Source organism: Hippopotamus amphibius, chromosome 4 (assembly GCF_030028045.1).
Source record: "Hippopotamus amphibius kiboko isolate mHipAmp2 chromosome 4, mHipAmp2.hap2, whole genome shotgun sequence".
Classification (NCBI taxonomy): domain Eukaryota; kingdom Metazoa; phylum Chordata; class Mammalia; order Artiodactyla; family Hippopotamidae; genus Hippopotamus; species Hippopotamus amphibius.
In genome coordinates, this window is record NC_080189.1 from 121,066,244 (window position 1) to 121,642,959 (window position 576,716).

General features: G+C 37.8%; 1 protein-coding gene and 1 pseudogene across 1 annotated transcript; one reads left to right on the forward strand and one right to left on the reverse strand.

Moving 5' to 3' along the window:
• Nucleotides 1–2,722: 2,722 nt before the first annotated feature.
• PLXDC2 (plexin domain containing 2) lies at nt 2,723–403,540 on the forward strand. Its single transcript, XM_057731187.1, has 14 exons — nt 2,723–3,728; nt 163,933–164,144; nt 202,392–202,538; nt 219,537–219,606; nt 269,032–269,154; nt 280,281–280,399; nt 294,169–294,268; nt 304,675–304,770; nt 304,970–305,051; nt 331,405–331,465; nt 338,156–338,306; nt 339,732–339,770; nt 366,290–366,450; nt 400,013–403,540. Exons 1-14 carry the CDS (start codon nt 3,617–3,619, stop codon nt 400,127–400,129), a joined length of 1,590 nt encoding a protein of 529 aa, XP_057587170.1. The 5' UTR covers nt 2,723–3,616; the 3' UTR covers nt 400,130–403,540.
• On the reverse strand, nt 119,666–121,546 carry LOC130851113 (peptidyl-prolyl cis-trans isomerase FKBP3-like; annotated as a pseudogene).
• Nucleotides 403,541–576,716: the final 173,176 nt, after the last annotated feature.

Genomic DNA, 576,716 nt, shown 5'->3' on the forward strand with positions numbered 1-576,716 from the left:
GGAACTCAAATGCTACTTCTTTGTGATTCTTGATTCATTTGTTCCTTGAGAGGTTAGCTAAAATTGTCAGTACATAAAAAACAAACCCCCCCAACAATTCAGTAACTATAGTAAATAGAAACAAACCTCACTCATTATAACTCTTCTCTTTAGTCAGATGGAAGATGAATTTTCTTCCACAGAGACATCTTAATTTCGCTCCATGAAATAGATTATTCTGTGGTGAAATATATACGGCAAACTTAGATCATTTAGGCCACAAATTATACTACTTTTAATTAGCCAGGATTTTAGATGCATAATGAACTTTCCATTTCACTTTGAACATGCCATCCTATATACATTTAGTTGTTACTTGCTATAATGTAAAGGAAAAATATTTTTTTAAAATAATTATTGTTTGACATTTAAGGCAATGTACCAAAGCCTTACTTTATTATGACGTTGTTCTTTCTTACTTAGCTCTGAGCACTAAATCATCACACATGACTGAGTTTTGCTTGCCTGCATCTTCTCTGATACTAAAGTATTTTCTATGTGGACAGCTCTTCAGAATAAAATTGGGAGATGAGTAAAGTGAAGCAGCACCAGTGAGACAGACAAAACATAAAAGCCTTTCCAGACTCACTCTGAATTACCACTTGGCTCCCTTTCAATTTCTGGCATCACATTTCCACTTAAGGTATATAGCTTCAATCAGGAGGGCGAAGCATTGCTGACAACAAACAAGAAAAATAAACACCGCTAATCTTCACACATAATAATAAAGGAAAAAAGAAAGAAAATGATACCAGGGAGAGGCAGGGATTTGTTTCTTCTCAGAGAAACAGGAAACACCCATTTTTCTACTGTGAAAGAGAAGGGAAATACTGCAGACTAAAGGAGCGATGCTTTCTTGAAATGGCTCCTTCTGGGTCCCCATGATTTTGCATATAAATGGGAAATGGAACTGTACTGAACATTTTAGGAAGCTTTCTGCAAGGATTCATGATGTAAGTGGGGTCACTAGGGATACAGAAAAATGATGTTAATTAAATAAATGACAGTCAGATTTTGATAGGAAGATTTCATTTTTCCAACTTAATGTTAAATAGATAAGTATCTCAGGTATTCAACTTTGGATGTACTGTTACATAGAACTTAAAAACTCTTGGTTGAGCAGAAGTAAAAGAACCAGGGTTTCTAAGTAAGGTGAGGAGGGAGAAATCAACTGGTTGGGAGACAGCTCAGGAGACAGCAAATAGCATAAAAAAGTGTGTATGCATAATGTGTTTATATTTTCCAAGATAAATAGCAAATTGAGTATCGGATTGAGGAAAACATGTTACACTTCCTGTTTCTCTCCTGCTCACCAGCTAAGGAACCATGAGAGAGGCATTCTTTCAGCATGGAATTGAGGGAGTAGTTGGATTATCTGGATCCACTTCCCGCGGGTACTGAGACAAAATTAAGGTGGTTATTGATGGCACCCATAAATTTTTCAGATCATGGAAAAGACTGGACAAGAATAGACTAACAGGACCTTTTGCACTTAGAACACTGAAGCAAATTCTCCATTTGATATAGGACACCCTTTCTCCTCTTCCTTCCCTCTCTTCTTTTTAATTTAAGAAGCATAAAGTCATGTACTTTGTGCCAGGCACCGTTCTCAATTCTTTAATTATTCAGTGTTAACTCATTTAATCCAATACAACAACCTTATAAGGGCATAACTACATTTCTCCCCATTTGATGGATGGGGAAGTGAGGCACTAAGAAGAATGTTGCTCAAAGCCATATAGCTATTTAGTGGGGGAGGTGGAATTCCAGCCCAGTCTAGTTCTAGAAGCTGTACTGTTTAACCAGTATGCTGCGTTCCTTCCTTTGTTTGTGTTTACCCCTTTAAAATAAGGTTAATTAAGGAAAATAAGGTGTAAACTTATTGAGAGGGCTGGAAAGGGTTAACGCCGAAGCACTTCCGCGAGCTGAAAAAACAAAACAAAACCAGCCAGCGAAAGCCTGTTAAAGCCCCCGTAGGAAATTCAGTGGGCCTCCTATTTCTTTAAACTCTCGCTTTCGCTCCCGCTGACACTTTACAAAGCAGCAGCGGCGGGTCCAAGCTGCCGCGCGCCACCTTCCTTTATCCGCCCGGCGGGTCGGGGGTCCGAAGGGGCTTCGCAGGGTCAGTAACCGATTGGGCTCGGGTTTGCTTTCTTCACATCCCAGCCTCCGCCGCACACGCCCTCCCGGGAATGGCTAACTAATTAACTCTTTAGCGCCCAGGAAGACCCCACCGGCGGCGGGCGCCCGCCCGCAGGGTCGGCTGCTGGGCCGCGGTTCCCCGAAGTCGGGCGCAAAGGCGGCCCAGGGCCAGGTGGGTGCGGGCGCCGCTGGCCCGGCTGCCGGGGGTGCGAGCCGGGTGCAGGGATGGCGCCCGGGTGGCGCAGAGGTGCTGTGCGGCGCTTCTCTCCTCGCTCGCCTTCCTCGCCTCCTCTCCCGGCGCTCCCGGCCGCCGGCTGCCGGGGGCACGCCGGGTTGGAGTTGCCCTCTCACTCCCCCTTGCTTTGCTCCCCCGGTTTAATCTCTCGGCGACTCCTTTGCCAGCCCCGAGGAAAGTGCAGCCATTGGACAGGTCGGTGCTAGCTGCCGGTTTCGGGGAGGAAGGTGGGAGACGCCTGGAGGAGCGAGGGGGAGGGAAAAGGGAGGAGGGGGGAGGGTGCAGCGGCAGATCTGGCAAATTGCGAGCTGCCTTCCCTCCCCAAAGTGTGGAGCCAGGAGCGCGGGGGAGCGCGGCTGCGGCGGCGGCGCCTCCTCCGCCACCAAACTCCGGGGCTCGGCGGGGCTTGGGGCCACCTCCTCTTTAGCCAGGAGGAACCCTCTCCCAATAGGTTTCAGTCTGACTTTTTCCTCCCCATTTCTTTCTTCCTCTCTCTTTTTCCCCCATTACATTTTTCCTGCCTTCGGACTTCAGGCTGCTGCAGCCCCAGCCTTCCCAGGGCTCAGCTCTTTTGGGGCTACTCATCCCTCCGGCCGCGAGCAAGGACGCGCCCCCTGCGTCGGGGCGAAGAAAAGAAGAAAAACTTGTCGGAGGGGTTTCGCCAGCCCACAGTAACCCCCTCCCCGCAAACCCAAACCTTCCGCGGGGCCCATCCCAGGACTGGGGAAAGTTCCTTCTGAGCCGACAGCCCTCTTGGATTTGGAGCAGGCACCCGCGCTGGCTGTGGAATTAGATCTGTTTTGAACCCAGTGGAGCGCATCGCAGGGGCTCGGAAGTCACCGTCTGCGGGCACCGGGGTGGCGCTGCCTGTGCGGAACGGAGAGTTTGCCAGCCCCAGCTGCAAGTGGCCTTTCGCCTTCGCAGTTTGTTGTTCAGTGTCTGGGGTGAGGGCTGCGAGTGTCGTGGCAAGTTGTGAAGAGACCTGGAGGTCCGGAGAGGACTGCGCTTCCCTCGCACTCCCTTCTTCCTCTTCCCGGCTGCCGGGTGTGAACTCCCAGCGAAATTTACAAAGGCCTCTGCGTCCCGCCGAGACCGGTCCGCAGCGTTCGGCCCCGCTGTCCCCATTTCCAACGGGAGCCCCGGAGCACAGGGTGCCGGGGAAGTACTGGCGGGGAGGGGGAGGGAGGTCGCGGCGGCGGCATGGCGAGGTTCCCGAGGGCAGACCTGGCTGCTGCAGGAGTTGTGTTACTTTGCCACTTTTTAATGGACCGGTTTCAGTTCGCTGAAGGGAAGCCTGGAAACCAAGTCAATGGTAAGATGCACTTTCGCTTCTTGCTTTTGTGCCCAGCTGAAGATCTCTCTGGCATCCCGTTCTCAACCCACCCTCACCCCATCTATGCCCTTGGCAAAGTTATTGCAATTGCATTTCGAGTAAACTTGGGCTTCTCTAATGGGCAGAAGAAGATTGGCTGGATGTGTAGGGTGGTAGGGACTGGGGATTTTCTTAAAGTTTTACCGCTTGCTTCACCTGAGCGGCAGGCAGGGGGTGGTACTGACCCCCCTGACGCGCCCAGAGAGGGCTCTGGTGTTAGAGCAAACCTTCCGCGGATACCTCGCACAGGAGCTGGCATTCTGAGCTGTGTTCTCCCGGGCTCCTCCTCCTTCCCTGCTCATGGCATTAACTGTGGGAGTGCGTGATGGGGGCACTGGGGAGGGGACGTAGTGGCAGCCGGGGATTGCAGAGCTCCCCTCTGCTGGAGAAAATTCCCTATAGCCGCACCTTCCTCCCCAAGGCGATCCCTACCTCGGCTCTCTCTTTATGTCTGGGGCTGAGCAGGCGCTGAAAGTGGGGCGGGGTGGGTGCGGCGGGACGCAGAGGAGGGAAGGAGGTGGCAGAGGTGGGGCGGGCGCGCCTCTGGAGACCTACCACTGGCCCCATTGTCCTCCGCCGGCCGGCTTCGCAGACAGGCCTGAACGTGCAGGGGTTCCTCCGAGTGGCCTGACTTTGCCCCCGCGCGGGGCCCCGGCCTCTGCATATTCCCAGCGGCGGCTGCTCCTGCCAGGTGCGCGTCCAGCCCGGAGCCGCGCCCCCCGGGGCGAGCATGGAGCCGGCGACGCCGCCCTGGGCCCGGGGCCCGCTGGCTCCTCCAGGCGAGGCACTGCTGAGGGTCCAGCTCCCTTCCGGGACCCTGCCCACTGCGAACCGAGTGCCTGCTCCCCATTTCTGCCCCTCGGGAAGAAATGGGTAGACTTCGAGAGGAGGTGAATAAGCAAAAACACTTGCAGGGAAAAGAAAAAGGAAATAAAAACTTACTGATTCCGATGATCAAGGTTTTGTTTTGTTTTATTCTGTCTTAATTCTGAGGAGGGGACATGGTAAGTGTTTTCTCAGTATGCTGGTGTCCGCCAATGTCAAACCTGCAAGTCGCAGATGGAAGGCTAAGGTAGAGCACCTGGGGATTCCAGGTGAGATGAATCTTGAAGGAAGTCCTTGAATGAAATGTTACCAAGCTGAGACTGCTGAAACACTGTGTCTGCTCCTGGCGTAAATTCTTATAGAAAAAGTACAGATTCTGACTCTGCTCCAGTTTATGATTGGAGGGGTGCGTGTGTTGGGCGGTGGGGGGGCGACAAGATGACAACACTTTTAAAGCGGTGAATAAAACGCAAGTTTCCTGGATGTTGATTTGTCTTTGTTACATATAACTGTTCTGCATAGATGGACATAGGCTGTTTTTGACGAAGTATTATTTATATCAATAAATCATACCTTCTGTTTATTTCTCTGATGCATTTCATTGGGGAAAAAATAAGACTTTTACTTGTCTGGGAAGCAGCACATTTATTTTAAAAAAGTACAACAATAGTTTTCATGGGCATATTCATGAAATAAATAAATGCTTGAAGAAAGCAATTTACTTCATCCCAAAGGAGGTTAGAGAGGAGTGTGTGCCAAAATGAATCCCAAGTTGTTTATTTGAAAACTTCTTTGGCACTGGAAGTAAATAACACATTTACAGTAAAAAGTAAAAGGTCAGCAAATGTTTATTTTTTCCTGAACTTTTTTCTTTAATATGTTACTGAGAAGAATAATATATACAAGTTTACTATTCTAAGTTCTCAAATTGAGGATAAAAGTTATTCCAGTCTAAAATTAGACAGATAGTTAAAAGCCTTTGCTTTGGGGAATATAAAGTACATAAATTGTTCAACATAAAGCTGCAGGTATTATAAACCAGTATTTCTGGTGGAAAACTACTCTAGAAGCCCATATATTTATAGGATTGAGTAAAAAAAGGAATAGTTTTAAATTTCTCAACAATTTTTTTAAAGATTTGTTACAGAATGAAGTAGCTTATTTCCTGGATATCAGTCTGCATTAGTTTTATGAAATAATCTTGGAATTAAATGATTAGCCTACTGTAATACATGAAATACAGCAATGAAATGGAAGAAAAAATAGTTTCCTTTGTAAAATAGTCTAGCTAAAAGGTCAATACAGGAAATTTTTTAAAAGCCTAACAGTCTTGGAATTTGGCATGTAGCTATCAGGATTTTTATTACAGACATTTTGGCATGGGGGGAAATCTGATTTCATAAACAGGGACATTTTTATTATGCATTACTTTAGAAATGCTGCAGTTGACTTTGTTGCCACCAGAGGGCAGAGAAACCGCTAATTTCCTTCCCATTCTTTCCCAAACCTCAGATTAATGATCCTCAATATTTTGTTTTTCCTGTGTGCAGTAGTTTTTGATATTTCAACTTAACATTTGTAAATGAGTGGCAATTTAAAATAATGAGAGTTTCTTATATTTCCCATGTTCATTGAAATTAAATATTTAACATCTCTATAATACTTCCTACATGTAGACTTACACTTTGAATACATTCTTGTGGTGTAAGAAGTACAGGGGAAAAACCCAAATACTCTCTTTTGGTAGTTATTTTTGGTAGTTATTAACACATTATTGTAGGATTCCAAAAGAATGTACTTTAAAAATTTCTCTCTTGTGATTAAAAGTTCATTATTATATAGTGAATTCTCTTTTAGGATTGAATGTATTCTATGTATGTCTGAAAAGTATTTTCCCATACTAAATGGTATACCTCAATCAATATTTAGAGAAAAGTAAGCTTACAATAATGTTAAATTGTATAAATTCCAAATCATTTTCATATTGTTATATATTCATCTTTATATCCTGAAATGATTGAAAAACAGTTTAGTAAAAATGTCAAAGGAGAAAGATGCATTAATATCTTGTAGAATTCTAAAATTTAAATCAGGAAAAAAGGCCTAAAAATATGTAGTTATATTTTGGCCTGATTATTGCTCTTAAACGCGATTTAATGCAACAAGGAAGTTCATTACCACTACCGAGAGAGCAATAATAGTTTAGGACCCCAAGGAATTTTCACTTTTTAAACTTTCTAATATTGCTGTGTTCTAGAGACAAGCAGTTTATTTTTAGCAGATCATTTACCTTTAGTTGTCTCTCTAGTTGGATATTTTCCTATTTTCTGCTTTCACCAGAGTTAAAACGCTTAGTGTGAAATATTACTAATTTGAGGATTTGCTATGAGAGTGTCTCTGCTGAGACATGCTGTTGCTAGTGTCAGTTGTCTAGCTGTGCGCAGACATACCTGGCGCAAAAGAGTATGGCAGAGGGTTAATCCAAGCCAATATTCTCTATAAAATGGACATGGGTTAGATTATTAGAAAACCTCAGTTTTTTTTTTTTAATTAAACTGCATATGACTTGACTGCATGTAAAAAGTTTTAAAATATGAAATGTGAGAGTCTTTTTCCTTTAGAGGATAGATAGAAGTTGAAGCCTGAGGTTGGGTAAGTTTAGAATGACATAACTGTGATCTAGAATATTTAATTCAGAAATAAGGTTTGAAGCTCATGGATGTTTGCAGAGCAATTTGGAATTATTACAATTAGGGCAATTTGTGCATTTCTTAAGTCTGATCTTTAGAAACAGGAGTAAAACTTAGAAGAGAAAATACTTATTTGCTCCCCACAAATTTCTTCTCTGCAAGAATCAGATACTTTCATGCAGAGATGTAGGTACTACGGATTCTTCCCAGTAGTTTTGGTCTCAGTGTTCTGCTTCCTAAAGCTATCTCCTGTTGTAGAAACAGTGTGTTAATGAAGATGAATGAATTGATCTGCTGTGATCATGAGATCTAAAGTCTTGAGTGGGTTCCTCACTACGTTAAATACAGTCTCTTCACCACGGCCCTTACCGTGAGGCCTCAGACTGCTTTCCCACCTGGCCCTCCCCGCATGTTTTTAACACTCTAGTCGAATGAGGTTCCTCGATGTTCTCAGAGTATGTACCCCGTGCTACCACCTCCGCGCCATTCCTCCTGCTGTTCCTTCCCTAACCCACCTCGACCCATCCACCTACTTTTTCTTACAGGCTCATCTCCAGTGACACTGTTCACAGAAGGATAATGTGTCTTAGAACCCTCAGAGAACTCTAGGCCTTTTTTAAGGCACTTGTTTAACTCTGCTTGATACTGTAGGAGTTTGTTTTTTTCCTTCTCATTTCTGCCTCTCTTTTTCACATTCTTTTAGACCATATCAGGCTCTGTTGTCATTCACTTCTGAATCCCCTGTGGCATCTACCACACAGGCATGCAATAAATAGGCATCAAACTGACTGAACAGACTGGAATTATAGTTCAAGCTGGACTGTTGACTTGAATGTCACCTTGGGAGACTTATACTTCTTGCTCTATTTATGACTTTTTCCATAAGTAGGATGGAAATGAATATACAGTGGGCTTCAGAGAACAATAGTTTAAAATGAGAGAATAGGATCCAGAGGTCTGGCATAATGCTCCTGGTGGATATTTACCTTAAACCGTCTGTTAATAGGTAGAACTTTCAAAAAGTTCATTCCACCATTCTGCTATACTTCTGGTTTCTGACTGTATATTGACTCATGTTCTTAATTTAATACTTTAAAGTACAGTGTGTGCATATAGTGTGTGTGTGTGTATGTATATATAATGTGTATATAGTGGTGGTGCTCTTTTCAGTGGAGATGAACACTATTAAGTTTAGTTCTTTGTGAAATTACTTTTGAACTGAATTGTGCTTAGACCTCATGACATTAATCTACACTGAAGGTGGCTTTAAAAACATTGTCTCCTAAAATTTGCTATGGTGGCTGTTATTGGGGGAGGTGGTTGGGGGTATGGTGCAGTGCATTGCACAGTATCTGCTCCGCAAGTAACAGCCAGAGACAGAGAAAGATCTTGTGTGTCTTAATAACAGATATAGTTGGTCTTCTTCTGAACTGGTTTGTTTGTATCTTCTGGACATTATGAATAGTGACCAGAAACATTACTTTTAAAAAATGTGGTTTTTATGCTCAGAGCACAATTTGTGGCCCACATCCAACAAGTATATAAACCTTCTGGCTTGCATTTTTTGTACTGGCTTACCTGGGTCTTCATCTTATCTTTCCTACTCTCGTTTAGCTTCGTCCAGCTTTTCTCACTGAAAATCTTGTATTTGTTGTAGAGACGGGAAATAATTAAATAAGAAGCAATCACTGTAATACATAAGGTTGTATATTAGAAAGTTCATTTTCTGCTTTCTTTTAATCTGACTAATTCCAGTCCTTTGCCTTTATTCTGAGCATATATTTCGCAAAGCTTTAATTATCTCTTTACAGTATTCCACTCTGAGAAGTCTTTCTTCTTCGCTGAGGTTCACACAGGATGTCTCCCCTCACTATCCCCCAGACAATGATTCTGTTCAACTGAGGAAGCTGCTGCAGAATGACAGACTAAGTAGTGATGCTTTTACTAAGACAGTTTCTCCCATGATTTGTTGTGTCTTATATTGCCTGGCTAAATGAACAGAATAGTATCTGAGGAAAGAATAGAATGTAAAGTATTCTACATTGCACTGTAACCAGACTTTGAACCCACTGCATGTTTTTTTCTTTGATTTTATTTTGTCCTCTTTAATTAAAAAGGTGGTAAGATACGGATTGATGGTTCAGATTTGTGTATTTAAGTAGAATTAGAGGTGTTGTCAGGAGCTTGTTTGGAATTAGGATAGCCTGTTAAAGATTGTAGATCTGAACATGGGGTCAGAAACTGTGTGACCTTCCTTGAAATACAGACTTGCAATCCCTTCCTCCAGCAGCCATCCAAACATATCTAAGCACTAGCAACTCTCCTTTCCCTTCCAAATTAAAATCAGCTGTCCTCACTGTTTCTGCTTCAGGCGTTATAGTAGAGTGGCCTGCAGTTTTATCAAGAGAGGGTCATGAAGGCAGAGATGCAGAATGACTTCCATTTCACTTTTCTGGAATCTTATGACTTAGTTCTTCCCTCTTCCCCGACCTATTATTTTTCACTCATTAATTAGAAATTTTCCCTAGAATACGTATTGCTCAAGGTCTCATCCTCTAGGTAAGGTGCTTAGCTGTTCGAGGCTGTGAGACTGTAGAGAGACTAATGAGAATTTGCCCTGTGGATAAACTGCATAAGAAATCAGAATATTTAAAAGTCAATTTTCTCCATATTCCTTGGAGTCTGCAGTGATAGGAGAAGCTGATAAATACATAAAGCTGATAAATTCTCTCTAAGCTTGCTGCTTGGTAAGAACACCCTGGTTTATTTAGATTAGGATAATGTGTTCTTTGGTCCAGTTGGAATATGGAGCATGCAGTATACAATGATGTTTTTCAGGCAGTAGTAATATCCTTCCATGTTTATATGTATCAGTTTGTAGCAGTAGCTCTCAGCTTTTTCTCTCTGAAACCATAATTTGGACATCCAATAAAATACTTATTTCTCTAAGCCCTAAAAGGGAAGTCAGATAGGCAGAATTTATAATTTTATGATGTGAAATTCATAAATAATAATGATTTTCAAGATGTACAGTAGTCCTGTAGGTGCATTTAGGGTATAGCTCATGCTGAGTCTACATACATATAATACATACGTATTTGCATAATTCCTCCAAGATGCAACTTAGACAGCAACTACCACTGACCCAGTGAACCTGATTGTTCAGCTGGTATATTTTTGTTGATTTATTTGATTAAAAGAGCCCTTGACCTTACTGCAGGCATAGTAGTATCTGACTTCTTTTGGTTGCCCCTTCCCCTTTTCCTTTTGCTATCCATTTCCTTCAATACATTGAAAAGGATCTATGAAGAAATTACGTCAGTGTAATCTGCATTGCAAAATATTCATGAAAAAGTGTACATGAAGTGATTTTTGCTATACTAACTCATATTTTCAGTGCACATGGGTTCCTGATATTTAAATGAGTCCTGTCCTGAATGTTTGATTAAAAAAAAAGACTCAATTATTTTGCTAGTCCATAGTTTTATGTTTAAAATTAGCTACAGTGCACTACATATGCATACTTCTTTCAAGAATTATGTCATCCAATATTAGCTATTTTATTTATTTGCTCTAATTGAAGTATAGTTGATTGATATTAGCTATTTTAATTGTGACTTTTTAGTATTTATATATTTCCTGGGAATATACACCTATAATTACTTTTTTTTTTCATAACTTAGTACTTTTAGTAGACAGTCAACTTGTTTTTAATTTTGTGTCACTAATTCCTGATTATATATTTTGAATCTATTTTAATTTCAATTATTTACAATGTTGTATATTCCAAGAAACAAGAACTGAACTAAAAAGGCATATTGCTATGTGTTTGCACTTTTGTTCTTTTGGTTCTTGTTTGTTTTGAGTGGGAATAGAGAGGGTCATTTGAGGTTTTGTCACACAACAAAAATTTAAAGACTATTTTAACACTTATTTGAAAACTCTAGATGCCCTCTAAAAATAAAGTTGACTTGTAAGGTTTAAAGAAATGCCATTTCACATTTTAGTTTGAAAGTGTTCTTGCTGTATTACAAAAATGTTGCTCAATGTTTTATTTTCATGTGCTGATACAACATCATGGGATATTGTATATCTTGCATAATATATATTTTTATCTGTTTTGATTTATAATTTGAATTTTAAAATTTTACATAGTTTTCTAAATGCCTAATTCTTTTATTCAAATTAAATGGATTTTATAAAACTTTTAGTTGGACGTGAAGTATGTGTAATATTTTTAAATATGGCGACTTGCAAAATATTTACAAATAATGTTGTGAAACAATTTGATTGAGGCTAAATTGTCACTTGCTGTTTTGTACACATGTATTACATGTAATCTTAATTTTCACAGTTGATTTATCCCACAATTGATTTATACAGGCTTCCAGTTATTTTTCCACGATCAGTTTATCCAGTCTTCCGTTAACCAAAAAAATTAGTACTTTTTTTGTTTGATGGAATAGTGGCATGTTATTTTTACCCCAGTTTTATAGAAATATAATTGACATGTAGCACAGTGTAAGTTTAAGGTGTACAGCATGATGATTTGACTTCCGTGCATCGTGAAATGATTATCACAGTAAGTTTAGTGAACATCTGTCATTTCATATAGATACAAAATAAAAGGCAAAGGAAAAGAGTTTTTCCTTGTGATGAGAACTCAAGATTTACTCTCTTAAGAACTTTCATATATAGCGCACAGTAATGCTGATTATATTTGTCATGTGGTATATTACATTCCTAGTACTTATTTATCTCATAACTGGAATTTGTGCCTTTTAACCACCTTTGTCACCATACAAAGGTGTTACATTGTTATTGACTATATTCCCCAAGCTGTACATTTCATGCCTGTGACTCATTCATTTTGTTAACTGGAAGTTTGTACCTCTTTAATTTCCCTCAGCTGTCAGTGCTGTTTTGAACACTGGTACTGTGTATATCCTTGCATAGTCTTTTCATGTTCATATGTAGGACTTCTATTTGGAGTAAAATTGATGGGTTATTGGGGTTGTCAGTGTTTGCTTTAAAAGATAAAACCTGGGATAAGCCCTGGTAGATCTTCCAAGATAAAGTACTTCAAAGATAAAGGCACGTGGGACCCTGATAATTATCCCTATGCAGACATCACAGTCTTAATTACTTTAGCTTTTAACAAGTCTTTATATCTGGTGGGACAAAGCTGTCCTTCTTCTTGCTCTTTAGACGTGTCTTGGCTATTCTAGAAGGCTCTTTGCTTTCCCATACCAATTTTAGAATGAACTTTTCAGGTTTCGCTAAAAACTGTCGATCTTTTGATTGAAATCACATTATGTCTCAGGGTCATTTGGTAAAGATTTCAATTTCTAAACAACTTGGAGATGATGTAATTTCTTTTCTACAACAGCTAAAGCTAGAACAAGTACCACTGCACTTTGTAACAAATTGTTAATAGTGTTTTTTTTGGCAAGTGACCTTTTTTGAGTTGAAACCACGTCCTTAGGTTGAGTGCTAGTGCTGTTTTCCTGATCACATCGTGATACTAACCATACATCTGATTGTTTCTTAGGAAATAGTAGGGGGAAACCATAGGTTAATTAAAATGAGCAACGCAACTAAGGAAAAGAATGTTAATTCCTAACTTCTTAGAAACTACCACAAATGAGAGGTGGTTGCCAGGCAGATAATACATGGAAATGACGTTTTTACAGTGTCATTTTAGTAACCTGTCTCTGGACCAGCATAGCAGTTCCAGGCAAGACTTTAAATTTGCTGCTTCGTAAGAATCAGTTCTGATGAGAATGGTAAAGTCCTCTAGTTTTAGGATTCTCCTTAATGTTTGCTCTGTAGCTAATTAATATCAGTTCCATGGCAGATTTACATTGAACAAGATTACACTTTCCAAGTTGCTACCATTTAAAGATAATAAATTTATGATTTTATTTAGACTGTATGCATTTATAAATTAAAGGTTTATAATTTGCTTGATTTGAATTCCTAACTTCACCTCCATCTCAGCACAGCTTATGACTGGCCATTGCTCTGAACTCAGGCATCCTGATCTGGATATTTTTTAATCAGGAGTAAATGGACAAGCCAGGCAGGCTGTTTCATTTCTTTGTTATTTAGCCTTCATTATCTTTTTAACATCTGTTGTTCATTTCAGATATTTTTAAAAACAAGCATGATTCAACGTCATTTGCAGATGATAGTCTCATTGTCTGGACATTGCGAAACAGCTTTACGCAGGAAGCCAGATTTGTGCAATCTCAGTTTTGTCAAGCTGTTTTTAGAAAAGCAGTTTGTAAAATAGGCACAACCAGTAAGAAGCTGATTTTTCTAAAACCAAGCACTGATGTTTGACTTGAGACTGCCTTTCCGTATCCCCAGTTCCCTTATCCTGGCTCTGGCACGCACCATCCTTCTAGCCTAGTTCATTTCAATAGCTTCCCACCTTCCCTCCAACATGGACCTGCTGGAATCCATTCTTCATTCCAGGACCTGAAAGATCTTTCTGAAAGGCAAACTTGTGTCACTCCTCTGCTGAAAATGCCTTCCTGTCTTCCTAAGGCTCTCATCCTAGAGGGCAATGCCCTCAATAACCTGGTGCTGGTTTATTTCTCCAGGTCGAAATTCATCACTTCCTTCCTCCACTTCCTCCCTGGTCCTCTCCCAAGGTTCCCACACTCTCTTTCCCCTTGAAACTGCACATGCCATTTCCTTTTCTTGGAGCACCCTTTCCACCTCTTCTTGACTATTTGTCCTTCAGGTCTCAGCTTCATCTTGATTTTCAGCATTATTGAATCATTTCTCAGTGTTTCTCCGCCAGCTTCTAGTCTGAGACAAGTGCCTTGCCAAAGTGCACTCTACACATCCTCATCGTGTCACTTGTTGTCAGTGGTGTAACAGGCTGTGCTTGCACTTGACTGGGAGCTACCCAAGGTGAGAGGCCGTATGTGACTGATCACCACTGCATCACTAGCTCCAAAGTATAGGAAGCCCTCTTGAAAAATTTGTAGAATGGAAGAATCTTGTTAGTGTTCCACTTTGTATGATGGTAATAGATTTGTTCAGATTTATCACTCAGGCAAAGAGTTTTGTTTGTACCCTATTTCTACATATTTCTTTGGGCAGAATTTCTCAATCATAATTTAACATGATACCTTGGATTTAAATACTCATGATTAAAATGCATAGACAAACCAGAGACTGAGTGACTTCAGAGTAAGGGAATTTGTCATGTGCCTTTGTGAAGAACTGAGAATTCATTTACGAATGATGGTTTAAGAATGATCAAGTCACTTAATAAGCTAGGAAGAACAGAGAAAGGGATACTTTCATGATTTATAATCCAGCAACTTGAATTGTCTGATAAAATATTAAAATATGTCCATTTGTTTCTTTGGAGAGAATTCCATAGTTAAAAAGGATATATGGATAAACAATGAATGAAATAGAAATTAGAGACTGAACCATTAAATTTGCATGAACAGCTTTCTGGGTATTTCAAAGCTAAAGATGTAAACTGGGAAATGTTCCCTGAGGTTAGATACTTACAAGGGTTCCAGATACAAATCATTGGGCAGGCCTTTAAATATTTTTTCAACAAAAGAGTCTAAAAGATCTCTTAACACTGCATACATCATAGCTTTTGGTTAGGCCATTAATCTGTACCCAGAATGTGAGTTAGCTCATTGATGTGAGTTAAGTGTTCCCAAGGTCTTGAATATGATCCACTTGCTGAAGTTTTGGTCAGCATCCTTCATGTACTCAACAGCTTGTATTTGTTATTCTCCAAGCACATTTTTCTCACCTTCTTTCTTTTTATCGCTTTTCTAGAAACAGTATCCAAAGTTTTTTCTATGTTCCACAGTAATTTTATAGAGTGAACATCTGATAGTTTTATCTGTTCAGTATCTCTTACCTCCTTCTTCTGGTAACAGTACCTTCTCATTATTTGGGAAAGATCAGTCTTTTAGAAACAGCACCTCTCCATCATTTAGTAATGTCATCATCTCAGTTGTTCACCTGGGCCTTTCATCATAATGTCATGCTTCCCCAGACAGTTCAGCATGTGTCCCAAAGGTGGATACTCATAATAACCTTTCATCTTGGACCTCAGGCCAATTTAGTTCTTGCCTAAATGTTACATACACATTCTAGAAGACAGAAGGTCTTTTTAAAACAAAAAAAAATCTGAGGGTTGCTGTGTTGGGAAGGTGTAAATCTAAAGCTATCTGTAGATAGTCTTAGACTTTCTGATAGCATGCATCAGAAAATTTCAGTTTTTAGATGAGATGTATGACTTTCCACTGATAGAGTCTTGGTAAATACATCAAAGTTTTCAGTTATACAGTTATTTGGATAATTATTTGAGGATTATTTCTCTCATTAGATTGTAAACTCTTGTGAGGGTAGGAACCAAGTTTGCTTTACTTTTTTTGTTTTCTTAGCACTTTTCATAGTGTTTGGAATATAGAAGGTACTCAATAAATATTTGTTAAATTAAATTTTTGAATAAGTTCATTTGGGAAGTGTCCTCTCAGTGACTGTTAAAATAATTCAGTGCTCAGACACCAGGTGAGATTTATCAGATAAGTCAAAAGTTGTGACTGTAATCAATTTCTCCCTGCTGGTTTCCTAAGTAATTTTTTGTCCCTTTCTAATTTTACAAATTAAACTCTTTTACCTGGGTCTTATTTTTCTAATCTTTCTTCATGTTTAATTTGGTGTCTTCCTTTTATTTTCCCTACAGTTCTTATTATTTTATTTTTCTTATGGACCTAGATACACATTCCAGGCAGTAGGAAGGAGAAAACCTTAACTCTTCAGTGAATGACACATCATAGCTTTTGTTAGGCCATTAATCTGTACCCAGGATTAAGGGGCAAAAAAACATTAAGCAGAAAATAGTTGACCTATAGCCAGTGCTTATTCATTTTATTTACTTAATGCTCTTTAATTGTGATTTTCCAGACCATTAAAAATTTAAAAAGAAAAAAATAGTAAGATTACATTTCAACATAGCCTCCAGCACATAGTAGCTTCTCAATTTAAACTTGCTTGACTTATTTATTGAATAAAGGCCCACAGAGGATTGTTTTACCTCTGATTTTAAAATGCATTGACTCACTTCTTTGTCTATTCACTTATTCAATAAGTAATTGATTTTTTAAAAAATGAATGGAGGAATAAATCAATGCCTTTATTAGAAATGAAATAGGCTCTTGTATGTTAGTTGGAAATCTAGCCATTCTATCTCACATTCCTTATATGTAAGTTGGAGACTGCCATATGTTACACATTTATGTGTGATGCGTACTTAAAATATATGACATTTTCATGATATGACTGAAATCCATTTATAAAGTTCTGTTCGCCTAATTTTCACATTAGTTCAACTGTTCCTCCAATGGGATAATTTTAGTTGGAAGATGTTTTTGTTCAATTTAATTTCATAATTCACTGTTTTAGGTAATTAAAAATTGTTTCTATTCTTAAGGAATGTGATCTACAGGGAAACAGGCACGGACATAGCATGAATCTAGTAGAACCACGGCAAGGGTCTGGCCAGGGTGGGGTTAGGGGAAGGCTCTCTGGGGGGAGATGGCATTTGATTACCTTATGGTTGTTAAAGAAAGCTTCTGATGCCAGACAGCCTTGGCTCGGGTCCAAACCTTGGCTCACAATTTACCAGTTGAGCAACGTTTTGCAAAAATACTAACTCCTAGAGCCTCCATTTCTTCATCTGTAATATGGGAACAAAATTACTTACCTGCAGTGAAAAATTGCTGTTCTCTTCAGGTTTGGTGGAGTTGTCACAGAAATATAAGGAAGTGTGGAAGCAGTAAGTTGAGGGAAGACTGTAAACAAGTGGAGAGGAGGAACACAGAACCAGCGAAGAAGTTCCCTCAGCAGACTGAGGAGGCTTTCAGTAATAAGTTAAGATATCAGTTACTAAGGTATCCATGTTTCAAACTGCCCGAAATAAAACCGTATCATCTTTGGTGTAGTAATAATCACATGCAGTGGCACTGTTGCTGGTGTAGGAAGAATTAAGGCCAGTTAGCGCTTTTGACGGCCACGTGAACATCAAATGGCATGCAGAGGCCCCTCGACAGGCTTCGACTTGCATGACTGCGTCCTGGACTACAAAGCACTACTCTTTTTCAGAATCCTCCCCCTCACTCAGCCATAGCCTAGGGCAGGCTTTGGATTTGAAGAACAGTGTTCCAATAAAATGTACTTTAAAGGAACACTCAAAGAATTTATTTTTTACCAGCTTGTGTTGTGTAAAATGAGATGACGCCCCCAGAAACAGTTTTCTTCTTGGCCTGGGCTGAGGACATGAAATAAAATTCTGCTGTGTCATCTACTTTGAAGCAAAAAAATAATTCTTTGACCTTATTAACATACTTGCTTCTAGGGATAAACTGCTGTTTAAGATTACACAACTCCCTTGGGTGACCAGTTAACTTTTTTGGATTGTGATGTTCTATTTATAAAGAGATCCAAAATGCTACATGTGTCTTAGTGGATTCATCTGAAAAGGTAAGCAATATATGTGTAAGAGCCTGATAGCTATCTTAAGATTTCATCAGTGAATGGAAGAGAAGAAATGTCAAAATAAGAAATGAATAAAAGCCTTTAAATATCCAGAGTTCCCCGAGCAGTTCCTATGTAGCATTTTTCCACAGAACTACAAGGAGGCCTTTGCTGTTTTTGTCAGGCCACCCCTACATACATGGGCAGAAGAGGTGGACATACTGATGGTGCTATTTGAGAGCCATGGAACTAACTCCTTGTTCCTGCACTACTGTTGCCTAAACGAATGTGTCAGTGGCCATTAACTTTGGAGAGTCATGTTTTGGGTTGAGGTAATGTGTCTTGGAAAATGTCAGTATTAAAAGGAGGAACAATGGTCGCTTTTCTGTTTGAAACCTTGTATAACAGGTTGGTTAAGAGATAGAGTGTCCAGGTTCAAACAGACTGGACAGGCAGGCCCCTGGTTAGACCAACAACAGCAGGAAGTCACTAAGAGCATGTGTGGGAATGTACATGCCTGTGTGAGGGGTGGGTGTGTGTGTGTGTGTGTGTGAAGTGTAGGAGTTACAGAGGCAGAGGAACAGGAATGCCAAAGGGCGCTGAGAGAATTGCTAAAGAGAGAGATGGGTGGGCTCTGAGAACCAAACCAATATATAACATCTGTGTGTGTGTGTGTGTGCGCGCGCGTGCATGCGTGTGTGTAGGGTATAGTGCCTAGAATACCATTTTAATACATGTCTGCTGTTACATTGTTTGCTAATATAATCAAAAGTGAATACAATTCTTCAAGATATCCAAATTATCCAACTAGATTAGCCTATAAACTGAAAGAAACTGGCTTAATTATATTAGGAAAAGGAAGTTTTTCCATCACTGTCAGATAACCCCATGAGTGTGTCTTATAGTATGAATTACACTGAAATTAATATGCCATTAAGTTGGTGTTGATGAAGTTTATTTCCCAGGGTAATTATTTATTCACTCAACAAACATTTGTTAGATGTATTCTGTGTGTGAAACATTGTGCTGTAAAGAGATAAAAAATATAATCCTTGCCAGGTAGAGGTTACAGTGCAGTATTAAAAATAGGAAGGTAAAGAAATAATTCTAAGAAAATGTGTGGTGAGAGGAAGGGGGTGTCCGAGGGGGAGAGGGCACTTGCACTATGGATTAGAAAAGGACCATAGGATTTAGATTAAAGGGTCAGGGAAGGTTTCCTGGAAGAGCTTTTTCAGTCTTGCTTTGAAGTGAGTGAGATTTAGGAGGGTGGAAAGATGGAAATACATTCCAAAGAGAGAGAATAGCTTGGAGGCAGGAAACAGCATGCTCTTTGGGAACTGCCACTGCCTGTGGGGGGAGAAAGGTCTCCTCTACCATAGGAGGATGTTGAACTCTTTCCTGCAGGTGACAGCTGGCCAATGATGGATTGTTAGCTGAGTAATAAACTCAGATGGGCCTCTTAGAAAGGTTGTATTGGTATGGAGAGCAGATAGGAAGGGGCAGACCTGGAGACAGACCAGATTTAGCAACTACTGGATTAATAAGGATAAAAGGTGGTAAAGGCTTCCAATAACGTGAGAAGGTCTAAGACAATTCCTAAATTCCCCAGATGCATTAGGGAGTGGAAAGATGAGTTCAGCTTTAGACTTGTGGAGTATTGAGATGCTTATGGGGCATCCCAGAGAAGATAACCAGCTCTACCAGGGGGTGGTCTTGGATGAGATTGAGATGTTGAATCATCAATGTATAAGTGATGGTGGAAACCAGCCAAGAGGCACGGAAAGATGGAGAAAGAGCAGAGGGTCAAGGTCAGAGCCCTAGAGAAGTGGTTTGGGAAGGGTGTGCAGAGGAAGTCGCCCAGGAGGAAGAATTAGGAGGAGGTATCTGGAGAGGGAGGCCAATCTGCTGGAGGAAAAGCAGGTCATTAGAATTGGCAAGGAGGGGCATCTGGGAATTTAGTGAAACTAAGAATTTAGCTTGGGTGGACAAATGGGGGCCCACTTTTGCCAGATTTCATAAGATAAGTGATGAAGGTAAGAGGAGAAAGTAGTGACATGGATGAAAGTATAATCTTTAAAAAAAAGCGTATCTGGGAAAGAATTGATGGAGAGGAAGCAGCCAGAGGGGAACCTAGTGGCAAGAGAGGGCTTTGCCAGAATGGGAGATTCGGACCTGCTTACAGCTATGGGGAAGCAGCCAGTAGAGAGCTAGGCATATTCAGAATATAAGTGTGCTATAAATACAGTATGTTTTCTGTGTTACAAGTATTTATTCTGTTTTACAATTGTTGTCTCTGAGAAGATGATCACAACTCTCCCAAAATGTAGCTTGACTCACAGAATCCTTTATGATTATATTACATGTAAGAAAATTGCTGTGACATCTAATAAAAATTTAATTGTCTCTAATGATACCACATTTATGTAACCTAAATTCATCAAATCCATGAAACATCTGAAATAAAGTTTGTTGGAAAGAGAATTTCATCTTAAGAAGTACCAGCAGGAAAAATGAATGTTTCATTTATTTTATCAGTTTAGCCTGGGCTACAAAATATTTGTAACATGATAAAAAAATAAACTGTGTTAGAGAAAAGGGCATTTAAAATTTGTTTAGTTTTCATGCATCTTTTATTTTAAGCCAACATCACACCCTGAAGGAAAAGGGAGTAATGACTTCATTGTTCTTTTACCAGTAGGGAGACCGGGAATTAAAATAATAAACTCAGGGAAGAGAATTGTTTTTCTTTGCTGTAGTTCATTTTTATGGCTGTTTTCAAGATGAATTTTTATAGTGATTAAAACAGTGCCTGGCACATAGTAGGTACTCAGTGAATAATTCTGAATATTTATTCATATTTATATTTAAGCAATCAAGGAAATAAGATCAAAATATTTTTTCATAAAAACTTTGGAACCCTCTTCTCACTAAGAAACGATAAACTCTCATAAAAGAGGTATTTATTTTTCCCAATATTGCCTTCAAGGTGAGTTAGAGTTTCAGCAGCAGCAGCAGTTGTTTTGTGAAATGGGTAGAAGACTGTGATCATATGTAACATGCTACCCAGCAAGACATTCCTGACCAGCTTGAAATTAAAAAAATATATACATCAATTATCAGCCTTATGCAAGTTTGAAATTAAAAATAGGAACAAAGGTTAAAACCAATGAAAGGAACCTTCTTAGCTGTAGGTTATCTTTCAGGAAAGATGATACATTTGTTTCTTAGTACTTGGAACATTGCTTCATGCCTTAGGTCTGTGGTGTGGGCAGAGGAGAGGTACAGGGGAAATGAAGGAGTGGGAAGATGAAAAATGACATGGCTTAGGTCGGGTTCTGATAATTTAATGGTATTTGTGGATATACCATAAGGTAGTTACTGTACACAAACTTAAGAGAGCATTGTGCTTTCTTAAGTTATCTCTGTCCTATTTTAACTTTGTAATGCATTGCAAAGGCCAAAGCAGCAAAATGCAAAATTAATGAATTTTTGTCCCATAAGATGTGCAGAAATGCTAATGTGATTATAAAAGTGCATCCATCTACAGTGGTCCTTCAGCTTGTGACTGAACTTGTTAGGTCATTTATCATTGTTTGTGTATGTAAGTGGCTTCTCATATGCTTTCCTGTAAATCAGAAACACAGGTCTTTCCTTTTTGTTTTTTGTGAATTTTTAAAAATTTCTTGTTCACTTAAGACTCTTAATATTTAACCTGACAAGATATTAGTAAAAAGTCACTAGCATAAAACCATTTAGTCTTTCTATTGCTTATATTTTGGTAAAACAAGAAGAAAAAAATAGTTATAATTCAGTGAATTTGTCACTTTTTCTTAGTAAAACTTGCAGGCTGTAAATACGTGCATGTCTAGAATAGATGATGTAATGCTTTGTTAATGTATAAAATAATTAAAACAGCACAAATTTTTGATATTTTATGTATTTTTTGTTAACTTTGACTGTAGTGTTTTCTAACATGTAATAATAAGTATAGCATTTGAAATTTGTAATCAGGTATATTGCAGTCCCAATAAAAAAGACAAATCAGCTTGTTAGCCTCCTTAACTTACTGGAGGTTTTGAAACAATTTTGAGAAGTGTAAGTTCAGATGACGTTAAGTCAGTTATTTAATCCTGTAGAGCAAAGACTGAAATATTAGACTGGTATAAAACAACTCAACTCGTAGCTTCCATCCCTACCAGAAGGCCCTCTGTGAGGTCTTCTCACATTCCTTTGCCTTTTTTCTGAGTTCCTGCATGTATTGTGTGCACCTGTTAATCTGCTGATCAGTTGTACAACTGACTTCACTTAATAATTGCCGCCTTTGGAAGTCTTCTCTCTCCCACGGTTGCTCACCATTTTACAAGGCGGGACACAGGCATTGAGCCGAGTCAATACTTGTGACCTGCTTCACTTTTTCTTAACCCTGGAGGTTAAGGGACTCTATAGTCTTTCATTTTCAACAATAGCAGTTTGGGGGAAAGTGAACTGCAGAGCTGACTTTCGGTTTGCCCACTGCTGTCTCCTTCTCTGTTCTGCCTGTGGACACACGCATAGTGGGCAGACGGGCCCCTCCCACCACATGCTGGGTCTGAGTCGCAAGTGGAACCCATCAGTGGTGCGGATTGGTAGCCAAGACGAGGGAGTCAGACCTGGATTTGAACTCAGCCCCAGTTGAGCACCTGCTTCATTGTGCTGCTTCTTAGTTTCTTTCAATAATGCACCAAGGGTTATTGAAAGATTTAAGTGAATAATGTATGCAGACCACTAGCTTTTTTTTGAAGTCCACTAGCTTTTGCTATAACCCACAACTACAGTAATAACAATAATAGCAACTAATTTAATAAAGTTAGGACTCTTTTATCAGCAAATGAAAGAAATCTAACTTGAGCCAGCTTAATCGAAGCAGGGAATTTGGGGAGAAGCCTCACAGAGCCCACGAAGAACAATGTGGCTGGGCCTGAGGGACAGGAGTTCCAGTCAGAGGCTGTCTCTCCACCTGTCATTCCTGGACCTCTCTGCCTTTCTAGTCAGGCCTTCCTCTGCTTGGCTGGTCCACGTGGCAGGACACTCAGTGAGTGTCCTCTTCAGGCCTCAGCTACTCTGGACCACTCCGGAAGGGCTTAGCCTGATACATTCCCAGTCTGGAGTTTAAAAGTTCTGTCAAAGGACTTCCTTGTCCACCTCAGGACCGCCGCACTGTGGCCAGGAGGCCAGGTTCCGTTAAACTTTACCTTTGTATAATGTGAATGAAATCACGGTGTCCCTTGCTTAAAGCCTTCCAATGACTTTACATTAAAATAATGGTACAATCCAGTCTCTTTCCCATGGCCTGCAAGGCCCGGTGTGAGCAGCTCCCCCACCTACCTGTTTGATCTCATCACAAACCACAGCACAAACCACAGTGTTTATTTTTCACTTCCTCCCATGCAGGATATGCTTCCCATGCAGGTCCTCCTGTTTCCTCCTTGTTACTGCAGGTCTCAGTTCACGTGTCATCTTTTCATAGTGGCCTTGTAGACCACCCAGTAGATAGTGGCCACTCTCTGAAATTACCTTTTTTTTCCATTAAAACATTTGTTTCTTTATCTTTTCCACATAGTATTCTCTCTGTTGCCGTTAGATGGCAGGGACTGGGTCCACTCTTCATTGCTAGATCCCAGGGCTAAGGGCTTGACACACTGCAGGTTCTTAACCACTTTTTGTTTCAGGAACAATCTCTCTTCCTGCAATGATGATGGAGCATGGGATTAAGGGCAGCTCCATTTCCAGAAGGAGAGAAGGGATGGTTTGGGTAGGCAAACCAAAGGGTTACTACACACTTACGCACACTTTAACCCTACAAAGAATTTTACCGTATATAATACCTCATTTAATCTTCACACCCAAGTCAGTATTTGCCCCCAAGTTTTAAAATTGTGGTTAAGTACACATGACATAAAATTTACCATCTTAACCATTTTTAAGTGTACAGTGCAGTAGTATTAAGTACATTTGATAATGTGACCACCACCATCCATCTCCATAATTCCTTTCATCTTGTTAAACTGCAACTCTGCACCCCTTAAACAATAACTCCCCATTTTCCACCCCCAGACTCTGGCAACCGCCATTCTACTTTCCATCTCTATGATTTTAACTATCCTTAAGTGCTTCATGTAAATGGAATCATACAGCATTTGCCTTTGTCTTTTGTGACTGGCTTATTTCACTTAGCATGGTGTCCTCAAGGCTCATTCGTGCTATAGCCTGTGGCAGAATTCCCTTCCTTTTTAAGGCTGAATAATATTCTATCATATATACAATTCACATTTTGCATATCCAACCGTCCATTGATGGATATTTGGGCCACTGCCATGAACACTGATCTTCCCAGTAGGGGAATAGAAGGTCCCGGAGATGAAGAGTCTTGCCTAAAATGACACAGATAGTGAGAATGGGTAATGAACCTATGATTCCAAAGTTCAAAACCGGTCTTCTTTCTGCCACGCCACAGTCAGCTATCAGTGAACTCTCTCTCTAACCTGCACTGATTATAAATTTCTGTTCTTGATCATAGTCAAGGAATTATAATTTTCTTGATCTCATATATCCTTAGGTGAACTTTATCTAGTTTTTACTGTGTTACTGTTATAAAACCAATAGCTTATACCATTTACTTTACAACCTTTTACTCAGGAGCATAGATATTTTTTGTTCCAAGTGAGCCTTTTCCAATAAAGAGGTTTACTTATGACATCAGTTAAGGTTATTATTTACTAAGGATATCTTTGGGTTATTTAAAAATTTGGTAAAAATGTATTTATCTTTTATGTGCATTTTTTACACTGTAAATTTAATAGTTTCCTTCAGTGATTCTTCATATCCAGAATGGAGAGCAAAAAGCAGATGACTCTAGAAAATGCAGAATCCTTCAGTTACTCTAGGAGGTTTTTTTTTTAACCTTTAACTACATAATTTGGCTTTATATATGTTGCATTTAACACTGGTGACACTTTTATCATTGTTCTATTTTGGAGTTCAAGTGTAAAGATGTATACAATCACAGCTTGTTCAAATAGCTCCATTTGATTTATATTTAATTGGAATTTATATACATGGTCATTTTATAATTGGGATCCTAGGATAAGTTAAAATGATATAATTGCTGACTTTTACAATCTGTTGGTTGATTAGAAAAGTGGTGACAAATGCAAACTGGATTGTGGAGATCACTAGTGAATTCAGATGACTCTTGATGTCGTAAATCTAAGCTAAAGCTCCTCATAACCAGTGCTTGTTGATCTGCTACCTTCAGCTTAGAAACAAAAGTCTAGACTCAGCTCTCAGGGACCTGAAAGATCTGCATTTAACTCCCAATTCCATGAATTACTAATTCTGTGATTTTGGTAACATTGCTTCACCCTCAATTCCTGGGTTTTCTCATCTGTAAAACTGCAGTGATAGTGCTCACCTCAAGATGTCTGTGAGGATTAAAATATAAAATATGGAACACCCTTAGAACCCGGCCTGGGGCATAGGAAGGTCTCATGAATCGTAGCTATAATAGATATTCACATAAATTGGTGTGCTCTTCCAAGTGTAGACTTTAGACACATATCCATTTACTTTTGTGTCACAAGTTAAGGTTAAATATGTATTCGTATTTTATGATAACAAAGTTTGAACCAGTATGCTTCCCTGTGCTTAAAAATAGCCATGTAGATCTTCAAAAAGTCTAAAATTTCATAGAGCTTGAATAGGTCAGACAGTAGAGTTTTTTCAGAAGGATCCCTGATAGAGAGAAATAACTGAAAACAAACCCAGGAAGTTGATATGCCTTACAGAGGTTCCAACAGTAGTTGTAGAGGCAGGATCAGACCTAGTATGTTCTTTCTGTCACACAGTTATTAAGCTAAACTTAACACTATAACTTAGCAAGTTCACAATTCCAAGACAGAGTTCCCTGAATAGTTACCTTTGATAATAAAGATGTAAATAGAAACACAATTTATTAACAAATCGTACTTTGTTATGCCTCAAGCAACAATATATACATTTTATTCCTTGCTCTTTCATAAAGGACTTCTCATTTATATGGCATCATAAAATTGTTGAAAATAAATTGAGAGGAAAGAAAGAGCTGCCCTATTCTCATAACTACACTATATTTCATATATATATATTTAATATCATATGGTTGAAGAGAATTTGGTGAGGAGCGCATATAATTGATACACAATTTCATTTTTATTTTGGTGAAGCATTGAGCATTACTGATTAGATATATACCATCCAAGTCATTGCTTTTATCAAAGAACTGATTATGACAGGGAAACACATGTCAGAAAGCAATTACACTAATAACAACATGATTACTGCCACCAATTTAATTCTAGAAGCCTGCCTGGAATCCTTATGAAGCAAATAATTTTCTTCAGCTGTATAGAATAGACACTGATCTCTTTCCCTTTCCCCTCACAATTTAAAAGAAAACATGCATTTAAACATTTTTGATTCAATGTACCAAGTAACAACATTGACTATCAAATCCTTCTCTAAATATCAGATCTTTCTCAAAGTAATTTATTTTCCAAAGCATACGTTCACAAATGGAGGGTTTTGTTTGTTTGCTTGTTTTTGTTTTTTAAAGCTTTGTATTTATTTGACCATGCTCACAGTTTGAATTGTGTGCATCATAACAGAATATGTCATGCTCATTCTTTATTTTCCAGGTTACATGTTTCTACCTTGTTTCTCAGTGTTGTCTTTTTGTTTTTTACCTTTTCTCACTAAATTACAGTGTTTTATTACTTTGTGCTTTTTCTTCTTCTGAGTTACAAAAGCAATCCCTATTATAGATATTTTAGAAAAACAAAACAGTATACAGAGGAAGAATCTTGCCCATCACTCTGTGGTCTGAAATGACCAATATTAGAATTTGGTGTGTTTCTCTCTTTTTTTTTTACTCCTTATGTGTTTATCATCTTTATTCCATCTATTCTGGCTCCACCACTTACTAACTGCAGACTCAGGTAGACCTCTGTGCCTTACTTTTCTCATTTATAAATGGGAATAATAACAACCCCTACCTCATAGGATGAATTTGAGGATTAAATGAATTAATTCATGTGAAGTGATTAGCAGAGGACTTGGCGCATAACTCTCAACAAATACTAGTGATTTGTATTCCACATTGCTTATTTATATCTTATTTGCCTGCACTGTTATAGTAGTGTATACATTATAAAAGAGAAACAAAATAGAAACAAAAAGGAACAAGACACCCTAACGGATGGTCTGCCATGGCCCCACATTGGAGACCACTTGGGATAGGACGTTGAAGATTTGCAGGGAGGATAAATGACAATATTTACAGGTATCTTCAGATGACTGTATTCACTTTGAAATTTCAGATTTGGGGGAGGACTCCAAAGTTATTTTGAAAACTTGGTACTCTCTAAGTGTAATTTATGTCTTCTTATGAAAGATGTGATTTAAGGGCATCTTATTATGCTTTAGTTTGACGCCTCTAAAATAACCACAGGCATAGAATAGTAGGTTTAAACACTGGGATAATTTTTCAGAGTTCAGCTAAATTGACCCATATCCCATCCCTGCTCCTTCATGAAAGTTTCCTGACAATTACAGCCCCCAATATCCATGCTCTCTCTTGATTTCTTTCCTGTTCTACTTACTTGAACCTTGACCATTTAGTTGCCTTATTTTTCCACCTGTGTACGTCAGCTTAATGAACAACTTTAATAAATAACATGCAAGCTGGCTTCAATTCAAATGGACTGAAATCTAGAGCTTAGAGATGACCTGCAAAGCCCAAGTTGTTAGAAGCTCTTCTCTAGGTTAGGCAAGGTGAATTTGAAGGTAGCTTAATATGTTACAAATCTACAAGAAGGCCATAGATTGAAACATTCCAATAGGCTTTTAATGGACATCGTCCTCAAAGTTGTGCATTCTTAGTAATATATACCATTTCTTCTTAGTAATATATACCATTTCTTCTTAGTAATATATACCATTTCTTCTTAGTAATATATACCCTTTCTTAGTATATATATATACACCCTTTCTTCTTTGCTACATAAAGTCTTTTAACACTCTGATATCATATTTATATTACCTGATGCAATGTAAATAAGTCTGATAGAAGTAATTTTTAAAAAGCAGTGCAGAGCTGCAGTTTAAGTGTATTGAGTGGTTATTAGAGAATTTCCCCAAGTAGCTTAACTTAAAAAATTTTTTATTCTGTATCATATATGGTCCTTCTTCGTAATGCTTTTTATTTATGCCACTTCTTTTCTGTAAAACTTATTGGCCTCCTAATGTCTATGCAGTTATGTATAATTTCTGCCATGGTTTGAGGGTTTTGATTTCCCACCAATGTTGTTTTAAATCATATTAGCACAATTAACTTATTTATGAATATTGTTTGAAAATGAAATGTTCATAATGTAAATATGGGGGGATTGCTGCATTTTAGAGGATGTAAATTGCATTAGAATAATGATTTTTTTATGTTTCACAAATTAAAACTAATGTTTTAAATTAATAATTATTCAATACTTTATCCTCATGTTCTATATTGCAAAATTTCTTCTGTTTCAAAGAGTCAACTACTGTTATGTCCAGAATGTCTCCATAAGAACTCCATCCATGGGTACTACTGAGGACTTCTTATTAAGATATTTTCTAGGAGAGAAGGATAAAGTTAGAAAACAAAGAAGTGGGAAATATGAGGGAAAAGTAATTAAAAAACAGTTAAGGGAGAAAGACAACAGATTTGTATACCTAGAAGATGAAGGTCTCAACATCAATTGCCTCAGTTTCTCTCTTCTCAAGTCTTTTACATGATTGTGAAGAGCAAAAGCATGGTTTAGGAATAAATCTGATTCTTAGTGGTGAAACAGGATTAACATCATAGCTTATTTTGTAAATTTATTCTCGAACCAGTGTTTTCTACACCTATGGATAGAAACTTCCAGTCAAAATTACTAACAAAATTGCTAACAAGTTGCCTTAGAAGATGAGAGAGAAAGGGGAATTAACTTGTATTTTCATGGGTGCTAGCTGAAGTCCATGCATGAGTGGCTTTGATTAACTCAGTCAAATGACCAACTACTATCAATACTCACAAACAGAGGCGAATCTTGCTTCCCAAGGGTTATATAAATGTGGAATTGTCTATGCTGTTTTTAAGTCATATGCAAAGTCATTTATTATCTCCAAAATTCAAAGTTCTGGACATTGGAATTAGGAATATAAGCCCACATTTGTTTTCTTTCAATATTTTCAGAACCTTATTGTGCCAGGAAATGTCTTGCTTTGGTTTATTCTGATTACTCATCTCTTATGTGTGATAGGTACTTACTGGGACATAATGCAGGTTCTTTCTTAGCAAGATGACGGGTTCTAGACATGCTTCCCTTGGTGAGCCTTCCACTGTCATCCTGGGGGACAAGTTGCTTAACCCTTTTGCTTTTCACGCTCCTTGTCTGTACACAAAGGCCCTTGCACCAGTTCTGACTCTCACCAGGTGTGCCATGGCACAAAGCTCTCACAGGTGTCTAACAAATCGTAAGAAATATGTAGGATTTATTTTTTGCTACACCTTTGGAGAGGCAATTATGGTGACTTCTTGTTAAATGAAATGTTAAGCTGAGCTGTATAGAGTAGGGGCAATTTATTGTAAGCAGGCAGTGAAGTGTAATTTTAAGCCCTTGCCAAGAGGAGAACAGGTGTTTGTTGGAACCTGTGGGAACTCTTCTCCTGCATGTCAGTCATAGAGCCCAGCCCTGCAGTAAACAGTTCTCCTCAGTAAGTAACACGAGGCTGGGAGGGACCAAACCAATAGAACTCCATCTACGAGGGCCATTTATTTAATTCCTTCAAGTCAATTCTGTTACTTCCAAAAGATTCTGACCACGCCAAAAATTTACCAAGCTGCACTAGATTTTATGAGTCAGACCTGTCACTTCTTGCCAGGTAACTCCTGTGTAGTCATGGCAACCACCCTAACAAGTAAATATAAACCTGGTGCTTGTGCCAAAGGTGAGTAATTTAGATCTGGGTAGTGGCAGGAAAGCTATTTTTAGAGGAGGAGGAGGAGAAAAAGAGAGGAAAAAAGCATTAATTGTCTTTCTTCTTTATTTTCTTGTGACTCAGTATTTTTGCCTTAGAAGATGAGAGAGGAAAGGGGGAAATGCGGGCTTAGTGAAGTGATTGAATCTAGCGCAAGGGCAAAAAAGAGAGTTGTCTTACTGAATCAGCTTCTCCTTGAGTCTTTTACCTTATAGAGACAGTTAGTGATATGAAACACTATTCATCTTTTCTTCATATGTAATAGTTCTCTTTATAGGAATAAACCTTACTGGGAACAATTTTTGTCCCCAAAAATATAACTGAGGTTTTTGGTTGGGTCTGTAATAAGCCCTGAATGGCAGGCTTCCTTTATCTCCCCAAACTTTTTCAGAGGGTCTAAAATCAGTCTTCAGGGAATCAATGTCAAGACACACAATATGGGGAAGAGGGAAGAGGAGAGAAAAGTCTCTGAGCAACACCCCCTCAGGCACATCATTGACTTGGCATCAGGTGGCCATTTGAGAAGTGTGACACGCCTCCCCACAAAGAAGCATTTATTGGTCATCTTGTTCCATTCTAGTTTAAGTCCTCACTGAAAATAATAAAATGTCTTACAGCTTCTTACACCAAATATTCGAATCTGCATGCTTTCTCTTTGGCCCGAAGGTAGAGTTCAGATTATTTCAAATAGCAGATATTCATATGTGGCCAAAAAATATTCTGAGTAACTGTTATAAATATTTGGAGCACACATCCCAGAAATCCAGACATACTGCCTTGGTCTTCGTGCAGACCTGTGGAACACATTTGGAGAATCACCCATACAAGTCATTTTCTCGGGTGAAAAATGCCTGCCTGGTATCCATGTCTTAACCCAGCGGTTCTCAAAGTTAGGGGCATCAGCATCACCTGGGAACTTACCAGAGGTGCAGAGTCTCAGCTCTCTACCCAGGGCTACTGGATCAGAAACCCTGGGGTGGGGCCCAGCAAGCTGTGACTTAACAGACCCTCAAGGGGATTCTGATACACACTGAAGTATGAGAATCACTGCCTAAACTGATCTTTCCTTTAGGAACCCCACTTTCATTTCCTAATAGTCCCAAACTCAATTTATTTCAGCCCAGCGCTAACCATAACTAACATACATTGTGCTGTAAATTGTATCATAGACTGTGCCAAGTTCTTTACATGTATTGTCATGTTCTCAGAACAACCCTGTAATATAGAGTCTATAGCTTCATTTTAAGGATGAAGTAATGGATGCTTATGGAGAGAAACTTTCCCAAGGTTACACAATTAGTGAGTAGCAGGTGTTGATTAACTCCTCAATCTGTGCACCTAACCAACAGAACTACATCTCATATATTTATTGAATGCAAAGTAGTTGAACACTTGGGTGAGAATAAAATTGTCGCAGACCCAGTGGGATGCCATTTTATGTTGGAAATTGATCTGTCTTCGCTGACGTCCTTTGTGCGTACTGTTTCACCTAGAAAATATTGCTTTCCTTCTCCCTTAATCCAGTTCTGTGGCTGCTGTTAAAATGAGACTCAAGATGCACCTAACTCCTGGAAGCGATCCCAGATTTTCTCTGTGGAAGGGATCATTCCTTTAGGCATTCGTTCTCAGTTTTTGTTGTCTTCTGTGCCTGCAGGTGGGTGGGTTTGCACTGCTTGCAGGCCTCCTACATGAAATCCACTCTAACGAATTGCAAATTCTTCCAAGAGAGGAACTGCATCTTTTATTGGTGACGTCTCTCTGTTTTCCAGCAGGGTTCTGTACCTGGTAGGCTTCCAGCAAGACTTGCTGAAAACAAGGATGTTTATAAAATCTCTTCCTCGTCCTTGAATACAGTTTTAGGTTGGGTTAAGGAGGAGCCCACCTGAAACCTTGGAGGGAAATAGCTAAAATGAATTAAGAAGGGCTTAGTAAAATTACCGAAAGTAGAGACAACTGTTGTTTTAAACTTGAATTTCCAAACATCTTCAGTGCAGATTAAGAGGAATTTCAGATATTTCCATAAAGTACCCACTAATATTGCTGTAGTCCTTCCTTTCACTGTTGCACCCACAGGCTGTTCTTTTTGGCTGCACTTGAATTTACAGAAATTATTCTGTTTGCCTCAAAGGGTTTTGAATGAGAGGATGGCAGATTTTTTTTAATGAACTCACTCTCCATCCCATGAAAAGAAGCTTTCAGAAAAGACAATTTCACTTCATTGTTATAGTCTTAAGTAATGGTACAAAAGTTTTAAACTTTAAGTGGTAATTAAGATTTTTATCATATGAAGAAGGAATTCTTACTAATGCCCTATTAATATCTCGTCGCATATACTTAGGCAGTTTCTCATTCTTTTATGATCCTTAGATATCTGTGAATTTTTGTTTAAATATAGTGATTTGTGGAATTTATGTTTTTCAGCCCATGTACACATGTATAGTATTTTAATTAAAAAAAAAGTTTTTTGTTACAAAAGAAAATAGATAAAGGAAATAATAAAAACAATAAAATAATCCAAATGCATTTTTCTCATGTGGTAAACTTATTGATATGTATTATAAATTAGCTTTCGTGTATACAAACAAGTTTCTCTCTCTCTCGTACACACACACACGAGTCATAAAGGGTTTTAATGAAAACCTAATTCCACAGAATGAAGTCTGATGTAGAATATTACATGTTATATGTGTTATCTTGTTCTGATGGGTGGGACAGGTTGCTGTGAAGTTTAAGAATCTGAAATGGAATATGCTCCTAACAGTAGGATAAAGTACAGGAGAAAATCGTTTTCCAGATTTCTTTCTTAAGGGGAGGACTGCTTTGCCTGTGGAATGGGTGTTGGGGACAGCCCAGGCCTAGCAGTCTTCGGGGGTATCAAACATAACTCTCTAAGTTACACTCACTTTCTCCCTAGATTATGTTAATTTGATACACCTAAGGTAGTGTCAGTAATTGCCGCCCCACTTCAGCAACTTTCATCAACTATTTTTTTGCAGCTTCTAAACAAGCAAGGAGGAGGAGTACTATGCCTCGTGCTACCCTCACTGCCTAGCTTCGTGGACAATAACTGCTTTCCTCGTCAGTTTTCTCGCTCTGTGTGGTTAAATTAGAAATATCCCTTATCTTACGTAGGAGAAAACTGCACCTGCCTAGCTGACAGATTTCTCAGACGCACATATGCTCTTTGAATAAGGAAAAATTGAATGTGTATTTTTCCCCCACAAGTAATTTTGAGTACATAACAATAATTGTTTCCTTTAGTAAAAGTCTCCCTACTTTAAAATTTTCAGTGAGAATTCAGCTGAATTGTTTACAGATGCTGTGTCCTAAAACTTTTGAACTTCTGCTCTTTTATGGGGTATTATAATTAAGTGGCAAAGTACAAAGCAAATTTGCTTAAAAGATGAATGTCTCATTTATGTTTAATCATGAAAGACCTGTCTAATCAGTTCCTACAAGACCACTACTTACACACCCCATCCTGAGAGATTCAAAAGCAAATAATCTGTATTTGAAATACTATCTGTTAAATTCTTTATAAGGGCCACCAAAATATGCATTTTAAATAAAATATCCTATATACCACACTTTAGGAAAGACATGAATTTTAATGAATTTTCGAGTAGCTGATAAGCAAATTATGGCTTACTCAGAATTCTCAACTGCATGACAAGCCTAAACCCTAGAGCTAAATGAAAAGTGACTGCTGCCCTGAAGCTCACAGTGCTTGCTTGCTCTTGGATCTAGAGGAGGGATACTTGTTCTGGGATAGCAGACCCTCTATATCATTCAATTTCATTTAACAAACATTTGATGAGTGCTTATAATATACAAAGCATTCAGGTATGTAATCCCAGAAGAGTCAAAGAATAACTCTTGCTTTTGCAAGTTTTTAAAAATAAAGGATTTCACAATAAATGACAGATGTATAAACAAAGATGGACGCATAAACAAAATATTTTTATGACACTGATAAGGGTTATAAATAATGGTATTTTTACAGTGCTGTGTTTTGGGACATGAGTGGAGAGCAGTTATCCTTGCCAGGAACAGTCGCGTTCCAAACAGGGATGCTTTTCCGTTGCTTCCTTGTCATCATCCATTAAGAATCATGCGACATCGCCGCCCAGGGCCTTTCCCGTAATAACAGCCCAGCACAGATGCTGCTCAGCTGACTTGAATTGAAGTGTTTCTAATTCTTGGAATTTTTTTTTTTTTTTTTTTTAGGAGTGGTCAAACTTGCAGTTTGTACTTACTGACAAAGAGGTCCCATTTCCTGCCACCCAACCCTCCTAACATATCTTGGTGCCCCAGTTGTCCCTGTCCTCAGTTATCACTCATGACTATGCGAAGCAGTCTTTGGTGGAGCCTGTAACCAAGAGAAAAAGCATGTTTTCATTCAGCTTTTTTCTCTTATTCCTGGAGAAGTCAAGTTACTCAGACATGGGTGAAATAGCAAATGGTGACTACGGGAGCAATACACTAGGGGTGATTTTTGTGACAAAATAACGATATTTAAGTTTAGGTGCAAGAGGAAGGAGTGAATGAGGCCATAAAAAGTTAATCTGGAGCCTCATCACTCACAGTATGGTCTGTGCACTGAGAGCATCAGGCTCACCTGAGAGAGTTTTAGAAATCTGAAATCTCCCCAGCATCTGCATTGTAAAAAGATTCCCACGTGGTTCTTTCTTACATTAAACTTTAAGAAGATCTAGTCTACAGCCAGTGAAAAAGAGGATAAATTATTGAAAAGTAAGAAATACAAGTGGATTCTAGGAACAAAAGTTTTTCAGCCATGGTGATACTGTTGCATTTCATAGTCCCTCTAAAGCTTGTGGACTCTAGAAATTATAATATGCAAGTGATGAAAAATCCACACCTCAAAACACATAATCAGTAAAATGGGCACTATTTGCACCCTCCAGATAATGAAAATTTGTGTGTTTTTATGAGGGAGTTTATTATTTTGTTTAGTCTGCAGAATGATGCATATCACAAGGCCCTTCTGAGATGGGTAAATTACCCTGAGTCAATTATTAAGCAAAATAATCCAATTATTAAGAATATTTTTTGATCTCATATTGTCGTGATCGTTTCTAACTCAATCATTTTCTTAGTCTGGCACAATAAAGCAAACAACGTAATCATCACCAGGCTGACAGTGAAAACACTTTTTATTAATTTTACAGATGTGAACTAATCAGAGTAATTTGAATCTTGGACACAATTCAAGAAAGCCATTTATTTAACTACTCTGTGATGTGTGTGTGTTTTCAAGTGCTCCATAAAGGCTATAGATATAGAAAAGACAGAAAATAAAAGCTACAGTTTAAAGTCTAAAGGATTGGAGAAGATATCCAGTGCAGAGCGCTTTGTTATCTGAATTTGAAGAACTTTTGTTCTTAGGTTATTTGTCATGTTCATTGGAAGCAATACTGGTTATACCTATATCGTTTAATTAATAAGAGTTGCAGAGAATGTGGGCATTGTGTAATTAGATTTTACTACTTTGCTGTAACAACTTTACCTGCTCCTTCTGTTTCTCCTTCTATTCCTTTCCCTTTTCCCTTTTTCTTTTTAGTTTTTGCGGGGTATGTGGAACGCTGAGCTTGAGGCAATGTTTTGCTACTGCTTTTTTGAGGGATGTGCAATCCCTGGAAAGCAAGAGTGGGGGCAAAGGAAAGTGAGGAGTGAAAGCAGACAGGCCAATGAAAAGCGTTATTGAAATGACCACAGTTTCACAGGAAAACATAGCTGGATGCTTGGTCCCACAAGTTGTGCCTGAAAGGTTGTCTGAAACGATAACATCTTGGAGCAGATTTTTATCTGGATCAGTTTGTTTCTTGGCTTCGCCCATCTTTTGTTTCTCTTTGATCAAAACTTACCCTAAAGGGTTTTGACTCCTCTGCACTTCGCCCCTCCTGGAAGCCTCTGCAGAAGCTGGCATCTTCTTGGGTGTAGTTGGGTCAGACCTATACACTGGAGAGGTTGTTCCTCCAGCCATGGTGAGTGCAGTGGGATCCACAAGGAAGCCTGGCCCTAGACTCCTGGGAGGCCAAGTCCATCTGGGACACCAGAAGATAAGGCCACTCCAGCAGCAGCTGGTGCTTCACACCAGCAGACTGGCAAGAATCCCCGGGGAAGCTCTGGCCTGAATCAAGGCAAGCAGCTGAGGCTTGGGAGGCAAGTGGGCTGAGCAGATCTGGAGCATCACGTAAACTGTGCACTGACCGAAATGATAGCATCTTAAAAGAAATACCCATTTGTCTTTCCACAACAATCAAACTAGCCTAACATACAGTGGCCAAAAGGCTTAGATATGTTGTTTTTAATATAAATGAGTGGCTGTCAACCCAGGGTGATTTTGCTTCTCAGGGGACCTGTGGCAACATCCAGAGGCATTCTGGATTGTCACCACTTGAGGGGGTGCTACTGGCATCTAGGGGTGGAGGCCAGGGATGCTGCTAAACATCCTGGAATACACAGGACCCCTCCCCACCCCACCCCCCAAAATAAGGATCCACCCAAAATGTCTTGGTTGAGAAATGTTGATGTAGGCAAAGGACCTAGTTTCTTATTATAGAGTTAATTTAGTATTTTGTTAAGCAATTGAAGTAAAAATCTTAGTTCCTGTCCATTGGGACACTGGCTGGGAATTCTAGCTTAGTCAGGCCTTCTAAAAGCTCCAGTGTCCTTGAGTTCAGTCCATGCCCAGGGCAAAAGGGGCCCCAGGAGCGCCAGGGGGAGCTTCTGGAGAGTGCCAAGGACATATTTCACCTGCTTAAAAATGTATGCTTAGCCCTCTGCACAGTGAAGAGAGGTTAAACTTTGATCTTTACTTCCTTCTCCTCTGTTGTGCATTTTTATGACCACTGCTTAAGACCAAGAATTCGGACTAGATTCTTTCAGTCTCTCTAGTTCTGATAGTTTATGGTATAAGCATACATCTGTCAGCCTAACCACCACTTATAATAGCTTTCCACTGGGGAAAAAAATGTAAATATTATGTTACAAACATATGTATAATTCAAATACTACCCATGAGACATAAATTGAGGCCTTAGGGGCATTATTAGTTAGAATCAGTCTAGCATTCATTTAAAATATTTTTGGTATCACAATTTGAAGAAATCTCCCACAGTTTTTGGAATCACTTTTGTTATTACTATAAATAGATTAAACTATAATGGAACTAAAATGTAAACTCCATAAGGGTAGGGGTCTCAGTTTTATTTATGAATGTATCTAATAAGCTTTAAATTGTGCCTGGTTCATATAGTAAATATTTGTTGAATATAACTTTCCATCTGCCATCTGTAGTAGTAGAAATGATGTTTCTGAGAGGAATATACAAATACACAAGTAATTAAAACTCAAATACCATTTTTACCCTTTTTGTCTGAGTTAACGAGTATAACAGACTCATCAGGCCCATGAAAAGTCTGGTGTCATTTCAAATTATTATCAACTATTGGCCTTTGAAGTTCTTGAAACAAACATTCTTTACTAATTGTCCTTGGATATTGGTATTTATGGAGTCAAACAGACCTCGATCTGAGTCCTGGTTCTGCCTCATACAGCTGTGTAACTTTAAGAAATTTACTTAAATTTTCTAAGTCATAGTTTCCTCTTTTGTAAAACCCACAGTATTAAATGAGTTAATCGAATGGACTTGGTCTAGTGCCTATAATAAACCAAGTACTCAAAAATGTCACTACTATTAGTCTTTCATGCTTTTAAAAATTGAACATATCAGATTTTATTATTTGAAGGTATTTTGTCAATTTACTCTATTTGCTACTAGTAGCACAGTCTTTTTTTTTGTGAACTATATATTTTTGACAAGTGTTACACACGCTTTGGTTGATTTTTTTTCTTTAGCAGAAATACATCTTTTTTCACTCTTTTAACCATAATCTTTCTTTGGGGTCTTTAGACTTTAGGATGAGAAAATTATACTAAAACTAATATGGCTTTTATTAAAGATACCTAATAGTTGAAGCTTTACACACACACACACACACACGCACGCGCTCACACCATGTGTCAACATCTCCTCGTAGTGAAGCGAGGTTTGACAAATATCACTGTCTGCCAATGTGATAATCTTTCATGAAACTTGGAACCAGAGGTGGGCATTGAAAACTTCATCCAAAACATTCACATGGAGCTCAAGAACCCCTGGTCAGTCACTGGAAGCTCAGTGAGAACTAGAGCTTTGCGTGGTTTTAATGCTTATTTCAGCTCTTTACGTCCTCGTCTCTCCTGGCATTTCTGCTCTGGCATTTCACTCCCTTTGTCTGATTTCCTCCCACCCAACACGAACTGTTTCCAGGAACACATGAAAAAGGGAAATAAAAACACTGTGTACTGAAGTTATGACAGTTTTGAGAATTTTTCATTTATTTTCCCTTACTTATTTCACTATTATTCTTAAATATGTTGCTTAATTGCTTCCTTCAAGATACAGCACATCATGGTGATGAAGATAAAGAAAACAAGAATTGCTGAAACTGAAAATCATTGAAAATCATCAGGGAAAATAGACATGTACAAAATAACTAGGAGAATGCAAATTGAATTTCTACTGTAGTTAATGTTTTTTAAAACAATTTATTAAGCATTTACTATATGCTGCACATTACGGCATGCATTTTACATGGATTATTTCATTAAACTCTCACTACAAGCTGAAAATTACCTAATTTACAATTGAGGGAAGTAAAGAATTCAAATATTTACTTATGCAAAGTCCTACAGCTAGCAAGTTACAGAGCCAGGCAGACCCTTACCAGAATAGGGAGTCATTTTATTTATTTCAGTTTTTCACAGTGTAATTAAAATTATACAGTTCTTGTGTTTCAGTGACAGGAGAAAACAAAGATTGGCTAGAACTAAATCTCTCTGTCTCAACTTTAGAATCATAACTTACCCCCTTTTTAAAGCCTGTATTAATATTACAAGTGCAGACTGCACACAATCAATTTAAGCAATCAGATAATTCATGCTCCTGATTAGAACTTAAGATAGGAATTAGTCACTCATTTTTGTGTCATTTTTTTTGGCTAAGAATCATTCACTTAAATGTTCTCAGCACTTTAGAAGATATCTGGAAATTGTACAGAGGGGCAGTTCTCCTTTCCTTTAGTGTTTAATGGGGAACAATCTTGTCTAGTAGCAATTGTCTGAAAGGTTCCTTTCAGACCATTATTTTTCTAACTTGGAAAGCTTTTATCCATGGCTGGAGACATGTTGTATCACAGTTCAGGCTTCACACAGGAAATCTACAAAGACATCAGAGATGTTGTACTTTAAATATATGCCTCTTCTCCATTCCCTTCAAGGGTTGGGAAAGCTTAAGTTCTAAAGAATTATGTAGGCCAAACAGTACCCACAGGAATAGATGTACGAAAGTAGTGTTTACCCAATTTGTAATGAATCAATGAACCATGGCCAGTGGGTCATTATTAGAAAAGTTTTAATTGCCTATTTTTCCCTCCAGAATTCAGAGTTTGGTATTTTAAATATATTTATTAGGGAGGTGTTAGCTGTTGAAGGGCATTTCCTCACTGGACTTGCTGGTTCTTTGACTTACTTAAACATGGCCTTGAAATTTTAAAACATTACTTCCCCTCCTTCTGTTTGTCTTTATTACTATTGCTTTGAGAGCAAGATGCAGACACATGGTCAGCCAGCCAGGTGGCCTCTTGGAGGAATCAATGCAGAAGTGGAGAAGGATGGGAGATAGGAATAACAAGAACAGTTTCGAGCTGCTGATTGCTGAGGGCAAGTTTTCAAGCAGCAAGCTCCCTAGTGGTGGCTTTGGTCCCCCAAGCTGTCTTCTTTGCCACTCGCTCCTCTTGTGGTACATCATCTGCCAGCAACTTGTACCATGTGGTTCATCTGCTGTCTCCCGCTGAACTATAGGCTCCTGAGGGTAGACCATGTACTTCCTTACCACCCCCTCCCCGTCCAACGTGGCATGTGGGATCTTAGTTCCCTGACCTGGGATTGAACTTGTGCCCCCTACAGTGGAAACTCAGAGTCTTAAGCACTGGATCACCAGGGAGGTCCTGCTTTTTCAAAGTGAAATCCACAATACTTGATGCAGTGTGAAGCACGAAATAAATTCTCAATAAATACTTGTTGAATAAGTAAAAGAACGATTTCTGGAAACCACTCTTATTTTAACTTTAGGACTGCAGTTATATTCCATCAAATCAGTCATTCATTTGAATTAGCAACCATAGCCTTGTAAAAATATAAATATTTTTTATAAGATCAGGGGCTCTCCAGTTAATGGAAATGACTTGAATGAGTTAATTCTTTTCTAAAATTAATTTATTTATTGGCTGCATTGGTCTTCGTTGTTGCTTTCTCTAGTTGTGGTGAGCAGGGGCTACTCTTCATTGCGTTGCGTGGGTTTCTTATTGTGGTGGCTTCTCGTTGTGGAGAACGGGCGTTAGGAGCACAGGTTTCAGTAGTTGTGACACATGGGCTCAGTAGTTGTGGCTCGCTGGCTTTAGAGCGCAGGCTCAGTAGTTGTGGTGCATGGGCCTAGTTGCTCCGTGGCATGTGGAATCTTTCCAGACCAGGGATCAAACCCGTTTCCCCTGCATTGGTAGGCAGATTCGTAACCACTGTGCCACTAGGAAAGCCTGAATGAATTAATTCTTAACATCCAATTGGAATTAGCTTCACTGAAGAAATGTGAGTTTAAATTGAGGGTGTAGGGTACAGGGGAGAGTTTGGAAAGAAGGAAAGTGCGTAGTTTGGGGGATAGAGTATACTTTGGGTTGTAGAATGGTCCACGGTGGGATGGGGGGAACAAAAAGGCATCACAATGGCAATAGAAGCCACTAGGAGGGAAGAGAGGTGGATAAATAGAAGTCAGAAGGGTGAAGGAGAAATGGCCAGGATACCTAGGAGTTAGCATAAAATGCTTCAAATCTTTCTCTCCCTTTCCTTGCTAAAAATGTTTCTTATTCCGAAGGCTCATATTGCAGGCCATAACATTAGTGTTATATTGCAGACATATTATGGGTGAAACAAGTTGCAGCGGGTTGATCCAAGGGCCTATCACCATTCATTAAAGTCTTCCTATGGGGAAGATGCAGAGGATAACATTTTAGAATTTTGAGAAATCTTAGAAATCTTCCAACTCAGTAGTTTTTTTAACTTAGATTCAGAAACCGTTTTTTAAAAAGGAAATCTTACCCTAAGGTGAGATGTGTCACACAGATGCAAGTTGGGGCGATCACCCTACCTCCTCAGCACTTCTTCCTTTTCTCCCTGCCCCCCGAGGTGGTCTGGCCTCTGCAGAGAGGTTGGACTTTGCAGTGCAGTTTGCAGTCAGTGACCTAAACACTTACGCTTGTTTACTGGTGAAGGAAATCCAGTGACATTTAGAAACTTGGCAGAACGAGTTAAGAGCAGGCCAAGTCTGGTCACCAGTGCCGTGCGCTCGCCGTGCCACCAAGAGTCCCTGGCAGTGAGAGCGTCTGGCACAGTGTCTAACACTGTGTCTGACACAGAAAAGACGCCTAATAAATAGATGTTGTGCAATGAGTGAAAAAAGTCAATGAATGAGCTCTGAACTCGAGATTAAATGGGTATCCAAGTATATGGAGTTCTGGCTCTTTTTGAAAATTGTTTGAGAATTGCCTCTACTTGGGAAATAAACCAACAGAGAACTGATCAAAAGTGATGCTTCATCATTTTCCCAAGATACCTTTCTCTCTAGTCAAGATATCGCTCTCCATTGTGAGACGCCCTCCTTCCCTGAGGGTAGGGAGCATGCCTGTTTCAATACCTACTAGGCCCAGTGACTGTGTGGGCCAAACCAGATGCTCAACACGTATTTGCTGAATACACTGTTTACTAGATCTCTCCATCTGTATGACTTAACTGACTAATGAATGTGCTCGAAACAAAATCCATTTCATTCATTGTTTCTGGTATTGGTTAAAGGCATCATTATGTACACAGTCTTCAGTGCCTGAAAAATCTGAGAGTCAGTTTTATCTAATCTCCTTTGCTTACCTCCTGCGACCACACACTTGTCAAAGTCTGATAATTTACCTTCTCAGTATTTCTTGTTTCTCCAATTCTTTCTCGTCCCTAAGTTACCCCCGAAGTGTAGTACCTTTGTATTTCTTTTCTGGGCCACGTGTTTTTTGCAGTAGCCCCTTTACCAGCTTTGCTTCTTTTCATCAGTGTCTTCTTGCTTCCTTCCTCTTCTTGCCTGATTGGTCTTTTCAAAAGTGAGATCTCACTTTGCCGCTTATTTGCTTAAAAATGTTAATGTCTCCCTAGTCACTAAGAGATTGTCTGAACCCCTTAATTAGCACAGCATTCCGGTAACCTTTTAAGCCTTATTTCATGCCACTATGTTCTCAGCTTCCCCTAAATTACTTGCATTTGCTTAATGCACTATGGTCTCTCACATGCATTTCCTGTTCATTTAGTGCCCTTCTGCCTCTCTTTTTTAGCTTTGCAATTTCTTACTCATCTTTTAAGCCTCAGTTCAAATTTCCAGTTTTTGACCTTTCCTACCGCTCTCCTGACCCCCAGCTCCACCTCAGTTACAGTTGGAGCACATCTTTTATAACTTCTGAATTCTAAGATAATTGGCTTCACGCTAGTGTCTCCATTGGGCTATGCACTTGATGGCAGAGAAGCTTACCTGGAAGCTGCATCAATAGTCTGGTCTTTCAGACAGAGAAGGTTTTATTTGTGAATTACTCATATTGATTAGTAAGTGATGTTCACGTAAAACTCCTAGGGAAATGCTAGAGTCTTCAACCCTAAATGTAGGAGATACAGATCTTCCTTGACTTACAATGGTGTTATGTCCCTATAAACCCATCATAAGTTGAAAATATCAAGTCGAAAGTGCATTTAATACACCTAACCCACTGGCCATCATAGCTTAGCCTACCTTAAACATGCTCGGAACACTTACCTACAGTTGGGCAAAATCATCTAAAACGAGCCCTGTTTTATAATGGTGTTGAATATCCCATCTAATTTATTGAATGCTGTACTGAAAGTGAAAAAACAGAATGGTTGTTTGGATCCAGAATGGTGGTAAGTGTATCAGTTGTCCACCCTTCTGATCATGTGACTGACTGGGAGCTGCAGCTCACGACTTCTGCCCAGCATAATGAGAGGGTATCGTGTAGTATCTAGCTCTGGAAAAGATCAAAATTCAAAATTAGAAGTACAATTTATACTGAATGCATATTGCTTTTGCACCATCATAAAGTCAAAAAATCCTAAACTGAAACATTATAAGTTAGGGACTGAGTGTATTAAGTGATGACATTTAAAGATAGGTCTAAATATGGGAAATGATATTAAAGATGTTCCAAATGTGTATTTCTTTGTAGAACTTATAGTGGCAAGATATTAATAATGACTGTAAAAATTAATGCATAGCATTGTGTGACTTAAGGAAATTTAAACAAAAGTGTTACTATTCAACTAGTTTTGATTAAATAGCTTTAAATATTTGTCTTCTCTACAAAGCTTGGGCTACTCTTTTGCTTAGTACTTACGTGGTATTTATCTAGTATTTTAAAATAGTAATTATATATACATATATAATGTGTATAAATAGACTAGGTTTAGATATTTATATATAATTATACAGTATAGTAATATATAGTATTTATATAGTGTCCAACACAGATATAGTGCTTTTGTGTAAAATATGAGATTACATAAGTAACCCCACTCAATGCAGAAGCAAAGATTTTATGCAGCCAGTATTAGTTGAGTAATATAATTTATCAAATGTTTACTGTTTTCCAGGCAATGGAAATTCAGTAGTTAACTAAAGAGTTGAAATAAAGATAGAATCATGGGAAGGGAGAACAAAGGGTTCTTTTCTCTTTATTTGCCTCTTCTTCAAGTTTAAGAATCTGAATCGGCTCATTAGTCACGAATGGGAAAGTTTACTCGCTTTATGTATTTCTATTAAAGGCATTTATAATACCTACACAACACCTAGGCTGCAGCAACTAATTTTTCTTTTCTTTTCAACACTGAACTTTCCAATCAGCAAAAATAGAAACAAACCGTGTAAGATCTATTTACACCCTGCCAAGAGTTAGTCAAGCTTCTTGGACTTATTGTAGGTTTGCATCCATTTTCTTTTAATTGCCATTAGTCCCTGGGGCCCTGATCTCTTATTCCTTCAGAATTTAGAAGTGAGAGATGTGAGCTGTCTGGCACCCCAACTCTTTATCTGCTTTGAGGAACAGCAGAAGTAGGTTGTGAAGAGCTTCCTATAATCCACAGGAGTGGCTCCTGTTTTACATGAACTCTTCTCTAGGTTTCTTTTTAAGGAACATGAACAAAGTAACAAACAGAAACCTTTTTTTCTTTTTTCCCACTTGTGTTTTTAGTTGATAAGAGGAGGTGATTTTGATCTTTAAGATCTAGAAATGAACACACCTCTCACATTTTGGTTTTCATGTCATTTTTCAATTTGTAATGACATGTGAGATGCTAAGGATGTGAATTTGTGCTATAATATTTCGGGCCCTTTTTTTGCCTGCAGTTTTGTTTAGATGAATCTTGGATCTTGGGTAGATATTCTTGCAGAGGTTGTGTTGACAAAGACATCTGTGCAGATCCCAGTTCAAAACAATTTTTTAGTTTTTGGGAATTGTTCTGAAATAGCTGGCAGCTGACATTATGTTATAGAAGTGTTTGCAGGACTGGTACACTGCATGTAGTATTTTACATTTGCCACTTACGAACTGACAGCTGGGCTGCTTAGAAATTATGTTTAATGTTGTGAGGAGCAGCTTATCAGGCAGGACACCCAAGGATATAGATGAGCATCACAGCCCCACCCACACAGCCCTGGGTTTGTCCTGCAGCAATTCCTTGTTTGTATACTATTTTGTACAGATAACTCCAAGTATGGAATGATTGTTTTCATGTTTTTCATTTCAAAGAATGAATACGCTAATGATTCAGTACCTAAAGGGGACAAGAAATATATCCCTTGGTTTAATTCAATAGCCTTTTTTTTAACATATTGTTGTTATGTTTCTCTGCAGAGGATTGCTGTTTCAATATTTTTAGGAGAGTAGAGTCCAAGGATTTCTATAAGTTTTATATTAAAAACAAGTAAGCATATTTTATTTGGGTTTGAGATAATATATTAGCTAAGAGAGAAAGCAAAAACTGTTTTGTTGTGGAAGCTATAAACCAAACATACTTTTCAAAATGTTATTTAAATATCAGAGGAAAAGAATATTGGGCGTGCTAGATATGTGATTTAAATATGATAATTCATGAAATATATGTTGGAGCTCTGACCAATTCAAACTAATTATTCACACACAAATGATACAACACATTATTTTCTTGAGAGGGCCCAAAATGGATGAATTGTAACAATGCCATTTGTGATAAATCTGGGAAGATTTTTAAATTTGAATATGAGAGAGTATGCTTTCATGCTGATTAATCATAGTTTTGTTTTTAGGGCTAAAATAGGCACCTATCTGACACACAGTCTTAGTGAAATCTGAAAATAGCGCTTACAAAGCCTCCTTAGTATCTTGCTTTTGATTGGATTTTGTCTACTGATTTAAATGTATCTTCTTTAAGAGCATTTGAAGTAAATATCCCCACATATATTTTAGTTGCTATAATTTACTGTAAAGTTTTATTATTTATGGATATTTTATACATTTGATTTGATATATTACTTTTAATTTATTAATAATTATAAATTCTGTCATATGGCTTTATGTTTAACATCCTTTTGACTAGTAACGTGGCTTGTGCTCAGAATTAGGTGTCCTCATGTGCTTTGCCTTATTCTTTAGCAGGAATTTATACTACAACTAAATTTGGTAGGCCAGACCAATAGCATTTTCCTCAAAAGGTAAAGTTGTATTTTTGCTTTAACATTCTTATAATAGATATGCCAAATGCCATTTTTTTCTTAAGCCTCATATTCTTTTGAAAACTATCTAAAGTATAAATAATTTTAAAATCAAAAAGTAGAATAATTTTAAGGCGTGCTTTTTATCAAAATAATGTGCCTTTCTGCTAATGGCTAAACATTATAGTGAAAGTGCTAATGAGATGTTGATATTTAGAAAAATGGGAAAAATGGACCTTAGATGAGAATTAACTAATTAACTTATACTTGCAGTGATTATTCACTGGCAACTATTACATGCATTGTGCTAGTGGCAATGAAGATACAGTGAGGAATAGGATACAAATCCTTCAAAGAGAGTACAGGAAAGTAGATTCGATAAATACGTAAACATATGCTTAGGAGGAGACACCTAGTGTAGGTTTGAAGGGTGAGTCAAGAGGGAGTTCCTGGAGAAGGTGACACCACTCCTGAGTTCATAAAGTGAGAGTTGGGGAAGCCAGGAAGAGAGGTATTCCTGGCAGTGGGAATCAGTTTAATCAATGCCCTGTGGAGACAGAGGATGACACTTGGGAAAAAGACCACAGTTTAGTTGTGGCTGGAGGAGATTATAGAAGAGGGAATAGAGAGGTGGCACTCATTTCTCCTTAGGTGTTTTACCAGCGAAGGAGTAGTTTTGAGATCGTCTGTCAATGCTGTATTCCACACAGATGAAATGTTGATACAAAAAGGGGGAGGGAAGTCGATCTAGTTTTGAGAGTCACGGTTCCTCTGAAAGTTGGAACAGCTCTGGAAACCTCAGGGGCTCTTTATCTGTGGTCAAAGTTAAATCTGTACAATGGAAGGATTCCTCTCCTGGGTACTCTGTAGCATAGGGAACTTGTTTACACTCTGGGTTAAATTCTTTTGCTTTCTTCTGCGCATAATAATTCAGAAGGCTGATGGGAAAATAGCTCTTTTTTATTCTTATGAAAATGTATTTTCCCAGAGGTAGAATTGAGCTGTGCTTCACTTTGCAAATTTAGAAAAAAGCTTTTATATGCTGTGAAGGTCCTGCCTTCTCATTATTGGAATGAATGGACCAAAAGATATCCTCTTTGGTTTTGTGTTTTTGAGGCTTTCTTACATCATTATCATTTACTTTGCTACTTCCCTACCATTTATCATCCCAAAATACAATACGGAGGGGAAAAAACCTCTAAAACACCTCCAAGTACCTGAATATCCCCATGGAAGTTCTGGTTGAAGATTGTTACTTTGTGTTTCAGCCTTGGTCATCTCAGGAAGCTCTATAAAGATTTGAAACTTTAAAAAAATGGAATATTTGGAAAGAACAACCCCTTATGACATTAGTAAGCATAAGGCGGGTTTTCACAGTTGCTAACACAGCTTTTTAAGCCATCTCTCAGGAAAAGCACAGCTTTAACTTGCAGCTGCCAGACACACGATGAACACCTACACATTGATGCCCTTACACCCCCCTCCCTCCATTTCCTGGCAGGCATACAGTGTCTATTACTGCCCTGCTGGTTATTGTTATTTCAGCCATCCCAAAGATGCTTGCACACTCCTGTCAGCTCCACAGATCACACCTTCATCCTTGTTTATACTTTATTGCCAGTGAAAAAAAGGACTATTGGAATGGGCTTATTGTAAAAATCATCTTGCTGAGCTTTGTAGTTTCTTGGCTCTTAGGTGATTAAAATAAGAGGAAATGAGGTGAAATTTCCTGGATAAACTGGGTAGAAAGATAATCATTTGCAGTCTCTGGATATTCTAAAATGTGGGAATAATGAGCAAGGTGGAGGTAATTTCATCTAAGAAAATCCAAGGAAAAAGAATATAGTTAGTATCTAGAAATCTATCTTTGCAAACCCTAAAGGAGTGGCATATGAAATTTGGTTGATTGCTGCCAATATTAGGAAACAGAATTCTCATGAAATCTATAAACATCAACATTAAAAACTAATAGAAGGTCTCAGCTAGGTTTAAACTTATCATCTGTAAGTATGCTACATTTAGAAGTTAAAAATGTTTAGGGTTTTAGAATCTGTTCAAGTATGGTGGTATTTTATACATAGATTTGAAAATCTTATTCAAATTGTCTTCATGTGCATAAAAATAAAGGAGATGCACAGTACTGAGAATTTCTTCAAAATTTTTTCCAAACTATTGACACATTCTCAAAAATAAAAGCCAATGTTTTACACACACTGTGCGGAATCTGAATTTAATGTAGTCTATCCATTTTCTGACCATAAAATTTGCTTCAAAAGCAAGTTCAAAGCTACGCTATTAAAAGGAAATAAGCAACCATCAGTTTTTATTCTTATTTAGTTGAACAGTTGCCCAGTTAATAGACAAAAACCTGTTGATTTTTGAAAAAGCATCCCTTTTACTTACTGAGACACCTTTTTTAACCTAAAAATGATTTTTGTGGTATCTTTATTTTATCAGCCTACATTTTTTTACCTTGGCACTGTTATTCTTCAAATATTATTTCAGAACATAGCGATTATTTAGGAACCACCAGGATGAAGCATATTTGTGGTTAATTCAGAAGTTTTAATGATAAAACAGATGACTGATAAGAAAAAAAATCAAATTGTACACTTTAAAAAAATTTATTTTATTGAAGTATTCTTGATTTCCAATGTTGTGTTAAATTCCAGATTTTAGTGAGAAGGCTTTTAGCTTTTCATCGTTGTGTGTTACATTGTCTGTGGGTTTGTCATAAATAGCTTTTATTATGTTGAGATAAGTTCCCGCTATACCCATTTTCATAAGTTTTTATCATGAATGGATGTTGAATTGTATCAATTGCTTTTTCTGCATCTATTAGAGATGATCATGTGGGTTTTTTCTTTTCTTTTGCTGATGTGATGCATCACATTGATTGATTTGCGTGTTGAACCATCCTTATGACCCTGGGATGAATCCAGCTTGATCATGGTGTATGCTTCTTTTTATGTACACTTTAAATATATGCAGTTTATTGAATGTCAATTATATCTCAATAAAACTCTTTTTAAAAGAAAAAAAACAAAAGTTTTAATGAGAAACAAATCTTAGGTTAAAACAGGATATTTTTGTTTCTTCTGATTTTTTTCCTGTCAACACTTGATTATACCCTTTGATAATTTTTATTTATATAAATGCTAGCACCTTCTACCCTATCCTATAGATTATTACAAATAGATTAGAATAATTTCATACAGGCATTTTGAGTCAGAGAACTCAGGGCTAAAGATTTGGCTTTGCCCCTTTCTACCTTTAGTCATTGTGGACAAGTTAATTTAATTTCTCTAAACCTTCTTTCTCTAAACATTCTTCTCATTTGTATAAAATGTTAATTATTATATCACAGAATTCTTGAAAGGATTAAATGAGAGTAAACAATATAGTTAGTTATTATTACATTACTTTTTAATGTTTCATATTAAGTTTAAATGTTTAATTAATATTTTATATAGTAAGTGATTATTTGTATTTAATTATAATGTTTAATTTTTACTTTAATGTAATAGTAATGCATTATATTTCTGAACATCCTGATTATGCTAGAAACATGACTATATTATTGTTCAGAAAACAAGTGAAAATATATTTTAAAATTCAGGGTGGAGGAATATGCAAAAATGCAGTGGTCATCAAAATATTTAGTAAGCCGTAGTGAGTATGCCATTAGGTGCTGTTTTATAAAAGCACTCCTAGCAGTTTTGGGCATCTCTTGAAACATCAAGAGATCAAGTGTAAATGAAATGCACACGATTTTAAAGTAAAGATGATTTCTGGTGAGACATTACCACCAGAGGAATGAAGAGAGAAAGACCAGGAGGCACATTAAGGGAGAGTAAGGATTGCTTCACAAGTTTTTGCACAAATGTGGCAAAGGAAACAAACTCAGGGTCTTATTCCAAACGCCTACTAGAAAATTATTTAGATTAATGAGATGCTATGGAATATGACTTAAATTAAGAAAAGATAGAATGGAGAAGAAATGCACTTCATAAGGAAAAGGTTGAAACTACTAGAGCGTTTCAGTAAAATTGAAAGTGGAAAACATGGCGTCTGTTATTTATCTCCAACTATAGTTGAAGGTGATAAATTAACTGAAGTATTGTATGTAAGATGCTTAGGTCATTTCCTGGCGTTAGGAAGTACTCAGTGAAGATTAACCACATCACTGCTACTCCTACTCCTATTTCAGCTTCTACTTCTGTTTTGACTATGATGTTAGGTTGCCAAACTGGTTTGCTGTTGGGCTCAGATGAGGAGGGAACATATGCCCTATATAATTTATTGGCTGCTTACTGTGCACTAGATTCTGCCTTAAATGCTTTTGTTGCATTATCTCATGCAGTATACACAGTAGCCCTCTGAGGTCAGGTCTGTTATTGTCTCCTTTGTATAGATGAACAAACTGAGACTTGGTCAGAGTTGCCTAAGATGAGAGCTGGGATTTGCACCCAGGCAGCATGGCTACTAACCACCATTAGGAACAGACTTCATGCTTTCGCCCAGTGAGGGATTTCAAATGCAAGAGAAGACAGATCTGTTTTATTCACTCCTGTATCTGTAGGGCTTAGATGCATGCGTGGTACATATCAGGCATCTAATAAATATTTGTTGAAAGAATGCAAAGTACCTTTCCAGGGGTCATTAGGCTGAAATGCTCATTTAGAATAATGGGTGAGTTATTTTTCTTTAGATGGAACTGGTGGTTTTCTTCAGAAAATCGGAAATTTCTGGGACCATAAGGCATAAAATAGTCTGGAAAGTGAACAAAGGCATCTGTGAAGGCAACTCAGATGAAGCAGAGGAAAAATTGCAGAATATGGCCAAGGCAATTAACTTCACCCTTGAGGTGAAGTTCAATCATATAATGCTGAGCTCCCAGATGTCAAGAAAATACTGAGAGCAGTTTTGGGGAGGTCACAAAATATCACTAACTGAACAGTGGTGAGAGCCCTATTTGAGGATGTAATAGGCCAGAAGAACATCTAAACCTGGCAGGAATGAAAATCAGGACAGGGAATCTGTGGCTTCATAAAGGGAATCAGCCCAGTAGAGATGGTGTCAATCTTTAGTTGTTTTGTCATAAGAACACCCTGTACTTATTTCTGTGTTTTTGTAGTTTTGCCCTTAAATCCCTAGTAAAGTTCTCTGAAAAATTTCCACATTGGCTTAGCTCAACTAAGTAGAGAAGCGTCTCAGCCACACCTAGACAAATGTGCTTTGCAGAGTTGGAATGCTCCAGGGGTGGGGTGGGGGGGGGGGTGGGAGAGGGGTGGCGGCAGCTGTCGAGTTGGGAAACAGGGTGGAGTGAGGGGCTGCCAGGCAGAGACTTAGGAACAAGGTGGGGGTAGTTGACGTTGGGTAAATGTCCATGAGCTCCCTCCAGGGTGTTCTCCAGCCATGAGGCTCTGTGGTCATGGGACATAGATTTTCTCTGGGCTAAATCAACCCAAATACAGGAAACTTCATTTTGTTGCACCCTGAGAAATGCTTTTAAAGTTCCTCTGGGTCTACATGAAGGTCACCAATATGTGGGAAGGAGCCTGGGACTGTTTTGTTAACTCCCCTTTTCCACATGTCTAATCTTTATGCTGATTCAAATGATTGCACAAACTCCTCACAGAACATTTTGGCTGTTTACATGACACCAAAGAATTGTTTTGACAGAAAACCTCCTAATATAGCAAAAGGGTTGTTACTGGTTCAAAATAAGGGTGTTCAAGCAGTGTTTTTATCATGTGTGCCAAAGTGCACCGTATTTCAGTGCTAATGTTTGCCTGTGGAGTTCCCAGAGTTCTTTGCTGCAGTGATTAGGATGGAGTGAGCCCAGAGAAGTGTTGGGAACAGTAGAGCTTTGCCCTGTGGAAAGTTTCTGATTCCCTGCTTATTGTATTACACGCCTAGCAGAGTTGTACGCTTGTTTGTTTTCTCTTGTAGAAGATCTTGTAAAAGATCTTTCTAAACTTAGAGGTAATGCAGGTCTAACACTGCTTCCCACTAGTGGAGCATCATGTCTTTAATCCAATGTTTTTCAATACTTGCAGTGATTCTGGAATTGATCAAAAAAGTTTATTTTAAAAACCTCATAAACAATGTATAAAATTTGCTCTTTCATTAAACATCGTGAGGAATTCTGGTTCATTTCTTTGGTATTACAAAGATCTAGCTCTACTGCAAAATGCGATTAGATGGGTATGTGGGGTCTGTGTGGTATTTTGTACTGCCTTAGATGGTCTGGGAAAAGGTTTGAGAGTCAATTCCTGGAACCAGTTTGTAATTCTTATGAGGATATATGATACAAGATCTGTGAGGGTTTTTCTTTTTTAGATCATGGAACCAGGTATCCATATTCTTCAAATTTCAGACCTGCCTGTGGGTAGCCAAGGATAAGGCAGTGAAGGAGAGAGCAAGCGGTAGGACAAATGTATACAACTTTTCTTACTGAAGATAAGCTTAACCCAGTAAACAGCTGGTTTGCAGAGTTGGACACACTTATGACTGCAGGTGGTTATCTCTGCTTACTGCAGCCGGTGAAATCAGTAAAGAGAGTGGTCCTACCAATAGGTCTGAAGAATGAGTGGCATTTTCCAGAACAGTGGTAGAAAAATGGCATGGAGTGGAAAGCTTGGGGAAGTATTGAAGAAAGTCTTTTCTTCTGTTCAGAAACAATTTATATTAGGCAAACAGAACAAATTTCTTTGAAACCACTGGCTCTCCCCTTACTGGTTAGTGTCAAGGGAAACAACTCACTTTTTCAGAAATTTAAGGAATCTTACTGAGTTCAACAGGACACATTATCAGAACTCTCTTTCCTGCCTTACTTGTTTCCATAATCTCAGTTATTGACTCTTGAGCCTGTTTGATATAAAAGACTTTTAACATGTAGAAGTGGCAGACAGTAGACTCCCTGCCCTCAGAGAGGTGAACATATAAGAGAGGGATAAATATGTCACACAGCAAACACTCAAAACACAGGGTGCAGCATGCTAAGTGCTAGAGGACAGGTGCTCATTGCTAAGGGGCTCGGGGAGCCAGGTGCAGAAAGGGGGTGTGCTGTTTGGGAGCTGGCAAAGGAGCTAGGCAAAGGCTCCTTGAAAGAAATACCACTTGAATTGGGCATGGAGGGATGGATGTGAGGTTGTTAGCAGGCAGAGCTGGAAGCAGAGCATGTTTCAGGTAAAGGAATTGCAAGGCTAGAGAAGTAGCTTGTCTAGGGGAACTGGGGAAGACTGGCTCCAGGGTGACTGAGGTTAGGGGATTTGTCAGAGGCAAGGGCGGGCATGTTCATTGGCACTGTTTTTGGAGTTTCTTGAGCCAGGCTAAAGAATTTAAACTCAGTACGATCTAGGAGAGTAATTGTCAGAAGTGCTGCCGGAGGGACTCTCTCCATGGGGCAGGTGGTTAGTCTAAATGACTTCTCCATCACCTTCTAACAGTATCACCCTTTGAGCCAATCATATTATTCTAATGAAACATTTCAGACTGAAGGTCTAAAAACTACATCATAGAGCCAAAGTGGTTCCCAGGTGCTTCATATTATATGCTCAGCCACGTGCTTCTGTGGGATTTAACAGGGAATGTGGTATAAAAGGCAGAATTGTATGCCATGTTTGTTTTTCAGTTAACTTTAGAAGATATAGCAGTGGTGGAAAATAAATAGGAAAGAAATGCTGAGTGTAGTCAGTGGCTCTTGTTCAGTTTCACTCTTTAATTGTGCCATGAAAAATAAAGAACCTAAAGTTGTACTTAATATCATGGAAGTAAAAGAATAATGGTGTGTGTGTGTTTTAAGAAAGAATAATCTGAGAGACTAAAAAGGGATAATGTTAGTTTTTAGAAATATTTAATTAGTAAATTTAAAAAACAAGTTAAGTTTAAGCCGGCTAACAACATTGGTAATTAATAGTCATAGGGGCAGTAAAACATCCCAAATTTGTCAAGGAAATGAAGAATAAGTGCAATATAAATAAAGATACTCTGTGTGTGTGTGTGTGTGTGTGTGTGTGTGTGTGTGTGTGTGAGAGAGAGAGAGAGAGAGAGGGAGAGGGAGAGGGAGAGGGAGAGGGAGAGGGAGAGCAAGTGTGCACAAGCTAATCTCTGTTCAGTCTCTTCCCAGAATGCTCAGCTGAGTGCAAATGGGATTTACAGTTCTTGCTGTGAATTTGTGTCTTACAGTGGAGATGGAAATACAAGTTAATGTAAGTAGTTCAACTTTGCTAAGAAATCAACAGCAAAATTTCTGTTTCCTTTAACTGTATAATTTCCCTCAAGCTAAAATTCGAGTTTGTCTGAGAATCAGAGAGGTGAGAGATTTTGTCATCTGCCTCCCATTCAATGTCATATAAAATACGGGGCATTTTAGTTGAGGGAAAAGCTCAGCATGTTGATTTTCTTGATATATGCAGAAGCACTCAATGCAAATTTACTCCTGAGATTTTTGGTAACCTTTTGCCTTTTGACAACGATAACAAAATCTTAGCATTTGCTTGGAGCTTTTTCTTCCGAAGAACTCCGCCAAGTTAGATGATGATCAATGGTGGGGATTGTGAGTCCAAATGCTAGTCCATAACTGATCCTTCCCCACTTCTTATTTTCGAGTCTTATTTGCACTATGATTCTGGGAGACTGGAAAAGAAACCAGAAGGGAAAAAAGCATAGGTTAGGAGGGAGGCATTTAGGATTACGGAGTAAGAGATCATTTCCATTTGTGGCAAAATGAGTTTTGCTAACTTTAGAAGATTATTTTGAAACCAATAAGAAAAACTTGTGCATCAGGATTTGAAAATCTTTGAAGAAACTAGATATCTTCCCCAGCTTGACTGTGGTGAAATGTATACAAAACTGTGATATCTGTTTTCTCAACCAACATTGTGCTGTGGGTCTAGTTTCCTCTATAAAAGGAAAAGATTTTTAAAAACAATTCTTTAAGAGAAAACAAAGCATCAGTAAATCTGAGTAAGTATGATAGAATCACCCCTGAGTGTGTCTAGTTATAGCAACCACATATATCAGGGGTTTTATTTCCACTTAATTGCACAGTGTTTCTCAGATTCTTGATCATGACATTATCTCTTAGCAGATGGAAGCATTTCTGCCTCTAAAAACTGTTCACTGTTGTCAGGTTAAATATTACTATCTCTTGGCTAGGTTACATTTGTGAAATTTGGATTTTTCATCAGTGATATTACCTTACAAGTGCTTAAAAAATCTCATACAAAATATATTTCATCTTTTGATAATTAAATTCGTATTAGCCATTGGTTGCCAAATTGAGAGAAACCTAGAAAACAGGTGATTTTATTTAAAATGTAAATTCAGTCAAGGATGTGAAGATGACCTCAAAAGTTGTTTGAGTCTCATTGAGTATAAAAAGGTCGAATTCTGTGGAGATAAAATGACATTAGTAATATTCTGATTAAAACTCTTTGATTTGTAAATGACTAAAATAAGAAAGAGAGAGATTCAATGACTTCTCCAGTGCTTGCAGACAGTAGTATCAGAACTGGGACAACATCAAGCTTTCCTGAGTTACCATTATTTCTATTATATTATATTCAAATCCATCTCTATAGTTTGCTTTTTGCCCACGAAATTCATTCTCTGTTTATTCCAGAGTGAAACAGTGTTTAGTTGGGCATATGGCTACCTAACTAGTGATATTTTTCTCACCCACCTACACATCCAGATATGACCACATGACTAGGTTTTTGCCAATCATAGAAATGACGTTTGAGTGCCTGCATCATTGCCTAGAATGTTGCTTCCTCTCCATGGGGGCTGGATTGGAGATCTGGTGACCCAGCTTCAACTGGGAATTAAAGGACAAGGCCATAGTGGAGCAATAAAATGGAAGGGAGCTGGGTGACTAGATGACTTCATGGAGCAAAACCACTCACTCACCCGTAACTGCTGCCTACCTCTATTACAGTGGTTAAATATATTCTATAAAGCATTGGTATGCTTTCCTTCCTCTTCCTTGGTCTTCAGCATAGGTTAGCATCAGTGGAAGAACGTATGCTGCTTAACATAATGCCAGCAAATCCCTTGGGGTGGGAGGAGCTTAAAGCAGCCTTGTAACATTGCTGTAGCAGGTACTACCTAAATCAACCTTGCCTTTTGGGGAAGATGCATTGGAGAATATGGGTAGCAAAAATATTTAGACTGGGGTCGAGCTAGAAAGAATTTGGCAAAGGGTTAAAAGTAAGTTAGAATTACTGCTTAATAAGTTATAAATGTTGTACTTCTTATGAAATATTGACTATATGTCAATATAAATATTTGGAAAATATCACCTGAGCATCACATACTTTACATCAGACTCCTGAAATTTTATTATTCATGGTCCCATCTCATATCAAAACAGAAGACTGGAATTCTGTTATTTCCCCACTTTAAAAATGTTTTTGAATTTTTATTTACATCTTAAAGAATTTTTTAAAATATACATTTAAATATAAAACTTTATAAATGCTGTTTCCCAACTCTTAGATTTTAAAAAAGGTTTATATTTTTTGAAAAGGGCATAAGCATTTAAAAAAATCTCTGCAAATTGCACATTGCATCAATAAATGCCGGCTTGAGTTGAGTTTAAGTAGAACACTTTTCCTGGGAATGACAGAATTCCCAAAGAAAATCCTCGGATAACTGTAGTGCTTAATTCTAGGCAAACTCCTTTAACGTGCTCATTGACATTTGGATAATTTAATCCGTCAGTGAGCTGTCCTTACCCCCAATAGTTAATTGAAGCTAAAATGGTTGAAAGTCTTTCTGATTTATTAATTGCACTGCATACTTTTCACAGCTCAATTTGTTTTTATTGCCAAAGCAAATTATTTTGTCTTTTTTCTACTAATGTTTTTCAATTTCAAATCACCCTGTCATCTTCCACACATTAGAGAGGACTATAAAATGAACGCTGGCTTTTTCTGGGTGTCATGCTATTTTGAAATGGCTCTCAATAGACATTTTGGTTTTCTCTCAGAATTGACAGCAAACTTGAGTCACAACATGGAGAAGCTAGAACAGAGGGCTTCTTCTCAACACATATAGAGGATGTTTCCTTTTTATCATATCGTCTAAACCTAATATTCCTTAGTTTTTATTGATGCCCCTGCCGTAGGCATGCTGACTGGTCTTTAAAGTCAGGGAGCTATTCTTATCTCTGCCAATATTATTAGCCAGTGAATCATTGCAAAATCTGGGGATCCAAATTTCTTAGGCACCTGTAATGAAAAAAAGTAAGATCCATTCATTTAGGAGATTAAAGCAATAAGAAGACAGCTAATTCAAATTAAAACTTTGCAGAACACCATTAAGAGTAAAATGCAAAGTATAGGCACAATTACACTTGAAGTTTTTAGGCTCTCGTTAGCATTGATGACCTGTAAAATACTGTGTGAGTATCATAGTGCTGGGCTTATAGAACACATTCGGCTGAGGTTTGCTGATTAATAGGCAATTTCTTATTTATCTAGAATACTTAGATGCCATTTTTTATGAATTCAGGCAACCCATGAGTTTTGTATCTCTATGTGTGAATATATATATCAGATTATTCTATTTATTTATTAAATTTTAAATGCCCATTATATGCTGGGACACTTTGCCAGGTATTTGCATTCTAACAAATATAGATGTTTAGTGATTTGTATACAAACATGTTACTGTTTGAAACTTTCTTTTTCCATTCAGCTCTTTTAGTATTGCCTAGGGTAAATCTATTAGGTACTGGGGAAAAAAAAAAGCAAACAAACAAAAACATGGCTGCAGCGAAAGTAGTTTAGACACAATGTTATTTACAAGCACCAAAGGACACTCCCTTGATTGTGAGCAAAGCATGGTCTTTTGCCTTAAAAAGAATATAACCAAGTCATGGGTTTATTGAATTACTTATGCCTTATCTACCTTCCAAAAGATATTTAGGGCAGAGAGGTCATGTGGGTCTGTGGATGCAGGTGAGGGAGAGGATAAAGAATAGAAGGATGAAGGATAGAACAAATAGAATTGGACACAGAAGAAGTAAGCAAACACTTTAGAAGCTGAAGTGTACTCTAGAAATACAAAGGTTGAAACCAGCACATCCTGTCAGAGAAATGACAGCATCTTCATGGTTGAGAAACCAAGTGAAGGATCATGCTGCAAGGATATCTGTCTCCCAGGCAGAGATGGCACGTGGAATCAGTAGAAGTGTAGAAAAAAGTGCTGATGCTATTAAGTGCAGTAAGCATGCAGTGCCTGTTTTGTGGGAAGGCAGACCATTATCAAAGGCGTAATTCTGGGAAATTGTGATGTGTGTTTGACAAATAAGAATTAGTTCAGAATTGTGGACCGTAGTGTAGACTTAGGGGTGGGATGAGGGACTCGGAGGAGATGAACCATTCCATGGCCATTTGTAGAAGGTCTTGCATTTCCAGCTGAGGAAGTTATACTTCAGTAGACAGTGAGAATCCATTGGAAACATGAGGTGAAAATGCATTTAGAAGGATTAATTTAGCTATGTTCTCTAAGATGGGTTGATGTATGAGGGAAGTGAAAGTGGGACACCAATTTGGAACTTACTGTGGTTAATGTAGGTGACAAGCAGATAATGCAAGATTGTGGCTGACCTACCTCTGATTTTCATTGCCAGTAAGTTGATTTAATAAAATTGACCATAATGAATGTTTAGAAACCCTTTATCTAGGGGCTTTTTCTTTCTGACTGTTGTGCAATTGAAAGATAAAAATCTTCCTATGGGGAGCTTTGAAACAAATTTTCAGTTGCTTTGAATCATGTAGACTGAAATTATTCTGAAATAGCAGAATCATTCTGCTTAAGAAAACACAACATGAGATAACACTTTAGATCTGCTTAAGAAACCAAACAAGATAACACTTTAGACTGTACTTAAGGATAAAATGTGTAGGTATGGTTTCAAAACATTAAAAGCACAATGTGATAATTAGTACTTTAAAACTTGGGTGACCACTTTTTGAAGTGTTAACAAGTTATTTTTTGGTATTCTGTGGTATCTATTGCACGGCCAACTTGAATAATGATTTTTTTTTTAATTTTCTTCTATTAGAAATCAGTGAGAAAAGTATTCTTGATTATATTTATTCTTAAAAACACATTATTAATATTAGTAGTATCACACATAGTGTGTTAGGCAGAAGGGGGTATTTTGGAATTCTCCATGAAATAAAGCATCCAAAGCTTTTCATGAATTGTCTATCTTCTTTCAACTTCTACCTTGACTCTCATTCTGTCTAGACCTATGCCCTGTCAGCTCATACTATAGTTGTACTTTAATGCTTCTCCCTTATTACAAGCTGTTGTTACCCCTGAAATGTTCTTTTTTCTCCCCCTCAATTTCTACTTTTTTAAAAACCATTTCACATACTATAGAAGTCAGCAAAATAATTTTTAAAATAACCTCATATATTTATAGTTCTTAGGCGTTTTCAAAACATTTCCCTATCATTATCTTATTTTAATTTTTATAATAATCTTACAAAATTCTGAGTATTATGTTTACACAAGAGTAATTTAAAATGAAATTGTGTTCAAATGAGCTTAAGTTTTTGAATGAGTTGGGTTTTTTTTTTCCAGTATCTTAGCTACCTCCCATTTCTCCTGCCTCTGAACTTTAGGTATAAGATGTAAATTTCTTTTAAGAATGGAGTCTCACACTTTCTCCCCCAATGTCTCCTTTACATTGTGAGCCTTTTAACTCCTACAGCTGAGACTAATTGCAAAACTAATTTGATTGAATTAGTAATTGTGAGGCAACTTCACAATTTTGTGAAATAGCTACTGTACTGATTGATATCAACTGTACGGTGGCAGATAGAGTTTCTAACAGAGTTTTTCTACTTTTCCACAACTTGCTTTGTTTTGTTTTTAGATCTTTTTTTTCCTAATGTGGACCATTTTTGTTTTAAGTCTTATTGAATTTGTTACAACATTGCTTCTGTTTTATGGTGTTTGTTTGTTTGGCTGTGAGGATGTGGGATCTTAGCTCCCTGACCAGGGATCAAACCCACACCCCCTGCATTGAAAGGCAAAGTCTTAACCACTGGACCACCAGGGAACTCCCTCCACAACTTGTCTTAACATCCCATATGCGAAGTCTCACAAAGCTCTCAGGTGCTTGAAAAGGCAGATGTGACAACAAAATCCTTAAAGATCCATTACATTATTGATAAATGAAAAAGGTTACAGAACTTCAGTAGTTGATTAAAGGGCTAAATGAAATTATATGTTTCTCAATTATTGAAACTGCCAATAAGTGTAGATAACTTCACTAGTGTCATATTGTAGAAGGCTTTGTAATTAGCAATTTTAAGTTGTCATTACATTTCATGTATTTGATATACCTTATTATTATACAGATCCCATATTTAAATATTTACATTCTACAAGTTATCAATGTTGTCTTTCTGATTGGACTGAAAGAATCCCTAGCTTAATTTAATGTTCCAATTACTTCTTCATACAATTATCTTATGCTGGTAGACATCTATTTTGGCAAAGTTTTGACTGCTGGTTCCAGCTCAAGTTCATGTATTAAAATTCAACGTTTTATTAAACTGATATTGAGTAATTTCTAAGTGCCCACTTAAGTGACTAGTGGACTTTGCTTTTCACGGATTCCTCACTGTGGAACTCTGGCTGGTACTGAAGCAATTTGAATGTTTATAATAAAAGTTGGGATAACACAAATTCAGAGTTGCTTGCTTTTCATCACAAGAGGTTAAAAATTTCATTTACATTTATTTTTGCTACAACTTCACACATTAAACATCAATTCATTATTTTCTTCAGTAGGGATGTGTACCTGAATACAGCAGTAAAGACGAAGGGATCAGAGAATTTGCATCCTTTAATTAAAGAGAACAAGAAGCCCAGAAGGTCAATATCAGGAGGTCAACAACATGTTTAGGCTATTGATGGAAAGATGGAGGAAGAGGTTAGTCAGGCTTTGCAGAAATCAGATAGTCAACCAGCAGATCCAGGACTAAAACCCAGTTCTGTCTGACTCCAAAGTCGGGCTGCGTTTTTCCAACGCTGCTGTTTCACTTCCGTAAATGGATGTTGTGAAGCCGTGTGGTAGAGCTACGTTGGTGAATCAGATGTAATAGTGTGAAATGCTTATAAAACCAAATGTTAAATTCTGCACTTGGATTCAAAGAAACAACTGTGATCGAATGGATGAGATGTGGATAAACAGTAGCATACGTCAAAAACATTTGCTTAATGTAAGTTCAATATTAGTCAACACTCTGACAAGGCCAGCTGAGACCCCTTGACCAGCATTAAATTAAGCACAAAATTAAGAACAAATAAAATGAGAGACCCATTTTATATTGGCTGCCTGTGCTTGAGTCCTGGTTTCTTTGTTCATCTTATACTTTAAGGAAACTAAAATTTATTAAGAAAAAAAAAGTAGTAGAAAGTTAAAATGCTTGGCTTATAAGGAATGATGAAAAGAATGGAAAGTATTTAGCAGTCATGTGAAAGCCTGGCCAGTCATAATAGATATCATCAAAACTTGACCTTCTTTTCAATTATAGATTTATTTTGTTCACATTTAAAATCCACAGCATGAAACTCAAAACTGAAAATTATCATATTCTGCCCATTTTACTTCTGTGTAACTTACTGTATGTCCTATGTGGTGTATAATGGTTTACCTCAAAGGGCTGCTCATTTACTATGAAGAGGAGGAAAAGAATGCTGAGAACTCACATCCTCTTATTTTTTTCTGGAATATTGCAATAGTTTAAGAAGTACTCCCTAGGACCTATATTTTGACCTCTCTTTTCCCGCAGTTTCTTTCTTTCTTTTTAAAAAAAAATTATTTCAGACTTGAAAACAATCACAGGGATCAAAAGAGGAAAGTGAAAATTAAAATTCAGTTCAATCACCTGGCCTCAAATTCTTCGTGTGCCTCTGTCATCTAGCTTCTCCCACCTCGAACATGTCAGTGCTGCAGAAGCTCATCTTTGTTTAGATCAGTGATGCTCAGATGTTTGATTCTATCTCAGGATCACTTGAAACTTTTAAAAATTTCTACTAATTTGTTTATTTTGAGTTATATCTCTCTATATTTACTATAGTAGAAATTAAAAGTGAATTAAAATATTTACCTAATTCGTTTTAAAATCACAAACCCACTCCATGTTTATGTAAGTGCCATTTTTATGAAAAAATGCTATAGTCCTGAAAACAAAACACTTAGGAGAGTCGCAATATATTTTCCATTTTTGTAAATTTCTCCAATTCAGCTTGAGACGATGGCTAGATTCGTCTATCTGCTTCAGCATTCAGTCTCGTATACTATTACATGTCATATATCCCCTAGAAAACTCCCCTGTAGATGCATGATAGACTGAGAATGAAAAAGACAAATACATTTGACCCTTGAACAACACAGATTTGAATGGCACAGGTCCACTTATATGTGGATTTTAAAAAATAAATATATTGGAAAAAAATTTGGAGACTTTTGACAATTTGAAAAAACACATATTAATCATGCAACCTGGAAATACTGAAAAAAATTAAGAAAAATTATGTCATAAATGCATAAAATATATGTAGATATAAAATAGAAAATATGTGTTAATCGACTCTTTGTGTTACCAGTAAGGCTTCCTAGTTAAGTTTTTGAAGAGTCAAAAGTTATATGAGAATTCTCAGCAGAGCAGGGGTCAGCACCCCTAACTTTCGTGTTGTTCAAGGGTCAACTATAATCATACCGAATGTCTCAGTATTATTATGAAGATAGTTTTGACCTCCTGGCCCCCTGAAAAGGTCTCAGGAACACCTGTGGGTCCCCAGAACACACTACCTTGAAGAGAGCTAGATATTATATGTATATTTTTTGAGCTTTTAATTTTGTCTGTTTGGTGTTTACAGATACTGTGTTCTTTATAGTGTGGGTTGTTGGCATTCAGTGATGCTCTTCTCATCAGAGAAGCTAATGATTGAAACATTTATCTGAGCAAGAGTTTGGCTCAAGAGTGAGGAGGCTAAATAAAAGTGTGTGTGTGTGTGTGTGTGTGTTTACACATATACACTTTATGTGTAAAATATGAACGTGTTCCTTGTTAATCAGTAGGGAGTAAAGTAATACAGACCACTCAAAACAATAGCACTGGTATCAAAGACAGTATTTGCCCCTGTCTTGGATGTAAAAGTGTTAAGACTTATTCAGGTTATTTGACACAAAAGTGAAAATAAAACAGATTATTGCTGGACATAAGATGGACAGCTTTTTAAAATTACATAGACAGCATCAGCAGGATGTAAGTCATTGAAAGATGACTTTAGTGCCGAGCCAGCCAAAAAAGGGAAGAAAACAAGATTTTGAATTACTTCTGCACCGCACACGTTCTGTCATGTGTAATTGTTTAACTGCACTTTGAGGTGCAGTCCTGGGGAAAAGAATACGTATCACTCTGCTTCTGCCAGTGCAAGATGCTTTGGTGTCCACCTGTGGGAAAGTATTAATGGATTTGGTGTAATTAAAGCATTCACTATTGGAAGAGCTTTCCTTTCATATTTTCATTTTACTTAGGATTTAAAAAATAAACTAGCAGACTGAGTTGTCAGCTTTGCCAAGAGAATGATAAGCAAGTATTGTTTAGTAAATATTTACCTGACTGGAGGTGATATGAATTTTACTCCCTGAGAATTCTGGGAGTATTAAAATTATGGGGAAATCATTCACCTGTATCTAGGATTTGACATAGATTGCAGATTTTATCTTTCAGGCCAAGTCCTTTTTTTTTTTGGTTATTGATCTCCAGCAAACTGTTGGGCAGTCTTCAAAATAATGATTTAAAACATGAACAGAAGTGGATTACCTACAGCAGAGTGCAGTGGACTGGGGTGAATTAGACCTATTATTAGATTGGTATCTAAGGTCACCTGAGGAGACTAGGAGAAGAGCAGACTGGGTGACAGTATTATAACTAGAGCATGGCAGTAGGTCACAGGCAAACAGTTCCCTTCAGGGAAGTTCAGTGCAGATGAGGGACACATCACATCAAGCAGATGGAACAGAGACACAGACTATATTGGAACAGACCATTCTGCACAGATGCAGACAACCAAGCGACACGCATCTGAGAAGTGTGTCAGACGACGGGGGTTTGGGGTTGATCTGGCTATACCTGGGGTAGATGGGGAGAGGTAGTAAAATCAATGAAGAGTTCAATTACTAAAAATGCCATTAAAGAGGGACACCTGCTGCAAATCAGGCAAGATCCTGTATCACCTGAGTGTGCAGAACGAGAGTGGTGGTTTTGATGGTGCCAGCCGGCATTCTTTGGAGGCTGTCGCCAAAGGAATTTCAGCTCTTATGAATGTTAATTAAATATTTTGGAGTAATTTGATATAAATCTTTCTTTTTTGAGTTTAGCCCATGGTTTGATCTTACATTCTGCAAAAGTTAGTTGAAAAAATACCATCTACCTCTGGGAAACATATTTATGATAATATAATAGAGCCTGAATTTTTACTCATTCCTTTTTTTGGAAGATGGTTCAGTGATAGTGTTCATTTTTCTTCTCTGTTAGGACATTTATAAAATGCTTAAGAACAATTTAAAATTTTTTGGAAGTGGTACACCCCCCCCCTTTTTTTTTTTGGTGTGCTCTTTGGTGACAAGCTCTGTTGATCCTTTTCATTGCCAGTTACTTTTATTTCTCTTAATGCCCATGACACTCCTGTTATTAATAGTGCACTTGGGGTCATGCATTAACTCATTCAAGCCACTTGGGCTCCTCTAAATATACTGGTGTTCGATTCATTAAATGGCACATTAATTGTTTTCAAACCACTAGGGCCTCATTTAATAACTTGCTGGAACCTGCAATTAAATGGTGTCCCAGTGCCCTCAAAATGTATCCTCATTTAATGACTCAGGCACTCTTGAAAAGGGAATTTATTAAGTGACCACAGTTGTGCCAGAGTTGTGAAGTAAACTGAGTTACTTTCCTGGGATGCTTTCTTATCCGTTCTCTACCTGTGGCCCTCCCAGTGTCTTGCTCAGGTACCGACCGCAAATATATATTAATGTCCCCAAAAGCTTGTCATTTTGCAATTTCAAGACCTACCACATTTCTCAGCCTTAATTTTAGACATCTACAGGCCGGAAAACCATAGACCAAGATAGGTCTTATACCTTGTGCTCTGAGATAGGCTCCGTCATAGTGTCAGCAAGTACCCCATATAATTGAAAGTGCTGTGTATAGGCACTGGGCTAACTCTTCATCTCAATTTTTTCATCAAATTCTCCAAAACTATGGGTTGTAAGTTTTTGTATTCACCTAGATTTTACAGACGAAGCAATTGAAGCTTAGAATAGTCCCAGAAAAGCAAGTGGTAGCGCTAGAATCCTAATAGAGCCAACAGCCATTCCACCTCCACATCTCAGGGGCCTCTGTCATTCATTCATGGGTGCATTCATTCATTCATTCATTCACTCCTCCCACAATTACTCATGATCACTCTGTGACAAAGTTGACAGCTTACTGAGAGTGAAGGGCGGGGAGTCTATTATTCCAAATTTTGGGGTAGCTTTGAACTTCATCTAATTCCTTTAAACTTTGTAGTCACGATGGAGAACTGTTTTTTAAATCAAGGATGGATGAGTCCCACTTTTAAAACTCAACTATGCATAAGCATAGAGCATATGTTTACTTAATGCAGTTTAATGTTCTCGTACCTGTGAAACATGGTTAGATATATACGCATGTATATGCGACTACTACGAGTGTACCTCTCACTTATGCTGATAATCTCCAACATATGCATGCCCTGTGTGTAGAAGTCTAAAAACCATGTAGCCTCTGGCAATATTCCGCTCGGGGCTGTTCGGTTCCCCCAACCCTCCTTGCTGCTTTACTTCAGGATTCCTTTCTTCCTGACTTTCCCACTATTTATTTGACAGCTGTAGGTTCAACCATTGCTTTCTCACTGTTCTGCCACTCCTTCTCCTGCCTGTGCCACTCTCTACACCTTCAGTGATTCCTCTCTCAAATATCTGTCTCCAAGCCACCAGAGAAGATAAGTGCACAGCCAAAGCCCTGAGAAGATAACACAGTATGCCCTACTCTCCTTTTTAAAAAATATTAGTTAGTATTTCTCTTCCCTTTGTGGTAATACAAAAATCTAATATTATAGTCACTTGTGTGTCACTCTCTCTGGGTAAAAGTTTGTTGTTTCAGTTTTTCTAGTCCTGACTTAAAGTATACTCACACCTGGTTTTTACCTCCTTCTTCCTGCACTTCCCATCCCCTTTCTCTTTTCTCCCATCTCCCTTCCACAATCTCCTGTAATTACCGCTCACATCTGTTAAATTGCCTCATAGGCTTTTGAACGGCATTGCCACAGAGTGTGAGGTGGGAAATTGTATTTTCTGAGCTCTGCTCCCTACTCCCCAAGTGCCTACTGCAGGCTTTGTCAAATGAAAGCCACAGGGTCCCCACCTCTTTCTGCTTAAAAGCTCCCTGCATCTTCCCTACATAGAAATTAGGCCTAATTTTAGATCCGCTCCCTTTGGGAGGTTGGTCACCTCTGGGGTGATTTTAAAGCTAGGTGTGATTAAGGAAATCTCTCTTTTGCTTCTAGACTAATTCCATTTAGCTGTTATAACTTTTTTTTGAAGTAAAACTCAAGTCCAGTAACCCAAAGAACTGGTTTTACCTTCCAAGTGTGAACAGAGTAAATACCAAATGATGTTACATGGGAAATTGCTTCTTTGATTTAAAAAAAATTGGATTTTCATTTTTGTAGGATAAGTTAAGAGATCCTTACTGAAACAAAACGTAGCATAGCTTTAGTCTCTTGTTAGATTGTTCTCTTTTAACCAGTTTGCTTGTTTATGGGATAAAAGATGTCATACAAAGAGACACTTCCTTGTTTGGAGGAAAATAAGGAATTTTAGAAATGTAGAATATTAATACTTAAAAGTGCAAAGAAATTTCCGGCGACATTTTTTTCTGTGAGTCATATGCACCTGGTACTTAGTAGATACTTGATAAATATTTATTAAACAATAATAATAGCTAATACTTAAATATTTCTTTTATGTGCCAGCCACTGTGGAAGGAGTCTTAGTTAATCCTCATAACCGCTTAGAGAGATATGTTCTATTATTGTTCCTGAGTTACAGATGTAGCTCTGAGGTATACTGAGATTAACTGATTTAAACTTGTTCAAGGTCTCTCAACCAGTAAGGAGTTGAGTTGGGTTTCAAACCCAGGCAGTCGGATTCCCAAGGCTTGCTCCTACTCCCACTGCGTGCACTGCCATCCAGGGTAGATAAAGACAAGGCTTGCACATGACATTGTATACCAAAGGTGCTTGTTGAAGTAATTCTACTCATGAAAATCTCAGATGTAAATTTACAACTGTGACTGTAATCAAAATTGCTGGATGCTATGTACGTAGTGAGTCATATACAGGAATATTGATTGCTAAGGTATCGCAAGTCAGGCTATTCCTGTTACTTCATCTTTGGTCCTAATAAGCTCAATCCTTTGGTCCGAATTTTACTGCAAGGGAAAGATAGCTTCTGTAAATAAAGATTGACTTCTTATACTTTGAAATTCCTTCCACCCTATCCCCCAGACTGCCTCCACATTTGATGGTCACTTCATGCAGCAGTAAGTTTTGGTGTTCTCTGGTGTGCCAGTGCAGCAATGTCTCAGTATGGATTTGTTTATCTCCAGAAGAAAAAAAACAAACAAACCTTGGTGTACAGAACAAACTAAGGCCTACGCCAGACAGCAGAGGAGACTTCCTTCCTGACTGTTGCCTTAGGTGCAGTGCCCTTCGTCACTGTAGTGATTCACCCTTGTCGTCACGAGAGTAGGTTCCTCCAAGGCAGGTCCATTCTGTAGCTATTTCGAGATCTAGGTTTATTTTAACTTACATCGTCAGGGGTTGGCTCCAACTTTCATCAATGAGGGATAATACTCCTGTTTCAATGGCGCTGACCTCCACAGTCGTGGTTTGCTTACCAGTTTATACCGGCGGCTCCTCGGTGTGGGGAACTGACTTGATGCAGGACCTGCAATGGTTATGGCTATGACAAGCACCCGCTTTGCTAGCAGTTTGGTGTTTGTGATGAAAATTGCGTATGTATCCATATAAAAGCTTATTGTTATTCTGAATATTAAGTCCTACTGCATATTTCCAAGGCTGAATAAACAACGGAAGTGTCTAACATTTGTCGTGTTTGTTGTAGGAAGCCTTGAATAACACTTGGAGGAAAAAAAAGTACCATATCCTATTACTTCATCAGTTGAGATAGTTGAGATTTTATAATATAAAGTGCTCTGTGGGCTACTTAACTTTTACGTAATGACTGCTTATACATGCATTTTTATAATGCTCAGCCTCAAAGTCCTAAATGCCTTTTGGCACAGAACTTCCATTAGGTTTAAAACAAGCCTTAGAATCTTCAGATGGATTTTATGGCCTTTCTTGAATAAAGGAATATTTCCCTCCATTTACTTATATTATATGACTTTCTAAAGGCATTTAGGACTTTGAGTGGGCTTTGAAGATGAAACCTGAGTATTCATGAATAGGATTCAGTAAATGATTTGAATGGCTGGGGAGTCAACCATGCTAACAGTGAACCCACTCCAGTGCCCAGAGGTTGGACCTGATGGGGTTCCATTCCTGAAAGTGGGATAAAGTCAAAGAAAACTTGCAAGCACAACTGGTAGAAAATTAACAGCAACAACAGAAGTTAACTTAAACAGCAACAAGAGAAACTGACTTTAATTTAGGGATTAGTACACATAACTTGAAAACCTATATCCCTTCTTTTCTTTGCCTCTGTGGTCCTGACTCTTGCCTGGAACAACAAAAGATGAGGAAGTTTCCTTATCAGTCTAGGCTGAGGCCTGTTCCACAGTCAGATCACCACAATTATCAAACCCCAAGTATTTGCTCTTTGCCATTTGACCTAGAACAGTTCCTTGCACATAGCAGGTATTCATTAAGTATGTTAAATTAAAGCATGAATGGTTGAATAAATAAGTATATACTTAGCACCTGTAGTATAGCCACTAGGCTAGGTTCTGTATGTAAAATTCTTGCCCTCAGGAGTTTTACCCTGTTTTCTTAGCATCTTACCTGGTGCTACAGAAAGAAAACTCAAAAGGTAACCCATCAACCACATGCAGAATTCACTTCACTTTGCAAGGAGGACTCGGAACTTGGATTTTTCTCTTGCTGTCTCCTACAGTCTTTCCCTCTCGCATTTGCTTTTCCTTTTTATCACAGAGAATCATCCCGTTTCCTCCGAGACCTCTCATACCAGTTGTTTCTCTGCAGTTTGCTCTTAAAATTGTTTGCCGTATTTTTTGCATTATACCTGTGGAAGATTTGCACATTTCATCGATACATTAAATACTTAAGGGATAAGAATAAGTAAGCATGATGTCCAATTTCCTTTCCATCCAGAGAATTTACATAGATCAAACAACCTGCTTGCCCTCCATCTGCTGCTTGAGCTGGTGATGTTCTGGTAGTTAAACATTCTGGCCTTTACAGTACCAACTGCTGCCTAATTAAAACATCATTTCTACAAAATTATTGCAGGAAATTTGATTGCACCTATTAATGTGAGAATAAATACTCATGAACCATATCAAGTAGCTTCAAAAAGAACTTTGTAAGGCTAGGTCACCACAATCAAAGTATAGAAAGGAGCAATACTGTGCTAGTTGGTGTAGCTAGATAAATATATTTGGTCTGAAAGTATCAGTAAACTCTTATTGGGGAAGGAAGTCAAATTTTAAAAAATCTGCCAAAATTAAATGTCATGTAGTTGCCGAAGGTAGGAAGATGGTAGGATCCTGGGTTAGTTGTGTAAGAACACAATGTGTGGTAAGTATTTTAGATTTCTTTAAAACTTGCATTCATGATATAAAATAGCTTAGTAAAATTACAGTATTTTTATTAAAATCTTTGGCTCACCTATTCTGATTTTATTTTAATTTCAAATCTTTATATTTCCTGGACGGAGAACTTCTGATTATTCAACTTTTTGTCATATTCTATTAGATGGTTAGAGCATGATTTTATTCAAAGTCTTCTAGATATGTCATGATGGGAAAAAAAAGTTATAGACATAAAATTAGGAAATATGTCACACTTCCTGGGGATTTCAATTTGGCACAATAAAATTGTTTTTCTCTGTCCCACTGATTGTTTCCAAAGACACATAGCAAATGTGATTTTATTTGCCTACTTGATTTAAATAAATATATCATTTAATGAAGGGCTTCAAAAGCAACGAGGTTGAAATACAAATAGATGCAAATGAGAGTTAGAGAAAATATGGGGAACAAAAGGTCAAGTTAGGACTAAGAGGTGTATAGTGGGAAGTGGTACTTTGGAATGATAATATATAAACCACATATTTTTCAATAATCATTTAGTTGAAATTTTGGTTCTGACCTTCTTGATGACTAAAGCCAAAAGGGAAACAAGCAGTTAACGTGATTCACAATTGTCCCCTAGGAAAATGCATGCCATTTCTTTAAAAGAAATAAGAACTTTTCTTAGATAAGAAAAAAAAGGTTATGTGCCATGTTTTCAGGTAAAATCCACTACAACATCCTTGTAGTTTTGGAAATAATGGGCACCTCAGGGCTCTCTATGTAAGAATATTTCAGTGTAAGCCAAGCACATATGCCATTAGAAAAAAGATTTTAAAAATTAAGTAAGTAAGAATCTTAGATTTGAGGTAACATCTTTGAAATCTATAGACCAACTCTTGGGAAATTAGACTCTCTCAAATCTCCATTCCAGCTGGTATCATGTGGAACAGGAACATCCTACTGTCAGGAATATTGGCTAGTCTTTTATTTTTCTCCTTCTTTAGCTTTACTGGGATATAATTGACATATAGCATGTCAGTGTTAGAGTTGTACAATGTGTTGATCTGACGTACTTATATATTGCAAAATGATACCACCATAGTGTTAGTGAACGCCTCCATCAAATCACATAATTACCATTTATGTTTTGTGGTGAGAAGATTTAAGATCTACTCTCTTTGTAACTTTCAGTTGTATAACACAAATTTATTAACTATAGTCACCATGTTGTATGTTAGATCTGTAGATCTTATTTGTCTTGTAATTGGAAGTTTATATCCCTTGACCAGCATCTCTTCATTTCCCCCACCTTAGCTCCTGGTAATCATCATTCCACTTTGTTTCTGAGTTTGGCTCTTTTTTTATTCCACAGGCAAATAATATACAATGTTTGTCTTTCTCTGTCTGACTTATTTCATTTAGTGTGTTTTCCTCAAGGTCCATTCATGTTGTTACCAGTAGTAGGATTTCCTTTGTTCTCATGGCTGAATAGTGTTATTCCATTGTGTGTGTGTGTGTGTGTGTGTGTGTGTGTGTGTGTGTGTATCAATCACATCTTCTTTATCCATTCATCTGTTGATGGACATTTGGGCTGTTTCCATGTCTTGCCTGTTATGAATACTGCTGCAATAAACATGGAGTATAGCTATCTCTTCAATATTCTGTTCTCATTTCCTCCATGTATATACCCAGAAGTGGAATTATTGGATCATATAGTAGTTCTATTTTTAATTTTTTAAGAAACCTCCATACCATATTCCACAGTGGCTGTACCAATATACATACATTCCTACCAAAAATGCACAAGTTTCCCTTTTCTCTACATCTCTGCCAACACTTGTTTTCTCTTGTCTTTTTGACAATAGCCATTTTCACAGATATGGAGCAAAATAAACAGGGAAAGGGATTAAAGTGTAAATGTGTGTGTGTGTGTGTGTGTGTTAAATGTAGATTTTATTATTACTCAGATACAGTGAGACCAACAGATTAGGAGACAAATTACCATTGAAAACACAGTTTGTTGTATTATTAAACAAAGGGCAGAGGGAAGTCCTGAGCAAGAGCCTTTATTATGGTTTCCAGGGGAAAGAATGGCAAGGCAGAGTAATAGGTTTAGAACTGGCTAGCTTGAATGATTTCCACAGGTGATAGGTATAGAGGTTATCCCTGGTTATCTGGTATGTGGCCCTGGGGTGATTAAGGAAAGTGGCTAGGGGCCCTACCTGTGAGTGTCCTTCCTCTATGGAAGTGGTTGGGAGTGTGAGCTCTGGGTTTAACCACTCTCTGGTTTACATATGAAAGGTATACTTGCAGGCAGTGGTTTCCCACCTCTAGCAATGGCTAACCCTGAGGAAGGCATTCCCTCCAGTGTCAGCAAGGCTCCAGATGTCAAAGCATCAAAAATACAGAAAATAAAAGGCATGCTTAACACAGGGTGTATGTGAGTGTTGCTGCTCTTTTAAATAAGGTAGTCAAAGAAGGCTTCACACACAGAAGGACATTTGGACCAAAACTAATAGGAAACTAGAGAATGAGCCGTGGAGATGTCTGGGCTCTACGGAGACAGAACAGCATATGCAAATGCCTTGAGGCAGGGGCATGCATGGTGTTTTAAGGGAGCAATACAGAGACCTGTGTGTCTGGAGCAGAATCCGTGAATGGAAAAGTCAGAGATGAGGTCAGAGATCTAGGGTAAAGGGGAAATCACATAGGCCTGGTGGACCCTGTAGGGACTTTGGCATTTGCTCTGGGTAGAATGGGAGCACTGGAGTGTTTGGAGCAGAGGAGTGACATGATCTGGCTGACACTTTAGTAGGATCATTCTGGCTGCTGTGCTGGGAATAAACTACAGTGGGGATAAGGTGGCAGCAGGGGCCTGAGTTAAGAGGCTGTTGCAACAATCCAGGCATGAAATATGGTGGCTTGGGCCCAATGGGTACCTTTGAAGTTTGTGAAAATTGATCAGATTCTGGGTCTGTTTTGAAGACAGAGCCAATATGATTTCCTGAAGATTAGATGAAAGGTGAGAAGTCAGAGCCAGATAAAAACAGGCTACTATTAGCCTATTTGCACCTTTGTGTAAGAAAGGATGCTCCCTCTTGGACATTACAGCCCTGGAGATCATAGTTAGATGGAGCTGGATTTCGGTCCCTCTCTTGAGTTTCTTAGCCAGGTATATTTGGCAGTGCACAAACTGCACAGTCATGTGTGGTAGCCTGTCTATCACCTATTAGAGGATTCACAGATTTTCCTTTCCTTTCCCCTGCCCCTCCCGTTAAAGAAGCATGCGTTCAACTCATGAATAATCAAAGTTGGTCAACTTCAAAGAGATGGCAACATAACCACTAGAAAAAGTTTACTGTAGCATGTGAACCTTTTTTCCCATGGAAATGTGTTTATTAAAATTTCCTTTGATTTTCAAGAACTAGAATTTTATTTTCACGGGAGCTAGGAGCCTGAAGTTCCTGATGCTAATGGTAGTGGTAATTCCACATAATCATTTCCTTTAAGGATCTAGCTATTTCTAGTTCCAATGAGTACTTAAAAAAAATAGTTGAAGTTTCATTTCTGTGTCCTATTACCCAGAAGCCATCTTTGACCATTCTGTTGTCTTCTTCGAGACCTTTCCATCCTTGTTTATGGTAAGGACCATCTCCCCATCGCCACAGTACACTGGAGAATCAACAGGTAGCACTGGAATGTGAAGAAAGATGGTCTTCTGGGAATAAAATGTTGAAAAGGCAACCTGAAAATGGATGATGTAGGTGATCTGCAAAAGAAAAGAAAAGAAAAGAAAACAACAAAATAACCATAGCTAGGGAATAACATAAATAAAATTAGTGAGGTCATGGAATGTTACAACAAATGCTAGACCATAGATAGCACACCTAACTCTGTTAGCTTTCTTGAAGCATGGCTTAGACAGAGACACTGACATTTTTAATGCAGAATGGTTCAGTGGAAAATGGGTGATCAGCTTACTCAGTGGTCTTCAAAGTATTTTCTTGTATATTCCTTAGAAGAATTTGGAAACTTACTTGTATTTTCTGTCACTAAAGTTGAGACCTAAAATATTTCATGATGTTTTATTTTTTAATTTTAAAAATTATTTATTTATCTATAAGATATTTTCATGATAAGTTTTAATTGCTACCATTGCTAAAGAAGTAATTTCTGGCTGTAAAAATATGACATAACTGTTTAAAATGAATCCAGTGTGAGAAAAAATACTCCATAGCAATCTGTAATTCACTATTATTCGTTTTTTAAAAAGTGAGATCTTAAAAGTCAGAATTTTATACTGTTCTTTTTACCCTTAAAACCATATTTTGATTGTAATTCTCCCACAAGTTTTCCCAACCTAGTGTGTTTTATTTTTGAAAACCTTTTACTGATCAATTTATTTTAATTTTTGTAATAACAATATGTATATAAATTGCAATACAACATTTTAAAAAGTTTTCTGTGACCACAATCCTCAATATATTGAGTTATTTCTCTGTATTGAATTCTCATTGTAATTTTAGAGTTGCCAGATTGATCAGAACGTCATAAGTATTTATATATTATGATAGTCGTTAAACATAAAAATCAAAAATATTATTGCAAATGTATCTCTAAAAGAGATGGATGGGGTTGGGTGTTGGTGGGTGGGTGTACTTGTAATCTGAAAGAAGGTTACAAATTCAAATCCATGGAACCTGCAGGCAAATAGGCAATAAATGCACAGTTTACTGATTCTTTCATGCCTTTGTCCCCGGGGTTCTCTGCTGTCAAAGATGTTGCCATCCCACCATGGTGACTACCAAGACTGCAGCACCATGCTGTGCCACTCAGGCTCTGTGAGTGTGTGTGGCTTATTAACACAGACACAAACACTGATTCCATGTTCTTCACAAAATATTTTCTTTAAAAGGTGGCATTAGAATTCTAGGGTTGGGGGGAGGGTTAAATTAGGAGTATGGGATTAACAGATACACACTACCATATATGAAATTGATAAGCAACAAAGGGAGCTATTTCAATATCTTGTAATAACCTATAATGGAAAAGAATAAAATAATAATAATAAAGATATATACATATATATGTATAACCGAGTCACTTTGCTGGATGCCTGAAACTAACACAATATTATAAATCAAATATACTTCAATTAAAAAAAAGGAGTTCCAGGGTCCTAACTACAAATGGCACCCTAAAATGACATCCTAGTGAGTCCTGTAGAAGTACATAGAATATAAACCACATTTTATAGCATTTAGAGCATCTGAGTTTTAGGAGCTCAGAACAGCACCTGGCTTATAGTCAGTCTGATAGAAGGATCTGTCCTCACCATCATCATTTTTGTAATGACTTATACCTGTCTATTCCCTCTAGCCGTTAGAGACCAAGCTTCCCAAAGTAGGGAACATGATTTATTCTTCTTGATATCTCTAGTACATTGACTACTGCTTGACCTCATAAGTGTTTATTAATAAATGAGTAACTGAATACATAAATGAATGAAAGAATGAATGAATAATCAAATAATTGAGAGCGAGTAAATCAGAGCAAGTAAATTTGTTGGTCATATTCTGTTCTGCCCTGGCCATCTGATCATTCCTCTAATCGCTTGCCAAGCTGCTGTCAACTTTGATTTGTGACTTTGGTAAAATATATGCCGGCTTCTACAAGCTTTATTAATCTCTTTCTTCTTGCTAACTTGAGTTTGGATTTTATAATGCTGAGGTGGTAAGACTCCGGGATTCACCCTATTTTTTTCTATGAAGCAGAAGTAAAGACTAGTTTAGGCTAGATAAAAATGAATCTAAACAAAGGAATGAGATTGGCTTCATGATCTTGTGTGTGTGTGTGTGTGTGTGTGTAAAATTCTGTCAAAGAGTTACCAACATTCCTGAGATTTTGATTCAGGAATTGTCAGCCTTGCTGAGGCTAGTACTTTATTCATATGTCCAGCCCAGAGCTTCAGTTCTTATCCACAGAACCTGGCTTATCGCGCAGTAACTCACACAGTGCAAATACTTGAGAGGTTGACATACAAAATACGAGGATGAGTCAAAAATTATCTGCACTCTGGCTGTAGAATTTGTCTTAGAAAAGACAAATACATCATTTTTCAATATAATCTCCTTGCTTTTCAATACAATTTGTCCATCTGTCAACAGGCTTTCGTATTCCCTCATTAGAAGATGTTGTAGGCTGAGCTGCGAGCCATGAATGCAGCGCTGTCTTCACTTCTTCATCAGAAGTGAATCTTTGTCCTCATAGGGCTGCTTTCAGGGGACCAAACAGGTGAAAGTCCAGTGGAACAAGATCAGGACTATAGGGAGGATGCTTTAACACCTCAAAATAAAGATTTTGCAGAGTGTCGACAGTGTGGGCAGAAGTGTGCAGAAGTGCATTATCATGCAAGATCACAATGCCCTTGGATAGCAGTCTTCTGTGTTTAATCTGAAGTTGAGGCTTCAGCACAAACTTTTCGAAACCTAAGTATGTCATGGATTATTTCATAGGCAGAGCCATGGCTGATTTGCAAATGATTTGCCAGATAATCCACTGTTACCTGTCACTCGTCTGTTCGACAGAATCATTTCATGTGTACGCTCAGTGTTGTCATCAGCCGTGGATGTGGACAGGCCTCTGCCTTCTTCTTTTTTTTTTTAATATTTAAAAAAAATTTTATTGGAGTATAGTTGATTTTTTTTTAGCTCTTTATTGGAATATAATTGCTTTACACTCTTGTACCAGTTTTTGAGGTACACCGAAGTGAATCAGCTGTATTTATACACATATCTCCATATCCCCTCCCTCCCGCAACTCCCTCCTACCCCCCCACCCCGTCTCACCCCTCTAAGGCATCACCGGTCATTGAGTTGATCTCCCTTTGTTATACTGCAACTTAGATTCCATATATATGAGTTAGCATATGGTATTTGTTTTTCTCTTTCTGGCCTACTTCGCTTTGTATGAGAGTCTCTAGGTCTATCCACCTCATTACATATAGCTCAGTTTCATTCCTTTTTATAGCTGAGTAATATTCCACTGTATATATATGCCACATCTTCTTTATCCATTCATCTGTTGATGGGCAATTAGGTTGCTTCCATGTCCTGGCTATTGTAAATAGTGCTGCAAATGGCTCCTTCTTGATGGCTAACATTTGTGTGACCTTCTTTGAATTTCTCTATCCATTCATACAGTCTTCTTCACGACAAAACACTTTCTCCATAGCCACAAAGTCTTCGATAAATAACAGCACCAACGAATCACTGCATGCTGCTCTTCTTTCGTGCAGATCACAAGTGGGGCATCCATTTTTGCTTGCACTGCAGTTACAAATGAACTGATGTAACATGTTCACACCTGCAGTGACTGGGGAGACAGTAGCCTTGTACGGAAGGTGCTGATTAGACAGTGCAGCCAACAGAAGTTTTAATATAACTGGAGTGCAGATAATTTTTGACTCACCCTCGTAGAATGCCAATAGTTACATTACACACACCGTAGGAAACAGTCGTAAAGATCGCTTCGTTAGTGTACTCTTTCCTTAAAGGGAACTTTATATGGTGGTAAAATTATAATCAAAAAGTTGCTTAATGATCAAAACTAAGGCAAATTTGCTGATCTTAATAATAACAATACTCAACAAAGAAGGGTAAGACTGTCTTCCCCGTTGCAGCGCAGCAGCAGAGCTTTCAGGGTCCCTCTCTTGAACACCCCCTTCCCTGGAAATGTGGGAAAAACTATGGTCAATATCCTGAGGTAGTCAAAAATTTTTGTGAGGAATAAATGAGATAATATATGTAAGATATATCACCAGGTAATTAGTAGTTACTCTGTACCAGCGTTCTTCAACCCCGCTTATGTGTAGCCCTGACGGAACACAAATCCTTGCCGTCTTGATCCTAAACTTCACTACTTATTATTCCTTATAACTGATCCCTTTTCCCCATCAGAATCTTACTATGACGCGTTTCGTAGGAATGTTAAAGCTTCCTAAGCACCAAGCAAAGGACCTTTTCCAAATAGTGTAAGAAGAGCTTCTATAATCAGGACCTGTGTAACCAGTGAGCTTTTTGATCATTCTGAGTAGAAGTAAAAATTGAAATTGTGTCCACTGAATGGAATAAAGATTTAAAGATAACCTTTCTGCATCTTTCACTTCTATGCATTTTAAGATATGAATTTTCAACACCATTCTTATGTAACTTCAAACACTTGCCTCTTTTTAACTCTAAACATCATTTTAATTTACTCTGGCATAATTTAAAATAGGACCTTTATTAGCTGTCTCATTCAAATTCTCTGAGGTTATTGTTTTGCCTACAAAATTTCCCAAATATCTTATCCTATATTTGAGTCAGTTTCCTTTTGATAGTGAGAACTATAATGTCAGGCTCAGTAAAATCTTTGTTAAATACCCAAAGCATCAGCAAGTGTTAGACTTATGGATTCACAGACAGTTAGAGGATAAGGGATCTTTGAAGGCATCTCATTTCACCTTATAGTTAGAAGATCAGAGACGGAGAGACATTAAATGACATCCCCATTGAAGGCAGGACAGTCTGTGTGGCTAAGCCAGGTAGAATCCTGTTCTCTTGCCTCTAGTTCAGAGCTTTTCCTACCATGCCAAGAAACATATGATCTTTTTCTATTTTCAGTTCATTAAAGAACAAAAGTGTTTTATCCGTGAGGTATATTACAGTATATTTGGGATTACAGATCAGTATTTAAAGCAATTTCATGCAAATACAGGTAGTGCATAGATAGACACATATTTCAGAGTGTATTTCTATGTAAGCAAATTATTTCTCCAGCTTTGAAATTTCTATCTGCTGCATCTCAAAATATTTCCCTGAAGCTGTTTCCATTTTTTAATAGTCTCCACTCTATCTTAGTTTATTACTCATGTCATTTTCCTCTGACTTAGTTTATTTTTCTCAAACTGATTCCACATGTTACTTTCAATCACAGCATCTCAAGACTTTGGATGAATGGCCCTGAAGCATTTCCCTTGCTTGGCATTCTGCAAGGATTTCAGCCTGAGTATACAGAGGCAGTACAGCTGAGCTGCAGAATGCTTTGTCTTCGTTTTGCCTGCCCTTCTGTAAACCAGTTGAGATTTAAAAACAAGCAAACAAAGGCTTATTTTATTCTTTGTTCATAAATGTAGACTTCTACAAACTCTTCTTGAAGTCAGGTTACTCAAATGGGGAGAAATCATTCTGATTTTTTGCTTTTGAACTTTCTAGTAAGTTGTCTAACCTTGTCACAGCTGAAATTTTGCTATACCATGAGAGAATGGGACTTTGGGAGGTGAATATCAAAACTATCAAACATCTCTGATGTTGGGAATTCCGGGGTTCGATTCCTGGTCAGGGAACTGAGATCCCCACAAGCTGCACAGTATGGCCAAAAATTAAAAGAAAAGAATCATCTCTGATGTATGTAAGTAAAGAGCTAATTACCGCATAAATCACTGTATGAAACAGTTGACTTTAATTTCATAACTTTTTTTTTCAGAGTCAAATTCAGTGGCCATGGCCAATAGGAGCGACGATATTAGTAACATCTTGATAAAACAGATATTGGTAACACCTATTTTCCTTGCTCCTCTTAATGGTCTATATTCTATTTATTTTTAAAACAAAAATATTTACCATTTAGCACAATTTTTAAACTGCCACAAATTCTTTCAGAAGTTAGTGATATATAAAATCTAAGAACATGAAAATAGAGACATGACAGCAGTTAAATATGAGAAAATAAATTTATGAACTAGTTAGTTGTGTGTCTGGCTAGACAATGAGTTTTCCATCTGATAAACATCCAATGCTCTAATTATATTTTAAAAATTACTAGCTCTTCTAACTGTAGGTAGTTGAGAAAACCAGGAACTGGAGCTATTTTAACTTGAAACTGTCTCCTAGGGCAGTTTATCTAAAATGCAGCTTTAAAGACTGTTTTCTTCAGCTTTGACCTGAGAGAGCTTGACCTTTAATAAGCTCTGATGTCCAAGATCTCCCAAGTTTTCAGAGTATCTGAATGTTTTTGAATGCAGCAATACACGACGAATTGAATTCTCATAAACAGCCTGTGAACAGCAGCTTTTTTCTATTAATAAATTATAACTTCAAACAATATTAGGTTATTTGAAATTTTATGTTTCAATTTATTTATTTTCAGTTATTCATTTGGTAAGTCATTTGGTAGCAAAGTCACTTCCTAAAATTAAGTTAAAGCTTAATCAGTATAAATTTGTAAATCCCTTTGCTTCACTGTTCTTTTAATCAGTTATGATGGATGAAAATAGTAGTACCTACTGTTTGGGGTGCTGTGCTGTCACCTGTCAATAGCAAGGGGTAGTATACCTTTTGGGGGAGGGGATACATTTGTTTTTTTTTTTCTTTTTCATCTTCTCTTTAATCTTTTCTAGTGTCTTTTGGGATGTTAAATTTTGGCCAAGACCATTAAGTCTGAAAATAGAAAAGTTAATTTCTACTGAAGCTTATTTTAATTCTACCCGGATCACATGAGTTAGAGTAGTTAAAACACATACGTTTACTCATACACACACATTGACGAGGATGAGGCTTAAAAGGAAAAAAGCCTCCATTCCTCATCAAGTAGGGAGCTGTAAAGTACAGACAGAAACATAAAAGAAGAAAGAAAGAAAGGGAGAAAGAGAGAGAGAAAGAAGGGAGGGAGGGAGGAACGAAGGAAACATTAAAGGGAATTACTTGAAAAATATTTTTTTGTTCTTTCTTTTTGCAGTTCTTGTTTTGCAGAGTATTAAATAATAATTGCATGGTTTAATTTATTTCTCTTATTCCTTCCCTTCCTATTTTAAGTCTGAAAAGCAGAGGCAGGTGAAGATATGTCAGCATCTGGATTCCACTGCGTCACCACATCTAACTGCTATATTCTGTGGCCACAGACCTTCCATTGATTCACCCGTCATTACATAATGGTTTCTAAAGTTAATTGGAATCTATATTTCCAAGATCTTTATTAATTTACCAGCACATTTTTCCCCCTTATGGCTTACAGCAAAACACTGTGCTCTGCAAATAAAGCTCATAACTGTTCATGAGAAAGAAATATGTCAAAAGTTGAAAAGTCAAGGTTACTTTGAGGATTTCTTGTGTCCATTTTCAGCTTTCAGGCCAAAGCATTTATAGGGTAGTGGAGGGGAAAACAAATAAAAACAGGAGCTTGGTACTTCTAATGTAATGACCTCGTTTATACCTTTGAACAACCCAGGGCACAGATATTATTATTCCCATATTGTTTGAGATAGGAACACTGAATCTTAGAGAAACTTACAGAAAACTGAAGTCCAAGGTCACCAGTATGAAGTGTAATATCAAGGTGTATTCCATATCCCTATGCTTGAAACCATACACTCTTCCCTTCTTGGGGCATTGACACTTTTATCATTGTATAATGTTCCTTTCCATCTCCAGTAACTTTCTTTGGTCTGATGTCTAGTTTATATGATATTTATACCTTTCTTTTGGTTGATATTTTCGTGGTGCATCTTTGCTTTCATCCTACCTATGTCATTATATTAGAAATGAGTTTCTTACAGACACCAGATAGTTGGGGCATTTTTAAAATCCACTCTGCCAGTCTCTGTCCTTTAATTGACTTATTTAGAACACTCATACTTAATTAAATTATTGATAGTGTGTTAGGTGTTTAACTTGTCTTCTTTTATTTATTTATTTATTTATTTATTTATTTATTTTATTATTTTTTGGGGGGTACACCAGGTTCAATCATCTGTTTTTATACACATATCCCCGTATTCCCTCCCTTCCTTGACTCCCCCCCCTGGAGTCCCCCCCACCCTCCCCACCCCAGTCCTCTAAGGCATCTTCCATCCTTGAGTTGGACTCCCTTTGTTATACAACAACTTCCCACTGACTGTCTATTTTACAGTTGGTAGTATATATATGTCTGTGCTACTCTCTCGCTTCGTCTCAGCTTCCCCTTTATGTATATTGAGAACCACATTGGAAAATATTATAATTTTGCCTTTGAACATCTAAGAGAATTTTAAAAACTCAAGAGAAGATGAGTAGTATATTTTATTTACCCATATACTTACCTGTTCTGTTGATCTCTCTTTGCTCTGACATTCCAAACTTTTCTTCTGTTGTCATTCCATCTCTATTGGAAGAACTTTCTTCTGTTCTTTTAAGACAGGTCAGTATCAGTCTTTGCATAGCAAGGTCCCTAGAAAGTCTGCCTTCTTGCCTCTACCTTTTAGAATTTTCTGCTACTGCTGTTATTCACTTTAACCAGAGTTTTAGGAGTGATAAGGGGGAGATGTGCTTACTCCATACTTCCAGAACTGAAGTTGCCCCTGTACCCATTTAAGTACAGCATGCTAACATCAGAAAATGTGCATAGGAACAGAGGGCTCACTTTCCCCTTTTCTCTGTCTCAGAGTCTAGGGTCTAACAACCAGCTGGTCCTTAAGTGTGTACTTCTTTCACACCATGCATAGTACAGAGTGCAACTTATAAATGCTCTGTGGGTGAGAATGTAGTGAGTTATATGAAAGTAGTTGAAGTGCTGATGGGAAATTATGTAGAAGAATCTTTTCCCTTTGTTTTCTTCTCAAAATACTTATGGATGGATGAGAAATTGAAGTTGGGAAAACCCCCAGGTAAATCTTACAACAGTAATAGCTGACAGTTATTTACAGGCACTATGCTAAGCTTTTTATTATTTTAAGCCTTGTAGGGCTCTATGAAGTGACTGTTTTTCTTATTTCCATTTAACAGACTTGGAAATTGAGGCTCAGAGACAAGTCTCACAGAGCTATATAGTGGTAGCACTGCCAGGAACTCAACTTCTCCTCAAATATCAATGTGTTAGAAATAAATACGTGAAGTACCTGGCATACATTTGATGTTCAAAAATAGAAGTTATAGTCATAATTAAGATTTTTTGTAGTTTAAAGGATCATTTGATCTGAGTATATTCCTGATTCTCCAGCAGTAAAACTCAAGAGCAGAACACAGGAAAATTTTCTAGCAACAGTGGTTAAATAAAGCCATTGAAAAACGGTGATATTTAGCAATATTACATGTATTACCAAAAGAGCCTGAAGACCTTTCTTCTTTATAAAAGGCTCACTTGCAGGAGTGGCTATTGACTGATTTTCATCATTTAAGTTAGAAGGTTGGTATTTAAAATGCCTCCAGTCTTCTTACAAAACTGTAGAGTCTGTTCTGTCAGGGCTTAACTTAATCCTGACTCCTGCCTTGCGTCACTCAGAGTAGCACAGGGCTTTGGTTCCAGCCGTGACATTCGAGCAGGAGATCTTTCACAGAACCTGAGCAATGCTCTGAACGTGGCCACAGAAGCAGCATGGAACTGGGGTTCACACACTGCTGTAACAGAACGAAGGATCTTTTATGTCCTTGGTGGGCTGCAGGCTAAGCTCTGCCAGGCCTTCTCATAAACTAAAGTGTGTTTACGTGATGCTTTAGATTCACCCTGAAGCTGATCATCAGAAATATTACAGAAACTTAAATCATGCTTCATACTCATCAGATTCTGTGACTCTCCTTTGACTTTTTGACGTAAATCCTCCCAGATGGTTTTGCAGTTCTTTAAAATGTGTAACTCAGTTAAACCCCAGTCCTTTTAGCAATGAGAAGCAAATGCAGTTCCTAGTGGTTAAGTGCACGTGTTCAATCTGAATTTCAATAACTGTCCTTTTAAGTTGTTGCTGTTTGTGTTTTCTCACATCAGTAAGAAAGGGATTCAGACAATGTGGGTATCTTCTTAGAGACCTTTAATTCTCCAAAGTCCCTGATCTGTGTCAACAGCTGGGTAAACTTCTTAATGGGTATTTAAAACCTACTCATCTGAATGCATTACAATAAAATAAATTAAATGCCTGTATTCTGCTTCAACTTCCTCTGAATAGCTCATAAACTGGAGAACTAGGTAACAAAGAAAACACACATAGTTTTCCCCTCGGATTAAAGCAGTGAACCTGATTTGCAAAGTTCACAGCACATACCCTCCTGGTGAATGATGCAAAGTTGGGTACACCATATTTCTCCTTGGGCTTGGATGAACTAGCGAAATATTTCCCCTCTTTCTTTGCAGGTGCCCAGTCACTGGAGTCAGTCCTTTTGGATTACAATCTATGAATTGATTTCTTATACTCCATTTCAGCCATTGGTTAATTTGTATCTCGTAGCTATATAAATACTATCTTCTTCCCAGAAATGTTAAGCAGGTCAAACCCTGAGTTTAGATTGCTACACTAGGCAGTGCCACTTTCATCTGGTCCTTCATTTTACAAGAGAGATTAGGCTGTGAGAGATCAAGAAAGCTTTGGTTTAAGACATACAGCTGGTTCCTGGCAGAGCCAGAAAGTCCCACCCTGGTCTCTTAGAATAGAATGTAATTAACCTGGGTTGCAGTGGTTGAAAAAAAGCTTTTCAGGGGAGGTAGAGCTTCCAATAAGCCTAGGTAATGAGAAGCACATGAGTAAGTAGAGTTCAGCATCCCCACAGTTTCTGTAGTAAGAAAATATGTAAAAGGAAGTCCATGAAAATGATGAGAAACAGAGGTGGGCCTGGAAGACCATAAGCATGCTAATATTTTCTAACATCAAGTGTGTTAAACCCAGTTGAGCAAATTGATGCAGCTACTTTTTAATCTAATACAATTTTGAACTAATACATGCTTCAAAACAGCAAAAAACAGGGGCTTGCCTTGGCCAGAGCAGGGATTGGGAGGGCTGAAGTTGTAGGAAAGAGCATATTAAAGAGAAGTAATAAATTAACGCAGGCATTGCTTTTCTCTACTCTAGTATCAACACTCCTGGAGGATAAGTACAGAGTAAATTGATCATCATATGCTCTTCTTACCTCAAACAGCAAATACAGCTTAAAGGGCATATGTAAGGATGACTTCCTTTTCAGTGGCAGGTAACAGACTGCTAGGTATTTCTAAATCATTAAGAAGTTACTGCATCATGTGTGGGCTACAAATGGGAGTTTCAGGACATAGAGAGCACCATTAACTCAAGTATAAATATGCATTACTGTATCTGAGAGTCCTTGGAGTGTTTCTCACAGGAAACAGTCTGGACAGTTACTGAACACAAGTGATGTATTAGTACACACTGTGTGAAGTGCGGCGTCAATCATGTAAACTTGAAGAAAACTTCGTGCATTTGTAAGTATGGGGTATTTACTGTACCCCACTGTGGCTATAAATTATGGAGAAATGTCAATAGAAGAGGGTCTCACTCTATGCAAGTGGCTTCTGATTATTCCTAATAGTGTGTTGTTTGAAAATGGCTTTTCAATCAATATAATATGTAGGATTCTTAGCCAAACAAAGTGAAAACAAAAATTCATACTATAGACCCTTCAGCTTTCATTGCTGTTACGTGTGCATTTACACCGTGGTGCTCATTTTCCTTTGCAAGAAAATCTTATTTTAAAAAGGACAGTCTTTTGTAGGTAGGTACTTGTTAGAAGGAGTGCACCTTGCTGGATTCTGAACTGCCATCTCATTGGGAACCTGCTGTAAAAACATGTGCAACTTGGAAGCTTTGGAAACGGCTAATAACAGTGACTATAATTAATAGTTAATTGTTTTAAGGAAAGCAATTAACAAGTTGAGCTGATACTTAATCTACCCAATTAGAAAACAAGAAGCAAAAAGCATTCAGAAAAAGGAAGCAGTGTCTATTGTATCCACAGTTGTTTCTTGTGGAGATGGTTGGTTTTACACATTTTCTTTTGAAATATACGTGTAGCTGATAGTGGCGATTTTGACCCCTAAGACCTAGTTTATTTTACCTTTCTTTTCTTTACTTAAACCTGCACTTTTGTTATTGTGTTTTTAAACTCTATCTGGTACTCCATTCCAGACACCATATTTTAATATTGACATCTAACAAACTGCACAGGGGCAACTAGGGTTGTGAGGTCCCTGATTGTAAAAAGCAGCAATGTTTAGCCTGCAGAAGAACGATTAGGCAAAGACATCCTAAACTACCTTCTAGTATTTGAAAGGCTGTGTTTTAAAGCCAGAGATACATTGTATTGCATAGTTCCAGAAAGTTGATTTAGGACCAGGGGATTAAACGAAAATCAATTGCCACTTTTATCCACCCCAAACATACACCCAAATAATTTTATAACAATAACATTCCCACATAGCAATACATGACTGGAGCTGATGGTTGCTACCACTTTACCACTTTTAGAGGCTGTCTGAATCCACTTGTGCTGCTATAACAAATACACCGTAAATTATTGGCTTAAACAGCAAACATTTATTTCTCACAGTTCTGGAGGTTGGGCAGTCCAAGTTTAAGGTGCCAGCAGATTCAGTGTCTGGTGAGACCCTGTTCACTCATTCACAGAGGACTGTTTTCTTGTGTCCCCATGTTACAGAAAGAGAGCTAACTAGCTCTCTGACCTTTTCTTATAGGGGCACTAATCCCATTCATGAAGGCTTCCCTCTCATGACTTAATTACCTTCCAAAGGCTCCATTTCCAAACACCATCACATTGGGATGAGGATTTCAACATATGAATTTTGGGGGACACAAACATTCAGTCCACAACAAATAGAACAAATATCCTGTTCTCCACACCTTGCTGATCCCCAACACTGAGGCCCAACAGCCAGAGTTTTTCCTCATTTTGCCTGTATCTTGGTTTCATTACACATGGCAGTCTACACTTGCTAATGGTACTGGCTAAGTCCCTAGACATTTTGAGTTTTGTCTCCTGACCTTCAAGGTCTTTTCTGGTACCCATCATAGTGATACTTAATGGTTCAAATGACTGGCTATATTCCATTCATTTTTATTCTGTTTAAGTGAGTATTTTACTCAACTTCAATTTGTATGATTAAAAAAAACCCAGAACTTTTCAGTTTCATAATTTAAAAAGCATAATTTGTGATGTAGCCATTTACAAGATCATCTTAATTATTATGATCTAAAATTGATGAAACAGTTTCACACTATATCCATAAGAGAGAGCCAGTCAAGCACAGAGTGCTACTCTTCTGTAGATGTTTCAGAGGGGCAGTTTCATATCTGTTGACCATTCTCCTCATAACTATACACTTAGACCCTTCCTCCCTCTGGATGGCCATGACATTGACCCAGGGATTTGGAGGGGCTTCCAAGAAAACTTGGTTCTGAGATAGTTAATTGACGTAAGCCATGTATCATAATATGTAACTGAACAAAAACAAAGCGTAGCATATCAATTTTAGCTTCATTTTTTTCCTCACTGAAGGCTCAATTATGCTTGTTATTTTCCTCTCTTCTTTAAGGCTCTGGCCCTAGCTGAATGGGGTCACGGGGCTAGACAGGGCTGCTGTATAACCATTGTGAGGTCTGTGCTCTGCACAGAGGCATTGGCCAAGGGAGGTGAGGGGCTGAACCCCAGTTTGCATTCTGCACACCAAGCCCAGTGCCCTGGGGCCAGTTGGACAACTGTGCCTAAGTGCCCAATGCAGGGACACTCGATTCTAATGTACATGAAGGCACTCTCCAGGCCAGCAGTGACGCTGGAGCTAGGCATGGCCTCTGCTTACTCACTGTGAATTGAGGGACAGTTTGCCACTGTGGTTAAAAGCTTGTCATAACTTATCCTTTATGGGGCTGTTCCTTGAGGGTAGCATTACTTGTGTGTGTTGGAGTGGAGGGTAACTAGACACAAACCATTGCTCTTTACTTGATGTTTTTTAAAAACCCTGTCCTGGAGATCAGTAGGAAAGAACTGTTGCTGGTGGGAAGTCTTTCTTTTACTCGTTATTATTCAAGTTGACTTGAGTACTTACTTTGTTTTTTGTTTTTGAAGCTCTTTATTGGAATATAATTGCTTTACACTGTTGTGCCAGTTTTTGCTGTACAACAAAGTGAATCAGCTGTATTTATACATATATCCCCATATCCCCTCCCTCCCGTGACTCCCTCCCACCCTCTCTATGCCAGCCCTCTAAGTCATCACCCATCATCAAGTTGATTTGAGTACTTACATTAGATTGGTCCTTCTGCTTTCCTTTATGGCTTAGTTGGTTGGGATGAGCCTTACTCAGGAAGGGGGGAATAAACCATTGACATTTCAGAGAGCATATCCAAGATAGTGATTTGAATGGCAAAATATAGCTCAGTGATTCTAAAACTACAGCATGCTTTTTAAAGCTCATAAAATTCAGAAATTCCCACTTTGGACTGCCTTCAAGGCAATGAAAGCTCAGACACTGACTCATCGAACTGTTTCCTTATTAACAGATGTGGTACCAAACATTTTTGAGGGTTGAAAAAATGACGAGCTGTTCAAACCCTGTGAGCCTCTTAACTACAAAGCTCTCTTAACCTCTTAATTTTGAGACTTTTGGGATGTCAAAGGAAATCTGATCACTATGTATACATACTAGTTTTTGTTGTTGTTTATTCTTAACTCATCCAAATGCTGTTTGGCCCAGGATACTTATTATATTTGAGAAATCTTTTGAGTCATTTTATAAACTGTTCAGTGCTCTATTTCTTTAAGCCAGGAAGTTGCAACTGCCAGCATTAAGCAGAAAGTATGTTATTGAGTTTTAGCTTTATTTAGAAAGAATCAGGTTTCATGTATTTGTGAATTTATTTCACTGACCATCCACCCCAAACATCACATAACAGTTGAAATTTCTCTTAGTATTAGGTATACTGTCAGAAGTCTTGCCTAATTAGAACAATCCAAATCATTTTAACAAAGTATAAATACATTTATATTCAACACAATAGAAGAGTTTATGGAAGAGTTCCACAAGAGTAAAAATCAATCCAAGGATTTATATAATCTTTCTTTCTGTTGTATCATGTTCTCCTGAGGGCTTGGTATTGTTGTACATACTTACTAAACTGAATACTCTTTATTCGGTGTAGACAGAAAAAAATATTTTACCCAAATATTATACTGAGGCAAGTAAAGATAACTTTAAAAAAATTCAAGACAGTCAGTAGACGTTGTGGGGGGGGGGGGGCAGGGGGAGGAGAACTGAACCAGCCTTATCTTTGCTTCCACTTGAAAAGGTTGATTGACTTTCTTTCTAGCAAAAACTGAGATGTGAATGCTGCTTCTCTATTTTTGTATAAAATAAAGGTGATAATCTTCAACTGTTTTCCCCCATTGTTAGTTATTAATACATAATTTATCCATTTCCCTCAAATTTCATATACAGGCTAGCGATTATGTTGACATTCCTGTTAAGTGGAGGCCCCTGATTGTTTACCAGGGTTATGATGTCCTTATTGGCCTGTAATGTCCTTATTCATTAATAGGTGAAAACATTGAAACAGAAGTAGAAAATGATTTCTCCAAGTAGCAAAAGAATTAATATGGTTCTGAATAAAACATTTTGAAAAAAGGCTTTTAACTCCTAGACCTGTGTTTAATCCTCAGGGGTCTGTGTAAATCACTTGGAGGAGCTCTGAAAAGATGATCGAACACTTGTGTCCACGTTCCTTTTTTTCTACTGAGGAGTAGATTTTGGTAAAGACCTTGAACTTCTTGATGGTTCAGTTCCTGCATGTAGAGCATAGATATTGGTGCCTGCGAGTTCTCTTGCAATTCAGGTGAAGAGTTAACGCTAGTAAAACCTGCTATACTTCCCAGATGGCAGACGTAGTCTCCGAGGGCCCATTTTATTACCATCCATAGAGATAGCATAATGGCTTGTTCCATACGACAATGAAGGTGTATTTCTTATCTACCTCGACATGCTTTGGGGGAGGTTGACAGAAAATGGATTCAAAATCAGGGCGAAGTTAAAGGTCTGCAAACTGCAACTGCAGAGAATATAAATTTGTGGGCCTGCTCCAGACAGCACAGTTAACTCACTTAACTTCCCACCGTGACACCAGTGAGCTGTATTTAACGTCAAAGCACTGGAGAAGGTCACCCAGGTCCCATAGGAAAGTCTGTCAAACCGACTGCAGCTCAGCTGGAATCCTGAGGAAGGAGAAGGCATGGAGAGCAAAGGAGCCTCTGCTCACTGGTGACACATTGCAGCACTCAGCCAATTCTGTTTTGAATGGGCCTCATGTGTGGACCATCTGAGAGGTATAATAACAGACTTGCAAAACAGTAAGGAAGTTGCTAGGAGTGATTATTCATTTCAGTGTATTCAGTGGCCAGAAGGGCATGTAGAAGCATCAGTCTGTTTTGTTGTTGCCTTTTTTTTTAAAGATTTATTATTTATTTATTTATTTTATTTTTGCATGCGTTGGGTCTTTGTTGCCTGCGCGGGCTTTCTCTAGTTGCAGCGAGCGGGGGCTACTCTTCGATGTGGTGCATAGGCTTCTCATTGCAGTGGCTTCTCTTGTTGTGGAGCATGGGCTCTAGCCGCGTGGGCTTCAGTAGTTGCAGTGCATAGGCTCAGTAGTTGTGGCTCATGGGCTCTAGAGCACAGGCTCAGTAGTTGTGGTGCACGGGCTTAGTTGCTCCGTGGCATGTGGGATCTTCCCGTCCCAGGGATCGAACCCGTGTCCCCTGCATTGGTAGGTGGATTCTTAACCACTGCTCCACCAGGGAAGCCCTGTTGCTCTTGTTTTTAAGCAAATGACATCTGCATCAGCCTCCTTGAAAATAAGGACAATGTCTGGGTATTTAATCATGGAGTTTTGTGCAAAATTATATTCTACTTAACTAACCTGCTCTTTGCACAAAGTCTTCCCCTCTTGGAGTGAGAGATTGCGGCAGGGCAATAGTTGAAGTCACAGACCAATGAGTTGACTTTTCTGTTCAGGATCTGCCCATTCCAAAACAGGCTTTCATCAGCCTCTGTAGGACGGTACTTAGGTGAGGAATAACATTCATTCAGTTGGAGTTGCCTGCTGTTTTCCACACAGTGAAATGAGAAAGCATGCAGCCTGCGGAGTTTTTCAGTGGCTGTTCCATGCTAGAGTTTGTCAGCTAAATAGTACGCTCATTATACCTATCCAGTGAAATTAGGGAGTTCCCACGTGTGGACGTTCAGTGCCTCCACGTGGGTGCATTAAGCAGAGCGAGAGAACCACAGTATCAGGGAGGTAGAGTTGGTATTTTCCTTTTTTTTTTCAATATAGGACAAATAGGAGTAAATATAGACATTTTGGAGCATAAAAGAGGTGGCACAAAATACGGTTATATCTGGCAGGTTTGTACCAGAAGTGAATTTAGAGAAGCAAAATTGCCAGTTACTCACACAACAGTCTCCATAGCTTATGAATCTGTGACTTTATACCAATCCCATGGAAGAAAATAAAGGCCAGAAAAATAATGATTTCTACTGATGCTTAGCCAAGGATCTAAGTGAGGTTATATCCCCGTGTGAATGGACAGTGTCCCCATGCTAGCTTAGTTTAATGGGCATTACAGTTCTGCACTGAGTAGCTGGCCTCAAATGAAAAGAATTAATGGATATAATTGCCTTTTTAACTGTATATTTACTTTGAAAATAATAAACTGCCTACATGCAGGTTTTTAATTGTCTGTTGCATTATACTGTCTGAAAATCACCTAAAGGAGTAGGGAAGGGATTGTCTGCTTAAGAGAAGCATCCAAGGGCAGAAATCTACAGGACTACTGCGCTGAGCCCACCGTGGCAGAGAAATGAACTAGGCAACTACAGGGAAAGGATGATGGAATCACTTTCTCAAGGATCTAAGGTGGGGGGGAATGGACAAAGGTGGAACGTATTTCCATGTTTTCCTGTGGATGTTGTCATATTTTGGAGGAGACATTAGTAATGAGAGTAGAGTCTTGAAAGTCTTGCTTATAGTATGTCCTTCCCCACTCCCAACACTGCCTTTGAGAAATGTGGCCTTGTGGAAGACCATCACGTGAAATGAGAAAGCATGTAGCATGGGGAGTTGCACAGAGTTACTGAAGGGAGACATGTCATGTGGCATTTCAGTGAGACAGGATGATTATCTGAATATCTATCAACACTAGTGGCAGCCCTTGACATTTTGGTCAGTACACCATCTACTAAGATAGACTTGAGAAGTTGGTAGCTCCTGATCTAGAGCGTTCCACAATTTGAATAATGATTCTTGTCCCAACTCTTTCCATCTCTTTCCTCACCCTCATTTCTACTGCTTGAGTCCCAGGTACCTTTCCCCTCTCTGCCCTTATTCGACTGCTGTCCAGCTTACCATAAAACTGATGTTCCTGACAAAATTTACTCTTTCATTCATTCATCCAATTTATTTTGTGTTTAACACATTCCAGGTGCTCTGCTAGAATTCTGAGAATAAAAAAGGTTAAAGAAAAGGTAAACCCCACCTCGAGAAGCTAGCACACAAGGCATTAAAGTGCAGTGAGACATGATAGGTTGTGAACCACATATCTTGGACATGTGATGGGCAGGTGGGAATGACACCACCTAGGAGAGCTGGGAAGGGCTTCCCAGAGGAAGCTGATATTTGACTTGGCTTTCAAAGCATGAGATGACATTTTTCTGATGAAGGCAGAATAAAGGGCAATACAGGTAGAGACACAAATTTACAATAGCAGGGAATCGTGAAAAGGTGTAGATCTTCCTAGAATAATAATAAGTTCAATGGCACTAAATCTCAAGTTTATGATAGGTGGTGAAGGACGAAGTCTGGGGAGGAAGTAGGGACAAGCTTATAATGGGCATTTTCTACTATTTGATAAGATTTTAGCTTCAGGTACCCAGAAATGAACGAGTACTTGAATGTAGGTAAGGCTTTTATAGACATAGCTTTTTTATGCAAACAATCCATGTTTATTACAAAATTCAGAAAAACAGGGAAGTAAGCAGAAGAAAACAGAGAGCACTCACATCTTGTTGACAGTGTGGGGACACCTGGGAGTCCATCTGACGGTGAAATGTGTCAGAGCTGCGGGTCACCCTTGGGTGGGCCTTAGTTCATCTGGACTTGCTGTGACAGGGAGACTGGAGAACAGGGTGGGCTTGGTGAGTTTTATTGTAGAGAGGCCCCTTGTCCTCTCTTCCATCCTAGAGTGAGCCAGAGGGAGATAAAGGCTTTAATATCCTTTAATATGGACCCATTCTCAAGATGGTGTCAGTTTTCTACCAGAAGACTCGAGTGGGGCTTGAGCCTTTGATGTGTGCCCAGCTCTCAGATTTCTATCTTGGAGAGTCAGCCTAAGCCTCAAGTGGTTCGAGAAATGCCTTCTGTGCATGGAATTATATGGTTCTCTTTCAGCAACCTGAAAGCTTAAGTAGACTGTCAAAGGAATCTCTGTTTCTTTGTGGAAGTTTGTTCTCACCTTTTAACAACTGACTGATACATTTTTTAACAGTAATCTTTTAAAAATCATGTTCTAAAATTTCCGGAAATCTATTTTCTCCGACTTTGAAGCTATTTGTACACAAATATAGACTTGAGATCAGCTCTTCTCTCAGGCAGAATGAGTATAAGCAATGGCTAGCACAAAGTTATGGGTCAGGAAGGAAAAAAAAAAGACAAATCTGCTTTTTCATGCAGGCACTGTGAAATATAGCCACTGATACCAGAAACATGTCTTAAGAAAAGGGAGGAGAGAATAGTTTCTTCTGCAACTTTGTGTTAGTGTTCTCCAGACGCATTTCATTCTCTGGGATATTCATATTTAGTTGCTGAAAATCACCTTATAGCTAGGGCTGTTCTAGCAATTGTTATTCTGAAATCACTATAGCACAGAGTTTTCTTGGGTGGTTGGGTCTGCTGAGAGATTCCAGATGGAAAATTTCTCCAGTGTCCGGGGGAAGGGGTCCTTCAGATATCAGTTCGTCCTCTTGAAAGAGCATGTTCTCACTTCTTCCTCTTTTTTTTTTTCCCACCTCCTAGGATTTCATTTTCCAGCACATTTTTTCTTTGTGGGTTTTGTTGTTGTTGTTGTTTTGGTACATTTTAAGTTCCCCAAATTCCCTAATACCATTTAAATATGAGGTATTATACTCTTTCTAGGCCCAAATTCTAAAGTTCCACTTTGGGAGATTATTTCATTAAGAAGCTGACTGTAATCTGTTTTTAAAATGGGGATGATATATCTCAGTTGGAAATGGAACTTCAGGAGAAAACATTTACTGATTTAAAGAAGGAAAGAACCTTTCTTTAAAAAAAAAAAAAAAAAACAGCTGGGATGTTGTTTTTTTCCACTTGAGCTCTCTGGAAACCGCTAATAAGGTCTTTAGCTCTGTGATCTTAGCATAATTCATGATTGTCAAGAGGAATATTTGCCAACTTCGAGGATATGTTAACTCTTATCAATGAAATGCAATGAGGCTGGTATTTATACTCAGATTTTTAAAATTTCAAGCACACTGGACTTGTTCCTTTACATAGTAAGACTGAAACAACAAAAAAATAGCCATTCCATGATAAGCACTGCTTTTGTAAAATGTGTCAGCTATGTTTGGGAAGATTGCTAAACAAGCAAAAACAGAGAGATTTTACAAAGAAAAAGAACAAGTGGTCCAGGTGTTGAAAGATGGGAGAGGGTTACCTCATCAAGTGTCAGGACGTCAGGGGAAGAAAAGCTTGTCTAGTTGTTCAGATGACCTTGTTTGTGTTGACTCGGCATGTAAATACAGTGCAGGGAAAGGGGTATCAGTGATCCCATTCCCCCTGTGAGTAGAACCTGGGCTCTTCAGAAGCCGTGAGGATGTGCCAGTTGCCACGTTCCTCTCCTCTCCAGCATCCACCGCTGCCTTCTTCCCTTCCGCTCTGAATGTTGTGAGTGGCCCCTGATTTGCCTAGGGCACCATGCTGTGAGCCAAGCTGGTTTTAATGACTGTCCTTAACCTTCAGCCAAACAGCTGTTCTACAGGTGCACGTTGTTGGGCAATTCACAGTTAATATATTATTTAAAAGGTGCACATAAATCATTTAAAAATATATTCTAAATATTCATTCTGGTGGGTTTTCTCGTTAAAGGAACCCTACAGCAAATCTTTCTTAAAAGGAGAAGGATCTCTTCATGATGTCAGTAACTAACAGCACTCCCTAGGTTGGCCTTGTATATATGCGATGGATTGACAATGGGGAACAGCTGTATTTTAGGCCGTTACCCTCTGCAGAGGTTCAAACTGAGCTTCACCAGCTCCTTCATCAATATTGTTGCCACAGGCCTCACAGGAGGGTCAGACGTTTTGGTAGGAGGAGAAGGCAGACTGTCTATAATACCCCTGACTCTCTTTTCCTGCCATTGAAGGTCCTTTCAGGCTTTCCTGCAAGTTCTCTATTTCTGTGAATGAACCTTGATGAAAACCCACACACTCGTATAAATAAAATTACTGGATCTTCAAGGATGACAAATTTGGAAAATATACCTAATGTGTTTAGTTTCAAAACAGGAAATACCTTCTAATTTGGGAAGTGTTGCTACGTGTGTGTATTTAAATTAAATAATGAAATCTAATAAAAACTTCCTGCCTGAAGGAGTTGCACGTCTGTAAAGATTTTTGACACTGTGCATCGCACGCTGTTCAAATAACCTACCCGTCCCAGTGGGTCTCTGGCCAGCATCCCTTCCTGCTTCATTGTGTCATGCAACGTAGTTTCTGCAATTTTAATTACAAATTTGACAAAGTAACAGATACCAGCTGAATTGCTGATATTACTCTCACTCCAGATTTACTTATTTTCTCATTTTTTTGCAAAGGTCTAATTTTTTCACTTATTTTCTCTCCTCTTGTCTTTCTTCCCAATCCCTCTATTTTCTTTTCTCTTAATACAATACACATCTCTCCCGATCTTGATCTTGTCTTACCTTCTAGCCTTCCTTTCTATGCCAAGATCATGCAATCAGCCAGCTGGAGTTATCAGAGAGGCTCTTCTGACAAGGTTCCAAATCTCTGACAACAGGTATTAAAATAAACATGCACTTTCAAAGACTTTTCAGCTTCTTTCATTTATTTTTATTTGTTTGGCACACTATATGGCATTTTCTGATTTCCTTTTATTTTCAATTTTCTGCTTTAGGATTATGTTTTCTTCTGCACAGTGAGGCACCAACCACATGTGCAGTCAATTGAAGGAGCACAAAAGATAGCTTTCCACATGAAATGACTTTTAAGTAAATTATAATCTTTTAATAGATTACCCTCATATCTCACATTGGAGGTGTTAGTTGCAAAGCCCAAAGTCAGAATGTTAGAGGAATAAAAAACACCTTCCTTCTGAGCATATTTGAGTACCATCCTTTCCAAACCAAATATTCTCCTGAACTCATTGGGCTCCACTCAGGTAATCCATCACATTTGAGATATGCAGAATCAAGCCCATGACTTTGGGTCAAGTCGAAAGTGATCTGGAGAGGTTGTAGCACATTCAGTTACCTTTCACCTCTGTCCTTTTATCTAGGACAACCTTACTGCCACATCAATAACTCCCCTTTGCAGGAGAGCCCTTAGATAATATTTTTACAGCAAATTAAAGGAAGAAAATCAGCGTAAACCAAACAAGGGTGGTACTGAGCATGCACCATAGGTAGCTAGGACTGGATCACACTTCTGGCTAGGTCACTTGATATCTGTGGGATCTTAGCTAACTGATTTAACCCACGTCAAGGTCAAGTTCTTCTTCAGCCAAAGGGAATTGGTACCTTCTGCATATGGTTGCTGTACATTTGGTTGATAGTAGGTAACTCATGCTGTGAGCTTTCGTATTATGATAATGGTATTGGGTCACCTTAATGGAAAGCAGAGATGAGATATACCTTAGCCAGACTCATGACATGACTCTGCTTCTGCCCCCCGCTCAAGTTCAGTTACAGCTTGATAAGATGTGTTGCTGGCAAAAGAAGGATTATCAGCACAATTTCTTCTTCTCTTTCCACATTGGGTATGGTTGGTACAAAAGAAAAATGCAGTGTACTGATTTAGCAGTGTTTTCTAACCGAAGCAGTGTGTGACTGGTTAGCTTTCTACACTGTTTCTTCAGGGGCTCTCGAGGTGATATAAGAGCCACATAACCATCTATAATTTGGGGATCTTCATCCAGACCTAAATGATATTCTACTCCTTTGGTGATTCACTCACTAAAGTGAAGCAGGCCTTTCAATGGTTCCTTTTTTTTAAAGAAAGTTATCCAAAGAAACCATCTCTTATATGTCTGACAAGGTATATTGACTCTTGAAGCCAACAGTATTTTTAACATCAGTGCTGGCCTCACTAATGCCCCAGGGCTGATCCCTTTCCAGAAAGAGGACATTGGCTCCCACCGAAGATTTAGTAGAAAAATTTTAAAAATTTATGATTATGCTAAACAAATCACTGTGAGGGCTTTTAGCCTCTTCTCATCTTCAACACATACTCCTTTGTGGTCTGGGCTGGCCTCAGAGTTCATGGGTGGTAGATGCTGACATTGGGAACGTAAGGCCCTTTGACAATCCGGATGGCCTCCGCAAAGGCTTCTCCAGCACCCTGTGCTCCTATACATCACCATCAGGTAACAGGCCAGCCAGCTACTGCAGCCAGAGAGCACTCTGCCCTGACAGTTGGCAGGTGGTGTGGGCCCGGAGCTAGAGAAACATTCTCTCCAGCCCTGAAAGTTGCCAGGCTGGCACCTGGCAGCTGGAAGAGCCCCAGGCAGTGTGAGCTATGGCTCCTCTCATTTCATCTCAGAGGGAAACGCAGGCCCTCAGGGTCGGTCAGAGGAGAGGCATGTATTGGGGAATCGCCCGTGGGAGCCCGGGCTTGGCGGTGGCTGCTCTTCGGGCCCCAGGGCGCACACCTGGGCTGCTGGCGCAGATGATCGGCAGCCGCCGGGCACCCCTTTGCCTCAGCCCAGTCACCTAACAGAATGTTAAAATCCATACGATTGACCTGCCTCCCACTTCTCTGAGTCCTGTTCACGATGATCACAGCAGGGAAGAGTCCCTCCCCAGGGATGTGCCCTGAGCCCAGAAACAGCCTTTCAATGTAAATACCATGCAAAGGGATTCATATTCGGAAAGCACATTTTAGAACAGTGGAGACAGAACCACGAAAACTCTGCCAGGGCAGTAGAGATGGGAAAAGACTAGTATAAACCATCGGAAGGAAAGTTTTGGCAAGAACAACACCCAATAGATAGATGCCGTTACTGCTCTTACGGATACATATAGACGTCATCAGGATTTGTTGTAAATTGAACAGATATGTCTTAGTTCTATTCTAATATAAAAAAAGAAAACGTTTAAATCAGTTATGAACAGAATTTTAAAATTTGCTCTCAGAACATCTTGCTCTTTTTTAAAAAACATTTTTATGTATTGAAGTATAATTTGCATATAGAAAAATGCACATATTCTAACCGGAAGCATGATATCTTCTTACTGTAACCAGCACCCTGATGAAAAAATAGAACGTTCCTCATACCCCCAGAAGTCCTGTGTGCTCTTTTCTGATCACCCTCCCCCATCTCACCTCTCTTAAGATCTCCTCTACTCTGACTTCTCATAGCATAAATTGGTTTTGCCTGTTTTACACTCACATCGGGGGCTGGCAAATAGTTTCTGTAACGGGCCAGATAATAAATATTTTAGGCTCTGGGGGTCATCAAGTCTCCACTGCAACTATGCAGCTCTGCCACTGCAGTGTGAAAGTAGCCACAGGCAATACATAAACATTTGGGTGTGGCTGTGTTCCAATAAAGCTTTATTTACAAAAACAGATGTTGACTGGATTTGGCCCGTGGCTGCAGTTTGCTAGCCTCTGCTTTATATAAAGCCTGCCAATATGTGAGGTCAATTCAGTAGCTCACTGGGGCCGGCTCACACGGGCTCCTGAGGACCAGTTATGCACATCTCTTCCAACTCAGCAATCAGTGACTTCAGTGGAATATTTACACCATGGAAATTGGCAAATGCTACAAACCATGCCTTCCCTCACTCCCCATTTGCTTTGGATTGTGACAGAATTGGGTCTCAGTGGCAATTCACTTGATGTCTCCTAGCCTCTGTTTCTTCATCTGTAATGGGAACGTGGAAACATCCAGAGATAATGTGTATAATGTGCTTAGCAGGGTGGCTGTTACCTTTTCCATTCCAATATAACGATCATATTCTAGAATATTTCCAGATATCAGCAGATACTGAGAGTTCATTTTAGCACTTTTTAATCTTCTAATTTTGGATCTTTGATGTTTCTATTGACGTTGGAAATGCCTCCAGCATTTGCTCCCCACTCTCCAGTTACATTGCACGTGACTCAGCTTCTTATACCTAGAATTGACCAAATGTCCTCTGGTCCTCTGCACCTTCAGTCCATCCTCCACAACCGCCAATGGGTTTCTCTTTTCCAAAGTGTGACATATGTCTCTTTGTGGGGCAAGTAATGGTTCCCAATGCCCACAAATTAAGCATCATCCCTTTTACCATGTCAGGCATTGTCCCAATCCCACCTCTTCATTATCCTCTCCAGACATTCTGCCTGCTCCATCCTGTACTCAGAATACACCAGGGCCTCTGGTCATCTCACCATAACTCTGCTGGGAAACCAATGGATTGCTGGAATTAGAAGTCAGGAAAACAGGGAAATCCAAGAAGGTAGTAAAGCGGGTTTACTGACACATCCCCTAGGAGCACCTGCCATCCGTGTGCAGGCTCATCTAGATAGAATTTCTCTCCGGATGAGGAAGGGCTCCTGGTCAAATTGACATCTGAGAAAGAGGCAGTGACTAGCCCTTGGTAACTGTTCCACCTCCAGAACACCTTTGGGAGAGTGCTTAACCCACTTATGTGGTGTGGTGTTGGCTTTGTGGGACACCAGTTGTAATTATGGCTTTCAGCACAGTGTAAGCAGTAGCTAACGCGTTTCCTTCAGCCTTGAATGCCTTTTACATTTGACTTCTCAGTGGTTATAAAAGCTCAGAATCTCTGTTTGTGTGGTGGCGTTGCTAGCCTTCCTGATTTGCATCACTGCCATACATTATGTTTAGCAAACGTTGCTTATCTTACGTTGCCATATGCCATTAGCATGGTGGGGAAGCTCAAGGCTCCACCTCAGGCAACAGCATGAAACTGTTCCCAGGGCAGGGGTCTCATCTCTCATAAGCAAGAGTTTCTGTCACCGGGTACTGCAGGAAGATGAAGTTGGAAAGATAGTGAGATCAAGTTGTGGATGACCTTGAAATAGAACTTCAGAGATAGGCCTGTGCTGGGTAGGCAACCAGAAAGAAGTAACTGAAGGTTGATTATCAGGAGAGTATTGTAACAGAGTTGGGTCATGGGAAGATTAAATTGGCAGTTGTTTGCAGAATAAATTGGAGTAGGTAGAAACAAAATCCAGACATCCTGTGAGGTCTATTGCAATAGTTCGGTATTGGGAAGTAATGATGTTTCTAACTAGGGCAGTGGCAGCAAGATTTTATTTATATATATATATATACACATACATACATGAAATATATATAGAGAGAGAGAGAAAGAGAGAGAGAGAGATAAGAGATTTATCATACGAATTGGCTTCCGAGGCTGCAGAGGCCCAGAAGTCCTATGACCCGCCCTTTGTGAGCTGGGAAACCAGGAAAGCCAGTGGTATAATTTAGTCTGAGTCTGAATGGTTAAGAACCAGGAGCTCCAGTGTCCGAAGGCAGAAGATGGAAAGAGAGAGGGAGAGGGAATTCACCTTTCCTTCATCTTTTGTTCTATTTGGACCCTCCACAGGTTGGATGGTGCCCACCCACATTGGTGAGGGCAGATCTTCTTTACTCAGTCTAGTGATTCAAATGCTTAATCTTTTCCAGAATCACTCTGACAGACACATCCCAAAATAATGTCGTACCAGCGATCTGGGCATCCCTTAGCCCAATCACCATGACACGTAATTAATATCACAAGTGGGAAACAATGGGAGAATGGATATGAAAAATATAACTGAGATAGACTTTTCTGAACTTCAGAGTCAGATGCGTGTAAGTGGCGAAGAAGAAATACTCCTGGAATCAAAGAATGGAGTCAAAAAAGATTCCAAGGTTTCCTGCTCTAGCGGCTGAGAAGGTTGAAATGAACTAAAGAGAAATACATGATAAAAAGGTGTGAATTTGTTAAATAATACAAATTAACCAATTAACACATTTGAGTGTCCCCTCTGGGATATCTGTGTTGGGAACTTTATAAATTAATGAGTTGAAACAGCCATTTCTCAGCTAAGATACAGTAGAACTTTAACAGTATAAAGCAACATTGGCAGTAACCTGAGGTACACATTAGGATTGAAGGGACAAATTATGTCCAGAAGGGAAGGATCATCTAGAGAAAATATTGTTTTAAAATAAGGAAACTCAGGGAGTTATGTCTGCCAATAAAGGTCAACCCCAGGTCAGAGCTTCTTGATGATAATTATATTTTATCAAATTAGCGTATAGGGCATGGTTTTTCCAAGATGACAAGAAAATGTATTTCAGCTGCCGGATTTATCTAGTGACACTGTTCCATTTCCTACTTGTGTGTGAGATTTTATAATTGTGAAAGCTCACAGAAAAGTTAGGTTTAAAGGGGCTAAGCTTTTCTCCTTTCCATTTTTTTTTTCTTTAGAGGAATCTTACATGATGATGTGTGGGAAGGAGAAAACAGTACAGTAGCTGAAAAAGAGATGTAATATTTATAGATTCTACTAAAACATTCTGTTGGGCAATACGTGGCAAATGTGGCATAAATGGCAGAAAATGTGGCTGTTTTTGAGCTATGAGAAGGGAATTTTATTTTTCCAAGTATAACTTCTAAAATCTGAACGATGCTTATTTGGACTTGGGGGTATCAAATCAGGGAGGGAATTATATTGATGTGGTTGATGTTTTATGTAATATGTATATTTATACATATATATTCAAGGTGGTCACTTTAATAAATTCAGATTTTAATAATTTTCAAATACTGAAAAGAATTTAGGTGATTTATCATTAAACAAATTCATATTCTGGAAATGGAAGGTAGGAAAATAACATGGTTTAATGTCATTCTAATACTACATTCTAGGAGGATTTACTTCATTTAAAAATAAAGTGAGGAATCTGAACATTATAAGATGATTTGTACTAAGATGCCTAAAATTTGGAAATATATATTTTAGTAAAAAACAAGTGTGCTAGGTGGTCATGGGTTTTAAATGCACACTAATATTCAAAATGATATATAGAATTAAGAAATCATTTGTATGACTTATCCCTTTAAAATGAATCTGAATTTTGAGCTCAATTAATTGGATAGTTACAGAATACATTTTTTGGTTTTTTTTTTCTTATTTGAATTTTCCAAGACAGGTAATTCCCTCGTTGAATACTTCCTTGGGAGGGTACAAATACATTTCTTTACTATAAAAGTTTAATAATGTGAAAAAAAACACCTCGATGATTTTTGGATGCTCAACCATTTCTAAAATAGCTTTCTGGAAATAATTACATTTTTGTAGCTTTTTAATTTTCTCCAGCCAGTAGAGTTGAATTTACTTTAAGGCCTTACTAGTATTTAAACATGTGTGGAAGAAGGAAAGAGCACCTGTGTTGGTTGGAGTTCCTCCTTCATCCCGTTTCTCTCCCCAATAACTGCCTTTTTTTAAGAGTAGAGAAATTAAATTTGTCCTCAGGATGACTTGGCTTTTTTTGATTCTCTGATTAACTTCACTGTGTTTAACTGTGTTTCATCATCTGCAGAGATAGGATAATAATATCTTTAATCAAGATTTTTGAAGTACCTTGAGTTCTTTATTTGAAATATGGAAAAAAATCATTATTGCCTCCTTGAATAATAAATAAAAAATACATCCCTACCACCTTAAAGCTTAATAAAAGAATTTGAGACATTTTTGTACTTTTGAGATTTAACAAGAATTTATGAGGCAGTATAATTAAATGCTTTATAGAAAGAATTCTCTCAAAGAGTAGTTGTTAATAACTTTTCAAATTCTCAAATTGTAAATGTCGAATATTTGTGATCTGAGATCTGTCTGGGACATGGGGTGGTTTAACACAAAAAATTATCTGTGGATTCAGTATCTGGTATCACACTATCAGATGGAGTGCTAAAATCATTTACTTCTAGACCTAAAGAATTTCAGAGCAAGAAATTCAGCGCTCTAATTTTATGGGTAAATAAACTAATAAAAGCAGAAATCAAATAGGATTTGATCAAACTGACAAAGCTATGCAGCGTTAGAACAGGGCTCTTGATCTCTAATAGAATTCCTCATGCTCCTGTTTTATTTTATTTCAAGAGTAAATGCTCCTAATCTATAATAAGTGTCTCCTGAAGAGATACTTCCAAGAGAATATATTTCAAAGTAATTGGATTTGTAAAGGAGCACTGCAAGTGTCTGCTCTGTATTCTCACTTTGTAGAGATAACGTGTCCCTACCAGGTGTTACCTGTGTGCTGTGATGGTCAACACGTGTCTGCCCCTGAATTGTAGCAGTGGGCACCATTCGTCCAGTTTGTGGGGTCTGGGCCTGCCCTAGCTACTGCACAGACCACGTGTAGGCCCCTGAACGGAGGTGGCCCAGTCAGAGCCACTTCCCCTGGAGTTGGGAACTGTGACAGAAAGTTAATATCTTATTATTGGTCTGTCCCAGTGAATACTGGTGCCAGCTGGTGGCATGGTGTAGCTCTGGGAGCAGAGGAAGCTGCTCTGTGGACAGCAAGAAAATTATAGGTAGAGAATTTTGCTGCAGTCTGACTGGCTTCCCAGTTTGGGGTTCTAGTCCTTCCAGAGAACCAGCTGTACTGGGTTACATCATAGCACACTACTGAATCTTTATCAGAAATCCCTTTTTTCATTTTTAAAAAATCTTCTCTAAAGCCAGGTCAGATGGAAGTCTTACTTGAAACGAAATGATGCCTAACCCACGCTTATCCCTTTACATATCTTTATGGGAGAAAGAAGAGTGTCTTTTGTGACTATGAAAATTGCAGAGAGCTTTGTATTTCACTCACGGAAATGGACATGGGCAGCCAGGGTTCATCTTCCTGAGATTCTCTTCTGTTTTCCTTTATCCCTCCACGCCCTCCACTCCATACCTTTGGATTCCACTCACATTTACTGAGCTCCCATTATGTGCTATGTACTGTGTTCCACCCAGGTCTTCTTATTTCATGTCAACCAAATTTATATTTTCATCTTTCATGAGATGAGGTACACTTATTCTTCTCTCAGGCCTTTTTTTTTGGATTGTGTTTGTTTCTAGCCTTTGAAGTTTAGAAAATTAAGAACTTTGGTTTTAGAGTAGAGTTTCCACAGTGATTGAAGAGTTAGGCACAAAAAAGCAAAGGCCCTGGTGTTATTTATCTTGAACTAAGGGGAAGATTTAATAACTAACCACAGTTGCTATTTGGTATAGATGGTAGTAATTTTGCAACCATTCTCTATCTTTTCCAAAGACCAGAGAAAGAATAAATGGACTTAAAGTGAAATATTGGAAAAGCTATTGAAAAGAAATGCTGTTGAGAAGAAAAGATTGTCCAGATGGTAAAAGCTGTTTAATATCATGTGGTGTGCTGAGGAGCATTACACACCACCTTCTGCTGTGTCTTAAAGAGCAAGATTTTTCGCCTGTCTGATATTTTGTGGTTGCTTTCCCTAATAATTCTGAGTACTGTCTTACGGAGGTTGCATTAAAAGATTTCATAAATTTCCCTTTATGTTAGGCAAATTTTGTAAGTTTTTAATATACTATTTTACATGACTCAAAACATTAAACCTAACTGGGTTCTCCAAAAATACTGTAAAGAAAAGTCTAATCTTTTCTTTTTCAGATCCAGTTCAAAATATATTATATAGTTTCATTTTCGAGTTCAATAAATAGTAATTTAAATATTTACAGGGGGAAAGTCAAGGCAACCAGTGTTTATTTGTAATAACAAGGAGATGCTTATTATGAATAATAACATCCCCAGTTTGCTCAAAATCAGTATTTTAGCCATTAATTATAATCACTCCACCTTAAAAAAAAAAGCCTCTTTTTTTCATGCTATTACTTACGGATGCTATAATGGTTTTGAATTTGGCTTCCTTTCCATCTCTATGTATTTGATAGTATAATGGCTAAAGATCAGAGTATAGCTTGAGAACTTCCAGAAAAAGGAGGAAGCAGCAGCCAGAAAATACAGTCCCTCCACAGTTATAATATTTAGCCACCGAATAATCCAGATTTAACCCTGATTGGCTGCTTGCTTATTTACTGGGACGTTTTTTCTTGCATACAGGTGTTTTGTAGCAATAGGATATTTTTTGATGTAAGCATATATCCTTTACACTAATTGCTGCTGAATTTAAGCATTTTTCTATTGTTCTGTACAGTCTCTTTAGGTCTTAGAAAATATTCTCAGCAGTGCTAAGGAGTTCTCTGTCTTTGCCACCTTTTTTTCAGAAACAAGACAGTCAGCAGAAACCTCACTTCTGCTCTCTGCCAGGGTGAAAGTATTTTAATGGAACAGCCATTATACAGGATCTATTTCATAGAGTAATTGAGCACATAAGCATTGCCATATGCTATTGGCAGAGCTTTGCTGGTCAAGAGCTATTAAAGCAAAAAATTGCTGTACTTTGTAAAATATTAGGCCAAACAAAGCTCCCTGTGCCACTGGGCTTTCTTTCTATTCTTTCCTGAATATCTTCCCCTCTGCCTTGTACAGTACTAGCCATCTGAAGAAATTCTTAAAATAGGAAGAGTATTATCTTGTCCTTTTAGACCTATTAAATCCAATCGACCCATCCAAAGAAAATGAGTTATTTCAGGGACTTGTTTACTTGGAAGAGCAGGTAGTAATAAAGGTGATTTGTGTTTCTTTGTGGAGGAGGTAGACTTTTGCTGTGCATTGTTCATTGGAAAGATCATTTGCCACATTTGACAGAATGCAGCCTTTGTGCCATTAAAATGGCTGGCTGTTAACTCTTGCCACTTTCTTCTAAAAAGCTGTGGGCTGTTTTCAACTTTCTGGTAGTTGTTATGCAGAAGTAGCTACATGGTAAATCTGAGAATGATTTGAAGGATTTGAGATGATAATTGTAAGATAAAGATCTATAACATTCTCATAAACCTGGAATCAGTCTGATATGCTTCCTAGGAGGTGTAGCATTTCTTTCTTTCTTTTTTTTTTGCAGTTAAAATTGCTTTAGAGGGATTTTCTTATAGCCTGGTCATAATAAATATCCTCTAGAGAAATATAGAAATGATAGTATAGTTCCATTGAGAAGCCATCACATCGCATTGGCTCGTGTGTTTTAAAGAGCTGGAAATCAGGTCCAGAATAAGAATCTGTTTTTTCCTCCAACTTCTGACATGAAAACCTTTAGAATATATAGTAATTTGCATGGATATGCCAGATACTATATATTTGAAATATGTATTTCTTTACTTCTTAACTTCTGTGTTTGGTAATTTTTCAAGGAAAAAAGTGTTCAGATTGTTGCATGTCATAGTGAACTTTATATTCATATTGCTATTCAGATACAGGAATACTTGTGGTCTTGTTTGTACTTTTAGGGCTTCCTCTGCCAACCTACTAACTGTACTGAGAGGCTCATTATTGAGGAGACTGTCTTTCTGTCAGTGTCCATGTGGCCAACAAGAGAATTTGATGAAACTGTTGAAAAAATCTTGCTGTGTTTGTAGCAGAGCAAAGTCATGCGACTGTGCTGGTGATTGGGCATTATCCCCATCCTGTAAACCTTCCATTTGTCTGGAAGTGATGCCATGTTGGCAGCACTCACTGGCCATCAGCCTTGCCAAGGCCATGCCAACCTGGATTTAGTTCTCTTGGCCTTGGTCTCTTATTCTTTCCTATGCAGCCCTGATGGAACTGGAAGATAGCTTTTAGCCTTGTGGTACCAGTGAAATCCTTGGCTGTGAGCATTTAGTGTGTGACTTGAATTGTCTCAAGTTTCATCTGACCTGCAAAGGACTCCACAGTCTTTCCGTGTCGTCTTGTCTTTGCTTCCTAAGCACACTTAGATGCTTTGAGTAAATTCAGTTGCCTCGATATCGGAGAATTAACTGAGTCTTGCAGAATGAGAAAAGTCCATATCTAAACCCAACAAACTACTTTCAGTTGATGTGACAGAGCCTACAATTCACTCCAATCAGATATGAAAGATTTACATTATGCTATATACCCTATTGAGCTAAAAAAAGGTTTCCAGAGGTCTGGAAACGTATTTTCCTACCAGCTTCCAAAATCCTTTGCTACAATTTCGGACAAGACCACATAAGAGAACAATCATTCAAACTGGACCTAATCCTACTGCTCAAATGTACTCCACCCATTGACTAAGGATGAGACAGGCTCAGGCAGAATGCTTTCAATGTTGAAAAGATTGTCAACATCATCATGAATCGGTCGTGGTATATTAGAGAATTTTCTCAAGGCAGCTCAGCTGAATGCCCTGCCTCTAATCATCTTGTCATTTAATTCATTCTATACACCACCGCCTGAGTGAGTTAACTTCTAAAATGTAGCTCTTATTAATAATGCGGGAGGAGGGGTGGAGGAGCATCTCACAGCTTACCAAAATCCCTACACTCATTAGTATTCAGTGAGCTCCATGACCTTCCTTTTCAGCTTCAGCTTCCACTCTATCCCTTTGCTCCAACCAAATTTAATACCCTTTTTGAGGTAGGCAGGGTAATACCTCTCCCGAGATGCCCACATCCTATCCCCAGAACCTGTGACTATCTTATGGCACATGGCTGAGGAGAAGTAAGTAGGTTTGCTCATCAGCCACCTTGAGATGGGAAGATTATCCTGGATTAATAGGATGTGACCAGTGTAATCTTAAGGGTCCTTATAAGTGAGGGAGGCAGGAGACTGAGCATTAAGAGAGATTTGAAGATGCCAGTTAGACTGCTGTCTTTGAAGATGAGGAAGGGAGTCATGAGGCAAGGAATGAAAGTGATGGGACCTCCAGATGCTGGAGAGGGCAGAGAAACAGATTATCCCCAAGAGCCTCCAGAAGGAGCGCAGCCCTGGGGAAATCTCGATTTTTAGCCCAGTGGGACCATTTTGAATTTCTAACCTCCACAACTGTATGATAATAAATTTGTGTTCTTTAAGCTCCTAAGTTTATGCTAATTTGTTGCAATAGCAAAAAGAAACTAATACAGGGTTGTATAGTGCAGTAGTTACGAAAACAGACTCTGAACCCAGACTACCAGACTTGAGTCCTGACCTTAACACAAGCTTTGTGTCCCTGGGCAAGTTTCTTGAAGTTTTCTGCAACTTGGCTTTCTTCCCCTACTCACTGAAGCTTCAGATGACTAGATATCTGCTTTCTCCAAAATCATCTTGTGCTTTACTGCTACCATACTCTGCTAATGTTATGCCCATAATTCTTCTTGGAAAAAAATGGACCTATCCTATTGAATCCTGCACTACTGTTCTCTCCTCCCTAAAAATTTTCTGTGATCCCATCAGGGTAATTTATGTCTCTCTTTTTTTTCTTGGTGCAACTCTAGTGTTGGTGCTTTTTATCAAGTTACAAGTTTTGCTGTAGTCAAGTGTTTACTTATTATTTATTATGAAGTATTTACTTTATTATCACTATTAATACTAAAAATGCCTTAAAAACATGGACAGGTTTTGTTCACATTTGAACCTCCCACCCATAAGGATCTAGAAAGGTACACTACTTATTAAATATGTCCCTAAATCTTTGTGGAATCAGTGAAGTTAACTGTTGGCATGAGTCTTATAAAATTAAGGGTCCAATAAGATATTTTATGTTGGAGGCTATGCTACCCATTTTAATAACTAAATGAGATCATATCCCCAGTAGGGGCTTTAAAATGTTAAAGGATGAAATGGTTAAATAAGCTTCTTCAAGGACTTGCTGTGAAATGAATTTTTAAGTTCACAACGGACAATTTGTAATACCTTTTGTCGTAAAATTAGCACCCAGAGGTTTCCTTTGCAGGGTTCAAATACTCAGCATATTATTATCTGGGCCTAGAGTGAGGGTAAAAATTGATAGAGATGTGTTCTCTTTCCTGTTCCTCCGGGCCTCAGTCTCAAATTCTGATGAAGGGAAAATGGAGAAAATAAACAAGGGTCTTAAAGGAAGCAAGTAGAGAATGACATTGCAGGATGATATTCTCTGTCTCAGGAGTAAAAGAGAGAATGCAATGCCCTCAGTTAAGAAGGATTTTGTTATTCTATTCTACTCAAACACTGTGACCAGTGATTCCTAGATCACTTCTCCATTTATGGCTGGAAGTTTTTTCTATAAATTATGCTTGATAGTTTCAATGGAAAACTGTAGTTGGGATCAGAAAATTCTGCCATTGTGTGGTAGTTAAATTAATGCTCTGAGTTCTGGAGAGAGTTTAATGTGGATTCCAGCTTTGTCACTTGGGACTTTTGTGGCTTTGAGCCATGTTTTGCCTGTCTAAGCTTCTCTTTTCTTATGTAAAGCTGTTAATAACAAAAGAATCTACCTTAAAAATGATAGTTATTACGATTTCAGAAATTCCGCTTTGTATATCTTTTATATTTTTAAAGAATAAAGTGTTGTATTATTTAATAAATAAATTATAACACACATACATTATATATTCATGTTGCAAAGCTATTTAATGTACAAAATATACGCTTCTCTATTCATTAGTGAAAAGTCTGAATTCGTGCAGGAGCGTTCTACATGTCAAAATGCTAATTCTTTGTGTTTAAAGGCTACTTGAAAATTTGACCTTTAATAGTCAAGTGGGAAAAAATTCTGATATTTAGAAATGAAGGAATTAACAGCTATTCTGATATGATCATTTTTCCAGTGCTTGTCAGAGCATAGATATCTGAATATCTTCTGGGAGTGCATGAGGTTAGATGCAGGGAAAGACTAAAACAATTAATAGGAACAGTAGGGAGTAAATCAGAGATGCACCTTTAACCTCAGTTGAAATGTGGTAAATGAGATTGACATTTCAGAGTACTATTTGAGGGCTAAAATAATAGGAGTGCAGCTTATATTAAGGCGTACAAAGAATATTCATTTCTCAATATATACTGCTTTTTGTGTTGACTATCTAATAGAAAATTACAATTTAATTTGATAATGGAGACTTTTCTGTCAGTGGGTCTACATACACATTGGACTACTAAATAGAAAATAATAGATACATTTTACTTTCTGCAGTTATATAACACTTGTTAAATGAAAAGGTAGTTAGCATATGTGTTTATGTATATATATGTATATGTGTCCTGTTGGTCATAACCTAATAATATTTTTTAAAAAACTGAGTCATATTGATCATTTTTAACCACATTCAATAGGCAAACCCATTATTATAATTTGGGGACCAAAGTGAGTTATTAAAGGCAAAACTCTCTTTAAGGTGGCATGACTGCCCTCCCTTCTTTCCTTCTCTCTTTCCTTTCTATGAAATATTTGTTGAATGCCTCCTATATGTTAGGCAGTGGAGAAGAACAGTGATCAAAGCACGCAAAAATTCTCGCCTCGTGCAGTTTACCTTGTAAGATAATAAGTTAGACAAATAAAAGACAGATAATAAACAAGACAGATAAGATAGTATGTTAGGGAGTGATATGTTGAGCTGGGCAACAAGTAAAGTAGGAAAGAGAAATTTGTACTTGGGGTAGAGGGTGGAAATTTTAGATAAAATGGCTAGGGGAAGTGACTTGAAGACCAGAGAAAAAAGCTCAGATGATGTAGGGAAATTCATTCCAGAGAGAGGCAATGGCAAATAAAAAGCTCCAGGGAGTGAAGTGGGCCCAGCCTGCTCAAGGAGCTACAAGAAGCGGAAGCAAGAAGCCAGGAACCGTGGCTGGAGCAGGTGAAGGAGGGAGACAGCAGCAGTGATACCGGCGGGGAGACTGGCATTGGATCTCATGGGGTCCTCAGTAAGCGCTTTTATAGTGAGGCTTTTACTTGGTGTGCTTGGAGCCTTTGGAGGATTTTGAGCATATGAGTGACAGAAATGACTGTTTTATTTTTGTTTGTTTTATAGATCCTTCTGGTGGTATATTGAGAATGGATTAATGAGAGACAAAAGTTAAAGCTGAGAGACCACTTGGGAGGCTTACAGCCATAATTTTGAGTTTAAGCTTAAAGAGAAGAAAAAAACACTGAGTTGAACTGGAAAATCGTTAGACGGCAAAGGCCAGATTTCTGAAGCCTTTTGTCTGGATATTTGTGATATCTTGAACTTAACCTCTTATGCCTGGATAACTACAATCCTATGCCTCCCTGTAAACAATCTTGATCTGAACTTGTGGAACTCATGTCTGCGTATTTGGTCTTTACTTATTCAGATACCCCAAAACTGGAATGTTGGCTGTAACACCATTCTGACATTTTCGTTATGAATCTTGAAAATGGAATGGAATCTCTCCTAAAGCTAATGAATAAGTACTTTTGAAAATAATTGGAAATGCCACACAAACCTAAGACCTCGCTGCCATGGCATACACACAGTACACGATATTCTCTACTGGAATACCACATACTAGTGGTTTGTAAAAAATTTTACTATATCCAGACCATAAACTGGTTGCTTCAATACTGAATATGTATGGATATATCTTGAATATACACTGAGTAGGTGAACTTGAACCTTGGTTTGGTAGTTTTTAGCTAAACAGTCTTGACCTGTGTCAGCATCTTGGCTTGTAGACTAATTCATGTTCATAGTCACATGGATTCATTAAAAACAAAACTCATAACTTTGTAACTAGTTCCTTTGAAAAATCCCTTTGGGAGCAAAGTATTAGTGCTCGGCTTATATCAAATGCTCCATAAATATTTGTTGAGAGAGTGATTCTTTAACAAGAATTTCAGTGTTTATAGCAAAATAAGGGTCTTTACCTGCATATTACTGCCCTTTTAAAACAAGCTCTGTCATGATTTCCCAGAAGCTTTTGCAACTTACAATGATAACTTCTTTTAGTTTGGATTTAAGATGTTAGTCTACTGAATTTGGGGATGCATGATACTTTACCCTGCAGACAAATGCTTCAGAGGTCACAATTTAATATTTACTTAATATTTGTTTTATGCAAGTTTAAGAAATGAACAAATTTGGCTAATTTTAGTCGGTATGAGAGATGAGTGGTAATTTATGTTCCTTCTACTCTCCACTATTGTTAAACTGAAATTAAAAAGAAATAAAAACAAATTCTTATTGATTTATCTAATTCAGATAACTTGGCAGTCTTTGGCTGTATGAAACTGATAGGATTTGAAATGCAGGAAGTTCCATTTAGCAGTCAAGACCCACAAACAATTCTAGACTTAATCAGAGCATCGCCTCCATGTTTGATTCAGAGAATACACAGGGAAATGTTGAAGTTACAACATTCTGTCATAGTTTCTTGGGTTGAAAAGACCTGCTTGGGTGTGTACCTATTAGAAAAGCAGCAATCGTGGAAATATATTGGGCTGTCAGTAAATTCTGTAGAGACATTGGCTAGTTGTCACTTTCATCAAGTTTTCCAGAACAAGATTGAGACATAGGGGCATATTTTAAACAGGTTAACTTGTTCTTATCTGGCATAATGGTAGTGGGCCAGAGGGCATGTTTTTTTGTTTGGTTGTTTTTTTTGTTTGTTTTTAATCTTATCTCTTTTTACTTGATTTTACATATGTAACTCAGAATTCTGTACTTTCTGTACATTTTTTAGAATCGAGAATTCCAGATATTGTAGTCATCATTTTTAGACCTTATTTATACTAGTAGTTAATTTTGCACTGTGAATTTCCTGTAGTATTTGGGAAAAGAGTAGGTGATTTTAATAGGAATTATACATAAGAAACTGATATGTCAAATTTAACCGATGCAGCAGATTTATTGAGCATCTGCTATATGTCAGGCACATAATACTAGGTATTTAATATCCAGCAGTGGAATAGACAATCAAGGTTTCTGCTTTATGAGGCTTGTGTTCTAGTGGGAGATAGATGTAAACAAGTAGAGAAGTAAACCAGATGTTATTAAATTGTTAAAATTCTCTGAAGGAAATCAATGAGTTAAGTGTCAGAGCTGTCATCGGGGAGTCGCCATTCAATAGGGTGGTCAGGGAAAGTTCCTCTAGCGAAGAACATTTGAGCCCAAACCTGACAATGTGAAAGATTGAGCTAGACCAAGGAAAAGAGGATCCCAGAGCAGAAGCAACTGCACAGACAGGTCTAAGACAGAAAGAGGCTTCTGTACCCGGAAGAGAAATGTCACTGGAGCTTATAGAAGGAGAATGAGACTGGTCTTAGTTGATATCAGAGCCAGTGTTCAGCTTATTCAAGAGCTTCGAGACCAATGGGATGCCACTGAAAAATGTTAAGGAAAAATGTCAGGATAATAACAGGATCAGGTTTACAGTTTTAAATATCCAGACCGCTGTGTAAAAAGTGAATTTTAGGGAGATAGCAGTGAGAACAAGAGTGATCATTGAGCTTGTTGTGGAAGCTCAGGCCCAGATGGTGGTGATCTGGGCAGGGGCTGTGGAGTGGGGAGGGAGAGGAGTAGAGGCATTTGAGATTCTCTCTGGAGGTAGAACCAATAGAACTTGCTGCAACATTCGATGCTTGTGCTTGTGAGTGGATGTGTGCGTGTGTGAGAGTGCATGCACCTTGGATAGTTAAGGTGAGGGGTATGTAGGGAAATGGAGGATGAAGCAGCAGGAGAAATGAAGGATAACTTCTATTTTTTGGTTTCAATAAAACAGAAGAACAGGTCTATCAAAAATACCAATCTTGTTTACAAATTCAGAAAAAAATTCAAACTTAGAGCAGGCCTAAAAGTGTTATCATTAAAAGGGATTCTTCTGGACTTGGTTTAAAGTGGAAAGATTTGAAGGGGGAATATACTTCAAATTTCAATTTCAGAGCCATCAATCTTGTATCTTTCTTGAACACTAAAATTATTTTTCTTAAAGGGACTTATAATCATGCTCTAAATGATCTCTAGGAATGATTTAAAATTCTGTTATTATAAATTATCTTTGATATAGAATGAGAAGAAAGTGGCCTATTTCTTTTTTTTTTAAATGACAGTGACTATTCTCTCATCAATGAAATGATGTTCTTCCAAGCCCTGGTGATTGTCTTTTAATTTCAAAGAGTCCAGAAAAGAAAGTGACAGTGGATTACTTTGCAAAGTGTGAGAGAGGTGATGGAAGCGTGCATTTAAATCATGTTAAAAGCTTGACTTGAGTTGTTAGAAGTTTAGTAATTTATAGCAAGTGATATACATCCAGCTGAATCTGATGGAAAATCGACAGGCTAGGTAGGCATTGGAACAGGCAGAGACTGTGAGAATAATAATGTAAAAAAAAGTACAGTTGACTTAGTTAAGCAAAATATATGGGCTTATCTTTTAAAGCAGTTTCTTTGAAGGTGGTTAATAAAAAGTAGACCAAGCCTTGCATAGTGACTGATTTTCTCTGTCAGCCCATTTCACACTATTTCCTGAGCACAAAATTTGGTAGATATTTATCCTTTATTATTTTTACTAATATTTTGAATGAAAATTTCCTCTAAGCCAGTCTTCAGCAATAGGCAGCTAAAGTAATTGTACATGCCATGTGAAGGAAAAACCCAGGAGTAAGCATCTAGCATCCTATAGCCATTCAGGTGTTTCACGTGATGTGCATTTTGTAGAATGAAATATTTTATTATCTACATCTGACATTTGATTTTTGCTGATTCGTGTGTATTCTCTCTGGTCTATGTAGGACTTCATTAGAGAGAACAAAAATATAGAAAATATAGTATAAGCTTTAATTCAATTTTCACAATATAACTTCACTTACTTGAATTTATTTTATACATAATTTAAGTAAATTAATTTAGAATGACTAGAAAACTGTTACCTGGGGATCCTCAGGTAATTTACTTATTGATTTATTGATTTCTTTAACTTAATATGCTATTTAGTACAGATTGCTCTCATAGTGAACAAACAGACATAAAGTTATAAACTCTGTTGAAAAATGGATATAAGTTTGAAAAACGTGTTTCCATCATAACTTAAGCAGTCAGAAAATTATCAGGATGCTTTCTGGTCTGCTTAAGGACTAGGTCATTTAGGGAACGCCTTAAGAGGCTCTCCTGCTCTCCATCTCTGTGCTATACACTTCCTTCAGGACACTTCTAAAGCGGATGTGTGATTTGTTATTGCTCAAAAATCTCTAACAAGCCCAGATGGGGCTGTAAGGAGACCTTCTCTGTACTAATCTTCTGTAATTTATTCTGTCCTTTCTTGGTTTCCTATCAAACTGAACTACAGTTGACCCTTGAACAGCACAGGTTTGAACTGCACAGGTCCACTTCTACATGGATTTTTTTCAGTAGTAAATATTGATACTATGTGATCAGTGGTTGGTTGAATCCATGGATGCAGACCTGCAATATGGAGAAAGCATGTGCAGGGAGGACCGGCTATAAATTACAGGAGGATTTCCCACTGTGCAGAGGGTGGGTGCCCCTAATCCCACAAGGGTCAACTGTACTTCCCCACCCGCCAAAAAAACATTCCTAGCCCATGCCCAGGAAAGTCATAGATCTTACCCATCTTACAGTACACACCTTGCTTCTCCCTCCACTGGGATTCAGGATTAGGGAGAGGAAAAAAAGTGGAATTTTAAGCTTTACAGACTATGGTCTGAGGGCTGCTTTGAGATGGAGTAAAGCGGTAACGATTTTAGTCTTAGGTTCATCATCTGTAAATGGTAATACAACACAAAACAATTGTTTGGGGGAACTGAATGAGATAACATACGTAAAACACATGCACAATGCTTAGTATACATGGGGTGTATACCTGGTAGACTGTTAGGCCTGGGTGCTGCTTAATGAAAATCAGTTCCCTTGCTCTTTTTAAAAATTGTTTCCATCTGTTTTCTCTTGCTATACTGGAAATAATGTCTCCTCCTTTGACCTGTCATAGCATTCATTTAAATCTTTTCATATTCTTACAATTTTCTATTAGAATAATCATTGGGCATGTCATCTCTGCTGGCTGTAAATTCCTTGGAACTATAAATGTCCTATTTATTTCTGTAACCTCCACAGCACCAAAAAAAAAAAAAAAATTAAAAATACCTTTTACATGAAAATGAGTATTTACTGACTGGAAAGGTAAGTGAATGAATGACAACCACTGCCCTTAGGGGAGCTCTAAGTACTTGAAGAAATGTTTCTAAAAATAATGCAAACTATCGCATTAATAATTTTTATATTGATTATGTGTTAAAAGGATAACATTTTGGATATACTGCAACTAATAAGATATATTATTAAAAATAATTTACCCCATTTCTTTACCTTTAAATGTATCTTTTAGAAAATATATAGTTGCATATATGGCTCCCATTTTTAAGATTTTATTTCTGTATCTATGTCTGTTTTGAAATCTTTGTCAGCCTTGCTCAATGAAGACATCTGCTGTCAGACAAATCATTGACTTGAGAATTTACTAATTGCTGATTGATAATAGTTAGCTAGCCTGTCACCTAGATTTATAAGTAAATGGGCAGATGAACAAATGTATGGATGGAAGGACAAAAAATAGATGGAATAAAAGATCAGTGACAGCACAGGTTGTGTTTGTCTCACACATGTATATCCCCCCTTGTCTAGCACATTCTCTGTCAACTGAGTCCTTTATATGCATGTCCTACATACTAGAATTACCTTGAATTTTTGATTGATTTAGTCCTAGTGTATAGATATAATTAATTCTGTAGTGTCTGTCTGAGATACAGGACTTCATGCAATGGGGAAACAATAGATTCTGATAAAGGGAACTGGAAAATTTACTGGGGTGCATTGCCCCAGATGCAGAAAGATGACTTTCTGGCTATTCTTAATAACATTCACTGCTCCCATTTGCACATAAAATTGATAGTTTGCTAAACTTTTTCAGGTAATTAAGTGAAATTAGCCAATCAGCAGTTCCTAGGTCCCTTCTCTCTTAAAGGACTTGATATAGCCTCCATAAATTCTCAGAAACAAAACCAATCAAAACAGAAATGTATTCTGCATGGCTCCTGCGCCCTTCATTATATTCCACTAAGCTTTTCTAATGCGAATATATTCTTTAATTTTAAGTATCCTTCAGCAGTTTTCTTCTTGACTTTTGTGTCTTCTCTCACCAGTAGTGAACTCTTTTCTGTTGTGGAAATGCCCCCTGTCTAATAAGGCCAAGTCACATTGCTGTGAAAGGGTAAAAGATTACATTCTCCCTTCTCTCCATTACACATGTTTGGAAGATAAATGGAGTGTATAGGTCTCCCGGGTCGTCTTTCAAACCCAGAATTTTATTCTGAGAATACTTTGATAACAGAACTCACAGTAAACACTTGGGGAAAGTGTACATTTGAAAAGTACTTAAAATCCAGGGACTATATAATCATGAATATGGAGAAAAGAATTATAATAGGATATCTAACAAAAGCAGCTCTTAAAGCATGTGTGTGCTACAAGTGGCAACACTTAAGGGTAATGGCAAGGTTCTGTCTCACGTAGCACATTTTGAGGATATCTAGAGTGACATATGATTTCATTAGAACTCATATTTTTTCATAAAGTTACACAATTATCTCTTTTTTAGTGCAGATAGTGAAAACTTAAGAAATATTAGCAATTAAGAGGTGCCACTGGGAACCTCTCTTTAATTAAAGAGTAATTTTAGATACCTACTCTTTGGAAGACTTGTATAATTTGTAAAATGTCAGCATAAATGTCTCTTATTTCTTATAAGGCAACTCAATTTATGAAAATGAACAATTTGGAAAATTTTACAATTGTGACAAAGATATATATGCTTATTTGAAAACTGGGGCTTAAGGAGTTTGCAAGCAAACACACGAATTTAGTCCTAATTCTAGTCTTCAAACTAGGACGGTGTGGAAATTAATTTTAGAGCAGACAAGAGTATTCTACTGATGTGTGTCACAATTTAAAAGGTATATTGATCTCTACAGTTTTTTTGTTGACTGTAGACATGGTGAAATCTCACCATAAGAACGTGAAATATAGAAAGTTTAACATACAAATAAAAAGTCTTCTGTATTTGATACACAGAGGTAGCCACTTTTAATATTTTCATACACAAATTTCCAGCAGATTTTCACTTTTATATACATTTAGATTATATGTATATAATTTTATAAAAATTGTATCAATTGCATAAGTATTTGATTCAATAATATGCTGGAAATATCTTCTTTCCAAGTTAACACATGGAATTTTCACTTTCACAGCAACATAGTGTTACATGAAAGTATTGCATCATAATATATGTAACCAGACCCCTAATAATGATGGACATGTAGATGGTTTCCCAATTTTTTATTTAAATGATACTGAGTTGAAGTTACTTGTGCACTCATCTTTGTGCACTGATCTGATTGGCTCTATCGTAAAATTTTTACATATGACCTTGGTGGAACAGGCTATATAGATATTAATACTTGTTGCCAAACTGTCTTCAGAAAAGTTGTACTAATTTATATTCTGTTTTCATATTCTCTCATGATACAAATCTAAGTTTTGCAATGGAATTTATTGGGGCAATAAAGTTTATTTTTTAGAGTTTAAGTTATATGTAATATTGGTACCTATTGAGTTATATGTAATATTGGTACCTCTTTTGTACATTAGATGATACCAGAAAGGCTAGAAAATATGCATACTCTTTTCTGATTGTGATTTCTTGGTGATCAAATACTTAGACTGTTCCTTTGAGCTTGTCTGACTTAGTTCAGCATATTCTTGTGAGCTCAGCTCTTAACTAGAAGCCTAACTTGTTTTTCATTAGATCTAACATCTTCTTGGATTAACACATGTTCTTAAACGAATATTATTGTTTCTATGTACATTGCTGCTATTTCACATAGAGCAGACCAGATGAAGTTAATCATCTATTTCTTTATCATCTCAGAGTGTAATCAAGCTTGATTTTATAGCAATAGGGTTCCTGTTGTACAATTACTATCTAAGACAGACACAAATGACTAATTTCATGGCTTTGCTTATACTTATGCTATCGTGGAGAGTGAATGTTTGACCCTTCTCTGAAGCAAGATAAAGTTCTTGATCACTCTCTATGTGCTTGATTCCATAATTGATAAAACCTACAGACCTAAAATAAATCATTATAATTTGTTAGCTATACCATCCTATGACAGCTAAACACATAAGCCAGAACTGGAAAACTGACATCTTCTTTGGCTGTTCAGTAAAGTGTCTGGTAAAGCCAAGTATCTCTGTAACCAGTTCTGTCTTTCTAAAATTAATTGGAATTGTCTATGAAATATAATTGGCCAGGACATTTGGGATTTAGTACATCTTCTCCAAGGCTGTGATAGAGCCCAATACTTGAAGTCCATTCCACAGCCATGTTTGTTGTTGTTGTTGTTGTTGTTGTTTGGAATTAATTTGGGGAGAGGAAGGTTTGTTGTTGTTTTTTTTTTTATGAGGTACAAGGAGAGAATAGATCATCTCAAAAAACTGTGTTTAATCCTAGACTAAATAAGCATCATGTAAGCTTTTTTTGTTATTGTTGTTTTTCAAATTAAGCTTCCAAACTGGCCTAGACCTTGTTCCCAGGGGAGTAATTGGAGCAGTTTGCCAGATTGTCAAGGCATGTCATCTTGTAGTCAACAGAGGAAATTTTGAGTCCTGAGCAGCTGCTGTGCAGACCATTGAACCCATTTCTTCCCCCACCCCCCATTGGATAAATTTGAGCCTTCTAGTTTACGACGTGAGGTAAAAGGCAAATCAGTTCTCTTTAAATGATATTTTACACAGCTACAGTAAAATATTTTAAACTTCAAGGGTTTATAATGGATTACATTTCTTAAAAGTTGGGGATCAAGTAAACAAATTCTAACAACTTTTTGAATTTTCCAGTTGACTCTTCCCTTATAATAGTAACTAGCTCTAATTAGATACGTAAGTTTCTTCAAGGCCATGTTTTATTGTGGCCGATGTCTTTACTATTTCAGTCAATATCCGCTAATTCCACTTCAAAAATAAGTTTTGCGTTTGGTGGAATTTGGCCTCAGGTTGTCTTTTCTTTCCATAAGCCCATTCTGGTTCACTCTTCAGTCGAGCCTTTTCTCCTTTACTCACAGTCAAGAGAGCTTCATCCCATACTCTGATAACTTTGCCTATCCCAACCTTAAAACTTAAAGGCTTGGCATTTTTCTTCTTCTTCGAACTTGTTTGAATATTAGTATCAAAAACAATCCTGTCCTGTAGTGTTCCTGTATACCAGCAGTGAGCATCTCTCTTTTTGGGAAAGTTGGTTTTATCTCCTTTTTTAAGAACAGATTTTGTATATTTTGGTGGACCCTCATCCAGAGTCTCTTCAGACTTGGTTTCTTTGGGTTTATCTTCGTTAAGCTTCACATTTTTCAACTGCTCAGACACTTTGCTGATACTTTCAGCACCCTTGAAACTCTTACTTTCAAAAATATGGTTATAGGCTGTAGCCAAACGGTCCTTGTCAGCTGTCTCAGCCACATGTTTAAGAAACTTGATGATGTCCTTCCTGGGGAGCTGCTTGCTGCCTGCTGCCCTGTGGTCCAGACCTGCTGTGGAACAGACGGTGCCGTCTTGCCCTGCTGCCTCCACTTTCATGAACCCATCTCTGTGGCCTGTTGCAGACAGGCTTCTGACTGAAGTGGAAATAGAAAGCAAAGTAGTTAGTTTTCTTTCTGATATCTGAACAGAGGGAAGAAATGAACCTAAATTTGGACCTTAGCTGTAATCCCATTGAATGGTTATTTTCCAAATGAAGAAATTAGACCTAAGATGTCACGCAGTTTGAGGGTTACCATCTCTTCCATAAAAATCATTCAGATCTCCATTCAGTGAACCCCTTTTATCTTGTAAAATGATTGAATGTTTTTTGAAAAAGGGTAATAAAGAGACCTGGAATGATAATCTGGGTGTTTCTGAGAAACATGTTTCTAATAATATAAAAAAGAAAAAGAAAAAAATAAAATGAAAATAATTGAATGGAAGTCTTATCCAACTTTACCTTTTGGTAAAAAGCTGCTAAAGAACAATTCACCACTGAGAGGAAAACAACTGGCATTAGAGAGCTATCTTTATAGCCATGAGTTTATATGGTTCCTTTCTTAGCAAGGACCTTGTCCAGGTTTTCATTAAATATATGGTCACTAAGCGTTGAGGGTTCATATCTTAATTTATGAAACTTGAAAAGTTTGTATCCTTGGTACTTAAATTTAGAAATATTCATATCTGAATATCCTACACTGTAGAGTGAATTGCAAAGGTCTTTATTTAAATCAGTCATTCTAAACCTGGGACCTATGTACCTCTTTTAACATCCTTTCCTTAGGGATGTCAGATTTCTTTAGAATGTAAAATATCCAGTAAAATCGAATAGAACCTTAGGGACCTGCATATCTGAAGATTTAGGAAGTTTGTTCCAACAGCTTCAGCCCCAATTCTGTGACCTATAGAAACACAGAGCTATTGCCAGGATTTCTGAAAATTTCTAGGACAGTTCTCTAGTCTTTAGAGTTCTAGTTCTTGTGTATTTTCTCTGTGCTGTGCTGTGTGGCATAGATGTGAAAATCAGCACCATCTTTGAGTCCCCACAGAGACCACTTACCCAAAACGTAATAACTTTCCTACTGTTTGTTATGGAAGGGGAATTTGGAGGAGGAATTAATACAGCGGCAACAAAAACTGGCAAAATGGAGCAGCGTTTATCTCTGTTTTTGCCGTGTATTTTGGGCACTGCAACTTCATAGTTTTTGTGAGGGTGGGGCCTTATGTTCTTGCTAGCTCCTCTTTCCTTTTCCTCCCTATTCTCTCCTCTGGTCTCTTCTGCTTTTCTCTTCTCCATGAAGGTAGAACACGTCTCTCTTGATGGTCTGAAACTGAATGATATCCAACTCCTATCAACTTGCACTTACACCATCAAAGAAAGCTTGTTGAGAAATTTTTGCAAGCAAAGACAATTTCTTTTCACCCTTCAATCAAGGAATTGTGGTGCCAGAGAACACCTTTAATTTTTTTTCCCCACCACATTATAATAAGAAATTTATAATAAAGTATGACAGCCCTTCAAGGTCGGTTTGCAGAGACCATAACAGCATGTTATGCCCCCACTCCCATTTTGCATAATTAGTTAGAGTACAAATCATTAGTGTGCATAGTTCACTGACCCTGGAGACTAAAGAACATAATATCTGTGAAGGTTTAAGTGTACCAGTTATTTTAGTGCCTTAGAAAGCAGAGCAGCAGTGAGTTACTTGCCTTGAGCCATGATATCTTAGATTGTACATCTGTATTACCAGGCAGTTCTGGAAGCTGCTGGTTATGACTGTACAGTATGGCATTATGTTTGAATTCACTTAGCTGTTATCAGCAGAATGTTCCCTGTTTATTTTTACAACAATATTCTGCAGGGTTTATGGGTGGTACCTCTACATTTTCTTGCACACTGATGAAGAACCTCAAGTAGAATGATTACTGTGCTGGAGTCATGGATGTGAATGTAACTCAACAGCAGCCAATGTATATGTGCAGACTCATTATTTTCAAGATCTAAATACAAGTCATTGATTTTCACTGAAAGCCTCAACAAAGATCATAGTAATGTAACCAAACAGGATTGTGATGCATTGCTGTTCAGTGTTAGGCCACAAATGGACTGTTGCAGAGCTCTAACCACATTCGAATATGTGTAACTTGAAACCCCCTTGTTCTTAGCATTCTGTTAAGTTTCTGACGCATGAGCAACATTAAAGAAACCTTGTGAGAGAAGAAATAGTAGCAAAATCTCGTATACTAGAAGTGACAGAAATTTCAGACCAGAAGCACAAAAGAAAGCTCAGCAGGAATCCTTGTCTCATGATCTGATCAGTGATCCTGTCATGAGATCCACCATGTTAACCTCCAACAAATTACAGAAGGTATCAAAGCCAACTCTGTTAATGTGCAGAGATGTTTGGGTGCCTTGCTAAGCAGAAAGCTGTCATGGAGGAATGTTCGCTCAGGGAAGCATTTCAGTGACTTGTGAAAGGAGTCGATTTGATGGGTCTCATCAGGGTCTGCCTTGATTTCTGAATTGAAGCTGGATTTCTTTGCACCGATCCCTTTGCCATGCTAGAAAGCCCCTCAAAATGATGATACTTTGTCTTTTGTATCACGCCCTTACTGAGAAGCAGTTTCGTACTTAAAGGATCTATTTGCTATTGTAGCGATGCTGTTATGGCTGTATACTTGAACAGAGAGCTTACTCTAATTGTCACCCCTCCTGTGCCTTTTTTCAAAGCAACTGATATTGAACACATTGTCTTTTTTAGAGTGGAAATGAGGTGCCTTATGGTGTTAGATACTTATTCGTATGTTTAAATATGGAAAGAAATAAATCAGGGTTTTTTTCCTGTCATAACATTGACATTTAGTAAACATTTTTGTATTGGAAAGACTTGTTTCAAGAAATAAAGGGATGAGCATTACAAGTCAAATTGTATTGGATTTAGAGCACTTGGGTGTTTTAATGTCTGAGCATTTTTCCCTGGAGATCTGACAGTGAAGAGGAACACATTCTGGAACATTTGTTTGAAACAGGATTCTATCTACAATAGTAATATGATAAAATGTGATCAAAATGAATTTTGGGGCAGGACCCCAAACTGAATTTCACTAAAGGCAACAAAGGCTGAGGGCTTTTGTTGTATTCAGTTAGTGTCGCTTCTTTAACTGATAAAGAGAGCAAAGGAAGGCTGTTCTTTCGGGAAGTATTTACTGACCCTGACCATGGGCAGACACTGTGGAAGATAATTATGATACAGGAGTAACCAGGATACACATAATCTGTGCCCTCACATGTACTGTCTGTCACTCTATCCTTGTGTGAATTAGAATTTACCCTGATTTATCTTTTACTTCTAAACCAGTGGTTCTCAAACTTTTTTGAGATCAGAATTACCTGCAGGGCTTTTCAAACCACAGAGCATTAGACTTCACCATATTATCTTTTCTTTTTTAAAAATTTATTTTTTCAGCTTTATTGAGGTATAATTGGCAAATAAAATTATAAGGTATTTAAAGTGCACATCGGGGTACTTGATAAACACGTACATTGTGAAAGGATTCCCTCCATCGAGTTAATTAACACATCCATCAACCCTCATTTTTACCTGTTGGGTTTTTTGTTTTTGTTTTTGTTTTTGTTTTGGTAAGAACATTTAATTTCTACTCTCTTAACAAATTTCAATTATATAATAGTGTTGTCGGTTAAAGCTTGATTCAGTAGGTCTAGGGTGAGGCCCAAGAATTTGCATATCTAACTGGTGTCCAGGTGATACTGCTAGCCTGGGATCACACTCCAGGAACCACTGCTCTAAGTAAAGGTCAGACAGTGCTTAAATGTGAGTGATGACAGGTGTGAATATGAATCAATCGTTCCCCTAAGTAAATAAAGGCTATAGCAGAAGAGTCATGGTTCCAATCAACTTCGGAAAGTGTGTTATGCTTTTGTGCGCCTAATGTCGCTGTGAAATAAAAATAAAACACTTCAAAAATTTTAATTCTGTTTTTTTATAATGTATCTTCCTTTTAAAGAACTCACAAAATTGGGCAGTTTTTGATAACACATTCAAAAATGTTTTTGGTGAACAAAAGGAACACAAGCTATAGATTAGGAACTACAGATTTAAGAAGCACATAGCATCTAATGTATCATTGATCCTGATGAGCTGCTCCTAAGCATTTGATTATATGAAATTCATATTTTAGGGGATCCATTTTGACTTTTTCTTGTCATTTGCACCCAAGTGTCTGCGGCCATCTTTACCTGTGAACTGTTTTTCATTCCTCTCTCCTGATTATATAGTGGATTATGGCTCAGAGCCTTCCCCTCGCTTCCTCTGGGAGACTCCTTTGTCCTGGTTCTTCTGTACTCTGTCTTAGTAACTCACTTTACACAGCAGGCTTACAGTGTTTCAGAAATAAACTTTAGAGGACAGGGATTCCATAGCATACTCTTTTCCCCAGAAATGAGAAGTGACATTCTCCATTGCACACTGCAAGGGTATGATCACTTTTCATTACTGTTGTTTTCGCCTGACATTTGATGTACTCCACTCAAGGATACAGATTTCAGGGGACATGATGGGAAATATCTGAAGAGCCCTTTTGATTATCACTGATTAGAGCCAAGCTTCTTTCTTTAGGTTTTAGGTCATGTCTATAGCCAGAAAACGAGTTTGATCTCTGGTTCTTTGGGAAGGAAGCAGTAATTTTTCACCTTCTGCAAACATATATAAATAGATTCCTGTAAATGCAAAAATTAATTCATTATTGAGAATATGGCAACTAGGAAAACTTCATTGCCGAAATAATTCATTAGGTATAAGCAGCAGTGTGCCAGTAAGTGTTTAACAACAGGCTCTTTGAGGAAGGAAAATAGCAATTTTCTTTTGTAGCATTTGCCAATTTTGTTGGTGTAGATACACCCACCATGACCAATTTTAAGCTACCAACCAGACATCACTGAAAATGGAGTTGGCAAGAGATGTGCACAGTTGACTCCTTAGAAGCTGGCTTCACATCGTGAGAAGCTTACAGCTTTATTGTTTGTTTGTTTGTTTGTTTGTTTTCAGGTGAGTGAGCATAGCAGTAGGAAGGAAGGGGACCCTCAGGTTTTCAACATCAGTCCGTTATGTGAGCAAAAAGAAGATTCAGGGTTGGACTTTTTCCAACCTACTAGCTTCCTACTTCCACCTAATGTATTAAAAGGCATTCCATCTTTCATCACTGTAGAAATAACTCAGAAACTCAAAAGGAGCAATATACTAAAAGCTGCTTCAACTGCTTTTAGTTGAAATCATCACTAAAGGGAAAGTAAACACACAGTATCTTTGTAGTAACGCCTCTGAGCTTTGGGCTGTGTGCTGGGCACGTCCCCGGCCACAGTGCTTCACACCGTTATCCACCTGCTTGTCCCTCTGTCCCACTGGACCCTGAGATCCTTGAGGGCGGGCACCATTTCTTTTTTTTCGTTATCGCCAAACCTTAGCATAGTGTTTGGTTAACGACAGCACTTGTAGCATCGTGCTTGGTCAACAGCAGGAGCTTGTATGGGTTCTGTGCCTCCCTAGAGGGCAACTCTGAAGGGCCATTTTAGTCCAGGGCTCCTCCTGGGATCAGCCCAGGCCTCTGTTGTAACTGCATTACACTTGAATTTTTCCTTCTGCTTCATCCTGCTTCCCTTAACAAGCTGAGAACATGCTACAACAGACCTCTTGCATGCGAATCTCCAATTCAAAGACAAAATTTAATATATGGGATTTTGAATATTGTATAATGAAATGTTTGAAAATTTGGCCACTTTTCTACAGCAGCGCCCTTCAGAGCAACATTAAATAATTTGCATTTATTCAAAAACAACGAGCATCATTTTGCTTGAGGGTGCTATTATCTAGATGATCCATTAGATTCTTTAACTTCTTAAAAATTTCTCTGCCATGCTACATTAAAATGACCTGACTTGGCTGTGTGTGATTAGTGCAGCAGAGTTCTGAGACAGCCTGTAAGCTCTTTTGAAAAGGCGTTCTACCACAATCAGAAAGTCTCAAACAATTCTGAAAAATTGGCATGGACTATTGGCCAACTTTTTTTTTGGTACTTTCATTGAAAATGTAAATATGTGCCTTTGGTCTCATGTCGTCAGGCATATGGAATTGACCTTTTTATCACCTTAATTCCTTGGAATCACCTGGGAATCCTTAGGACAACCAATTCCCACATGTATTGTGGATCACGTGGCTAAGAGAACATGACATCTGCCTCTGGAATAATAAAGCTATGTCTGTGGCACCAGCAAATCCCCAGGCTTAGGTGAAGCAGAGGCAGCGAGGAAGCCTATGCCTACGTGTGCTTGGACTCCACGGATCCTCAAGAGCACAGATTTCTATGCAAAACATGTTTTTTTCTCCTCTTTTTTGTTACACGATTAAATGACAGTTTCTAAATGTATGAGTCTCAGATATGAGGATGATTGATTAACTTCAGATTCTGCAGCATGCCCCAGAACAGCTATTATTAACCCTGGGCTTGCGTGCCCTAGTTTTAGAATGAAGTTCCTACTTAATTATATCGCAGTAGTCCTCAAATGGATGTACAATGTCCTTCTTACTAATAGGATTCCATTCTCAATTCTAGAAAATGCTTCTTTTAGCTCTCAGTTAAATGGGACAAGTAAACCTTCAACAACGTTCCTGAATTAGGAAAAAGTAGGATGGGCTATTATAATCACATCTGTGATCACCATGATTACAAGCCAGAGAAATATATAATTGTAGAACCGCAGGTACTAAAAAACGACACCAATGTTGAACCAGAGCTATATGGCTGTCTCTCTCTCTGTATGTATATTGATAGGTCTATATAGGTGTATGATATCGATGTTGAAATAGGTAATATTATAATTCAGGTTAGCTTTTTAAATGGTGCCACTGTAAATCTAGAAGTGAGATGTCAGTAATTATTCAGCATACGCGTTTTTATCTTTTTGGGTGGACAAACAGAAGAAAATGTTAGACTTACTCTGTGAGATGTTTATGTGTTACATTTACACTCAAATAAGAGAAATATGAGCTTATTTTATTACATTCTCATGTCTCATGAGTATAGCATACAGTTTTGCATTCTATTACCAGTCAACTGTCCCTTCCTTCCCCTTCCCTTGGTCTTTTTTTTAATTAATTAATTTAGTTATATATATATTTATTTATTGGCTGCATTGGATCTTCGTTTCTATGTGCAAGCTTTCTCTAGTTGCGGCGAGCAGGGTCTGCTCTTCGTTGCAGTTCGCGGGCTTTTCATTGCGGTGGCTTCTCTTGTTGCGGATCACGGGCTCTAGGTGCGCGGGCTTCAGTAGTTGTGGCACATGGGCTAAACAGTTGTGGCACACGGGCTTAGTTGCTCCACAGCACGTAGGCTCTTCCTGGAGCAGGGATCGAATCCGTGTCCCCTGCATTGGCAGACAGATTCTTAAACACTGCGACACCTAGGAAGTCCCCTTTGTCTTTTTTAATATGACTGAACAAAAAGCAAGACTTCAGCACTCAAGTCCAGCCACGCTGGGCCTGAGACTTTCCCAACTGTACTGAAGCCCATAATTAGTGAGGCCTACCAGAGAAGAGAACAATCAGTATTCACGTTTTTTCCGATGTAGGCTGGCCTGGACTGTGGAAGCAGGGTCAGTGTTGAGGGGGATGGCTTGGAGGACCCAGCAATGTGACTGTGGCAGCTGGTGCTGGGGTCGCTGTACCCATAGCCACATTCTGGAGCTCTGAATGGCCTGTCCAGACATAAATCCAGCCTGTCTTCGTCAGCACTAACAGGTGGCAACCTCAGGGCGAGACTTGTTTCATGGCACAAATTTTATATGCACTTGGTACACCCAACCTTGCGTAAAATGAGACCATCATGATACTACATTCCTTACCTCTAAAAAGCAAAAACCTTATTAGTACAATGTACAGAGCATCACATTTTCATATTAACTGCTTGTTCCTAAGTTTTGTTGACATAAAATCACAAATGGGCTTGTCGAGCAAAAACTAGTCAGCAACATAGAGAACCAATACTGTGAGTTGTTCAAGAAGCCCATATTGGGCTAGATTTTCAACAGATATGTCCCAGAAGATGGAAAGATGACAATAGTACCAAAGACAAGTGAAAAGAAAGGATTTTAACTGAATTATGTCTGGATGAACTCAGAAAATGTGGAGTTTGAAAAGACAAAGTAAATGAACAAAATGGGCTCAAAATACTGTGTTATTTCATTATATGGGCTTAGACCTGGGAAACCACTTAATTTATTTACTGCTTCATTCCTTACTGTTAGGAAATACTATACTGAAACTAGAAAAGGTAGAATAAGCATATTACGATGAAACACCTATAATAAAAACAATAATAATTTAAAAAAACATGTTAAGAAGGAATAAAATATGGTAAAGTCATACTTAACTGCTTAAAATTAGTTCAAGATTCCAGGTACAAGTGAGCGACACTTCAGTGCACTGAAAATAATTGCAGAAGACACCTTGCTGATTTGTGCCTGGAATCTTGAACTAATTTTGAGTAACTAGTTAGGTGGTACAGTTTTGATAGCACAGCTTAAAGAGAAGGAAGACCTTGCTTGCTTTTTGGTTTTAAAGCAGAAAAAACCTGAAACAATGGTCAAAAAAAGTGAATGTACTAGTAGGCTGTATTGTGATTGTACTAGTAGGCTATATTGACATATTAGTTTCCAGAAAACTCAGACCGTAGCCCAGTTAAGACTGTTATTTGGTATTGTGTACATTTTCAGAGAAAGGTTTTACACTGGCATTGACGGAATGGATTTGATTTATAACAATAACATTATGAAGACAAGGGCACAAGTATTATATGAATTAGCTAAAAGAACTTGGAATATTTAGCCTAGAAAAGACTTGAGAACTTATTTACAAAACAGAAACAGACTCACAGACATACAAAACCAACTTAGGGTTACCAAAGGGGATTGTGGGATGGGGGGAGAAAAATTAAGAGTTTGGAATTGAACTATACACACTACTATGTATAAAATAGATGAACAACGAGGACCTACTGTATAGCACAGGGAACTGTACTCAACACCTGTAATAACCTATAATGAGAAAGAATCTGAAAAAGAATCAATCTATCTCTCTATCTGAATCACTTTGCTGTATACCTGAAACTAACACAACATTGTAAATTAACTACACTTCAATAAAAATAGTTTAAAAGAAAAGAAAGACAGCAATTTAAAATATTTGAAAGGCTGTCATATGTAGATGGTGATTTAGGCTTCATTTACATCATTCCAGTGGGCAGAAGAACAATCAGCAAGTTGAAGTTACAAGTAAACAGGTCTCCACTCAATGTAAGGAAGGGACTTGTAAGATTGCCAGCTCTTTAAAGTAGAAATGGACTCTTTAGGGAGATAGTAAGCGTGTTCAAAGGGAAGGTGAAATTAATCTTTCAGGTTTATGGTGGAAGGAATTTCCTGCGTTACGTGAGAGATTAAGTATGATGACCTCACATCTCCTCTGCTTCTAAAATTCTATATTTGGTTTGGGGAAGAATAATACTCAGAATTTGTTCAACAATTATGTCAGGCTGTAACCTTTCAACAATGCAGTTCATTTGGGGCATTTTATTTTCAGATGTTATCAATTGCGGCAGAATATAGGGCAAAGCTAAAATAAAATGTCCTTCGGTAATGTAGATGGGATCCTGTAAAAACTATTGATTAAGCATCACTATCATTGCAACAGATGGCACAACCCAGTGATAGGCCAGTAAGTTTTGTCAGGGCGATGCTGCCAATCCAAAGATTGAAAACAGGTGGCAAAAGTTCCCTGGGGCACTTGGCATCTGTAAGTAATCAGTTACTGTATAAAGCCCTGGTCAGACACAAATTAGCTTAATTGCTGATGACATTTTTAATAGCCAAAGGACCTCACAGCTTTATTTAATTAGAATTGTAATGTACTATATGTATGTAGCTGATCACCTTTGACAAGTGTTTGGTCCTCTTCTACTTTGTTAGCCTAAGTTGCAACATACCATTTTATTTCTGTAACGCAAGAGGATCGTAAACACGTGATGGAAGGCAAGACGCACATATCTGTCTACTCTGCTCCAGTGTTTCTCTGTTGCATTTTCTCTGGTTCTTCCATTCATCCATAACCAACCCTTAAGGAGAAATCAAATACATCTGTACTCGGTTTCTGTTCAGTGGAAATTAAATCCCACAAAAACCAACCCAAGGTTTGAACTAAAAATGCTCATTTTGAAAGTATGTTTAGCCTTTCTAACATATGCCACTGCCCTCTTGCCCCTCCCCCATGGGTATGGCAGTGATTAAAGTTTATTCACAGGGGAATTGACAGAAGCGAGACAGGTGAAGACTTGAATTGCTAAACATTGTCCAAAGTCAGTGCTTTCCAAGTTTTGGGTCTTGTACTTCAGAGCTTCTTTGGAAAATGTGGTGGAGAGTGAGAATTTTGTGGAAAGGCCAAGCTGTTCAGTTTGGAGAAAAATGAATAGTTTGGAGTCCCCTAAGCACGTCATGGGAACATTTCTGTAGATGCGTTTATGCCATTGGCCAGTATTTCCGTTAATGTGGTAAGATCTTTTTTCTTCTCATCATACTCTGGGTAACTGAGAAAAGCATTTGCTTTGTTGAAGCAGTAAGTTACTGTACTTATAACAATTGAGACTGACCCTAAAACAGGATACAAATATACATTAGGGAAAACAATGTAATGATTTAAAATACTCTTTTTTTTGAAAATATAAATACCATTCGAAGTCAAAGGACAATATACTGCATATGATTCAGACAGAAGTCTATTTCCCTACAGGTTTTCTGTTTTCTCCATAGTAATAGGGAGAACTATAAAGCAGACGTCTCCTTTACAAAGGGGCTAAATTTTTAGTCTAAGTGAAGAAGTAGTCAATAGGCTTGGTGAAATTTAAATCTTATTCCTATAGTCCTGCATTCGCCTGTGTCCCCCAGCCTCTCCCCGACCACAGGAGAAATTTTATTTTCACAGGTTGCATTGTTTCTTAGCACGCCTTGATCTGTCATCTAAAATGAAGAAAACATTTTGCATTATTGGCTTTCGTCAGACCCTTGCTTAATATTTTATTTTTTCAGGTTTATTCAGGTAATGAATGACTGATTTATTGCTTGGGAACAACTTTTTGTTCATGACAATCCTCATACCTTTTATGCATCAACTATCTAACCAATCAGAAGCCTGGTTGCTGTTAAAATTTCGGAACAAAAAGCTGCTTGGCAGACTACAGTGACATTTCCAAGACAGTTCATGTGAGAGAGAGAGAATCAAGCAGTACACAGTGAATGCCTTTGTGTTGGGTATAACTGTAATGTGAACTTAAGCCTTCTGTTTACAATGAAAGCTCTGTTGGATTACCTCACATAATCCTTCAGATTTCAAAGCAGTTGCTGACTGTGAAGCACATGTGGTAACTTCCTCTACATCCTATGAAGACATTACCTTGGCTTATTCTTTTTATTTAGAAGACAGTTATTGCAGTGATCCAACGGTTGCATTGTGCAAACGTAAGGCATATTTTAGACTCTCTTGACTATGAGATACTCAAATGCTCTGGTATGGCTTTGTAGCCCTCAGGGAAACCACCATGGTTTAGGAAGGAATTTCTGGAGAATAAGATGCAACATGCAGGCACCTCCAAGAACTAGGGTGATAAAAAGTGATAGAGAGGACAAGCCTGGTATGTCCCTGAAAAGTCCCTGAGTTGTCCTGAAAAAGTCCCAAGGAATCTAGACTAAACATGTTCTGTCATGGGAGTCTCTCCCTGAGCTTCATTCCAGCATCACAGAAGAATTTGTCAGAAGTTGGCTTGGACCTAAAAAGTGTAAAATCCCTTGGATGTGTTGGGATTAAATTATGCAGCTGTTCCCAGTGTCTTCAAGTTCTGCACTGCTCCTTTCTCTCTGCCTTAGTAAGATTTTTGAGTTTATATATGATTTTAAAATATATATGGTTAATTTATAGCATAGCCAATTTGTGGTTACTTTGTAGATTTTGAGGTTGCTAAATTTTGCAGTTTTATTGTTTCTTTTTGCATTCTGCTGCTTACCTTTTAATTATTTCTATTTTTCAAGAAGCTGTTAGAGAGTGAAAGAAGTGAATAAATCAATATTTTAATATGCTAATCATTACATGATCAGTGAATTGTTTTAAGAGGTGAAAGTAATTGGCTAAAACCAGACCAAAAACCTGTGTATTTGGGTCCATCACACAGTCTAAGTTCCCTGTTATCATAAATATGTGGAAAAATACTATAGGCTAGTTAACATTTCAATGTTGACAGTCAAGATTGCTATGCCCTAAATCAGAGGTAAGGAGTAAATTAAGGTCTGAGAAGAGAGAGCTGTATTCTGAGGTAAGAGAGGCAAGTTGCATAGTCTAGTGAGTTGGCAGCCTGCAAAGGGGTTGTGTGCAAGGGTAAGGATTGCTGTGATCAAAATTCTAAGGTGAAGGTAAATGAACAGTGCCTGGGCAGAAGAAACACATTTGGGCTTTTCTACACGTAATGGGTTATTAGGTAACTGTGTGTTGTCTTAGACTTCTGCTTGGCATGTGTTTTCCTCATTTTTTCACCTCTCAGCAAACATGTATTAAACCCTTTTAATGCAGCAATGTCCGATGCTGGGATCACAGAGAGAAAAGATGGGATTACCTGTGATGTAAGTCAGCATATGTTAATTGCCATGATGAGGTGGAGGAAGGTCTTGTGCATGTGAAATCAAGCAGGGCACCATGCTCTAAGACTTGAAGAGCAGTGCAGATGAGGGGAGGCATTCTAAGAACAGGGCGTGGCATGAGCTAGGCATAAAGGTAGGAATGTCCAAGGATTATTTGGGAGTGGAGGAGCAGTTTATTTTAGCTAGAAGGTTTGCAAGTTGGGTGGGATATCACTTGGAATGGGCTTTTTAGTATCAGGTTAACAGGTCCAGCCTTTATCCTCTGGCCAGTTAAGAGCCAGTAGAAGTTTTTGAACTGGTCGTCCGACTCTATCAAGATGTATCTAGTGACAGTGAGCAAGGGAGACTGGAATGAAAAGGGAATGGATACGGGGCATGGGTAAGCTATTAGGACACAGAAGAAATAGAACAAGCCTGAGCTATAGCATTAAAGTTGAAATTAAAAGGCATTTAATTGATCAGTTGGAGGAATCTGAGCTAATTAATGTCCTCTAGGTACTTTTTTTGCACTGGTGAGACAAATACATTTAAAATAGTGCTACTCCCTATGTACATGGAACCGATAGTCAGAATTAAGAAAAATATTGAAAATGTTAGAGAAATTAGTATTTTTGCTAAAGGAAAAACTCATAAGACTTCATTAACTCTCCTATGATGGGGGCAACTCTGTCAATTCATAAGTAAAAATTTAGATCAAACTTAGAATCCTAAGTTTTGAATTTTAGCTATTTAATTCTTAATAAGCTATAACTTCAGTCAGTTTCTACATTTTTGTGTGTAAAAATTTTGCCATTTGCAATTGATGCAGACATTTCAGTTGTCTAACATCCTCCAGGATTTGAGAATATACATGACCCTTTCTAATGGGAACTCAGGCTATTATTACTGTATTGCCAGTGCAACCTTAATGTTGTCATTATCAGAAAGGGATTCAGCAGGCAAAAAGGAATAGTTCTTAAGGATATTTTGGCCTCTCAATTTTTAATTAGAAATTTCTCATTTCTACTTAGCAAGTAGGCATAGCTGACAAAGTTGCTTTGGTGGATCCTATGGACTCAAAAGCATAGGATTCAGGTTTACCTTTAGAGAAACACCCCTTTTGCTGGTACAGAATAAAGTTACAATGATGGAATTTTCCCTCTGATGATGAATTACCAGTCTGAGAGGAAGTGGTTAGGAAATGGTGGCCCATCAGCCAGAAAGTCCCAAGAACAACCATTAATAAGCACTCTTTGGTTGAACACCTATCATTATGGGGATTGAGCTCCCTGGGAGAGCGCCATTCTGCCTCCGTCCGACACACAGAATAGTCAATAAGAGAATGAATGAAAGAGTATAAAAAGCTTCCAAAAACAGACTAAAGAAGTCTTCATTTTGGATAAAAAGTAAATAACTGAAATTAGAACATTTCATTTTTTCAAGGGAGTTTTATAAGTGAAACTAAAGAGTTATTATAGTTACTGTGATTAACTTGTAAGATGCACAACTTTTCAAATATTAAGATATTTAATATTTTTAAAATATTTTAACTTTTGAGACCCTAACTAGGAGGAAAGCAAGATTGACAGAGTACATTAATAGTGTGCCTTTGGAAGTTATTTTTGAAAAGTCAGAGAATGGCTCAAATGTCTATCTAGATTATGGTAGTTTCCTTTAAGAGAATTTCTTATGTCACATTTCCATCAGGAAGTAGGTAAGTGGCCAGTTTCTCATGGATTTCCACAATCTTCAACAAAATTTACTTATTACTGAATCTTCATTGCACCACGAGATGTAAATTGTTAGCTCCCCAACCAGCCTGTGGTTTTTGTGGCTCTGGTAGGGCTGTCAGCCAGTCTGTGGGCCGAAACGCTGGCGACCAAGCAGCATTAACATGGAAACATGAAGTTGCTTAAAGGCCATACTTCAAATGCTGATAGTGGCCAGACCCTTCTTGGCGCTGAGAAAGAAAGGAAAAATAAATCTTTTAGTGCTTACTGTGTCAGTAAATGAAGTCAAGAGTTAGACTGGATGTGGGCAGAAAAACTTTCACAAGGAATGTAGGAAAGAAACAGATGAATATACAACTAGGAGACAATTTTCAAATCTTATGGTCTTCTAGTTAGCAGTAAATGTCATATAAATGTCTCTTAGCAACTTGTAAACTCCATGGGGACAGAGACTGGGTCTAATTTTGCTCCCGATTTTACCCTGGAGAACTAGTTGGCACTCAATAGATTTTTGTGAAATGAATGAGTGAACAATTATCTAAAATTTTATGACTGATTATGTTTAATAACATAATTATGCTAGTTTAAATAATGAAAAAATGAAATGCTCTGTGGTTCTCATTCTCAAAGGCAACTTATTGGGGGACCAGGAAAAAGGTCTTAATTCTGAGTCTCTCAGGTTCTTCATGATTAAAATGAGTATGTTAGATTAATTCATTGTTATTCTTTCCATTTTCATAGCAAGTTGTGTGGACACGTAGTTTAAAGAGTTGAATAACCATCATCAGCCACATTCACAGCCCTGTCATTTCCCACTTTACAGAGGCAGCTGTTTTCACTTCTTTTCAGTTGTTCCTTTGGATGTTTATTGACACATATCTAAAAAATATGCTTATAGTACTGGCTTTGGCTTTTCAATTTTACTATCTCCTAAGACACAATGCAAGATGAGATTTTAGCTCTTTATATTAACCCCAGCCCCTTGTCACACACCATCCTTCCAACTTGCCAATATTAGTGATCTTAGGACTTTGAAGGCACTTTATGGAACTGAGATATGTCAAGTATTAGGAGTCCCTTCATCTCTCTTTTGAGTTGGATCTCTAATTTCATAAGTTCTTTGTTTTATTCGTCCTCAATTTTACATCTGATTTTGGTACACCATACCCCGCAATAGTTTCCTGAAAAAGAATGTTTGAGAGAGAGATTTTTTGAGACTTTGCCTATCTTTAGTGTTCTACTCTCATGAAAAATTGACTGCACGTAGAATTTTCAAGTTGGAATTCATTTTCCTTCAATTTTGAAGGTACGGTTTTGTTTTTGTTTCTATTTTTGTTTTTTACCTTCTAGTTTCCTGTGATGTTGTTGAGAAGTCTTAAGTCATTTTCTGTGATCTGTTTTCTCTTTCTCTCTCAACATATTTTGGTTGTCATATCCAGTGTTCAAAAATGTCGTGATGATGTGCCAGGTGTGTGTGTTCACTTCCATTGCAGGAAACCCAGTGGTTTCTACCAGTCTGGCAGCTCATCACTTCTGGGAAATTTCCTTGGCTAACTAATGTTCTCCTCTCCATTTTATGTTTTCTTTTTTTTTTTTTTTTCTTTCTGAAGTTCCTGTTATTGAGATTTGGGTTAGGGTTAGAGTGAAGCCTCCTAGAATAATATTCACTCTTTTTTCTATTTTGCTTCTTCTTATTTTTCCACCTATTTTTTAAAAAATTTTGCTCAATTTTTCCCCTCAAAATTCTCTTCTAAGCTTCCTTTTATTCCTAATATTAAAGTTTTAATTTCTGAGTTCTTTTTCCCTGTTTTTTTTTTTTTTCAGAAATAAAATCATGTTCTTATTTCATGAATGAAATATAGTTTCTGATATTTCTGAGGATGGTTAACATAGTGTTTATCTCATTGTAGAATATCTCTTCCCTTCAAATTGTCTTTATCTGTTTGGTCTCACTCTTTTATATTAGAGATACTCCTCAGATGTCTGGAAGTCCTAGGCTATTTTCTCATTATTATAGAATGGGGTGCTATAAAACTAACTGGCATTCACTCTAGATTGATTTGGCTGGGCCTTTTTGTTGAGAAATCTCAATATCAGTCTCTATCAGTCTGGTATGTTGGTCAGATTCTAGGACTTGCTACTAAAAGTATGGGCTGTGACCATGAGCACCCACGTCACCTATGAGCTTGTTAGATATAGAACCTCTGGCCGCCACTCCGAAGCTTCTGATCAGAATCTACTCTTTATCAGGATCCTGTGAAGAACAATTTTCTTCATTTACTTGGAGTTCCTCAACCCAGACATCAGCATCCTAGGAGGCCAGTGAGGGATGGGGCAAAGGGCACGTGTTTACACATTTATATGATAACTTTTAAAGTAGTCTCCTGATTACAGGGCTGTGTCCCTACTTTCATCATTGCCTGATGCCTTAATCTGTTTGGGCTGCCAGAACAAATACCATAGGCTGGGTGCTTAAATAACAAACATTTATTTCTCACAGTTTAGGAGGCTGGGAAGTCCAAGATCAAGCTGCCAACAGATTCAGCATCTGGTGAAGTCGTCCATCCTGGTTTGCAGATGGCCGCCTTCTTGCTGTATTCTCTCATGGGAGAAAGTGTATAAGGGCAATAATCTCATTTATAAAGGCCCCACACTCATGACCCAATCTAGCCCTAATTATTATACATTCCAAAGGCTCCACCTCCAAATAACATCACTGCAGAAATTAGGGCTTTAATATATGAGCCCTGGGGGAACATAAACATTCAGTCCATAGCACCTGGTGTCACTTGTATTTTACCCTTTCTAGATAATAAGCCTCTAGGTTTTTGCTGAGGTGAGCAGATCATCTGATGGGCTAGCGTCTTCTTAATCCCCCCCAGTTTTCTGCCCCACATCTGTCCCTACTTCCTAGATCCAAATTCTGAGCAAATCAGCCTTCTATTTTTCTGACAGCTAAAATTTTGTAGTTCTTTCCTTCCCATTTTATTTGTTTTATGGGTTTTGGTTTTTGAAGATTCCTACATTCTGATTTCAGTGGATTTTAAAGTAGAGCAGAAGCAAATAGGTACAAGATATCGTAGATGTAGTTCACCACCCTTAACCAGAGGTAGACTACTTAATTTTTAAATTCCTCTCACTCTCAAATTTCATGTCTCAATTTCTCTATTATCGTTATATAATAAATATCTTATTATTTATGTATACATTTACTTGCTTCTTTATAATTTGTCTTTACCCAGTGTTTAAAAAATCTGAGCTCTATCATTTATAGTTACTTTATATGAGCAACAAACAGTGCTGTGTTAAAAATGATTTATATGTGTAGAAATTTTATACATATACCTTTTTTGGAAGAAAACCTTCATGTTCATCAAAGGAAATTTTATTGCTCAAGTTTTAATTGTTCTGTATGACAGTCTCTAGGTCCATCCACCTCACTACAAATAACTCAATTTCATTCCTTTTTATGGCTGAGTAATATTCCATTGTGTATATGTGCCACATCTTCTTTATCCATTCATCTGTTGATGAGCATTTAGGTTACTTCCATGTCTTGGCTATTGTAAATAGTGCTGCAATGAACATTTGTCTTTTTGAATTATGGTTTTCTCTGGGTATATGCCCAATAATGGGATTGCTGGGTCATATAGTAGTTCCATTTTTAGTTTTATAAGGAACCTCCATACTGTTTTCCATAGTGGCTGTACCAATTTCCATTCCCACCAACAGTTCAGGAGGATACCCTTTTCTCTGCACCCTCTTCAGCATTTATTGTTTCTAGATTTTTTGATGATGGCCATTCTGACCGGTGTTAGGTGATACCTTATTGTGGCTTTGACTTGCATTTCTGTAGTAATTACTGACGTTGAACATCTTTTCATGTGTTTGTTAGCCATCTGCATGTCTTCTTTGGAGAAATGTCATTTTAGGTCTTCTGCCCATTTGTGGATTGGGTTATTTGCTTTTTTGGTATTAAGCTGCATGAGCTGCTTATATATTTTGAAGATTAATCCTTTGTCAGTTGCTTTGTTGGCAAATATTTTCTCCTAAAGATTGTCTTCTTGTCTTGTTTATGGTTTCTTTTGCTGTGCAAAAGCTTTTAAGCTTCATTAGGTCCTATTTGTTTATTCTTGATTTTATTTCCATTATTCTAGGAGGTAGGCCAAAAAGGATCTTACTTTGATGTATGTCATAGAGTGTTCTGCCTATGTTTTCCTCTAAGAGTTTTATAGTGTCTGGCCTTACATGTAGGTCTTTAATCCATTTTGAGTTTATTTTTGTGTATGGTGTTAGGAAGTGTTCTAATTTCATTCTTTTACATGTAGCTGTCCAATTTTCCCAGCACCACTTATTGAAGAGGCTGTCTTTTTTCCATTGTATATGCGTGCCTCCTTTGTCAAAGATAAGTTGCCCATACGTGCTTGGGTTTACCTCTGGGCTCTCTATTCTATTCCATTGATCTATATTTCTGTTTTTGTGCCAGTACCATACTGTCTTGATTACTGTAGCCTTGTAGTATAGTTTAAAGCCAGGGAGACTGATTCCACCAACTCCATCTTTCCTTCTCAGGATTGCTTTGGCTGTTCGGGATCTTTTGTGTTTCCTTACAAATCATAAAACTTCTTGTTCTAGTTCTGTGAAAAATGCCATTGGTAATTTGATAGGGATTGCATTGAATCTGTAAATTGCTTTGGAAAGTACAGTCATTTTCACAATGTTGATTCTTCCAATCCAAGAACATGGTATGTCCCTCCATCTGTTTGTGTCATCTTTGATTTCTTTAGGGTTTTCTATGTATAATATCATGTCATCTGCAAAGAGTGACAATTTTACTTCTTCTTTTCCAATTTGGATCCCTTTTATTTCATTTTCTTCTCTGATAGCTCTGGCTAAAACTTCCAAAACTATGTTGAATAATAATGGTGAGAGTGGGCACCCTTGTCTTGTTCCTGTTCTTAGAGGGAATGCTTTCAGCTTTTTACCATTTAGAATGATGTTGGCTGTTGGTTTGTCATCTGTCAAACAGAGCGAAGTAAGCCAGAAAGAGAAAAACAAATACTGTATGTTAACTCATATATATTGAATCTAAAATAATGGTACTGATGAACCCAGTGACAGGGCAAGAATAAAGATACAGATGTAGAGAATGGACTTGAGGACACGGGGTGGGGGAGGTGAAGGGGAAGCTGGGATGAAGTGAGAGAGTAGCGTTGGCATATACACTACCAAATGTAAAATAGATAGCTAGTGGGAAATTGCTGCATAACACAGGGAGATCAACTCGATGATGGGTGATGCTTTAGAGGGCTAGGACAGGGAGGGTGGAGGGAGTTGTGGGAGGGAGGAGATATTGGGATATGTGTATAAATACAGCTGATTCACTTTGTTGTACAGCAAAAACTGGCACAGCAGTGTAAAGCAATTGTATTCCAATAAAGAGCTTAAAAAAAAAAGTTTTACTTGCCACCTAGTTCTGAGGCAAAAGTAAATTAGCACCATCAGAATTCAGAGTTAAGTCTAGGAGTGGAGAGTTTCAGAACCACAACAACATCATGTGTGTTTTATTTCTAGTTTCACTCCTTGGTAATTACTTGGCATTTGAACAAGATTATAAATAAAGTGCTATCAATCCATCATAATTCCACATAAGACCAAGCACTCTAAAAATTTTAATTATCACTGGACTTGCTATTTAGTGAGTAATATTGTAGATTGGAGGCTTAGAAGGCAAATGCATTATCACAATGGCAGTTCATTGACCACTCTGCAAAGTACTGGTTACAAGATAAGTTTTCACTATTATTGTTTCTTATAGCTATGGAAATGACTAAACAAGAACTTGGTGATATTGACTATCGTTACTTATTAATGTTCCTCATATATGTAAGTGTAAGTATGAATGTGTGTATACAGGTGGAATAGGAACCACATGAAATGCTTCTTGACAAAAGTTCTCCAAGTTGCCAAACCTCCAGGTTGCAGATTCTTGGTACACTTTAACATAGTAATAACTGTGTGTCATTCAGCCTTAAAATACTTTTAACTTGATTTAACCAAAACTTCCTGAACCTTCTTTGCTGCAGAACATTGGTTTGTTTGTGTTTTTTTTAAATTTGTTTTCTTTTGATTTGGGAGTTTTTTTGGTTTTGTTTTGTTTTGTTTTATTTTTGATAAGATTTTAATAAATGCTCCCATTGGAACAGGAAGGTGGGTGGTAAAACCAGTTTCATGATACCTCTGTACAAGGCCAATTTTGTGTCTTCTGAGCCTCGTTCAGTATTTGCAACCTACTCAATAAATAGTTTCAAAATAATCTGAGCCAACTTGGATAAACTACCTTTTTATCAATACTTTTTAATCAAGTTCTTCAATTATCCCTTGAGATGCCGTGTGAGGTTTAATTTCCTCCATACTTTAGATTCTCTGAAGGTACCACTGCTCTAGTTTGCCTTACAATCAGGGGCCAGTTAAGTTCCTGCACACGTAACAATGTGAGCTGCCTCTAAACTACCTCCTAAAATAAACTTTGCCTCTGCCATATTCACTGTGGAGAAATGGCTAAGCCTAGGCAATCCAGATTGATCCAAGAGCTTGGTAGTTGCTTCAATTTCCAATCGAATCTTTATCATTAAAAATCTCTTTAAAAAAATGGTTCCTTTTGTTAGTAAATTCATATATGGTGGGTGTATTTGAAGTAATATCAGAGTATCTTATGTGTTATTAAAATTCTCTTTGATGATTTTGTAGTGCCTCAGGCTTCTTATTTCAATTATATTTTGCTAAACTGTGAAAATACAAGATGTAGAAGAGATGAGAATGAATGTCAATTTGATGACATGTCTTTGCATTTTTTAATAATGAAAGGATTCTGTTTTCTTTTATATCTATTTTTTGCTTAAATGAGTGGATCTTTGTAATGGATGTATGTAGTTGAAGATTGTAGTGTATCAACATATTTTACCAAGTTGTATTCGGAAAGAAGCCTTATACTCTTGTATGTCCTTCATAATAACTACTTAAATACCAAACACACAGTAAAGGATCAGTTACATTTGTTGGCAAGTCTAGTATCTTACTCTGCTCCGGCTGCTTTAACAAAATACTATACACTGAGCGGTTTAAACAACAGAATTTTTTTTTTCACAGTTCTTGAGGCTAGAAATCCAAGTTGCTGGAAAATTCAGTTTCTAGTGAGAGCTCTTTCCTCTGATGTGTCTTCTTGTAATGACACTAATCCTGTTAGATCAGGGCTCACTCTTATGACCTCATTTAACCTTAATTACCTCCTTAGAGGCCCAATCAGCAAATACAGCCACACTCAGGGTTAGGGCTTCAACATGTGAATTTTGGAGGGACACAAACATTCAGTTCATAACATCTGGTTTTATAAAATTTATTGTATTTATCATTTTGAGTTGGTCTTGATTAATTTATTAAGGCTTACATTCTTTCAAAGAAAACACTAAATCAGTTTTATTTTCTTAATTTTTAAAAATTGACTTAACATTGCTTTATAACATTATATGTTTCATGTGTAGAACATTATATTTCCATTTCTGTATACACCACCAAAAATTTAGTTTCCATTCATCACCATACAATTGACCTGCTTTACCCATTTCAATTTCCCCCCTTATTTTCTTGATTTTAATAGGAAGGATGGGCACAGAATGATTTTGGCAGCAATGAACATTATATGAAGTATAAGAAAGAAAACCACACTAATGTTGATTCTCAGCTGTGTTTGGCTCAATTATTGAGATGTATGATTGGCCTTTAATCAAATCAATAATACTATATGTTTGGAAGGTTTTAAATTTAATTTTAAGCTTTTTTAGTTTATTTAAGAAGCAATGCATTTTGAACAATTTAGTGTTTGCTTTTTCTATTTCCCTTTCTATTTCACAGTAATTGGCTTAGGTTTTTACAGATGAAGAAACTGGGCACAGAGGGAGGAGGAGATGCATGAGTCCTGATACATTAGTCTGAGGAACATGCTTTTTTCTTTTGGAAGTTTATGTAATTTGAGGTGCAGTTGAGACCTGAGTCTCATTCAGTTGGAGATGATTTAATAGGTGAAATTATTCTAAATCTGATGTAGTGGAGAGTTCTAGCAGAAGGAGTGATCTAGGACTCTCTTCTTTTAATAAGCTTACTACTCAGAACCTGCAGGCATCTTTGCACAAGCTAATGGGTTGATGTGGGTGTGGAAGAATAACTGAAAAGCAAATTGGTGGGTGTCAGTTTTATCTCTCATGGTGGCTAATTCAGCATTGGTCTTTTTACCTGTTTACAGCTAACTCATTGTACATAGTATCTTTCCACCTAAACACAAAAACTTGAAGTTACATAACCAATACAGTAATGGATTGTTTCAAATTGCGTGACATTGATCCTAAGGAGCCACTACAGAATGAGAGCAAAGTAGTTCTTCAGGCCTTTCTGGAGATAAAATCCAAGCCTTGATTGTTTGTAAAGCCCCCCTGTAATAATTAACCATCCATAAATTAATGACCCTCCTTCTCTTTGAGCTGGGTCAGTTAGATGGGATAATACATGGGAAAACCCCTGCAGTCCTTTGACAAAGAGTAAAACAGAACTTACGAGCGGTGTTATCATCAGTCCAAAATAGTCTTCTCGACTGACTTCTGCCTCTGCAGATGATGGTTCATCTGCAAATAACAGATACAAATAACAAGGACTTTCTCCCCAACAGAGTATATGCATACATTTTTCTAAAGCTAGATTTTTGTAAAATGTTCTTAAAATCAGGGAGGCACCAAAGATAGTATATTAGAATCTTTTTCCTTGAGGAAGAAATAACAACACTTCACATGACTAGTTTTAATCTTGGAGTTCCTGGTTGGTCATTTGTGACTGATTTGCTATGGATTCAGTCAGAATCATCCCACCACTCTGTTAGCCCTGTACAAGTCTAATATTTCAGTATCCTGGTTCAGTCATTACCTTCACAATCGTTTTTCTTCTTGAATATCATAGACTCGTGGGCGTATTTCAGCTCTGAGACAGCCAGCTCTTTGCAACACAATCCAGTAATACAAGCAAAAATAATACCTGTCTGATTATGTTTCTTTGATTCCATGTTAGGAGAGCAAAGTTAATCTGTATGTTTTTATACAGGGTTGGTAACATGGTTACATCATTTAAAAATGGAAAACATGGTCACTGGCTGAATTTTTATGGGCAAGAGCAAGGGATTTTTTAAAATCAAGTATTTTTAGAGTATTTTTAGGTTCACAGCAAAATTGAGCAGGAGGCACAAAGATTTCCCATTTATTCTGTGTCCTCATACATGCACAACCTACACCACTATCAACAGCCCTCACCTGAGTGGCATAATTTTTACACTCTGTGAACCTATATTGACATATCATTATCATCCAAAGGACGTAGTTTACATTTAGATTCACTCTTAATGTTTTATATTCTATGGCTTTGGACAAATGTATAAAGACATGTGTGTCACGTTATAATAGCAAGCAAAGTAGTTTCTGTGTCCTGAAAATCCCCTGTGCTCTACCTATTTAGCTCTCCTTATCCCTAACCCCCAGAAACCACTCATCTTTTTACTTTCTCCATAGTTTTGCCTTTTCCAGGATGCCAAATAGTTGAAATCACAGTATTCAGCTTTTTCATATTGGCATCTTTTACTTTATAATATTCACTTAAGTTTTCTCTATGTCTTTTCAGGGCTTGATAGCTCATTTCTTTTTAGTAATGAAAAATATTCCATTGTCTGGATGTACCACCATTAATTTATCCATTCGCATACTGAAGGACATCTTGGTTTTTTGGGTTTTGTTGTTTTGTTTTGTTTTTTTAATTTTTTTTATTGGGGTATAGTTGTTTTACAATGTTGTGTTAGTTTTTACTGTTCAGCAAAGTGGAGTTCCCTGTGCTATACAGCATGATTTTTGTTTTTTGAGATGCCTATTCAGCATCCAGTTGGCAGGTTTTGCATTAAAAGAAAAACAATAAAAAATCAATTTCTTTGTTAGTGCTGCTGGATGCAAAACAGAGGATTGTAAGGAAATAAATAATGTAACCTTCATTCTACATGGCCGTCATTTGTATTGCTGAGGGGACACTGAATCATTACAGAATATTATTATGATCTACTGAACAGAGAACAGCAGATCTGCAAAGTCAATTTATCTCTGTGAGCAGTCAATCTGCTAAAATTTAAATATTATCATAAAAGTTCATATCAGCACATGCTTCTTTATTCCATTTGTATGTGCTTTAGTATATTTTTTAAATCTAAAATTATTCATGTCACATTTAGTGGATATAAATCCTCTTCTAAGCAGCATACCTCTTCAGGTAACCGCAACTTAATGAATAATGAGAAAATTCTAAATCTTGACTCTTCACTGAGTGAATCACTTGATACAACTATCAGTAGTAGATTTAATAGCAATCAGTGAGTATTGCTTAATTCCATCCTTTTTTCTAAATGAATCTAGCCAAACCAGGAAAGAAGACATCCCATTTATCTTGTGAAAAACAAAAGAGAGAGGAAAGAAACAGTTTTCTTCAATTCCATGATAGTGCCTTTCATAATTCAAGGGCTATTGTGAAAAATAAAGTAGATAATAGTTTAGAAAGCACTTTTCAAAGTGGTGTAGGCAGATAAGGAGTTAAAATACGGTTCTAAATGTTGGAAGAAGTCTTTTCCACGTCAGAATAAAATCAGAACCAACATCCGCAGACTATTTTCTGTTTTCCTTCATATTCCTTCAAATTGCATAATTTTGGACGGTGTCTCAAAAGTGTAAACATATGACCTTTAATTTCAGAGACACAGAGGAGATATAATTCTTCAGTGTTTTACTATGGCAGTGGTTTTCCAAGTATAGTTATTTGATCTACCTGCCTCAGTATCCCCTGTGGCCTTTGGAAATGGAGTGGGCTTTAGGAATCTTTAGGAACACTCTGTGATTCTGATGCAAAGTTTGAGAAAGTAGTTTGAGTGGGCTTTTGCTGTTAGTTTTAGGGAAAATGTAGTAATTTATTAAAATTTAACATGTAGGCCTTTTAATTTTATAACAGCTACCCTTAATTTCCCCTTTCATATTTACTCTTGTAGAAGGAAATTGTACTTCTGCCTTTTTTTTTTTTTTTTTGAAGTTATGTTGTTTACTCATTCTTGCCACACAAATTTATTGAGCAACTTCTAGAACTGTAAAGGTTTATCATCTGTCCAGGAAAACAACTTGATTACTATTTGCATTCCTAAGTTATTTGAGCAATAAATACATTAAAAATGATCTTTGGTTAGACTTTCGGTAGAAATGTGGACTTTGGACACAGTCTCTGCTTGTGAACAATAAGCCACCCTAAATTTTGAGGTGTTCCCTACCCCCATCTCCTCACGTTGCCTTTGCTTTTATTTTAAGCCGAAATTGGTTTCCTCTCTGCCTATTTGAATATTAAATGAAGACAGGGGCAGAACAAATCATGGTCTTTTGCTTCTTCATGCCACACCTTGATACATGGAATTTAAATGTATATTCTACTATGATGGAGATTATTGTAGTGGATTATGGTGGAGACTAGTTTTTTCCTATTCCCACTTAAAGATGTTGCTGATGATGTTACATGTAGAAAATTCACAGTCAGATATTTCATGTGTCTTCTTAAATACGTGAAATGGAGAATTAATGATCCTAGACATTTAAATTGTTAGTCACCTGTCAGCTTAATTACTTATTTTTCTTCCTACGGTCCTCTCTTTATGCTAACAACTCACGGGAATTGGTCTACTCCTTATTGACCATGTTAGTCTTTCTGTATGATAGTTGAGCATGTTCAAAATAGAAGCATTTTCTTTCTTACTACCAGTAGAACCTAAAGTGATGAAAACATCTCATACTCCTACAAACCATTCTGAAAAGAATAGTGGAGGTGATCTTTTGAAAACACGTGTCAGATCAGACCCTTTCCTAGTTAAACCCTTCCACTGACTTCCCAAACTGTCTCAGAGTAAAACCTAACTTTCTCATGCTCTGTGAGGGACCTGGGTGATCTGGTTCCTCCTAATTTCCCCATTTACTCTTAAGCCCCCTGCCCAGGCTCCTTCAACTCCAGACACACTGTTCCTCCATCAGGTTCTCCAGTAGAATGCCCCTTCCTGCCTGTGCCACGGCTCTGGCTGCTTCTTCTACACACTGCTGGGAATCCTTTGAAAAGTTTGAAGTTGACAAGTTAACATGATCTGATTCGTGAATTAATGAATGAGTCTACAATGAGTTGAGAAGAAAGCATTTCTTTTCTGTAACAGGAACCGCGATAGGCATTTTGCAGAGTGTTTTGAAATGTTTCAAATGTCTGATACTGGTAAACGTATTATGGACTGGCATGAGGTCTTTCTAATTGCACCCACAATGAGTTTAAATACGGTAGAGTTAGGATTAGCATTCTCAGAGCAGACCTGAATCTAAGCTTAGAAACAGAAATTTACATATAAATAGAAAATTAAATCAGTTTTCTAACCAGGTATTTTTGAAAATCCAATAACAGGTTAACAAATTTAAGGTTTATACAAACGCACAGAATATTTTTGACTTAATTTTAATTAAACTTCATGAAGTATTTGACGGATAAGGAAGAAAGGAAGAAAGCATTCTCTTGGCATTCTAAATAGCATTGAAGGATATTGATGGCTTTTAAAAAATGATCCCAGACTGCCTGTCTGTTACCCAGCCAAGTAATTCATAACAAAAGGCAGGTTAAAACACTTCACTCTAGAGCAGTGTGTTGTGAGATGTAAGACATCACATAAAGTTAAAACGAGAACAAGCTGACGTGTTTTCTTCTCTTTATTCACGTGCCATTCTTTATAAGCAATACACTTGAAAGTTTGCCTCAGAGCGTTTTGCATTTTCCTCTGGGAAAATGTGAAAGAAAATTATCTGTGTAGAATAAAAACGTTAATTTGTGTAAATTTATTCTACAAGAGATGCAGGAGGCTTATTTTTGAGCAGGACTGGAGTTCAAGTCATGATTTCTGCATATGAACACTAGAAGCGCTCGTGGCCAGTCATCACCGATTTTTGAAGTGTGAATTGGTTAGGGGTGAAAATATACATATATATTTAATTTATTGATATCCCTCTTTTCCAATGTTCTTTTTCCAAGTACTGCCATTCTTGAGTTAAAGTAATTAAACTGTAAATGGAGTAAAACCATTACCCAGGTTTCAATATGGTGTAAAAGGACAACCAAGGCTTATTCCATTTGTCTGAAGAGCATAGAAAGATGGACTCAGATCCAGACACAGGGCAAACCACAGCAGGTCCCACCTTCATAGAATAACTGCATGTCCCACCAGCTGCTTAATTCCAGAGAAGTTCTCTCCCCTCTAACCAACTCCCGAAATTATTTTTACACATCTTTGCCACCATTCTTCTAAATACCTATAATTAAAACCTCTTTGCTTTCCTTTTTCCTTTTCCTAGATTGTCAAAAGGCTTGTCTGGCTCTTCAGTGTAATGTGTAACCCACCTCCCCTACAACGTTTTTTTAAATATCCACTTAAAACTTTAATTTATACCCCTTAATACCTTAATTTCTTTCTTTTGGTGTGCAGGTGTCATGAACAAATATTTGGGTTTAAAATGATTCAAATTTAAATATTAGTGTACACTTGCCAGCCTTCTTTACTCTAGGTTGACTTTCTAGGTTTTGATGCTGTTTGTCTTTTATTTTTATTTATTTTAATTTTTTGTTAACAAAATAGAAGAGTTCAGCATTATAATTGCCATTTTATATTCTATTACTTTCCTCCCACTCTATCTTGTTTAAAATTTAGACTCTTCACCAAATAATTACACTTTTTCTCCTTGTGACCTTTTTTAATAATGAATAAGTTTAGTGATTTTGTCCTTGATTTGGAACCAGATTCACCATTTATATACCTGCTCTTGGGGTTTTCTGTTGTATGAGACTACTCTTCATATTTTCAGATTTTGAAGATCCAGTGTTTTTGAAAGGCTTTGAAAATCTAACTGATACCTGGGAAATACAGAATTGGAAAATACCTGATATGCATAGCTTCTAGGAAAGATGAGGACATTCCAATAATTTATAAGAATTTGGACCCTCCCTGGACTATAACCAATGACTTCCTACTGTTTTTTCATTAATTCTGTTCATTCATTCATCAAATATTAAATAAATGCTTATTATGTACCAGATTCTATTCTGTGAAGTTAAAGGCATATAAAATATAGTCTTTTGAAGTACAAATATAATAATGTATAAATAATAGAAATACAGAAAAAAGGAGCAAATCTAAGCAATGGGCCTATTTGGGGGGGGGGCATTTTTCATGTGGCAAAATATATATAACATAAAACTTACCATTTTAACAACTTTTAATTATGCAATTCAGTCGTATTAAGTACATTCACCATGTTTTGCAGCCATCTCCACTATCTATCACCAGAACATTTTCCCCATCCCAAACTATATTCATTAAACAATAATTCCTCATTATTCTCTCTTTCCAGTATCTGGTAACCTGTATTCTACTTTCTGTCTCTAATATTTTGACTACTCTAGATACTTCAAATAAGTGGAATTATACAGTATTTGTCCCTTTGTGTCTGGCTTATTTCAGTTAGCATACTCTTCAAGGTTCATCCATATTGTATTATACATCAGATTTCCATTCCTTTTTATGGCTGAATAATATTCCATCTTTCTCTCTCTCGCTCTCTAACACACACACACACACACACACACACACACACACTCACACATATTATATAAACCCATTTTGTTTATCCACTTATCTGGTGATGGACACTTGGATTGTTTCTGCCTGTTGAGTAATACGGGTAATACTGCTATGAACATTGGTATATATGTTTGAGTAGGGGGTTGCTTTTTTATTCAGAAATAAATTGGAGTTTAAGAAAAAATGCAAGAATAATACAGATAACTCTTGATATCTTTTAATCACATTCAAAGTTTTAACATTGTGTCTAGTTTGCTTTATCATTTGTGCTATCATCCATATATTTTTTCTCAACTATTTGTAAATTATAGAAATCATATCTAAACTTTCTCCTCAAAATCAAATAATCCTCATACTACTATTACCTATGATACATAAGAATTGACTGAAGGTAATATTTAAGAGTTATGTCTGAATATCTACTTCATAGTGGATTTTAGGACTAGAATACCCATACCACAGAGATATGAAAAAGGAAATATGTAGTATATGACATCATCTCCAAATTGTATAATTTGGCAAGGATAAAATATGTTTATATTCTTATTGTTCAGTGCTAAAGTCAAATGTTGCATTGTTTTCAGTGTTGTTATTTTCTGAGCCAAGATTTTAGTCCCTAAAATGTTTGTATTGACAGATTTTCAAATTAGTTTTAGCTTATTAATGTCATATTTACATGTCGGGTGATATATCAATAAAAATAGTTTTACTGTAGTTTACTCTGAGTATGAATGAGTAAACAACAACAAAAAATAATGCCTAGGAGATGCTTAACAGAATTTAGATAAAAAAAAAAAGCAAATGTTTTGTAAAGTGTGTTTTTAAACTTACTTTGCAAAAGGTGGTAAACTATTATTTTATTCCTTAGGTTAATTTAGGTGATGATATGGATCAAAGGAAATACTTGACTTGCACTTCAATAAGGACTTTGCCTGTTAAACAGTAGTCTTGAATTACTCGCCGGGTTAGGGACATCCATCCCGCACCCTGCCCCCACTTCCAGTCGATCCCCATGTAACTTTACAGAAGCCCCTTGGTAACTGCAGTTCTGTATCTTCAGATTCAAACAACCACACTGGATCCTATAGTACTGTTGTAAGAATTTAGCGTGTTTAGGTGGACCCGTGCAGTTCAAACCTGTGTTGTTCAAAAGTCAACTGTTCTTCTTTTTGTATGTAAGACAGTTTCTCCAGAAGATCCAACAGGCTGTTATGATGTAAGTGTCCCAGTCAGACAGAGGTAGCTGTTCTTTCACAGTAGCAGGAGAGATAATCAAGAAATATTTGAACAGGAGTCTTCTGAAGGGGCAGAAGCATTCTTCCCACTTTTATTGAATATGTCCCCCAATAGTAGTATATGCTGCAAATAAAAATGTAGGGAACCATGTTTGTTGAGTTTTATCTGCAGACATAATCCTTGCATCTTTCCTTACGTTATAACTGTGCAAAGGCAACTAAACAACATAATAATACTCTCATATATTAGGGAAATATGTATTGGTTCAATAAATTGTTTGTGACAGATTTATATAATGAATGATTTTCTGAAAATTGTTTATAGATAGATTTTTTACTAAGCTGAACAATCCTTTAAGTTTAAAAAGTGAGCTACCTATCCCACAAAAGGGATTTGAATAGGATAATCAAAAAAAGAAACAAGAAATGGGACTGGCATAAAAAATGTTGACTCACTAGCAATCAAAAATGTAAATTAAACTAGTGAGATTCTGTTTTTCATTGAACAAATAGGTAAAAAAAAAATTTTTAAAGACACCATTAAGTGATTGATGAAAATTTGGGATACCCATCTTCACATCCTGCTGATTATTTTGTAGACTGCTGCAGTTTGAGTGCAATAGAGTGCAGATTCCTCTTTCATAAATTGTTCTTGAAAAAGAATTGAGGCTGCTCACAAAAAATTAGCCTGTAGAAATCACTTAAAAGCTCAACAACTGATGATTAATTAGATGGTTTATGGTATATACTATTTGTTTATCAAATGCAGTATATAGTCAACTACGTGGAAAGATGTTTATTGTGTCGTGCTGAAATAAACAAATTATACACATATAGGAACACACACATACATACACACATCTGCTTTTTTTGTATGCAGACATGCAGACATTCAAAGAAGTATCTAGAAAAGATAGTCACTAAGGTGATAACTCTGCCCCCCTGCACCTGGGACAGAATAATGGTTATTTAAATTTTTCTCCTGTTTTCTTTTTAATGATTTAATTTTCAAAGTTTTCGTATTAGAAGAAAGAAACACAGTTGACCTTTGAACATGAGCTTGAATTGCGTGAGTCCACTTACATGTGGATTGTTTTCAATAGTAAATACTACCTCTACCATACTACTCTATCTGAGGTTGGACCGAGGATAAGGAGGGCTCCAAGTCATACTCGGATTTTCAACCACCACATTTTTCAAGGCTCAGCTGTACTTAAATTAAAAATTGTTAAAGCCCTTCAGGTTATCCACTCTTTTATATTAATAGTGACTTTTTAAAATAAAATGGAAAGATGTTTAGTATGAGGAAATGTATAAAGTCCATCATTTATAGGCTTTTTGAACTGAAACATCTTAAATCCAGGTTCCTCAGATATTGCTTATTTGTAAAATAATGGAAATAATTCCTGTCTTAGTATTGTCCTGAGCATTAGTGAATATGTAAAATGTAAGTTTTGGCAATAACCTGGCAAGCCGTAGTTTCCCAATAATGAAAGGCTTGGGTTTTTAATTATTTTATGAAATTCAGATATTTTTCCTGGCCATGTAGGCACACTCATAGAAGAGAGTTTTTGATAAATGTATATTGTAATAAGTACTTAAAGCAGAGATTTTCCAGTTTATCTGGAATTTGTATGAGTCAAAAAAATTTATAAAAATGGTAATTCAAGGGTAAAGGAAGAATGAAGCAACTGGATTCTAAAAGTTTCAGAGTTCTACTAATCTATACATGGTTGAAAGATTACCTTGGATTTCCATCTCACTTTGGTGGCTTAATCCTTACTTGGTAGTTTGTATATTTCAGGAATATATCACAGAAATTGAAGTCTAAGTATAGTACAGTTTTCACTGTCTTAATTTCTTTTTTAATGTAATTTTGTTGATTGTGATTTATTTACAATGTTAGTTAAATTGTGTAATCAGCATAAATGTATGCAATCAGGCAGTTTAATTAGGGAATGTTATTTAAGAAAGTAACTACAGAATTCAGATACTCATAACATTTTAGAAATTCTTGGGAACTTTATTTTAAAACTGCTGTTTGAATGGTAGTTGATATTCAAATTTACATATTTCTTTTTTCAAAAAAAAAGTGAAAAAATATTGTAAATTCAGTGGAATAGGATATAGTATTAAAACTATGATACAGTTTGTTAAAACACCAAAATTTCTTGACTAAATTTACACTGATACTCCAGTTATATTTCTCATTTTCCCAATTTTTGACTTGAAGTTTCCCATTCTTATGAAAGAGACTACTTGGGACATGATTTGTTTCTTTTTTTAAAACTCACAATCTAAGTTTACGTAGAGAAATATTTTTCCTGTGTCAAGATATTTCACTCCTAATACTATCTTGAGTTAGTCTTAAGGGTAACTGGGCAAGTAGATGAATCATGCAAGCTGTCAATGCGTAAATACTCAAGAAGTTCTTAATGAAGTGAACATATCTTTGTAAATAAAGTATTTCTGATTTAAATATAAATAACAAACTGTCAGTTTTGTTTAAAGAATTATATGCTTTGTGCTGTAACTAATATATTATTTATGAATCCTTGCTTCATAATGCCTTTGATATTCAGAAGCATAAATCTTTCCTGTGACTGTTTTTATAGAAATTTTTGTAAAATTATTGGGAGATATCAAAGCTGAGTAGTTTTACCCATTGCTTTGTGGTTCTAAGATTGTGGGACGATGTATTGCATTAAATGTATGAATCAAATGTGAGAAGTAGAATAACTTGGGGGAATATCACTTTGTCTTGCTCTATTAATCTCTCTGAACATTTTAAAAGACTTTGAAGTTAGAATGTTGTAACACTTGATGAAACTAACATAGAAAAAGGTGATAAAAATATATAAAATTGCACAGAAGTTGGTAGGGCTCCTTCTAATTTTCTCAAGAAATAACCCAACATATCTAAGTATACAAGGCTAAAAGAAATGAGATTGTATTAAGCAAGAGCGGCCATGATGGAAAATGCCAGGTCACCACCCCAAGTATAATGACATATAGGAAACGGGTGGACTACAGCCTGGGCAGTTTTAATGAACATTTATTATTTTAACAAAAAGGAGCACAACGATGAGTAAAGATATGACACCTCCCCTGGATAAGTTCATGGTAGTTTGTGAAGGAATGGCATTTAATCAATAATTACACTATAATGAGAAGAACACAGCAATGGGTTTGATTAAAGTTCTATGAGATCTCATTAAAATAACTCTGCTTAGGAAAATTATCTGTTGGTGATGATGAAATTATCTTCACCAAGTCAGACTATTTCAATTTGACTTTCAAAAACTAGAGACTTATGGCTTTTTTCCTTCGCTATGTAAGTAACACATTGTAGAAAATGTGTAAAATAAAGTTATGTCAAAAGAACAAACCGAATAAAACTGGTTGCTGGGACTTCCTAGGTGGCACAGTGGTTAAGAATCCACCTGCCAATGCAGGGGCCACAGGTTCGATCCCTGCTCCAGGAAGATCCTACATGCCACGGAGCAACTAAGCCTGTGTGCCATTAAAAAAAAAAAACAACAACTGGTTGCTTGCAATGTGCATAACACAGAGAAAACCTTAGTAATACTATAATGTATTTCTTTCTCTTTTTAAAATTCTGTGTATATGTATGTGTTTTTCCTTTTACCCAATTCAAATAATACTATATACAGTTTTTTATGCTTACTCATAAATCTTTTTGCACATCTAAGAATATTTCCACAGTATCAAATCCTAGAAGACTTTTTTACTACAGATTGAAAATATGCACATATGAAATTTTGATTAAAATTGGAATCTCCCTACCAGTATTAGAGAGTACGATACTAACTTCAAAGCATTACTCTGTCAAATACTAACAAGTACAATTTTACAATAAATCTTTGTGAATGTAGTATATGAAACAATTGTAATTTATTGTATTTCTCTTACTTCTTAAAATGTTAAATATTTTAATATATTTATTAGTATTTATATTTTCTTTGCTATGAATTATCTACTTATGGCATTTGCTTTTTTTTAAAATTTGAAGACTAACCTTTTAAAAAATTTATATGGCAAGATATATTTGCATATATTAAGATAAACTATATACAATGCCATTGTATAGATCAAAAAATTGATACATAGTATTAATCTTGATATGTGCTGTTGATGTTTTTTCTGCTGGCCCTTTTAAGTGTATATAAAACTGAAATAGGATTGTTTTATTTTCTGCTTAACATTCTTTAATGGCTTTTCTTTGTGTTTGTGTGGTGCTCAAAGTTGAGCATCTTAAGCCTATATTTTGTTAACCCTGTATTATCAACCCTGGCAATAGCAGGAAGCCCCAAAATACAGAGTTTGTGGTTGTATTTTCCACTTTCAGCCAGGAATGATATTCAACATTTAACAGCTAATATTATCTGTTTGGTCGTATTGGAAACAGATCAGGGCATAGGGCTGAGCCCAGATCTAGAGACCTTGTCAAAACAGGTGTTTATATTCCTTAGTTGTTAGATTATGTGAAGGCCATTGCTCATTTTTCTGAGGGTGGGGAGGGGGAGTGGGGGTGGAGTTAATCTGATATTTTTTTCAGATTGAACTTCATAATCAAATTTCAGAAAAATACTTCTGGTTTTAATTCTAACAATGTGATGAGTCTTCCACTAACTAAAGTCATCTTGTAATAAAGAAATAGGCCCAGAGTAATTGACTGAATTGCCTGAGACTACGCAGCTATAACCTTAGGACCATAACGTAACAAATTAGACAGTAGAGACAATATTATAATGAGGAAATTACAGGTGTTACTGGCTGCTCGTCCAAGTCCACACAGATCTCTGGAGGGCATTTAACCTATACAAATTTGGGGCTATTTTGATAATTGTATGATTTATATGATTTAAATCAGATAAAAGTCACAGAACATAATCTAATAGAAATACATGTATTGTCTGTCATCTGTGGTCATTGGCTAAGTCTGCCTGGGCTCGACGTTGGGCCATTATGGATCTGACCCCACAAACTGAATATAGTCTGATGACAATATGCAGTGAGATTGAGTCTCTCAGACATCTGGCAGCCAAAATTTAATAGAAGGCCTTCAGTGATTTGGACCCTAGGCATTTGGACATCATCTTTGACATGGGGCATCATTATAACAATTGATTCCATCTGGCCTGTTCTGGCTCAGAAGACTAAATTTTCCTTAGAGGCTGTTGGCCATGAATGGTCCTTGTTTACAGAATTTTCCATCTCTGTTGGCTGGCAGAGTCACACTTTTCATGCCTTGGATTTAGCTGCAAAGCCCTTATTTTAAAATTAGCCATCCTGAATACAGGAAACAAGGGTAGCTGAGGATGGCTAATGATAAAGAGAAATGTTATTTTACCAAATAGTTTTATTTTTTTATTGTGCTATGGAGATTCTAAAGTCTCATAATACATGAATTTCCACAAATTAAATAGTGAATCTGAAAACCAATAGAGAATATTTAATATATGATCCCAAATAGCCTAAAATATGTTAACAAGATATTTAGCTAGCAAGTATATGATAGACTTTTGTAAGCCGGGAGGGACTGTAGAAGCTATTATTTTACACACAGCAGGAGGTCACATACCTAAAAATTCCATGCGCTTTGTGAGTTCATGATGCTATCTTTTCTGCAGAAAATCATTAGGACCTTATTAAGACTCTTGGATTTAAGTAAATGCTATTTTCACTGTAGATTATTTGTAGTCTATGGCTAATGTGGAAATGAATTTATTCTCCAAATCTGACAGATTTATCTGAAAAGTCAGTGGATGGCCTGAGTTCTCTGACAGTCATCCTTTTTATTATAAAAAACAGGAGGTTATCATTCACGGTAAAACAAGTACTGAAATCTACTTGAAGGAATTTAGCTTTTCTTTTAAATTTCTAGTAGGCAGTTAGTAGAAAATGCTTAATTAACAAGATAATTTATTTTAAAGTACTTCCTAACTTTGCAAGCTATAACTTAAAAATATAATCAATATTAATGTGCTATTATTTTCTGCTATGTTTTTACATTGAGATTGTTTCATTTCCTCCCATTGGCAGAGTCAACTTGGTGGGATATTGTATTCTTTATTTGCTTTCACATGCTGGATTGTTTACATACTTTTGCCATTTTAAATAGTGCATTTTGTCTAATTTATTTATTTTTTCTTTTAGATTGTTTCTTTGTGTCATATCATTGTGTCATATCGTATCTTTGTGACAGATTGCTAATTTGACCCCTGAAAGATTAATCAGAGGTAGATTAGGTGATAGTTAAGACCTAACATATGGACTGAGCTCTGGTTACTTTCCTAGTATGTCACTTACCCTCTCGTATACATCAATTTCCTCATGTTTGAAATGGGGTAATAATAGTATATGCCAAATACATTAATGTATGCAAATGTTTAGAACAGTGCCTGACATTCAGCTAATCCTAAATGAAGGTTAGTTGTTATTACTAATATCATTATTATTAACCCATTATTATAAAAAATGGATAGAACACTTCTGCTTTATAACTGTTAACACAGTTTTATTTTTTCTCTTTATTTTTAATATTTTAGTAAATATGCAGCAATACCTTAAAATTGTCTTAAATATTAACATTTGCTCATAAGGCTAATCATGTTTTCCATTGGATAATTAACCATTTTATGTATAAAATTAAAATGTCTGCTTATCATTTTATTTAATAGTAAGATTAGAAAACTAGTAAATTTTTAATGTGTAAATTGGTTCTGTGCATATTTTGGACTTAGTGTTTGGTTACATTTTCTCACTCCCTTTCATTTCCTGTGGATTTTTTCTTGAACTGTCTAAAGTTCTTCACCAGAAAAATGCTGTACAGTGACCAAGAACCCTGCAATGACTCAGAAGTCAGAGAAGGGGAAGGGCGGAGAGTCAGGGGTATGCAGGGCACTTACATCTTGGCCTTAGGCCTTTATGGTTTTCCTGCTCTGTACCTCAGAGACTGAACTCTTAAGCTTCAAACTTCTAGAGTAGCCATCTACTTGTTTCCCACTTTTCACTTAAAATGTCCTTGTTTCAACTACTTCATAGCTTTTCTTTTCTTTTCTTGGCTTTAAATTTATTTCTTTATTTCTTTATTGGATTTATTTATTTGTTGGCTGTGTTGTGTCTTCATTGCTGCACACAGGCTTTCTTTAGTTGCAGTGAGTGGGGGCTACTTTTCATTGTGGTCCATGGGCTCCTCATTATGGTGGCTTCTCTTGTTGTGGAGCACAGACTCCAGGCACATGGGCTTCAGTAGCTGTGATACATGGGCTCAACAGTTGTGGCTCACGAGCTCTAAAGTGCAGGCTCAATAGCTGTGGCACATGGGCTTAGTTGCTCTACGGCATGTGGTATCTTCCCGGGGCAGGGCTCAAACCTGTGTCCCCTGTATTGGCAGGCAGATTCTTAACCACTGCGCCACCCAGGAAGTCCCCCTTCATAGCTTTTCAATCTCACTGGCCATGCCCACATTCTTCAAAGATATGTGTTCTGTTTCTCACTGAGTTCATGAACCGGAAAGAGCTGCAACCACGAGTGCTGCTGAACATCACCCAGCTGGCCAGTGAGCTCTCGTTGAGTCGAACTCACATCCGACTGAGCAAGAAACACGATTAAAATCTTAAGAAGTTGGACAACAGATCACATACATAATCCTTTAAGACACTGTCTCAGATGAGCAGCAATCTGGCCAGTCATTTGTTACTCATTCATTCATTTGCCTTTCGAAAAACTTGGGATATTTATTATATGTTAATAATAAATGTTTATACCGATGAGACAAAAAATATAAATAAGCTAGAAGTCCTGTTCTGAAACATCTCTGTGTCAGGAGTCTCTAAGGCCACCCTCAGATTTGGTCATGTGCTAGGAAAGAATCATAAGACTCAGCAGTGATTTGTTACAGCAAAAGGATACAAAGCAAAATCCACAAAGGGAAAAAGCATTTGGGGCAGTGTCTGGGGAAAGCAGGGCAGATTTCCAACAGCCCTCTCCAGTGGGAGCACAGAGGGAGCATTTACTTCCTCCAGCAACAAGTTGAGACAACACATGTGAAATATTCTCAACCAGGGAAGTTCATTAGAAACTCAGTGCCCAAGGATTTTATTGGGAATTCTTCATGTAACCACCTTCTGCCTACCGTGTACCAAAATTCCAGACTCCCAGAAGGAAGGCAGGTGGTCAGCATAAACAATATTGTTTGCCCAGGCAGTCTAGCCACAGGGAGCCACTCCTATCTGTTAGGGAGTGGTGGGAACCCTCCCCAGATCTCAGTTCCCAGGCGCCAGGGAATGATTGGCCAGGGCAGTGGTCCTCAACCAGGGGGACACAAAGATTCACGTGGGAAGCTTAACAAGAAAATGATGTCCAGGTCCCACTCAAACCCTTTAATGTCTCTCAACAAAACATTCCGTATGCTTTCTCTTCTGTAGCTATCTTACTCCATAATACTGTTAGTCAAAACCTCCAAGTCCCCTACATTGCCAGTTCATTATTGGACAGAACCAAGCATACAACCATTTCTATGGAATTTCCTCTTTACTTCTGTAATAAATTGAGATGTAAAACCATATGGCAGTCTACCTTAGCCGAATAATTTTATCAATTTTCAGGTGAACGTAGCCAGTAAATCTGTTTGCAGTGAAAAATCTTAATGTTTTTGCAGAGGATCCACAAGGGTGATTTGGTTCATTTGTGAAGTGCAGACCAAAGAGCACGTCAAAAGGTGCAGTCATGATGGATCCTCATTACATAAGATGCACGTCAATTTATGTAGTTACTCAACTTGGTCGTTCAGCATATATTGCATATATGGTTTGTATGCAAGACTCAAGAAATGCAGTTAAAGATGCACTCAACTATTAGCTAAATGTAAGGTATTTAAATAAAATCATTCAGATAAGACACAAATATAAACACATCCAACCCAGAACAGCTTTCTTCCCTTTGGTTTTTATTTTAAATGATTTTATTTTATAGTAGATGATAGCCCAAAAGAGATTCTCAAGGTTTGCAAAGAATAATTTGAAGATGTACATGAGTTTCCTGTTTTACTCTCAGATTAACTAGACCTTTGTTGGGTTTCATAATGATGATCTATTTGAAATGTAATGAAATACCTTCTTCAATAATACTTTATCTGCTATTTTTTTCAAATAAAATATCTCAAGAATGTGTTAAGGTCAATTTATATAGTAAACATACAAAAATGTGTCTTTTTGCTTTCTCTCTTTATATCCTAACGGGATTCCTTAGATATATTTAATGTTTCCATGAACTATGTGATTAACAACCATAGCAAAATATGTTGGCAAAAATTATCTTTGAAGGTTTTCCATCAGTGCTTTAATTAACATACAGTGGACAGAAAACAAACAGTCTGTTCACCCAGACTATTCAAAGATCCCTCCTGTTGCTTTTGTTTTCACTACAGCTGGGAAGGGAAAAATTATATTATATATATCCCTCATCTTGCTTCTGAATGATTTGTTTTGGTAGTGATTTAAAGAATAATTTGAAATATTTTTATGAGTTTGAAAGCCCATGAAATGCATAGGAATAATTTACAATGTAGATAACCAGGCTGTAGTTTTGCCAGTTTTTGTCAGTCTTTATTTCTGGAAAACATCCATTTTTGACTTGTTTTATCTTCTCTAAAAATCATTCTGAAATGGGATCAAAATCTAAGCCAATTTCATACTTTAGTCTTGATGAACCATGTACTACTGAATTATGAGCAAATAGGAATATTTCCTCTATGCATGACTGGGTAGTCTTGCTTATTCATAACCTCACCAGAGAAAAAGAATTAGGTATAAAATAGCAACCCAAAGAAAATTCACAGAGGCTAGGTCCTAAAGCTCACAGATTTTTGCATTGGAAAACCCTCAGGTCCTTCTTTAGATTTTGTTTACTCTTCACAGTCAGAGCCAGCAAGTGACTGAGTGATCAGTTTACAAAGTTTAATGTAGTAAATTCTAGAAGGAGCAAGCATGTCCATCATTGAGGCAAGCTAATCAATGGCTGTGATAGCTGTTAATACAACATTAAAGTAAGCAAGAAAAAAAAGCATAAAACACTGCTAAAAGCTCCAAAACCCACAGCTGTCTGGGGACTTACCCTTGTAAAATGCTAGAGGAAGCATTTATGCTTGTTTTATACAGGAGGCCTACCTGTCTATTAAATTCACTTTCCCCAATAATCTAGCTAAAGGATGAGTTGAAATGTTCATCACAAAAACAAGAGTTTGATGCATTAATCAGACTTCCCAGATTTCAACTTAAGTGGTGTTAAAAGATAAACTGAGGCGTATTAAACATTTTAAGACTTCACCTGAGCAAAAATCAATTTCAATGGGGTGCAAACCAGAAGCGGTTAGGAACACTCCAAGAACCCCAACTAGGGGAGAGACTTTTATGGAGAAAAGGCAGAAGAAAACAAGGAAATTATTTGATTCACTGTAGCTTAAGTGCTTGCTTGATTCAGAAAAGCCTAGTTGGAGGTTTGTGACTGGCTGTCCTTAGGTTTTCATTTTCAACCTTGAGGCAGCTAAGGGCTCAGGTTTGGGTTTGTTTACATAGGCTGCTAAAGCATCAGAGCCGCCTCAGTCTGATGGCCTCCTTTTTTAATTAATTTAACAGTTGGGAACATGGACTTTATGCTTCCTAAGTTTTGAAGCTCCTTCTTAGGGTAAGAAGGCAGGGAGAAAGTGAGAAAGGGGAATTGAAGCTGAGAACTAGACTTCCTATGCAGACAGCTCCTCCAGTGTTCGTGACTTCGTCTGCTCTGTGCCAGGACCACAGGGGCTAGTGTTATGTTACTGGACTAACAGACACCATGAAAAGTACTATATTTTGTCCAATATAAAAGGATAATGGTAAAATTAATATCAGGCAATTAATATCCAACGATAACATCTATGTTAAAGAAACAAACAGTTGCATTGAAATTTTGTTTTGAAGATTTTAATATAGACTATTTCTTTGAAGATTTCGGTATTTTTTTTCTGATTTACATTATAAAGAACTGAGAAACCGCTGGCTGGAGTTTTTCCCTTTCTGTGATTTGAAAACAAAACAAAACATCTTTGTGTCTAGGACTGTTTAATCCATTGACTACCTGATATTTGCTGTCTTTCTTATCTGCATTGACATTCTAATAAGGATCTTATAGACTTTTAGTTGTTCCTACAGGATTGTTTATGTTCTGATAGCCACCACCCCTAGTGCAAGGTGAGTGCACAGCTCTAAAGTTTAATCTGAGTGTTGTGCTACAAGGCCTTGTCTGGTTGTTATAAAACTTTATTATGTACTTTTGTGGTAAGCTGCCTCATATATTTTTGGTAATGAGGCAGGATATCTAAATAAAGCAAATAAAATTGCTTTATGTCGCTTTGCCTAGAATCATAAGTCTTAGAGCCTGACACATACTCAGGAAAAACTGTCTGTTTTTGCAGTTAAGATATTTTCATTCCCATTTGAAATACAGGGTACCTAAAGCACAGAGAGTTTTGTAAATTATGCAATATCCCCTATTCAGCAAACCTAACAGAAGGAATTCCACCCCAGGTCTCCTGAATCCTTGTGCAGTATTTCTTCTGTTACTTAATTCTGCCTGGTCCTATCATTTTTGCTCCAAAGAGACTGAGCTGTCTACAATTTATTCATTCAGTCAGTCAGTCAACAAATATTTATTGAGCACTATTCAATGGCCAGTGGGGACAATACCTTAAAAAAAGAAAGATTTTCTGTAAAATACTTGTTAGACATACATATTGAGCATTTACTGTGTGGAAGGTGGGAGGGGACTGCGATCAACCCTCTATGTACCTGAGTTTTCCCCTAGTCTTATACTAGTCTGTGAATTGAGCACAGTGCTACATTATCTGGCCCTTGGGTTCCTTTCTGTGGAATTTTTGGCCATTTCTATCTCCATGATTTTTTTAAGCTCTAATATTCTACAAGCCCATGGAAAGTTCTAGATTGCCAACACTATGGTAGTGTTTCATTCTAGACTGTATCCACTGAGGCATTAAGCAGTGGCAGATCTTTTAAATTCACAGTGAAATCAAAGAATATCCCCTCCAGAAGAATGATTAGCACCTTTCTGAGTTCAAAGGGAGATATTTTAGACCATTTGCATGTGACCAGTAGTGGTAGGGTAACTGATTTAGTGGTATTACAAGCTTCATTAAATACATTTTGGTTTCTTGGAGTGTCTTGTATTGATGGGAGCATCACAGCTGTAATTAAATCACCGCTCTCTTAGCCCTTTCTGAACCCATATCCTGCCAGTTATAAAGCCTGTCAGTTCACATCTTTGGGTAACAGTTGCCTAGAGGAGAACTGTTCTTGGTCAGACACTGAATTCCCCATCCTTGTGGAACACCTTCCCCTGCTGACCTACTGAAATGAAAGACTAGGAGTAATGATTAAATCTAATTTTCCCTCCTGTAGTAGCAGGACGAGCTGGGTCAGCAAGGCCAGTCCCTGCAGATGGCTTTAAAATACCTTTGTGATTTGATCTCCTTGCCTTCCCATCCATTTCTCTAAGTGCCTATCACTGTCTCCTTTACCACCCTGACAAGATTCCAAGGTTGAGAACAGCCCGGATGAATAGGAGCGTTTGTGATGCCTCCCGAGGGCGTTGCTTATTAAATGAGTTCGGCAATGGACCAAGTCCGACTTGTGAGCTACAAGGCAGGTTAGCACATTTACACGAAGATCATTTCATGTGTTATTTAACCCATTCAGATACCCTGTTGTCTCTCTGCTGCCCAGCATAACTCATGTGAAGTAATATAAACTCACAAGTTAATAATGTCTGATTTGTATTTTCAAATGCACCGGGAATCACTTGGTTTCATTCCTTTGTTTGGATTGTAGCTAGTTTTCTCAGCACAACTAGAGAATCTTTATGAAGTGTGTGTGTGGAGGGTGGGGAAGGGAGGGAGTAAAAATGCATTGCTTTAGGGCTGCACATCTGTTTTAGGGACTCTGCTGGATCTGCACAGTAACCATTGTTATGACTTATGGTGTGTCCTAAAATTGCATTCTACTCAGAGATATTCATACCAACTCAAAAATATTACAATTAAACTGTTATGAGTTAGTTTCCTCTGACCAGCAGAATATTTTTCTTCTCTATTAGAAAGCATGCAAATGATGCATAACAGATGGTGACTCATTATTTTATTTCTTCAAACAGATTGGCACTATCAGGTTGCTCAGGCCTTCCCACAAACAGAAGAGGAGGTGGAGGTGGACTCACATGCGTTCAGCCACCGGTGGAAAAGGGACTTGGATTCTCTCAAGGCGGTAGACTCAAACCGAGCCAGCCTGGGCCAAGACTCCCCAGAGCCCAGAGGCTTCACGGACCTGCTCCTGGACGACGGGCAGGACAACACCACCCAGATTGAGGTAGATCAATAATCTGGGTCATTGAAATGGATTAATAAATATATTTCTTATAAGTAAGGCACCCAACTTCCATATATATTATATATATATATGATATATATATATGGTGTCTCTTCAGCTCAATCTGGAACTTTTGGACTTTTTTGTAGGGAATCAATTTAATTCATTAATAAATAATTTTTTGTTAATATTCAGGAATTCAATAATAATTATAATTATATTAAATATTAATAGCTAAGCCATTTAATCCTCCACAAATTCACTTACTCAAGAAACAGACAAACATGGGCTTGATGACAGTGGGGGATGCAAAGATAAAAACAATACAGCTTCTGCCTGCGAGGAGATCATTGTGTAAGAGGGTCAGACAGTCTAAACGCCATAACCAGATCATCCCTATGCCATGAGATATGCACAAAAGTATATACAGACCAATGTGGCGTGGAGGAGGGGGTGATCACCTGCTTGGGACTGGGGGATGAGCTGTTATCAAAGAGTCCTAGGAGTGGGCATTTAGACTTGGGCTCAGCAGGTTGAGAGGAGCTCACCAGGTTGATAATCTGTCGATGGTAAAAGAGTAGATTCCTGGCAGAACGAATTACATCTGGAAAGGCTAGTCTTGGGACGGCATGGCGTAATGAGGAGTCTCGCCTGGTGACCAACTGTCCCAGTTTACCTGGGACCGAGAGGTTTCCTGGGATGTAGAACTTTCAGTGCTTAAAATGGGGCAGTTCTGGGCAAACTGATGGTTGGTGACTCTATTACTATACATAATTCTTTGTGATAATTGGAGCCACAAATGGGAAGGAGAAGGGTGGTTGGAGATGGGTTTGGTGAGTATGGAAGGCTGCTGAAGGCACGTTCTAGGCAAATTTGGGGGTTGCCCAGAGGCCTCAAGGGTGGTATTGCATTGCTTAAGCTTCCATAGTCCTTAGCATCGCAAATCGTAAAATATGATCTTGTTAGTACACTAGATATAACAGGTACAAACAAGTGACTCATGCAAATAAGCAAAAACCTTTCAAATGAGAAAAGAAGCTATTTATTCAGTTTATTACAGCAAGGGAGTGAGCCTCCATCACTTGCCTTTGGCAGAGACTCAAAAGCAGGCAGGGGAGTGGGAAAGTTTTTCAGTTAAAAAAAGAGAAGCCTCCAGGTGTGCTCTGACTGGAGGTTGTTGGCATGGAGAAGCTGGAGGTGGGCTCGTCAGAAGCCGAGCATCTCATGTGATTGGTCTGGGGAACATGTCTAGCTTTCTGTGGTTGGTCCGGAGTTGTGCACAGGGACAAGAAATAGAGAGGCCATCCATTATTAGTCCAGTCCTGCCCCTTCTGGGCCGATTGCTGCCAGGATTGTGTTTTGGCTCCCTGGACTGGTTGCTTTAGAGGTTGAGGTCAGAGTTCCGTTGTTTTCCATGGTCTGAACATTGCCCGTTTGTATATTCTCTCAGTCTGAAGTTTTAGGCCCTGCTATTTCCCAGGTAATAGGCTTGTATTTTAAAGGACCAGGCAGCATTCTTTTTACTGCCCTGAACTACTCATTATTTAGGAAAATAATTCAACTTCATGAAACAGATACAACATAGTTCTGCAGGTAGTATCAAGGCGTCATTCTGTTCCCTCATGGGGAGAGGACTCTTCAGATCTGAAGCACAGGCCACTGGGATTCTGTATATGTGAGAAGCCCAGCGATTTTCAAAACCCCTCTCCATCTCCTTAGCTAGTATGTGACTCCAGTGGTCCCTGGCTGCCCCACCCAGTCAGGCAGGTTCTTAACAGGCAACAGAGGATGTGCCAGAAGCAGAAGTCATCTAATATCTGTAAGAGGCTATTCTGACTCCTGCAGAGTGCCTTGCTATTTTGGCAACAATGTCATTATAGCAACTCAGAGTAGGCAACACAATTCTCCTCGGAGTTGCTCTTTAGCCAGGGTGTGGCATAAAGAAAGGAGAGCTGAACAGAAGCAGAGATGTTTACTCTCTGCCCAGAACTACTGAGATTAAAGTAACCTATTACTTTAGATTACTAAAGAGAGTAACCTATTGAGATTAAAAGGAGAGAACACAGGCTCCTAGAACTCTGTGATCTCCATACAGGATGCTGAATTTTTCTAATCATTTGTAAAAATAGAAAACCTTTTGCTCAGGGATATATTAACATTCCTCAAAATATAATCCTAGTTGTTAAAATAACCATGATTTTGTTATTCAGCCAGTTTTTCTCTTTTTCTACCTTAATAGAGAGAGACCACAAATGTCAGAGATTTTGAATCAGTAAAAAGGAGGAAGGACGATGTAGGGAGCTATTCACTGAGCACTTGCGTGGTGCTGAGACCTGCCAGGTGATATGTGGACATCATCTTGTCTAGTCCTCACATCAGCTTGGTGAGATTTGCATCCCCAAGTTCGCTGGCTAATCTCAGTGATTTACATGAGGGTACTTTCAGATTTAGGTTTAGTATTTTTCCTAAGGTCTCTCACTAATGAGTAAAGGGCTGGTATTCAAACCCTGGGCAGGGCTGCCCAGCTCTCAACATTTAGCCTTACTACTTGACTTTGCTTCCTCTAATATAAGGAAAAATAAATGGCTATTTGGTTATGTAATGATTTTGGATAGTTGCAGCATCTGAATATTGATAGAGTAACTTTGGGGTTTCAGTATTGCTGGAAGGGGACATGTCTTGAAGCTAGATTTCATAACAAGAGGACTGCTTTTATTTTGAGTTTATTTTTATGGGGTTCCAGGGATTGATGGGGATTATTGGGAATCTAAAGTCCCATAAGTCACCCCTTGCTACCACCACTGGTTCTGGAAGAAAAAGCCTACATCTGAAACTTCTCTGCAAAGTTTATTTATCCTGGCCCTTGAAATAGTATTTTTGAACACTGTTGCATCTCTTTTGGGGAAAATACTTTTGTCTGATTGAGTTAGATGGGAATAAGAAAGAAAGGAACCAAATGGTTATAGAGTAATTGCTCTGTGTTGGGCATTGTGACAAGATCTTTCTTATCTTTTAGGAATAAGCACTTTGATTTATGTTGCTTAATACAAGAGATGAGCATGAACGACTGTGTATGCTTTTTGCCTTTTAGAAGCTTCCAGAGTCGATGTCAGGAATCAGAATTATTTTGCCCGAGAGCCCTGACTGTAGCAGTGGCTGTTAAAATAATTTGTATCCCTGTGAGACTTAAACCACCCAGAATGGCATTCCTGAGTATGTTTTCCCTGACTTCTGCCATTGTCTAGACTGTATATCCCACTTTCACTGAACAAAGACAAAAACAAAAGACAATAGCATATTTACTATTTTGGCACAAATTCATTATGAAATAAACAAAGGCTGTTATTCTCTTAACTTGGTGACAGCATTTTTTTCTGGCTCTGCACAAGAAAAGATAATGGAGGGACTGTAAAGCTTAGTATCCCAGTTAAATAATCTTCCAATTGAAGTTTCGTTGTTGCTCTCATTGTTTTCTTTTTTTCATATTCTTTTCATGAAGATATAGGTGTTTTGAAACCGTTTGTATTTCCTGATAAGTGGAGACTCAGCAGTTAGTTGAGTTCGTTTACATAACACCTTTCTTCTCATACCTCCTCTGTTCATTTGGACGTATAGCCACTTGGGCAAGTCAGAGGAGTACTTCCTTCTGATTAGTAGATATTAAAAGCAATCACTAGCATGCTTTTTTTAAAAAAAAATTACAAACTGCTTTATTTTGCATGAAACCGCCATCTGCACCAGTTACAGTATATGTAAGAAGTAATTATCTTCTCCAGGCTCCCAGTAACTATCTTCTCTAACCAGTTTTATTTTATTTTATTTTTTTTAACTTTTTATTTCTTTATTTTTTACAATAAACTGCATGTATTTAGAGTGCACAATTTGGTATCCCAATCTCCTAATTCATTCCCCCCGCCAGCCCTCCCTGCTTTCCCCACTTGGTGTCCATATGTTTGTTCTCTACATCTTTGTCTCTGTTTCTGCCTTGCAAACCGGTTGATTTGTACAATTTTTCTATAGTCCACATATATGTGTTAATATACAATATTTGTTTTTCTCTTTCTGACTCACTTCACTCTGTATGACAGTCTCTAGGTCCATCCATGTATCTAAAAATGTCCCAGTTTCATTGCTTTTTATAGCTGAGTAATATTCCATTGTATGTATGTACCACATCTTCTTTATCCATTCATCTTTTGATGGACATTTAGGTTGCTTCCATGTCCTGGCTATTGTAAATAGTGCTGCAATGAACATTGGAGTGCATGTGTCTTTTGAATTATGGTGTTCTCTGGGTATATGCCCAGTAGTGGGATTGCTGGGTCATATTATAGTTCTATTTTTAGTTTTGCAAGGAACCTCCATACTGTTCTCCATAGTGGCTGTATCAATTGACATTCCCACCAGCAATGCAAGAGCGTTCCTTTTTCTCCACACCCTCTCCAGCATTTACTGTTTGTCGATTTTCTGATGATGCCCCTTCTAACCGGTGTGAGGTGATACCTCATTGTCGTTTTGATTTGCGTTTCTCTACTAATTAGTGATGTTGAGCAGCTTTTTATGTGCCTTTTGGCCATCCGGATGTCTTCTTTGGAGAAATGCCTATTTAGGTCTTCTGCCATTTTTTGATTGGGTTGTTTGTTTTTTTGATATTGAGCTGGATAAACTATTTATATATTTTGGAGATTAATCCTTTGTCTGTTGATTCGTTTGCAAATATTTTCTCCCATTCTGAGGGTTGTCTTTTTGTCTTGCTTATAGTTTCCTTTAGCATGCTTTTTGTAATTACTTTGGGAATATAAGGGCTTCGGGACTTTCAGGTAAAATCAATTGCATTCATGATTCGGCCATGCTTGATCAGCCTTGGGTGAATTCCATGATCCCAGGGTCACATGCATGGATGGGCAGCAGGTGGATCTGCACCTTGCTGCTGGCTGCCCTTCCGTTTCCTGAGGTGGAGCCCTTGCAGCATCAAGGGCGCCTTATGGGATGGAGAGGGCCTGAGAAGTGTTTGGTGAGAATTACCGGTCTTTGTAAAGCTCAGGTTCCTCAGCTTATTCCTGTGTAATGCTGTTGGTAACTTGCAGTCCTTTGCTTTACAGAGATCAGTCACAAATTCCTTTCTAACACACAGAATCAAATATGTGGTTCTTACCACTTTTTCACATGTGGTATTTAGAACTTCATATTCCTTGGGACAATGAAAATGTTTCTGGAAAGGATTGTCAAGTGATTTTTTTTTTTTTTGGCTTTGATTCAAAAGTACCTGGATGACTTGAAGAAGAGAAGATTGAAAATAGGGTGTATGGATCATGTAAGTGTAGCTGCACGATCCAAACCGACTCAGACATTGTGAGCTAGACCAGAGCCTCTCCAGCGATGCAGCTGTGGCTAAACTACAGCCCACACTTTGCATTGCGAGGAGTTAGAGCACAAAGCAGATATAGCTACTAGTTTTGAGGATATAAATTTCTGGAAAATCTTAGATTAAATTGCGGTGCCTACCAACACCATATCTCGTGGATTTCTCACTCTTGTACCAAATAAAAATTGCAGGCATATCCAGCAATTGTATCACCTATGTTCACATTAAAGTTCATATCTGGGGAAAACAGTGGAGAATGGTTAGCAAATATGTGCGACAGATGTAGCTAAAAACTAGAGATCAACTGTTTTTCCCCTAAATGCATATGTAAAAACTCTTTTTTTTTGATCATCTGCTGCACACATTGCTAGTTATATCTGTATCGTGTTGTCACAAATTCTATAACGTATTTCTTTAAAAAGCTATCAGTTGCCAATTGCTGCACACAGGTCATTGTATGTGTTCTAATATTTTACTGCAGTTCATAACCAGATACTGTATTTGATAGGAAAGAAGTCACTGGCAAATCCTTTATCTAAAAGAGAGTGTGGTTACTTTGATGATATTTTACAAAGCAAAGGCAAATTTTATCATATCCCATGTGGGCATAATCTCCATGGTCTGTTTGCAGTACAGAGAATACATCAGAATATTCTTAGATAATGAAATCCTACTGCTCGTATGTCTCAAGCCTAGGTATGCTTTCTCGCTTTCACAGATTTGACAATAACGGTATTGAATAGAAAGGTAGGGTAGTAATAAAACACATCATTCCCATTTCACAGAAATAATGAAAATTTGCAAAATACTGCTGTGCTGATTCTTTCTTCAGGCTAATGTTCTGCTCAGGGAACACATGGAAGACAGTACTTACAGATGAGAAGAATGTGATAATGCAGATTTGTGATGTTTTTCAGAAGAAAGAAAAGTGCCACCTGATACTGCACAGTTCTCTTACTATATTTATTATGAATGTCTAAAGCTGGTGTAGATTTTTTTTAAGGAAGCATTTCCATCTTAGAGGAATCTTAAACTTGCAGAGGCATCCATCTGTGGTTGCAGAATCAGAAAGCTGTGCAAAGGGAATACTAAGATTAATCCTGAAGAAGCATACTTATTTGACTCGAGTGAATTAAAAAATTTCCTAAATGCATGTAGGTGTCAGATTGGCTTCCACAAAAGGTGAGAAAGAAAGCATTGTGAGAGCATGTGATTAAAAAGGAGCAGAAATACTACATAAGTTAATCAGTACCCAGAGGAAGACCCTTATCCTGTAGAGAGCCAAGGACAAGGTGTTATCTCAACCAAATCATGGAGAGAGCTGAAAGGTAGCCAGGTATCAAGGTATTTCTCGACAGAGAGTTTTGCACAGATAAGCAGCTGACAAGATTTTAAACTCCCTTTTATACTGTGTGTCTTATTCAGTTCAGGCTACTATAACAAAAATACCGTAGACTGAGTGGCTTAAACAAGAAACGTTTATTTCTCACTGTCCTGCAGGCTAGGAGCTGGCAGATTTGGTATCTGATGAGATTTGGAATTCTGGTTCATAGGGGGCTGTCCTCCTCCTGAGTCATCTCATGGCTAAAGGGGCTAGAAAGCCCTCTGAGAATCTGTTTTCTAAGGGCACTAATCCCATTGATGAAGGCTCCACCCTCATAACCTAATTGCTTCCTAAAGGCCCCACCTCCTAACACCAGCTCATTGGGGGTTAGGTATCAACATATGAATTTTGGAGAGACGCAAATGTTCAGTTCAACACACTATGCTAAGGTGTTCCAGATTTATCAGGAAGGTACTTGGAAGCTACTAAAGATTTTAAAAAGGGAAAGACAAGATTGTATTGGCACTCCAAAAATATTGCTATAGGGGGCTGAGTGGGAAGTGGATCCGAAAACCCCAATCTAAGGAGTGGAAAAATGAATTAAATCTAGAGAAGAATTGTTGTGAGGTAAAATGAGATAGTAGTTAGAGGAGAATGCTACTGATGGGCACGGGAATTTCAGGAATATTTAGATTTCTAATCAGTGATTTACATTAACCACCATGATTGAAGTTTTACCCAAACTTCTGCTGCTTGCTGAATTCTGAGGGTCAGTTGCAGATCCTGGTGTCATTTCCTTCCCTGGCAGGGTGGCCACAGCCTTGCCAGCACCCTCCTCATATGGGTTGGGAATTGGCCTCATTTCTTCAACTCTGTATTGCCGAAGGTTGTATGTGAACTGACCACAAAATCTGTTTCAACTTCTTTTGTTTTGGAACTTGGCAAAAACACATAGTTTCAAACTTATGATTTAATCCCATTCATTTTCTTTTAGAATATTGATGATGACTTGTAGTTTTCAAAGAGGAAAATCCACTGAAAAGAGTAAGTCAGGCAGAACTTATCTGCAGCCATTGCTCACCCTCTAAAAAGATAATGAGGGTAGAAAGGGGGCATCATATATCTTGCTCGATTATAGATGATCCTTAGCTTGACGTGTCAGCTCTTTATTGAAACAAAAATGGAGAAAGATCCATAACTGCCCTTCACAGATTTTCGTAAAGAATAACTGAATTATCTCTGTGATGCTTCACTGTTAGTCAATTGAGTTTACTTACAGTAAGAACATGGAAATAGCCTTCAGAATGATACATACAGGTTGTAAAATTATTGTGTGTTAGTCATGTAATTTATTTTTAGACTAAGAATTATATATTTTAGAATAATATTTTTTGGGGGAGGAGTTTCTTCCTTCCTTCCTTCCTTCCTTCCTTCCTTCCTTCCTTCCTTCCTTCCTTCCTTCCTTCCTTCCTTCCTTCCTTCCTTCTTTCTTTCTTTCTTTCTTTCTTTCTTTCTTTCTTTCTTCTCTATCTCTCTCTCTCTCTCCCTTTCTCTTTCTTTCCTTCTTTCTTTCGTTCTTTCGTTCTTTCTTTCTTCTTTCTTTCTTTCGTTCTTTCCTGCCTTCCTTCCTTCCTTCCTCTCTTTCTTTCTTTCTTCACTAGGTCTTCGTTGCTGCGTGCGGGCTTGCTCTAGGTGCAGCCGGCAGGGGCTACTCTTCCTTGCCGTGGCTTCTCTTGTTGGAGAGAACGGGCTCCGGACGCTCAAGCTTTAGTAGTTTGGCACACGAGCTCAGTAGTTGTGGTTTGAGGGCCCTAGAGTGCAGGCTCAGTAGTTGTGGTACACGGGCTTAGTTGCTCCGTGGCATGTGGGATCTTCCTGGCCCAGGGATCGAACCCGTGTCCCCTGCATTGGCAGGCAGATTCTTAATCACTGCACCCCCAGAGAAGTCCCTAGAATAATATACTTTCATTCTCCATATACAAAGAAAAATATCATACTTAACCTCCCCTCCCCAGAACCCTGAGATTAATTATAAGAATCTTGCACTGAGTTTTTCCAACCTTAATTTCCTAGCCATTCATGAGGATTGCATCATAGCCTCTTGCCTTTCTTCACATTAATTAGGGCAGTGATAGGGAACTTCTAATGTAGGGAATACCAGGTAACTGTTCACCAGTTGACTTTCTCTTCTGTCATCTTGCAGTCTTATTTTTCTTCTTTCCCCAGTCTAACTTCCAATAGGACATTTAAAATACACTTTCATGAAAATTATTATTTTCAGTATCAAAATTACAGTACCACTCAGTGTCATAGGTCTAGATCTTTACTTAATTGATTTTTGAAAATCATCCTGAAGAACCAGGCTAATTGTTTGCTAGTCCAGAATGTGTCCAGTCTTTATACATTGAGGAAAGGGCTCAGGGTGAACTAGCAAGTGGCTGGTAAGGAGGGGCTGGAACTCGGGAGCAAAAATTCCAGCAGGTGCTTGAGTCCTCTGTGCTTCTGGCAGCTGAAGGAGCAGTGTCCCCCAGTGGACAGTGGTCCAGACAGGGCTGTGTCCCGTTTGCTTTTCATCTTTATTGGACGAGTCTGAGAGGAGCATCACACAGGGGAGATACGCATCCGAGGATCAAGCACCAGGCAGCCCAGGCTGACCCGCCGGCGGTTTAGGCAGTGCCAGCACTTGGGTTGGGGGTGCCAGGTTCCCCGAAATGTTGAGTTCAGGCTCAGCCCTTCTCCTTGCCGGGTGCATAGCTCATCTTCTCAGCTGTCTAGTTTCTGGGCAACAGAGAGACAGCTTTGGGGGTCATTCACTGGACAGTCCCATTCTGTATTAATGGGTCATGCCTTAAGGACTAGTCTTTTATGTGATATTTTCAGAATCAGAAACAGAATAATAAAGTGAGTGTAGCTCAAAGACTAAATAAGTCTGGGTTGGTACAGGCATGCCAATAGCATGATTTTTATTACTACACCTGGAGGAGTATTGGGGCCACTACTTATTCCTGTGAAGGTTTGTAGCGTAATGAATCTGCCAGCCCATGTGATATGAACTTACTTAATTTTAGAAATACTAACACCGAGTACACTAAATCACACCAAGTCTTTGCCATTTATTTTATCTAACAAATTAATGTGCACTCTACAACTTAGTACCAATGCTTTGGAAAAATAAAGACCAGGCCTCTGATAAACAATGAGGATCTGTAATTTTATGTGGCACCCAGAAGTTTCTGTGGACCTTTGTCGAAGATGTCGCGTGTGTCTTTGCCAAATACTGTGACTTAGATGGACACATTATTAGGTCTACACATAAGTGGGCCATTACATATATAGGAGGTGTTTAAAAATTCCTGATGATTTAAACTTATAGTATGAAAAAGTATATTTTTATTCTTAAGCAATGATGTATAATATATTTTGCTAAGTGTTCAGGGGACTTTTACCTCACCTTATAGATTTCTGAAGCAGTTTTAAGGTAGATAAAGTCTCTGTATAACAAAGCATGCATATGCATATTTATATTCTTTGCTTTTGATTTGTCATAAAGAAATTTGCTAATGTGCCACTCTGTACTCTATTAAGGAAGGCATCACATATCCAAAGGTCCTTTTAAGAAAGGCTGGTTAACATTCGGAATGAACACAGACTGTCTTAATTTTCTTTTTGTGTATCCCTGAAAGAAAACCTTTCTGTTTATGCCCTAGCAATGCATACATGTCTGAATCTGTCTAGAAACAAGAGAAGAATTGAACTTTGCAGCCCTTGGGAACAGTTGTTTTGAGCTATTTTCTGTATGGTATTTCAAGCCTGAGCTATTAAATTGAAATAATAGTTTGGAATCCATGGCACTAAATTGAATGAATGAATTAAATACTGCTGAAATTGTTTCTCTTTTACAAGTAATTTCCAGCTCTTTTTGTAAACTTTATGTATTTGCATGATCTCTAGCTTGAAAAGAAAAGCTATGGAAAATACTAATATTCACCTTTTAGACAATATATCTATCAATCATCTATCTATATTATTTTGCATTCACAATGCTGATCCCACTTGTGGCTAAAGGAATTTGATAGAAAAACTTGCAAAGCAAATGTCTTACTGTTTAAACATTTCACTTAGTCACAGCACCTTTTATTAAAGAAGTCTTTTAGATACTTCCAAAACTAAAAATATTTCATCTTGTGATAGGATTTTCCACTTAAATATAATAACTGCCTAACCTTTTAAGGTTTCGTGAGTTCTATTCTGAAAATTTTTATAATTTTCAGAGATGAATGTCAGAATTTGTGATTGTTAGATTTTTCTCTCTAAGAACATTTTAGGTTATAATCTTTTCTCATTTTCTTAGGTTATAGTGCTTCGCACAGTGTTCATATTTGAATGCAAATCTGTACTTGTTCTGTCATATAAAACTAATTAGAGCAAAAGATGATTTAAAATTTCACTTTCTGAAAATGTTTACAGGAAATACTAACACACCTTTCCAAGGAACTCAAAACAGTTAATTTTTTTGTTGTAAATTGTGTGATAGCATGGTCTGTTATCTTAAAAATCAAGTATAAACAATCGTTTTTCTTAAATACCAATGAAAGACTTGTCATCTTTCTCTGTCCTTTGAGTAGGCAGTAATCTCTTTATTATTTTTACAAGTGAATGGGATTAATCTTTACCAGAATAGATGGGTGTCATATTCGAATGGGAAGGGTGCAATTCAAAGAGTAAAAGACAACTTTATGAATAAATAGAGAAATGTGCCAGGCCAGGACAATAAGTATTCATTAGAAATTTTGCTCACATTACTAATTGGACCTGGTGATAATAAAATTATAAGTTAAACAAAAATTTTAGACAAATCTTTTTATTTTCACTGTTCCTCAGAAACTCTGGGGAAAGTAATATTTTCCACAATAAACCTAAGGAAATAAAATAATCAGTACATTCAGAAGCCCCTCTTCTTTGCTCCTGCCAATAGCCCACGCAGCGTGACTCTATTTAGGCAGAAGACTTTAGAAAGAAAGCAGCTGCGGTTCAGTTACTTATTGGTCCACAAAGAACTTAAATAGAAATCAAAATCACTTTTGTCATGACGGTTAAAATGTTATTTTGCCTCATCGAATAGGTTTGCTATGGTCTGAGCATATTTCAAATGTATTTGACATGCTTTATTCAGGCAGTTTAGTTGCTGAACAATCATAACTGCCACTTCAAGGATTTTTTTTTTTAATTTCGTTTTGTAAAAATGTATTTCTTACTTTGTTATTAAAAAGAGAATGGTGACATTTTCTGCATTTAAATTATTTGCATAAAAGGACAAAAGAAAAAAAAAACCTCTACATTTTTATCCCCTTAAGAAAAATGTTTAAACATCTTCAAAGGGAACTTTTTTTTTCAGTTGGTGATCACTTGTGAATGCAAATTAGAGTAAGTGCTAAATGACTGTGAGACTGTTCTTCCGGATTTTCTATTGACTTTTTAACTGTTGGTAATAAAGAATCTGTTAAGAGAAAATGATTTCCAACTTTGAAAGGTTCCCCGAAACAAAGCAAGGAGCAGGTTGACAGCACAGAAGCAGAATCTGGGACAAACATTAATTTTCTCACTTTGTCCCTTTTTATTCTAGCAGTGCTTTACACCAGTGATCTTCCATCTGCCCGGTAGTCTCCGTACCAATGTATCATTGTCTTCCTTTGGGCTCCAGTTGCAAAATTAAACACCGAAGAACTTGGCGTTGTAGGTAGTGGTTTTAAAAATCCTTATATGTAGGCAAGGTTGCTATAAGCTATAGATTTTTTTTTCAAAAATTGTAAGTAGAAATTTTAATGATTTGTAAATGTATGTTTGTGAGTGTTATCTACATATGTTTTTTGTACATGTACATTATTCCTAATTATTATAAATAAAAATTACCTCTGTGGGGGAAAATAAATGGTGGCTGGATAGCCTCCTCTACCTTACACTTAGACTCTTCTTTCTCTGAGTAAAAACCAGTATTTTTTTTTCATGGAGACCATAAAAATTAAACAGCTACCTGGAGGACTGGCCGAGACTCCCTTTTGCTTCATGAATGCCTTAAGTTTTAAACATGTTCTTTAGATTATTGTTCCGGAAGGTAAGGATAAGACACAGTGTAGGAAATCAAAGCATAATGGACTTCCTGAAACAATGAGGATCAAGGGAATTCCCTGGTGTCCCAGTGGTTAGGACTCCTTGCTTCCACTGCAAGGGGCACAGGTTCCATCCCTGGTCAGGGAACTAAGATCCTGCAAGCCACACGGCTCTGCCAAGAAACAAAAACAAACAAACAAACACAAAAACAGAGGATCAGAAATTATGAAAACTGAAAAGGAGATGCGACCGTGGACTCCAGACTATGGAGCAGCTCAGAGGAGGTTCTCCAGCTCTCTTCTCCTTCACTGTACCCCTTCCAGCACATGCACGCAAACCCCTTGTTCACCGGGGTCTATTTCAATCTCTGTGGCCTCTCTTCTCCCTTAAGGGCAAATTTGCCCTTCCTTTCAACCAAGTATTTCTCTTGACCAGAAGCCCCCATTACCACTAACAGCTTGTGTCGTCTGAAATTGTCATCCTGTGTCTTCATTCCTACAAGCATGTGAGAAACATACGGTAGATTTTCTTCTAGAATAACTGAAAAGGCTCCCCTATTTAAAGTAGGGTTTGGCAAGTTGAAACTCCATGGATATCGCTCCAAACCACATAACCAAGAAATGACCAGACAATTTCGAAAGACCCAACCTAGAGAAATCTAACTCAGATTACAACCTCCGTGAGGGATGCTGGATCTTTCATTAATGTTCATAAAGCATTCATGGGTTTGAAGTAAATTTTATTGGATGCAGGGAGGGTAGTTATTTAACTGAGGATTAGACATAAAACCCAGAAAGGATAGAGAGACTTGACTTCCGTTTTGACCAAGAAAACCTAGATTCACTTGTGGCTTGGACTGTAGGTAAAATAGAATGGGACAAGGACTAGGACTAGATTACCAGCAAAAGCATGACGTTGGCCGTTTCCACATCCAAATGAGTAGTGACATGGGGTATATGATTATAGCTTACCCCCTGGGATTCTTTGTACGGCAATACAGTTTTCCTCACACTCAAATGATCTAGCTACCATTTTCTTCTGCAAAAAGAAGAGATGAAGAATGAGGTGGTTTCCAAGGAAGTGTTTGTCCCATGGTCATGGTGCAGAAACCCTTTTCCCTCGGGTGCAGGAACAGTGATACCTCCTCAGTGCCTGTCTGGAACCCGGGCTTGTTTCCACTGGAGTCCCCCATCTACCTGTGCTAACTGACCCTCAAGCTCCTGCACGAATTTGCTTCCCCACCCCCTCTAAACTATATTTTTGAAGAGGTATGTTTGAAGCCATCCACATACAAAATAGTAGAAAGAGGCGGCAGCGGCGCTGGTAGTACCGGTGTCACTCCTCGTAGCGTTTCGGAGCAGAGCAGTGAAGTCACCACACTTTGCAAAGGCAAGGGTGCACCTGCAGGAAAAGTATCCCCTTGGCTTTAGCAAGCTGCTGCTGTTAACTTCAGTCACTTTCCTTCTGCTGGGACTGTTTTTATCCACTTTGCTGCCTTTCGTTCTGCTTCCCCTCTCAGGCGACCATAAATGCCGCAAACGCACCCATGCCTGGAGACAGAGAGAGGCAAAGAGACAAAGACAGAGCACAGAGAAGCACCTTACTGATTTCTGTCCCTGCCAGTGATGATAGAAAACCTGAAACCACTGCTGTGAATCTTCAGCCACCTGCCTTGGGTGCTAATTGGGCTTTCTCAGGTGACAGCAGGCATTATCGTGCTTGTAGATGGGCAGGGGCCATTGGGCATCTAGGTAGAAAAGCGGGGTGGGGGTGGGGTGGGTACGGCTCATCAAAACACTAGACCCTTCCAGGGTTGTGCACCCACTTGCTCCTTGGTGAATCATCCACGGCCCCAGGCCCCCTTTAATAGAGTAAACCGTGCGTTCACCTCCTGGAGGGAATCAGGAGAGACCTCTTTCCAAGTTCCCCTGTGATGTGATCAATCTGGCATATCTCTCCCCATTTTCATGATGGATTATATATTGCCTACTTCTCACAGGAAGTAATCGAATTCCATTTTTAAAAATGTCTGTGTTAACCACTGTTTTGGATTGATTACTCCTTTCCCTTTACATAGATGTCCTCCAAAGCGAATTCCATCTAGCACATTAGGTTTCCCCTTTCTAAATTACCAGTGCACTCCAAATTTGTTGTCCTGACATTTCACTACGATTGCCTTGATTGGGTTCTGAGTGATCTGACACTCTTCAGTCCTGTATTTAAAAACAGTCATTGGATTTATATTCAGTTGGCAAATTTGAGCCCTTGGGGTCATGGTGGCAGTAGTCCAAAAAAGTTAAAAAAAAAAAAAAAAATCATCACATGTGGCATGATTTACTGCAAGGGAATTTCTTGCTGAATGTAGGAGAATGATGGCGCACGGGGACTGTGGCAGCTGCTACCCGGCTGCAGCAGAGTGGGGCCATGTGGGAATGTGGGCAAGGATGCCAGATCTTCTAGTTTCTCAAGAGAAATCCAAACACTTAAAAGTTGTTTATTCGTCCTTTTTTTTTTCTTAATCACATGTGGACCGGCACAGTGACGGCAAAATAAACATGTCCATAAGCCCATCTGTCCAATGGGCCACCAGATGCTATTGCTACTATATACCAAACAAATAACTAATTACGTTCTTAATTGATATAAACTTACTAGGTTATATCCCAGAGGGCCATCTTATTTCCAGGCTCCGAGAGGCACCTCACTGTTGCCTTCATGTTTACCCCAGAGGCGGCACGTACTATGGTTGAGCTGAATTCAATTGAATATAATCTGATTCTTGGAGATGCATTCCATATCTCTTCTGTCCTGCTTTTCTTCTATACTTATTTTATGTAAGCACAGTCCTGGTAGACTACTTCCTGTTGCGTCCCTTGTAAACACGATATTATAAACAAGAAGTGAAAGATGGTTTTAAAGGTCTCACCTTCACTGGTCTTTTGAAGAATGTTTCTAAGAGTATTTTTTGTTCTTCATTACAGTGTACAAAATTGGAGTCATGGGGAAATATACTGCTCAGTTATGATCAATTCAATATTCCAAGTTTTCAAAAGTATTTAGACTTAATGAGAAAGACTTTTATATATTTGATTAATTACATTGAAATATTGTAATTTAAACAATATTTCTTCAAGTAATCATCTTCTTTTGTTTTTCTTGGAAAAATTTTAGACTTAAAAACTGAAACATTTTAGACTTACCAGTGAGACAAATTTAGAAAGTCAAAGTGATTTGAAACATTGGCAAAAGGTTCAACTTTTAATAAGACAGAAGTGTGCTCTGGTCTATGGCTATAGCTTGCTAAAAAATTAAATAAACAACAAAGAGATTAGACTGTGTGACTGTATGATCACCATGTATTCAATAGTATTGCTTGTGTATAAAATAGCCACAGTATTTCTAATTTGTAGATAGTTCTGGAGGAAAAAAGAGAATGAAACTCAATCAAATAACTGGGGGGAAAACTTTTAGTGTGAGACTGCACTTCTTTTCAATTTTATAGCAGTTTCAACAGACATAATGGTACTTTACACCAAATACTTACTTTAGAGGTATGATGAAGTAGCTGGATTCAGCTTAGATTATTGGCAGAGCCAGGATAAGGACCACATCCCCTGTTTCTTGCTCCTGCTGCCAGCCAGCCCTTCCCCATGCAGCACCAGCTGCAGCTCTTTCTCTTGATCCCTGGCACCTGAAACCTGGTGCTATGGACTGACTTGTATCCCCTCCCGCAAGTCATATGTTGAAGCCCTAATCCCCAGTCTGACTGTATCTGAAGATAGGGCTTTTAGGAGCTAATTAAGGTTACTGAGTTTATAAAGGTGGGGTCCTAATCTGATAAAATTGGTGATATTACAAGAAGAGCAAGAGGGGTGGAGCTCTTTCTCCACGTGTACCCACTGAGGAAAAGCAAGGCAGTAGGACAACACAGTGAGAAGGCAGCCATTTGCAAGTCAGGAAGCAGGTTCTAACCAGTGTCCCTCAGACTGGCACCCTAGTCTCAGACTTCCAGCCTCCAGAACTGCGAGAAACACATTTCTGTTGTTTAAGCCACTCAGTCTATGCTATTTCATCATGGTAGCCTGAGTGGACTAAGATACCTGGGAGGTGTGGAGACAGTTTTCTAAAAGGAGTCCTCATGAAGTTTCCAACACTTGAACACCTAACCTTCCAATCCGAACTTAGCTACTCTTTTCTTAATGAGAATCCTACTCTTCCTCAATCATGTGACTGGCTGCATGAATCCCCACAATAGAAGTCTCATATTGTATCTTCTTTCTACCCATTTCCTCCTGGCACATTGCCCAGTGAACCTGTGATAGTTTATCTCTTCAAGAAAAGTAGCCACTTCGATTACCAGAGTGTTTGCTTTTTCTGTCTTTATTCATATGGACTCCCTGTTTGTGATGCTGGAGAAATTCCTTAACCTCTCTTTTATATTCATGTTCATGGTGTATTATTTGTAAACAGTACTTCCTTAATCGTCTGAAAGCTTTGGCTATAGTGTTTTGGAAACTGAATTGTATATATAGCTAAATTCTTCAGATTTTGTGCATGTGGTCAGAATCACTCACAATTGCATATATCCTTCAATAATCATTAATATCTGGTGAGAAAATCAAACATCAATTAATGATAGTTATCTTCTTATACCCCAAACAGCCTTATTTAGAATGAGACATCGTATAAGGTAAATAGTGTTCTAGGAGCTCTGACCCAAATGAATGAGTATAAGCCAGAGATAGAATGTAGAAGGGACAGATGGTGAAGAAGACAAAAAGTAATCTAGGTTTTTTTTTGAAAATTCAGGTTGATCTCAGGTTATTTCTTACCAGAATAGCAAATTGTTTATTTAGTTACCAATTACTTCAGGAAGTAGTTGTAAAAATAGCTAAACTGAATACAGTTAAAGATAGTCAAAATAATCTGAGATAGTATAAAATGCATTTCTTATCCAAATACATGAAACTTATCCATAACATCCCCAACAGCCTTTGCTCAGTCTTCGAATGGGAATTTATCCTTTCCTAAGGGAGAATTTTTTTTTTTTGACATCTTAATTTATTAAACTGTTTACTCATCCTTGCCTGAATATTTCATCCCCAGGACACTCATGGATGAATTGTCCTTCTGACCTTTGGGCAAAATAAGTCCAGTTCCTCTTTGTCATCCAGTGGACTCTTCCCCATTCATTTTTCACATGACTTGACCTACAAGACCTCAACCATTTAGATCTTTCTCCACTAGCCACATTTTATTTCATTTGTTATTAAAATGCTGACCTCAGAATTGTACTCAGCAGGAATTTGTCATAAAACTATTATGTAGCAGACTAGCAACTGTCCCTCAGCTTACTATTGGGAAAATAGTATAAATTTATTTAGACTTTATACATTTATTTGTAAACTGACATTTAGGAACTCAGAATACATTTTTTTACAAGATGAAACAATGAAGTTCTTGGTTTCATTCACTCATTTATTCACTTATTCAATGAATATTTAATCAATGCTAGTTGTTCATACTTTTTTTGTAAATAAAGCAGATATGAACCATGCCTTCTAAGTGGGTGTGGGTAGACATAAAGTAAATAAATATACCTAGAATCATATGAAGAAACAAAGCAGGTGCAGAGATAAGAGTTATTAGCTGGGTGTGCCAGGGGCTTCTAAGATAAGATAGTTGGGTAAGACATCACCAATGAGGTGACATTTATGTTGAGACATAAATGGTGGAGCTACGGGGATAGAACATTGCATGTAGGGAAGTAGCGTTTTGAGAAGGCAGTGAGCAGGGAGGAGGTGGACTGGAGGAAGGCCAAAGTGCCAAGGTGGGCGAGCAGAGACTGGCCTAGGAGGAACCTGGAGCCTGAGGCTCAAGTCCAAGCCTAGAGATCTTTGAAAGCCCTGTAAGGGAGTTTGCATTTCTTTGGGGCCTAATGCACTTCCGGGCATTATTTGTACTAGGAACAGCTTGATCTCCAGAGCACTCTCAGAGACTGCTTCCTGGAAAAAGGACTAGAAGATCAGAAACATGTAGATAAACTCTGCCACCCCAACATCCCTGCTCTGAGGAGGTCGCTGGGGCTCTCTGTGCCTGCACAATAGCCCTTCAGCCACCCATAAGCACCAGACTGACCCTAGGAGTTCTTTAGAGTCCTGTAACAAGAAGAAGAAATGTAAAGCACGTGCAAATCCTCATTTGCTAGGTTCATTATTGCCGCTTTGGGGGGGGGGGGGGGGCGGTGAGTTTGACCTTGAAGATGGAAACCTTGCAACTTTTCCTAGAGTCCTTGTGCGTAACTTATACTTTGTCAGAGTATGAGAAATTCTCTAGGTTTTAGCTCAGCAGTTCTTATGACCAATATTTTCGGTTCTTTAAAGATATTCTAATCTACCTCCGAAGAGGAAGGGGAAAAGCCCTGTGGCAGTAGCCTCTGGAACTTGGATATTATAAAACAAAAAGGGGAAAAAAACACTCAGTGTTTTCATTTGCAGAACGATGGCATTTAAAAATATGTGTTATCTGCTAACCCTATCTTTTCAGAAAAAGAAAGCATTAACAAGAAATAGAACATTATATTAGAGTAAATGATAGGTGAATAACAAAATGTATCTTTTAAAAAAACTCATCAAGTTATCCTTGTTTTTTTCACATTTTGTTCTTTGAGAACCACTGTATTATGAATTCTTTTCTGTGGATCTAACATATTTGTCTCTATCATAAATGTTATGCAAACACTTATGATAAGAATGTTATTTTCAGGTAGCCACTTTCCAAAACTCCTTTATTTAAAAGATAAACCAGCAAATGATTTTATTGCTTAATAAAATATTCTGGGGGAAATGATCACTTTCTGTTTTCAAGGCAGTCTGTTTTGGTTTTTCTTCCTTGGCTTTAAAAATTATGCCTTGTTACTCCTCTACATGTTTTGCAAGCCATTGTTAGCATTTTTTGCAACAAAAACCTCTAGGCCATTCTGAGTTATATAAAGTTTCCACTACATCAGGGACCAAATATGTACTGGATCTGGGGAACTATGCCCTACACAGTGGACTAATTACTTTTAAATCAAGTCAGCATAGCCTAATGCAAAGACCTGGAGTGAACTTTGGATTTTACACTAGTTGTAACAGAACACTGATGTGTTGTTTGTTCACACCTGTCCTCACTTGTCTGATTCATTGGAATATTTATTACATTCTTTGTTCTCTGACTGAACATAGTTTTTTCCCCCAATCTCTTTCCCCATTGTCTCCTTAGTCTCTGAAATAATCATGTTCCTTCCAGAGTAAAACCCACAGATAACTTTGACATAAACTCTCTTCATTTTTTTTAACCCAGATTGTTTTTAATGTTTTAACCATTAAGTGGTATTCTGAATTTTATCTACAAATTAACTGAATTCAGAATATTAACTGGTGATTATTTCTAAGCAGATTTTATGCACAATGTAGATTAGTGAAGAGAACTACTTAGATATCTAAGCCCAGGCAGAGCAAATCCATGAGCAAATAGAAATTCTCTACTTAGACAAGTATCTGATATATGTAGAATTCTAACATCAGAACATTCAACTAAGAGCTCCCGTCCTGGTTTCTTTTGAACTTTTCATTTGAGATATAAAAGTAAATAAAATGGCTCTAGGGTTTGTTATTAATACAATCACTTAATGCCTGTGTCTCCCACTAGACTGTACGCAACATAATTGCAGGAACTGTGTCTCTTTTGTTTACTATATACTCCTTAAAACAAAAGTCTCCTGAATAAGTGTTTTCAGTGTCCTAATATCAAAGGGAAACATATTTAATCTAAAAAGGCAGCTGGTTGATATTTGAACCATAAACACCTGGAAACAGAAGAAGGCTGCTTCTCCTCTGCGAGTGTCCACCCAAGGCTATCAAATGCCAAAGGCAAGAGAGAACTAGTCAATTCAGTCATGTGACTCATCTTGTCAAGGAAAGAAAAAAATGAGGGAAGTGGTATCATTTCAGGAAAATGGTTGAATTTGTTTTTTATGTGGATCAAGTATAATGATTAAAAATGCATCAACTTCCATAGCTAAATCTAACCTCTTTCTACTGAGTGCTACTTACAATTAGCATTGTGTTTGGTATAGTCACATTCAGTTTACCACTACTTAATTCTCTGCACTGCATGTTTATGCAAAGCTGGATGATTATGCTTGCAGACTGACTGATGATCTTTAAAATTGTGTTGATATCTCAAAACGATGCAGCACATTCCTTGCATTTTTGAAGTTGCTTTATCTTGATACATGTTTCAGAGCTAGTATACTGGGAGAGGGAGGCAGGAGGAGAGGGGGAACACATAAAATTGTGTGCCAAATGAATGTATCCAAAACCATGATTTGAGAATTCCAAATTTATGCTATTTGGGACATGTACAGATGCAACCTATGAAACATTCAGAAACTCCAGATCTGAGAAATCAGAAATTCTCCAGATCTCATATCCATTAAGGAATAGAAATCCAGACTCAGCCTTCTTTTTTGAGATCGATTTCAACACTGGAACCGTAAGGATCGTCATTTCGAAAACAGATGAAAGGCTATTATTCCTACAGTTCTCTGGAATGTAAATCTTACTGTGTGTGCTTTGGAAAGTATTAAGCTCAAAATTTTTTCTTTTATAAATTTATTTATTTATATATTTATTTATTGGCTGTATTGGGTCTTTGTTGCTACACACAGGCTTTCTCTAGTTGCGGAGAGCAGGGGCTACTCTTTGTTGTGGTATGTGGGCTCCTCATTGCCGTGGCTTCTCTTATTGCGGAGAGTGGGCTTAGGCATGTGGGCTTCAGTAGTTGCAGCACGTGGGCTCAATAGTTGTGACTCACGGGCTCTAAAGCACAGGCTCAATAGTTGTGGCACATGGGCTTTGTTGCTCCATGGTATGTGGGATCTTCCTGCGGCAGGGATCAAACCCGTGTCCCCTGCATTGGTGAGTGGATTCTTAACCACTGCACCACCAGGGAAGCCCAAACTCAACATTTTAAGAAGTGAAAGTCTTAAATTTTGCTAAACTCTTTAAGGATAAGTTGAATTTTTTATATATTACTAAAGTCTTGGCTTGGTATGATCATTAGATATGGAACGTATTCAGTTGCAAATCGGAAATTTCAGCTAATAGGTGATGTTTGCTCTTGTTCAGTGTCTCCCAGATATGTCTGCACGTTGGGATCACGCTGCACCCAGCCCGGATTCTGATTCACCTGGGCTGGAGTATGATCTGTGCTGTGGAATTTATAAGAGATCTCCAGTTGATTCTTTTTTTTTTTTTTTTAAGAACTTTTATTGAGATACAGTTAACAGACAATAAACAGCATATATTTAGAGTGTACAATTTGGTATCCCAATCACCCAATTCATTCCCCCCTAACCCTCCCCGCTTTCCCCACTTGGTGTCCATATGTTTGTTCTCTACATCTGTGTCTATTTCTGCCTTGCATTTCCTCTTTCATAGTTGTTGGCATTTGCCTTATGTATTGAGGTGTTCCTATATTGGGTGCATATATATTTATAATTGTTATCTCCTCTTCTTGGATGGATCCCTTGATCTTTATGTAATGTCCTTTCTTGTCTCTTGTAACATTTTTTATTTTAAAGTCTGTTTTATCTGAGTATTTATCTGGAGTATTGCTACTCCAGCTTTCTTTTGATTTCCATTTGCATGGAATATCTTTTTCCATCCCCTCACTTTCCATCTGTATGTGTCCCTAGGTCTGAAGTGGGTCTCTTGTAAACAGCATATATCTGGGTCTTGTTTTTGTATCCATTCAGCCAGTCTGTGTCTTTTGGTTGGTGCATTTAGTCCATTTACATTCAAGGTAATTGTCAATATGTATGTTCCTATTACCATTTTCTTAATTGTTTTGTTTTTGCTTCTGTAGGTCCTTTTCTTCTCTTATGTTTCCCGCTTAGAGAAGTTCCTTTAGCATTTGTTGCAGGGCTGGTTTGGTGGTGCTGAATTCTCTTAGCTGTTGCTTGTCTGTAAAGCTTTTGATTTCTCCCTCGAATCTGAATGAGATCCTTGCTGGGTAGAGTATTCTTAGTTGTAGGTTCTTCCCTGTCATCACTTTAAATATATCATGCCACTCCCTTCTGGCTTGCAGAGTTTCTGCTGAGACATCAGCTGTTAACCTTATGGGAGTTTCCTTGTATATTTGTCATTTTTCCCTTGTTGCTTTTAATAACTTTCCTCTGTCTTTAATTTTTGTCAGTTTGACTACTATATGTCTTGGCGTGTTTCTCCTTGGGTTTATCCTGCCTGGGACTCTCTGTGCTTCCTGCACTTGGGTAGCCATTTCCTTTCCCATGTTAGGGAAGTTTTCAACTATAATCTCTTCCAATATTTTCTCAGGTCCTTTCTCTCTCTCTTCTCCTTCTGGGACCCCTATAATGCGAATGTTGGTGCGTTTAACATTGTCCCAGAGGTCTCTTAGGCTGCCTTCAGTTCTTTTCATTCTTTTTTCTTTATTCTTTTCTGCATCAGTGATTATCACCATTCTGTCTTCCAGGTCACTTATTCGCCCTTCTGCCTCAGTTAATCTGTTATTGGTTCCTTCTAGTATATTTTTCTTTTCTTTTTTTTATAATACACATATTTTTATTTTGCCATCCATCAATTTTGCTAATTTATACAAGATCCCCATGGATACCAAAATCTTCTGATGCTCAAGTCCCTTACAGTCAGCCCTCCATATCTGCGATTTCTGCATCTGCAGATACAGAGGGACCACTATATCAGGTAGTGTATTTTTCATTTCAGTTATTGTGTTGCATATCTCTGTTTGTTTGCTCTTTAATTCTTCCAGGTCTTTGGTAAACTTTTCGATCTTTGCATCCAGTCTTTTTTCAAAGTCCTGGATCATCTTCACCATCATTATTCTGAATTCTTTTTCTGGAAGGGTGCCTATCTCCTCTTCATTTAGTTGTTTTTCTGGTGTTTTATCCTGTCCCTTCATCTGGTACAAAGTCTTTTGCCTTTTCATTTTCTCTATCTTTCTGTGGCTGTGGTTTTCAGTTCCACAAGAAGAAATACTTCTGATACTGCTTGATACTGCTGTCTGCCCTCTTATGGAGGAAGCTATCTATCTCCAGTTGATTCTAATGTGCAAACAAGTTTGGGAAGCACCGCTGCAGTTCAAGGGCAGTCATTAGCTCATGGCATTGTCCCCCCTTGAGCACTTATTCAAGTACTCAGTGAGAGAAAGATAGAAATACAGGTGTTACCTGAATATAGGAAGGCTTCTCAATTAACATCTGGTTGCTCCTAAGGCCTTGTTCTGTGACCATTGGTATGCACTGCATCTGGAAACCAGTGATATTTATTTTCCTGTGTTTGTTTCTTAGCACTTATATTGACATGTAGGTATGCCAGGTTCTGCTTTAAGATGGTAGCTGGCATCATTACTCTCAACTGTCCAGGCTGCCCCAGTTCTTCTGACTAAATGCTGCAGGGTCATTTTGGAGTGCACTTCTGTCTCTTAGATACTGGCAAGTCTTTTGGATACTTCACTCTTTCTCACAACAGGCTCTTCCCCTTTGTTCTCCCTTAGTAACCTGGTGGAGCTGTTAGGATTTTGTACTTAATTTTTTTTATTCTTTTTTAAAAAAATTAGTTAGTTAATTTTTATTCTTTTACTCTTTAATCTTATAACAGCTTCCAAACCAATGTATGATTCTAATCTCTCCCTTCTCTAATCCATCCTATTTTCTAGATTGTTGCATCTAAGTCTACATTTAATCCATTACTTCTAAGGCTGTCATTTTACAGACTTTCTAGACTGATGTTCAAAGGTTTGAGCAGTCAAAATTCTACACATCTAACACTGCTTACTTCACATTATTCCCCTGTATGTGTCTGTGTTCTAGTTAGTTTCTGTACTCTTATTAGTTTTTTTCCTGCTCATTCCGCTGGGTTCAGACCAGTCCCTCTGAGGAGAATCGCCCTCTCAACTCATTTTTCAAGGCCCAGATAAATCTCATGACTCCTATGGACACTGTATTTATCACAAAAACTGAGTGAGATTCTCTCCTTCTGAGGAGGCTTATAGAACTGACTCTGCCATCAGTAGGGCCCTTAGCTTATGATGGTTTGTAGTAGAGAGATTTGAGTACCTGCATTATGTCACTCTGTTGCAGGTTTCTGGAGAGCACGGACTATATCATAAACGTCTTTTGCCCTTCACAGCAGCAACCAGCTCAAGGCCTCCCACATACATAATCAGTGCACCATAAATACTTGTTAGCTTGCATGAGTGACAACTAGAAGAAACGGTTGTAAATAAATAGGCCGTTTTATAGCATCTTCCTACATTACACTATGTTCTCTTGAATATTTGACCTCCATGCATTTTTCTTGCAGTCTTTCCAGCTAGTTCTTAGGAAAGTAAGAAGCTCGTAACACTGATTTTCCCCTGTGTGAATTTGTAAGACAGAAGCACAAAAAGGAAAGCATGCTTCTCAGACTGCACTGAAATAAAATCTCCCCTAGCTATCTTGTAATTTTATTGCAGGATATAAATACCAGCTTTATAGATCTGAGAGGGAATCTTTCTGCCGAGTCAGCAAAACCATATTATGAAAATATTTGTTTGAATCTAGAATTGGTAATTTTAAAACAACTTCAACAGAGTGTGCTTTTCTTTTGGCTTCTTTATTTTTAATGCCTTATGAAACTGTTGCAGCCTCTCTCCCTTTGCTCTGCCATTGTTTGACATGTACATCAGTGACCTAAAGTTAAATGAGCTGGCAACAAGATTTTCCTTCTTCTAAAATGTGACCCTGGAAGAATTTATCATTTGAAATGGGCTTTTAAAATTCTTATGTAGAAAGCAGTAGGAAGATTTATGTTGTTAAAAGTACCTCTGTACTAAATGAAAGCAACTACAGATTTTTTTTTTTTTAATTGAAACTACCCACAGGTATTGTCAAAATGATCTCTCAATGAAGTGGAAATGGTACAGTATCTCCTGGGGGTCAAAGTAACTGTTTATTTATACTTAGCAAAACAGCTCAACCACTCAGGCACAGAAAATTTACATGGCATAATGGGTTTAAAATTGCCCCAAATTCCTACGGTTTATCCCATAAAGAGGTAGGATCTCTCTCTCACCTCTTGAATCCAGGACATGTTTTGTAACTTGTTCTGATCAAATGTTGGGATGGAAGTCATGCTGAGCACCTTCTAAGCAATGCCTCCAGACACTTGCAGCTTCCATTCTTACTTGCTTGGATTCTGTCAGCTTGGGAATAAGCCCAATCTGGTCTCCTTGGAAATGAGACAGCACAATGAGATAGAGACCCTAAACTTGTGGCCAAGTCCACGTGGAACCAGCCAGTCCCCAGCCAACATGAGAACTGGCCACAAACCATCAGTGAGCCCAGCTGACACCAAGTAGGACAGAAGCAATGCTCAGCTGCACCCAGTCCACCTCAACAGACTCCTGAACAAATGAATGGCTGTTTCAAGCCACCAAGTTTGGGGGTTGTTTGTTACCCAGCAATAACTACTGATAGCTGTGACTTGGGGGGGTTTTGTAATCGAGCATGGAAATTTCAAGAATTATAAACTGAATAGTAAATAAAACATTTATAAATAAATTGGATTGGTTTGTATATGATTTTTTACTTCTTCCTTGCTATTAAGAAGAATCCACCATTATAACATCTTTGCTAGGAGGTAATAAAGCGGAAGTAACTAGACTTGAAAAATATAAAGACAGTCTAAAACCTACAAATATATATATTTACTGTGTACTATTTATCATGTACCAATGTTTACCATCTAGAATATAGCAGTGAATCCAATAAAGAAAGGTAGAGATATTTTAGACATGGGGAGGGGGAGGGGGAAGATAATTTTTTTTTGAAGTCCAATGATGAAAGTTACAAAGGAAAGTAAAGCAGACTAAGAAATAAAGCATGACAGAATAGGGGAGGCTCATTCCAGGTGCATAAAAGAGCAGGTGCACAGTGTGGTGTCGAGGCACATTGCGTGATGGTGGGGTACCAGGAGAGCTAGTAGGGTTGGTGCTGTTTGTGGTAGGGAGGATGAAGAGGAAGGGATGGCTGTGTCAAGCCTTTGTAAGAACTTTGGGTTTTATTCTTAAGTGTGAAGGGAAATCTTGTTAGAGCAAGTCAGTAATATGATCAGATTTCTATTTTAAAAGGATTACTCTACTTTGTAGAGCATAAACTAAAGGGAACCAAGACAGAAGCAGGGAGACCCGTGAGAGAGCTATTATGGAAGACCTGATCACTAGCCTCATGAAAGCAGTTTGACCAAAGGTAATATTTTTTGAGGTCCTGAAAGAATTTAATATCTAAAAGGTATTATGGAAGTGGAAAGAACATAGACTTTGGAGTGATACAGAACTTTTTCTTACATCTCTGGGATTTATGTGATGCCAGGCAACCTAGTTGATATTTCTGAGCTGTAGTTTCCATACAGTTAATTGAGTTGTAAGGATTACATGCATAATGTATATTATGTGCCAAGCTGAGAATTTGCAATTATGAGAATTAGCTACACTTATTAACCAGTCCTCATAAATATGTGATTAACCATTTACTTAGTTTTAAAGTAAAAGATCCAAAACAAAGACCTACCACCAAAAGTCCAGTGATAGATGGCAAAGATAGAGCAAACGAATTCAATATGGAGAGAATGTAGAACTCTAATTCAGTATTAGATACTTGAAGCTTGCTTAAAGTACCTTTTCATAAGGGGCAGCTGAAACACAGAAAGTGACTATTTTTCCGCAATTTTGTCATTCAAAGTATGAAAGTATACCTTTATTTCTAGTTTACCAAATAACGTAGCTCTGTTCATGTTTCACTTGGTTTAACAGTTTTGTAAAGTATGTTTATCACAGGTCAAATATACACAGGTCAAATATACATATGTTTGTATTTTTTCTCAAGAAATCAATTTGCTTTAAAACTGTATTTTCTCCTAATTTCTGTTTTTTTTCCACATATTAATTTTCCCTCAAAACCAGTAGTATAAACTTAGGAAATGAGAAAAACTAAAATAGTATGAGACATGTTATCATTTATTTTTTAAAAATTTATTGTGAAAGATGTGAAAATTTTGATGGTGAGGGTTTAAAAAATATATAAATAAATGGAGAATTATCTGTAATTTATTTCACCATTTCTAAGTTTGAAAATAATTACCCAAAATAACATGTCCTCTTTTTCTGTCCTAATGTTAGATTTTTAAATGTAATTCCAAAATTCCAATGACGTAAATATAATTTCATTTAGAGGTAAATGTCAATATCTGTAGCTAGACAACTAATAGAATTGGATGCTAGATTTGCTATAACAGCCAACAGTATTCTCACAAAACTTGGTTAGGTTAAATATCTTGATGATTCTCTCTACTAGCATAATGTGACATATACTATTAATGGTGAAAGTAGTTTCCTTGATTGCTGTGCTTTCTGTGCTTGTTCTTTTAGAGATATATTTTGATAATAAAAGTGGTATGCTTAGAGGCAAGGCAATTATGTAAAATTCTGTAAAAGGAGGTTTTCAGAATGGCACTATTTGTGAAAATTGTTCTCCAAAATTAGTGGCTGTAGAACATTGCTCACTCTGTTAATTATGGACTGCAAGGTGATCTCTGATGTGTGAGGAGAATTCATACCTCAATAAGGGTTAGTAGCATAAAAATGTAGAATGTCTGAAGTTTGTTGTTGTTGTTGTTGTTGTTGTTGTTGTTGTTGTTACTTGAGATATTCACGTCAACAAAAGTAGTATCTAACAGCCTTTAATAATTTCCAACATATTTTCACATGTTTATCTCAAGTGGACTTAACTCTGAAGTTGTGACATTATTATTATTCTAAATTATAGAATGTAATTAGATTCTGATTCTAAGTATGACAAGTGATATCAAATCTCCTTTGCAAAATTCCACTCACAACTGATCTATTGCATATTAATCACTGCCTTACTCTAGGGGGTTAAGATTTTAAAGACATGAGAAATTAATACAATTTTTTAAAGACAAGGAAAATTTCATTCTTTTACATTAAAGGAGTAATAATATGGAAAAAATCTGAATAATTATAAATATATTAATACCTGTCACTTGAAATACTAGACTGAATAATTTGGGAAGAGTAATTGTTACCTTAGAAATGAGAAGACTGACCAGTTCATAGGAGGAAATTACCCAACTTTTCCACAATGTTGGTTATGTGAACATTGACAACTGAGTTATAAGTTTTAGAAGTTGCTCCAGAGTAAAATTTCCCATAATCCTTGTAAAATTATAAATATCTCAACTTTTTTTCCTAAGAAATAGGCCAAGATAGAGAACTGTATGGATTTTCAAAAAGCCCTCCTATATTAGAAAGCTTGAATGGCAATTTTGATTAGCACTAGAGAATGACAATGAATTTTTAAAGGCAATAAATCTAGGGCTTTCTTACAAATCCAAATTTAATAAAGGAACTGTCTGTGCTATGGACTGAATTCTGTCTTCCTGAAATCCGTATGTTGAAGCTCTAACCCCCATATGGTTATATTTGGAGAAAGGGCCTTTAGGAGGTAACTAAGATTTCATTAGGTAGTAAGGGTGGGGCCCTATGGGATTGGTCTCCTTATAAGAGGAGGAGAGACACTAAAGAACTTTCTCTTGGCCCTTTGAGGACATAGCAAGAAGGCAGCCATCTACAAGCCAGGAAAAGAGATTTTCACAAAAACCAAATCAGCCAGAACCTTGATCTTAGGCTTCCCAGGCTCCAAAACTGTGAGAAATAAATTTTTGTTTTTTAAGCCACTCAGTCTATAGTCTTTTGTTACGGGAGCCTGAGCAGACTAAGACAGTATGTTTATAGTGTCCGAGTTCCAGCCCCATCATGAATGCTACATCTAGGATAGAAATATCCATATTTTTAGATTATGATGGTCTTTTTTGATTATCAGAACATCTTGAGGTCCCTCACACCATAGTTGTTTCTTTCTAGTTGATTGGAAAAATACACCAAGAATTATAGAGAAATTCAGTAACACTTTAAGATGAGCACACGTTTTCTGCATCACAATATATTGGGCATTTGAAAAATAATGCACACAAATACAGGACCTGTGATTGTTTCAGTTTGCACAGATAACGCGTAGTGTTCCCAGTGATTCCTACACTCCTTACAACAAGTCTGTTAATTTGCCTCCAATCTGGGGGCCAGTCTACAACTTACCAACAAGGATGATTAAGTACCTATTGAAATGGTACTATACTGTACAGTTACTATAACTAGCTACCTGTGTTTGTTCTTCAAACTGCACACTTGTATTTGTTTTGGTGGGTATCACTTAAGTAATGCAGAGTTTTCTGATTCACCCTTAGCAGTTTCTTCCCATTTGCCTTGTGGCGTTAGAATCTCAGAACCTTTGAGTTCTGAAAGGAATTTTCAGAGATACCTAATTCAATTCCTTATATAAAGTCCAGAATTTACAGTGACTATTTAGGCAGAAGCTGTACTTCAACCCAGATCTCCTTTGAGCTATGTCATTGTAATGCTAATTTTGTGCTTTTTAATAGAAATCTCATACATATTTTTAAACTTTTTCATGCATACATTTTTTCCCTAGGTTTTTGGAGCCTTCAGAGATCCGTGTAAATTGGCAGTGCACCTCTTTAGCAGCCACTGCATGATTGGGTATCACTTGCTTGTATTTATAAAAGATAAATTAAGATGTTAATTCACTCAGAACTGCCCCAGATTCTCTCTCTAGCCTGTTCTTTTTCTCCACTCTAAGACTGGGAATACTCTCCAAGTCTTATTCTTGCAAAAGTTGAAAGTTTCTACCAGGAGCAAATAAAACTATACTACATCCAGGGAGTAAATACTATTTGTTTCATTTAATAAATAAATCAGCAAAAACACATACCAACACATTCCAAAATGCCTGGAGATCTAGGCAATCACTTAATTGAATTATAGAGGTTTGATTTTGTTATTATTTTGGAAGATCATAAATAAGTGTGTTATGCTTCCTTGGCCTTAGAGTTTACCTCTCTCTGCAAAGCATGAGAGACAGTCTCATCTAAGAGAAATTGTTACTGGGAAAATGAAAACTATTTTACAATGGATATATTGCTGGAATCCCATATTTTATATGTGACATAGTAATGTGACTTCAGGATAAATTCACACACACACACCCCTCAACTAATTTTACATTCTTGAATGTCACTTAACTAAACTCTTGTGAAGAACTGGTAAAATAAATCATGCCTACCAAAGAGTCATGGACAAGCTATTGCTAAGAGGATAGACCATGCTGCAGATAGATCAAGTAGGTAAAAATCCTTAAAGAAGTGGCAAAGGCACCTGCAAGAAGCTGAAAATATGGAAAAGGTATGCATAATGAGAATTGGTGCAATCATCTGATTGATTTTAATTCTTCTGACACGATAAAGTAAATTAAATTGTATCCCATGTAATTGTTCTGAGTATCTGAAGAGAGTATTGCTGTAGTACTTGCTGATGTATATTGAAGGCTATTTGAAGATAATATGTGATTGCTCTTATCGGTGCTGAAATTGTGTGTGGCTAATTTAATAATCCTTTATATTCGGTACATATGCTTTTTAAATGTGCTTAAATACGTTGGTCAAATTTCATTCTTTGGCAACCCAGTGAAAGAAAGCTAAATACTCTCACTGGCTTTTTATTAACAGACATTAGATATTATGACCTATCTTCCTGCACCGCGTTCCCTGTAGGTCACATTCTTCTAATGTAGTTGGGAAAAGTGGGGTTTCAGGTGGGATTTTTATCCACCTCTCTTTCCATGTAGTCTACTCCTGTTTCATGATGCTTTCAATTCTCCCAGATCAGCTGGGAACCACTCCGCATTCAGCTGGGCAGCTCCTGCAGGTCCCGGACCCCTGTCGTCCCCATGTGATTTTACCTCTGGCAAAAGAGGGATTATAAGCGCAGGGGAGCTCACATTTTCAGTCCACTGAAATGAACTGAACGCGTAATTGACTTCAGTAAAGTGACAGAATTTGTTAGTGACCAAGCCTGTGAGAACTGGAGAGCAGATCACCTGCCTGCAAGTTTAATGGTTTAGTCCACACCCCGTTTCCCTTCCCCGCAGTCCTTCCTGCCTTCCATCCTCTATCCACAACTTTGTCGGAATGTAGCTATGTCTCAGCCTACTGCCTCTTTGTGAAATCCTTAATAACATTCCTAAAAAAACACCAGCAGATTATACTAGGATAATAACTAAAAGGAAAACAGCAGCGACTCCTTAAAATTCTCTCGTAGAATTATCGCCATTGCCAAGATGTAGCAGGGCTATTGAGGAATTCAGCATTTTCTCCCATACTTTCTATCACAGTGTTTCTCACTAAAATATATTGTATCTTATACACATGAAACAAATGATTTCTGCGTAATGAATGAACAAAGAAGAGAGATGATTTAGCGATGCTTCTATAAAATGCTTAAAATAATTTTATAAAGATTCAAACTCTAAGCAATCCCTCACTCAAAATTTAGTAGAAGTGAGTATTTTCATGTTTCTATTAACACTGATTTCATTTACCTTAAATAGTGGAAAAAAATGCACTCTACATCAATTAAGTTGTTGAAACCAGTATTCTAAAGAAAAGGTTTAATGGAAATTTATATACCAACTATTTCACAGAGCAATTTTAAGTTATTGACCTTGAAGCTCTACACTGAGTATGAGTATCTAATTTATAGTGTGATAAAGGAGTCTTCTTTAAGCACTTTTCAAAGTACTTATATAGATATTCTGTATTATCTGTATGTAACATCGTGGCCTTGTGTCTCTTGATATATATTTTGGTGGTTTGATTCCAAAGAATCAGCAACTAATACTTTTAAGCATCTTCACAGATTTGTTAATGCATTATTTGTAGAAAAAGAAAAGAAAGTGGTTACATATTAATGTTTATTTTAAAAATTCAAATAATACAGATTAAGGGAAAAAAATACTCTCCAAATCCCATCATCTGGAAATAACCAATATAACAGCTTCTCTATTCCTGTGACCATGTTTGATTCACCCCTGAGTTGATTTGGTTGTATAATTAGGTCTTCCATTCTTAAGAAAGTCTCATGTATGGTACATTCCCCCTGTATTTGTGGGTATTAGAAATATGTTTGTTGCCTTTATAATTAAATTACAAATCAGGCAAAAATTCCTTGAATCACAACTTTCTTCTCTTAGATTGTACAGCCATTTTTTCCACTGGGTATTATGAAGAAGTAACAGACTATCCAAGGTTTTTTTTGTTCTTTATAGATGACTTGATTTGTTTTGCTAGATGCCTATAAGACTTCTCATTCTTTTTTTAATCTATGAGAAATTTCACCAGAAAATTTCTTAATATTCAAATTTTTACTGCAAATTTACTTGGGGCATGGTGTGTAGATTCAAGTCTTTATCTCAGAAAAAAAATTGTTCTAGTACACTTAAAAAAAAACCTGTTTGAGCCAACTATGTATATATGTATATATATGTATATATATATATACACACACGTATATATCTTTTTTAAAATACTTTGATTATCTGTCTTAAATATATACTTCATCCTTCTTTTCCATTTCATCTTATGAACATCTCAACACTTTCTTCTGTGTCCTGACTAGCAATTAGTCATATTTATTCTGCCCTTGTTACTACTAATGATTTCATCTCTGTAATTTTTTTCCTGAGTATTGCCAGCTCACTTTTTTCCTCCTCTGTTATTTGATCATGTCCTTTTGATTTCTTATATCAACATGATTTTTTTAGATCACTATTTTTTAACTCTTTGTTTTTGAGGAGTTTTATATACATAAATAATATTTTAAAATAGCTTTACCTTTAAATGTAGTATATGGCCCTTGTGAAATCATTTATATAAGAATGTAACATATTTGGTATATGTTAACACCTGGCAAGAGCCTTTCAAATTATACTATTTTTAAATTTACTATGAAACTACCTTTGAAAGGTAACCGATTGAGCAAATGCTAAATAGCTTTACCTAAGAACTTTGACTGTTTTATGTATCCATGTATTTCAAATGACTAGCACAGTGATGTTCATACAATATATTCTTGATTTTTTAAAACAATTCTTAATGAAATGAATTTCGATTTTGAATGCTGTTACTACATAAAGCAGTGTGAGGCATCCATAAAAATTATCCAACATAAAATCAACTTAACATCCACGATAGAAGAAAAGACAACATTGGGGTTAGGAATTGTGTAAACTGATTGTTGCAGAATGGTTAGGCCACGGTTACGAAGACTTTTTCTCCTTATTTTTGGTGTATGTCCTCTGTTTACAGCTGCACATTTCCAGGTATATTTGAAAAGCATGAATTTATAGGATTTATAGCTACCTACTGTGCAATCTACTTTCAGTAACAGTTGGTTTCCTAAATGAATTGGCAAGTAGGCATATCACAGTGGTGTTTTCTTTTATTTTCTATGATGTTAGAAATAGTTTGCTTTTGAGCAGAATAGGAAAATCTTTGTGCCTGAAGTGGCTTTTGGCAAAGCTTTAAGTACCATTAACTCCTATAAAGGACAGGATGTGGTTTGAATAATTTAGTAGTGCTAAGATGTCATATTTTTGAGACATCTATTTTATGGCTTTCCTGAATAACTGAGCCAAACACCTCTCCCAGGAATTTAACAACTTCTGTCTCTAAATCCCTAGGTAAACAATAAATTGTCTTCCTCTTTGAATAGAAGTTGCCATGACAACTTGGCAAGCTTGGGCTACAGAAGTCAAATACCAAGTAGTTGAAAAGCTTTAGCTTTCAGTCTTTCGAAAGATGTGATGTTGTTTTGAGAAGTTCTGATTTGAGTGAAAATGAAGGTGTATGTTCACATAGCCATATGAGTAACTGTAATTACTGATTACTGACAAAAATATGTACATTTTTGCAGCCCATCCATTGTTTAGCACAATGATATTCATTATTTATGTTAACTTCAAGACTATGTCTTGATTAATTACAGAGATTTAGGGGTTAAGGGAAATACCAAAGTCATTTTAGATATGTTGATTGCAACAATTATACTGAACTCTATACTGAAAGTTTGTAATATTAAAGAAAATATCTATTTGGCAATTATATAAGAATTTGACAGCATAATGAAATCTGTTACATAATTCATCTAAAGATTACACCTCTGACCTCAGTGTTGCTGAACTCTTTATAAAAATACTGGCAATAGGGAGAAAAAAAATTAAAATTTTAATTTAGACTCATTGAATATTTTCTTCAAAGTCATCCTTTTATACCATTCATTGAAAAACTGAATGAATCATTATCATTTGTTATTCAGACTTGATGATTTCTGGCAGGTTAGATACAAGTTTCTTTTCCTTCTGTGTGATTTGCTAGAATATCAGATATGAATGGGAAGTGTTTGTTATCCAGATCTATAAATCTATAGATAAGGTTGTCATTTAACATTGCTTAAGTCTCTTTTCATGCAAGTTTAAGGAAACTTGTTTGTCAGTTAGTGTTCTTTTGGCTGATAATAACTCAACTCAAGGTGTCTTAACAATAGAAGAGATTGAATGGTTCATCTAAGTGGTTGAACAAGCCCAGGAATTGGCACACTTAGATATACTTGGTCAGGGATCTGGCTTTTTCTTTGCCTTGCTTATGGTTCTGTCCTTATCTATGTTTGCTTTTTCCTCGGGCAGGGTTCCCTCTAGGTAGCACAATGGTGGCAGTAGTTCCAAGTCTCACACCTACACATTTCAGCAATCAGAATCAGGGAAATTATCTCTTCTCTACCTAATCTCCTGGATGTCTCACTAATTGGTTCTTCTTAGCTTATGTGCTCATCATGCCCACCAACCATTGCTGCCAGTGGAGTACACATGCAGAATGGCTTATGTCCAATGTCAAGGAGGGTGCTCACCACAGAAAGCTCCCAACAGTGAAGCACCAGACAACGGGAAAGAGTTGAAGGCACAACCACAATGCTTGTTACTCTCCTGGAACCTAAGCAACCAGTGTCATCATGTTCTGGAAGCAAGGGCTGGAAAACCATTAGGATAGAAGCTCTCTTGAGTTCCATAGAATCTTATTCCTACTTCTTTCTTTGCAAATCTCCTTTTTTCTTCTTTCTCTGCAGAACTTCTTTCTTATCTTTCATTGTGGGTATGCTCGCAATTTGTATGTGATATCTAGAGTTTAATTGGAGATTTTCCTAGAATTTTTATTTTTTTAAAAATTTACTGTTAACATTTAATCGCTTTTCTCAAGATGTACATTTGGGGTCATATTTTTTTCTTTTAGTCATGAAGCAAAATCTATTTAGAATATTAGTTAGAATATCCCTTTCCTCTATGTAGCCATATGTATAATGACTTGTGAATAGGTACATGGGATTCTTATTTTGACTGGATTTCAAGAATAATTATATTTTTTTAATTAGCACTTAAATAATAAGTGCATTAGACAAAATTCCATCAGACACTTTATTATTCAAATCATAGCCCTCTATTCACTAAACGTTAATCTTACATATACCTGAATGTTTTAAGATATATTAAAATATATAAATGTTTTAAAATATATTGTTTAGTGACTTCTCAAATGGATAAGCACAATTACATTTCATGATAAAACAAACAACAAAAGAACTAATTGAGATTCGAATTAGTCAAGAATCATAGGATTTTTCTGGGTGTTCCTCAGCAAAATTGTCTTTTAAAACGTTTAAATCTCTTCATTGAGTGAGAAACATGAAAAATAAAGGTTATGTGACAGGTACCATGTTGATATCAATAATGAGAATTTAAATAAAAGTAGAATTTAACATTCCAAATTATAGGGAAAACATGTATTATCTCAATTTCTAGGACCATTAAATGAAAGCAGGGCCTAATATAACCCTAGTTTAAAAGGAGAAGTTTGAATTTGTTGTCACTCAATAGTAATTACAGCTCAGGTTTTCAGAGAATACTAGTTCCAGAAGTGACATTTTTTGTTTGGGCAGCAGCAGTTAGGCCCTAACATTACTGTTTTAGAAAAGACTATTTACACAGAGTGTTCATTTGTCTTTAAGTTTTGTTTATATAACAGTTTATTTTAAAGAGGTTTATTATTTTTAAAATCTAATTCACTTTCCTTAGAGGTTATTTAACTCATATGGCTATTTTGAAGAATACTAATACTTCTAATTTCAGTAGAATCATTTTTGTTTGTTCTTTTATGAATTTTAGGAATACCTTTGTTCTTTGCTTCTTTTTTTCTTTTGAGGGCTGACTTTTTTTCTTCTTTTTAATGAAACTGTGTATAACTGTAAATTATATGTTTGATATATATAATGATTTTAATGCTTCTCTTAAAAAGGGGGTCAGAAGGAAGAATTTTGATTCTAGGACAATAAAGGTATTACAAAAATGTAACTGATGTGAAAAAACATCCATTACATGTTGCACTCTAAATTCACCTGAAAAAGAAAAAAAAATGCTACAAGTAGATTCATCTTAGAGGTGTTATTTTAAATAGCAATCAGTATCAACACAAAGCTTATAATAAGAAGCACATGTGATTACCTCTGTCTTTGCTTGCCGCAATTCTGGCACACTCTCATGTTTAGGGTAAAAAAAAATATTTAAACAACTCTAAGGAAAGAACAAAATAGACTGATAAAATAGAGAAATTTCAAGAAGGCATAATCCTAAGTAAAATTTATTTTTTTTCCTTCTAAACTAGAAATTAGAATGCTTTTGGCAAATTTAGCTAGTTCTGAGTAGTCACTGAAAAAAATAAATGCTTCTCCTTTTTTCCTACCTTTATTGAGATATAAATGATATGTAACATTGTGCAAGTTTAAGGAGTACAGCATGTTGATTTTTTTTTAAGCTCTTTATTGGAGTATAATTGCTTTACATTGTTGTGCCAGTTTCTGCTGTACAACAAAGTGAATCAGCTGTATTTATACATATATGCCCATATCCCCTTCCTGCCGCCAGCATGTTGATTTGATACACTTATATACTGACAAAGCTAACCACCATAGCATCAGCTAACATCTCCATCACGTCACCTTGTTACCATTTCTTTTTTGTGATGAGAACATTTACGATCTACAATCTTAGCAACTTCCAAGTATAGAGTACAGTATTGTTAGATATAGTCACCATGCTGTACATTAGATCCCCAGAACTTAATCATCTTATAACTGCAAGTTTGTAGCTTTGACCAACATCTCCGCATTTTACCCCCTTCCAGCCCCTGGTCACCACCATTCTAATCTGTTTCTGTGAGTTTGGCTTTTTTAGATTCCACATATAAGTGATATCACACGGTATTTATCTTTCTCTATCTGATTTAGCACAGTACACTTAAGGTCCATCCATACCTGTGTTCTTGATGTGCATTATTCTCTATTATTACAGGAGGACACAGATCATAATTACTATATATCTCGGATATACGGTCCATCTGATTCTGCCAGCCGGGATTTGTGGGTGAACATAGACCAAATGGAAAAGGACAAAGTGAAGATTCATGGAATACTGTCCAATACTCATCGACAAGCTGCAGTAAGTACTTTGACATTTGACTCTTTTTTTCTGCTGTGAAAACATTTTTGCTTCAATTGACATATTAACATTGTTTGTTGTGATCATTTTTCAAGTATATTTAGTTCAGTGGCAGTTTAGATTAATAACTGCATGTAAGATGCTATAGAAAATGATGAATTATTTTGAGAAGCCACCATTACTTTAACCATTAATTAATTATTAATGGTTAATTAATGATCATTAATTAACCATTAATTTCTCCAGTAAGTATGATGAGTTGCATGTTCAATTCAAAGTTGAGATTTATCTTGGATGATTTTCAGTTTTCCTGTAATCCATGCATTTAGAAAATATTTTAAAAAATTACATTAATTTGCTATCTTCCATTTTACATGAGTTTATTACTCTTGGTCTGAAAAAGATTTAACCAAGAACATTCATGATTCGGATAAACACATGTAGACCACATTATAGTTTTAAGTGAAGAAGTTTAACATAAAATAAAATAATTAAATCTAGAAGGCTCCAAACATATTTCAAGCCTGAGCCTAAATCATTTTCCAGGGGTGGTTCCTTAAACAAATGATTTAACTATTCTGAGGCGCAGGTTCTGCATCTATATAGTGGAGTTGACGGGGGTTATTAAAACAGGCCTCACTTAGCTTACACAGTCACTGATATCCTGTTCTGTGTGTCAGGTTGAATGCTTACATGTATTAGTTTTTTCGATCGTCACAACAATTCTATGATTTAAATATTATAACCATCTAGGTATTGCAGATAAAAGAACTTAATCTTGGAAAAATCAGCCTGCTGAAGGGTCTCCGTCTAGTAAGCGGTGTGAGTCAGGTGTTGACTTAGGCAGTCAATCACCCATTCAAAATGCATGTTTAGAAGTTATTACACTTGATTTTCAGAATGTTCTTTGATAATCATCTTATAAGATGATGCCTGATTTAACATTTTAGAAGTTATTTAGTTTCATTGCCATGGATTATAGAGATGAGTTTACTATCAATGAATCCATGTCTTGTTCAGTTTAGCAGGACATAAGAAACAAAATAACTTGAACCTTTCAAGTGCAACTGCCATTATTGATACAAAGATAGAACTAATGGAGTAGTGGCTGATCTGATTTAAAAAGGCATTGATTTGATAAATGTAAAATATCAAAATTTTGGCCAACAGCCTTCATTGTATATATGTAGATGTTCCTATATCAGGAGATCAACTTCTAACAGTTAAAATGGAAATTAATTAGAATTCACCATGATAATTCATTGCGGCTGAGAAGCAAACGAAGTAGCCCCCTCCGCTTGCTGAAGTCCATCATCCCTTTTCCTTTCCACACTCAAGCAGTCTCGAGAAGATGACAGATTCAGCAATGATTCACTGTCTGGCTTAGAACAGATCTTCAAAAGAAGAGAAAACGAGAAAGATTAGATCAGGACCACGTTTTTCAGGAATGTATTGCCTTTGGCAATCTTCCCACTATATTGCAGTCCCTAATAGTGTGAAATATGCTTTGTAAGAGTTTGAACGTTGGCGTATCCACATGGGGATTCCATAAAGTGACTCAGTCCTGGGGTCAGCCACTGTGGGTGATATCTGTAAGCAGAGAAAGAAGTTCATCAGTTAAAATGTTCGCTGATTTCTTCTTACACGTTCTCCTGTGCTCCCCAAAGGGGAGGCAGTTCACATGTCCTGTCTTTCCTCACAGAAGATTTTTTCTCTTCGGAATAGGGTTTGCTTGGTTGCCTTGTAACAGTTCTCTGATAGTCTTAAGAAAAATTATGATGATATAAAAATCCATTTTTTTATCATTGTGATTTTGAGAGTGACATTGTGTGTTGCTTTCAACACCAAAGTTTGGCTTAAACACAAATGGAAAGACTTGAGCTAGAGCTTGAGCTTGTAACTCATCTGGTCCTCCATGCACTGATTTTTAAATATACATCATTGATAGAAACCTTTATTTTAGCTACTCTGCCATTGGTTTTCCATGAGAATCTAAGCCATTGTCAAGCATTTCTTAGTGTTAGAAATTGGTCCTCTATCCACTTTCTCTATCACCATCAACAGAGCACACACACACACACACAAACACTCACAGGTATACAACTTCCATATACAATAGAATTGATATTATTTACTTATTTTGGGGAAATTTGCCACTTGGACTCCTTCATTTAAGGACTTTTATATCTTAGAACATATAAATTTACTAGAATGTTTTATAGAAATATTTTATTTTATTCATTTTATTTTATAGTAATATTTATTACTAGAATATTTTATAAAAATTTTCTACATTCTTTCTTTCATAAGTATGATTGTTAATTATTAGCTTGAAGATTTCCAAATTGTAGAGAGTGATCCATTTCTTAATATTCCTTCAATTGGCCTCCCAGTCTTTCCAATCCCGCCTTGTTCTCTTGGCTCCATTTCTATTATGCCCCCCTTGGAGTAGAGCCAGGTTTTAGAGGTGATGACAGAATTATAGTGTTAAGGTAGTGTTATGGCCAGGGCTCAGTGATGCCAACTTATACCCTCTTTCTCCTGACCTTCTCCACAGGCACAACACAGGCACCCAGCCACGGCTACTCTCCTCCCTGTGTTATTAATGAGAGGCTTAACCACAAGGGATAATGGCTGATGGGAAACAATGATCCACTTCATTGATTAGGTTCCCAATATCGTAATCATCAAAATCCTTGATGCAAAGCTCTCTGGTATTTTGGCTGGAAACAGGATTTAAGTTTAAGCCCTAAGGGAAGAGGGGAGTTTCTTAAATCTTACCACCAAATGATGTAATTTGCATACCCAAGGGCATCCTTTCTATCAACAAATTAGACAAAAAAGATAATAGAAAAATCTAGCCTAGGGGAACACTCAGAGGGCAGTAGGTTAACTAACCCACCCTAGGCAGATAGGAAATGAAATGAGAGAGCTGAAGATTGGATTTCCTGAAGATATACAGCTTCCCTCCCTCTTCCTAGCTTCCTCAGAATGGGTCAGAGGAAGATCCAGGAGTGTCTGACCTGGTAACATAATTTTTTAAAGAAATATCTTCCCCTTCACCACCATCATTTATAAATGTGGTCCAAATGGTACTTTGGCATCTTAGATTAGTTTTCTAGAAAAGGAGGAATGTGGAAATAGAGTAAGAGTTTTCCCTTTTCTCCTGTCCACGATAATAATAATATACTGTCAGGGCAGAGTAAAACTTAGAAGTAATTTAATTCACATTTTTCACATGCCAAAACACACTAATTTCTCTTTGCATTTATAACAAATTAAAATGATTAGTGTTTATATTTTATATATATATGTATATGGTAATTTGATTCCTTCAAATCTCCCTGTTGTCCTTTTCTGTTTAAATCTCTCCATTGTTCTTTTTGGTTTAAATAACATTTCTTAAATCATATTTGCAATAAAAACAGATATTAAAACCTAGTTTTACAGTTGGACACATTAAAGGAAAGTGTGTGTCTTCATAGATAAAGTGTAAAATTTATATAAGTTCCTATCATATGACAAGCAATGAGCCAGGCACCTTACACTCAAATACTGGTGCTTGTTTTGTTTTTTTGTTCCTTACTTAAAGTCCAGAGTAATCAGATTGCAGATCTAGAAGTTTCTGACTACAAACCTAAGAACCAGTCCAGACTTTTTTTTCCCTTCTATGAGGATCTTCAAATGCCACAGTTTTGAGATTTTCTTATGTACTATTGGATCCATATAATTTAATTTATTGCTGGACACACAGTTTGATTTAACAACCAGATAAATTAGAATTATTTTGTCTTTTGAGACCACAGTTTATGAAATTCTGGTTCTCAACTTCTGGAGAAGTACCACTGTCCCAGTGGAAGGAATCTGAGGTTATAGAATTTATGAGACCTTGGCTCCAAAACTCATTTTCTCAGATTCTGGCCTCTCTGGGCCTCAATTTTATAACCTGGAACAAAGGGGAAAATGCCTGCCTTGACTACCCTCCAGTGCTACTTCAAGAATGAAAATGAAATAGATATGAAGGGATGTTGAAAACATCAAATAACAATGAGGAAGTAAGGCATTGTTGTTTGAGAGTCCTAATTCTTTACAACAAAAAATATTAACCCTTAAATAAGTTTATTCCTAAGGAATCTCTGTCTCGTTCTATGGATAGATATATATCTATATATTTATATCTATATAATATCTCTATATAATTTTTTGCCAAGAAATTGTCAGTGTGCTTTTTGCCAGACATAAACATACTCTGGCTTAAAAAAAATTTTTTTTTAAACTATCTTTCTATATGTTACTAAGAAGATCAATTCTTTGTATAAGAAACACTAGCAGAATGAAGTGCTCTCCTGTGTCTCTGTCGTAGAGCAGGTAAAATTTTTGATGAAACTGGTATAGTTTTTGATGGTGGACTGTTCTGAAATTTAAAAATTGGACTGTTCTCTGTGGGGATCCTCAGACTACTCAAATGCATACAGAAACCTTCATTAAACAAAAATTAGGTTTTCTGGAGGTATTTTCTTTTTTCCCAAGGAAAATAACATCATTTCGACTAGCATTTCCATTGGTCTTACATTTGCATAATGTTGATGTTGGGAGAGCTGTATTTTGATGCCTATGGTGACTTTAGTCAACTGTTTTTTCATATTGCACAATTTCATTTTTTCTGTGCATCAGAAAATCTGTTGATAAGTGCTTATTTTTCTAAATGATTAACTCAAAAGGCAATTTAATTTGCTATCTCTATTAGGCTATTATCTAGACCACGCATTTTTGCCGGCGTCCTGTTCACAGTGTCTAACAGTAAGCTGCTTTTATTTATTTTTATTTTTGACTGGTTGAATTAACTTGCTGCATTCTGTCTTGTGAATTGTTTCATTTCAAGTAAGACAGACACAGTTCATCAACCTGGCCTTACTTGTCTTCATTCACGGGATTTTCCTCTAATAATAGACGGGGATGAGCTGTGTCTGCATGTGTCTCTCTAGCTTAATTTTGTGTAATTCATTTTACTATTTCATACGGAAGTCATTTATAAATTTTGAGAATATCTGTCCTGAAGAAAATATTATTTGAGGGCCTTCCGTGGAAAAGAAAGGCCTTCTTTTGTTCCATTCCACAAAATGAGATCAGAGTAACTGAGCTGCTCTGCATGCCACACAAGTGAGCTGGTCCACTTGCCTCAAAGCCAGTGGACGTGGAAGGATCTAATTGCTCTTCCACCAATGGCATTAGTGACATGGATAAAACATTCCCATCTAATATTTTAGACATGGAAGGGACTTTGGAAATACTGGAAGATAGTGGCCTTGTGAAGTACAGTGTTCAATTTTTACACATATCACAAACCTTACTTTTCCAAAGTAAGAACATAGCTTCTTTTTAAAAATTATACTTGAGTTCATCATATTTCAGTTCAATTTAATCTCATTTCTCCAATGTTATGTCTTTAGTAGAGGAGAGGCATCATTCTTTTATAGAGTCATAGGAAGTAACCATATATTCTCTGTTACCAATGGTGGCTGTAAAATAATTCTAGATAGATAAATATCTACTCAGCTTTTTAAAGTCACAAGTGAGGTGAATACTTGAGGTTTCTGTGAAACCCTCTTGGAAGGTTTCACATTAATCTTTTAAAATTGTAAGGGCTGCTAAAAAGGGACCCCTGCAGTCAGGCAGCCACATCTCAGGTGGAATAAATAAGTCCATTTACTCCTGTCTTTCATCCTAGATTCTGTTCTCGGGCCTATTAATCATCCTTTCCGAGATCTCTCTAGGACCCCATGAAGATTTAACAAGGGTTAATTTTAGATAACATGAGTGTGAAACACATTCTCATCCTGAGGTTTTTAAATGATAAAGCTTTCATAGGACTCTTTTGCAAGGAAAACGTATCGTAGCACGGAAAAGTTAGCAAAATATAGATGGACTATAATGTTCCTTAAGAGTAAATACAACAGAAAGCAAGTAGGCAAAATTCTTGTGAAAAATCTTAAATTGTAGAAGATAAAAGACAAGACATTTTGGAACTGAGATTTCCTGAACAAGTTAGTATTTTAGTATCTTTTAAAAATACCTTTTACACCTATTTTCAATATCTTTATTTTTGTCTGTTTCTTCTTACTAAATTATAGCTTAAGACTTAGGTGGTGGATGATTACTCTAGGCAAAATAGTCAAGATCTCACGTGGTTTGTTTATAAACTGGCTTCCCATCAGAACTTCTGCTGTGCCTGGAATTCCAGCCCCAGAAAGTAGGCGTCTCATCCTTTCTTCACTGAAAGTGCTCTGTTCTAATGCCAGTGGGACCAGAAGTAGAACACTTTTAGCCACTTTTAATTAACGATAAATATCCAGGAACTGCTTGTTATGCAGCCACTATCTGAGAAGAAATGCGAAGTAAGTTTCACTCCTGATAAATAGGCTGAGTTTAGGCACCTGAGTCCTGATCCCTGCAGAGCAAACTGTAGGTGTAGGGAGGGTAAAGGAGCAGTTCTTGGAAGCTGTGTTGAGAAGCATCTATCTAATTAGCTTTTAAAAAGTCCAAAAGTTGACAACTCTGGTAAAATGTTAAAAACTGGCAAACCTGCATAAATGATGTAGGGGGCTCTTTCAATTATTCTTGTAAACTTGAAATTATTTCCAAAGAAAAAGTTAAAAAAAAATTACAAGAGATGTTAGCAGAGGAAGTTGAAGAATTAAAATGGGACTTGGCCTAAACTTTCATTTCAACCTGTAGTCAAGTTTTGAATGATTTCATCACCTTTCTGATGAGCTTTGCCTGCACCAAATTCCAAATCTTAACACATTGTTACCAAGCAAGAGCTCCCAGCCTGATGTGCATAGAAGCCAATACTATGACACTGTTTTTGAGAAAGGAAAGAGCTTTATTGCGATGTTGACCGGCAGGGAGACAGGCAGGGCTCAATTCTGTCTCTCAGATCCAAGGTTGGGGAGAAATTTAAGGGGTTAGGTGAATTTCAAACTTGGAAGCTGATTGGCTAGTCTCAAATTACTTGTGCTGCTGGGAGCCGGATTTTCCTTATTGAAGGACTTCTCACTTCATAAAGGGCACCAGTGGCAACATTTCTATTCTTTGAGGTCAGTAGACTGAAGATTCTTGGTTGTAGGGTCAGCCTGGAGGCGTGGGTTCCTGTCTTACACATGCGCACTGCTGTCTCTGTAAAATAACTGCAGGTTTGATTAATCAACAACCTGATTTAAGGGAGCAAAACCAATTTAAGCTGGTCAAAGTTTTACATGCTGTTTCAATGTCAGTTGAGGGCAGCTTGATATAGTGTTTAAACATGTGGACTTAGGCTGCTTGGATGTGAAACCCCACTTTTGCCAACTACAAGCTGGGTGACCGTGAAGTCTGTTATTTACTCTCTGTTAATCACTTTCCTCAGCTGTAAAGTGGGAATGACAATAGTGTCTAGTTTCCAAGGTTGTCCCTAGAATGGAATGATTTAACATTCATACAGTGCTTAAAACCATGGCTGCTGCAGCTCTATAGATGTCTGTTAAGATTGATACTAATCATCGAACATTTTAACTTTAAAACAGTAATTTTCCAGTGACAGGAAAGAAGGGAGGACAGATTATAATCAACTGAGGCGAGGGAGGGCATTTTCAAACTGTCAAGGATCATAGCAATACTTTTCCTGCCCTGCCCTGTCTGAGGGTCGCTGGTCAAGGAAGTAACCACAGTGTCATTGCCCTTAGGTGTGCTGGGTTGCAAAGAGGTTTTGTAAATCATTGCTTTAGAGATGCCTGGCTAGGAGGTACCTCTATCCTTTATTTCCTTAAATGGAAAATTTCAGTTCAAATGAGTGCTAACAAAGTGAGATGATGTTATCTGGAATCAAGTCTATTTATCCTTTTAACCCATTTCACGCTTGTCAAAGCTTCCTTATAGCACTGTTTTAGAGTTTCAAAGACCATTTATATGACATAAAGCCTTGACATCCAAGTGGGGTTCCTAGGGCAGTCTCAGTAGCACTGAGAGCTTGCTAGAAATGCAGAATTTTAGCTCCCTTCTACCCCAGACCTACTGAATGAGAATCTATTTTTAACAAGAACCCTAAGTGATTGCCTTGCACACTCAGGTTTGAGGAGCCTCGTAGAATCACTGCCTTGTTCCTAGAGCAGCGTGGAAAATCCAGAAGTGACATCTGGTTCTCCCCTTCCCCTACCTACCCTCTCAGGGCTTCTCTAGAAAATCCTGTTGTGTTGTGCTGTCTGTGCCCTTGAGCAGACCTGTGCTCTGCACTCCGCCTGAATGGTCAATAGTCACATAACTAATTTGAATAATTCTCAAAATATGCAAGTATAGGCAAGCTACTGTAAGCCGAGTGTGGCTGGAAACCGTGCAATGTGAGAGGTCAAAAGATATGATGATAGTTCACTTAATCTCAAATTCATGTGAGCAAGCATCAGGTAACTGCAAAATGTTTGCATTTTGTTTTATTACTTACCTGTAGTCCCATGCAGATTATCATCCAATATGCAAGGTCAATTAAGTTCTCAGTTCTGTTATGGAAAAAGTGCTGAAGCAGTTAGAATTTCTAACTCAGAAAATCAATGCAATTGATGGGCTTTATTTCTAAAAGGAGCCACTCCCTTGCCTGTATATTTGCATATTGATTAGCTCCTTTCCATGAACATTTTGATCTTTTAATTAGGTTTCCAGTGTTTTCAGTCACTGGATTAACGACCCATGTCCTGTTCACTCCTCCAGGAGTGTGAGAGTTTGTTTAAAATTCCATTTTGCAAAAATCCTACATGGTGAAAGCGTTTGCAATCATCCTACCCACTGCAGCTATTTTATTTCTGGAATATACTCAGCTGATTTATGGCCTAGAAGCAGGATCTTACTTGAGGGTGTACCAAAAGAAGCTTGCACTGCAGGGACATGGGAATGCCTCTCCATAGTGTATTTTCTCTCTTTAGTGGTTGCTTGTTGTGGAAACTTGCTCACTGAAATTTTTCTATCTGTAGCTACATACATATACATGTATATACTCATAGTTCTGTCATTCTATCTTTTGGTTTGTGTTACTTTTATAAGTGAATATGTTTGTTAAATAGGTGAATAAACCAGTGAAAAGCCATTACCATTGACAATTATTTTAAAAAAAGAAAATAAATGTTCTGTAAGTTTAGAAAATAGACCCTTGGATCTATTCTTGGAGGATAAGAAATGGAAGCATCTGATCCTCAAATGTGCAAAAAAGAGTCTTTCCGTCTGTGCCCATCACCTGCTGAGAAGGGACGCACCGTGTTGCCCTCAGACCTCAGTGGTGTGCCGCTCACTCCAGCTCCACCCAGCATGGCACTGATCCCTGTGATTTGGGGCGCTTCTTCTGAGAAGATTGCTCTGCACCTTCCTCAGATTTTCTTTTTTGTGGGTAGCTTTTGCCTCAGGCCTCTGGGAGATTTCTAGCTATTTTCATTGTTATTAAATTGTAAAGAAAATTATGTCTACTGAGAACAGAAACATGAGTCACTGACAATGTTAAGAGTACCAGGTAGAAAACACAGTTATAGGTCTGATAATAGGTAAGAAAAGGATCACCTAGTGTAAAAAAAGGGAGATAGAATGATATCGTGGCCAAGACTGAAGTTTTGGAATCAAGCATATTGGGTTAAAATTCTGGCTCTACTACTTCTAGTGGTTTGAACTTACTAGTTGCCCTTTCTTGTAAACTTTGTTTGGGAATAATTTCCGGCATATATATATATATAACTAAACTTCGAAAAATTATTGAAAGAGTTCCCGTATAGCTTTCACCAAGCTTCCCAAAATGCTAACATCTTACATACTCACGGTAGAATTATCAATACCAAGAAATTAATGTTGGTGTGATACTCTAATCTATAGGTCTTATTCACATTTTGCGAATTGTCCCCAAAACATTCTTATTCCTATCCAGAATCCAATCTAGGACCCACATTGCATTTATTTATCAAATCTCCTAGTCTCATCTCCTCCAGTCTATGACAGGTTCTCCGTCTTTCTTTATCTTTCATGAACTTGACATTTTGAAGAGCCTTTGCCAGTTTGTACAATGATCCAAATTTGGGGTTTGTTGCTTCTTCGTGATTAAACACAGGTCTCTATTGTTGGCAAGAATACCAGGGGAGGCGCTTTCCTGAAGGTCCAGTGGTTAAGACGCAGGCTTTCACTGCTGTGGACCCGGGTTCAGTGCCTGGTCGGGCAACTAAGATTCCACAAGGCTCACGGTATAGGAGAAAGAAAAAAAAAAGGAATACCCAGAGAATGGTATTTTGTCCTTCTTCGTGCATACATCAGGAGGTACATAATGTCAATATGTCTTCTTACTGCTGATGTTAACTTTGATCACTGGCTTAAGGTGATGCCTGCCAGATTTTGTTCCTTCACTGTAAACTTACTATTTTTCTTTTTGTAATTATCTAGTATCTTTTGGAGAGATACCTTGTGCATACAAACATCTTCTTTCTTGTCATACTTTCACCTAATTTTAGCATTCATACTTACTAAATGCAGGCAAAATACTTAGTATAATGCTTGATATATTAAATGCTAGTTCCATTCTCCTAACACCAGTAAATACAGTAATTATGATTATTTCAATATAACGAAAATGAGGACATTATAACATTGCTGAGGAACATAATGTCTAATTGTGATATGATTCTATTAGAAAAGCAATTTCCCTGCATTGATATTAGAAACGTACATCAAATCATTTCCATCTTCTTGTTAGGAATCAGGGAGCTATTTTTCTTCAGGAGACTAGTTTTAAGGAACTTTTGCTATGCTAGACACTTCAGACAATACGATATTAACTATCATTGACTCCATTGATTCAGTGCTTATGAAGGTTATTTGGTCATTTGATCCTTAAAATAACCCTTTAAAGAAATGTGTTGACTACAGATGAACGTACTGCGCCTTGAAGAGGTTAAATGATTTATGAAATCACACAGCTACTAAGTACCAAAGCTGGGATGTAATTTCAAGTCTGTCTGACTCCAAAACCATGCTAGATCATTCAAAAATTAGAAAAGAACCATTGAAAATTTAAAAATAAAGTTCCATCTAGTTCCACTAAAGGAAGATTTTAAAATTTGTGTCTGTGGTTAACAAAGAGCTGCAATAATCTATTCTAAGCATTTTTGGGTGAATGAATTTTATGCAGACCTTATTCAGGGTCAAGAAAATCAAATTGTTTTGTGCATTCTGGAAGACTATATCACATACCAATTAAGAAATTAAATTTATTCATAGTTATACATAAAAAGTTATCTAATAGGAAGGATTATTCAATCATTTTTTATTTATTAGAGATATAAATATTACTGGAAATAAGATCATTTATTCAGGTATTTCGATGAAAGCCAGTAGTATCACTAGAAAGATACATGTGAATAAAACAAAATGTATTTTTCTTAACATTTGCATCTCCTCTCAAAGTTAATATTTGGCATAAATAAACTGAAAATATGACTCCAGTTTACTTTGTCTAATTTTTGAACTTCTTTTTGGAAAAAATAACACATCTGACTTTGTCAATCATCATCATAACCGTGGTCATCCCACCTATTTGACAGTTTCAGGATACAAATATGTGCCCCACAAATGTGAAATGATTTGAATGATTAAAAATAGAATGTTAAAATATATGTATAGAAATTAATGATTAGGGACTTCCCTGGTGGCACAATGGTTAAGAATCCGCCTGCCAATGCAGGGGACATAGGTTTGAGCCCTGGTCTGGGAAGATCCCACGTGCCGCAGAGCAGCTAAGCCCGTGCACCACAACTACTGAAGCCCATGCACCACAATGAAGAGTAGCCCCCACTCACTGCAATTGAGAAAGCCCACGTGCAGCAACAGACCCAACACAGCCAATAAATAAATAAAATAAATAAATAAATTTTTTAAAAGAAATTAATGATTAATCCATCAATTTATTCTTAAATAAATGGATACTGCCTATATTCTCTGGACGCTTTGCTGTCATGAACTCACGAGATCAGCAATTACAAAAAGATTAGTTGCTACTAATTTTTTCCCCACAAGCAGCTTTCATCAAGATTATACCTTATAAAGATGAAATAAAGGCTGGGAGAACCAGAAAAGTGTAGAAGCTGTCTTAAAACAAAAGGCAGTTTTTATTAATGATGTTTTAAATGGGTTTTAGGGTTATACATGTGCCCACTCCAGATTCTTTAACTGTTATTAGGAGGTTTCTGTCTTCAAGGTCTCCTAGGCATTGACTAATTAATTTATCTTTGTAATACCGCTGAGAAATAAACAAACAAAACTAGAATAGTATTTATGTAAGATTATAATTCTTGTGTTATTAGAAAGGAATTAGCAGAGATCATAATAATAGTCAGAAACCAGATGGCAATAGGCATAAGGAAAATATGTAAAAGAGGCAGTAAGAGGTGTGGACATACTTAGAAATCTATGAATATGGCCCTAATTTCCTCTATAGTCTGTTCCCAGCAGTGATTCCATGGGGCATGTTGTGGGGGGTGGAGCATGATGTGGTTTTAAAAGTCACAGTCGTACATGGCTGTACCTGCCATAAATTTGCAACAGACTACCTAGAATCTATTTATATACTTCTACAAACCTTACAAAGCATGCTTCATAAATTTCTTCTCCCCCATATGTTACTTCCTATGCTTGTCTCAAAATTATGATACCCCTCCTTTCAAATAGTTAGCTTTCTGCAGAGCGTAAGGAGTTAGCAAACTGAATTGATCTTATATATGGCATACACGCTTTTTACAATTTCACTTCTGAGTTTTTATTTTATATTTTGCCCAGACTGTTAATTAAGCTATTGTGTCTTCACATGACAATTTTCCTAAACTCTTCTTCATTTTATGTTAGATATTTCTTGTGGGATGAGATCCGGGATAGGAAAATGTTCACCATTTGTGTCATGTACATCAATTGTCAACTAAATTTCAGTATTATGTTTCTTCTTGTTTACAGTGGCTTTTTGTGACAATGTCCAGGGTTCTATTACCCTTTCTGATTGCAGAAGAGTCCTTTATTGCATATATGATTTTGTTTTTTATTAATTTTTTAACTATGTAGTTAAAGAATATGTAATTTATTAGTGACACAGCAAGCCTTCTCACACCGAACCAAAATAGTTCTTCTTCCTGTGTCATTGTCTCAGTTGGTAGATTATGGGCACCAGTCAACCAGCTAAAAACCTGTCCTTTATTCTAGACTGCTCTTCTCCACTCCCAACTTTTATGTCCAGTTAATCATGATCCTTCCAATTTTACTTCCTATATATATTTTCACCCATCCTTCCATTCCCATGCCTTCAGGCCTCATCAGCTAGCTTCTGGTAATTACTTTTAAAGATTTTCTGTGCCATCTCCTCTGGGTTAGGTGTCCCCCCTAGGTCCTTACTCTGCCCCTGCCTGGCCTATTTGTTTATCCTTCCGTGTTGCTCTCCTGCACCACCTTCTGCACTCCTCGAAGGAAGAAACTGGGTGGGACTTACTGTTTGATGCCCAGCCCTGGATTTAGTGCCTGGTATACATAAGGTGTTGAGTAAATTATTTTTGACTGCATGAATAAATGAATGAACAAATAAAACTTTCCTTTAGGTCCCCCCAATGCCTGTTTTATATGCCATACTGAGACAGAATAATGATCCAATTACCCAGGGGTAATTATATTGAATATATAATAATTTAGCTTCAAAGTGCTTCATGAAATTCTAATGCTTAATCATTTTTGTTAATGTTTTAGTAGTGTGTGTGTGTGTGTGTGTGTGTTTTAAGGAAGGATGATAATTTTCAAAAATTTGCCCTGAAGTGTGACACTTCTTATCACTTTATTTTTAATGTCTCAGTAGTTAAGAGCATTGCCTTTGTCGTCTTTCAAATCTGGGTTCAATTTTGGTCTCCCACTTGGGCCATTCTTAACCACTCTGATGCTGAGTTACTTTCACCTTGAAGCAGTTAGAATCTGAACACCATGCAATTGTTTCATGTGTACATGTGTAGAGAGAGAATGCTAGGTGAGATACAGTGGGAAGTATAACTTGAGCTAAGAAGTCACGATAGGACTCTGAGGCTGTGACACTTAGTGGTCCCTCTTGATGCTTTGCCCCATATCCCTTCTGCTCCCTGAGTTCACCTGAAACTGTGGGAGGCAATTTCTAATATACTAGCAACTTCCCAAATCAGGTGCTGTGTCTCTCTTTCTGCCTGAGGGTAAGCAAGGGTAATCCTGGGGAAATGGGGAGTCAGCTGCCCACCTTTGATCACAAGAGATGGGAGTTGATGAGTAAGTATCCTGGCCTCCTAACCTCCAATGAGATGATTCTGAGGCATATTTTCCCTACTTTTTCTCAGAGGGTCTCCAAGGGGAGACCTGGCTATAGTGGTAACATATCCAATAACTGTTACTGGCTTTTCTCTTTCCCTTGTCTCACTTATTCTGGAATTGAGATGCCAAAGAGCTGTAAATTTTACCAATATGCTCGTAAGCATGGAAGTAAATTAGAATGACGGAGAACAATATACTACAGCAAGTGCCTGTATGAAGTTATGTCTGATGTCTTCTCTGAGATATATGATTTTGCCACTGAACCTTTTATTTTAGGGTTATTAGTAACCACTCATTTCAGTTAGTGCAGTGAAAATAGGTTTTGTTGTTCCCATTAGTCAGCATAAAATAAAAATGAAGTTAAACCCTTTCTGAAGATGCAGCTTTCATTAAAAAGGGGGAAAAAGAACCTAATTGAAAGTCACTGTAAATTTTGAATGATTAATATCATGCCAAAAAAGTCATTAGAAATCTCTGATGGATATAAAAAAGCAATCATTTGCACAATTGGAAATAGCTAAATTTAATCTAGCTATACTTCTCTATCTTTTTAATTTGTATATTGGGAGAGATATGATATAGAAATTGTTGAATTTTAACATAATAGCCTTTTACTGTATATGGTTTGTACACGCTATTGGGCTCTAGATTAGCCAATTAATTTCCCTATGGATCCTTTTATTTCAAGTTGATCATCTTTGTTATAGCTCACTGTTTTCCTTGTTTCTTGCCTAATAATAATATATCTGGTTCATATCATTTCAAACATACAAATGTCGACTTAAAAAAAAATGCACAGCATGAGAGTTGCAAGTTGAGTTTATTTGGGGCAAAATTAGGACTTTTTTTTTTTCCAAGAGAGGCAAAAAGCAATACTTTATAAAGTGGGGTAAGAACAAAAGGTTAACAAGATGATGTTGGTTACCTGAAGTAAAATTTGCTGTCTTCTTAAAGACTTTTATAGTGCATCCATTTGATATCTTGTAGTGACCAATGGTATTTAGCTTGGTTATTCCATCTTCAAGAATCACAGAGGAGCTGTCAATATCCAGAAGTTCTTTGTGTCATGTGCCCACTTAAAGCCTAATTGAGACAGAATCCCAGATAGCTCTGAGAAACTATTCCATAGAGGCAGGGGGAAGATTAGTATGTATGTATTCTTGGTAAAGGAGGAGTACATGCAATCAAACACATATTTTTTAGGGGGTTTCTGCTTGTCACAAGGAGCAGACATCACCATGTAGGGATTTAGCGCTTTTCTAGATATGAGAAGATGCAAGGGTTGGGCTCATAAAATCAGCTCCTGAAAACATCTGACTATCTGAAGACCTGTTCCGCCCATCCTCCAAAGGACAGAGTGCGTAATTCCTGGTCTCCACCCTGAATTCCCTTCAGGGGATGTGGAAGGTCAGTAGCTACAGCAGCACAAAGTGATTTAATTCTTGTACAGGCAGATGGCAAGTTCCAATGTATAGTTGACACAAAAAAATCTAGGGTTTTTTTTTGTTTGTTTTGCTTTGTTGTGTCTTGTTTTTGTTCTCTTACTATATACATAAAATAATAAGATATAAGTATATATACCCAAAGCTTCAGATTCTTTTTTAGAAAAAAGAGGGGCAAAATTTATGAACTTTCTTCCTAAGTCTCTTCAGTTTTTCTCTCTACAAAGTAAAAGCAGCTTTCTAGTAACTAGCATTTTTTATTCTTTGACTCTGTGCTTTTAAATGTGTACATAAAACAGTTGACCCTTGAACAACACTAGGGGTTAGGGCTGCCAGTCCCCACCCAGTTGAAAATCCACACACTGGTATCTCTGCCTCAAAAACAAAGAAATTGACAAATTACTCACCCAAGGGCTGGGTAACATCAGGACTCAAACCCTAGTTCTTTTAATTTCATGTATTGTGATCTCTAATCAAACTTTTCTCAACACTTCAATAATTTAAAGATCTGTAAAATGAAAACAAAAACACGGTATTTATTTGGGAAAAATGCCTCATATGTGGAACCAACCAACGTAGTTCAAACCCGTGTTGTTCACGGGTCATCTGAACCTGGAGTGTTTATCACATCTAAAAAATAAAAATATCTGCAGGTCTAGATATGTAGGTGCAAAATATCTTGTTCCATAAAACTGCCTTTTGTTCTGGGATGTACAGAAGTTAAGTTGAATATACAATTGTGTAAAATAAAATATTTTTTATTTTTTATTCAGTGAAACTTGACAGATAACATGCTTTACTATTTTGGAGAAGATTAATCAAACTAAAGAGAATAAATTGTCCTAAGATAAATTGCTCATCATGACGGCTGACCTACTTTGTGGGGACAACTGAAAGGCAGTGGTGATGTTAGAGAGAATACCCTGATTCAGAGCTGAAGCTTCTAGGTTCCCTTCATAAGTGAACAACAGATCAACAGGTCATAACAGCCCAACGAATACAGTTTTCACATACTTTAAACATTTCGTTACAGGGGAAAAAATCTTTCCATTCAGGATTCAGTTTCTAAAAGTCAGCTACAATAACAGTGGTGCAAAGTAGAAACATCAATTTTTTTTTTTTTTTAGGTGGAAGGCTCTTCATTTTACATTTACTATTATGCACATTATTGATTTACTTTTCTGGTTGTTGTTCCTTGCAGAGAGTGAATCTGTCCTTCGATTTTCCATTTTATGGCCATTTCCTACGTGAAATCACTGTGGCAACTGGGGGTAAGTGGTTTTCTACCCATTCATTCTAAATAATCTACAGTTTCACTATAGTTATTATTTTTTATCTACTCGGTATTTCAAAAGGGACACTTATTGGGAAAACCATTGTCTTCTCTCACAAAGTCATGGGTATAAGTAAAACCCAAGAAAGAGTATAGCTATTGGGAAAACTTTTCTGCCGAAAAAAACGTGATTATAATTTTCAGCTTAGATTCATCGCTGCTTTCTTTCCAAGTTTTAATTCATTTTTCATAGTATGGAAGACTGCATGAAAGGAACAAGCTAGAAAGAAAAGGTGCTTAAGGAAGCCATGGAAGTATTTTCATTTTCTTTTAATTTATATAGTTGATTGATAGATAAAAATATTTATATATATATATGCACATTCACATTCAAAATCAGATTGTATTAGCTTTAGTTATTTGGTTGCTTTTTCTCCCCTTTAATGCCACCTAAATTGACTGACAACTCATTTGAGAGTTTTAAAAATAAACACTGAAATTCAGTTTGAATTCTCTTCATTTTATTTTCCTCCACAAATTTTGGATGTTAGTTTAGAGGTTAGCAATAGCCTAGAAAGGCAATCATCATTTTTATAGTATATCCTAGGAGTCAGAAAAATTTAATCCTTGAGTGCTACTAGCAGAAATCAGCAAAATGCAAGAGAATATCGCTGCTTGCCTAACACGGAGTGGTAGACGAAAGTAGAAGAATGAGAGAAAAACATAAAAATGAAAGAATAAGTGAAGAAGTAAGTTAAAAGAAATCCATAGATATGATGAAAAGTTTGTGGATGGCCCATGCCTAAAGCACCACAGACCAGAGTCCCTTTCCTACACTGGGTTTTATTATTGGTCTTCTGGGTGGTATGGAAACCATGTTGGTCACTCTCACCATATTTCAGTATAAGACTTAGAAGATATGTAGGATTCAGAAGAAGATTTGTAATCAAAAATATCAATAAGCAAATAGAAATTCTGAGTACCATCTCTGAGCACTAGTAAATAAAGCTACCTCTGCCTTAGGATTGTGTAGCCTAGTGGACTATTAGAGAAGGTAAAGTAGAATGTGGGAATTCCTTAGAAAATATAAATGATGAAATATGGGTTTTCAGAGATGACAGAGTTCAAACATCTGTGAGAATCCTTTAAGACTTTATAGAGAAATTATTATTTAAGATATCTCCTGAAGGAAGTTATAATTTCTTTGTGTAAGGAAGGAAGAATAGGTCGCAAGGAAAAATATCTTGAATAAATACTATACAAAAGAGGAAACTGGTGGAATATGTTTGAGATAGAAAATAACTGAGTTTGAATGAAACTGGGTGTAGGTTTACAAAAAATATTAAGTTGTGAAAAGTAGGTTGGGACAATTTTATAACTGCCTCAAGAATCAATTTGAGTCAATAGTCCTTAATTAGATAAGTAATAAATTTAAGAAGCTAAATCGAGACATTTTTGTGATGCCTTAAAGTGTAAAAAGACTGAAGTTAGTACACATAATAGGAAGAATATTGCAGTAGTTTGTATGACAAATATTGAAGGCTTTGGTGATTCTGAGGCTTCAAACCAAGAGGGAGAAATGATGCTATTAGCAAAATTTACAACTCTAAGTAGGGAAAACCAATGGCTTCAGTTCAGAAACTACTATATTTTGTGTAAAAAAAGGACTATATATAAGTAGAATTTACACAAGGACTATGTCTTTATGAGCTCACCGTGTATATCTGTGCTCGGATAATGCCAGGAATTTAATAGACGTTTTAATTAATACGTTGAAGGACTGAATAAAAAGAAGAAAGGCAAATTAAATGATTGCCTCTATAAGCTGTGAATTACCTCATTTCCACTCACATCTTTAAAGTATGATATGAGCATGGTTATCTTGTAATATGAATGTTAGGCATGTTTTCTGACACTTAGTTTACCAGTGTTCCACTGAATTTTTAAAAGTGAATTATTAATCACATTTGCTCAAAGTCTGTACACACAGTGGTGAAAATATGGGTAGCTTTGCATTTTCAGTTTCTCAAATCGTTTTATCTTTAAAAGTCATGTCATTGATTCAGCCAATATGATGTAAGATTTCTCTTAGCTGAGTTGGTAGGAAAAAACCCAAACAGATGGCTATATCATGTTTACTGCTAAAAAGTACCATTTTTCTTTGAAAAGATCCTCAAAATAAGTGAAAAATCTGGTGTCTTGAATGATCTCTGTCTTTGAAGAAAACACTAATGTAAAGAAATCTTTTTTATTTTTTGCTTAAGAAATGCTAGTATGGCACTTGCATATGTAAATCTATACTCTGTTTAGAGAGGGACAACTGAGATAATTTAGACAGTGACCTGGGTTTCTCCAAAATGGAACCAGAATCTCCTGTAAAAGTTTTCAGCTAAATAAATAGTTTGTCTGCACTTCCATTGTTTATTTATTCAATCAATGTTTGGTGAGCCCCTACTATGTGAAGACACAGTATGTGATACTTTGGCTTGTACAGAGAAGAATAGACTGTGGTTCCTCTGGGAGCTTAGAATCTAAGAAGAGGAAGGAGTATATGACTAAGCAATAAGACAAGGTTGACTGTGAGTGTTGGAGGAGCAGAAAGTTGCTGCAAGAGGAGATCATTCTTGTTGGGCGAATCAAGAACAGATTTGTGAAAGAGCTAACATTTCACATTGGATTTAAAGGCAGGTGGAATTTTAGTAGGCAAAGAAGCAGGTTGAAAAGAGGTGAAGAGGGAAGGGACATTCTAGACAAGAGGCTGCTGAGCTAAGTGACAGTGCTGAGCCCATGTTTGGCATATTTGGAGGGCTATCAAGTAAATCTGTTTATCTTGAGTGGAGACTCAGAGTAAGAGTCTAGTGAAGGGGAGATGGGAAGAGTGATGTAAAATACTTTGAACTTTAGACACTTGGATGATATCCAGCAAGCATAGGGTTTCTTTGAGTAAAGAACAGATCTGACCTAATCTGGCACTGGAGGGTAAAGGCAAAGAAAGAAGCAGATTTTTCAGTACTTCTGCATGGATTATAGTGCTGAAGACAGTGAAGGGCACATCAGTTGAGTTATCTAATCGTTGTGTTTGCAAAGGTTTTCAGCCAAAAGGATTCATTAGAACATAGGTGAGTAAAGCTAAGAACAGCTTGGAAGAGGACTTCTGAATCATAGATTTTCAACAGATCTTTTCTGATTAACTAGGTGTTATAAGCAGACCTGACAAATGTTCATCATCTTACAGATCTTGAAAATGTTATTAACCGTGAAAGGCTTGAAAGAAAAATAGAAACCACAAGTCAGATTAAATAAGTTGACTGAAGGCCATTGCTAATAAACCAGGAACTGGGATTTTTAAGTGGGAACACATTGGTTTCTATGAACAGAGATATTCTATTGACAGTTCTCTTTGACTGTGTCTACAAATTCCTCTTGATCCTGTTTCTATGTTGGGTTTAGGATAAAGAAAGTGAAATGTTGAAGTGTGTATTTTAAATCACAGTTCCCTTCATTCCTACCTCACTGCTTCCACATTTCCCATGCCTCCTTAAAATCTCTCTCTCCACAGAGACACTAATTTTGACTAAAATGAACTTAGACAATGTCTTGTGTTATTGCTAGGATCAATACCATTTCAAAACAGAGAGTAGTTTAAAAATACAGATATATGCATAATTTACTGCGACCCATCGTGTATGTGTATATATAATATATATATACATTTCATTGTGAGTAAAACTAAGCTTCTAGTTAAAATATAAATAAAAATCAAATATCTGGTCATTTAATTTTAAACTACAAAAATGAATCTTTGCTTATTAAGCATTTTAATTTTCAAAAGCTTCAATCACCCATACAAATAATGCACACAATAAATTGGAAATATCATCTTATTTTCTGGTTCACTGGCAGCAGAATCTGAAAGAATTTATCTTTCTATTTAAAAAATATGTCAGAATACAAATATTCCAGGCATTAAAAAACTAGTCCTCCACGCATTTTGTACAAATACTTCAATTAAAGATACCACTAGGTAGTATTGTTTGCCTGTCTCACTGCCTTTTATGTTCTTCCCATATGAATACTTTAATTGGTTCTTTTTTTAATTTGGGGCTGCTAAGGTGATCTTTTAAAAAGCTTCAAAAAGTAGATTTATGTTTGAGGATTTGATTTTTTAAATTCTTTCAACCATCACTAGTAATAATATTTTTTTCATAAGTCCATCATGGGCACTAAATATAACTAGGTTGAAAGGAAAATGGGAGATGGGAGGGAGTGGTAAATGATGGCTATTATAATAGGAGAGAGAGAAGTTGACATTATCCAGATAATTCTGGCCCCTAAATTTTAAGTGTGTAGACAGATGCTGATTCAAAATTAAAATAGTGTATGGAATTGCAAGCAAGTTGCACATGGGATTAGGAATCAAAGATGACATGAATTAAAAGGATGATGATGAACATGTATTACTTAACCTTGGTTATGTGAAAGATTTGCCCTCCTTTCCTTTCTACATGAATTTCTAATTGGAGATTTAATAAGAAAGCTGTTTAGATTTTTTTGTCAGGGTATGAAAACAGTTTTATTGAGAAGCCTACTTCATACACGTGTCTTTTCTTTTTCCAGTTTAATTGATATAATTGACATACAGCACTGTATAAGATGTCCATTTTAGTTCTGTTTTATTTTGTTTGCCACATGATAACTAATAAAATATAAAATGTTCACTAAGTAATTGTTTAATATCTGAAAAATTAACACATGGCACTAAAAAATGTCAAACAAGCAAAAGTAAAATATATACAGTCAGCCTTCCATATCCATGGGTTCCATACCCTGAGATTCAACCAACTGCAGATCAAAAATATTAAAAAAAAAAAAAATTTTTTTTTGGAAAGTTCCAAGAAGCAAAACTTGAGTTTGCTGTGAGCTGGCAACTATTTACATATCATTTACATTGTATTTACAACTATTTACATATCATTTACATTGTATTAGGCATTATACAACCTAGAGTTAATTTAAAGTATGTGGGAGGATGTGCCTAGGTAATATGCAAATACTACACCATTTTACGTGAGGGACTTGAGCATCCAGGGATTTTGGTAGGGGGTGGAGGGTGTATCCTGGAGACTGAGGAACAACTGTATTTCCTTTCTTCCTGTGCCTCCTAGTCCACTAGTACTCCTCTCAAGGGAAAAAAAAAGTTACTCTTTGAGCTATTAAATTCAGATTTACAGTAGTTTCCTATATCTTGTCAATTATCACTTGCTTTTTCCCCCTTGAAGTCTGCAATAAGAGAGTTTAAAAAAATAGTGCATGTTATTTTGATTGGGTTTCCAGGAAACATATTACCAAATCTTCTAGTTTCTTCTTTATTCTTGCTTTCAGATAGCAACATTTTAATTGTAGTCCCAAATAATATTTCATGCTTTGTAGAGGTGCTTGATTAATAACAGTTATAAAAGGCTTTCAACAGCAGAAGAGAATTAGTTATTACTCATGATGATTGATTTATAAATACCAACCCCATCATCTTTCAAGTATGTAACCTCATGTAATAGAACTTGATTGTATCCATAAACTTCCTGAATCTAATGAAAAAGTAAATGAAATTATTTTGTATTATTATTATTATCATTATATTCTTATGCGTATCTGGAGATCTGATACATGAAGGGAAGTACTGAAGGGATAGATGCTGGACAAAAGTAAATCCATTCCAATTTGGTTCACTAATTTAAAGTAACAAACTCAAGTCTCAGAGATTCCTGGACAGAAAGATAAGTTGTGTGATGTCTGCTTTGCTGTATCTGAGTGATTCTCTGGATATACCTCCTGAAAGTTCGTCTCAGCTGTCCTCCTTGATCCCCCAAACTGTCTAGGGTCCAGCGGTAGATCCAGCAAATTCACCAACATTACTGCATTTCTTTTCCCTGTGGCTTTATGAATTGCACAGTCACACGTCCCTTTGTTTCTCCTGTGTATCCACATGTCATATTTCATCAGCACTGGCTCCTTGGGGTTGGGGGTGAAGTGTAGTTGGAAACTAGAGCAGCAGGAGACCCAGAGAGGGGCCACCCAGGAGATAGACTTGAGTCAATATGAAAAATACCAGAGGCAGAAATGTGGGTAGAGAGGAGGACAATTATAGAAAAACAAAAAAGAGGGGATCTTTGGTACATGGTAGCTGAGTCCTGATTGGTGACAGGAATGGGGGAATGTTAATCAGTCAAAATGAGAGTCTGGGTAAAAAGCAGATTCTCCAGGCTCAGCCCCTTCCGTTGCCGTAACAGCCACGGAGGAGTCTGCTGATCCCTTAGTGCTGGACACTCACTTAGGAACATTTGCCTCTGGAAAGCACCATTTAGCCTTTTGTGGGTCCGGGCTTTGGGGCTTTGTTTGAAACACTGGCAAATATTTTACTTTCCTTCATAATTCAGATAAATAATAATATTACACAGATGCTCAAATACATCACCCAATTGAAAACAAAAGGCGTCTAGGTGACTCTAATTAATAAAGTGACAAAGAACAGCAACTGCTCTAACATTGTCCAGTCCTAGGAAGGGGAGAAAAGTACTCAGTGAGGCAGGATTGACTTTGACCTCTGGATATTTCAGGTATGAATTCAAAAGCGTTCTATTCATACTGAAACCAGCAATTGAAATTCATTTTCTTGAAGAAGCAGTCTGGTATCTAGGTTAAGATAAATAGACTGTTGAATAAGAGTGTGGGTCTTCATAAGTCACACCAGTCCTAGCTGTTGTGATCTTGGGCAAATTACTTAATCTCTCCTGCCTCAGTTTCCCAATCTGTAAAATAGCATAATGAAAGTTCCTAGTTCATCAGGATTTTTGTCAAGAGTTTACAAAGCAATTATATGTTATTGATACCTATTTCATAGAAAATGCTACAAAAATAGCATATATTATTATCACTATTTTTACATGTATTTTTTTCCCTTTTATTCCTTTTCAAAATACATTCTCTGTAAAGCTGTGCTTGCTTGTTAGTCTGTCTGTTGTTTCCTTTGATGGCATTGTCCATAGCTCAGGGGGTGATTAGGAGCATTAGTCTGCATTATTGCCTTTTAACATAGGGCTCTTCCATTCATGACTGGGAGGTATAAGAGTTGTAGATGACTTGGGATGTCCTCTTCATCAGCATGGATATATCTGTCATCTCTTAGTGCACTGCAGAATCTCCTCTCAAGGCCTCCCAGTGCTGTGACTCTTGAAAGTCTTACAATATTTAGCAATTTTGTAACACATGGCAGAAGAATCTTGAAATGTTTCTCTAATTATGAGATTATGGGTCATAACTGGGTAGCAGACATTATTATAATCAGCAGGCCACACATACCTTTATGCTTCTTATTCTACCCTTTGTAGAACAAGACCTGTAAGGACAAGTCATCAAAGCAAAAGTTAGTTAAGGGTACAATGATGGGGATGGGGATGGACGTTCCCCTGGTGGCATCTAGGTTGCCTTTCATAGACTTGAGATTCAATTAATTGCTAATAATTCAACTTGAAAACGTATTGAAGACCCAACTGCAAATGTAAAATTAAATATTTGTTTAGTTAAATTTATATGTGATATTTTGCCTTTGAATTAGGAGACAGATTTCTTTATGTCACCTGTTATTTTAATGCTAACCTTTATTGTCAGGATCTTTCCCTATTTTTTTTTAACACATCACAGAAAACGAGTAGGTATAATACAGAAACAACTCAGAATTGTGTTCTGACTTCAACTGATACAGCTCTGGAGCTGAGACATATTATTCAAAAGTAATAGGTCTAAATAAATATTTTGTTGGCTGTTTCTGATAGGATTATGGTAAATTTAGATTACCTTGTTGATCTGACTAGCCTGAAGGCTACAGAGAGATTTTCATTTAATCTGCTGGAATTGTTGTTCAAATGAGAGGCTTCTGCTGAAGGCAAAGAAAATGGGGGGGGGGGGGGAGCCTTTTTAATTGTTTTATTATCAATTTCCACAGCTCCTTTAAAAAACAAGCATCTTTTAGTTAATAGCTTGTAGAGAAAATCAATAGTACTTTTAGATTACTCCAGGAAAATAGAAAAAATAAAAGAATTTGGAACAATTAGATTTGGGGAAGAAAAAAAACTGTATAAGTGATAAAAAATGAAAAATTTTAATTTTTTAAAAATTGTGGTAAACATACATAGCAAAAAGATTTATCATACTATTTATGAAGTTTAGTCATTGAGCTCAGCTCTGAATATTTTTTTCTCCTGATTATTCTTTTTAAGTGGTAATCTCTTTAGATAACTTATCAGTTTCCTCCAAAATGCCTTCAAAACACAGCTTTTCCCCAAAACTTTATACCAGTGCATTCTTGTAAGCAGAGTTTACTGTTCTTAGTAGGTGGCAGAGAGAAAAAACTATTCCATTACAGAAACATTTGTGAAGGTCACAGCCCAAAGACATAGGCTCACTAAAGGCTGAGAAACTTCTAAAATTGAAACACAAAGAGAAAAAAGAATGGGAAAAAAAAATAGAACACCCAAGAACTGTGAGTTAATAGTAAAAGATATGACATACACATAATTAGAATATCAGCAGAGAGAAAAGTACAGAGCGGAAGAAATATTTGAAATGATAACAGCCAAGAACTTTCCAAAATTAATGACAGACACCAAACAAGGAAGCTCAGAGAACACCAAACAGGAAAAAAATGACAGCAGAAACCACAACTGGACATATCAGTTTCAAACTGCAAAAAAAAAAAAAACAAAGGCAAAGAGAAATTCTTGAAAGAAGTCAGAGAAAACCACACCTTACTACAAAATACCCAACCAGTGCTCCTTAAAATTGTCAAGGTCATCAAACACAAGAAAAGTCTGAGAAACTATCACAGCCAAGAGGAGTCTAGGGAGACATGATAACTACATATGATGTGAAGTCCTGGATGGAATCCTGAGATATAAAAAGGGTATTATGTAAAAATTATGGAAATGTGAATAAGGTTACTTAATAATTCAGGTAATAATTATATATCAATATCATTTCATTAATTTTGACCAAGATATGGTCATATTAATGACATTAAGTGAAGTGTTAACAGTATGAGAAACCAAGTGTGGGATATATGGAAAGACTCTGCACTGTCTTTGCAACTTTTCTCTAAATCTAAACCTAGTTATAGTAAAAAATTTATTAAAAAAAAAAAGGAAACACAAGTGGCTGCTAGATATATGGAACAATGTGTAATCATACTCCTAATAAGAGAAATGCAAATTAAAACAACAATGAGATATTATTTCCACTTGTGATTTGTAAAGATTTTTAAAAACAAGTTTTATAAAGCAATAATTTTTTTAAGGTATGAAGAAAAATGTGGTCTCTTAATTATAATCTATTAAAATATAAAATGTATAACTGTCATTTCTACTTATAAAAATGTACTCAGTAGGTGCATTCACATGGTTGTGAACTAATGTATAAGGCTATCCATTGCTAAAGATTGAAAACAACTTGAATATCTGTCAGTAAGGCTGTTCAAGTTGTGGACAGATGAAATAAATTATTATGCATTCGCAGAATGGAATACTATGTACTCTTTAAACAGAATGAATAGCTCTAAGCATCTAGTGAAAAAAGCAAGGTGCAGAACAATGTTACATACATATATGTGTGTATGTGTATGATCATGGACAGATATATTTAAACACATAAAATATCTCTGAAATAATTTGAAAGAAACATACATATGCTTTCTAGTGCATAGAGAAATCACTGGAAAGATATACAACAAACTGTTAACAATGGTTACCCTTAAAGAGGAGAGCTGGCAAATTACTGGAGATCAGGAATAAGGAGACATAAATTTCACAGTCATCTGTGCGTCTCAAATTATTACTTTGTTCATGTATTATCCTTTCAAACACTATTAGTATTTAACATTCTTATTGGTAAGAATTGATAGGGAATAAATCCCTGAAGTGCATATGTTTGTTTTCATTTTGTATAATCTTATAATAGATACTGATTTCAAAAGATGAAAATTTAAGAGTATAAGGTATAAAGCTTGTTTCATAATTATTTTTATTTCCAAATTTCTTACTTTTTAGAGTTTCAGGTAGTAAAATCTGTTCATGAAATTGCTATTTTTATTGAGTGTTCATTTAAATTGTTTATTGAAGGGCTTATCAAAATATCTAACGTTCCTGAGGATAAACCTGAATTAACATCAAACTGCTGAATGTGGCATTGAAAGAAAATCAGAAAGAAGATTTGGGTGAATCTTGGTTTAAATGTATGGGTCATATTAAGAAGGATAGATATCCCCATCTAATTAATCAGCACATATTTTTATTTTATTAGCAACTATTTATTTAACAGTATAGTGATTAGAAACCAAAAACAAATCCCCGAATGTTTTCTAAGGAAAAATAGGAAAATGCAAGTGGCTGTGTCTGTTGTCATAAACCTTGCAGATTTGACAGTAAGAAGGGTCAGGGCTTCGAGCGTGGACCCATGAGGACGGGGAAGTAAATTAGGAATGAGTGAGGCCAGACAGCTGGAGGTCCTCTTGCTGCGGTGCTGGACATTGTTTAATTAGGATACTGTTATGAACTGAATATCTGTGTCCCTCCCCAAGTTCATGTGTTGAAGCTCTAACCCCCTGTGTGAGTGTATGTGGAGATGAGGCCTCTAAGGAAATAATTAAGGTTAAATGAGGTCGTAAGGGAGGGGCCCTGATTCCGTAGGATTGGTGTTCTTATAAGAAGAGGTTCCAGCAAGCTCACTCTCACCCTGTGTGCACTCAGAGGAAAGGCCATGTGAGGACTTAGCAAGAAGGTGACCACGTCCGCAAGCCAGGAAAAGAGTCCTCACAGAAACCAAACCTTGCCGGAACCTTGATCTTGGACTTTCCAGCCTCAAGAACTGTGAGAAAATAAATTTCTGTTGCTTAAACCACCCACCTGTGGTATTCTGTTATGGGAGCCTGAGTCTGCTAATACAGATGTCCAAAGAGCTTAATGAATCTGGGCTTTAAACTAGGCAGGAGTCAAACTCCAGAAGTACGGATTTTCTGGACCAAAGTGATACTTAAGTCATTGGCAATGTCCTGATTCTGAGTAACCTGTTCTTTGGCCAAGCTATAAGGAGCAGAGCCAGCCTCTGAGAAGCAGAAGCCTGCTGGGTTTCAGGGCTGGCCACGGTGGTGGAATGAGAAGGGCAGAGATACTTTCCTGAAGCCAAATCAGAGAATCATTCGGAATAACCAAGACACCCTGTGGAAGGTGGATAGATGGCCCCTCCTCAGTGAAGGCGTAAGGTCCAGGGACTGGTGCAGGCCAGAAGGGAAGAATTCCAGACCACAGGATTCTTCCAGAAGAACAGGTATATAGGACAACAGACAGCTGTGGGCTACCCTCAGTGGACAGAAGGGAAGAATGGCCTGATGGGGCAGCCCACAAATACCTCAGTGGAGTATTTCGTCAAGAATGTGTAGAATGAAGGATTTCAGGACCAGCCACTAAAGGTGCTCATGAAGGCAGTGGTGGAGGTAAGCAATTACATCAGCTCTCTGTCTCTAAAAAATATCTCTGTTGAGAAATCTGTGTCTTTTTAACCTTGTCCACATGGCTTTTTTATTTCAGTGTATTCCTTGTGTAGTAAATAATCTGTTCCACATACATATAGAATATATAAATCACTTGCTTTTTCTTTCTTTTTTCCTTTTGTTTCTTTTTGACTGCACCACGTGGCATGCAGGATCTTAGTTCCCCGACCAGGGATGGAACCCGTGCCCCCTGCATTGGAAGTGCAGGATCTGAACCACTGGACTGCCAGGGAGTTCCCTACTTGTCTTTTCAATACATATATAGATGGTGCACCCCTCAGGTCAAGGCCACAAGCATGCATTTCTTTTTCCTCCAGAGGTGATGGGTTGTTTGTGCAGTGGTTGATCCTAAGGCATTTCTCCTGCGGTTTGGCACCATTAGTACTAGGCTCTCACCTACAGGAAGTGGGAGAGGTGGGAGTGGAGCTGCTATTCAATTCAGTTTAAAAAATCTTATTTTCATAGACTAAACTGCAACTTTGTTTTTCAACACTTCATGCTTAGCAGGTGGCTTCCATGGAACCGATAACATGTTAGAATGAATAACAGGTTCTGCCTCAGAATTGCCTGGAGTGCTTCTTAAAAATGTGGATATCTGGGTGCCACACCAGACCTGAGAACAGCAGCTGCTGTAGAATTTCTACATTCGAGGGGCAAGGAGTCAGGGAGGGGAAGGGAGGGGGGAACCTAGAAAAATTGTCTTTAAGCTGAGTTTGCATAGCATGCACACTCTTTTTTGCATAGTTTCTATTTCATTTTAATAGAAAAATTTTCTGTTTCATATTCAAAGTGCATGCAAGATTTTGTGTTTTTACTTAATTATTACTGTCTTATTTGGGAAGGTATGGGAAAGTGATGTGGATAATGGGGAGAAAAGACTCCATTACAGACCACCTCTAGACACTACCACCCTCTTCTCGGTTGGACTTCCTGGCAGCAGGACCCAGGAACCCGCTTTCCAACAACTCCCCAGGTGATCCTCACGTTTACTATGCTCGCTAATGGGGCAAAACACATTTTAAGAAACAGGGCACTTTTATATGACATCTGGTCAGTGCAGATGCTGTAGTAAAAATGAACTTATAAAAATCTTTCAACTTACACCATCAAGAAAGCAATTAGACTTTTCAGGCATAAATTCAACCACAGCTGCCTATAAACTAAAAGGAAAAAAAGTCACCACTCATCCCTAGATAGCGGATCTAATTACTTTCTTGTAATAGTTTGCTTGACAGGTCAAGATTTAGACTACAGAGCACAGGATTGTTCTTACAAGGCTCAGTGTCACCTCTGCTTTGTGTCTGTCTTCCAGAGCTTTTCACTCGGGACATGTACTTGTTATTTTCACTTTTTGTTGTCTGGCAGTATTTAAAGACAGTTTGTGCCTGATGTCTTTCATTAACTTTTCCCTAAAAATTGTGTTCTAAGCAGTAATACGGTTTATCCAGTCCTGCCCCATTCTTTGGTATGCTGTTTTCCTTTAGGTTATAAGGGCATTCTGTATATTTATATCAGCATTTCCACAACACAAAGCATAGTTGACAGTCTCCTCTTAGCTTGGTCCAAATGCAACATGTCGGGTGGCCTCTTCAAGTTAACATTATAGTCCTGTGCCATGTGGGTGAGAAATCAAAAGGGGGGGAGAGAAGAGAAGAACTTTATTCTTTCCCTTCAGTGATTCAGTGAGACAGTATCTGTCCCAACCACCTCATTCAAATAACCCATTCTCAAAGTGAACAACATTTGTTGTGGTAGCTCCTTGAAACATCAAGCCTGCAGGTACAACAGAGCACTTAACTTCAGAGAAGTGATGTAAGCACCAACCTGAACAAATGCTGTGCCCCTTCTGCTCAGCTTACATTAAAAGCAATGCCTTTTCTAAGATTACAGTCTTTTATGCAAAGCCTTTTGTATCCTAAATGGAAGGAAAAAGGATGTATAAAAAGTTTCTTTAAAATTCTCAAGGATAAAGAATACATTCATGATTAAGAAGGAGTTTTCATGTGTCCCCAGATTTGGGAAGGCAGAATTCAAAACAAAACTGTCCCCAAAATGCCATTCCACAGTCTTGATTTTGTGACATATCAATCTATCCTGGGTTGTTTTTTGAAATGCACACTGATCAGCCTTTCCTGTGAGAGTTAGACTTGCCTCCTCTTGGCTCATGCAGACCAGTGTGGACCCCAGCATCATAGCCAGGAACCACATGTCAGGTTTGCTGATTCTACCCCCAACACCTAGTCTTTGGCTTGAAGAGGAGGTCTTCATGGGTGCTGGTCAGCTTGAAGATATTGGGAATCTACCCGTAACTCAGAGAAGTATTTAAGACAGTTTATTAACATTGAACACTGAGGATGAAAATGTTTGGCTTGCTGAACAATATTTGTTTAATTTGCCAAGTTGTCCTTTTTCATATAGTGAAGCACAGTCCATCACCTCCATTCCATTTGCCTTACACACAGAGTAGCTTCAAGCCAATAAATATCGATGTTGTCCAGTGAGATATTTGTTTGTTGAGCTATCTATGTAAAATCCTGAGCAATCTTAAAACCACTGGGACCTTCTAACCTTAAGTGATTTTTCTTCCTCCAATAGATGTAGTTTAAGTATTTAGACCTTGACATTTTGGCAGTCGGATACACTATCCCTGATGAAGAGCCACTTGGTAGCAATGAAAAAGTAATTTTCTTACCCTAATGAATTTGATAATTTAAAATTATAGGCAGTTTGTTTTAAAAGAAAAAATAAGCATATATCTGGAAGCAGCATTTCTATTAGTGGACTATAGTTTCCACATCCTGTGTTCATTTCATTAGAATCTTTTTATTAATGATTTCTCTACTACTTCTGACATATCCTTAAACCTTCCGAATGTTTTAATCAAGGGTATGTTGGTCCTGGCATTTGGTCACAACACCCTTCCTATGCTTTAATGCAAATGCTAACGAATGCGTGTCAGCCTATACAGAATGAAAGGAATGGAGTATATAAATCCCCATAGTACAGGCTCATTATTCCTTTTTCTTTTTTTATAAAATCAAAATTATCTAAACAGCAATGGGTCAAAGAGTGAAAATTTGAATACTTTATAGCACTAGGGACCTAGGTGGCCTGGAGGTGTTTCAAATCTACTTTAACTCTGTTTCTAACAAGTGGTCCCTAAGTGTAGATTAAGGATTTCTTCTAATGCTGCACTTTCTTTGCCAATGCTTACTTTACATAGCTGCAATGACAGAGCTAAATGTTTCCAATATGTATTAAATTAATTTTTAGTGAAAAACCCTAAGGCAAATGAGAATTTATAGCCTTGCATTTAAGAAGAAAGAATTATGAGTGAATGAGATATTTTTCTGTGTTGGAAAGAAGTATTGAGGGTCAACATTTTAGTGAACGTATTGTTAGTTTTAGAGTCGGCTATTTACAAGTAACAATGCTGGGCACTATTGATGAAACAAACCGGAAGGCTTGGTGCCCAAGAGAGGTAGAGATACAATGTACATGTATAGGTATACTGTTATATACCTTCAATAGACTGTTCATATTTACCACCAGTAGATAGCAGGGCGGGTTGGTTAAAGGTGCAAGCTATAGAGTAATATGGCCTTGGTTCAAACCTTACCGCTGCAATAAATATTTTTTGTCTTCTTTTCCTTAGTTTTTTAAATCTGTAAATTGGGTATTTCAATAGCCCTTACCATACAAATTGCTGTGAGAATTAATGATTACATGTAAAGTGCATAGAACAGTCCTTGGCAATGCTAAACACTGAATAAAGATTAGAAACATTTTATATTCCCTAAGGCATATATCTGTTCCATGACTTAGGGATATTACTACAGCATATAGTTTTCCCCACCTTATCTAGTGTATTGTATTTGACCTTATCTAGTGAAGAGAGCTGCTGAGCTGCTGGGGCACAAGCTGGGCTTACAGCTAGTTGGGAGACTCCTTCCAGTATGTTCTCCCCACAGTGGGTAATTCAATCAGTGCTTCTGCAAAACCATAAATAATGCATGTCACAGTCACTGAGAACCACTCACAAACAGTCAAAATGGGAAATGCTAAATTCAACGATCTGCTGTTAAATTTGCACACACACACACACACGTGCACACACACATGCACCTTCATATGCATGTCATACAGTATAGAGTTGTTACTAAAGGCTTTGAGAGCCCAGGTAAAAACAAAGTAGTTTCAGCTTCATGTGTAATGAATGAATTTATGGAGGAAGTAGCATTTGACTTGAATCTTGAAGCAAGAGTAGGATTTTGGTAGGCTGAGAAGCTGGGGAAGGGAATTGCAGGCAGAGAAAGTAGAAGATGTACAGAAGAACCGTTTACAGCACACATGGAGAGTGGTGAGTGGTCCAGTGACTTCCACCTGAGACATGGAGATATTTACTAAGAGATAAGGTCAAGGAATGGGTTAGAGACATTATGTAAAAGTCCTTTATATTAGAAGGTTGAACTTAATTTAATAAATAACCAGTAAGGTGGGATTGTTGAAGGTTCTGTGGAGGAGATTACTATGGTTGTTTCTTTGTTTCCATTGTGAAAGATGGATAGAAAGCAGAATCCTGGTCATTGTTTCCATTATGTGATTAAAAAACTATGGTCCCAAGTTGGGCCAAGATAGAAGACTAGAAAGGAGATTGAGAGAGGTGATAGTTCATTGACAGAACTCTTACACATGGTAGTTAATTGAGAGTGAATGAGAGCCCACAAGAGAATAACAATGAACTGATACAAAAAACACAGGATATATATCACCCTGAGGCACTTAGTGATAGTCCCACCTGTGTTGTCACATGGGCTCCATCTTATTTGGGTAAATAGGAAAATGGACATTGGCGTCTATATCCATTGTGTGTGTGTGTGTGTGTGTGTGTGTGTGTGTGTGTGTATGTGTGTGTGTGTGTGTTTTCAAGACCTTTTTGCAGTAGGGTAACAAAGAGGGAAAATCTCACAGTTCCCCTGACCTGCACACTCTGGTAAACCCTGTGTAGTGGCATTGCCTTGGGCACAGCTGAGTATCCAGGAAGTTGGCTCACCACAAATGAGGCTGAGCCTCACCACTGGGTGAGCCAGCTGACCTAAGTGCTGGGTGCACGGTGCCCACAGATGTGGATCATATCCCAATCGTATGCCTTTTTTTTTTGGAAGATGGCAGGAGAATTAAACAGTAAACAGGGAAAAATGCCCATATGTATTCTGGGATACCAGGCTATTTTTTTAAAGTTCAAGCATGATTTCCACTTGTTTCCAAAAACAAGTAACAGGGACTATTTTCCACAGAAAATAAAGGAAAAGGCAAAACTGATATCATTCTTAGGTTTAATAACAAAATCTGAAATGACAGCAGAGGGACAGGAAACTATAAAATCTAAGCAGGAAGTAGCCCTGGTGAGGAGCAGAATGAATTAGATGGAAGGGAGATATGGAGGGAGACGGGCTGTGTAGTTCTGCTTCCATGCCCTGGAGACAATAACATGCTTGTATTTAACTTTGCTTCACTATCTATATACATTCTGCTCACTGATTCAGCCTCCCTTATTTTGTGCTATATAAATGTATTTAAGCTACAGTTACTGCCTTAAATAGAGTTATTTAAATTTAAAAATTTCAGAGAAAGTTCAGAAATTCTGAAGTTGTAGATGTGTTTCCATTGCACATAATATATGTGAGTATTCCATAAACACTGCTTACAGTTGCACATTCAAAACAAAATGACTTTGGTGTAAACTGTCATTACTTACCTATTTTATGGAAAGCCCTCAAAAATAATTCCCCTATATCCTAAAAGGCAAAAGTTATCGCATGCTAATAGTAGCTAAAAAAGCATACTTTTAAACAATATTAGCGGTATCATGAGTATGATATCCGTTTGCATAATTTCTAACATTAAAGATTTTTTTCCCTAGAATATCCACTCAAATGTCTGATGAATAAAACTTCAGGCACAGTATCCTGAGGTAACAGGTAATAAATCATTTTGCTACCTGGATTGCACACAGGGTGAAGATAGCCTTGTGGACTTGATGATAGCCAGCTCTCCCATGATTTAAAACATCACTGTGCAGATATATCCAGCCCAGAACTTTCTGGGGATTCTGATGCATAGATATCACCAGCATTTGGGGCAGCTACGTGTTAAGGCCCCATCTCAGAGGCAATACTGAATTCAACGTCCCAGTCCCCAGTCCCAGCGCCAGGGTACCCTTCCCGTCGTGTATGAAACCCCACCTGCTGCCATGTCCAGACCTGAGGTCTTGCTGTCATTCTTGACTTTGCTCTTCTCACCAACTCTTGTCGTGTTACCAAGTCTTGAACAATCGTACTGTTTTCATCTTTCTCTAATGCAACAACTTTTCTACATACTTTCTGTCTTTGTGTCTTCCCCGTTACCCTGCCCCCTGGATAACTTTTGTACCCTCCTGTGTTATTGTTATTCTTCTCATCGTGGCCCTCCGAACTTTTCTCCCTACGACAAAATTCTCTTTTGAAGGTGGAGCATGTCCTTTCTGCTTTGGCAGAAATTCCATGAAATGTGGGCTGTACATGTTTTCAACTTTTTAACTTATCCAAATAGCCCTTCTGCACTTTCAGGCGTATCTAAATACTTCCGGGTTCCAGTGACCTAATCCTCTTGTCCAGGCCTTTTCACACACTCCTCCTTCCCAGATTCCTTACCTGCATTATCCCTGCCAGGCTTTCGGGTCTCAGTTGATGCACCTCTTCACAGAAGCCATGCCAGGCCCCTAAAACTGATTTAGGTGTTCCCCTACTTACGCAAATTTGTAGGTAGATGTGGTGGGGAAGAGTCAGGAAAAACGTGTTCATTGATGGATATAAAATCATTACAAACATTGGACAAACAGCATGCTCTCTTCTAAAGGCAGGATCTGAATATTTGTTTCATACATAAATAAAAGCAAAATTAATTCCCTTCTTAGATTTATCTAGATAAGATTTTTAGAAGAGCAATTTTGCAGATTTTCCACTTGGCTGGTTTTCAGGCTATGTCGTCATTTCTGTCCGGTAATCTGCAGATTGCTTTCTTGTTGTGCTTTGGGAATATAGTTCTGATGGGCCCACTGAGAGAGATCAGTGCTGTGAATTGATCCCGGAGCATTTGTCTCCTGTGAATAAGTAATTTAGAGTTGAGAGCATACTTCACACAGCCTAAGTTAAGAGACATCTTATTTCACCAAGAAATAGGTCATTTGAATCAGGAGACACTGAGAGTGTGTTTAAGGTAATTACGTGGTCTTCACAGCTAGTGCTGACTTTGATGAAAGAGAGATCATAGTCTGAAAATAGCCCGTGTCTTGTTGAGTTCTGGAGGGAAAAAAAGGAAAAATGCAATAACTGGCTTTGAAGTGAATACCAATATTCTGTCATCCCTCACTTATTTTCCATGGCAGATTAAAGATATTATTACTATTTTAACCTTGTTTCTGTAGGAAAATTAAGAGCAGTGCTCTTTCCCCATTTCCTTCATTTCTTCCTTAAAAACTTGTCCCAGTGATAGCTTTTGGACTTAGCATGACTCTGCTTTTACTCATAAATTTCTTTGTCCAAACTTAAGGTTATAATTGAATGGAAGAAAAATGCAAATCTAAAACTAGCTGGGTATCAGTTATTTAGCCTTTGTAGCCAAATCGAGTTTTGAAAATGCCCAGGCAATTTCTATAGAAATCAATGGAATTGATTATACATGCCTGTAGATCATAGAAAGATTTGTTTAAATTTAGGGGCAGCACCCTGAAAATATATTATATTCTTGAAATGTAAATATGGGAAGAATTAAATCTTTGTTTTACAAAGAATTTTTAAAATAATATTCTTCTAAAAGTAATAAATACATAACTTTGAAAGTGGTATATTACTTCGTCTTCTCTCTCTCCCTCTCTCTCTCTCTATATATATATAGTCTATGTGGCAGACATAAAATGTCAGTTTTTTATCTGTATTAGTTTCCTTTGACTGCTGTAACAAATTTCCACAAACTGGATGGCTTAAAACAACAGAAATGTATTCTCTCGCAGTTCTAGAGGCCAGAAGTCAGAAACTAGTATCATTAGGCTGAAATCAGTGTTGGCAGGGTCTACTCCCTCTGTAGGCTCTAGAGGGGCATGTGTTACTTGCCTCTTCCAGTCTGAATATCTTCAAGGCCACTGTCTTCTGGTCTCTCTCTGCTCTATCCTCCCATCATTTCTCCTGTGTGTGTATGTGTACATGCACGTGTGTGTATGTGTACATGCATGTGTGTGTGTCTAATCCGCTGGTGCCTCCTTTTTTAAAGGACACATGATCACATTAATGCCTACCCAGATAATCCAGGATGATCCTTAACACCCAAGGATCTGCAAAGACCTTTTTTTTTTTTTGCCAAATTAGATAACATTCCAATATTCCAGGGATTAGAAATTGGATATCTTGGGCGGGAGGGGGAGCATTTTTTAGCCTAAGACACTGTTAAATACACATTCCCACTTTCTTCCCTGCTAATAGAAGCCTGATTTTATTCAAGATTCAATATTCCTCTAAGATATTGTCATTGACTTATGATGAATGTAAACCACTTGCAACAGTCTGTCTCTACATGCTGTGTAATTCAGTTCTGGCAAGTGAGATGTTAAAAAAAAAAAATCAGTCTGGGTGTTAGTTTTCAGAAAGGGGCTTCAGTAAAAACCCTAAATGGAACAGGCATGACTACACTATTTCTGGTCCCATTTTCCACCTTGAAATCAGGAATGATTCCCTGTTACTAAGGTAACAATTTGTGATCATGAGGCAAAGAGCCTTTAAGGGGAAAAAAAGTGGCAAAGCTAAAGATGGGAGGATTGAAAGGAGGTCATTATTAAGCAGCTGAAACAGTGCCAGCAACTTTCCATTCTAGACTTCTTGATATGTAAAAATGTAAAATGAAATAAAATAAAACAAAATAAACCAATATTTGCTTAAGCCAGTTAGTCAGATTTTCAGTTACTGCAACCAAAAGCATTCCTAACTGATACATTCTAAAATATTTAGAAAATACTGAAGAGCACAAAAAAAGGAAAAGAACACTATTAATATCAGCGCCTAGGAATTATCACTGTTAACATCTTGCAGTATATTCTTCCAGCCATGCAAAAGGGGTCTTGTAGAGCATACTGTCTTAGAAACTGTTCTTTTTGGTCTACTTATGTTATGACCATTTTCTTATGTCATTAAATACTAATTTACAAAACTAATATCTGCATGCCGGTCCATCATTTTGATAAAGCATAATTAAATAATCTTTACTTAAATATTTGAAAGTTAAGAACTGAATATTTTAAGTACTTTCCTTTCCAATCTGTTTCCCAAAGACCCTCAAAAGAATGTTTCAAGCTTCATTTTTCATTGTTGTTGTTGTTAAGTGTTTCTTTGTTTAGCAATAAAATGTAAAATGAATGTGAACAGCAAAAAAGAAAAAAGATTGCTACCTTGTTTGAGTGAGGGCCTCTGAGCCATAACAAATTTTTGTTTTCACAGTATCCTATCTGCCCCTTGAGAAATCTAACAGAAATTTCTGAGAGGATAAAATCTAGTTAGGGTTGACTGAGGGAGTGATTATGTTGCTAAGGAGATTGTCTTAATTATGTTTGATAGAAATCTTATAATTTGTTTTACTATTTTCTTTTAGTAATACATTCTCAAAATAGCTTTCATATAAAATAGGCTTTATGTAAAAGGTAACACAGCATAATTGTGATATAATGAGCCTTAAAATACAATCAATATGTAATACTGATGCAAAAGAAAAACAAAACATTTCTCATATTCAGAAAATGAATTCATTGAAAACATGAGTCTAACAACTTACTCTCTGTCACAGAATTTGTAGGAGGAAACTGAGCCAGTAGCTTCTAGAAAGCAAACAATCTTTGTCTCTTTCTTGTCACTTGAAATAAGTACACGATAAGGGCACAGTAAGTAAGGGAATCTCCTTCTAGCAAATACTTCCGACTCTGAAAGACCGTAAGAAGTGGTGAGGGAAAGTGTTGAAGGGTTTCTGGTTAAAGCAATGATTCATGGAGAGAAAACCTAATACTGTTCTTTCTCACTGAGACCAAGTTACCAGATGCTTAGTGTGCATGTAAGAGTTTGTGATGATGTTTTCATAAACTTGTAATTCCCCTTGTGGTTTCATTTGTAATTCCATATAGATATGGGTGGAAGTGTGATAGTGAAAAGAAATAGTAGGTTTCCATAGCAACAAAACAGAAAATCCATAACATGGAGGTTATATGATATAAACAATTTCTTCCTGCGAGGTGAAGGGTGGAAGTACAATGACCATGGTGGAGTTATCACCCAAGTGCAGACACGTTGTGTAGTTCAGAGGCATTCAATGTAATTGAGAGTCAACTGTAACTCAGTCGCTCAGGTCATGTCATTCCCATTGCTCTGCTCTCCTCCCCCTTAGTATGTAATTTACGGTAAAATTTCCTCAGCCCACAGAGTGAGTGATAACCACTTAACAACACAAGTGACAGAAAGGAAGGAGAGCGCAGTCTTTTGCTCAGTTAAATAATTTTGCCAGTTATTTGATGCATTTTACAGTTTGATTTGTGGTTTAGTCAGTTGATCTCAAAAATATTCATCACTAAAACAGTTTTTGCCGGAAACTCATTTTTTTTTATTGGAATATAATTGCTTTACACTCTTGTACCAGTTTTTGAGGTACACCAAAGTCAATCAGCTGTATGGGCACTCATTTAAATTGAGATACAAATTGCACATTTTGTATTAGCAGTCCAAATCATACCCACACGAGTTGAAAGAAAGTCTAAACAATAAATTGTGAGTTGTGTTGGTAGTTACATGGTAATCACCATATCACCTTATGTTGTCCTCACTGGCTAGTTTAGTAATTCAGTTTGAACTTGTTGTCGTTAAGATGTCAAGGCTTTCCTTGGCCAGTGGCTGTAATTCATCTATTTCAAAAATTTTTCTCTGCAGAGTGATGAAAATAAGTCACAAAGAAAAGATGTGATTACAGATAGAGTAATTAATAGCATCTGGTTTGGGGACGCAGTGACGTCTGGAAATGGTGTGCGGAGATAATATAATATGTTTAACAATCTCTTCTCAAAGGGTGGGTTAATGTTGATCTACTCATCCACACTCTTCCAGAGCATAGTGAACGGGATGGCTCTTGGTTCAGTTCAGTGAAGGTTTGTGTGAATTGTAAGTCAAGAAAGGGAAATTGAATTATGAGCCTAAGCAAAACACACTCTTGCCAACCATCATCAATCATGTTATTCTCTAGATTCAGACTCCTGAGGCATCTATGCAGTCCTTTCTTTTCTGGCCTCTTGATGTTTCCCACTTCCTTCTCTTTAGTTTTCATGCACTTCATATCTTGCAAATCATGAAAATTTTTGTTTCACTCAATTTTCTTCTTTAGTTACTGTGCTTTTCTCCTACTAAAAAGGTCTTTGATTGATGCCTTCATTGAAAAGTTCTTAATGCTCTTATTCTGCTTTCTAGGCTTATTACAAAATTGACCTGCTATTTTTTTTTAAGCTCTTTGCTGGAATATAATTGCTTTACACTCTTGTACCAGCTTTTGAGGTACACCAAAGTGAATCAGCTGTATTTATACATATATCCCCATATCCCCTCCCTCCCGCGACGCCCTCCCACCCTACCTGTCCTGGGCCTCTAAGGCATCACTCATCACCGAGTTGATCTTCCTTTGTTATACAGCAACTTCCCACTAGCTATCTATTTTACAGTTGGTAGTGTGTATATGTCAATGCTACTCTCTCACTTCATCCCAGCTTCCCCTTCGCCCCACCCCCAACCCTGTGTCCTCAAGTCCATTCTCTACATCTGCATCATTATTCTTGCCCTGTCACTGGGTTCATCAGTACCATTTTTTTAGATTCCATATATATGAGTTAGTAAACGGTATTTGTTTTTCTCTTTCTGGCTTACTTCACTCTGTATGACAGTCTCTACTTCTATCCACCTCATTACATATAGTTCAATTTCATTCCTTTTTATGGCTGAGTAGTAGTCCATTGTATATATGTGCCACATCTTCTTTATCCACTCATCTGCTGATGGGCATTTAGGTTGCTTCCATGTCCTGGCTATTGTAAATAGTGCTGCAGTGAACATTAGGGTACATGTTTCTTTTTGGATTATGTTTTTCTGTGGGTATATGCCCAGAAGTGGGATTACTGGGTCATATGGTAGTTCCATTTTTAGTTTTATAAGGAACCTCCAAACTGTTTTCCATAGTGGCTGTACCAACTTACATTCCCACCAACAGTGCAGGAGAGTTCCCTTTTCTCCACACCCTCTCCAACATTTATCGTTTCTAGATTCTTTGATGATGGCTATTCTGACCGGTGTGAGGTGATACCTCATTGTGGCTTTGACTTGCATTTCTCTAATGATTAGTGATGTTGATCATCTTTTCATGTGTATGTTGGCCATCTGCATGTTTTTGTTGGAGAAATGTCTATTTAGGTCTTCTGCCCATTTGTGGATTGGGTTATTTGCTTTTTTGGTATTAAGCTGCATGAGCTGCTTATATATTTTGGAGATTAATCCTTTGTCCAGCACCTTCACAAATCTAAGGGCAGATGACATACCTTCATTCTCCTTGACCTTTTTGTGGCATTAGGCCCTACTGGTCATCAGTTCCTGATAAAATATTGTCTCCCCTTAGATTCTACTAAGTAACAATATCTTGGTAGGTCTTTTTTAAATTGAAGTATAGTTGATATACAATGTTGTATTACTTTTAGGTGTACAACAAAGTGATTCCGTGATATGTGTGTGTCTGTGTGTGTGTGTATTCTTTTTCTTTTTTAACCAATCTTTCTAAAAGATGCTTGTCTGTCTCATTTTAGTGACTGCTGCTTCTACCATTTTGTGTCTATAGCATGCCCTAAGATGTGACTCAGTTTCTTATCTCTTATTTGCTATTTCAAAAGCTTTTCATCTTCCATACACCCAAATCTGCAATCTACATTCTATATTGTTATTACATACAAATGTTATCTTACATCTATTTGTTATTTTGATTTGGATAACTTAGTGTCTCCTAAAACAGTACATTTGGATAAGTATCGTCACATCTGTGAGAGTAATTGAGCACTCTTCCCTAACTTTCCTATTTCTCTTTGTAACATGGCCCTTATCCCAAGATATAGTCGTTACTTATTCCTACTCTCCTTTAACCATAAATCCAATCGCTCTTTTATGTTTATTAAATAGTTCTGCATCTGTCCTGTTCCATTGCCGTCAATGGAAGTTTTTTGGATGTATTTTGAAGGTGTTACTGATAATACTTGCTGATGAATTGGGTAAGAGGTATGAAAAAAAGAGAAAGTCTAGGGTGCCATTAAGGATTTTAGGATTTTAGCTTGCACAACTGAACGAATGGCAGTGTTATTGTTGTGGTGCAGAACATGGGAAGAGCAGGATTGGGGGGGGTGGGGGGAGTCCATTTTCAGCCTGCTAAGTTTGAGATTCCTAGAAAACACTCAAATGGAAACATCAAAAAAAGTTTTAAGAAAAGTGGGGGGTGGAGATTTAAATTTACGAGTAATCAGTTTCTGAAGCCATAGGACAGGTTGAGAGTATCTAGGGGTTGAGTGTAGGGAGACAGAGAAGGGGCCTAGACTCAGCCCTGGAACACACCAGTGTTTACAAAGTTAGAAGGAGGGAGAATGCTTTGAAAAGACTGAGAAACAGCAACCAGCAAAGTAGGAAGAAAGCCAAGAGTGTAGTGTCATTGAAGACATTTGAAAATAGTTTTCAAGAAGAGGATAATCAACTATGTGGGATGCTCCTGAAAGTCTGAGTAAGATGAGGGCTGAAAAGTCACTCTCAGGGCCAGGTGCCTACAGGTGCCTCTGGCCCACCATGCATGTAGCGGCCCACAGAATGTTTTCATTTTCGTTTCTTTGAAAATCAGAAAGAAAAAACGAATATAATAACAATAAATACAATGGTAATGAATCCAGCCTGTATTTTATTTGTCTTTATAACAATGCACATAAATAATAATTTTTAATACTTTTTATGGAAGAAAGGGTCCTCAAAAGTCTTAATGTGGCCCTGCTGAGCATTGGATGGGCAGTGTGAGATCCCTGCTCACCTTGATAAGAACAGCTTGGAAGGAAGCTTGGGAACAGAAACCTGATAGGTATGGGTTCAGGGGAGAGTTGGAGAGGACATGGAATGTGGTGACAGGAGACTGCATTTTTAATAAATCTTTAAAAGAATTCTGTACAGAGGTGCTGAAAAATAGGATCCTAGCTGGAAAAGAAGTGGAGCCAAAGGAAGTTTTTGTTTTGTTTTGTGTAAAGTGAAACCAAAGGAGGTGTGTGTGTGTGTGTGTGTGTGTGTGTGTGTGTGTGTGTGTTTGGGAAAACTAGGAAGACGTATCTTTGAGGGGATACAATTGGAGGAACAGAGTTCTTTAGAGTAGAAGGGTGTGGGAAGTGTACCCAGTGGGAGGAGCCAGCCTTAGATGGGAGGCAGGTCTTCCCGTGGCTTCTGCTTCCACAGTGAAATAAAAAATAAAATCATCAGCTGAAAGCAAGAAGGTCTGAGAGTGCGTGGGAGATTTGAGAAGAGGACAAACTATGCAATAGTCACTTTTATATTGACAGGATGGATTGTCTAGGGAAATGTAAGAAGATTGCTGAGGGAGAGAGAATGTAAGAAAATTGAAAATGTTAACCACAGTTATCTCTGGGTAGTAGAATCAAATTTGATTTTTATTTTACTTTTTATGATTTTTGTTTTCAAAGTTTTCACATGGAAGTACTATTAAAAACAATTTTTCAAAACCCCAACAGCCTTTGTATTCTTTATTTCTTGCCTTGGTTCTTATTTTCTATAGGAATTTTTACTGGACCAAATCCAGCTCCTTGTTAAAATTACACTGAGACGTAATCTCCAGTGTGTGATGGTATTCTTTTACATATAGTGTTATGTTATTTTAGACTGCTTTCTATATGAATATATTGTTTTCCTAATGAAATTACCAAATCTTTACTGCCAGCAAGTAGATCGCATACCTAGTTGAATGCACCAGTGTACACGAGTCTCTTAGATCTCCCGGTCGTCTTTGGTGACGTGGGTTTTCTCTCACCTCCTGTGGCAGAGATTGCTCTCTCCTTGTGGGCCGTGTAACCCCCAACCTGTCCTGAACCAGACACATCCCTTCCTCCCACCACCCTTCCAAATGCATCTCAGTTTTTGTTGAGGCCGTGAACTCTCTACCTGCAGAACAGACCTTAAGGAGGGTGAGCAAGGAGGATATGAGAGAGAACTCTGCCCCCTCACCTTCTCACCTGCATTCCTCACCTCCTCCCCCACATCACTCCCTAACGTGTTCTAGTGTCCCTGGGGAGTAGGAAAGACAGAGGGCTTATTCTCTTGTGTCGGCATCCCTGCCTATGGCCACAGTGCTCAAATTTGCTCAGTGATGTCCTTCAGGATGGTCCTTGGAAACGAACGGTTCCTCTCTGCCTCCTCGCCAAGCTCCTTGCTGGCCATGTGGAAGTGGACTGTGTGTGGAGCAAGGAGGGGGCAGTGGTAGGATGGAGGTGCAGAGGCAACTTGGGGGTTTTACTTGGAGTTATTCTTTCCTTCACGTTGTCTGTGGCCCAGCAACGCTGACCTCATTTCAGTCTTCAAAGCAACCATACTGCTTACCATCTCAAGGCCGTTCATACCTGTTTCCTCTGTCTGGAACTCTCCATCACCAACCCATGCCTAATTCCCAAGCACCCTTCAACTCTTAGCCTTTCAGGGCACTCACCTAACTGTCCGCTATATACTGTGCTGAATACTGTATAGTAAATTCCATATACCATGCGCTGTGTGCTACTTGCTCTATGCTATTTACTATATTCTATTTACCACATACTGTATACTATAAACTGTATACTGCACACTGTGTATTTTCTTCACTGCTCCTTAGTATTTATTAATGTTGCTGGTTATTTGTTTAAATATTTTTCCCCAATAAAAAGATTTACCAGGCTAGAAATCATGTCTTTGCTGTTTCCTATTATATACCTAGTGCCTCCATAAATGCTTTTCAAAGGTTGAATAATGAATTATGATCTTCAAGAAGAGATAAAATTTGAGATTTCTGAAGGGAAGGTGTATGGATTGATGGAGAATTGAAGAAGGGAATAGCTTGGGCAAACATATAAAGGCAGAAGTAAGCTTCTAACAGGTGACAAGTAAACGTCTGGTTTTTTTCATTTTAATGAATTATAAGGTTAAATCCACCTTTCTGAGACATTGTCCTCAGAATAGTGATTTGTAACAGCCTTACTTCACTGTCACAGTCAAGGTTCTCAGACTGTTCTGGGAGAGTTATTATGCAAAGGTGACTTTCAGAAGTCTTCCTGATGAACAGATGCCAATGCAGAAAAAGATTTATTCAGTTTAGGGTGTTTTGAATGTTAGAGTTTATTCAGTTTATGGTATTTTGGCTTTTGTTGTTTGGATTCATATCCTCAAAATCAAAATTATTTCGAGATGTGTACCTCTTAGAAGCAAGGATATACATATGCATATTTATGTAAAAGAAAATTTCACAAAGCAATATGAACAAAAGAAGGAAAATTCAACAAATTAATCTAGAAGGTTACTCCCAAGGAAGTTATCTTTAATAATTCTTTTAGATTAATCTTTGTGCTAGATTTTATGAATGATTCTAGGTACAAGTTAAATACCTTGCACTTCTCTCTACCAGACTTCCTGGATTCCTATTCTCTGCCCATATATCTTACTCAGACTTTGAAATAACTCTTCAGTACATCTTTAGAAATTCCCTAAAGAAAAACTTCATCTTCCGTTTGCTTCATCTATTTGCTCAAGGAATTTAATTCAGAATCTAGTATCATAATCAAGGGGAGGGCATAATTCAGGGAATAGGCAGATCTCTTTAGGACAAAAGCTAATTGTTAAACAAGATGCTCTGGTCTATCTTTCTCTAAGTGGACAGATTATGTCTTGTTACCAGTAACCACTGAATGGAAAATTAGTCACTACAGCAGGTCAGCAGGTCAGCATTGGCAGTAACTCTTCCTGCATCCTCCTCTCTGCCTTTTCACTCTACTGTGGTGTCTCAAGTTGTCTGTAGGGCTTAGCAACAGTCAGCAATTTAAAAAACATTGTATCCGTGCTCAATGTGTAGAGATTACCACATACCAAAATTCCCTCTTGGAAAGGTACATTAGATGGAAAACTCTAAGGCAGTCGTCTAAAATTTTCAGGAAATATTGTCCTAAGCCGAACTTAATAAAGCATTAGGGGAAAAAAAATCAAGGCACAGAGAAGAGAATAGCGGTCTTAAGTTTCTCTCCTCCTCTCTCCAATGCCCTGTGCACAGTAGATATTGAATAAATATTATGTGAAGGAAAGGAGGAAGGTGTTAGTGGCAATTAAGAAGATATTCTGTGCATGGTAAGTCAGGTAAAATCATACAGAAGCAAAAAAGAACTGATGCCAGTTCATCAGTATTTGAAAAGGATGGATAGATGCTATTAGCAATATTTAAATTGAAGGAAATCTCATCATCACCTCTTTCATTAGAGGTTATGTCATTTGCTGTCTTTCCAAATTCTTCTACATCCCCGATCTCCTAATTTTTTTGCCTTTTGAACTTTCCAAGTATGTGACTTGCCTTAATTTTTAAAATTTTATTTTATATTGTTATTTTAAAATCACCTTATTGAGGTACTATGGACAGACAAAAGCCTGTAAATATTTAATGTATACAACTTGATGAGTTTGGAGATAAATATTCACCTGTGAAACCATCACCACAATCAAATCTATAGAATAAATCCATCACCTCCCAAAGTTTCTTCCCACCGGATTGATTGACCAATTGATTTTTATATTGATTTTTCTTTTGTGGTAAGAGATTACCCTCCTAACAAAATTTGAAGTATACAGTACAGTATTTTTAACTATAATGCACTGTTGTACAGTAGATCTCCAGAATACATTTTGGTTTTTTAGAATTATATATTTTTAATGGATAGCAAGTTTGTGATAGATGCAAAGTTTACATCACATGTGGCTTTTTAAAAAAAGAAATAAAAATGATTTTAAAAAATGTTGTAATGAAATTATGAGAAAGTTATATGGATTGAAGAATTCCTTTGTTTATGTATAAAAGGATGAAAAAAATCAGATAAGAACTGAGATCAACAAATGTCTTGATCATTTTTCTGAAGGAGAAAAAGAAAAACTTGAACCTTTTCTAATCGTGGGACAGTACATTGCCTAGTTTTAAAAAATGGGAAGGAATCTCATTCCTTATGATTTGAAATGCTGACCCATAACTCAGGGAGGTTTTATATTTACATTTCTTTGATTTTGTGAAATAGAATATTGCATTTTCCCAAATTTCTGCTTATACCAGTTAACCTTAAATTATATTTTCATCCCCTGTTTCCAGGGTGTATTTAGCAATAGCTATTGAGTATGGGGCATTGTCTCAGTGACACAATGTGTCATCATTTTTTATAATGCATTATTTTTATAAGGCACAATGTTGCTGCCTCCAATGGGTATTACTGTCATGTAGTGGTTTTAAATGTTTCCATACATATTGACAACTTGAGCATATTAGATATTCTTACTCCTTGAGTGGAAAAGCAGTTTCTCTCTCAACTTGATATATTAAATTGTGTTTCCAATGATGCACTGAAAACATTAAAAACTCATTATACCAGAATCTTTCTTCTTCTAGGACATTCTGACCTAGTGTTTTTAAGCTCAGCTCTAAAGAATTAGACCAGTTTGATTATTTTGTTTGAGAAAACATCTTCTTGTCTAAAGGTTTCTCTTTAATGATGATTGTAATCAGTAATTTTCTGTTTTAAAATGGTCTTTCTCATGTCTTGTTTCAGATGGAAGAGAATTATAAGATCATCTCAGTGGAGAATAGATGTATTTTAAGAATACCACCATAATTAGGAAATGATCCTTAGAGTAATAAATCTTTAGAATTGAAAAGACATTTAACTAGTCAATGTAAACCCAAAGCATGGAGAGTAAACTCTCTGAGGGTAAGACCCTCTCTATTTTTTCAGTGCTATATTCAGCCACCTCCCCCCCCCCCCCACACACACACCAAACAACATCTGGCCTGAGTGAGCCCTCAGGTTGATAAATACGGAAATAAATGAAATATGTAAAGCACAGTTTTATTTTCCAAACATTCAAAGAGATGTAGTAAATGCTTAGTCTGATCTTTTCTTTCTTCAAAGGGAAATTAATATGACTAACAAAAGAAACAAGAAACACACAAAAAAATATGTATAAGCACCAAAAATATTTTCCATGTCATGGGAAAGTTGAAAGATGACAGGAAAGTTCAAAGGAATGCAAGACATCTGCCTGGTAGGGATGGGAATGGCTCAAGAAGAAGATAAAGGTGGTGAAGAAGATGCGATTTTTGACAGGGGTAGTTCGTTGGGGAGAAGGGCTTTTCAGCAAGGGGAAATAGAGATGCGAGCGTGCAGAAAGGACCAGGAAAAACAATGAACAGTAAAGGCCTGACCTTTCCTGTACTGGGGAGAAAACTGGATAGATAAATTTGTGCTGGCTCAAGAAGGGCATTAAATGACAGACCATGCCACTTAGAGCTGTTTTATTTTCACCTTTCGCCATAAACGTGTTCTCTTTCCTGTGACCTTTATCATAAGTAGTAACGAGGAATGCCCTGATCGGAAATTTTCTCTCTGTTTATTTCACTGGTGGCATTTATATTGTAGACACTGCCTCTTTCAAAATCCACCGCTTTGGATTTCTGTGATGCTCTTTCCCAGCTCATTCTCTCTTTTTCTGGCTTCCTCTGGCTCTTTCCACGCTCACTGTTCTCCATCATGAAGGGTGGCTTCAGCATCCCTGTCTCTTGGTCTGCCTTTGCATACTGAGCACCGTGATATGCAGCCTCTTGTTAGGCCTCCACTCTGCTCCTCCAGCTGGCCAAGCCCTGAGAACTTCATCATCTCCCCTCCTAAACCTTGCTCCCTATTTCCTCAGTCTTTCCATTTTTCTTCTACATTTTAAAATTAACTTTGTTTTTTCCTTTTTGATCATCCCTCATAGAGTCTGTTTGGCCCACCCCTTCCTTTCCATTCTCACTGCCAACAGTTAGGTCACCTCACACCTAGATTATTCTAATCACTTCTGGCTCCTCACTGGGCTCCTTGTTTACCATTACTCCCTCAACAGGGAGTAGAATTCTACCAAACTAAACTAAAATATATTTTTCTTACTCTCCCTTCTGCTTTGTTTCACAATAGAAATCAGCCAGTGTTTATGGAGAACCCATTATGTGCTACACAGAGCACGAGGCAGAGGGGGTTACAATAATAAATGCATCCCCTGATCTACAGGGACATTCAGTTTAGTGTGGGTGACAGACATAAACCTAAGTTACTCACAATGAAGTAAGTAATAAAATGCCTTAAAATTCCTTCTATCATTTTCTGTTACTTTGACATAACCTTGTTTACTTTAACCTTGATGGTAAATTCTTCACGCCATTTTAAAACAAATTTGTTACTCTATTACTTTAAAAAACTGAATTGTTTTTTAATCTACACCAGCAACTATGTTTATGACATTGTATAATTTGAAAGAGAAGTAAGTCTTTTAATCCAGAGTTAGATTTTTGAAAACAATTGTCTTGAGATTAAGAGAAAATGTATTTCACTTGGACTGTAGATGTTCTCCAAGCAAAATATACATATTTATAAACTAACATTTGGTTTTGTTTAGTTCGAAAGCTAAGCCAAAAAAGTCAAAGTGGTATGTTTATTTTGTCAATAAACATTATAAAAGATTACGCTGTACTCATTACAGGGAAGACATATTTACTTAATTTTTGAATTGGTTAAGACTGACCAAATATTGGTGCTTTCAACTTAAAGCAGATTGTTAAATTCATAAGATGTTTTATGTAAGCCCCATGGGAACCACAAATATAATACATGTAGAAGATACACGAGAGAGAGAAGGAGAGAGAAAGGAAGGAAACAAAGCATATGATTACTAAATTACCTATACATATATATATATATATATATATATATATATATCCGGCTATCTGCCATCACTTTTATTTTATTTTGTAATATTTATTATTAATTTATTTGGCTGCGCCAGGTCTTAGTTGCAGCACGTGGGATCTAGTTCCCTGACCAGGATTGGAACCTGGGCTGCCTACATTGGGAGTGTGGAGTCTTAGCCACTGGACCACCAGGGAAGTCCATTGCCATTACTTTAGATTTAAGGACGCATACAGATTCAGAGTGAGGGGATGGAAAAACATATTCTGTACAAATGGTAACCAAAAGAGAACAGAGGTAGCTGTACTTATATAAGATAAAATAGACTTTAAGTCCAAAACAGTCACTAAAGACAAAATGCATTATATTATGATAAAAGAGTTAATTCATCAGGAAGCTGTAACAGTTATAAAGATATGTGCACCCAATATCAGAGCACCTAAATATATAAAGCAAACATTGGCAAAATGAAGGGAGATGTAGATAGGAATACAATAATAGTGGGAGACTTCATTACTCTACTTTCAGTAATGGAAACAACATCCAGACAGAAATCAATAGGAAATAGCAGACTTAAATTAAAAGACTGAAATTATATCAAGCATATTTTCCAACCACAATGGTATGAAATTAGAAATTAATAGCAGAAAGAAAACTGGAAAATTCACAAATATGTGGAAATTAAAGAACACACCCTTGAACAACCAGTGGGTCAAACAAGAAACCAAAAGGAAATCAGATGATAAATTGAGGCAAATCAAAACAAACCCACAACATACCAAAATTTGTGGGATATAGCAGAAGTAGTAAGAGGAAAGTTTACAACTATAAACACTTACATTAAAAAAGAAGAAAGTTCTCAGGTAACGTATCTTTACATCTCAAAAAACTAGAAAAAGAACAAACTAAGCTCAAAGTTAGTAGAAGGAAGGAAATAATAAATATTAGAGAAGAAATAAATGAAAAAGAGACCAGAAAAACAATAGAAAAATCAACAAAAGTAAGAAAAGATTAGCAAAAATGATAAACCATTAGACTAAGAAAAAAGAGAAATGACTCATAAATAAAATCAGAAATGAAAGAGGAGACATTACAAGTTATCACAAAAATATAAAGGATCATAAGAGATTACTATGAACAATTATCCACCAATAAATTGGATACCCTAGAAGAAATGGATAAACTCCTAGAAACATGAAACCTACCAAGACTGAATCCTTAAGAAGTAGAAAATCTGAGCACATCTATAATTTGTAAGAAAATTAAATCACTAATCGAAAAACTTCCAACAAGAAAAGCCCATGACCGTATATCTTAATGGGTGAATTCTACCAACATTTAAGAGTTAACACCAATCCCTCTCAATCTCTTCCAAAAAACAGAAGAAGAGGGAATACTTCCAAACTTATTTTATGAGGCCAGCATTACTGTGATACCAAAGCCAAGAAAACTACAGACCAATAACCCTGATAAACATAAATGCAGCAATTCTCAACAAAATACAAGCAAACCAAATTCAACAACACATTGAAAGGATCATTCAACCATGAGCAAGTGGGATTTATCCCTCTGGTGGGATTGAAGGATGGTTCAACATGTGAAAAATCAATGAATATGATATATTGTATTTCCTAGCAAGAGGAATTAGGCAAGAAAAAGATATAAAAAGCATCCAAATTGGAAAGGACAAAGTAAAATTATCTCTGTTTGAGGATGACATGATTTTATATTTTGAAAACCTTAAGGACCTCACATACCAAAAAGTCCTGTTAAAATTAATAAACAAGTTGAGAAATGTTGCAGAATATTGATCGTCGTTATGCAAAAGTTAATTTTGTTTCTGTACACTAACAACAAACTATTTGAGAAGAAAATCAGTGAAAAATCCCATTTACAACCGCATCAAAAGAGAAAAAAATACATAGGAATGGATTTAATCAAAGAGATGAAAGCCTTGCACACTGAAAACTACAAAACAGTGGTGAAAGAAATTGAAGAAGATAGAAATAAATGGGAAGACATCATGTGTTCATGAATTGGAAGACAATATTTTTGAAATGTCCATACGCCCTAAAGCAATCTACAAATTCAATGTGGTCTCTACCAAAATGCTAATTGCATTCTTTACAGAAATAGAAAAAAATCTTAAAATTCATATGAAATCACAAAAGATTCTGAGTAGTCAAAATAATCTTGATAAAAAACAAAAAGATGGAGGTATCACCCTTCTTGATTTCAAAATATATTACAATACAGTAATTAAAACAGTATGGTACTGGCATAAAGATAGACTATATACCAATGGAATGGAACAGAAAGCCCCAATATAAATCCATGACTGTATGGTCAATTGATCTTCAAAAAGGGTGCCAAGAATACACAACGGGGAAAGACTGACTCTTCAACAAATGGTGCTGGGAAAAGTGAATGTCCACATGCCCAAGAATGAAATCGAACCTTTATCTTACATCATATACAAAAATCAATTCAAAATGAATTAAAGACTTTAACATAAGACCTGAAACTGTAAAACTCCTAGAAGAACACATATGGAGAAAGCTTTTTGACATCAAGCTGGGCAATGATTTCTTGGATTTGACACTGAAAACAAAGGCACAAAGCAAAATAAACAAATGGGACTACATCAAACTAAAAAGCTCTGCACAGCAAAGAAAACCATCATTTAAAATGAAAAGGCAACCTATGGAATGGGAGAAAATATTTGCAAATGATATATCTGATAAGGAGTTAATATCCAAAATGTGTAAGGAATTCCACAACTCAATAGCAAAATAACGAATAACCCAATTTAAAAACTGAGGAAAGGGCTTTGATAGATATTTCTCCAAAGAAGACAAACAAATGACCAACATTTGTTTTCATCTGGTGAAAGGATGCTCACCAGAACTAATCATCAGAAAAATACAAATCAAAATCAATGAAATATCACTTCACAACTGTTAGGATGGTTGTTGTATAAGAAAAAATAAAGATAACAAGTGTTGGCAAGAATGTGGTGAAGTTAGAACACTTGTACACAGTTGGTGAGACTGTAAAATGGTGCAGCTGCTATGGAAAACAGTATGGAGGTTCAAAAAATTAAAAACAGAACTAACATACAAGTGAGATCCAGCAATCTCACTTCTGGGTATTTATCCAAAAGAATTGAAAGTAGAATCTTGAAGAGATATTTGCACTACCATGTTCATTGCAGCATTATTCACAAAGCCAAGATGTAGACACAACCTAAATGTCCATCATCAGTTGAGTGGATAAAGAACATATATACGTATGATAGAATATTGGTCAGCCTTACAAAAAGAGGGAAATTTTGCCTTATGCAACCACATGGGTGAACTTTGAGGACTTTATGCCAGGTGAGATAAGTTAGTCACAGAAGGACAAATACTGCAGGATTCCACACTTGCAGCATGTGTCTAAAATAGTCAGACTCTTAGAAGTAGTGAGTAGAATGGTGGTTGCCAGAGGCCATAGGGAGGAGGAAATGAGAAGTTGTTGTTCAATGGGTGTAAAGGTTCAGTTATGCGAGACGGATGAGTTCTAGAGACCCGCTGCACAGCGCTGTGCTTATAGTTAACAATGCTGCATTGTGCACATCAGCAATTAAAAGGGTAGATCTCATGTGATGTGTTCTTACCACAATTTTTTAAAAAGTGAATGAATAACCAGATATTTCGTGTAAACTTTGCATGAGATCTCAGAGTGTCAATCTCAGGGTTACCCTTTCTCATAACAAAGTTAATTTTCCCGGAGAGCGAATATTCTGAGAAACATTTGCTATCCAGCAAGTTCACAGGTCCTAATGTACACCTTCGAATGCTTTCTAACACTTTTGGGAACATTTTAATTATCAATTGAATTTTATTTGATAGTCTCTCCCTGAGTCTTTCAGTTACTGAACGACAGAGATAGAAACGTAAGTTGTTCACTTGTGAAAATAAAAAAAAGTTCTAATTCCCTTTTAGCATTCACTCTCCCCCATCCTGACTTTAGATTTGAAGTAGCTCCCTGTCCTCATTGAATAGCCTTTATTACTTTTTCCCAACTGCATGGTTTTTTCTCCATTACTCTCGGATCCAGTGGGGATCTTTTAATGACCATTTTACTTCTTAGGTTGGGAACCCTCAGAACAAGACTTCTGTTTGAACATATTTATAACATTTATACAGTTATGTTTTATAGATTTTTAAGTACACTGATTTTATTGCTTTGCACTTATTTAGCATTATGTCAATATTTTATGCTGCCTTAGTTTATTCCAAAGAGAGGTCTGCATGAAAGTTGGAAAGAAAATCTTTATCGTGAAACATATTTGCCATATCTCTTTATACAATACTTGTGAAATACTAATGTTGCAGACAGATGCGTTGTCAGCAGGAAAGTGAATGCAATTGTCTACTTAAGGTTTTCTTTAGACCACAGAGGATAAGTCAAAATGCAATAAGTGACCTTTGAGGTGATTTTTTCAGTTCCCCGAAGAGTAGTTTATCTATGCATGTCATGCATCCTCACCTTATCTGGGGCAGAGATACAAATCCAGTTTCATGGTTAAATTAGCAGGTAATCCCTCCCGTTTGTAGGCCTTGAAATGGGGCTTATCCGTCCAAGGAATCTGATTATGCCGGGTCCCCAAGCTTTCTGTTCTGCTGCACAAGGGTTTAATTCCAAGACAATTGACTCAACAGGGAAACTTCAGTGATGGAAGACCACTGTATGACCCCTTTGGCTGTGATACCTAAGGATGCAGATGAGTGACAGAAATTGGATTAAATTGCTTGCACACTTTTATTCTGAAACCACCCTCTTAGCCTAGATTTAGCTTTCTCTCCACCAGTTTCCTCCTCTCAGCAAGTGGCGCTATAATCTTCCAGGTGACTCCTCCCTCCGCTCTCTCACATCACATCCAGTAACCCATCTGGGCATTGATTCTGCTTCTGCAGAACTCTCTGATGTGTCTGCTTCTCTACCTCCCTTCTAGTTTAAACCCCTTCCTTCTTTCCATGGGTTATTGAAATAAACAGGGAACTGTTCACCCTATTTCAAGTGTGATTTCCTCCTTACTCATTGTCTATACTCTGCCTGAATGAACTTTAAAATTTTTTTGAAATACTTCAGCTGTACAAAAAGTATGAATAATACAGAAGATGTGTGTACTCAGTGCAGATTGAAGAGGGTAAAATAGACACAGTGGAATTTTGCTATGTACCCTTCTCCATGTCCTCTTCACTCTTTCTCTGGAAATAAACACTCTCGTGAAAGTGGCGTTTATCAGAATGATATCCCGGTAAAGCAGACCTGGTCATGTTAAGTCTCTGCTTCAGCTCTTCAGTGTGTTCCTGTAGCCTTTAAAAAAATGTCCCCAAACCTTTATGGCTGGCATGGCCTCCCAGAGCCTGACCCCTGGCTGTTTGCTCTCCAGCCTCATCACACACACACTGTTCTCTGCACAGTCCAGAGAACATCCTCTCCATGCTGTAACCTCAGTGCCTTGTGTAATCCCGCAAATATACCAAGCACTCAACCATTGCTTGCAAACTGGATGCGGACATGAATGACTGTCAGACATTGTGTTGAGACACAGACATGCACGAGTCATGGTCCCTGTCCTCTAGAGTCTGTAACAGGCAATAAGGAGGGGAGAGACCAGGCGATGGATATGAAGATAAACAATCGTAACTCAGTGTGATAAGATCTATAATAGAAGTCGGGTGAGCATAGGGCTGGAACACCGAAGGGTGTAATCAGATCTTCTGGGGTTGGAGAGGATAAAAGAAGGCTTCACACAAGAGGAGACGTTTAAATTGAAGCTTAAAAAATGAATAAGATTTTTCAGGGCACAGAAGGAGGAAAGCGTATTTCAGGCAGAAAAAGCAGCATGTGAAAATGATCAAACCCGTGGCACCTGCAGAGAGCTGTGAGTAGCCAAAGCCCAGGGTGCATGTGGAGGAGAGGTGGGAGATAAAGTCGAAGAGGCAGGCAGTGACCAAAGCAGGGCTTTATACATGGCAGTCTGTGGCATTTGGAGATTGAATAATTCTCATTCTTGAAAACCAATTTATTACTTATATGCAAGAGACTCTGGCAAGCCAAGCAGCACGTGTACAAAGATGAGAACATTGACCCAATATCCTTAAAAGCTTAGCTAACAGGAAGATAAAACAAATCCATCATGCAGTTTTTTTTTTACCCCTTTCTCCTCAAATATAAGATTCTCTGAAATGGCTGTATGTCATGAAATTGGGGTCTCATGTACTCTTTATAAAGTCACAGGTTAGCAGCCATAAACCAGAGGGGCCAGCATGTCATTCCAACACCTGCAGCAGTCTTTGTTGTAGTATCAAGTCTTTAAAAACCTCCAGCATTGCAGAGCCTACAGAGGATGGCAACGGCGGGCGGTGGTGACTGAGGGGCGGTGGTGACTCCTGTTCAAACAGTTTCAGCCTCCACCTTTTGCAGGATGGTATGGGTTTAGTTGGGGACCTGTGCTGACCCTCAACCCAAGGTCACCAGTGAGTAGACGCTCACTGGAGTGATTTCAGCCCCTAGTTGGTAACAACAGGAGAGAACTTTTTTTTTTTTTTTTAGCTTAAGGAGGGTCATCTTTCTCAAATAACATGTAAATACTCCTAAGAGGGGAAAGCATTGTAAAGATTATATGCCATTCACACTGTAGTAGATAATAATTCATCAAATTCTTCCGAGAGAAGGTTTAAATAAGAAGGAGAGAGCTGATGGTCATTATGTATCTGAGCAGGGTTTCTGACCATGACAATGCTGAAGTCTGAACAATGAACTCTAATAAATTTTGCCTATTTCTCCCCAAGCCTCCTGTATCCCAAATTTGTAGAAAGGTTAAAACATCATTCATTTTTATTTTAATAAATTTAAAGGGAGTATTACTTTAGCACTGGTGTCTGATTGAATATAGGCTCGCCCTGGTTTTGCTGAGCTTTGGGCACATATACAAGGTGCCCTATTATGGCTGGGTTATGTCATCGAGGCCAGATTCACCTGCAGCCACGTTGACTCTCCATTCACACACCAACCAGGACCTGCTGATGGATGTCCAGGGAAAGAATTCTTCTCAGCATGGAGAAACTTTTCATTCTCTGCCTTAGCAGACATAAAAGTGAAATAAAAGAAAATCCATCCCTTCAGTTCTGATCAGTCTGAAATCAGTTACACAACAGCACATTTGAGATACAGGCTTTTGCTGCTCTTCCACAAAAGCTACATGTTAGAGAACCAAGTTATCAGTTACAGAACAGCTTCCATGCCTTCCCGCGGTCCCCTTTGAGAAGTGCCTCTTTCGGCCTACGAAGATGATAGCTTTGCTCCCCCAGCCCTTTTTGGCAGATATAAATGTAAAGGTGTTGAAAAAAAATATATAAGAATCTCTTTCATTTACCCTGGGAGGCAATAAAATGTTGCCACTGCACATGGAAGGTCTTTTTCTACTGGTCCTACCAGTTAACCTAAGAGCACTGATAGCGTTATTCATTCACTCTGGGTGGTCCCAGAGTTGTGGTTCTGTTGCCTGTCTTTTGTTTGCTACATACCCATTTCTGCCTGTTTCCAGTTAAGTATTATTCTGGTCACAAGTCCAGTAAAATGAGAAGTAAATGAACCACTTTTGCACATAACATTTCCTACTGCTTTCCTTTGGTTGGATAATCAGAGGTTAAGGTATAATTAAGTTAAAATGTTGAGAAGGAAGTGGAAAAATAAGGTCTCTAATAAAGTAGCAGAAAAGTAACACTTTCAGATATCTAGGGACTGATGGCTTAGATTCTATTTCGGTCTGAGGTATGTATGAAGTAAGAAGAAATAAAATACACGGCCACATATAAAAACAAATAGAAATTGGTTGAACATCACAAAATATCCATAATTGAATGTGTGTGAATGCTTGAATATGTACTTAAGAATTTTAGACTCTAAGCAGTCTTTGCAATGACTCCCAAGGTCATTATCGGCATTTTGATCAAAATAAATATATTCAGTCAAATATGTTCACAGTAGGATTATAGGAAGTAGAATCTCTAACATTTGAATTAGGATCTAGTTTGTGAGATAAATGGTAATTATAACCAGATTCTACTCTTTTCTGCCTCGATGACTGTATAGTAACTCTCTCTGGTGGAAGAATGTATATTCTGATAAACTCTCCCCAGAATCAACACTAGGCAGAGATGAATAAACAAATTTGATTTTTTTTTTTTGGTTGTTTATATTTTCATTTTGTGTGAGGCAAAGAGTTGGGAGAGAATTACTAGAATTATTATGGATGTGAAAAGGTCTTAGGGCTTCTTTTAATCTCTCACTGCCCTTAGTAATTACAGTGTTTCCTAAAATAGAGTTGATAAATTTTATGTAAGAATACATTATATTTGTGAAAATAAATGCATTTTTTAAAAGCTCAGCCTAGTTGGTGTTAACCAAGATATTGCTGCACTTGTGCAGTGGAATCAGCAAAATGGGTAAGGTCATGTTTAAAATTTTTTCAGAAGAAGTAAACTGATTGGACTTTATTGTGCTTCAGATTTTAAGACACTCAATATCTGTTTTGTATTTACTGACAAAAACTATGTACTCAAAGATGCGTGTGCTCGCTCACTCGCTCTCTCTCTGTGTATATATGTATATATGATATATGTGTGCATATACATATGTGTGTATATATGGGTGTGTACACACAGTACACACACATATGTATATAAAAACAAAGCCAAATATAAGTTCCTTTCTTTTCTCAAATAGAGTTTTTCTTTCAGCATCTACTGTTTTGAGTGTTCAAATTGCAGGGCACATTGAAAGTACAAAGCACAAAGTGTGTAATGTGAATATACAATTGGGTCAATGCTCTTTTGTTATGGCTATTTTGTCCCTCTCACTGAGCACGCATCACCTTAAGGGACCAAACTACTAAAACATCTGAGAAAATAGAGTTAGGATCACAATTCTGGGATTATAAAAAGGGCACAGGTCTCAAGGAGGTTGGAAATGTCACGGAAGTCTGAACCTGACCACAGGACTGCAGCGATCAAGAGCACAAGAGGAGAGGAATCAACGAGCTGCAGAGGGAGCCTCCACAAAGCTATGATTTTTAAAAGGATGTCAGAGCACTGCAGATGCTCGATATATATGTGCTGAATGGTGAAATTGCAGCTACATTTTTAGAGTCCTTTTTCACCAATTAATGCACACAGCAATGCTGTTCAAAAGGCAGTTAATTTTAGCCTAATTTTGCAGAAAAAATTGCAACTCAGTGAGAGTAAGTGATAACATGAGATCGGATCGTGCAGCTTGTAAAACATGAAAATCGGAGCCTTTCCATTGCTTTGCCTTTTCACGGAGAGAAAAGTGTGTGTATATATATATATATATATATACGTACATACACACACACACACACACACACACACACACATACTGTTCTTACAGACTGTTTACATATGACCTATATATCCATCTGAAACAGTATATATGACACTAGATTGGATATATGGATAGATGGATATATGACACTAGATTGGCTATATAAGCTAAGGAGATAAAACCCAAACCATCCGAGACAACAATTGGGGTATTTTAGTTAAGCTGGAGAAAAAAGGAAGGGACAAGCCTTGTTTTGGTACTGGTGGTGCAAGGCAGTTGGCCATCTTTGAAAAGCAATGCTCTCCTACTCCCGTGTAGCTCCTTTCCTGTCTAGATGGATGGTATTTCTCTAGCAATGAAAAGGGAAGGACAGTGAAGAGATTGTCAGTACATTCAAGACACCTCATGACTCTACTTGGATGGATTCTAGTAAAACTTGGGGATGAGATTTCTCTCTCAGATTTCTCTCTCCCCTCAGATGTGTAAAATGATGGAAAACAAAAACATTTCTGGAGGAATGAAGGTGGAAAATTGTAGCTATCATTTAAAAAATATACAATAAAATTTGTTTTGGAAACTAGAGGCTAGATAAACTGAAATTCTAGGCAAGAATCTAAATGAGGTTTTCTCCTGCTGTGTTTTTATTTTAAATGTACCTGATTTGTAAAGTAGGACATGCAGTACTATAGAGTATTGAATAAGTACAGTAGGGTCTGATGATATGGAGGCTACCTGAAGGTGGCCTCTCATTACATTAGCCATCTTCCTTCTAGGGCTGTTTCTAGACATTTGAAAAATGGATTTCAATGAGAGTTTTTAAACCCTTAGAAAAGGAAGGGACAGTTTTCATTGTTCTTCACGGTAGGTGGGGGACCCTGGAGATGGAATGAAAGCCAGAGCAAGACATGAGCTCCTCTCTCTAGAGCAGGACAGAGCCTGGATGGAAGCCCGGCTGATAACCTAGAGATACTCTAGGTGGTTTCCTGAAGGGTTTATTTCGGTCCCGGTAAATGGGCAGAAATTCCAGGGGAGCTGATATTTATAGGTCAGGAAATAAAAGTGGTTGTCTTCTAGAAAGACTGCCCGTGAGAAGCAGGGTTCAATGTACTAGGTGGGATTCGAGATAAAGGCTTTGCAAACACAGGACAGCATACCCCAAACCAAGCAGACCTCAGCTGGGGACTAACTCCCAGCTATAATTGGCTGCTATATGTGAGTCCAGCATTTGACAACAGGATCCCTGAATCCTCACTCTAGGAGTACAAGGAGTTGAAAGCAGCCCTCCCCTGCTCCCTCTTGCAGGAGTAAGGCTTTCGAAATAGTACCTGGATCCATCTGCACAGAGGGGGTGAACTTGATTTTCAAGTAAAAAGGAGCAGTCCAGTGCCTCCTTGAAAGGCGTGTAGTCCATGCACTACCCAGCTCCTGGGGGTGCCACTCACTGTCTGCAGTGCGGAAGGACCCCTCTCTGGAAATCCCAGAGATTCTGATCAGAAGCCTTTGGAAGGGAGGGCAGAGGGGAATTGTTGACCGTGACAACTAAACATTTACATGAGTTAAGAACAAGTTACATTGGTTTATTTGAGAGATAAGATGGAGACGGAAAGAACTAGACAACAATTTTAATAGTTCAAAATGAAAATGAAAGAAGTTACGGATTTTTGTGTCTCTTCCTTTCCTCACCTGCACAGTTTTGGTGCCAGTTCTTTGCTTCTGGGGTGGGAGAGAGGCACTTTATTATCATCAACATAAAGTTTTATATTGGTAATTTCGTGAACATAATTTGCAGCCAATAACCAAGTTGTCACTGGTTGCTTTTTTCCCCAGAGGATGACTTTGTTGTAATTTGCAGTCTGCAATGTGGCCTTAAGCCAGTAGGATAAAGGAGTCTATGAGATGTGCTGTATTTTGACATATATAAGTTTTCATTATATAAAATATGATTGACATATTTTACCTTGACAGCTGGTTGGAATTGTAAAGGAAAGGTATTTGGTGATTGACAATAGTATAGGTTGCTTCTTAGGAGCCCATGGTTAGTAAGTTCACATGAGCTTCACAAATGCTTCTGTTTTTCTCTTTAAGTTGCATGTACTAACCAACGTCCTCACAGGGAACTGCGTGGTCTACGAGAACAATTTTGTCCAGAGGAAGCCTGTCACTTGAAACCTGTCATTGTACAGTTGCAGCTAGCAGGCATTTAGTTACCAGATAACTTACCACAACTTTTAATTTTCAGATTAGCAGTTGCTGCCATGTGTGGTTTTGTTTAAAAGGCTGACTGAATTACAAACAAGTATTTGCCTGAAAAGGGTTCGTTTATAGCATGGGATAATGTATTATGATTCATAAAATGGCATTTGTACAAAATGTAGGGTGAATTATGCTCAGACTTGTTTTGTTTGCTTCAAGCAAGTTGTCTACCACAAACACAGAGCCATTGATCAAACAATAACCACAACACCCAGTGAAACAACTCAATTCTTCATGAATAGAGATGGAGCAAGTCATATATAAGGCGAAGGAGGATCAGTATGAGGGATCTGTTTTCCAAATCTTCACGGATAAAAGACCATAAATTTCAGACCTATTTGATTAATGTGTAGGGGTCACAGTACACTGTCATAAAGGTGGCAACAGTGGCATACACCATTGTCACGTGCACTCTAAAGGCGGCATTTAACTGTAAATGTTCCATGCCCTACAGGCATACCCATCAGTTGCAACCTTTCCTCTAGGGTCAAAATATCAACTGAAAGATGATGAAGTAGAATATTTTATGTAGCCCTTTACACATTAAAGTTTCACAGAATGTTTCATAGACAATTACAGCCTTTTCATGCTTCCTTCATTACTGTGACACTTTCAATTAAATGAAACAACCATTTGCAACCAACAGGAGGTTAATATCTTTACAAGGTGCTTACTCCATCAAAATGTAAGGTAACATAGCTACATAAATGTAGAGCTTTTGACATTAAGGCTTTTTTATTACCTGTTGTCGTGCAGTTTGGTTCAATGATACCCCTTAACGCAAACTGGAATAATGCAAAGAAACACGTATCATATCATTTGAGTCTGAAGCACAGTTTTGAAGTTATATAGACATCCTAGTGCATGTCTAATCAACTATTAGGCATTAGGCAGAAAAGGCTTCAAGGGGTAAAAATTAGAGAGAATTTAATTGATTGGGTTTTTTCTGCATTTTTTTTGTTTGTTTTAAACATTATCTTTGAGTGTTTTTTTATGTATTAACTCATTCAGCCATCATAACAACCCAATGCTATGGATATTACTCCTCCATTTAACAGACTAGGGAACTGAAGCACAGAGAGGTCAAGGAACTTATGCCACACAGCTAGGAAACAATTTGATTTCACCATTAAATAAATTCTCTAATCATATGTCCTTTACCTACCAATTTGAGAGTCATTCGGTGGATTGCAATAGAGGAATCTACTTTAAAATCTATTTATACAATTTGCAGTTAAAAGGCTGAAGCAGTACAATAAAAATAGCAGGATTTAAGGTGACTGACACCCTGCTCTAAGGTAGAGGTATTGGAACTTTCACAGAGAGAAGAGGTCTTTTCTTCCGCAAACTCCTTGTTTAAGTATGAAATCCAGTGAGGGAGAGTATATAGTTCTGGACACATAATGAATTCTAAAGTATGTTGTGCATAGGTCATAAAATTTGGAATCAGAAGACCAATTCTAGCCATGTGGCTTTAAGCAAGTTACTTAGCCTTATTACGTGCTTCACCTAATAAATGGAAATAATAATAATAATTCCTTTCAAAGTTATTATAAGGATACAGTGAAGAGAATATATGAAAATAATGTAATTGGTAAAGGCCTTTATAGATATTGGTTAATTTCACAATCATCACAATAATATTTGTGGTTATTAAATATATAATTGTGGTTAATAAATATATAATTATTGGGTAAGTGTTATTCATGCCAGGACTTACAATGATAGAATCCTCAAATGCCTTGATGAGGTTTACAGATTTAAAACTAGATTATTCGAGTAACTAGAGACCATCTACAGAAGGAGATCCTTCTAAAGAAGGATCTCTACAGCCCAAGGAGATCCTTCAGTTGCAAGAACAAAACAGAACTTGACTTTAGATTTATTAGTGAAGGCAAGAGAAGTGCAGTGTGTATCTATTACTTGAAATTCAAAAAGCATAATGCATTTGCTTCTCTCATTTGGCTCTCTTAAGTGGAAGTATCTTTCTGGGTTCCAAATTACCTGGGTAATAACCACCTTTCTACAAATCTTATGACTAGGTAGATGAGAGCTATTTAAACTAGAAGCATGTAGTGAGTTAAAGAGACATTTTGTGATTAGCTCTTCAAATGGCTGCAACCAAATTTGAAAAAAAAAAAACAAAACAGTAAATATGTTGCCTAAATTACCTTAAATTGTGAAAGACCAGCAAAATGAAATATTTTTTCTGTACAACTGCACAAGCACAAGACAACTAAGGAAAAGAGACAAATGTCTAAGTTGGGTATTGGTAGCTATGAGTGCCTTTGAAGATCTGGAAAAGATTTATGCCGTTAAAGGACTCTTTACTCTGCATAGCTGGTTCTTATTCAACACCTGATTACACTTCCCTCCCTGCTCTCAGCAGGCCTGTAGGGTTTCTCTCCACTCAGTTATTAATCACTGCTGAAATGATATTTTTAAAACCTAGGAATGTAAGGAGAACTCAGTAGAGCCCATCACTACAGTCAAGCATTTTACTTCATAGTCACTGAGAACTAACCTAAGATAATGAAGGAACTGGGTTTCACGCAGCTAAGGGAAACAAGACGTATTCTCTGAATTAGCAAAATTAAACTCTTTGTGGAGTGGTGGAGTTTTTGAATCCTTGGATTGTTTTTCATCTTAGTCTTGGTGGTGATGGTAGTAATAGTGGTAGCAGAGTAATAGTAGTGGCAGACGTGCTAGTAATTCTCGTAACTTTCTTGTTCATAGTAGTTATAGCAGCCATAATACTCAGGGCTAGTACTTATAATGTATATTAATGTTATAATAATAGAAGAATCAAGAATTGTAATTATAGCTGGTACACATTAGCAGATTCTTCCATCATTTTACTTAGTTCTTTGGGAATACTTCGCGATTTCACCTTTAAAATTTGGGAAGTTGTAGTTCTGGAAAACTTTTTCCTGATGAGAGGAAGCAGCAGATAACGATTCCCATGATCTGAAAACTGAGTTATATATAATAGAATGGAAAATAATGTTTTGCCAAATCTGTAAAAAAAATATAATCTTACTTATTTTAAAAACTAACAGTAAGAATTAAGTATCTGAAATCATTAATGCTCTGCATTTTTCAACTCTGTTTTTCTAGGAATTGCTGCCACGATTTCTTACAGAGTCGTTTTGGTGAATGAATTTTGTGTTGATTTAAAATTATCTTACTGCCTTGAATTACTGCCCTCTTTATTCTTTAAATCAATCAGTTTCCCTTATTGATATATGTAGAATTTAAAGTAGGGGAATAACTATCCAGAGCTACTCTCCCTGAAAGAACATTTTCAGATTATTATTCAATTTTTTCCTAAAAAGATCATATTTATAGAATTTTTGTGTCCATTTTAATGGCGAGATTAATGGTGAATATAAAGGCATGCTGGTGAGGAGAGGGGGAAAAAAATAAATCATAGACCCTGAAAAATAGTCATTCTTCATCTTTATAATTTTAACGATGTGACTGATGTTGGACTTTGAACATTGAGAGCGTGAGTCTGAAAATCTACAGGGAAATCAAATAAAAGCAATGACTGTTTCACCTTATCATAATATCTTTTAGTACACTTGAGCTATGTGAAATTGCAAATGTACAAAGTTCTGCTCAAGACAGGGAATTTATTTTGGAAGATATTTTCTGGCAAAGGAGAAACAAAGTAATTGATCATTAAAACATGCTAGACATTTTACCAGTTTAAGTATATTTTCTAAATGTGAATAGTAGCTATGATTCAATTATGCCTTTGATGAAAAAGAAAAAGGAAGTCAAAGGAATGAAGACATTGCTGGAAAGACAGAAACTGATTCCAAAGTAAATGGTTACAGATTTAATTCTCCAATAATTTATCTAGAAATTACAATAGAGAATTTGAAACAATAAAGGCCATGATATGCCAATGAAAGCTTTATTCAGACCATGAAGTGAGAGAAAAGTTTTACACTTTAGAAGTTTAAATTCTGCATAATTTTGTGTTTTTTTAATCCTGCTTTTTAAATTAATTCTTATGAAAATAGAAAAATGACCTATAGTAACCCCAGATATGTAGTTAACTTATGATTGCCTAAACATTACAATTGCATTGTCACAAATAACTTGCTTTGGATTTTATTTTGTAATAATGTGTGTGTGTGTTTATGTGCATTTTTATATGTTCTTAATTGTTCACTTCCTAGATTAATATGAAAAATTAATTAGCATTCCCTGAGCTGCCTCTCCTTTTAGGCAGCTGAAGAGGCAAGAAGCTAGTATCCCATTAACAATTTGTCATGGATAATCCAAAGTAAATAAACCCAGTGTGAGTAATTGAAGGTGGATGGGGTTGTAACTCCAGCGCTACTGAAAGTTAATTCAAGACGAAGTTCTCCGTAGTAAATTCCCTCTGGTTATCTAACAGCTAGAATAGGTTGGCATTGATAACTCTCTAAACAGAGAGACATTTGTGTATTATCAATGCTTTACAGTCTTATCTGCAAACATATAGACTTTACCTCCTTGATAGGGTGCTACTTGAGCAATCTGAGAAATGTGAAGTTTTTCCATGAGTGTTTAGCCTCCTTTCAACTTTGAAAAGATGGTTCAAAACATTTTCTGCATTTCGGTATTAAAGATATGTATGCATGGTTTCTAAAATGTCTTAAACTGAGATTAAGAAAATGCAATTCAACATCATGAAAATACATTCATTTGTAAACTGGACTTGCTTGTTTGACTGGTGTTAAAATAACAAATTTAATGTTTGAATTACTGTACTAGCCTTTTCAGCCTAATAACCTCTTCCAGATAATAGTCACTTTCCTGCAATTAAAGTTGTACATGCTATAGATTTCTGATTTACCACTCTGCAAGGTGCTACCAAATCATATGAGAATTTGTCACTTAATCCAGATTCAACTGTTGCTGATCAGACATTGACATTATGTTTCTTTTTTTTTTTTTAGCTACAGTGATATTTTATCTTCAAAACATGACAGAAGTTGAGTTGGGGTATTTTAATCAAAATTTTCCGGGGTTTTTCTTAACATATTTATTATTTTTTCTAATTACAGGTTTCATTTACACTGGAGAAGTTGTACATCGAATGCTGACAGCCACACAGTACATAGCACCTTTAATGGCAAATTTTGATCCCAGTGTATCCAGAAATTCGACAGTCAGATATTTTGATAATGGTAAATATTGGTTAGCCTATTTTTTTTACTGAATGTGTGCTTATAAACATTGATCATCAGATTCATATTAATATTTTTATAACCTTGGATTTTTGGGGGTAGAGTGGAATTTTAAACTGCTTGATACAAACGCTCTAAGATGACAGATGTCATACTTTAGCTGTTAATACTGTTAATATGTGGAGTAAAGTATGTGGTTAAATGTCACTCATTTGTTCATTCATTCATTTGTTCATTCAACAAATGTTTGTTAACGTGTACTGGGCACTATAATACCTGAGTTGCTGTAAATGACGCAAATACGTTTATTTGATGCTATTTGCAATAAGTCTTCCTATTTAAAAAAAAATAAGGATAATTTGTTAGTTTTGATCTTCAGGTAGAGGCAAGTGTCATAATATACTGATATTAAATCTCCAAAACTTATGAACTATATGAACTATAAGATGAACACACCCTTTAAAAAATACAGGTTTGTGGGTAATTAAAATTCACTTAAGAAAAAAGTTTTCCTGACTTTGAAATATGAAATAGAGCTGTTAAGTTTTATCAAGTATACTGACAGCAATCTGTCCCTACTATTTCTTTGGGGGACATATAAAACAGTCAGAAAAGACCTAGGATATGTCACTAAATGCCATTCAAATCTCAGTAAGAAATGTAAGGTTGTAAAGACATAAATGAATTTTCATGTCTACATCTTATTAAAGGCTGTAACTTTGGTAGAAAAAGAAATTATAGGAAAAGAAGAGTTTGTTTTGGAAGCTTAATTAAAGATAGAAATTTCTGGACTCTTTATAATACTTTATTTGCCAAAATGACAATTTCATCTTTTAAAATAATGAAAGCATGTGGCCTGAATAGAGTTATTTCTTCTCATGTCTTTCCTTAATGAGCAAGGAAGAAAATTACTATGGGGTAGCATAGACTTACTTGTGACCATTGCTTTGGGAAAATGACATCATTGTGCTGAAAGAGATCTGACCTGTGTGATAAAGCCACTTTTTAAGTCAAAATAGCAAAAGAGGAAGAAAACTAAACATACTTAGATGCACACTTTGAGGGATGCATTTCAAACAATTTGAATAACACCAAAGTGTGATCCAATATGAAGTAATACTAAATGTTAGCCATAGTAATTATATCCTTCTATTATTTTAAGAACTGTTATACTCTGTCCTCCCACTTAAAATAATTGAGATACGAAGGCCCAAAGATGTACAAGTAGATTGTAAGTATACTTTAGAGAGATCTACAGTGAGCAACTTATCTGAAGCTTATCCTGTGACCTACTAAACAGAATCACCTTAGGAATCTGCCCTGAGTAAGAAAGTTGAGTACTTTTCAAGCTTTGTCACTTACTAGGTGATGTTGGGAACATTTACTCTTGGGCACAAGCTTCTGATGACCAAGTTTTTACATTGTCACCATCAAAATCATAAAGCATATTAAGTCTCTTTTCGCATATGCTCTCTCACACACCCCTGTGCCTAGGTAGCTCAATATTTAAATGATTTTTCACAATTAGTGTTTGTCACTTCAGCTGGATTCTAAGTTCTTTAAAAACAAGGACTGTGACTATTTATATAAGAAATTATTTTCTCTTCAATACCTGACACAAGAATTCAATACACAGTAGATCCTCCATAATTAGTTATTCAATGAGTGAATAAATGAAAAAATTATGTAAGATGATTTTTTTAATTCTGAGAATTGTGCAAGTATGAACACTCAAGAACTATTTTATTTTACTTCATTGAAATATCTTCTGTGTAATAAGCATTGGTAATATTGAGTTCTTACAATATAAAGTTAAAAGTTAGTAATTGCTTGTGTTTTATTAAAGGATTAAAGCACTTTTCAGTATTGTAAGGATCTTCACAGAGTCCTTTTATACTATAGCAACTTACTGAAATATTTCCAACTTTGGTTAGGATCATTGAAGGAATGCTTAAGGATGGGAAACTCAACATTTTAGGAAAACAAAACTTCTCTAGAGGAGACAGCAGCAGTTTAGAACATTTCTTCTAAGATAATATTTCTGTAAGTATTAAAGCACTAGATTTTAAAAATCAGATGATGCGTCCAAATATTATAGCCAGCCTAGATAATTACCGAAGTCTAAGGGAGTCGCAGACTATTAATGCACAAAACTAGAAAATTGTAAAACTAAACCTTTTATTAGAAAAATAATTTGTTGGTTCATAAATAGCAAATTAGAAAGCGTAATTCTTACAGTAATCAGAAGCGGAATCAAGCATAGCATCAGAAATTTTGTAGTTAATAGTGAACCTAAATGGCTGTAGATCAACCTACTTGCCTGTTTTTATTTTGGAGATTAAAAAAAACTGGCCTCCATTACTGGTCAGACAGTTTGATCACCCGAGGAATACTAAGTTCCAAGTACTCAGTACCATTAAGCACATAGGATGGTGCAGCAACTCATGTGGTCTGTTACATAAGCTTAAATAACAGCTTCAGCTTGGCCAGGAGGAGTTGCCATTAGAGTTTGTGCCCATCATCAGAGAAACAGCGTAGGATTGTCAGTCATAAGCCAAGAGGTGCACCACACTAATGCAGCTCTTTGGTAAATTCTGTTCTTCAGCCCAAAGTTTGCTTTTGGCAGTGTATTCTCCTACATCATAGCTGACCAGAGTGTTTTTTTGGTCCACTTACCTAATTGCTTCCTATTTTAGATGCTACCTAGAAAGCAATATGTGAGTAAGGGGCTGCTTAGAGAAATATAAGATTGTATCTCTAGAAGCCACTCTCACTAACCTGCAGACCATAAAGTTTTAGATTTCAACAACTTTTAATAAAAGGTGAAACTTGAAATACTGATTATTTGATATAACAAGATAGGGATATATAGGTAATTTTAAAATTTAATAATAACATTTACACTCAACTAATCTTACTAGTAGAACCATTTAAATTAACAAATGTTGGGGGAGCTTTGCTACAACATAATATAAAACATATTTGCACACTTAGTGTTATGTTAAAAAGCCTGCTACTAACAATATACCTAGAATATCATCATCAGAATTTGCATTAAAAACATGTAATTATTCAATGTAGGTAGACCTCTCTTTTGCACAAAAAATTTGAGGAAACTATGTTTTGGGGTTGAATGCAGATATCCCTAGAAGGGAAGAATTATTCCTTCCATGTTGTAGAAGAAACAGGTTCAAGCAGGTTAATTGTGTCCAAAGTCACACACAAAGTATTAGAGGGAGGACAAAGTCTAGGTCAACTGCCCTCCAATTCAGTGTCTTCTCTGCACCGTCAAAGTGTCTAATAGGAATTAGTGAGTAAGAAGGAGACCGGAGCTTGAGAGTTGTGGACACGTGTGGAGCTTAAGAGTTGTGGACAAGTGTGAAGGAAAAGAAGTGGTTGTGAAGAGGCATTTCATGAACAGAAAACCCTTTTACTTCTATGATTATGGGAAGTTTCCTGGCTTTTATTTCCTCTGGCCTTTTCCAGTTTTTAAAAAATGGTAGTATAGATACAAGGATGCTGGTGGAAGGAAGAGACCTGGGTTTTCACTTACAACAGGGGTATGTCTTGGGTGCTGCTTATGACTAAGGTAAATGTAAAAAAGAAAAAAATTTGCTTCTAAAGTTTTACTTCAAAGAAGTAAATAGATTTCTATATTTAAAGTGTACAGTGTGATAGTTTGATATATGTATACATTGCAAAAGAATTTCCAACATCAAGTTAATTAACATATTCATCACCTTATATATGGTACATTTTTTTTTCAGGTAGGAACACAAGTTTTATTCTCACTAAATTTCAATTATATTATACAGTGTTAGAAACTGTAGTCACTGTGTTATACATTAGATCCTCAGGCCTTATACATTGAGTAAATGAAAAGTTGGTATCCTTTTGTCAGCATCTCTCTGTTTCCCCCAGACCCTAGTCCCTGGCAACCGACATTCTAAAATCTGTGTCTATGAGATCGACTGTCTTTTGTTTTGTTTTGTTTTTAGATTTCACATGTATGTGACACCATGCAGTTTTCCTCTTTCTCTATTTGGCTTATTTCACTTAGCTTAATGCCCTCCAGGTTCATCCATGTTGTCACAAAGGCAAAATTGCATTCTTTTTTGAGGTCGAATAATATTCCATTGTGTATATATACCACATCTTCTTTATCCATTCATCCATAGATGAACACAAGTTGTTTTCATACTTTGGCTGTTTTAAATAGTGCTGCAGGGAGCAAGAGAGTATAGATATCTAAGATAGTAATTTTGTTTCCTTTGGTATACACCCACTAGTGGGATTGCTGGATCACATGGTAGTTCTATTTTTTATTTCTTGGGGAAACTGCATACTGTTTTGCACAGTGGCTGTGCCAGTTACATTTCCACCAACAGACTATAAGTGTTCTCTTTTCTCCATATCCTTGCCAGCATTTCTTATCTCTTGTCTTTTTGATAATAGACATCTTAATAGGTGTGAGGTGATGTCTCACTGTGCTTTTGATTTGTGTCTCCCTGATGATTAGCAATGTTGAGCACCTTTTCATGAACCTCTTGGCCATTTATATGTCTTCTTTGGAAAAATGGCTATTCAGGTCCTTTGCCCATCATTAAATTCGGTTATTTGTTTTGTTGCTATTGAGTTGTATGAGTTCCCTGTTTATTTTGGATATAGTCCTTTATTAGATACATGGTTTGCAAATATTTTCTCCTGTTCCATAGGCTGCCTTTTCACTTTGTTGGTTTCCTTCACTGTGCAGAAGATTTTTTAGTTTGATGTAGTCCCATTTATTTATTTTTGCTTTTGTTACATTTGCTTTTGATGTTAAATCCAAAATACCATTACTAAGACCTATGTCAAGGAGCTTACCCTCCATGTTTTCTTCTAGGAGTTTCACATTTCAGGTATAACACTTAAGTCTATAATTTATTTTGAGTTGATTTTTGTGTGTGGTGTGAGATAGGGATTCAGTTATCCTTTTGCATGTGGCTATCCAGTTCTTCCAGCACAGTTATCCAGTTTGTTGAGAAACAATTCTTTCCCCATTGTATATTCTTGGCTCCTTTATTGAAAACGAATTGAGCATATAAGTATGGATTTATTTCTGGGCTCTGTACTCTGTTCCATTGATTTATGTGTCTTTTTTTATGCCAAAACAATACTGTTTTGATTACTATAGCTTGTAATATACTGTGAAATCAGAAAGTGTGATGCCTCCAGCTTTGTTCTTCTTTCTAAAGATTGCTTGGCTATTTGGAGTCTTTTGTGGTGCCATACAAATTTTAGGATTCTTTTTCATTTCTGTAAAAAATATTGGAATTTTGATAGGGATTTCATTGAATCTGTAGATTGTTTTGGGTAGCATGGAAATTTTAACAATATTAATTCTTCCAACCCTGGCACATGAAATACCTTTCCATTTATTTGTGCCTTCTTGAGTTTCTTTCATTGTTGTCTTATAGTTTTTAGTATTTTTAGGTATTTTTGGATGCAGTTCTGAATGGGATTGTTTCTTAATTTCCCTTTCTGATATTCTGTTATTAGCACATAGATACACAACACATTTCTGTATATTGATTTTGCATCCTGCAACTTTACCGAATTCCTTTATTAGTTCTAACTAATAGTTTTTGGTGGAGTCTTTAGGGTTTTCTGTGTATAATACAGGCATCTGTATATAGTGACAGTTTTACTTCTTCCTTTCCAGTTTGGATGCCCTTTATTTCTTTTCCTTGCCTAAATGCTCTGGCTAGGATTTCCAGTATTATGTTGAATAAAAATGATGAGAGTGGGTATCTTTGTCTTTTTCTTAGAGGAAAAGCTATCTGCTTAGTATCTTGTTAGCTTTAAGTATGATGTTAGCTATGGGCTTATCATATGTGGACTTTGTTATATTGAGATACATTCTATCTGCACCTAATTTGTTAAAAGTCTTTATCATGAGAGAATATTGAATTTTGTCAGATGCTTTTTCTGCGTCTTTTCAGATCATTATATGATTTTTATCCTTCATTTTGTTAATGTGGCATATCACATTGATTTGTGTATGTTGAACCATTCTTGCATCTCAGGAATAAGTCCAGTTTAATCATGGTGTATGATCCTTTTAATGTACTGTTGAATTTGGTTTGCTAAGATTTTGTTGAGTATTTTTGCATCTATGTTCAGTGGAGATATTGGTCTGTAAATTTCTTTTCTTGTAGTGTTCTCATTTGGCTTTGGTATCAGGGTAATGCTAGCCTTGTAAAATGAGTTTGGAAGTGTTCTCTCTTCTCTATTTTGGAAGACTTTGATAAGAATTGGTATTAATTCTTCTTTAAATGTTTGGTAAAAGTCCCCAGTGAAGCCATCTGGTCCTGGACTTTTCTTTGTCAGATCTTTTATAATTACTGATTCTATCTCCTTACTAGTCTGTTCAGATTTTCTATTTCTTTTTGAGTCAGTCTTTTATTTTTTTAATAAGTTTATTTATTTATTTATTTATTTATTGGCTGCTTTGGGTCTTTATTGCTGCACATGGGCTTTCTCTAGTTGTGGCGAACACGGGCTACTTTTCATTGTGGTGTGCGTGCTCCTCATTGCGGCGGCTTCTCTGGTTGTGGAGCATGGGTTCTAGGTGCATGGGCTTCAGTAGTTGTGGCACATGGGCTCAATAGCTGTGGCTCACAGGCTCTAGAGCACAGGCTCAGTAGTTGTGGCATACAGGCTTAGTTGCTCCGTGGCATGTGGGATCTTCCTGGAGCAGGGATTGGACACATGTCCCCTGCATTGGCAGGCAGATTCTTAACCACTGTGCCAACTAGGAAGCCCTACGATTCAGTCTTGATTGGTGGTACGTTTCTAGGAATTTATCCATATCTTCTAGGTTGTCCAATTTGTTGGCATATGATTGTTCATAGTAGTTTCTTGTGATCCTTTGTTTTCTGTGTTATCAGTTGTAGTCTCCTCTTTCATTTCTGATTTTATCTTTTTTCTTTTTTTTCTTAGTCTAGCTAAAGTTTTGTCAAATATTCTATCTTAAAAAGTTCTTCATTTCATTGATCTTTTTAGTCTCCATTTCATTATTTCCATTGTGATCTTTGATATTTCCTTCTTCTGATAACGTTGGGCTTGGTTTATTCTTTTTTAGTGCCTTGGTGTGTAAAGTTAGGTTGTTTTCTGAGATCTATCTTTTTTCTTCATGTAGGCATTTACCTCTTTAAACGTCCCTCTTGGAACTGCTTCTGCTGAATCCCTTAAGTTTTGATATCTTCTGTTTCCATTTTCATTTGTCTTAAGATACTTTTTAGGTTTCCCCTTTGATTTCTTCTTTGACCCATTGGTTGTTCAGGAGAATATTTTTTAATCTCCATGTGTTTGTGAATTTTCTAGTTTTCCTTCTGCTATTAATTTGTAGTTTCATACCATTTTGGTCAGAAAAGATGCCTGATATGAATTCAGGCCTCTTAAAATTGTTAAGACTTGTCTTGTGGTCTAAAAATTGATCTATCCTGGAGAATGTTTCATGTGCATTTGATTAAAAAGTGCATCCTGGTGCTGTTTGATGAAATGTTATATATATTTCTATAAGGTTTACCTGATCTAACATGTAGTTTAAGTCCAATGTTTCCTTATTGATTTTCTGTCTGGATGATCTATCCATTGTTGAAAGTGGGATATGAAGTTCCCTATTTTTGTTGTATTGCTACTTCTTTCTGCCTTTAGATCTGTTAATATTTGCTTTATGTATTTAGGTGTTGTGATTAGGTGCATAAATATTTATAAACATTTACAGTTGTTAATGTCCTCTTGAATTGACTTCTTTATCATTACATAATGACCTTCTTTGTCTCTTGTTAAAGTTTTGGCTTAAAGTCTATTTTCCTGGTGTAAGAATACCTACCTCTGTTTTCTTTTGGTTTCTATTTGCATGGAATATCTTTTTCCATACCTTTACTTTTAATCTGTGTGTTTTTTAAACTGAAGTGAGTGTCTATAGGCAGCACACAGTTGTCTTTTTTTTTTTTCTTTTTTTAACTCTTCACCTAGTCTGTGTCTTTTGATTGGAGAATTTAGTCTATGTACATTTAAGGTAACTATTGATAGATATAGATTTACTATTGCCATTTTGGTAGTTGTTTTCTGGCTGTGTTGTAGTTCCTTTGTTCCTTCCCTTCTCTCTTACTCTTCTTTGTGATTTGGTGATTTTCTGTAGTGGTATGCTTCGATTCATTGTACTTTATCTTCTGTGTGTCTACTGTAAGTGTTTGTTCTGTGGTTACCATGAGGCTTACATAAAACATCTTATATAACTGATTTTAAGCTGATAAACAACTAACTTCAAACTGATACAGAGTTCCACATTTTTACACCTTCCACCATATTTTTTTGTCTTTGATATCACAATTTATAACTTTTATATTGTGTATCCATGAACAAACTATTGTAGTTATAGTTATTTTTAATACTTTTGTCTCTTAACCTTAATACTAGTTGAAGTGATTTTTCCACCACCATTATGATAGAGTATTCTCAATTTAACTACATATTTATCTTCACCAGTGAGTTTTATTTTTTTATATAATTCTTGTTACTAATTAGCATTCTTTCACTTTAGCTTGAAGAACTGCCTTTAACATTTCTTGTAAGACTGGTCTAGTGGTAATGAACTCCTTCAACTTTTGTTTGTCTGGAAATTTCTTTATCTTTCCTTTAATTCTGAAGAACAACTTTACTTAATAAAGTACTCTTGGTTAGCAGGTTTTTTTCTTTTAGCACTTCGAATACCTCATCCCACTCTCTAGCCTGCAAGGTTTCTGCAGAAAAATCTACTAATAGTCTTTAAAATTTCCCTTGTAGGTAACAAATTGCTTTTCTCTTCTTGCCTTTAAAATTCTTTCCTTGTTGTTAACTTCTGATAATTTGATTATAATGTGTTTCAGTGTAAATCTCTTTTGATTAATCTTTTTTGGTATTTTTGAGCTTCCCAGATCTGGATATCTGTTTCTATTTAGTACTTTTAAGAGTTCCTATCTCTTTGTTGGAATTCTCACTTTGTTCATGCATTGCTCTCCTGACCTCAGTGAGCGTCTTTATGACTGTGTTTTTGAACTCATTTTGGTAAATCACTTACCTCTGTTTCATTAAGATCAGTTTCTGGAGATTTATTTTGTTTTTTATTTGGAACATATTCCCCTATTTCATCATTTTCCTTTACTCACTGTTAGTTTCTGTACATCAGGTAAATATCTACCTCTTCCAGTCTTGTCAGAGTGCTTTTGTGTAGGACATGAACTTCATCAGTCAGCTCAGCTCAAGCTCCTGGTTGTCTCTCAAACCTCTGTGATTGTTCAAGGCACGTCTTTGTTCTCAGAGGCTCCCAGTAGTTTAGGATGTGCCAAGACTCATCAGTGTCCCAAAGGGAAAGATTGCAGTCAGCACCTAGATTTGTAGCCTCTCTCAGGCAGCAGCTGGAAAAGTATGCAGTCAGACCCTCTCTAGGGATAAACTGGGAGAGTATTTTTGCCTGTTCCCTCTCTACTGAGCCTTGAGGGGACAGGCCATGCAAGTGCTCACAGGTGTGCCTATTAACAGTTGCTTCTTTGTGTGCTACAGTCCTATAGGCCTCATAAATGCAAACCCTGTTGCCTCTCAGAGCAAGGTGACCTGGGCGCCTGTCCTCAGGTGGCAGCCACAAAAGCCGAGTGCCAGACATGTGTGTAAGATCCTTCCAGAGAGATGCTAGTGACTTGGTTTTATCCTCAGACTGAGCCAAAGGAAGAAGGCAGAGAAAGTACTCTTTTGGGGTCCAAGGAGGATCACAGTAAGCACCTAAATGTGTGCAGTTTCAATGTGGGTGTTTGCTCAGTCGCCTCATGTATAGCAGTCACTCAGCTAATTGTGAATTTCTCTCAAAGGAAATTGCTCCTTGTGTCGCCGTACATTCAGTGTATCCATGGGGAGATAGAAGTTAGGAGCCTTCTGTGTCGCCATCTTGGTCGAAAGATCTCAACATTAAGTTATACTCAAAAACAGAGTAATGAGAGTATTCTGCTCTAGTTCAGTAACCTGGTACAGGGATGAACTCAGGAAGTCACACAGAAGAAATGCGTAGGGCAAGGTACGTGGGAAACAGTGTGGAGCATCCAGGCCTCTCTGGGCACTCTAGTCTCCTAGCATCTCCATATCTTCGCTAACCCAAAAGCTCTTTGTTGTGCAATATTGATTTTTTTCTTTTAATTCAAATACTTACCAACCTGCAAGATGTTTTGCTCTTTTAGTTCTGTGAGTTTCATTTCTGTACATCATTTTTTGGCAACATGATTTTTTTAAAGATTAGAAAATTCAATACTTAGAGCTAAGCAAAAGTCTTAGCTGCTCATTTGTTTTTCTTAAAAAAAAAATAAACAGCATCAGTTAAAACAAAATGTAAATTCTCATTGGTGGCTATTAAACTGTGTTTCAATTAATATTTCATGTTAATAGTTTTATGGTAAACACTGGTAGATCGAGTCATCGGAATATGATATATAGCACTGAAGATTCATTCCAGTGTACTTAAAGGGGGGTTCAGAAATCTCAGCCTGAGCCCCTTTGAGCTACCTTGCAACCTACTAGAAGCAATACAACAAAGACAGAAATGCAGGCATTGTGAATTAAAGAAGAAAATTCCCATTAGTGTTAAAGAAATTTCTTCATCATGGAAGAGTATAATTCTGAGTATGGAAGAGACATTTTCAAGTCTGTTATCAGTGCTTCTAGCTTCCGTGAATGTGTTCTTTTCTCTCTCAGCATTTGTCAAATGTATTTGAAGTTCATTCAGGCCATTTGGGTTGCATTTTGAAAGTGGCTGATGGAAATTTAAGCAGCAGTACCCATTAACATTAATGGACTTCCTAAGGCAAAATCCCCCCATACTGGCTCAATATTAACCTCAGTATGTGGTTAGATTTATGAAATATTTAGAGAATACTCAATTCTTTAAAAATATCCCAAATGCTGTTTCAGTAACAGAATTCCAATTAACTAAATAATATTCAAATAGCATGGCTACAAGATGTGAAGGTTAGATCCGTGCTTTTGTGAAGATTCCCACCAGAATTGATTGATATATTTTTCTCATTGCATTTCTTTTGTTCCGATGGGGTTTATAGGCACAGCACTTGTTGTCCAGTGGGACCATGTACATCTCCAGGATAATTACAACCTGGGAAGCTTCACATTCCAAGCAACCCTCCTCATCGATGGGCGCATCATCTTCGGATATAAGGAAGTAAGTCATGTACTGATGATTTCCTTCGCATGGACCCTGACCTCGCTATCTTTTCCTCCAAGTGTCAAGAAAAGGGCACTTTACAGTCATGAACCTCAAATCGTTTTCTTACCACTTGGTTTCTTTTGCTTTCTTAAAGATACAATTTTTAAAATCTGCTGGGTAGCACTGATAGTTAATTCTTTGTGTTTTGTTTGATTTTGTATTCTGATATCCTTGGCATTATGACCCATGAATTTCATGAAATTATTAAATAATTGTATTCTGGTGGTAGTATAATGAAATATCTCTAAGGAAAAAATATTTCCAATTTGGAAGGATTTTCATGTAAATCTTATTGTTTATATTTATGTTATTTGTTTTTGCCTCGTCAATTTCTGTGACATTTTTTGGCTCTCATTTCAAAGGTGTTAATAGACATGAAGACTCATGTGAGTCAATGACCCAATACTGAAAGCTTTCCAGGACAGCTGAGTCTACAACCCCTTTGGTCAATGTTTATTGTCACCTGATAGAAAAGATTAATTAGAGATCTAAGTGACAGAAAGAATAAAGAAATTTAAGCTGTTTGTTCATTTTTACCAAATTGACAGAGAATGGAAATTGACTAAATTGTAGCCTTAAATTTACAGAATGTCTAAATTAAAATAAGAGAATGTTTGGTTTAAAACTCTATTGACAATGTAATTAAGGTCTATTGGACAACCTAAACTTTGGGGGACGAAAACAAAGAACATAAGAATAAAGTTCCAGGAATATCAGATGTGATGTTTTAAGCAGTCACTGGTCACAGTGTGAATTGATAATAGGCATTTTAACCCATGGGTTAATGGGTATTTATAATAATACAGACTCAACATCTTCTTTTCTTTTTTTTTTTTAATTTGATTGATTGATTGATTGGCTGTGTTGGGTCTTCGTTGCTGCACGCAGGCTTTCTCTAGTTGCCTCGAGCGGGGGCTACTCTTCAGTGTGGTGCGTGGGCTCCTCATTGCAGTGGCTTCTCATGTTGTGGAGCACAGTCTCTAGGCGTTGGGCTTCAGTAGTTGCAGCACATGAGCTCAATAGTTGTGGCTCACAGGCTCTAGAGAGCAGGCTTAATAGTTGTGGTGCACAGGGTTAGTTGCTCTGCAGCATGTGGGATCTTCCTGGAGCAGGGATGGAACCCGTGTCCCCTGCACTGGCAGGAGGATTCTTAACCACTGTGCCACCTAGGAAGTCCCTCAACATCTTATTTTCAATTGAAGGGTTACTTTTCCCTTGGGAAATGAATCCCTGGCTATTAAAAAGATGCTGATAATTTAAAAAGGATTCACTTTGGTCATGTCTTCTGAAATCTGTCTTTTCTATAAAGTGAGGGATGGTTATATTTCAATTAAATAGGACAACTTTTGGAAATCTCATAACCATGTTAAATGTTTCCACTCCTTTGAAGAATTCTTCCGTGTAGAATTCATCATTTACTTGGGGCAACAGTATACATAGAATGCAATATAAGATCTGTTCTGCTTGGTACTTCCTTATCCAGAGCTGTGTTTTGATACCACATCCTTATATCACATTCCCTGAAAGCTGAGACAATATTGCTCAAAGGGACTCATTCATTTCTAGTTTTCATTGTAATCTGGTGTTGCTGGGACTGCAGAGCGATGTTATGGAATGCTATTTTCAACACTTTAACCAACAGTGGTAAAATTTCTGGAAAGATGAAGAGTCAGTAAGTCTAGAACCTGAAATCTCACTAACTGTAGGCTTTGTCAGAACAGAAGTTTGTGTTCTTATGGTGGTCTCTCTCTCCCTCGTCTTTATTATCAAAATTCCCATCTTTATTTATACTGTTCTCAATGGGTGTCTCACATTGCAGAGTAACAGTTTATTTTTCCTATTTTCTCTTTGTAGTGAGGTTGGTATTTTTAAAATGTCCTTTTCTTTAATCAAAGAGAGATTTTCCATTATGGTTTTCCTGTTTAGTCATGGGAATATTAAGCTGATAGGCAATTCTAACGCTTTCCTGATATTTCCAGACTATCAGTCCTTCTGAATTTAGAGTTCTAAAGAAGTCATTACTTTATTATTCACTTTACTGTCCTTTCTCTCTCCTGGTTTAAAAAGAGCTACTTATTTCCTATTCTACCTTTTTTCTTCCTGATAACTGTCATGTATTTTATTTTGCTGAGGCAAATTTCTATTTGTAAAATTTGCCACAATAAGAATCCCCTTGCATCTGAGGTGAGAGCTAGGTGCTCCTGGACTTTCTAGAAAAATATTTATGGTTTCGATAGCATAAAATTGTTGTTTGCATAATGGATTCTCCTTGACAGACTGCTTTCACATACATTACAGTTTTCAGTTCTTCAACAATATCTTATATTTTTCACATTCTTAGCCTTTCACAAAGGCACCTCGAAGTGCTTAATAAATGTGTGTGGCTTAATTATGGAGTTAGATATACACAATTTATTTTATAGCTAAGCAGACAGTCAGAAAAGTTAAATGATATGCTTGAGGTTACAGAGCTAGTTAAGGACAAATCCAGAACTAAAATCCTTAATTTGGTGACCCCAAGATACCTAAACATTTTTTATTTTCCCAAGATGATTATGTAAAACAAGTCACAAATCTATTTCACATTTGTTTTTTTCAATAAATATTTGTTAATGTTTGGTGTTTAATAATCGTTTTATCTGACTCCAACATATTATACAATTACAGTCCCATAAAGTCAGGGTAAGTATTCCTAGTTAAGCTATAGAGCTAATGAAATTGTAAGAATGTAAGAATATAATGAGTATGGTCTTGTATTCCTGTTCAGATTACCAAAATTATAGATTGCGAGATAAGTACAGTTCTTATTGTAATAAGTTGCTTCTAACTGGCTAATGCCAGCTTTGTTTTATTTTGTTATATTTTATGTGAGTGAAAAGAAAAATTCTTATTTATTCAGAAACTACTCATAGTTTTACTCATTGTGGAGTAAAATTGGTATTGCATTGAATAAACTTATTGACACAGATTTCACTTTTATTACCATCAAATGATTTATTCCAGTAGCTAATTATGTTTCTCATAGTAACTCTTAATGTGCCAACTGCCCATACTAACCATTCAAATGACCTCCATTTCTGTCATGTTCCATATGTAGTCATGTCTTCAATAGCATAATTTTTCACAGCACAAACTAGATAAATAACGATCAATAAGTTAGAAAGTACGTTTGCAGCTATAACAATCTTACTTGTAATGAAATTGAAATAGGGCAGTACTACTGCTGTTTGAAATAAGAGGAAATACAGATTTGTTCAAAGCATTTTATGATCCTTCACAAAGTCCCAGTGTTCTCCTAACCATATTGGTGAGAGAAATAGTGAGGGCAGAGATTCCTTTAAATAATTGTTCTCTCTCCCAAGGTTATAGCTCTGTATTATTCAACCAAAGATTTGAAATTCTGTTTTAAGTTAATAGGCCCTTATTGGTACACAGCTTTTTATTTTAGTTAATTTCAAAGATACAGTTTACTTAGGATGAAGTCAAAACACAAAAACATACTGTCTTTTTAAAAATTTCCTCTCAAATTATCAACCATTCACTTTAATGCATTTTTCACTTTCAGGGTATCCATTTGTTTCTTTTGCATAGATTTAATTACCTGACTAAATTAACCATCTTGTCATCTATTTTCTTAAATATATTAAAACAGTTCTTTTAAAGTTTGTGGCTAACTCTCATATCTAGATTTCCTATGGATATGTTTCTATCATCTGTTTTTTAGTTTGTTTCTTCTTCTATAGATTTTCATTTATTGGTCACATCTTCTTGCATGATAGGTAATTTTTGATCAAATGCTGGGCATTGTTTACAAAATAGTAAAGAGATGCTTTGAGGTTGTGGATAATGTTTTCTTCTTCCAAGAAGGAGTTACATTTTGCTAGGCAGTTCAGATGGAACAGATTACTTTAACACTGGGCAGGGCTAAGCTCATTCAGAGTTGAGCTTCAGCTCTTATAAAGTCTGGTATATTTCTGGTTAGCCCTAAACTCTTAGAATGTAGTCCTTCAGGAATTGCCTCTTAAGGCCTGGATATTTACTATGGGCCTTTTGCCTTAGTGGCCCTGAACTCTGTGTTTTCCTCTACTCCATGAGACTGCCTGAGTTCTGTTCAGATTTTCAGTCTCTAAATCTTGCTTATGAATTGTCATATGCCTTGAAGGGAATGTGGTGTTGGTTTCACCTCTGTGATTTCCTTTCTTTGGCATCTTGGCTTTTCAAGCCCTTGCTCTTTGATAGCTACCTGATGCCTTCAACAGATGGTTTCCGTATGCTATTTGTCTTTCCTGCTTGGTCTCAGTAGTAGAAATGGTCTTATACCCATTTGTCTGCCATAACCAGAAGTCCCATTCATTTTTGATAACAACCTCCAAATTTGTAAAATCTGACATTTATTGAGCTTTTCATATATGCTAGGCAGTGACCTATGTGCTTAAAATTTGTCTCATATAATTCTCACAGAAACCAAGAGGTCGTCACTTTTATCATTTACAGAGAATGAACCTGGAACGCCCAGAGAGGTTAAGTAACTTCCCCCAAATTATGAAACAAAGATTCATCCTAGGGAATATGACTCCAGAGCCCATAGGTCCAGCTGCTGTACCATGCTGCCTCCCTACAGACTTCCTTTTCAAGAAATGGCTGTGCTGTTTTATTCACTTTGATATCTTTGACAGTCTTTCCTGGTTAGTTATTGTTGTAGTATAACTCCACCACTTAAGAGCACAGGTAAGAATGGGTTGCCTTTCCACTGCATTTATCTTATTTTATTAATTTCTTTAAATGAAAAGAAGTTGTACATAAATAAAAGTAATAATAAAAACATGCATCCTTTCTTAGATAAATGGAATTTGGAAAAACCAAATTTCCATTTTCTGTTCTGTTAATAGGAATGACTAGGTGTCATCCTAGAACCCAGATTCTTTATATTATTTTAAGTTACCGTTGACTAGTGATGATTGTTTGCTTGATTACAATACAGACCAGAAATCCTTGGTCTGTTGATAATGTAACAAGGAAACTACCTGTTCACAAAAAAATATTATTCCAAAAATATTAAAGGTTTGAAAACAGATATCTTATAGTTCTTGATGCTGCCTATCCTAGTATACTATCATATTTTAGAAGCTGCATTTGCTCTGACTTGTTTCTTCATCTCTCTTCTCCTATTATATTTTGAATTTGTTACTTTCGATACAGACTCAGGAAGGATGTGATTCATTTTGTGTCTATTGTAAATTTGATTATTCTTTTTCACCAGTTCATGAGAGGTGCAAGAGTGATCATCAGTTTGAGACGTTACAATTAAAAAGAAAAGTCACATAATCCTTCTATATGGCCACAGGGGAAATCATAGAGAATACATATCCCACCTGAGAGTCAGCCTACTCTATCCATTTTCCTGGTTGAATACTTTACTATCTCCTTCAGCAGCAAATTTTAGAGGAGGTCTGTATAGAGGAACTTTATTGTTTATTAAGTAAAATTACTTTTTAATTTCTTCTGCCATTTAAGTATTTAATCCTAATGTTCCTTCGTGTAACATGTACTGTTTCTGTGAAAGAACGCATAGTGAATAAATTACCATTGCCTATTGGTTGTAGGTTTAACTGGTGCCCTAAATGCATTTTAAAAATTTCTTTGAAGACCATTTCTCTTATTTTAACTGTAATGACCCTTCATTCATGGTAATCATCCTGAAAGTATTAAAAGATGAACACTTGCTGAGCTTGTAAAATTTATAGAAAAAAATAATTCAAGGGAGTGAGAGAAAGCCAAAAAGAACTGAACAGTGAAACATTTGCCATTTACGTGTGAAGTGATTTGCCTTTATGGCTATTGCTGTATATGCGCGAATGTTTAACATGTTAATATAATGTATATGCATCCAAGAAACTATATATATAATTTAAATAAAATTTATTCAACAAATGTAAAATACAAGATTGAGGAAACCGAGATAAGATAAAATGCTGATTATAAACTCTCAAGAAATAATTCTGAGAAAAATGTAGACACAGATGATTTTATATCATAGCACTTCCCTGTATTTTAAATACGTAAAGTATAAAATTGTATCTGCATGGCTTTATTTAGGACCTAATTCATTTGCATTTTCACTTTTTCTTATTATTTCATGTATTAAAGCTCCCAGTATTTTAATTTCCTTTTACTTCACATCATGTAAGAAAACGACAGATTAAACCATTCTTCCTTTATAATGTTGTAAGTGAAAATAAATAAATAAATACAGTAGCAAGGACCAGTAACCTAGAAGAAATAATTGTAGAAACGGAAAGCTTGTTCTAATGCTGGCCCTGCCCCTAGCAGGTTATGTTGACCTTGGACAAGGTATTTGATCTTCCTGGGTACATTTTCTCCTTCCAAGCCCCACTTCCCTTTAAGCTCTGAGGTGACATGGAGAGGTTTGTTTTACACGGAGCTCCTGCCTGTATCAGGCCATATCTGGTTTCCCTGCTCTGAGGATTCCAGGATGAAAGAGCTAATTTGTCCCTGAGGCAAAAGGCCTTGTACTTTCCCTGTGTCTCCCCAAACCCAGGGTGCAGTTTCCTAATCTCATTCCTTTTCCCTTGGTGTTTTATTCCCAGCTCTGTTTAGGTACACCCTCATGTACATGCCTACTCTTATGTAGCTATTATCCCAGATAAAGTCCGCATTATGGTTTTGACTATCCTGATCCAAGTTGCACAGGCTCTTCAGGGAGCAGCTGCCTCACTGTGTTCTTTTATGTGATGCTCCAGCTCTAGTTTGTCAGTTCGGTACTGGGCAATCCTTAAATTAGAAGTCACACTGATGTGTGTTTGGCAGAAGTGTGTTTTTACAAAACAGATATATTGCCAACATTTAAATACTTGAAGGTTTCACATAAAAATATAGATTTGCATCTTTTCATGAGAAATCAGAAGCCCTGGAACACTTGGCTTACATTTCCACACAGCAGCAATTGGCTAGAAAACTTCCTCACGGTCTGCTCCCTCCAGTTTCTCCCTCACCAATTTCTTCTTTCCTACCCCAAGCCAGGACTAACTTATGCAGAGATGAAGTCTGAAACCCCTCTTTTAATACAGGAACTACTTTTACTTATCAACTTCATGCTGTTATCTCCTTCCAGGTTTTCCATGGGGTACGATTGTGGAGATGGGGGTAAGAGGGAAGTTAAGGTTGTATCTTTAACTGACGGCTCGCCTCTGCTTTCATGCCATCAAGTGCATCGCTCGCTATCTGGCGTATGAAAACAGTTCAGAAACTGAAAGCCAGAAAGGGATTAAGATATTGTGCAAAATGTTCACGATATTCAGGAAAGCAAATGAATGTTTATAATGTCAAATTTAACAGCCCTCCTATTCAAGTGTAGTTTTCAGAAAACTAAGCATTAATACTCAGGACTTTATGTGTTGCTTTGATAATAACAAAAGAGAGCCTGACTTCTTAAAATTGGATGCCCTACTGAGTAAGGAGAAGCCCGATCAGACGTTTAAGGGAGATGAGGTAGGAACTTAAGGGTTGAGTGAAGGTAAGAATGGTTAAAATTGTAAGCTTTGGGGTTTTTTTAAGGTATATACATTAAGCTGTTAGACACCACATTGCTCATCAGGGAGTGAACAAAACGAGTTTTGCGTAATTCTTCTCCAGTCGCGTTCTAATAGGCACATGGTTCATACTTGGGAGAACTGTACTCTGCAATCAAACCCTCGCTGAGATGCCGCGCAGCCTGTTAGATAGATAGCTGGGCCATAATGGAAACAAATGAATGTTTTGGCAAGGTTTGCAGGGCAGAACAGAGAGAAAAATAAAATTCTATTCCCTGCGACTCAAGCAGCATGCTGTTATCCCCCTGTTTTAGAGACAGGCGTTCACATTTTCGTTATCATGTCGGGCCCTTGTGTGCTGGAGAATGATACCACAGCACGGAAAAGAGAACAACTTTTGTCTTTGAATCTTTCTCTAAAAGCCAGCGTGGTCTGCGCTACCTTTACTGACTCCTGATAGCATTTGCTACCTTAATTTTGTCTATTTGTGATTCCAACTCTTTTCTGTCTCTATACTTCATTTGCTTCACTGTATCATTTACAGGAAAAAAATTATACTTACTTAAATAACAAACTTATCTGTGTCTTGTGAAATGGAAGGAAAATTAAAACACCTTAAAAAAAAGAATTTGTAAATGCTTATGTAAGCCAAAATGGAAGCATATTTTAACTGGTGTTAACGCTCCTTTTCTATATCTATCCTGCGGGATGAATGTAATTGTAAAACTCATTCTTAGAAATCTATGATTCATTACAAATCATACAGAGGCCGAGTGAAAATTTAGCTTTGCTTTAATCATAAAAAGGCAAGTATTAGAGGCATTGGAAAATAATGAAGCTACATTTTTTTAAAGCTTGTAGAATTCAGAGTTTGTATTATTTCAGATTAGCTTCCTGACATCCCCAGGGACTAACTTAGGAGACATTTTAAGGATGAATGTGAATTTGTAGAAAGGATCAAGAATAGCTTCCATAAGCAGAGTTTTCAGAGTTTTTGTACTTGGCCCTCATCCTTTGCCATTGCTTCTCTGCCTTGGGTACCTCTTATCCAGTACAGAGTCCTCTATAGACAGGGGACTGTGACACTGTGACAGACCCTTTCTTGTGCTAATTTTGCACACTGTTGGCTCTAATTCTAGATAGTTTATTTATATACGTAAACACACACACTTGCTTTGTTGACATTAGTCAAAAAATAGTTCATCTTAAACGTGGTTTTAGCAGTGCTCTTGATTCCGCTTACCGAACTGGGAAGCTGCCGTCAACCTGATTCAGCTGAACTGTCCGGGGAACCTGCAGCCGGGCCTGCCTTGCTCACAGAGAGCTCACACAGCCCAATTACTTGGCTGCAGTAAGTGAGTGGGTGGACGATCCTTATGCCGAACAACCCCACGCCTTTGAGGTTTTGAAGTAAAAAGATAACATCCAAGAAGGCAAAGTGAAAAAGATAGGACAATGTCAGGTGTAGAGAAGCAGACACGTTCCTGAGAGAAATTTAAGAGAAAGCCTGGACTTTGCCTCATTAATCTTTTACCAAATTAAGCATTTAATTCAATTGATGAAAGTGGTTTCTTTCTAAACCTGTTATGTAATTGTTTCGTAAAAGGCTTAGGTGGCTTCTAGGAAAATGTTGGGAATCAAAAGCTTCTTCTACGTTTTCATGTTAATATTTAATCAGGATAAAATACCAGAGTTTTAGAAATTCTATGCTTTTATTCATGAACTCTGTAAAATTCGAAAGAGAAACATCTGAAGCCAGTGGCATTGCCGTCATCCTTTTCCACTGCTTCCTGCCCTAGTCCCCTCCATCTCTGGACCATTCAGTACTGCTCTTCAGAGCTGTCTTTTCTGCACAAACAGAGAACACCATCCTCATAGCCAGCAATGGGAATGAAACCTGAAGGTGTGTAACACACTGGCCCTGATGAAAAGCTCAACTCCATTTTTCGTGCTACTAAGACCAAAAATCTTGGTGACACTGTTGACTCTCTTCTTTTTCTCACTCTCCTTAAATTCATGGCACATTCATCCAGAGTCATCTTCCTGTCACTCCAGCTCTTACGTTTATCATTTACCTAGTGTACTCCAAGCCACCCATCTCAGCTGCACATCTGTGATACCTTCTAACTAGTTTCTCTGCCTCCCTTTTCCCCCTGCAGTCCAGATTACACATCAGCCAGTGTGATCTTTTTCAGATATGAAGGAATGTCCTTTCTCTGTTCAAAACCCTCTAACCCTTCCCCATACAACTTGGAATAAAATCCAAAGTCATTGCCATGGCTTGCAGGGAATACATGCTGCCTGTGATCTTTTGCCACTGTGTCCCATCTCCTTTGACATTCTATTTACTCCTTCTGCTCCAGTGATAACCTTTTATTTCCTAAAAGATAGCAAAAGTAATTCAGACCAGGCCTTTGCATGTACTGGTCTCTCTACAGAGCTGTTTCCCAAATACCCATATGGCAAGTTCTCCTACTACAGAAAAGTCAACTTATCACAGAAACCTTCTGTGACTCCTTCTCTTAAAGAGGCCCCCATGCCTTGCTATCTCTTTCCCATGTTTTCATTTCCTCCTTGGCGCTTACCACCTCCTTGCATACTGTATTTTTATGTTCACTTGTCTTGATGTCAGTCTCAGCCCTCTAGAATGTAAGCTGTATGTGAGCAGAGGCTTTTTATTTTCTCCTGTAATTCCGGTGCCTACAGTAATACAGAGAAAATATTAAACTAATATCTGATAAATGAGTGAATGAATTCGCCCTTATAACTTTTTTGGATCATTATTAACAATTTACTTGTAGAAGCTTGGAGAAATCTTGATCATTCAATAGAATTAAATCATTGAATTTGAGGTTTGAAAGCATCCTTAAAGGTCATCTACTGTCTTCCTAGAGGTTTGGCCAATTTATGATAGGATTATTTTAAGTGAAAGAAAACTCTCTACATTGTTAGGTTACCCATTTTGATTTTGCATGGATTTACCTTAAGTTAAATGAATATAAATCTGGGTAAATTATATACAATTGGCCTTCATTTTTGGAATCCAGAGGAAAAAGAATAAACTAGAAAATAAAAAGATATAGAAGAGTGAAAAAAAAAAAAGATGCTGAAAACGAATCTCTTCTATTGGAACTTTCCAATATTTCAAATTTAATTGTACCTAAAGAGATATTTATCTGATTCCCAGAAACCTAGGGTGAAGAATGCTACTTCATTTTATATAGAGACACCCAGAGAAGTTTGTATTGGCTATTAGAGCTTTAGTAGAGCATACATTGGTTAGTATTGCTGTGTAACAAATCACCCCAAACTTTAGTGGCCTAAAGCAACTTCATTTCTTTTTTCTCAGAAATAAGAGAGATGGATCAGCTTTGTGGTTCTACTGATCTGGGTTGGACTCTGCTGATCTCTCTGGGCTCACTCATGTGTCAGCTGTTAGCTAGTGGATTGGCTAGGGGCTAGTTGTTCAAGGATGACCTCTGCTAGAAAGAAAACATTCCTGCATGTGTCTCTCATAGACCTTCAGCAGATCTTCAGCAGGGTACACGCTCATGGCAGTGGCAGAGGTGCCAGAAAGGAGGTGGAAATGTGCAAGCACTTTTTCAAGCCTTGCTTCTGCTTCAAGTTTGCTGTTGTCTTCTTTTGCCATATTACTGAGGCAGAGGCAGAGTGGCAGAGGACCACCAAGTGCGAAGGCAGAGTATGGATAAAAAGAGGCTGTGGGCTGAGGCCATGAGTGCAGTTAGTCTACCACAGGCCAGAAGCACAGAAGGAGAGGGACTTCCTAGGTGGCACAGTGGTTAAGAATCCACCTACCAATGCAGGGGACATGGGTTTGAGCCCTGGTTCGGAACGATCACATATGCCGCAGAGCAACTAAGCCGGCAAGCCACAGCTGTTGAGCCCATGTGCTGCAAGTACTGAAGCTCACATGCCTAGAGTCCATGCTCTGCAACAAGAGAAGCCACCACAATGAGGAGCACGCACACCACAATGAGGAGTAGTCCCTGCTTGCCGCAACTAGAGAAAGCCCCTGTGCAGCAACAAAGACCCAATGCAGCCAATAAATAAATAAATAAATAAGATACATTAAAAAAAAAAGCATAGGAGGGAGAGTTTGACTTAGAGATAAGGTATAAAGGAAGGGAGTGAAAAGAAGGAAGGAGATGGAGAAAACAAAATAAAAATGAAAGATGGCTAGATAAGGGAAGAGATAAAAAAAGAGAGATAGAAGAGATGAAGTAGATAATGTGAAGAGAAGGGAAACTAGGATGTCTGCAGGTCCAAGACATGTGACCTGGAAAACAAGCTCTCATATGAAAATGTAATATTCATAACAATATAATAGCATTTTCTAACAGATAACAATATAAACTCAAGTTCTACTTTGAGTATGGGAAAGAAGTACAATTAATTACCACAGAATTATCTGGCAAAATATTTCATACCTTGCAAAGGAAAACTGCAGTGATAATTTTGTAAGAATGAAAGCAAGTAACAAATGCAGTAGCAAAGCTTTCATACTTAGTCCTAAGCAGACATCTGTTAATCATGCTGTTTAAAAATTATGACCTTGTCTTATTAGGATATTCAAAATATAACTTGAATTAGAAATTTTTTCTTTGACTTTCTATCCCTTTGTCTTTTCTTCTTTCACTGTAAGTCTGTTTTAAATATAAATTCACTTATCTTAGCACTCTTCAACATGGAGTATAAAACTGGGTAATAATACAGTGTATACTAAGAAAAGAGATTACATATACTTATACTGAGTATGGCTTAGCACTTACTAAATAAATTATATCAGAGTTTCATTTAGTAAATGAACTTTTAGGGACAAAAAGCTTGGTTTGATTTTGTTTGTTTCTGTTGTCCAAATATCAGAATACTTCTTAATGCTGGTTAAGAACTGGACACACTGATATAAAATTGGCAATACTACAACATTGTTCAAGAGAGGACTGATTAGTACGCAAAGGGAAAATGTCATCTTCAATTTACTTGTTTTGAGATTATTCCACAAATGTCAGAAACATTAAAATTTCCTCTTAGTTGGTCAGTTTCAACAAATAACACTTTTTACAATTTCGTGATGTCAGGGCCAAAAATAAGCAGTACAGTCCTTATTACATCTTCTCTCCAAATTATTTTCCTTCTTTTTTATTCCTATGCTGTTTATTATGGTTTATACAACCATGTCTGATTTAATATGTTCTTTAATGAATTACCCACAGAAGGCCCACAATCTGCTTATTCTACTTAAAGATTTGTTCATGCATTTATCCTTCCTTTTTGTTTCTTGTCCCTTTATTTATTGAAGTTGTTTTCATTCCCATTTTTATTTATATAAAACTGGTAGTAAAGATAGTAATCACATCTGCAATGATTCTTTTCTAAATCTAGAAAAAATGGCTCCAAAAGTTTGTCTCATTTACAATTGTTGTATCATGTTTCATATATTCTCAGTGTGTCCTAAGTTTTAAAAACTGTACACATTGTAAATGTCTATAATATTCAAATTTTGGCTCTATTCAGGTTTAAATTTAGGAAATATGACGTTAAACTGACCCACAATAATTCTTAAGTTTTCCGTATGAGTTTTAACTAGAGTAGTGAAGTTTGACACCCATTAACAAACAATTGCCAAATTTCACTACATACTAATCAACACTGATACTGTTAAATATATGTTCAGGAGCGCACTTACTGTCTTTCTCTAGATTTTGTGTCTATAAGACCACTAGTAAACAAGGAGTTTTAAAACTATGGAAATGAATATATAATAGAGTCTTTGGGGGAAAACAAATGGTACAAAAAGAATCTCTATTTTGGAGGTGATAGCCAGCACTGTGTGTATTCAGAGCGTGCCTATGTGTGTGATAAGTTCTCAGCGTTTGGCATCAGTCAGATTCTCCAAGAATCTGTTACTTTCATCATCAAGTAGCCCCATCTGTAGGACCAGGAACTCTCCTGTCATTTTAACCCATCGAATAGCACTAAACAGATGTTATTTTTAGGTATCGTATGTCTTTCTTCTCTACAATTTCCTGCTCTCTCTGTTCCTTCATCTCCATTATCTAATTTTATCCATTAAACAAGATGATCACATTCCCCACCCCTACCCTTGAAAGAAATTCAAATCTAACTCATAGCAATCTGCTTTTTCTTTTCCAGATTCCTGTCTTGGTCACACAGATAAGTTCGACCAATCACCCAGTGAAAGTGGGGCTGTCAGATGCATTTGTCGTTGTCCACAGGATCCAACAGATTCCCAGTATGTAGAAGAAGGGTAATGGCAGAGTCGGAACCTGCTGCGGGGGTACACTTAAAGGAGACTGATCTAGGGCAGATGTGACTCTTTGAACAATCAAATCACGTAACTCATTGCTGCTTGTTAATTATATTGTTTGGCTTATAAGTCTTATTGGCATTTGCTATCTCTCTGTTAGTGTTGAACTGATAATGTAGGTGAAGTGAAATCAAATAGCCCAGCCAAGAGAGTCTGGATTCTTTGGAATAGTTGTCTTAGTTCCGCAGATATATTTCTTTTAATAATAGGAAGAAGAACATAAAAGAGTGACAGATTATTTGACCAATAGGTATATGACTTTATTTCACTTAAATACATTTATCAGCAAAAGAACAGCTTTGTACCATTTTATGCTTAACATGTTTGTATAAAACTGGGAGTCTAAAGGAAGATTTTTAAAAAGTATAAATTGAGGTTTAAAAAATCTGGATGGAGCCATACTTACAACACGATGTATTTTTTGCTTGTTTGTTTAAGTCATTTTTGCCTATCTAGTCTAGTTTATATTTGTAGAATAAAAATATATATGTTACTTTGGGAAGCTGTTTATCATATTAGAAATCCAAAACGTAACTGCAGTTTGTAGTAGTTCTGAGCATGTAAATAGCCATCTTTTGAAAGCTTCTGTTTTTTAAAACCCCCTTCTATTTCAAGAATAGCCCTAAGGGATGCCTGGGTGTACCAAAGGTGATTGTTTGTGTCCTAGATGTGCTTATGTAAACAAGAGGTTATAATACAATACATCTCAAGATTAGATCATTCCTTTCCCTTTTGCTCAAAGTTCTTGTTTCCCTTTTATTTCATTATAGTGGTAGACTTAATTTATCACATGCATATGCTGTTTGGTCTAATTCTGTTTAATTATGTCATCTCTCAAATATAGAAAGTAAATGGAGTGGAAATTAGACTTTTCAGAGCAGTGGATTGGCTGGAAACATTATAGGGGTTATCTTACAATTATGGTTTAGAATGACATTCATATGTGGCACTTTTGCTTGGTGAAGACCATGAATCTTCTATGGCTATTCTCCTTGTTAGCTAAGAATTTGTGGGAGGTAATATTCCAGCCAACTGTTAAATCAAGGCAGATTTTCCAGAAACAAACCTGTACTGTGAACAAAGCGGAGATATATGTGTAGGCAACATAAAGACATCCTGACAGAACTCTTAAACAAGAGGCTGAGCCCTGGCAGAGGCCAAGTTGACTTCTGTGTGAGGAGGAACATTCTCACATTCTTCCTTCCAGAGGAGTTCAGTCAAGCATGACCTGAGTCAATTATTGCACAAGTAAAAAATCGCTAGTTTTAGTATATTTGTGGCTTCTTTCACCCCAGAAAGAATTTATTTGCAGCTTCCTGAGAAGGCATCTTGGTCCACATTGATGTTCTGATACATTATTGTTTAATATATTGTTTTACAAAAGAATTTTTTTTACAAATGTATTTTAATACTCAAGTATTGCGTCAGAACTGAGACATGATAAAATTGTACTCAGACTTCAGAGTCCCAAAATGCAATTTTGCGTCCCTTGTGACATTGTAACAGGGTGACCATTGTTTTGGAAGGGAAAACATCCTTCTCAAATATAAATTTCATTGAATAAATTACAAAGTTAATATGAATTTTGAGAACAGATTATGTGTGAAGTTTGGGACTCGGCATTCATCTGAAGAAAGTCCTCAAGCTTTGAGTTCAGGGAGGAGCTTCTCTCAGGCAGATTCTGTGCTAGAGTGATATTTACATTTCCTGTTACCCTCACTGTCATCCTGAGAAAATTTGCCAGGAAGGACCAGAAGTCCTCAGTTTCTAATCCACTCATCCTTATCATTCGATGGTATCATATTTCAGCAAGAACATTGGAATTGATGTATTCTACTTAAAAATCATTGGGGGGACAGAAAAATTTTAATCTCCTTAAAAATCTGTTCCCACATTTATAAAGTGTAACAGTGTCTGTTACAGGAGGTTCTGTATAAGAGGAAAGATATGGTTGCATGGTCACATTGTATTCTCAGCTGGGGGGAAAAAAAGCATACTTATTTACTCCAGAGATTAGTCTAACCCAAGAATATCATAATACAAGTTATACAAGTATTATTTTTTTCCTGAGAAATCAAATGATTCCAAAAGCTCAGATTACTTCTTTGTACAATTAGAATTTAGATAAATATTTAAGTCCTTTTCAAGATTCTGTTCGCTTATTTAACAGCCTTCATTATTAGGAGTCATCCTCATAGGGAATTTAAGTCTTTCACCTCTGTTACCCCTTTTTCTTCTCCTGAGTGAATTTAGGGAAAAGCTGATCATTATCCTAAGTAATGGGTGGTTTTTTCTTCTGTATTCCACGGTGCATTATTACATAGGAACTTGTTCTCCTAAGATCAATTTTCTGTTCTTTTAATCATTTTGGTTACATGGGTTATAAGACCTAGATCCTTGCCTTAATCTAGCCATGACAACATGGGAAAGTGAGCTACCACCTTGAGAATAATTTTTCCCAGTGGACCCCAATTACTGTACCATTCTTATCAGATCTGGTGAAGGTTTGGTAAAGCATTCACAAAGCTGTAAGGCGAATTGCATTTGTTTATTATGAAGATTCCACCCCCCCCCCCATCATAACATCAGCAACAAAAAAAAAGTTGTTTTCCAGTTTTTAAAAGGCTTCCAAATAATAAATGTTTTCCATGTAACTTTCAGGCATAGTATATTAAAATAGCCTTTACCTTTCAAAAAAGATTAGGTGATCTGATAGTTTAAAATATCAAAGGAAATTCAGGCATTGTTAGTAAATTAGTAAATAGTTCTGAGCTTACAAGAGAAATTCCTTTGCTACCTCAAAAAAATGAAAAATGTCTACAGTGAAGTTAACCCTTATATTAAAAAAAAAAAGAAAAACTAGTTAAAATCCAGAATGTATAATGGATATTGGAATGTGAATACTGGTCATGAGACCTTGAACATTTTATTTAATTTCTATAACTTTCTTCATATGCAAAATGACCATCTTAGTACCTACAATACAGTGTGTGTACAGCATGTGGTACCTGGCACAAAGTAACACTGTACCTGTATTTACGTGTACTCTTTATTCATCAGCAACAACATGGTTACATTAAAAAGACAGTGATGCTGACTGCGGTGTCCATACCCAGGCCCAGTGCCCGTGAGCGTGAGGCCACAGGGAATTCTCCTGAAGGACGCCTTGACACACACTCTCTGAAACTCATTCTTTCTGACTATGACATCATTTGTTTCTTAACATATTGTGTCTGTCTCTCTGTCCACATGTATGTATATCTCTGCATCACCTTCTGTTTTTCATAAAATATTTTGTAGAACTTTAGAAACAGAAGGAAGACACACACACACACACAGAGATCCTCCAATTCAGTCTCCACAGGTACAGATGGGAAAAACGGGGCTGCGTACGATGACCTTGTTTATTCATTACAGAAATGTGAGTGTAAAAACATACTTGGGATTATAAGCATAGTCCATATTAATTCAGAGGAATTTGTGAAATAATAGAAAACTCAAAGAAGGTGAGTTGCCTGATGTACTACAGAGAGAAAACAATCAATGTTTTCATGTCTCTGCATCCTGTCTTTTGTTTATAGTGTATACACACACACACACACACACACACACACATGGTAAGAAAATTGGCATTATCTTATAAATATTTTTGCCACCTGTTTTTCTTATAATATATACAACACATTTTTCCTACAGTGCTAAATACCTGTCTAAATGTGGTCATTAATAGCTGCAGCAAATTCCTTTGTTTCCTAATTTGCGCAATCTGTTTTCAGCACTCGTCTGTCACATAGGTTGCTGTTCATATTAATTATCAGCAAAACAACGGTGCTGAACATCCTGTTTTAAAATTTTTACACATATCTAATTCATAAAAAGATGAATATGTAACCATTGAATGTTAATGAATTTTTATGCACTTTGACAAATCATTTTCTATAAAGGTTGTACCAATTTACTCCCCCACCAGCATCATATGAGATATCCCATTTCCCCACGTGCTCTCAGACACTATTATCATTTTTTAACCTTTGCAAATTTGATAAGCAGAACATGATATTTCATTGTTGCCCTAATATTCTTTTGATTACCAGAAAGTTCTAACATTGTCATATATTCATAGGTCACGTGTAATTGCCATAATTTCTTGTTAAGTAGCTCTACTAAGTAATCCTTTCTCAGCTTCGGCTTATGTCCCTGCAGATTCTTTTACACAACGTACGGAGGCCTTCCTGGAGAGATGCGCGGTGTTCACGGGTACCGTTTACACTCCTTTGCTTCTCTCTCCTCCCGTGTAACGTTTTGAATTTCAACCTTAATCTCCAGGGTGCTGCCCCTCCCCATCATCCCTCGCCTTCCTCTCCACCCTCTGAGCTTAATGAGCATAACATTTCCACCAAGAAACCCAGAAAATCCACTCACGCCTCCATGATTCCTTTATTTGGAAACTTAAGGCTATGTCATTTCAGTAATGTGGACGTTACTTTACACACACATACGCAGAATTCTTGTACTAGAAACTAATCTGGAACGCAGCTGACCTAACTTGAAATGGTTCTACTACAAGTTATCATAATGACAATTTCTGAATCCCTAAGAATACTCCACTTTTTTCTTCTCACCAACATACACTATCTGGTTCTTTCTTAACACCAATCCCTCTCTCATCATCATCTACTGTTTTAAATTTATTGACATTGTTCGTGCTACCTTGTGCCTTTGCTCTGTTGGCTATTATTAGCCACAGCTCAATAAGAACTGTTAGCGTTTTCAAAAATAAAACCAACAACTAATTTGGAGAGCAAATATATTTTTAAAATACTTAGAGATTTAGGGAACTCTTCGAGAAACATTGTATATAGTTTGCCATACATGGTCTCTTTATGAACTTACAGACCAGGCAACAGTTTTTCAAAGCACTTAATCAAAATTACATTCACAGACTGAAGAAAAAAATAGCTTTAACAAACAGAAACAGAGATGCACTTTTATTATGCAAAATGTCTTAAACTTTAATACTCAAAAAAATAGTAGCATAGACCAATACTGTCCAATAGAACTTTCTGTGCTGATGAATTGTTTTAAATCTGAATTGTCCAGTATGGACCTACTAGCTACATGTGACTACTATGCACGTAAATGTGGCTAGTGAAACTGGGAAATTGAATTTTTAATTGGACTCAATTAATTAATTTTAATTTTAAGAGTCACATATGACTAATGGTTACCATATTGAACAGGGTGACAGTGGACCATATACACATGTTTAAATAGAACATTAAATTTCAAGTATAATATTTACATTAACCTATTTTTTATTTCTTTGCATTTTGAAAGGCCTTAGAATTTTAGATGTGATTCAGTGATACATTTTCAAATTTAAGCATTTTACTTTGATTTTGCCCAAAATAAAACAATTTGTAATTTAGACTCAGTGGTAGGATACCTCCATTATAATTACTTAGCAACTAAAATAAAAGAACATATTGACAATCTATGAAAGAAACAAATAGTCTTGGAAAAACATGAAGTTATTTTTTCTTAATATTTATGCACCCCAATTAAAGCTCTTTCAGAAGGACTGAGCCTCATCTCTTATTTTCAAAGTTATCAGGGTCTTTTCATTCATTTAAGGACGGATTGATCTACAAGTCGTTCAGTAAATTGTGTCATCTTACCTTGTCTCTCCTCAAAATGAAAAACACTTCAAAATTATTCATTTTACAGAAGATAAAATTGCTTCTCTTTACCATACAGCTTTATTAGGTGCTTCTATTGTCAAGTATGCGCTAGCTCACTCTAGGCTCAACAAAAGGAAGAAGAAATAGAAATTATGACATTTTCCCCATAAAGTATCCTCTCATAAAACTCTTCCAAGATGGAAAGCATTATGCAAAGTGATATTTTATTGCTTTAATACATACATTTCTTTTTTATTTAATTAATTAATTAATTTTATTTTTGGCTGTGTTGGGTCTTTGTTGCTGCACTCAGGCTTCCTCTGGTTGCTGCTAGTGGGGGCTGCTCTTCATTGCGGTGCTCGGGCTTCTCATTGCGGAGGCTTCTCTTGTTCCTAGAGCCGGAGCACAGGCTCTAGGCATATGGACTTCAGTAGTTGTGGCACGAGAGATTCAGTAATTGAGGCTCATGGGCTCTAGAGCACAGGGTCAGTAGTTGTGGCACACGGGCTTAGTGGCATGTGGGATCTTCCTGGACCAGGGCTAGAACCCGTGTCCCCTGCGTTGGCAGACGGATTCTTAATCACTGCACCACGAGGAAAGCCCCTAACACATACATTTCTAATGTACCCTATTTGATTGATCTTGATTTTTCAGAAGAAGCAAAAATTTAAGAATTTTCTGGATATTAGAAGTCACTGATTAATTGTAACATATTTGAGGATTTTTTTTTAGAAAATCTGTGAACACAGAAGAATAGTGAGAGGAGAATCTGAGAGGTTCAGATTAGCACCTCACAGTCACCTAAACTTTATGTTGCCTTATCCAATGCTGAATTATAGTATATATTAATACAATTAGAACTTTAGGAAGAATTTTTAGTTTTGTTTTATTTTTTATTTTATTTTTTAAAATTAATTAATTAATTGTCTGTGTTGGGTCTTCGTTGCTGCACGAGGGCTTTCTCTAGTTACAGTGAGCGGGGGCTCCTCTTTGTTGCAGTGTGCAGGCTTCTCACTGCAGTGGCTTCTCTTGTTGCAGAGCATGGGCTCTAGGCCCCCAGGCTTCAGTAGTTGCAACACACGGCCTCAATAGTTGTGGTGCACGGGCTTTGTTGCTCAGCAGCATGCGAGATCTTCCTGGAGCAGGGATTGAACCCACGTCCTCTGCATTGTCAGGTGGATTCTTAACCACTGCACCACCTAGGAAGTCCCTATTTTATTTTTTTATCTTTATTTTTTGGCCGCACCACACAGCATTCGAGATCTTAGTTCTCCGACCAGGGATAGAAGCCATGCCCCCTGCAGTGGAAGCATGGAGTCTTAACCACTGGACCACCAGGGAAGTCCCAAGAATTTTTAAATGTTTGAGGCAAAAGCATCTTCTATTTGTAGGTGCCTTATTTCACAACTCCAACTAGCTAATTCTGTTAATGTATTGCATTTTCATGTGGGAAGCTAATGACTTCTATAATAGTGCACTTTTTCTCTCAAGAGTCTCTTTTTTCCTGAGTCTTTATGCTGGGAATGAACTTGCAGTTGTGCCATACATGCTATTTACATTAAAGAGTCCTCTCAGTAAATGGTGCTGTGTGCTAGGCTCAGTTGGAACTGGAAAAGAAAAGAAATAATCATTTGGGATTATTTCTTCAGTCATTAAGCATTGGCAACATATAAATAAGGAAATGTTTAGCTAATCATTTACTTGACAATTCAGACAAAATATTAAAATATTTATATAAATATAAGAATCAGCCAATTTGGGAAATTACTCATACATTCTCTATGTGAATGTTAGTTTTCAAGACAGACAGATGAACTAGATCATGGCTAATCATGCCACAGGGTGCTCATTAAACTGTTTTCATTTGCGCTAGAGTGGATATTGATTGGAGAGGATTCCTGGTGTTTCCATGTGATCATTCTGTCCCTCCTGCTGATATTGCTCAGAATGTCTAAAAAAATGCAATTCCGCAGTTACCCATTGAATCGTACCACCTTAAGAGTTTCATTCCTGAATTTTATTCTCTATGTGTTAGTCTGCTCAGAGACTTATTTCGTTTCATTTAAAGAAGTGTTTTAAAACCCCTAATGGGTATTATAGTTGGTCTTGGCTTTGTAAAGATGTAATAAAACCATTGAAGCTGTATCACCACAACTAAGACTGAAAGTTTGGTTCATCATTATTTTGGCTAACTCTCTAAAGCAGACACATGAGCTAAATACATTTCTGGAATCAAATGAAAGCTTCTAATACTGGCAGGAGCTACCAGTAAATACATTCCTAATTACTTGTTTTTGACAAGGATATGTCTGAAATACAACAGAAATGACCATTTAGAGGCTGTCATTAATTGGCAGGTCATCAAACAAAAGTCATTCTCATTAATTTCTTTTTTGTTAAATTCATCTCCTCCCAACAGTTGGAGCTGTCTAAGCAGGTGGTAGAACTAGCATGGCAAAAAAGGTCATTGATTCCTTTACCTCATTTGCATGATCAATAATTAACTCCCAGAAGCTGCACAGTCATGTCCATAGTTTGAGCTTTTCAAAGTGTAATATGAAATTAAAAGAAAACTAGTATTTTAAACACCTACTAATATGATACTGTGCAATCAAAAACCCCCATTGCAGTGATCTCATGGCAAGTCCATATTATTTATTTATTTCCAAGAACTAAATTGTTTAGCAGAATGCATAGGAAAGCAGTATACAGGAATGTGTCCTGGTTAGACAAAGGCAGAAGCTGAGTAATCGTTTCATATGCCTTACAAGTTAAAAAAAAAAAAAGAGAGAGAGGAGAAGACATGATTCATGTACCTCAAGAAACCTTACTAAATACCATGAAATTAGCAACATTTTCTCTAATGTTGGATAAAGTTTACACTTTGAAAATTACATACGCATCTTTCACTTATACCAAGAAGATGTGAATTGGATTAACGTTTTTAAGCATTGTTTCCCAGTCTAAGAAACCTGAAGATATATTCGATGAACGGCTCTAGAAGCATTCCTAGTCCCCAAAGAGTTCATTTTGGGCCACTCCCTCCCTATTCCTCTTCTGCAGTAGAATTTCATGGTGAATAATCAGAAATGGGTGAAAGAATATGAGTGGAGAGAAACAGAAATATGTGTAGGTTATGAGTAAATGTTTGACTTTCCTCCTGGACGTGTAGGTATCTACATTTCCCGAACACTGTTACTAAAAGACAGCTCGCCGTCTCCTGGGCAGCACACTCCTGGTTTGTGTCCTAGGGGAGATCTTTATGGGTTTTATTGACTTTAATCAAAATTTAACCTTCCCTAATATAAGACGGGAGACAAATTCCTAGAAGCCTGATTCCAGGGCTTAGATCTATAGAAATTAGATCATCACATGCAGTATATAACCAGTATGGTCTATGGTTGCCATATTGAAATTAGACAAAAATTCTATCTGACATTTATTGAACACTTACTATGTGAAAGGGATTATTCTAAGCAACTTTCATTTACTATCTCGTTTTAATTCTCAGAACAACTCTGTGATATAGGTACTGTTATCTCCATTTTATAGATGAGGAAAGTGAAGCACAGGAAGGCTAACACAAGAACCCAAGGTCATGCAGATACCGAGTAGCAACACTGGGATTTGAACCAGACTGTTCCAATGCATGCATTATTAACCACGATGACATGTGACTTCCCAAGATTGGATATTATGATATTTTAAAATTAATGTATAGCTTCCCAAATAATTCCTGATAGATATAGTAGTATTCAGAAAATGCATTCCTGTCACCATAAGCGTTCCAAGAGCTAGGTAAAATACTGATAGCGCTACTTTTCCATTTACATTTACCAAACTCAGACAAGCTAATTAGCATAAGGCTTAGGTCTCTTTTTTAAAGTAAATTTTAAGTATATGTCATCAACGTCTTGTTTTGTTATAAAATACATTTGCTTGTATTTATCTGAATTTTACTTATTGAAGTCCTTGTCAAAGTCTTCCTCTAACCTATTCCCCAGGCACACCGCTGGATCTGCTGTTGAATTATTATAAATTTGTGCATGCAATATAAGTGCTAATTATTAACCTTCCTTGGATATAACACTGTATATTTAATAAATAGCAATACTGATTTTTTTTAATGATTTAAGTTCTACATTCAATTTTATTAGAGAAACTTAACCTAAACCTTTGGAACAATCAGACTCTTATTGTAGCTAAACCAGCTTTATTTAGTCTGTGAAAAACTTTTAATTACTACACATTCCTAAAGGACTCACTTTAGCTTTAGCTTCAGAGAAGTGGGGTCATCTTACCTTTTTGATTTCATATGTCAGAATCTTTCAAAATTTATAAATCTGTCAAGAAAATGTCTTAAGTATACTCTGAATGACAATGGGTTTTGAGCCCTGCTAAGGTAGTGAGAGATCTGAGACCCTAACCAACGTTTTCAACTTCTTTGATGAAAAGCCTGCTGGGTACATGGGCACATGAGTTTCAGATGTTGATAATCAACCTTTTTACAGGGATCGATTATTTAAAATTTTTATTTTAAAACCCCATCAGGTGAAAAGCATATAATTCTACATTCACTATTAAAATGCAGTTGTCTTATAAGGGAAGAATGTTGAAAGTGGATTTTTTTTTCTATTTTTGTTTTTACAGATGTCCGAAGAAGAACGATTTATGAATACCACCGAGTAGAACTACAGATGTCAAAAATCACCAATATTTCCGCTGTGGAGATGACCCCATTGCCTAGTAAGTTAACATGTAATCATAGCTGGGTGGGGAAAAACAGTTTGCAAGTTTGATGATCCGATTTGTTTATGCATGGGTCTCTTGATCCTGCGTGTATGTGGGGACATGTGGTTAATTTTCATTTTGGTGGCGCAGTCTTCTCTCTCCTCTGCCCATGCTGCCGATTGGTCTTGATGTGTCCATTCTCTCCTGTTTCCAGCATGTCTCCAGTTTAATGGCTGTGGCCCCTGTGTATCGTCTCAGATTGGCTTCAACTGCAGTTGGTGTAGTAAACTTCAAAGGTAAAAGAGAATAATGCAAACTACTTGAAAACTTTACAAAGACTTGTTGCTTCTACTCTTCCATTGAATTTTGAGTGTGTCAGGTGTGTTGAGTGGATACACATGAACGAATGTACATGTGTTTTAAAAAGCACCAAAATGCAAAAAATGCTCAGACGTGGGAATTGTAGTATTTTCCTTTGGTTGCTCAAAATGACCAAGAACTTTTGTAGTCCATGAGACAATTATCTGACATATCTTTGTAACCGCTATGGGGTTCTATAGATGATGATTGTGATTGATGAATCTATAAATTGATGCGATTGGTCCATACTCTTCAGAAATCATGGTATGACATATCTTTACGATAACAAGGATGGTTTATGCATAATCACATTAACATTCTTAGCAAATTCCTATAAATATCTCAAAGGCTAAAAAAAAAAAAATCTCAAAGGCTACTAACCAAGATTAGAAGTGCAGTCTGAGGCTAAGGAATAGAGTGACACTAACTGGCCTCTACATAAATAGAACGTGTGGTTTGGGCTGGATTGTAACTAACTGACTTTAAAACTTAAGCTGCATCCCTTGCTGTGTCAAAGAGGTTTACCGATTTTCATGAATGGCAAAGAGGATTTTTCAGTCCGTAGAGTTTTTCTACGGAGACTGAATGACCATTTGTTGGAAATGCAGAGTGAAGATGTTTAAATGTGTTTTATTTACTCAGCCGCTTTGTGCATCATTGTCCCAAGTGCTGGGAAAACAGCAGTGAGTAATATAGATGTGGTCCCTGCCCACCATGGAGATTCCAGTCTCTCTGGGAATGAGTCCCCTCTCACCTTCAGAGTCTATGAAAAATCTGCTTCTTCCTCTAGGAAGAGAACTGAGTCTTCAAGTTCGCACGCGTTCCACCAGAGCTTTCTGTTGTATACGAAGCTGGTGTCTTATCATCTTGCTGCAGCTTTTGCTGTAATGATAGAGGCATGTTCAGGAATATTTTTAAAGTTATTGAAGTATAAAGACTAGAATGCCAGTTCCTCGATAATCAGCTTTGGGAAACGTGTGACTTGCTAACTTTGGGACAACCACTACAGTATTTTACATAGAGCAATATTATTTACAGTAACCTCTGTTTTATTTTCAGTTTAATATGTTGTTCCAGTAATTTCCTTTGTGCAGTGAATTTCAAATAATGAAAAAGCAAACAGGCTTATTAGCATTCTTAAAAGTGGATGTTTAACTTGGCTGTACCTCCAGCGTGGGAAGAACTGCTATAAAATTAAGGATTTGTAGTCATTTATGTTCAAATACTGCTGACGCTGCAAATTACATGCATATCAGAAGTTAGTCAAAATCCGTTTAGCTAATGACCAAATGAATCTAAAGAGATGGCATTTTAATAGGTATATTTAAGTAGCACTGAGCTGAGACATGAAAAATGCCCAAAAGAATTAAGTAGAAGGTCCTGATTTGGGGCGCATACCTAATTCAAGTTCCAGTTCCGTGGTCATGTCCTCTGAGAACTTTCCCTAAACCATGAGTCTGTGTGAGGCACCCAACCCCTGTGGTTCCAGCATCCTGCACCGACCTCCATCATTAGCGTTTAGCTCAGGGCTAATGGACATTTGCCACTCGTCTGTCTCTTCTGCTAGGCTCTGGGTTTATTAACGGTGAATTGTCCTTACCTCTCCACAGCCTAAGAATGTACCCGATACTGCAGGAAAAAAGAACGAGTGAATGAATGATGGTTAGGTTCCAAAGAAAGGACTCATGATTTGATTTGTCTGGGAATGAAGAGTTTCCCAGCATGACAGACTTTCAGAGCTGAAACCAGGAAAGTTGAGGGAAAACCAGAATGAGTTAGCTACCCTAGCTAGAGTACTATTAGGACAATTCTCGACTGAAACGATGTCGTTATAAATGAAGGTCTGGGACGGTAGTCTAGAAACCTACCTTCCACTAACCGTTGCATTAATTTTAAAAAATATTTGTGGTAGAAATAAATGTTTAAAGTTCCAAACCGGCAATTTTGATAATCAAACCATATCTGTAAGTCACGAACTGTTTTATACTGTCAGTGCTCCCATTTTATTGAGAAATTTCTCTGCCAGACATTGTTCCAAGGAATTTTCAAATACATTTAATTCATATAACATTTTTATAGTAGAGGAAACTGCGGCTTCAGTTATTTGTGCAGGATCTCAGAGCTGTTAAGTGATAAGTTTGGGATTGAAACTCCATCTGTGGGACCCTGGCCTGCCGTTTTGATGCCTCACGCCCATCAGGCTGCGAGTGCACTTAATCTTAACTGCTTCCTGAAAAATAGTAGACATCCTACTGAAAAGATAAATATTTCTGTAATTAAGGGTTCAAGAAAATTGCGTGGTTTTGAAATTGACATAAAAAGAATGCAAAAGAGAATCAAGCTAAGCATAAGATTTTTGTATATTACTGAAAGCATAGGTGTTTTTAAAGATTAATGGAAAAAAGAAAGGTACTGATGCATATGAATGAGGAAGGAATTTATCAAAGAACACTATTAAAAAAACTCTGAATTTTCTGCATGTTACCGTTTGGTGTTTTGTTGCATACCAAACACTGGTTTAAAATCTTGGATTTATTTTTAATTCCTCAGCAACCCAGTTATATACATATCAAACCCTGCTTAATTAATTGGTTTAACTATGGCTCATTGCCCTTTTGTTCAACTTAATTTCCCCACTGCATTTTATTAATTTCTCCTTAGGCCTGTGAGCATCAAAAGTTTGCTTTTGCTGCCCAGAAGCATTTCCCCAGACTTTAGAGCTTTTATCAACAAATTCAATAAAACAAGAGACATCTTATCCTAAGCAGCACAAAAATTGCCTCTCAGGCTGTTTTCTTCCACCCTTCTTACCTTCTCCTTTGTACTTTCCTATCCCTGAATGATAATCAGTTGGTGGCCATTATCAAATTCTCAAGTTGGGCTTCCTCTAAAAAGATAAGATAATTTTAATTGGTTTGTTTATTTCCTTTAATTCCCATTTTTCAGCAAGCCAAAACTAAGGCAAAATGTTTGTAATGGCTTATCCAGGGTCTAAAAGAATTTGAGTTATAGGAACATGTAATGAGATCCATGATTAAAAATGTTTTCTCGGAATAGGTGGCCGTTACTTCTCGGTAAGGGTGCTTTTGTTTCTTCACTGACAACTGAGAGGACCTGAATCAACCACTTTCAACTATACTTTTTATCTTCATTCATTCAACAAAATTTTTTTCATATCTCTGTGTTCAAGTTACTCTCCTGGATTGTGAATTCAGTGATGAACAAAAGAGAGAAAATCACTTCCCTCATAGAGCTTCCATGTTTAGTATGAGGAGATAGATTTTAAGCAGATAGATATGCAGGAAATAAAGTTAGTGGTGGTGAGTGCCATGGCAAAAGAAATAAATCAAACATTATAAGGGAAAACATAGCAAAATCAGTACGAATAACAGGAGTTTACTTGTTGGTTTCATGCTAAGCAATCTTGTCTTTTTGAAGAGACCTGGTTTTTTATCAACCATTACCCTCCAAAAGTTTGGTTTTTAATGGAAATTATATTTTAGCTCTTAAAATATTCATTCACTCATTTATTTACTTAAACATTTATTGATTGCTTTCCACATTTATCTAAACAGAAAGCACTGAGGTAGCTAGAACGATAATCACACATTAATCAAAGCCAAAGTTCTCATGGAGCTTAGAGTTTAGCGTATGAAGCAGGAAAATAAATCAATTGATAATTAAGCTAAGAAGTCAGTTGATGGTGAGTATCTGTCGCGTTTGGAGAGCCAGCAGTTGCTCTGGACTGAGTGGCCAGGTAAGGCTTCTTGGGAAAAGTGATAGACTCAGATCTGAACAATGGGGAACCAGCTACACCAAAATGAAAGCAAAGAGCATTTCAAAGGGAGACAGATTACTTAGTAATGGATTAGAAGTGAAGGAAAAGAGAACGATATGAATCCAGGATACTTCCTAAATTTTTGTTTGGGCAAATTGGTGGATGCTGGCACTCGCTTTTTGAGATAGGTAAGATGACATATGAAATAGAGACTAGGGGGGAAAGAAATAAAGTCTGGTTGGGGAGTAGTTCAGTTTGAGATGCCTATCAGACTTGCAAGTGGAAATGCTGAGTAGGTGGGGATATATGAGCCAGATATTCCAGGAAAAGATTATGGCTAGAAGTTCAGATTGGAGAGTCATTATCATATAGATAGTATTTAAATTCTATGGACTGCATGAGATCAGCTGTGAAGAGAGTGTAAATTGAAAATAGAAGAGATCCCAGGAAGCAGCCTATAGCGAGGCGTAATGAGGTATGATGCTAATTTTCCATTACATAAAATTATTTTAAAGTATTTATATACATGTATGTTTCTGTAGACAGAGAATACCTCGGAAAAGGTACCTAAGAGACTGATAATAACATTTGTCTCTAGGGAAACGACAGTGAACAGGGACAGGCAGGAGAATGAGTATTGCTTTTCATTATGTACTCCTTCCTGTGATTTGAATTTTGCCACATGGAGTTGAAGACAAAAGGAGGAATCAACAAAGGGGATGTAAAAGAACCTAAATTCTTCACAGGGTAGAAACACAGTCTTAGCCTCACTCATCTGAGTGTCTCCCATAGCACCCAACTCAGAGCCTGACCTAATATAGGATTCCAACACATACAGGGTGGACTGAACTATCCAATAACTGAGGCCAGAAATTTCCACTTTCCTGAGAATTCTAATTGCTCACTTTGGCTGTTACTCTCCATTGGCTTTGTCAGTGTCAATGAAATGGCTATAGAAAGAATTAAGCTGATGCCTGATGTTGACGTTAAATGCTGTCAACGTTCATCATGAAGCATGTTGAACACTGGGGACTCAGTCTCTTGGTGCCTCATTTTAAAAGAATGTTCCACCTTATATTTACTTAGTTCCAATCAAAGTTGTCAGACTGGTATTGGTAAAAATTTGGGAATAAATATATTCTATGATTCCACCCATTGAAAGAATAAATAGAACAGGCAAACCTCTACTAATGGTAAAGACATGGATCCACAGAAGAGCACTACAGCATACTTACTTAAGAAAAAATATGAGATGAGGGAGAGGTGTTTTTGAACAACTGCTGTCTATTTTATTTTTAACCGGTGGTTTCTATTGCGTCTCCCTGAGCATCCTCTGGCACTGCCTGTTATTTGCCACCAAATGAATTGGATTCCTTTGCAATAGCAAGAAGAGAAATAGAAAGAAAGAATCACATGCAATATATCTCAAAATTTCTGAAAATACATAAAGTCAGAAATATTGGCTAGTAATTCATTAACAACATGAAATGTGTTATCAGCTTAAAATAATTAAGGATATAAAGTCACAGCTAATTTTTTAAAAGAGAATGTACTTATTTTATCATATTCTCATTTAGCTTACAGAAATTAAACTACCTACGTTTGGGAGAGAAAACAGATTTGGAGAGGACAAATTTAAGTAGTGCCGCTGATTCAATCAGTAATCTTATGCTTCTGAAAAACAACACCAGGGGAACTTGAATATATCTTTCTCCTTTGGTCTTGGTCCATTATACCCCTTAACATGGGAACGTTTGCAGCATTGAGTGTGACTCTAATATTTAAAGAAACAGTGAGTATTTTTCATATCACATGGTCCAGAAAGCAAGCCAACAACTTCATCACCAAAAACCCCACACCTCACAGTCCATTCTGACATTGGAGGAAGAACTGGTTTTATTAAAGGACGGAGTGTCAGGCTCCTGAGAGGGCTGTACTAAGGGAATTCCAAGCATATTTTGACGGAGTATGATTTTTACCTACTTACGCACCTGAATATCCAGCCCTGAGATGAGGTGCAACTCCACTGAAATCCTTAGAGGGCCCTACAGAGCCATATGAAGTTGGTCTGATTTAACAGTAAGGCTTAACTTAGTCCAAGATTTTAAGATTGAAGGAGAGGATCAGGAACCTACAACTGTTGAGTCACAAGCCATATACTCTTGAAATATATGGTCAAGTCTGAAATTTGTAAAATTAAGATAAATCAGTAGATAGCATGAATATAATTGCACTTGCTTAAATTCACCTTTTATATCCTGGACAAAGCCATAGCCTGTAACACTTTTGATGTTATGGTCTAATAAATTCACATTTGAAGCTACTTGTAAATTATACATTTGTATGATTTTTTCACATAAGGAAACCTGTTAGCTTTGGTGATAAGGTGTGAAGTCCAGACCTCATAATCAAATAGAAACCATTTGAGAAATCTAGGGGCCCTGATCCAAAATTAATTATAACCTTAGGCTTATTTCAGTGGGTGGGGGTAAGATAAAGTTCTGCTTGGAAGTGCACCTAATGTCAGACGGATGTTTAGAACTCACCAAGCTTTAAGAATTTGAAATAAACTTTTATTGATCTGTGTTCCAATATGCTGACTTTCAAGTTGAAATCACCTCCATCTGCCTATCAGAATTACTGATTAGTAATATTTTGATTGCTGAACATGTTACTGTTTTCAGTATATAAATTGAATGTCAGATTTAAATACAAAATATGAAGCTATTCATAACTAACAAAATCTGCTTTTATCTTTGATAGAAAATATGTCCTTGCTGAACTATCAGATCCAACAAAATTATTTTATCGAAGAAAAATTAATTAGAATTCTCTATTATCACTCTGCCTACTCATGATAGACAGGAGGAAGACAATTGCTGTCATTTCTGATTGGCAGCATCAGGGAAACATTAGGCTTTGATTATATACACTCAGCAACAGTGGATAAATTGCCCATAGATCTGAAACTGGTGACCACAGTAGCATAAGTCTAGACTAAATGAGATTCTTTCTCTTTAGTTTATTCTTATTAAGTATATTGGACTTTCTGTGTCAGGGAGAACTAGCCAGCCAAGGTTCAAGAGGAGCCCAGAATGGAAGAAAGCATTCCTGAGTTATTAAAAAAGAATCAAAATTCCCCAAAATTGAAACTAGAGAGGAGGCCATGTTTTGTTGTCTGAAGTGGACTCGACTGGATGTCTGAACACCTAGTGGCACAGCCAGCAACTAACTGACTAATCTTGGACAAATCAATAAAGCTGTTTGACTGTATGTGTTAAAATGTAAAATCCATATGTCATCAAGATATATTTGTTTCTTATGCTCTTTACATCTGAGTGGCCATAGGTTGAGTAGTTCTCACATATTAGTACAGTGAAGAATTACTACTAAAGCTTGTTAAAATGCAGATATCTCTAAAACCCTCCAAGGGATTCATATGCAGTAGGTTCAGAGTGGAGCCCAGGGATTTAACTTTTTAACATGCCTCCTCGGGGGATCCCAGGGTAACCTGAGATGGGCACAGTGGAAATGCTGCTCCTGCATGTGTGGGCTGAGAGTCCTATAAGCCTCCAATGCTTAGGCCAAAATTGTGTGGGAACATTTACTCTTCATTTGGAATAGAGATACACTAAAAAAAGTTCTGAAAATAAAAATATTTGTTGTTAAAATCCATCAGAAGTTAATGAAATAGATCATGGTAAAAGAAAGCAAGAAATTTTTGGATAAGTATAGCATATATAATAAATAAATCAGATGATTTTGGAACACTGTTAACTAGTTAAAATTGTTGGGATATCTTTGATTTCTGAATTTTTATTGAATTACTGCTACCACAGTAGAAATTCACTGTTCTAAAAGAATTAAGGTGCTTCCACAACCTAAATGCCCATCAGCAAATGAATGGATAAAGAAGATGTGGCATATATATACAATGGAATATTACTCAGCTATAAAAAGGAATGAAATGGAGCCATATGTAATGAGGTGGATAGAACTAGAGCCTGTCATACAGAGCAAAGTAAGCCAGAAAGAGAAAAACAAATATTGTATGCTAACTCATATATACAGAATCTTAAAAAAAAAAAAAAGGTACTGATGAACCCAGTGACAGGACAAGAATAAGGATGCAGATGCAGAGAACGGACTGAAGGACATGGAGTTGGGGGCGCAGGGGGCGAAGGGGAAGCTGGGACGAAGTGAGAGAGTAGCATAGACATATATATACTACCAACTGTAAAATAGATAGTCAGTGGGAAGTTGCTGTGTAACAAAGGGAGATCAGCTCGATGATGGGTGATGCCTTAGAGGGGCAGCACGGGGAGGGTGGTGGGGAGTCACGGGAGGGAGGGGATATGGGGATATGTGTATAAATACAGCTGATTCACTTTGGTGTACCTCATAAGCTTGTACAAGAGTGTAAAGCAATTATATTCCAATAAAGAGCTTTAAAAAAAAAAAAAAAAAAAAAAAAGGTGCTTCCAGAAATACCATACAGCCAAGATAACTGTTTTTGACGTGTAATGCTTATAAGTGGTGAATTGAATTTTGAATTTATTTTAGTGCAAGGCCCTTTATAATCCTTCAAATTTAAATAAAGAATCTTAGTATTTCTCTTAATTAGCTTGTCCTGAAATATAGCATAAACACAGTTGTCTTTTAAGAATACAGAATTAAAGTCTATTTTTATTTCCTTCTGAGCATTCCAAGCCCAGCTCTAAGTGTACGAATTTTTGCATGTGAATTAATCATAATCATTAATATAATGAGGTGTGATGTTATTTTATCCATTACATAAAAGCATTTTGAAGTATATTCTGATATAGAGAATACTTCTGAAAAGATACATAAGATACTAGTGACAGTGTTCACCTTTGGGGAAACTGCCATGAATTGGAAATTGGCAGGAAGAGAGAGTATCATTTCATCAGATTCCTTGTATAGAGTTTGAATTTTCACCATATGTACATGTTACCTACTCTGAATCAATCAGTAAACAAAAAAATATATAGTCTTAAAAGAAAGGAAATATATATTAAAGTGTATTAGAAAAAATTAAATACTCTTTCAGAAAATTCTTAAGTTAAAGAAAGGGCCAGAAAATTATCAGTGTTAAATGTATGGGCTACGTTCCTTTCCCTTGAAGAGATGGAATTGGATTTATTAGCCTTTTGGATATAAAATGCATATAATTCTTTACTTTTTTTGAACAAAAAGGTACTGAGCTATGCTAGTTTTAATCTATGTCTATATCTATATCTCTCTATCATCTATTTTGCATTTTGGTCTCTGTCTCCTTTTTGCCACTGGCCATCTGCCAGTCTCTCTGGATGCCTGTGAATGCAGAATGGCAACCAGCTTTCTTTTTTCCAAACTCTAAAGCAACAGGTGCTTGAGCCAAAGTCTCCTGGTAACCAAGTTCCCCCTGAAATATCAAGGCATCTTTAAAGTCATCTTTGATTTTCCAGTCATTGAATGCTGTGTTTGCATTCCATCTGAGCACCATTAGCAAACTAGAGATAAAATCTGTAGAATTATTTAGCATCACATCTGTTTTTAGCTGCTTTTTCAAGATTATCCAAGTGATTTTAAAGTTTTGCTTATGTGTTAACCAACTGTGGTGGCTGCATTTTATTTGGTTGTAATTCAGAAAACTAAACTTCAACAAATGCAATCTAACAAACAAATAGGGAGTAGCTAAAAATGGAGCATTTTAGTGCTAAATTACATATTCCATTCCCTTAGCTGGCTTGTACTAATGCAATAATGATTTCCCCTGGAAATAATTAAAATTTAATTGTCCAAGAATGAAATTGAATTTCTCAATTTAGAAACAGTAGGTGCTAAATTATTATGGGAAAATGTGATCCTTTAAAGGACAAGGAAGTCAAAATTTAAAAGCAAAAATCAAATTTCACAGTTGGCTTCCATTGAGAAAAATTGACATGACTATTGAGTAGGAGGTGAACTTTTGATTAACAGTCTTATAATGAAAAGACTGATATTGTGGTAAGAAAAGAAATTTAATAAAAGTAGTTTGTGGTTTAATTATTTGTTTTGCTGGAAATCTAATGTCAAGATATAGAAAAACATTCAAAATACAATATGTTCATACTCAAGCCAGCTCTTTCAACACTTACATAAGACAATGATAAAAATGTCATTGGGATAGTTTCTGATTTTTTGCTTCCTGCTGAAATCTGTCTCTGAGAAAAGCTGAAATATGATTTTTTCATATTTCTTGATATGAACATACTACTTAAGATTCTTATGAAATTTTCTAAATGCTACAGAGTTTATTCTCCCTCAAGTCTTGAGTCAGAGATACAATCTTGTCCATCCCAGAGTTTCGAGGGGAATTTTATGGTAGGAGTTCTGTCACTCATGGAAAAGTTCAGGAAACCCAGTGATTCAGCAATGCATGTAAGCAATCCTGTTGTTTCTTTAGCTCCAAGAGCATCTAAATAGTGTTATTCTAGAGATGTATCCTTTTATATAATTGTAGGGCAGTCTGACCAAGCTGGTATACTTTATTAGGGAAAACAAAGAAGAAGATATTTCAGGATAAAAATGATTTATTGGTTGAACAAAGACTAGCATTTACATTTTCCTTTTCTGGATCATCATAAAATGGATTGGCTGATTCCAGATTAGTGGTACTCATTTTTTTTTTCTCCTTCCTAGAGAGACACTTTCTCTTTCTCCTCAGCTCTAGAATTTTCCCTTCAGTGACAAATCATAGTCAAGGGGGAGCAATTCTCTCCGTGTATCATGACCTTGCCTGCATCGATTTCTAATGATAGGCTCTCCTAAAAATACACAGATTTTATATTCCTCAAATCATGTCTCTTGACCAGCAGAGAAGACCTCTGTACTGACCTGTGCCCTGACCAAAATTAATCGCTCTCTCCTCTGCGCTCTGCTGGCACACAGGTTTGTTTTATCCTTTCCCAGAGTTCCTGCTGCTGCTGCTGCTGCTGCTGCCGAATTGCATGAGCTTTGAAAGAAAGGACGGGGGTTGTTTTAAGCGTAAGAATGCCTTACCTTTGGAGATGCTTAACGTAATTATAGTACCTACCTTTTATTCTATGCTTACCATATGCCAGGCATCACAGGAAAGCCTTTACTTCCACTAAAGTCTTTTAATTCTATTATCACATTCAATCCTTGCAGTCACATTAAGAGGTAAGTGTTTAGATCCCTGTTTCATAGACTAAGTAAATGAGAATTAGGAAGGTTGAGAAGCTTTAGCCAAGGTCCTGAAGCTAGTAACCAGTGGAGCCAGGATTTAAAATACAAGGTTTCGAAGTATGGGTGGTTGGAGAGATGAAGGGAAAAATAAATAGGTTAAATTTCTCCGTTAGGCGTCTATGCCTACTCTTAGCACATGTGGCCTTGCTAAGTATATTCACATGCTGGAGAAGCAATCCAAAGCAGGTGTCCATCGGGGGAGAGGAAAAAGCCTTCCCCTTGCCTACTTAAAGGGGTTTATTAGCATATTTACCCTAACGTCTATGTCTATTCAAAACTTATCTGAATGATTTGTTGTAAAAGATACATATAAAGTTTTCTTTAATAATAATTGAGGTTATATTTGTGCCAAGTGCGTAACTGACAAGCTAGAGTCCTCATGAAAAAAACAAAAAATATGAATTGGAGAAAGTAATACAAATAACACATAGATAGAATTCTCAAGGGAAAAAAAGATTTGTGAATTATCTATTGATTGCATGCAGCAAAAATGGCATGTGAAGAGTTTATTTCATATGGGAGAGTTAGTCGTCCTGTATTGCTTTTTGTGTGTGTCAAGTTTTCTACTCATATATCAGAAGATGGAGCTAAAATGGACCCATGCCCTCAGTCTATGAAAATACAGAATAATCCTTGATGCTGTATTTCAGAGGAAGGGGCATAAAATCCTTCAGAGACTTAAATTTTTGTATGCTAGCATAAACCTAGATTATCCAAAATAAAGTGAACATGGTAGGAGATAAATATATTAGGAAACTTGACTAAAAAGACTTACTGAAGTTGAGCACAGAATTTGTAACTAGAAATGTCTGTGAAGCATGGAGATCAGAGTCATGCCCTAAATGCCATACGCCCAGTTTTCTCAGTACAAGCCTGCTTTTCTGACTCAGAAGTGTAGTGGTTTGACCTGTAAGTTCATTATATGGTCACTGTACTGAACAGCGTTATGGAAATCCTTGCTATTGTCTAAGTTTTAACTGCATTTGTGTGTTCAGGATCTAAGGCAGAACTAGAACTCCTAGGTTAAATTCAACTGTTCTCCATAAAGGAATTCCTGGGACAGAGATCACAGGACCCACAGGCCTGAAGTATTTATGCTCCGGCCCTTTACAGGAAAAGTTTGCCAAACAAATGGAGGACGTATGACAAATATGTTGATTAATAAGAAGAAAGGTACAATACATATTCACAATAAATTATTTAGGAAGAAAATACTGACTGGTTTTGAGGGGGTTAATGAAGTAAACAGTGACACTTGGATAAATGAGATGATTCTAGTGATTATCGCCTAAGGAAACCAGCAGACAGCAAATGAAGGACCAGGTCAAATTAATATAATAGTGTTTGAAAATTAATGATATAGAAGATTTTGAGAATGTTGAATTGATGGGTCTTCTGAACTATTAACATGAAGATTTGGATCTAGATATCCATTCTCCACATGCTTATAAAGCTTTTGCTGTAAATATTTTTTCCATCTGGTTTAAAGGGGTGCTCTAGAATGCTAAGTCAGTTTCATTAAAAGCAAATCTGAAAAAAGAAACTACACATCCAAGAATGCTTCTGTTAACACAAGGTGACACTAACTGTATTTTACGAAGCAGAAAATTGCTTCACACCCAAATTCTTAAAATCCTTCTTTTTGCTGCCTTTAATAAGATATAGAACATTTGTACACGAGCTGCATAAAACTGTAATAGAATTAGCATTTAGTAATTTGATATTTTATATGCCTGACAAATCTGATATAGAATAAAGCAAGGAAATAAGGAAGCAGAGTGCTCTTTTATGATCAGAATCATTCCTTAAAGTGGAATGAACTTACTAATACATTGTTAGTAATCTACATAAGGACCTGGGCTTCTACAGTTTTAGAAACAGACCCTTCCAGATGAGTTCACAGATTTACAATGAAGAGAGAATAATAAAATTTAAAAAGAAAACAAAACTTTATACTAAAAGCCACTACAAAATTATACATATTTTTTTAAGCATTACATTACAACCTCTTGATAGACTTTAAGAGGCAAATTGAACTCAGATGTGGATAGATAGATAGATAGATAGATAGATAGATATGATAGGGATATATATTTCAAAATACTTAAACATGCAGTTTTAAAATAATAAGAAAAAATAAAATAATAAAGAAACCATTTTGTATAACATTGCAGCAAGCACTAGAAATCTTTGAAGTGTTTCCACCAAGATCAATTTACTTCTACTTGGAATAATCACTCTTAGGACTTTAGAAGATAAAGCTGAGTTTACCATGAGCTGAAGATATGCGTGGAGAAATAGGTTCCTTGAGCAAAATACATTGATGAAATGGAGCAATGACTATTTTCAAGTTTGAATGATTAATGTAAACAAATATGGACTACCACACGTATATGAGAGATATTCTAATGTAACCTGGATGTTAGAAAAGTTATCTCACAAAATAATATCTCTTTAAGGATATAGAAGTGCAATATCAGAAATCATTAAGCAAATATCTTTTAAATGACAGTGTTCTGCTGGTCATTATAAGATTCACTCAGGTATTATTGTCTGGCATTAAAATGCCTTAAATTACATCTTCTATGGACAGAGAGAAAAAGTTGCTTCTCTTCTTGGAGTGCCCTGTCAATGTTATATTATCATATTTTAAATGAGCTCACAGTACTTGTCTAAAAGATTTAATTACATTGTAAAATATAATGATAACAAGCCTAGATTAATTAATGGGGTGAGGTATACAAATGATTTAATAAAATGGTTTTCAAACTTTTTCTTCTGAAGCAGGAGAAACATTTTTGAAAAATGAAACTTCAAATACAAAACAGATAAAATTAGATCTTGTAGGGGGTTCATAGCCAGGCCCTCCCATCTCCTCCTCACCCAATATAGCAGTCATTGAAGGCCTCTGCAAAACTAAACCCTGAACTCTGGACAGAGCTTGAAAATCTATGATTAATGCAGTTTTTCCTATTTAAAAATAGTAACCTTCCTAATTCACCCATTCTTTCTGCAGATCATTTGCAAGGACCCAAATGCACTGTGATTAGAAACACTTTATTTCTTAAGGAGATATGTTGGGGGGTGGGGGAGAGAAAGAGAAAGAGATTGATTTGTTTGGGACGGCTTATTGGTTACTCTTCCTGGAGAGATGATGACAGATGTCTCTTTTATTCCCTTATAGTCCTTTCCTAAATGGTAGACAAGGGTAAAGAAAAGTTCATCCTATGGTTCTGTGAGAAACTAAAAATACCATCTTATATGTTTCTCTATAAATCTCAGCATTCCAAGTAAAATTCTGAAACTTTTTGTAGTAAAAATAAATAAATAAATTAGGATACAGGCCTTTCTTTGATGAGGTGATCATCTCCTCGAAGGGATTCTGGTTCCTTACCCAAGCCCAGCTTTGCTATCTCGGCAGAACAGAGGTGAGTTGATTCATGCATCGTTGATGTTCCTGGGGAAGATAGACAGCTCTGAGAGACCAGGAGCCATTAATCTGAGCACCATGGAATAAAAACTTATTGGCGAAAGGGTAGCATTTTTTAGAGGCACGGCACACCTAAACCCACAAGACTTTATGTTCCTTTTCCTGAGCCAGCAACAAAGTAAAAGTCACTGCTCTTTCTGTCCACTTCAATGCATTTGAAAGTGCCGTTGAAGTATAATATTTGGTATGAAGTCAAGAAATTTTAAGAAAGGGTGTCAAAAATCAGAATCCTGAAATATCCAGGGGTTTTATTTATAACTGGGTATTTGCTTCAATGGCTCACAGCCATGAGCATGAATTTTTTTTTTCCCCTGAGGACTCAACTCTCACTTCTGTTCTACCAAGATAGCAAAGTTGAATGCTTGGCCAAGAATTTTTAGATTCTGAAAGAATTCATTCATCAAATAGAAAAGATTTCTTCTCTATTATATCCCTAACTTTTGTGGCTAAAGAAGCTGGGTCAGTACTTAAAGGATATTTTATAGATTTTCAGTTTTAGATTAATAACTGGTTAGGTTATAATGTCTTCTTTTTCCAATAAGCACTTTTCGACCTGTGCTAAGTGCTGTAGATGGTAAGAAAGCATAAAATAACTTGTATCTATTGAGTATTCACTATGTCAAACACTGGAAGGGTGCTTCATCTATATTATCTTGTTTAACCCTCACCCAGTAAAGGTGGATTTTACAATCTCCAATTTACAGAAACTAAATCTCCAATAATAATTGGCCGTAGATCTTACCCAATAATCTCCAGTAATAACTTAGAGATGAATCACAGTCAATCAATGGCATAGTCAAGACCTGAACCTAGTTTTATGTATGCAATTCTAGAGCTCATGCCCTTTCCACTAAAGCATTCAGCCTCAAGTTTTTGCAGTAGTCAAACAAGAATAAATGTAAGGAATACTGCCAAATTTGGGTGAGAATTGCAAAGTGACAGTTATTGAACACATGTCAACTACTACATGCTCAAACGACATCAATAACCTCCACTTCCTTCCTTTTCTTTTCCCCCTTATACCCATAGTAAATGATGTGTTGGGTTTTTTTTCCTGACAGTGCCTCAGTAGTATCTTGAAATTATTAATCAAGTTAATTATTAATTTAAATCTAGAGACTCCATTGCTCTTAGTGCTTGAATTCAGAAAGGGAGTTGAGTATGACAAGGGGTGTTCTCTTTCCTAATGAGACACAATGTGCTGTGCTCCCAAATTCTTCAGAATGTGCTACAATGCTGTCCAGATACAGGACTCCAAAAGTTGCAAATTTAGTTAGGTGGAAAAAAAACATTGTTTTTTTGTTTGGTTGGCTTGGGTTTTTTTTTTCAGATCTTTATTGGAGTATAATTTCTTTACACTGTTGTGCCAGTTTCTGCTGTACAACAAAGTGAAAGAACATTGTTTTTTAAATGTAATACTCACTTTATACAAATATTCTAAAAGCTACAAAAATGATTAATTTTGCTCTTAGGAATAATTACCAATAAATATAATCTTCCTTTTTCTAAAATAAAAAGTGTGACATATTATTCATGTATATGTCATCTGAAGAAACAAAATGAACTGTCTATTTACTGTAATAGTCTGCCTTCAATTACCATGTATCTTCTTTGAAGAATTATGGTGTTACTAAAGGAGCTGAAATCTTTCATAAATAAGAAGCCAAATTGTTAAAATGTGTTTTCAGTCAGATTCTGGCAGGTTACCAAAGCCACATTTAAGATCAATCAATGAAGAAATATTTTCTTCATAAAGTTGGGATAAGTTTGATTTTAAACGTTAATAGCCTTTGGTAAACTGAAGACTTTATACTCATCTCTAATGGCATAATTTTTATCAGATAGTAAATGTTCTGTTCTCAAGCTGGGTGCTGTCATCTTGATTGGAGGTTGCACTTGGGATAAGGAGAATCTCCATCAGAGGACCCTTCCCTGGGAGCACAGCCTGGGTTCAGTCTCAGAGAAGAGAAGAGTCAGATGGAATGGTGAGGAGACTTCAATAAAACAGAAAGCAAACAAACTAAGTATGTTAGAAATTAGAGGGAAATGATTTGAAAGGGAGTTGGTAGAAAGCAAATGAAAATGCTGAGTCTTTGTTGTTGTTTGAGCCTCAGTTTCATCTAAGCCCCAGCAGCTACCCTCTTCTGCAAATCCTAGAGCAGATCGTTTCTTAAGCCGGCTATGTTGACAGATGGCTCAGTGACCAGAGATGTCTGGTTTCATTTGGAGATATATACTAATCCCAGTGTTTCAAAAAGAGGAATACCTGCAATTTTTGTCTTTTTAGCAGCCTATGATTTCCACCCTACTCAAAAATTTTCCCACTCATCTCTGAACATTTAACCCTAAGATATCCATTGGGTTCTAGCTGACTTCGTCATTGTAATATTGAAGTCATTAGCTTTTCAACTTTCCAACATCATAACAATTAGTACTTTGTATCTTTAACGAGGGTTGTTGTAAGTCTCAGCAGTTCAGTAATTCTACTATGGCTACCTTGCTTTTGCCAAATGAGAGGCAGGAAGCAGTTAATTATTTGACTGTTTTGCCAAAGCTTCACTTTCTTGGTTTCTAACCTTGCCTCTTCAAACTGTACAGTGCACTGTTGATTAGAAGTAAGAGTAGCCATTTTGTCTTGTTTCTAATTTTAGGAGAAACACATTGTCTTTCTTCATTATATAGGATGTTAGCTGTAGATTATTCATGGAGATCTTATATCATAGTCAACAAAGTCAAACTACTTAAAACATGGCCAAATGATGAATACTCCATGAATATAAACGTGGTTTAGTTTAAAGAAATCTATTAATGCCATTTATAGCACTGGTATTGAAAATCATTTAGTCATCTTGATAGATGGGAATATATTTAATAAAATCCAATATTTTTTCCTACTTAAAAATGTTAGCAGACTGAAATAAAAAGGTGCGTATTAACATGATAACAAATATTACTTCAAACAGTGGAAAAAATATACCAAACATTAATGTCCCAGAGACATTCTCATCAAAACAAGGAAGAAGGCATGGAGGTGATTACCACTATTAGGTACAAGAATTCTATAACTCTGGTTAATGCACAGAGAAAAGGAACAAATAAGAGACATGACTATTGGAAAGGAGAAGCAGAGTTATTATTTGTAAATAAAGGAACCAGATACAAAATACACAGAAGTCAATAGCTTCCTATGTCAGAAATAACCATCCAGAAAATACAATGATTAAAGCTCCTTAACAATAGCAAAAATAGATAAAATAGTTACTAACAAACTTAATAATGTGTAAGTTCCATATAAGGAAAATAATGAGAGTTTGATGAGGCACTTAAAACAACACCTGAATAAACATTTCAGTGGATAGAAAGCTAGACTATATTAAGATGTCAATTATTTCCACATCAGTTCCATCAATAACGTTATTTGGAACATCAGAATGTAATTATAAAAATCACAGAGAAGAATAAAGCATGAGACAACTCAAGAAAAAATTTTAAAATAAGATCGATAAAGGCAGACAAACTACTAAGTTTAGATAAATCATTATAAAACTGTAATAGTGAAATCATTATAGGAACTGTACAAGAAGGAACAAGGCAATCAATGGAAGATTATACAATCTCGGAAATAGACCTTAACATATAAGTTTATTATGTGATAAAACATGCAATTCCAAACACTGGATAAAGGTCTCTTATTCAACAAATGATCCTGGGACTCTTAGCCATCAATCTGAATAAAATTTCTCTCTTTAGATTTGGTTCCAACTTCATGCCATACACTATAATAAATTTAGAGTAGGTTAGAGAATTGAAAGTAAATAATAAAATAATGAGCTAAGGAGGGACTATGGCAAATTTTACTTCATGCCAAAGTAGTGGAGGCCTCTCTGAGCAAAAAAGCAAAGAAAGAAATCTTGAAGAAAATGTTGAAAAACTTCACAATGTAAAAATACAAACCACTGTATGGCAAAAAAAAATCATGTTTAGAACTAAATGGCAAATTACAGACAGATGGTATATTTAACAGAAATTTAATGCTCTTATTTTATAGACACCCTATTAAAAAAAGAATAACCCAATTGAATACAGTGAGGAAAAGAAATCCATATACACTTAAAGACATAGACATACAGATTGTTGATAAACATAGTTTAAAATTTCACCTCACCTGTAATAGAGAAATGCTAATTAAAACATGACTGTCACTTTAATCCATCTAGTTGCAAAAAGAATGATGGTATGTATTTTTTATAAGGGCTAAAATGACATATGTATGCTCATATATAGGTTGAATGATTTTTTCCAATTTTATTGAGGAATAATTGACATACGTCACTGTATAATTTTAGGGCTTCCAGCATGATAGTTTGATTTACATATATTGTGAAACGGTTACCGCAGTAGGTTAAGCTAACTTCCACCTTCTCATATAGATACAAAAAAAAGGAAAGAAAAAAGGAAAACAATTTTCTTTTATAACATAGAATTTCCTTTTTTAACAACTTTCCTATATATCACACAATAAAATTTTTATAAAGCCATATAATGGAGTATATGCTGTCATTAAAAATTAACTCTCAAGGGATATTTATGGACATGGAAAAATGCCCAATCATATTAACTGTAAAAAAGCAGATTATCACGTTATGATTCCAATTTGATTAATACATAAGTACACACAATTATACATTAAATAAAGATGGGTTGGGAAATAATACTAACAATATCTTAGCTTTGGGATATTATCTAATTTTGTTTCTATACTTTTCTATAATTTTCTATTAAAATGATTATTTTACAAACCAGGCAATGCCATTTAAAGCATAAATATGATTAAAATTGTAAACTATTAGGATAGTAGTATTCAAACTGAGGGTTGCAATTCTGGAGGGTCATGCTATCAATTCTCCAGTGAATTGCAACCAGTGTTTTTGTTAATGGAACAGAATGGAATACAAAATATCTCTGTGCTTTATTTGGATGTTTTGAAAAAAGAAAAAAAAAAAGCAGCATCACAATAAATATTTAGTTTCAGCATACACAAACTACACAACCATACACACATACCCAGATATATAGATATCTAAACACTTGATGTTAACTATATTACAATATGGTTTACATCAAAAAGTTTGAAAGACTACATTGGAGTAATCTGTTTTTTGATAGAACTGAAGATGTCTGAAATTGCATACTTCATATTGCTAATGCAGCCACATCCACTTCTCACAGGTGAATCAGCACAAAGCTGGACGTCATTGAGGAATTCAGATTTAACTATTTCAGCTACTGCTGGTTTAAAAAAAGATAACAACCACAACGCCCAAACATAGGGCTTAAAGATTATATGATGCTCTGTAATGAAGGATTATTTGAGCAAGACACAGCCAAACTTGCATCATTTAAAATTCCCTGAGCCAGCATATTTCAGTATTCACTAGTAGCACTTAAAAGTTAGGTAGAGCAAAGATAAAAATGAATTTTACTGTGAGGTGAGTATTGCAGCAAGTCAGTCCACCTCTTTTGAATCCAATAGCTTTTAACTGTTTCCATATAGGTGAATACTTCATCCTCTTGCCCCTTCTAAGTGGTATTTTTCTTTTAAGTGGTATTTTAAGAAACTTTTTAATATAGGTATAAAATAAGTACTCAAATATCTAATCATGTGGGTGGAGTTGGCATCTTCCTGATTAAAACATGCTGAAAGTTCACAGTACTGGCCTATTACTAATTATTTCTCCCTCAGATGGGTTTACTGGATTGTCCAGTGTGTAACTGACTTCGTATGCATCACTATTTCATGGCATTTTTAAATCTACTTTTATGTGTCCGTAAGTCCCTTAAAGTATTAGCAGTGCATAAATGAGGATATTTTGCCAACATCAGCAGTGCTTTTTAATCATAATGATTTCTGAAAAGATCAGCTTATTACCAGATAAGCCTAAATAATGTGGCTTCCTTCCCAGCATCAATTCTTTCCTACCTTACACATGTCAAAACTGAAAACAGACTTGTAATCAGGAGGAAGAAACACTCAGAGGAAAAAAGAACTCCAGCATCAAAAGCCAATTACAAAAATTATTTTCCTTTTTGAAAATATTTTTCATTGAAAGATAGGGGAAATAAAAACAAAAGAATAAAAAAAATCTTTTAAACCAATAGTTTGGAAGCAAAAAGAAATAAGATGTGAATTTTTTTAATGAGATAAAAGAATTGGAAGGATAAAAGACCCTGATGTTATGCTTTTAAACACATATTAGGGCTGCTCTAGATTATAGAAATATAAAGAAAAATTAAGCCTTTTTAAATAAAACTTGCAGGTGCTGCATGATGCCACGTCTGTAAATAACAAGGTTCTGGATATCAGATATCAGATGATTTGCTCCCAGTTTTCCATCCGAAACTCATCTCCAAAGCAAGGTTCCTGTGTTCCGCAGATAACCTTTCTTATTGGCATTGGATTATGATTCTGAGCTACAACTAATATCAAGAGCTTTTATTAAAAGAAAAAATGCCCCATATCCTTGCATATTATAATGATGTGAAGTTTCATCAATTGTCCTATAGTATTGTCTCTATAATAGGTTACGGTGTCCTTAAATCCATCTGTCATTTCCCGAGCTCTATGTAATGAGTGGTTGAGGCATGAAAATTCTGAAAAACTTTAAGCTCAAGTTTCTTGATTTTAGGAGAAATGTTTTTAGAAGTGAAAGCATCCATCTCATGCCTGAAGCCAGTTAGGAACAAGCAAGCCCCATATGGGAAATGAGATATGGTTTTTTTCTAATTTTTTATTGATGATAATGATTATTGTAATCAGCATTTTATATTTTATGCCCTACCTTTCCAATGAAATGTTTTCAGTATTTCAAAACAAAATGATTTTCCCATATCTTACACCCCACAATCTTATGAAAAAATGTTATTAGTTAGAATAATCACAGCTGTTTATATTTGTTTCTTATCTAAAATACTTCTTTTTTTCAAAAGCACTTTCCATTTCTTTGATGCTAGATCATTTTTCACACTTTTGCAGACTATTGGCAAGAAAACTTACTAAATGTGCAATTGATTTTTCTGTTAAGATAGCATGCCAGTAAATACACCTAAGACTGCAAGGACCATTTAAATCATCAGACACTTTGATGAGGTGTCCTAGTCTTCAGATTTTAAAAAAGCTTTATTTTTAGATAACCGGTTAGGAAACTACAGCAAGTGGGCCAAACTGGACCCACTTCCTGGCTTTGTAAATAAAGTTTTATTGAAACACAGCCACACCCATTTCTTTATGCATCTGTCTGTGGCTGCTGTTGAGCTACAACAGCAGAGGTGAGTAGTTAGGACAGAAACTATGTAGCCTCCAAAGCCTAAAATATTTACTACCCTGTTCTTTGCAAAAAACACATGCTGACTCCTGATCTCCAAACTAATTCCTGACCGGGTCTCAGGATTCTGTGAAGTTTTTCTGCTACATATTCTTCTGTATTCATCTCACTGGTCAAATGACACATGTTCAATTGTGTAGAAAGACATGGACTTCATTTTAATCCTTGTGTATGTATTTTAACATTTACTCCATTTTCTTCATCTGAATATATTACCTTTGCAAAATAAGTTGTATTTCCAAAACCCTTTCCACAAAACATGTAAATTAGAGATGTGATGAGATTTATGCTTTAATCTCGTGATTGGGTAGATGCTGCAAGCTAAAAGAATATTGTTTCTTTTCTAGGCCGGCTTATTAAATGGGGTTTACTTGACATGGCTCCTGAGGGTTTTGAAATCAACATCCCATTGAAACTGAGTGGAAAGTAGTACAATTAACTTGAAGTATAGCTCTCTAACAATTTGTTTTGGAATTAGGTAGTAGTGAGAAGAGGGGAATAACTTGAAAATAAAAACATTGGAAATCTATTGTAGTTAGGAGCTCAGACTGTTGAAATCAATTCTTAAGGAATATTTACAAAACCACATAATCTCTATAAATATTGAATAAAGACATTCTCCATATTTGAGAGCAACTTAGATTTTTCTCTCACAAGATTCTGCAATACTAATTCCCAAAAATATGGTGATAAGGGACTTTAAGTATAAAACACATTTCACATTAACATGGTACATAGCATTAACTCCTAAACATTTTCTAAATCCTATCTATACAGTGAAAATCCCACTTACTCATTTTCAACAGTTGTCGACCATGTTACATACATTCTGCAAAGACATTACTTAGGTATTTAAAACAGCTGATATTTACTAACCGTTGACCATGAACCAAACACTCTACTTTTAATCCTTACCTATCCTCCCTCACCTCGTTTTATAGATGAGGAAGCCAGCTTAGATAGGAAAAATAACTTGCCTAAGATCACATACCTATTGGGTGCCCAAGCCAAAATTCTGACTTGAGCAGTTTGACCCCAGGACCTTGATTCAAACCATGCTCCCTCTGATGTCTTGTGAGTACAAGAAGCTTGAAAGCAACCGGTTGTAGTGTAATACTAGACACCAGCACTTGGTATTGAGGGGCATTGAAAAAGGGTGCTAACTCCTGGGTGAGAGGAAAAGGAGATGCTGCTGGGAGGGGGTAAGACTTGCGTTGAATTGGATTCACTCGCTGGAGACGAGGAAGGTGTTCCAGACACATGTAACAGTGTGTTCAAAGGCAGAGACATGAAAGAGTACAGCACGTTCGGGGAGGGGTAATAAGGCTCAGGAGATGGGCTGGTGGAGTGGGAAGGGGCCTGTCCTATGGACATATCATACAGGAAGTCAGTGGTTCTCCCATTTCAGTGTGGTGAGGATCACCTGGGGCGCCTATTTAGGATGAAAATTGGTGGACCCAAGGTGAGGGAGAATCTTACTCAGATCCAGGAATTTGCATTTCAGCAGGAACACCAGGTGATTCCAGGTCAGGAGAGCCTCTCTGAGAACACTGGAAATCAACATGTTAGAGCATGACATGGTTAATGTCTTGATGTTTTAGGAAAACAACACAGCAGCTCAGTGGAGAGAGGAAGGTGTTCTCAAAAGTGATTTTTTATTTTTTTAGAATTCTGAAATAATAGAAAGGTAGCTTTTCTTAATGATTTATACAACACATACAGACACACACACACACCCTTTTGTTTATAATTGGTTTTGGATGCTGTTTAAGCTACTAGGTTATTAAGTAAAATGCTGAAAAGTCAGGGTCCTGTTGTGTTAATTTTTTAAGGCACCGTAAGGTCCAAAAATGTGTGAATTTTTCAAACCAAACCTTATTTGTGTTTTGCCATTCTCAATCCTTCCCACCCTAGCAGTTAGTAAGCTGCAGATCAACTAATAGGGAATCAATTGTGAATGAATAAATGAATGGATTACTGAATTGAATTACATGTTTTCAGTAGAACCTAATTTCACAAACTATAATTGGGAAATTATTTAATAACTCAAGCAAACTGCAGTGTTTCTGTACTTTTCCCTGGGATTAATATAATAATTTAAGGGACTAATAACAAGATAAAATTGACTCATAAATTTAAGATTTGGTACTGTCTTGTTATAAGGTAAAAGTTACTATTTCCCACTGGCTTTGAATACATCTAGAATGGAGTAAACACAAACTGCATTTTAAAAATGATGTGTTGCATTTAATAACTTGTCAGATGACTCCCAAAATATATTCTTTGTAGAAAATCTATATATTCCCATCTTGCAAAAGAGAATGTCAGTATACTTTTCAGTATTTAAGCAAACTGGAAAGAAAAAAAAAAAAAAAGAAGAAGAAGAGGGAACAGCTATCTAATTCATTTGGAATTGGACTCTAAACACCAGAATCTCTTTGGGTAACCAGAGATGGCCTTGGCCACCTGGGGATTCTCAAACTCTGGATGCCAGATCACACACTGACATTTATTCTACACATAAGCTTGTTCAACACAGATGGAAGGTATAAAATAGCTGAGCTCTCTAATGAATCGTATCCAAGCAGAATGATAGATATGGTTTTTTTTGTTGACAGTCGAGCTATTTTCACATTCCGCTTGAATTAAATTGTGTTCAGTCATGCCATGGTACATGATCTCTGGCAAAGATTCTTAGAAAAAAAAATCATCATGTGGACTCATTGCAAAACAAGTGGGAAAAAGAAGTCAAGTAGCACTATAAGAAACTGTAAGACTAAAATTGAACAGCCTATAAGAAACTATAAGACAAAAAGCCCCTATTTATTTTGAAATATATATAAATATCTATTTAGATTAATATTTATTAATGTGGATTCATATATTATGTATACATATATATTTATATATTAAAATTCAGGAGCAATGTAAATCCTTAATTTTCATAGACTGGTAAAAATATTTAAAATATCTAATATGAAAAAGAAATCATGTGTCAGATATGCTAGGTATGATCAAATATAACACTGGCCCTAACTTTAAAATGTTCACAATCAAGTTTGGTAAATAAGACACAAGGCCATGACATTTCATATAAAGGAGAGAAATTAAATAGTAAAGTAAGAGGTGATCACAGCAATGATGAAGCTTTACCCAGATGGACTCTGGGTAGTAATTTCTGGGTCTTGAAACGTGAATGAACTGTAGCCGGGTAGGTAGGGAGGACAGAAAACGATTCCAGTCAAGAAACAGAGTGGGAGCAAGCAAAACCTCATCCCCCCAGTGCTTGCTGAATTTGACCTGTTAGACGTGACCTAATCAAAAAATGATAGCGCTGGGGGGATGCACTGGAACACACTCAACTTCACTGATGGGCTGCAAGGACTCACAGAACTCAGAAAAGCTGTGATGCTCAAGGTTGCCAGTTTATTACAGCAAAGGGACACAGAATAAAAGCAGCAAAGGGAAGGAATATACAATGGAGTCCTAGAGTGACCAGGCACGGCTTCCAGTTATCCTCCCCCAGTGGAGTCGACCCTTAATTCTCCCAGCAGCTGTTTGTGAAAACACACACCAAGTATCGCCACCCAAGGAAGCTCATCCAAGCCCTGTCCAGGGTTTTTACTTAGAGCCATCACATAGGTATGAAATTCTCCATGACTAACTTTATCTCTAATCTCCAACCCCCCCAGGGGTCAAACTGATACAGCATGGCCCAGGGCTCCAGGCAAATAGAAACAGACATTCACTGTAAGTCATATTGTTAGTATGATCTAGCATAGCCCAAGACCCACGATATGCAGACACCTTTATCAGGCAGCGTATTCCAAGGTCTTAGACACGATCTCCCAGGAGCTGGGCAAGGGCCAGTTCTTTCTTTGGAATGTGCGGGTTTGAACACCCCAAACCTGCTGAGTTACTAACATTTTACTGCACAATAGGGAAGAGTTTGTGTGACTGTGGGTCTTAAATTTTAAAATTTAAGAAAAACAAATAAAAAGATTTGAAATCCTGAGAAGTACCTGCAAAAAATTTTATCCACATGTTGTGATGATGAAAAATACATATGTATGAGGAAAAGAAAAGCCAGTTTCAAAGAATAGCTACTGTCTCACCTTTGCATGGGGATGTTCTGCAGGGTGCAGTGAGCCTCAGTGGAGTAATTTGTTGCCACGTGCAGTGGTAACAGCACCATTACCTAAGAAGCGGACGGTTACACAGAGCTCTGTAACTGCTTCTCCACTGCTCCAGCTAACAGGTCTATAGAAGAAGGTTTATGTTGTGCAGATTTGAGAATTAACTACTTACCAATCTTTTTCTTTTAATTTCTATCCCCACCCTGCACCCCATACTTTCTTTTCTGATCTGTCCTGTGGCCTTCTCTGAAGATGTTCCAGTGGATTTGATCGCCACCGGCAGGACTGGGTGGACAGCGGATGCCCTGAAGAGGTACACACGTGCTTTGTTATGACAAGGTTGCTGGCACCAAGCTGTCATATACCGTTGCTACAACTTATGAAAATGGTATCTAATTTAATAAAAAGGGCCAGCAGTTATTGAGCCTTTATATGAAACAGATGTTGGATTTAACGCTACATGTATTATCTCAATTTATTCTCATACCCACCCTATGAGGTTAGAGCTGTTATTGCCTCCCTAGGACCAAGAAGAGAAGAGGAAAGGGTGAGGGGAGATGTTGAAGAGGGGGGTGGAGCAGAGTGTCTGGAGTTAGGAATAGTAGAACCAAGATTTAAACCTCTGTGAGCAAAGGGCAGTTCTCTGAAACATTTGCTGCTTTTCTGAGACCTAGGAAGTCGTTGTTCATCTTTTTCGCCCAAATAACAAAATCAGTGGTATGGGGGAAAAGATTGATTGCAGCAAATTGACATGATAGAAGAAGGTGGACATAGTCTAACATGGCAAACATGGTGGAGACAGGGATGCAAAGCAGTGACTCAAGCAAGCACATAAAACTGCAGAAGGGATTTTAACCTGTTTAAAAGTTTTTTGGTGAATTGCATTTACACTGTATGTTCAGGGTCACATAAAAATATCCTATAAAGCTCACAAAGAAAAGCACTTGTTTCTTCTCCCTTTGTTAAGTTTTAGGGTACGTATTTTTAATAAAAAGCATTAACAATTCTACAAGTTTTCTCATTTAGTAAAGCATACCATGTCAAAGAGCTATTTTAAAAACTACGAGGCAATCCTAATTACTAGAGCGTGTTTTTTAATTTAGTGTTTATTTATGATGTCTCATAAATATCTTAAAAAATACGTCTTTCAGAATATTCATGAACTTCAAGGACAGTATTGTCAATGCAGCTTTAAGCAACTTTTTGACAGTTGTTTCGGGGGGAATGACAGTGATATACACTCATTTATCTATTTCATTTCACTTATTTAACAAATAGTTCAAAAAGAAAATATATTGATGGAGTCGTAGCTGTGTTTTCAGGTTGATGTTTCTTTCATGTAATCACAGTTACCTCAATTAAAAATGTTGAAATTGAATATCCATATTTGTGTAAAGATCAAGAGTGTAACTCAGACGTCGTAATTTTCTTGCTTCAGTGTGGGCCCACCATGAAACATAGGCTGTAGAGAAGACTCCATCATATTCTAAGCCCTCCTAAAGATATTTGTGGGAAATTCATCATGTTCTATGGCCTGTGCTGAGCACTAAAATTACAAAGATTTTTTAAAATATTACCTTCTCTTCCCAAGGAGCTCAGAATCTCGTACATTCTATAATATTCAGTGTTTCCTTTTTATTCTGGTAAGTAAATCGTCAACATTACTAGCTTTATGGTGAGCAGTTCTATCCTTCTGTTATAGGTAAGTTAACGAGGTACCAAGTCCAGTTCACTCACCATGCCTAAAACCAGGGTTAAATTTTCTTTCTGATCTTCTGAGATGAATTTATTCAATAAGTGCAAATCCTAATATGAGCACTTACTATGTACTGGTCTAAGCACTGCTAATGTAAAAGTGTGAGAAATGTGTGTAGCAGGGGCGACAGACACTGAAGAAAGGATTGCACTTAGAGAACAACACGGGCAAAGAGGGAAACGCTAAGTGCATGGTCATGTTAAGTAGGATAAGGGAACGTTTGCTTGAGGAGGTGATATTTAACGTGACTTCTGAAGGGTAACTGAAGATAAGAAGAGTGGTGAGAGATGAGATTGGTGAGGTTAACAGGGTCCTAAATGAAACATTGAAGGAGTTTGGGCCTTATCTAAAGCCAAGAGAGAGCTATCTGGAGGGTTTTAATTAAGGGGGTGATATGATGACTCTTTGGAAGAATGAATACATTGTATATTACACTGTCTTAACTACTATAGTTTTGTAAGAAATATCACTATTTATAGAACAAACTTTCCTTTTTCATCTTCACAAGCATTTTGAGAACTTTGGGGCTTTTGTTCTTCATATAAATTTTAGACTCAACTTGCAAGATCTATAGTCAATCAGTCAATCTTGTCAATATTCTTACATTGAATTATGAATTATATACATTTCCAAAGTATAGAACTTTTAAATTTTATCTTTTTATTATTGACTTCTAACCTAACTGTATTGTCAGAAAGCACATTCTATATGATGCTGATTTTTAAAAATTGGTTGGAACTTTTAATGGAATAGTGAATGAGTAATTTGTACGTGTGATCTACATGTGCTCAAGAAGGTTGTGTGTTTTCTAATTGATTGGGTATCAAGTTTGATAAGTGGATTCTAGGTATTTTCACCGTAAGCTTCTTTACCATAAACATCTTTGCCACAAACATTTTTGCTGCAAACATTCTTTGCCACAATTAGCCATAAAACAATTTTGCTGGAAAAGATAAAACAACGAAAAATAAAAGAGATGTCAGAAAGGACCTAATGAAGCATGAAAAATGAATAACAAAATTAAAAAGACTTTACTGTGAAATACAAAATATCTGAATACATTTAATGTGTGTGTAGACTCATGACAATACTGTGCAAATAACTGACTTTATTCTGTGGGTTTACCTAAGTACTTGCCTTCCAAGTCTTTTGTTCATAGTATTACACTTTTTTTTCTGCATATTGATTTGTTTCCTTGTTCAGCATCCCCATGTTATTTTCACTAAAATTTCTTTCTTCTTTAAGAGTGGTATCAATTTCCAAATACTAGGATGCATGGTTTGTAACTGAGCTTTGTATTGTGTTGTGAAAGCCTCTGCACCACAGTTTGTTCTTAGCATTTTGTCACATGTCCATTGATAGACATTCCAAAGGTCTGTGGCTTTGTGTAGGAAACGCAGATTCACCTCTGTGCCCTCAAGGCTCTCTGCCTCTTTCTCCTCCCATGTGGTGTGTTTCAAAAGAAGAAGCCAACTCTTGGGACAAATCATCATCATCTGTCATGACTTTTGTATTGTGTATATGAAACCAAACCATCAGCCAGTTATTTTATCTTTTTACAGCAAAATTGTGTTACAGCCAATTAGTTATGCAGCAAAAAATATTTTCAGCAAAAATGCATGTGACAAAGATATTTACAGCAAAGAAGATTATGGGGAAAATTTCAGACACATGATAAATGTACTATTCAGTCAGACTGTCTTCATTCTCTTTCTTTTCACCTTCTGAGCACTTTGGAGATAGGCTTGACCTTCTCATCACTTCTCATATCTTTTAACCTCTCTTTTATGTTGTCTATTTTCTTATTTCTCTATGCTGTATCCTGGGGGATTTCTTCAGATCTATTTGGCAGTTTATTAATTCTCTCTTCCTTTTGTTTAATCTGCTATTTAACCTATCCATTAAGGTTGTAATTTTACAAATAAATTTTTCATTTCTAAAATGTAAATCTTTATTAAATCTGCCACAGCATTTTTATAGTTGGTGTTACTAGTTCATTGTTAAATTTCACTTTTCATTTCTTTAAATATTTCATATATAATTTTTATCTATTCCATATTGGATGATCCCACAATCTAAAAGGTTTTACTAGTCTAATTATGTTGTTCTTTTTTTTGCTGGCTCTTTGTCAGACCACTTTTTCTTTTTGTGTTCTCTGTGTGTGTGTATGTGTCCTTTGATTAGAAGTGCAGTTGTTTGATCTTATCCCGTGGGAATTCCTAACATGTAAATAGGTGTTGCTTTCCACCAGAGAAGTTTTGATGACAGGAACCCGAGGGCTTTAGGGGATACCATGTGTTCTGCCTTACTGTGGGGAGGAGAGGTTTGGGTTTATCTCCCTTGTCTTCTGCTGATACGAGGCTTGATCTCCTTAGAGCGTAATTAATTTTTGACATTTTTTACCCTCAGAGGAAACCCTGCGTTTTTACTTTGCCTAATGTATACTACTCCTACTTTCTTTATAGCACACAACTTTTGCTTTCTTTTGTTTTGTGGGAGAGACGAAAGGCCCCCTTGGAGATTTTCTTTACTTCCTGAAAATCCTAATAATGCTTTAAAATTCATGTTTTATCTGGAATCCACTTGTATTGTGGCAGGAGGACCATTTAGGGTCTGTAGTCTACCTTTACTGCCATAAACAAAACAGGTTCAGGATTTTAGCTTAAACATTAGGGTGATTAATAATACTGTTTCATGAGAATAATGTGTGACAAGTTCCACCTTAGACTTACTGAGCTTGAGATGTCTGTGACATCCACATGCATATAAGTCAATAGATGAATATTTGGGCCTAAAGTCCTAGAGAAGAATGTAGACTGGAGATAGAGGCTTATGCATAATTAACATAAAGATGTTAATTGAAATCATAGGTATGGAGGAGATTGTTAGTGACGATGGACGCAGAGAAAAGACGGGTCAGGAAACATGCATAACCACCAACACTTAAGGGATAGAAAGAAATGGAGAAGGAGCTGTTAGGTATCAGAAAACTGGTAAGTGTGTGTCACAGAATCCAGGATTACCAAGTGGACAAACTGTGCCAAATGCTGATGAGATAGCAGGAGCGGACATGGAAGATTTAGTAAATGAGCAGGTATTTAGAAACATTGGTGTGAGAAGCTTCGGTTAAGTTGGATTGGATAAAAACAAGCTTGTAAGAGTCTGAGAAGCCCAAGGCTGATGGGTCTCACTGCAATTCTGACTGTGAATGGAAGGAAAAGCAGGATGATGTCAGGATGCATGTGGAGAAGAAGGAAGGCAGAGTTTTTAAAATAAGATTGGACGTGCTTGACATGTTTAAGTGCTGATGATAACAAGGCAGGAGGGAATTAGAGATGAAATACTGAAGAGAAAGGAGGGGGTCAAATGAGCAGGTTCACAATACCTGAGGAGGTAGGCTGAGCTGGGCCAAAGGAGAGACTGAGAGAACAGCTGCAAACCATAGACCCCGTCCATCCTAACAGAAGGAGGAAGGACAGGTCAGTACAGATTCAAGTAAGGATGCTGATTTGTAAATAAATTCAAAGAATTCTTGCTGATGGCTATTTTATTAAAAAAATAAAAAGTGAGCCCAAGGGTAAAATTGGGAGAGGCATTAAGGGATGGTAGTTCTAAGTAGAACGGAGAGGATTTGAAATTGATACCGAGGATAGTTTGAGGGGAGATGAGCACATCCGGGCAGTACCGCCAGGCAGCACAGAAGACCCCCGCCGGGCATGCAGGAGGTAAGTTTGTGGAGCTCCCAGTGAGAGGCTGTGTGATTGTTCTCCAGCTCTCTCGGCTTTGGAGCAGGCAAGGAAAAGGCAGAGCTTTTACTATTTTCGGTACTGCAGATTTTCTAAGAAGGTGTTGTGGGAAAAAAAAAAAAAGAAACAGGGCAAATGCTTGAAGGTATTGAAAAGAGAGGTTGAAGTGATGGAAAAAAAGGAGACTAAAGGGAGACAATCATTGTGTTGGGCTTTCTACATATCACAGGATAAGAAGAATGTGAGTGAGCCGCTACGTGGATAGACTGAAAATAGGATGACTGAATTTATGATTCAGTCTAAAGCATTCCCAACCGCAGAGAAGGTCTAGGGTGTGGGGATGGTAACTAAGCTGGAGTCAAGGTGGAGATCGTGAGATCACCGAGGCTAAGAAGATGCAGGAACTAAAGTTTGGGGAATGGAACGGATCACTAGGATGTCGAAGGAGAGAATAAGCTGTATCATATTTAATTAGTGAAAAGGAAGCCATCTTGAGAACTCTTCCTAAACCAGCAATAAGGTGCACTGCACTTCACTAACGACCAGAAAGGTCTTGATTCAATAATAATTTTCAAATGTGGGGCAAGTACCATCCATGTATAGAATAGTTATCTTCTACTTAAGGCCCACCCAAGGGATGGAGTCCTTTGAAGCACAAGGAGATAGGGAGAAATGCCAACCTCTAAACTATAGAAGTTTGCATGTTGGAGACTGCTACTGGTAAATGTCATATTATTTATTCTAGTGGGCTATAAATGAAAAATTCGACATGCACCTTTTCCTCGGGTAGCTCCACTAAGGAGAAGATAGACTAAGTGATTACCTGAGTACTGTTCAATCCTTTTCTTGGGTGATTCTGAACATTTCATAAAGGAAAACAAAAGTTTAATTTTAAATATCCATTCAACCCGTGGCAGATTATTTTTGAAACAATAAAGTAGTATGGAGCAGTTATCACATTTTTTAAGTTTTACAGTACAAATTTGATGGGAGGGAATACATTCTTTCTTCACACACCTAAGCAGGTTTTTTTTTTTTTACTTTATTAAAATGATAGGTGAAAATTTTACCTAGTTGGACATTAAATTTGAATGGATTTACCAGTGAATACAATTGAGCATCTTTTCATACTAAGCAGGTTTTAAACCTTATCTTTATGCACATGTTTTTCTTCTAGGATAAACGTTTCCCATCATGTCTTTTATAAATATACTGATATAAAACTTAGGTTAAGATAAACAGTAGTATGAAGGGTTAACAGCAGAAATGATGGAATCCAAATACCTAAAGATGGAAGTGCTTTCTAACGTGCAGTTTTTTCCCTTGTCTATTTTATGTACTTTATAGGTTAGTAAAGTCTGTAACAATACTGCTGTACAAAAACAATGTACTCCTCATCTTGATTCGAGAGGCTTTTGTGCTCTACAGCCCAACTTCTTTGATATAATTTAAAAATGTGTGATCGCTCTTACATTGTCTTCCCCTTTGTTTCTCTTACTAGTCAAAAGAGAAGATGTGCGACACCACAGAGCCAGTGGAAAGTTCTACTCGAACCACCACCACCATACGAGCAACAACCACACAATTCAGGGTCTTGACGACCACCAGAAGGGCAGTGACGTCCCAGCTGCCCACCAGCTTGCCCACAGAAGGTGCCCTGCGAATACGTTTGCTTTGTTACTGATGGAGGGAAAACTCACTGTGTTGACATGTACTGGAGAAGCCCTCCGGGGGGAAGTTATTCTTTGGCAAACTGGATTTCTTAGGGATGTCTAAAAGGGAAAAGACAAAATTATTATGGAATAAAAAATATGTGCTGGGTTTTTTTTTAATGTATGGATGCCTTTTATTAAGATTTAGTCTTTAATAGTGATCCTGGCTACTAGGCCTCCCTAGGAAAGAAATAAAGCCTTCCTTTCACACTGCTAAATTTTGTGATAATGGTTTTTAAACATTTTAGACACAGATAGAAAGGCAAAATGCACAGAAAATGTCCAGTGATTTTGGATCCTGAACAGTAGATAATTCTACTTACATTCAATTCTATTAATATTTGCCTGGATACAGTCAATACAATATGCTGGTCTGTAACCTATAGAGAGGCACTGTATATGACACAGAAATTGTGCCTGAAAAACATTTCCTTTACCAGGAATGGCAAAGATACTAGAGAACATTAATTCATGAGCACCACTCATTGGGGGAAGAAGGAGTATTAGCCCAAATTTGTTAGCCATCTATTCTAAAAGGTACTGCTAGGGAGAAATATGAGCTTACTTGGGCAAGTGTAAGCTTTGAGGGGAAGACATAGTCTTATTTGTTTATTTTCATAAACCTTGCTTTCATTTGAATAAGATATTAAATTAAACTTGAATCTTTTAATTGAAATTTAACTGGATATTAGAAGTTAACTGGATTAAAGTGATAAAGTAAAGTAGAGGACAGCTGCTAAATTTGTTTTATTGGTTTTAAAACAAATATTATATTTCAGTCCATCTTATTTTGGATTGTTATATAGCCTGAGGAAAGTTTCTGTAATTTGAATCCTACCCTTTAGAATGAAATATACCACTGAAATAAAAAAGCACATTCTACATTTTGTTCACATAGGACAAGAGCTTTTCAAATATGAGTTTGGTCATATTTGTTAGCAATGAACAAGCATTTAACTTTTGAAGTTGAATTTGTAAATACCGACAAATATTTACTATTCCAATTAACTTGGAATTTTCTTGATCTTGATTTTTAAAATAAATAAGGACTATCGAGTCTAATTACAATGTCATTTTAGAAAATTAAAATAAATGTGTTTTAAGTTAAAATTATAACAGTGTACTTTTCTCACAGCTCTTAAGAGTCATGTAATACTTTACTGAAGGCTCGATCTTGCAGTCTCAGTAAGAAAGTTTAGTACTACATCATACAAGCTAAGACCTGCTCTCACTGCCCTGGAAATTTACCCAGTAAAATATCAAAGTCAATTCCTGCTATAGTTAAGGCATTAGTAGACAAGTACTGCTCATAAGATTTATGCACCTTAAAAATTTTTCTATTATAACTTTGACTTTCTCTTCCAGATGATACCAAGATAGCTCTACATCTAAAAGATAATGGAGGTAGGAATCGACGTTTTTCTTTTATAAATATTTTTAGATACTAATCTATTTCATTCATTTAAATATGAGAAAGGACTTGTGGGCTTCTAAATACAGAGCGAGGTTATAATTCACTCCCCGTTGGTATTTAACATAGGAAGAATTCAGTGGTTGGCTTGAGAAGGGAAATCGTTTCAACAGCGGAATGAAGTTCTAACCTTCGTATTTGCCTCTAAACCTGCAGTATACCAGTGACCAGTTGTAAAGTGAAAATTATCCCCACACCTTGCTAGTCCTGGGTTTATTCATTGCCCGTGTGACTATCTACACAGCACAGGTATTGAGTTCAACTCTTTTTTTCCACTGCGTTGACTAGTCAATATCCTTTATAAATAAAATTAGGAAACAGAGAAATATGGAAATATACTTTACTAGGCCTTTTTATCTATCATGAAAAGCAAGGGACAAAAAATTAAACATGCAAAAGAACATTTAGTAAGTAGCATACTTAAAGGTTTTATAAGACAATTTAGAAATGTATATAATAGTACTTGAAAATTGGAAGACGAAAGATTTTACCAAAGCAAGGCTGTGAAAGATACTGACTAAAAATTTTAAAATTGCTCTTTTCCTATTAAATTATGTTAATTCATATGTGGGGCTCTGTCCTAGAATGCTGAATTTCATAAAAGAGATGTGTTATTAGGAATTGTTTATTCAGCTCAGGAAGAGGGTTCCCTCTTAGCAGCATCTCTTATGTAAACATGGGTACACTGTGACACTGACCTTCACACAGTTTTACTTTTGCAGCCCCAGATGATATCCTAAGTCAGAATCCAATATACACAGTGTTAGGGATTTTTTTCTCTATAATTGTAGAGAATAGTTCCTAAATTACACAGTATAGTCCAAGCCAACAAATACTTCTGTTTTTTCTTAGGTTACTATATATCTGTATATCTATAGCTATATCTTTAGATCAGTCTGCTTAAAAGAGAAGCTGCTTAGCCTCTTCGCATGTGTCATTATTACATCGTTTGTCCATTGTCTTGCTTCTGCAGCATAGTGTTTTATTTCATTCATTTCTTATTCATTATTGTATTAATGCAGTAAGTGGATACTTTCACAGATGACCATTTGCCACATATATACTAACAAGAAATAAAATCTTAGTGCTTGAAGGGGCTTTAGCAATCCCCCAGTTCAAAATTTCTCAGAGTAGGATATTAGTGAATCTAAGTCCTCATGTTGGGGTCACCTCATTTTGCGGGAAGGTGTGTAGTATGAGATGAATGAAGTGGAGGAGGGCCCCCCCCCCAGGCTTCTGTTGAATTTGTTACATTTAATTCTTAGCATGGGTAGTGGTTACAGGTGTATTTGTTATATTATTCTCAGTGCTATCTTTTCTTTTCTTTCTTTAATATGACTAAAACATTCTATCATGCTAACAGAAAAAACAAAAGATACCTGTGATCAAATACGTAGGAGATACTCTGGGTGAAAGAAAAGGAAAGAAATTTATTTCTTATTCCTGCCTAGTGACTGTTAATTGCAAGGGATTGTTACATGCTCAGGGCTATGGTAGTGAAAAAGGTTTAGACAGATTCCCTGCTTTCAGAGAACATAGATTCTAAAGAAACTTCAAGATGGTAATAAAGATTTAGTATCTGGCATTTCTCCACTATTTGGTTATAAAAACTTTTTACAGATAGCATCTCACCGACTTAATGTTTTGTGGAATATGCTTTGGGAAATAGTTTTCTAGAATATTACCAATTATCCCAAGGAAAATCCTTAGTTTTGTTTAATGCAGTAAGGAATCATAAAACTTTGAAGATTTTCTTAATGCAGTGCATTAAAACTATCTTATGATGCTGAGAAATCAAGTTAAGTAAATTCCAAGATTGAAATGGAGGACTTTTCTTCTTTTTTGTCATACTAGAAAAGTTGACTATTGGATTTTCAGATGATACTTAGATCATTAATATCCATCAGATACCTATCAGAGTTCCAAAATATCACAATAAGACTTAAATATATCTGAACACTGGAACTCTTTTCATGGCTAGGTTTGTTTATAAAGCACTTTTCCTAAAAGTGCATTAGAGCAGACCAACCTGACCAGTGTTAAGATAAATATTCCTGCCAAAGAGTACTTAAGGGAAATCACACATTACTTTCTATAGCAACTTTATTAAGATAGCATGCTATCATTGCTTTTTATTTTATGGAATATGGAGATGTAGGAAGGATTGCCAATTTAAATCCAACTTCATTAGTTAATTAAACATGTTGAAAACAGAATTCAGAATCATTCTTCTCCTCCTCCTCCAGCTTAACATTTTTGCAGGATTGAGATAATAATGAAAAACGGTGCCTAATTTAAATTTCTCACATTTATTAAGAATTTTTAAAAATGCAAGCTAAGACATTTTTATAAATTGCTGTGTATTATTATGAAGAAATTCAGCACTTTTTTTCTTGATTTAATTGGCTGTTCTTAAAACCATTTTAATTTAGAGGTCTGTATTTTTCTAGAAAAGAGGTCTGTACTTTTCTACATTTTTCAAAGTAGTCAATGTGTAGCTAGACTCTGCCTTTACATACATTATCTTCTTTAGATATTGGATTACCTTGGCTCTGAGTATTCCTGGGATATTTCTTTGAGTTAAAGTAGTTGATTTTCTTAGTGGAATCCACAGCTGACATGATTATATATTCACTTTCCAGGAGATTTTCCTTCATCTTTGATATGAAAACATAAAATACTTCTGAGCAGCTGGACACCAAAGGCACATGACAGGGTTTCTCATTCACAGGACCCAAACTGAGTTCCAGTCTGCTAAATGACTCTTGATAAATTTTCAGTTGTACATTGTGTTTCCTGCTACATTTAGATTAGGTCTAGGTAGAGCCTCTGCAAATGTCAAGCTAGTTGTTTGACTGGAGAAGTTTTATTAGCCTTCAGGGTTAAATGAAAATTCTGTTCCGTAAATAATTTGAAGGAAAGAAACTGGAAAAAAATCTAAACAAAGAGAATGATTCCTAATAAGTGCAGGTCCCCTTAGTAAGATATAGTATTCATTAACCATTATAAATGACTGAGTACAGAAATTCAAGAGAACCAATATAAAGATGGCATTTTATCCCCAACTGAAATATTCCTAGTGGCGTGTTTATAATATTGTTTCTAGTAATATATCTGTCTAATTAAGTAGCATTTCTGCTCCTTATTTATGTGAAAGACAGGAGAGGAGGAGCAGAAGAGGGGGTGGGGAGAAGAAAAGAAAAAAGAAGAAGAGAAACGCATTGTTTCCTGTGTTCCAAGGACTGTTGTAAATGCTGTGCATGTATTAACTTATTTAATTCCCACAACACCCCCGTGATTAGTCCTATTTGTATGTCCATCTTATAGCTGAGGAAAGGAAGGTAGAGAAAGGTAAGGACACCTTGCTAGTACGTGGCCGAACTGGGATGTGAATCGATTTAGTGTTGGTGTGGATTCCAGGTCCTTGGCAGCCCCCCAGTACCGCTGCTCACTTGCAGGGCAGGCCTCTTAGAAACTTCCCATGGGAGATGCCACTGTAAGGAGTTTTACCCACACCTACTATATTCTTCTGTCTTTTCTATAACAACCAATTATACTTACAAGTCTTGGGAAATGAAATCTCCTTTTCCTATGTAATTATGCATTCATTTCCATTTCATCCTTCCTTTGAAAATCACAATGCGTTGATCCTCCTGTGTAATTGAGTGCTGTCTGAAGCGCTGGCATGTGTTCTGCAAACAACAGGGCTACTCTGTGTTTATGTTCAAAAGCAATTCTTCCAACCTTCTAAGTTTCTAGAGAAAATCAGGTTTAATTCTCCATTAAGGGATTCCTGGAATGTGCTCTTTAAATACATGTATTTCTGTGGATAATGGTTATAAGCATTTCAAACTACACCTTCCTTGGGTTTTTAAATTCTGGCAAAAGCTTATTAGAAGAGTCACATGTTTAAGGAATTGCCTAGCTATATATTTTAGCAGGTACAACTGCTGAATGCCTTCTTTGGCATTTAATTAGTTGCTTCCAAATGACACCACCTAAATAGAAATGTAAGTGTCTTTAAGATGCAAACTGGATAAAATTATATTTAAGGCTGAAAAAGGTTTGCAAGTTGGGTCAATGGCAAAGTCTTTTAATTGAGAAGTGAAATCTTCAACCAGATTCAGCTCACTTTAGCAAACTGAGTTGTGCCATTCTGCTACACTGCCGATGTTAAAATTATTTCAGGCTCTAAAATCCTGTGATCGATTTTACTCTTTAAAATTTGTTGACTGAGTTGTATCAGAATACCAAAAACTGCATTCTCTCTTGGTTCTGAAGTTCCTTCCTTTTGATGAAGTGAAGTTTCTTTTAGAAATATACTTGAATGTAAGTTCTTAATTGCTAACGATGTTTAAAGTATGAGCACTCCAGATGGCCTTGGTGTGTCATGCGGGTGGTACTGTGTTTGTCATTTCTTCTTATTGCTAGGAAGTCTTCTAAACCTGGGTTCTGAAAGGCTGCGTTCCTGAGTCAGAAGGTGGGGTTTTCATCAAAGGGATGCTGAGCAGTTTGCAGAACATGATAGGTTAATTCTGGGGTACAAATCTGCAAAGTGATTGATTTCAAAGAGCTAATACAGAAATACTTTGAGTGAACTACGGAATGGTCTAAATTCAGACTCTGTTGTGTTTAGTTTCCTATTTCTGAACATGTTAAGACTTTTCATCCAAAGATAAAATGTTAGAACATTATTCTGACTGTTTCACTACACTACTTCTAAGGTTATATTTTTATTACCTAGTCTGTAGTGACAGATCAAGTGTCTAGTGGTTCATTTATCATTCAGTCAAATTATTTTTTGACTTTAATACATAAATCATCAAAGTAACATATCTTTCGCTTTTTTCCCCTACCTTCCCTTGCTATTTTTTTTTCCTCTACTTCTTTCCTATAGATCACAGTCTTGTAAGCAAAGGGAAACTGTTATTACCTTTTGACAGACTATTGAGTATCTATCACTTTCTGTTTCTAAAACTGTAAAGTATCTTGGCATTTGGTTTTATCCTTTGTTCTGCTTGGCTACTTTTCATGATAGCACTAAGTCTATAATAAAGTCTATATGTGCTGTAATAGTGAAAACTCCTTATACTTCAGAATATTATTTTGAATGTCCTTAGGATTAAGAATTTCTCTCCTAAAATTTTGTCAGGAGTAGTGGTTTTCAACTTTTTCTGTACGTGGGAATCAGCTGGTTATTCTCATCTAATTTTATTATTCTAGCTCCTAAAACCCCAGTGCTCAGACTGCTCTCTATACCACTTAAATTTGAGCCTCTGGAGCTGGGACCCAGGCATCAATACTTCTTAAACCCTCAGGTGATTTCCATGTAAAGAGAACAAGTGGTCAGAGGCCACACTTCATAAATGTTAAAGAAGCAGCAGAATCACTGGGGGAAGAGAGATTCTTGTTAAAATGCATTTTCTGCTATAGTATTTCCAGGGTGGAGCCCAAATCTTTGTAGTGTATTTCTAACAAGCTCTCAGAAAATGCAGACACCACCAGTTCACAGACCACACTGAATATCAAGAGTTGAGTGACTTCTTGATTTCTTTCTGCCAGAGTCCCCAAAATAAGAATGACATTTCTTACACTGAATCCACCCATTGTTCCTCACCTTTACCTCATGACTCCTCTAAAGCAACACTTTAACTGTTGGCAACAAGAAATTACCCCGGTCTATATGTTGAGAATGTGTCTTGCTCAGCAGAGGCAGGGGCCCCAAAAGCATTACATTAGTTATAGCTCGTTTTTAGTCTAGTATGTGAAAAGTAGTCCTTTTTAGCCGTTACAAATTTATTTTAGTAAAAGTTACATTTTCTGTATTTTGTTGAACCACATGAAGTTGCTGATTTTTTTTTTTTTTTTTACCATTTTTGACTTACAAAAATTTCAATTTCATTGTTCAACCCAATTTTTTAAAAAATTGTTATCCAGCATAGGAAAAGCAAAAGAAAAATCACATTGGAATATATATTTTCTCCTTTATTAGGATTTGTAGAGTTTATACTGCTGATAGAACATAGAACAAAATGATATAGCAGAGCCTCTCAAGAAATACACACACACGGCTTCCAAGAAGTACCTCTGAATACACTTTCCATTTGCCATCAGCAAAATGCTTTACTGCATCCTCTCATTGACCAATCCCTACCTTTCTTTCTGAGCTCATCTGCTATATAATTTTCTGTCGGCTCTCTTCTTATCAGAAACCCGGGGTTGGGAATCTCCTGTTGTAAGACTTCTACATACCATTAGATTGTGGAACCTGAGATTTATGAGGGGGTCCAGGAGCAGTTTTTGTGTGACCCCATGTTTCTTGTAACCCTTCCTAGGGTAGTAAACATGTGTAAAGTTATTATAGTTTTTTAATATGAAATGTCTAGTGATCATGATTAATTGCCTTGTGCTACTAAAATAATGTGTATGTCACTAGAAAATTAGGTTAACTTTGGTGTTGATTTGATTTGACTTGATTTCATTTATTCAAGAAACATTTCTTAAACTACTACGTGCCGTGCCCATTGGCAGGAGATGAAGACACACAGATAAATGAGCGCTGTGTGTACTCTGAGGAAGCAGGTAGTCTAGTGATGAGATAGCATAGTAAATAAATAATTAAGTATAGTGTGAAAAGTGCAAAGACAGATTCAGGAAAAACCATGAGGGCAGAAAAAAGGCACCTAAAGAAAACTGAAATTATGGGAAAGCTTCCCAGAAGAGATAATGCTTGATCCAAGTTTTGCAGTGTGGTTAAGATTTGTATAGAAAAGGGACAGAAGAATGACAGTTCAGCAGAGAGAGCAGCAAAGGCAGAGGTTCACTAGCATGAAACATCAAAATCTATTTGCTAAAGAGTTGCCACAGTTTATTTGGTTAGGGTAAAGATATATACAAGTAGTGTTGGATGGTGAGGTTGAAAGATAAGTAGGGGCTTCAGGGCTCATAGCCTTTGATGTTTAATGTGAGGCAAAGGAGTTTAAACTTCATCCTGAAGACATTGGGAGCCATGGATATAATTTTGACAGAGGAGTATGGTGAAAAGTTTCCCATGGTTAGTGGGTCATTCTTGAGGGGCTGTGGGGAACTGATGGGAAGGGAGTGAGACTGAGGCCAGGAAAGCTAGTTAGGAGACTATATTAGTAATTCACAGAAGAAACAGTGAGAGGCTAAACTAAAATAGTGGTTGATGATGGGAATAAAGGAGAGAGAGTGGACGGGAGAAATGTATTTAATGCGTAGAAACTACATCACTAATATCTGATTGGATGTGTGACGTATGTGATAGGAAAGTGACTGAGATGGCTCCCAGGCCTTGGGTTTAGTTATCTGGTGGATGCTGGTGCTGTTAAGAGGGGATCCAGGAAGAAGAACAGGTTTTTAGGAGAGGCAAGGAATTTAATTTGAGCATACTGACTTTGAAGTATCTGTGGGACATCCAGATGAAGATGTCCAGCAGACATGTTTCTATGCAAATCTGAAATTCACTTGAGAAATACAAGCACACGATATAAATTTAGGCATCATCAGCATATAAATGATAGTTGAAGTTATCAGAATGAATGAGATTACAAAAGAATAATATAAAAATGAAAAGAGAAGAGGACTAATGAGGGGACACAGCATTTGAAGTCTTGTGAAGGAAACTGAAAACAGAGTCAAAGAGACAGCAAGAAAATCAGAAGAGTTTGGTATCACAGAAAACAAAGAAGAAGAAAATTTCAAGGAGGGAGTAGTGAACAACGCCAGTGCCGCAGACAAGTAAAACAAACAAACAAACCAGAAAAGTGACCATTAGATTAGGTAGCCCGTTGACATGTGTTGACCTTGACCTGACAGTTTTACAGTCCACAGTTGCACAATCCCCAGACAGAATTTGAGAAGTCGATGGGCAATAAGGAAATTGAAGTCAAACAGGACACGCTACTATTTAAAGAAGCTTGGTGAGAAGGGAAGTAGAGATTTCTGTTGTTTTATTATAGGAGCATTTTTACATGGTAGAGGTGTTGAGGAGAAAAAGACCTGAAGAAAAGGAGTTGAGAGATGACTGATAAAGAAGTGATATATGTGCAAACGGGGGTGGGTCATGGATGAGAGGAGCCTGGTGAGCAGGAGAAGCTGAGGGAGTTCGTCTGAGCTTGTTGTTTTCTCAGTGTAATAGGAGACAAAGCTGTGTCAGTGTAATAGGAGACAAAGCTGTGTGGCAGGAGTGAGTGGGAGAGGTCACAGTATGGTGTCGAAGTGTTGAAAGAACCCATGAAACATTTCCGAGGGGAGTGGACAAGGGAGCCTCCTATGAAGGTATAAAGGGCATGCCAGTATATATTTGGAGCCTGCTGACCTTGGTGACCATCCTTGAGGTTTTGTGACATCAACACTAAGTGTTTTCGCATGTGCTTAAATCAGTGTTTATTGCTCATGTAATAAGCTGATCCAGTTAAAGCAAGCAAAAAAAATTTTTTTTGAGAGGAAAGCTATGCTAATTTTTAAAAGGCATAAAGCTTTAAAGACAGTATTTTAATCCATTAGATGGTAAATTTAGTTTAATATTTTCAACAGCTAGGTTTTCAGTGGCTTACTGTCCCATTAAGACTAATTTTTGTTTTAATTTTATTCTGCAGCGCTCAAATAATACCATGCAAAATTTAAAATGTATCTTGGGTAGCAAGGACGGGCGTTAATTATTTAACACCAATTTATGACAGTACTGTAAGCTACTGTGACCAAGTGCTATTATGTCAGTTACAGCAATGAATTAACAACTTACTGGATAAAATTTCAACCGTAAGTGATTTTAACACATGTTAATATTATGCTCAGCTACTACTGAAAAAAAAATTTTAATGTGGAGCTAAATTTAAATGGAATTCTAAGAAATATTTGTTTAACCTAAATAAGGCAAGAGAGGAGGAAAAAATTGACCACGTAATGCATGAACACAAAGGAAACAAATAGTAAAATGGCAGACCAAATTCAGCCATTCCAATCATTACACTAAATACAAAGAGAGTAAACACTCCAATTAAAAACATCGATTATCAGACTGACGTTTTAAAAACAGGATCCGACTATATACTGTTTATAAAAGATGTACAATAACTTTAAGGCAAAAGATTTTAAGGTGAAATAACAGAAAAATATATATCCCTCAGACATAACCACAGGAAAACTGGAGTGGCTACTGAATATCAGACGAAGTAGACTAAGGACAAGGAGTAGCAACAGAGGTAAAGAGGAAAATATCAAAGTGATAAAAGGGTGGTTCATCAGGAAGAAATTAAAATTTTTTTTGATGTGGATCATTTTCAAAGCCATTGAATTTGTTCCAATATTGCTTCTGTTTTATGTTTTGGTCCCTTGGCTGTGTGGCATGTGGGATCTTAGCTCCCCGACTAGGGACTGAACCCGCATCCCCTGCATTGGAAGGCAAAGCCTCAACCACTGGACCGCCAGGAAAGTCCCATAATGTTTTAAAATTAAACCAAAAAATAGAAAAAATATAGGAAGAATATGGATTTAAACTACACCATCTTGATCTGGTTGCTATTTATAGAATACTGTTCCCAGCTATAGTATATATATTTCTTTCAAAGTATACATGATGTCATCATCAAGATAGATCATATGGTGAACCATAAAAATATCTTAAATTTCAAAAGATTGAAGTCTTATAGACTATGTTCTCTGATTAGAAAAGAATCAAATGAGGATCAGAAGCAATAGATATCAAGAAAATCTCCAAATTTGTGAGAAGTAAAACCACTTCTAAATACCATAGAGATCAAAGAAGAAATCATAAGGAAATTACAAAATATTTCAATTGAATGATAATACTGTAGATACAGTATACCAAAATTTGTAGGATTCTGCTAAAAATACTAACGAGAAAATTTATAGTTCTAAATACTATAAGAAAAGAAAAAACATTTAAAGTTAATGATCCAACCTTCCAAGTTAAGTAGTTTACGAAGATGAGCGAAATGGGCCAAAAATAAATAGAAAGAAGGAAAGAGCAAAAAAAATGAAACGGAAAATAGACAGTAAAGAATGTGAACAAAATCAAAAGGTGGTTCTTTGAAAAGTTCAGTAAATTTAATAGTGCTTAAGGTGACTGATCAAAAATTTGGTAAATTAGACTTCATCGAAATTGAAAACTTTTGTTCCTCAAGAGCTCTGTTAAGAAAATGAAAAGGCAGTCACATACAGGAGAAAGTATTTATAATATACATATATTACAAAGGACTTGTATCAAGAATTCCTGCAAATTAATAAAAATAACCACACAAACAAAACTTCATTATGATACCGTTTCACACTCATGATAATGTTAAAACTAAAAGTGCTTAACACCAGTACTGATGAGGATATGGTGCCTTAGAACTTTCCTACACCGCTGATCAGAGCGTGGTAAAGCACAACTACTTTGGATAACTGTTTGGCAGTTTCCTATCAAGTTAAACATATATCTTCCTTTGAGCCAGAAGTTCTACTTCTATGTATTTATCCAAGAGCAAACATATCCACAAAAATATTGTACAAGAATATTCATAGCAACTGTATTCATAATTGCCAGTAACTAAAAACAGTCAAGAGAATAAACAAATTGAACATTTCATACAGTGGACTACTATTCAGCAGGAAAAAAAAGAACAAACTGCTGATACATTCAGTGATGTAAACTATTTTAAATCATTAGTTTAGGCAAAAGAAGCCAGGCTTGAAAGAGTACATATAGTATGATTTAATTGGTATGAAATGAAACTAATCCACAGTAAGAGAAATCAACACAGCGGTTGCCATGGCAGGGCAAGGTAAGGACTGACTGGAATGGGGAAAGGGAATTTCCTCAAGGTACGGAAACGTTCTGTATCTTGGTTTGGCTGATGATTACTTTGGTATATAAGGTTATCAACATTTATTGAATTGTACATTTAAGATCTGTACATTTCAGGGATGCAAATTTTAACTTCGTGAAAAAAAAAGAAAATAGAGAAATTTTGATGTGACTCTCATAGTTTTTTTTTAATTCTCATGAGTAAATTTTTCCAAGCTTCTTAAAATTCTCAACGAAAGAGAGCAAAGGCTTATCCTTAGCAAACGAGCTTCTCTAATTAGTAAGCATAAAATTTAACACTTCTGATTACTTGATTCATGTTTGCTTTCAGTTATTCTTAGACTCTTCCCATGTAGTTGCTAATAATGATAAAATTATGTCACAATTATTGGGCTGTGACTGTACACCAGGCACTCTTCTAAGGGCTTTGCATGTTTATCTCATTTAATCCTTAGGGTACCCTAGGAAGAAAGTAGTACTATAATCCCATTTTATGCATGAAATATCAGAAGCACGGGGATTTAAGTAATCTGTCTGGGGTCACATGTTTGTAAGGGATGGAGCTGGGCTCTGCCACCAAACACTCTGCTGTCAGAGCACGTGCTGTGCTGTCCTGCAACCTGGGAGGGCTGCGCCAGATGTTGCACTGAACCTGGAGGAAGAATCCCCTTCACCCGGTACCTATCGAAGTGGAAAGACACATGTGTGTCTAAACGCCTTAGCTAATATAGAGCCTTAGCACCTGCACGCCTTGCAGTCGTGGCTGTGCTACCACATCAGCAGGCCTTCTTGAAATTTTTCATGGAAGTGGGATCCTTTCTCTCACAGAAGTTTAAGTGAGTGTTGAATGAAAGCAAGGACACCACTGTAGCCACTTGCCTGCCATTCTCCCTCTATTAAAGCCATTCAGGATCTCAGCAAACACAAGCAGCACCGAATGCCAATTCACAGTCAGAATGAGCCTTCTGGGTCCTCTGACCCCCAACACATTGAGACCAGAGGCCTTGCACCTGTAAGATTCACAGGCGTGCTGCATACCCACCGTGTGGGGCCGTTTTACAAAACTGATTTGACGGACGAGGTTAAGCTGAGACTAGTGCTCACCTGCTGGACTAACCATATTCTATCCCACGTTCAATGTGTGGAACTTTATATTCCAAGAAATTTGATATTCCAGGAACTAAGGGGCAGACAGTTGTGATGAACACAATTTTATAGCATCTATCTTCCCAAGCAGGCTAGCTGATTCTGTCCCCATTAGAAGCATTATCTGAGCCATGTCTTGACAGCGTTGATGCTAAGCAGTGGACTATAAATACGCTGCAAAGCTGGTCCTCAGGGGTTTCAGTTTTTCCTTTCTACCCTTGATATACATGCACATTTTATTAGTTCTGGTAACCCGAGTGTTTTTTTCCAGTTTCTGAATCTGTCTTTTTGAGATACATAGCACATTCATCTAGTCCTGCCTGGAAGATTCCATACGTCAAACCAGAACAAATAACAAAAGCATTGTGTGGTTGTTAAGAACAGCAAGGGCTAAGGTTCAATCCTGAGGTACCCACAAGGGCCAAATTGATATCTACAGCAACTAAATTAATCCATGCTTTCTTAGGAAGCACAAAGGTCCTCATTAATTTTAAGCATAAACTCAGGCGCCAAAGAACTTGAGATTGGTTTAATATTCAGCAGTTTTCAAAAGAAGCTGCCTATAGATAATCATAGAAAGGTTGGTTTTATTTAGATAGCCTACGGAACCACAGAAGCTGGGCTTTTGTTTTTCAGATAGTGGCTGCAGGTTCTTTGTAGCATGGCCACGTGCCAGCTACCACGGGGGTCTGGGGAGAGACAGTTAAACTCATAAGGACCTTGGTGGCCTGATTTCCCTATGGAGGGGTATCCAGTGTAGGTGCATGGAGATTGATCTTGATCTTTGCGCTGGAAAAACTATTCACTGAGACATCCTTGCTTTCATCCAGCACCCACTTAAGCTTCAGTGAGAGAACAGATTCCCATTTCCATGAGTAATTTCAAGAAGGCCTCATATTGACTTGGTAGCACGGCCATGATCAAAAGAAATGGCGATAGTAAGGGTTCATATTAGCTAAGTGGTTTGGATGCACATCTGTCTTTCCACACTGATGGAAGCAAGGTGAAAAGGCTCTTTCTCTGTGTTCAAAGTGATGGATCTGATAGGGAAGCAAACATTCATTGTGATGTTCATATGTTTGGATATAAGTGACCTGTTTTAATATGTGACTTCACTCGAATGGACAGAATTAAATGGCATGACGAGTCACTCTGTTCTGTACTCCAGATCTTGAAAGTCCATTGTCAACCTCATTTTTGGTATTCCATAGTATCTGCGAATATATTTTTAATATATGCATTTATTATATATTTAATATTTATGGGTAATTTAAGTACTAAGATTTCTGTAGATTATTTTCTAGAAATAGACACTTTTTAAAATAATTTTAAAATATATTTTTAAATGAAGAAATAAGACAACTTCATATAGAAAGTTGATGTTAGGGAAACTTTACAAGTTAGATCTTATCCAAATCTTGGTTGCTGAACATATCAGAGGCATAGGTTGATTATTACAAAAAATAGCACATACAAGTAAGAAATGAAAGACTGTAATGGATTATTACAAGGATTTATTTTTGGTGTTACAGTAGCTATAAGTACAGTAAATCCCCTCTTCCAGATGCTCACACACACACATGCACAAAAGCACCAATCACATAACGAGGCTGGAAACAGACTGGGTAGTGACTGCTATCCAAAATGCCTCATTTTGATGGAATCAAGCATTTCTTTTAATACGATTTCATGGAAATTTTATTTAGCATTATTTCTCTAAGATAAAAGGTAACGGATTATTATGTAAAAAGGATTGTCATATGCTAAGCTCTTTTAAGCCAGAATGTTTTATATGTTTCCCTGAATGAAATTTCACAGCTGCCCGGTAGTAGCACAGGCTGCAGAAGAGAAGCTGGGCCAGCTGCCTCTGCCAGATATTGTTCTTACCACGCATAATGCACTTAGCTATGTTTTGTGCACCCATTTTAATATCTTTTCACAGTACTTACCCAAATCCCCCCTATGGAGATGTCAGAATGTGAATTATAACTATTGCCATAGTTGTTCATATTGAGGATTAGGTAAGGCTTGTATGATAGTTTCAAGGAACCCTAATACCCAAATAATATTGACACGTTGGTAAGCATCCAAAAAATAGGAACACCATGATTAAGAAAATGAAATAACTAAGAGAATTATGAAAAATAAGAAAATATGTAAAACAACCAGGAGAAACTCTGAATGAAGTCAAGGTCATGATCATGGCTATAGAAGTTAAAAGAAATATGAGGAAAATTATATGAGCTACGAGATGAGATCAATTGTAAGGGAAACTTCCAAAGGAAAAGTCAATTTAGCTTAATTTTTTTATTTTTACTCAATTTTCTTCTGTTACATTCATTAGCTCATAAATGGGTTCGATACTATTCCACAGGGAAAGTCGTGTGCTTTTAATCCAAAAGTGGAATACTAACATTTTAAGCATTTCATAGTTTAACTTCATTCTGAAGTGTTAAAAAAGAACATTTGACATCATCTGTATAAGATTTATGAATTTTGAACAAATTTGTAAAAGACTGTCCAAAGCCTCTTTGTCCCCCAAAAGACATTAATACATTGTGGAATTTATGGGCCGTAGTGTTTCTTTTTAAAGCCAAGAGAAGAGTTAGATTTAGAACTAACACTTTAGACTGAATAAAATTTCAGAGAAGAAGTATTTCTATTTTAGTTTTACTTTATTACTGGACTTTAATTATTGGTAAGATTTAAAAGTGGGTACAGGTCACTTTAGCAATGTATTAAAATCTCTAACAAATTAAAGAATAGTACTTCTAAATACAGAATATCATTGCTACATGCATGTAAATACTGAAAAAAAATCAGTCATAGAAAGAGCAGGGAGACACAGAGGTTTAAAACTAAATGCTACACTTTGAAGAAACGAAAGGTCAAATTCTTTTTCCTTCTTTCCTCCTATCTTCTTTCTTCTACTTTCTTCTTTCTTTCATCTTATCTCTTATCAATAATTCATAAACTTTTCTTGGCATGCAGAAAATTAAACACAGTTACATGAGGTCCTGAATATTTTCAATATGTGCTTAATGCCTTTTAAAAATCTGTTGTTTTTGCTATCATGGTAGCTAAAACTCACCCAAAGATAGCGAATGCTTTGATAAATTTGACAATTCTCACAGTCCTCTCTGTGTCTAAATATTGATCTATGTTTTATAAAGTACAGATCTTTGAAAAGTAAGGAACTCAGAGGAACTGATAGGTCACTCAGTGGATCAGATGAGAGTATATTACCTTTGATACTATTGATTTTCTGCGCTTCATTTATGTTTTAAAGTATGTCTATAACAGAGTAGAAAAAAGGCATTGATTTGGTAGGCTTTTCAAATGTATTTATATACTTCCTTTTTTTGGCTTTGAAGCTCCATTTGAGGGTGTCTTACTGTCTTTTATCATTAATTCATCTTATCTGAATACACAGTGTAAAGGTATAAAAGCTAAAGATTTGAATTGTCCTTTATGGAATACTGTGCATGTGTGAGGATAATTGTTTGGCTTTTGCTCACTTTTGGACGTAAATGAAAGAGCATTAGCTATTTCTAAGAATAGAGTAAGAGTGGTTTTCAGACTAGATTCCTCCTGACCTCTTTGAATATTCCCCCAATTCCTATAGACTCTCACGAGCTTCAGAAGTTTGTAACTGAAACAGGTTCACAGTCTTCTTTGACCCACTTCTACCTGCCAATTTCCAGGAACAATCAGTAGAACCCCAGGAATGAATATTGCCAAAGTTGACAACTTTGTTTAGTCTTTTCTGAAGGAATGAAATCAATTTATTTGAGCAGTGTGCCCTTGAGGTGAATGAACAAAATTTCAGTGATGGAAATTGCTAACACTTGGTTAAACATTTTCAATTTCAATTTTGCGTTTGAGGTGACCATCATTTTTAACACAGAGGATTCTCTGCGTTCTGTTTGCAGGTCCCCGTAAGTGTGCAGACCCTATACCATTTAATTGAGTAGTGGTGTTAAACTGGAAACCAAATAGTGAAAGAATTTAAAATCAAAGCACATCAATGGGGTGTTCGCTTCACCTCCAGATTCAACATCCCTTAATATGCCATCATAATACCTGTTAATAGAGAAAGCAGCTAGAATAGAGATGCAGAAAACTTGGCTAAATAATATGAAAACAGAAAAATACGTTCTCCAGAAATGTGTGCAATTTTTGCCACTTCATTTAGATGATTTTTCTGAAGCATTTAGAAATAGCACTGGCTTGGGACACCAGGATACCCCTTTAATATTTTGGAATTGAATTTGCTACATTTCTCCTTAAGTGTTTTGCTCTAATTATGACACATCACAAAGTCATGTGCACATTCATAGGTTCCTAAATATTTATTTTGTCTACAGGTTAGTAATATTTTGAAAATCCATGAAGATTATTTATTTTATTAAAATATACGAAATTAATTTTGTATATACAAAATTATACAAAATATACAAAATTATATTTATTAAAATATACAAAATATATAAAATTATTAAAATATAACAAAAGTGTTATAAAATGCTTATTGGCTAGTACCAAACTACATTCTGTACAGGTTTCATTAGACATGAAAGGGTATCTTAACATCTGTACCAGCACTGTAAAGGAGAATTTGTAAAGGGAGATATTATAAGTAGCCATTATTAAAATATAAATAAGTAATAATTATGAAAGTAAGCATTTATGCGTAAATAAAAGGAGTGAGTGTATTTCAAGGTATAAATGCAGTTATGATTTTTTTTACTCTAAAGATTGGCAGCCTATGTCCTGCAAGTCAAAGACAGTTTTACTGACGAGAACTCTTATTGAATGAAGCATGTGCCTGGCTCTCCTCCTTCTTCCTGAAAGGGCTGTCCCTTGCCTGCTGCCTTTTCAACAGGTTCTGGGTCTCTAGCCCACATGGGAAGTGACAGCCCAAGGTCAAGTCACAAGTGTCTTTTCCTTCCCTTTCCTATACTCACACACACACACAAAAATGAGACTAAACTTTGGCATGAAGCTTATAAAAGACTACAAATCCCAGAAATAGAACCAGATGCTGTTTGGATGGATGGATGGATGGATGGATGGATGGATGGATGGATGGATGGAGGCATAGAGGGATGGAATTATACATGAGATTTAAAGAAACAGTCAAGGCTTCCTTTCGTGACTCAAGTAGATATTTTTGCCACATTTTCTCCAAAGCAACATTTTAAATTAATCCTATTTTCCCATGAAAGTAATTTGTCGTACTCTTTTAAGAATAAGAAAATAGCCAAGTACACAAAATGCAATAATACAAGCATACTTAAGAATGAAGCCAAACTCTTAAAAGTAACAAATGTTAAGGGCAGAAACATAGTTTGCATGGTGTCATGAATCTGACAGTATAATTTCCCTCATATAAAATATAATAACATAATAGCTACATTAAAGTACTTATTATATGCCAGGTACTCTCCTATGTACTTAATATGTATTAAATGTTTGATTTTCACAGCAACCCTATGAAGTAGTTACTGTTATTGACCATATGGTAGAGATGAGCTAACCAAAGGCTAGAGAGTTTAAGTAATTTATTATAACGTCATTTGATCTGTATTGGAGAAGTGGTTATTCCAATATCTGTAACCGATTTTCAACCCTTTCTTTTTCTTTTCTTTTTTTCCTTTTTTTCTTCTCCCTCCTTCCCTTCCACCAAACATGGGTTTAAGTACATATGATGTCAGACACTGGCCTAAGCCCTTGTTCCAGAGAAGTGACAAGACACACAGCCTCTGACCCTTTGCAGGCACAATGTTAATTCTTTAACCATATTTAAGTTAATTTATCTTTATCTGAAATTACCAGGTTCTTTTCAGAGTTCTTTGCCAGAAGAACTCACAAGAAATAAGAGGAAATAGCAGTACATATAGTTCAGTGTTAGTGAGGAATTACTGATCACAGATTCAGAGTGCAGATTCTGGGGGCAGACTGCTTGTGTTTGAGTCCCAGTTCATCTTAATAGCTTTACAACTTTGGCATGTTTCCTAATTTCCCTATGCCTTGGTTTTCTCATGTATAAAATGGGAATTATTATAAGGCCTATCTCTTATGGTCATGAATTTGATACTTGTAAAGCAATGCAAATATGCCTGGCGCATTGTAAATGAATTGTTTATATTTTTATTGTGATCAAATACACATAACATAAAATTTACCACCTTAATCATTTTTAAGTGTACAATTCAATGATATGAAATGCATTCATAATGTTGTGCAACCATCACCACCACCATCCATCTCCATAGCTCTTTTCATCTTGTAAAACTGAAACTCAATACCAATTAAATCAAACTCCTCATTCTCTCCTCCCTCAGTCCCTGACAGCCACCATTCTACTTTCTGTCTAATGCTGACTGCTCTAAGTATAAGTGGAAACATATGGTATTTGTCTTTTTTGTGACCGGCTTATTTCACTTAGCACAAAGTTCATCCATGTTGTAACATATGTAAAAATTTCCTTTCTTTTTAAGGCTAAATAACATTCAATTGTATGTTCATGTGATACTTTGCTTATCCATTCATCTGTTGATGGACATTGGGTTGCTTCCACATTTTAGCTATTGTGAATAATGCTGCTAAGACAGATGTACAAATGTCTCTTCAAGACTCTGCTTTCAATTCTTTTGAGTGTATACCTCAAAGTGGAGTTGTTGGATCATATGGTATTTCTGCTTTTGATTTTTTGAGGAGCACCCTGCTGTTTTCCATAGTGGCCACATTATTTTACATTCCCACCAACAGTGCACGAGGGTTCCAATTTATCCACATCCTCACCAACATTAGTTATTTTCTTTTTTCTTTTTTTTTTTTTTTTTTTTGATAGTAGCCATCCTAATGACTTGTGAGAAAGTATCTCATTGTGGTTTTGATTTACATTTCCCTAATGGTCATTGATGTTGAATATCTTTTCGTGTGTTTAATAGCTATTTGTATATCTTCTTTGGAGAAATGTCAGTTCAAGTCCTTTGCCCATTTTTGAATCAGCTTATTTGCTTTTTGTTGTTGAATGTTAGGAGTTCTCTATATGTTCTGCATATTCTGTGGGCTATCTTTTTAGTCTGGTGATATTGTTTTGATGCACAAAATATTTTAATTTTCATGAAGTCTAAAATGTCTGTTTTTTTTCTTTTATTGCCTACGCCTTTGAGTTCACAGCCAAGAACTCATTGCCAAATCCAATGTTCTGAAGGTCTGGCCCTATTTTTTCTTTAAGAGTTTTATAGTTTTATGTCTTGCATTTATGTCTTTGATTCATTTTGAGTTAATTTTTGTTTATGTCATTAGGTAAGAGTCCAACTTCATTCTTTTTTGCATGCAGACATCCAGTTTTCCCAGCACTGTTTGTTGAAAGAGTGTCCTATCCCCATTGAATGGTCTTGGCACCACTGTCAAAAATCATTTTAACCATTTATGCTACAGTTGATTTCTGGGCTCTCTATTCTATTCCATTGGTCTATATCTGTCTTTATGCCAGTAAATACCCTTTTTTTTAAGCTCTTTATTGGAATATAATTGCTTTACACTCTTGTACCAGCTTTTGAGGTACACCAAAGTGAATTAGCTGTATTTATACATATATCCCCATATCCCCTCCCTCCCGTGACTCACTCCCGCTCTCCCTGTCCCGGCCCTCTAAGGCATCACCCATCATCGAGTTTATCTCCCTTTGTTTTACAGCAACTTCCCACTAGCTATCTGTTTTACAGTTGGCAGTGTGTATATGTCTATGCTGCTCTCCCACTTCTTCCCAGCTTCCCCTTCGCCCCCCGCCCGCCCACCCCGTGTCCTCCAGTCCATTCTCTGCATCTTCATCCGTATTCTTGCCCTGTCACTGGGTTCATCAGTACCATTTTTTTTTTTTTTTTAGATTCCGTATATATAAGTCAGCACACAGTATTTGTTTTTCTCTTTCTGGCTTACTTCACTCTGTATGACAATCTCTAGGTCTATCCACCTCATTACAAATAACTCAATTTCATTCCTTTTTATGACTGAGTAACATTCCATTGTATATATGTGCCACACCTTCTTTATCCATTCATCTGTTGATGGACATTTAGGTTGCTTTCATGTCCTGGCTATTGTAAATAGTGCTGCATTGAACATTATGCTACATGTTTCTTTTTGGATTATGTTTTTCTGTGGGTATATGCCCAGCAGTGGGATTACTGGATCATATGGTAGTTCTATTTTTAGTTTTTAAGGAACCTCCAAACTGTTTTCCATAGTGGCTGTACCAGCTTACATTCCCACCAACAATGCAGCCACACTCACCAACAGTGCACCACACCCTCTCCAACATTTATTGTTTCTGGATGTTTTGATGATGGCCTTCTGACCTCATTGTGGCTTTGACTTGCATTTCTCTAATGATTAGTGATTGAGCATCTTTTCATGTATTTGTTGGCCATCTGTATGTCTTCTTTGGAGAAATGTCTATTTAGGACTTCCGCCCATTTGTGGATTGGATTATTTGCTTTTTTAGTATTAAGCTGCATGAGCTGCTTGTATATTTTGGAGATTAATCCTTTGTCTGTTGCTTTGTTGGCAAGTATTTTCTCCCATTCTGGCGGTTGTCTTCTTGTCTTGTTTATGGTTTCTTTCACTGTGCAAAAGCTTTTAAGTTTCATGAGGTCCCATTTGTTTATTCTTGATTTTATTTCCATTATTCTAGGAGGTGGTCATAAAGGATCTTGCTTTGATGTATGTCATAGAATGTTCTGCCTATATTTTCCTCTAGGAGTTTTAGTGTCTGGCCTTACATTAGGTCTTTAATCCATTTGGAGTTTATTTTTGTGTATGGTATTAGGAAGTGTTCTCATTTCATTCTTTTACATGTTTCTGTCCAATTTTCCCAGCACCACTTATTGAAGAGGCTGTCTTTTTTCCATTGTATATTCTTGCCTCCTTTGTCAAAGATAAGGTGCCCATATGTGCTTGGGTTTATCTCTGAGTTCTTTATTCTGTTCCATTGAAATTCCTTTCTATTTTTGTGCCAGTACCATACTATCTTGATTACTGTGGCCTTGTAGTATAGTTTGAAGTCAGGAAGCCTGATTCCACCAACTCCATCTTTCCTTCTCAAGATTGCTTTGGCTATTTAGGGTCTTTTGCGTTTTCATACAAATCATAAGATTTCTTGTTCTAGTTCTGTGAAAAATGCCATTGGTAATTTGATAGGGATTGCATTGAATCTGTAAATTGCTTTGGGTAGTACAGTCATTTTCCCGATGTTGATTCTTCCAATCCAAGAACATGGCATATCTCTTCATCTGTTTGTATCGTCTTTGATTTCTTTCATCAGTGTCTTATAGTTTTCCGCATACAGATCTTTTGCCTCCTTATGCAGGTTTATTCCTAGGTATTTTATTCTTTTTGTTACAGTGGTGAATGGGAGAGTTTCCTTAATTTCTCTTTCTGCTTTTTCGTTGTTAGTGTATAGGAATGCAAGAGATTTCTGAGCATTAATTTTGTATCCTGCTACTTTACTAAATTTATCAATTAGTGCTAGCAGTTTTCTGGTAGAGTCTTTAGGGTTTTCTATATATAATATCATGTCATCTGCAAAGAGTGACAATTTTACTTCTTCTTTTCCAATTTGGATCCCTTTTATTTCTTTTTCTTCTCTGATTGCTGTGGCTAAAACTTCCAAAACTTTGTTGAATAATAATGGTGAGAGTGGACACCCTTGTCTTGTTCCTGTTCTAAGAGGGAATTCTTTCAGTTTTTCCCCATTTAGAATGATGTTGGCTTTTGGTTTCTCATATACGGCTTTTATTATGTTGAGGTAATTTCCTTCTATGCCCATTTTCTGGAGAGCTTTTATCATAAATGGATGATGAATTTTGTCAAAAGATTTTTCTGCATCTATTGAGATGATCATATGGTTTTTATCCTTCAATTTGTTGATATGATTTATCATGTTTATTGATTTGCGTATATTGAAGAATCCTTGCATCCCGGGGATAAACCCCACTTGATCATGGTGTATGATTTTTTTAATGTGCTGTTGGATTCTGTTGGCTAGTATTTTGTTGAGGATTTTTGCATCTATATTCATCAGTCATATTGGCCTGTAATTTCCTTTTTTTGTGACATCTTTCCCTGGTTTTGGTATCAGGGTAATGCTGGCCTCGTAGAATGAGTTTGGGAGTGTTCCTCCTTCTGCTATATTTTGGAAGAGTTTGAGAAAGATAGCTGTTAGCTCTCCTCTAAATGTTTGATAGAATTCGCCTGTGAAGCCATCTGGCCCTGGGCTTTTGTTTGTTGGGAGATTTTTAATCACAGTCTCAATTTCCATACTTGGGATTGTTCTGTTCATATTTTCTATTTCTTCCTGGTTCAGTCTTGGAGGATTGTATTTTTCTAAGAATTTATCCATTTCTTCCAGGTTATCCAATTTGTTGTTTTTGCCAGTAAATACTCTTTTGATTACTATAACTTTGTAAGTGTTAAAATCAGGAAATATGAGTTCTTCAGCTTTGTTCTCTTTTATGATTGTCTTGGCTATTCAGGGTCCCTTGAGATTCCTTATGAATTTTAAGAAGGGTGTTTCTTTTTCTGCAAAAACATCATTGGGATTTTTATAGGGATTATATTGAATCTGTAGATAACTTTGGATAGCATTGACATCTTAACAATGTTGTCTTCCAATCCATAAACATGGGATGTATTTTCACTTATTTATGTCTTCTTTAATTTCTTTCAGCAATGTTTTACGAACAAGTCTTTCACCTCCTTAGTTAATTCCTAAGTATTTTATTCTTTTGATGTTCTTATAAATGGAATTGGTTTTGTAATTTCTTATTTATATTGTTCAGTATTACAATATAGAAATGCAACAGATTTTTGTTTGTTGACTTTGTATACTGCTATATTGTTGATGAATTCATTTATTAGCTCCAACAGTTTGTCTTGGGAATATTTAGGGGTGTGTGTGTGTAAAATCATATCATCTACAAACAGAGATATATTTACTTCTTTCTTTCTAATTTTGATGACTTTTATTTGTTTTTCTTATCCAGTTGCTCTGGCTAGAATTGCCAATACTATTTTGAGTAGAAGTAGCAACTGTGGGCATCCTTGTTTTGTTCCTGATTTTAGAGGAAAAGCTTTTAGCTTTCACAATTGAGTATGGTAGCCGTAAAGTTTTCACATACTTTTTTTTTTTTTATCAAGGTATTCTCCTTCTTTTCCTAGATGTTGACTGTTTTCCATCATGAAAGGCTGTTGAATCTTGTCAAATTCTTTTTCTATCAATTGAGATGATTACATGTTTTTTCATCCTCTTAGACTCCCTTAAGCATTTCTTGCAGAACAAGCCTGGTGCTAACTGACTCCCTCACTTTTCTCTATCTGAGAATATCTAAATTTCTCCCTCACTTTCGAAGGAATGTTTTGCCAGATTTTGGATTCTTGGTTGACAGGTACTTTTTATCACTTTGAATGTATCAGCCCACTGCCTTCCATCTTCCAAAGTTTCTGTTGAGAAATCTGCTCATATTCTTATTGAGGATCCCTTGTATGTGATGAGTTGCTTCTCTCTTGCTGCTTTCAAGATTCTCTCTTTGTCTTTGTCTTTTGAAAGTTTGATTATAATTTACCTCCATGTTGCTTCATTTCATCTTACCTGAAGTTCCTTGAGCTTCTTGGATGTTTATATAAAATTTGGGAAGTTTGGATCCCATGAAACTGGGAAGTTTTCAGCCATTATTTCATCAAATATTCTCTGTTCCTTTCTCTTCTTCTTGGAATTCCACGATGCAAATGCTGATCCACTTGATGGTGTCCCACAGGTCTTTTAGGCTCTGTTCACTTTTCTTCAATCTCTCTTCTTTCTCTTCCTCAGACTTGATCATTTCCATTGTCCTGCTCACTGATTCTCTTTTCTGCCTGCTCAAATATGCCTTTGAATCCTCTAGTGAGTTTTTCATTTCAGGCATTATATTTTTCAGCTTCAGAATTTCTTGTTGCTTTCTTTTTAGGTTTTCTATCTCCTTATTGATATTTCCATTTTGTTCATATGTTGTTTTCTTGACTTTCTCTACTTCTTTAGTTCTTCGAGCATCTTTAAGCCAGTTGCTTTAAAGTGTTTATCTAGTAGATTGAACTTCAGGTCTTTTATAGGGATAGTTTTTGTTGATTTATTTTTTATTCCTTTGAATGAGCCATACTGTTCTGTTTCTTTGTATGCCTTGTGAATTTTTTTTTTTCAAAACTGGACATTTAAATCTAATAAAGTGGTGACTCTAGAAATCACATTCTCCCCCTTCCCCAGAGTTTGCTGCTTTTTGTTATCATTTTTATTTATTGTTTTGGGGGAGGAGGGTTGGTTTGGTTTGGTTTTGGTTTTGGGTTTTTCTTTTTGGTTGGTTGGTTTTTTGTTTTTGTTTGTTTTTGGTTTTTTGTGTGGTTTTTTTTTTTTTTTGGTTTTTGTAGGCTGTCTCTGTGTTGAGGTGTAATCTTGAGGTCTTTTCAAGTCTCTTCTGAGCCTTTCCCTAGCCTTGCACAGCCACTTTCTAATTTTCCCCATATGTGCATTTGATTTTGAATGTCCTAGTCCTTAATGTCTGGCTTCCAAAAGTGGAAAAAGAGAAAAATAAAGGGAGGTGGGATAAAAAGGGCACTGGCTCTTTAAATCACTTAAGTTACTTAGCACCAGGGAGAAAAGCTTGCAATAATGGCAGAAGATGCAAAACCAATGGCTGCATCTTTGCATCTCAGTGATGAGAAGCACCAGTCAATCAGTGGTCAGAACAAAGACCCCCAGTGCTTGGAGGACAGGGTTCTTTTTGCCTACCAGCTCCTACAGACTGCTTCAGGAACAGGTGTATAGCTGCCTGCCACATGGCTGAGGGGCAGAGGATGGGTAAGCTACTACTGTACTAAGTGTGGAAATTAACCACAACTTGCAGTCTGAGCCTTCTCCCTGGGCATTGCGAGCCTTTAATAGAGCCCAGACCTCCAAAATAGTTATCAGACAGATTCTGCCAGTGCAATTGTCTTCTGTGCGGGAAGACAGATTCCTGATACTTCCTACTTTGCCATGTTCCCAGAATCCTCTCTGTAAATGAACTTTTACATAACGAATTACTCTTTAAATTTTACATTCCTTAATGAATTTCTGTTATGTAAGGGAAAGCATTAGGAATTGGAGCTTTATTAGATTTGGAGAAGGATTACTGAATACCAACTATGGGTCTCAGGCAAAGAATAAACAAACAAAAGTAACAAAACTTTAAAGGATGGATGGGAAGAATTGGGAGGTCATATTTCTTTGCTCTATTTGGAATTCCATTATTTTGTATTTACCACACATTCTGATAGGCAGTCACATTTGTTTTTTTCTATTAATGAAAATTATAATAAAAGAAATAAATCAGTATATTATTAAATGAGGTTTAATAGATCAAAAAAATGTTTAAAACATAAATGCAAAGGTTGGAAATAACAAAGATCGTAAACTGGTGATGAAAGGATTAGGAATCACTGTTCCAGAAGCTCTGTGAGTCAAAGAATTTTCTAATGATTCAAAAATACCAATTATATTATGTACTAAGATAAAGTACCTGCTGCACATAATTTAAGAAGATTTCCTCTAAATGCCTGAGTAGACATCAAATATTACAGAATTTTAGAACAAGAAAAGACTTTAGAGATTAGTTTTATTTGGTTGATTGACTTCAGCTTGGATAATTATTACTTTAGAAATTTAATTTCTCCTTTTTCCTAACTCTGAAAATGGATATTACGGTGGAGAGCATCTCAGTAAAAGTTAGAGAAAGCGATATTGATAAGTGGCATAGTGGAATATTTTCATGTGCTTTGTGTTCCCTTTAGATAGTGATAAAACTATTTGAGGGTCATTTAGCATCCATCTGTTACACTTTTATAGAGCACTTCAGTTTAAAACAGATTTTGAAAATTATCCTTTCAACTCATGCACAGACTTTCTGAAAATGTCTGTGCAGCCCACCAAAAGATGTCCGATACTCTTCAATTTAAATTTTCCAAAAGAAAATGAGAGAGAAGATTTCAAAAAGTAATCAATTTTTCCACAGGTAACTGTGCCAGTGGTTTAATGAGAAAAATCAAAGTTAAATTTATTATATAGTTAGAGTTTTAGATTTGCCACAGTACTTTTAGAATAAAAGGCTATTAATTTTGCCTTAACAGGACTACTGAACTATAAATTAAAACACAATTATAAATGTGTTTTTAATCATGAATTGTATGGATTTTTCATTATCCCAAATTTTTCATTAGCCCAAAGAGCATCTAACTTATAAAATTGGTGTTATGGAAAAGAAAAGTTGTACAGAAAGTAAAAAAAAAACAAATTCACTGGCACTTTATTAAGAATGTAAATGTCCCCTCCAATGAAAACGCAGACCTACGGGTGCGCAGGTGCACGTCCTGACAGCTGTGCTGTTCTTCCAGCCTCTACAGATGACAGCGCAGCGGAGAAGAAAGGGGGCACCCTTCATGCCGGCCTCATCGTTGGAGTCCTCATCCTGGTCCTCATTATAGCCGCGGCCATTCTTGTGACCATCTATATGTATCACCATCCGACGTCGGCAGCCAGCATCTTCTTTATTGAGGTAAGTGTCAAGTAGAGCACGTGAAAACCATGCGACCTGATGAAGGCCAGCCATTTGCAGACAGCACCCGTGTTTAATATTTAGCGCATGATTTCTCCACTGTGCAGTTGCGAGCTGCCTGGCTTCACACAGGCACGCATGCGCGCGCACATCCGTATTACTAGGTGGCTTTCATGTGGTGAGTTCTGTGGCCTTATCTTAGGAGCTTTTAAAGAAATAAACCATCTTGCCTTTTACAGATCTAAAAGAAAATAGCAACCATATTTTTGGTCATATTATACCAAATATGTTAACCAGCTGTTCTGATCCTAGAAGGAAATGCGGCATATGCTGCAGGCTGAAGGATTTAGGTTAAATCAACTAATCGATAAAACAGTAATTGAGTATTGGCAAGATTCATAATACAATGTGGTGGGCCTGCTCTTAAAAAGCTCACAAACTATTTAGGAAAAATACAGATTTCACTACAAAATAGCAGCTATAACAATAAGATTATGGTATGTGCCTTCTCCTTTTTGTGTAATGCGTGTATATTTATACATTTACATATAAATGCACATGCACACACTCATTTAAACACAAAGAGGGCACCGTGCCGAATCAGTGTTGTGTTTTCATGCACAGAATGTAGAGTTAGTGCCAGTGCCCAAGAACAGTCAGTTAGGAGGACCAGCGGCTGTGTACAAAGGGCCAGAGCCAAGCCCTAACGTCCAGAAGGCCTGAGATTGGGAAGCCTGGGGGCCACAGGACAAGGTCAGTGTGACCAAGTCACCTTCTATCCCCCAGACGACTGGGCTTCCTGGGCCCCCTGTGTGCATAGCTTTCACCCCAACATCTTAATGGAGCCACTGCTCTTCAACACAACATAAACGCTAGAGCAGTGAAGGAAATCTTCTCCTTCAAACTTTAAAGTTTAGATCTTTTCCAGTTCACCAGGTGACGTACAGAAGGCTGCTTAGAATTTTGTTCACTTGTTGAGTGAGAAATTATAATGACCTTTAAACTACAAAGTTGCCTTTGACCTCTATAACAGGGGCAAGTGAATGCAAATCAATTAAATAATTGCTCAGATGTCCTCTATGGCTCTCAGCTGTCTGTGGAGTAAAGTGCAGTCTTCTTAGGTCTCCTTCAGGGCCTTGGCTATTTGTATCTTGTCTATCATTTCAATTTTTATCCCATAGCTTCTTAACCTGCAGTTCAGTACCATCAAATTAACTATATGGTCTTCTCCATTCGCACCCCAAATTCTCCTTGTCACCAAGACATTGCTAGTTCTGTTCCTTCCACCAAAACAGTTCTCCTCTTCCACCTCAATTCTTGAACTCTTGACCCAAATAGCCTTCAATACCATGAACCCCGTAAGCTTCCCCAGACCATGTCTCTGCCAGGACAGCTGGACATAATTTCTCTTTCCTCTGAAAGTCTATCCGTAGTAATACATCGTATATCTTTCTCTAGCATTTACCTTTCTGTCTTGCATTAGACTTAAGTATGTATGTGATTTATTCCACCCTACAGACTTATAAATCCTCGAGATTTGGATTAAATAACAAGTCTCTTTCAAGTAAGAGGTATTCTAGCAGTATTTTCTGGAAAAAAAAAAGATAATATAAATATCCTAGGATATTTCCAACCTCCACTAAATTTTTACACAATGTCTTCCAAAAATGGCATTCTCATTTAGTCATAATAATTGAGAAATTATCAGGATTTCATTTAGTTGGAAAGCTCTTATTAAGTTTTGTTAATGTGCTTAATTTTCATGGAAGAAAGTAGAAAACTTTCCCAAGATCATAAATGCATTGCTCCCAGAGATGACAAGTGACAAGCTGTAAAGCTTCAGCGACTAATGAGACATCAGGCTGCTGCTGTAACCCTCACTTAAGCCTTTTAATACACTGTGCAGTTTATTTTCTGACATTGTGGTAAAGAAGATACTGTGAAATATCTGATGGTGATGGTATTAGTGCACATTGCACAGTGCAAAGGACCTAGTTCACACCAGTTCAAAGCAATCCTTGTATGAATACAGAGTGAGACTGTAGAATAGTGAAAGAATTGGGAGGGAGGCATTAATCTTAGAGATAATTTAGTCCTACACCCTTGTAACACAAAGGAAGAGACTGAGGTTCCAAGCGGTGGAATGACTTCTCCATAGTCAAAAAGCAACAGCTCTAGGAAGAACTCTCATCTTTCCACACTCATTCTTCAGATTCCCAGCTTCTCTCCTCTTTGCCTTTTTCCTTGCAGTTACATCAATTGCCAGTAATTCTGCCTAAATCACTAGCTCTATGACACCCCGCTGTCCTCACACAGCTCACAGTAGCTGGTCGGCAGATGAGTTTTGAAGATAATAATCATAGCTTTACTATTATTAAAGCTGATCCATGTCTGCAAAATCGAAACACAGATCCATGATGACTGCACAGTTACTGACATGCCAGACCCATGGATACAAAGATTTGAATTACTAATTAAATTAGAGTTATTGGTGCATAAAGAGATTGTTTACCCATATTGTGTAAGTTGCTTTTCATGTTCTATATTATACTGCTATCTACTTTTTAAATAAATTTGATGTGCTTTTTCCCATTAGAAAAGCAGTACCTACTCATTATAAAAAAATTTGTGAAAACATAAAAGCAGAGAGTAAAGTCACTTATAGTCCCAATATGCAGAAATAATCACAATAACTATTTTAATTAATTTTCTTCTGGAATTCTTACATGCATAACTTGATGCTTGCCCATTTAGTATAATGGTGATTTCACTGAAGTGTGAATTGATATTCTTTATTTTTCAAATCACATTTTTCTCTCTTATTGTATACCCTTTGTAAACATCATTCTGATGGCTGTATACTATTCCACTCAACATTCATTCAGGAGCTTTACGTTGATTGTCTCGTATGCTGTCAAGTGGTATTCTGAAAGCAGCCAGGGCCTAACTTTGCTAACATTGTCTTGAAGTAAAAAGGAACCTTATTTCACCCAATTAGTGGGTTAGTTTTCTGTTGCTGCTGTAATAAATTACCACAAACCTGGTAGCTTAAAACAACACACGCCTACTGTCTTACAGTTCTGGAGGTCAGAAATCCAAACTTAGTCTCCCTGGACTAAAGTCAAGATGTTGGCAGAACTGGTTCCTTCTGGAGGCTTCAGGAAGAATCATTTCCTTACCATTTTCAATTGTTAGAGGCTGCATGCGTTTCTTGGCTCCTGGCCCCTTCTTATCATTCCAACCTCTGCTTTTATCATCACATCTACTAACTCTGACCCCTGACTCTTTCTTGTAAGGCCCCTTGTGATCCAGGATAACCTCCCCATGTCATGGTCCTTAATTTAATCACATCTATAAAGTCTGTTTCACCTATATGGTGGTTGACAGATTTCTGCAGTTAAGACATGGACATCTTTGGGAGGCCATTATTCTGCCTTCCACAGGCTGAATCAAATGTGAGATGCATCACACGCTCCCCATTAAACTGCCCTTGACCTTAAGACGTATCCCAGTTTCCGTGATATTAAAATGTGACCCAGTGTGTATCTTGTATATTTCACCACAAAATCCAGACTGCATTAAACACTTGTAGGAATTAGTTTCTGTGCTAGACACAGTGTATACTGTGATGAAATTTAATGACTTGGCGCTCGAGTGGGTAGACCACAGCTCATGCAGCTGGTCTCGTATTGGGGACCATTGCGGTTCTTACCATTTTTTGCAATTATAATAAGCCCCATTATGAACATAATAATGGTAACAGTGAACATCTATTAAATTCACTGGTGAAAGTGATTTACACTTATTACCTCATTCAATCCTTACAAAGACCCTGTGAGGTACTAAAATTATCTCCGTGTCATAGACGAGGAAGACAAGGCACAGGATTTAAGCGGCTTGCTCAGCAGCATGCATGCAGTCAGTGGCGGAGTCAGGATTTGCACCCAGACTCTCCAAAGATCATAGCCTTGACCTCTAGGCCATGCTGCCTCTCTGTGTGTAAAGGGGCTTGCTCATGCACGGTATGTAGCAGTGTAGGAAGATGTGTATCGAAGGACATATGTTATGTCCTTAGAACAGATTCCCCAAAGTAGAATCAAATGAAAGAAATAAACAGTTTGAAGGCACTTAACAAATATTGCCAAAATCGGTACCCAAAGATGTACACCAGTTTCTGTAGCTGTCATTGCTGTTGTCTTTTTTTAGTGAATAATGACAGTAGCTATTATCTGTGTGTTTTGTTCTTGCAGAAAAGATACACCAGTTATTACACGTTTTGTGGACACAAACATATGATACATTTATACGTTTGTATGTCTTCCTCCTACGTCACTTGGGCTTTAGCTTTTAAACTTTTTGCTTATAGAAAGAGAATGGGATACAATGGGGATTAAATTCTAGAAATTCACTGTTATGTGGAATGCTAAGTGAATGTGACTCAAGGCAGTAAAATGATTAAAATCAAGAGAAAAGTCAATGAGAATCAGGAGGCCTTGATGATAAAGCAGATCATCACTCCATATATTGTGTAATTAAACAGTAATTGAGTTGACTGTTTACACCTCGCGTCCTCATACGGAGGATCGGGGCCAAGAGTTCCAATCCCCTGAGATAGTCCATCTCTGCTCATCTGGCAGAATAGACTATTTTTCATAAACTTATCTTCTGTATTCCTCCAGCATTCTCTTCAGGGTTTAAATTGAGCATTTTCTTTTGACTTTTTTCTAGATGGCTTTCATTTTGTGTTTGCCTGCCTGGCTTCTCTCAGTAATTTTCAAAAAGATACTTGATTTTGACCAAAACCTATCTCATTATAAATGAATAACAGTCTTTTTTAAAATCTGGTTCATTACCTTGAAATAAAATAGCATGGAACAAATATTCAAATAAGCACGTGTTCCTTAATTTCTAATAGATTTTGATGAAACTACTATCTCTTTGGAAGAATTAAATATGCCTTAGGTTCTACATCAAATTTAATGTTTGCTGAACATTTCTAGGCGTAGACCTGTGACTTATGATAAATTTTTGTTGCATGATTATGGGTTATAGACATAAATGTTTGCACTGTTAAATACTATCACATATCACTATTTAAGATTTTTAAGTAAGATACATAAAACAATCTAATTGAAAGTCAAGAAAGTAATAGTATAAAGTGGTAATCATATGAAAAAAAAAACAATCCCATGAAAGGATTCTATGTGGACCAGAAACAGAATAATTTCAACTAACAACCTTAATAAAATAATTCATAATGAACACTACTCCTAATTTTTTTTTAGTATTTTAAATAATGGCTGATATTTAGACATTTATGTGCAGATTTGATTGTTCTGTGTTAATAAAAATGAAGAGAAATGGATGATTGTGGTGCTAAGGATGATCAGTGCCTTGGCAAATAGATTCTATGAGTAAAATACTGGAGGGGTTTTTTAAAATTTCAACTAATATTTTATTGAAATATAGTTGATTTGCAGTATTGTATTGATTTCTGCTGTACAGCAAAGTGATTCAGTTATACATATACATATGTTATACATACATATACATTCTTTTTTAATATTCTTTTCCATTATCACAGGATATTGAATATAGTTCCCTGTGCTATCAACTAATTAAATTTTAACAGACTTTACTTTTTAGAGCAGTTTTAGGTTTATAGAAAAATTATCCAGAAAATATAGAGTTCCAACACACCCCCTCAACTCCCTTTTATTAACATCTCGCATTAGTGCGGTCCATTTATTACAATTGATGGACCAATATAAGACATAATTATTAACTAAACTCCATAGTTTATGTTAGAGTTCATTCTTTGGGTTGCAAGATTCACTGATTACTTTTAATGGTTAAAACACTTTTGAATAGTCAATATGTGCTCAGGGTATAGAAAATCAAAAAGTCCCCAAAGATGGAGAGAGAAAGGTAAGTCTCCCTCCAATGCTGCCCCCAGTTCTTCCAGGGTCCTTCCAGAGGCAGCCACCATAATAAATTTCTCATGGATCCTCAAAACTTTTTTTTTTTTTTGCATTTAAAAAAATTGAGGCAAAATTCACTTTAAAATTCACTATTTTAAAGTGAACAATTCAGTGGCACATTCACAATGTTGTGCAATCACCACATGTATCTATTTCCAAAACATTTCCATCACCCTGAAAGAAGACCCTGTCCCCATTAGCAGTCACTTCCTACTCCCCCTCCCTGCAGCCCCTGGCAACCATGCATCTGCTTTCTGTCTCTGTGGATTTACCTGTTCTGGCTATTTCATATAAACTGGATTATACAGTACATGGCCTTTGTGTCTGGCTTCTTTCACTCAGCATGATGTTTTTGAGGTTCATCCGTGTGGTAGCATGTGTCAGTGCTTCATTCCGCTTCATGGCTGAATAATATTCCATTGTATAGATAACCATATGATATTTATCCATCATCAGTTGATGTGCATTTGGGTTGCTTCCACCCTTTGGTAATTGTGAATGGTGCTGCTATGAATATCTGTGCACAAGTATCAGTTTGAGTCCCCGTTTTCCATTCTTTTGGGTGTACACCCAGGAGTGGAAGTGCTGGGTCATTGGGTGATTCTATATATATATATTTTTTAACCTTTTTATTTTATATTGGAATATAGTTGATTAACAATGTTGTGATAGTTTCAGGTGTTCGGCAGAGTGATTCAGTTATACATGTACATGTATCTATTCTTTTTTTAAATACATCTTTATTGGAGTATAATTGCTTTACAATGTGCTAGTTTCTGCTGTACAACAAAGTGATTCGGCTGTATGTGTACATATATTCCCATATCTCCTCCCTCTTGGAGCCTCCCTCCCACCCTCCCTATCCCACCCCTGTAGGTCATCACAAAGGACCGAGCTTATCTCCCTGTGTACTCAGCAGCTTCCCACTAGCTATCTGTTTTACCTTTGGTAGTGTATATATGTCTGTGCTACTTTCTCACTACGTCCCAGTTTCCCCTCCACCCCACCATGTCCTCTAGTCAGTTCTCTACATTTGCATCCTTATTCCTGCTCTGCCACTCTGTTCATCAGTACCATTTTTCTAGATTCCATATATATGCATTACTATATGGTATTTGTTTTTCTCTTTCTGACTTACTTCATTCTGTGTGACAGTCTCTAGGTCCATCCACCTCACTACAAATAACGCAATTTCATTCCTTTTTATGTCTTGGTAATATTCCATTGTATATATGTGCCACATCCTTATCCATTCATCTGTTGATGGGCACTTAGATTGTTTCCATGTTCTAGCTATTGTAAATAGTGCTGCAATGAACATTGTGGTACATGTATCTTTTTGTATTATGGTTTTCTCAGGGTATATGCCCAGTAGTGGGATTGCTGGGTCATATGGTAGTTCTACTTTTAGTTTTTAAGGGAATCTCCATACTGTTTTCCATAGTGGCTGTATCAATTTACATTCTCACCAACAGTGCAGGAGGATTCCCTTTTCTCCACACCCTCTCCATCATTTATTGTTCCTAGATTTTTTGATGATAGCCATTCTGACTGGTGTGAGGTGATACTTCATTGTGGTTTCAACTTGCATTTCTCTAATGATTAGTGTTGGGCATCTTTCCATGTGCCTCTTGGCCATATGTATGTCTTCTTTGGAGAAATGTCTATTTAGGTCTTCTGCCCATTATGGGATTGGGTTGTTTGTTTTTTTGATATTGAGCTGCATGAGCTGCTTATATATTTTGGAGATTAATCCTTTGTCAGTTGCTTCATTTGCAAATATTTTCTCCCATTCTGAGGGTTGTCTTTTCGTCTTGCTTATGGTTTCCTTTGCTGTGCAAAAGGTTTTAAGTTCCTTTAGGTCCCATTTGTTTATTTTTGTTTTTATTGACATTATTCTAGGAGGTGGGTCAAAAAGGATCTTGCTGTCATTTATATCATGGAGTGTTCTGCCATGGAGTATGTCTGGCCTTACATTTAGCTCTTCAATCCCTTTTGAGTTTATTTTTGTGTATGGTGTTAGGGTGTGTTGTAATTTCATTCTTTTACATATAGCTGCCCAGTTTTCCCAGTACCACTTATTGAAGAGGCTGTCTTTTCTCCATTGTATATTCTTGCCTCCTTTGTTAAAGATAAAGTAACCATATGTGTATGGGTTTACCTCAGGGCTCTCTATCCTGTTCCATTGATCTATATTTCTGTTTTTGTGCCAGTACCATACTGTCTTTATTACTGTAGCTTTGTAGTATAGTCTGAAGTCAGGGAGCCTGATTCCTCCAGCTCCATTTTTCTTTCTCAAGGTTGCTTTCACTATTCGGGGTCTTTTGTGTTTCCATGTAAATTGTATAATTTTTTGTTCTAGTTCTTTGAGAAATGTCTTTGGTAATTTGATGGGGATTGCATTGAATCTGTAGATTGCTTTGGGTAGTATAGTCATTTTCACAATGTTGATTCTTCCAATCCAAGAACATGGTATATCTCTCCATCTGTTTGTATCATCTTTGATTTCTTTCATCAGTGTTTTATAGTTTTCTGCATGCAGGTCTTTGCCTCCTTGTTAGGTTTATCACTAGGTATTTTATTCTTTTTGTTGCAGTGGTAAATGGGAGTGTTTCCTTAATATCTCTTTCTAATTTTTCATTGTTAGTGTATAGGAATGCAAGAGATTTCTGTGCATTAATTTTGTATCCTGATGTTGTGCCAAATTCTTTGATTAGCTCTAGTAGTTTCCTGGTGGCATATTTAGGATTTTCTATATGTAGTATCATGTCATCTACAAACAGTGACAGTTTTACTTCCTCTTTTCCAACTTGTATTCCTTTTACTTCTTCTTCTTCTCTGATTGCCATGGCTAGGACTTCCAAAACTACGTTGAATAATAGTGGTGAGAGTGGGCACCTTTTCTTGTCCCTGATCTTGGAGGAAATGCTTTCAGTTTTTCACTATTGAGAATGATGTTGGCTGTGGGTTTCTTATATATGGCCTTTATTATGTTGAGGTAGGTTCCCTCTATGCCCACCTTCTAGAGAGTTTTTATCATAAATGTGTGTTGAATTTTGTCAAAAGCGTTTTCTGTGTCTATTGAGATTATCATAGGGTTTTTATCCTTTAATTTGTTGATATTGATTATATTGAATATATGATTGACTTGCATGTATTGAGGAATACTTGCATTCCTGGGATAAACCTAGGGTTTTGTTTTGTTTTGTTTTGATAATAGAGAAGCAAAAACTTAGAATACCCTCTCCTGCTGCTGATGCTGTAAGGCACTATTGAAAATATCCTCAGAGAGAAAGAAATCTGTACAAAGGACTCATTTAAAGATGGTAGAGAATTATAGGCACAGGCCCTTCATGTTTCAGGAGAGCACTAAGACAATGCAATGGCAATGGCAATGGAGTTTGTCTTTAAGTAGGTTGTAATTCTTACTCTGAGGTTTGGAAAAAAGACGGTACAGAGCTGTGCTGTCTGTGTGGCAGACACTAGCCCTATGTTGCTATCAAGCACTTGGAACATGGCTAGTCTGGAATAAGGTACATGTAAAATACACACCAGTTTTTGACGTTTGAGTACAAAAATAGAATATAAGATAGCTCATTAATAACTTTATATTAATTACATATTGAAATGAAAATATCTTGGGTCTGATGGCTTAAATAAAATATATTATTAAAATTAATTTCACTTACTTTTACTTTTTACTGTGGCTACTAGACACTTCTAAAATTATGTTGATGGCTCACATTCCATTTCTACTGGGCAATGCTGGTTTAGAGAGAAAACTTTGCAAAGAAGAAGGGGTTAGACAGAAAGTCTGATTCTCTCCATACTTTTTAAAAGTAGAGAACCAGGTGATTTTCAGCATAGGGGAGAAGTTAGAAGCTTGAGGAGAGAGATGGCTGACAAAGCTATCTGATATGTTGACCATTCATTCATTCATCCATTCGAATTTGTTGAGCCCCTATTATGTGCCAGGTACCCAAGTTACAGAGATAAACAAAATGGACAGGAAACAATCCTTGCTGTCACACAGCTTCCATTCTAGTGAGAAGAGAGAGAAGATAAATATATTTTAAGCAAGGTATGGATTTCAAGTTGAATGTTTATTTCTATAAAAGAGGCAGTCCTCATAAAATGCTTAGAGAAAATGCTAACCTTTTTTGAGCAGTAAGATGTTATTAGTCAGATAATAAAGGATATAAGAGTTTGTGATGATCTTTGTTCCTGAATTTGAAATTTGGTAATAATCATTTTATCACTTAAGACTTTTTATAGAGCTCTGGATAGATATTTATAATTCACACATGCACACATATGTGGATACATACATACACATATATATACGTACACACTTGCATAAGGAAATAAGACTGCTCTCTAAAACAGTTAATTTTCCTAAAGGACAAAACAGTCTCACCATTCTTAAACTGTGCATACTACTTTGAATTTGAAGTTACACGATGGTTTTCACAGTAAAACCTGGACCCAGATGTCTAAATACCAGGAATTGTTCATATCATTCTTAATATTTCCAGAGGACCAAAATATCTACCTTTGGTGGAAGTGCCCAGTATTTTTTATCCTCAAACTCACAGGATGTCAAAACAAAAAGACACACCAGCATGCCTACCTTTCCTACATTTCCTTGGGGGGTTGTATTTTATCTGAAAAGCCTTTGGGCATTTTGTAGTATACTCTATAATATAGACACATTTGTTTGATATAAAAAAATGATTCCATCCCCCCATTCTTCAACCAAAGATAACATTCCAAAAGATGAGTCTTCTTTCTTCTGTAACTTTGAGCATCCCTGGCACCCCACTGCATAGCCCTAGATACTATAAAATCCAGATAAATCCAAACCAGCAGAGCCCTCTGTTCCTGGAAGCTAAGTGGGAAGTGTCCTCTCTCCATCTTTGTTGGAGGCAAGTCCAATGTCGAGACAGAAACCCAGGATGGTGAAATAGTTCATTTGGGGCATGTGAAAGCTGGTTTCAGAGCTAAGACTTGAACTCAGGACTCATCCTGGCTTGTAGGCTGTGCTGCTACAGCAGCGCATAAGCACAGACTTCTGAACAGTTTGCCACTCAAGGGATTTCTCACCCCAAGAAATATTTGTGAATAACAGGGACCCATGGAGAATATGATTAAAGGAAGACGGGCAGCTGTGGCCCTCAACTTTTCCTGGCAGTCAGTAGTGCTGCCAGGAAGGGAGCCAAGCAAGGATGCAGAGGCTGCTGCTGGGGAGAAAAAAGTGTTTACTCACAGTTTGGCATCTTGCTTTGCAGCTGCTTAATGAATGGCACTTGGAAGGCAGGAAGACATGATCCGCTGACTAACCTATGTAGTAAATAGAGAATTTGTTTCATAGACCCACGAATCCTTTTTTATCTTGAAGTCACATGTTTTTTTCATAACTGAGTTTTGCCCTTAAGGCATTCCTTAGTCTTATTTCACTCTTAAAGAAAACTCCAGGAAAAAATGATCCATTGAAACAAAATATTTATTTTTATTTCTTAGAGGAGGCAAAAGATGGCATTCACTTTTGATGAACTGCTACGAAGAAGGAAAGATTAGGCAAAACCTAGCTGAAATGGTTAGACACCCTCTTTAAAGAAGCTGTTTTATTAGATGGCAGCTTTCCAGAAATATAGCAATATATAGGGGGAGAAAGGTGGAAATGGTTTGCATTTTTTTAAAAGACACTTTGTATATCTGTTCTAAGATGATGGAATCTTATTCATGTGCATCACTGAATGTTTTTGAGACATTAAAGTTTATGGTGATTCCCTTATTTATGCAGTTACCAAAATAAGATTTCTTTTATAGGTATCATCTTTAATTTACTCTTCTGAACAACATGTTTTAATTTAAATTCCTAAAACTATAATAGTGTTTCTAATTTAATGAAATATTTTTTTCCCTTCATCAGGAAGAATTATTAAAAATAGTGAATAAAATATTTAGTATTTCACTGAGTTCTCCGCTCTAATTTCTTTTTAATTATCTTTCCTTAACTTATTATTTTTAATGGTGCATAAAGCCATAAAATAAATTTTATATGTATTCATATTATATTTATATCATATATATTTATATATGTATATGTATTTTATACATGTACATAAAATCTCCACAGGGAAGCCCTTAAAAGGTGAAAGAATCGAATAAAAAAATAAATAAAAACCCACAGAGCTACAGTCCACTTGGGTGTCTGTAAACCTGGATTATGTCATTTTAAGTATATGATATATGTTTTAGGTATTCCAGTCTTTTCTTTCTGCAACCTCTTTAAAAGACGATTGCTCTACTTACAGTACTAACTGTTGAGTAATTTCTTCCTTGTGACTTTGGTAATTTTTTTGTTAAAATAAATACTCAAGTCTGTCTATTTGTGGAGACAGAGGATAGAAACTTTAATTTTAGCAATAATTATTGCATTGCAATAATAAATTTATTCAATTATAGATTATTTTTCCACCAATTCCACATAGTATAATTTTTTTCTGACAGAAATACAGAACAACTAAGCTAAATAATTTGATTGTCATGACATGCTTCGGTTTATAAATAATACTAGAATTATTTGTGATTGCAAGAAAATTGAAATTTTAAAATTTGAGTTTAGAAGATTCAAAATTCGGAATCTAGAGATCAGAAATATAAAGAAATGTATTTTAAATGGTAAAAGTAATCATGCTCTTGTAATTCCATTAGACTTGATTAGCCAAAGTACTTTTAATTTGCAAGTGAATTAAGATTATTTTGCTCTATTTTCTTGAGGTGATGCCTTTATGAAAACTTTCTTAATATAAACAAAATAATTTTCAATTCAAAATTAAAACAACTTTTCTTACATCATATAGTAAGGGAACAGAGTCAGAATTATTAGTTTTGTTTCTACTTTCAGCTAATTACAATATTTATATTTAATGAGACAGCCATTCATCTGTTCAAAAAAATTTTTGTGAACACTGACTGTGGGACCAGTGTTATCCTTGGCAAAGTCTTTAAAAGGAGAAATGATAATTGTTCTGTTAAAAGGAGAAAACTTTTTCTTCTATAAAAAGAAAATAAATTTGTGGTAATTATTCTAAATCTCAGTGCAATGTAAAGTTCTAGGATTGTAGTAAGGGATAATCTTTTAACTATAAATGAGGGGGTTTTGTTTTCTATCTAAAGTTATGTCACATATGTTAGTTTTTCAAGTTTTTCTTGCCTTTGACCTTGAAATATCTGTAATTCAGTAGCTGGTAATTGGACCTGCATCTTGAATATGTACAGGTTCAATGTGGAGAAAGTTTGATGTAGTGTGAGGATAAAGAACATTGAATTTTAGTGAACAGTAATCTCAAAATTTGTAATTAATAATATATGGCTGTCAGTTTTTAAATCTATCGTATGTTACATGAAGAGTAGGAAGGCATCTCACCCAAAGTGGTAAGTGCACCCCATACTATGGAGGAACGTGGCCAATCTACAAAGTGTTTAGGGAAGAATGATTACGAATGCTGTGGACTTCTGACTCATGCCTGGAATGTGAATGAAGGGAGAAGCTCTAGCAGAGATACGTCTAAAAGGAGGAGCGTGGTAGCTCCCAACACTGTTGATGGGCTGTGCAGTGAACAAGCGATCTGACTTCTTCTGGATGGACCTGAGGGATGGTCACAAGGACCTCTGGGGAGAAGCTATGAAAATACGAATATGGGCTAAATGTAGACTTTCTAATAATCAGAGATACCCAGAGATGGCATTCAGAGGCTCCGGTGTGATGAGCTCTTCATCAGCAAAGTCCTTAAGCGTTCAGTAAGGCCCCTTATTCAGGACTTCATAGAGCGTATTTAAGCATTACATATGTGTATGCACTAGGCTGAATTTCAGGTTCATTCTGTCCCTGCAAGCCTTGAATATTCTGGTGCCCCCTCCACCCACGAAGTCGTATATGTTTCAGAAGAATACAAAAATGGCAAAATAAACTAAAAGGCATGATTGTGCATGCTCACAGTTTTTGAAGATATCTTCTTTTTTGCGTAACCCAAAGTGAAAAAGTAAAACTTCATGCCCATGCAACAAGACTTCAAGGAAGACTATAGTTCTCCTATCCAGAGAATATAATTAGTTATGAGGTAATACTCTGAGGGGACCCACGAACTCTTCACCTTTTAAGGAAGTTGGTAGATTTCATGTTCATGTTGCTAGGGAACAGGCAAGGCTTCTGTTTGTCTTTGGTTAAAGGTCTGCATAAAAACAAAGGAATTTATCAGGAAAGTAACAACTGGTATAAAGTTCCTTAAACAAACCTTTCCCAGTAAGGGTTACTTTAAATAGAATAAAGTAACATAAAGCCAGAGATACAAAGTGCTGTTTCGCTTCCTCCCATAGTTCTCTCAGGGAATGAATTTAAGTTTTACCAAAAGGTGAAGTTGATGATTAAATATGTATGATTTCTTTAAATAGGTAGGAGAAGCAAAGCATACTTGGCACTTTCCACTTAAGAATAAACTCTTCCGTGGTCTTCTTTCTATCTCCATCTTTTTCTTCCTTTCTCCTAAGATTTAGACTGTTCTGAGAGCTTTGGGTATAACATGTGAGCTCCAGCCACTTAAAATCACTTCTGCTACTCTGTTTCCTTCCCTCATACTGCAAAGAAGCCTTAAGGAATTTTTTAATATTCTCATTCAAAAAAATGTTTTCTGAAATTTAAGTTGGCATTTTTCCCATTCCTATTTTATGTAAATCTGCAATCATTAATAGCTTCATATTATAATCATTGTTAATGGGCAGAGTACTTTTTTCTTCTCACCCTTCTCTTGACTATAGAAAACACAGATTTCATTCACATTGAAACTCCCATGTGCAATAAATGATGCAGCTGAGTCACATTCCAGGCAGGTACAAATTGTTTCCCTGACATAAAATAGAGTATAGATCCCCAATCTTGATAAGGAGAAGCTAAGAGGAGAGTTGCAACTACTTAGTTATCTTTCCTTCCATGAATCTCCACTTAAGAAAATATATCATTATTTCTTACTGACCTCCAAGTAGTAAGGAGAAAGAAATGCCTGCCTTGCCTTCCTGGCTTTATGAGCCTAATACATACATATATATACATGTATATATATATATGAATGAATATACATATATGAATAAGTATATATATAGTCATTCATCTCAGCACATAGTAGAACAAGTACCTGTTTTTATTTTTCAATGAAAAGTTGGTATAAGATTAAATTATTCTCAGTGATATTTTCATTCAAATCAATTTGGTGAATGACTTTATAGTAATAAGTGATGTGATTTAGCAGTAAATGCAAAAAAAGCCCTTTAAATGTCAAAAGATAGTACTAATGGAAGTTTCTAGGAAGTTGCTAGCGGTGGTAGCAGCATAAATGTTTTGTCTTCCAAAATATCCAGATAAAAACAGACAGAACAACTGGATGTCAAAATCAAAACCTTATGGACATTTACAACAAAACCCGCTGACAACTTATGCCCAAAATATAAATAGGAACCCTCAAATACAGCAGATAATAACAAGTCACCAATATCCACGAGACCTGAACATTGTCAGTGTCTGTGTGAGAGAGCAAAAGGTAGCAACAAGGTGTCCAACAGGCATGAAAACAGGAGAACCACAAAATAGGGAATAGGCCGTTGACTAGAAAATACAGCAGGCTAATGTGAGAACAGCAGCAAGAAGTGGGAAGGGCAAGTGCCAACCGCAGTTGCAGGTGAACGCGTGGGAACTACGTATAAATTTCTGAAGGAACTAGAGGGGTTGTTCTGATGAATTCTCAAAGTTGACCCGCCAGGCCATCTTCCGTGATAGTGCCCACACTAGGAAAAAACCCTGGGAGTGGATCCAGAATTGAGTAGGATAAAGACAGCAGAGATTTTAAAAGCAAAGGGGCAGGGGAGGTTCTTTTGAAGTTATGCAGGGAAACAAAGTCAGGAAATATCAGAGAGCAAGCCATCATATGTTTTTAATACTATCGAAAAACAACATAGGAGGGAACTCTGAAACTATTGATGTTACTTCAACCAGTCCTCTTTCTGAAAGTTCAGAGAAACTAAATGTGCATAAAATAAAAATAAGCAGAAGAAAAAATATGGAGGTGAAATCCCTGCAAAGATATTATAATTTAAAGAGAATAAAAAGAAGAATTATGGGGTTGGCCAAAAAGTTCATCTTACGAAAAACCTGAATGAACTTTTTAGCCAACCCAATATATCCCTAAAGACAGTGAAAGCATATCAGAAAGACATGCCTTTAAAAATCTAATGAAAACTCTAAAGTGCTAATTCAAAACTAACTAAAAAGCATTAAGAAAATAATGCATAATATTAAAAAACAACTCAAATTGGCATTAAACTAAAAGAAATAAAAAAAATAATTTTGGAAATAAGGAAAAAACTAGAATAAGAGAAGAGCAAATAAACACAATTCTTCATGACCTAGGAGAAATAAAAGGTTAATTAAAGGAAAGGAAATGTAAGCCAAGGTTTTCTATCCAGCAAAACTAACTTTCAAGTATAAAGGGTACAGTAAACTATTATTAACATACAAGAGTTCTGGCAGTGTTGTTTTCATGAGCTTTTCCTGAGATATCTATTAGAGAAGAGCTTCAAATAAACAGAATGACAAAAGAGATATCAAACAAGACCTTGTGGACTCAGTTGGCACCACTCAGAAACTTGTGTACACTTTCCCCATATGACTGTCCTTTGTGCATCTGAAGGTGACTATAGCTGTAATATACATCTCATGTTTCAACTTCCTTCACCTGGCAACAAACGTTTTGGAATTGTTTAGAAAATGTTCACAATATTTTTTTCTATATGTTACTCCATTTATATTTTTAAATGCAATTGCTAAGTTTACAACTAATATAATATTCCATGTCATATATACTTTTATTTAAAAAACAAATGCAACTGCTAATGTATACATGCATGTTTCAGTTTATACAATAATTAGATATTATGTACATTCATGATTATGTGCATAATTTATATATGCACATTCTAATCTCCCATTCATTGTGTGTTAAAATAATAATGTTACAAGTAGTAATATATTATTTATTATTGGTCTTGATCTGGCATATACTGTATTAAGTGTTTTATATTTGTAAGTCTCTGGGCCTCCTATAAACCATTAAAAAGAGGTAAATTTGAATAGCACAGTTGGCTGACCATTCAGCATAATTCATGTTCCCAGTTCCACAGTAGAGATATGTGACTGGTGAGTAATTGCGTGACTTAAGATTACCTTTCCCAGATTCTCTGGTATCTGAGGGTGGCCATGTGACTACTGATCACCAACAGTAAGTGATGTGTGCCACTTTTAAGTCAAGGCTTTCAGAATTGGATGTGTCTTTTACACACCTTACCTCCTCTTCCACCCATTGGATAAACAATTCCAAGGGACTAGAGAATCCAAGATGGAAAAAAACCTGATCCACGCACAGAAGGAAGTTGCCTGCCTGTAGGAACACTTGTCTTGGACAATTATGTGAACAAGAAATAAACTTCAACTTATTAAGCCATTGAAAAAATTTTAAAAAGGGTTATTGATAGAGAAAATAGTTATGATCTAGTGGATGTAAAGCCACATAATAAAATCATTAAGATAATGAAAAATCAGGGAAAATCACTGGGCTAGGTATGTTTTGACAAACAACGTAACTGCATTAGAATTTGTTTAGACAGACAACTATATAAAAAAGGAACCAGATGGACTAAAAACCACTGAAGATGTTGAACAAAGTCAAGTCAAAAGAAAACCGAGGAGATAAATATATTCATAGTGACAAATCCAAATGTAAAAGAAATGAAATTATTGGAGAAAAAAACTGTAATAACAAAGTTATACAAGAAATATATTGTCTATAAAAATTACAAGAATACAGAGGAGGAAAAGTAAAATATATTTAAAAAAACTAAATAATTGTCATGTTTTTGGATTTAAACTTTTATTTACCAACTGTAAAATCTATTTAGCAGAATATATTTAGTGTAATTGGAAAAACAGTATATACCTATTTTTTAAATGAAATGATTTATGATATTTCAGTGGGACAAATAAGTAACCAGAGGTTATGAGATTTGGAATTATTTTCTATTAACTCTAGTTAATAGGTGGAACTGAGTGATCACTTCTTTCAAGAGACTGTCTTTAAAACAAAACCAGGAAGACTTCCCTCATTGTATTATTTTGTTTTACTTCTTGGTGAACTTTAATAACCACATAGTAGCCCCAGGCGACAGCACATCTGTCTCATTGATTGTTTTTATGCCCAGGACAAGCACAACACTTAGTAAACATTTGCTGAATAAATAGTCTCATCTAAAATAATCCAAATAGAACTTCAATAAACAGAATCATGGAATAAGAGAATGTTGAAGACAGCAGGAAATTTAAGCAAAAATCAGATGCAGTGGTTCATAACTTTTGCATCACGTCTCACCTAAACAGAAATTAGACTTCACTTCCCTGAGTAAACATTTGTATGCTTGGAAATATAAATAACTCTTGAATTTGCAACACTGATGTTTTAAGACCATGTATTAAGACATTTTTAATGCTAATCTTATTGGAAAATTTAAGTCGCATCCTTCACTGTGTGTTTTAAATGCATAAAATTAATGTTTTAAAAATTAATGATTTTAAAGTATTGCCCTTTAAAAAATTATTGGCACATATTCATCAGGTATAAGGCTAACTGGAGGTTGTAGGCTCATAGTAAGTAGAGAACCAGTGTTTGTCCATTTTTTCACTTTATACATGAGAACGTGGATGACAGATGGGAAGTGATTTGCCTGAGGCCTTAGTGTTTGACAGTAACAGAAGCAGGAACCAGTTAAATGCGGTAGAAAGAGTGCAGTGCAAAGAGGACAGACCTTGCATAAATTCTAGGTATTAATTTACTAACTTTGTGACTTTCGGTCAATTCCTTAACGTCTCTATGTAATCCAGCCAGGAATTAAGACCAAATTTGCTGACTCCCAACTGCCTTCATCAGCATTGTGTTAAAAGCACTATTTTTTAAAAGATGGTCATGAGTTTTAGCCAAAAATTATATAAATACTAAAATTTATTGGAGGTATTCGTCTTTCCCCCATTCCTACCTTCTTCTATTTATCAGAGGGGTTCATTTATTTCCCATACCTACACAGTCCTTTCTTATGTGAATGTTGGTGAGTTACCCAAATGATAAGAGGGAGGGAAAAAGTGATTTAGAGTGATCTAAATAATTCACAAACCATGTTCTCAACCCCTGGGTATAATACCACTGATTGTGCAATAAAAAGAGTCATTTTTATAGGTTCTAATTGGTCTATCTCAGACATCTTGATTTTTTTATTTCTTTCTTTCATTTTGAAAACACTGTGAATGTTGGAGTTAATTCCTGGCTCACATAATATCATTCGAATGGTTATCATTACTTCTTTATCACAGGATGAATGTCTTGCACTTTCAACTACGCTACTGCAGAAATTACATGAATCTTAGTAAAGAATAGTAATGAACATCACTGGAGGCTCTAAGTAAGGAATGATTAAATACTGATATTAGTCAGTTATTGTATGAAAACAGTTATAAATGCATCTGTAATATCTCTTCAATTGATCTTGTACAGCAGATATTCCTTAACATTTATTTTTCTGCAATGCTAATGCTATATTGTTCCCCTTCTCGGGATTATAATTACTTTTTGGTTTTTTTATTGAAGTATAGTTGATGTACATTATTATAGTAATTTCAGTGGTACAACACAGTGACTCAATTTTTTATGGATAGGATCATAATTACTTTTTATTTCAATTTCTGAATTGAGTGAGAAGAGATAGTATGTGTCCAAAATTCCAAAATAAATAGATTGAGTTTCTCAAATTTAAAAAAGATATACGGTTATATATATCTGTTTTTCTATAGCACCTTAAATAGGTAGTTTGCTATCTGCTTTTTAAATTTTTTCTAAACCTTTTAATGTTATTTAAACATATATAAATTAAACACATGTTGTGAAATACCAGTCGAGTATTATAGACCTATTTTTGTCCTGGTTTGATTGATAAACACTATTCTATTTATTTATTTATTTTTATTTTATTATTTTTTTTTGGCACACGGGCTTAGTTGCCCCGTGGCATGTGGGATCTTCCTGGAGCTGGGATCGAACCCATGACCTCTGCATTGTCAGGCGAGTTCTTAACCACTGCGCCACCTAGGAAGCCCGATAAACATTATTCTAAATCATCAAACACTGCTTGCCTTGGATTTGATGCCATAAACCATTCAATTGGGTTGTTTCCTAATCTTGTGATTAAATGTGGATTAAAGTATGCAATCCCTTTAGGGCAGGAAATAGCTCACCATTTACCATTCCTGAGGTCACAGCTAATTAGAGTTTAACTCGCCACTTTTCTCTGACCTCACTGAGAAGCACAATGATGCTCCAGATGCAAGTTACTTTATGAGCACAGCCTCTTGGCTTCCACAGTCAGCCCTGCTGTTGTACAGAGCAGCACTAGCTCACATTCGACTTTTATTAGAACATTTATGAGCGGAGCAGCATTATCTCGTCTTTTAACCAAGTCACTGGGCACCAGTGAGCTGGCCTGTTTTCACACTCACAGCAGATTACTTCTCCTCAGAGTAAACTGCCTGTCTAATAGCAAATTATTACTCTGTTTTCGTAGACAACAACCACTCTTGGCAGTGTGGTTCAAAAAATCAAGAGATACTGCCAGTCGCATTATCAACATAATATGAGTTCATGCTAAAGAAGACTGGAATCTTCTCAGCTCGTATCATGGAAAATCAATCAAAACTGAAGCTCCTGTTTGGGAAATGCAATCTGGTGGATGTTCTTAACATTGCAGAAGTGTAACTAGGGGAAACATATATCCCAGTTATGTCTGTTGTCTGATATAGTTGTTGTTCTCCCATTCACTCTCTAAGTGTCCTAATGTGGCTATATAGCATATGATCATCCTGTGTATAATCATATTTGCCAGCTTATATAGGTGGAATTAAAGAACATAAAAACTTTAAAGCCCTAATAGCCACATAGGAATGTAATAAGAATACAAGGAACATCAACAGTATCTTCAATGCTGAACAGTACAGGCGAGTACTACAAAATTCTTATGAAAGAGAGGGAGATTAATTTAATCAGGGGAAATTTCATTTAAGAGATAGTCTTTGAGCAGAGTCTTGAAAGAGTGCCAGGCTGTGCCTAAGCAAAGAGGAAGGGGAGATGACGTTCACGTGGAAGAAGCAGTATGTTCAGATTTTACAAAACCATTAAATCAAGAAAGGGCAAGGTGGATTGATTTATTCAGCCATGCAGTGATATCTACAGACAAGTACTGGGAGTAGCTTTAATGTGAATGGAGGTTACATGTGATAGGCTTTGAAGAACTAACTACAAAATGTGGGCTTCGTTCTATGGGCGATAAGCATCAATGATGTAATAAAGAAGTAGGAATTGAAAATGGTGTTGGGGAGGGAGGCTGGAGACAGCTGAAAAAGAGAGAAAGGCCCCTCAAAGGAGAGCTAGAAGGCTGTCTCAGTAGTTCACATGTGAGGTGAGAGCTGCACGCTGAATTAGGGTGTTAATAGAAGGAGTGGAATGGGGCTAATCCAGGAGCCACTTGAAGGCAGAACATAGAATTTAGCCATTTTCGTTTGCTTAAAACTGGTGTCTAAAGGTGCTTTCAATTTATTATCTTTGATCCTCAATGAGGTCCGTAATGTAGGCATTGTTGTATCCATGTTTTACAGAGAAGGTAACTGAGAGTCCAAGAAATTAAGCATTTTGTAAAACTCCTGTAGCTAATTCGTGGCAAAGCTGGGGACAGTATCCTGATTCTCTGCATTGACTGTGTGGAATGAAGAAGAAAGAAGCAAAGATAATGCCAATGTACAAAGCCTGAGACACAGGGAAATTAAATTTTCTAGCCGCAGAATTAGAAATGTCTGAAGACAAATTTAGTTTAGGAAAGAAAGTGATGGGAGTGGATTATAAGCATGTTTGGTTTGAGTTGTTGGTCAAATCACAGTTGGGTCTCTTCAAAAAAGCAACTGAAGAAAAGGAATGGATTAAGATAAAGCAGTCAGGTGAGAAAATATGCAAGTTATGATAGTGAGAATTGAACCCCAAGAGAATAAAGAATGCTACAGGAAGAGAGCTCAGAGAGCTTGTGCCTATCTAAGGACATGTTAACATTTAGCATTTATAAACCAGGAAAGGAGACAAGTGTAAAAGGTAAAAAAAAAAAAAAAAACCAAGATGCAAGAGAATATACCATCACAGAGAATGAGCAAAAGGGAAGGTATCAAAAATGAAGAGTAGGCAGCAGTATAAAGGGCTCTAGAGATGCCAAAGATTTAGAAGAGAAAAAAGGTACTAACTTGACAAAGAGGTTATTTGTCACCTGTGAGGAAGCAGTTTCAAGGGAAGGAGCGAACATCAGATTTAAGGGGGTAAAAATGGTTGTGTAATGTGAAGGCAGTGGAGTCAGTCAGACATTCAAGAGAGATCTGGTAATAAGGCTACAAAAAAAGAAACATCAAATAAAGATGGTTTTTTGGGTTTTTTTGCTTTTCTGATGTTGAGTGTAGGCATAATGTAAAGAACAAATGAAAGGGTTTTTTTTTAAGGAGCTGGGAAGGAGGAGGGGATGGAGTAGAGATAAGACTGAGTAGGAAATGCAATTAACTGTGCAAGGGAGGAAGACTGTCATTTTATTTCAGATAAGAAGAAAGGATGAGTAGATATAACGGCTTTAGTGAAGAGAGAGGGGAAAGGTTAGCATCTTCTCAGTGGCCTCATCTCAGTAAATACAAGATGGAGAGAAGACAGCACGGATTGGGATTGGATGGAGTTTGGGTGTGTCATAAGGATTTAACAAGAGAAGAGTGAACTAATCACTGAGTTCACCATTGAAAGAGTGTGATTCTGATCTCGGGTGGCCTCAGCCTGCAGCGGCTTGAAGCAGGGTTTCGGTTCCCGGTCAAAGATTGAGGTCTGGCCGTGGCAGTGGGAGCCCTGAATCCCAGCCACTAGACCAACGGTCAGTGACAAGGCCCTGGCCCTTTGGTTTTGCAGAAAAGAATTCCCACAAAGATGGAAAGTAGTGAAACAAGTAAAGTGTTTATTAGGAGGAAGAGAGTGTGTGTGGGTAGACACATGGGTGGACTCAGAGAGAGAGGCATGCCCTCGTGGAGGTTTGAAATCACTTACATGGGGCATATCTTCTGGGATTCCTTTGGCCAATCATTTTGATTTGCCTGATTCTGAGTCTGTATTTTGTATCTCAGGATCCTCCCATGTGTGTGCGCAAATCTCTTAGCCAAGATGGAGTCTAGCAAAGAGACCTATGAGTAGATTGACATTACTCCCCTTTGACCTCCAAGGGACTTTATAGTTGGGAAGGTCTCCTTGACCTCGAGAATGAGAAATATGTGATCTCTTATCTTTTATCTGGGCAGGGCTCAGCCTCTCCAATTACCCTGCTGTTGTGGAGTTTCTGTCCACAGGGGATGAACTCCATCTTCTCAGCCTGGGGCCCATATACCTCCTGCCTCAATTCTTTGGGGCTGGGTTAACCTGAATATGTGACTTTTTTCTGCAGTAATTGTGGCTGCTTAGGGTCTGGAAGAGGAAAATGTAGAAGATGAGGATTTAGGATAAGGGTGAGAGAAATGAATCTAAAGGAATTAGAGGCAGTGCGGTTCCCTGAGATGGCCAGGCCTTGGAGGTGGCTGTTTCAAGATGAAGTAGAATGGGCAGTGCAGATGAGATGGAAGTGGATATTTTCACAATGATCCAGGAGGAATCCTGAGGAAGAAAATGTTGAAGTTATTAAAGTTGCTGGAGGGGATAAAGTAGAAGGGAAAAAACAAAGCACACAAAAGCAGTGGCTGAGGTTTTCTAAAGACCTGGAATGAGTCTAGCAATTAGCCTCCAGGCTGCACTCAGAGTTTCATTCTGTCCTTTTGTCTTCTTGTTCAATCTCCTCATGAAACCATCTCCGATGACTCAAATCCAAAAGCCCTCTTTCCTCCAAACTCATGAAATTTACTTTCAAATGTTTTTAGCACATCCTTGACTTTATACTGAAGAATCAAATCTCGCCTGTGCGTTTTTAGCTTCAAGTGTATTCAAGCTTTTGTATGCAAATACCTTATTTTCCCTTAATATACTTTAAATGCCTTGAGTTTAGAGTTGTGTTTTACATATAGGTGCTTAAATAGCAATTTTATTGGCTGATTGAATCCAGTTATACCCACATGAATGCACTGCTGGTCACTACCAACCAGTCATTCTTATTTGGGGCAACAGAATGTCCAATAATGGGTTGAAGTCAAAGGAGGAAAAAAGACTCAGGATGCTGCATCTCTCTTGGGGCATAAACTGTAGAAGAAGATCCATGCAAGTCAATGCGAACACTCACGAGTCTCCTTGTGCATCACACTTTGCTAGACATGGTAGATCAAGGTGGAACCAAGGGCAGGGCTTTGAGAGCAATCTGCCCCACATGCAGGTCGCAAGGGGCTGCATTATCTACAGAGAATGGTATGATGACAATAGAACTGACTAAAAAAATGTGAGATTTTTATTATCACTGTGTGCCTGAAATTCTAAATTGTGTTAAAAACTTTTGCTGATCTAAAGTCAGAAGAGTTGATTCAGTCACTACTGAGCTTTACTAATATAATATATATGTAAACTTCAACTCAGCACAGTTTTCTTACTTTTCCTTTAGTGAATACTGACTTCTACATGCACATTAATTCAGAGAACTCCCAATTACACGCTTGGCCCCTGACAGCAGACTCAGCTGCATGCATTCATTTAGAGAATAAATGAATTCTTTTGAATCATGACTTCATAAGAATCTGGAGTCCTCTGTACGTGTTCAGGATCAGAGGGCCTCCAACCCACATAGTACTGCACGCATCTGTGTTAAAACAACAGATTCAAAATAAAGAACGATAGCACTATGGTTGTGAAGACAAAGAAAAGGAACTCGGGTCACTTCAATTCTATTACTGCAAAGTGCAAGGCATTCTCTGAACCTGGTGCTCACTCATTGGGCAATACTCCCTCATCTGTCTTTTCCCCCTTTCTTCAAAAATACATTTGTTATTCTATTTTCCTTCTTTTGTATACTAATATTTGTTTTTTTTTTATTTGTAATGTTTTTTGCTAGTATGATTATATCCATAAAGTTCAAAACAGGAAGGTTTTCACTGTCTGCTTCTTTTCTGGCCTTTATTATTATTCATTTCCTTTTCTGATTATGACTGAAAATAATGTTGTATTGCAGAGGAAGCAGATGTTACAAAAAGAATCTACTACCAGATGTCAAATATCTTCAGTACGCCACTGCCATGGCTATTTCAGAGTTGAATAGATATGACTTTGACCCCAAGGACAGATACACATAGTACATGTATGCAACCACATAAACAACTACAGTGTGTGCTGAAATGTGACAAGAGATGTAGCTAAAATATCAGGAAATGTCTGAGATAACACAGGAGAATGAAAAGTAGCTTCTAATCTGTACGTAGGAATCCAGGAAGCTTTCTCAGAAATACTGTGAAATGGATAGTGTTTGTATTAGTGAAAGTGATGAAGTGGCATTCCAGGTTAGGGGAGAAACACGGGCAGAGGCTCAGAGTGGGAAAGCATGGGATATACACATGGAAAGAACTCCAGATTTTTACGGAGTCATGATTCAAAAGAATTCATTTATTCTCCATATGAATGTATACAGCTGAGTCTGCTGTCAGGGGCCAAGTGTGTAACTGCAAGTCCTCTGTGTTAACGTTCATGTAGTACAGAAGACAATATTCACTAAAAGGAAAGTAAGAAAACTGTGCTGAGTTGAAGTTTACACATATACTATGTTAGTAAAGCTCAGTAGTGACCGAATCAACTCTTTAGACCCTAGATCAGCAAAAGTTTTTAACAAAATTAGATTTCAACCCTCACTGTGCATCTGACTGACCCAAAGAATTAAAAAAAAAAAAAAAAAAAAAAAATCTACCTGCCTGGGCCAAGGTAGGCTTTGACTTCAGTACTTTTTTTTTAATCTCCCCAGGCGATGTTATATTTAGTCACATCCAAAATCCACTGGGCTATGAAAAAAAAATAATAATGGACATTAGGTGTTTAAAATGTGTGATTGGAAGATCTTTCTTCTCATATTAAAGAATGTATACATAATTTAGCAGCCAAAAGAGAACTGCTTAATTTTCATTTTATTTTTTTAATTTTTATTTTATACTAAAGTATAGTTGATTGATAATGTTGTGTTAGTTTCAGGTGAACAGCAAAGTGATTCCGTTAAACATATATATGTCTCTATTCTTTTTCAAATTATTTTCCCATTTAGGTCATTGCAGAATATTGAGCAGAGCTCCCTGTGCTAAACAGTAGGTCCTTGCTGGTTATCTAGTTTAACTATAGCAGTGTGTACCTGTCAATCCCAAATTCCCAATCTATCCCTCCCCCTTTAAGAATATTTTAGCCTTTGGAAAATCATGTGAGTAATATGGTGATTTTGTTATTCCGAGTAAATAGATGTTCTTCACATGCTTTGGGACAACGTTCATCGTGGGCATGTACTAACTCTGGTTTTATCAACTAATTCTTCAGGATGATCCATAGCACAGTTCTAGAATGAAGGCAACAGACCATCAGCAAGTCATAATTTTGTTGGAAAAGAGGCAACTACAAGACAGTAAAACAACTTCCGCATGAGGAAAAGCAACTAAAGTAGGAAGAGTAGAGAACGTGTTAAAAAAAATAAAATAAAAAAACACCCAGAAATAGAGTCACAGACGTAGAAAACAAATTTAAGGCTACCAGGGTGTAAGGTGGGGTTGGGCGGGGGGAGGGATAAATTGGAAGACTGGGCTTGACATATAAACACTACTACATATAAAATAGATAACTAATAAGGACCTACTGTATAGCACAGGGAACTCAATACTCTGTAATGGCCCATAAGGAAAAGAATCTAAAAAAGAGTGGATATCTGTATATGTACTCACTTTGACTGTACAAACTGACTCACTTTGCTGTACACCTGAAACTAACACGACACTGTAAGTCAACTATACTCCAATAAAAATTATTAACAAAAGAAAAAGAAAAACCAAAAAACACTTAGACTTTGCTTCCCACAAGAATTATTGCTTGGAGTTCTTGGCCACACCAGAAGATAGACAAATCCATTTGAGTTACTCTTTTTAAGAAAAAAGTGACCTCCAATTCATGAAGCGAAGAGGCACAGCGACAAACAGGAGTCATTTGTTTTAATTAGATTGCAGGTTTGACTGGCCAGGGCCCAGAGCCATTATATTGTGTTTTCCTGCGGATAAGGCTGCCAAGTCTAATATACCACACTTAGATAAACGTGAATTTCAAATAAACAATGAGTGATTTTTTTAGTATAAGTATGTCCCAGAAAGTGTAGTTCTAAAAAATTACTCACTGTTTATCTGCCATTCAAATTTAACGGGAGTCCCATAGATTTATTTGCTAAATCTGGCAACCCAGGTTTATAACTGAATGTAACTTTTGTTGAAATAATATTCAACACAAAATAAGATTTAGAGAATAATTTGTACTTAGAAGTATGAAAAAGAGAAAAGATTCCCTTCCTCCAGACAGTCAAACGTGATCAAAGCTAAACATGGAAAGGTTGGCCCAGTTGTATAAACACATCAGTTTCCAAGAAGATCCACCCTCGGAGACCAAAGAAAAGTCAAAGTTCAATATTTTTTCCTCCACCCACTTTTTCTTTTTCCAAGCTCTTTACTGGAATATAATTGCTTTACACTGTTGTGCCAGTTTCTGCTGTTCAACAAAGTGAATCAACTGTATTTATACATATATCCCCATATCCCCTCCCTCCCACGACTCCTTCCCACCCTCCCTACCCCAGCCCTCTAAGTCATCACCCATCACTGAGTTGATCTCCCTGTGTTATGCAGCAGGTTCCCACTAGCTATGTGTTTTACATTTGGTGGTGTCTATATGTCAGTGCTACCCTCTCACTTCGTCCCGGCTTCCCCTTCACCCCCCATAAAGTATGCTCCTGACTGCAGAGACCATAGAGCATCGTTACCCTTCCATTCCAAGTGCGCTGTGGACCAGCAGCATCTCCCGGGACCGTGTTACAAACGCAGCGTCCCGGGCCTCACCCCAGACCTGCTGACTCAGAATCTACATTTTAACACGATCCCTTGTGGTTCATATGCAAGTGTGAGAAAGGCAGATTTCGTTCTGTAGTTTCCAAAAACATGCTGTAGAAAGTCTGGGATCCGTAGGCCCCCGCAAGGCTCAGGGAGTGTGTCAGCAGGCGTCCCTCCATCACAGTGAAGAGACACCTGTACTGAGAGTGACCCTGTCCGGGCTTCCAGGTAACATTTCATTGGAACAAAGGGTCTACGGCTCCATTGGTTTTTAATTAAAAAGGAAAGAAAATCTTGAAAAAAACAATCATCTCATTCATTTCATTTTCCAAATGGGGAAACTAAGTAACAAAACACATGACTGTGCCTGAGTCCTGTGCTAGGAAGTGACAGGACCCAGGTGCTGTCCCTGCCTCCGGATCCCAGCCTCTGTCCACTTGCCACTGTTTTCTGAAGAAAACACCAAATACTAGAAATCTCAGAACAGCTGCTTGTCAAGCGCATCAAGCACCACAGGTGTCTGCTAGCTGGGCCTTGAATTTCAAAATTAGCCCCTTGTCTTTCACACTCACGCCTAGTAACTGCCTTTCAAGGGTTCATCAAGCCCATAAGAAGCACTGCCTGCTTTGCGCTCTGAGCGTGAAGACTGGTCTCCAGCTGCAGTTTTGTGTACACTGCTAACGGAGGGTACCCTGCAGGTTTGTTTGTGGATATTTCCGCTTGTTATATTGCCACAGACCATTGAGACAGATCTGGATGCCTGTTCAGTTAATAGTTCTGAAAGAGTAATTAAGGAGGATACTTGCTTGCACAGCCCACCCCAGTGCCAACACATCAGTGTGAACATTTACTTCTGAATGTGATTCATGGCATAAATAATTATCAGAAACGAAATTAGAGATCCCCCACACATTACGCCCCGTCGTGTGTTAAGGCATGACATCCTGAATCTCTGTAATGAATTAACAGTACAGTCTGGTTTGAATTTTTCAATTTTCAGCATACATCCTGCTCTGTTAGCAAGTGACCCTGTGGCCCCCATCAGTTTCTGTAACAATTTGAATTAGTCATTCTAAAAAGAACACAGATTTGGACTTGTCTAAGCCTCAAGAAAGAAGTATTAGATGCTGGGTTGTGACCTGTCTGTGATGCTTCATGGCAGAGACGGGCATGATGCCTAGGTCTCCAGAGCCCCATCATCCACTGGATAGATGCCTCGTATTGTAGCACCAACCTTCAAGATTGTTCTGTGAGAACTAAGCATTCAGTCATTCCATGAAAGTTCAGAACTGCCCCCTTTTTTCATTTTTAGGGACATCTCTGAACAACTGCAGATTGACCTAGGAAAACACCTTCAGTTAGGACTAATTTATATACATTTCCTTTAAATTTAGGGATCCTAAAAGTGGAGGAAAGCAGGAGGGACAATGATCAGAAGAACCATGACCTAGAGGAGTTTTTAAATAATTTTTTTTTCCTCTCCAATTTTCAAGTCAGTTATCTCAGGCAAGCAGACATAAGGATCCTATGATTTTAGAGGACAAATCCTCAGATATAGTTTTACAGATAAGGAAACAAAGGCCCAGAGAAATCAAGTTATTTATTTAAGATCTTACAATTGATTTGTGATATGTGAAAGCATTCTAGAAAGGAAGCAGAATGTTAGTAAAGTTATTACTCTCTGGCATTTTTAGGGCTGAAATTGAGATATCAAGGAATTGTAAAAGAATGTAAGATTAGGCCAAATGTTTAAAACCCCAGTTGCATGATATTTATTAGATTTCATTGTAAATTTTAACATATTATTATGGGAAATGCCCTCTCTTTTCATCTGGTCAAAAACTGTGAGAGTTAATATAAATTTTTCAGTTTTGCACAAATAAAATAGTCTTGAATAATTTTGCAGTTGAATTATACCTATTTTGTTCATCTTTAGAATGCTTATTTGAAACCTGTATTAGATCTTACCCCAATGTATCCCTTTACCCTGAAGTGGTTTTTATCTCCCATATGGAAACCGTGTTTCATGCTTTTCTTTGGTCATGTGTCCTTCAACACGGCATCTAGCACCATGTTAGACATTTCAGGTGTTTTTAGTAAATAATTTGTGTATTCTCTTTGGCCCAATAATTTCACTTCTGAGAGTTTATAAAAGGAACTAATCAGAGGTATTCCCATCAGGTTAGCAGCAAAAGTTTTCACTGTAACATTATTTATATTATCAAAAAATCTGGGGAAAAAAATCTCAAAATCAAATTGACTATATAAATCATACTGAGTTATAAGTAATGTGCTACAGACACTTAATTTTGAAGAGGGATAGTTCATACTTTTTTTGTGCTCTTAATTGAAAATAAAGGAGTTCATAAAACAGTATTTGCAGTGATTTAATGTTTCTAGAAATGCATGTAATTGATGTACACTGATAGTTGAACCAAGTTATGTGTGGGTGGTAGGATCTCTAGTGATTTTAAATCTTGTTGGGGTATTTTTTTTTCTACAATGAGTAGTGGTAAATCAGAAGAAATTTTCTTTAAGGATATGCAGTTAATTCAGAAAATAAGTTTGTACTGTGTTAAAAGGAAGCTTCACGATCCAACATTTTTGTACTTTCAATTTTGAGAACCTCTGTGATGAGTTCGCAAAGATCCGATAAACATTGTCAGTAATCCTGCAATCTTTTCACCTAAGATAGAGAATTATTAACTTAGTAATTCTGACTTATTAACAGAATACTGAAGTTGTTGGTAATGTTATAGTTTAAGATTGAAATAAAAATAAAGCCATGTTCACAAATTTCAGATGAGTTATACACAAACTACTGAATTTTAAGAACTAATGTTTACAGTGGGGAGAATTAGCTTCGGAAGGAGGCAGACGTCATTTTAAATCTTGGATCTGCCGTTTGCTGGCTTTTTAGGTTTGTGCAAAAGGTAAATGACTGAGTTGTGCACATTAAATGAGATCGTGTATGTAAATCACCTACTAACTGCATGAAATACAGTGAAGAGCTTAGTATAACTTTGCAAGCATCATCACCAACATTCTCATCAAGGATGCTCCTTTTTATTGTTTTATTGGATAAATGTGACGTGTAGATTTAAGGTGTACAGCGTGTTACTTTGATATATTTATATATTGTAATATGGTTGCTGTTGTAATGAGATTTATGGCATTACATACTTATAGTACATATTATTTAATACTCATTATGAGCATATGCCCTTAAATACAGTCAGTCTTATCTTCCCATCCCCCATCCCCTGATAAACACCATTTGACTGTTTGGGTTTTTTTTAGGTTTGACATTTTTTAGATTCCACACATAAGTGATATCATACAGTACTTGTCTTTCTCTGTCGGACTTATTTAGCATAATGTGCTCAAGGTTGTCATGTCAGGATGTCCTCCTTTCTCATGGCAGAATACTATCCCATCGTGTATGTATACCACGTCTTTTTTTATCCATTCATCCATTGATGGACATTTGGGCTGTTTCCATATCTTAGCTATTGTGAATAATGCTACAATAAACATGGGAGTGCATCTATCTCGTCAAACCCCTGTTTTCATTTCTTTTGGGTGTATACCAGAAGTGGAATTGCTGGATCATCTAGTTTTAATTTTTTGAGGAACTTCTGTATTGTTTTCGTAGTGGGTGGACTAATCTACACTCCCACCTGCAGTGTCTAAGGACTGCCTTTCCATCCCCCCCTCCACAGCACCTGCTCTCTCTTGACTTCCTGATGATGATCTGCACTCCTTTTTAATGGTCACTTTTAACACAGTGTCTTTATGTGCTGAGTTGTAAATTAGTGCTGCTTCACAGGGCTGTACGTGCCTGCTAGACCCACAGGCCAGGTGGGCCTTAGAAGGTGGAGCTTCAGAACAGACTTTGTGGTGCTGCTTGACTCAGAGAGAGACGAGGACAGCTGTGTGCCCTAAGAAGCCCACTTGTGAAGTAACTGAAATCAGAGTGGGGGTTATAAAGAGCGAGCATATTGGCGTTTTCCCGCAAACAGGAGTGACCATAAATTACAGGGTCCAGCTCCCTAGAAACGCGTAGTGTACTTCCATTCATGACCATTTTTAGTTCCAAAAAAGACACACTATTTTACTATTTAGCCCTCCCAATTTTACCTTCTTCTTTTGGAAAATGAAGATAATTCAGTTTCACTTACTTCTTGGAACTTAATCAGCTAATAAATATAAAACATTCTGACCACATAATGTTATATAGACAATACATAATATTATTAGTAGGCAGGATGCAATTACCGTGATTGGTGCTTTTCCAGAAGGTAGAGCTAATACTCATTCCTACCTGATGTGAAAACTCTTTTACAGCCGTTAATCATGACAGTGGAATGTAGCTGGCAATTCTAGAAAGCTGCCAAATGCCAGTATATCTACACTGATATTTAACATTTTTCACATTAAAATCCTTTAGGTAGAAATGAACTTCCTTTATTTAATATTTATTGTTTTATCTACTCCAAAATTGCAAGCACTCTGATAAATGGAGTAATAGTTTTTAGTGCACTGGGGCCACGAAATGCCTTTTAGTGTCTTCTGCTGCTGTAATTTAATAATTCACTTCAGCACTTCTGTTTGTAGATCACAGAAGGTTTGTGTGATGGACACAGTGCTGGGGAGACGTGTCAATACAAATAACCTGTATTTTAGGACCAGTGTCTATGTGCGCAATTATTTACACAGGTTTAAGGCTGTCTGCACCCTCCGATATTAGGTTCAGTTTTCAGGGCACAACATCTGTTAATTTTCAAACACAAAAAAATCATCCATGGGAAGAATTTTAAGATATTAATGTGAGTGATCTTTTAGTTTTTGTTTTGTTTTATTTTGGGGTTTTTTTGTTTGTTTGGGGGGGGGTTGCTAGGAAGTCCAGCACCAAATTTGAAGCACACTTCTAAGAACTGAAAACAAAACAAAAACTAAAAGATTGCAGAATTTTATGGCCTTACGTTCTTGAGTGAATTAATAAATGAAATGAAGTGATATCATTAACTTCTAGAGAAAAGGTGTCAGTGGCTGTATATTAAGAAGACTTGTTTTTGATGACTGTTCATTTTTGCTTAGTTATTGTTGAACAACTTATGGAGTCTTGTAGACATAAACATACATAAGGCATAAACCATGCCTTTGAGAAGCTTTCAATCCTAAGGTGGCAGGTATTACCGAGAGACTGTCACCTGAGAGGTGTTGGTAGTGTCATAAGGGAGAGGCAAGCGGAGTGCCTTGAGCATGTATAGTTCCAGCTGTGGCAGTAATGCGATCATTTAATGTTACTAAATTTAATTCAGAAGTTTATCTAAAACATTTTCTGTTTCAGAGACGCCCAAGCAGATGGCCAGCGATGAAGTTTCGAAGAGGTTCGGGCCATCCTGCCTATGCTGAAGTTGAACCAGTCGGAGAGAAAGAAGGTTTTATTGTATCAGAGCAGTGCTAAAATTTCTAGGACAGAACAGCACCAGTGCTGGCTTACAGGTGTTAAGACTAAAAATTTGCCTATACCTTTAAGACACACACACACACACACACACACACACACACACACACACACACACACAGGAGCCCTAAGCTGCTGTAGCCAGAAGGAGATGAGATTTCTGGACAAGCCCAGCCCAGAAGGGGTAAAACAAACAAACAAACAAAAAACCCTAAAACTTATCGAGGATACCAATTACCACTGAACACAGAACTCCCTAGTGGAATGCCCTCTGTAGCTCACTCAGCACATCTCCTGTGGACTTATCAGAAATATAACAAGATTACAGTGCTGTTGGCTTAAGGTGCAGGGTTGCAAAGGGATCGAGAAAAAAAAAATAAAGCTTTAGTTCACGAGGGATCTACACCTTTAGTTCAAATATTTTCTCTTTTAACTGTCTTCTGAAGCCTGAACCCATTCACTCAGAAGAGCAATGATGACTATTTCCAGTTTGCTGAGAAAAGTAGCTGATGCAGGAGGAAAAAAACACAAAATAAGAGATTTTCTGTCTTTTCACCAGACACGTGGCTAAAGGATTTTGTTTTTCTGGTCTAGACCTACCTGTTCCAACAAGTTCATCCCTTTACAGGTTGAATCTTTTATCTGTCCTGGAGGTTCCGACTCTGCCTCCCTCTTCCTTGTCCCGGGTGCCCTCTCTATGCGCAGTGACAGGATCGCAGCCTCTTAGCTGAGTGTGAGGAAGGAGGGAGGGCAGAGGCAGCTTCTGGTTCCCCTGCCTCAGAATAAAACCTCCGATTTGTTTTAAGAAGCATTGCCCCCATCTCCCAACTGGGAAGTCCTATGAAGCCACAGTTGCTCTTGGCTGAAGGAAGCAAAAGGAAACAATATGAAGAGTTCCTTAACCGTTTTTGAAGCAAAAATGTTAAGGGATTCTAAACATATGGGGTTCTTGGTTTTGTTTTTTACTTCCTGCCGTTTCAGTCTGAAAGGCCCATTTCATTCCTATCTAAGAAGCCGTTCCAGGCGGCACATCCCTGGCGACAAAAAGAACGAAAGAACCCTGCTGAATCATACAGTCATTTTCTTTAAAGCACATAGTAGTTACATAAATATATATATAAATATATTTTTGTTTATAACTAACACAAGGCAGGCTCTTGTGACTCAGAGTGCATTTTGTCATCAAGACAAAACAAATGCAAGATGCATTACTGCATACTTCCATAGAGTTGTAAAATAATCCTTAATATTAGAATATTTTTATGTCACTTAGCAGAAGTGGTTCAATTGGTTGCAGCGCCGATCACTTTCCTGCCTATTTGAGCCACTCTCCCGTTCATATCAGCCCCTTCCCTCCTTGGCAAAATAAAGCAGATGCAAAAAGCTCCTTAGATGGGTCTGTCATTTGCCCCGTAATCACAGTCCAGATTTTGAAACCTCCCCATAAGCGAAGCCAGGAAAGGCATCCCTGGAGGAGGAAAGTGGTTAATATATGTACTGAGCTCCTAAAGTTTAAATTCAGGTACTGTGTGTACAATTTCATCCACATCTCGACCCATGAAACTTACATCTTGTGCCAAGAAGCTGTTGGTCTTGTAGGGTACCATGTCCAACATTTGCAGATTCAGGTATCAAGAAGCAGAGATGTCTCGTAAGCAGCACTTGACTACCGACTTAGCATCTGTGCACGTGTCTACACCAAATGGCATCAGTCCACCAACAGAGTATCATATTTTATCATTACAAGTGTCTGATGTAAACTTGTGCCGTTTTCCATCAAGTATATTTTCCTTTCTATTTTTAAGTACCTGATGAGGGTGATAATTTTTTCCTAACCTGCTTAGATAATAATTGCAAAAAAAAAAAAATTGACAAGCAAGGTGATTGAAGGATGTGATGACAATCTCTCTGCTATAGCTATGTTCAGTTTATAGGAAATAACCCAACTTATTTCTTGTGGAGTAGGTTTGGTCAGTTAGCAATAACCAAATGACTTGCCAATGTAACTGGTGCAACGGGTATTCTGCAAAGACATAAGGAACACGTAGACGATTCCTTCTAGGATAAGATGATGCTTCTTTCACTTGCTTTTGTGTTAGGTGTGGCTTCCAGTAGGGGATGATTGAGAGTTATATAAATCTTGCATATATATATATATATCCAACACCTCTTGCAATTCTTTGAAGTAGTGATGTTATCTTTATTCCTTTCGAAGCTCATCTTCCATTTTCGATTCAAAAACATTGACAATTCTGTAAAATAACATAAAACTCTCTGAATTGTTCAGTAAACTAGAGCACCCAGTAGTAGGGAAAATTCGTCAGAAGTAAAAAGGCTGCTGAGGTGTGGGAAAACTTCCCAGCCAACCCAGGAGTTAAAAGTGGTAAGACATTTCTGTTGTTTATGAATCTTTTAGTGGCAAGGAGAAAGGCTGGCTGAATCCCTTTTTTTTTCTCATGAAACTTTCATTCTACTCTGTACCTCTGGTTTGTTCTTGGTGCCCATTTACTGAGAAGGAAGAGCAGACATACACAAAGTTTATGGAAATTCAGAATGGACTCTGATGCTTGGGACTTTACATATATTATGTATCTCAGAAAGGGTGCATCTGTACATTACTTAATATACTATGAACATAGAGAATAAAAATAATTTTACAAATTAAGAATAGCAAAGGAACACATACAAAGTTCTGGAAAAATAGATAAGTGGTGCTATTGAGGAAGTTAGTTATTTCATCTGAATTGTTTGTAAAAGCATTTAGTGAAAAGGTAAAGGTATTAAAAGTCAAGAAGAATATCTGAAGCCAACCAGGTGGCACTGACCACAGTGTTGGTTTGTTATGAAAGTTTTGGACTTCAAGATTTACTAACAAATAGAAAACTAAAGATAAATAATAAAGTACAACTTACCGCCAATTATTATTTTAGTTTGAGATACCTAGGGCAGTTGCTAATCTCTCTCACAGGGAGCTTCTAGAATGTGCTGTCCAATATTATACCCACTAGCCAAGTGTAGCAATTTAAATGAATTAAAATTAAATAAAAATAAAAATTCAGTCCTTCAGTCACGCTAGCCATACTTCAAGCACCCAGTAGTCACATGTGGCTCCTGGCTACCATATTGGACAGCACAGCACATTCCTGTCCTTGCAGAAAATTCTACTAACACTGCTGTAGAGGTCTTTCCTTTTACACTCTCCCCTTGAAGAAAAGGAGGAGGAGAAAAAGTAGATTTGATCATTCCTGGGCCTATCTAAGTGTTTTGCTCTCAGAGAGACAGCATAGGGTAATGAAAAGAATCCCAGCTAACACAGCTTTGAGTCTCAACTATGTTATCTTGGGAAAATCACTTTAACTGCCATGAGTCTCAATTTTCAAGTTTGGAAAATAAAAATATCTCTGTCCTGTCTTCCTTGCAAGATTATTATTATGCAGAATGACTAAATGTATAGACTTTAAAAACCTTATGTCAACATAACCCACATAAAGCACACCTATGGGTCCAGTACCAGCAAAATTTGTATTCTGAGGGAAAAAAGTCCATCAATCGTAAAAGCATTCAAAGACAATCAAATCAGTACAGTTCTTGAGAAAATGCCAAAGGAGAATCCACTCAAACCACACAGCGGAATTGCTTCAATTCCTTTTTTTCCGGTATTAGTATTTCCTCTTAATATTTCCTCTGCATGACACTGGTCTCCACCATCCCTTCCATCCCACGACAAAGTCCCTTGTGTGCGTCCTTCATCTGAATCAGTTCTTTATTGTGCAGAGTCACCGAGCTGCTCTAGTTGCTTCTGATTCCCCAGTTTACTCCTCACAACAAAGGGCAGTCCAGGAGCTGACCAGCAGGCTTCTCTTTAGAAAAAAGTACCTCGAGCAAGTAATTTCAAATATTTGCTTTATCCCTGTAACACAAATGTAAGGGGCTGTCACATTAAAATATAAAAACACATGGAACTTAACTGTAAATGTAAAAATTTGCAAATGCAAACTATATGAAAAGAATAAAATAAATTTAAATTTTGCTAATATGCAGATAATATTTATTCTCAGATTAGTAGGATTTATTAGTTTTGACAAAAAAATTGTCATGTTATTTTCTCATTCTGAGGGACTATAAATTTGATAATGCCCTTAGTGCCTATAGCCCAGGGCAATAAGAAAAGTTTTGCTGGAACCCATGCCTTGATTCAAGACACTTTCATGATAAAAAATTAATATTTAATGAAGAGTGAAAAATAGATGCTATGGTTAAGACTTCTTCCTCCTGTGAAATGTTATTTTGCTTTGTATTTCTTCTGGCAGTTTTTAGATATTTTATTACAATGTGTTTTATTAATTCCCAAAGATTGTTCTTGCTTCTTCTTTCCCAGCCTCCAGCTTTTGGCATCAGCATCTATATGCCAGAATCACGGGAGGTCATCTAATCCAACCTCTTCATTTACAGATCAGAAGACTTAAGGCCTGGGGAGATACAGTATTAATTTTCCCAGCGTCAGAACTGGCTCTTGAACTTAAAACTCCTGACTGGTAATTTTTGTTCCAATTCCCTTTGCCTACACCCCTTCCTCAGCATTTAAGGCCAACCAAGCAGCTTAGAAGATACATTCTACCTAAAAGCAAATTTTATTTGCTGTACTGACTCTCTGCTCTGTCCTATAATAGAGAACATTGGCCCAATCTTCCTCCATCATGTGGCTGTCTTAGCACTTTATAACAACCAGTGATTTCAAGTTCTGGCTATTTCAGAGTCTTTTCCTTCACCCCTACCTGTGGGCATCTAAGTTAGCAGTACTATCTTGTGCAGTTTAAAATTGTTCTGCCTTTATTTCATTTCTTCCCAAATGTACCTGAAAACTAATAATCTTCATAGCAGGTTTCCTTACTGAATTATGATAATTCTTATTTGCTTTTAAACTATTTGAACCTAAGAAGCTTTTTTTGAGCAAATAATATGATGTCTGTGGCATTATGTATTATATACTCCTATTTCCTTGTGTTTGTAAAGCACTTTACATTTACAGAGCGCTTTGATTCATTTCTTTATTTGTTCATTCATTCAGCCACCTAATTCACTTAAATATCTATTGAGCATCTACTGGAACCAAGTTCCTGTGCTACATCTTGTGATATGCAGTGATAAAAACAAACCATAAGAGATCAGGCATGTCCACTGGTAATTGTAACAGGGTGAAATCCTCAAACACAGCTTTGCAAATTGATAGGATCACTATTACTCTATCCCATTTCCAGTTCCAATTTCTATTCTACTTAGATAGGGAACTCTCAAGTATTTGCCTGAGAAATGTTTCTGAAATATGATACATCATTGCCCATCTCTGCTGTTTGCTCTATTTCAAATGAGAAGAAAGATTACTCATCCAAAGTTGTCCCAGTCCCAGAAGGACTTTCTAGGTCACTTGAATTCTTCCTGATCAGATGTAATAATAGTTCGTTATCTTACTCTAATATTTCTGTTGTGGTTTTGTGAATTATCAACATTGTCATTTCAAGCTCTTCCAGAAGCACCAGTAGATCAAAGAAGCATTTGCACTTTAGGTGCGTGTAGCTGTTTGTCATTCATTAGACTGTCTCAGGTTTTCTCACCCTCAGCACTGTTGACATTTTGGGCTCCATAATTCTCGATGGGGGATGGGGTGGTGGGAGTGGTCCCTTGCATGGTAGGGCCTTTGGCAGCTCACCGGGCTTCCATTGGCTACATGCACCAGTAGCTCACATACACACACACACCCCAGCTATGACAATGAAAGATGTCTCCAGACATTGCCAGATGTCCTCTGAGGTGAGACTGGGAAAACTGCTTAATTATCTAATGAACAAAATATATCAGGAGAAAAAAATAAACGTTCCTCTGTCTCCTGTCACTTAATCTTCATTACAGATAGGTTTTTTTTTTTCATTAATAATGAGACTTAGCATCATAAACTCTTTGAATTAGAAGGGACTATAAAAGTCACTAGCTCAACCAAAACCGAACATCATCTTAGTATCTATTTCTCCATCTCTCAGTTTTACAAATTTATTGAGAGATCAGAAGATTGGCTGTCTCTGGAACTTGGAAATTTACTTTCTCATAGTGAGAGATAAGGCTGTTTGGTGATTTTGCTTTGCCCTGAAATAGCTGCTGCAGTGATTTTTTTGCTTCAGTTGGGGGTTTGGTGTCATACGACTTCAGTATCTCAGAGACTTTGAGGAGTTATCTGTTGGTTATTTCACACGCCTACAAATCTTGCGCCATCATCTTGCTTTCAGAATGTGCATAGAAGTTGAAGTTTGGTACGCCTAATTTTAAGTATATCTGCATGAGGCTTCTATTTTTTTTCTTGAGTTTTCTATTTCTGATATTGATTTTTTTATTGTTCCTCTTCGGGAAAAAAATTTGATTGTCCCAAGTAATCAAAAGTTGGAAATGTCCAAGTTGAAATGTCTAAATCTGTCAAGCCAAAGTTCCTGCTGATCTGATGTGCCTTATGTTAGTTTTCCTGTAATTTCCAATAAATAACCCTGTGTTTATACTCGTGTCTGTGCTGCACCAATTGCAAAATTTGGTGACGTTATAAAAGACAACCCCTTACAAATATCTTAGCAATAACAACAAACCCCCAACTGGAATACAGGTCTCCCTCTACTCTTTTGCTAAAAGACCAACCCAGACTTTGAAAACATTTTTAATTACTTACTACAAGTTGCTAATATGCACACAGGACTAAAAGCCTTGATTACAAAGTCCAAGGCTATAGAAGATTGACAAGCACATTCAGAATGACCTCTCCCAAGACCATCACGGAAATCAGAAGACTCCAACCTAGGAGATCCTAAAGAGTGTATATGAGTTCCTTCTTCAGCACTGTCATGTCAGACACTACGGTGATGCGTAAGGTTTTGATTAAGTTGATCTTCCAATTTCAACTTAAATTGCAACGCATCTACCTAATTATTGCCTGACATACCTTTTAAACCATCTAGTGCCCACTGCTCTCAAATGATTATTGCAAAGCAGTAAGATGATAATTGTTCGAGTAAAATCGCCTAATTCTTGAATCAATTCTCCACAGCAAGTTTATGGAACACATAATCATTGGCTTTTCAGTGTTAATTCTTGTTAATTTCCAGATTACTCTCCACACTGAAAGAGTCCATGTTCCTTTAAATCCAAAATGAAAAGCTGGAAAAAGTTAATGCAAATCATATGCTGGTGCTCATCTTTTTCTAATTTCTAAGATTTATGAACATTTGAGAATTTTTTTTTTTTTAAAAAAAACCTCTCTTAATGGAATAAAGTAAAAAATTTTGACTTGGCAGATAGTGATATATTCATTTTGATTCCAGTTGAAAAACCTCAGTGAGTTCTCTCATTACCACTGGAGTGTTCATTAAAAAAAAAAAGTCTTTCTCTTCCCTAGTGTTACAAATATATGTATGTATATATATATATACATGACCAAAATATCACTTACTAATCATGCAGCTGTAAACCTTTTGTGCCTATCAATTAGATACATAGCATGAAACTAATTTTAGACATTTGCTATGTGGGAAGAGGTAGAGTTATGGGTAGATGAGGATGATTCATGGAAAAAGTAAAGATCAAAATATGCTATCCGGCAGAATTTTCAACTTCTTCAGAGCAATGTGCAAATAAATATCCAATGAAGATCGGCTCACATTCAAGTCATCCAGCCTTTGAGACCCTGGGGCATGGATCCTGTAAGTTATGCTGAGAAAGAGGTGACATCTAGAAGATAAAGGACGTCCCCATTTAATCTAAAACTCACCCATCATCCATTTGCACCTCTTCTGCGGCACCAATCCTGAAACCATTGAGGCTTTAGCTCTAGGGAACTGGGTTACTTACTTACAAGTAATAACTAAAAAAGAGACTTTTCAGTTATCGCCCTCTGACTTACAGGCATGACCATGTTCTTTGATTCCCTTATACCAGAGACCATGAGACAGCCAACCACACACAGGCAATAAAGTACAGTAAAAATAAAAATAATTTTCCTGAGGACAGGATAAGAAAGGGTACTGTATTCTATAGACCCAGAGCTGAATCTCTGTGAAGTTTGACCACCTTGGGACCCAGACTCCATACTCTTGTCTGGATATTGTGGTCATGCCTAAGCAACTATTTGAAAGCTGGTTTGAACTCAGAGTGTCATATTTTTAGCAGGGAAATCAAAACTCAAAGAAAGTGTCTTCCACCAGGCTACTCTGAAAATGCCATCAAGTGAAATCAGAGTTTCCCTTGCTGAAAAATGTTAAAATCATTTTAGGGAAATGAATTGTTTCTTTCGACACAAACATTTTGTGTTTATTAGAATGAAATCTCAGGGCCCTGGCTGAGAAAGAGGAAGTCTTTTCACTGGTTGGTCAAAACACATCTCATTTGCCTCCTTTGAGGCATTTGGACAGTGCCTGGGAAGTACATTATTTTCAGGGGGAAAAAGAAACAGCCTTCTTTTTGCATGCCAGCTGGGATCATGGGAACTTCCAGTGCCAGGAATTTACTACTGTTTCTGGTAATTCTGCTCGTAGTCATTTGAAGGGTGAAAGGAGGAGAAGCTGGGCGCCCAGGGGGCTGTCTGTGTTCCACGCCAGTTGCACAAGCGCACAGAATATTTCTAAATGCATTTCGAAGTGCGTATAATTGTAGCCTTTGTCAGAATCACAAAACGCACTGTGGAGCTGCTGAAAGAGAACACTGGGGGGGAAAATCTGACCCTCTACACCCAGTCAGTCCGGAACAAAAGGGAAGGCAGTGGGTGAGCCCATCGCATTGCCAGTTGGTTTCTGTTTTCCACAGCCCTGGACTTCCCGTCCAGGACATGTCTGTCAGGTGAAGGTGAATTTTGCTGAGGTTTTCCAAAACTTCATTTAATACTTGGAAAACTGAGCACTTTGAATTTCCTCCAGTCCTCCGGGCATTATTCCGATTTCCTTTGCCGTGTCAATGAGACATCAGAGACCACATTTTTTCATGGGAAAATAATGTCCGCATACTTCCTGACGACCTCATGCTTGACATACCTGAACCTGCAAATGTAACAGCGATTGTATCTGAATTTGCACTGATGGTGTCTGATAGCAGAAGACCTTTACTGGAATCCTCTGTTTAGATTCAGTAATTCCGATGCTACATACTTCTGCAATCTTCTTGATTATTTTCACTGTAAGATTAATTATCTAAGTTTGAATGTATTTCCTTATTAATTTGCCATCAATCTTTTACCTGGGGATCAGTATGATTGCAATAATTCATCAAAATTTTCCCCACACAGCTTGTTAAACCAAGTTTTTCTCCATTTCGTCTGCTTACAGTATGTGGGAAATCCTGTTTGTTTGGTTTTTTTTGCTAGTGCTAATTTTGTATGAAAGCCAGTGTATCGATTGCCATGGTGACACGATTCATCTTTTAAGGACTGAAAGCTGGTGGTGACCAAATGCTACGTGTGTTCTGTCAACTGCTATTTTCAGAATTAAATCATGTTTTTTTTCACTTTCAGTTGGAGTCAACACATTTGGGATTTTTAGAAGGGGGAGAAGGGAGCAATTTGTGTAATACTGCTGTCATATTTGACTACATATTAAAAAACAATAAATGATCATTTTGTTTTAATTTCTTAAGTATGTTTACCCTTGTCTTTCAACGTATTTTTGTTTCCTTTTCACCATTAGCTTTCGAAACATTTTACCCGTTGTGGAAGGAAATCTGCGTGCTGTGTCTGGACTGCAGGCTCATGGCAGGGTAGAAAATGCTTTTGTTTCCAAATGTGCCCTAGTGTGGGACCAATACCAACTAGAGTCAACGGTAGGAAACGGAGGGCCTGCAATGTCATAGCGACTAGGTGGAGGCTTGCTCTCCAGCTGTTGAGTCCTGGTGGACCAGACCGGTGGCATCTGAGCGGCTGGCATGCGCCCTCGTGCTGAAGTAAGTCACGGGGCTGCCGCTCAGCGCCTGCCTCTGCCACTGGACTTCGTTCACGAGTCCCTGCGGCTGTCCACAGGAGTTATTGACGGTCCTCTCTTATCCCATCCCCGGCTCCCAAACTGGAAATGACTGTACCTCTTTCTCAGCTCATTTAAGTAGAATGTCTGAAGTGAGATGCTTTGAAATTTCCAAATATTCTTTCCCTGTTTTTTGATTCACCACTCTCAGGCTATCCACTTTTTTTTTTTTTTTAATATTTATTTATTTGGCTGCCCCGGGTCTCAGTTGCGGCACATAGAATCTTTGTTGCAGCATGCGGGATCTTTAGTTGTGGCATGCGGGATCTAGTTCCCTGACCAGGGATCAAACCTGGGCCCCCTGCATTGCGAGCATGGAGTCTTAACCACTGGACCACCAGGGGAGTCCCTCGGACTGTCTTTTTAATAACACTGAGTACCCACAGGCCTGAACCCAGGACCAGGAAGCACGTGCCAGAAGCTTCTGGGAATTCCAGCCAGTGACGCTGGTTGAGCAATTGCACTGTGCAATTCAATAGTGATTTTTTTTAAATCTTACTGCTATGGATCTTTTGGACTGTGTTGATTAAACTGATATCACAGAGTAAATCAGAAGTGCCATTTTAAATGGTATAAATTGTTTTATGATGCCAAAAGGGAAAAGTTATTAATGCAAATGATGCAGCTTTCCCTAACATTACAAAAACATTAAGGCCAGTGCTTTTAAAAATCATTTAATGTGTGCCATTTCTTTAATAATGCAGTGGAAATGTTAAAGAAAAAAATCTAATGACAATCATAAAACTTTTAAATGAGCTTAGCTCTATCTCCTATAAATTCAGATCTGCTTTTCCAAACAACTATTTTCAGAATCAGAGCCTTCTGACATGCAGTTAGGAAATTTTTTCCCCTCATTTTATTTTAACTCACATTTGTTGAATGTCTATCGTGTGCTATGCAGTGTGCTTGACTCCAGGGCTACAAAAACAAAAAAGATAAAGTCCTTTTTTTCAATTAGCCTATAGTATAGTGGAAGAGACAAACATTTAAATAAATACGGCAGATCAAGGATGATAGGCCTGAAGATAGAAATATTTACACAGTACAGTGAAGTTACAGAGGAGAAGCGAGTCAATTCTATACGGAAGGGGTCAGGAGAGCTTTCCATGGAGCTACCGTTGTTTGAACATGATCTTGGCAGGTGAGACCTTCAGCAGGGACAACACAGGCAGCCCAGTGATGGGGTAGCCATGAGCAAACGGACTGGCCTGGGGCAGAGGAGCACAGAGAGGATGGCTGCACAGTAAAGCCCTTGATGACACCCTCAGGCCTTCAGAGTGTGACTTCACAGCAGTAGATGCACTTGAAAGTTTTGAAGCAAAGGTGCCATAGAAACCACCCTGTTTTAGAAAGACGACCCAGTAGGCACAGTAATGGATGAGTTGCAGGGGAGAAAGCTGGAGACCATTATGGAGACAACTACTCAAGTCTGGCTAAGTTCCATGGCTACTATTCCTTCTTAGTGCTCCGATCGTGGCCTCTGTGTAGTCAGGCCTCTACTATCAAAGTCCAAGGTTAATGAACTGGTTGTCTGGACCTGAGCCAAGGTCCTAGCCAAGGGGAGACCCCTTGTCTCTGCCGGGGTGGTTCTTTCTCTGCTCGGATTCACACAGCCAATAACAAAACCGATGCTGAGACAGGAACAGCACAAGCTTTATTTGGTGGCCAAAGAATGAAGAAGTGAGAACTTAGTTCACAAACCAACTTCTCAACCTGACTAGCGCTGAGACAGCATATATATAGGAGGGTCAAGGTAAAAGGAAAGGGATTGAGTAAAGAGAGGGAGAAATGAATGTTCATGACATATCCGAAAACAGGGGTGTGGTTTGGACCAGGAACTGAGGCAACACTCCTTTTCAGGAGTGATAAATCTCTCAGAATAGGGAGAGGATAAGACCCACTTAGACAATGGAGAGAAAATGAGACTTGCAGAAAGAATGGGCTCTTCTGGTTGTTGTCATAGCAACCATCAACTGTCATGGCACCAGTGAGTGTGTCATTTAACATGCTAATATATTACAGTGAGCATAGAATGAGTCTCAAGATCTACTGGAGGTCAAGTTCATGACGCCAGCTGGCCTCATGACTGGCATCGTCCTAATTTTCCTGGTGGCTAACTCACGTGCTTGTCTGCTTCCTGGGAGAGCTCAGCAGTACTTCAGTGTACTCACAAATGTCGACGCACAGAATCCAGCAACATTTTGTGAGACTCCTTAGGCCTCCCATCTGCAGGTGGCCAAATTTCACACGTGCACCCCGCTGCCCTGGGGTGTAGTGTGGATCTAGGCGGAGCAGGTGGGGGTGCAGAAACAGAGAAAAGAGAATTGCTGCACAGGACACTACTGCCTCTGCGGACGCTGCTTTCCCTGATCCAGGCAGTGGGCACGGTAAGAAATGCCATCCACACGTCTCCTTCTCCAAGTCTAAGCGTAGGGCAATTACAGTTTTTGGAAATTTCAAAAATGTGTCAAAGACAGAAAACCAATGAGAGTCCCATTGCGTCTGCAGCTCGAGGCCACGTGGGAACCCCAGCCTCCACCTAGTGACGGGCTTGTTATTTTCTGAATTGTTATCATTTTAAAGACACAGTGAAATGCACTTGGCCTCCCAGACTACATACACTTCACAAATGCCAACACCTCTTGATAAATGTTAATTGACCGCTTTTAAATGTGCGCTCCTCTTATTGGCTGCAATGAAGTTTACTCAGAGCCTTTGAACTTCTCCCAGACATTCTCCTGACATTTTTTTTTCGGTGAACTTTGCAAACATTTGGGGGTTGCAGAGTAACACTGGGCTGTTTTTCTCCCCAAATTTCCTTGTACAACTGCAATTTAGATTTCCTTCCAAAAGGATTCATTGTGGCATGAGCCTTGATAGTGTGTGAAGGGAATTTCTCCCACTGCAGTTTGGCTGTAAGCCTGGAGGATGGGACACATAAATTATTCTAAATGCCATAGAACTGTGCATCTTATTTCGTTCTAGAACATTTTTAAATCTGTATCAGGATGCCTTGAAGTGAGTTACTGAACAAGCAAAAATGCATGGCCAGAAGGAGAAAAAATGAAGCATCCCTTTTGTAAAATGGTGTTGCTTCGAATTTAATTAGATGTCATTTTATCAAGAAAACGTATGTTGTTTGAACAAGACCAGTTCTCAGCGGGTTAAATGGTCATAAAGCAAACAAGAAAGGAGCAAGTGGTTAGAGACAAAAGTGCACATCAATATCACACTGCTGTGATGTTGCAAGAATGGCAGACGGGGAGTGCGTGGGGAGGAGGGGGGCCACGTGGATTTTCTACTGTTTTACTTTATGCCCTGATATGAAGCTTTATTGAGACGCCAGGGTGGGAGTTCCTTGACGTCAGACAGATTGCTGCAGTCAGTCTGATTTCCTTGACAGAAAACGACAACTGATAACTGAGCTGGCAGTCAAGGCTCAGAGGCATTGAAAACCGCAGTTCCTGCTAGAACAGGAAGGAAGGTCCACTGGTGATTGCTTTTTGCCCTTCTGGTAAATGTCAGACCAGGATGCCCCTACGGTCAAGGGCTCACGGCTGGGCATCTGCTCTCAAGTTTACATATGTCAGTTTCCTGAGCTCATTTTTCTCTCTCCACCAGTAACATGAGCCATCAGGCCATGTGATACCTGCGCACATAGCGATCAAGCGGACAAACTGTGACATCACCCGAGTGGCCTCTCAGAGCCCAGATTCCTTCTTCTCTAAAGCGACGCTTCAAACAGTGCCTCCTCCCTAGGATTATTGTTGACAAATAAATGAGCTAAAATAGTTAGCTTTGTGTTATATTCATAACGCCCAGTAAAAGTCATGTTATCATGTTGCCTGTGAAAGATGTGTTGATTTGGGTGCAAAAATGTTTTCATCGTCCTTAAAGGATACATTTAAGGCAAAGAATCAGAGAGGGGCAATTAACTGCAAGAGCAGATTGGGAAATAAGCAGCTCAAACTGGACATTGCACTGGAGGAAAGCTGCTTCCCTTAGACTCTTATTTCATTCTCTCTGCAAGTCTCATTTTTCTCTCCACCATCTACATTGGCCTCAGCCAATTCTGAGAGATTTATCAGAGCAAAAAGGAGGGAGCTTTAAACCTAAGTGATGAAAAATTTAAAAATTAAATTTTAAAAATGTGTAAATAATTTAATTAAATAAATAATTAAATGCAACAATACAGCTATATGTTACTAACATTTGGTTATAGAATTTAAACAGGTCCCTGCTCTTTTTTGACTTTATTCATTTGTTTATGATTTCAAAGAAAAATCAAGTAAGGCTTCTAAGTGTTATTTTTATCCAGTTCACCCCGACAAAGACCACCACTGCTCAGGAAGCAACTTAAAGGAGACGTCTCTGTAATGTGACAGTAGGCTCACTGGGCGCAGCAAACAAAACACTTCACCAGCCAGTGCCCCAGCTCAGGAAATGGATTTTCATTTGCTGTATATTTTATTTGGAGGATTCATTCGATGAATGTTTGCTGATCATTTTCCAAGAGCCAAGTACTGTTTCATGTGCTGGAAATTCAATGATTTATTTATTTCACAAATAATACTTATATACTGTTTTTCTTATGCCAAGCACTGATCTAAACACTTAACAGATATTAAATTATTGAATTCTCTTATTACACCTCTTAGCAGCTGCTCTCTCTGTCTCCATGTGCCGTCGACTGAATGTCTGTGATCCTCCAAAATTCACAGGTTGAAACCTAATCCCCAGTGTGGTGGTATTAAGAGGAGGGGCCTTTCCGAAGGGATTAGGTTGGAGTATGGAGCCCTCATGATGGGATTAGTACCCTTATAAAAAAGACCCCAGAGAGCTCTCTCACCCCTTCCTCCAAGTGAGGTCACTTTGAGAAGATGTCTATGAACCAGGAAGGGGTTTCACCAGACCCCAAATCTGCTAGAGTCTTCACGTTGAACTTTCCAGCCTCTAGACTATAAGAAATAAATCTCTGTTGTTTACAAAGCCAGGCAGTCTCTGGTATTTTGTCATAGCAGCCTGAACAGACTAAGATCTCACGTCACAGAAGAGGAAGTGGAATAAATTAGTGGTTGAGCAACTGGTCCACAGTCACCCAGCAAGTGAGACGCAGAGACCAGGTGCACACCGGGGGGCCGTGCTCTTGGTCACCACTCTGGGCTGCCTTTCCAACAAAACAGTGACCAAAACAACAGAAATCCTTTGCTCTCATGTGCTAATATTCTAATGGGGTGAGAAAAATAATAAAATAGTTATCTAAATAATATTCATTAAAATAAATTATAAAATAGAATTTTTATTTTTATTATGTAGAAAAATGAAACAGAGAAGGAACCCAGGAATCTTGGAGAAGAGGACTTCTAATTTTACGTGGGCCATCAGGGAAGGTAACATTGGAGTAAGGACCTGAGAGTTTCCAAGGGAGGCACATGTACACAAGGACGTCAGAGTGGCTGGTGAAGCCTGATTAGAGGGAGAGTCACAGAAAGAAGTCAGAGAGAAAACAAGGCCAGGTGTGATCCCAAATGAGATGGAAACCAATGGAGAATCCTGAGCTGTCTGATGACAAGCCTTGACTTCCAACTGGGAAGGATTACTCTGGCTTCTGGATGGGACGGGGATGGGGTGGAAACAGAAGGACAGTCAGGAGGCAGATGCAATCTTCCAGGTGAGAGGCAACATGGCTTCGGTTCGCATGGATGTTCTATACGAGTTATTTTGTGATGGTGGACATAACACAGGGATGCTATGATGGATGGCGGCACTCGGTTGCTTGCAGCTCCAAAGGGGACAAGGCTGCCAGGCAGGGTCACACAGGCTGTGCAACTGGGGACAAGGCAACAGCAAGCTGGAGCTGTAGGGGACAGCCTAAGTGTGACACACAAGTGGGGTTTCCATGGGGGTCCCCGAGGATTGGCTAATCTGAAGAATTTGGGGGGCTTCAGAACATAGGAGCTGTTGCTAGTTGTTGGGTACCTGGCCCCGGGGTGATTAGGGAAGGTGGGTTGTGGTCCCAAGTGTAACAGCCCAGTAAGGTAAGTGGTCAGGGTGTGGATTAATCAGCTGCTTGAGAAGCGAACAGACCAGCCATCAGCTGGGGCCTCAAAACTGGGCCATGAGAGCATTGAAAAGAAAAACACTATATGACAAGGAAGCAATGAAGATGTTGAGAACTGGTCAGATGAGGGCTATATTTGAAGGGAGAGGCAATAGGGCTTGCTCATGGGTCAGGTGTGGGAAATCAGAGAAAGAGGAAGTCCGAGGTTGGAGCCTGCATCTGCAGGAATGGAAATGCCATCCACAAAGCTGAGCAAGACTGAAAAATGAACAAGTTAGTAAGGAAACATTGGAAGCTCAGTGTAGAACATCTTGTGTTTGAAATGTCTTTTTATTTTATTTTTATAAGACATCGAAGTGAAGATGCTGAACAGAAAATGGATTTATGGGTCTGAGGTTCAAAAGACTTGTCTGGACTGGAGGTATAAATTTGAGAGTGTTTGACATAAATATGGGATTTAAGGCCACGGAACCAATGAGATCATCCAAGAAGTGAATGTAGATAAAGAAAAAATGTGACCTAGTGGATGACTCGTGGGACATCCCAACACAAAGAAGTTGAGGAGGAAAAAAGAGCAAAGAAAACAAGGAAGAAACAGTGCAGCAGAAGGAAAAGCAATGGAGTGGTGTCTAGGGAGCCCCAGGAGCAAAGTATTGCGAGGATACCGAAATGTTCAAAAGCACCAGCAATCAAATATGCATATTAAAGTGACAACGCGGGGCTTCGCAGGTAGCACAGTGGTTAAGAATCTGCCTGACAATGCAGGGGACGCGGGTTCCAGCCCTGGTCCCGGAAGATCCCACGTGCTGCGGAGCTACTAAGCCCGTGCACCACAACTACTGAGCCTGCGCTCTAGAGCTGGTGAGGCACAACAAATAAGCCCACGCACCACAACTACCGAAGACTTAGCACCTAGAGACCATGCTCCGCAGCAAGAGAAGCCACCGCAATAAGAAGTCTGCGCAGCGCAGCGAAGAGTAGTCCCCTAGAGAAAGCCCGCGGGCAGCAATGAAGACCCAACACAGCCAATCAATAAAAACAAAATAAATAAATTTTTTAAAAAATGACAATGCGATACCATTTTGACTATTAGATTAGGAAGTAGTTTAAAAACAGACACTTCATGTTGTCAAGAGAGGAGAGCAGTGAAGTGGTTGTATCATTTTATACTCTAATTGGGAAAATAACAGAGTTGAACTTTCTGGAAAGCAACTTAACATGATATAAGAGCAATTTCTTTACAAAGTCTGCATACTGAAGTTCAGCATTTCTTCTTCCAGGAATCCACCCTGAAGAAATAAGCAGAAACTCAGACAGAATTTCATATTCACAGATGTTCTCTGCAGGGTTATTTATATTAGCAAACAGCTGGAGGGAAAAATTACATTTCGAATTATTCAAAAAATTGTGAGCCCCAAATAAAGTGGGTATCGTAGCCCAGAAAAATGATGATTGAAGAGTATATTTAATGACATGTTGAAAACCCTCATGATACTGCATTAATTGAGGAAAATAAGATAATGTCCTCTTTTTTAGTAATAATAAAACTAATAATAACCATTTATTGAGTACCTATCGTGTACAAGGCACTGTGCTACTAATTCAGCTATGTTGTTTTTCAATCCTAACAAGCAGGCATTGCGAGAAGGCAGAGGCTCAAAAAGTTAATCGACTATACCATATTTTATTTTCATGATGTTAATTGACCATACCATATTTTATTTTATTATGTTAATTGACTATACCATATTTTATTTTTAACTGACCATACCATATTTTATTTTATTATGTTAATTGACTATATACCATATTTTATTTTTGTTAACTGACTATACCATATTTTATTTTTATTAAGTTAATTGACTATACCATATTTTATTTGATTATTTTATTTGATTATATTATTTGGGGAGTGATCTCTCTCTCCCTCTCTCTCTCTCACACACACACACACACACACACACATACACACACACACAGGAAAATCTGATGGCCTGTCCTACAAGTTCCTATTCTCATCTGAAAAATTTCAGCCACCTACTGTACTATGGGATACAGGGCAAACTTTGAGTTCATGAGTTTTTCCAAAAGAAAAATTCTAAGAATGATAACAATGAAGACATAAGCACTCACTCATTTATATAAAAGTCATTTTCTTATAATTTCATAGTTCTAACTACTCACTTATGAAGATACAGATGACTTTAGACACCATCCCTAGCCCTGTCAGACCCTTTCTAATTCCTTTGGTAGCTGAGTTGATTAATTGAGATATAAAAGGGTGAAGGAGTTGAACACTTTTGGAAAATTTATTTCGAAGAAGACCAGGGTTAATTTACTAACACAATCTTTTCTCCTTTTACTCTGTAACCCTTAGTTTTCAAATGGATTCTTTAAGAGCTTCATCCCTTTTTTGAGTTCCCCATGTGATAAAAATTGGTTCATTTACATCCTAACATATTCAATAACACAGTTGGTGGTGCATCTACTACACGCCAGCACGCTGCTGGCTCCTGGAATGGTCAGAGGAGCCCCTTGGGAAGAACAGATTAAGACTTGGGTCACGGCTCCCATTCCAGAGACACTCACTGTCTTGAGGAGAAAGCAAGCATGCCACACTGGTGTGAAATACAACTGTGTTCAAGCACATAAATGGAGACGTATATACCAAGGACTATAAGAGCAACATTGGAAAAAGAGGTGAGGAGGGATAACTTCACAGAGAAGAAGGTATTGACTGTGTCCTGGGGGGCAAAGGGAAGGAAGAAACATCCCAAGAAGAGAACAACCGAATATAAAGCAAAGTTGAATCACGAAAGCCCCAGAATGGGCAGAAAATAGCAAGTAGTTCAGTGGCGCTGGACTGGAGCTGTACACAAAGTGCACAGCTAACATCACTGGGTAAGATAAGATGATGAGAGATGATGAAAGTCTTCTTATGCCTGACAACCAGGAAACTACTGAAGCCATTTATATGGGGAAATATCCCCAAAGTCCCATTGTATTTGAGTGCCTGTGGCTTCCGTGTAGAAGCAGGTAGCACAGGAGAGCAGGTGACTTAGTGGTCAGGAGCACAGACACCCTGGGTCCCAGTCCTGCGGGCTGTGTGACTTCGGACAGTGTGCCCGGCTCAGCGCGCTCCACCCAACCTGGGGGGGCTTCAAGGTCTGCTTTATGCCGCTGACCTGGTCGCTTAAGTGCATTGTAAACACTGCCTGTGACACGCTTGTCCTGGGAAGTCACAGACCGCACTGGCCGATTAAGTGTCATCCCTTTTGCTTCCCACCCTCCGATGGCTTCTCTTCACACCGCCCCACCCTCCCGCACCCTCCCCCTTCCTTCCCCTCCCCCCTTCCCCTCTCCCCTCCAGCGGGGCGGGTGGGGGGGGCTCCTTCTCACTGCTCCCCCCACCGCCTACGGCCCCCCCCAGGCTCAGGCTCAGGGTCTTTCCACAGCGTTGACGTCCCACCTTCAGGAACAGATGGTCTTTCCCCTCCTGCTTTCCGCCCACAGTCCCTCCCTGTGGAGGGAGGGCAGGTCTCTGCTCAGATGTCCTTTCCTCCCAGCCCTTCTCTGACTCATCACCTTTGCTCTAGAATATTTAGAACCTTCTCCCTTCCCTCTCTGGTCCTCAGCCCCTATTTTTCTTGATGGCCCTTACAGCTACCTGCTGAGTTTTTATGTTATTTTGTGTCTCATCATTGGTCTCCCCAAGAGAATGGAAGAGCCATCAGGGGAGAGACTCATTTCTCTCTCTGCCCAGTGCCTACAAAAGGGCCCGGCAGTAGGAAGTATTCAATAAGTATTTGTTGAATTAATTAAAATGGAAGAATGAATGGATGTACTGCTCGGCTTTCACTGGGTGAGCTGCTGTCTGCTGTTGAGCTGTCATCCATGGCTGGGACAGGAAGGCCATCTTCATGGCCCCTGGGCAGAGGCCATGCGTAGAGCTGCTCCAAGGAAGGTTGGGGCCGAGGGAGGCAGCAGTTCTGTGGACCACGATCTTATAGCCCTGGGCACACCTTCTTCCCTGACATCCTTAGGTCTGGATGATTTTGCCAGGCTGCTAACTGTCCCCAGACTGATGTGCTTGGGGATGGTGGGCTTTGTCCTGGATGTGATGTGTAGCCGTGACCCTGGTCTTCCTGACTCTGGCAAGCTCTGAATCTTCCACTCTTAGCCATCACCCAGCCAAGGGCATCTCATTGTAGGTTGGTGGAAAGCTTTCCTAGTGTTTCTGGCCAAGATTCTTTGGCTATCTGCAATCAGGAATGCTGTCCTTTTTATCTCAGTGCAAAATCATCTAAACGTCCCTAAGTGCTTAGGCTTCTGCGAGAAAAAAGTTGGAGAGGGAAGTATTTTACTTCTTAACTATAGTTTTCTGTTCTGCCACATTTGTGACAAGAGGTAATAAACGTAGAGCAGACCGTGTGGTGAATGAGGGAAAGCAAAAAGGCAGACCAGAAAGAAGAAAAAAACAGATAAATTCATAAAATATACATACGTTGTTAGCTTGGTCAGACATTCATCTCTCTGCTATTAAGGTACAGCCAGAAAAAATTACTTGGTGTGTGGCCCTGAGTTTCCAAAGAAAGGGAGAAATGGGACTCTTTTAACTAAATAAGTGTAAATACCAAATTTAGTATCAAATATCAAAGCCTCTGGGTTCTGAATAATTTTTTTCTTATAAAAACATTTTCCTGGAGTGATACAGCTTTATGGAAAATGTGCCTCTACTCATTCTTGACATCTAAGCATTCCAAAACATTTCTTAAAGGGAAAAATTTTCCAAGAAAGTGAACATTCTAGGACACTTTGGCTTCCTCACTTTTTTAATCTTTAGGGTTTCTTGTTGCTGTTGTTGGTTATTTATTTATTTATTTATTTTTACCATTCCCTTAGGAATACCTTAAAAGCTGATCGCTGGAGAAAAATTGCAGTTCAATCCAATCGCACTTAAAGTGCGATTTTTATATAAAAACTACTTCATTTTATATAAAAATGAAACAAGCAAAAGTCTCTGAATTGTTTTTAATTTTAAAGAGATAAAGGGTACACAGAAAAACATGTATAGCTCACGTATTTCAGAACAGTTGGAAATATTTTGGGGCACTGTCGTTAACAACCACATTTGAATGAAACCAAAGACGCAAAACACAAATTAGTTATAAAGATAATTTATTTGCTTAGAGAAGGATGTTGGCTTTTTGTTATCAAGTTTTGGAGGAATAACAAAGGCTAGAGGCACTGATCATTTTTCCACTTTTCTGCCTCTATGTTCCGCCTAGGTTATCTTAAATCAAGTAAGCCCTGTAGTTTAGAGATGCCGTCATATTTTACAGCTGCCAAGGCGGCTATAAAAGAACATTTCATTAAATTTAAACTGTATGTGCCTTTTTCTTTAACTTTCTGGAAAATGTACTGAGTAGAGTATGTTTATTTCCGAGGTGTGATTTTACTCTGTCCTAGGCTCCAGATTAAAATTCCCAACTAAAAGATCTCTTTACAAAGACCAAGGGGGCTTCTAGAACAATCAGCATTGCTTTGTCAAGTGATGGGTGGGTTTTGAAGGGAAGAGACCTGCGGTGAGTGAGTGGGGCTGGGCAGGCAGATGGATGCTCTCTGGAGAAGGTTGGAACCCGGGCTATATATTAATGCAAACACCTTCAGCTTAACGGTGGGCTTGGTTGTTTGGGAAATGATTTGTGATCTAATTTGAGACTGTTGTTTATGATCCCAACACCTAGTTTATTTCATCCTGGCCGATAGCATAAATAGTTGTGTCTGGTAGATAGGAAAATCCAGCTGCTAGGATGAGCTGCCTAGCTATAGCAGAGCACATCGGCTTTATTAATCGTATCCAAAGACAGTCCATCACTCTCAGGTTAAAGCTTTGCTTGTGTCTTGACTACCTATCACTGTTGGGAGAAAAACCCCAGCACTATACCTGGCATAGAGCAGCTGTTCAATAAATGTAAATTTCCTCCCCCACTGAGGTCAATGAATTCATGAATTATAGAGAAAACTAGTCCCATAGCTCTGTTCCCATCTATTCTTCAAAAAAAGTGGGGCCCGGGCGCGGGGAGGAGCGGCCGCCAAGGACTAAGCACCGCGGACATGGGGCCACCGCTCACGTGGGGCTGCTCGATGTTAACTGACCCTCATCCTAGAGGATGTGGGTGCCTGCATACCCATCTATGACCAGGACGGCGTAAGTGACACTGCTGGTGTGCTGAGAACCCTCGCACGGAATCCATACATCCACCACATGTGCAGGAGAAAGGAGCAGTGCAATATCAAAGGAACAGTCTGTTAGTAAAAGATATGGTGGCACAGTGGTTAACAACCCGCCTGCCAATGCAGGGGACACGAGTTCAATCCCTGTTGCAGGAAGATCCCACATGCCACGGAGCAGCTAAACCCGTGCACCACAACTATTGGGCCCATGTGCCGCGACTACTGAAGCCCACGCGCCTAGAGCCCGTGCTCCACAACAAGAGAAGCCACGGCAATGAGGAGCCCCCACTCACCACAACTAAAGAAAGCCCACGCGCAGCCACGAAGACCAAGTGCAGCCAATAAATAAATAAATATATGTATATATTTTTAAAACCCCACAACTTCTAAGTAAGGAGATTCAGACCTAGAGATGTGGTCATCACAAAGCCTCCCGGACTGACCCAGATAGAGCCTGAGGAAGGATACGGGGATTCTCCTGGTCTGAAAGTCTCCACGGAAAGAAAAAAACACAGCCATGAAGTGTGGGCCAGCACTTGCTGGAAGTCAGGACGCTGGCCCAGTTATCCTTCCAGAATCCTTTCCAGTTACGCTGGGACTGGACTCTATTTTCAAAAGCGATAGTGAAGAATGACTGTTTTTCGCAAACATACATAATCTTTTTTTGAAAATTTCTTGACCATCTGAACATCTCTTCTGCCCTCATCAGCACCCAAAGGTGATGTTTTGTGCATTTCAGGGAAGCAGATTCCCTCATTCCCACCCCATTTCTCTGCATAAAACCCCAGTGAAATACAAAGCACTGTTGATGATCGGGTGCTTAACTGCTGTCAAGCATGTTTACACAGGGGGACCAGGGAAGGGGTGTATTTCCACACTGTGAGCATCGGCTTTCCTGCTGCTGTTCAGCAGGCAGCACTCTCACCTGCAGAACCACACTTCAAGAAACTTGGATTCTCATCCTAGGACATTGCAAAGTGAGCGAATGACTGGTGTTCAGCTTAGAAAATGTCAGGAAGTGAGATTTACTTATTCAGTTGGAATAAAACGTGAATCATTCAGAAAACATATGCTCATATTTGGGAGCTCACTCTCCTGGCACCTGTCTGGGCTGAATGACCCGTCTCACGCTCTCATCTTCATTTAGACACCTCGTTTTCATGTCAGCTTAATTGCTTTCTACTGAAGAACAAAATCTAAAGTTTTTCCAATGTCAAAGATCCCAGAGAGAGTTCTGTGTCCATTGGTGGTGGACTGAGGTGTTTGACTAACCCACTAGAACACAAGAGAATTTGGACAGGGGGTAGGAGGTAGGAGAAGAATCAGAGGGAAGAGTTAGGGTGGAACTCTAGGAAGAGATGGGTCAGAGCATCCGCCAGTTCTGGGGAGGGCTCCCCACTTGCCAGGCAGGGGTCCTTGGAGTGTCTCTGAGGTGCCATTTGGGACCCCAGTGGACTGCGGACAAGAAGTGGTTCAGTGGAGACAGGACAGGGCTCACGGGGACGGAGGCCCAGCTGCGAACCATCTCATCCTGGCTGGATAAGGCTGTTGGGGCCCTTGGTCCTTCACCACCAGACAGAAGCAAGAGCCAGGCTTCTCTGGAGGAAGGCAACATCCTTAGAGCTTAGCTCCACAGTTCACATCTGTGCCCAGGACTCAACAAAATGACAATCCAACCTTGAATGGCACGGGTTTGAACTGTGCAAATCCACTTACATGCGGGTTGTTCTTGTTTGTTTGTTTTTAAGAACTTTTATTGAGATACAGTTGACATACAATAAACTGCATATATTTAGAGTGTAAACAAAAAAAAGTGGGTTCTGTAGCCAAATAAGTACAGGGAATTACAGAGTCCGAGGCCCGGTCTCCTTGGAGCTTGAAACTGCCTTTTAGCTTGTGCAAGGAGTTCAAAGCAGAGTCTAGGGACTAGTATCAGCTCTTCCTTCCTTTGCTGTGAGACCTTGGGCTATGTACTTAACTTCTCTGTTTTATTACAGGTGAAGTGAAGATATCTTCTACCTCATATGATTAATACCCTTAATATTCATAAAGCACTTACAAAAGTGTCTGTCACATAATAAGTACTCAATAAGTATTTATGAAATAACTAAGATCTTTGAAAGATTCTTCAGGAAAAAATCTAATCTAGAGTTTCCCAAACTTTGCCTGTGGAAACCCCTGTCCCCCCCTAACTCCAGCCCACTCCTTTATTTCCCCCCTAACTTTCTCTGGGAAAACCATGCCTCAAAGCACTTTTTACAAAATCTGCTATAGAAAGAAGATCGTTGAATCCACTTTCTTAACAAAGGATTAAAAAGAAAAGATTTAAAAGGGGTCACCGGTATGTATTTTGATGACAAATCAAAAGCCTTCGAAATCAAAAGAGAAAATTCCAGAATATGCCAAGTGAAAAGAGTTCCTAGTTAATGAACTTTGTGTAATGCTGTTGATTCTCATGTTGTGTTTATTGAGGGGAATCCTGACATTTCACGCGTGCTGAGTGCTGTGCATATCAGGCATTCATTGTGTTTAGATGCTATTTGCAGATCCAAACAACAGTCCCGAGAGGTAAACATTACAGTTCACCCCCATTCCCTGGATACTGAGGTTTAGCAGGTCAAAGTTTCTGTGTGTCTCGCCTAAGGTCACCCAGCTAAAAACTGGTGGAGACAGAAATAAAAACCCAAGAATTCAGATCCCAAGGCCAAGACCCAGGAGTTCTTAGGCATCTTCAATATGCAAATTACTTCCCCGCTCACTGCACCTTCTTCCATCTGGGAGGGGCTCAGGGACCCCAAAATGGTCCCCCATGGGATTTAACCTGTCCCCCTGGGACAACAGTATATAGTAGCTGTTGTCATTCTCAGTTATTGACAAAACCCTGAAACATTAGACAATGAAGCAGAGTACATCACCTTACTCTTCAACGTTTCTCCATGAAGATTTGACATTTTCACACACCCAGTCAATGGAGGAGACAGGACCCCAACCTCCGTGTTCTTTTTTCTATCTAGTAAAGGGCTCTTTCTGCCTCACCTTACTGCTACTGCTGGAACTTTGCATTTCAGTGAAATCTGCCTTTGTTGTTCTTTTTAAATGATGGCATTTAACAAATACTCCTGGTTGGTTTGCTTTGTTTTTCTGTTAAAACAGAAATATGTTGCAGAGTTCTCAAACACTGGTGGTGTGTGCCTGTCTTGTCTTGTTTCCGTGTGGCCAGCCATGCTGACAGCGCACACGTGAGTGCGAGGAGAGACAGAGTGACACCCAGCTCCAGGAACCATGTGTCTTGCTTTACTTTTGCACCATCTGGGCACCACCACATTCAAGGTAGATTCTAAATGAGGCTTTTGGGAAAGGAACAAAGTAGATTTTTGTAGCTGCTTTTGTTGAAAACCAATTCAGTACATACAATGGCTTGAAACTAATGAAAAATCAGCCCAACAGGGAACATTTTCTTTCATGTGTGGTAAATTCAGCAGATGGATTGACTTTTAAAAAAAAAACAAAACAGGATGTTCTCAGATCTCAGAGAAAATTGTACCTTCTGAAAGAAAATCTGTGATATGTATTTACGTATATAAATACGATCAAGTTTTTTATTTCCAACTTGTTGAGATTAAACACATCCATCTTGGCCATATTTTCTCTATGTAAATATCAGTATCGTTAAAGAAAAACCAGAATTGGATGGAAGTTAAAGCAGTGAAAGTAGATTTTGTTCCGGACTGTTGCAAAGTGGGAAAGGAGATCTCAGTATAGAACCAGGCTTAACTCCGAATACAGCAGGTATAAGTGGGGATTGACAGCCAAGAAGTGGAGTAAGGGTCAGTGGATGGAGAGTTACTGGGAGGAAACATCAGGGGTAGGCAGTATTCTGGCTAAACCCAGCTAACAGGATCTTTGTTGAAGACAGGCCTGGGGATGGTGGAGGATGAGGAAATCAATTAGATATTGAAGGGCGATAAGAAAAGAAGGTTGGAAAACTCTTACCAAATTGAATTAGCATGGTTCTTGCTAAAACGAGATTTTACAAAGAAGCACACAGATGGCCCTAGGAAAAGGTGATGGAGCTTGATTTAAGTTTAGTCAAGCAAGAATCTGTGTCAGGATCATTCCTGGGGTTTTGAGGCAGTATTATTCTCTTCAGCTGCCGTCGCCTTTGTGCCTGCATGTAGCTACCACACACACAAATCAAACATTCACAACACACTTCTGCTCGAATGCTTAGCAAAATCCACGCCAGTGTGAAGTAAGCACAAAATGTCCAGCGATGGTCAGGAACACGGATCGCAGCGGACTCGACCAAGGGCTCAAATCATCGTGACCTGAACTTCAGGAAGAAATGTCACTGTGCGTGCTTGCTATTGGGCATATATATAGTTGTTATTAGAGACACTTGGTAGTAAGTATAGTCACATATATGCCACACATCAGATACATGGTATCAGTATTCTGTTGAAAGAACCTGCAAAACCAAGGCAGGGTGACTTTCCTGGTGGCGCAGTGGTTAAGAATCCACCTGCCAATGCAGGGGACATGGGTTCGATCCCTGGTCCAGGAAGATCCCACATGCCTCGGAGCAACTAAGCCTGTGTGCCACAACTACGGAGCCTGTGCACTAGAGCCCAAAAGCCACAGCTACTGAAGCCCGTGCACCTAGAACCTGTGCTCTGCAACAAGAGAAACCACTGCAATGAGAAGCCCATGCACTGCAACGAAGAGTAGCCCTTGCTCGCCACAACTAGAGAAAGCCCGCATGCAGCAACAAAGACCCAACGCAGCCAATAAATAAATAAAGTTATTTAAAAAAACAAAACAAAAACAAAACAAAAACAAAACAAAACCAAGGCAGGGATTAGCAGGACTTTGAGCAGCTGGTTCTGGCTCCCTCCTTCCTAAATTCACATCTTTCCTCCCCCTCGAGGGCCTGGGTCGGCACTGAGGCCCAGGATTCTTGCTACCACCACACCTCGCCATTGGAAATGTACTGCCCCTCTGTGCACACACTTGCTTTTCCCCAAAGCTGTTCCATAGACCCCTAGTGTCAGAAGCCCGGAGCAAACCTGTTGAATGCAGATTCCTGGGCTCCACCCCAGGCCTGTTGAATCTCCATACCTATAGGGGAGTCCTGAAATCTCGGTGCTTAATTTATAATCAAAACTTTCAGAACCACAAATATTCACAGAAAATGTAAGGGACAATGGGATTAAAAATAGAAAAGAATGAGCTTTCTAGATAAGAGGTCCATACAATTTATACTTAAAAGTATAAAAAAGGATGAAAAAAGGCACTATTTCTTGTAGCCATTTCACACCCACCTAACCTGTAATTTTCCCTGATTTCCCTCTGATTCCCCGACTGCAGTTGCTCCTTTGTACCTGTTGAAGCAAATGGAGGGACCCAGGGCACGTTTGGCTGCCGCGCCAAGTGGTCATCATGGGCGGTACCACAGAGTGCATCTCCCAAGACCACCTGACGCTGAGATCAGGGGGCCAGGGACTGTGAGCACACATGGTGTTATCAGCAAGCCTTGGACATGTTTTCCTTGAAAGGGAGGTGTAAGTTACCTTATGTCTGGAAGGAGTCAGGGAAAAGCAGACAGATCACCAGTGTAAGCAGGCAGGTCTTTTAGATGTAATCACATTATCCCAAACAAATACTGAACCAGATAGGATGCCGGCTCGAGGGGCAAACCAGGACTGTCCCAAGCAAATGGGGATGTATGGTCACGTTATCTATACAGCATCTCTCTTATGCAATATCAACCAAAGATAAGATCCAGCGTGGTTTGGCTGTCACACTCATGCCACACTCCAAATGGTCATTTTCTTTGCCTTCCTAAATCGACTTTCCTTTCCCTAAAGCAGAAATCCAGGTGAGAAATTCATTCATTCATTTCTTTGCTCATTTGTTCATGTGGAAAATATTTGTGGATGGCTCACCACAGCCAGAACCTGCTGGTGATTCCGCAGGGATGGAACAGATTACTCTTCCCTTATGGAAACGGAGGAGATGTGTTAATATAATTAATAAGGAGAAAAATAAACATAATTGAACACTGTGATAAGTGCCATGGGAGAAGTAGATGTGACAAAAATGGAAAGAGGACTAAGAGTGGGCTGGCCGAGGGGGAAGGGGAAAAGAAACGGAAGCAGCTTGTAATGCGCCCCTCATTCCTGTAGAAGGAAGTCATGGTTCAAACAAGTATCCCGTTGAAAGAGAAAGAGATTACTTAAGTGACATTTTTCCCACTGAGGAAGAGCCCCAAGAGGACAGAAGCCCTTTCCTACCTACTGGCTGCCACCATACCCTGGGCCAGGTGCTCTGCATGGAGTTTGGCCCCTGACACAGAAGGAAGCCTTGTTCAGAGATCAGGCAGAAGGAAGCTGCCCCCGATGACGTGATGTGGCAGAGTAAGCCTGGGTCATTGTAGAAGAAAGGTCAGTACAGGCAACGTGAATAATTTGAGTACCGTTCTTCTGCTTGCTGGCCATGTGATCTCAGGCAAATTATTTAAATTTTAGTTTCCTCATCCATACAGTGAAGGTAATAATAGTTGTTACCTGGTGGGGTTTTGTGAGAATGAAGGGAGTGAGTGTGGGTTAACGTGTGTAGAACAATACCTGACACATAGCAAGTGCTCAATAAATACTTCTAAAGGGTATATTCTACCTATATGTTATTTTAAAAGTATTGAAGGGGTTCAAAACATGCCATCCTAAAATATTTCCACTTTGGCATATTGATTACTTTGAGCAGAAGGCACTGAGAAACTGCAGATGCAGGAAGGGCTCTCTGCCCTCCTCCTTTCTATCTAAAAGCAGGTCATAAGATTTCCTGTGAAAAAAATCTGTCCTCCCGGCACCAGTAAGAGAAAAATATTCTTATCGCTGGAGATTGTGAGCTGATACCTAATGGATCTGTAGCAACAAACCAATTAAAACAACCGTGACATTCCATTCATTTCCTCCATGTATTTCCTGATGGCCATCCCACAAATCACTGCCCCAAACCAAGTCCCTTTGCCTCCACAATTTATTGTTCTTTTTAAAAATCATTGTAAGCTTTAGGGCCTAAATCGCTTCTTTCCATCTTCATTTTCCTTATTAAGACCCCTGTGTGCATGTAAGAATATTAAATGAAACGTATATGCTTTTCTCCTGTTGATGTGTCTTATGTTAGTTTAATTATCAGGCCCAGGGACAGAACCTAAGAGGGTAGAAGTTTTTCCTTCCCAAATTTTATATAACAGCACTCTGTACTAGTTTGTGAATAACCTAATCAGACCGCCTTACTTGATTATGTTGAATATGAGAAACACATAACAGGACCCAGACAGTAGAGTAGCACAGAAACCAAGACACACATAGAGAGAAAGTAGTAATTAAATGCCATGAGTAAGCAGAAGACATAAGGCACAGAAAAGGAAAGTAAGCTCTCAATAGCGGCAGCAGAGACAGAGATAATGAAACCTAAAATCTGAATTAGTAGATCTGTGTTAGTATACTGACATTAGTACTCTATTCTGAAAATGGTTTCAGTTCTTCATGAGCATTTATTATACTCCTGGATTCCCATCTGTTGATGCCATGCTCAGTGAGTACCCCTTCATGATGACAAAGTGGCTGCCAACAGCTCTAGTCTTGCATTCCCACACCTTCAAGACACATAGAAAAAGATAATACTTCTTTCTCTCAACAGATTCTGCCATTGGCTAAAGATTCCATCACATTGGTTCTGATTGGGACCCTTGCCCATTCCTGAACTAATCACTGTGGCTGGGAGGATGGGGTATTCCAGTTAGCCAGGCATGAATCACTTGCACATCTCTGTAGCTCAGACTTATATCAATAATCCCCCAACCATGCAGGGATTGAGATGGATGGTAGGATGGTTCCCCAAAGGAAAATGGAGGTAAAAATGGATACTAGCCACAAAAACAATAATCTCCACTGCAGTTGGTAGATCTCAAGAAGATCCGGGTAGAGTTGAAATAAACTTTTCTTGAAATGAACAGAAGGGGTATGATCTGCAGTCCTGAGGGGCACAGGGAGCAGCTGAACTCCTCCCTTATAGCCTCTCAGAGTTGCATAATTCAAGGAAGAGGCTGGACCCATTGACTCTGCAGGTCACTTCCATGCACTTCCACCACCAAGAGGCAGTCCACTCTTTTTTTTTTTTTTAGCTCTTTGTTGGAGTATAATTTCTTTACACTGTTGTGCCAGTTTCTGCTGTACAACAAAGTCAATCAGCTGTATTTATGCATATATCCCCATATCCCCTCCCTCCCGTGGCTCCTTCCCACCCTCCATATCCCACCCCTCTAAGTCATCACCAATCATCGAGTTGATCTCCCTATGTTATGCAGCAGCTTCCCACTAGCTATCTATTTTGCATTTGGTAGTGTATATGTGTCAATGCTACTCTCTCACTTTGTCCCAGCTTCCCCTTCGCCTCTCACCCCATGTCCTCAAGTCCATTTTCTACATCTGCATCTTTATTCTTGCTCTGTCACTGGGTTCATCAGTACCATTTTTTTAGATTCCATATATATGCATTAGCATAAGGTATTTGTTTTTCTCTTTCTGGCTTACTTCACTCTGTATGACAGACTCTAGGTCCATCCACCTCACTACAAATAACCCAGTTTCATTCCTTTTTATGGCTGAGTAATATTCCATTGTATATATGTGTCACATCTTCTTTATCCATTCATCTGTTGATGGGCATTTAGGTTGCTTCCATGTCCTGGCTATTGTAAATAGTGCTGCAATGAACATTGTGGTACATGTTTCTTTTGGGATTATGGTTTTCTCAGAGTATATGCCCAGTAGTGGGACTGCTGGGTCATATGGTAGTTCTATTTTTAGTTTTTTAAGGAACCTCTATACTGTTTTCCGTAGTGGCTGTACCAATTTACATTCTCACCAACAGTGCAGGAGGGTTCCCTTTTCTCCGCACCCTCTCTAGGATTTATTGTTTCTAGATATTTTGAAGATGGCCATTCTGACCCATGTGAGGTGATACCTCATTGTGGCTTTGACTTGTATTTCTTTCAGTCCACTCTTTATCAAGGATGCTGCCTTAGTGGGAAGGATTTACTTAGAGGCTTTGGCCAAAGAGCTTGTGGAAAAGTATTATGTAGAAAGAAAGTGGCATTACAGTTCAATGTGTACATTTTACACTGGACAAATCTGGTTCAGTATTAATTTCCATCACTTCTGAAACCCTTGGGGGAATTTATTTAATCAGGGATCTTATATCATCATTTTAATAAAGCCTCCTTAAACAGTTATAAACTTCTTAGCAGCAAGCAGCATGACTTTCACTGTTCGAGAGGAGATGATGTCTGCGAGCTCCAGGCTCTGAAAAGAAACACAGTGTAAGATTCCCTCAAAAAAAAATCTTTCCTGTTTTGTGAGTTGGGTCTCTTTGCTGTGTAGGAGGAACTGCATGAGAAATTCCAATATTCGGTGTCAGAAAATTAGAGTACAGAATGCCAGGTGGAAACGTTTTCAAAAAGTAAAGAAGAAATCAAATAAAGATAGGTGGGAAGATCATTCTTCACAAAACTTCAGGTCACTCCGTTTCTCCATTAACGCCAGCCTTGCTAGGAAGCAAGAATCCAGCTTCCTGTTTGTCAAATTCTATGCAGAATCTACCACTTCAAGCTTTCCCACCCCTCCTAAGTTTTTACAGGATAGAGAATAGCTGTAATTACTTATAGACCTACATCCAAAGGTACCAACTTACGGTACTTTAAAACTTGTGTCTCTGGGCTCAGAAATGCAATGTGATGTCTACCAAGATATAGGTATCTTCTCACTCCATTAATAATACAAGCTGTGCTCTGCATTTCACCTCTCACCAAAGCAGGGACTATGATAATAGGATTTCTAGGGTTTGTGTCCTTTGGATCACAGAAGCTGAGGTGCAGTATAGATTGCTATCTCCACAGCAAGAATACAAATGATTCTGCGCTCCCAACTAAGAATAGATCTTTAAAAGCCAAGATGAGAAAAAAAGAGAAAAAATCCACACACCCACCCACGCACTTTCAAGATCTTTTCTCATATTCCCCCGCTGGGTTTATTCTTTCTACACACCTTTTGCAAGGTGCCAAATGCTTCAATTTCAGCAGTTACTATTATCTCCCAGCTTCTTTTTTATTTTCAAATCCATTTTCTTTCCTTTCTCTAACAGAAATAACACCCGTGCCGCATAGGCCGCCTTTGGGCTGTGTCTGTCACATGTGTCTGCCGCAGGGTTTATTTTATCCTGTGTCTCATCAACTTGCTTTAAACTTTCTGTTTTCTGGGGAAGCATCACATCCGTATCTCTGTTCACCTTTCCAGCTTTTCCCGCAAGGAATTAAGAGCTGATTACTCAGCCCTGTAAAGTAATTTTGGGAGCTTGTGACTATTGTAATGAAATCTAGTGATCTTAAATTGGCTTTTTGCTTTCTTAGGAAGATGTAAGCATTTCCTCTTTTTTTTTTTTTTTTTTTTGAATGTTGGAAATATGGCTGTTTCTCTTCCTGTTAGTCATGCTTTCTTTGGCGAGTATTTTCTGTTTTCCAAGAGGAAAAATGTAATTCCCAAACCTTAAACTTGAATGGCCCATCAAATGCTGAGACTTGCTGTAGGCATTTTGCTAAAACCCCTTCCCTAAAAAGGTAACTACAAATTGGAAAGGAACACATGAGTGTCTGAAGGGAGTAGGCAGGTCTCTCCACTAGACAGATCAAAAGATGGATACCTGGCAGCCTTGAGAGCGCGGTCTGCAGAAAGGCTAGGACGACGTGACAAAGCAAAGTTTAAATATGTTGGAGATATTTGTGAAAATAATTAAATGTCCCACAAATATGTGTTCTGGAATGCATATGCTGCCAGTGAATACCAGGATTTGTCCACCAAAGAACAGTAAGGACAAATACTGTAAGGCGATCACAGATTTAAAAGTGTAGAGATTGAAAATGTCATTCCCTGTCTGCTTTGGGAAATAATTTCAAAGACATCTAGGCAGAGTTTCCTCATCCTCCTTTTTACCTATTTCAAAAAGTTACCTCCTCACATCATCACCTCCTCAGAATTTCTCCTGTTATGTCCTTTCTCTGCCTTATCCTGCCACCACACCCTGCCTCCCCCCAACCTGTTCCTTCCTCAAGCCCCTCCCCAAGCCCCCACCCCCCCAGTCTTACTTCTGCCTCCAAGATACCCATTGGATTCATAATACTAATCCCGCTGACCTTTTATTTCCCCTTCCTTGATATGCAATACTTTTGTCCATGACCTCCTTTCCTGGGCCCCCTCCATCCATCTCTCAGTGGCCCCAAGAGATAGTACTTTCTCTCCGCTTGTCTTTCTTTCCTTCACTGGTTTTCCCTCTTTGGTGTTTTTCCCACATCCCTTGCTGTCACACAACTCACACCAGACAACTTCCTTCTGAAATCTCAGCCAGTCTATTGGCTTCAACCCCTAAGAGAAAAAAATGCCCATATTTGTATGGAAGCTCACCCTCTCTCCCAGGTTTCAGTCTATCTCTCTCCCTGTATCCCTGGAAGATGCTTTTAACTCCCACTTCCTCCGAAGCTCGTCCTAAGCCATTTTCCTCTCTGCACATCCTAAATTCTGGCAATGGCAGCTCCCAAATCCACAAAATTATTCCTGTTAAGCTCTTATGGTTCTTGTCCTCTTTCTTTTCCTGATTTGTCTTCAGCAAGATCTTTTTTTCCCCCATGTTCAACCTACTGCAATCATCTTTCAGGTGGCTCTTGTACCTCCACACTCTCTCCATCATTTATCTGAGCCTACAGACTCTAAATGCTGCGGGTCAAAGAAGACCAAGATGTGACACCTGCTCTGAAGAAGCTTTTGGTAGGAGGCGGGGAGGGGTGGAAAAGTACATTTAAAATTTTCTGAATGACTAAAAGGTAGTAACAGGGTGGAAAAACGCATAGACTCTGGACATTTAAGTCATATTCAGGAGTCAGGCAAATGTCTCCAGGGAAGGCGAACTTGGAAGGAGGTTTTAAATGATAAATGCAAAATGGATATGAAGAGGAATGAGAAGAAATGGTATACTTAAAGCTCGGAGGCTTTGGGCTATCTGCACACGTTCTTTATGACTAGAGTCAAGGGTGCCTCTCAGAACTCAGTGGCAGAGGAGGCCAGAGAGCGGGCTGTGTCTTTTGAGTCCTAGGAGAAGAGTTGGGCATTCAAAAGGCTTAACATGCTGAATAGAATTTAACAAGGGAACTAGATACATGAAAAAGGTGGAGATCTAATAAGGGCACGAAGCCATTAACACCCACAGCCAGAAGGAACAAGGGAAAGGGGGAAAGGAGGGAGGTGAGTGGCAGCTGAATGTGAGTGGCAGCTGAATGTAGAGGCACTGCCACCACATTCAGGCAGGGAGGGAGCAGCAAAGGGACCGTCACAGTGAGGAACACGGAAGGCAATTCCTCTCTGGCTCCCTGATCTTTTCTCCTGCCAGTGCTTCTTTTTAGATACAACCAGCGAGACCCTGGAGAGCAAGGAAGCCTGACGCCTCCCTGAACACACAGCCCCAGGAGGGGGTGGGAGATGCATCATATGGGGGGGGGTATGTGGGTGGGGCACAAGCATAGGTATTTCTGGGTAGATGTTTCTGTAGTTTGCAACTTGAGCTTGTGTGGGCATTGGGATTTGTAATGCTCTCTTCTTAAAATCTATATTGGACCCATTTTTTTCCATGTTTGGATATCTTTATCCTATTTAAGATGAACTGCTAGAACAGATCACACCACGATGAATTTCACCTCAATGTAATTTTTTAAATTTACTTTAAGAACATGTTTTAATTTATGAGATTATTCCTTTAGGGTTATAACAATGTATGTTCCTTTAGGGTTACATCAATTTTACCAGCAATAGTTTCTGATTTTCCGTTCTATGCTTTGGCTTAGATATTATACTTTGGTGTGTTACAATAGAAATCCGTGCTAAACACTTTCTTTTCCTGACGTCGGCCCCAAACCATCTACTTTCCTCTATGGCATAAAGTAAGTGAAAGCGGGGAGCAACATCTAAGTGAGAAGAGTTGTCTCATTTGATAAATGGAGTAAATGTGAACAGAATTCAATCTATTTGACAAATGGGTCTAATTTAACTGGTGTCCTGAGTCTGGAGGTTTTCTCCACTTGGTAAGACCATTTGTGTCTGCAGGTTTTCTCGCCTCAGTATGTAGAAAAGAATCCGGAAAAAAGAAAAAAAAAGAAAAGAATCCGGAAGATGACTCCTGGCCTTTCCGTGGAACTTTCCCCAAGATTTCAGTGAATAATGAGATACTACATTTTGCCTAACGAATTGACAGATGTGTTAAAATCAGCATTTTGACGTTTCAGGGATTTGCAGGGATGGGAGGAGGGGAGAAAGGGTTGGGGGATGGGTCACATACCAGAGGGCTCAGAACGGAGTCCAATTTCTCAACAGCTACCCCCAAAGATAGAAGAAAATAGAAAATTACCTTCGAGATGAATAAGCAATGATTAACAACCTAGAATTCTATTTCCAGTCAAATAATAAATCAAGTGTCTGGTCAAGTTGACTAGACATTTTCAGACATGCCAGTTCTCCAAACAACAGATTCCCTATGGATCCCTTTTCAGGTTTTTGGAAGAAATGTTCGAACAAAATGAGGAAGTAAAGAAGGGGGAGAGAGAGTGGCGGGGGGAGCGTAGGGAGAGAGGAAGGAGAGAGGGAGAGAGAGATACAGAAAAGAAGGAAAAGAATCCCCATGACAAGGTTGAAAAAAAACTGTGCAGAAAGCTAAGGGTACACCCAATCCAGACTGGAAAAAGAGGCATGAACAATTTTTAAGGTATGTCTGCATGGCTAAAACAGTAGTAATAATAATAATGATAATAGACTTATGACCTGATATGTCACATTGTGCGAGAGGTAGCTACTCTTATACAATCAATTTCAGAGAATAAATATGAAGAGAAATTAACCAACTCACAACTGGCTAGAATAACATTGACATAAGGAATACACAAGGACAAAAAAAGTCATACATCAACATCATCAAGGAATATAGTTGCAAAATTTTGATAGACCACATTAGTGAATAAATCCAACAAAATATTAAAAATAGCATGACGAATTAACATGTATTCCAGAAAAAAAAATTATGTGCTTTTTATTAAGGTAATATAGCCAGCTTAAATGGCAAAAAGAAATAATGGATTTTCTCAATATCATAACTTAATTTTGTTTATTGGTTTGTGTTACACAGCCCGTATACCATTGATCTACCATTGAGTTGGGGCCCATATACCATTAATGCACAGATTCCACCCCACCTCCCCACACCAGGACCTTTTTCATTTATTTTCATTTCTTTGCACATCTAGGTGCTTTTTTTTTTTTTTTTTTTTTTTGAGAAACTGGGGGAAGAAAGAAAAAGTTGGTGTGAAATGCAGAAGGATAGAGTGACCGTTGTGGTGTAATGTGTGCCCCTTCCTGTCCTTCAAACTAGATTTGTGCTTCTGTTTAGAGGAGAGAGACCTGGCAAGGAGAAAAAAGGCATCTGGTTGCAAGAGAAATTCTTTTTTACAAGGAAGCAATATTTAATTAGGCTTCACTCCAGCCCAGGATTACGAGCTATCAGTACACACACACCTGTCTGCACAAACAACATTACCATTTCCCATCCAGCTTCTTTAGCACCAGAATCTTGGAAGGAAAACAATGGCCTTCAACAGTGGACCCCCACATTGCTGTCACTGGAAAGCAAGTGTTCTGCTATGACTATTAATACACTGTCGGTTTCATTTTTTAGGTTCCGTGGAGGTTTAAAGCTGCGGGGGGGCGGGGTTCGGAAGAGATTCCCTAGCTAATGAAATATTTGAGATGCCTTGGAGAGAGGTTACATCTGGACAGGCAGAGACAGAATGACTTTCCGGAAGAGAGGAAATAATACAAGAAAAGGCACTGGGTGGGATTTAGACAGGCTGTCCTTTAAGGAAGGAGTATGGTCTAGCCCGGCTGGAATAAAGACCCGGAGATAAAGGGTGTTTATGAAGATAAAGCCCTGGCTGGTAAGGGTCTGAAATCACCATTAAAGCATGCGCAAATTGTTGTTAGGTTGACAATAGACAGTCATTCTTGTTTTATGAGGAAGGAAAATACAAAAAAGAGTGTAGCCGAGAAGTACTAGTACTAAAGGCTGTTCCATAATCCAAGTGAAAAGAAACCAAGGAAGACAGATGAGGACGGTGAATGTGGGAAGAGAAGGGGCAATGGTGACGCCATTATCAGGACTATTTAAGTTGGGAAGAGATAGGTGGAGATCCCAGTGAGTCATGAAAGGGAAGAGGTCCAGCAGGCACGTGGCACATGAGCCTGGAGGTGGAGGGGGAAAGGGGGGAGGCAGACAAAGTGGAGACGGAGGTTGGGGAGTTATTGATCTGCGCGTGGGGATTTCTGTAGCTCAGTGCCAAGAGCCCTTCTCAGACCCAGGCTGATACTCTGCCTTCATTTCTGCTCTGAGTCATCACCAAGCTCTTGGCCTGGGTTCTTCCTGTCCTTCTGCAGAGAACACATTTTCTTCCATACACAGTGCTTTATCGCCCCCTCATACCATCCACCCCTATTCTGTAGCCTACTGAGGAGTAGAACCCAGTCTCCACACATACTTGCTTCTTTCCTCTCGGCTCTGGTTTTAAGATTTTCTTTCTAATTTTTGCAAAGAAGCAGACAGCCAACTGGGGCTCAAGGTTCACTGGGCTCTCACAGTGGGGATCCCTGGTCTATAGTTTCTGATGTCCTCTGAAGAGGTCAACAGGATGCTTCCATGAGCCCTCGGGTCCACCCCTCTTGCCCTGGCCTTTGGCTCACAATACCCTCTTCTTCCCAACAGTCCGAGTAAAGGCTGGAACCCCTCATTTTGGCCTCCAGGTGAAACCCGGGCTGTAGGTGTTGGCAACTGGAAACTCTCCAGGCTACATTTCCTGTCTAAAAACCTGTGTCCTCACCCAGAAAGCAGCCCCACCTCCCACACCAGCCTCACCTGTCACAGCCTTTCCCATAGAAACAAGAGGCTTCTTCCAATAAGAGCCTACGCATTTTATATTTGAAAACACCCAAATTTCCAAAGTGAGGACTTCTTATTTTAGAACACAAAACTGCTGGAATTAAAACATCTTTCTTAACTCAAAATCCTGCCGTAGACTAGCTACACCCTGCAACCTAACTCAGAAAACAGAGCTGTGTTTCAGTATTTACCCCTGTGAAATTATTATTGGGCTAGTATTCCTGCTACTAAGGTAAAGAAATAGTCACGGTGCTATAAAGAATTGAGATATAGTTCTTTTCCATCTTTACAGAAAGAAGGCCCAGTATGGACCATATCTATCTATAAAATCTCTTACACTTTGTGCTTGTCTGTGGTTCTCCCAAGAGCAACCACACCATTTCCTGAACATTCCCAGGGCTAACTCAGTGCAGATTCTTCAGATTTTAGGAAAAATATGAATGGGTAGAAGAAAATAAAGTAGCCAGAATTTTTTGTTTTTGCTATTTTTTTCCCTCTATTGACATACCATATTGCTTTAAAGTGGTCTATTACACTGTATCTTGAGATACTAAGCATAAAAACGTTTCCTTAGATATATTCATTCATATCTATGACATTTCATGTTTCCAATACAACATGTGGGTAAGTAAGATATAGTGAGCGTCAAGACTAATAGGTTTACCTTATGCTAAAATGCATAATTTAATAGGCTCCCTCATGAAGGGTGACTTATAAAGCAGATATTTATGCAGTGATACACAATTTCCGTGTTTTCTTCAACATTTAAAGTCATTGGATGTGCTGGGCTTGTACTTTGTAGGAAAGTTGAAAAGTTTGTCAGAAATGAGAGATGAAGGGAAGTTGAGGTTTTATCAACACCTTGGCATTATGGACATGAGGTTGAAACACATGAGGCATCTGAGTCCGTTGTACTGAGAATTGGCTGTGGAGTTTATCCAGGGACCTTCCGCATGTGTGATTTGGGCCACTTACAGACCTGAGTCTTGATGTGCTGGCCTGTAAAACTGGAGTCCCACCCAGAGGGTCATTTTGAGTCTCAAATGGAAATAATGAAAAAAAAAAAAAGTTTTTTTGTAACCTGTAACATACTTTGGAAAAGTTAGGTCATTCTACCTTGGGGTGAGTATTTCACTTCGGTTCTCTTACTTCTGGATACACAAACAGGCGTGGTTCTCTGTGTCCCTCACTGACAGCAATGCCAAATAGGCAAGTCATGATGTAGAGGTTCAGCTATTTTGCAAACACCCATGGAATTAAAAAGAAATATTACTGAGTGGGGTGCCCCCTAGATCATGCCTTCAGCACCCAGGCGCTCGCTTCCCCATCTGCTGTGAGTGGGGCTGCTGGCAGCTCACAGCTGAGTCCTCTCCAGGAACTGTCCACATCAGCAGGAGACTGCCTTCCCTAAAGCAGCCTGCTTCCAAAGATACGCCCGAGTGCCAGCACAAAGGCCCCGCCCCTAGCCTCCACTGGGGATAACTTGGAGGAGTCATCCAATCTGAGGACTCTGTGGGGTCAGTGGTGGCCCCTCTTGCAGTGGCATCATCACAGTTCATGCTCTCTCTCTGTCCCATCCTGTTTCCCCCACCTCCCTATGGGGATCGTTCTCAGGTGCACTGCTTAAAAGATTCTCCTGCTTGCAAATCTCTGTTTCAGGAATTGGTGTCTTTTAAAAGCTCTCCACATGGGGCTTCCCTGGTGGCTCATCGGTTAAGAATCTGCCTGCCAATGCAGGGGACACAGATTCAATCCCTGGGCTGGGAAGATCCCATATGCTACGGAGCAACTAAGTCCCTGTGCCACAACTGAGTCTGCACTTTAGAGCCCGTGAGCCACAACTACTGAGCCCACATGCCACAACTACTGAAGCTTTTGCTCCTAGAGCCCGTGCTCCAGCAACAAGAGAAGCCACCACAATAAGAAGCCCACCCACGGCAACAAAGAGTAGCCCCCACTCTCAGCAACTACAAAAAGCTGGTGCGCAGCAGTGAAGATCCAACACAGCCAATAAAGAAAAATAAATAAATAAATAAATAAATAAATAAGTAAATAAATAAATAAAAATAAAAGCTTTCCACATAATTCGGATATCCATCAGGGCTGGAAATGGAAGTTTATCCTTTCCAAGCCCCAGTTTGTTCATCTGACTATTGGAATAATAACTCCCTTAGAGAGTTTTTGTTAGAAGAGCTTTATAATGTGATAATACAACATCCACAACATTGTAGATACTCAACGACTGTTGGTTGTAGTTTTTCTTGTAGTCAATCAGGAAAAACAAAGGTTACAATCCTGCGTGACTGGGCCTTAGATAGATATGCTCTAATTAGATCTTCAGACAAATGCAATAATAAAAATTATATTTAATTCTAGAAAGATGTAAGAGTAATTTATTTGGGTATCAGATGGCAAACAAGAAATAGTGGGGAAGCTATTGCCTCAACTGAAAGAAACATGATGTTTATTGTAGAGATATTCTTGTAAGAAAAGAACACACCCCCCCCCCCAAGTTTCTTGTTGAATAATGTTTGAAAACATGCTGACTAAACTTTGTAGCTAACATGATAGCGTAATAGACTTGCTGTGTGTAGGTTCAAGTCACAGGGATAATGAAAAGATCAAAAGTATTAACTAAGAAGGTAAACTAGAAACTTTTGGGGAGAACTGTTAGTTATTATTTATGTAATCTTAAAAATTGCTATTATTTTATAGGAAGTGGTGACCAATTTTTCTCATCTCGAAGAGGAGAAAACTATCTAAATCTCTTGGATTTCATTTGGGAGGTGGGAGTTGTGTGGAAAGGCACACAACTAATAAAATTTTTCATTTTCCTGCTTATGCATTAAAAAAAAAAGTGGGGGTGGACGGATCATAGTATCCTTACCTTCTGTATAAAAAGATACTCATTAAAAGGATCTTTTGAATTATCCAAAGAAAAGTAATTTCTGCATCTTAAGTAAGGTTGGATGGGACAGGATACTGTCAGGATGTCAGGATTAATAAAGAATAATTATTCACCATGTCAGACAGTAATCCAGATTAGTGTAAGAGCTTTAAGTTGCTTAAGTCAGATTCTCTTTTCCCCTAAAGCATTTATAAATGATTACCTGACTTTGATCAGAACAAACCTCAAGTATAAGAACCACGATGTCTGCACTAAGGTTTGTCACTAATTTAAAAAGAAAATCAGATAAACTAGCTAATTTTCACATTATTTCCCAGATGAATTTACCAGTTGTGACTCAGTCTCCGAGAGCTTTGCAATTCGTAGCAACAAAATAAGATCACATTTAATAATATCTTTTGTAACTTTTGAAAAAAATTTAAAATACTTCAGATATATAGACAAGTAATATAGAGGCTAATTTAATGAAGGCTCTTACACATGACACCTTATTTTATAAATTCTTGATAATTTTATCACATTTATCTCAGATTATTTTAAGCAATAACACATTATGAGGTATTCGAAAGCTGTCTTTGTGTCCCACTATAATCCCATCATCCATCTTCCCTTCCTAGAGGTAACTATTGTCCTGGATTTGCATTTATCATTTCAGTAATTATTTTTATAATTTTCCTAAAATATATGTAGATAACCATTGAAAAATATAGTATCATTTTCATATAAATGATATCACATTTCAACATAATTTTTCTGGTTTAAATATTAAGTTTTTAAGATTTATCTGAAGTGAGATGTGTAAATCTAATTCACTAATTTACCTGCTATACAGTATTTCTTTACATGATAGGTAACAATGTGTTCATCCACAGTTCTGTCTTTGATAAGCTAATAGCTTATTTCTAATATTTCTCAATTACAAAGATCCATTTTGCCCTGGGTGAGGGCTTCTCTGTGGTCTACACAAAAAGTGAAACAATTGGGTCCCAGGGCCACAAACACCTTCAGTTTCACTCAGTGTTTCTACTTTGCTCCTGACAGTGGTTTAATAATGCTGCATTCTCTCCAGCACTGTACAGGAATTCCCAGTTCCTCAAAATCTGATCCTCACTTGGTAGTACGGATTTTTTTTTCTAATAACTCATCTTTGCTAGTTTTTTTTATATTTATTTATTTATTGGCTGTGTTGGGTCTTTGTTGCTGCAAGTGAGCTTTCTATAGTTGCGGAGATCAGGGGCTTAGTTGCGGAGATCAGGGGCTTAGTTGCAGTGTGTAGGCTTCTCACTGCAGTGGCTTCTCTTGTTGTGGAACACGGGCCCTGGGTGTGCACATAGGCTTCAGTAGTTGTGGCTCACGGGCTTAGTCTTTCCACTGGCATGTGGGATCCTCCTGGATCAGGGATTGAACTTATGTCCCCTGCACTGGCAGGTGGATTCTTAACCACTAAGCCACCAGGGAAGTCCTGGTAGTACAGATTTTTAAACTTTGCCAATCTGGTGGTTATAAAATTCTCCTTCCTTCTCTTCTGATGATCAGTGCTAAAGGTTCTTTCTTTTGTGAATGAATCATAGAATCTTGAAATTTTCACATTTCAAGTGTAGATCATAAACAGAAATAAAAGTCAAGTCCCCTTTCTTTTAAATTCCATCATGAACTCCATGTTTTTTTTTTTTTTTTTTTTGGCCAACCCTGGTTTAATTTCTAACCAGTACCAGATTTGCCAGATACGATGAGTTCAAACCTTGGTTTCATCAATTATTAGCTGCATCACCTTGGGCAATTCACCTCAACTTCTCTTTGCCACATTTCCTTTAATTGTAAAATGTAACCTGAACAATCTCTGTGGTCCCTCTGCCTTAACATTCTGTGTGTCACGATTTTCCACAGTGGTGGTGTTCTCTCGAACATTTTGTTTCCAGTTTTATTGCAATATAATTGGCTAAAACATTGTATTCGTTTAACCCATACATCATAATGATTTAACATATGTGGATATTGCAAAATGATTACCACAACAAGTTTAGTTAACATCTATCACCTCACATAGTTACAATTTTTTTCTCCCTTTTGTGATCTACTCTCTCGGCAACTCCGTAATTAATTTAAAAGAATGGGTGGCTTGGATTCCAGAATTCCAAAGATAGATGCTCAAATCCCAGTACATTAGCCTGAAAGGTTTCCTCTCCTCACTAATGTGTGGACACAGATGCAGGGGCTCCGAGGGAAGAAAATGATGCCTGGAACACTTGAGCTAAGTAATGTCTGGGAAGTGCTCCATCATTCCAAACTCGGTGATGGAAACAATATCCCCCGGGGGCATGTGATCTGAAGGAGGAGCTTGGAATCCTGCCTCTGGTGCTTAGACTTCTACAGTTATAATCCAGGGCCTTTCTTTAAAGACAGAGGAGCACATTATCAGTGAGAAGATGGAAAGAATCATGGTTGCAGCTGCCGACTTGCTCATTACAGTAGGTTCACAGTCTAGGTTTTGCCACATACTCCCTATGTTACCAAACCCTTTGAGATTTAGTGTCCTAGTCAGTATAATAATATATTTACTATTAAAACAATGTTTATTTTAGTCTGGCAATAATATTTACTTCATAGGCTTATTGAAATGTTTACATAAATATTTAAATAAATGTTTAAATAAAATGTCTAAATAAAGTGTTTAAGCCCCTTGGCATAGATTCAAACATTTCATAGTACCTATTATGAGTTTTATTTGCAGTATATTTTATTGTAATTCTTGTTAGCATGTTTCTTTTACCCACTACTCAGGGAACTCCTTAAATGCAGAGTATTTGTCCTGCTCTTATCATCCCTTCAGTGTCGAGTTTAAAAGACCATACATAACAGACACTCAGAAATGTTTTGCATTAATAATCAAGGTGGTACTTTAGAAATATTAATCTAGTAGATTCCTATGATCAGAACATAGAAAGACTGGAGCCCAGGAGACTGGCTAAGAAATCTTTACAATACGAGGAAATTTGATGAGAATGTGTGATCAGAAATGACAATTAAGGATAAACAGGGGTTGAAGACTTTTAACCTTGGTCTCTGAGGGAGCCAGTTTCTGTCTAAAGGGTACCACGTTTTCCTGGTAGAGCCCTAGATTTGGTCTTTGCTTGAAAACCATTTACTTTGAGAATTTTTTTCCTAGGTGAGAATGGGGATGAGAATAGTTTATTTTTGAACCCAAAAGTCCTCTTTTCTTTATGGTTCCTCTAAACTCATGTTGAAATTTAACAGTGTTTTTTAAAGCTCCTTTCTTCGCATATGTTATCACATGTAAATAAAAGACACTAGTTGGATCTCTGGACATTCTATCTAGAAATCTCCTTATCTAGATCCACAAGTTCATTAGATACATGTTCTATTTTCCACGTTCTGCAGGTGACAGTTTTTCTATTCTTTTCTCTAAGACATAATACAGGTCATCGTTTCTCCAGCACTTTCCTCACTGTCCTTCAAGTCCTCCCAACTGTCTCCTTAGGCACTTCCAGCTTCCACCTGCTACCTGGTCCCAATGCTGATACTTACATGTTTTGCTATTTGGTTATGGCTGCATCCTGCTTCCAGGTAACAGATTCTGTTCCAGATACACTGCAAGTACATCAAGAGATAGACTATGGAAACTGCCAGCCTCTAAAAGTCTGGACCCAGATACCTTGCAACAGCATTCTCATCAAGGTTCCCCAGGTTGAAGAGGAGATTACGTAGATGCCACCTCTCAATGGAAGTGGTGTCAAATAAATCGGAGGCATTTTTAATCTACCAAGATGGGGAAGGATGAAGGGGGAGCAGTTTTGAAGATGAAATTTCCATTCAGCATCTGAGATTGAGAGAGACAAGTTGACATTTCAAATAAATGCAGCAACATGGATGGACCTAGAGATTATCATACTAAGTGAAGGCAGACAGAGAAAGACAAATATTGTATGATATCACTTATATGTGGAATCTAAAAAACAGTACAAATGAACTTATTCACAAAACAGAAACAAACAAACAAACAAAAACAGAAACAGATGCACAGACATAGAAAACAAACTTATGGTTACCAAAGGCGAAGGTGGGGAGGACTAAATTGGGAGATTGAGATTGACATATACACACTACTATATATAAAATAGATAAACAACAAGGAGTTACTGTATAGAATAGGGAACTATATTCACTATCTTATAATAAACTATAATGGGAAATTTTTTTAAGAATATAGGTATATACATATGTATAATGTATAATCGAATCACTTTGCTGTACACCTGAAACTAACATGATATTGTAAATCAACTATTCTTCAATTAAAAATAATTCAAATAGACACTTGGATATGACTCTGGACCCCAAAACAGAGCTCTGAGCTTGGTGGATAAATCTGGGAGCTGTGAAAATGAACACTATTACCCCAAAGAGAGCATGAAACAAGAAGAAGAGAAGGCTCAGTGCCAATAACTGAGAAACTCCAGTTCAGGACTGGAGCTGCTCACAGTGTAGAAGAGGGAGAGTGTTCAGAAGGACAGGAAGGAAACCAGGCCAGTGTGGTGTTTACAGATGTCAGAGAAGAGAACAAGTGAAGAAAGAAGGTGCTCAAAGCATGTGTATGCTCTTCCCCATCAGGCTTCCTGCCAGCCCCACCGAATGGACCACATTCTAGAACAAATAACAACAAAATACTCTCTTACTGGGTTAAAATTACCAGCAGGGTTTTGGCCAGACTCTGAAATTTGTTTTTGTGCAAGTAAGAAAATATTTAAATAATGTGAATTTCCAAGGGGAAAAAATTAAAAAACCCAATAAACTAGACAGCCACCACACTTAGAGGCCAAGCAGAATGTATTTGTAATAGGAACAATATACGGGCAAGAGAAAAAGAGCATAAAACCAACAGCATGTCTGCAAACCGTCCTTGTACACAAGAATGAGACATTTTGCCATTTTGCCTACCTGTTTTTAAGAAGGACAGTCTTCTGGGAAAATTAAGAACTGAGATATGATGTATCTTTTCACTAAGTATAAATCACGTAAGAATGCTATGGACAATTAGACATTTCCTTTTCAAACTACCTTCATGAAAGTGAATTTTGTAAACGATGGCCACCTGGGTGGTATTGCAGGACAAGTACAAGCGGTCTTGCATTTATTGGGAGTGAACACTGCAATTTGCTTAAAATAGTCTTCCATCCTAGGACACTTTATTCACCCTCAGACCAACTCCTGTCCACTTGGGATGTCAGGATTTCACCTCACGCCCTCCCTGGCCTCCTCTCTTTTGATGGACGCAAAGCAGTGAACATAAAGCAAGAACATCTAGAGTCTTTGCTCTTTAAGAGGCCCTGGAACCCTCTCTATGGAGGTTTGCTGGCCGTGGAAAGAAATTATAATACACGACATGAACTATTTCATCAACATCCTTGGGGATGTGGGGTTCGTCTCTTGTGGGGAGGTAACCATAAAGCCACTTTTATATGGATATTTCCAAATTTCTGAAGCTCTGGGAAAAAATGCCATAAAATCCTCCCTGTTTAACATAAAAAGCCAACCCAAAGCTTTGCTACCATACCTGTCGGGGCAGGTGTCACCACCTTCAGGTTGGTTGTCTCTGAAATATTTCAAGAAGGATCATAAAACCCTGCCAGCAATTAAGTATAAAAATGCAGAGAAAAAGGCTGAAAGTATTTGGACAGAGGTGAGTGTGAGAGATTCCAGGAAGGCCCTGGGAAACTGTACAAGTTTTTCCAGAAGATTGATTTGAATTTTGGAAAGGTCTTCTAACTGCCCAGAGTTTATGCAAATCCAAGTTCTGAATGTTTTTGAGGTCTGCCCTATCAATTGTAATATATAATGGAAAGAACTAATTATCTTGGAACTATGCAGCTGCATGCAACCTCCAGATTAATATCAGAGTTCAAAGACAGAAGCAGATGTGTAAAGCAGCAGCAATGCCAGATATGTACTTTAGAGCATTAGGAAATATTTGGTTTGATGAAAGAGTCTTATTCAATAATAATTTTCCATCTCTCAACCATGGCGATGGGATTAATATATATTAGTCTGTCAACTAGGTTGCTGTTTTTCATTGTATTTGTTATTTTTCCATTTGGGGGCTTAATAGACAGGAAATTGCAGCTTTTTTGGAGCTTGTGTAGATTTTATAAATCCCAAGTGGAAGATACTCAGAAAAACAAATCCAAATAAGGTGCCTCTGCTATTGTCAATTGAAATGTATTATTCCCGTTTTAGCAGAACTGAGAATAACACGGCACAATTCAATCTGCTGAAACTTGCCTGTTAATTTTTCAGCTAAATAGCTGAGATTTGGACACAAATTTTTAAGACAGCAAAGGTTTGTCAGCATCATGCTTTAAACAATCTTTCTAGATGCCTTGGGAAGCCAGCCCAGATTTTGGGGGCTTGGAAAAACCCAAAGTCAAAGATGCTGAATAACCACTGTGACTCTGAAAGAGGCCTCGCATTTTAACACTGGCTTATCTTTACTGAAATCCAGCCTTTGATCAGAGGAGTATAAAAATATTTCACTTGGAAATGATCTAGTTAAAACTGTCCACAGCAAAAATGACTGGAAGAAAATATAGCAAAATGTAAAGAGTTGTCATCTGCGGGTGGGAGAACTATATGTGTCTTTCGATTCTTTTTCCACTCTCTCTTCTTTTTTCTAAGTTTTCTATGATGGGAATGCAACAGTGTTTAATGGAGATAAAAGTAAATATTTTTAAATGTTCTCATTAAATGTTACCTCACATCTAACGGGACGCCAGCTCCTTTATTAAGTGAGCACATTAACCTAACAAGTGGCTAGAATTTATAAGTGAATTTTTAAATTCTCTAATCCTCCTGGAAATGTTTATCTACTGATAGAGAGCAGGGAAACCTACGTGCCCCTGATCGCCAATATTTGTGGAGTATGAGCTTTCTCTATTTTCACATACCAATCAATAGTATGATTTTTTCTTCTTTGTCTTACAAGCTGAAAACATGGTCCAGAGTTAGTGATTTTTTTCCTTAACATGAATCAATCATCGCTACATCCTGGCACAAAAAGATACAAAATTGTAGGGTAATGAATTATGCACGGTTAGATAGGGGACAGTCATCCAGGGAGAGGCAATGCTGATCTTCCTGGACTCGGTCTAATCCAGATGTCATCGCGTAGAGCAAGCCATTGGAGGAGACATGAGAGAAGATACAGGCGCTAGTCTGGAAAGCAACATCCATCATCAGTAGCAGAAGTGAGGGAAAGGAGAACAGATCTTCAGCAACTCTGCAATCAAAGGCCAAAACGATGGGCTGACTTCTGGACTTTCTCCCTGGTGCAAAGAATGGTGTGACTGCAGTGCCTACATCCACTGCCACTGAGTCAACAAGTGCTGAGAAAACAATGCCTGGTCGTTAACCCACCTTCTGTGTTTGGGAGCTCCTACTCTATGCCAAGAATTGGGCTAAACATGTCACATTCCTTATCTCATTTAGGACTCACAACTCTACGGCAGGTGCTGTGACCTCACTTTTCGAGAGGAGCCTGAAGCTCAGGGTGGTAAATAACCTTCTCAAGATCACACATCTAGGAAACGGCAGAGCTGGAGCCTGAACCCAGGTTTGTGTAACTTCAAAGCCAGTGCCCTGCAGTGTCATGACACATGGCTCCTAACATCAGTTTCACAAAGCGACATATGTCTAGCTCTTAGCAGCTTCATAACAACATCGCATGGGTTCTCACACCAGCACTGTGATGTAGGCGAAGCTATCGCTTCTCTTCTAGACATAAAAGCACGATGAGCAGAGAGCTAGAGGGCCTCGTTCAAGGACACAGACCTAGAAACAGCAGAAATGGGGCACCAACCTAGGATTCTGGTCTTTTTTTTCCTTCTCATCTATAACGCATAGTCTTTGATGTCTCATTTCACCAGTAAGTCTTTGTGTGGCAGTGAAAGTCATACGTTTTCTACCAACTGAGCAGGAAGAATAATAACCCAGGCAGAACATACGTTGTTAATAATCTTGCCAGGACGTGGGACTGACCTCTCCCTCTAAAGAGACAAAATATGCAAACTCTGACCAGCATACTTAGGAGTTAGATTTGCATCTTATCCTAAGTATGGATTTCATTAGTTACTTCATCTGTGGAGTTTCGATCAAAATCTGGAGCCTATATTTTATGAGCAACAAAGTTCTGTTAGATGTCTGGGATGATGATTCCTTTTCAGCTTTAAGTACCACCATTGGGATAATTGAAGTTCTCTTCAGTGATGTAACTGCAACCTATTTTCCTCATGTTTGAACCCAAGTATTTTTTAATTGGATACTCTCTCCTTCAGACCTGCTTTGAAGAAAGACTTGGAATCAGATAGGTTAAAGTTCTCCATTGACCAGTAATTGCCACAATAAGTCTGGGAAACAACCCCTATAAAAACCAAGTGGCTTATAGCAATATGCTGTTATTCCCACGCTCTGAAATCTGCATATGGGCTGTGGTTCCGTGGCTCCAGGGTAGGCTTGGCTGGGAAGCTCTGCTTTAGGCTGTGGCTTGGCTGATCTGGGTACCAGGTCAGTCTCCAAGGGTTAGGTTCAGATCTATACCTTGTGGTTTACTCTGGTGATAAGGCTAGAGGGGCAGCCGATTCCTAAGTTCAGAAGGCCCTCCAGAGAGCATGTTGGAATATTTCAAATGTTACCAGCACGAGTCTGCAAGGATTCCTGGGAGGCTTGGGTTTTAAGATATAAAAATGCCTGTAATGATGCCTCAACCACATCATCCTTTTGTTGGGGGCAATTGGAGAGATACAATATCCCCATAGCCAGAAATTGCTCCTCCACTATCCTCAAGCTACAGCACACTTTTGGACTATGGGATGGATATACAGCCCAAAACATAACACAGGGCTAAATAATGAATAAGTTGGGGTGATACAATATAATATGCATGGTTACACCAGACCCAGAGCTGAATCTAGGCCTATGACAAATATCAAAACAGTAAGTGAAAGGACTACACTCTCCTTTTTTTGCCCTAAAATTTCAATTTCCATAGAAGGAGTCAAGAGCATCTGAGCCATCTATAGCAGACAGAGAAAAGTAATGAATAAAATATTGTCAACTTGGAGTCCTATTTCCAAACTGATTAGAATGGCAGAGACAAAAATGATTGTTAGTGACTTTTCCCCCCCACATTGCAATACTCTGCTGTGATTTGTTTTATTTTGCATAATGAAAGGACAGCATCTCCTCGAGGGGTCTAAGTTTACACTTGCATGTTTCAAATATCGGCATTCATAATTTATGGTCAACTGATTTATACTACTTCATTTGAGTAGACAGAAAATGCTTCTCATTAAAAATAAATTCCTAACACATGAAAATTTTATCTTGTCTTTTTCCATGTTGAGTTTTTCAGAGTCATTGGCTAACTATTGCTGCAAAATCTAATTTTAAATTCTGATACATTTTTATGTCTTTATATTAAATTCTGAATACACATCCTATGTCTGGGAATATTATGACATAAACAAAAAACTGAAATACAAAATGAAGCTATTGCAGATGTCTAACAAGAAAACATGGACATACAAATACCCTTGTAAATCTTGGTAAATTATAATTCAATTTTCCTCCAGATTCAGAAAGCTTGTTTGCTAGTTTGAGCTGAAGTTATACCCACCCCACCTTGCACTGTCCACTTTTCACAAAAAGCAATCCTGTTATCTGTCTGCTTTGACCCCTTTGGACACACTGTTGTGATGGGACCACTATTCCAATTGTGCCCCCTGAGAAAATGTTTCCTTCTGCACTTTCTCAATTTAAAACCCATAGACCATGGTCCTGAAACCCTAGGCTTGACAGTGTCCCCTGGCTTCCAAGAAGATATAGACTGACCTGGATTTAGCCATCCCAGGAAGGTCCTTGCTTGCTGGGAAGGGATTCTAAGAGTCAGGACATCATCACAGATATTAGCCACATACAGCTGTTGGCTTTAATCTCCACTTTCAATCAGATCACCTTTCTTGTTATGTCTCTTGAGATGAGAGTTCCATATGCCATGTCATTCGAAAATGGGTTCTCCTTTTCTTAAGCTCCTTATAAGCACTGCCTTATAACCAGCTCAGAAAATAGGAGGCAATGACAACGTTCTCTGATGTGCTTTTCATTGAATTCTAGGAAAGCTTACTTTCCAGATCTATCTGTATACATCTACCTACAATCTTCCATTTTTAATCTAGCTGCACTTGTATATACATGTAGGGGGTGCTCAGTGACCTGACAGCAGTCACTTAGTTTGTGTCTTTCTTGAGTCAAACTATTTAACTGCAGAAACTTTGTAAGAGGTAAACTGGTGATGGAGGAGATCTCATCATTTCCTCTGTTAGTGTCTACCCATGAGCTCACCCCTCAATCTTCCATGTGCTTTTGGCAGGCACCAAGAGGACGACATTGCCATCAGTGCTGATGGGCATCTCACAGATGCAGGGAAAGATTCTGCAAATGCCTTTTCTTCCTCATATTTATACATTTACGAGCCTTCACACAATTTTAGTGGGCATTTATTTGTACACATTGATGGCATCCAAGGACATGCTTAATCATTGTTCTTTAATATTCTCTGTAAAAAGAAAGCCTCCTCTATTGTAGCAAGCAAGGGAAGGTGATAAGTCAAAGCACTTTCTATCCCTGGAGACCTCGATTTCTCAAAGAGCTTTTATGTTGATTAATTTATGTAATAGTCACAAACACTTTGGTATGAATATAAATGCTACTAAAGCAAAGGAAATGGTTAAACTGTGAAAAGAACTGGTTTTTAAAGCTGGTGACTCCAAGAATCACCCATTCTATCTTTCAACCATCAGCTGGCTAGCTATCTGCATCCCAGACCAGCCTGGTTCCAACTGCCCAACTGTGAGGTTAGCCATGGGGTCTCCTACCATTTGTCTCTTGTTCTTCTGGAGAAGATTTTAAATAAGTTGGGAATCAAATAAAATGCCATTTCTTTTACTAATTGTCCTTCACGTAAGTTGAAGTTGCCATAACTAAAGTGGTTGAACCTCTTAAATCCCCCTGTGACCTTTATGTGCACTTTAAAGTTGGTTCTGTAGCTTAGTAATTAGAGAGGTGTTATGAGGTATTAAGCCCTTACGGCTCACCCTTCAGGTCTCAGCTTAAATATTACTTTCCCACAAATTATTCCCAAACTCCCCTGCCTACGTTTGATCACCTGGTAATATGCACATGCAGAGCACTGCAGATTTCTTTTAATCCACATCCTGCAGCTTTAATGGCCTATTTCTTTCTTCCTTGATAAACTATAATTTCCAGGAGGGTGGAGAAAGCCTTGTTCACTAGCCCAGCCTCAAGCCTAATGTAACAGCCAGTGCATCCCAGATCCAATACAGATTTTGATGGATGTGAATAAATGCAGGGCAGTGCAGTAGCCACTGCGGATGCCAAGCTCTAGAAGCATCTCAGGGAGTTCATTGTCTAGTCGGGCAAGCAGGATGCATAAATATATAAATACAAAGAATATGAAGATAAAGTAAAGAATAATCAAATGTGTAATATATTTTTAAAAAAGCTATATTTTCAGTGACGTTTACAAGGATTTAGGGGCGTGAGGACTTGGGATGGCCAAGCAACCGGAGGGAAGAATCAACTTAGCTCCTAGGAGCGGGAGTCACCTTGGCCACGGGGAAGAGGCTCAAGCATAATGGACTCTAGAGATACGTCTGTACGTTTTCATTTTATTCCAGGGGGCACAGACTGTCATAACGCTCATTCTCTTTTTAAAACTTTTTTTTTCACCAGATGTAATAATTCCAAAACCAAAACCTTTGGGAACATTTAACATGATAATATGTAGAGGAAAAAAATGGGAAGGGAAGGAGTCCATTTTTGTAACCACGTATAAGGCATAAGAAGGGCAATGGTAACAGTGTAGGGGAGGAAAAGCTTCCTTCTGCCCCCTTGGGTTCTGTGGTTGGGCCTAAGAATTAAAGTGGCATAAGACAGAGGAACAGGAAAAGTCTACAGGTTTTATTTAATACAGTCCACCCTTAAACAAAGCAGGTCTGAACTGCATGGGTCCACATATACGTGGATCTTTTTCAAGGGTGGATATTACCTACTACAGGTTCTGCAGGTGATTGGATCTGTAGATGTGGAATGACAGATATGGAGGGTTGACTGTTAAGGCTTTTTTTGTTTTTGGGGTTTTTGTTTGTTTGTTTGTTTTGGCTGGGCCTCACAATATGCAACATGTGGGATCTTAGTTCCCTGACCAGGTATCGAACTCACGCCCTCTACAATGGGAGCGAGGAGTCCTAACCACTGGATCACCAGGGAATTTGAGTGGACTGTAAGTTATCAGAGGATTTGCAACTGCAAGGAGGGTAGCACCCCCTAACCCCTGCGAGATTCAAGGGTCAGCTGTAGTTTTAGGTGCACACTGAGCCTTCACAAGGACAGTGAAGATCTGAAGAAGCAGGTAGGACCAAGAGCTCATACACTTTTTAAACAAAGAAACAATGAATTTGTAAAGTGACGAGACAGGGAGGCTTGAGCTGGGGCAGTGAATTGTGGGATCGTGACCAGGAAATATATGGGGGAAATTAATGGAAGATCAGGGTTGTTTAGGTTGGTTTGTTTGGGGATGTCTCCCAGTCTCTAGTGATAAGAAAGTTCTTCTCTTCCTGGTACAGGGAGGAGAGATTTCTGACTGGAAAACTTATGCCCTGCTTTTAGATAGAAAGAAGGAGGGCAGAGAACCTTTTCTGCATCTGCAGTTTCTCAAGTGCTTTTGGCTCAAAATAGTTAATATACCAAAGCGGCACTATTTTGGGGTGGCAATTTCTGAGCCCCTTCAGTGGGAAGGAAGGGACAAAGACAAGACCATCAGGACCTGATGCTGAACGAGATGGAGACGGCAAAGGAGAGGGTAGTGTCTTAGAGGACACCCAGATTTTGAAGGGATGTAAAGAATGGCAGGGAGAGAGAGAAGGGGAGAGAGAGAGAGAGAGAGCGGCGAGGAAGGTTGGATACTTTTTCGAAATGACAACAGCACAGCCCAGCTAGGAGAAACAGCTTGCATATGATGTGATCTTGAAGCTCAGTTTGGCTGGAGGACAACGGCACATAGATGTTCTGCCAGCCTGCAGAACTTAGGGGAGGGAGTCTTTAATTGGAGAAGAAGAATATCAATGTCCTGGCTTTGTTTGTCAATCTAAAAGACAGTAACAGAAATAGTTCTCTCATGGAGACCCCAAAAGTGATACAGATCTTTCCCATTCAAAAGTTGCATACCCCATCAGTGACTTCTAATCTTCATAAAATATTGGGAGTACGAATATAGCTTAATACGTTGACCTTATTCATTACTACCAACTTCAGATGTTAAACGCAAAAATCCAATGATAAACGTGGTGAATGTTTAAACCAAGCAGATCACTGAGGCCAGTGTAATGACATAATAAATACACAAGTTCTACGTGATCATTTACCATCAAAGAAGGGTTTCTTATAAGGAGTGAACTCTCGTAGCATGAACTGCTCTGCACGCAAGAAAAACTGGCTTTGGTTTTTAGAACTGAAGATCTAAGTGTGCAGAGAGTGGGCCAAAATAACTGCAAAGTGTCAGGACTGTAAAAACAGTTCTGCAGCTTTTCCCGATGGTGTTGCCTTCGAGTCATCTGGGATGCACAGCGCTGTAGTTGTTGGGTGGGTTTGCACTTGGACGGGTTGCAGATTCTTCAAGAAATTAACAGATAGTCAGCAACTACAGGGCCAGCTATTAAATTACTCCAATTTTTATTGCTGAAAAGTTGACCCTTCTGTGAATGCGCCAGAAGCAATGATGAGACTGCAGGTCAGAACTGGTCTGCCAAGTCCCACCTCATTAGGCTCCCATCTGACTTGTGCATATTTTCTGCAGCCCGCCTTCTTCCAACACAGGAAGCCCTCCTGACACTTGGCGATAGGTGTTGGGAGCCATATTGAGAAAGCCAAGAGTGGGACCAGATGGTAGCTCTCTCTTGGACTTCTTCAGAGATTTATTTTTTTCTACAAAGCCGAGGGAATTGGGCAAGCCTGCCAAGCACATGGCCTTTTTTGTACTTTCATTATACAAGGGAGCCCTGGCTAGTCTTTTGGCAGCTGAGGGTTTGGCAGGCTGGCAGTCTTGGCAACGCCACGCGGCTCACGGACTCAGGGGCCCTTCAGACTACAATGCAATTCTTGCCGTTTGCAAAGTTCCTAGATGAAAGGGGGAAAATAAAAAAGAAAGAAATCATCCATCTCACGCACCTAAAGGCATTCTGGAAATATGACCAGCTCTGCCAAGATTGAGAGAGAAGAGACTGTATTTAACAAACCTTTCCAACAGAAGCCTTATTTTGAAAGTTTTCGAGTGCATAGATGATGACTGAGCATTACAGGAGGCCATCTGTGTATTGATTTCCACGCTTTGCCCAGAATCAGCTCAGACTCCATGCATTTCACAGGGAGGGTACACACTTGTGATTTTGTAATTATTATTAGTTCCATATTTTAAGAAAAGGATAGCAAGGGCACTAGAGGGGTCTATGCTTCCACCCTCCAATCTTTAACTTTGTGTTAAGAAAAACAGCTTTATTGAGATATACACCCTATAACTCACCCATTTAAAATGTTCAATCATGGTTTTTATTATATTAAATTATTACTTCAGTTAAACTGTGACATAATTTGCCGTTTTGACTCTATAAATTCACAGTTCACAGCCATTAATTACATTCACAATGCTGTGCAAACATCACCACTATTTCTGGAATATTTTCATCACCCTGAACAGAAACTACAACCAGCAAGCAAAACCTCCCTATTCCCTTCCTCTCCCAAGCCCTTGGTAACCTCTAATCTACTTTCTATATTTATGAGTTTGCCTATTCTAGATATATAATATAAATGGAATTACTCAATATTTTTCCTTTTCTTTATGGCTTATTTCACTTAGAATAATGTTCTTCTGGTTCATACATATTGTAGCTCATGTCAGGACTCCACTCCTTTTTATGGCTAAGTAATATTTCACTGCATGTATCTATTACATTTGTTTATCCATTCATCTGGTGATGGACACTTGGGTTCTTTCCACTTTTTGGTTATTGCGTTCAACTGACTTTTGTCATTTGGATGACATTTCAACGGGCATTACGCGTCCCAGATGCGCTTGGAAATCAGCAGCACACACATTTGGAATACCTTGCAACTGCAAATGCTCTAAGGACAGGCATCCCCTGATGGGCCTCCCAGTGTCCAGCAGCAATGAAGATTGGTTGGAATGAATTGCATCAATATAAAATAAAGGGCAGATCACTGGACATTTTTCCTAAGATAATCTATTTGGAAACAGGTAACGTGGTTCCCTTAAGCATAAATCATGCCTGACTAATCAAATAGACTTCTTGGAGGTGATACATATTTATGTGGAAAAACAGACACAGAGAATATGGTTTGTTTAAACTTTCAAAAAATGTCTTGGAGAAAGTTTTACAGCAAGGTTATTTGGTTTTAAGGAAATCACCATAGGACTAGAAATAGGAGCAAACTGTTTTACTGTTATAGAAAATTGACATTTAATTTGATGAATATTTATTACATGCTTAGTTGGGAACTATGGAAAATACAAAGTAAGACATACTCCACCAAATCCACAACCCAACAGGAAAGGAAGTACAAAGAATAACATAAAATGTGCATGGCATAAAGGGTCACACTTCTATAAGAAAGTGTAAACAATGGAATTCCTTAGAGAATCAGATCTAAGATCAGTCCTATTTTAAACATATTTTACATAAAGTGGTGGAGACCATATCTGAGGAAATCCCCGGGTTTACATATGCCAATAAGTTCTCCCAGGAAGGAAAGCCACAGATGAATTCATGCTTTGTGAATGAACAATAATAAGAAAAAATGACTAATACATTCCAATTGAGCATTGAATAATAATAATATAAATCCATCCTAATAATATAATACAAATCCATCCTAAAAAATGGATTTTAACTTATCAATTATGTTCCACAAAATGTGACCCAGGATAAGTGACTAAATATGTTTTCCCCACACCAAAATTATTATATTGAATCCACGTGATTAAAAAAAATGGCAGAAGGCAATAATAGGGAGATTATTCTGGAACAAGCCAAAAAACATCTCCTGATCTAATCATAATCTTGGAACAGTCATACCTAGTTCTGGAATGAGATGTTTAAAATTATTGAATTATAGAATGTATGTAATCCTGCACTTTAAAAAGGTCCATTTCATTGAAAACATCAATTTTACAAGATAATACAAATCTCACCACTAAAAGCATCAGAAATGTGTTTTTTAAAGAAAAGCAATCCCTAGATTCACATTTTATTCAGGGCATGAACAATAGTATGGTATGAACTATCAAAATATTTTGGTTAAAATTATGTTTAAAATACTTCAAGTGAAAACTCAGAAAAACACATCAAAATTAACAGAATGATCTGAAACAGCTGTGTAGCTTTTAGCAAATGTTATTTTCAGTGTCAATAGTTTCCAACATATTATCAGAAAGTAAAGTCTGAGGTACCTAATTATAGAAATAGTATAAAATAATATGAAAACATCATTAAACTAAAAGAGAGTTTGAAATGTGTCAGAAAACTCAACAAATGCCAAACTTTAAAAGTTTATGTTACGTAATCATCAATGATCTAAATTAACCATGGCACTTGTTACACGCCATGCTCTCCCTCTTTTTTCTGCTCACGAACACAAATTTAACAGGTCTATTTGTAATGGGTAGAATATAATTGACCTGGAAAAGATCCAGAGAAGACAAGTAAAATGATCAGAGTTGTGGTGAGAGATGTCAGGGAAGACAAATGAAAAAGTTTAGAATTGCAGTTGGGAAGGTAAAGACTGAGTGAGGCTATTTTTGATGTTAAAAATTGCAAAAAGCAAAGATAGGGGAGAACATCAGCTACTTCATCAGACCCTGGGATATTAGAGCAAGAAGGAAAGCTCTTCAATCTTTAGGGAAGAAAGTTTACGGTTAGTAGGAGGGTTATAACTCTTCATAGCACAATGTGAGCTAGTGTTACAGAGTCTAAATGTGAAGAGAAAAGAAATTGATGTGTCAACTCAAAAAATTAACAAGTTCTAATGTAAGAAGACATCTAGTAGGTGGTAGGCTTTTCCTTACCTTTATAGCAGATGATTATATAGTCAAACACATCCATCTTTCAGAAACACACCTCTGCTGAGCCCAATAACCCCAATCCACTCTTTTGATTCTTAAGCTTTTACTTGTAAGGTAAGTTCTAGAGATGAGATCAAAGTGTGTTTTAATGAGAAATTAAGCAGAATCTACATTCTAAAAGGGTAGGGACTTTCTCCCCGAGAGCCTAGTTCCATGACTGACAGTAGATTTTGAGCCACTGTACAGAATGCTACTACACAACGTTCATTTGCTTATTCATTTGCTCCAAGAGGTAAAGAAATCTACACATTTTAGAGAAACAGTGGGGAGAAGATCTGAAACCACACAGATTCTGAAAATATAAATATATATGTGACATCATCACACTCAAAGTTGCTAGGAAAGAAAGCAATTTTTTTAAGAGTATTTTTTTCTGGAAAACTCAATGAACCTTACAATTTACATTTTATTGTTAAAGTATTATTGTTACAATCATAATACTTATCCAATTTTTCATGACTTTGCTTGCATGTGAAATGAGTTGGACTGTAGATCTTACCATTTCTAAGTTCTTCTTTTTTTCAAAATTAAAGCTAAATCCATGTTGAAGAAATGTGGTCTCAGTAAAAATAGGCTAACGTCTTTGTCTTTGGCAAAACAGATATTAGTTCGTGCATAATTTGGATCAGGATTCACCTGGTTTCGTGAAAGCTCCAATAACTGCATCTAAAAAACAGGGGAAATAAGCCAGGATTTTATCAGGACAATAAACAAATTAGATCAATAAGATGAAGATAATTCTTTACTTTATCAGGAAGTCACCTCTAATCCTAAAATGTTCCAGCTGGAGCTAGAAGTATAAACAGACCACTCCAGTAATTTAGTGATAAAATAATGGTTGACTTCATTCAGTTCAGAAACTATTGCCTTTAATCTGCTTGGGAACAGATGCACTAGGTGCTTCCAATTATGGAACTAGGATCAGACTCACTCTTCCCTCCAGTAAGAAAATTTTAAAGTAAAATCAATGTCTCTCTTCTCTAGGTGCAGATGTCTCTAGGTACTTTTTCTGGAAATAATGCATTGGCAAAAAATGCTAAATATGCTTCAATTTAAGTGCTGTATCAGAGAGTACCAACACAAGATGCATTATTCAACAGCTTAACACCAGATCACGTGGGAGCACTGTCTGCTCACAGGCCAAATGCCAGAAGCTTCAGGAAATCTACAATGACCGGAAAAGAACTCCATTTTTTCTCCACGGACGTGCAGTAGTCGATATGTAAATGCTATGTCATCTGGAGAATTCTGTAAGGGAGCTAGAGACTGAGTTTAGACTACATAACAGGAGAACAAAAATCTTGATGAAAATTTATTAAAGTCAAATCACGAAATTTCTTGAAGGTGGACCAGATGTCTAGAATTGAGTGTCTCCACACAACTCATGAGATTCTTTCCTTTTTCATCTGGATGGCCTGGCAGATGACCAACATGTGTCTTAAATTGCACTTGCTGCTGAGAACACTCTTTCTGTAAGGTTAAACTTTTTCCTGTTTTCTCCTACAAATGATTTAACTATGTAAACTGGCTCGACTTCACCAACAAATTGTGGCTTTCATTAAATTGTCTTAACTGCCTGTTTCTAACCCTACACAAATACCACCATTTGATTTGCCTGAATTTTCACCTTCTGAATTGGGAAGTTGATTAAGCCAGTGCTTCTCAAAATTAAATGCTGATTCAGTGGATCTGGTGTGGGCCTTGAGGGTCTGCATTTCTGACAAGCTCCCCAAACAGGCTGATGCTGGTGGTCTGAGGATCCCACTTAGGGTAGCAGAGGTAAGCAGTTATTATTTAATCCATCGATGATAACACTTGGGTGTATTCTGAAGATACACTGACGGCACCATTAAAATTCTATATTTTTATGTTCTGGAAATCACCACATTTCGACTCAGGAACTAATTCTAAGTCTACCTGGATCATTTGGCATGGAGTTCCTATCTTGAATTTACAAAATCAGACCATACTTTTCCAAGGACCATGTATAAACCAAATAAGGTCATCCAAATATAGCAAAGTGCCTTCAAGTTAACAAAAATCACTTTTTCTTTCAAGAATCTTTGCATATAACGAGTGAAATTCATTTTCTACTCTCAAAAACTTCTTATCAAGTGGAGTGACAGTGACAAGCTTTGGAAAGGTCAAAAGATTTGCCTTGGGTTTCTACAGCTGAAAGGTTTCATTACTTTATCTGTGGAGTGGTGAGCTGCCTGGACTTTGAAATGAAATATTTACTGTTGCAAAAATTGATCTCAAGTATTTCAGTTGTTCACAGGTAAATTTCTAGCTGGAAAAGTTTGTGAAATGCTGCCTAACTGGTTCAGGACATTGCCACAGGCTATGGAAGGATTCAGGGAAACCTTTTAGAAGCATAAATACTAACATAAAACATAATACATAAGAGAATGTATTAACAAAATATGTTGAAAACAGAAATAATTTAATAAATTAAACAAGTCACTATACTAAAGTAAATTGTAGATTTCTCACAAAAAGATATTAATATATATTAGTTGAAATTCTAATTAAATAACAAATTTTAAGTAGAAAAACATGTAGGAAATAGATAAAGGAGGATTGAAGAAATGTAGATGCATAACCAGCAGAGATTCAAGCGGATTAAACCTTGAAATCTCCTATCCTCTCTCATACCCAAATCCCAAGTTCTATGGTTATCATTTCTTTTACATTCAAATTCCAAAACTCTTAGTGTACAGACTACAGAAAGATAGAAATTGATAAACAGACAAAGCGAAAATAGTGGAAGCAATTAAATGCGTTACATTGATTTCATAGACTCTATCCAAAATTGGAAACCAATGCATTCACTGTGGATATGAAACTATCTGATTTTTTTTAAAGATAAAGTGCTTCTATAAGTAGAAAAGCATTAATTTGTGCCATTTTTATAGGACAGTTATTTTTATTTTTTTAAATTGGTTTATTAATTTGGAAGGCAAATAACATGATGCATTTGTTCTGTTCATATCGGTCAATATAAGTGAATGGTTCCAATATATGAAGATGACAAATAATATTCAGTAGGACAGAAATTTGAAAATAATGGAAAATATATACGAACATTCTCTACAACAACCTAAGAACTAGATTTTAAAGTTAAAACAAATCTGGGTAGAGAATCTGCTCTCTGAACATAATGTTACTGCTAATAGTACAATAGGTACAGGAATAATAAAAGTTATAATTTGGACAATAATAGAAAGAAAGGATTAAAGGTGGTAATAGACAGGATGGAGATAATCCAAAGAGAGTACTCACTCATTACAAGCACATACACGAGGCCTTGGGGCTCATTTCCCCAGGAAATACTTATTTCTAATTAGATTTGTCAACGAAGGTACAAAGTAAGTGCCCTTAACACAATGAGTCTTTAAAAGGTCTCTTCCTCTGTGAAAATGGAAGTGGTAGTTATATTTGATAACTGGTTATTGGCAATGTCGTGCTTTATACCTTAAGACGTGTTCCTCCAAATGTTCACAGAACTTATTTTTGGTTGTTTTGGCCTTGGCTGATGGTTAAACTCAGGAAAGTGTTTCCTTTTGTTATGCCAAGATTCCATGTAGTGGAAATTTAGGATTATTCTTAATGCTATGGCTATCGGGAAGAAGAGGATTTGTTTCATAATGATTTTGCTAACTTTAAAAAGTTTTCAAAGCTCTACTGTGAAATTCAGCGAGACACTGGAAATATTTGCAGAGGACTCTGCATTAAATGATCACCTTGAAAGAATTTTTTAAATCTTTTCAACTAGATGGTGTTATCAGCTATGGCCCCTCTCCTCCTCAGGGCCACTGACTGTGGTAACCATCCCTAATCTGATGTAGGGTTGCTTAGGTTAACAGGGCGATGACTCCTGACTTCTCTGGAGGGCTCCCTATTCTTTGGTCCTTTTTCAGGATCACATATGTTTTAAAAAGAACACACTAAAATGACTTTACCATGGCACAATTTCAATGTTCCTACCTTAATTTAATAACGGCATCTCCTCGTTGATTCCACTCGCTTGTCTGTCTCACATCAGCCTCTTCTATACCCCAAATATCTTTCTGCCTCTGCTTCTCTCACTTCAGTATCACAAAATATATACAATTTAATGAAAGGCTTTCCCAGTATTTTGTCTACACTGAGGGTAGGTGAAGCAAGATAGGCACCTAAAGAAACAGGCATGTGACTCTTTACAAATGTATCGTTATTACTGTTCTCTTTTAGGCTTTCAGTTTTTAGCTGCTAATAAGTTTCAAGTGGTCACACATAAACGAATTTCTCATTGAGGCCACCCTCCAGTTAATTATTTATTACTTTTTTTATTGGAGTATGGTTGATCCACAATAATTATTTACTACTTTTCAAAGGATGTATTGAGTGCTGTGTTCTAGGCACTGTACTTGAAGCTGTAGGCATAGCGATTGGGACCACACAGCCTTTGTCCTCAAGAAACTCACAGAATGATAGAGAAGACTGATATTTTCCCAACAAGCACCTGATAGAAAAGAGATAGAATTCTTCATTCACGAAATTGTTCATTCACACATGAGCTGTTCGTTCATTCATTCATTTATTCATATATGGTGAACAGGAAAAATGTCTCTGCTCTTGGGAGCTGAACTAAGACTGCCCACTTGTGCCTGTGTGCTCGTGAACACACGTGTGTGTGTACACGTATGCAAACACACACACACACGTGCACAGTGCCTGTACAGATACTGACTTAACAAGAGTTTTATTTTTAAAGGACACGTTTAATTTTGCCATCACACACACAGCAGATAAGATCTGTGAATAGTGCTTCATGCTTTGGTGTGACTGTGCTCCTGACATCAGGCTCAATAGAAGCCCTGTATTTCCAACTTAAAATACTTTCCTGGTGAGTATTTAACTGCCTGCAGCTCTACCTGCATCTGGTCATGCAGGCAGGCAGGATGCTCCTCAGGAAAAGTGTCCTGCAGTGTCAGCTATGCCTGGAGGGACCTCAAACCTCGGCATCCAGCTGTTTATGGAAACCAATGATCACCCTCGGTGTAAGAATGTAGGCACAATCTAGGCAAGAAGAAATCGCTGTGCGTGAGAGTTTGTCAACAGAAATGGCTTGATGAGCTAGCATGATAAAGAAAATGTGTGAATATTTTTTCACATTGATAAGCAGCTATTTTTGACTCCTGTCAAGTTTACAGATTCCTTAGCCATTTGGAATAAATGAATCATTGATAGACAATAAAAAATAAGTCTGGAAAGAATTCATGTTCTCCTTGAACAAGGTAAGGAGGAGCCTTCAAAACTCATTTGTAGGGACGTCCCAGGAGGCGCAGTGGTTAAGAAATTGCCTGCAAATGCAGGGCACACAGGTTCAATCCCTGCTCCAGGAAGATCCCACATGCCGTGGAGCAACTAAGCCCATGCACCGCAACTACTGAGCCTGAGCTCTAGAGCCCACAACCCACAACTATCGAGCCCATGTGCCACAACTACTGAAGTGCACACCTAGAACCTGTGCTCCTCAAGAAGAGAAGCCACCACAATGAGAAGCCATTGCACTGCAAAGAAGAGTAGCCCCCGCTTGTTGACACTACAGACAGCCCATGCACAGCAATGAAGACCCAAAGCAGCCAGAAATAAACAAATTAATTAATTAATTTTAAAAAATCTGTAGAACTAGGAAAAGCTCAACCCTTTTCAAAATGAGTTGTAAATATCTTAGAAAAGGGTGTGTATGCGAATTTCCTGTTTCAATGGAGCAACAAAAGGAAGAGGAGTGAAAGGAAGAAGAAATTTGAATCACAAGGACTAGAAAATAAAAAGAGAATACCCAGTCAAAATTCCAGTAAGTTATTTTATGGAAAACAACAAATTGCTTCTACAGTTTGTATGAAAGGCCGGACTAGTCAACACAATACTTAAGAAGAACAAACTCACAGGACTGACATTACCCAATTTCAAGACTTACTGTAAAGGTAGAATAATCAAGACAGTGTGGTATTAACAAAAGAATAAACAAATAGATCAATGGAACAGATAGCCCAGAAACAGACTCATACAAAGATAGGCAACTAAGCTTTCACAAAGGAACAAAGATAATTCAATGGAGAACGAATAGTCTTTTCAAAAAATGGTGCTGAAACAACTGGGCATCCACATTAAAAAAAAAACAAAAAAACAACAACAAAAAACAAACTAAAAAACACTAGACACAGACTTTATACCTGTCACAAAAGTTAACTCAAAATGGATCATAGACATAAATGTAAAATGCAAAACTACAAAACTCCTGGAAGAAAACATACAGGAGAATCTAGGTGATCTTGGGTTTAGTGGTGATTTTTTAGACACAACACCAAACGAAAACATTAAGTAGGACTTCATTAGAATTAAACGCTCCTGCCCTGGGAAAGACACTGTTAGGAAAATAGGAAGACAAGCCGTAGCATTGGAGAAAATATTTGCAATACACATATTCAATAAAGGACTGGTATCCAAAGTATACAAAGAATTCTTGTAGGTGCACAATAGAACATTACCAAAGAGATATACAGATGGAAATAAGCATATGAAAAAATGCTCCACATCACATGTCATAAGGGAATTGTGAATTAAAACAACACTGAGAGATCACCACACACCTATTAGAAAGGTCAAAATCCAAAATACTGACAATGTTAAATACTTATAAGACCATTAAGCATCGGTAACTTGCATTCATTGCTGGTGAGAACGCAAAATGGTACAGCCTCTTTGGAAGACAATCTGGCAGGAGGAGGGGTATTCTCTAATTTCTACTCAACTTTTCTGCAAACCTAAAACTACTCTAAAATATATAGTGTATAAACTTGTTTTAAAAAGCTATTCCTGAAACAAAAATCACATAAAAATACCAAAAAAGTGAAAAGAAAAACAGAAGCAAAAGCCCACCCTTTAGAAGAAATCATAGGACAAGAAACTAAAAGTGAAGTAAAACTGCCAGTAGAATTTAAATGTTTTTCAATGGAGCTATGGTTTTTACATGTAGAAACAGAAACAGTAAACCCAAGATAAAAAGATCAAGGGGATTCAATCTCACATTGCTTTCATAGCCAGATCCCATCAGGACCTCAAAATCACATGGCTGTGTTCAGTATTCCAGAAATTCATTTGTCTATTTTGGCATATGCAGTATTCATATTCAACTCTAGTTGATATTATAGTAATTAACAGTCCAGGAGATGGGCCAACCTAATTTAATTAAAGTTTCTCAGGGAACCATCATCATACATTAATATTTAATGTGTTATATGTTGCAAAACTAAAATAACAGAATCATAGTTCCACGTTGTAGTGATTCCTGACATCTTGAAATTCGAAGAAAAGTTATTTTCCCCGCTACCTGGTATACTGGGAAATGAAAAGGGGAAATGATGTAGAATTGCAGATAATGGTCGGAAGACTCAATAATAAATAGCTATTTACGGATATTGGCAAATGGCATAGTATTTAAGCAGCCAAATACTCCCCCTGTGAATAAGTGTAACACCAAACAGGAAAATTGGGTTGGCCCTGAAAGCCAAGAAGTACTGTAGTTACTGTTTTGGTTTTGGAGGGTTCCTTGGGCGTTTGTTGCTATGATTTAGGTTGGTATTAGCTTTTGGCAATTGAATACTCTCTTTCTAAAGGCTTGATTGCTACTTGATTATTATTTATGACAAGGTCTTTTCTGCCTGTTAGGATGGATTTTTTTCTAAGTTAAACTGAGGATGGTGTAAATTGACACTCAAGTAAAATCATAGCATCAAATTTGCCCTCCATCTCTGGGACCAAATACTTTGTACTTCGAAAGAGAGCAGTGGTAGCAAACTCAATTATAGGATGTCAACCATTTTTCCTGGGTTTCACACATCTGAGAAGCTCTCTTTCAACCATGACAAAGACAAAATAAAATCTCACCATGTTCCTGAGTCTATAGGACACAGACATTCTGTGATATCTTCACTGAGTAATCAATTCCATTTGCTGTGGACATCTCCATCTGCTCACCACATGGCAGAAAGAGAACTATTAAACTCTTTGACCACTTTTATAAGGGCAATTGACCCATCATGAGGGTTCCACCCTCATGACCTAATTACCTAAAGGCTCCATTTCCAAATACTATCACATTGGAGATTTTAACATAAATTTGGAGACATGGAAAAAAACAAACAAAAAAAACCCCCCAAAATCCATAAATTTGGGGAGGACTCAGATATTCACTTCCTAACATCATCTTTACCATCAGAATGGCTAAAATAAAAAAAGACTGATGATACCAAGTCTTGACAATGATGTGGAGAAACTGCAACTCTCATACATTGTGGTTGGGAAATCTAAAATGGTACAGTCACTTTGGAAAACAGTTTGGGTTTTTTGTTTGTTTGTTTTTAAGGTGTATGATCACTTACCATATGACTCAGGAATATTCTTAAATATCTGTCTATATTAGTTTTATAAGGCTGCCATAAAAAATTATCATAAACTTTGTGGCTTAAAATAACAGAAATTTATTTTCTTATAGTTCTGGAATCCAGAAGTCCAGCATCAAGGTGTTGGTAGGGCAATGATCTGGCTGAAGAGTCTAGGGGGTGGGGAAATCCTTCCTTGCCTTTTCTAGCTTCTGGTGCTCCAAGCGGTCCTTGGCTAATGGCAGCATCCCTCCAATCTCTGCCTCTGTGTTCAAATGATCTCCGTTTTGTCTGTGTCCTCTCCTTTTGTGTTTCTTATAAGGATACAGTCATCAAATTGAGGGTCAGCTCAGATAATTCAAGATAAAGGCAGTGTTCCAACTGGATTAAGGCTGCTTAAGGCCTAGGGCCCAGACCTCAGACCATGTCACTTCTACCACATAAGGGGAAGTGCTCACCTTAAAGGAATGAGCTGCCAAATATCATTGCCATATTTTTCAATCATTATACTTTTTCCTCTGGTCACAATTACATTTTTCCTGCATGCAAAATGTTCTCACCATCTCTCTCAAAAGTTTCATCCCATTAGAGGTTCAGACTCAGTATCAAAGTTCAGAAAATTGTCACTTAAATCAGATTGAGAAGCAGATGGTGTTTTAGGAGCAGAAAGGTCAAAAAAAGTAACAGTTTTCTCATGATCACTCCCTTCCTTCAAATCCTTCAATGTTTTCCCATTGCCCTGAAAGTAAAGTCCAAACTTCCTACAATGTCCTGTGCAACCCCAACTCCTATCCTATCTCTGCCCCTCATTCACAGCTCCAGACATACAGCTGGAGTCTTCTTCACCCCAGAGCCTTCACAGGACCCTTCCCTCTGCATGGAGCTCTACCCCCAGTTCTTCCCAAAACTTAGAGCACAACCAGATACAAAATAGATACTCAATGCACTATGGAAACAATAGCGCGCTGTTATTAATTAAATGAAAAATGAAGACGAGCCTGACTTTTCCATAAATAAATCCATAGATAAGTTGACCCAACCCTGCATGCATTTATTCTAATATTTAGTGTTGCAACAAGGTTATCAAGGTGCAATTTACATATTGTACAATTGACGCATTTAAAGTGTACAGTTCAGTGTTTTTCAATATATTTAGAATTGTATATCCACCACCTCAAAGAATATTTCCATCACACACAAAAGAAACCCTATACCTATTAGCGGGCACTCCTCATTCTTACCTCCTTCCCCTAGGCAACCACTGATCGACTTTCTGTCTCTACAGATTTGTCTTTTCTGGACATTTCATACAAAAAGGTTCATATATATATTTTTTGGACTGGCTTCTTTCGCTTAACTGATTCTCTTCAAAGTTCATCTGTATCATAGCATGTGTCAGCACTTTATTTCTTTTCACTGCTGAATGATATTCTATTGTATGCATTTATCATATTTTGTTTATCCATTCATCAGTTTATGGACATTTGGGTTGTTTCCAATTTTGGTTATTTTGAATTGTTACGAATTATTATTATTTTGAACATTATTTTAATATTGTTATTTTGAATGATTATTTTTTAATTATTTGAATTGTTTGTTTTGGTTATTATTTAGTTTGGCTATTACGTATATTTACAAGCTGTTGTGTGGATATATGTTTTCATTTCTTTGGGGTATGTAAACCTAAAAGTGGGATTGTTGGATCATGTGGTAGCTTTATGTTTAACATTTTGAAGAACTTAACGTTTTCTAAAGATCCTGCACCATTTTACACCCTCACCAGCCATGTATGAGAGTTTCAATTTCTCCACATCCTCACCATCACTTGCTATTTTCTATCTTTTTGGGTATAGCCATACTAGTCAGTGTGTAGTGGTAAGTTACCGTGGTTTTGATTTGCATTTTCTTAATGACTAATGATATTGAATATCTTTCCATATGTCTGTTATCCATTTTTATCACTTTGGAGCAATGTCTGTTCAGACCCTTTGCTTTTTTTAAACTGGGTTATTTGTCCTTTTTAAAAAAAAATTATAATTTTTTACTTATTGGTTGCATTGGGTCTTCATTGCTGTGCGCAGGCTTTCTGTAGTTGTGGAGAGCAGGGGCTGCTCTTCATTGCAGTGCTCAGGCTTATTATTGCGGTGGCGTCTCTTGTTGCAGAGCACGGACTCTAGGTGCGCAGGCTTCAGTAGTTATGGCACGTGGGCTCAATTGTTGTGGTTCGCCGGCTCTAGAGCGCAGGCTCAGTAGTTGTGGCACACGGGCTTAGTTGCTTTGCGGCATGTGGGATCTTTCCGGACCAGAGCTTGAATCCATGTCCCCTGCATTGGCAGGCGTGTTCTTAACCACTTAGCCACCAGGGAAGCCCTATTTGTCCTTTTAATTATTGAGTTCTATAACTTTTTATATGTTCAGAATGCAAGCTCTTTATCAGATATATGATTTGCAAATATTTTCTCCTTTTCTGTTGGTTGTCTTTTCATGTTCTTGGTGGTATACTTTGCAGCACAAAATCCCTTAAATTTGGTGACATCCATACTTATTTTTATTACAAGAACATATCTTTATCATTAAGATAGGCATCCTAAAGCACATAAGATCTTAGTCATATAATGAGCACTACATAGATGAATTTACTTAGGATGACAATTTTGATAAACAGTGAAAAATTTTTCCCAGGAAAAATTCCCCATAGAAAAACTTGGAAAACAGCTCCTGTGTAACTATCTGATACAGTCATATTTCAGTTACCCTACTGAGAATTCACCAGTGCAATAAAACATCTCTGGCCATTATAACTCCTAAAGCACTTACCGGATTTGTTTAGTACCATTAGCTTTAGTAGAATTAGCTTTAGTAGAATTAGCTTCACAAAAGGGAATTTCAGTTTGGTTAAAATGTGTGTTAATTAAAGAAGTTACAGTGTGGCGTCCCATGGGACGGGGGCTCACTGTCATGCATTCTTGTTCCTTCTAAAGATCTGCAGATAGAAAAGAAGGAAGGATAAGATTTACTACGCTCATAATAAGTGCCACATACTTTATAAGGTATTTTACTACATGGTAAAATAATTCATAATAGAGTCATTCAAGAGAAGGACGGCAGTCACAAATTATAAGTCATCCAATTTGTCCAAAAGAATTTTGCTAAGTGCCTACTATGCGCCATGTATTGTGCTAGATATTACAATCACAAAGGTGATCTTATCCTCAAGAGGGTGGTCGTTTGGGAGGGATGAGGAGCAAGATGTAAACGAATAAATATAATGAAGTGTTACTGGCAAAAAAAAGTTATCTATAGGACACACAGGTAAGAACAAAAGACAATACTGGCAAATGTTTAGGTGTTTTACCTACATTATTTCATTCTAATACACACGATAACCCCCAAAATCAGGTTTTTCATTTCCATTTCACAAATGAGAAATATAGGGATTGAGAAAGTTAAGGAACTTTCAAAAAGGTCAAAAAAACGAATAAGTATCACAATGAAAAGTCAAACCAAGGCCTCCTGTTTTTTTTCCCCAGTTTGTGAAGTAGCTTCCCAAAGACTCATTCTGCTTTTGCCTTCAGCCGGGTTAATCACCAGAGGTCAGAAAAGAACAGACCCAGAAGCATCAGACGTTCTGTCAGCACCTCTGCCCAGCTGTATCTACTGATTATTATTATTATATTCTCAATGTCACTCTTCTTCTTCGCATCCAGAGTCACCCTACTACACTGTCGGACTACAAAAGTTGTCAGGAATATCTACTGACTCTGGAGACTCTTTTTCAAACAAAGCATTTTGGAGCCCTTATTTTGACCTAAAAATGATAAGCTTTCTGGTAAGGTGGATCATCATTCAAAATTCTTTACGCACAGGAATTCCCCTGGCGGTCCAGTGGTAAGGACTCCAAGCTTCCACTGCAGGGGGCCCAGGTTCAATCCCTGGTCGGGGAACTAGGATCCCACAAGCCGCGGGAGCGGCCAAAAAAATATATATTAAAAAAAATTTTTTTTTACTCACTCTCCCCTCCCCCACCCCGATGCCTTATATATCTACAACCTTTGCTACATGCTTTTTTAGTGTTAATGGCTAAAGTAGGCAGAGTTTGGTGCCCAATCCCATTGACATGGGGTCTGGCCATTGACTTTATTTGAACGGTGGAGTACGAGCAAAAATGCTTCTGTGTCAATTCCAGCTGAAGCTGATGAGGCAAAGGGTGTGTCCACAGGAGAATGTTGTTCTGTCGTGAGCCTCATGCTTGCGATTTGAAGAGGTTCTTCTGTAGCTGCTGCTTATTAAGCTTGAACCCCACAGTAAACACCTTTAGACCAGATCAGAGCCCAGCCCGCACTGAGAAGCCCAGCCCAGCCTAAATCAGCTGAGCCCCAACTGTTCCACAAATGCATGAGACATAGACGCTTATGGTTATATGCTGTGGAGACTTTTGTGGTTGTTACACATACCGCAAGAGCTAATAGAGACAAGCCTCTTTCTCCTGCTCATAGGAAATTTAGACTCTGAGCATTCCAGGTTTATTTACCCAACTTATAACTCCACTTGGCTGCAGCAAACTTAGCAGCTCAAAAATCACTGTTTTGCCCCACTTACTGTTTCCCCCCCTTTAGTCTGTCCATCACGTTAAATGACACCGTGGCTTAGCTAAAAATCCAAGTCATCCCTGACAATTCCATGCAATGCTCACCACATCTCATCCATCGGCAGTTTTTCCACAGATTTTCTGGGATTCATTCGCTTCTCTCCTAGGCCCCCTGCCATCTCTGCTCCACAACCAGAGCCACCTCTCCTCATCAACACACACCACAAAGAGTGAAAGGCCAGTCACACGCACAGATACACAAAGATTTGCTACTGACCAAAGACTGCCGTTAAGGCTAGAACAGTGATGTCCAATAGAAATATAATGTGAACTACATATGCAATTTTAAATTTTCTAATAGTTAAATTCAAAAAGGTAAAAAGAAAGAGATTAAAATAATGTTAATGATATATTTTGTTTACTCTAATATATCAAAAATGTAATCATTTCAACAAGTAATTAGTACAAAAATTGGTAATGGGATAGTTTACATTTTTTCATACTGGCTTCAAATTCAGCTTTTATGTTAACACTTACAAAACGTCTCAGTTTAGACAAGTCACAATTCAAGTGCTCAATGGCCACATAACTGCTATAGGAAACAGCACAGATCTAAAATATACAAATGCTTATAAATCAATTAGAAACAGTCCAAAAGAAAACAGGCAAAAGACATGAACATAAAGGTGAATACCTTCAGCCTTCTTCTCTGTTCATATTTATGGACAAAGTATATTTAAAGTGCTTTTTCTGGGGATGGGGAGTGTCTTGTCCTCTAAAAGGAATAAAAATGGCTACAAATGTTAATTCTCTATAGTCATGATTTTATTTATTATATAGAGGTTAAACAGACTGGCCACATTACCACTGAAGTTTCATGTTTAGCTCTAGTATAATTTAATGGTTATCGATGTTCTTAAAATTCTAATTATCCAAGATAATTTTTATCCCAAAAGCCTATTCATTCCTCTTAGGAAAAACTGAGCTTCTCCATGATAGAATCTTTACTATCAGCATGACATCCACCCCAAAATTAACGAGTGAAAGGAAAAAAATCATGAAGGTGAACAAATTTACGTATTTTCCTAAAGCCACAGAAAAAGAAACTAAGCAACCAGGTTTAACTTCTAGTTCACTGCGGACAGCATCCCCCACAAAAGGACACTTTCTTATCTCTTAAGAACATTCACCTTGTTAAGTCCATTTCTTTATATATACATGAGAGTTCTTTTAAAAGAACAATTATCGTAGCCATTCTAGTAGACGGCTCATGAGGGTTCTGAAAAGGTTATCAGTTTCATAAACGCAACTATTAGACTTCCTGGAGCTCTTTGTTCATAGGGTTCCCGATAAGCCTCTTCAGAGAAACAAGAGAATAAGGGAAATAATTAGAGTCCCAAGAATAACACTTTTGAAAGTCTGGGGTGGGAAAATGACTCATTTTGGGGATGGAGGGGGTAATACATTTAAGCTGCTCCTAGCTGCGCAAGTTCATTGTGAGCAGGGAGGAAGTGCCAGTTCTGCATCTCAAGTATCCTCTGACCCTGACCATGAGATCTAGCATGGATTTTCTCAAGACAAGGAGTAAAATAAAGTCATGCCTGAAGAGATGGTAAAGTAATAAAACATAAGAACTAGAGCAACATTGAAAGGAAAGGGGAAAAAAAAAAAAAAACCTAGCAGAGGGAGGCCATGTTAGCTACAGGCTAAGAAAAGAGAAATGACACCAGGGACAAATACTGGTGACCACGCAGCAGGCCTGTGAGTGATGATAACCCCTGGGTCCAAGCCACTCACAGCCCCCTGTCTGGCCATTAGGATGGATGTTGCCATGGAAACCAAGAGGGAGGCTACATTAGCCACCCCAAGAGTGAAATAAAGCTTGGCAACAGAAACAGGAGAATTTTGGGTGACTCTTCCAGATTTTCCTGCCAAGGTAAGGGAAGTTGTTGAGTGATTTGAGAGCCCAAAGAATGCACTTTGTGGAAACACAGGGAGACAAAAGCTATTTTCCTTTTACTGGAGTCCCCATCCCCACCCTGCGGTAACCTGTGGTGGGCTCCAAGTCATTCTCATCTTACTTGTTCTGAGCATGGCAAAAGTTTTCAAAGTTTCCCATCAGCACTTTTTAAAACCTACTTACCAATTTTGTGGACTACTTATTTTGCGTGGTAGGTGATTTATAATGTGAAAAATCCCAACCAGTCTAGTTTATGACCAGGAAGATGGTTCCACTGAGTTTTGGAATTGCTGTGCCTGTTCTTTGAGCTATAATATATACCTCAGGTATTTCTGGGATATTGCATCAGAATCCAAAATTTGAGCTGAAAGAAAAAACAAGCATGTTACTTTAAATGGAGTCTTTTTAAACAAAATTTCCCCATTTTCTTTCTTATTTCTCAATTTTCCTCTAGGCAGTTAAAAAGTAAAACACTACTTCAGAAGATACACATTTAAACTACATTGTAGAGGGCATGTAATTTGAATCTAAAGCACCCTAAATTACCTGTCCATTAGCGAAAACCAGATCTCGAACTCCCCAAACTATTTTGTTCAGTTGAAAAGTGCTCAAAGAGCAATCCTTCATAAATATTCAAATTCAGTGACTTGAACTAATATAGCTCTATTTGACTATCCTGTCACGGCATGAAATTGAAAGTAATAAAGCTAACAAGTAAAAGTAATGAACTACCTCCACCTGGATTAATATAGATTAATGGATTAATCTACCTTGATTAATATAGAAAGCCGGTCTTAAAACTTTAAGCAAAACAAGCTATTTCTTTCCTTCCTGGTAGCAAAAATATTTTAAATTAAAAACACATATTGGCGTTTTCCCCTCAATTTTCTATTTTGAGAAAATCTAAACCTTTAGGAGGTTTATAAGAATAAGATGATGAATATTCATATGTCATTTACCCAGATTCATCGATTACTAACATTTTGCTGCATTGGATTTACTTCTCTCCTTTTTATTTCCATGACCTCTTTAAGAGGCAGTTGACATCTTGACATTTCGCCTTTAAATACTTCAGTCTTTCTCATCTAAGAACAAAGGTAATTTCTTATATAACCATAATTCAATAATCCTACTCAAGAAATTTAACACTGATACAAGTCTACTTCTACATTCAGTCCATATTCAAATTTCCCAAATTTTCTCAGTGATAGCCTTTATAACATTTTTAAGTCAAGGATTTGATAAAAAACCTTACAGTGAATTTAGCTGTCATAGCCTCATCTACTTTAACTGACAACAGTTCACCAGGTTTAAAGTCTTATTCTTTTTTTTGACACAATTCTGAGAGGAATTTGCAGACACTGTGCATAAGTGACTCAGTATGTGTTTCTAAAGAAGGCATTCGCTTATATAAACACAGTATGGTTTTTAAAATCAGTATTTTGTTTACTATTATAAAATTGATTGCTTCTTTTTATAAAAAAAATTTAGAAACCACAAAAGAGTAGCAGATAGAGAAAAATCATTACCTTCTCCTCATGAAAATGGTGGCTATTTTGTTACACTTCCTTTTAGTCATTTCTTTATAAATTGTTCATTTGCCTATTTGTTGATTTCACATCATTAAATGGGAGGAATATCCTAATTGAAAGATTAAAATAATATATTTTAACTTCCACTTAACAGCACCTCTAAAGCCAGAATAACAGAAACCAGAACACAGCTGGAGCAATGAGGTCAGAAATCTTCAGACTAATGACAGCAGAAACCAAGGTCAAGATCCCCCAGACTCCAAAATGCTACATGGAATTGTAGCAGTAAATTGACACCTGAAATCTTCCCATTATATTATTCTTTAGAGTTTCAAGGTAATTCGTAAACAATAAAATGGTAACGTCAGCCAGACTAGTCTGAATTCTAGAATTTTCTACGGCAACATCTAATTGAAAAACTTGGATGAGAAAGCCTGTGATGGTTGAGAGTTCCTTCAATTGTATGATTGTAAATTACCCTAATTCCTTTTTAAGAACTGCCTAGAGGGTATTACCAAGATAAAAGTATAGTTTTAAAATGAGCTCAGGGGCAGTAAAGGGCATCAAAAAAGTCATCAAATTTGAGGTGATACAGTCTCGGAACAAATTCAAAACCTTCAGCCTTTCACTAGATTTCTTTCCCTTTATCATCATGAATGTGCTTTATATTTCCTGAAGGGAAAGGGTCCTCAGACAGAACCATTCAGAATGCATTTCAAAGAAATGAGGATTTAAGATTACACGTATATTGACCTGAAGAGGCACTGCAGAGACTATCGGTACCGGTACCACCTGATTAAATAAAATGTCTAAAGTTTTCTTTGGTGTTTCTTTCAGTCAAAATGCTATGGGAAGCCAAACCCAGACAACTGAGATTAGAATACTGCTGAAAGCCTGTACATTTATTACCAATCTGTGAGAGTTTCATGTTCATGTTTGAGGAAAGTATGACAAATTTTCAAATGACTAGACTTTTCTGAAAGAAAAGAGCAAAAAAGAAAAAAAATGTAGGAGTCCTTGGGCTCTTATAACCACAAAGACACAAAATGTAGAATGAGAGCAATTCATTCCTTTATAGAGTCATGTATCATTGTCTTTATTCAAAGTATTTACGCACTTTGAAAATTTCAAAAATAATTTTACATGACCTCTCTTCCCATCGTTGTTAAAAGGAACAATTCATTGTTTTATGCATATATAATTAAAAGGATTAATTGCAGTAATAAATTATAAATAAGAGCTGTTTGTCCTTTGAGAAAGACAGTTATTTTTCTTTTTTGATAGCTTTTACAAAACCAAGTTCCTGCTTTTATGATACCATTAAATGTAATTGATATTCTTGATTTTTCCTATTATGTTTTATTTGTTTCTTTTAAAAGGAAATATCCATTTGTTCATATTAACATGTTTGGCTAGTTCTCAGAGCCCATATACAAATTAGACACAATGTATTTTATATTGATCTACTCAGAAAAATCCATTTGTAGTGTGATAGTTTAATTGGTACATTTTTAAATGCAAATCTAGCTATAATTTGTTACTATAATGTAGCATAAAAGCCAGAGAACATTTCAGGAAGTAAAGTAACTTTAAAACCCTAAGTGCATAACTTCCATATGAATGTAATACAATTCAAAATTAAATTTTCATCAAGTCATGTATGTGTATGAATATATATATATGTATGTATATATATATACACAAAGTACAAAATCTATGAAGTCTTATCTGATTGTCAATGTCAGGAAACAATAAAATAAGAAATATATTCTTAGCATGAATCAATATCTAAACCCACAGCACATGCCCTCACACACAGGGTATTGCTCAGCTGTGTGAATGAAGAGAGAAAACAAATTTGTGAGTGTCATCTTTTCTAATAAGACACTTGATTCAGTTTATGTAAAGGGCTCTCTAAGACTACTGTCAAATTATTTCCACTAAAAAAAGAAAATGTCCACTTAACACCAGACCCTCCATTTTCAGTTACAATCAGAGAACATTTTGAAATACCTCTTACTGGGATTTGTATCTTCCAAAAGGAGACGTTCCTACTGAAAAAGAGACTATGCAATAGCTAGTACCTTGGATACTAATTGTTAGAGGTACGTCAAAGTCATGAACTTTGAAACCCTTAGGTTAGGTGCTGCAAAAGGTAGCAGAAGGAGCAGATATCAAAGGATTCATGAAGTAGGCTTCAAGCTGTAGAACATGAAACAGCTGGGATGACGAACGCTCTAGAATATAGAATATGCCTCGGCCGTAACCAACACTCATGGCTGAAGTAAAACGTCATGGCAGTCATGATGGTAGCAGGACATTCATTTGCTAGGGCAGAAAATGCTATTAGTGATTTACCTCTGTTCTTCTGTTAATGAAAAGGAAAAACAGCAACTACTTTAAGAGGATGAGAACCCAACTGCCTCCAATCTCAACAGCAGAGATCACTATTTGGAGTATAAATGTGCTTTGAACTCAATCACTTCTCAACAGACTTGGTTGTCTGATTCTCCCAAGCACCTGCACCGGTTGAAGTAGCACTGGATTTAAAGTCAGAAACCATGGGTTCAAGTCCAGATGATGCCACGTCTTGCTAAGTACTTTCATCTACATTATCTCACTTAATATTAGCAATGATTTGATGTGGTACGTCACAATGTGCAAACATTATCAATTCCATTTTCACAGGAGCATATAGAAGTTTGGAATGTAAAGTTCCAAAACTAATAAGTTGCATAACTGGGCTTGAACCAGATTACCTGATTTCTGGTTCGTTCAGAACTCTCCCATCGTCTCCACATGCTGTTCATTCAATCCTTTGCAGTATCACTACTTGTACAGTGGCTCCCTCCTAGCTGAACCATCCTTATTCTGTCCACATAGGAGATGCTCATTAAGCGTTTGCCCAATAAAGATTATATACTGAGCTACGGGTGTTAGGCTTATATGACATATAGCAGTGAACAAAGCAAGACCCTAATCTTGTGGAATTCACATTATAGAGAGGGGAGTCATGAAGCCTTATGAACAAATACTTATATATCAGAGGGTGATAAGAGCCTGGAAGAAAAATAAAACTGGACAAAAGGAGAGAGAGATAGAGATATACTGTTGTAAATGAGATGAGTAGAGAAAGCTTCTCCAAAACAGTAGCAGTAGGCAGAGGTCTGAGTGAAGTGGAGGAACAAGCCATTCAGAAATCTGGGGGAAGAGCATTCCAGGCAGAGGAAACCACAAGTGCAAAGGCCCAGAGGCAGGGCTGTACTTGCAGTCACTGCAGGAAAGCAGGGGTACCTGTGTTGTGGTTGGAACACCAGGAGGGAACCAAGAGTGATTAGAGATGAGGTCAGAGAGGAGGCTGGTTGGTAGATCCGGAGGCACATGGTAGGGGAGGTGAGAATTTTGGATTTTACTCAGAGTGATATGAGAAATTGACGGGAGTGATACAATCGCATCTCAAAAAAAAAAATCCCTCTGGATCATGGAAAACTGCAAAGGACAGAAGTGGGGGAAGCTGGGATTGGAGCTGGGAGCCTTTGGAAAAAGTCTAGAGAAGCAGCAGCTTTGATAAGAAGTAGTGGGCTGCTGGTGGAGATGGTAAAAGTGGTCTGATCTTTTGGATTTGGGGATTATTTCTATTTGAGACAGTAAAAGGGTTTACTAGGTCTTTTGGCTACTTATTAGTTCAGAAAGCAGAGATTATTCTTTAGAGGATGAGGAAAAACTTGTTTAATATGTGGGTGGTCTGTGGGTATAATTAGGCTAGAAGAAGGAATTTTCCAGCACTCACAGCCAAGCTAGGGATCCTTATTAAATAGATATGAGGTCGGGTTTTAAGGGGGTTGGTAAGCCAAGCTTATTGGAAACCTACTTGACCTATTGCACAATTTAATTAATTGGATTCTTGCTTAATGGACGCATGGCTTTTCCATAATATCATCTTAAAGGCAGGGGATGGGGAATCACCAAGTCCTTTGACTTTAGAATGGCTGAGACAAAAATGGAGATGCTTCACCTTTGTGAAGGGAACTCTCTGATGGTCATAGTGATTTTATCTCTAATACACAGAATCAGTGCCTTCCTTCCCAAGTAATTATCTAAATAGATATAAATGTGCTTTGAAATTGTCTCATTTTCCAGACACCGTGACTGCGATTTTGTTTCTGTCATCCTGAAGCCCAGAGTGCTATCATCTTTGATAACAGGGACAGCTTTTCAGGTGGGTTTCCTTTGAAAAAGAGGAGTTTTTCCCTAGGTTTCCATTTCAAGAAAATTAAACTGAATTGGATTTTCAGGTACCATTAATTGATGTAACAGAGAGAACAGAAATCTGATTATTTGGCTCAAGGCTTTTTTTTTTCTTTCTTTCTTTTAAAGAAAAAGACTTCAGAGGGGAAAGCCTCCAGGCCTAAAATGCCAGCCTTCTTGCTACTTCCACAGCAATACCTGCAGTAAAGAAAGGAAACAATGTGCTTGATCATTTCCCTGGAGGCTGCATGTTTTTTTTTGTTGTTGTTGTTGTTTTGTTTTGTTTTTTTTTAGGCTGCATGTTTTTAACTGCAGTTCTGTATTCCATATTTCAGAAGAAATCCCAGAGATAGTTTATTTATAGCAAAAGTAACTTTAAGAGACAGAAACACTGAACAATCTAGAAAAAACTTTTAAGTGTGTTTCACTTTTTTCCCCCCAATCTAAATTTTGGTTTCTATTATTTCTAATGACGACATAGAGAAATCTTTATTTGACACCATTATGTGCCTTGTAGGTGGACTGAATAATTAAAAGGCTCTTCAAGTGGGCAATGATGTATTAGGTCAAGGGTGGGTTTTTCTAGATTGGAAAAAAAAAATGTGGGTATTGTTAGTTTCATATTGAAAAATGTGCATTGAGATAACAAGTATATCTAGAAAAGTTGTTATAATCTACTAAGAATTTTTTGTCTGGAAGGATATTAAATACCAGCCAGAAAGCCCAAAAATGAAGAGAGGGAATGATGGGAGAGCTGATACCAAGATCATGTGTTCCCAGAGGAGGTAATACTGCCCTCAATGGGGTAAAAATTAGTTCTCAAGGGGCAAGAAAATATTAGGCATTACAATGGTTGGTGGCCTTCTGTATCAGGGAGACTAACCCCCCCCACCCCCAATCCTGGCCCCATCCCATCAAAGAAGTCCATGCCCTAATCCCTGGAAACTGAACATGTTAAGTGGCAAATGGGAATTAAAATTACAGATGGAATTAAGTTTGCTAATTCGCTGACTTCAAAATGGGAGGTTATTTTGGATTATCTGGGTGGGTCCCCATGTCATCACACGGGCCCTTAAAAGTAGAAGAGGAAGATGAGAAGACAAAGAGAAATCACAGACACAATGTTTGCTGTGAAGGTGGAGGAAGGGGACCCCAGCAAAGCCATGTGGGCTTCCTCTAAAAGCTGGAAACAGATTCTCCCCTAGGTCTCTGTAAAGGATGCAGCCCCTTCACCCTCACCGCTGTTTTTTTTTTTTTTTAATAGATTTATTTATTTATTTTATTTATTGGCTGTGTTGGGTCTTTGTTGCTGCGTGTGGGCTTTCTCTAGTTGTGGTGAGCAGGGGCTACTCTTTGTTGCGGGGCCTCTCAGTGCAGTGGCTTCTCTTGTTGCAGAGCATGGGCTCTAGGTGCACGGGCTTCAGTAGTTGCAGCACATGGGCTCAGTATTTGTGACTTTCAGGCTCTAGAGCTCAGGCTCAGTAGTTGTGGCGCACGGGCTTAGTGTCTCCATGGCATGTGGGATCTTCCCGGACCAGGGATGGAACCTGTATCCCCTGCATTGGCATGTGGATTCTTAACCATTGTGCTACCAGGGAAGCCCCACCCTCATCGTTTTAACACAGTGGGTCAGACTTCTATTCCTACAGACTGAATGATAACACACTTGTGTGTTTAACCTGCTAAATTAGTGGTCATTTGTTTACAGCAATGACAGAAAACTAAAACACCCCTCCACGGGCCTTAGCATATAAACAGATGTATAGTGTGTCTATAGTAATAAAAGCTGTTGGTGGACAATTAGGGAAAATGTCTAAATAAGGGCAATAATAAAAAAAACATTTGAGAAACATTGGCCTGGAAGATGGCAAGCAGGCTCTTCTGCTTGTATTTCATTCATATCAGGGAAGGTAATCAATGTTTGGAGAAGTAAATTTTGTAGCACTGGTATCTGTTGCTTTCTCCGGAGATGATCAGAAAATTAGCACAAATAGAGTTATTCCTAAATGTGAAGAACTAAGAAAATAATCTTCAGGGAAAAGATGGAGGGAAACAAAAGCAATTTTGTGAAATAGAGCTGAAAAGCACTGACATGGAAGAATGCCTATATGTACATTTTTGATGGAAGAAAACATTTGAAAGTTTTTAGGCCAAAATGTTAATAGTGGATTCTCTGGGTGGTCATTCTCCTTCTGTTTTGTTGCTGTTTGTTTCTTATAACTTTCCTACAAGAATTATATATTACAGGAGGTTTTTACTGTATGACAATAGTTGGTACCTAGATGGAGACCAAAATTTCGTAAGAAATACATTTTTAAAAATTCAGTTTGTATAAGGTAATTGGATACAAGGATATATTGTACAGCGTAGGGAATATAGCCAATATTTTAATAACTGCAAATGGAATATAGCCTTTAAAAACTGTGAATCACTGTATTTTACACCTGTAACATATAATATTGTACATCAACCATACTTCAATCTTCTTAAAATGTTTTCTTTACTTATTTATGTTTTGGGCTGCATCTCGGGTTTTCGTTGCTGCACGCTGGCTTTCTCTAGTTGCGCTGAGTGGGGGCTACTCTTCTTTGTGGTGCACAGGCTTCTCACTGCAGTGGCTTCTCTTGTTGTGGAGCACGGGCTCTTGGTGCTCGGGCTTCAGTATTTGCAGCACATGGGCTCAGTAGTTGTGGCTCACGGGCTCTAGGGCACAGGTTCAGTAGTTGTGGTGCACAGGCTCAGTTGCTCCGTGGCCTGTGGGATCTTCCCAGACCAGGGATGGAACCCTTGTCCCCTGCATTGGCAGGCGGATTCTTAACCACTGCGCCACCAGGGAAGTCCGACTGTACTTCAGTTTTAAAAAATCCAGTCTGAGCTGAGTCTTTGTCTTAAAAAGTAGGACAAGAATTATAAAATAAATTTATTTCATCTTATATATTGTTCTTGTTAAATCTATGTTGCAAATAAAACTATACTCTTAGAACTGTGTTCTTAGTATAGATTCTAGAAAATAAAAGTAGTGATAATTTTGGTTTTTCTTTATTTATATGATTACTTGTTAAGATCATTCACTTCATGTCTGATTTCTGTGGCATAATTATGCAGAGGGTCATGTTTGCAAAAATATTTGAAGGTTTCATTAGTCTTCCCAGGGATTTTGTCTAATCCTTATATAATCAAATTATTCCCTTTTGAAATAACTATTCTGTGGTCATCCTTGTGCATCTTTTTCTCTTCCTCGGTTTAATTGGTGTCGTGCCAGGTTCTCATTTGCCAGTGATGTGGGCTGTAGTTGGAAGAGTTCACCAATGTTTCTTTTCATTAAATTCATCAATCCCATATTTTTCAACAAGATTTTCAATTTCATTTTACATTGAATAATTAGATGTTTGAGAGTCAGGCATGGAGGAAAATTTGAGTGAGTGCTAATTTTATAATTGTTTAAGCTCATTATTTAGTAATATTCTGATGACCTTTGTTTCTCTACGTAACTTCAAGTTGGCAAGAACTTAGATAATGACCACTTAGATAATAAGACCACCCTGCATGTGAATCATCTTGTAATATTTCATCACACATGCATAAATACACACAGACTCTCTCACTTACATTCTGTATCTTATTTTCAAATATATGAGCATAGAACTTTTGAGAAATCTGCTGCCACGCTTTTAAGAGAGAACTCAAGGCCGTTTTACCACCACGAAACACATAGCTCACAGGTTTTCAATGAGAATTTAGGTATATTATGTTAGTTTGATTTAACAGCTAAAAAAAGGGACAAATGTGCGATAGCTTCAGCATGGTGTGCAAATATACATCCTGATGGATGAGAAATTGAATACACATTCCTGCACCAATACAGTAACCAATGCATTTAGCCAACCAGCGGGGACTCCTTTGGTCTAGGTTCTGGAAACACATAGAACTTAACAGCTCAGTGGGTTAATGAAATTGCCCATCTCTGTTACTGAAGGTTTCTCAAAATTCTTGTTTAGTACATTGTCTTTTTTTAACAATCTCAGAAAATGAGTGTCTTCTCGAAAGAACTGAGGGTTTCCAGGGCCACACAGCCCCCTTTCCCAACATCTTCCCTCCTCCCTCCCCCTCCACTGGACACGTGTCTCTGGCCATTGCAGAGCCTCTTGCAGTGGCGTCTTCATCCCCGTCTCCAGCAGTGAGGTTCACTCAGTTTTGACATTCACAAGAGCTGTTTTTCTAGCCTGTGTATGTATTGTCTCAAAGCAAAGAATGTGAGAACTGAGAGTCACCTGTTGAACATTGAGCCATACGTCATCATTTCATGGATAGAGAAAGAGACAGCCTTGGTACTGTTGACAGCAAAGGGCACCAGACATAAATACTCCCATGGAAAATGCCTCCGAGAAAGGAGGCTGTGAAGATGTGATCATTCTGAGCAATTCTTAACCCATACAAAGCAAATTCCCCACAACCGGAGGAAGGGGCAGAGCCCGGGGACTCCACATCCAGCGAGCTCTTATCTGTAGGCTTGCTGAGATGCCCTGGAGTGCCCAGGTAGATAAAATGCTGTTGGAAGGTTGAACACTGTTGCCTTAAGCAAGTAGGAATACCCTTCCCGGGCTAAGCTCTTCCAGCTGGATCAGAGAGAGACACAAGCTTTGGTCAGAACCACAGGTCACAATGGGGCATGTACTGTTTGGGGCACTTTCCTCTCTATTTGCCTCTAAGCCAGGCCTCCCTGATCTGTGGGATCCATTTCTGTGTAAAGCTCCACCCCCCTCGCATCCTCTCCTCACATTTCTCACTACAGAACCCATCCCTCCCTCCTGCACCAGTGAGCAGGGCTCACCTCCTCTAAAAACCCATTTCTATGCCTCCCTCTTCCATTCACTTTCACATTCCCTATTTCCCTTAGGACACACATTTCAAGAGTTAAATCCTTCCAGAAACTTCTCTGACTTATCCCATAATGCTTACCACTTTGCCCTGTTCTCCCAGCTTTTGGAGAAAGACTTTTAGATAGATAGAGAGAGAGATAGATGATAGTTAGATAGACAATTAGGTAGATACAGCAATATAGATTTGGCCTCCTCTACTAGATTTTAATCTCCTAAAGCCCAAATAGCACAGTTTCTTATTTCTTTTATAATCTCATTCGCCAGTTTTTTACACTCTGTTTTACTCCCCACCCCCACCCCCACCCAACACACACACACACACACACACACACACACACACATACACACACACACGCTCTTTGGAACCATTGCCCTCAGCTCTGGCCCCGGATGAACCTCTGGTGTGTTATCAGGTTCCATTCTCACTGACAGCATTCTGGGCCTATTATTTATGCTGTTGAACCCAAGTTCATGTGCTCAATGCACAATGAGGCCAAACAAACCAAAACATCGGAGTTTGGGGCAGAGAAAATTTTATTGCAAGGGCCATGCAAGGAGAACAGACAGCTCATGCTAAAATACCCGCACTCCCTGATGGGTTTCAGGGGAGACATATTATAGGCACAATCTGGGGGGAGGGCTGCAGGGTGTGCGACCCTCCTCTGATTGGTTGGTGGTGACGTAAGAGGGTGGTGCTCTAGGAATCTCCGTCATCAGCCTTTCTGTTCCAGCTAGTCTGGGGTTCACCGCTGGCACTCAGCCTGAAGTCACCATCTTCCGTGTGAGCGGGAGCCTCAGTTCCTGTAGAAGAACCCAGAGAAATGCATGAAACGGAGATGCACCCCCTCCCCACTTCCCCCCACCCTAAGGCGGAACCAGAACTGGGTCCCATGCTGAACTGTAGGTTCTTTCTGTATTCCCTCACTCTCCTAATTAGGAACTGCTTGAATCTGCCCTTTGGAACTCAGGGAAGGTCTAGGAAGCTGAAAGCCTTCTTCCTACAAATAAGAAATGGGGGACACAGAGGCTTTTGTACCCAGGAGGGTCCTGCTTCGTGTCACTTTAAGCCCATGCCTACCAAGATGCCAATCTCTTATAACTTGAAATCTCTGCTTTGGCTCGGGTCTCCTCGCCCCTTGATCTTGGATTTCCTGACATCCTGGTCTTTCCTGGCTGCACTCTGATGTCTGCGCCCATCAGATTAGCTCACTGGTCCGCTCGGTGTGGTCCTGACCTGCCCTGGCCTGCCAGCCCCCAGCTTAGGGGGAGAATAGCACTTCAGGGTGATGGGTGAACCTGAACTTTCTGTGCAAGCTGATTGCCATTGGGATGACATTACAGTGATGGTCAGAGTGAAATAGAGGCATTTCTCTAACGTTAGCCCCCATTGTTGGCTGACCCTCACCTGGCCTGAGTTTAAGGCCATGCTCTATTTCCAGAGACTGGAAATCACATTTCTTTATCATCTTTAAGCCTTTGGATATCAGCTATGCTTTCTCTCACAGGGGATCCATATTGGGTTTATGTGTTTTGGAAGCTGAAAGCCTCTATTCCCTAAAGCAAACTAAAAATATAGAAATTTCCTCTGTCTGTTCTCAAAGATCCTTTTAAAACCTATCTTCTAACTTTTTATCTGACATCTGTTGCCTACACACACACACACTCCATGTTCACTTTCACCAGTCAGACCACCCTTACTGCCAAATAGTTCCTAAAACCAGAGTCCAGAAGTCTCTGCCAGTTCCTAGGAAGCCAAGTCAGCGGCTTTCATCTTTCTTCCCCTTAATCCGGGGCTCCATCCACAAAGGGCAGAAAGAGAAGAGAGCAGAGAACTGTGAAGTTTTTATTGCGTGTTTCAAATTGTCTTGGCCAAGCGCCCTGCATGCGTTATCTCACTGAGGACACACGGTGCTCCGAGAAGGAGGCTTTGTCATGTCCATTTGATAAAGTAGAAAACTGACGCTCTGAGAGCTGGAGTGACTTGCCCCAGGTCACACATCCAAGATTCAAGTGGATCTGAACCCATAGAGCTGAGCTCAGGGTTGATCCCCAAAGGAACAGAATCTATTCGTTGTGTGAGCTCACTCTTCCTCAGAGAATGGTACCAGGAGGAAAACCACATATTAAGATGAGGCCACCTTTGACCTAATAAACTTGGGAGTGACTAACTAAGATGCTCTCCAATGCAAACACAGCTTGGCTGTGGTTAGGCTGAGTGTTCTCTTAGAAGGATCATTTTATATTCTTATTTTCACTTTGGTTCCTTAAAGAAGCTCTTTTTTTTTCCTGCGTCCATGTTTAATCTCACAGCATCAGTCACTCCCTTGAGGGAAGTGAAGCTGATGGCGGGGAGGCTGACGTGCCACCGCTATTTCCAGTCATGACTTCAGTGGAAAGACGGTGTTGACGGCCAAGACGATGAAAACAAATGCCTTGTCTGCCTCGGTCCAGATAGTAGGGCTGGTGGTGCAGAGAATCTTCACCTCTGAGGGAGACGAAAAATAGCTCTTGGGTGACTGCCCCCAGCTCTGCAGGCTGGTGTGAAGCAGGAGAGGCACTTCTTCCTACTGAAGAGATACTGGATTATGATGTGGAAGCCCTGCAGGGTCACGGCCAAGGTGACCTTGGTTCTTGAGTGACTCTTGAGAGCTCTGGGGCTTTGGGTGAATAACTTACTCTTCCTGAATCTAATACTCCCTTAGCTGCAAAATAGGAGATCTGGTACCTCCCTCAAAGGCAAAAGAGTGGCTGACTTGGGAATAAAATATTAATGATTATTTTTTTCTTTTCTTTACAGGTCAACACTAGTGGTCTCGATACATTGGGAAAATGGGTCCTATACAACATAAAGATACAGAATGCCATCAAAGGAGCCCAGAATAAGTTTGACAAAGCTCACGTTAAGAAGAGTATGAGCAACATGCACTCCCGTACGTGGAGTGTGAGAATGTATCCTTTGGGGAGGGTGATGGGGCGCTGTGCGTAAAAATTAAGAATCCACTTACCTTTTGACTCTGCTCTTCTATAATTTTATTGTATAAGCGTGATGTGTGGGTGTGTGTGTTCTAAGTGTCCAAAATAGGGGACTAATTTTTTGAATGTACAACATTCAAATAATGGGCATTATACAACTATTTTTAAAAGGATGTATTGATATGAAATGCTATCTAAAATGGATTAAATGAACAAGAAGCTGGTTATTCAGTGTAACGTATAAGGTCAACCCACTAATTAAATACATATATATGCACACATATTTATATACATTTTACACACACACAAGTAATATTTACTTATGAACAAAGATCTGAAGGGAGGCCCAATGTAGCTGCTGCTTCCCAAGTCCCTGTATTTCAAGTGGATTGGAAATACTAGTTAATGTCAAGCTTGGCACAAGCCGACGATACTCAAATGATGTAGGCGTTGAGGGACACTTGAAGAAGGAAATGCATGGAAATTCACATATTTAGAGATTACTTAGCACTTGTTTTAAGAAAGCCATAGGCATAATTCCCAATTTTTAGAGCTCCCCATAGTCCTGGATACCTGGGCCAATTGACTGCACACGAGGCAGTAATAGCTATAGCCTAAGTTTCCCGAAATGAAAAAGCAATACAATTAGGAGGCAGCCTCAGGGAAATATATGAGCAGTGTGAAACCCTCAGACCAGTGAGGAAACAGCACAATTGCTCCTCTCCTTCATTTATCTATTAGGGATAAGTTTGCCTATAGAAAGCAAGGACAAGGTTTATTAATATTCTCGAACTTTTTATTTGACTTCTCAATGGGAAAGAAGAAATATTGTGCCTAAATCCTGGAGTTTATTACCCTGCAATTGTTTATGGCTTTTGTTACACAAAATTTCAGCAGTTGAAATGCATCTCAATATATTTTAAAGATGACTTTACTTGGGTGACAGCTTATACAAGTTTTATTCCTGAATCGGCCTCACCAATAGTGGAAACATACCATTATTTAAATAGATCTCCTTATTTTGATTACAGCTTTGATGGACTGAACATGAATGTGGGAGAAACTGGACTAGTTTAGCTGTGAAGGGCTATGGAGCATGTACTTTTCTCTTGATGTTAAAAATGTTTTTGAAATATTTTGGAGGCTGTGTGTGTGTGTGTGTTTGTGTGTGATATCACTTCACACCACAGACAATTGGCAAGGATGTGGAGAACCAGAACCTTCATACTTTGCAGGTGGGACTATAAATGGTGTGGTCATCTTGGGGACACAGTTTGGCAGTTTCTTAAAATGCTACACATACACTTACCCTATGACCCGGCAATTCCATTCTTACCTGTTTACCCAAGAGAAATAAAAATGTATGTCCACATAAAAACTTGTGCATAAAAGTTCAGAGCAGCATTATTCATGATAGCCCCAAAGAAGGAAACAACATAAACTTCCATCACCTGGTGAATGGATGACTGTAACATTGTATAGCTATCTTCGCAATGGAATCCTACTCATCAGTGATGAGGGATGCAGTACTGATACCAGCTGCAACACAGATGAACCTGGAAACATAATACTAAGTGAAAGAAGCTAGTCACAAAAGACCACATATTGCATGAGCCCACGTATGTGAAATGTCCAGAATAGGTAGGTAACTGTATAAAGGCAGAAAATAGATTAGTGATTTCCCAGGGAGTGAGGCTGGGGGGCAGGGGCCCAAGTGGGCAATGACTGCTCATTGGGACATGGTGTATTTTGGGGGTGATGAAAATGTCCTAACTCAGATTGTGGTGTTGTGGTGAGGTCTATACATTTACTAAAGGCCATTATATTATACATGTCACATGAATGACTTTTGTGATATGTAAATAATAACTCAGTAAAGCTGGTAAAGAATATGGGAAGGTTACCAGTGTGCAGAGGACACTAGTAAGAGGTCAAGACCCTGGTCATTGGGGAGGTCTGGACTAGGTATGTAACCAAAGGGCCTTGTGTATAAAATCTTACATACAAAGTCTTTATTTTATTTTAACCGGACTTGAGTATAGAGGAACATGTAATCTTTAACTGGAAAACATTTGGCTGCTGAGTTTTCTTTGAAATAATGTATAGAGGCGAGAGTGCTGTTGGAATGTTCACCTTGACAGGTTGCTCTTCAGATTATTTTTCCCTCAGTACAAGTCAAGCTGCTTCCTTTTTCTTTTTTAAAACAACCATAAATAAATGGAAATTTTTGACATACTGTACAACACAGGTTTTTTTTTTCTTTAGAGACTGCAGGAAATGTTTTAGATTTTATTCCTTGTGGAATTCACAAACAAACAAGAAACATACCAAGAAAAACCTGTCCAGTCTTACCCACTCTTTTTAACTTTCTCTGAAAGTCGGCTAAGGTACACCAAATCTGATTCTCTTTTTATCGGCCCAAGGGCAAAGATCCTCATTAGCAAGGAGAAGCCTTGCAAAGCTAAGAGGACTGAGTGAAGAAGTTCAATGTCATCTCACCAGAACATGAAATGCTCACAAGGTGCCCAGTTGACAGGAAGAAGCCAAATGTGCTACGGAGTGAAATAGAATACGTTTCAGTGCTCAACTTTCATCCACAATGATCCCTTTCCTATAAATTCTGTTAAAGAATGACTATAGAACACCAGAATGTGGGCAGGGGAGGAGGGGAGAGTTGAACCTTTGTTTTAATGACTGTGATGGCAGAAATAGTGCTTTAGAAACCTTCATGTCAGACTACTCGTTTCAAATCCAAAATAGCTTTAATTATCAATCTGGTCATTAATTCCAATATGCAAAGAACAGCAGCGCACAAAGAACTCTTGGACTTTGGTTACCTTCTCATATTTTTAAGAAATTTATTGAGGTACAATTTACATACCATAAAATTTATCTATTTTAAGTATACGATTCAAAACCTTTTAGTAAATTTAAAGAGTTATGCAACCATCACCACATTTCCTTTTTTTCTACAGAGAACATGATTAGAATCTGAAAAGCTGAAAGAAATTAAAGAAAGGACTTATGGAAGCTGAAATAACCTGTTAAGAGTAAGGTATACTGAGTTCAAGAGCTTCTTAATTAAAAAAAAAAAGTGATATCATTTATACCATTATACCAAATTACAATATTTTAAAATGTTGTACCTTTGGGACTTCCCTGGCGTCCAATGGTTAAGACTTTGCCTTCCAATGCCGGGGGTGTGGGTTCAATCCCTGGTGGGGGAGCTAAGATCCCACATGCCAAAAAACCAAAACATAAAACAGAAGCAATATTGTAACAAAGTCAATAGAGACGTAAAAAAATGTTATGCCTTCTAAGTATATGTTCCTTACCTTTTATTTTAATACTGAGGTGTACTGGTATTGCTATTTCAGGGATATTGCCAGAAATAATGGTAAGCTATTTTGGTGCCATCAATGTTTGCTTCTAAAAATAAAAATCCTTCATGCATGAATTCTAAAAACATTTTAAAAATTGAAGAGTTTGAATTCTGCCTTTAAAATAATTGAAAAAAGAATAAACTCTTGGGTTTTAAGGGATTTGGGTCTTCTAACAATAATGTCTTCCTTTAAGGAAAATGAAAAACAGATTCACAGAAGTAATCAAGCAAAATTGTGGGTCAAAATGGTAATTATTCCCATAAAATAATAAAGGAAACTGTAATAAGGAAGAAACAAACAGGTTCTGTTTTTCTTGATCTGTATTGACTGGGTGTAGAATGGAATGTGTTTCTCCCGAATCCCCTGGTTACCTGCTTCATTAAACAAAAAAGCTTATTTTTCTATACCCACCCCCACAGAGCAAAGATGCATTCAATCCAAATATGGCAACACCAGGTCTAGACAATAAACGTTGAAGTCGCCCATAAACACAGTGCCTCCAGCCACAAACCCTGTGTGTGTGACAATGACACTAGCTGGCAGTCTTTGGGCCACCAAGGCAACCATTAAGATCTCTTTGTTTCAAGGTTGTCTATGGTGGCCAAGAGGATTGCAAAGTTATAGTAATATTCCCTATAACTTTGGATAATTATTAAAGTAATCAAAGAGAGGTTAGCCCTAAATTATTCTGTACTACATCTGACAGATGACCAAATCATCTGGAGAACAGCACAGAGTCAAACCACATAGAGTCTGATTAGATACAGTGTTATTTATTCACTTATTTATACAGTCAATTGATATTTACAAAATTTTTATATGGGCCTCATAGAGTTTACATAGAATGAATCTTTTTATTTGGTCCAGCATATGAAGGCCACAGAAAGAATTTCTTCTGAACAACTTTATTTTTCCCTGTAATAACATATATTTAATAATTTGGGGGAATTCCCTGGCAGTCCAGTGGTTAGAACTCCGAGCTTCTACTGCAGGAGGCATGGGTTCCATCCCTCGTCCAGGAACTAAGATCCCACAAGTTGCATGGTACAGCCAAAAAAAAAAAAAAAAAGTTTTGAATGCACTATTACCTTTACATAAAGAAAATTCACCGAGTTATCCTACAGTTAATAGCCAAATGTCTATTGATTAGATTTAATCCAAATCGGACACCTTTTCTCCACTATCATTTTCCTTCAAGAGACATATAAGTATTTCAATTTCAGGCAGCCCTAACTTTTAGGATAGTTATTCTTTTCCAGGTCTTCACAGACATGAGATTTACAGCAGGAGGTTGGGAAGAAACAACTTTTGGTTCCCATCTAACGCTTCTGGACTTGAGAAGTGAAATGGAAAAAGCAATAGCTATTTGAATGATCTATCCTAAGGAGGAAAACTGGAAATGAGGTGCTGAGATGCGTGGGGCAGAATCTCTTGCTACCTAAATGGACTTTTAAGGCAGAGCTGTTTTCCCCTGGCTTCAAAGGCATCTGGCCAGTCACCCACAGACACAGTTATAGCCATAAGGACAATGTGTAACTCAAGTGACACCGAAATACGAGACATATGCCACTAGGTGACTCATAGCAGTCAGAATCTCTCATATAAGCCTTAGTGAAACAGGAGGAGAGAAGCACTTGGACAGGAATTTACATGCAGTCAGAGAAATGAAACCAAGAGCGTGCAAATGCCCTATCTGAGGTCGCGGAGTAAGCCAGTGTGTAGACCAAGTCAATCCATCCTCAACTCACTATGTAAACTAGTAAATTCCACTGTCTGCATGGAAAGCCTCAGACTGAGTTTCTTGGGAAATGTTGTCTTTTCCAGACAGTGCTCTTTGTAGTTTTATAGAAATTTAAAAATCGTGTTACAGTATTTTTTTTATTGGGGTTTATGATATTTTTGTAATGTATTCATAGGCCTGTACCTGAAAACACTTTGTAGATTTGCATTTCATTGATAAAAACATTTATATTCTTAATAATAAACACAACAGGCACATTTTGTTACACATCGTTCTTAGCTTTTACTATATAATGTGTATCAACAAAAGATAATAAACATACTCACATTTTTAGAAATCCATCATTTTTCTGTTTGAAGTTGCATGGAAATAACAAAATGCAGTTCCCAATTAAACATGCTTCATTAACAATGGTAGCTTACTAACATTAAAGTCCAATCTTTGCTACTCAAGACACATCGAAGCGCTAAAGCTGGCTCAAAATCAGAATAGTTGTTAAAAAATAAACCCCTGTTGTGATTCCTAGCAGCCGGCATTCTTTCCGAGGGCCTATGCCTCACATGGAAAGCGTCAGCCCTACCATGGCATTTGGGTGTTGCCTAGTGAGAGGTGTCCCATTTGTATGTCACTTCCAGATTTGGGGCAAAAGAGCAGGTTAGAAGCATTTTTCCTGTTTCCTATCCACCCTCCCATCTTCTCACCTGCCCCTCCCAATGCTCACTCAATCCTGGAAAAAGATTTTCAAGGCAAATGCACATTTCTGGAAGCCAAGCTAAATAGCAACAATTCTGGGTTGAAACTTTCCACTATGATCTACTTTCTGTCCTCTCTCTCTCCCCTTCAATATATGTGCTTCCAAGGTGCCTGGTGTGAAATCCTCAAGACCAAGAATTAGAGGTCATACAGCTTCATTTGTAAGCCACTAGTGAGAAGTAAGCCTCCACATATCCCTCTACTTTCCTGTGATTTCACTATTTAAAAAAAAAAAAAAAAAGCATCCCAGTACACAAAAGGACCAAAATTTCTATGGAAGCTCATTGTCAAGTTACTGTCTGGAGCATTCAAGTTGCTGTTGCTAAGGTCACATTACTGAGACTAAGACTTACAGGGAAAAGAATTCTGAAAATAAGATATTAGAGATATTTTGTTTAAAATGTACTCGCCTCACACAGATAGGCTTTCTTCTTTCCTTCCTTCCTCCTTTCTTTCTTTCCTTCCTCCTTTCTTTCTTTTCTTCCTTCCTTCCTTCCTTTCTTTTCTTCTTGGCTGCAAAGATGCAGCTATATTTATTGAGTACAATCAATTGTTCTAAAAGCTTGTTGAATTAAAGTATAATAATGGGATGCACCAAATATATCCTCTCCAGCAGTGGTTACTGTGAATGTTCGAAATGACTCAAATTTAAACAAGGGCAAGTCAGGACTTAAAATAAAACCTCTCTGAGTTTCAGAAATCAGAAGCAGAAGCTACAAGCTCCTTTCGTAGCAACAATTGTTAATTGTAACTGAATAATTAAGGGTGAGAAGCGAAAAAAAATGGACATTCATCTAAGACTTTGTGCTTGTGATACCAGTGTACAAATCCTTGCATCTTCTTTTTGTGACTAGTAGTCTTTAAATCTGTTTTTTGCCCTGGAGAGGAAAATAGAATTATTTGGCAATGTCAAGGATATGTGATGATAAACTACTAAGGCATTTGTATCCTTATTCAGTCTCACCCACTTGAGTGAGATGCAGAGTAATCTCAATGTATGTAAAGTCATTATGTGGCCCAGTAGATAAGACCCCATGCTCCCAATCCAGGGGGCCCGGGTTCGATCCCTGGTGAGGGAATTAGAGCCCACATGCATGCCACAACTAAGAGTCCACATGCTGCAACTAAAGATTCTGAATGCTGCAATGAAGACCTCACGCAGACAAAAAATATAAATAAATAAATATTTTGGGGAAAAAAGTTATTATGTAAAGCTGGGAAGGAATTAAACATCTAGGAATTTCATAATATAGTGCAGATCAGTAAAGGAAGGTCCATAAGTTGTGATCAAGTTCAGGACACAATTCCTTGTGGCCAATGACCAAGCATTAAATATGATTAATTCACAGATTTTGATGGCAAGATCCACTGAGGGGAATTATTGTCATGCCACTCATTATTTTCCAGGTGACAATTTATTTCAATACATCAAAATAGAAAATTATTATTTGACTAATGTAAGGATGTGAGATCAAAGGGGGAAAGGAATACTTTGGATTTTGTGGAGGTCACCGCTATTGTGGAAGATGATTAAAATGTGTTTCATTAATATTCTCCACGTTCCAACACCAAATGAGAGAAGCATAGACATAAAGTGGTACCGTGCTGAAATACTTCAGATGGGAGCAGGGCAACTGAGCATTGTAACATAACTGCCCAAGGATGATTGATTACTTTGATGCAGCACTACGCCCTAAACGGTTGTAACATTGATGACTATTTGACATTTTCATTTAGAATATCTTATGACTAAGATCCAACATAAGCCAGTATAAGCTTTCTACTTAAATCCATCTTATTGTGGGTATCTCGTAATCTACATCTCAGAAATTATGATCTCAATGTCTTTATAGCTTCACACTTTTTGTGCTGTGAATACATCTATTAGGACTTGGATCATAACAAAGTATGTTGTCCAGACTTACGCGCAGAATATGGTACCTTTAAAAATAATAACTAGAAAACTCACAGCAAAAGGACAGAATAATAATTACTCTTTTAGCAAATTGGCTTATTCTTCTACGTTTCCTTCCCCTTCCTTGAAAAAGAATGGTCCCAACAGTTTATGGGAAATCTGAATGAAGCACCCCAGTTCATTTCCAGCTTGATGAGAAGGGGACAAATTTATAGGATAAGAAAATCAACCAACCCCCCCAGAAATCTTCAAGATGGCTAATTTATTAATAGTCCTCAAATATACAAAACTGAAAAAGTAAGAATAAATCTCTACATTATTGCTTCAAAAGGGGACACGGTGATGCAAATTTATGAAGACTTCTTTCTAGAAATACGGCTTAAGCAAGAATCTTGTAAATATTACTTGACTGAGTACATCATTTGAACAATATTTTAATCCGAGCACATCTGAATTGATTACATTGGACAGTAAATAAATATTAAAAGCAAAATTACTACATAAGTATCATGAACTTAATTCTTATCATACTTCGCTGAACGACAAACACCATATAAATGTTAGACTAAAGGGGAAAAATGATAATTGAAGGTAACTGTTCTCCCACGACTACTCATCTGAAGTTTCACTATGGTATTTACTATAATCTTTTCTTATACTGACAAATAGAGTTTTTTAAGTCTTGGAATGTCCTCTAGAGCCTGAATGTCCAAGGTGGTTTTTTTTTTTTTAATTTGTTTTATTTTACTTTGTTTTGTTTTTTTTCCATTCTAAGGCAATGGGTCCTTACTAACATGTAACTGTGGTTCTGTGACTTCCTGAAATGTTTCTTCCCGTCATGCTGTGTGGTGCAGAGACTCATCACTGAGATTTCCATAGAGGCCAGCAGGAAAACGGCCCAAAACGAGGCTGCAGGGACTGATGTGGGAAATATCTCCCTCAAATGAGTTTTCCCAAATGACACAGCACCGGAAGAATTCCACTGGATGGTCTGAACTGGGAAATGGGTTCTGTGGACCATAACTATCAGAATACAACCAAGATGTCTCAAGAAAATAGGTTTATTCATCTTAGGAGGAAAATAATCCTCTTTGCTTGACTCCAAATATGGGGTATTTCTCAGAGAGTAAGTTCTAATAGTGAGGCTTGCTAACACAAAATACACACTGACGTAGAATTTTATTGCTTTAGAAAAAGAGAAGGAATTCACAGAACACCTATGACTTCATATCATTACTTTCCTTTAACTCATGACTTCTTTTCTTGTATCAAACATTTAAAAACTTATGTATAAACTTTCCTGTCCTGTGCCTTCTGAATAATCCATGATATCACTTTTTGTGAATCTTCTCTTTTAGGTAATGGTGGCTTACTGTACTGTGGGACTTAAACATATTTGCACAGTTTCATGGAAAGGCAATTAGCTATTCTATCAGTCTAGAGTGCCAACATCCCAGAATATAGGAATTTGAAACCATCAACAGAACACAAAGAGTTCATCATTTTCATCAATTTGAAAAATGTCCCTCCAACCTTCTCCTTGAAGTTAGGTGAAGGAGACTGAGGTCTCCCACAGTAACTCATTTCTGGATGATTCCATGTCCTACTTCTTTTGCATCCTTCAACAGACTAACATGAAGAAGACTCTAAGACATTTATTAGATGTCGTTAACTTAGTTGTTAACTACATAAATCCTCCATGTTCCTACTGGGGTAAAACCATATTTTCTAAAAAGACAGAGTTCTCAAATCATATTATTTTATGTAAAAACAGTATCTACAATTTATGTAGCAGTCACTAAGCTATATATTTCATTTAATTTTCATAGGATTGCTATGAAATAGGTCTTCTGATAGTTACCATTTTACAGACAAAGATATTGAAGCTGAGAAATGGTAAAGACTTTGCCCTGGAGCAAAAAGCCAGCAGTAACAAAGCTGGGATTTGAAACTAGATCAATCTGATTCATAACTATTGTATATAAATCCTGCCACCACAAGAATCTTCGTTCAGTATGCTGTAATTTTTTAATTTTACATTGTATAGGATTGAACTATATTACTACTACCAAAATTATCTTTTCAGGATGTTATTCTGAGTAAAACACTCTTTTAAGATGTCTCTAGGATTTCTGCTTCCAGATTTACCCTTTCATCTGAAATAAAACAAACAATCAAAGAAGAAATCTAGACAAAACATGAGAAACAATGGCTTCGAGACACTGGATATCAGATGTGAAGAACACTGTCCCTGAGATACAGGAAACGAATGGGATGAGCTTACAGTTGCTGCATCTCACTGCATGGAGAGGATGTCCAGGCCCAAGTGCCGGGGCAGAGGGGAGATTGTGTCCCTGACTTAAAGAGACTAAGCTTTGGAGTCTGAAGAGTTAAAGAAGGCTCAACCAGAGAGAAAACTGCACAAAAGAGGATGTAAAATCTGCAGACGTTCCCTTTGGATATTTAGCAAAAGCATACACATTAGAAAGTGACTCAAGTCTAGAGAAAGAACCACCAAAAAGACTACAGGCAGGAGTTCTCCAGGCTGTCATAGTGATGGAAATAGTACTCATAGGCACGGGACAAAAGAAAGAATATTCAGAAGAGTCTTGAATAGAACTAAATCAACCCCGGACTAGAAGCTGCTGTGATTCCACCAAAAACTTCATTTACCTGGTTTCTCACTTCTTTTTGGTCAACTTAGTATTCCTTGTCTGAATCAGAGAGACTCAGAGAATTAGAGAGATTCAGAGAAAGAATAAAATACAATGACAAATTGCCAAATATATAAATAATCAGTAAGGTTTATGCAGGTATGCTGGGATCTGACACTGATATGTGCTACTAAGTTATGCCAGAGTTCTTGCACTATTCTCTGCCACAGGGAAATGCAGTGATTTGCTTAAGTGTTTAATCCTCCTTTCCTGTCAAGAAGATACTCAGAGGAAATGCTCAGAGATTCCCATTTTTGTAGAGATGAAAAAAGTGCCAAAGATCTATCATCTACATGAGAAGAAATAACCTCTGAGAGATTTTGCCAATAGATAAGTGTGATAGAATGTACTGACATACCCTTTCGTTCAAATGTGGTCACGCTTTCTTCTTTTTTTAATATTTGACAGTGCTGGGTCTTAGTTGTGGCACTCGGGATCTTTAGTTGTGGCATGTGGGATCTAGTTCCCTGACCAGGGATCAAACCCCGGCCCCTTGCATTGGGAACGTGGAGTTTTAGCCACTGGACCACCAGGGAAGACCCTGTGGTCACACTTTCAAATACACACTACCGTGTGCATTGGTGTGCTGGCTGCCTGCAGTAAACACGTGAGGCCGACCAGAAATGACTGCTTCATACGGGGACAGAACTTTAATTTTGGCTGTAGTAGGACCTGAGCGATGGAAGACAATGACATTGTTTAACTCAGAAATGGAATGATGTGGCAGAGCAGAAAGGTAGAAGGAAGTTCTTCCATGTAACTTCTTTCTGGAAGAAGGCAGGGCGTAAATAAATAGTAAAACTTTCCTCCACTGTGTGCTGGGAGAATTATCCCATAATCTCAGTTTCTCAGTGTGGTTATTTCTCTTTTGCTTTCCTCTTAGATTTTTGTATTTGTATCCTAGAAAGTATGTGATTTGTTATATAGTTCTGAGATGAAAGAGGTCCTGGAAGCTACTTAGCGCTTCTTCTAACTGCTCTCTCCACACACACAGCATCTCCAGCGAGAGGCTCTATTAAGAATAAAGTTGAATACAAGCTTCACACAGGAAATATTCACCAACCATAATCTGCTGGTCACACATCCAACGCACACTCAAATTATGAATGGTTGCATAGTCACCAGGTAGAAACGCTGGACCCAAACATGATAAGACAGCCCAGAAGTCACTTCGCAGAAACACAACACTTGAGAATCCAACCTGGGTCACACACCTTCCTCTTAAGGAAACACCAGAGGTACCAAGTGGAGGAGGAAACATTGTCCTGGTTTTGAACCTCCCCAACTGCCACAGGAGGGATCATGGTGATACTGAGACAAACAGCAGCTCTATGTCCTTTTGCCAATGAAAGTATTATTTTAAACAGTATTTCTTCAGAGGAAGGAAGCCTGTTCTGTCTTGCAGGGTCCCCTTGCCTTCAGTTTTACTTTGTGCTTTTAAAATGCCTGTACTGCCTGGTATGTAAACTAAGAGGTGGTGAGTTAGGGGTGTGTCAGGTGTCACAACCACATTATCTGCATCTACTCACTGACGTTACAATCACCACAGTTCCACGTGAAGCTCCAGCATCACTGCCATCAGCAGGGCTAAAACCTGTAGAGCACATCAAGACTGATAACAAACACAGGCAGTTCTACCCTTTATTGATTAAAGAAGGAAATTTTTTTAAATGTGATATAACCAACACAATTCTTACTTTCACACCATCCTTGCAGTGATATATAGATTGAATCTTTCAGGGTTTTCAAGTTCCATGGCTCTCTTCATGTGTTCACCCAGCTCTGGAAGATCTCGCCCACACGGATACTGCAGCAGAGTATCTTGTACTTGGAGGTCCCTGGAATAGTTTTCTGTGCCGGATGCATGTAAATGGTGTTGCTTCCGTTGTCTTTAAAGCAACTTCTTCGGGATTTTTATCTAACCAGTTCTCACCACATGACCAACTCAGCTCAACTGAATGGCTTTATGATAAAGCATCAATGTAGCATTCCTTTCACAGGATAACACGGGTGAATGTCTGTATAGGAACAGCACGATTAGGGGAGCTGAACTTCTTAAGCATTCAGTATTGATTATCCTTGTAATGACACTTGGGCATTGAAACTTCAAAGACACACACACCCTGCTCTCTTGGGTTCTTCACATAGTTTAAAAATTCATCATATATCTAAGCTCCTGAAGCCTGAGATCCACAAGTCTGATTTCGAAATGAAACCTTTTCTGTCACTCTACTGCCATTCAAAGCTTTGGACATTTTTACCCTGAGGAATTTTATCTTGGGAGGAGTGGGGGAGTGGAATATTGATGAAGCATACAAAGTGCCTTCATGGAAATGAATTTCCTTCTGAGATACTCCAGAGGCACATCAAAAGGAAAGGCCAGGCATCTCTCATGGACTCAGTCAACTTTGAACCATTTCTCTTTCAGGATGGCTGATACCAGAAATTAACTTCACTGTTAGAAACACCAAGTTTTCATTATTCCATTTAGAATTTTATATTGTTCCAAATAAAAGTGGCCACTGAGAAACATTTTACTTTTCTGGAATGAAAAATCATCTATCATATTTATTTTATTTTATTTTTTTGATGTGGACCCTCCCTTTTTAAAGTCTTTATTGAATTTGTTACAATATTGCTTCTGTTTTATGTTTTGGTTTTTTGGCCGCAAGGCATGTGGGATCGTAATTTCCTGACAAGGGACCGAACCCACATTCCCTGCAGTGGAATAAGAAGTCTTAACCACTGGACCGCCAGGGAAGTCCCTATCATACTTTTATAAAAGTAACAAGAAATAGAAAAATAATTACCCATAATTTTATTATCCAAAGGAAATTATTGATGACATTTAAGTATATTTTTCTAGTCTTTTTCCTATGAAATTTTAAAAGATTGAGATCATACAGCATACACAATTTTGCATCATGCTTTCTTGCACTTAACATTTTATCATCTGTTTTCCCATATCATTAAAAAATCCTTCAAAAAGACTGCATGTTATTACATAAATGAATGCATTATAATTCATTAATCACATTCCTATTGTTGGACATTTAGATTATTTATAATTTTCTCTATTAATAATCTTTAGGAAACATTTTTAGATGTAAAACCATGACAGATTCTCAGATTACTTCCTTATGAAATATAGATTTGTGAAATTTTAATTATGGGATTAAAGTTAAGAACTTTAAAGCTCTTCACACATTTTGTCAAATTGTTTTTCAGAAAAAAATTATACCAATTTAAATTCCCTCCAGCTGGGTATGAGAATAAACACTGCACTTCTGTCATTTATGTTAGGTCATCTCATTTTTAAAAATTTTTGCTAATTTGATGAGTGAAAATAACATCTATCCAAAAGATATCTGTTCTCTGGAAATTACTCTATGGATTCAAAGCAATGCAGTAGAAGTTCCAACAGAATTTTTCATGGCACTTGAGAAATGTATTCTTAAATGTATATGGGAGAGTAAAGAGCAAAGGAGAACCTAGATATTTTAGAAGAAAGATAAGTATAGAGAATCCCTCTTTGTTTGATATCTGCACTTGTTTTGAAGCTCAAGTAATTAAGACTGTGTGGGAGTGTGTGGAGATAGACAAGTTGACCAGTATAACAGGCAGTATAGAAATAGACCCATTAAAATTAGACTCGCGATGGTGATGCAGTGCAGATCAGGGGGAAAAGAAGAAAATTTTCAGTAAATGGAGCTAGATAACATAATTACACATACTAAAAAAATAGACTAGGATCCCAATTCTTCCCACGCACAAAAAGAAATTCCAGATAGATTAGGACTTAAGAGACAAATATAAAACCTTGAAACTTTTAGTTTTACTGGCAAATAACTTGTTGACCTTGGGAAAGGTACAGATTTTTCAAACAAGACTCAAAAAGCATTAGCTAGGCATAAGGTACTGATGAAAAAAATGATGCATCTAAATACATTAAAATTAAAATCTTCTGTTCACCAAGATCTAAGGATGTTTCTTTGAGCAACTGATTTAACTTCTGTACCTCCGTTTGCTCATCTATAGAATGGGCTAGTAACAATCCCTGTTTCATTGGATCTTGCTGAGAATTAAGAGTTAACTCCTGCACACATGTGTCACGGAATCACTTTGCTATACACCTGAAACTAACACAACATTGTTAATCAACTGTACGCCAATATAATATAAAAAGCTAAAAATTTTTTTTTCTTTTGAAGAAGAATTAACTCATGTAATAAATTCAGAACAACTATCTGACCTTTAGAAGCACTCAATAATTATCAACTTATTATGTCATATGAAAGGTTTATATGTTTTGTATGGTTAAATAAAGGTATCTTTCTTTGTGATTGTATGGTTGACTTGAAAACTGTCCCTATCTAGTCCCCACTGAGATATAAGATGCTCATGAAAAAAACGCTTAATTTTTATATACCGATTATTAATATATTTCACTTTTTTATGATGTAAAAGTTTATTTTAGAGCACGTTCTGAAAAAATGGGCTTAAACATCAAATTAATTGTCCCGGCGTTATTTGCTTCATAAGCCTTTACTCTCTCACTGATTTATGAAGTCGATATGATAGAGTATTAAATTTTGCTTCTTGATTTTGTATTAGTACCTCATTAACTTACTCTTTTTAGCTCTGTATTAGATAATTGGAGGTGAGTCCTTTTGACAATATTATCAGGGGAACTACCTATGTCTCTCACATCATTTTCATATTTATGCATCAAATTTTGATTTTTGAGGCGCCCTCATTTTTCCAAGCACTGTTTCCAAAAGGCACCAAATAAAAGCTCCAGAAGTCATCTAGTCACATAATTATAAAACCAGTTTCAATCCACATTAGTCATTCAGTTATCAGCGAGCCAAAGTCAGGCCTCTCTAGAGCGAAAGGCAGCTGCAAAATATACACTTGACAAGTTCAGTCTGGACCTTTGCTGCAAAAAGGCATCTTATTATTATTTTGCACAAAAATGAAAAAGTTACATGATTGCTCAACATTGGTTTGCGAGATTTAAAATCATAACATAAGCCCCAAATTGTGAATATATAAAACATTGAATATGTGATTTTTTTTGGACCTAAGCTCACGACTGGAACCAAAAAGCCTGTGACTTCTTCTGGGCAACACATTAACGCAGAACGACAGCAGACCTAAAATAAATACTCTTGGATGTGCCACTTTCTTAGACATTTTTATATAAGTTACTGTTTATAGTCTGAAGTTTCAAGAAGTTATTTGAGATAAATGAGGACAGACATGAAAATCTCTATGTTGTAAAATCCATACAGCCGAGATTAAAAAAAAAAAAAGGCAATACATAGTTCGTCAAAATCTTTGGATGGTCTGATTAACAAGCCAACCTGCCTAGAAACGTAAGTAAGTAGAGTTAGCCTGATAAAGCTGAGGAATGTGAGAAAAACATTCAGAAGCATTAACCCCCTAAATCAATGCAAAAAAAAAAAAAAGCATTATCCTGAAGTGCTTAACCCGAGGTCTTTTTCCTCCTAATTTTAGTAGGTTTGGGGACATCTTGCTTCTGGAAAGTGTCATAATCCATTATAAGCACTTAAATAAAATAAGGACTTAAACAATGTCACTTACCTGGACTTATTACTCAATGTCTCTGTTACAGGGAACTCCAAACGTGATCCTTGCATGGTGTAATAAGAATAAACTGTATGAAAAATGAGAAAACCTGGTGTAGCTCAGCCTCTGCCCCTGAATCCTTGAGGCACTTAAGCCAAGTTAGGCAATTTTATTGTCTTCACTATCCTCATACTTAAAATCAGGGGTCTGAACTAGCTGCTATCAACGTTGCAGGGTTGTTTAACATGTAAAGTGCTTAGCGTACTTCCCTGGTGGTGCAGTGGTTGAGAATCTGCCTGCCAATGCAGGGGACACGGGTTCGATCCTTGGTCTGGGAAGATCCCACATGACACGGAGCAAGTAAGCCCGTGCACCACAACTACTGAGCCAGTGCTCTAGAGCCCGTGAGCCACAACTACTGAGCCCTCATGCCACAACTACTGAAATCCGTGCACCTAGAGCCCGTGCTCCACAAGGAAGAGTAGCCCCTGCGCGCGGCAACTATAGAAAGCCTGCACACAGCAATGAAAACCCAACGGATCTGGAAAAAATAAATAAATAAAATAAGTAAATGCAATTGGAAAGATTTCTAATTAAAGATATCCTGGTATGAATAATTTTTAAAAAGGTGCTTAGAACGTTGAGTTCCTAATGAAAGTACTACGTATGGTTATTTCCATCACTGAAATGTGTGCTTCTATTGTTCAGAGTCCTCTCAGAACCTCCAGGCACCCTCAGAAATCCAGTTTGTTCTAAAAGAACTAGCCATTATTTTAAGTCCTTCATGATTCCTGTCAAACCTTTGAAATCAGAACAGTTTGGGTCTCCTCAACATGGGCATGAATACATCTTTCCTGCCCACGCCAGACCTCGAAACACATTCTAGGGCAAAGGGAGGAAAATGGAGTGTCTTCTCAGGGGGACCCTAACATCTTTGAGACCTGTGAGTATGTTCTGTAGTTTTCCAGGAAAATCTCACCCATAACACTTCACTGTGCCTCCCATTGGCACTATGCTTCTATGCTGGGGCTAAAACCCAGCAGCTGGAATCTTAGAATTTTCTTCCTTTTCCGTGAATACGTTGTTTTAAATCTGCATGTTAAATTATTTCACAATGGATATTTTATTTGGTAAGAAAATATATGATTGTTAGATAGATGATTGATAGATGATAGATAGATAGATAGAAATGAACATAAACTAAAAGGAAGTCTGCCAATAGGACTTCCTCCTAATGAGTCTCAAATCTGGGACTTGTTTTTATATAAACTCCTTAGAGGGACATGTCGATGTTCCCTTAATCTGGGAGAAACAGATGTGTATATGTGAGGGGAGAGGAGGCAAGGTCTTAGGTGAGCAGTGGGTATCCATCAGAATTCTTAAAATCCAATTTAATTTTGGTGGTTTAATTATTCCTGAAGTCAGGCGATTTTGACAACCTGCTGAAATACGTCAAATACAAGTGACAGAGCTGAAGACAAGACCAAGTTTGAGACTTACGACTGAAAAATGATAGGACAGTGAGGGGAGAGGAAACTTGCTGGAAGAATCAAGAACCTGAAGTGCAACTCCAGACTTTGATCTTTATTGAGGCCACTTTAAGGTGGAGGTGTAAACAGCTGCCTTGTCCCCTGAATTTACATTGTTTCAACTGCTCATTAAATATTCCCTTAGCTAATCTTAGGTCTGGGAAACAAAGAGGGGAAAAAATTTAAATCCATGGGGCAAACTTCCTGAGCCTCTTAAGGGTTTACCAAAGGTGGGGCAGTGGGTGGGGTGGGAGGATACGTTTTTGCTAAATAAGAAACCGTTTCCTTGCCAGTGAGCAAGCGGGAAACCTAAGCTGACTCACCAGCCTGCTGTTCAGCACTGGGCAAAAAAGACCAACAAAATTTGCAGCGTTGGAGAATTTCATCAGTAAATGAAATGCTAGGTAAGGGATTAATGATCTATTTTTTTCTGGGTTGGAGCCCAAAAGCAGTCCCGATTCTATTATAAATAAAATCGTTATGAGTGAAGTTTTAACTCAGTGAGGCTCTCCAGGCTTTAAAGTATGTGGAATGTTAAAAACACACATTCTCTTTTACTTAATAACATTATTTTGTGTGTTTTTCTTATAAAGTATATAGGTCCTTTGTGAAAACTTTGGAAGATGCAACCATGGGCAAAGAATAAAATAAAAATAACCTAGAACCCCAAGACTTAGTGATAAGTTCAGTTAACAGTATGCGTCTTCATAATGTACTATGTCCTTGTGACGTGGGGTTTGCTTTTCAGCAATAAAGCTGCTTTCTAGAGGTGCAGGAGGGGGCCAGCTTTAAAAGTGGACGTTTTTATGAGAATAAAGTCCTCTTACCATTTGTGGGAAAACATTATATTCATAAATATTCATAAGTATTTGGCTAAAAATATTCTTCGGATACCAGAGAGAGGATTCACTTTCTCTTTCTCAGTTGTTTATTCGTGCAGTGTTCTCTGAGATTTTTCTTTTTTTACCTGCTTTAGTTTCTGTGGGTTTTGGTGAATCTAATCCATCACTAAGATATATGATTTATTCCAATTTCCTTATTTCTTCCACCACCACCAAAATTGCACACCACCATCTGTTAGCAGCACTACTGAGTGATTATTTAATCTGAGCAGTGTGGGTGATGACTAAAAGATTAGGGAACTATCACTCTTAAGCCAATAGGTTGCCATTTGATAAAATATCAACGTTTTATGAAAAACACAATCCCAGCCTGTGAGCCAGCACGGAAGTGCATCAAAATAAGTTTTAATTGAATGTTTCACCGCTCTTCTTCGCTTTCGTACTTAACAGAGGCAAAAGAGAAAGAAAAAAAACCTTCTCGTTATATTCGGGAAATAGTCACAAAATTTCATTGGGACGTTTCATGAGATTTCCCGATGAGAGAGAATTTGGGGAGAGAGAAAGGGAGAGACAAAAAGAAACAGAGAAGATAGCCACGCCATCTGAGAGGCCAGGGACAAACCAGTAACATCATCTTGGTAGAGCCGTCAGTTTTGTAAAGTTGGTTCCAAATGGAATTTTTTTTATTTTGGGGGGAGCACTGGTTACCCGCCTACATGCATGGGTCTGTGTGTTTGCTCCCACGGGCCTCCCACCCGTGCTAGCTCAGATGCCAGCCTACTATTAGGGTCTGTTCTACCCTCAGAGTATGTCTGACACCGAATCCATGGGGGTATTCCACACCAACAGTCACTTCTCCAACTCTCCCGACACCAACTGGGGATTCAAGCGTCCTCAGGCTTGATAATTTGCTGTAATGCTCAAAGATCTCAGGAAAGCAGTTGAGTTGCTATTCCTGCTCTGTTATGAAGGACATAAGGGAAGAACAGCCTAATAGAAGAGATGCCTACAGCAAGGCATGGGGCAGGGTGTGGCGCGTTCACGCCCTCTGGGGGCACCACCCTCCCAGCACCTAGATACGGTCTCTGATGTGAAAGTTCAAAAAATCCTCGTGTTGGATTTTTAGAGAGATTTCATTACGTAGGCATTATTGGTAAAATCATGGCATTAGCGATTAATTCAACCACCAGCCCGTCCCTCCTCCCTGTAGGTGGATGTAGATACAACAGTTTCAACCCTCTAATCATGCCTCCGTCTTTCTGGTAATCAGCCCCCACCACAATCTAGGGGGCCCACCATGGGGTGTCACCTCATTAGCATAAGCTCAGGGATGGTTTAAAGGGGCTTATATTGAATAACGAAAGACATATTCTTACTCCTATCACTCAGAAAGTCTAAGGGTTTTAGAAGCTCTGTGCTAGGAAACCAGGGTAAAGATCAAACACATATTCCTGGTTAATACACAAGATCAGATTCAACAGAAAGGGCAAGGTCCAGAGCCGGGGAGGGAGCCAGGCAGCTTGGATTTGGGCACAGAGGGAGACAGAGTGGCCTGTACTAATATCGGAAGGTGCCACCATCACAGTGACTATGTGGGGGGCCCTGAACGGGCGGCCCTGGGCTCCAGGGCCCTCACGCTGGCTCAGGTTCTTAAAGGGGCCTCCGGTTTAGAGACGCGGGGCGGGGTGGGGGGCCAGCTCCGCTCCCTGAGCATCAGGCCAGGTCTATGTGCACGAGGGCTCCTGCTCAGACGAGCTGGCTGGAGTCTAAGCTGGAAGGTAAACCACAAGGGTAGGGCTCTCGGTCTGTTTTCTCACTAAAGTATTCCAAGGCACACGGTACATACTCAAATAATATTTGCTGAAGGAATGGCTGTCCTTAGCTAAACTCACAACAGGCCAATTCCTGAAACCAAAATTTTAATGTTAAAAATTAGTAATACTTTTACCTTATCATAACTCACGCCCGCACGCACACACAAAGAATATATTCATTGCGGAAAATTAGGAAATAGAGATAACTGAAAAGGTTTTTGAAAATCCCTACCAATAATCACACTATGCAGACTTAACAACTATGGAACTTTTTAATATATGTTTATATTGCATTAACTCTTTTTCTATGCGTATAGATGTATATTTTTAAAAGTTAAAAAAATGTGTTATACTGTGTTGCTATACTATAAAGTGATTGTTTTACTTGAAAACACAATCTTTGTAGCTTTCCATGTGAAAATAGTGTTTATAATTCTCCTAATTATTTAAGATAAATAAGATTTTGTTTGGGGGGATATACTAAAATGGATAGAATTGATTCCCTTTGGTTGTATATTTATAGTGACAGAAACACTGCAATAAACACCCTTATTAAAAAATTTTTGCATAACTGAGTTCTTCTTCTACATGCATTCTTAAATTTGAAATTATTAAATCCCTGAGAATATACATTGTTGAGGCTTTGATAAAATGGGCCAATTGCTTTTCAGAAAGATTGCATCAGTTTGTAGTTCTGCTAGCCATGTATGGTGGTGAATAAATCCTCAAGGACTAGTTATAATCTCTTCTTTGTCAAATCAATTGGAAAAAAATGGTATTGTAAAAAAATTAAAAAGTGAAATTAGCATTAAAGTGACATCCATCATTGTTTCCAATTAATTCACCAGCTTTCCTATGAGGATAAACTACCATTTAAATTTTGGGGAAATCTCCCCTCTGGACAAGATCTGGATGCTTGCTGGTTTTTTTAGACTCTTTTTCTTTGATACTTGATATTTTCTAATATCTTCTTAGTCCCCACATTATCTCCTCACAGATATGTTGCTACACTGATAGCTACAGCTTCATATCATATTAAATTCAACATCAATTAGATTTAGTTCTCGTGCTTCCAGTTTTTTTTTTTTTAATCTGAGAGATTTTCTACCTTCTGAGAGGACATTTACAAATGTAATGATCTTATCTGTCATGTTCAATTATAAAGTTCAATTAAATATTTAACTTTCAATGGGTAGCCTTCTTTATCTGCATTTCAAGTTTCTGAGAGAAATTATTTATTATTGCTGCTAAATGATCTGTGGTCTATGAAGAGTGTGTCCCTGCATGGGGTACTGAAGACCCAGCAATAAATAGGACAGGTACGTAACAGAACTGGACCACAGAACATCACAACTGGAGAGAACATTAGAAATTTCCTAGTCACATTAAACAGAGAACATAAGACTCAAGAAGACACACTTCCAAAGCCTGTGACAACGTTTGCTTGCAGTTTGGTTGTTTCCTTAGGTTTAAATATGGCAAGGGTATACATAATAGCATAATAATTAGGAACATACTCAGAGAATATTTTATTTTTAAAGCTGTGTTCCTCAAAGTGAGGGCCACATATTTTCTGAAATGAATCACAAGAGGTACCTGCTAAAAATGTAGATGCTTGTCCCCATACTAGGGTAGAATAAGAATCTCTGACAGTGCAGTCCAGAGACCAGCCTTATTAGCAAGTTCTGCAGATGATTCTTGGACAAAATCTAATCCGAGAGCCAATGCTTCAGCCAAAGGAAAATCACCACCAGGAAAGGGTTACTTCACTTTCCTAAACTTTGGAGACTGTCCAGTTGAAAGGTGCTCTTTATTTCCTGAAGAAGTAAAAATCCCGAAAAGCACGGAAAGAGAACCAGAGATCAGAGAAGAATAACCAGAGACACCTGACCGACTCCCTGCTTGCATCCAACTCCAGCCAAAGAGAGTTTTCCTTTGTGTTGGGAATGTCTTTGCTTTGGACCTATACTAAGGAAATAACTGTGAGTAGTTTATAGAACCACCTATATATTTTTCCCTTATGGTTTATAGACCTCCTGAAACAGATGTATATCAAAGAATGCACTAAACAATGACATACTTTTCCGCAAACATCAGATGGATAGAAATGTTGTTGTAGGATGGAAAACTCTCTTCTTGGCCAGGAAATGAGGATAAAAAAACTCTTGTACTTGGCTGGTGGAAGGGTTCATTGATGTAACCACCACGGAGAGCAGTTTGGCAGAATCCAGAAAAATTGAAAAGCTGCTCTCTGTGTCTTGGAAATTCCATGACCAGTTATGTTTCTAGATAAACTCTTCTTAATATACATGAGTAGACCTCACAGTAGCTGATGTTGTGTGAGGCACAGTGTGGTGCTTTACATGTAGATCTTCCAACATTTACCCAAGAGACAGTTGGGTTTTATTGTAGGAGAGTTGCTACAAGGTTGAGTAGGAGGCTGAAGTCACATGGCTAGCACGTGGACAGTCAGGATTCAACCCAAGCAGGCTGATGCCAGCGCCCTTGCTCAGAACCTATAGTCTAGATAGCCTCCTATGGTATCGTTATTGGCACTAAATTGTGTGCTCCCCAAAATTCATACATTGAAGCCCTAACCCCAGTACGCCTCACAATGAGACTGTATTTAGAGATAGGGTCTTTAAAGAGATAATTAAAGTTACATGATGTCATATGGGTGGGGCCCTAATCCAGTATGATTTGTGCCCTTGTGAAAAAGAAGGAGAGACATAAGGGATGCATGTGCACAGAGGAGAGGCCACCTGGGGACACAGAGAAGGCAGCCATCCCCAAGCCAAGGAGAGAGACGTCAGTAAAAAGCAAACCTGCTGACACTTTTATCTTGGACTTTCAGTCTCTAGAGCTGTGAGAAAAAGAAATTTGTCATTTAATCCGACTAGCTATGGTATTTTTTTTTTTTTTTGGTAGCCTTACAAACTAATACAGATACTTACAAAGATCCACGTAGTCACTTTATTAGTAATAATGAACTATAAGAAACAAACTCAACAGCCATCTACAGGAGGAGGAAGTAAAATGTGGAATGTGGTAGGTTGATAGGATGGAACCCTGCAAGGGTGGTGAACAGAATGAGCTAGATCTTTCTGCATTAATCTGGGTAGATCTCAAAAACCATGTTAAATGAAGAAAGGTGAAGAATGATATGTCAGGTATGAAACCATTCATGTGAACTTAAAACATGCAAATACAACACACATGCATAAATTGATGTAAACATATGATGTGGTTTTCCCATACTGGGTGGCATTGCACCAAGAGATAAGAAGGAAATACTTCTGGGTGGGCAGGGCTACAAATAAGAGTTGGAGCTTACCTGGCATAGTATAGCTTGCCAGATATCATATAAAGTAATAGAAAGGGTTTTTAAACGTATATGAAATGTTACTACTTGTCATTCTGGGAAGTGGTTATATGAGCATTCATTAATTATTCTTTGAGGTTCCCCAGATTTTTTATTTCTCAAACCCAAGATGGTCTTAGAAAGAGAAAAAGAATATTCTAATTGGTGTTAGATAAGAGTCGTCCAGACATTCCTGAGGAGACATAAAACATCCAGGTTTGTTTGTTGGTGTAGTCAATGGCTTCAAATACTCAAGTGCTCAAAATAACGCCTGGTACATTCTTAGCCTTCACTATGTGTTTGCTCTTAGGATGATTATAACTCAGTTATCATAGGATTAGAAATAACACATGAAAAATGTGTGATACTTAATTGAGATTTTATAAGCAATAGCTCTGCAGCTCTAATTAAGAGTATTGGACGATTTGAGAAAGCTAGAGAGGAAAGTTGGCTGTAAAATGAATACAAACCATCATGAACCAGAAAAGTCTGGATGAATGCCCTTTCCCAGGCCTTAAACCGTGTCCTCATCTTTTAATTAGGCTTCTCCAGATGTGTGGCATTAACTCTTCCTGTCCCCAAAGTTGTGTTTCAGACACAAAAATGACATCAGTCTCTATTTAAAAAAAAGACTTTCAAAACCTCCAAATGAGAATGTAATAATCCAAGCAGTCCATGCTCCATCCTTCTGGGGATTAGGTTGAGGTGTTGCAAGTTGCTGAAAGCTGATAAGTCTCTCTGAGAAGCAGTCATTTACAATGCCCCTGTGGCCTGGCAGAGTTAATGCAGCTTTCAGCAGCCCCTAATTATCTCCTGGAAATAGTCTCAGCTTTGGGATAACCGGACTTACTGAGAACACACAAAGAAGTGAGGGTACTAATTACCCCCAAAGAGCATTTTGGTTTCTTGTTGGTGTGGCTGAAATGTATGCCAAACCTTCCTCTGGCGTTCATCAGTGTGCCCTGCTGATCCAAAATTCAATCCCCAGATTTAAATGCATGGATCAATGGGAGATTAAAAGAAATCCAGACAGAAACGCGGTCGGTGATTTCAAGTTCAAATAAAAATGAATTTATCCCCCTTCTGTCCAGCCCGCTCTATACACATTCTGCTAGTAACTTAAAAATGACACGGTTAACATTTTAAAGCCCAGCTATTATCACATAAGGAGAACAGCAAAGTGGTTGAAACACTGAGCTTGTAGCCAAACTATCTGCTTGGGGATCTGCCTTTGAGTCCTATGCTAAGTGGTGGTGGATAGTTTATACAGCTCCTCGATTCTTCAGTTTACTTATCAGAAACACGAGAGTAAAAGCAGCTTGTTCCTGGGATTGTCATGAGTCTTCCTGAGTTAAGACGAATAAAGTACCTAGAACACTGCCTGCTGTGTAGTAAATTCTATGTGAGTGCTAGCTTTTGTTATTACTATATAAACACATCTAAACATAAACATGGCAACAAAATTTGCAAACAACTGGTGCTACTGTCTATCTCCAGCAGCAATGACCTTCTGAGGCTCTTCAAGTTGAGTCCTGCTTGAGTGCTTTTGCTATTGTCTCTCTCTCACCAGAATGTTCTCCCCCAAGACACTTCTGTGGTCTTCTCTCACATCTTATTTTAGTCTTTGCTCAAAAGTTACCTCTTCAGAGACAACCTTCCTGGCAACACCATTTAAAATAGCACCATGTCCCTGCCCTGTCACTCTCCATCCCTTTTCTTTGCTTTATTTCTTTTATTGCTGTCTTCACTACATGAAATTTCGGTGTATGTTTATTGGTTTACTTCTTTTTCTCTCTCATATGGGAGAGGGCAGGTACCTGTTCCATCTTGTTTATTGAGAAAAGTGTTTGCCTAGCACATAGATAATAAAAACTATAGTATGTGAAGGAATGAATAAATAAATGCTACCTAAATCCCTGGAATTTCCCTCATTCCTATTCTTTTCTAAATCGAGTAGCTGTTCAGCTTTTCATTTTATTTTTCCAATATATTTTTTCTCTTTCTTTCTTTATGTTTTGTTATATTTAAGGTAAAGAACTTAAGTTTCTGATGCTTACAGCTAAAGAACCGCAACTGACAGAGTTCAAATGCAGAAGTACTTTTAAAACTGTTCTTATAAAAGCATCTCCCAGCATTTCTGGCACATAAGTAGCACAAAATTTGTATGAGTTTTAATCCCTTTCTTTTCCCACTCTCTTCTAGCTAACCTCAGGGATGGCCACAGTAGACTAGAAGATACACCCAATAGTCTCAGGCACTTAGTCGGTGTTCAATAAATACTGGTTGAACATTCTACTGGAAGTGAAAACAACTACTGAATTACTGCCCCCACCTCTAGAAAAACTATACTCCCCTGGCACAAGAGTTTGGACCTAGCAGGTGGCTGAGAAATGGCATCCCCAACCTGGCGTATGGGAGGATATGGGTATAAATACTGCTTTCATCAAGAAAATATACCAACCTCCTCTTACTCCTCGGCCATGAATTAAGATATTTAAGCTGGGTCTTGAGGAAGACATTTGCTTCCTGGAAAAAAACAGCGAACTTCCCAAGCAGAGGGAGGATGTCCTAGCTTCCTAGGGCTGCCTTACCTAATGTACTATCACATACTCAGTGGCTTAGAACAACAGAAATGTTATTCTTTCACAGTTCTGGAGGCCGGAAATCTAAAATCAAAGTATTGGCAGGGTTGATTCCTTCTGGAGGTTCTCAGGGAGAATCTACTCATTGTCTCTCTCCTGGCTTCTGATGGCTTTCGACAATCCTTGGCATTCCGTGGCTTATAGATGCATGACTCTAATCGCTCCATCTTCACACAGACTTCTCCTGCTTGTCTCTGTTTTATCTCTTACAGGACACCCATCTGTGGATTTGGAGCTCACCCTAACCCAGAAAGATCTTAAGATCCTTATCTTAATGACATCGCCAAGGATTCTTATTCCAAAGAAGATTGATAGACTTCCCTGGTGGTTCAGTGGTTAAGATTTTGCCTTCCAATGCAGGGGATGTAGGTTTGATCCTTGGTCGGGAAGCTAAGATTCCACATGCCTTGTGGCCAAAAAACCAAAGTATAAAACAGAAGCAATATTGTAACAAATTCAATTAAGACTTTATAAATGGTCCACATCAAAAAAAAAAAAAAATCTTCAAAGAAGGTCGAATTCTGAGGTTCCAGGTGGAAGTACATTTGGGGGGCACAATTTAGAAGGCATATTGCAACATGTGGAGACATCAGGTGTCTGGCACAGTTGAGGGAGGTGAGACAGGCCATCTAGTTGGGAGGGTCAGTGGTACCACGGCCAGTGGAGATGAGGCTGGGGTGGTGTTGGTTCCAGACTGGGAAGAATCTTGGCATTCTTCTGTAGGTAACAGGGATTCAGAGGAGAATTTTCAGCAGGAAAGTGATGTGCTCTGACTCCCTCAGGGATTTGTAGCTCTAGAAATAAAAAGGAAGATGGACTAGAGTGAAGAGAAACTGATGGCATGAACAGCAGTGGTTACTGGGAGAATCCTGGATAAGGTTCCTGGCTTCCCTGGTAATTCTGCTGGAAAGAAATAGGCAAAGCCCTATGGGTGGTATCATTGGAGCTGAGAATTTACTCCCACATCTGCTCTCAATTTTGTTTACCTTAAACCAGAGGTCCCCCAACCCCTGGGCCTCGGACCGGTCCCCAGCCTTCCAGGAACTGGGCCACACAGCAGGAGGTGAGCGGCGGGTGAGCATGTGAAGCTTCATCTGCTCCCCATCACTCCCCATCCCTCGCATTACCACCTGGACCATCCCCACACCCCCCAGGCCCCACCCCTGGTCCCTGGAAAAACTGTCTTCCACAAAACCAGTTCCTGGTGCCAAAAAGGTTGGGGACTGCCGCCTTAGACCCATCAACATATTCTAACTAAATCTAGAAAATAATACAACCCTTTTGACTTTAAATTAACAGGCAAATGCTAAACCAGTGATTGAAATTATATCTATTTAACTCTGACAGATCAAACATTGAATAAGAGCATTAATATTCAATAGGTTAAACAATTAATATCAACTGATGTAAATATGAAATAAGTTGATTCCTCAGTCACTACTTTGTATTAGCTATTCCCAATACAGGTCAACACCTTCTGATCAGCTGCTTATACAAACACATAATCAACAAGAGGTTCATGAAATGACTGCCTGGCTCCCTCCTTTATCACCAGCATAAACGCCTAGCATTTGCCAGCTGCATAATGAAACTTCCAGTTGCATTCAAATTATGACATTCAAATGCTTAAAATTTCATGTTGTCAAAAGACAGCAACATTATCAAAGGGAAATGAATATGATATAAATAAATATATACTCACTTTTAGAAAAATGTACAGCATTTCATTTCCATAATTATCACCAAGTTCTCTTGTCGAGAATCACATTTCATGTTAAGAAGAGTAGTTCTGTTCATTTAGAGGTTTTTGCAGATCAGAGTTGGGGGTGGTTTCAATTCTGGGCAAATACTTTATTTTCAGAAAACTGCTTTTTCAATTTCATTTCTAAGAACATGTTTTCTTATTAAAAGAAATGCTTTCTTGTTCCTCAGATCATGCATCTTTTAGAACATTAATTGCTGATGTTTTATTTCATTATTTGTGCTTCATTTAGCTGCCTTGGTAACTTAAGAACACTTATGCAAAAACCTTCATAATGACTTCATAGTTGGGCTCTTTTATTTTCAAGTTTCCACACAGTTCCAATATTGTGTAAGAAGGAAAAAATGTTCAGCTCGTCGCATTTTCATTATAAATTCTACATTTGGCAAATATATACGTGTATATATGTCTTATGAGTTTTTTCCTTGAAACTTCTTTACCTTTTCTTCTTTCATGCTAATATTCTTTTAGTTTTAATTCTGATAGTTTCATGTCAGCTTCTCTAATCAGGTTTCATTTTAGATGCAGATTAATAATAAATTTTTCATGAGGCTATAAGATGCTTACAAAATCCATCAGCTCTGCTTTTTGATAGTCAAGCTAAAAAAAATGGTAGGTAATTAACAACAGATGTTTCTATTTCTTTTGGAAAATTCAAAACGTCCATGGATTGATGGATGTACCAGAAAACTATGAAAGTTCAGCACAGTGTTACCTTTGGGGAGGTGGGGGAGGGACTGCGAGCAGCATGGAGCAGAGGCACATGGGGGCTTCTGGGTGATTCCTCTCTTTCTAGCTCTCACACTGGGTGAAAAATACAGGCAGACCTCACTTTATTGCACTTCTCAGATATTGCATGTTTTACAGATTGAAGTTTTGTGGCAACTCCTGCATTGACCAAGTCTATTAGTATCATTTTTCAACAGCATCTGCTCACTTCATATCTCTGTGTCACATTTTGGTAATTCTCACAATATTTCATACTTTTTTATTACTACTATATTTGTCATGGTGATCTGTGATCAGTGATCTTTGATGTAACCATTGTAATGGTTTTGTAATTGCATTTTTTTAACAATGGAGTATTTTTTTTTACCTTTTTAAGAAATCAATTAATTAATTCATTGGCTGTGCCGGGTCTTTGTTGCTGCACACAGGCTTTCTCTAGTTGCGGCAAGTGGAGGCTACGCTTCGCTGCATTGCATGGGCTTCTCATTTCGGTGGCTTCCCTTGTTGCGGAGCACGGGCTCTAGGCACACGGGCTTCAGTAGTTGCAGCACACAGCCCCAGCAGTTGTGGTGCACAGGCTTAGTTGCTCCACGGCATGTGGGATCCTCCCAGACTAGGGATCGAACCCACGTCCCCTGCATTGGCAGGCGGATTCTTAACCACTGCACCACCAGGGAAGTCCCAGCAATGAAGTATTTTTTAATTAAGGCATGCACATTGTTTTTTCAGACACAATGGTGTTGCACAGTTAATAGTCTGCAGTGTCGTGTAAGCATAAATCCTACATGTGCTGGGAAACTAAAAAGTTTGTGTGACTCGCTTTATTGTGGTATTCGCTCTATTGTGGTGGTCTGGAATCAAACCCAAAATATCTCTGAGTCAAATATAAGTGTGGCTGTATATGAGTGTGTTTTATTCTTAATATTTAGACACTTCACATGTTTTAGAAATCTGTATTTGTATGTATTCAATATTTAGTAAAGGCTTTTTTTTTTTCAGAAAGGAGAACCAACCTGTACCAGATGGGAAAGTGTTCTAGGTCCTTAACCTTATTTATTATCCATGTCCTCTTTTTGTTTGTCCAAGTTTGTTTGGTTACTTTTCTTCTGTTACGTTTATCTCTTTGTCCTCTTCTTATATAAAGACCATCATTAGAATGTCTCATTGGCATCTGCAATATGTCATTTATATGTGATCTCAAAAATCGATACCTATATAAAGTTGAAATATTTCTATGGAGTATATTTGAAAAAGGCACCCACTTCACTTGTGGGTGAACTTAGCCAACTGTTCAGGAGCCACATTTCCCAGAGGTTTGGTTGTTCTTGATGCTTTGTTTTAAAGGCAGTGACACTCAGCATCCTTTATAGCATTTAATGGAGTAAATTATGAGCTACAGTTGCATTTATACATTTGGGAATGTACCTTCCGCTGCACTAATTGCTGAGAATTAAACCATTCCTGAACCTACACATCCTCCAGGTTTTTAAAAATTTACCATAGAGCATCCTACACTGAGCTGATCCCCCAGGCATTTTAACATCCTCTCCATGGGCAGCTGCCTAGGATCTTACCGTTATAACATCTGAAGCCCAGCAGAGTAGGGTAAACAGGCAGGCATGTATTTTGTGGCTGGAGATCATTGGCCTTTCCTCTACTGACATAAGATAGAAGGAAAGAGAGAACATGGTATCTCTCCCTTTTCCATCCAGAATCCTTGCCTTCTGGGCTCAGAGAGACACAATGGCTGAGTGAGCCCTGAGAGAATAGAGGTTAATAGCTGATTCCTCCCCTGTTTCGCTAGAGTCTCACTTCCTTTGGGGTGACCTTTGAAGAGGTGTTCAACATGTCATTTATAAAACAGTTTCAAAAGACGAAGTAAAAACCAAAATAGACACTAATAACATCCCTGTCCTTCCTGGCAGCTGATAAGATATAGCAGTTGACAGCCATAATATGAGGTAATATTTTCATGGACAAACACTGAGGTGGGAAAACAGAAAGAGAGGATTGGGATGAAAGTTTCCTTCCGCTCTCTGCCCCATAACAAAACACTGGTAACAGTGTTGACTGCCTCTGGGTTGGGCCCTGACCTTGGAGCTTTATATGTGCTTAGAACAGGGCCTGACACAGGCACGGGTTAATGAGGAGGCTCCGCTGGTATTTTATTGAGGATGATACTGTGGAAACTGAGGCCCAGAGGGATTAAATAAACTGCTGAAGGTGGAGCCAGGATCAGAGACCCAGGCAGCGACAGCTCTGTTTGTGGGTCTCGTCACTGCCTTCTTCATTTCTCCGTGGAAAAGGCAGAGACCGGGAGCAAGCCAGGGCCAACCACAGGGCACCTCTGAGATGTGGACACCGTCTGGAAAAGACACTCAGTCCCCACAGAACATGACCCGAAGCCCTAAACAGGGAACGTTGAGACCAGGAGGAAAAGCTAGCGTTGAACTTCCCCTAGCTGTCCTCATGTGCTGTATTTCCTAAAATACTAGACCTCGAACGCGGGTCAGACTCCATGGACATCTGATTGCTACCATGATGAGGTCTCCTTACACTAAATTAATCACGTGCCTTTCATTTTTACATGATGAAATTATTTCATTGGCATGAACACCATCCACAGATGGGATAACTGATATATGATTGTCTGAACTCATATTATGATAGTTTTGATATCTTATTACTTTTGATATTTTGTAGTTTGATATTTTTCTCACAAACACAGATATTTCAGATGAAATTCTCAGTCTTGAGTATTGTGCTGCTTTACACCTTGAGTCTCTTTCTCACTCTTATCCAGCTTTCATCTCCCTGGTTTAATCTGAGGGCACGTGTTGTGAATAATGCCACTTTCCTATTCAAATCCTTTCAAGGATTCCCTATCACCTACAGGATTAAACTCACCCTCGTTACCCTGGCGGAGCTGATTTTCTCTCCAGACCGACAGACGTGGTCAGTCGGCCTCACAGGTAGACTGAAGTCTCAACTCTCATGTATGGAGAAGACGTCTTGTAGGTTTTTCCAGCTTCTATCAGCAAGATCTCCAAAAATCTCAGAAATAAAGTTCGAGGTCATGCTTCCTATTAATACCATCTCTCAACATTGTCTTCACTGATCCAGATGTTTCTTCATGACTTTATCTGCATGAGTTCAGTCGGTGAGTTCTATACACCACCCCCTGCGCAGGACATCATTTGAAATTTTATTCATGCTAGTTTCTCTGTTTGAAGTTACCACCCAACTTTAAAATTTTCTATCATTATTTTTGTTTGCTTGTTATAGAACTCATACCCATCTAGAGAGATCAATTATCATGCAAGTAGCTCCTTAATATTTTGGGACACACTTTCTCTGATTGAGAGTAGCCTACGTTATGCATTCTGCTCCTAAAGTAGAAACTAATGGATTCTTCCAGATTTCTTTGCTGCCTGGGTGCAGGTGTGGGACCCAGGATCTGCCACCCAAGTCTGATTCTGAAGGACATGGCAGAAGCAATTAGGTGAGCGTGGCACCCTCTCTCGGCAGCTGGGCGGTGGAGCCTGCGGGGTCCCCAGGGGCTGGGGGGTCTGTTAGAGAGACAGTTTCTCTGCGGAGTGTGGTTTAAGCTAAACCCTGAAGGATGAGGATGCGTGAAGCATGGGAAGAATCTGGAGACGAGAATCCCAGGCGTAGGGAAGAGCAGATGCCCAATTATGAGTTCTCAGCCAAAGAAGAAAGAGGAGACTTTGGAATCAACCCAGGGGAAAACCACAGTGATGACTAAAGGCCCATAAATATGAGTCATAGATAAAGGAGAGTGACCAGCTAGCCTTCGTCTCCCTCCCAGAAAAAGAGGAAATTAGAAAACAAAGGATTTCATCTAGCATATTTTTCTCTCTGAAGACAGATCACCCTTGGGTACCCTCTGTTATGCTGACCTGATCCTGAGTTCAGTCTGATCAGACACATCAGCTCTAGATTTCTGAAAAAGTTCCAGTTCCTTAAATGGGAACCTTGGTAGACCAAACCTCAGAGAGTGCAGCTTGTGTTGGCAATATTTGAAGACTCGGGCAAACTGCAAAATTCTGGGCCCTGGACACACAAAGTCCTGCTGGGTAAAACCAGCCTGTGCGTGTCTAACTTCGCACGGCCAGAATGGAAATGCCTGAATTCATTTATTTAAAATGGATAAACACACACCCCGTGTGACCTGAGGTATCCTTGACAAATAAAATTGTAACCTCTTTAAAGTATAAATGTGATGGTTTGATACATGTCTACTTTGTCGAAGAATTCCCCCATTGACTTAATTAACACAGGCAAGTGGTTGTCAACATCCCTTGGGTCAGAGGGATCCTGAGAAAAGTATTGGACATTTCCATTCTGAAGTCAGGGGAGGAGGAATAACATATAAAGAGATCACAGAGAATAAAACAGCAAAGGGTCTGAAATTTTATTGTTTTCAAGCGAACACATTTTCATGAGACTGCTAGGTCAGAGACAAAGGTTGTTATGGTCCACAGCATGAGGTTCAAGTTCATTTTGGCTCCCCTTGTCCCCCAGGTTTTGCCAGGCAGCCAGTGGGTCTGTGTCCCAGCTGGGGATCTCCAAGACTAGGAAACGCCCAATCTCATAAAGAGAGTTTACAAGCAAACTTGCTTAACCTTTGTCCCAGAGGGAGATAGTACTTTATTATACTAGTCACGATACAAATCTGCCTTCTGACTCAGATGGGGATGCTCTTTCTAGTTTCCGAGGTGTTTGCTATACAAACAACCTTCAAAAGGTAGTCTAGAACAAATGTTATCATAGATAGGTAATCGCTATCACAGATACATAAATGTTATTAACATATACGTAATCGCTATGCAGAATTGCCCCACAACAGAGGGTATAAAAGATATAAAAAAGGTGAAAGGAAGAGATATATGGATTAGGGGGAAGAAATGGAAATGGATATCTTTTTATATTGTCATATTACAATACTAACTTTATTAGCAACTATTCCTAAGTCTTGCTAGTAATGTGTCTCCCTTCATCTGAAATATGAGTGTGTTTTATACTTGTTAGCAAAGTTCTTCGGAGCATTTTCCCAGGGAGGGGTCAAGGAAAAGTGGGAGGTTATTGGAGTTCATTTCCACCGTGCTGGTTCCATTACTACAATAGTAAATAAAAACAGTAAAGTCTTTCACTTACCGTTGCTCTCACTCATCAACAGCTGAAAATTCAGTGCTTATCGTTGAAGAAGCATTCCCTTAGCAATAAAAGCCTCTTTACTGCAGCTTCTCTTAATGAAGAGTATGTACATCACCTTCCCGCATGAGAGACAACGGCTAAGCAGGAGCAGAAAAGCATCCTCAGTAAGTTCTAAACACAAGCACCAAAATGAAACTCTCACGTAAAAGCACATCTGCCCTCCCTCTGCCCTCCACCCTCCTGCTGGACTATTTTAGTTCTCAGTGATGTCTAATGATTCTCTTCTTAATGGCACAAGACTCCCCTAAATGTTAGTCACAGATAAAGGAATCTAAGAATCCTCCAAGCTGCAAACTAAGAGCTATTATTTTGGTCTTCTTCTTCAGGGCTGCTGGTTTCTGAAGTCATAACAGCATCAGACCTGGTGGAAATTAGGTGCACAAGGCTGTGGGGACAGCCTCCAGAACCAATTTCACATTATGGTCCTAGAGGCAAGATGATGAGGCCTTGACTTATTTGAGTGGTAAATCCTTGGATGTTCTTAAAGCTGCCAGTCATGAACTAAACTTGGTAAAAATTATCTGGAGAGCTTTGAAGAGTGAAAAGGAACTGATGCTGTATTGCCTTGAACACTACTGTAACAAGAAAAAGGTTGAATTACAGTTAATTGAAGACACAGTTGGAATAAGCACCCTTAGAGCTATGATTTTTCATTTCAACCTACAGCCTTTGTATGACTTTTCAAGTCTCTGCAGCAGCCAACAGCTAGTTAACCACTTGGTTTGATATGCGTGTTTGTGTGTATGTTGGCAGCTGTTGGGAGGGAAGGACAAAAAGCTCTTTTGATCCACAGAAGAAAAAATAATTTAATTTGTGTTGTTTGAAGTCAGTGTAAAGTGGTATCTGGATTCCTTCAATATGTATCTGCTTCAAAAAGTGAAAATTTCTACAAATATAGAAAAAGCTAATAATGAGATCTGTGAGTTGGACTGGAGAGTCACAGAAGTCACTGCTTTTTCTCAACTAGAAAAGCTAGTTTTACACAAACAAATCTGGTTCGATTAAAGTTCCCAGTGATTTGAAATTTTAAAACTACTTAAATTAACAGTCTTTAATGTCAGTCTTAATTATTAGAAAATTATTAAGATTGAAAACATCTTTTTGCACAGATTCTGGCTGTGGCTAATTCCTCGTTGGATGGCAAAAGGAGGTGGAGGACTTCCCTGGTGGCACAGTGGTTAAGAATCCGCCTGCCAGTGCAGGGGACATGGATTCGAGCCCTTGTCCGGGAAGATCCCACATGCCGCAAAGCAGCTAAGCCCGTGCACCACAACTACTGAACCTGTGCTCTAGAGCCTGCGAGCCACAACTGCTGAGCCCATGGGCTACAAGTACTATAGCCGGCGTGCCTAGAGCCCATGCTCGGCAATAAGAGAAGCCACCACAATAAGTCTGTGCACTGTACAACAATAAGTTGCCCCCACTCACCACAGCTAGAGAAAGCTCGCGCACAGCAATAAAGACCCAATACAGCCAAAAAAAAAAAGTAACAAATTCAATAAAGACCTTAAAAATGGTCTGCATCAAAAAAAAAAAAAAAAAAAGTCTTAAGAAAAAAAAGAATGAAGTTGATTTATTTTAAAAAAACAAAAGCAGATGGAACTCGGGAGTTGATATTATTTTTAACAAAAATATCAAATTGGTCCCAACATTAATTTTAACTATTGTTGGCCTCTATAGCATGAACTTTTTCCTACCTCTTAGAGAAGTATTTAAGGATGTTTCAAATTTTTCTCCCAACAGTTGAGGAATACAAGGAAAATAATTTGGCAATAAGGGAGAACCTGTATTTTTTAAACAAATTATGCACTATCATTATTTTGTTCTTCTGAAAAAGCAAGAGAATAAGATTATGTTTGATGATCAAGCACAGTTAATTAGGGAAGAAAAAAAGATTTTTAATGTCAACAAACCAGGAGAACAATTTTGGTTCAAAGAGGTTACAAAAAAATCTTGTTGGGCTGGTTTGTTCACACTGCGTTTACTTTTTGTTGAATTGAACTAGCTCTATATCCACTGGTGCTCACACAGTTCACCTGAGCTGGAATTCCGGTTCTGCTGTTTACCGGCCGGGTCTTCTTGGTTATGTTCATTGTCTAAGTCTCAGGTTTTCTGTTCATAACAGTTGTTATACTAATGGATTTTTACAGTGTACTGGGTACCCTTCAAAGGGTTTTGCATGAGGGAGTTCACTGATTACTGATAACTCTATGGAGCAGGTACTACTATTCTTACTCTTCTGATTTCTTAGATGAGAAAACAGAGACCCAGAGAGATTAGGGAGTTTGTCCGAGGTCCCAGCGCTAGTATGTGGTAAAGCAAAGCTCTGAACCCAAGCAGGCTGCTCCTGGCTTCTGGTGACTGTGTTGGGGTCTCTGTCAATATACTTCTCCAGGTTGTCAGGATTTCACGCAAAAATGCCCAGTGTTTGGCACACATTAAGTCATTAAAACTGTTACCTCGGGGCTTCCTAGGTGGCGCAGTGGTTGAGAATCCGCCTGCCAATGCAGGGGACAAGGGTTCCATCCCTGCTCCAGGAAGATTCCACATGCCGCGGAGCAACTAAGCCTGTGTGCCACAACTACTGAGCCTGCACTTTAGAGCCCGTGAGCCACAACTATTGAGCCCATGTGCTGCAACTACTGAAGCCCACGCGCCTAGAGCCCGTGCTCCGCAACAAGAGAAGCCACGGCAATGAGGAGCCCGTGCAACACAACAAAGAGTAGCCCTCACTCACCACAACTAAAAAGAAAGCCCGTGCACAGCAAAAAAGACCCAACACAGCCAATAAAATAAATAAATAAATAAATTTATTAAAAAAAAAAAAAAACTGTTACCTCTAACTGTCATCCACCCAGAACTCCTAGGAATGACCATCAAGTCTCCACTATACGTGAGTTTAGTTAAGTACTGCATATTTGATGAATAACATGTGCCTTTAGCTATTTAGATGTCTCCCAATTTTTTTTTCCCTGAAGTTCAATGTTTCTATTACTGGTAACACCATTTCCTCAATCACTCAAACTTGATTTTTTAAAATTGTCTATACAAATATATATTATATATAACTATAGACATATATTTATAATAAAAAACCTATACTACCAACACTCTTGTACCTGCCACCCGGCTTAAGACAAAGAACAATGCCCGTAACTTTGCACCCCCCACATGCCCCTCTCCGATTGCATCCCTACCCTGGAGCACAGTTGCTGCCTCGCAGGCCGTGATCCTCAGAGCTGACACATGGATATCACCTTTGGCCCTCTCCTGCCCACTTGAAGACGATCATTCACAAATCTTCTCAGTTTTCTTCATTCAGAAATTTCATTCCCCATAAGAGTTTTCTGTTGCCACTATGACAAATTACCACTAACTTAGTGGCATAAAACAACACAAATTTATTTTCTGACAATTCTGACAGTTCAGAAATCTGGAATCGGTTTCACTGGTCGTAAGTTAAGGTGCCAGCAGGGCTGGTTCCTCCTGAAGGCTCTGAGGGGAGAATCCAGTTTCTTGCCTTTTTTTCAGGTCCTCTTGACTGCCTGTGTTTCTTGGCCTGTGGCCCTTCCCCCATCGTCCCCCAATCTTCAGAAGGCACCACCCCATCCCCGCCTCCATCCTCACGTCACCTTCTCCTCTGACTCCTCACAGGTCCCTCTTATAAGGGCTGTCATCCCGGATAACCCAGGATCCTCTCTCCTTTACTTAAGCACATCTGTACAGTCCTTTTTGCCATGTAAGTACTGTTCACAGGGTCTAGGAGTTAGAATATGTATGCATTTGGGGGCCGTTATTCAGCTCACCCCACTCCCGTCTTTTTATTTATTTGTTTAATTGCTACTAGAGTCCTTAAGCCAGATTGTTATTTTATTCTTCTAATAGATTGTAATTAGCTCCACGTTAGCCTGTCCGCTCAGAGGCGAGGCGAAGGTGATATCAAGAAGTATGAGCATCCTCAGGGCTTCCCTGGTGGTGCAGTGGTTAAGAATCCACCTGCCAATGCAGGGGACACGAGTTCGATCCCTGGGCGGGGAAGATCCCACATGCCACAGAGCAACCGAGCCTGTTCTCTAGAGCCTGCGAGCCACAACTACTGAAGCCCATGCGCCTAGAGTCAGTGCTCCTGAACAAGAGAAGCCACTGCAATGAGAAGCTCGTGCACCACAACAAAGAGTAGCCCCCACTCGCCACAACTAGAGATAGCCCACGTAGCAAAGAAGACCTAACGCAGCCAAAAATAAATCAATAATAAAATAAATCTTAAAAAAAAAGATATGCGCATCCTCGAGGCGCAAACTTATGAGGGGACAAAAGATGCCAGAGAATGTTTCTATTCCAGTTTTGTTCTGAGTTACTGACATTCCATCTGTTGTACATGGAGTGCATAAAAGTGTTCCCAAGTCTTGCTTATGTATATATTCATTTCTGGGCAAATATCAGCCCCGGATGTGGGGAGAGGGCTGGAATGGAGTGTGTTGCCTCTGGGTACCATTTATCCTCAGGGCATCAGGAAACTTGCTTCGCTTGCTCTGCTCCATCATCAGTCCTGCGTGGCAATACCAAACCCACTCTTCCAAAATACAGGACACTGGCTTATCAAAACGTAGAAAAGAACAAAAGCAGTCAACGGCTACGGTCATTGCCTACAAGCATGATGCTCAAACTTACTAAGTTGAAGGGTACCTGGGACCAGGAGTGTTACCTCAGGAATGTCATGAATGGAAAAGATAAGGACTTTGGCCCCAGATAGACCCAGGGTTAAATTCTGAAGCCCCACTTTCTTAGTTCCACACCCTTGGGCAGAATGCATGTCCTCTTTGAGTCTTTGTTCCCTAATCTTCAGCTTTTATTGTGAGGATAAAATGAAATATTACACAGAAAACATTTAGCCCAGCACCTCCCACTTGGTAGGGGCTCAAAAATCTTAACGCCCTCCCTTTCCTTTAGTGAAAAACTGTGCTCTTTGCAGAAAATCATGAAATATTAATCATCCAGGCTAGAGTAATATTTGTAGCAGACTCTGTGACTATGTAACACAAAAATATAAACTGTGAGGACAAGTTCTTAAGAAAAAAGCTATTACAGTAAACCCAATTAGCTAATTCTACATTTTGGGGTAAGTAATCCTTTGCTATTTTTTCATATGTTGACATTGACAAACATTTGCTAGCAGATGAGCAGTAGCAGTGGGTGCCAAACGTTTAAAGAAAATATTTTGGACAAAGTGCCCAAAAAAATTGGGGGAAGAAATAATTAATTAGGTTTTCAGCAAACTGAAAAAGTCTGACATTCTTTGGTTTTTAACCTCAGAACACCTCAGTACAAGTCACAAAATACACATATTTTGCATGGAAGCGTGGTGGGAAGAACCTATCAGATAAAATCCAGACTGTTTATCCTGACCTTCAAAATGCCCTCACTTCGGTTCCAACTTGTCTTTTCAAAGTTTTCTCCCTGGAAACCCCCTGTCTTGCTCAGATTAGTCTGAAGGTCCCTGGCTAATTGCCTTGTTGGCCATCATCCTGCCTGCTTTTCCCTTTTTCCACTTCAAGGTGACAAATGCCACAGCTCCGGCTGGCCATGAGTGAGCATAGACCCATACCGACCAGGTCCTAAAATTTTTCAAGAGAAGCCAGAACTCTGGAATTTGCTGTAAACTTCCCCAATGTTTAAATATTTACAACTAATTAAAATATTTAAAAATTGGATGAGTCAAAGGAAACACACCCGCAGGCTAGGTTGAACCTGGTCTCTAATAATAAGCAGCTCTGATCTGTGCTAATCTGTAAGAGGCCACTCAAGCAACCCCCCTCGGAGATGGGTCTGGAGAGACGCCATCTCTGTGTGAGCTCACCTACGTCTGATCCATCCTCTGTACCTCCATCCTTTCCTCTTTTTAGCACTTATTTACAAGCTGGTTTAAACTGCTGCTTAATATTTTTCCTTTTAAGTTCTTGGAGGACAGGAATCATATACTGAAAGGATTTTTGTCTTGTACTATTTTTCTTAACTCCGAACACACTGCTTTTGGTAAATGAATAAATTACTCACATCAGAACTTCTTTCCCAAATTCCACTGACATCATGGTCATCGTCTATTTATCCAATGAATTCTTTGTTGATTTTTACTTCCCCACACATTTGGCTACCCAGCAAGAAGTCATTTAAAAATTTTTCCACCTTTACCCCAACTCAAGGAGGGCACAATTAAGAAAAATACAGATGAAAATATAGGAATTTAGACTTAAGGTTACTCTATCCAGTCAGATTGATGCGTGTTCTATACACACTGGACTTAGGAAAAGACTCTGGTGGGTGCAATTGTTTTGGAGGTGTTTTCTGAGTTATTTATAATCTGCCTTCAACATCTTATTTGGAGTATTGACACTTCCTGTTATGCCAGAAAAAACCTGTACTCGATTATAATATCCAAAAGCTTGAAACTAAATCCATATTATTTATGCGCCACGATGATGTGTTATTTGGATGTCATGTACCGTAGCTGGCTTCCATTTCTGTGGGAAGCTGAGAAACGTCTGTGTGTTGAAACAAAACACTCTGTTTCTATTTTGACTTGTGCCCTTCCTTCCTTAACCATGTCCAATGCATCCTTTAAGTCTTTATAGTGTCCACCCATTATTTGTTTATAACTCAAACCGCTGTCCAAGTTGTAAAGCAAAGTGCTTCTGCTTTACAACAGCTCTGGGTTGTCTCAATTTATGGGGACAGCAAGGCACAGTCAGAAGACATAAGCTTCATAAGAGTTCTGCTTACCGGGGGACGGATGAACTTCTGGAGCCTCTATTTTCTCACCTGTAAAATGAAAGTAGTAATACTTAGCTAATGGAGGCATTCAGAGAATTCAGAGATTTATTATAAGAACAGGTACAAAAAATGGTAGCTATTCTTTATGTTCCTTTCGCCTCCCCGTCCTTTCTACCTTTCTGAAGTGAGAAATCTACAGAGGATGGCCACCGCTTTTTCCAAAAGGATGTGGAATCTGGAGAAAAGCCTTTTTGTTCAAGGTTTGATGCCACGTCCCACCTATAATTTCTCTCCATGGACCTACTTCAAATATTGTTCAATATTTCTTTTACCCGTTTATTCATTCAAGAAACATTTGCTTCTCCTTGGAGCCATTTGTATTGAATAGAATGAGTATGTGAAAGCTATAATGTAAATCCAGTCTAGTAAACTTACAACATAGGTTTTATTACTTTTAGTGCATTGAAACATAATTTACTAACTAGAGTGATGATGGCAGAGCAAGTTTATGTTCTTCTCGATGGCAAAATCTAAATTCAGGAAGGAAGGAGATTTACTGGTTACAAGGTGCAAAATCATTGAGGAAAGCATTGTGTGGCCTAATTTAACCGTGAATGAACCATGAGTGAGCACTGAAGTCATTGGAAAAAGAAGTCAAATTTTAGTAAAATGTAAATTGCTGTTTTAGCTTAAGACAGATATGTATAAAGTTAACAAACACCTCCAATGAACTAAACATGAAGGAAATATCTTCAATTTAAAAAAATCTAATATTGTGTCCAGCTTGAGCAAAGATTCCTCAGGAGAAAATGGGGCCCCAAGGGTGTCTTGTCTTACCAAGAAAAATGATAGGAGAAAACAAAGGAAATTTATAGGTTAGCCTAGAAGAGAGAAGGCCAAGGAATAAATAATAGTTGACTTCAAAATAAAAAGGATTTCAATGAGAAAAGCAATGAAAGATTTTTAATTACCACTACTGGGTATAAATGATAAAATTGACCTAAAGATAGAGAGACTTCTGAGGAAATAAGGCAAGATCTTCTGGAGAGCAGACCTCCTCAGGAGGTCTCTGAGGAGAAAACCATTGGTCATTGTCAGAGACAGTTTTTCTACATTCATCCACATTGAAAATATATGACTTATAATTATAAGGTTGAAAGAAAGCTCCAAAGAATCTTCCTATGTGAGCTCTTCCAGACAAACGGTTCAAAGGACCCCTGAAAATAGCTATTCACCCTTTACTTTAAAATCTTCGGAGAGATAGTTTACTCCCTGCCCACTGATGATATATCACAGTCTTTTTTTCTTGAAGCGACGATGTTTCTTGATGTATACCCTAAATTACTAGCCAGAAGAATACAACTGACCTCAACAGTTCTGGGTGCCCAGCTATTAAGGAAAGCCTGAGGTGTTAGAAACCAGCTCAGGGACTGTTTGCAAGTCTGGTGGAGTCTGGTGATTTTCCTTTCCCAGTACACAAATGATAAATATCATTGGTTTTCCTTTTTAGTCACTCTTGGGAAGAGTTTCATGCCAGAGAAATATATCCCTTCAACGAATGAGAGTCACTTCTAATTTCTTTTATTGGAAAAAAAAAAAAACTTGTATAATTAAAGGCTGTATAGATTCTTATGTGTGAGAGGTGTAGACTAGGAGAGATGAATGGCCTGAAATTAAAAGTTAGGGCAATTCCACTGGTGAGTTACCGTTACAGTTGGAGCTTCTTCTATAGCTCTAACAATCATCTGATTTATCATCCAAACTGGAACGCTCTTGAGAGTGAACTGTGGAGGGGCTATTAATTATTATAGCAGGCAACAGGCACGAACTATAACTGTCCCAGAGAACTTGGACCTGTGGTCACCCTACCAAGAACCAAATTTCTCATGCAATAAAAATGATGCTCAGACCTCTTTAAGTTACACTAAAAAATGAACTTCTCTGCTGCATGGTTTATAGACACCTATATGTCTACTTTGAAGACTGGTTACTATAAAATCAGGAACAATACTGATGGCCATGGAGAAATTTATTTTTCCACTTAGTACCAGAGAAAATGCTCATTGACCAGGACATGTCTCTTAAATTTTTCATTGACCTCAAGGAAGCAGTGCTTTAAAGAAACATGGTAATTGCATTCCCAAGTTTTATGAATTAGAACTTTCTGAATTCATCTCCCATCAGAAGATTGTGATCTTAGCCTAACACAAATGACACTGTGTTCTTCTAGGTACATCATCATATTCTTTGCTTTATACCAGAGAGCTCTGCAACAGTGAATTAGCCTCATGAAATCAGACGATACACTCCCATTGCTTAATCACAAAGCACATTTTCTGGGTGACTCTGGCCCAGGATCCTTAAGAACAATTCTTCTTCCAAATCAGCGTAAGTTTAATTCCACTATATATCACTCTCCTGAGAGATGTACGTATTTTAAACATCAGTCAGTCTTGCTAGCTAGTGCGTAGAGAATATTCTCAAAGCTGGCCCCCCAGTGTCATTCTTTTCTTCCGCTTGAACATCTCCTCTCCTTCCCATTTCTCCAGTTACCGTCCCAGTTTACGTATCTGAAGATCACTTGACAAGCCAGTTTCCTCATCTGTGAAATGAAAGGTTTAGACTAGATAAGGCTTAGGTCTGTCTGGCTTTGCATTGCTACAGTGAGATCTCATGGGAACTACTGCAAGAGCTTTCCCCTCAAAAACCTTCCCACGTTTTATTACCACCTGCTTCAATTCACTAACAGGCGATGCACAAACTTTGTTTCAAATGTCATTTTCAGTTCTAAGTACTCCACTCCAGAAACCAGACGGGCTTTTTATTGCTGACTCTAACCAATTTGGATTTCTTATTGTAGAATATAAGACCCCCCCAGATACTGATTTTCTAGACTTTCCAGCTTATCTTTGATTAATCCCTCACAGTACCCAGCCCAAACAGCTCATCCTTACAAAACATAATTTTTCCAGGTTTCAACAGGAGTTTGTTCATGCTTCTTTCCCAATTTGTGGTTTCCTTCTTTCCTTCACAATCAATACTTATTACATACCTCAAAACTAAAAAAAAAATTCTTCTGAATATTTTAACTTAATTCTCCTTCTTGTGACTATGTATGCATTAGGTTGATTTTTTTTTAATATAATGATAGCATTTATTCAATAAATATAGGTTTAGGGCAGGGGGCAATTACTATTTTCAACCCACTGAGGAAAAAGCTGTGAACGAAACAAAACAGTGAAAGTTCTTGCACTGGTGGAGCTTCCATCTGATGGAGAAGACAGACTAGAAGCAATTAATGAATGCAATTAACGAATGCCCAGTAATAATAACAACGGAGCAGGGAAGAAAGTGACTGAGGAGGTGGCATTTGAGCAAACACTTGGGAGAAATCAGGGAGTGACTCACCTGAAAGTCTAGGAGAATCGTTTTCTGGGGATGAGCAAGGGTAAGGACCCGGGGGTGGGAACAAGGTTTGAGTAACCAGAGGACTGCTTTGGCTGGAGCCAAAATCCCACCTTGACCTACAAAAGTCCCTGATTCACTTGGACTTTGTGTTCCCCACGACTCCCCTCGCACTCTCTGACTTGGTTACTCTAGCCTCCTTACAATTTTGCAAGCATGTTGAACATGGTCCAACCTCAAGGTCTCTGTATTTGCTGCTTCTTATACTTGCCATGCTCTTTTATCAGAGAGACATGAGTATAGGCATTTGTACCATGTAGCGTCTGTCTCCCCAGCTAGAATGCAGTTCTAGCAGCCCCAGAACCCAGAACATTTCCAGCACATAGATGGCACTCTATAAATATCTGTTGGCTGTATGGTCACTGTATGATCGTAAAGCTGACAGGTCCTACCAATCTGAACACTTTTACTGTATGTCAAAGTGTTAGGCCTCTGAAACAATTCGAGAAGCTGATTGTCCTTGTGATTTTCATGACTACCAAAATATTCAAATTTAGAATCTGTTAACTTCTCGGAAAGGGGCTGGTATAGAAAACCCAATGGTCATAAAATGGAAGCTGTAATTCTCCAGGAAAATAAAGGAAGAAAAAGCAGGCAGTTTTCAAGCTGTTATTGTAGGCGACTGAGTCAATAAGAAAATGGTAGTGATACTGCAGGGTCAAACCTCCACAAACAAAAATAAATGAAATACTGGAGACGTTTTTCAGCATCTGCAGAGCACTTTTGAACTGCAATTCAAGACTTATGAAAGCCTTGAAGTTCTTATTGTGAATGCAATTTCATTAGGACTTTAACACTGATTTATTCAATACATTAAAAAACAAACAAACAAAAAAAAAACCCCGACTATTCCGCAAAAGAAAGAAGGTAAACGTGCATCTTCGGCAGAGTAAAAAGTATGAAAGGCCATCATGACCAGCTCACCAGGCCATCCAAGCAAAACCAGAAATAATCACAATCCAACTGAAATAATGGCAAGCTTTGGGGAGGGTAGGACTAGAAAGAGAAGAGAGAAAAGAGAATGGAAGAGACGTTTGCAATCTAAAGGGAAGCTATGCTAACAAACTGCTTACAGCAAACACATCCAGGTTCCTGGATTCTTCAGACATGATTTGATATTTCCAGACGTAATTATTTTTCTCCTAGGGCCTGGTATAGACTGAATTGTGTCCTCCTAAAATTCATATGTCAAAGCTCTAGCACTCGATGTGAGGTATTTATTTATTTTTTGGTTTAATTAATTTTTATTGGATTATAATTGATTTACAACATTGTGTTAGTTTCTGCTATACAGAAAAGTGAATCAGTTATACATATACCTATAGCCACTCTTTTTTAGATTCTTTTCCCATATAGGCCAGTAGAGAGTATTGAGTTCCCTGTGCTATACAATAGGTCCTTATTAGTTCTCTATTTTATATATAGCAGTGTGTGTATGTTAATCCCAATCTCTCAATCTATCTCCTTCCCCCCCACTTTCCCCATTAGTGACCATAAGTTTTTCTACATCAATGACTCTATTTCTATTTTGTAAATAAGTTCATTTGTACCATTTTTTAAGATCTTACATATAAATGATCTCATATGATATTTGTCTTTCTCTGTCTGAATTATGTGACTCAGTGGACATAGAGATTGTCATACTGAGTGAATGTGATGGTATTCAGAGATGGGGGCTTTTAGAGATAATTAGGTTTAGATGAGGTCATGAGGCTGGGGTCCTCACTATGGGATTAGTGTCCTTATAAGAAAAGACACCAGAGAGCTTGTTGTTCACCCCCACTTCTCTGTCTCTCTCTCTCCCTCTGGCATGTGAAGACACAGCAAGAGAGTGGCCATCTGCAAGCCAGGAAGAGTTCTCACCAGAACCCAGGCATGCCTACCCCCGACCTCAGACTTCCAGCCTTCGGTACTGTGAGAAAATAAATTTCTGGTGTTTAAGCCCCGCCATTTATGGTATTATGTTATAACAGCCTGAGCTGACTAAGAAAACATGGGGAAAGTTCCAACATACAGAAGGAAGAACATCAGAGCGTAACTGTATCTCTTTCGTCTTCAAAGAAGCACCTAAATAGAGTGATGCTTACGTTCCTACACTCACAGAGGGGAAATAGTTGGCAACCCTATACATAACATACAGTTTTGTGGGCTCCAGCTTCTGATTGAAATTAAGCACAGACCTACTTGCCGAAAGAATTGAAGAGAATTTTTCAGTTACAATCTGGATCAGTCCGTTCTAATTTTGATGAGTCCCAATTACTGGCACTAGTCTTTGAAAATAGCAATTTACAAAGAATGCAGTAGTTGCACCTTTCCTGGTGTTACGGTATAACAGAAACATCAAAAATAGTGTGTTTTGCTGATTCTTTCTTGCTGCTTAGTATCCATTGTTGACATAATCTTCTATTAGGAGAGCAGCCGTTTTTCCTACAAATTTAATGGCAACTTAAATTAAGAAGGTAGGTGACAGCTAATGGTTTTTCAGGACTATGACTTGGCTCAAGTAGTTAAACCATTCAGAAAAGCCAAGTTTTCCCACAAGTTCCAATCTTACCTTAATCTCCAGGTATCTCCAGCCAGGGCAATTCAGGAAGACCCACCCTCCCAAAAGGAAGATAATTAGGGAACAATCAACAGAAATGTCAGGGGTAGGGGAGGGGTGGAAGACAACCTTGGGGATTATCAACTGCAAAGAACAGAAACTCACATTAGCAAACTCAAGTTAAGTATTTATTGTAAAGATGTGGGTAACCTCAAAGAATGGAAAGCAATCCAGGCACCTCCTCTCTTCCTGCCCTGAAACATGATTCTTGGCTTTTTCCGTGCATCTTTTCCATTCTCCCCTGGGCAGATCCATTTCCTCTTCTAACTCATTGCTTTAATTCCCAGTAATTTCAGATTTCATGTCTCCCAATTCTTTTCCATCCCATAGCTCACTATTGGTCTCTCATTTTCCCTACGCCGTATTCCTAAGAAAGTCTGTCCAGTCTTATCCCATTAGCTTTGGTGCAGGAATGGCAGCTGGCAACACAGGGACAAAGGGCAGTATATACATCCATTGCCAAGGCAGAGTTACAGGCTCACAGGTGTCCAACAGCTTCCTGTGTCTTTAGGCTGAATATGCCTGGGACAACAAACTGAGGTCATACATCCTTCAATAGGATGACTCCAGACTCCAGAAGACCCTGGTTGCTTTGCCTTCACGCCAACAGGTGGGAAAAGCAAAGCTCAAGAAAAGCTTGAAGTTACTACTTATCTGGTTATTTTTTCACCGACATTTGGGAGCAAGGTTCTTTCCAGCTCTCTCCATCCGAGTGGAAACCGGAAGTGTTTGAATGTATTTCCAAAGCTTGTACACTAGCCCCTGCTCCTGACCACTGTTCTGTGAACTGTGCCCATATCCATTCCCTTCCACCTGCATAATTATTGTGGGAAAAACCATTTCATAACCTATAATCTCTGCCAGGTTCATTTGTCTTGAAGTGAACAGTTGACTTAAAATAGCCAATCAGGTCATTCTCCTGGAATGTTAGTACTGGGACTAAGAGAAAGAAACTGAGTGTTTCTCTCTCTCTCTCTCTCCCTCCATCCATCCTTTTCTCTCTCTCCTTCCTTCAGTTACATGACACTGGCTGGCTTTGCTGCATCTGCAGGATGAAGCAGGACACCAGTAAGCAAGTTCAGCTGGGTGATGGATGAACTTGGTGGAGGCTGGCCGAGTGAGCACTGGCAAGAGGGTGGGACTCCCAGGGGAGGGGCTGCAGAGGGCATTTTACACCCTTCTGCAGGCTTTTTCTACCTGAACCCCATAGGTGCTAACAGGAAAGATTGGGAAAGTCCAAAGAAAGTCTGTAAATTGGGGATGAGGGGAGTCACGGGATCTGAGATGTAGAGAAAGCATGTGAAAAAAGGAGAATAAATAAATGTGCAGAGAGGACCAGAGAAATGCAGAGACCTGACCATTCCAGGTGCTAAAGGCCCATCACACCTTGGAGACCATTAGTCCCCAGAGTGTTCCTTGCTGCTGAAGTTATTGTGGGACAAGTCTCTTAAAATGAGCTAAAAACATCTCAACCCAAACCACTCTCCTGGTGATTTTGATACATAGAGAGTTTGAAACCATTCTAATTACCATCTCACTATTTCTTGACCATATAGTGATATCTGCAACCACCTAAAACAACTTTGAAAAATTTTCAGCCCACAGTTTGGCCAAGTGGATTATAAATTCATTCCCCTGTTTAAGCCATGAGAATTAAAATAAGTTCATATCCTACTGTTGTTATATGGAGACTGGCAACCTTTCCTTTCTTCTCTTCATTTCCTATTTTCCATTAAAACCCAAAGTGAAGGACTTCCCTGGTGGGCAGTGGTTAAGAATTCGTCTGCCAATGCAGGGGACACAGTTCAAGCCCTGGTCCACGAAGATCCCACATGCTACAGAGCAACAAAGTCTGTGCGCCACAGGTGCTGAGCCTGCACGCTAGAGCCTGCAAGCCACAACTGCTGAAGCCCGTGAACCTAGAGCCCGTGCTCCACCACAAGATAAGCCACCACACTGAAAAGCCCACGTACTGCAATGAAGAGCCAACGCAGCCAAAAAATAAATAAAATAAATAAATTAAAAAAAACAAAAATAAAATAAAAGAGATACAAACTACTATGTATAAAATAGATAAGCAACAAGGATAGCTTTATTAAAAAAATAAAGAAAATAAAATCCAAAGTGACATATTAGATAGAGAACAGGGGCACAGCCTGTGAGCCTCAGTATGACAAAGTTCCAGAAAGAACAATTCCCTGTGCTATCTTTTCTTACTCTAACCTTGGCCCAGATAATGACTGAAGTGTTCATTCATCAAAACAAAATTTTACTATCAAAGAAAAATACAATTATTTTGCTTTTGAATGAGAAGGACTTCCATTTTCTGTCCTGGGAAACAGGACATTTCTGGAGTTAAATGTCTCCCAAGATAATAAAGAACCTAAGATTAAGGCAATTTTAAGTAATTGCGGATATGAGAAAACGCATGAAAATGTTCAGAGACTTGCCTAATTTGTACACAATTTTCTACAGGTTGCAGGCTGGAGGAAATTTTCACTATTAAGTTGGTAACTTATTACTCAAAAAAATAAAACTTGATTATAACAATTATTATTCATTTATTATGCAAAAAGCTTCGCATTGCCAAAACACAAAACCTTTCTCAGGCAGCTAAGAGTCACCCGTCTCACACTCTCTGCTCATTCTGTATTTCCCACTGGAAATAGATGTGTGTTGCTTGGTAGACACTGAAAGATGATGATGACCGATTGGGTTCTTTGGGGCCTTTTTGGAATTTACAGAAATACAATTTATCCTCTAAATTGACTGAACTTGGGATGGCAGTATGGTGATCCTAAACAGATAAAAATGGAGACTATTTTCCTTTCAAGTCCCTCAACAGCTATTTAATTGAAAAGCATCGCATTTTGGTATTTAAATAAATTAACTGACAGCTGCAAGAAATCACTTATATCATATTTTGGAAGGTGATGGATATTTACAAACAAATAGATCCTAAAGGACACAGAGCAGAGAAAGAAGAAAATATTTCTGCATAATGTTTTTTGATTATTTCTTTTTCTTCCTCCTTGAAACACGGGCCCAAGGGAACGAGCCTCTCCTTTACCCTGACTTGTTCTACAGCTAAACAGACATGAGAACAAAAGGAAGCTGTCATCCCCAACGTGCTTTGCAGAACAATGTACTTCCTGTGACCACATTATGCACTGCCACAATCTCCTCCAATTTGGTGCATTTGAGCCTGTGAGCTACAGGAATCAAAGTCACTGAGCAGCGGGGGGGTAAATGAAATAATTGTCCACCAGTTGTTTTATTAAAGATCAGGCAGCTGGAGTAGTCTCCAAGCAAATGTATCTACAGCCCCTGGGGATCGCTAAGATGAATGTTACAAACCCTAACTTAAAGAAACACTCTTAGAGGAATACATTTCTTTTTTTTTTGACCAAAGCATCAATAATATATTTTGCTTCTCTCTAACATGCAGGCTGCCTGGGGAAAGCAAAAGCAAATAAAAAACTCCCTGCGAATAATAAAATCCAAAGTGAGGTCAACATTTCCATCCTCAGCAGGTTATTCCAGTTTGAACCCTCCTCTTTTTAATCAGGGATAATTTCACCAACAGCGCAGCAGTCCTGCTAGTTCACGGAAGATGAATTCTGTGTTCTCATAGTTTGATGATTGTGGGCTCTGGTGCTGGAGTGATTTGGATGCTGATGTTACTTTTCTGCTATATATTGTTGAAGGAGCAAAAAATATTGCTCTGTGTTCTTTACAATGTGTGATGTTGAAGTCGAAAAATAATGAATCAACACTTTACAATTTTTTCTGCATGAGTAGAGATTGATACTCAAAAATTAAGATAAATAAATAGCAATTACATCTTTTTGGGGTCAGGGGAGGGGGAGAGGTGCTCTTTGTCGATGGCTAATATATGAATTGCCCCCCTAAACCCATCAAAATCCCTTAAAAGAATAAAATAACATGGTGATCACCAAATATGTACCATATTGATATGCTCCCGATGGTTTTAGATCCTTGTAGGGGATGCTAACATTGCCTTTCTGATAACAATTTCATTGCATTGACTCCAAGAAATAAGTAGCAAAAGGCACACGTGCAACTGCCCATGATTTTTAAAATCCCCAAGGCTTGAATTCAAAGATGAAGCCTGTTCTGAGGTCTCCCCTTTTCCCTCACCCCTTAACCACAGGGTGTTTATAGTTAGTAAGAAGCCAGCACTATGGGGTATTGATTAAAAGTACGAACTCTGGCCAAACTGCTTTGGTTCATTAACTAACTGCAACTACGAACTAGCTGCGTGATTTCCAGTAACACTTACGCACTCTAGAACACAGTTTCCCCACCTGGGAAGTAGAAATGATCAGTGTACCTGCCTCATGGGTTTGTCGGGAGGATTAAATGAGTTAACATTTATAAGATACTCAGGGTGGCAACAGACATCTTCAAAAATATTGATTAAAACAAATGGATAAAAGCCCAAAGCAAAGCTACCCTAGGGGAAAAGGTGATACCCCTAGTTTCAGAATTACCCAGTAATTTGTGAGAGTGGGTCAGAGTCAGGAAATTTTCAAACTAATCTAGCCTACACAGTTGGACTCAGTCATACATTTTAAGGCTATTTCTTGAGTACGTCAAAGTCATCTGGTGCTTTGAAATTACCTAACCAAAAGTTCTGTCCCAACTTGGTCCTCTCTTAACCCACAGCTGCTCTGCTATCTAGTACCCTTGGGTTTGCAAAATTTCCATATATTGATATTGAGTTTCAGGGACTTAATGGCAAATATATGAGTATAGTGCCTTATTCAATACCTTCTTGAAGATAGGAAAGGTACAATAATGGAAAGGACATGAATTCGGAATCAAAATAAAACTGTAAGCTGACCCATCCTTCACCTGAAGTGTAACTTGGGTCTCAGTTTGTTTACATGCAAAACAAGAAGATTAGATTAAATCTGGAAATCTCAGCCTAAGGTTTCCTGATTCTGAAGTTCTGTGGGTTTTTTTTTTAACCCCAAGAAGTAGTCTGTGAGCCATTTTCAACGTTTCAAATAGCCTAAAGGAAAACCTGCATTCACTCAAGATAACACTGTGGGGGGTTGTGGAAACTTTAGGTTTTATTACTTGGCTCTTTTCCTTTTTTTCCCCTATTGGCAGGAATTTTATCACCTTGGTGCAGTGACACTGAATATCTTGTGCTGATAACAAGTTCTAAATAGCAATATAGATGTCTTTGGTAGTAAAAGATGGAAAAGCAATTTAAAGATTACTAAAGCAAATGGATAGTTTTTAGACCAAAATCTTCCAAAATAAGGAAACTAAAAGAGAAGAGAAAAAATAAAAGGGATCTTTAGTAGCAGAGAGGTTGGCATTCAGAACTCTGTGAGGCCCCTCTTAGCCTCAAGATTCGATAATTATGTGATTCTAATGACCTAGGTCATACAGAATTAAAATGAATTTAATTCAGATGATAGAGAACAATACAAACTCTACTTAGGAAAGAAAATATGAAGTAAGGACTAGTTAGAAGTGCACATGAGAAATTGCAGATCACAAGGAAGATTCATCTTCTTCCAAAGACAGAGACTTGAGAAGTCATAATAATAAATTAGGACAATGGATTTCAAGGATAACTGATTAAAGTTAATAAAGTATTATCATGACGACAAATACTAATCTAATCTGGGAGCTGCATACCAGAAGAATCTGTTCATTAGTAGACAAATAAGAACCCATTTCTCAAGGGTAGGTTTTCAGGGTTCATAGGGCCTGACTTTTCTAGAGCAGATTCAAAGATTTCATCCATGGTGGGTAATGTAGAGATGAAAATATTAACAAGAATAAGAGAAAAAGATGAAATATGCAAAACTTGGTTAAGAGAGTAACAAATCCAATTCTGACCTTTTACTTTATGAGGCCCCAAATATACTTGCCTCTAAATACAACAAAACAAAGGAGATTCCAATGAAAGACCACAACACTCAAAACTGCAGTCATACGTCTTAGGGGCCAGAAGAAAATGTGGGAGAGGTTGTTCGAAGTGAGATATGGCCAGCAGCAGTAATGGACTGGCTTTTCCAGGTAAAGATATGTTTAATATAAACTGTTAGTGGATCAAATACACCAAATGGATGTTCATGGTATAGTGGAAAGAATATCAATTTGGGAGTCAGATTCCTGCACCATTTTAACAGGTTATATGATTTGGAGTGAAAAGAAACTTTACTCAATCTTTTCAGCAAATATTTATTGATCTGTTACACAGCAGGCACAATTGCCTACTGGCCGATTTCTTTCTCTGTGAAGTGAGTGGAGCGGACTAAATGATTCCTAATGACTTCCAACTCCTAGAATCTGTGTCTAAAATGTTAATTAACATAGTAATTTCTTATCTTCTGTACCTCAGGACAGAATAGCAGTAGAGTATGATGAACTTACCAACAGTATCTCCAACTGTAGTTTTAATTGTGCACAGAGAAAGTTGACAAGGAAGAGAAAAAACATAGAGCACAAGTATTTAGATGATTTAGTTAAGTGATAGAAAGTATTTCTTGGAACAGGACTGTTTGAGGAATTTATCATGAGACCATAGAATGCAGATATTAAAAGTTCCTTAAATCACTTCAATGTAGTTTTAAAATGATCAATAATTGTAATTTGTGATGACATCAAGTAGTCTACCCATGCTTAAGATAGAAACCTGTAATTATTTTATCTTAGAGTGGAGATATTTTATGCCCTTAAGTGAATGGTTTTAGAAAATATTGTGTTAATGTGTAAGCTAGTTTCTTTAATGCCAATATGATATGTATACACTGCACCTCTTTGTTGGTAAGATTAGAATGAGTGGATACACAGCACCATGACAAGGGTGACTCATCACCTTTGTCCTCCAAGTGCCCTGATTTCCCCATTGATAAAACGAGGGCATTAGACTCAACAGAGTCAGGATTCTGAAGGGAAACAATTCAAAATCCCATCTAGTTACTCAATTCAGCTTAAAGTCCAGTAGCTCCAGATAACAGTTAATCCTTTTAATCAGCTCTGGAAGTGACTCTATGTTGTCTGGTGACCTATGACCTAAAGGGCCAGTTATCTGCCTCCACTGTCCCCTGCTCCCCACCATGTTCAAAATTCAGTACTGTGTTCAGCCTAGGATGCCAGGGGCAAACCCTTGCACTTGCAAGAGGAAAGAATGGGAGATACACAGACAGCAAAGAAGGTTCATGGCAAAGAAGGACTCCTGCCAGCCAGGAGGTGTGTGCTGGCCCTGCCACAGCAGTGCTGGAAATTTCTTGATTAGACTCTCGTTCTTATGTTCTGAAAGGAGCCCACTGATGCATTCACTCTGAACCCTCCTGGTCTTTTAACTACCACAGCCAAGCTGAACTTGGGATGTGAGAGCGTGCCCCAACAGAGAACACAGAGCTTTCTGCTAGTCCAAGTTTGGAATTTCCAGGGTGTTTTAAATTCAATTTTTATTCCAGACTTCTCCTTTCTTGGCAGTATAGTTTTTAACAATGTACTAGACTTTTTAATCTATTTTTGTATGGAAAAATGCTGAAATGTTATCTATGTAATATTCCTAGTTTTTTTTTCTTTGTGTGTCCCAGCCCACGTTTCTCTCTATCTACTTAATGACACTTAACTGGGGGCCATCTGAAATAATAGGTGGAAAGACCACTCTCTTCATCCCATGTTTGCTGAAAGCTGTGTCAAGTTCACTTGCAATGTCCTACTGGCCTTTGTCACTCACTAAGGCTCTTAATAATTTGTGTCTCTCCCATTTGCAGCACAGGACTTCCAAATTTGCCACAGAAGGGGGAAAAGAGTGGATAATTTTGCCTGGGAGGTTTAAGGCCAGGTAGACATTATTCTCACATTTCCTTGACAAGAGCACAAGAGCTCCATAACTAGAAAGGAGACTGAGTAACGGACGCTAGCTCAGTATTGCCCAGAAGCTTCTGCAATGATGCAAATATTCAGTTTCCACATGGTACAAAACTGTAGACATTTATCACCTGTGGCCATGTAGCACTTGAAATCTGGCTAGTACAACTGAAGAGTTGAATTTTCAATGTTATTTAATTACAAGTAATTTAAATTTAAATAGCCACGTGTGGGTAGAGGCCACCATACTGGCTAGTGCAGGTTCTTATTTTCCCAAGAAGAAATGAGTTTGGTAAACAGCAAGCCAGTCTCTGTCCCAGCTGTGGGCACTGCCATCTGTGCTACCAAGGAAGAGTAGAATGTCTCTGTATCTAGTATACTCCCTATGTTGGCTTCCAAACACTTCCTTATACAAAAACTAGAAGTTATCACCACCCACTTTATCCAAGCATACCAGTGCAAGCTGAGAAAAAAATGCACTCCTTATATTTACAGTGGGTTGTTCTAAAAACCATATCTGAGAAAATTATTCATGTTCCATATATAGAAACAGGAATTGAAAGTAATAAAAGAGACCTTATGCTGATCACAGAAGTTTCTTCTTTTACCTTTCCCCTGTTTCATGAATAAGGAACACGTGAATCTTCACATTTTCGATTCTGAATGAGTTACACACAGCCTTCAGTCAGTTGAAACTTTTTCATCCACAACATTTTGTGTGGGAGAATGTCATGAGAAGGTTATTGGGGCAGTGAAGTGTTTTAGCTATTCTCTAAAGAAAACTAAATCCTCGTTGATTAAAATGCAAAGCCTCTATAGCCAAGTGTGTAACAATAATTTTGGGTAAGGAATTAACTGCAGAAATAAATTTTTAAAATTTTCAATTACTTCTTTAGAGAAAGATACATTTATATTTTATCAGTCATATTTTATTTCTAAACAATGAAATAAGCATCTTAATAAAGCTAGAAATCTTCTCCAAAAAATTGGATTTTAATTTTTCTTTAATTTCCCATTTTTTGCACATCTGTACTGCTGCACTCTCATATTGAATTTGTGATTGTATATTTCTTACTTTCAAAAAGAATTGTGCACTTGAAGAAAAGAGTAAGTATTTTTCTTGTGAATTGGTCATAGTATAAGATGAGCAGAATTGAGGCACCTTAGAGCAAATAAAGAAATGTTGTATAAACCAGCTCATGCAAGGCACATATACTTCTCAGCCCCATTAAGGTTTAAGATGCAATATTTTAGCATCCCATTAATACTTTAGTCACACAGTCTTCTTGGTATCCACAGGGGATTGGTTCCCACCCTGAAGATCTGAAATTGCTCGTCCCAGTTTATTGTATGGCAATTATATCTCAATAGAAGTCCTTAAAAAAAGAAAATTTGCAAAATGAAGAATAAGGCTAACAAAAACAAACAGAAAATAAATTCTGTTTTAACACTAAAAAAAAAATTACTTCATTGATAAAAATGCTAACCATCACCCAAGCCTTCACCAAATCCTCATCGTAACATCCAAGATCAATGAACACAGATCACCATAAAAAATATAGCACTAAGGGGCTTCCCTGGTGGCACAGAGGTTAAGAATCTGCCTGCCAATGCAAGGGACATGAGTTTGAGCCCTGATCTGGGAAGATCCCACATGCCGTGGAGCAACAAAGCCCGTGCACCACAACCACTGAGCCTGCGCTCTAGAGCCCGTGAGCCACAACTACTGAAGCCCGTGTGCCCAGAGCCTGTGCTCTGCAACAAGAGAACCACTACAGTGAGAAGTCCATGCACTGCAACAAAGAATAACCCCCACTCTCTGCAACTAGAGAAAGCCCGAATGTAGCAACGAAGACCCAATGCAGCCAATAAATAAATAAATAAATAAATCCAGAAAGTTCCAAAAGCAAAACTTGAATTTGCTGCTTGCAGACAACTGTTTACAGAGTATTTACAGCTACAGGCAGACCTCATTTCATTGCACTTCCCGGACACTGCATATTTTACAAATCGAAAGTTGTGGCAACCCTGTGTCATGCAAGTCTATTGGTGCCATTTTTCCAATAGCATTTGCTCACTTCATGTCTCTGTGTCAGTTTGGTAATTCTCACAAAATTTCAAACTTTTTCCTTAGTACCATCTTTTTAATTTATTTTTATTTATTTTTATTTTTATTAGTCTCTTGGATGTTAGCTTATAACCCCCCTTCCCTCCCACTGATGGTGGTTTTTGGGGGAATCCGATGAGGGGTCTGATGGTGGATATGATGTCACTTAAACTGTGTTAACGGGGAAGCCAGGCATCCTGCACAAAAAGCATGGCAGTCTGAGTGCGAGGCACTGGGTGAGAATCATTCTCAAATCCACGATCCAGACAACTCCTCCTACAAGACACAGCTACAGGCAAGAGGCATGGTCCTTGACGCTATAGTGCTATAATTTAAAGTAAATTATAAAAATAGGGAGAAAATCAAAGCTATGTTGAAATCTAAGCACAAAAACTCATAATAACATTCCAATATTGAATTCACAAGCAGAATTACGACACTAAAACACCCAGCATGACAATTTTTACCACAATCCATCTTTCTTCTCTCCTCACCAACCCATGAATCAAATTGCGGTCACATTAATAATCATCTAAGTTGCACTGACTCTAGCTCTTAAATTGCATAACACACAAACTCACCTCCTAAAATTTCTCCCAGTATTTCTGGAGGTACCCAGAGTGTTTCATATGTGTTTAACCATAGTCCTTTTATACGCTTTCCCTCTCTTTGCCCACTGTTAATGTCTCTGCTGTTACAGCAACTGAGGTCAGTGTCTTCATGTTGTCCCTGGTGCCAGCTCTGATGAAGGGCACCCACAGGCCTGTGCAGCTTTAGGAAAACTGCCAGAACTGGCTGGACCTGGTGCAGTGAGGACTTTGGAGAACTCAGCCTGGCTTTGACATGTCACTGCATTTCAGGGAATTGTGAGACGCTCCCCACCTAGCATTTAGTAAGGCTGCAATAAACTGGCGATTCCTGTTTTCTGAGTCAGTCTAATGAACAGAAAAGCAGGGCTTCCAGGAGTCAATCTACATGAGAACTTTTGGCTAAAAGAGACTGAAACAAGGGATGTTGTACACATTGGGGGAGGACATTTGTGAAATGGGAAGGATAGATGCCCTCCCCCATCATCCTGTGCTATGTGCAACACAGCTGGGATCTGGGGTCTCCCAGAGCCTCTAGTGTAGCAGGTCCCCCCTCCTGCTACAGGAGCTCAGATCCCCTCGAGAGCGTGACCAGGAGCCAGATATGTGGAGATGAAAATGTCAGCTTGACATTTACAAAAGCTGAGCTGAATCAGACAGGCGCACCCACTCAGTGACAGGTCTTCCTGCTCAGCCGTGGGCTCATCCAACTTGGGAAGCAGATCCCCAAAAAAAAGGAGAGCAGAAGGAGCTGACTCGACCATGGCCTTGTTCATCTCCCAAGGTCAGGTAAATCACTCACCTGGAGAGGAATAGAGCATGCAGCAAGGAGCATCTCACTAACAGAAGTTCCTCCCCATAGAAGAAACTCAAGGCAAGAGGAAGGAGGTCAGCCCACCCACCTACCCGAGGACTTGGATGTTGGCCCCTAGAATCAGACAGGGAACATGTTTTCCCATTTCAGTTTTCCTCCCAAGAAAATGTACAAATACCCTTCAAGTTCACAATCCACATCCACTTGAGATCAAAACTCTTACTTTTAATCATTATGTTATACCACTTACCTGGAGTCCCTTATTAGAGGATTTCAATAAATGTTTACTAAAATCAAAATAATTATTCTCATTATCACCATTCTTTCCCTCATAAATAAGTCTGGCTTCCTAACTACTTTTTTCTAAAATTGGTCTTAAATATATGCAAATCAGAATAACCCAAGAAACTTGCTACATTCTTTTTGGAACATATTTCAAAACGAAAATCGATGCGGAAATCTCTTCAGCTCCTTTCTCCCACAAAAAACTATGCTGGAGATCCCCTTTCAACAGTCATAGTAGCAGGTAGAGTCTGGAAGTTGAAAGCTATGAAAGCTGGTTGGTGTTTTGGAGAGGTAAAATTAGCTGGGTCAAATACTCGTGTGCTTATTTTTTAAGATAAACCTATATCACATAAAGAAACTTGCAATTGATATGCAAGGTATGAGAGTTCCAGTTCCTCCATAGCCTTTGCTGACCTTTTATATTTCCATAGTTGGGCAGGAGAAATGTAAGTAAGGATTAAGAATTATTTTACGAGAACATTTGTAGAACACAGATTTGGCCAGGAGGGTATGGGCTGATTTTTTTTTCTTTTTCTTTTTTCTTTTTCACTCAGAATGTGATAGAATAGATTTACATTGGGATTTTACCTCTTAACTTACAGTTTTGTTTAATTTTGTTTATGTGAATGTAGAATGTAGCCAGGTCATGGAAGCAAACTAAATGTCCATCAACAGATGAATGGATAAAGAAGATGTGGTACATATACACAATGGAATATTACTCAGCCGTAAAAAGGAATGAAGTTGGAACATTTGTAGAGATATGGATGGACCTAGAGACTGCCATACAGAGTGTAGTAAGTCAGAAAGAGAAAAACAAATATCGTATATTAATGCATATATGTGGAATATAGAAAAACAGTACAGATCAATCTGTTCGCAAGGCAGAAATAGAGACAGATATAGAGAACAAACATATGGACACCAAGGTGTGAAAGCGGGAAGCAGGGGTGGGGGTTGGGGTGGGATGAATTGGGAGATTGGGATTGCCATATATACATTACTAATAAGAAAATAAATATCAAATTTAAAAAAATGCAACAAATGGTCTTCATTTTTTTTTAAATGTAGTATATTCCTTTCTGTACTCAAAACATAATTTTAATGTAATAACAGGCTTTAATGAGGACAGAAACCATTAGCTAAAAACATAAAAAATAGAGTGGTAGTAAAAGTGCCAGTATAGGTAAACTTACTCTGAGGCAGACGGTAGCTGATTCTTGGACACAAGATAGACAATAAAATTACCACCTCAGCCCTGCAGCTAACAAAATTCAAGACAAATTTGGAGCCATTTAATAGCTTCATTAAGCCATAATGTTTCATAATCCTAATTAGCACCCTTTCCATTTCCCATAGAAGAAAAACAAAGCTCCCTCTGCTCACAAATGGTCTCAATTTAGTATTCATTAGTTTACAAGCTAAAACTGAGTATTCTAATAGAGTTATGTTGGTAAATACTTATGTTCATCAATTTGTTTCTTATTTGCTTAAATGAGTTTCTAATGGATTTTTTTTATTTTAAAAATGGATGTTAGTTTTTTAAATTTTATTTTTACACTATTACTCAGAACCATATATTCAGATTTTGTTTTAAAAGTCTACCCAACAGACTCTAACTGTTTGAAGTTCATTCTAGGAAATAAAAATATGCTGAGATTTAAGTAAAATTAACCTTTGTTAATGGGCTATTAACCAAACACAATGGTGGTTTATTTTCAAAGCTCACACTTGCTTCAAATGGGGTTTTCTCATTTATACCAGATTCCTGAGTCCTTCCAGCCGTCCTGTCCGTGTGATTCATACAGATATAAAGCAGATGCAAATGATGTGCCTGAAAGAAAGCTGGATAGCATTCATTTGTACATTTAGGCTCTCATTCTGAAAATAATTACATACCATTTGGGTACTTTTACATAGTCTATAGTCAAATGGGGGAAGAAATCAGCTATCCATTCCAGGTTGAAATCTGTTTTTAAAAAATGCTGTTTGGACAATGTGGTCTTCAGAGTAATGCACACACCCCACCCCCACCCCACCCGAGATGCCTGAGTCCTAATCCCTGGAACCTGTAAGTATGTTAAGTTACATGGCAAGGGGAATTAAGGTTGCCAACCCATTGACCCTGAGATGGAGAAATTATCCTGGTGGGTCCAATGTGGTCACAAGGGTCTTTACAAATGGAAGAGGAAAGCAGAAGTGTCAGAAAGAAATTTGAAGATGCTACACAGCTCGTTTCATAGTTGAGGGAAGGGACCATAAGCCACGCATGGAGGCAGGAGGCTTCTAGAAATTGGAAAAGGCAAGGAAATAGATTCTAGAAGTACGAACCTGCCAACACCTTGATTTTAGCCCGTTGAGACCCAGTCCAGACTTCTGACCTCCAGAACTGTTAAGATAATAAATTTGAGTTGCTTGAAGCCACTAAGTTTGTGACCTTGTTACAGCAGTAGTAAGAAACTAATACAGTAATATATCATAGCATCCTGAGATGTCCTCCAGCGTCTACTACCAGCATTAATTCAAACCTTTATCCTCTATTCAGTAATCATATTTTGGCCACCTGCCATGAGTCAGGCAGGGTTATCAAGAGAACCAGGAACATTGCCCCATCCTCCAAGAAGCTTGCAGTCCAGGGTGGGAAACAGACTCAAAAATGCATAGATGCAATAAGTGAAATAACTATTTTATAAATCACATTCACATGCTTTTAAAGAGCAGGTGCCTATGTAACAACCTGGGCTTCCTAAGTTTAAAACGAATTTTTTAGCCTCTTAGTCCACAATGTATCTGAATTGTGAGAACAATATGTTTCACCAAATATAGCTTTAGGAATAAAGATGATGCTCTAGACTGATTTGGTCAATCTGTGTCAATTACATCTCTAGATCTGACCAGCTTTGCTGACCAAGAGCTGGCACAGAGACTTCGCCGTCAGTGACCTATGAGCTGAGCAAGTGTCACTAAGGCTCTAAGTGGGTACTTTGCAGCACAGTTCCTAATTGGTTTTTAACTTGTAGGTGAAACTGTAAAGTAAGATAACATTCAGTGGTTCTGATTTGATATGTTACACCTTCAAAACATATTAAAAATGACCAATACAGGTTTCATGCCAAAAGAATTAATTGATTACTGCAGGTAAAATATCAAACACTGTGATCCAAGGAAAAGAGAAGCTGTAGAAACAAATTTTATGTGGTTTAATCAGATCACATCGACAATCTTATCAGGCAGTTCTGATGCCAGACATTCCAGCTGTATCTATAAAAAAGATGCCACCACAGAACAAAAGCAATTCAGAATTATGGCCTGATGAAACTAAACATGCATATTGAAAAGAGAAAACTTATAAGCTAATAATCATAACAATTCAAAATATATAAAGGGGGAAAAAAGGAATTGAAGGTGTCATGCATCCAGAAAATAACTGACTAATGATGTGTCTTAGGAGAAATAACTGGGTGATGATATGAGAATTTAAAGCAATAAGCATTCTTCTTAAAAGAACATCTAAGCCTTGGGGCTGAGTTTAGATGAATAGTCTTCAACATCAATTAATACAATTTTCTCTTTCTTTTTTGCTATTGGTTCAGAAATCATGCTCATCAGATCACTTTCAACTACCATTATTAATCTACCTGAAAATATCATCTTTTATAAGAATGCACCTAAAAATTTTTTAAGTGCTTTTCTCTTCTCAGTTGTGCAGTGACCCTAGCAATAATTTTCTATATGAAAAACAAACTGTTCGCTTTCCAAGAACTGAATAAGTAACTTACCAAATAATGCATTTAATGTTTGTTACTTTCAGGCTTTATTCTATCACTAATTCTTTGGTAGAAATGTTGACTCCCAGATAGTCTTCCTTTTTTTTTTATAGAATTTTTCTGGTAAAATGAATGGAAACAATAATTATACAGTGATATTTTATCAACAGAAAGCTAATGGTTTAAAGCAGAAAGTTTTGGCTTCCGATCGTGACCAGCATCGAGTTACCTTTTAATCACAAAAGTCCAATGAGAATAGCAGGACTATGACCAATGATTGGCTATTCTTCCTTAGACTTTGAGAAGGGAACAAAATGAAACAGAGCTCACACCACCTTTCAATTGTTCTAACTTAGCCTTTAGAAGTCCTGAATAGCAGCCATTGACATAAAAAACTTATCAAGGGAAAAGTCATTCAGAGGAGGGATTTCCCTGGTAGTCCAGCAGTTAAGACTTTGCCTTCAAGGGGTGAGGGTTCGATCTGTGGTTGGGAGCTAAGATCCCACATGCCTCTCAGCCAGAAAATCAAAACATAAAACAGAAGCAATATTGTAACAAATTCAATAAAGTCCTTAAAAAAAAAGTCATTCAGAGGAAAAAATAATCATATGTCTTACACTGGGGGAAGAGGGAAGGACCTAGGTTGGAGCGCAACAAATGTGGTTAGACAAACCAGGAATATGAGTGGAAAGGAAGCGGCCTTTTAAATATATTTTGTTCATCTTTTTTTTTTTTTTGCCAAAAATGTCACAAATCTTACTTGTAAGATTTACTTTGTAAAAGAGTAAATCTTTTACATGGTAAGAGTCAAATGACAAAATCTTTCAGAAAGGGGGGGGAAGTGTAAGATGATCTTTGTAAATTACGCGCTTTCATTTCAACCCCTGGTATGATGCAAAGGATGAATGTCATTAAATACTAGAGGCAAATACCTAGAAAAGCATAGAACAATGAAAAGGCTCTTTCTGGAGGGGATATAACAGCCCAGTTTTCCTCTCTGCTAGACAGTGAGAGCCCACGTGGAAAAAAATTAGTGAATCAGCTGCCAAAAATTAGGAGAGCTTTGAGATCTTCCCCATTTGACGTTGTCAACAACAAAATCCAAAGATGTGATCAGGTCATGATTACCTAGAAGATTAAATTGCAGCCTGTTGCAGACAGAGGGATGAATCAGTAACCTAGTTGCTCCCCATGTCAGCAGGCAGCAAATTGCCTGGAGGGCTTGTTAAAATCCAGGTTGCTGAATCCTGCCCTAGAGTTTCCGATTCAGTAGGTCTTGAGTGGCACCTGAAGATTTGCATTTCTATCAAGTTCCCAGATGACTCTGTTGGTCTGATGACCACACTTTAAGAAGCGCTGGTCTGGAGAGTCAATGTATATGTAATTCCTGGCATCTATAAATACTTTTTATACAGGTGTCTTTACCAACCACCTATGTAAAAGCCTTGAGATAACCCTGTGATTGCAGCTGATGAATAATGTACCATGCCACGATGGATCTCCTTTTCAAAAATTATTTCCTAATTTTTTCCCTACAATTTTCAATATGTATCTTTTCTTTTCCCCTATAGTGAATGGCATTAATGCCTCCAAGTCCTCCAATGCCTCACATCTCCCTGTATCCATACATTTTACAATTTCCCCTGCAAGACAGGGAGAACAGACTTTCCGTACTGATCAATTCTGGGTTGGGCTTGTGCCTTGCTTTGGTAAATAGGATGAAACAGAAGGGACAGGATGCCAGTTCCCAGACCAGATCTCAGGAGTCCTTGCATAGCTCTGCTTACAGCGTCATGAGGAAGACAGGCCTGAGCTAGCCAGACGGCCCCAGGAGGAGGAGGAGGAGAGACATGTAGGGCAGAGCTGCCTTAAATAAGCAGCTTGCCAACCTGGTCCAAAGCAGAACTGTCAGCCAAACCACAGACCAGAAGGAGGCCAGCCATGATTAGCCACTCCCAGCTGAGAAGAGTCAAGCCCACTAGATCAGCTAATCCCCAGTCAACCCATAAAGGGGTAAGTTCTACTAAAAAATGGTTATTTAAGTTGTTGCATTTTGGCTGATTTGTTTTGCGGTAATACTTAATATATAATCCCTAGACACTAAACCCTCTGTTTCTCACCACTAGGCTAAGTGAAGTGATCATATTGATTAAAAACTAGATTTCATTTCATCCTATCTTTGCTACCAGAATCTGTGGGAGAAAACATTTCAATAATTTAATGTCATGCCTATTTTGTCTCAGGTAGCAGTAGAATTTGTGATTGTGTAAAATTTTAGGAAATAAACTATTTGTGCAATTATTATTCCAAGACCTGAAATCCAGTCACATTGGCTTCTAGAAAATGGAAATCCTCCAAATCATAGACTTTGATAAAAATGGAAATAAATCCGTTAATACTTAGACATATTTTATAGCTTTGCTATTCTCTTTTAAACATTAAAAAGTTTCTTATTTTTGATAAAATAGCTACATTGTTCAGGATCCTGTAATTTGAATACAGAAAGCTTAAAAAAAATAAAGCAGGTGAATGGCATTACATTTGATGGAAGAGAGAATTATACTATTAATTCTGATAATGAAAATTACAAGTAATGATTTCTCATGAGGCTACACAGCTAGTAATATCAATACTTTTCCTTCAACTATCTAATATACAGAAGCTCATTGGAGAGTGACTTTTCATCAATAACTCATTGTAAATTAAAAAAAATCAATTTTCTTCCTTCAAGACAAAAGATTTATATGGTAAAAGAATTGAGGTAACCCATCTTCTACCAATGTAATTAAGAGCTCAAAAGAAGCACTTAAGAAATCAGAGAAAATTTCTTTGAAAAGTACCAGAGGGAAAATTTCTCTGTTGAGGCTATTGATACAAATTGAAAACAACAGCTCTTTGTATGAGACTGAAAATACATACAATATTAATGTACAATAAGATGTAAACCAGTCAAGTGACTTTAAAATTCATTTCTGAAGAGCTGAATCAAATTAGTTTGCTTCATTCATTCTTCATTTACATTTGACTTTTTTTTTCTTTTTTTTTTTTAAGAACTTTTATTGAGATACAGTTAACAGACAATAAATAGCATATATTTAGAGTGTACAATTTGGTATCCCAATCTCCCAATTCATTCCCCCCCAACCCTCCCCGCTTTCCCCACTTGGTGTCCATATATTTGTTCTCTACATCTGTGTCTCTATTTCTGCCTTGCATTTCCTCTTTCATAGTTGTTGGCATTTGCCTAATGTATTGAGGTGCTCCTATATTGGGTACATAGATATTTACAATTGTTATCTCCTCTTCTTGGATTGATCCCTTGATCTTTATGTAATGTCCTTTCTTGTATCTTGTAACATTTTTTATTTTAAAGTCTATTTTATCTGATATGAGTATTGCTACTCCAGCTTTCTTTTGATTTCCATTTGCATGGAATATCTTTTTCCATCCCCTCACTTTCCATCTGTATGTGTCCCTAGGTCTGAAGTAGGTCTCTTGTAAACAGCATATATATGGGTCTTTTTGTTGTATCCATTCAGCCAGTCTGTGTCTTTTGGTTGGTGCATTTAGTCCATTTATATTCAAGGTAATTATCAATATGTATGTTCCTATTACCATTTTCTTAATTGTTTCGTGTTTGTGTTTGTAGGTCCTTTTCTTCTCTTATGTTTCCTGCTTAGAGAAGTTCCTTTAGCATTTGTTGGAGGGCTGGTTTGGTGGTGCTGAATTCTCTTAGCTGTTGCTTGTCTGTAAAGCTTTTGATTTCTCCCTCGAATCTGAATGAGATCCTTGCTGGGTAGAGTATTCTTGGTTGTAGGTTCTTCCCTGTCATCACTTTAAATATATCATGCCACTCCCTTCTGGCTTGCAGAGTTTCTGCTGAGAAATCAGCTGTTAACCTTATGGGAGTTCCCTTGTATGTTATTTGTCATTTTTCCCTTGTTGCTTTTAATAACTTTTCTCTGTCTTTAATTTTTGTCAATTTGACTACTGTATGTCTTGCCATGTTTCTCCCTGGGTTTATCCTGCCTGGGACTCTCTGCACTTCCTGGACTTGGGTAGCTATTTCCTTTCCCATGTTAGGGAAGTTTTCAACTATAATCTCTTCCAATATTTTCTCAGGTCCTTTCTCTCTCTCTCCTGCTTCTGGGACCCCTATAATGCGAATGTTGGTGTGTTTAACATTGTCCCAGAGGTCTCTTAGGCTGTCTTCAGTTCTTTTCATTCTTTTTTCCTTATTCTTTTCTGCATCAGTGATGATCATCATTCTGTCTTCCAGCTCACTTATTCGCCCTTCTGCCTCAGTTAATCTGTTGTTGGTTCCTTCTAATGTATTTTTCGTTTCCGTTATTGTGTTGCATATCTCTGTTCGTTCTTTAATTCTTCTAAGTCTTTGGTAAACTTTTCGATCTTTGCATCCAGTCTTTTTTCAAAGTCCTGGATCATCTTCACCATCATTATTCTGAATTCTTTTTCTGGAAGGGTGCCTATCTCCTCTTCATTTAGTTGTTTTTCTGGGGGGTTATCCTGTCCCTGTACAAAGTCCTCTGCTTTTTCATTTTGCCTATCTTTCTGTGGCTGTGGTTTTCAGTTTCACAAGATGAAATACTGCTGATACTGCTTGATACTGCTGTCTTCCCTCTTGTGGAGGAAGCTATCTAGGAGGCTCGTGCGTGCTTCCTGATGGGAGGGACTGATGGTGGGTAGGGCTGGGTGGGCAGAGCTCAGTGACACTTTAATCTGCTTGCCTGCCAATGGGTGGGGCTGTGTTCCCACCTTGCTGGTTGTTTGGCCTGAGGCTACCCAGCACTGGAGCTTACAGGCTTTTTGGTGGGGCTAATGGTGGATTTTGGGAGGGCTCATGCCAATGAGCACTCCCCAGAACCCCTGCCACCAGTGGCCCCGTCTCCTCGGTGAGCCACAGCTGCCCCCCACCTCCACAGGCAACCCCCCAACACCAGCAGGTAGGTCTGGTTCAGTCTCTTATGGGGTCACTGCTCCTTCCCCCTGGGTCCTGGTGAGCACACTTTTTGGGTGCCCTCCAAGAGTAGTGTCTCTGTTTCCCCCAGTCCTGTGGAGGTCCTGCAATCAAATCCCACTGGCTTTCAAAGTCTGACTCTCTGGGGATTCCTCCTCCCATTGCTGGACTCCCAGGTTGGGAAGCCTGATGTGGGGCTCAGAACCCTCACTTTAGTGGGTGGACCTCTTCAGTATAACTGTTCTCCAGTTTGTGAGTCACCCACCCAGCATTTATGGGATTTGATTTTAACACGATTGCACCCTTCCTATCATCTCACTCTGGCTTCTCCCTTATCTCTGGATGTGGGGTGTTTTTTTTGGTGAGTTCCAGTGTCCTTCTGTCAATGATTGTTCAGCAGTCAGTTGTAACTCCAGTGCTCCTGCAAGAGAGAGTGAGCGCACGTCCTCCTACTCTGCCATCTTGATCCTATCTCCCATTTACATTTGACTTTATAAAGCTTTCAATTCTTGGTTCTCAGCATCTAGGTATTGCTACTTAATAGAGGGCAAAATAACTGGTTGTTTATGCCATTTCTTAAGTTCCCCTTATAGGTTTTCAATGGATCTCTATTTTTTGGCAGTGAAAACAAATCACCATAGCCATTCCTCGTGTTTCCTGTTCCCTATCACATCCATCCCTGTATAATCTTGGCCAAGTCCTTTGAGGGGTCAGGGTCTGCCTTTCCACCAAGACATCTGGGCAGATGGTGGTGGTCGCAATCAACATGCTTCATAGTTAATTACATTTCTTTATCCATCCATTCATTTGGCAAGTATTTACTGAGGGCAGTTATGTGCCAGATACTGTTTTAGGCTTTGGGGGTACAACAGTGACCAAAACAAACTCTTTACTCTCTCAGATAGACAAAAATATGTGTATAACATATCCAGAAGTGCTATGAACAAAAGGCAAATAAGGGAAATGGACAGTTATTTATTCCCTCTGAAGAACTCAAAAGGATTTCAGATATGTTTGCTAATTCTCTCTGTTGTCATTTAAAATAAAATGTTAAAAACTTAGGGTATACAAACAGAGCAGATTTTACTAAATAAGTAAATGCCAAAGAGGAAAATGTTCCCAGGAAACAAAAATATGCAAAACCCCTTCCACTGACATCTAGTATTCTGGTGCCACTGATTGTATCAACTGAAGTTAGAAATGGATGTTTCGAGGCATTTTGGAAATGCAGGAAGAGTCATAATGTATGGCCTCTTTTCAGGTGCACATGTGAGATGATAGCGGGAGAGTTTTTGAAAAAGAGAATTGTTTGGCTGTGTTTCATTATTCTTATCTTTTCCTTTGACATCTTTTTATATTAAAGAAAAGCCTTCTGAAGAATAAAAAAAGGAAAGAAAAAGAAAATGATTTTTCCAGTGAATTTTGCACTAAAGCAAAAAGAGTTAGGATGAAATCAAGCCTTGTGATGCCAGTCCTTGATTTAAAATAAAGCTTAAATAATTCAAAGTGAAGAACAAGTTTAACACAGATTCCTCCCAGGAAACTGCAGCCAATGCTGCCTCAATAGTCATTAAAAAGTAACGCCAAAGGTCATTGATCTCAAGGGGGCCTGGTCACCAGCCTGTAGTGCAGATTGCATCCCATGAAGTGGGCAACAAAGATCGGCTGGGTACAGGGAGCCTCCCTGCAAGCAGGCTGGCAACCTGTTCTGGGTTTCTACTTGGGCCCCTGTGTGCAGGAGCTGCAGCCGCTGTTCTACCTCCATGCAAATATTCAAGCCCCAAGTTACAAGGCCTCAAATCAATGAACTTGAGAAACCACTTTAAATTGTCAATATATTATTCGGATAGTAATAGTATTTACTTCATAGGGTTATTAAAAGCATAAAATGAGCCGATATTTCTAAAGAGCTTAAAGTGTAAGCACCTGGTATGTAGTAAGTGCTAATATGCTTACTAAATAATGTCAGTAAATACATTAAATAAATCTGTAGTAATGTAACCAAAAGTGGGGTCTGGCTGCTCACAGCTCAAAAGCCAATAAAGAGGCAAGCCTGGTGGAAAGGAAAGTTTGCTTTATTTTTTGGATGCCGGCAATGGGGTGGGGGGTGGGGAATCCTGTCCAAAGGCCAAATCCCCACCACTGACAATCAGTGGGCAAGAGTTTTTATCGACGGAGGGAGGGGCCACATGCAGAAACAGCATAGTCAGCTCTGACTGTCATCTTGAAATTGGTCATTGGTGGTCTGATCACCATCTTCTTGATTGTTTTAAGTGCAGTTGATCTTCAGGTCCATGATTGAATTGTTCCCATTTTTTTGAGGCCAGTTTTCAGAATTGTGGCAGCATGTGTCATGGCTACAGCCTGGTCATCATGTAGTTAATTCTTCCACCTGGTCGGGGTTCCAGTATCTATAAGACAGCTCATAGGATGTGGCTCAGAATATTATCGATAGCCCTTGAGAAGGAACTAAAGGTCTTTAAATACACTTGATGACTAAACTATTATTATTGAGTCTTGTTGGACTGTTTTCCTTTGTTTTTGCATTTTCTCACTTCTGTGATTAAACTTATTATTTGGCTAAAGTTTTTCCATGGACAAAAGGCAGGTGGAGAACATGGAGGGAGAGGACCATAAGGGCCTGTTCCATTTCAGTAACAGTCTGCTTTTTTTGAAAATTAAATGAAAATTACCTATGATACTTTCACTCTGTTTCTCCTGATTGATACTACAGATACCTTGCTAGGATGTCCTCACATCACTACAGCTCTGTTTCATCAAGATACCTACATCTACTGGGCTCCCATTTTGACCTAACGCTGTGGTCCCCAAAATAGAATCCATGCACTTTAAGGGGTGCTGAAGACAATCTATTATCTCAGGGAAGAAAATATTAGAGCTTCTCTTGATATTTATTTTTATCTTAAAATAAGATAGAAGTTATGATTTTTTAACATTTATTACACAAATTGACAGGGGTAGGAAACATGAATTTTAAATAAATGTTTACTTATTGGGGAAACTTGCACAAAATGTTTTGTTGAGGAAACCTTCTGAGAGTACAGATCATTTATATGTTCTTCCTGTTTCAGGTCCAGTGACAGAATATATATGTACATTTTTACTTAAAAAGCACAAAATATAGTGCAAGCTTTCTTAACGTGGAGTTCACGGATCCTTGGAGGGTCTACAGATGGAATTCAGAAGATGTATGAGCCTCTTGAAATCACATGAAACATTTCATATGGCTGCATATTTATGTATTTTACTGGGCTTTAATACAATTTTCAAAGAGCCAATGACTTCTCCAAAATTAGTGAGAGACAGAAACGTGCCAAAGTCCTGAAAGTCTATTTTAAGGCATATATGTGAATGCCTGCTTTCAATAAACACAATTTAATTACAGAATTGTTTCTAAAGAACTAAATCACTCCAGAGAAGTGATGTCAGCATCATGGTGGCATAAGACGTCTTTTTTTTTTTTTTTTTTTTTGTCTGCACTGCGCAGCATGTGGGACCTTAGTTCCCAACCAGGGTTTGAACCCATGCCCCCTGCAGTGGAAGTGAGGGGAGTTCTAACCACTGGACTGCCAGAGAATTCCCAAGACATCCTCTTTTTTGGTCTCCTTTTTGTAGCAACGAATTAGGCATTCACAAACAAACATGCCCCTGTGGGAGTTGCGGGATCCCACACCATCTACTAAAAAGCCCAGGAGAAGTCTCACCCACCTGTACATTCAGTGATAGGCAGACACTCCTTGGTGTAGGCTGCAGAACGGATGGCGCCAGAGAACCAGCCCCAAACCCTCTCAGCCATGGTCAGGGAAAACCTGAAGAGTGCTGATTCGAGCAGATATCTATGTTTGAGAGAGAATTTGCAGGAGTCCAGCATCCTTTAGGGGAGATTCCAGCACATTATTAGAGCAAATACACACACACGGATTTGGATGTAATGGAGAGAGTAAGGGGAACTTGGTCGCTGCCACGCCTCCCCCAAGACGGGGGTGGGGGGGAGGCTTGACTGGTTCTTCTGCTCTGAGTCTCCCAAGGCCAAAGTCAAGGTGTTGGCCAGCCTGGGTTCTCATATGGAGAGTCTGGGAAGAATCCACTTCCTCAGAGCAGGGCTGAACCATCAGGAGGTGAACCCTCCCCTGGGGAAAAAGGAGAATGCTGTGAGTCACTTCTCTCCAATGGCACCCAGAGTCCTGAGGTGGGACCTCCATGATTAGGGGGATGGAGGAGATTGGGAAAGGGCCAGAGAGGAGCGAGGTAAAGGGCATCACAGGGATGAGGTTCATGCTGACTGATCAGGACGTCAGCAGGAAGTTCCCCCATGAGCCTCTGGGGGAACCTCCCCCAAAGATCTCCCCACCAGGTCCACAGCGACCCACCAAGCCCCGAGTGCTAAACGCAGACCTCCCCCACTCTGAACGCTCAGGAGCCCAGCAGTGAACCTCAGTAGAGTAAACGGAACGCTATCAGAAGTGTTTGTGGACCAGGGGAGAACCACAAACTTGAGCTATAGCGCCACCTTCTGGAAGACAAAAGAGAGGTTTCCAAGAGCCCGCCTGCTGAGCTGTACGAACCAGAGAGAACAAAAAAGCTCAAGAATTCTTCCAAGAAATGTAGAGCGGGTGTATACATTCAAGGTCGGAGAAAACCCCAGATATAACAGAAGCAACAAACAGCATACCCCAGCTGAAGGTAGCTAGTGAAGACTTGAGGAGGTGGCTGCTACTTTCAGTGTGAAAACAGGAAAGCAAAGCCACGAGGCACAAGAAGACGCGAGGAAACACGTCAACACCAAAAGATAAAAAGAACCCTCCAACGTATGAGTGCGAAGGCAGAGAATTTTGTAATCTAGCTGATAAAAAATTCAAAATAACCGTTTTGAGGAAATTCAGTGAGCTACAAGAAAACTCAGAAAGATAATTTAATAAAATCAGGAAAAAAATTCATGAACAAAATGAGAAATTTAATAAAGAAGTAGAAGTCATAAAAAACAACCAAACAGAAATGCTGGAGCTGAAAAATTCAATGAATGAAATAAAAATGCAATAGAGAGCATCTACAGCAGAGTAAATCAAATGGAAGACAGAATAAGTAATCTAGAGGACAGGACTTTGAAATAAGCCAACCAGGAGAAAACAAAGAAAAAAATATGGAAAAGAGCCAAGAAAGACTACATGACCTACGGGATTTCACCAAATTTACAAATATTAAAATAATCGGGATTCCAGAAGAAGAAGAAAAAAATGTGGGGAGGGGGGAGGGTAGGAAAGGGCAGAAAGTCTATTTGAAGAAATAACAGCTGAGAACTTCCTAAACCTGGTGAGAGACTTGGACATTCAAGTTCAGGAAGCTAACAGATCACCTTATTATCTCAATGTAAAAAGACCTTCTCCAAGACATATTATAATGAAACTGTCAAAAATCAAAGATAAAGAGAGAATCCTAAAAGCAGCCAGAGGAAAAAAGGTGGTAATTTACAAAGGAATCCTTATTAAGCTATCAGTGGATTTCTCAGGAGAAACCCTATAGGCCAGGAGAGAGTGAAATGACATATTCAAAGTGTTGAAAGAAAAAGAATTGGCACCCAAGAATGCTCTATCTGGCAAAGTTATCCTTCCCATATGAAGGAAAAAGATTTTCCTAGACAAAAATAAAAATAAAAAACAAGTTGTGGGAATTCATCATCACTAGGCCTTCCCGCAAGAAAAGTTCTTCAAGCTAAAATGAAAAGATGCTAATCAGTGACATGAAAACACCCAAAAGTATATAACACACTGATAACGGTAAATATAGGCAGATTTAGAAAACTCCAATCCCATGATAGGATGGTGTGATACTGTACTTAACTATAGTATAAAGGTTAAAGGGAGAGTACTTAAAATAACTATAGATACTATGATTTGTTAATGAAAACACACTATAAAAAATGGTAAATTGAGACATCACAAATATAAAGAAAGAGAGAGAAAGCATGGAGCTTTTGTGTGAGATAGAAGTTAAGCTGCTGTCAGCTTAAAATGGATTGTTTTATCTATGAGATGTTTTTTGTAAGCCTCATGGTAACCACAGAGCAAAAACCTAGGGCAGATTCACAAAAGATACAGAAAGAGGAAATGGAGCATACCACATGGAAAATCACCAACTTGCAAGGTAGGCAAAAACAGAGGGAAAAAGAAACAATGGAAATACAAAACAACCTGAAACAAACGGTAAGGTGGCATTAGTAAATCTTTACATATCGGTAGCTACTCTAACTGTAAATAGATTGACTTCACCAGTGAAAAGCACAGCATGTTCAGATGGATAAAAAAACAACACCCAACTATAACCTGCCTACATGAGCCTCACTTCAGTTTTAAGGAGACACACAGTCTCCAAGTGAAGGGATAGAAAAAGATATTCTTGCCAACGCTCAGGTTTCAGCAGTTTGTCAAAATTAGCATTGAAGTGTTCTTTCCAATTTATGGCTCTAGCAGCTTCTGTTCCAGTTAAACAAATCTCAGCTGTGGTTCTCTATATTCTCACGTTTCTTCAGATTTGGGGGTGGTAATTTGCCCTACAATCTCAATTGTTTGATGGATTTAAGAAAAGTCATTCGTTTTCAGATTTGTCCAGCTTACTTCTTGTTTTAAGGATGGGAGTAAAGACGTCTAAGCTCTTTACTTGTCACATTGGAAGTGGAACAGATGCTTTGTAAAGCCCTGCTGACCTGGAAGCCTGAGAACCTGCTCCACTCAGCCCGGTCTGCTGTGCGCTGCCTACTCTCACTGCTGCCCCCTGAGCTTTCCGAGTCGCAGTTTGGTTCTGGGATGGTGCTACTGCAGAGTGGCAAATGGAGGCACTGGGAAAGGGTGTGCCTTCTGCTCACCCATCCTCATCCCCAATTAGCCCAAAGAGAATTCCTCTCCATGGGTTGGGTTAGAGTCTCCAACCCCTAGTCAGTGGACGGAGCTTGTCTTAGGTACAATAATGAGTTCAGATGTGCATTTCTGCCCTCCAACTTTCTTTTCAGTGACAGCACCCGAGATGCTCACTGCTCTGATACTGTTCGGGGTTCCCTCACTTTAAACACCTACGTGGGCCAGCAGCCCAAATATTTGGGGCTTAGACTTCTATTAACAGAGTTTTTAAAAACCTCTGAGATAGAACTCTCCCAGAAGAAAAAAAAATGAAATAACATCAAAGATGTTTAAACTGCAAGGTCACAAGCAAGGGACATTTTAGCAAGTGTAAGACTGAGATCTTGGGCGTCAAGGTCACCATAATTTTGTCAGTCTCAGGAAGTATAAACATAAAGAATCTTAAGGAATAGAACCTAAGAGTTAAAACAACTGAAAAAAAACCATTGAAATGTACACATGATTGCGTTAACTAAATGAATTACCCAGGGAGGAATAGTTATAAGAATTTCGAGGGAAGGGTAATTCCTTCAGTCTGGGGGTGGTCGGTACCACTAGATAATCTTCCAACATCTTGCCAAGCCTCACTGCTAGCTTCTAGAAGAATACCAAGATTGCGAGAATTCTAGTGGGTGAAGGTGAGCTGTAGCCCAGCCTTTATTATTCTTAATGTTCTCAAACAATTTCAGACAAACTGGATGTGTCAGCTCCATAATTGAGTCCAGGTCTATATGCACCAGGAGCATCAGATCTATGATGGAAACATCTATTCCATTCAGGTCGAGGCAGCAAGTGACAGGAGCAGTATATTTTGTTCCTGACAGCTGGCCAGCCACATAACTCATTACAGGATTCAGAAGTCTCATGGTTTTATCTACAAAGCCTCCGGAACAAGCTTCCTAGGATTTGGCGCTAAACAGAGAGGTATGACGAAAAGTGCTCACATACATTAGCTATTAAACTTGTGATATAAGCAGGGGAGAGGGGGTGGGGAGGAACTTACTTAACTTCCTGTTACCTAGAAAGACCTTGGTTCCTTGCCAAGGTCTTTTAGTTCCTTGCCAAAATCAGAGGTGTCTCCCTTATCTGAGCCAGGTATGGTTTTAAGATGAACAAATCCAGCTGCAAGACACAGAAAGCCAAAGTGATCCTCCACCCTTCCCTTATTCTTTGCACAGTCCCTGATATGCAGTGCACAAATATCACACAGACTGCTTCACAGGCCACAGCCAAAGCTGTCTTCATGGCAAAAGTCGTAGTGCTAGAACTTTTGAGCTGGCACAGCTCACTTGTCTTGGGGAGCAAACCCATTGGGGGTTGTTTGCATCCCTTAGCCAAAAGGTGGGGATCAAACAGGTGATTACCAAAAGAGAAGCCTCTTTCATTACTTACCTGGGACAGAAATATTGGGTAAGGGCAGTATTCAATCATAATTTTATTATTTCAATGGCAGAATCCCTGTATTCACCAATAGCAACAGAAACAACCCTGGACAGAAGGATTTCCTGCCAGACTTTTCTAAGTATTACATGTTTCACTGTTTGCAATACATGTGTAACTGTATTCTAGGAGCCTCACATCTTGGTATAAATGATAGGCAAGAGCCACCATTTGCTGATCCTGTTTGTTTCCACTGAGAAGCGGAAGGAAATCATCTAAAGAGTGCTGGAGAGATTCAAACTTATTGAAGGCAGTTTTACTAAAGGTTCTCTGAGCTCCTACTACATCCCCTTGGAGACAGATTTCAAATGCATATAAGTAGCAATTTACATCGGGTGGTCATTTTTTTATTCCTGTATTCTTAGCCTTTCTCAGAGTTCTGTGATTTTTGTGCTGCCCCCATCAACTTGGATGTATAAAGTTAGCTATTCTCACAAATACAGTATCATTTCCTTCAGGAAACAGAAGCTCACTAACCCAACGACTATTGTGTCATTCTTTTCAACTTTAAGATCTTCCCTTCCTTAAAAATTGAGGAATATTCCCCTTACTGCTCTTTTTCAATGTTATGCCTTTAATAGGTGAAAACACAAATTGATTCACAACAATCCAAATCTTATCATGAGGGCAAAGTATACTTTCAAAACTTTATGCCAAAGTGCTAATAGAATAAACAAGGTGGTGGAGAAAGGAGTGTATACTGTGGACTGAGAAGGTGGGGAATGTTTTCATGAAAGCTGTCAATCTTGAGATAAGCTATTTAAGAAGAAGAAGTGATTAAGATCTGTGGTTAAGAACAAAATTATTGTTCAAATTTTTTTTTTTTTTATAACAGGTTGAATTTCTATGCCAGAAACAAGCAACCCTATTATGAATTAGATCCAGATATATGTTTGCCATTCTGTACTGGCCTTTGGAAGACAGAAATGAACCTAAATAATCCTGACTTTCTGGGAGAAGGAAAGAGATGCTACACTTGTTAAATCTGCAATCTAAAGTTTATACACACACGATTACCAAAAGATTTTCATATCACATACTAATCCGGTAAATATTCAATCAATATATTCTTGCCACACTATGACTTTATGATGTTACCAGCTGCTTATTCATTCAATTGCTTTGAAACAACAGACTTATTCTAGTTTACAGTTTTAGCTTTAGCCATTTTGAGCATGTTATTTTCGAGTTGTATGTACTCACCTTTGAAAGTTATTGCCTACTGCCCAGTGTATTCGTAGAAAATTCTCTTGCTGTAACTTTCCAGTTGTTGACCAGGGTAGATTCTAAACACAATTTAGGTTTTCTACTCAATTTTTCACGTCCCCAGGAACACAGGATTCCAGTAACCGGGCTCTCTCACAGTGCTATTTAATTCCATCTTCTGTTTAGAATACTCTTTCTCCCTTGACGTTTGAGTCTGGTGGCTCTGGTGCACTTAAAGTCTTACAAAGGTTAAAAAATTTTTTATTTTTATGCAGCTATATGTATAAATACAGATGATTCACTTTGTTGCACAGCAAAAACTGGCACAACAATGTAAAGCAATTATATTCCAATAAAGAGCTTTAAAATGTGAAAAAAAAAGCTATCTTTTTATAATGACTGTCTGTGTTTTAATTCTTTTACAAAGAATGCTAAATTATTTAGATACTACCACCTTTTTTTTTTGGCACACGGGCTTAGTTGCTCCGTGGCATGTGGGATCTTCCTGGAGCTGGGATTGAACCCGTGACCTCTGCATTGTCAGGCGGATTCTTAACAACTGCGCCACCTAGGAAGCCCACTACCACCTTTTTTAAAACAGACTTTTAAGCTCATTGAACTAGTCATGGGATACAGGTTGCAAGGCAGATTCACCAAAGCTCTGTCAGTGCTAACAAACTAAAGAGAAAAAGTGATCAGTTATCCACTGAAATCTATCAGTATGGCTTGACCAAGAAAAATCTTCTTGGTATATAAATTTTTATGGACCATTACCTGCTGTCTTCAATTATCACATGTGAACAAATCTTATTTCCCAACAAGTTCAAGTTTCATGAGTATCAGGGCTATGTCCCATACCTCTTATAAAGCCCTGTTTCCACTTAACGCACTCCTAATGACAGGACAGGTACTTAATAAATACTTATGGATTTAAACGGATTTGAATAAAGTAAATTTACTGTTGATAGAGGAATAGATAAAGAAGATGTGGTACATATATACAATGGAATATTACTCAGCCATAAAAAGGAGTGAAATGGAGCTATATGTAATGAGGTGGATAGACCTAGAGTCTGTCATACAGAGTGAAGTAAGCCAGAAAGAGAAAAACAAATACTGTATGCTAACTCATATATATGGAATCTAAAAAGAAAAGGTACTGATGAACCCAGTGACAGGTTAAGAATAAAGATGCAGATGCAGAGAATGGACTGGAGGATGTGGGGTTAGGGGATGGGGGGTGAAGGGGAAGCTGGGACGAAGTGAGAGAGTAGCATAGACATATATACACTACCAACTGTAAAATAGATAGCTACTGGGAAGTTGCTGTACAACAAAGGGAGATCAACTTGATGATGGGTGATGCCTTAGAGGGCCAGGACAGGGAGGGTGGAGGAAGTCGCGGGAGGGAAGGGATATGGGGATAGATGTATAAATACAGCTGATTGACTTTGGTGTACCTCAAAAACTGGTACGAGTGTAAAGCAATTATATTCCAATAAAGAGCTTAAAAAAATAAAACATGAATGTAGAGTAAAAAATAAATAAATAAATTTACTGTGTTGATAAACAACAGTAGATTTGAGAAAATGTAATATTAACTTAGAAGAAAATACCATTGCTATCTCCTATCACTCCCCACCCCTCCCCACACCCCACTCTCAGTGCCATGGTAGCAATTCTACTTCTGGAATCCATTGACTGAGAAAATTCTATGCATATATTCAGAAATCTCTTGCTGAGACACCGATGCCTCTTCTTCCTGCCCACGGTCTGGTGAGAAGAGACATACTGGGAACGGCTGGGATAATCTGAGGAGCATATTTTAAGGACATACCAAAGGAAGATAGTAACTTAAGATTTCAAAGGTATCTTTCAACTATGTTGGGGACATATTTGGAAACTTGCACAAGCAGGTGAACAGATGAGGGGATAAATTATTACAGAAATAGAAAATTATAAAAGCAATAGAAGAAATCAACCTGGACTTGGCCAACTGCTGACTATTTTCCACAGTTACCAGTAGAACTTCCTTGACTTACCTGCTGCCAGTTCTGCCCACGTTCTTTGTTGTGATTTTCTGTATCTCCCCATGCAGCCTTTCATATTTTTATCTCCTCAAAATATTTTTTCTTGCTCACAATAAAAATAGCTGTCTTTTTCACTGACTGTTTAAATATTAAATACTCATTATACAAAACTCGAAACTTGCATACAAGTATTTGGAAAAAAAATAAACGTGCCTGAATTTCTATCACCCAATTATAAATCAATACCATGGTAGCCATGTGTTCATTGACCATTCGAATTTGCTCTTCTGTGGATTGTTTATTTATGACCTCTGACCATTGTTATCGTCCTTCTCTAATCAGGTTGTAAACACTCTTTGCGCAGCACTAAACACTGACTGTTTTTGCCAGCTGCTTTGCAAATATTTGTAGTCATTTTGCACTATGAACGTTTTCATATTTGGAGTATTTGTGTTTATATATTTTCTGTTTGGCATTTTTGCTCTATGAGAGCTTTTATACATAGAGAGCGTGATGCATCTGTGCTTTCTTTTGTATCTTCTGGGTCTCCTGTCACAGGGAGACAGGTTTTCTGCAACCCTGTTGAGCTGGAGGCACCTGAGCGTTGCTACGTTTGCACAGCAACCAGGAGAACTCAGAATCTGTCAGGTTTCCCAGGTGCGTTAACGTCTGATGTTCCCAAAGGGTGATGTGAACCTGTGTTTAAACTGGCAGGAGCACCACAACACCTGAGCTATGTCTCTGCTGGCAGGATTCCACCTCCATGGAGTGTGTCACCAGCAACTGCACACCTCACAGACACCCCAGGCACCAGGGGAAAACAGCACAAAGACGTGTCCGGCTGCCTTTGTTCCGTAAACTCACCTCACTTCCGCTTCTTTTTGTGTTTCTGTCTGACTAGACCAGAACCCACCTGCCTCCTTCTCCTGCCCACCTGGAGTCTCCCAGGCATCTCCAACTTAAAAGGCCTCCAAAGCTAACGCTTGGTTTCCCCACGTCCCCCTAAACTTGCTCCACCCTCCAGTCTTCTTCATCGTAATAACTAGCAATTTTATTCATTCCGTTTCTCAGATCAAAAACCTTGAAGCCATACTTGACTCCTTCATCTCAGACCTCACAGCCAAACCATCGGCAAACCTGGCTGTCCCTTCTATCAAAACTGATTCCAAATCTCACCTCTTCCTACCTCACCGCTGCTACCACTCTAGTGGTAGAATTGGTTATACTTCTTAGGGAACTGTATCTCTTTGCTCCTAACCATCACAAAATATCACCTTCACATACACACTCAATAATCACAGAGAGGCTCTTCTCAAAATTATATTCTTTTCCACAGGCATTACCTTTTAGAGATGTATGTTTATTTTTCTTTTCTTTTTTTTAATAAATATTACTAAAAAAGAAAGTAGAGGATGAAACTCACACCCAATAAGGAAATATCGTTTCACTTTCAATTGCTTTCAATTGTGGGGATGTCTGTGTAGAAAATGTGTAAAAAAAAAAAACACTTTCTATTTCAAAAACCCTTTTCCCTAGAAATAATAAGAATATGCCACTCAATGTAAATGTATAGATCATTAATTTCAGTTCACACATCACTTATTGACCCTTAGACTCATTTTGAGATGTTTAAGGTAGAGCACTGGGCATTTCTCTTCTATGTATGTGATATATAATACATGTAACAATATATCACCTTGCCTATCACTTTGGTTACATCTACTGGCTTTATCAATGGCCATAAACAATATAACCATCGGAAATAACTGGATCTTACGAAGTATCTTTTACTTGTACTGTTTAAGGCAGTTATTGTTCCTGTATATTACATTTTTTATGGACTATATATTTTTTCAGCTGCTTTGCTGCCAAAACTGTTTTTCCTCCTTCTATTTCTCCATGTCATGATGTAGTGTTATCAAGAAAAAACATATTTGAGAACCAAGAAGTCACCTCACTTAAGAAAGAGCTATACCAGAGGCTCACTACAGTGTTGTCAGCAGGTCTAATAATGAGGGGCCTGGCCCAGAAAACAATGGATCTGATGAGGAGCCCCTGAGATTGACTCTGAACTTCAGGGAGCATGCATTGTATGAAGGGGGGTCCAGTGATTTTGACTGACTAAGGAAATATCTTACAATAATGTACTCTGTATCCAAGCACACTACTTTCATTATTTTATGAAGTAAAAAACACTTTTCTAAATACTCTGATGGAATATAATTATTCTCCTTCATTTCTTCGAGTGGTAAATGACAGTACCTAAAAGTCATAAAATTAAAATAGCGGCCCCTTCATTTTACGTGCATTTCTATCTAAATGAAATCTACCATACCTCAGGGCCTATGTCAGTGTGATATTTTTGTTCAGGCTTTGTCTATAGCTAACACTGGGTGCTTGAATAGTAAGATTCTGAAAGCTTTTTTTTTTTCAATTTCAATTCTGTTTTGAATACTCAGAAATATTTTCTAGAAGGAAAGAGGAAGAATGTCAAAGATTTTTTTTTAACTTGTGCTTTTCACTTACTATTTGATTTTTCATAAGTAAGCCTCAAAAGAGTTTATTTTCCTATTGAAAATCTCCCACTTCTGTGAGTCTTCCCTATAAACAGTAAACGGGTAGAATGTACCAAATAACCTAGCAACCATCCAAATTCCATCCACATTCCTGGCCTGTGCCCTGGTTCTACAGGAAAGCACCATTCAATCCAGGAATAGACAAGAAAGAGAGCTGAAATCTTTGTGACAAAGCTGGAGAATCAGCAGTGAGTAAAGCATCATGCAACAAAATGGTTTGGCTTTCTGCAAACACGCTGGGGTTTTTATTTTGGCATAGAGGACCAAGATTTTGGTTCAAGTAACTGGAGAAAGAGAGTTGCCTGTTACTGAAGAGAGAGCAAGCTTAAGGAATAGAGGGGATTAAAGGTTCAGTTTCTGACATGTTGAGTTCAAAACACATTCATAGGTGTTTCCTCCAAGAGGAGGACCGTAGTGGGGAGACAATGACTGGAGAAGGAAAGAGACAAGTGGGGAAGAGGTAAAGGGACTGAGCCTTAAGGAGCGAGCGCCAGCCCGGAGAGACCTATCGAGGATGGACCACTAAGGAGAAGAGGTCAATGATTGTCAGCGGCAAGATAAAAGCCAAGTGAACTGAGTGTAAAAAGGAAAGAGTGATTAACTGGGACTTCCCTGGAGGTCCAGTGGCTAAGACTTCACCTTCCAATGCCGGGGGTGAGGGTTCGATCCCTGGTCGGGGAGCTAAGCTCCCATATATATGCCTTGCGCAAAAAAACCCAAAACATAAAACAGAAGCAATATTGTAACAAATTCAATAAAGACTTAAAAAAATGGTCTACATCAAAAACAAACAAAAAAACTTAAAAAAAAAAAGAGAGAGAGAGAGTGTTTATCTACACCAAGCTCTGCTAAAAAGCAAACAAGATGACCACAAAACGATAACTGACTCTGAAGGCATGGGAGTCCCTGGGGACATGGACAAGAGTTATTTCAGAGCAGTGATGGGGACAAAAGCCTGAAGGGACTGCCTTCAAGAGAGCCCAGAAGGAGGGAGAGAGCCCTTTCCTGGTTTCCTGGGGGTGGAGGGAACGGTAATAAGAGAATGGAGAGTCTCAGTCTTGTGCTGCCTTTAACTTTGTCATTTGGGGCAAAACATAATTAAAGTGCTAAACTGTATGATATTTACCTTCCATTAGAACATTTTTCTACTCTATAATCCCTCCACTTTAATATGCTTTTCCAAATTTGACTTTGTATTTAAAATTTCCTGTTTTGTTCTCTTACTCTCTCTTTTGCTTGCATGCGCGCTCTCTCTCTCCCTCCCTCTTTCTCTCTTTGATCTCTCTTTTTCAGTAGCCAAGTAGAAGAGCAAAACTATCATCAGTATCAGTAAGTCTATCAGGAAATATGACCTAATATTATGAGCCAGAAAGATACATGAAAAATGGAAAATTTTTAACTTTTGAAATGGAAACAGTTATGTAATTTCTATTCAGGCTATTTTCTATAATGTTGTGAAAATAAATAGCCCTCTTTGTTTTCAACACTGTTTAACATTGTTGTCTTTATTGATTCACTTTTTGTTTCGCAGGGATGCAGACAGATAATATTTTTTAAATCAAACTTGCCTATTTTATAGGACGACTTGAATGTCATTTACTAAATAATTTTATATTCATGAAGTGCTTTGAGCTCCTCAGGAAATCTGTTAAAACTTGAATAAACAAAGAACTAGCTATTTCCTTCCTTTGTTCCAAAATTGAGTGAAACTTCTCATTGTGATTGAGGAATAGTATTAAACAGAGATAATCTCAGATTAAGGCATGTCACAATGTCCCTTTTATGTCCCTCTTTCACTGAAGAAAACCCATGGAAACCTTTTGTAAGACCTTCAAATTCTTAAAAGCCATGCAAAATATAGATCCAGGATGGTCTCTGAGGTGGGTTCCCAATGTGTCGTGTGCAAAGGAGCCTGGAGGTTGGGAAGGAGGCTGTCCCCCAGCCTCTGTGAGTCCTTGTCCTGGAGTAGCTGCCATCTGAGCCCCAAACGATGGGATCCCATCAGGCTCCAGCCAGAGGAGCCGCTGGGGAAGCTGAGCCAAGAGCAGGGATGATGGACCAGAGCTTGTTTCCCATCAGCCTCAGAGTCTGGGAACCACAGCTTTTGATCACAGCTTTTGGTGCCCCTTCGAACCCATGCTCTTTAGCATGTATTCATCTTGCCTTTGGGCAAGATACAGAACATCCTATCTTCTTAACTGTGCTAGACAATTTAGCTCTGACTACAGACTTAACACCTCACCCTGCAAAACAGAAGCCCTGAAATTATGGTCCCACCCTCCTTGAGAAGGTACTTTAGGAATGCCTCCATAACCAAGGCATGCACCTCCCATTTCCTTTTTTTGTTGTTGGTTAGTAGACAATTTTTTAGATTTTAGGTTTACCAAAAAATTGAGCAAAGGCACAGAGAGTTTCCACCTACCCCCCTCTGTCTCCCACCTCCCACAGTTCCTCCTTTTATTAACATCTTGTATTGATGTATTGATGGGTATCTCTCTTATGACTCATGGACCAGTATGGATTGATACATGATTAGCTAAGGTCCATAGGTTATATTGGGATTTGCTCTTTGCAGTGCACAGTTCAATGGGTTTTCACAAATGCATAATGTCATGTATCCATCATCACAGTGTCGTACAGGATGATTTAACTATCCTAAAAAATGGCCCCTCCTGTTCCCTTTGGAGTAGTTTATCCATCTCATCACAAGTTTCATCAGCCAGGATGGTGTTTTAACACCCCTTAGAGTGAGCCAACTGTCTGGCTGGTCCACAGTAATCAGACACTGGCACAAAGATGGTAAAATTGTCGATTTCCTCTTCAATCTTACCGAGATAGAATTTCAAAAATTGCAGCTAGCAAGTGAGAAAGTGACTATATATCTCCTGTCTTCATGCCTAAGTTCAAATGGGGCAAGAATGATGAAGTACAATACCTATGAAGAGTTCCCAGCACGCTGAAATTCACAGGAACACTGAACAGAAGACAAGAAAAGAGGCAACACCATCATTAAGGCAAGGTGATGTTACAAATCAAATCCTGTTTCCTTTTTACTAAGTTCTCTAGAAGGAGAGAGGTTGTCTTGCTGAAGTAAGTTCACATCTCCTTTCTTTGTAGGGAGGCTTACATTCCAATCATTTGCTACAATTGTATTCAGGACATGAGTTTTCTACTTGTAAAATGTGTGGCTCTAAATGTAGTGGAAAGGCAGATAGATCAGCAGTTCAAAGTGCATGAAGAGTTCTCCCAAATTATCTGAGCCTGGAGTACTTTGTCTCGCATTTTGAGCATCATGCTTATAGGAAAACTTAGAAAGAGTGAGTTGAAACATTTGGGTCGGGAAAGATCAATAAAACTTTTCAGATCGATGCAAAATTATCACCATGGAGAAGACGCAGTGCAGTGAGGTGGGAAAAGATGCCGTTTAGAATCAGAACCAAATTCAAATCCAACCTCAGCTGCTTAGTATCTGTGTGAGCTTGACTAGCTTACTAAATCTTAGGACCTCCAAATTTCACCTATAAAATGGTGCAAATAATTATTTCGTTATTTAATATAGGCTCCTGGTGGGTTAGGACAAAAATTTGGACTACTCTCTCTTTTTGTAGCATGTAGCCTATTAAGTTTATATTTTTTAATTGAAGACCTTTTCTTTCTATAGAAAAACCTGCATCACTGTATTATCTGTTTCACAGCACTCTATGCTTTGTGTTGGCTGATTGTTCATTGTGGCTTGATGAAAAATGTCTTCACATTTTTAATTTGATTGAATTATTCTATTACTATGAATAGACAGTCTGCAGAGAAATAACAACTTGTCTCCCATTGGCAGAAATGAGTTTCACATCACAAACTTAAATTATCTGTTGAACTTCTTTTCAAGAATGGCCTTTAAAACCAATGACAATGATCTCATGAGTACAGTAACTTTTTCTAAGCCAACAAGACGGAGGGTTTGGAATATGGATGATTACCCTTTTAGAGAAAAAAGCAAGCAACGAATTCCCATTTTAGCCCGCTTGTCTTTCTTTAGGAAAGCAGGCTGGGAGCTTAACCTCACACCGAGGCAGCCCTGAAGAGAAATGTTTCCACCTGGTAAAGAAGTCTCCCCAAGGTACAGATGAGAATGGACATGATCTTCTTGGAACCTTTTTTTTTTTTTTTTTTTTTTTAGTTTTTTAGCCCCTTCATCCTCGTGGGAATTGTGGCTGAACTTTAATTTCCCACCTCTATCATGAAATTAGGAGAAGATTAGGAGAACCAAAAGAACCTTCAGATAAGTCAAAACTTTTCCTTCAAGTAGTAATGAATGTTTTACATAAAACAAGAAAACAAAGACAGTTAAGAGGAACCCTTTTATTCGGAGTCGTTGAGCTCAAAACGGGTAAAATTCATTTCTAAGAATTTATTTGACTTCAATCAAAACACGTTTTGACATTATTTCAAACTCTCTGGTGCTAACTTAGCTCTCACAGTATCGTTTGCTATTGATTTGTTGTTTACGGAACTCTGTGTAGGAAAACCCTAGTCCCTTCCTGTGTTTCCCCTTTACTCACACACAATCACCACACTCACAGCACGTCTGACACCAGATGTCTGGGGTTTTTTTTTTCCCTGAAATCAAGCAATTCTGCAATAGCAGCTGAGTGCCCCACAATTTAACTCTGACACTGCCTACCCGGAGAGCGCGTCACATCCCACAGGTTAAAGGCTCAGTCCCACGAGGCTCCCTCAACTTCCGATGCCCCCAGTCACAAGTACTAGGACCCCAGGTTACCGCAGGTTCTGTACAACTTGGCTACAGGTTGGAAGTTCCTATGACCTCCTTCACCTTGGATCTGATTACTTGCTACAAGACTTCACAGACTCACAGAGAAGGAACATAAGAAAACGTATGTTTACCAGTTTATTCAAGGAGACGAGAAAGGATAAACAGCCAGATGAAGAGATACGCAGGGTGAGATCTGAGTTGGTTTCCCCGTGGAGTTGGGGTGCATCACCCTCCCAGCATGTAGAACTGGAAGCTCTCTGAACCCCACACTCCTGGGATTTTGATGGAGGCTTCGGTACAAAGGCACCGTCATGATCAATTACTAACTCCGTTTCCAGTTCCTATCCCCTCTTTGGGGAATGGAGAGTAAGGGGGAAAATTCCAAGCTTCCAATCATGGCTTGGTCTTTCCAGTGACCAGTCCCCGTCCAGGAGCTCACCCAGGGTCACCTCATTAGGACAAAAGACAATCCTATCACCCAGGAAGTTCCAAGGGGTTTAGGCGCCCTGTATGAGGAAACCAAGTCAAAGACCAAATATTAGAACGATGGGTTCTCTCGTCACTCAGGGGTTTACTAGAGCTTCAGGAGCTCTGTGAAGGAACCGGGGGCAGAAACCAATGTATGTATTTCCTACTATCTCACAAGCCCAAATCAAACATTTTTCTGTACAGGGACAAATACTATCTGTAAATTAGCACAACACCAGGGTCTGCCCACAGGTACCGCTAGTCAATTATTTATGATTTTTAAGTGGTATTCTTGTTTTTCTAACTTTAATATATCTTAAAAACAATAGCTTTATTCTCATATGTCTCTATTTCTCTCATTATTTTCTATTACTAATAAGTAATAGAAATATGAGAATTTTGGACAAAATGATTTTCATACTCAGGATATACAGGTTAGACACCTGCTTTGAATGAGCCCAGGTGTGAAGCCTGCTCTTCAGGAGTCTCAGAAACCAGGGGGTGGGTGTGCAGATGACGATTCCCCATAATGCATATTTTATGTTAATTCACAAAATATAATATGTAGCAGGTGTCAACGTGATATATTCATACGCAAGTGTAAACATTGTTACATTGTTCTTTACTGAAGCAGAGATGAACCTCAACATGCATTATCTCTAATTTCACCTTTATTCTGAGAGACGGAGAATAATTTCTGTGCCTGGTTCTGCTCAGGGGAAATCAAAGCTATACATTGAGATGTAAACAATCCAGATTCAGTAAGAGGAGGTTGGGGAGGCATTACGCAAAGTTTATTTTAAATAATGAAAACTGAAATAGGTATTTAGAAACCAACATTTACGATTCTCAATTTTTCCTTTCTTGTTTAATTTTGCAGGAATCTGACACTAAACGTAAATTTACTCTTTTATGCATTTATTTAATTATAGTTTTAAAGTGTCTGTTCTTTGACGGTGGTCTTCATTCTACATTTTGGATCCCTAGAGGGCAAGAGTTATATTTGTTTGATTTGAATCTATAGTACCTGAAATAATGTCACTAGACTGCACTTATAAAGATGTGACAATGATGAGAGCTTGGTTGATGCTTTTCAGGAAAGGCTCAAGAAAATCCATCCCTCAAGCTTAAAACACAGTTTTGCTGAGACAATGTATTATTAGCTCATAGTAACTGCAGCCACTTTTCAGAAAGGCCCGAAATCATTGTAAAAGTACAGACAACAGGAAGAGGTACTAATGTATTCATTCCAGGTGGCTTTTAGGCAACACATTAATTCTTCAACATGAATATAAATAAATAATAAATAAAATGGAATTCATCCCAATCCATCATAGAACTTCTTTGACAATATAAAAGTCAACCAAATAAATCAGAATAATAGGATTTTGACAAAACAAGACATTTATCTATTACCAGAGAAACATATTGGTCGCACAACATAAATTGCCGATAGAGTTTTCCATCCATCACCAAGATTCCCATCTAATGACAGGGAAATAATTATCATAGCTCTACCATGTCATGCAGTTTTTTGATGTGTTAGGAAGTGAAACAATGTGGAAATGCAGCCCTTGGTGTGTGGACAACATCTGTGGGGTGAGCAGATTTTTTTTTTCACTAATGGTATCTAAACTCTCATGAATAAGCATGGGATGTTTGTCTGTACTTGTTCTATGGCTTCAAAAAGACTGCAGAGAGGCTTTCCTGGAAGAGAGAGAATGTTTAATCTTGGACCTTCCTGCAGTCTATCACAGCCCTTCCCCCACTAACACATCCAAAAAAAAAATGCTTCCTAATATTTTCAAATACCAATGAATTGGAAGCTCCCGATTCACTTCCAACTCACTGGGTCCCTTCAACTTAAAAACAGAAATGTCTCTAACCTGAAACCTGTAGGCATTTATTAACATTGAATCTGAATATTTGAATACATGAATTGGGGACCTGTTCCCAATTTTTACATATATATTATATATGTATATACACACATAGAATATGTATATAATATATATTATACCTATGTATATGAGAGATAAATGCTGCTCAGAACTGAAAGAGTAAAAATCAACTCAGAGTGAAAAAGAAACAAGGGACCCTGCTGTTAATCAGGCAGGGAGGACAGACACATAAAGGCAGCTGTGTAATCAACAGGAAACATTTCTCCTAAGGTCATGCAGCAGCTGCAAAATGCCATAACAACCCTCTTCTTGAGTTACTACTGCTTTGTCCCCAGTGATGCTCTCAGGCCCCCTCTGCTATAACTCATCTACTGCAGGGGATACCCAACCGCTAAGCCTCCTCTGCCTCAGGACAACATGTCATAATCCCTAGTTCATCTTAATTTAACCGCGACATCCAGAACTGATCCCCACTGGCTTCCACCGGACCCTGGTCCGGACATGTCAGTGAGAACCCAGACCTTGGAAATGATCTGCCCTCTTGTCAAGCAGCATGCCGGCTTCCTCTGAAGGGCCTTCCCTTGGTGTAAGTCAGTAGATCTGATTTTGTCAGGCTACGGGTTTGTCCCTAGAGACTTGTAACTCATCAGGCTATTGAAAATGGGAGGTTTTACCGAGAATTGACTGTCTCCCTCGATGCCGTAGACCAAGATCCCAACTCCATCATAATGTGCATGTTTGAGACACCTTGAATCTCACCTACTCCAGGCTCCTCTGTCTCCAATTGTATGAGTTTTGCACTGAAACAGG

Bases quoted from the DNA above. Each gene is read 5' to 3' on its own strand.
- PLXDC2 (XM_057731187.1), top strand. From the start codon at position 3,617: ATGGCGAGGTTCCCGAGGGCAGACCTGGCTGCTGCAGGAGTTGTGTTA. The intron at 164,145-202,391 runs GTAGATCAATAA...CTATTATTACAG, and splicing joins ACAACACCACCCAGATTGAG to GAGGACACAGATCATAATTA. The intron at 338,307-339,731 runs GTGCCCTGCGAA...TTTCTCTTCCAG, and splicing joins CACCAGCTTGCCCACAGAAG to ATGATACCAAGATAGCTCTA.